General features: G+C 39.9%; 3 protein-coding genes, 1 long non-coding RNA gene and 1 pseudogene across 28 annotated transcripts; 1 reads left to right on the top strand and 4 right to left on the bottom strand.

Moving 5' to 3' along the window:
* Positions 1-4,182: 4,182 nt before the first annotated feature.
* Positions 4,183-346,721, bottom strand: OBSCN (obscurin, cytoskeletal calmodulin and titin-interacting RhoGEF). 22 transcript variants are annotated; one of them, XM_074197796.1, is made up of 124 exons: positions 346,460-346,721; positions 334,669-334,789; positions 329,024-330,020; positions 318,907-319,176; positions 318,503-318,763; positions 316,284-316,589; positions 314,428-314,694; positions 310,916-311,188; positions 303,057-303,332; positions 300,948-301,223; positions 299,220-299,495; positions 293,613-293,888; positions 291,998-292,273; positions 290,440-290,715; positions 286,471-286,746; positions 281,422-281,697; positions 279,888-280,163; positions 277,281-277,556; positions 273,426-273,701; positions 270,311-270,586; positions 267,440-267,715; positions 264,623-264,898; positions 263,667-263,942; positions 263,049-263,315; positions 261,218-261,487; positions 258,205-258,471; positions 256,273-256,539; positions 255,594-255,706; positions 254,166-254,319; positions 252,373-252,534; positions 250,649-250,753; positions 249,660-249,926; positions 248,780-249,049; positions 246,801-247,067; positions 244,820-245,086; positions 242,872-243,138; positions 241,146-241,418; positions 235,442-235,708; positions 231,133-231,399; positions 229,059-229,331; positions 225,149-225,415; positions 221,690-221,956; positions 205,596-205,859; positions 205,001-205,264; positions 203,920-204,183; positions 201,280-201,543; positions 198,708-198,971; positions 198,144-198,407; positions 197,561-197,824; positions 196,915-197,178; positions 196,352-196,615; positions 195,791-196,054; positions 191,741-192,004; positions 191,184-191,447; positions 190,630-190,893; positions 190,076-190,339; positions 189,515-189,778; positions 188,988-189,251; positions 188,476-188,739; positions 186,463-186,729; positions 183,892-184,158; positions 181,674-181,940; positions 177,686-177,958; positions 175,649-175,915; positions 174,524-174,790; positions 173,408-173,680; positions 170,922-171,191; positions 167,243-167,509; positions 164,367-164,639; positions 157,373-157,639; positions 146,677-146,949; positions 145,320-145,592; positions 141,262-141,549; positions 139,427-139,696; positions 133,803-135,083; positions 133,006-133,284; positions 131,336-131,414; positions 130,129-130,253; positions 129,237-129,434; positions 128,512-128,544; positions 126,824-126,922; positions 124,157-124,375; positions 119,165-119,237; positions 117,839-117,906; positions 109,731-109,853; positions 107,196-107,335; positions 106,288-106,488; positions 105,754-105,836; positions 104,144-104,317; positions 103,181-103,340; positions 101,493-101,609; positions 100,037-100,201; positions 97,892-98,050; positions 94,278-94,455; positions 92,987-93,100; positions 90,723-90,890; positions 89,457-89,559; positions 87,927-88,056; positions 86,535-86,640; positions 66,151-66,372; positions 60,058-60,193; positions 59,009-59,133; positions 55,753-55,865; positions 51,736-51,904; positions 49,304-49,385; positions 36,463-36,663; positions 34,284-34,344; positions 31,288-31,365; positions 27,785-27,957; positions 26,136-26,162; positions 25,555-25,707; positions 24,423-24,468; positions 23,789-23,869; positions 19,796-22,637; positions 17,948-18,028; positions 16,345-16,455; positions 15,684-15,851; positions 14,255-14,377; positions 13,635-13,805; positions 9,103-9,220; positions 7,277-7,516; positions 5,647-5,870; positions 5,055-5,130; positions 4,183-4,689 (listed from the first exon to the last, which is right to left on the bottom strand). In XM_074197796.1, the coding sequence occupies exons 3-124, from the start codon at positions 330,009-330,011 to the stop codon at positions 4,536-4,538; spliced, it is 30,162 nt and encodes a 10,053-aa protein (XP_074053897.1). In that variant the 5' UTR covers positions 330,012-330,020; positions 334,669-334,789; positions 346,460-346,721; the 3' UTR covers positions 4,183-4,535. The 22 variants fall into 22 exon arrangements, with proteins under 22 accessions (XP_074053897.1, XP_074053900.1, XP_074053899.1 ...); XM_074197799.1 differs by having other exon boundaries at positions 130,129-130,250; XM_074197798.1 differs by having other exon boundaries at positions 170,922-171,188.
* LOC141495915 (uncharacterized) lies at positions 10,151-24,252 on the top strand. The gene is made up of 3 exons (XR_012470891.1): positions 10,151-10,284; positions 19,086-19,185; positions 23,666-24,252. It is a non-coding gene; the product is annotated as an uncharacterized LOC141495915 (long non-coding RNA).
* Positions 346,722-350,477: 3,756 nt separating the features above from the next.
* LOC141496517 (small ribosomal subunit protein eS19-like) lies at positions 350,478-354,023 on the bottom strand (annotated as a pseudogene).
* An 8,125-nt stretch (positions 354,024-362,148) lies between these two features.
* LOC141495912 (meiosis-specific coiled-coil domain-containing protein MEIOC-like) lies at positions 362,149-409,810 on the bottom strand. 3 transcript variants are annotated; one of them, XM_074197792.1, is made up of 8 exons: positions 409,680-409,810; positions 400,468-400,593; positions 386,648-386,811; positions 378,717-378,821; positions 376,744-378,511; positions 373,770-373,904; positions 373,480-373,657; positions 362,149-368,685 (listed from the first exon to the last, which is right to left on the bottom strand). In XM_074197792.1, the coding sequence occupies exons 1-8, from the start codon at positions 409,743-409,745 to the stop codon at positions 368,474-368,476; spliced, it is 2,754 nt and encodes a 917-aa protein (XP_074053893.1). In that variant the 5' UTR covers positions 409,746-409,810; the 3' UTR covers positions 362,149-368,473. The 3 variants fall into 3 exon arrangements, with proteins under 3 accessions (XP_074053893.1, XP_074053896.1, XP_074053894.1); XM_074197795.1 differs by lacking the exon at positions 409,680-409,810 and adding an exon at positions 401,985-409,566; XM_074197793.1 differs by lacking the exon at positions 400,468-400,593 and having other exon boundaries at positions 409,680-409,804.
* An 8,905-nt stretch (positions 409,811-418,715) lies between these two features.
* IBA57 (iron-sulfur cluster assembly factor IBA57) lies at positions 418,716-449,783 on the bottom strand. Of its 2 annotated transcripts, none has more exons than XM_074197790.1 (3): positions 449,228-449,783; positions 431,356-431,702; positions 418,716-427,048 (listed from the first exon to the last, which is right to left on the bottom strand). In XM_074197790.1, exons 1-3 carry the CDS (start codon positions 449,749-449,751, stop codon positions 426,657-426,659), a joined length of 1,263 nt encoding a protein of 420 aa, XP_074053891.1. In that variant the 5' UTR covers positions 449,752-449,783; the 3' UTR covers positions 418,716-426,656. The 2 variants fall into 2 exon arrangements, with proteins under 2 accessions (XP_074053891.1, XP_074053892.1); XM_074197791.1 differs by lacking the exon at positions 449,228-449,783 and adding an exon at positions 448,699-449,136.
* Positions 449,784-466,040: the final 16,257 nt, after the last annotated feature.

Genomic DNA, 466,040 nt, shown 5'->3' with positions numbered 1-466,040 from the left:
GATACTACTGGTATTGTGATATAAACAAAGAAAAATAATGTTCTCCTTGAATTAATTTTTTTCTAATCTAAGATAAATAATAGACAAATTGCACACTGAATCTCATCTCTTACTATTATTCTCTACAAAATATTGAGTTTGAACTTCATGAATAAAAGTTTGCTTTTTAAAAATATTGTGGATATTAAGAATTAACATGTTTGATACTCATTATAATAGAATGAACATTCTCTGTTTTTGTTTACTTCAATGATCATTGGACGTGTATACTATAGAATAAAAGCAAAAACATTGCAATTATAACAAATGAGGCATGATTATTTTCAGAGACTTATTTTCTTAATTCACATTGAAAGACTATTAAAATATCTTGTAAAATTAAGAACTTCTTCCTCATTCAGGAGAGGAAAACATTAGTGCAATGTAGTGTTATAACTATCTGTACACAAATATGCAGTATATGGGAACTAAATTTCAAATATTGTTAAATCCATTACTAACATTTGAAGACAATTTTCCAATGGAGAAGAAAGACAAAAATCAAGAGAAGTTTTTGCCATACTAACTTCCAATTTTCCCAACAGTTTTTATGGAAGAGAGTTTTTATTCCAATAGCTGGGTTTATCAAATAGCAGATTACTATAATCAATTCTGCTATTGCACCTAGTCTATTTCACTGACCCACCACTCTATTTCTTAGCCAATACCAGACAATTTTGATTATTGATGCTTTATATTATAATTTTAGATCTGGTAGGGCTAAACCACCTTCTTTTGTACTTTTTTTCCCTTTAAATCCCTGGAGATTCTTGACATTTTGTTTCTCTATATGAATTTACGTACAACTTTTTCTAACTCATTAAAGTAATTTCTTAGAATTCTGATTGGTAGGGCACTAAACAAGTAGTTCAATTTTGGTAGAATTGTCATTTTTATTATATTAGCTTGGCCTATCCATGAGCAGTTGATATTTGCCCAGTTATTTAAATCTGATTTAATTTGTGTGAGAAGTGTTTTGTAATTATTTTCAAAAAGTTTCTGAGTCTGCCTTGGCAGGTAGACAGACTCCCAGGTACTGTATGTTGTCTTAAGTTACTTTGAATGGGATTTCTCTTTCAAGCTCTTTCTGCTGCATCTTGCTAGTCATATATAGAAATGTTGAGGATTTATGAGGGTTTATTTTTAGATCCTGTGACTTTGCTAAAGTTGCAAATTATTTCTAGTAGTTTTTTAGATGAGTTTTTGGGATTCTCTAGGTATACCATCATGTCATCTGCAAAGAGTGAGAGTTGTGTCTCTTCCTTCCCAATTCTAATTTCTTTAATTTCTTTTTCTTCTCTAATTGCTGAAGCTAACATTTCTAATACAATATTGAATAGTAGTGGTGACAATGGGCATCCTTGTTTCACTCCTGATCTTATAGGGAATGCCTTTAGAGTATTCCCATTGCATATAATGTTTTGATGGTTTCAGATAGATAGTGCTTATTATTCTAAGGATCAATCCATTTATTCCTACATTCTCTAGTGTTTTTAGTAGGAATGGGTGCTGTATTTTGTCAAAAGCTTTTTCAGCATCTATTGATATAATCATATGATTTATGATAGATTTGTTATTGATATAATTAATTATACTGGCAGTTTTCCTAATGTTGAACCGACTGCATTCCTGGAATAAATGCTACTTGGTCATAATGTATTAGCCTAGTGATAACTTGTTGTAGTCATTTTGCTAAGATTTTATTTAAGATTTTGGCATCTATATTCATCAGGGAAATAGGTCAATAATTTTCTTTCTCTGTTTTAACTCTTCTTGGTTTAGGTATCAGCACCATATTGATGTCATAGAAAGAGTTAGGCACCTATTTTTTCCCAAAGAGTTTATATAGAATTGGAACAAATTGTTCCTTAAATGTTTGATAGAATTCACTTGTGAATCCATCTGTCCCTGGAGATTTTTTCTTAGGGCATTCAATAATGGCTTGTTGAATTTCTTTTTTCTGAGATAGGGTTATTTAGGTATTTAATTTCTTCTTTATTTAACCTGAGTAACATATTTTTGTAAATATTTATCCATTTCACTTAGATGATAAAATTTGTTGGGCAAAATAATTCTGAATTATTACTTTAATTTCCTCCTCATTGGTGGTGAATTTACTTTTTTCATGCATAGTACTAGCAATTTGATTTTCTTCTTTCTTTTTTAAATCAAATTGACAAGAAGTTTATACATTTTGTTTTTTTTCATAAGCCCAACTTTTGGTTTTATTTATTAGTTCAATAGTTTTCTTGCTTTTGATTTTATTATTTTTTCCTTTAATTTTTAGAATTTCTAATTTGGTATTTAATTGGGGATTTTTTAATTTGTTCTTTCTCTAATTTTTTTTAGTTGCATATTTAGTTAATTAATTTCCTCTTTTTTTTTGTTAGGTTTTTGAAAGGCAAATGGGGTTAAGTGGCTTGCCCAAGGCCACACAACTAGGTAATTATTAAGTGTCTGAGACCAGATTTGAACCCAGGTACTCCTGACTCCAGGGCCGGTGCTTTAGCCACTGCACCATCTAGCTGCCCCGATTTCCTTTTTCTCTAATTTATTCATGTAAGTATTTAAAGATATAATATATCCCCTGACAGCTGCCTTGAATATATTCCATAGGTTCTGGTATGTTGTTTCATTATTGTCATTATCCAGGATGAAATAATTAATTCTTTCTATAATTTGTTGCTTGATCTACTCATTCTTTAAAGTGAGGTTATTTAGTCTCCAATTAGTTTTGGGTCTATATCTTCCTGGCCCAATACTGCATGTGATTTTTATTGAATTATGATCGCAGAAAGATGTATTCACTATTTCTGCCTTTCTGCAATTGATTATTAGGTTTTTATGCCCTAGTACATGGTCAGTTTTTGTGTAAGTGCCATATACCTTTCTATCCCCCATTCAATTTCCTCCATAAGTCTATCATGTCTAGGTTTTCTAACAATCTATTTACTTCCTTAACTTCCTCCTTGTTTATTTTATGGTTAGATTTATCTAAATCTGAGATCAGAAAGTTAAGGTCTCCCTCTGGTAGTTTTGTGATCTATGTCTTCCTGTAACTCCTTCAACTTCTCCTCTAAGAATTTGGATGCTATACCATTGGGTGCATGCATATTTAATATTAAAATTACTTTATTGTCTAAGGTACCTTAGGAGGATATAGTTTCCTTCCTTATCTCTTTTAACGATATCTATTTTTGCAGCTACTTTGTTTGAGATAAGGATTGCTACCCCTGCTTTTTTCACTTTAACTGAAGCAAAATATAGTTTGCTCCAAAATTTTACTTTTATTCTATATATATATATATATATATATATCTATGCTTCATATAAGTTTCTTGTAAGCAGCATATTGTAGGATTCTGATTTTTAATACATTTTGCTATTTGCTTATATTTTAAGGGAGAGTTCATCCCATTCACATTCAAAGTTTATTACCCTCCATATTATCTTCCCTCTGTATTTTTACCCTTTCCCTCCTTTATCCATATTCCCCAGTATTTTGTTTCTGAATAGTACAACCTTCAGTGTGTTTGCCCTCCTATATCCACCCCCCATCCCTTTTTTCCCCTTTCCTTTTACCCCTTCTTCCTTCTGTTGGTTCACCTTTTCCTCCCCTCTCCCCTTTCCCCCTTTTAATAGTTGAAAGGTAAGATAAATTTCTTCACTTAACTGAGTGTATGTATGTTAACTTTAAGCCAAATCTGATGAGAGTAAGATTCAGGTGGTCCTCACCTCCTCCATTCTTCTCCTCTATTGCAATAGGTCCTTTGTACCTCTTAATGTAATGAGATTTACCCCATTCAATCTCCTCTAGCCTCCCAACTCTTTACTGTTGATTGGATTTCTGTTAAGTGGTTTGTTTCATATTATAGATGAGGAAAGATCAGGAGACCTTAGCACAGTGCTTGTCTTCTCTCTGTCATCTTGGCTGGAAGTCCCTCTCCTTATTTCTTGGATTGTCTGAGTTGCTTTTGTTTTCTTATTCTTGCAGTATATGCAGTAGGCCAAAGAACAAGATTTATATTAAATTATATTGCATATAAACATATTAATATATTTAATATATAAATTATATTATTATATTAAATTTATATTAAAAGTTGAATTCCTATCAATTTCTAAAACCCAGTTCAAATGCTGCCTCTTCCTGGAAGACTTCCTTCATTCCCTTGGTTGGCTAGACCTCACATACAATTTTGTTTGCAACTCCTCTTCTTAATGTGAGTTATGTTTTTTGTGTGTGTTTGTATCATATCCTCTTACTAAACTGTAGCAGAAGGAACACAATGCATCTAAACTGTACATCTCTTCCAAGCTGAGCCTAGCGTCTCTGTACTCAGATGGCATAAATGAATGTTTGTTGCTTAGAAGTGAATTGTTTATGGGTGGGAATAAGTTATGCTGCAAGACTGGGTTTGTAATGATATAGAATCTATGATCTCCCTTTGGAGATATAAGGGGAAAAGAAACCAAGTGTGAGGAGAGTGGGCCTCTTACCATGGGTTGGCACACAGAGTGCTCTGGAGGAAGGCTACTGCTCCTCCGGACAGGCCAGCATAGCATCGGGTCAGCTTAATCTTCCCTTTCCTCAGACCCTTCTGCAAGTCACAAGTCACCTCATTGCTAACAGGATACTCGGCACTCAGCCTGGTCAGGAGAGAGGAGAAAGTTAGCATAAATTGGCTGTATTTGGGGCAGATGCCTCCCTTCCCTAAGGAGGTCTGGGCTTCTGCCACACCAGAGACAAACTGGGTCAAGAGATATGAGGCTGCAAGTGGATGAATGTTGAGAAACTTTCATAACATGTAACTGGAAAAATAAAATAAAATATCAATTGAGAGAAAAGAAAAATAAAATTATCTTTAAAAAAAAAAGAGAGAGAGAGAGATGGAGGATTCTATGAAATCCTCTACACTCCCTCTCCTTATGGTCACTTTGATAGGTTCACAGCCAGGACAGGCCCAGGGTGGTTCCCTCCCACAATCTCAACTCCACCCCTACCCCCAACTCACATGATGAAAGCAGTTACACCAATGGCCCACACATCTGTCTGTGGAGTGGCTCCGTGGCCCTCCAAGAGTTCGGGAGCTAAAGTACAAACAGAAATTGGACAATAGAGTGAAAAAAGGAAATTCATTAAAATCATACTTCTACTTTGTTAAATGATGGAGATATAAAGATAAAACAAAATGATTTTTGCCTTCAAAATTTTTTTTTTTGAGAGAGGGCCAGACATATAATAGGTAAACTGATGAATATATACAGGATTATTTGAGGTGGATCCGGAAAGACTTTTCATAGGATGTGGCATCTGAGGTAAAAATTGAAGAAAGCCAAGGATTGTAAGAGGCAGAGATGAGAATATGCTCTGGATATGAGGGATAGACTGTTCAAAGTCATGATGGTAGTAGAAGTGATGCCGATTTGAGCGAACAGTGAGAAGGGTCAAGTTGACTAGATGGGAAATAAGCCTGAGAAGATGGGCTGGAAAAGGATTTTGAAAGACTTTAAAAGCCAAGCTGAGGAATTCACATCTTCTCTTGTAGCAAACACAAGTTCTATTTAACTTTTATTCAAATTCAACCCCCCTTCCATCTCATTTACCCATGGTTTCAATGTAGTCTTTGAACTTCTCTGTGGGAAGGACCTTGTCTTGGGTGTAGAATTGAGCATTGCCAAAGTCAAGGATCTTGAGTAAGTTGTACTCAGTGACGATCATGTTTTCTGACCTCAAGTCTAAATGCAGAATGTGGTTGGCATGGAGGAATTCAGTGGCACTAAGTATCTGCCACAAATAGTCCTTCACTTCCATCTCAGAATAAGTTTCCCTAGGATGGTGGGCATAATGAAACAAATGTTAATTTTTGCAGTGCTTTAAGGTATCAATAAATCTGATGGTAGTCATCTGAATGAATATCTTTGGGAATTTCACTTAGCTTCCCTTGAACTAAATTTCTTATTCTGTAAAATGTCAGGGATGGGGCAGCCAGGTGGTGCAGCAGATAGGACACTGGCCCTAAAGTCAGGAGAACCTGAGTTCAAATCCGGCCTCAGACACTTAATAATTACCTAGCTGTGGGACATTGGGCAAGTCACTTAACCTCATTGCCTTGCAAAAAAATAAACAAACTAAAAAAAATATTAAAATGTGGGCGTTGAACAAGATAATCTCTAAGGATCAGGCCATTTTAAATCCTATGAGTCTAGGATTTTACAACCAATTCTTGCCTTCCAGTCTAACTATATCCCATCAGGATTTTCTTACAGGGAGATGTGATCTGACCACTTGGATCAATTTGGTGTACTGGAGAAAGTTATCAGACAAGGATGTGAGGAGACCAGGATCTTGGACTAAGTTATGCCACTTACTTACTGAGTGATCTAGGGCAAATCAATTCTCCTTTCTGGGCTTTAGTTTTCCCTTCTATAAAATGAAGGGCTTGGACTAGAAAAAGAATTCTTAATTATTTTTTTTTATTGTTGAAAACTTTTGGTAATTTAGTAAACCTACTGTAATTTTTTTATCCTGAATTAACAATTTTTTAATAACTTTTTTTTTTTTTAGTTTTTGCAAGGCAATGGGGTTAAGTGGCTTGCTCAGGGCCACACAGCTAGGTAATTATTAAGTGTCTGAGACCGGATTTGAACCCAGGTACTCCTGACTCCAAGGCCGGTGCTCTATCTACTGTGCCACCTAGCCACCCCCTGAATTAACAATTAAGAGAAATGTTAAACTCCAGTTGGAGGTAAGTAAAAATAAATTTTTACAAGTTTTTTTTTCAAAAAATTTATTTTAAAATTTTAAAATTAAAATTTTTTTTTCCCATCCAAATTGACTGATCTCAAAGAACTGTGGATCCCAGGTTATTAATCTCTGGATTAGGGGTAGCTAAATGGTACAGTGGATAGAACACTGGCCCTGGAGTTAGGAGGATCTCAGTTCAAATGTGGCCTCATACACACATAATACTTAACTAGCTGTGTGACCTTAGGCAAGTCTCTTAACCCCACTGCCTTGCAAAAATAAAAACAGAAAAAGAATCTCTGGATTAGATCATCTTTTGGATTGTCTCTCTAGCACGGTCATTCTATGAATCCATGGTAGGGAGGTATATTTAATGACTTTGACCTAAATGGACTGTGATCATGAGAGGGCTGCTTCTCAGTTTTTAGGGACTTTTCTGGGCAACTGGCAAAGGATGCAGGCTTTTACATGTTATTTGCTTGGATTTACCTTTCAGCTAAACAGTGAAGTAGCTCTGGCCCAGCACAGAACTCCAAAATGAGTACCAAATGTCGGGGGCTGATATAGGCCCCAAAGAGCTGTGCAATATTGGGGTGGTGGATCGCCTTTAGGACCTCATACTCTCTGAGTGTGGCCAATTTGTCTTCTTGTCGGTAGGGGATGATTTTTGCCGCCATGACCCTCCCACTCGACTTTTCTCTGCATTGTCGTACAACGCTGAATCGACCCCTGTAAGGACCAAAAAATTTTGCCATGAGAGGGATATTTTTTCTTTCTTGTTCTCTACTTCTTAGCTCATATATTTTGACAAAGTCATAAAACACCATCATCTATAAGTATACTTGTGGCTGATCTTACCCCCAAAAGGAGTAAACAATTTATAGGATTATAGGATTTCTAAATAGTTATTCACTTCGCATCTTACTTTGATCAAAGGGGCAAGTACTCTCAATTTAATTCAACAGTCTGAACATTTCTAAACCTCTTATCTTAGATGACCATGTGGGAAGATACCAAGATGAACTGTTATCATGAATCCCAAGATTGTTTTTTCTTCAGGTCTAAGACCCATGATGTGAAGCCACTGGACAGCTCAGTGCATAGAGTCCTGGACCTGGGGTCAGAAAGATGTGAATTCAAATGTGACTTCAGACATTCACTGACTATTTGATCTTCGGAAAGTCCCTTAACCTCTCTTTGCTTAATGCACTGGAGAAGGAAATGGCAAACTATTCCAGTATCTTTGCCAAGAAAACCCCATATGAGGTCACAAAGAGTTGGACATGCCAGACTGAACACAACAAGTTCTATGACTTCTACAATTTTGTATGGCAAAGTCTAGGGAATGGTATTTGCACTCCTGGGACACCTCTCTTCCATACTGTTCAGTCTCCCAGTTAGGTGTATCTAAAAGGGTCCATAGCAACGGAGCCCTTTTTGCTGGTTCTAAAAGAGGTTTTATGATGTTAAAGGGTCTCCTTTTCTCCCCATTTTTATAATTTTTCTGTATCTCATTTTTCCTCTGCTAGTGACTGTGTGACCTTGGATAAATCACTTTTTGGATTTCAGTTTTTCCTTTTGTAAAATGAGGGGTTAGACTGCAGGGTCTCTTAAAATTTCTCTTTCAATTGTGACAGTCTGTGTTCTAAATCCTTAAAGATCAATCTACATCTGATAGTCTATGCTCTGGGGTCCCTTCTAATTCTGATTTTCTAAGTTCTATTTCCTTAGGTTCCTTCCAGCTTTGACATCTTATGTCCTATGAATTTCAGGTTTCAGACAACTCTAATATTCCATCTTTTATGTCCTAAAGATCCTTCTAGCTCTGATAGTCTAAGGTTCCTTCCAATGCCAACATTTTGTGCTCTTCATTTTAAGGTGCTTCCAAAGTGCCTCATGTTTTAGGGTCTTTTCAGTTCTGACATTCTCAGCATTAGAACTGGTGAGTGATAGGAAGCTGGCAGGGAAAAAAAAGAGGTCAAAAATGACTGAGATTTCAAGTCTGGGTGGCTGGATGGTGTGCCATTGACAGATAGAGAACTGGATTTAAGAGGACAGATTACAATGGGAAACTTGAAATATTGAGCTTTGTTGGGGGGAGTTAGGTGGTACAGTGGATAGAGCACTGGCCCTGGAGTCATGAGGACCTGAGTTCAAATCGAACCTCAGACCTAGCTGTGTGACCTTGGGCTAGTCACTCTTAAGCCCATTTCCTTAAATAAATAAAATGTAAAAAAAAAGAGAAATATTGAGCTTTGTTTAAATTGAGCTGGTGATAAAACCTGATCCCATTTCTTTGCCATAGCCTTCCTTACCTCCGTATTTCCATTTGAAAGGCATAGGTTTGCTGGCTTGAGAGAGGTTGAGTTTGAATGACTTTCTCACTCTTCTCCATGGTGGTCCCTGGGAACACATCTGGGATGATGGCTGGTCCTGAAGGACAAAGGAAAGAGCAAACAATTAGTGGCAAAACCTCTGGTGCTGGCATGTTCAAAGTTTGGCATCTCCTACTGTAGTAGAGGAAATATTGACAGAGAAATATGTTCTATAACTAACCTGTTCCCTTTGTGCTGACCTTGTCAAATAGCTAATTTCTGATCTGATCTTACATTAACACTGATCCCCATCCTACTGTCCAAGCTATCTAGATGAGGTCAAAGAACTTTTAGTAAAGTACTTTGTCCCTAGGCTAAAAGTCAAGTCCTCTATCAATAAAACCAAGGATCTCTGCCTCAGCCTGAAAGGATTGTTTTAGACCCACAGTTCCTCATCCCAACTTCCCCCTTTAAAGCTCACTTTTAAAGCTCCCCTTTTAAATGCCCCCAAGCCATCTGAATGTAGACTATCAGTGGTGGGATTCAGCCAGAGGATACCTAATTTTATGTGGAGTTCCACAAATCCATTGTTAAAATGGCATTTGTTATCAGAGTTCTCTCTAAGGTGGGCAACTGGGCAGCTACCCAATGTGGAAATAACAAATTTACATTCCTCACACTTTTTCAACATCCATCTATGCAACAGCGTTTTCTAAGCACTGGAAATGTTCATTCCATCCATAGGTGAAAAAAAAAAATTGACAGAACTATGCATGTAATATTTGTTCATTTCTTAAAACTCATTATATCTTTGATGAAATACTACATTTTAATTCCCTAGTTTTTGTTCAGTAAACCTATAATGTAAAGAGAAAAAGTGCCAAACAACCAGGGGGTGACAAGCTGTCATTTGTTCCACTTTGTGTTATGCCCAAAATTTCTCAGAGATATTATGAGTGCGCTGGTATTTCCTGAACTGTGAAATCAATAGGAAGCTGGGACACAATGAACCAATAGAAAAATAGATTTCAAGGGTTATCTTATTACCCATTTTGGAAGCCAAAAAAGTAGAAGTAAAAAGAGTTGGAAAAGATAGGATGAGTTTGGGTTCTGTATGTGTTCCAACACTGGCTGCTGTGGTCATGTGGCTGCTTTTGCCCCATAGGAATACGTTTGCTTACTGTGAGTACTATAGCAATCTAGTTTTGTGTACATCATTTATTGTTCTTATTTGAGTATTAAATGCATGGAATATTAAATTACCTTTTGGTATATCTTTTTGTATACTTAAAATAGTCATTAAAATTTGTATACTTAAAATAGACATTGTTAATTTATTTGACTCCCACCACTGTATACTATGTTCACTTTTTAAAAACTGTTTTTCCTTCCTATTTCATGGTTTTCTTTCTTTCCCCTTAGTTCTAATTTCTCTTATACAAAATGACTAATATAAGTAAGTTAAACACAAATATACAGGTACAACTTTTACTGGACTAGTCACTGCCAAAGGGAGGGAGGAGGGAAGGGAAAGTGGTAGAAAAATGTATAACTTATAAATTTGTGAATGGATGAATGTTGAAAAACTATAATAGTATGTAATTGGGAAAAATAAAAAAAAATATAAACTTATTCTCGACTTGGTTGAAGCACCTTCTTCCTCTGATACACCAATCCTTTCTTGGGAAGTGTAATTGCTCCAAATAAACCCTCATACTCCTATACCCATCTTTATGCCACTTATTCCCTTATGGCAATGACTCCTGCTGCTAATCCCCTAGTCTCCCTCTTCCTTAGGGTCTGCTAACCACAGTCCTATGTAGTAAACTTTTTGGGTCCCTAAATTCTTCTGTATGTTGATCTTTTACATAGAAAAGGTAATAAGTTCGCATGTACAAAAATACTCATAGCAGCTCAAAATTGGAAATTGAGGGGATGCCCATCAATTGGGGAATGGCTGAACAAGGTGTGGTATATGAATATGATGGAATACTGTTGTTCTGTAAGAAATCATGAGTGACTGGACTTCAGAAAAGCTTGGAAAGACTTGCATGAACTGATGTTTAATGAAGTGATGAAGTGGACAAAACCAAAAGAACATTTTAAACATTAACATCAACATTGTATGATTATCAACTATGATGGGCTTGCTCTAAACAGTACAATGATCAAAGACAATTCTAAGGTACTTGAGATGGAAAATCCCATCCACATTCAAAGAAGGAACTATGGAATCTAAAATGCAAACCAAAATATACTACCTTCAATTTTTAAAATTTGTTCTATGTTTAATTTTTTCCTTTTTATGGTTTTTTCCTTTTTGCTCTGATTCTTCTTTCACCATTGGTTGATATGGAAATATGTTTAACACAGTTATACATGTATAACCTATATTAGATTAATTGCTGTCAAGAGGGGAAGGAAAAATGTGAAAGTCTTTTTTTTTTTAGGTTTTTTGCAAGGCAAATGGTGTTAAGTGGCTTGCCCAAAGCCACACAGCTAGGTAATTATTAAGTGTCTGAGACCAGATTTGAACCCAGTACTCCTGACTGCAGGGCTGGTGCTTCATCCACTATGCCACCTAGCCGCCCCGAAAGTCAAAGTCTTACAAAATGAATGTTAAAAATTATCTTTGCATATAATTGAGAAAATAAATAAATATATTAAATAAAAAAGAGTCAAATCTTTTAAGTGAATTCTTTCACATTTGCTCTAACCCCTGCTCCAACCCATTCATACATTTTCTGGCAATACTACCATATTCAGTCTGGAAAGGGAAGAATTCTATTTCAACAAGTATGTAGACTGAGAGGTTCCTGAATCCCCACAAAGAATATCTAGCCAGCCCTCTACCCTTAGGTTGTTCCCTACAATGCTATCCTCTAGCCTAGCTCCAGTCCAATCTTCTCCACAAAAGCTCTGCTCAGGTCGACCCTCAAGCATCTTCCTCTTTCCTCCAAACCCCTGTCGTACTTGCTGCTTCTCGATTCACTTTAACAGTGATTTAGACAAAGTAGGTTATATCCTTCTGTATTAAAAGGAACCTTTAATACCAATTACATATGATCTTTTACTGTGTGCCAATTCTTATATGCTAGTTTTATAATGGGTTGAAGTATGAATTTTCTAAGGACAGGTATATGGTAGTGTCTCTTTTTTGTATTCTTCCTCCTTCACCTGCCTGAAGCAGTGTTAATGATAAATAAACAGTCATGTTTAATAAGTGAATGAATACTAATAAATTTACTAATATAATTCACTTAATAAAATAATAAATATTTTATAAATGAATGAAAAAGGAGAGCAGCCTGAAGAAAGGGAGAGAGTTTCACTTTTTATTTTTGGCTCAGAGTTGTTGACAGCAGGAACTGTGGTCTACAGACCGAGGTGAGGGGTGACTCATAATCTCATCAGTACTCCTATACTACTCTTTAACTACAAAGCTTTCAGGGGTTCTTAAAGTCAAAATAAGAGGATGGGGCTGACTCATTTCATTAATATGCTAAAGGTATCACATTAGCATGTAGCTTTGAGCAAAGCCTGGATCCCCATTCATCACTTTGTTTTGTATTTCTCTGATACACTTCTCTCATGATGCTTTATGTCACCATTATTTTATTATACAAGTTCTGTACCTTGTGACCCTGCTAGAGAGACAGCACTATGATGGAAGGGACCATACCTCATCTAAACCTCACATTTTCCCCAGCTCTTTATATAAGCAGTATGTTTGTTGAAATGTATCAAGCATCTTTCCAAAGAAATATAAAACCAAACATCGTACTGGCTGACCTCCATGTCTCTACTGCTAGATGGGGCAGTGGGTAGAGTGCTGGCCTTGAAGTCAGAAGGGCACAAGTTCAAATCAAGCCTCAGATACGGGGCCATCTCTAGAAAATGAGGCTGGCACTCAAATTTAATTCACCTTCATGTCCTGTCATCACCTCTCTGATGGCATGGTCCTCTTTGAGAACAAAGGACAAACCGCAACTGCCTGCCCTCCCTGATTCTGCCTCATAGAATCCTTCACTTCCTTCACAATGCAGTCTAAGTACTAACTGCTCCATGAGATCTTCTCTGATCTCTCCACATCCCTCGCTTGTCACCTTACATTTAATTACCTGTTTTCATTTTTTATTTAATCTGTTTGTACTTCTATGGATATATATTGTTTCCTCTGATAGATTACAAGTTTCTTGAGAATAGAGTGTTTCATTTTTTTGTTTTTATATCCCTAGTGTTTGGCAAATAGAAGGTGCTTAAAAAAATCTATGTTGGTTAATTGTCTGATATAGGAGCTAAAACCATTATTACCCAGCATCTTTGTATTGTAATTACATCAATTATATGAATTGTTTAAAATGTAAGTAGGACAGATGAAACAATTTTAAAATCTCTTCTGTGTAAATGTGTGTCTAATATGGTTCTTTAAAAAATATATTTTAAGGAGTCTTACAAAATGCTTCTTTCCTTTAAAACGTTGCAAATCCTTAATACAACTTAATCCTGATCTCCTTTTGCGTCCTGCTTACCCATCTGGTTGTGATCACCGATGTGGATTTGTTCTGAGGCAATGCTGTATGGTCCCATGCCCGCCTTGCTGACGCAGGCTGTTCGGAAGGAGTACAATCCACCATGAGAGAGATTGTTGGCATAGTAACAGCAGTCAAAGATGTCAGATGCCAGTGTGATCCAGTCCCCACCTGAGTGAGTCATAAGAGGATAGGGTTTGGGAGTTAGTGGCGCAGTATGTAGGCTGTCTTTTTTTGTCTACATGTGGCCCACCCAGTAAGGGGATGAGGGAGGGGAGGTGGCATCTTAAAGACTCAATGGCCCAGCCATTAGGTCTGTTTTTGATTCTACTGCTTTGACAACATTATGAGAATTCCACCAGAAGTAGGCATCTGGAATTTTAATCCTATTTATAGTCATACTGTCAGTCCTAGGTATGGGACAGTCCCAGGGAAAGTCCTGGGATATCCTAAGCTCTGGTTTCTGATTATACCAGAGATCAGAATTGAATTCCAGAGGTTACGGATAGGCCTTAAAATGTTAGGGAAGTGCCCCCAGGACCTCTTTTAAACCAGCATGGCTTAGATTTAATTTTAAGGAGGATGAGATGAGAATAAACCAAAGTCCAGTCCCACATTACCTTCTATCTTGCATTGTATGATGTAAGTCACTGGGCTGTGGGACTCCACGGGCTTCCAGACCAGGAGCACCCCATTTTCATATATCTCTCCAATGACCGGGCGTGGGGAAGAGGAGGGTATTTCTGTCACAGAGAGTCAGAAGGGAAGTTAGGTGTACAGAGCTATAACTAGAATACTGTGATGAGACGTGACATATGGGGCGGAAGTAGAAACAGGACAGTGGAAGAGCATTAGGCACAGGAACAGTTGACTGGAAGACTATCTTGGGGTATAAGCACATCGGCTACCCATAGGGATCACAGTCCTGCACTACTGATGTGCTGTGAGGGTCTCAGGCCTATCCTGGAGCTAGATTCCTGCACTCAAGATTCCACCTCACACTTCCCCTTGTCTTGTGTCCTCCAAGGGGATAGGATTTGATAGCTCCCCACTAGAGTCTGGATTCTCTGGGAAAGGAGCAATCGCCTCTCCTTATGCAATGATACTGGGATGGGGTGGGCTCCCTTCTCCTCCTTTCTCTAACTTAGCTCAATTTTCCTCCAGGTGTCAGAATTCCTAATTGTGGCGCAGTAGGTGCCATCTTCAGGATCCTTGGTTACTTAGACTATTTCAAGGGTTTTCAAATCCAAATCAATTTATCACCCCCTCCCCATCCTATGGTTTACACGGTGCTGAATAGGGCAAATGACAGCACTTTGGAAGACTCTAAGTGGGAAATTACTCTGTAGTAAGGCAGAAAGTATCTGAAAAAATGGGTGGAGGGAAGGCCCACCTGGACTGAATATCTATTCAAGAATGAAGAATTGTCAACCATTCAAAGATTCCTGGAATCATTTCACACTTGAATGTTTTAAGGGCTTTAAAGCTAGTGGGTCCCAGACCCCTGACATGCAAAGGGGCTTAAAAATCCATATTATGAAATATTCCTACAGAAATCCAAACATTGCCATTTGTATATTAGCTCTTACAAAACATACAGTGTGACTTATAATAAATGTCTTCTGAACTTGGGTTAAGTAATATACTTTACACATATATGTACCACTACTTTTCAAATGCATGTAAATGATACTGCTATGTTTCACTCACCATATTTATGATTTTCAGGTAATAACTCCCTTCCATGGACAATCCTTCTCCTCTTCCTCCCCCCCCCAAAAATATTGTTTCCTACACTAGGATTTAAACATTTTGAGGGCAGAAATTATTTCATTTTTGTATCTGGATCTCCAGAACTTAGCATAGTGTTTAGTACATAACAAAAGAATTATTAAATGACTTTCATTTATTCCTTATTTATATTCATTCATTAAAAAAGCTTCTCAAATCACAGAAATTCCCATCATTGTATATTTTCTCCTTCTTTTTCACACAAGGAATTCTTTGAAAGGGCTGAAAGCTGGTAGAGGAAAAAGAGTTAATACTGACCTGCTTTTCTAATGACACCAACTGTAGATGCCATCCCCAGGGAATTGCTCACAGAACACTTGTAGACCCCAAGGTCTTCCTCTGTCACTACCAGTATGGTCAGAAGCTGAAAGTTTTTGAGTGTGGAAGAGATGAGGAGCCTGCCACTGGTCTGAATGGGGAGCCCATCTAGGAAGAAGAGATAACCAAAATCTTGAGTCTGGGAAGCAAATCTGAAGGTGATTTCAAAAAGGGAATGATAAGTATATGTAATAAGTAGTTCTTTGGGATCCTCTAGTATGTTCAGCTGCTTAGTTGAAAGATCCTAATCTTATACCTCATTGGCCAGATTTTGTTCACATGAGTAGGATTCATGATAGAATCTAATGGTTAGCACACCAATCTGGTGTGTAGAAATGGATCAGAATGGAAAGAATACAGGATTGGGAGCCAGGGACATGGGTCATGAACTAGTTGCATAATCTTGGGCAAATAATATCTTCCTGAGCCTCAGTATCTTGGTTCTTAACAATTGTGGCAGTCTATATCTGATGGTTCCTTTCAGTTCTGACATTCTGAGATTTCTAAACTCCCATCTCCAGGCTCTCCTTTTTAAAGTAGGGATTAGACTGTGTGTTAGGGGATGAGTCCCATCTCCCAAGCTTCAGGGTAGAATCATCACCTTTGAACCATTCAGTCTGTGGAGTTGGGTGAGCAGAAACTTGGCAGGAGAGTGTTACGGACTGGCCCAGGATGACAGCCTCATCTGTGAGCTCCTTTACAAACAAAGGTGCTGGGAGAGACAGACAGATAAAGAGACACAGATTAGTTCAGACATATGGACCGTGGACAAAGATCTTCAAAGACAAGGTTGACTGAAGTGATCCTAAGTTTGAAATAGGGAGGAAATATAACAATATGTAAGACATTTATTAAGAGTCTACTGTGGGAGAGCTCAGTAGTAGGTAACAGAAGGATTAAGAAGATAGGATAAAACACTATACCTGCCCTCATGGAATTCATAGTCAGATAAAGAGCTAATACACCAATACAGATAAACAATATTACATGGTAAATTCCATTAGAGAGGAGCAAATGGTTGCATTGTGGTGTGCCATGAGAAACATGAAAGTAATGGCAATTATGAAAAGTTAGGTTAAGATTACATTTTGGAAGTGCTCAGAAATACTCCCCTTTAATCATGCATGATCTGACTATACAAGGGTTATTTCTTCAGGTTCTTTAACCTGAGTATGTTCCTTCCTCTTTTTCAAATCCCTTCGCCCTGATCTTTCAAAGCTCAGCTCAATAAAACCTTTTCCCACAATTTCAGTCATGCTGACCTCTCATCTCCACGAACCCCCTTACAGAAGACATATTTTTTTGTATTAACCTTCTATTCACCTTCTTCTCTGTGATTTCCTCAAGGGTAGAGACTGGATTTTTATGGATAACTGACAAGATCCCCTTCCCCTATTTATCCTACAAACACAGTAGGGAATAAGCCAAAGATCCAAACACAGAGAAAACAAATTTCTCTCATTTCTGGGTCACCCCCTGAAGTCGACACCTGTAACACCCTTTCAAAGGTTACCCAGGGGCTATCTTGGTCAAGATAGCTCTGGGAATGGGGGCGGCTAGGTGGTGCAGTGGCTAAAGCACCAGCCTTGGAGTCAGGAGTACCTGGGTTCAAATCCGGTCTCAGACACTTAATAATTACCTAGCTGTGTGGCCTCGGGCAAGCCACTTAACCCCATCGCCTTGCAAAACCCTAAAAAAAGAGATAACTCTGGGAAAAGGGGCTGACATTGAAGAGGAGGAGGGAACTGACCTCAGAACCTTTTCTGAGAGCAAACTTGGCTGGAGGGAGGATGAAGATGGTGTCCAGGGCTCTTTCCAGAACAGACATTTTCAAAGGTCTTACTATGCTGGATGCTGTTTAGCTCCACAGATTACCATGGAACACTGAGCAATTTGCACAGGAGTACAGAAGCAAATCTCAGCTTTGCCATTAGCTGGCTATATAATTTTGAGCAAGTAGCCTCAATTTCCTAATCTATAAAATAGGAAATGCATTATCCAACTGTCTACAGAAGGCTACTGTGAGGATGGTACTTTGAAAATCTTGAAGCACCATAGAAATAGTAGTTATTATTATTATGACTATTATTATTATCCTTGAAGCCATGCCATAGTAAATGCTCAATATAGACTTGATTGATCCAGTGGAAAAAAAATAAAACTGGACAGGAAGGGATTAATCCCCAAGAGGCCCAAATACACACCTCTATCTTTGGTTTTCATTCCAGAGAGTCTGAATGTTGACAATCCAGATTTCTTCTTAAAAGCCTCTTCCTCCTCTAGAACTGCCAAAAGAAAAGAGAGGAGGAGGAACTTGGTGTATGTTACCTAGAGTAGTGGGCTAAAACAGACCCTCTTCTCTTCCCACCTCCTTGCCTTTGCCTTTCTTCTAGTTATCTGGCATACTCTCTCTTCTCTTTACCCTGTTGAATTTTTTTCCCAGCCTTTAAAATCCAACTCAAAGGCTTCTACTTCCATGTTTTCCCTGAGTCCCCTTGTTTAGAAGGACCTGCCCCTAGGACCCCATTTAGCTCTTTTTTGGGGAACATCTATGTGAAGCTACAATGCATTATTGTGTAAAATGGTTATCTGTGTTATGTCGTATGTTTCTGTTGGACTGTGAGCTGTTTGAAGTCAGGGAAAATAGTTTATGTAAACCTCATTCTAGAGTTTCAGAACAAGACCTTATACTTTATAATCTTGAATTAAATTGGATTGCATATTTGTTTTAAGCTAGAACACTCATCTATTTACACTGCTGTTCTACAAACCTTTGTTTCTTTTCATTAACAGGTTATTTATGACCAAATAGTATGTTTGGGATGAGGTTGGGGGGGGAGTCTTAATAAGACCCAAGGAACACTAGAAACTTGAGAATCTTGAAGAAAACCAAGCCTTATTACAGACTTAGGCAAGTCACTTTCTTTTCTTTTCTGGGCCTCAGTTTCCTTATCTATAAAATGGAAGACTTACAATGAATAATCTCCAAAATCCCTTTCAGTTCTGAATTCTATGGTCTTTTTTTTAAATTTTAACAGACTTACAAAATTTTAAAATCTTATCCTCTGATCCAGAAGTCCAGGCTGCCATTTGTCACACAAATGCATCTTATAATTTAAATCTGATTGCATTCCAAAAAAGTACATCTACTGATAAGACAAGCACTGGGGAGGATGTCACAAGGCCACTTGACTTGCCCCCCTATCTCTGAGCAGGAATAAATTCAGATGGTCTCTGAGAAAGCACTTCCTGTACTCCAGAGAAGATACCTCAAAGACCACTTGTGTTATGGTGTCATATAAAAATGAGTATTATTTTCCTATCTTTCTTTATGTTTTGCAGGAATGTCATCATGTTTGAAAGAGACCCTGGATTCTTGGATCAGCAGGGACCACTTTTGAACATATTTCACCAATCTGTAAAGGCTTTGGACACCAGCCAGGTGATGGATTATGTGTACTTCTTGTGAGGAGGAGTCTTGTGAGGAGGGTGAGAGTTTTGGCTAGGATAAGGAGCTGCAAGAGCCCTGGGTGGATTGGATAGGGGAGAAGTCATGCTCCTCTAATCCATCCCTTTTATTTTCTGCATGAGAAAATTGAGGCCCTAAGGCCATGTAGATTGTAAGTGGCAGAGTCAGGCATCTAGCCCCTGACCTTAACTCTCCCCACTGAATCAGACCACAGAGGACAAAGAGTCTGTCACCTAATGCAAGGAGGATGTTTAAGATGGGGTTAAGGTGTGATTCATCATGAATATGTATATTATAGCAAGAATGAAAAGAATCCATTATTACTGTATCCCCATGGTACAAACTTGGTAATGTTACCCAATTTTAGCAACACCAGGACTTTATTATACCAGAATCTAAATTCCTTAAGAGCTATTAAGGCAAGAAATGAGAGAAGAGCTACATTTCAATGTAATTTTTCTGTCTTCTGGCTATAAATGGGGGTCATGATAATTGTACTACCAAGCTCATGGGTTGACTTGAGGAAAGACAATAATAACTTCCAATAACTAAGTAGTTGTTCCAGGTTGAGTGAGATTTTTACCTTCTCGTCTTTCTTGTTCAAAGGCTGGCTTGCCCTTCAGAATTCTTGAAATATGGGCCACTGAAGCCTTCACTTTTTTCTTCAGGCTGTATTCCACTGGACTGTCCAGAGGCTGGTATTTCCCAGAGAAATTGAAAAATCCAGATTTGTTTGGGGAGGATTTCCTCTTCTTCCTACTAGTATCCATAAGACCCTTGGTGTCCTTACTCATGAGTTCCATTGGATCCAAGTCTTCCATTATCTGTAGACTTCTCTGTTGTCCAGTGGCTCTAATGGGGAAGAGCCCAAATTCTTCTTGCTTATGCCAGGCTTCTTCTACTTCTGTCTTCTCTATGCTCTCCACCTCCTGTTGGGTTGGGGCATCTTTTTCAATTGGTTTGGGGACCTTCCTGAAAATCATAAACTCAAAGGGGAGGTATTTGATATCATACAAATCTGACAAGTTTAGGTAGGCTGGTTCCACCTCAGAGATGTCTAGAGACACTCTATCTCCAATAGATGAATCTTCAGAAAGGTCTTTGATTTGCACCAAGGAAACTTGGGAACTTTTGCCAAATTCCTCCCATGAGAGGAATTCCCCTGACCCCTTTCCAGTTTCTTTCCCTGGGTCCTTCCTAGCATCCTTCCTTGTCTCTTTTCCAACATCCTTGCCAATCTCTTTCCCAGCATCCTTGCCAAGCTCCACAATCTCAGTGAGGGATGCAGACTTTGTCTCAGATTGTGTGTGCTCTGGCACTGTCTCCTCTGGTTCTTCAGATGATATTGATTCAGTCCAGGTTCTGGCAACCCACAGGGGTCTATGGCCCAGCACATTTCCCTCTCCCCCAAAGGCAAAACTGCCATAGCCCCCAATTCCCACATAGCCCCCACGCTCTCCATAGGAGAACTTCCTGGAAACAGTCTGTGCCTTTGGGTCCTGTTGGTCAGACACTGAGTCAGCTAGGTCTGTCATCTTTTTGGACAAATCGACCATCTCTTCCACAACATCCTCTAAGGATGCTGACTCTGCGGCGCTGTAGAAATATCCACTCTTGGAAGTCAAACCTAGAGCAGATCTTGAAGAGCCAGGGAGTTCACTCACTGAATCTGTGAATGTACTGGTTTGGGTTTGGAAGGCTGATAACCCAGGGGAGTCTGCTGGCTGAGGCTGACCTGGGAGGAAGGAGCTACATGTCTTTAGTAGCCCTTCCAGGTGGGTGCCAGGTGAGGTTGAACTGGGGGTGCCCTGTTTTTGTAAGAAGGTGGTATCCCAAGCAATACTACCCTCTGAAAGAGCAGACCCTGGATCAAAGGAAAGGAAAGGATTAGATCTCTTTAGCGAATCTCCAGAGATTCCAATGAGCTGGTTCCCTTCCTGTAGAGCAGACCCTGTGTCACTGTACAGGAATGGGTTGGATTGCTTTAGAGATTCATCTTTGTGCCTGCCCACAAAGCCGATTGAAGCTGAGGGTCTGGAACCTATGGTTGGGAAACTGCTGGGACCCAGGTCACTGGAGAGGAATGGGTTTGAGTGCTTCAGAGAGTCATCTGTCTGTCTGTGCTCAGTGGTTAATCCTGGGGATACTTGTAAGTTAGAAGTAGGTACCAATGGATGGCTACCAGTCTGGAGTGTGGTTGTGGAATCACTGAACAGAAAGGGGTTTGAGCTCTTTAGGGAGCCATCCTTTAATCCATCCTCCCTAGGTGAGCTCAAAGCCATCTGTGAATGTGAGACAGATGAGGTGGGGCAATGACCTTCCTGGCAGGTTCCTGTCACCTTTGAACCTGAACTTTTGGGAAGAGGGGGCCTAGCCTTTAGGACTGACCCTTCCTCTTTCTGACTTGAAGAGGTAGGCAGTGAAGCAACTTGTGATGGGGAGACTGCTCCTACCATGGCTTCTTGCCCCTTGGCTGGTGTCAGAGGTATGGTGGTCCCCCTTGGGCTTTCTGACTGGCTGATCTTTGGGGATTCTCCTGTAGCAGAGTGGGCTCCACTAGTATCAGTGGGTGGGTCCTTGCCCTGTTCTTTCCCCTCACTTAGCTCTGGGAAGGGGCTGCTTGTTCTCAGCCTGTAGTCATCAAATGAATGGCTTCGGTTGGAGATGCGGGAGGTAGAGCCAGGCAACCGGAGGGCTGTCTCAAAAGATGATGACTTGGTCAGTGGGCTGACCTGGGCCTCCCGGGCTTCCTCTTCCTCCATTTCATAGTGTTCTAGAAGAGGCTCTCGTAGGCCTCGAAGGGCTCCTTTGGAGTACCAGCCCTTCAGAAGGTTCCTCCGGGCCCTCTCCAAGTGCTTCCTGTAATCATGAACAGGAGATGCACCCTCTCGTTCCGAGGCCTCACAGGCCTGCCAGGAGAATGTACTCTTGATAACACTTTGCCGGGGTACACAGGTGGTAGTCCTGGCCATTGTCTTGTCCCCTTCCTGGGTTGAGGCTGCTTCTACAGTTTCACTCTCCCCTTCCTTGAAGGTCATACTGTCAGCAGAGGCTGATTTCAGTAACAGAGGTTGCTCCCAGAACTTCTGGGGAGCCTGAGGAGATAGCTTGCCACCCTGTTCCCATCTGGGGCTAGCGCCTCTTGGGGCAGCTTCAGAAAGCTCACCCTCCTCGGGAAGGCTGGCAGAACTTCGGAGAAGACTCTTGGGTGGCAAGACAGGGGAGTATGTTCCTGGTGAAGGCGGCAGGGACTTGGCCCGGGAATAGGCTGCAATCTCATTATCTGAGGAGGAGCTGCTGGTAGAGTAGCTGGCCTCTTTGATGAGGTGTCGGGAGATACCGAGGGATGGGCTGTCGGAAGGACCCTGTAGTAGCTCTGGGATAGATTGCATCACCAGGATGGATTTGTAGCACATCAACGACCGCTGGAAGAAGAGAGGAGAATGCAGGAATTGTCAGTCAAAAGCATAGCTTGGAAACCCCAAGACCCTTCTGGGCTTGGCAATCTCAAGAGAAATCTGGTTAAATCTTTGTCATTGCAAAGGGTGGGTGGGAAGGATGAGAAGGCCAAGAGAGAAGGAAGTGGGGGACCTCATTTGTATTCATGCATTGAGTGTGATCCTCCCATACCTGATGCAGATAGATAACTCAGGAAATGAGATGATGGCCTGGTTCAAATTTCATTATGATCTGTGTGATCTTGGGCAAATCACTTCACTTTCCTAGGCCCCAGTCTCCTCAGTTTTCTTGGCAAAGACACTGACTATTTCCTTCTCTAGATCATTTTGCAGATGAGGAAACTGAGGCTGCCCAGGTTAAGTGACTAGTCCAGGGTCACACAGCCAGTAAGTGAGGCCAAACTGGAACTCTCGAAGATGAGTCTTCTTGACTTCAAACTCAGTGTACTGTGGTGCCACCTGGCTGCCTTACACCTATGTCCAGACTTGAAGGTTTCTTAAGGCCCTGCCAGCTCTGGAATTCTCAGTTCTTCTATGCTCCATGGTCTAAGGTCTGTTCTAGAGCTCAGGTTCTGCAATCTCAAGACCTCTCTAGTTCTGCTATCACAGGTTTTTAGTTCTAGGTGCTTTCAGACACTGCCACTCTATGTTCAAAAGTCACAATTCTGGGCTCAAAAGTGCTCAGCACACACAATGCCATGTAAAGGTGAGCTCTTATCCTGAAGATGCCCTGTGTTCTGAGGGCCCTCCCAGCTCTGATAGCCTGTGTCCTGTGGCACACCAGATGGAGCACTGGGTCTGGAGTCAGGAAGACCTGAGTTCAAATCCAGCCCTGGGCAAGTCACTTTGCCTCTGTATGCTCAATTTCCACATCTGTAAAATGGGGATAATAGCACTTACCTTGGAGGGCTGTTGTGAGGCTCTAATGACATCATGTTTTAAAGGGCTGGAACTAAGAAAGTACTAAAAAGCTTATTCCCTTTTTTTCTTCCTAGTTGATCCCCTAGCAAATTGGACAAGTTTCACCCTGAATATGAGAGTGATAAAAAGTCTCAGTTTCTACTGAGCAGGCCTGTGGGAGGGACAACACCAAAGCCCAGTCAAGACCCACAGCTGACCTGCCACCGGCTCCGGGTCACGATGAATTTCAGCTGCTTGGTATTGATGAAGTGAGCCTCCTCTGGAGGTACTGGAGGTTTCTGGGAAGAAGAAAGACCCCGACCAAGAGTGATGAGAGCTAGCCCACTCTGCAAGGTCTCAACCAAGGAGTCATAGTGTCAAGGCTGAGACCACATAACAAAAATGTGAAGTGGAAGAGGGTTTCCCTTCCTTTCTTTTCCTTCCTCTCTCCTTTCTTTCCCTTCATCCCTCTTTCTTCCTCTCTTCTTTCCTTCCTCTCTTCCTTTATTCCCTCTCTTCCTCCCTCCTTCCTTTTCTTCATCCCTCTTCTTCCTTCCTTCCTTCCTTCCTTCCTTCCTTCCTTCCTTCCTTCTTTTTTCTTTATCTCTATTTTCCTATCTCTCATGTGAAGCAGCTTACAGTCTTTGTTTTGGTATGACAATTCAAAAAGGAACTACCTACTCTCCCACCATTCTCTGAGGGTCCCTGAATGGCAGGGCCCCTAGAAGCCCCAGGGGAGCAAAGATCCAGCTCTGCTCTCACCAGTGTCTCCCACCATCTTTTCTTTCTAGATTTTGGTGATGGGTCTGGTGATAGAAGGAAGAGGGTAAAAAACGAGCCAAGTCAGCTTACCATAAACCACAGGTGGGTGAGACATTTGGAAGCACTAGGTCTGGCCCTAGGAATCAAAAAAGAGACACCTGGTTGATTCAGTGTGATGAAAAGAGTCCCAAAGAGACTCAGGTTTGAATCCTAGCTCTGACTCTAATGTGTGATCTTTGAGCCTCAAGTTCCCTACCTGTAAAATGGCAATAATAATCCTATGCTATTTAGCTCAGAGCATGGTAGTAAGAAAATGCTTTGTGAACCTTTGCTTTATACAAATCCATATTGTTATTATTGATTTGGCAAACATTGACTGAGTCTACTGAAGATTTGGTGAATTCTGCTGTGGGTAGAAACGGGCAGTGGGGAGTGGAAAATATACTAGATTTGATCTTAGAGAACCCAAGTTCAAAACTCTCATCTCTACTTCTTCCTTATTGTGTGACTTTGGGCTAAACTCTTTCCTCTCAGCTTCAATTTTCTCATCTACAAAAGGGAGGCCATGGGCTAGATGATCCCTACTGTATCTTCCAACTCTCAAACCATGATCTCAGATAGTCTATCTGCCCTTAAGGACTGGAAGCAGAGATAAGATGTACCTTCTAGGTAGACTGTGATTCAAATTACAGTTGGGACCCTGTCAAAATGAGTCTATTGGAAGACTCCAAAATAGTCCTGGCTCTCAGGCATAGGTTATTTTTTCTTTGCCTTTGCGGAGCAGATTGGGCACAAAGGAGTCAACACTGGACCAGGTGAAGCAACAAGGATGGAGGCTGAGGACTCTTGGGAAGCCAACTCCAACATTCTATATTCTATTCTATCCCAATGAAGCCCATGCTTGTTCTAATTTCCTGTTAGGGTTCACATTCTAAGTTCTTTGTTACTGGGGGCTCTTCCATCTCTAATAGTCTACACTCCAAGGGTTCTTTCAGTTTTAACCGTATGTAGTCTATGATCTAAATTCCTTTTATCTCTATCTCTCATTCTGTGTTTTAAGGTTCTATGTTCTGACATTCTGTGTTCCAAGGCCCCTCTTATTTCTGACCTAAGTTCCAAGATTCCTCCTAGCTATAACATCCTATGGTTTTGATTCTGAACACTAGCTTGGAGAGAATTTGGAATGTGAAATCACAGGGGATCTTAAGAGTACTGTCCTTACTCTGGTGCCAGTTGAAGAATCCCCTTTATAAAGTCCTTTGCTTCCTCGCTCAGGTGGGTGGCCTGGGGGGTGGTCCAGGAGATCTTTCCCTCTCGTACATTCAGGAGAGTTGCCCGGTCATTCTCACCAGCAAATGGGGATGTGCAGGTCAAACTGGAGTAGAAAACGGGAGAGAAGTCTTTCTATTAGTATTGGGTTAATTCTAAAGTTGAATGTGTTGAGAGAGAAATCATATCCTTAAGGAAAAAAGTACCATGCTTATTTTTAAGAAAAAAAATACTCAAAGCAGGCATGGGGCAGTTTGGAATTCATGCCTCTGAAGATTTCTTAATCATAGCATCCACAGGCATTCTATTGCAGGCTTATTCTTTTTCAAGAGGTTGGAGTCAGGGAAGAAAAAAAGGGAAGGATCCTTGGGAGATAGAATCGGCTATCTCAATGGAAAAGGTACTGATTGCTCTGAGAGAGAACTGGGCACTTAAGACATGGGTAAGAGAGGAAACTGCTTACCTTGGGAGAGAAAGGATTAGTGACTTTGGGAGATAGGGGATTGAGAATTTAGGAGACAGAAGATTGGTTACCTTAAGTAGGTGATGACACCAACAGCCCTGTAGAAAAACAAAAGTTTAATGTCACATGATGATTCAGGATTGGCAGAGACAGTAGCCTGAAGGAACCAGGGAAGAAACCAGGACAGGGAAACAGGAAACTTAAGAATTAGAGAAGCTTACTGAAGTTACTTACTAATAAGTAAGCTAACTGAACCCTCAGGATTCATAAATATCAGAAGCAGGGTCAGTAAGGTTGGCCAGGATTAGACAGAACCTGTGATTGAATATTCCTCATTAATAGTTAATATTTTTGTTGACATTAAAGATTTAAATGGAATAACATGAGTGATTCAGGATAAGGTGGCCTCAATCAGAAAGCAACAACTAGTACCAATTAATTCTGGAAGATAACCCCTGATAACAAGGTCAGAAGACAAAAAAGCAGGCTGGGAGAAATGGGATGAGGTCATAAGCAGACAAAGCTGAATGAAATGTCCTGGTAGCCCTCTCCCCCTTCCCCCCTGCTTTTTTTTTTTTTTGAGAAATGGAGACTATGAGTGCTTTTGCTATTAGGTGAGTTCACTGTGTCAGTTTTGTTTAAATGATTCATTTTTGTTAAAACAGAATCTTGAGCATAGAGACAGATATATATATATATGTATATATACAGAAATTACTGAGATATAAAAAAGTATCAATAATTTTTAAAAAGGTCTTGGCAGCAGTTAACCTAAGTCTATAAACTACTAAATCCCATCCTCATTCTCCTACCCCCTTGAAAATGAAGACCAGGAACTTATGGGATGACACGTGCAGATAAAATAGCACTAGATGAGAGAAGAGTAAAGAGGAGTCAAGACAACAAGCATCTAATAGAGCCATTAGAAGGTGGTGGGATTCGATGGGGATGATGAGTCATAGATGGGGGCTGCAACAAGGGAGGGAATGTCAGACTTTTTCAGTCTCTGCTGCTCCCTCAGCTGTACTGAGCCAAATCATGAATAAACTTGTTGGTTGCTGACTTGGCCATCTCCTCAGCTGGCCAGTGATCACGTCATACTGGGTCGGAGCCTGCATGATGCCTGAGCTCCAAGGTCCAAGGATGGGGGTGGAGGTTGATGGTGATGGGTATGCTTGTCCTTGTGTTCCTTTTGAGTGGAGCCTGGTCTATTTTTGGGGTGATGAGAATGCTGTATCTATTTGTTCTGGTCTTTCTCTTGTTGAACAGGGAGAGGATATAATGAATAAATAAATGCTATGTTCTTCCTATTATATGGTCCATTCTTTTATCTAGCTGCCACTCTTTCATCACTTTTGGGAGAATTTAATAAGACAGTGCATGTAAAGGCATTTTATGGAATCTAGAGCTACCTTTAGGACTTCTGGTTTTGAGAGGCTAGATGACCTTGTTATTAGAGAGGCCAAGCAGGAGATTCATGCTTAGGGGGTCAAGATTGTTTCAGATATTTTCTGCAATCTTCTTTTAGCACTGTTTTATGAAAGCACTATGAAAATCCATGTAATAGCAACATGAGACTCTTTTAAAAGAGATCTCTGATATGACAGGGGAATTTTATCATATTAAAGATAAACCACTAGGGGGAAAAATTCTGGCTTCCTCTTCCCCATAATCCTTACTTTTGGTGGTTGATCAGTGAATACAAAGCATTGTTTCTCACCAGATATCTGATGTGGTCGTCACAGGGGTCTGGGCAATAATTTCTGGGGAGACAAACTCCGGTGAGCCAAATTTGCTGTACTGGGGCTCCGAGGGGGTGATTTTTTGGGCAAAGCCAAAGTCGCAGATTTTAATATCTTCCCTAGTTGGGTGAGCCATTAGGATGTTAGGAGGCTGATAAGAGAGAAAGAGAAGAGAATGTTAGCCATTTGACTTACTTTCAAAAGGACAGTGACAGGTTGCAGCACATTCAGAAGAGGGTGATTGAATTGGTGAGGAAACTATGCCATATGAGGATTGAAGGACCTGGGGATGTTTCACTTAGATTGGTGAAGACCCGAGAATGATATGGTCACAGTTTTCAAACATTTGAAAGGTTGTCATGGGGAAAAGGGATTAAATCATTACTGCTTAGCTCCAGAGAGCAGATCTACAAGCAACATGTAAAACTTAGAGGGAGGCAAGATTTTGTTTGTTTTAAGAACTCTGCAACAAATGTTGAACTTTCTTATGAAGTAGTGAGCCCCATATCACTGGAAGTATTCAAAGTTTGCAAGACTTTCTGTCAGAGATAATGGTGATTTCTGCTCTAGATGGAAGGTTCAGTGAGATGGCCTGTAAGTTCCCTTCCCTGTCTGATTCACTGTGGATAATTACTTATTAGTTAGGGAGTCTTGGGTGTCTAGGGTGTTTTTTGAACCTCAGTTTCTTTACATGTCAAAGTAAAAGAAGTTGATCTCTAAAACCTTTTGTAATTCTAAATTCTATGATGCTTTGGTTTGCACTTGGCAATCACATAAAGTAATTTTCACAGGCAGATGTCCAAGCTGGTGATTGGTCTTAGTGAGAGACTATTTATGCAGTTTTAAAAAATTTACAAAGCACTTTCTTCATAATAACTAATGTGGTGAAGTACTCAATCAAGTATTATTATATGCATTTTACAGATGTTGTCATCCATCCTTCATTCACAAAGACAACCAGTGATATCAAGAGGTGATGTCTTAACTTGTATGTGAACTGGATTTGAGTGAGGCAGAGCTACACAAAGACATCAGCCTTAATCTTTCCTCCAGAGTTACTGGAGTCCGGAGGCAAGACAAAGGCCGAGGCAACTGGCAATGGTTCAGAATGCAGTGGGGGACCCTGACCTTTTAAAATTAAGATCTTTCCCAGGTCTCAGTTTGTTTGAGGCCACGCCTACTCAGTGACTAAGGGCTAGGTAAGAACTGAGACAAAAGATGGTCCAATTTACCATCCTAAAGATATCAATCAGGAAGGAAAAAACCCTTAGTGTTTCTGGCCAGAACAGAAAATAATTGCTGTTTTACAGTCATTCTAAGCCCTCAATACCTAAACAATAAGCCAAGAGGCTTGGGGTCTGGCCTATTATTGGCCCTTCAGTGAAAGCCAGAATGATTTAGGTTTAAAAGCATAGTTAAGTAGCTCCATTTAATACACAGTGGGCTTTTTAAAAGCCTTTTTTTTTCAGAGTTATATTTCAAGTAATCAAAATGAAAACGACATAGGACAAAAGTAAATTGTTCTAGCTTTTTGAAAAATAAAAGAAGAAGAAGAAGAAAATAGCATTTTCCAACTTCTGTTCTAATTGGCAGGTTTAGACCCCAGAAGGCAGTTACTACTACTCTCTGATAATGTGGTAAAGGCAGTTAATACAAAAGCTCCTAAGAACCAGGTTCACTCCTCACAAATACACTAAGCCTCCTTGGGAGAAGAAGGCTTAAACTTAGACCATAATAATAGTGAGGTCTATGTGTAGGCAGAAAATGACTTCCTGAAGGTTCTCTGCTAGTACCTTTCTATGCCATTTTACAGACTGGGAAGAAGGTAGGGGGGAACCACCTATATAACACAATATCCAGCCATAACACAGGGTGCTAGTCCCTTCTCCGAGACAGTCTGACTGGGTGGCCCAGGCCATGTTCCTTCCCTTCTCTGAGCTTCAGTTCCATTCTCTCTACAAGGAAAGAACTGGACTAAATGGTCTCTGGGATCCCTCTGGGGTGCCAGTTCTTCACTGAAGTAGGGGAAATATTGGATAGAAATGTTTTATAGTCAGGGCGGCTAGGTGGTGCAGTGGATAAAGCACCGGCCCTGGAGTCAGGAGTACCTGGGTTTAAATCCAGTCTCAGACACTTAATAATTACCTAGCCATGTGGCCTTGGGCAAGCCACTTAACCCCATTTGCCTTGCAAAAAAAAAAAAAAACAACCTAAAAAAAAGAAATGTTTTATATTTATTAATCTGTAATGACCATATATCTCTGCCTCTCCTCCCCCAATCCCCATCCCACTGTCCAAAACATGAAAGAGGTCAAAGAACTTTTAGTAAAGTACCTTGCCCTTTCCTGGCTAGGATTCCCAGTAAATCCCAGATACCAGGCTCTGTGCTGAGATCAATGAATTTTTTTTTTTTAGATTTTTAAAGGCAAAGGGGTTAAGTGGCTTGCCCAAGGCCACATGGCTAGGTAATTATTAAGTGTTGAGGTTGAATTTGAACCCAGGTACTCCTGACTCCAGGGCTGGTGCTCTATTCACTGTGCCACCTAGCCGCCCCATCAGTGAATTTTTAATAAAGTATCTCACCCTGCCCCAGGTAAAAGATAAATTCTTATCAACAAACAATAGACCCCTGTCATAGCCTGAAAGGATTAAGTCTTTGACCTACCACCCCTCATCCACATAACTCTCATTACCTCATCTCTGCTCTTATAAGCTCCTTGTCAACATATCTCCCCCAAGCTATATCCTCCTTAAAATCTGCTCACTCCTCAGTTGAGCTGATCCTCTGCCTTTGGAGGATAGACCACTCTAGGGGAAGCCACCTTTTTTTTTACTAATTGGTGGCTCACTGTCTTTTGAAAGGCAGCCCACTCTAGGGGAAAGCATCATCCCCCAAACTCAAAGGGGTAGGCTCTTTGTTCTTCTCTGCTACTTGCAAGGGTGAGGAATCCTTTTTCCTGTCAGAAGCCATTTGGGATATTTATAACATCATTCACCGGCCACACAAACTATCAACTTAAAAATTAACCTGCCATATTTGGTCAAACATTTAATTAATTCACTCCTAAAAGTTCCTAGATTTATTGAATTTTGAATCCCACCTGCAGTTGCCTTGGCAGCACTGGTTCCTCAAATCTCTAGGTAGCTGACCTTGAAGCTACCCTCCTCTGGAGTGTGAACTCCCTTTACTACCACTCCTCTGCCTGCTTGTCTTCCAGTGGGAAGTGAACCTACTTGGGGGAGCATGATTCCCCAAACTCTCCCATCCTCTTCCTACTTCAACTGAAACTATCTTGCTGTTTCTCCAAAGAACCTCACCTATGAGCCTTTTGTAGTTACTTATGAGGTTTTTGTATTAGTTTGTGAACTTTTTTGGTAACTTGTAAACTATTTGAGCAACCTGTGAATTAAAATTTAAGCCTTTCTTACCTTCCTGAGTCAGAGTTGGTGAATTTTAAGCAATTCTGTATTGAAATCATACCTTAATATCCAAGTGCAGGATGTCATTGTCGTGGAGGTACTTGAGGCCTTCTAAAATCTGTTTTATGTATACCTTCACCTAGGAATAAAAGTACAGAGCTCATGTTTATTGAGCATCCACCCTCTGTGGGCAAAACTCAGTACTGGGCCCAAGGGGAGATGCAAAGTTTAGATAATAGGACATTTATTAGGTCCTACTTCCCCAGGATTTTCATGAGCCCTAAGATGACATGTTTACTTTCTTCTGAGGTTCCCCTCAATTTCTATTCACTCATCACTTTTTTTCTTGTTGGCCAGCATCAGGTAGCCACTCCCCCTCATCACTTCCTTTATTTTTTGAAAGATGAAATTTCTGGTGAGGCAAGGGAAGGCTTTATAGCTACTTTACTTTTGGCTCATTAATTAACAATCAGAGTTGATTGTCATCTGTCAGGAAATCCCACCCTTCCAAGGGCATATAAGCATCAATAGGCTGCCATTATCCATTGGTTCACAAGAGAAGACCAAATGACTAATCCTTTTATTAATTATTAACTAGCCATAATTAATAAAATAATTAATTACCCAGAAATTAAGTCTCTTGAACTTTTCATTTGTCTCTTGTCTCATTAAGTCTCTTGAACTTTTCATCAGAAAATTATTTTCTTTCCATCTTATATCAGATGCTCTCTCTCTCTCTCTCTCTCTCTCTCTCTCTCTCTCTCTCTCTCTCCATCATTGTTGAACCTTCACCTTGTTTTGGGTCCATAAATCCTTATTCAACTCTCTGCTGATACTTTTAGCTAAATGCTTCCTTTCCCCTATCAGCTTTTCCTTTCTAATTCTTAATTAGAAGTAGTGATGGAAATATTTCCTATGTCTCCAAATCCTTCGATTTTCTACCCAAACCCGGATAATTTTTTTTAGATTTCTTCCAATAATATAATTCTCACAGGAATCACTTTAAATGAACAGTGACCATCAGAATTGACAAGTTCCAAATACACATGTTCCAAGAACACATTAAAACTATTGATTAGTCATACAATTGTAATGTAGATATAGAGTTATCTCTGTATCCCTTAGCAAGATGCTGACCACCACAATGTACTTCTTTTTTTTCTGGGACTGAGCAGAGTTTCTCAAATCTCTTGGCACTTTTTTATAAAGTATGGGAGGTCATTACTTCTTCAAGAGATTCAAATCTATTCTTTACAGGAAAAGAAAATCTTATATCTGTTATATAGATCTAATAGTTCTGAGTATCTTGTTCTTCCTTTCCCCTTCCATGCTATTTACTGCTGTCCTTTAATTTCCAAACATTGTTTTATATTCTCATCTTTGGACCCTTCTTCATCCTGACTGCATTGTACTCAGAAGAAACACAACTTATGAGCCAATGAAAACAGTTTTCTTTCCAGAATTTGAACTAGTGGTAAGCAGCTAACATACAGAAATTGCAGTGAGGGACATTTTGAAATATGCCTTTGTAGTATTCCATATCCTCTCCTTATGTTCTGTTCTGAGTTCTAGAAGCATAAATTGACAAAGTGAAAGTTTTCGCAGGTTCTATTTAGCTAGAAAGACCTTGAGTATGGTTCCAGGAGATGGACCATGGAACTAGCCAGCCTAAGTCCCATTGTTAAATAGTGTTCCCTTAAGGTGATAAATTTGTTTAACCAAAACAGCTCAAGAAGACCATCTTCCATGGAGTGTAGGGACTGCAATTTTCATTAGCAAAAGTGAAAAAAATCATAAATCTTTTTTTTTTTTTTAGGTTTTTGAAAGGCAAATGGGGTTAAGTAGCTTGCTCAAGGCCACACAGCTAGGTCATTATTAAGTGTCTGAGGCCGGATTTGAACCCAGGTACTCCTGACTCCAGGGCCGGTGCTCTATCCACTGCGCCACCTAGCCGCCCCCAAATCATAAATCTTTTGACACCCATGGATTGTTTTTAGAGATACAAAGTGATCTTTCCCTGCATCATAAGGATTTATTTCCTGGTAAATCAAGACACATGTCCTAAAGACCTTCCTGCCTTGGAAAGTAGCATAGCTTCCAATGAAGCCGTTAAGCTATGGTTAGACAATTCCTTGTGGGGGATTTATAAACAGAATTCTTGCCTAGGTAAGAATTCTTACCTGGGGGCAGCTAGGTGGCGCAGTGGATAGAGCACCGGCCCTGGAGTCAGGAGTACCTGGGTTCAAATCCGGCCTCAGACACTTAATAATGACCTAGCTGTGTGGCCTTGGGCAAGCTACTTAACCCCATTTGCCTTGCAAAAAAACTAAAAAAAATTAAAAAAAAAGAATTCTTACCTGGACAAGGTAAGTTGTGTGTATATGTGTTGCATCTCCCCTTCTCTAGGCATCTAATGTACAGTGCTATGTGAGGTTTCTAGTATTAGGGAATTCTATATTCAAAGCAATTCAATATTAAGCAATTCTATGATGTCAAAACCTTTCTGAGACAGCCTTAAGGCAGCTGAACCTTTAAAAACATACATGTCCATGAATCTGCTCCTTCAATCTTGGGGGGTGGGGTGGTGTCGAGATGCTCAGACATAATATTCTGGCTGCTTTGTCCCTCAGTAGAGACTTCTATCTCCAAGGTCTGACCTCCTTACTTTCCTGTCCTGTTGTGTTCTGGGACCTGCCCCAAACCAGGCCTCTGTAAGTATCCTAAAACCATCACTAGTCAAAGAGAATATGATCCTGCTGAGCCAGGGCAGAGATGTCACTAGAGAACACAGAAACACTACATGAACCATGGCATCCTCTTCATACACTTATCCTCAGAAGCAGGGGGCTACAAAGGAAGATGAGGGATGCAGCCCAGAGGTTAGGCAGAGGGGTTAATGGTCCCATGAGGTAGCAGCTCCCTGGGAGTCATCCTGCCCACGTCTTCTTCCTCATCCTCAGCCAAGGTTTAATAGACTAACATGGGTTAGGAGGGAATGAATTAGGGAGAGAATTAAATGATTTGTACAGAACAATTGGAACAAGAGACTTTTGTTACCTCAGTTTCAGTCGCTACATTCTTTTTGTATAAGCGGTCTAGGAGCTCTTCAGAGGAACATCTAAGGTTACAGTCAAGGACAATTAGGATGCAGTAAGAAAGCAATGTGAGGTTGCTGGATGGTGCCGTGGATAGAGTACTGGACCTGGAATCAGGGAGATCTGGGTTCAAATCCAGCCTCGAACTTACTAGCTAGGTGACCCTGGATAAGCCACTCGACCCCTTTTTTTGACTCAGTTCCTCATCTGTAAAATGGGGACACATTGGTGAAGGAAATGGCAAATTCTTCTAGTATCTTTGCCAAGAATATTCCATGGACTCTCATAGACAGATAGGATTAAATAACAAAAATAATGTGATGTGGTTCATTCAAAAGTGATGAAGTAACAAAAACAGCTGATGTTTCTCTAGTGCTTTATGATTTACAAAGAGCTCTAGACCCTTTATCTTATGTCATCTTCACAAACAACATTGCCAGAGAATAAGGGTTACATCGTAACATCCTTATTTTATAAAGGAGAAAACTGAGGCCCCGGGGGGGGGGGGGGGGGAAATGGCATATAGGATTGAATTAGTTAAGGACCTTTGAAATCATGTAATCCAAACATCTCATTTTAACAAATTTATTGTGTCTTGAGTTTGCAAAGCACTTCATCAATATTACTATCAAACCGTTACAAAATTATGTCACTTTATTCTCACAATAACCCTGGGAAGGAGGTACTATTATTATCATCCCTGTTTTACAGATTTGGAAACTGAGGCAGGCAGTGGTAAAGGGTCATACAACTGAATGAATATCTGAGGTTTGGATTTGAATTCAAATCTTTTTTTTCTTCAGGTCCAGTATTCTGTTCATTGCGTTATTTAGTTGACTCAAATTTTACATAGGAAGAATCTGAGACCCAGAAAGAGGAAGTGATGCTGCCCAAAGACACATAGTTAGAAAGAAGTCAGAATTTTTATCTAATTCTGCCTCCAAGCCCAAGACTCTTTCCACTAGACTGCAGTTGACCCTCCAAGCTACTGGCGCCAGAAGAAACCAGAAGAACTTTCTGACAAAACTTAACACTATTTGCCCAAATTTAAAATCCTATTAAGAGGATTTCAATTTAGGGCAACATTAGGAAATTAATGATTTGATAGATCTTTGGTTTTTAATAATAAAAAATGACACCAAAACATATATTTTTATAACTATAGACACAAGTCAGGCATGCAGTGATATGATTTGTTTTGAACTTTGGGAGACATATGTATCCCCTATCCCTTGTAGAGAACAGAAAACAGCATAATGGAAGGGAAGCGCTAGAAGGGACCTGCTGATGGTTCCTCCTGTGCAATATACTATCTTCCCTATCCCAGTCTTTGCTGCCTCATCTGGAATCACTCTCATCTCTAACTCTGCAATTCCTAATTTCCTTCAAGGCTCGGGTGCTGCTTCCCGTAGGAAGCCTTCCCTAATCTTTTTTAATTTTCAATGTACTGATCTGTTTATGAATCTTACTAGTAGAGCAAGGGTGAGGACGTTTTTTCTGTCAGGGGCCACTTGAGATATTTATAACATCATTCATGGTCCATACAAAAGTATCAACTTAAAAATTAATCTGCCATATTTGGTCAAACATTTAATTAATTTACTCCTAAAAACTTCCTAGATTTATTGAATTTTGAGAGCCACCTGCAGTTGCCTTGGCAGCACCAGATCAAATGATTTCTTGGACCTTATATAGCCCACTGGAAGGATGCTCCCCACCCTTGCAGAATATAAGCTTCTTAAAGACATGAACTGTTTTCTTTCTGTCTTTAAATCCTCTGTCTCTAGTTCAGTCCCTTGTACTGTGCTTAATAGTATTTAATATATGTTTATTGAATTGTTTAAATTGAATTGAATTAAATTGACCTTGGAACTGAACTGAATTAACTTGTCCATAGGATATAAAAGAAAGTTAGAGCTAGGAATGCTATTAGAGAGAGACCTCAAAGAATATTTAGTCCAAACTCCTCACTTTATAAAGAAAGAAAACAAAGAAGTGAAGCGACTTAGCCACCCAGACTCATATTATGAATAAATGACAGGATTTAAATCCCTACCTTCTGGTTGTAAGTTCTTGCTTGTCCTATAACAAGACAGAACCACTATGGAGAAGAGTCTCCAGCATCAGTGGAAAAAGGATACAGTTCTAGGATCAAAATGAGTGTTTTCCTGGTTTCAAACTCATCCAGAAGCTGAGTGACCAGCTTATGGTTCAAGGTGGCCAGGATATCCCGCTCCCGATATGCTTGGACTCGGGTCTTGGTCCGAAGAGGGATGAATTTTGCAGCACAGGAAACCTTGTTGCCTTTGTGTTCAACTCTCTTCACAAAGCCAAAAGCACCCCTAGGCAAAGGGAGATACCAGGTTATGCTGGTCAGGACCACTGCCAATTCTGACTGGAAAAGATCACTCCCTGAAGAACTTCCCAGCCTCCCTTAGTCACTGGCTTCATCTTCTTAAGATCACTGTTTTACCCCCAAACCTCTAGTGGGTTGCCACTGCCTACAGAATAAAATATAGATTCCTGACACTGATGTCCAAAACATGGTCTCCAACCTACCTGCTAAACTTATCTCATCCCATTCCCCCTTCATGTATTCTATACTTTCACTCAAAGCCGACTATTTTTCATCCCCCTTCTTATCCTATCTTCTCTCACCTCTGTATCTTGGCTTACTATGACTCATATGCTTAGACCCTTCTCATACCCAATCTCTGCCTTTTGAAGTCTTCCTTGCTCTTCAAGGTGAAGCCTGGTGCCACTTCTTCCATGAAGCCTTCCTGGGTCAACCCCTCACTCCCTTTAGGTGAAAGTGATCTCTCCTTCCTTAAATTTCTCACAGGAGTTTTCTGGGACCCTTACTTTGCATTTAGTTTATTCTCCCCTTTATCAGTTATTTGTGGATATGTCTTTTCTGGGTACCCAGGTGTCAGCTGTGCCAGCAGTCAGGAAGACTTACCTTCCTGAATTCAGATCTGGTCTCAGCACTTAATTGTGTGACCCTGAACAAGTCACTTCATCCTATATCCTCATTTCCTCATCTGTAAAATGAGCTGGAGAAGGAAATGGTAAACCACTCCAGTAACTTTGTCAAGAAAACCCCAAATAGGGTCATAAACAGTTGGACATGACTGAACATTGACCATTTTTTCCCCAGTAGACTTTTTTCCCCTAGTAAGCTTCTTGAGGACAGGTCTTGTATCAAGTATAAACACTAATAAAAGTTTGTTGAAAAAAATTTTTGTTGAGTGCATGAATAATTTTAAAAGAACAGAGAAGTGTTCTTGTATGTCTAATTAAAATCTTCCTGGTTACAACCCAAACTCTTTTTCTGGTAATAATAGCTGGCCTTTATGGATTTTCAAATCACTTTATCACTTGTTTGTACTTCACAATAATCCCTTGAAACTGCTGGGGTTTTTTGTTTATCATTTCAATTGATGTAGGAAGCTCCTAGTATGAAAACCATATCATTAATAATTCCATCCATCCATCTATTTATTTATTTGTTTGTTTGTTTATTCATCTATATGTATATTTTTAAGTTAGAAAATTTCCTTCCACCTTCCCTTCCCACCCGCCCCCCTCCCCTCAACAGCGAATAATCAGGTTAGCATTGTACATACATATTTTTAATGAACATATTTACAGATTAGTCATTTTCAGTATGAATTAGGATTAAGAGAGATGCATAAAAGATAATTTTTATAAAGTGTTCATCAGATTCAGAAGGGTTGTTTTTATGTTGTTTTGTTTTTCTTCTACTGGATGGGGATAACATTGTCCATAGCTGGACTAATACAGTTGCCCTAGCTCTCTGTGCAGCTGAGAGGAGCTGCTTCTTCAGGGTTAATCATCTCATAATGTTGTTGTTAATGTGTACATTGTTCCCTTGGTTCTGCTACCTTTGCTTAGCATCAGATCCTATAACTCATTCCATGCTTCTCTAGAGTCAGGCAATTTATGGTTTATTTTTTTTTTTAGTTTTTTTCAAGGCAAACGGGGTTAAGTGGCTTGCCCAAGGCCACACAGCTAGGTAATTATTAAGTGTCTGAGACCGGATTTGAACCCAGGTACTCCTGACTCCAGGGCCGGTGCTTTATCCACTGCACCACCTAGCTGCCCCATTTATGGTTTCTTATAGAATAATAATATTCTATAGTATTCATTGTACCATAACTTGTTCAGCCATTCCTCAATTGATGGATATTCCCTCAATTTTCATTTTTTTTTTGCCACTACAAAAGAGCTGCTATTAATATTTTGGAACATGTGGGACTTTACCCTTTTTTTGCAATTTCTTCTGGATATAGACCTAGAATTGGAATTCCTGGGTCAAAGGGTATGAACGGTTTTATTGCTCTTTGGGCATAGTTCCATATTGCTCTCCAGAAAGGTTGGATCCATTCACAACTCCACCAGCAATTCATCAATGTTCCAATCTTCCCACAACCTCTCCAATATTGATCATCTTCCCTTTTTCTCATTTTGACCAATCTAATAGGTGTGAGGTGATACCTCATTGTTGTTTTAATTTGCATTTCTCTAATCAATAATGATTTGGAACATTTTTTCCTATGATTATATATAGCTTTAATTTTTTTTCATTTGAAAACTGTCTATTCATATACTTTGATCATTTATCAATTGGGAATGACTTATACCTCATAATTTGATGCAATTCTCATTATATTTTAGAAATTAGCCCTTTATCAGAATTCCTAGTTGTGAAGATGGTTTCCCTACTTTCTGCTTTCCTTCTGATTTTATTAGTGCAAAACCTTATTAATTTAATATAGTCAAAATCATTCATTTTGTAGTTTACAACATACTCTAATTCTTATTTGGTCATAAATTTATTCTTTCTGTAGATATGATAGATAAAGAATATTTCTTGGTCTACTAATTTATCTATGGTATTGCCCTTTATGTCTAAATCCTGTACCCATTTTGACATTATTTTGGTATAGGGTGTGAGATGTGAGTCTATGCCTAGTTTTTGCCATACTATTTTCCAGTTTTCCCAGCAAATTTTGTCAATTAGTGAGTTCTTATCCCAGAAGCTTATGTGTCAAACTGTAGATTATTGCTGTCATTTACTGCAGTTTCTTTTGAAACTACCCTAATCCAATGATCCATTACTCTATTTCTTTTTAAAAAAATGTTATATTATTACAATAATCTTTTTGTGAGAGTTATCATAAACCCCCTTCCCCACCCCCCAAAAAGGACAAGAAACCTCAAGAATAGTGAGAGAGAGAAAAAAATGTACTTCAGTCTGTGTTCAGATCCCAACAGATTTGCCTCTGGGATGAGTTGCCTTCTTTATCTTAAGTCCACCAAAGAAGTTGCTTCAATATTTTTCCCACAGTTGCTATCACTAGCTGTATTTCCCTCCTCTATTCCTTCCCACTCTCATTTTTTCTATTCTCTCTTTCCTTTCACCCTGTCCCTGCTCAGAAGTGTGTTGTATCTGAATACCCTCTCCCATAATCTTCCCTTTCTTCTGTTACCTATTCCCTCCTACCCTCCCCCTGTTCCCCCTCATCCCATCCCTTTCATATCATTTTTCTCTAGGGTAAGATAGATTTCTATTTCCTATTAAATGTGTATGTTATTTCCTCTCTGAAACATTTCTGATGAGAATGAAGGCTCACTGATTCCCCCTCGCCTTCCCCCATTCTACCCCACTGTAAAAGCTTCTTCTTGACTCCTATGTGAAATATCTTAGCCCCTTCTTCCTCTCCTTTCCCTTCTTCTCAGAACTTTTCTTATCACCTATTGACTCCATCTTTTTACTATATTATACCATCATATTCAGTTCCTTCCTGTGCCTTGTCTATATATGCTCCTTCTAACAGCTCTTATAAATGAGAAAGTTCATGTGAGTTATTAGTATCTTCTTCCCATGCAGGAATACAAACAGTTCAATATCATTAAGTCCCTCATAATTAGTCCTTCTTATCCATCCCTTCTATAGTTCACCTGAGTCCTGTACTTGGAGATCCAACTTTCTGTTCAACTCTGGTTGTTTCAGTAGGAAAGTCTGAAAGTCCCATTTCATTTAAAGTCCATCTTTTTCCCCTGAAAGAGGATGTTCAGTTTTGCTGGGTAGTTGATTCTCAGTTGTAAACCAAGATCTTCTGCCTTCTGGAATATAATATTCCAAGCCCAACGAGCCCTCACTGTAGATGCTGCCAGATCCTGTGTAATCCTGAAAATAGAGCCATGGTAGTAGAATTGTTCGTTTCTGGCAGCTTTTAGTATTTTCTCTTTGACTTGGGAGTTCTGGAGTTTGGCTTTAATATTCCTGAGTTTTTCTTTTGGGATTTCTTTCAGGAGGCGACTGGTGAATTCTGCTGTATTATTTCTTGAAAAATGAAGTCTAGGCTCTTTTCCTGGTCATGACTTTTATGTAGCCCAATAATTTTTAAATTATCTCTTCTGGATCTGATTTCAAGGTCAATTATTTTTCCAATGAGATATTCTACATTTTCTTCTAATTTTTGTTTTTTGGGGGGTACAGTTTTATTTCTTCCTGGGGTCTCACAAAGTCATTCACTTCCTTTAGTTCCATTCTGCATCTGAAGGAGTTATTTTCTTCAGAGAGCTTTTATATCTCCTTTTCCAGCTGGCCAATTCTGCTTTTTAAGGTAGTCTTCTTCTCTTTTGCCTTTTGTGTTGCTTTTCCCATTTGGCCTAAACTGGTTTTTAACATATTAGTTTCTTCAGTATTTTTTTGGTATTTCTTTCACCAAGTTGCTGACTTGGTTTTCATGATTTATCTGCATCGCTCTCATTTTTCTTCCCAATTTTTTCCTCTACCTCCCTTAATTGCTTTTCATAGTTTTTTTTAACTCATCCAGAGCTGGAGCCCAGTTTCTATTTCTCTTGGAGGTTTTGGATACAGAAGCTTTGATTTTGTTATCATCTGAGTATGTATTTTGGTCCTCTATGGGACCAAAGTAATTTTCTATGATCAGATTCTTCTTTTTCTGTTGTTTGCTCATTTCCTCAGCCTATGACTGATTTACCACACTTCCAAGACTTTGGGGTTTTTTTGGGGAGACAATTCACAGGGATTTTAATTCCTCCAAGGCCACTGAGAGCTCCAGATGTGCTGGGTGGCTCTGCTGACTACTGCTGCAGGTTCTCACCACAGGGTTGCTCTGAGTCTGGAGCTCTGCTCCGCACTCACTCTGTTGAGGCAGAGTTCTCTCAACACCCCTTCCAGCTGTTCCTGATGATTAAACTGCCCCCTCTGCCATGGACCCAGACATCTAGCCTGGCTGTGCTGTGCTGTGGCTTTTTCCAATCCCTGGTCCTGGTGATTTTCTAAGTTATCTTGGACTGGGAAATTGTATCACTCAGTCTTTCCGTGGATTCTGCCCCCTCTAGATTTTGGCTATAGTCATAATTTGATGGCTTTGGGAGTTTTTTGGGGAATGAGTTTCCAGGAATTCCTGCCTTCATGCAGTCATCTTGGCTCTGCACCCCCCACCCCAATTACTCTATTTCTTAACCAGTACCAGGCAATTTTGAGGGCTGCCATGTTATAGTACATACATTATAGTATATACATATTATAGTATATACATTTTTTTCATCAGTTACCTTGCTATTCTTGATCTTTAGATGTTCCAGTTGAATTGTTACTACTTTTTTCTAGCTTGATAAAGTTGTTATTTGGTAGTTTTATTGGTATGGCACTGAATAAGTAATTTAATTTGGGTAGAATTATCATTTTTATTTTATTAGCTTGATCTAACTATAAGCATCTGAGGGTTTTCCACTTATCTAGATCTGACTTTATTTGGATGAGAAGTACTTCATAATTGTGTTCCTTGACTTTCTGGGTTTATCCTGGGAGGTAGATTCTCAAGTATTCAATATTGTGTCTAGTTACTTTAAATGGAATTTCTCTTTCTATCTCTTGTTCTTGGGCTTCATTATTTATATATAGAAATGCTTATGATTTATGTGCATTTATTTTATATTCTGCTATTTTGTTGAATTTGTTAATTGTTTCAAGAAGTTTTTAGATGATTTTCTTGGGTTCTCTAGGTACACTATCATATCATCTGCAAAGAGTGAAAGTTTTGTTTCCTCACTGACAATTCTGATTCCTTCAATTTCTTTTTCTTCTTTTATTGCTACAGTTGGATTTCTAATACTACATTGCATAGTAATGATGATAATGGGCATCCTTGTTTCACCCCTGATCTTACTAAAAATGCTCTGAATTTATCCCCATTACATATAATATTTGTTGATGGTTTTAGATAGATACTACTTATTATTTTAAGGAAAACTCCATTTAATCTTAAACTTTCTAGTATTTTTAAAAGGAATGGATGTTGTATTTTATCAAAGGCTTTTTTCAGCATCTGTTGAGATAATTATTTTATTTCTGTTGGTTTTGCTATTGATATGTTCAATTACATTGAGTGTTTTCCTAATATTGAACCATCCCTACCTACCTGGTATATATCCTACCTGATTATGATGTATTATCCTAATAATAACTAGTTGTAGTCTCATTGCTAAAATTTTATTTAAGATTTTTTGCATCAATATTCATAAGGGAGATTGCTCTATAACTCTTGGTTAAGTGAAGCACTGATTAAGTCAAACCTTGATATAGTTAACTACAAGAATCTCAAAGATCTCTAAGTAGTGGGAAGCTCTAGAGGCCTCACCTGGGAACTTTACAAATGATTTCAAGTTATGGGAGACACTGACTCAGGACCTGTCAGCTTATGATGCCCTCATTAGACAAAATCCTAAGCTTTGTCAGCAAGGCAGAGTTAAAATGGGTCAAAGGATATTAAGTTTAAGTTAATACCCCTGCTTTTCATTAGGGCTTTTTGTCTCCAACATAGTGAAGTCATCTTGGACCTCTTCAATGGAGAAACAAGACCCAACTATACCTATATCCTTTAAGTCCATTCTCTTCAATTATATTCAGCTCTTTAATTATCCTAAGAGAAGTAAAGTGCTCAAAAAACCTAAAAAAAAGAATTAGAAGTGTTTTTTCTTCCCTTTTAGAGCTGTATACAATTTGATGCTCTTGACCAACATTTGTTTTGTTTTTTCCTTCCCCTTTTCATTTACATTTTAATGCAACTCTTGAGTCATGTATTTGACAATTGAATTCTCTGTTCAGTTCTGGTCTTTGTGTCAGGAAATTCAGGAAGTCCTCTATATTACTGAACATCCATCTTTTCTCCTGACAGTATATGCTGAATTTTGCAGGGTAGTACGTTCTAGGATGTACTCCCAGGTCCTTTGCTCTGTGATATATGGTATTACAGGTCTCCAGTTCCTTCAATGTTGAGGCTGATAGGTCCTGTATGAGTCTGATTATATTTCCTTTGTATTTGAATTGTTTTCTTTTTTTCTGTTTGCAAAATTCTCTCCTTTATTTGAGAATTCTAGAATTTGGCTATAATAGGCCTTGGAGTTTTTATCCTGGGATCTATTTCTGGAGGGGTTCTGTGTATTCTTTCAATGGTTATAATGTTTTCTTGTTCTAGTAAATTTGGTTTTCCCTTATAATTTTTCGCATGATGTTTTCCAGATACTTTTTTTAGGTTTTTTTTGCAAGGCAAACGGGGTTAAGTGGCTTGCCCAAGGCCACACAGCTAGGTAATTAAGTGTCTGATACCGGATTTGAACCCAGGTACACCTGACTCCAGGGTCAGTGCTTTATCTACTATGCCACCTAGCTGCCCCCAGATATTTTTTTTTTTGACTTATGCTTTCTAGTAGTCTAATGATTCATAGATTGCCTCTCCTAGATCTATTTTCCAGGTCATTTGTTTTCCCTAAAAAAAGTACTTTATATTTTCTTCAATTTTTTTCAGCCTTTTTATTTTCTTTGATAGAATCTTATAGTCTCATAGATTCTTTGGTTTCTATTTGTTCAATTCTAACTTTTAGGGTTTTATTTTCTTTAATTACCTTTTTGAGTTTCCTTTTTAAAGGTGTTGAATTCTCTGGTCAATGTTTTACAATTTTCCTGCATGACTCTCATTTCTTGTTTCCATTTTTCTTCTTCCTCTCTTCTTTGGTTTTTAAAATCTTTTTAAAGCTCTTCGATGAGTTTAATTTATAGATTGTTTTGATGCTTCTCCTTGAGTTATTTTCCACTAGTTTCTTCTTCAGACATGGCATTGTTATAATTTATGTCTGTAAAGTAGTTGTCTATAGTGAGTGCTCTTCCAGCTTTTTTGCTTATCTCTGTTGTTTTAGCTCTGCTTTCCCATAAGGAGTATAGATTCAAGCTTTTATTTATTTATTTTTTTTACTGGGGCTGTGGTCTGATCCCTGGTTTGTTGTTGGCCAAGATGCTGCCTGTGCAGTGCAGGCTATGCCCTTGCAGAGGTTTGTTTCTTCCTTTATTTCCAGGTTCTTTTTTCTTTATTTAATATTTATTTATTCTCATTTTGTACAAATTATTTTTATACATTAATAAAATATTTTTGTTTAAGAGTAAACAAAATACCCCTCCGCCAAAAAATTATAGACTCACTTGAGTGATAAAGTAAAAGGGAGAGAAAAAAATTAAAATTAAAAAAATTAATAGTAATAATTGTAGGTATGGCCAAGTTGCACAGTGGACAGAGCACCAGCCCTGGAGCCAGGAGCACCCGAGCCCATATCCAGCCCCATACTCCCAACACTCACCCAGCTGTGTGACATGCAAGCCACCCCAACCCCACTGCCCTGCAAAAACCAAAAAAAGAAAAAAAAAGACCCAAAATAAAATAAAATAGTTAAAACAGAAGGGGCGGCTGGGTGGTGGACAGAGCACTCGTCCTTGAGCCAGGAGCACCCAGGTCCAAATCTGGCCTCAGACACCCAATGATCACCCTGCTATGCAGGCCCAGGCAGGCCACCCAGCCCCATTTGCCCTGCACCCCCCCAAAAGAATAATAATAAAAAATGTGCTTCAGTCTGTGTTCCAACACCACCAACTCTGTTGTGGGTGGATCACATTCTTTATGGTAAGTCCATCACAAAAGTTACTTCCATATTTTTCCACCATTGCCATTGCTGATTGCAACTCCCTCCATTCATACTTCTCCACAACCATGTACTATATTTTCTCTCTCCTTTCACTCTGACTCTGCTGTAGGGTAGCTGAGTGGCGCAGCAGACAGATCCCTGGCCTTGGGGCCAAGAGCCCCCGAGCCCACATACCACCCCTTAGGCCCAGCATCCACCTGGCCCTATGGTCCTGGGCAGGCCTTCCAATCCCAGCCCCTCACAAGAAGTAAAAAAGAAAATGTGTTATATCTGACCACTCTCCCCCCCCCCCCCCCATGGTCCATCCTCAACTCCTTCATTCACATCCCCACCTCTTCCCCCTGTCCCCCCACTTCTTACTCCAGATATCTATACCCCATTGAGTATATATGCTGTTTCCTCTCCTAGCCACCTCTGATGAGAGCAAAGATTCCCTCATTCCCCCTTGCCTTCCCCCTTCCATATCATTGCAATAGCTCATTGTAATAAAGAAAAATCTTATTATATGAAATATCTTGGCCTATTCCCCCTCTCCTTTTTTCTTTCTCCCATTACATTTCCTTTTTTTCTACTGACTCTTTTTACACCATATTCCATCTTCAAATTCAGCTTTCTCCTGTGCTTCATCTATAAAATCTCCTTCTACCTGCTCTGTTAATTAAGAAGGTTCATATGAGTATTATCAGTGTCATCTTTCTATACAGGAATACATACAGTTCATTACCATTAAGTCCCTCATATTTTCCCCTTCTCCTCCAATCTCTATGCTTCACCTGAGTCCTGTATCTGAAGATCAAACCTTCTGTTCAGCTCTGGCCATTCCAAAAGGAACATTTGAAATTCCCTTGGTTCATTGAAAGTCCATCTTTTTCCCTGGAAGAATACATTCAGTTTTGCTGGGTAGTTGATTCTCGGTTGCATTCTAAGCTCTTTTGCCTTCCGGTATATTATATTCCAAGCCCTACAAGCTTTTAAGTCCTGTGAAATCCTGATTGCAGTTCCACAGTATTTGAATTGTGTCCTTCTGGCTGCTTGTAATATTTTCTCTTTGACTTTGGAGTTCTGGAACTTGGCTATAATATTCCTGGGGGTTGGTTTTTTGGGATCTCTTTCTTGGGGGGATAGGTGGATTCTCTCCATTGCTATTTTGCCTTCTGCTTCTAGGATATCAGGGCAATTTTCCTGTAGTAATTCTTTGAAAATGATGTCAAGGCTCTTTTCCTGATCATGACTTTCAGGTATTCCAATAATTTTTAAATTATCTTTCCTAAATCTGTTTTCCATATCAGTTATTTTTTCAATGAGATGTTTCACATGTTCTTCTAATTTTTCATTCTTTTGGTTTTGAAGTATTGAGTCCTGATTTCTTGTAAATTCATCAATCTCCCTGAGTTCTATTTTTTGTCTGAAGGACTTATTTTCCTCAAGAGAGCTTTCTTATCTTTTTTTCCATCTGGCCAATTCTGCTTTTTAAAGTATTCTTCTCCTCAATAACTTTTTGAATTGTTTTATCCATTTGACCTAAGCTGGTTTTTAGCATTTTTTTTAGGTTTTTGCAAGGCAAATGGGGTTAAGTACTTGCCCAAGGCCACACAGCTAGGTAATTATTAAGTGTCTGAGACCGGATTTGAACCCAGGTACTCCTGACCCCAGGGCCAGTGCTTTATCCACTGCGCCACCTAGCCGCCCCAGCATGCTATTTTCTTAAACATTTTTTTGGATTTCCTTGACTAGGCTGTTGACTTCATTTTCATGTTTTTCCTGCATCTCTCTCATTTCTTTTCCCAATTTTTCTTCTATCTCCCTCATTTGATTTTCAAAGTCTTTTTTGAGCTCTATCATAGCCTGAGCCCAATTTCTGTTTTTCTTGGAGTCTTTTGATGCAGGAGCTTGTGCTTGGGCTTCCTCATCTTCAGATTGAGTATTTTAGTCCTTCTTGAGCTCATAGGCAAAATATTTCTCAATTGCTCATTTTCCCAGCCTAAGCCTGGTTTTGGGGTGCTTCCTGAGCTTTTGGGACACTCCCACAAGGATCTCAGTGTGTGAGGCTCTGTCCTCCCTCCTTATCTGTGAATGACCATAAGCTCCCCCCCTCTGCCATGGGGCTGAGGTGGGGGGGACTTTCTGTTCTATGGGGGCGCCTAGACTGCAAGCAGGATCTGAATGTGGTCAGAACCCCAGCATTCTGTTCCAGGGTCAGAGGACAGAGCTCTGCAGTTTCTCTTCACTCCCCTCCTTCAGCTCAATGGGCTCATGCCCTGGGGGCTCTTGCTTGCCATCTCTGCCTGCTTCTGTTTCCTGCATCTGGACTGCCTTGGCCATGCTGCTCACTGTGTGCTCTGAGGGCTGGGCTTCATGTGCTCACTCTGGCAGAGGTCCCCCTGCTGTTCCCCCAAGTTGTGACAGGTGCTCCCCAGGGTGTAAGTCAGGAAACTCCCCCCTCTGCTGTGAGCTGTGGGTCACCCTTCTGGCGGGCCACCCCTACAACTCCAGGGAGCAGAGCCTTTCAGCTCTTTTCTAGGTTACCTTGACTAGGACAACTGCCTCACTGGGTCCCTCTGTGGGTTCTGTCTCTCGAAAATTTAGAGTCCTTAGTTTATAAGTTTTATGAGAGAGAGCGCCTAAGACATGATCCTCTCTTGTCGGCATCTTGGCTCCCCCCCCCCCATTTCCAGGTTCTGACTTAGCTGTGGTTTGTTCCAAACCCAGTCCTGTCTTTTGCCCTGGTGTTCCCAGGGTTCATACTTTGTTTGGGTCTGGGATCCTCTCAGCTGGCTTGCTATCTAGCTGCCTGGATTTCTGCTGTTTGGAAGTTGTCTGTTGGATCCTAGATTTTTCTGTGGCTAAGAGCCTCCTCCTGGATTTCTCGATCTCCCTCCTCCCGGGCTTTACTTCCCCCCGCCCCCAAAGAGATAGACCTTCACAAGAGATAGATCCTCCATACTGTCTACCATTGAAAATTTCTTTAAATCTTCTTTTTCTTGGTGGGATCTATAGCTTGAATGTTAGAATACATTTTTTTAAATTTATCTTTGGTAGGGAAAAGACCCAAGACCATGTTAGCTTCATGCTGCCATCTTGAATTAGCCATTTTAGAGAGTTGCTTGGAACACTAAGGAATTAAGTGATATACTTTCAACAGGCACTATTTTGCCTATTTTACAAATGAAGAAACTGATATTCAGGAGATAAGTGACTTATATACAACATTATACTGACCTGCCATGCTCTTAACAGAGATTGAGACTAGAAGACCATCCTGCATTATATCATAAATTTGAGGATCTTAATCTGCATAAAACAATTTTATCTTCCAAGTTGAACAATCCCAAGGTGGAATTTTATATTTTTCAAAGTGTTTTTATATCCATCATCTTATTTGACCTTCATAAGACTTCTATTAAGCAAGGGTTAACTTTATTGTTCACATTTTACAGATAAGGAAACTAAGTCTCAGGGAACTGAACTGACTTAGAATACTGTTGCTAAGACAGGATCTTTGGGATCATCTAGTCTGATTCCATTTTGCAGAAGAGGAAACTGAGTTCTTGAGTAGTAAAGTGCTTGCCCAAGGGTAAAGTTAACATCAGAGCCAGAATTTAAAGACACCTCTTCTGACTCTTTACACTCAGGGGTCTTTCATGATACCATTTAGTCTCAGAGATGGAGCTGAAGACAAAGCCTCCTGGCTTCCTCTCCAGGCTCTTTCCATGACCACTAGGATGATAATTTAACCTGAAACTAAACTACACTTTGATTATATAAGAAGACTTTAACTTCTTGGATTGTCATTCCATTCTCTACCTCCCTTTGCCCCACACCCTGTATCTTTGTCAGCTCCTCTATCCTTCCTGGTGATGAAACCCTAATTGGAGAGATGTCTCATTTGCTAATGTAAGCAGTTCCTGTAGCTATCTCAGAAACCCAACAAAACTCATAGGCCTTCGTTACCTTCCTATTTCCTCCTTGACTTCATAGAAAGAGTGGAGTTTCCTTCGGTAACTCTGTTTCTCCGCTCCCTGATTGGCCTCACCTTGGTTACATAAAAAAAGAAGAGATTCAGTAAGACAGGGAAAGCTGTGCTCCAAGGTTCACATTCTTTCTGTTCTACTCATCCAACTTCCATACAACAATAATCACCATACTGGGGTCTGGGCTGTGAGAGGAAGGACCTCATTCTGTTCCCATCCTTAGTAAGAAGTGATCCAATTCCTAAGTCCCCGATCAGCCCTGTCTTTTAACTGGATCCTTACAATCCTATTTTCAAGATTCTGCCAAGTCCATACCCTCTTTGGGTTTTCTGGAACATTTGGCATTCACAGAATGCCACAACTGAAAGGGACTACAGAATAGACAGAATAGAATGTTAAAGCTGGAGGGGACCATATGTATAGATCTTAGAATGTTAAAGTCAAAAGTACCTTTGAGAGTCTTGTGTCAAAATCCCTCACTTTATGGATGAAAAAATTGAAGCTGGATGTGTATGTGTGCCTGTTTACTTGCTCAAGGGCACATGATAGGTTCATGGCACAAGGAGGATTAGAACTCAGGTCTCCTGAGTCAATATGGAGCTCTTTCCTTTTTGCAATTTTCCTTCCTTCCACAACAATGAGCCAATGTGTTTCTCTCTTAACTTGTCTCTGTTTTGAGCTTCTACCTGAAGTCCTCACGAAGTCTAGCTCAATGAAGTATAATTCCTTGCAAAAGAGAAGGATCTGTGGAAAAGGGCAATACTAGGATGAGCTGCTATCACCAACAGGTGTTCACTGGAGGTATATGGAGCATTCTTTTTTTTAGGTTTTTTTGCAAGGCAAATGGGGTTAAGTGGTTTGCCCAAGGCCACACAGCTAGGTAATTATTAAGTGTCTGAGACTGGATTTGAACCCAGGTACTCCTGACTCCAGGGCCAGTGCTTTATCCACTGCGCCACCTAGCTGCCCCTATATGGATCATTCTTCATAAGAGACATGAGGCAATCATTTCAACAGTCAAATAGAAATCCATAAAGTGACAGATACATGGTGATAGGAAGGAGTTGGAAGTAATGAATCCAGAGCCTGGTTGGGTGATGATCTATGCAACGGAAGGTCAGGAAAATTCCTTCCCTGAAACTAAAGATAATTTGCTTCACATAAAGACTCCTCCTGGGGCAGTTTCATTTTTTCTTTTTTAGGTTTTTTTTTTTGCAAGGCAAATGGGGTTAAGTGGCTTGCCCAAGGCCACACAGCTAGGTAATTATTAAGTGTCTGAGACTGGATTTGAACCCAGGTACTCCTGACTCCAAGGCCAGTGCTTTATCCACTGTGCCACCTAGCTGCCCCGGGCAGTTTCATTTTAAGGCTATGTAAACTAAAGAGTGAGTGTGCGAATGGGGGTGCCAGTGGACATCAGCTATATATATATATATATATATGTATGTATATGTATATGTACACACACACATATGTAAAATTCAGTGGTTTCAGTGAATTGGGAATACCTGGAAATACAAGATCTTTAGAGATAATTCAGTCCAAACTCTTCATTTCAAATGAAGAGACAATGTTGTCCTTAATTTCTGAAGAGGGTCAATGACTTCACAGGGTGATACCTTGACTATTGTATGAACTGGATTAAAGTGAGGCAAAGTTGAACAAGGTCATCAGCCTCACTCTCTCTTTTATAGTCTTCTAGAGTCAAGACAAAAGCCAGGATAACTGGCAATGACCTGGGATGCAGTGGATGACCTTGGTGTCTTCAATGTCTAACCAAGCTCTAAGCACTCTACAATGTCTGCTTCAAGGCACCTTGATGACCACTGGAACAAATTGTCCTCATTAGGAAGTCATTACGTGCTTGGGATAGAGACTCCCTTAACTTGAAGATGGGTTTGAGGTCTTTCGGTTACCCTCAGCCTGGTTTTACTTGTATGCCAAGATGGTTTTACCAACATAAGGTTGCTGTGCATGTTATAGCTTTTTGGAGTCACAGGTGAGAGTTGAGTGAAAGGTGGATACCAAAAGTGGATGAACAGTCCTCACTAGAGGTGCTATTCCTCCTTAAATATTCCATATATCTCACACAGCTAATAAATAAAAGAGAGCCAAGACTCAAACCTAGTTCTTCTGATTTGAAATCTAGAATCCCTTTATCATGTGGACTCAATAAACTATCTAAGCCTAAAAACCTTTCAACTCAAAATGCAGGGAAAGGGAGAAAAACTCTCTCTTACATCTACTAATTGCTCTTGTACTTCAAAAACTGGGGGGGCTGTTGTTCATCAAGGTGTTCACTTACCCTAAGGGTAGGAAGTCAGATGTCTCTGCTTTGGAAGGGCTGAGGGAGGGCTCCCACCTCTCCTGGGACTTACATACATACCCCTGCCCACACATTTGCCAACTCACCACCCTGGACCAGCAACTCTGCTTTGCACAACACCTCGCCACTGGTATTCCTGGCCAGGCAGGTGTAGATGCCAGCATCCTGTTGGGTTATGTCCTTCAAGACCAGGGAGTAGTTAGTGCCTTCTTGTTCTTGGAAGACTCGGGGGTTGTTGGTCAGCAAGGTGTTGCCCTGAGGATATGAAGTCAAATGTTAGCCTTGCTATTCTTTCTCTATCCTCATCAGCAAGAGTCCCACTGCTAGTGCCTATTTTTACAATCTCAGAGCTCACCAAGCATTTGGGAAGTTTGAGTTTGTGCTCTTTAAAGGATTCTTTGGAATAAGAACTAACATAGATATCAGCATTTAAAGTTCTCCAAATCTAGCTCCAACCCACCCTAGCCAGTTGCATCTCACCTTTCTCCCTCCAAGCATTGAACAGTCCAGTCAAGCTAAACTACTTACTGTCCCATGTTTTTATCTTGGTATCTTCTTTCTTATTGACATTGCTCGTACTATCCCCATGCCAGAAATAGTTTCCCTCTCCTCCCTACTTCCACTCCTTAAAGGTCTCACACTTAGACATCACTTCCTCCAAGAAGCCTTCCCTGATCCCCCTTCCCCACCCCTTCATCAAGTTTCACCTGGCAAGTTTCACTTTGGACCTTTCCTTTTCATTTATCTCCTTCTCCTTTATATTTTACCCTGGTTGGACAGTACGTTCCTAGGAGGTAGACTCTGTGTGGTATCTATCTTTGTATCTCCTTAAGCTCTTAGCCTAGGGCCTTGAACATAGCAAAAGATTAATAAATGATCATCAAATTGAAGAAGTTTGGCAAACATTTATTCAATGGATAATGTATGCAGAACTTTTGGAGAATGTTCAGTTTAGGCAAGATCTGGTCCTTGTTATAGAACTTGAAGTCTAATAGAGGGATAAGACAGAAGGCATAGAAAACTTTAATAAAGAATATTACATAATAAATGCATTAGGCAAGTGCAAATAGTGTTGAACATGATGTAAAGGGCAAAGGTTTTATTCCAAAAAGGAGTTCAAGGAAGACTTCCTGGGGAGGTAACCCTAGATGAGCTTTCAAGGATGGGTAGGACTTCAGCAGACAAAGGAGAGGGAAAATATTCTAGATAGGGAACCATATAAGCAAAAGATCATAGGTGAGTACCCCAGTTTGGCTAAAGGCTAATATATATGGATGGAATTAATGTAAGGCTGGAAAAATAGAAGGACACCAGATTGTGTTGGGTTGCTATGGATTGGCTGAAGATTGAACTTCAACTCCATAGGCAATAGGAAGCCAACATGGGGTCTGAGTTGAGGTAAGTGACTATCTGCTTGTATAAAGATTATTCTAGTAATATGTTAAGGGCAGAGTGTAGGGGAAAAAGAGGGGAGGCATAAAGACCTGGAAGGATATTATTGCTATGATCCAGATGAGTGGTAATAAGGATATGAATCAGGTAGGACCTCCACACATCAAGCCTAAACTTCAGGCCTTGGCTTTCAAGGCCCTTCAGGATCTGGTCCCACCTTGGTCCTAACCCATTTCCCATGGTGTTTTCTCCAAGCTAGTCTCTTCACTGTGCTCCCAACAGGAAAGGTTCACTTCACTTCACTTGCTATGTTTTCTCCCCCTTCTTTCTGTCAAAGTGTTGGAATGGAAGAATTTTGGCTTTGGAAAACCTGCTTTTGAAAATTTCAAGTTAGCTGGGTGACCATGGACACCATGTGACTTCACCTGCATTGTAAACTGAGGATGATAATTCTCGGGGTCTCTGACTTACAAGATATGGTGAAGAAGATGCTTTGTAAACCTTAATGCACAATGGAAATAGGTATTATTTTTATAATGTGGAAATATCTCTCTCTTTTGAGTTTCTAATGTCCTTGTTGGCTAAAATAGTTACCATTTATATGAATGGCACTTTAAGATGTATAAAGCACTTTATATTTGCTATACTATCCAATTCTATAAGCTTGCTACCATTATGTCCATTTTACAGACGAGAAGTCAGATATTTCTAACTCCAAGTCTAACACATTATCCACTGCAATACCTAACTGCTACATAGTAATTCTATATTATCTTTATTATTTAATGTAGCTTGATTATATCAGTTGTAGCTCTCTCTTCTCTTCATGACCCCATTTAGGGGTTTCTTTGCAGGGATACTGGAGTATCTTTCCTTCTCCAGTTCATTTTGCAGATGAAGAAACTGAGGCAAATAGAATGAAGTGACTTGCTCAAGGCCACACAATAAGGAAGTGTCTGAGATGGGATTTGAATTTGGGTCTTCATGACTTCAAGTCTGGTGCCACCTAACTGCCCCTGTTAAATGTTATGTTAGCCTTGATTAATGTAGACTGGGCTCTCTCAGGCAGGGAACCCTTTTCCTTCTTCTGTCTCCCTCACAGGCTACTCTGACACTGGACTTGGCAAGCAATAACATCGATAGCTTCCATTCTAAATTGTTATAAAGTTTACAAAACACAAAATCACAATACTCTGGGGATTAGTGCATGTATTATTATTATCCCCAATTTACAGGGATGGAAACCAAGGTTCAGAGAAATTAAAAAGATTCTGAGTCATATTGATGCAGGGTAATGATAGAGAATTATGAATGTAGCTTTGATGATATTAAAATCTTATTATTTGTGGAGGACTGTTTGCTCCTGAGATGTAAACAGACCCCCTGAAGATTGTATACTGTCTTCCTTTGAGGCTGTGGGTGTATCTTGACCCCCCATTTTCTCCTTCACCTAACCTTGGTCGTCCAGGACGGGGCATTCTCATGCCATCCTTAACCCATGGGGAGCATTGTGTGCTTCTTGCCATGTGGCTAGGTTAAGCCAAGCCTCAGGGCTGCCTCTCTCTCCCCTCCCCTCTCCTCCCCTCCCCTCCCTCCCCTCCTCTTCTTTCTCTTCTCTTCTCTTCTCTTCTCTTCTCTTCTCTTCTCTTCTCTTCTCTTCTCTTCTCTTCTCTTCTTTCTCTCTCTCTCCTGGCCTATGCTCAGAGTGCTTACTGCTTTTCGTACTACTTGACCAATGTACTTTATAACCATATTTTCCCATAATAAAATCCTGAGCAGCCTGCTCTGGATTTGTGGCAAAATATTGTGAATTCCTTCAACTTTTCAGTAACCTTAAATCTTATTCCTTCAATTTCTAAATCTTTAATAATTGGCAACAATATGGCTAGTAAGTGTCAGAGATGGGGCTTGAAATCAAGGTATTTGACTCTGGGTTATAGAATCTCAGAGCTAGAAGGGAGCACCAGGGGTAGCTAGTCCAATCTCAGCTAGAATCCCCTCTAGAATGCTTCTTATATGTGCTCCTCCCTCACTCCTGAAGATTTATAGTGATGGAGAGTTCATCACCTCCCAATATGGGCCTCTTAACTTTGGATGGCTCCAATTGCCAGGAAATTTTCCTTCTAGGAAATAAAAATCTGACTTCTGGCAACTTCTCCCATTGCTCCTAGTTTAGCCCTCTACTTGGGGCCAAGTAGAACAAATATGATTCCTCTTTTGCATGATAGTTATTAAAGATAAGCAAAGACATCAAGTCCCTCCCTTAAATCTTAAATCTTGCCTTCTCCAGGCTGAATGGCCCCAGTTTCTTCAGCTGCTCTCTAAAATGGCTTCTATTCTGTATCCTTCCTATCCTGATCACCCTTTTCTAGACATGCTCCCACTAGTCAACGCCTTTGCCAGCTTTAAATTGAAGATGATATTCTTGATAGACTCTAACCAAGGCAGAAGACAACAGACTGAGTAGCATCACACATTATACTCTTCTCACTACACCATGGTCCCTCTGCTTGGTGATGCTTTTGATTGCTTGGGTGCCCTCATTCTTCTCTATCATCATCATCATCATCATCATCATCATCATCATCATCACCAACAACATGTAAGCCCATTGCTCTGGGCCATTGTGGTACTCTATGGAAGAGCCATTTTTGAAGTATGGATCCTCTTCCCATTATTGGCTCATTCTTAGAAACAAAAATTATTCTTACCTGGTACCAGGTCACTGTGGGCTGGGGATGCCCTTCAATAATTGCTTGGAACTTGGCTGTTTCTCCGGCCTGAGCTTGTACATCTTCAATGGTCACCTGCATGGAAGGTGGTTCTGGGGAGAAATCACAAAGTTTGGTTAGTCCAGCATGAGTGGCTATAGGATGGGGACACAAGGAGAATGAGTGAGAACGGGCAGAATTATCAATGCAAAAGACAAACCAAATCATCAGGGTCTTGCAGATATGTTGAGGGAGGGAGACATAAAATCAGTAAAATCACAGAATATTTCAAGTGGAAGGATCCTTTTGAGATCACTAGATCCAATAACTTTTCGGCTAGTGATTATTGAACTCACCCAAACCTAATGACTGACCCTGTAGGGGAGAAGAGGAACCACCTGGTGGCCTAAAATTACAAAGTCCCCAATTCTTATGCAAAGAGGCAGTAAAATGGATAGTCTTATCCACAACTGTAACAACTACTTGCTGTCCTTGGATAAGAGATTCTGCAGTTTTGTCTAAAAGAACTGTTTCTGTAATTGAAAAAGAATTTGGCCTTTCCCTCTTATCTCTTACTCTTAAATGGGGAATATGCTCTAATTTTGATGATAAAGTCTAATATTTGCCTTTGAAATACTCCCTTTTTCCCTCCCTTAACTTATTCCCCCTTTTCTCTGCTCCTCCCTCTCCTATGAATTGCTTTACTTTTCTATCCTAAGATGTTATAGGAATACTCCTGTTTGGATGTTTACTCTGAGGACCTGAAAAGTTATAAAAATCAAATCTCTATCTCAAGAATCTGAATTTACTATCAGTGGGAGCAGATTTCTTTGCAGGATAATAAAGCTCTTTACTTTTTTTTTAGGTTTTTTTTTTTTGCAAGGCAAATGGGGTTAAGTGGCTTGCCCAAGGCCACACAGCTAGGTAATTATTAAGTGTCTGAGACCAGATTTGAACCCAGGTACTCCTGACTCCAAGGCCAGTGCTTTGTCCACTATGCCACCTAGCCACCCAAGCACTTTACTTTCAATCTTGCCAACTATTTTTCTTTTTGTTAATTGATATTTTATTTTTCCAGTTATATGCTATGAATATTCATCCATTTGTAAATTTATAAGCTACACATTTTTCTACTGCCCTCTTTTCCCTCTCCCCTTCCCCTGACAGAAAACAGTCTGGTAAAAAATTGCGCATGTACATATGTGTTCAATGCATTTACATATTAGTCATTTTGTGCAAGAGGAATTAGGACTAAGGGAAAAGAAAACCAAAAGAGAGGAAGGAAAAATAAAAGAGAAGTTTTAGAAAAGTTAACATAGTATACAGTTTCTGTGAGTTTTTTGATTTTTTCCCCCCCTCTGAATGTGAATGGCATTGCTCATAATAGATCTCCCAGGGTTGTAGGTAATAAGGGTTTGGGGGGAGTCACCATCTATTTTTGACTCCCAATCATCATAAGACCTCAAATGAAAGTCAAGCCTCTCTTAGGATATCGAGAGAATTCTCCAGCAACCATTTTGTTTTTGAAAGTCTCTGTGAATGGAGGTACCACATACATTCCCAGTCACTCATTCCAGAGTGAGATATATTTAATCCTTCTGACTATAGACTGTTGTTTCATTATGAGTTCTACATAATTCAAGGTGAACAGGGAGTAGATAGCCAACTAACTGGGAGCATAGATAGACAGAAAGGTCAAGAAGCTCAAAATGGAACTCTGAGGAGAAAATATAAGAATGGCTGGTTTGATTCTTTGGATCCCCTTTCTGCAACCATAGAGCATGTTCTCACTTTCAATTTTAATAAATTAGAGCTAAGGAGAACTTTAGAACACAGAATGGCAGAACTGAAAGTGACCTTAGAACATAGACTATCAGAACTGGAAGGGTTCTTTAGATGCCATCTGGTCCAGCTCCTTGTGAAGAAACTCAAGCCTGAAGATGCTATTTGTACAAAGTTAAGTGGCAGAACTAACATTTAAACTCATACCTTCTGGTTGTAAATTTAATGCTCTTTCCAACCTGCCTGCTGGCAGACTCCCTCTCTTTCAATAGAGCCTGTGAACACTTTACTAGAGGGGCTTTTGGACCTCACTTCCCATCCCTCAACCCCATCCCCTGCCCCCCAACTCTGAAGCCCCCAGCCTGTCTGAGAGGGAAGAACTAGGGCACTTATAGGAAAAGTAGCTAATAGTAAATAATTATAGTTGCAAAGCCTTTTTGTTTCCTGCCTTGGAGACTTCCTTATGGGCAAGTCACATAATATTTTAGGGCCTCAATTTTCTCATTTATAAAGTGGGAGGGTGGTATTTTTACTACTTACATCACAGGATTAATGTGAGGAAAACGCATTGCAAGCCTTATAGTGTCATATAAATATGAAGGAGATTATGGGTAGTAATATGAAAAGAGCACTGAATTTGGAGAGAGGCTTTGAATTCAAATCCTGACTCTGCTACTTTCTTATGACTTCCTAATCTGTGAAATAAAGAACTGGACTAGATGATCCCTAAGGATCCTTCCAAATCTTTCTATATTCTCTTCTTGTCAAGTTGTGTTCAACTCTTGTTAGTCCCATTTGAGATTTTTCTTGGCAAAGATCTTTTAGTGATTTGCCATTTCCTTCTCCAGTTCATGAGGAAACTGAGGCAAACAGAGTTTTTTTTTTCTTTCCCCTTGCTGCCTAATGAACGTGTATTGAGTTGAATTTGTTGAAAAGAAATAAGTATTTATGAGAGACAGGCCATTTGGTTCAGAGGTTTTGTTACTAGTTAGTTATTCAAGTTCTTGGTGCCTTAGTTTCCCCAACTGTAAATTGAGGACTTAAGACTAGATTGTCTCTAAGATTCAATCTAACTCTGACATTCTCTGTTTTTCTAGATCTATGATCCTGCATTCTAACAATTCCTTACATTCTATATTTTCTGTACTCTGTGGTCCTGCTTTCCTCTCCCCTGTATCCTTGTGAACTGACATTTTACATTCTAAGATCTCTTACAGTTCTGGCATTTTGTATTCTATATTCCCTTCTGTCTCTAACATTCTATATTCTGTGCTCTAAGATTCTTCCCAATTCTGAAATTTTATATTCTAAGGTCCCTTTAAATTCTGCTATTAAATTTTATTTTTGTATCATATGGGTTATTCAAGGAGGAACAAGGGCCATCTCTGAGTCACCAAAGGTCAATGAAAATACAAACCTGAGAGATGATCAGGGTCTAAGACAGAAGGAATTTCACCCCCCCCCCATTCCTTACTTGTGGTGCTTCCATCTCCAGCCTGATAGATGCAGGTCCTCTGTGTGGTCTCAACATAGATGTGACTGTGGATGTCCCAGGCTTCCTCAGTCCCCTCCTTCCTTGGCCAGGCTCTACCTTCCATCCTGTAGGTAAAAATGTAGGGATGTAGTGAGGTTCCTGAGACCTATCAAGTCCAACATGTCCTCAACCCGCTGGAGAAATAGTCCAGGAAGTGTTGACAAGTGGTGATGGGAGGGGGGGGAGGACTTTTGCAGTGGGGAAAGCCAAAAAAGCCAACATGATCACCCTGTCCAAGGGCTAAGTCTGACCTTGAGGAACAGAGAACTTGATGAGCTGTGAGTACTAAGGGAACAGAAGACTATTTGACTCTTCTCTTAGATTAACTTTTAGCACAGACTCATTTCTCTATCCCTTTCTATCTAAAAGTTGTTTTTTTTTTCAAACTGGTCCCTATTTAATTCTTCTCCCCACATCCCTATTGTTAATGAAGCTTCATTTAAAGTCTTCCATTTAAAGAATTCCCCATATCCATTCCCATTAGATATGCCTCTCTTTCCCACTGCCCCATTTTCAGACTGGATTACCCAACATCCATCCCCTAGCCTTCCTCCCTCTTTCTGCCAAAGGGGAATAGTTGAAGAAAAGTGAAAAGGGTTTGGACTCAGAATCTAAAGCATCTCCTGAAAAGGCAAGTTGGTAGAAGATAATTAAATGAGAGTCAGGGATACCTACACCAGCCCCCCTCGAATTCTTCCATACACTTCTCTGGCTTATACATAAAAATTGTTTATAATATTTGATACGTTGTCATTGAACTGAATGAACATTCCCACCTCCTCCATTGCACATGGACTGGGGACCCTGCCATATTTTCTGTGGAATCAGACTCTTCAAGCAACCTGAGCTACAAATACTCTCTATGCATCCTCTCCAGCTTTCTGGAAGCATGTTGGAGGGATAACAAAGGATCTGTCTGCAGCTCCCCATCCACCTCCCAAGGCTTAAGAAAGAACACTCAATCTTGGGGTGTGAGGAGTGGGGGTTACCTAATAGGGATGGTACGCTCCTGGGAGCCACTGGTTGATGCTGTCTCCTCTTTCTTGCTGGTGCTGGTGCTTGGGGCAGGCTGGGGGCCGCTCCAGTCTTCATTGGGTATTTTCCCAGAGCTGTCATGTGCCCCATCTGATGGAGATAATAAGGTTGTATGAGACCAAATGACGTGGGGCCAAGCCAGAAAAAGAGGAACAAAGTTTGAACCTGATCCAGAGGGTTGCCAGGGAGACCCTGGAGAAAACTGTCCCAAGATGATTGAGTCACATTCCCATCAAGGTACTGGGAAAAGACTAATGCTAGTTTCTAGGGTTCAAGGGGTATTAAGTACCACAAAACTAATAAATCTTAAGTAACTATAGGGGAGAGGAGTTGGGAGACTTTAAGGGTTGGGCTAGCTTAAATTGTCTAAAGAAAATAGATTGTGAAATTTTTAGTGTGAGTATTTACAACTTGGAAATTGGCAAATATTAGGGTTTGCTTTATTGTTTTGTTGATTGTCTAGACTTTAGAAAGTAAAGGAAAACATATTAATAATTAGGTTGAATTTAAAAATGTGTTGTGAAGACATTCCCCCACCCACCCTTGGAAAGCTGGTAAATAAACATTTATCATTTTACCACTGGCTGGTGTTGAGAGATGGGCTATAGTGAGAAGAGTAAAAAGAAAACAGGTCCTAAAAAGCAAGGGCCTATGTTTATACAATGAATAGATCTTATCCTTAGGTATCACAGCAGATCTTAAGACTCTGGGAAAGCTTAAGAGAAATGCTTCCTGGCTATGGATAGCACTACTAAGTGACTTCCAGAGAGCCTTCTCATCTGAAGGAATGAGTGTTACCAGTCTTAGGAAGTCTGAGTTGATCTGCAGATATATTAGTTCATATTGTGATGCCTCATTGCTAGGTGGCACAGTGAATGGAGTGCCCCAGGTCTGGAATTAGGAAGACCTGAGTTTAAATGTGTCTTCAGAAACTTGCTAGCTGTGTGACCCTGGGCAAGTCACTTTATCCTGTTTTTCTGTTTCCCCATCTGTAAAGGAGCTGGAGAAGGAAATGGCAAACTACTCTAGTATTTTTGCCAAGAAAACTCCAAATGGGGTCACAAAGAGTCAGACAAGACTGAAAACAACTGAACCAGCAATAACAAGCCCATCAAGATAAGGATCAGCCTTCTAGAAGTTCAAATTATCTGCAGCACATCTAGGAATCTAGAAGGAAGGGGAAAAGATCTCTAAATTTGGAGGAAAAGTTAGACATGAACTTTCTAGGAAAGGTGATATATCATGTTGATATTTACCTTTTATCTACCTTTTATCTTTTGCATGTACTTGTTTTTTTTAAGGAATATTTTTTTAATTAAAATTTTTAAAAAAATTTTTGCAAGACAATGGGGTTTAAGTGACTTGCCCAAGTTCACACAGCTAGGTAATTATTAAGTGTCTGAGGCCGGATGGAGGACTCAGGTCCTCCTGACTCTAGGGCTGGTGCTCTATCCACTGCGACACCTAGCTGCCCCTTTTTTTGTTTTAATATTGTCTCATGCATCAGAATGCAAGTTTCTTAAGGGCAAGAACCATGTTTCGTTTCCTCTGTTTTGAACACAGCTATATTTATCTGAATGGTCAAGGTGAACTAAAAAAGGCACTGATGTTTAAAAACTCTATTATCTGAAAATATCTCATATCCAGGACCATCTCCAGTTGTCCTGATCCATAACTGGCCACTGGACCCAGGTGGCTCTGGAGGGAAACGTGAAGCTGGTGACTTAGCACAGCATCTCCTCACTCAAATCTAATTCACATGTTTATCATGACATCACCTCCCTGATATTGTGATCTTCTTTGATAACAAAGGATAATAATAATAATTATTATCATCATCATCATCATCATCATTATCATTATCACTTAGAGGGAGCAGTTCATCCATTCCCCTAATGATGTTGATGCAATAAAGGGTGACTGGTTTCCTAACTGACATGGGACTGATCTTGAAGGAGCCAACATGGAAGGGCCAGGGCTTGGACTTGGGTTAGAAAAATTATTCTAGCTGTGGTTTGAAGGCAATATTGGAAAGTAGAGGATGGAGGCAAGATTTTTCCTTTGTCCATAGCAAGTCTACTTAGTTTTCATATTATATTTATTCATGTCAGTGTTGCAATCAGCCCTACACCCACCTTCCCCCCACTAGACTGTGGGTTTTTTCACAATAGGGCTATCCCCTCTGGTAACAGTTCTGAGTGGCTTGATGGCAGGGGCATGTATTTGTATGAACGGAAGATGTGGGAGCTGGTCCAAGAAATGCTGTTATAATTGTGAGAGGCCTTGAATGCAGTATGACTAACAAGTTTCAACTTCCTGTCTCATGATGGACAACCATTGACTAATCTAGCCAAGATACAAGGAGGATGGAGATCCCCTTCCCATTGGAACTATAGATACCCTTAGATGGAAGAGCAGCGTCAACTTGGAAATCTAAGCAACAAAAGCTGATTAGCCTCCCTCATCCCCCATTAATCTGAAAGTTAAGACTTCCAGCAGCCTCACTCACCCAGGACATAGTCAGGAACTCTGGAGAAAGTGAAAAAGGCCTCCAAGCTGGGAGGACAACAGCAGTCTTAAAGCCCATGCAGCAGGGGAATGGGGGAGGCTGGGGGCTGCTTGCACAGGGAAGAAGCCCAACCTGGTAAGCTAAGAAAGCAGGGTGGTTAGTGTTAAAAGCTTTCAGCAAACATGGTTCCCTATCTGTTCATCTGTCCACTGTGCTAAAGCTAGTTCTCAGGGAAGGGATGGCTGTCCTCTTTTTTGGATGGGTGAGTTTGATTGTTATCTAGGGCAAGAATTTTGTTTTTTTCCTAGAATCACCCACCCCTTAATCCCATGTTAACCTAGAGTGGGGTCTATCACAAAGACATTAACACCAGAGGCATCTCAAGTCCACCTAGTTCTTCAAACATCAGGAAGATCCTTTGAGACATCTCAGGGGTTTTTCAGAGAAGAGATGGGTATCCCTGAAACATCCCAGGTGCTTGATTCTGTGGCTGGACCTGGATTTCTAAGCTTATTAATTCCTGATTTTTTAAATCAAGATTCCATGTATCATTACTTTAGAACTCTTCATGTACTCTGTGTTCCAGCTAAACTGTAGTATATACTTTCCCCAGGTCTCAAATTTCCCTCTTCTACATTTGTACATTTATGAAGGTCATCTCCCACATCCAGAAAAATGTATTCATCTCTATCCACTGAATAATTCCTTTTCTTCAAAGACCAGTTTAGGGGCTACCTCCTTTATGAAGCCTTTCTTGATTCCACCACTCATTGAATATGGTATCTATTCATTCAGATTTTCCTGAAGTAGCAGTTTCAAATTCAAATAGAAACAGAGGCCACTGGATTGTACATAAGGATTTCTTCAGGTTTCATATTGTCTTTGAAAAACTACATATTTTGTTTTAGTATATTTTTATTTATTTTGTTAATTATTTCCCAATTACATTTTAATCTGGTTTGGTCTGCTCTTGGAGTGTTGTGGGCTACATGTTTGATACCTCTGTCCTAGCGCCTTTTCTTCTTTCCTTAATTCTTTCCTTTCTACCTTCCCTTCCTCCTTCCTTTCTCTCCTTCCTTCCTCCCTTCATCTCTTCCTTCTTCCTATCCATCCTTCTTTCCTTCCTCCTACCCTCCCTCCCTTCCATCCTTCCTAACTTCCTTCCTCCCTCCCTCCCCTGGTGAACTTGTAGGTGTTAAGTAGGTTAATGAAATGAGACCAAGGCATTTTGAGGGGACATCATTGTGCACATTGAAGTCTCCAAGGGTGAAGCTTTGGGGGAAGGGGCTTGATTTGGAAAGAAAGACTATCTTGACAGATACTAAAACCCTTGGGAAAGGAAGAAGGGCTTCTTGAAGTTTGGCAGATTACAGTAATAAGGATCTTACAGAGATATTTTGCAGACAGATGGAGTTAGCAAGATAAAGAAGTTGCTGCATAATGGTGGCAGGAGGAAAATCTGGTGATTTGGGAGTGAAGAGTAGGGGATATACTAAGTCCTTTTCTTGGTTCAGTGTGTTGGGGATTGTGAGAGAACAAGCAAATGGCAGAGTAGATGTCAAGGAAAACTTTTTTCTTCCAGATAGAACAAGATTTCTCCATCCTCTAGAAGATGGAAGAATTATGAAAGGAAGTTTGTTAACAATCAAATGTTATCTTTCAGAGTGCACACTGGAAAGGAAGGGCAGTAATAGAAGGGGACTAGGGAAGGACAAGATTGAGATGGACAGCAAGGAGAATATGGTGAAAGGTAGGAGGGGAAGCAGACTTCTTCTATAAGAGAAATCATTGGGATTAGATGAACAGATAGCAAAATGTATAAGAAATTGGGTGGTTTGTGTTTCCAAGATCCTGTGATGATAGGGGTACAATGTTCCTTTTCTAAAGGCTGGGAAACTGGGGGTTATAGTGGTAGGGAGCTCAGGCCAAAGGCTGGGGTTCCCACATGCACAAGCATCATTATTTTCTGACATGGTGGGTTTGAAGGTGATAGTGGGAGAATGAGGTTTACACCCAGAAGCTATCTCACACATGGAACATTCCTTCAACTTTGAGTCAGGTCTTGGTGCTGAGACCCTGGTTCTTTTGGAATTCAGTCTGAGCTCCTCATCAAGCTAGGTCTTTACCTGAGGTCCTCCCTATATTTTTGACTCTAGGAATGATACCCCAAGAGAAGTTTCTGAGGAAACTGTGGAAAACTTCCAGCCAAGTTAACTCTATTAATTATAAACGTAAACTTCAATCCTAACCTTTCTGCCCATTGATATTACTTCTTAATTCTTGCCATCTCCATTCATTGAAATTGTGCTCTTTTTTCATGACCCTCATTCTAAGAGTTACCTACCCCATAAATCCTTCCCTATATCCCTTGGACAATCTTGCTATTTTCCCCAGCATTTCACACTTTATCTCTGCTTCACTTTCTCATAGTCCTTTGTATCAGAGTTCTCTGAGTACTTATTCTTCTTTAAGCAATTCAATATGACTAACATTTTATGAAATATCTACAATGTACAAGGTATTGTACTAGCTGCTTGAGATACAAAGATAAACCAAAAAGTCCCTTTCCTCAAGGAATTTATGTTCTCCTGGAGAAAATACAACTATAATGTAAGATAAACTGAATAGTCAGAAAGTACCAATGACTGAGAGAATAGAATGGAATTGAATAGAATAGAATGGAATAGAATAGCTTAACACAAGAGGTAGTAGCTGTGAAAGTCCATTCCACTAGTGGAGGTGGGAGATGTAATTTCCAATTTGAGAAATAGTCATTAAGTCAGTTTGGCTAGAATGTGGAGAATATGAAGGGATGAAATGTGAAATGAATCTTGAAAGGGACCATATAATAGAGGGTTTTAAATGGCAGGGTAGGGAATTTGTATTATTGTAGGCAATAGGAAGCTAGTGAAGATTTTAAACCGGAGGTTGACCTGATTTTACTTGTTCCTTTATATGAATTGTAAAGTTTCTGAGAGTTGGATCTGTGTTATATCCATTTAATTCAATTTAGAACACATTTATTTAGCACCTACTATATGTAAAATGCTCTGTTGGGTGTTGGAGATCCAAAGGCAGAAAGGAAAAGGGATCTTGCTCTTAATACACCCAAAGCATTTATTTTAGATTTCTTGTGTTTGTATGCAAAAGGTGCTTGATAAATGTCTGTAATGAATTGGTAAAGTGAATGGAACCTAGACCAAACTCATAGCCTCTTTCCAGATCTCCCCTAAGAAAATAATACCAGCTGAGTTTTATCATCTATAAAATGGGAATCATTCTGGCAGTGTATTGGGGGGCCTCAGACTTTGTGAGACTACAATGAGATGATGTGTAGGAAGTGAGATGATGCTCTGGAATCACCTTACATTTAACTTGTCTTAGAAGAATGATGATTCTGCTAGCCATAGGGTTATCCAAATACATACAGACACAAAGGTTAGTATTCTATTCTTCCCAGAGCAAACAGGGTCAACATCCTGCCAGGGCCCTAGTCATTCACTTCTTTACATCTCTTACCATGACCCACAAGACCTACCCTGGTCTCTCCCACTCTGGGTACGTATGCCTATTTCCTGGACAGTCACAGGTCTGCCTTCGGTGTCCAAAGGAAGAGAGATCTTGGGTGGAAGGACCTGAGAGCTTGGGCCCAGGGATGCTGCATCCACCAGCCTCCTCAAGGCAGTCTGGATCTCCTGATCAGCACGTTCAAGTGAGGCCCGGACAGACTCCTCCAGCTGGGCCTGTGATGAGACCCTTCCTATGAATGACAATAAGAACTCTGGTTTGCCCTCCCTTCTGAGTAGATGGGTCACTGGGACCTAAGAGGACTGGAGGGATAACTGAGTCACCTCTTTCATTCTAAGGTGGAAGGAACCAAGGCCACAGTAACGGCCAGGGACTTCCTAGAGTCACAAAGGATGATTCATTGAGGCTGAGCTGAGATGGAAAAATGAAACCCAAGTTACAAGGACTGATGGTGTCTTAGAGCTAGAAGAATATTAGATAATGTCTTGTCCAGACTCTGGCATTTTACAACAGAAAAGGTCCTCAGGGCTGGGCTAAAGGGAGCCCAGATTTCTTGACTCCCCATCCAATTTTATTTCAGCCAGATTGTTGAAATTTGGCCTCTCATAGGGTAGTGAGCCTTCTTAGAACATTGGTTTCTGGTCTCTCACATGGTTCAGGACAATCTGCCAAATAGGGAGGTGAAGCCCCTTGGCCCTTCCAAGTCCTTCCCAGTCCCCTGCTCACCCCTCTTCCCTTTTCCTCAGGAAAGTCTAAGATTGGTGAGGGTAACACATTAAAGGAAAGAAGTCCCTGGTATAGCTATCACCAGGAAGATATGGCTTTCCAGCAAGGAATGAGGCTCAATCTGCCCCAAATAAACTTCACATTCTGTCTCCACTTCCAACTTAATGTTTAGCCATGGTAGGCATGACCAAAGATCTCCTTTAAATTGCTAATTGAATTTAATTTCTATTGCTCCCACAGGTACCTCCAGGTAATATGTGCCTGAACCTCCTCTCCTATGCTGAGAGAAGGTATGATCATGTCTTTCTTCTCCCTGCCCCCAATAGGGAATTTCAGTGGCTCCCACTGCCTTTTTTTTTCAGTAGGGCAATGGGTTAAGTGACTTGCCCAAGATCACACAGCTAGGTAATTATTAAGGGTCTGAGGCTGAATTTGAATTCAGGTCCTCCTGACTCCAGGGTCAGTGCTCTATTCACTGTGCCACCTAGTTGCCCCTTACTCCCACCAATTTTAAGATAAAATAGAAACCCTTCTAAAGTCCTTTATAACCTGGGTCCAGCCTATCTTTCTAGCCTTACTTCTCATTGTATCCTTGGTATTCATACTTATCCCTCCTTCTACACAACATCTCTCCCTCTTTCCTACCTTTTTGCCGGCTGCTCCCCAGGCAAGCCTAGAATGCTCTCCCTTCTCCCCTTTGCCTCTTGGGACCCCTACTTCCTTTTAATATTCAACTGGAGCCACCTTCTTTATGAGGCTTTTCTGATTCCTGGAATTGGTATTGTCTCTTGCCATTACTGTTTATTTTGAATGTAGTTCATATTTGTTTTTCTCTAAACACGTTTATCTTCTATGTGGAATGTAAATTCCTTGAGGGTTGGTATTGACTAATTTTTGCATCTGGATCTCTAGTGCCTAGCATAGAATAGTTTATTAACTTCTTGCTTATTCATGTATTGATTCCTCTTTCTGATTTTTGGTTTTCCTTAAATGAATATATCTTTTATTTTTTTGTAGGCAATCAGAGTTACAAAGAACTAAGATCATATTTGAACCTAGGTCCTCTGCTCTATTCACTGAGCCATCCAGCTGACCATCTTTTAAATATATAGGACTCTTCCCCACCCCTTTTGATTTTTAAAAATCAATCAATTCATTTAATTTACCTACATCAGGCCCAAATGAACTGGAAAATCTTAAAATTGGGAAGACTTGTCTCAGTCTAATATTATTTATGTGGAAGCCTGAGCCAAAGGCTTGGGGAGAGAAGAGATCAAACACTTGGCCAGTGATTCCATATAGCTCACACCACTTTCAACTGGCCCAAACCAGCTTAAAATGTGATTGGGAAATATTTAATACACTTAATAAAAACACAATAAAACATTAGTATCAAAATGTAAAGCTAATTGAATATATGGCCCACAGGGATCTTTATATAAGGATTAGTGGTCCCATTTCTTTTAAAAGTCTGACATCCTTGGACTAGATGATTTTAGTGTCCTATTTTTAGCCAAGAGAATATAAAATGATAACCTTTCACATACCCATGGTGTTTCCAGAAACAGCTCTCTTACAACTATCTCATGAAGGAAATATGGGTATCATCAACTCTATTTCACTGAGTCAGTTAAGGATGAAAAATGACTTTCCTGAGGTCACACAGTGACCTCAAACCTAGGTCTTTTGACTCCAAGCTCGGTATCCTTTTCACTAGACCAAGGTGGATTTTTCCTATTCTCCATCTGTATTTCATCTCCATGTCAATCCATGTCCCTGGATCTCTATGTATGGACTGATGTAGGAAAATTAGGATAATGTTGGAAACTTGAGTGAGACATTTTGCTTAGACTGAGGCTGAAACAACATTTTCTGTGACTTGAAGAACAGCTGGGAGTAGCAGCTGCTCTGTGGAGAGATCAATCAGGAAAAGAGCCAAAAACAATGACAAAGGATGCAAGACATTTATTGAAATGAGATCAAGCATCAGATCACATCTTTGTATTTTTCTCTCTCCTCCCTCCCCCTCTCTTCCAGAAGCTGAAATTTCTCCTCTCCCTTGACCTGTGCTCTGGCTTCTGGGAATCAGAGCTCCCACCCCCATCCCCCCATAGTTTCCATTTTTATTAGTCCCATTGTAGAGTAATCCCCTTAGGTTTCTTCAAGTATCTGAAAGGCTGTCACATGGAAGAGGGGTTAGATTCTTTCTGCTTGGCCTCAGAAGGGAAAACCAGGAGGGGGGTTGAGGGGAGTGGGGGTGGGAAGTGGCAGATTTCAACTCAATACTAGGAAAAACTTCCTAAAAATAACAGCTGTCCCCAAATGAAATGGACTGCCTCAGGAAATAATAATATGATAATAATAATAATAATTAATGATAATGAAAACAACTTCCATTTCTACGGCACTTGTAAGTTCACAAAGTGATTTCCTCACAACAACCCCGTGAGGTAGGTAGTGCAAGTATTATTACCCTCATTTTACAGATGAGGAAACTGAGGCTCAGAGGTGGGGAGGGACTTATCTGAGATGGCTTAAGGAATCAACAGCAGAGATAAGACTCTGCACCTAAGAGAAGGGGGCTTTCCACTAGACTATGTTGTTGACAATCTCTAAGCAGAGGCCAGACGACTGTACGTCGGGAATTTTTGTAATAGAGATTCTTGCTTAGTTCCCCTGCGGTCTCTTCTAGGCCCAAGATTTTACAATTATATGAAGTGTTACCACAAGTATGAAATCACTTAGGAGGCCTCTAAACCTCACAAGAAACTTGCTTTGTTTTTATACTGGCCTAGGGCATGTGGTTGTATCAATACCCCATTTCATGTTAATAAATGCAATAAGTAAACAAGGCTACATTTTGAAGCAAAGCATTACTCTACCTTGCTGCTCCATGTTCCAAGTGCCATGGAGAATCTGATTCCAACTTCCCTGTCACTAATCCAAGAGAGAAACAGAGAAGGGGAAGGATCTATAACCTTTGGGGACCATTTCCATATTCCTACTTTTGTCCCAAGGCCACTTAAACCATACTGTACAAAGAAAATTAAATAAAGAATGATCTCTTCCTAGCTACCCACCCAGAATTCCTTTCATCCTAGCCTCCTTGGTATGAGCCATCCTGGGCTAATATTCAACTGTGATCAAAAGGCAAAGGGACAGTGATGCTAATCTGCCTAGATGTTTGCAGAAGATAGATTTTCCCTGGGACAGATCAGAAATTGGGATGTACTCTTGTACAGGCTTAGGCCTGTAGGAAATAACATTGAGCAGTGTGGTTAGTAACACTGTGCCCAGCAACAAACTTTATATTTGTTGTCAGAGTTAGCCTAAGTAAGTTCAGAGGATTGGCTACGACGAGATGGATTCTTTCAGCCATGTCAACTCACGAAGCTTGTGTACTGTTGTATATTGTTGTTAGGAATCTGTGCAAATGGAAGGATTATCCCCAATGATGAAACTATTGATCCATGAAATAAGATGTTTGAAATGGATACTTTTCCCAAGCATCAGACCAAATGTCCCAGCCATGCTGAGTGAGTCTTAGAAAGAGTGGCTAAGACAATATTTTACGGAACATAGACAGGAACACTCATTAAAATGTACCAGGGAATTCCTTCTACCTTCTAGCTAAAAGGCAGGAGGCATTTTTTTTTTGGTTTTGGCATCTTAGTCGAGGGATAAGGGACAGATGATGAGTCTTATGTGCTCAAAGTCAAATAGACTTTTATAGAGTATGAGGATGACTCCCTTCCTGCCTCTGGGTACAGTAAGCCATGTGGAACTCTTAAGGGATTAGCCAGAATCTGTCTTGGTCTAATTTACTACAGGGAAAGAGAAGAGTCTCTCAATCCTTGCCAATAAACCTATAAGTAGCTCTATATCATAATGCTGGGTCAGGTAGCAACTGTGTTATTACTGATAAACATAACTGTTTTTTTTTAATTGTTAGACACATAACCTTAGGGAAGGGGGAGGGGGAGGAACCATGTCCATTCATTTTGACTTCTCACACATTTAAATTCTTTAAATATTCTTTGATCAGAAGAGTTTTCTTAGCAATTCTTAATGTCCTAGTTTCCTTCACAGCAAAGTTTTTAATGTGAAAAAAGAAACCAGCAAAAGGCACTTATTGGTTGAATTCACTGCCAAAGTGACTGTCCATGAAAACTGAGGCCCATGAAGATTGAGTTACCCACCAAAAGTTACTTCGTGAGACTGAATAGAATCCCAGGCCCTCTACTATTCACTAGACTATACTGGTGCATTGACGCCTTGAAGAAAAAGTGTTTTAAAAGAGCAACCATGTCCATTTTCACTCTGTAGAGGTATGGAGGAAGACTATCATACTACAATGAATGGATTCAAGCCTGGCAGTCATTTAGCTACATATTGAGCTTGAGAGGTTCATGAAAGGCAGTTTTGCTTTGGCATGCTGGCTCAAGGTGATGGGGAGTAATTTCAGCCAACAGAAAAGTAAACAGCATGAAATTTTGCAACAGTCAGCAAGAGATAAGGCTAGGTATAGAGAAAGAACTCAGTCAATGCCTACTGATTGATTGACACTTAAATGAGGATGCCCTGATCTCCTTGGCACAGCTAGAAGGGAGAATTTGCCCTCAAATTCTTTCCAGGGGAGAACTTAGAAAGTTATTGTTGTCTCCTGCAACACATACAGACTGTATATATTTGGAATACAAACATGGTGTCCTTCAGCTGTGCAAGGTTACTTTTCTTCTTTCCTCATTTCACTATGGAATGATGTGCACTGGCTGCAAATGAAGCTTTGTAGTTTTTGATTGCATGAGTAGAGTTGGAGTGTTCCCATTGATACTTGGAAATGTCCTCATCCTTCTATGGTCTCATATGGACATTCTTCACTCTGTTTTCCCAATTCCATTCCTCAGTGCTTTCTTGGATGGCCCTCCCCTACCATCCCCCTTTCAAATAAAGTTTTGCAAATCAATTTGGAGTCTGGGGGGCCAAGTATAAGGGATACTCAGCTCTGAGAAGTATTATCACTATCTGGGTTGATGTGCAGTGTGACTGTCTCACCAACGGTACCAAAGCTGACAGTCTGAGCAGACACCTCCGTCCGGAAGCTGGGCTGGCTGTGGTCAACTGAGTGTTGGACTTTGGTACAGAAAGATGGCTTCACTGGGAAGGGAGGCTGGTTTTGGGGAGAAGCACCTATGCTTATTGGTGTAGAACCTGTTGGGCGGGGTCCAGGTGTGGTTGCCACATGTGTCTCACTCACATGGAAGGAGATATTGGTGGGACCCATGGTCTGCATTCCCATCACCCTAGATGCGGACAAAAATGCACTCTGAGGAACATGTTCCTTGAATTTGCTGAAGAAACCTGGAGGAGGCTTTGGAGACACTGGCCGACCCACATTAAGCAAGATGGGTTGACCAATGGTAGGTTCACTGATTTCAGTCTGCAGCACAGAGATTTCACAGGGTTTGTCATCAGTGGTGGTGGGGAGCTGATCCCTGCATCCAAAGGTCTCTCCTTCCTGGGGAACATAATCTTCAAGATCTGCCAAGGTCAATACTTTGCCATTGTGAGTGAGGATTTTGGTGTCACGACCTTGGATATCAATTACATCTTGCTCTACTGGCTCAGTTATAATGGTGTCTCTATCATCTTCCTTTTCCTGCTTTTCTTTCTCTTCTTCTTCTTCTTCTTCTTCTTCTTCTTCTTCTTCTTCTTCTTCTTTTTCTTCTTCCTCTATCATAGGACTCTCACAGTCCTCCTCAGCAACAATTTCTTCTTCAGCAACCCAAGAGCTGGGTAACTCATTGGGGTCAGGGGCTTCCAGTTGAGGGCTTTCTGGGGAAGAAACAACTTCAGGTTTTCCTGAATCACCAGTCTCAAAACAAAACACAAGAGACTCTCCAACACAGGCCTCTATTGGGAAAACAGTTGCTGAAGGATCATTTCTGGTTCTCTCCCAAAGGAAGCTCTGGCCTTCTGCAGAGTCAACAATGTGGGTATTGTCACCTAGTTCATCAGAGTTGCAGGGAAAGCTGAGGTTTTCAGTCGATTCCAGAGTTCTCACCTGTTCTTTTCCAACCATCATAGAAGGTCTATCTGAGAGGTCATTGTTAGACAAGGAAAACTTAGTTTGGGCCATCAATGTGTTGTTAGAGTTATTTGTGTTGGGATCTTCTTCAGGAGAAGGCCTAGACCTTGAGCTGGGAAGAGTGAAGGTTAGTACTCCTGAGTGGTCCTTCTCTGGTCTAGATGGAGACACACCCCTCTGGTCAGATTTCTTCACTTTGACCTCAATGATCTCTTCCACTTCTACCCATTTAGGTCTCTGTTCTTCCACTCTGGTTTCCACAGTGGTAGCTCTGGATGCTGCTGCATGGTGCACCCCAACTTCAGTGACATACAGTTCGGGGATGACAGTTGTCCTCACAGCCTCAGACTCTGACCTCAGGACCTGTTGCCTACTTGCTGAAGAGTAAAGTGGTTCTGGGGTCAGTGTGCTGCTGGGCCTTGAGGTCTGAGCAGCTGAGCGATGGGAAGGTGAGCGAGAGGGAGATTTACTGTGGGATGTCCGTTGCCTCCCCCTGGGACTCTTCACCACTGTGGTTATCGTCTCTTCTCTGTTGATGAACATGCAGGCAAGGAAGCAGGAAACGGAGACAGAAAAAGGCTTTCTTAAGTCCCTCATCCATCAACACAAACATGCCATTGTTGACAAATGAAATGTTAGTTTGGTGAGCAGAGCATGTACTGAGAAACTCCCAAGACATACAGAACTCCCACTTCTACAAGCAGTCTTTGTTAAAACCCTTGTTAGATGTATAACATCATTTTGCAGTTCTTATAGCTTATGGTCAGCACATTTCACAGTCCAGCTCTTTCCAATTTGGTGGCTTCAATGCCGAGTGATTATACAGTTCTGGAAAGAATAGGTATTTGGACCTTCCTCTCTGTCACACCCTTCCTCACTGCTGGTTATAAATGATTAGAAGACTCATTTAATCAAAGAATCACACAAGGTCAGAGTTGGATAGGATCTGATTATGCACAATCTCTCATTTTACAGATGTAGAAACAGAGCAGTTAAATTACTTGCTGAGAATCATACAACTAGTGAATGTCAAAACCAAGATTTCAATCCAGCTCTTATGAACACTTGTTCAGTCTTCTCTAACTCCATTCATAGGATCATGGGATAAGAGACTTTGAGCTAGAAGGAACCATCAAATGCTGTAACCCTCCTCATTTTCTAGATCAGGAAATCAAGATAAAGTACCTTAATCAAAGTTATTCAGCTAGGGGATATCCAGGTAAGGCAGTGGATATATAAAATCATATAAAATCCAAACTCCAAGCCTGGAGTCAGGAAGACAAGAGTTCAAATTCAGTCTCAGATGCTTATTAGTTGTATGATCCTGAACAAATCATTTAATCCTGTTTGTCTCAGTTTTCTTATCTGTAAAATGAGCTGGGGAAGGAAATGGCAAACCACTTTAATATATTTTCCAAGAAAACAAAGAGTTGGACATGACTGAAAAGACTGAACAATAACAAAGTGTCCAAGGCAAGATTCAAACTCAGTTCTTCCTGCTCCTAAGCCAGTGCTCTTTCCACTGTGATATCTAGTTTCCTTCATTGTAAAATGAAGACAGTAATTCCTACCTCACAGCTTCTGTGGGGGAAATACTTTAAATCTTAAAATAACATTGGAAGAGGAACCAAGAATTGGTTGTATACCATTTGGCCCCTATTAGAAGTCATAATAGGGAAGAAAAACACTGGACCTGGAATCAGAGGAGCTGTGTTCAAAGTCTTGCTTTCCTTGCCACCTCTGTGCCTTCACTAGGCAATATAAATGGAAATTAATATAAAAAATTAATAGGAAGAGAGTCAAGTGGTTGGATCTTACATGCTCTTAGATTCAATTTTTTCAGTGCTTCTACAAATTGCTATGAATAGTTTCAAATCAAATGTTCAAAATGATTAAAATAGGCAATCTATATATACAATTGGATTCTTCATTTACGTGCCCAAGATTCCTCCTTCCTTGATAGTAATTTTCAATGTCAACATCATCAGCTCACGAGTAGAATGTAATCTCCTTGAGAGCAAGGATTGTTTCATTTGTGTATCCCTAGCTTCTGACAGAGCATATGTCTTACTTACAGTAGTCACTTAATAGTTAAACTTAATTGTTGAAAGGAGACTTCTCATAACCTTGGCATTTGAGATATCACTATTACTGATGGTGTAATGGACATCAGAGGGAAGGAAGGCTCCATGTCTGGAAGGCAGTCCTTCACCTTTATTCTTCTCAGATGCCACCTCTCAGGTCACACCTTTCCTTATCCAAGACAAGACTGTCTCCTTCACCTAATAATTAATGCTATTGAACTTCTCAAATTATCTTTCACTTATTTATCTGTGTATAACTTTTGTTCCTCCTTCCCTCAGTAGACTAAAAGCTCCTTGAGGGCAGGAATTGCCTATGTATGTATGACCCTGAACAAATCATTTAATCCTGTTTGCCTCAGTTTTATGATTTTATATGTGTATATTGTAGGCATATGTTTATATATGTTTGCATGTCTCTTATATGATCAGTACTGAGCAAATGGTCTTGCTCATGATAGGTGCTGAATAACTGCTGAATGTAATTGAGTTTTCTTAAAATTCAATTAGGTTCTCAGTAGAATGTGAGCTTTCTGAACTGTTTTCCTTTTTATGTCTTTTTATCCCCAATACCTAGTATTGTGTCTTGAATATAACAGAAACCTAAAAAAAATTCATGTTGAATTGAATTGAACTGACTGGGTTTGACTGTTATACCCAAAGGAATAACTGAGAGCCTCCTTCAGGTTCAGGCATTCCCACTGGATTATTTGGTCCCAGGAACTTGTAGGGTAAGAGGATGACTCAACATAATCAGTCCCTTTTTTTAAGTATTGATGATCTTGGGGCAACTGGGCAGTGCAGTGGATGGCTAGGTAGTACAGTACACTGGGTCTCATCTTTCTGAATTCAAATCTTGCCTCAGACACTAGCTGTGGGACCCTGGGCAAGTCACTTAACCCTGTTTGCTTCATTTTCCTCACCTGTAAAATGATCAGGAGAAGGAAATAGCAAATTACTCTAATATTTTTACCAAGAAAACCTCAAATAGGGTCATGAAGAGTTGGAAACAACTGAAACTACTGAACAACAAAAATTGATAATCTAGTGTAAGTTGCTTAAGCTTTCTGGGTCTCAAGTTTCCTCTGAAAACTCAAGGGCTAGATGGAATGAATTTTGAGATAATTTCAGGCCCAATACTCAGGATTCTAAGACCTCTTCAGCTCTGATGATGTAGGATTCTGATTTATGTCATTTTCCTATTCTGGGTCTGAACCTTCTTCTCTATAGAATGTTGAAATATATCTATTTTAATAATAATTTCTAAGATCCCTTCTATTTCTTCAGAATATAATGATATGACCACCAACTCCAAAGGGGCCAGCCTTTAAGAAAATCTAAAGTTCAAAGAGCTTTGGAAGCAATAACCAACCCCATGGGATCCTAAGTCCAAGACTATCATTGCAACCAAGTCAAAGACCTTTTTATGTTCCAAATAATGATGTGGCCAGTTTTAGTTTGACTGGGCAATGGACAACCATATTGAATTGGTTTTCTCCTCTCCTCAAGGAAAAAAGGAAAGAATGTTCTATGACCATGGGACATTTCAAGAACATGTGCTTTTGGTCACAAAGGAGATGGAGTGAGAATGTGATTGGTTCAACATTAACTCACATCACTTCCAGGCAAGAAATTCTCCACTCTAGGCCTTAGAGGAGAAATTCCCCTCTCTGTAAAATGGACCTGGATTAGATGATCTTTATAATTATGACTCTAGGACCCTAAGATATAATTTTCTCTTTGAGTCTAAAGTGATGTAATAGATACATTCAGTTGTGAAAGTAACTGAAGTTGTAAAGAGACAGATTTCAACTCTACATAAGGAAAAACACTTTCTAACAATTGGAGCTATCCTAAAGTAGAAAGGATCATCTCAGGAGGTTGTGAACTTTCTGTCACTGGAGGCTCTAAATGGAAGCTGGATGACCACTTGTTGGGGCATATGGAACATATATATGTATACATATGGGTGTGCTTATGTATGTATACACACATATGTAATGTATGTATGTGCACACATATGTGTTTCGATCAGAGCTGCCAAATTCAAAAAGAAATGGGAGCTATTAATCAAGGAAAAATGATTCCTTTTGGCCACAACTTGAATAAGTTTTATAATGTAATGTAATTTATATTGTACTTTTATTTATTTGTTAAATATTTCCCAATTACACTATTTATTTATTTATTTATTTATTTCATTTTTTGCAAGGCAAATGGGGTTAAGTGGCTTGCCCAAGGTCACATAGCTAGGTAATTATTAAGTGTCTGAGGCAAGATTTGAACTCAGGGACTCTTGACTCCAGGGCCGGTGCTCTATCCACTGTACCACCTAGCCACCCCTCTAATTACATTTTACTATGGTTCTGGTCTCACTGGGGAATTGACCTATAGGCCACATGTCTTACTTCTCTAGACTAGATGACTTTGAGGTTCCTTCTAGTTCTGACAATCCCAGATTCCATGATTCTGAGTACTTGTAAGGTTGAGATAAAGTGTTCTGTGATTTTAAGTGAACCTGATTATGAGAGTACAGACCATATAGTGTAATTCTTAGATTCCATGATAAGGAGGACAATGCCTTTGGCCAATGCACCCTTCCTCTTTGCCTGGGTCACTTTGGGAAGCTTCTGGCCGAATTCCACCCTGCAAATTGGTGGCTCTTAGAGGGTCTGCTTTGCCCTAAAACATCACTGGGCCATAGTAGCATGAGCTTTGCAAGGCTGGCAGGGGGAGAAGGCAGGCAAGTTAGTGAACATGCAGAGACAAGACAGCACAGCAAAATCCGAGGTGAAGAAAACGTCCACACTTACATGATGATGGTTTTCTTGGGCACTTTAGTCTCTTGCTCGGTGACTACAAAGAAAACAGTAGGAACAGCAAGGGGTTAAAGAAAGGCCAAAGCTAAGAGGACTGAGCTAACTGTTAAGTTGATCCAAGGACACTGGAGGGAAAGCTTGGGTCAACCTAGTCATGCTTTTCTAATTCTAAAGTGCTCCTAGGTGACTCTGATATGGATTAGCCCTGGGATGTGGAACTAGTCCTGTATCTTCTTTTATCATCTACAAAATGAGAACAATAATCTTTGTACTATCTACTTCACAGTTTTGCCCTCTGAAAAGCATAAATCATTAAGTGTCAGAGTTGCATGATGTGGTCCAGGGAAAACAGCATTGGACTGGGACTAGGAAAACCTGGGTTCACAAACCAGCTCTCTAACTTACTATCAATAGGTGTGATCTTGGGAAAATAATTTGATCTCACTGAACGTCAGTTTCCTCACCTATAGAACTAGTGAGGGTGCACATGTACGTGAACTAGATGACCCCTTCTAGCTCTAATATTGTAAGTTTTATGTTCTAAGCTAAGATATCTTAAACTCTAACTTTCTATGGTCTAAATCTTCTATCTCATTCATTCTATGTTTTAAGTTCTTTCCAGGTTATGATATTCTTTGTTTCACAGTCCCTTCTAATATTCTTGACATGCTGGGGTGGCTTATTTATATTTTCAAGTCCTTTTCATCTTTGATGTTCTAAGTTCTCTCTGGATTCTTATTTTCAATACCCTAAGGTATCTTCCAGTTCTATTATTTTGAGTTTTATGCCCTAAGGTCCCTTGAGATGCTAACATTCTATGTTCTAAAGCCCCTTCCAAGTGTGACATTCCGTGTTCTAAGTTATCTCCAAGCTCTGACTTCTGCATTCTAAAAGTCCTCATTTGGATATTATATGCATTTTCAGGGCCTCTGGGGAACATAATGGCACAGATAAAGGATCTTTTCTTCTTAGTTTCATAATCCAGGTATTTTTCTTCTAAGTTGGAAAAGCACAAGTCAAAAAAAAAAAAAAAGAGCTATCTACAAGAGGCCCTTTTCTCTTTGGAGAAGCTGGTCTAGCTTCTAAAGTATGGTACCTGACTAAAATGGTATCATTACAAAAAAAGTACTGAGTTTGAAAGTTGGGTAATCTGGGTTTGAGTCCCAGCTTGGACACTTGATAGCTATATAGCCTTTGGCAAATTCCTTTCTTTGGGTCTCAGATCCCTCATCTATAAAACAGGGATAAATAAAGCTGTTGTGAGGATATAATCAGATAATGTACCTCAGGGCACACTGTAAATTGTAGAATACTATTCAACTAAGAGAAATTACTATTAACAGAACAGAATTAAGAGTTTCTCTAGGGAAGGATTTTCCCTGCAGAAAATAAGAATCTAGCTCAGGGAAGCCCTAGAGAATTCAACTGACTAACCAGAAGAACAGAAAAACTTTAACTATATAGAAGGTGGAATAAATTTACTAGGTATGTGACCTTGAGCAAAACTCTCTCTGGCCCTATAAAATGTACGAGTTGTTCTAAAAGGCCACTGAGATCCTTTGCAGCTCTACATTTTGGATACTATGGTCAATCCTAGATAACTTGTAAGGGCACTTCCAGTTCTGATGGCCTAGGATTTTGTAGATATGATAGAGTCAATTTTTCATCTTACTCAGTTTTCATTCTTCGGTTTTGCTGGGAGCTACTAGGTAGTGTAGAGTGGGAAAAACTGAAGAAGACAGTTGTAGAGGAGGGATAGTCTTCTAGGAAAAATATAGGAGGCTACATATCCTCTCTTCTTACCATTCTTAATTTTCATTATGATTTTGTCCCAGGTTAGAGAGAGGAAGGAAGGTAAGAAGAAAGTTAAGACCTCCTCTCTCCTTTCAGCAGTAAAGGTGACTTAAGAACAATGAACACTCTGAACATTTCAGGTCAGTAGCAGAAAAATTCCCTAAGAAAAGAACTGATGTTCCCTTCCCTGTATCTGGAAGGCTTACTCTCTTCCAAAGGAAAAGACACTTTACAGATCTGGAATTTTATGGACATGGTTACAACCTTCACTGAAACAGACTGTAGACATTCCATGCCTTAGTAGATGGCTTTATGAGTTGCTATGGCCGAAAATGTTAGTCCTCTGGTGGCCTCCTGATGAGGAGTCTCTGAACTTAGTCAAATGAAATATGAGCCTTTCCAGCTTGGTAGTTCCTACCAGAGTTTGCAGGTAAGACTATTAATGGAAGTTTCAAAGAAAATCTGTATTAAAAACTTCCAAGTTGCTGTGGGTGAAAGCTTCAGAATACAAAGTTAAAATTCACTGGCTCCTCTAAAGGAGACCAACAGGCCTGGAAGTGTAGCCTGACACATACACTTTAGCTTTTAATCTAAAGAGGGACAGAGAAAGGTAATAGGAGGTCAAATTGCCAGGCTTGTTTTCTTCCCTTTTTAAGGTCTAAGATCAGCCTGATAAAAACCTCACCTACATCAGTGGGAAAAAGCTATCATCATCATAGAAGCAGGGTAAATGAGTTAGGAGTGCTGGAAAGAAGTGGTTACCTATCCCATTAAGGAGGACTCCATTCTAAAGCTGTCTCTAAATCATAGACAAAAAGCAGAGTTCAATCTTATGATTCTTGTTTCTTTCAGAATGCAGTTGCAGAGCTTTTTTTCTTGGAGTGGGAGAGAGGGAGAATACCAGGTGAGATCTATTCATGGAAGAACAGTATTTTTTTCAGTGAAGGGTGTTTTTCTAAGTAAATTTCTATGTCATTCTGTGGAATATATGTTTTGGGGAGTTCTTGTGTATTGGGTCAGGCTGTGAGCTGTCTGAGATCTTGAGCACGTCGAAGAGCAAATAATTGAGTGATAATGGTTCTGTACCACAGTCAGCAACACCTGTTTCCTTGGCAACCTCTTTTCTCTCTCTCATCAGGCTACTGCCTATTCTCTAAGGCAGGACTATGTCAGAGGGCATGAATTTCCCCCATTTTTAAAAGAAAAGAAAAAAAAAGGATGGATGATACTTTGGATTTTTTATCTTTTGACTCAAGAGTAAGAAAGAGACAGTTGTCTTCCTAAAGGCTTAGCTTACATCTATAGTTAACTGTCCTACCTTTCTGATCCCAGTAAATTATTTCTACCCATTGATTTAAGTGATGGAAAATCAGGATCCTATTTATTTTCATTCTATTCCTCAACCCTGTTAAAATCAGCTCATTGGAAACAGTTAAAATCAGCTCATTGGAAACAGTATCTCCCTGTTAAAATCAGCTCATTGGAAACAGTACCTTTCCTTCTCCGTGCTTACTTTATAGGATTAATACCCTTCTAAAAAGCTAATCATTAACTTATAGATTATAAGGTTCTTCTTGTGTGTTGTTGCTATGCTGTGGGGCACAAGAAAACTATTGTTATGCTCCAATGTAATCCAATGATATTTGGATGGTCATGGATTTTTGGTATCTTTCCTTAAATGATAATATGTAATTTGAACAATTCCAATCATTAGAACCCAGGAATAATTGGACATATATAACATGGGATAAATAGATGCTGGATTGTTAGCAATAGGTCTGTTCTTACTTAGCCATCGGGATTAAGCCTTGTTTCTTTTTTTGCAAGGCAATGGGGTTAAGTGGCTTGCCCAAGGCCACACAGCTAGGTAATTATTAAGTGTCTGAGGCTGGATTTGAACTCAGGTACTCCTGACTCCAAGGCCAGTGCTCTATCCACTGCACCACCTAGCCACCTCCAAGCCTTGTTTCTTAGCATGGACAATCCATTAGATTTTTTTTTTGGTAAGTAATTACTATTGAAGGGCTGAATCTGAATTAAGTGTCATATCTGAATCATATATTTTAGAAAAAACAATCACCATGCTGGGAGCCTCTGAAGGATAGGATTAACTTGGGTAGAATGCTCTTAAGACACTGAGTGAAAATTGTAATTGAAAGTTGGGCCCATGTGAGAAGTAGAATCAAGGTATTTGTGTCCCTGATCTGTCAACGCACTGATTGAACTTTTTCAAAACCATTTCTTCATTCCTGCTGACAATTTTGATCTTAGTAGAGAACAAATCTCTAATGCACTTTTCATGTGATATCATATAGCACAATAATGTGTGTCTTATTCCTTGTCTAGATTTCTGAGTTTCCCAAGCACAGTAGCCTATCTTATCTATAGTCTATAATTTCTTTGAGGTCTAATATTGTTCCTTCCATGCAACCAGTATTTAATAAATGTTTACTGGATGAGTGAACAAATGAATGAATCTTGCCCCTAGTTCGTCACTTCAGTGTTCTTGGCAATCAAGGAAGGCAGCTGCGCAAAGCAGGTTTCTTGATATGCAGGTTAATATGCTTGAAGCATTAAGATTAGGCAGGAATTTATTCCATCCTTGGCCACAGATCCCTCTGGGTTAATGGGTTAAACCAGCTATTCACACAGAATTATGAAACACAGAGATGAGTAATGCATTGGAAACAGGAGACAACAATATATGATGATCTGCACAGGACATTGTCCCCCCCAGTTAGACCTTGCAAATGAGGTTGGTGGGGGTGTGCTGTATTCTTGCCACTCCCAAAGGTTAAACCACATTATTCCCATCAAACACCCTTCCCTAGATGGATTTTGTAGGGATGTCAACTGCTGTGTCTCCACCTTGTTGGTTAGGCAAAGTCCCTCTCAAAGTGACTCCTGCTGCCCTCCCGATGGCCTGAGTTTTAAAAATTCTTTTTAAAAAGACTGATCATAAATCTACCATCCAGTGTTTAACTATATTGAATCACCAGCAGACACTGCTTCTGATCACATGGTCTAAAAGCACTCAGCTTGAGCTCCGAGATGCTCAGGGGATCTGAAATTAGAAGTGACAGCGAATGGGAGATGAGTGTGAAATGAGTGTTTGTCCCCCATGCTGGGGACAGGGCCATCGAGAGAGATGGGCGGTGGGATTCATCCAAGCCATGAAGGGGGTTGGCATGGAAACGTTTCACAAAGGATGCTCTCTATATGTTGTGAATTACCCGATCTCAGACCACATTTATGGGCATTCTCTGTGTTAATCAAGCAGATGTAATTTCCTTTTTTTTTTTGCAAGTAGCCTGAGGAGGTGGTCAAGTACAGACTAAAGGAGGTCAGAGAGCTAAATTCTGGCTTCCATAAGGCACTAACCCAATATAAAGTCAGGTAAACGGGCTCCTGGTCAGTGGAGAGTAAAATGCAAGGGCACAAGTATTTGATTCAATAAGATACCTAAAGAAGGGCTGAAGGTTATAGGAATGAGAGAGCTGGAAGGTACCTTAGAGGACTAGATTTCATTTAGTCCAAGACTCCCATTTTACAGAATAGAAAACAGGTCTGGAAAGGGCAACGGACTTGCCCAGGGTAATTCTTAAATTTGCTCATCAATCAAATTCAAATTCATTTAACTGGAGTAAGGCAGTGTAGTGTGGTGGGAAATTCTGTCTTGAAGTCAGTAGAGACTCAAATCTAGGCTCGAATCTCACTTCTGATACTTATTCCCCTGTGAACACAGGCACTCACTGAGCCTTAGCTTCTTCTCATTGGGAGGCTACCTTCAGCACCTACTTCATAGTAATATTTTGAGGATCGTATGAGATCATCTATGTAAAATGTCTATCACACTTTAAATATACTTATATAAATTTCAGTTGTTATTATTCCTATGTGTTCCACATATTTCCATCTTGTCCATGAAGACATCTCCCTCTGTCCAAAGCGTCCCCATCCTTCAAAAACCCCAGCATGAACCCACTGCCCTTACAGAATCAAAGAATTTTAGAATATCCAAGCTGGAAGGGATCTCAGAGCTTCAACTTTTCTGACATTCCCCTCTCCAACATCCTTGACAAGTGGCTATCCAGCCTTCACTTGGAAGCTTCACACCTCCAGAGTGATGGGGAACTCACTAGACCCAACCCAGGCCATTTTTGGACACTCTTATGATGACAAAGTTCAAGTTTCTTTAGAGATCATCTTGGGAAGAGAAATGTCAAATGAAAAACAAAGAGAGAGATGTTGGAATATGGGGAATCAGGCCATAGTCCCAGAACTAATTGAAAAGGGTACAGAGTTTGTCTTTAGTGAATTCCTGACAACTCACTTAAAGGATCATCCAATTTAATTTCCAATCTCACATAGAAAGAACTTTGATAAACCCATTAGGTGGTTAAGCCTATGCTAGAACATTTGAGGCACTAGGGATCTTACATCCTTCAAAGGCATAGAATTTTCATAGAATCATAAAACTGAAAGGGACCTCAGGTCACCAATTCAACTTATACACTCCCCTGTATGATATCCTTTACAAATAGTCATCTAGTCCTTGTTTGAAGACTTCCCTATATAATGGTTCTAGTACCCATAGTTCTCATGCAGCCCAAGGGCTTTCACTGAGGTTCCCTGCATGGGTTTCCTTTCTTGAGCAGTCCTGTGGATTCTAGCAATTGACTTTTCCTTTTATATAGACAATATGCTCACTCTATTTCTCTGGAGCTCTGTTTTTGCTTTTCAATATAGCAGCTGCCTAAAGTGGCAAAGTCCTAATTTTGTATCAGTGGGATTCCCCTGTAAAGAAGTCACCCTAATAGGTACCAAACTCTACAACAACAATTATATTTAATGTCTTTAGTACTCTACACACAGCAGCAATTTAGGAAATGTTCATTGACTGCATCTGAAACTCCTATTCATGACTGTCCCAGTCATAGGTTCTGAATATTAAATCCCTTCTTCCACTCTTAGACCCAGCCATCATGGTAATTTGGTATGTATGTGTGTGTGTATGGGTTTCCTGTTTGGGACAAATATGAAGTCCTCCTCCCCTGACTCCCCCTGCCCCACACTTACTTCATTCTATTCTCAACGCCTTAGCTTATTGTTTGTAACCTCCATTGAGTGCTAACCTCATATTGCTATGAATGGAGTTATTTTCTGTTGGGGGAGCTCTACCCTTCTTCCTCTTCTTCCCAACCCTCCTAGATCTTCCCTTGGCTTCTGTGATGCTGCCTGTCATGTTTCCTGAATCTCCTCCTGTCTGTCTGACCATTCCTCAGTCTTCTTTGCTCTGGGTCACCTTCCTCCTCCTTCCCTCTAGTTAGGAGGATCTCCTCAGGCTTTGTCTGGGAACCTCTTCTATAACCTTGCTATAACTTTTCCTTTGGTGATCTCATCAGTTCTCATCAGATAAGTTATAATTTCCATGTAAATGACTCCCATAACTGCAAGTCCATATTGATCAGTCAATCAATCAATTAATAAATATTTATTGAGCACCTACTCCCAGGTACTGTGCTAAGTGGTAATTCATTTGATCCTCACAACAACCCTGTGAGGTAGGTACTACTCATTTTACAGATGGAGAAACTGAGACAAAGAGAGATCAAATGACTCACCCAGCTGGTGCTTGGGTCACATTTGAACTCAGGTCTTTCTGACTGCAATTCTGATACTCTATCCATTCTACCATCTAGCTGCCTGTTTACTGATAGCCCGCTGGATACCTCTACTTGGATGTCCAATAACAGCTCACACTCTATGTGTCCAAATCAGAACTTGTTCTCTCCCAAAACTTCTTCATTTCTGTTGATGACACCACCATCTTTCCAGTCATCTAGCTCCACAACCTTGGAGTCATGAGTGACTCTTCCTTCTTCCTAACTCTCATAGTTAAGTTTCCAATTCTTGTTAATGCTATCCCCCAACAACAACTCCTTTATTATTTTTCACTGAGGTTTTTTCAATAACTTCCAATACCTCCAATCTTAGCCTTCTCCAAACCATCCAGACAACAGCCCAACAGACATTCCTAAAATATGAATATGATCATGTCACCCCAAAACAGATAAAATCTGCAACATTTCCCTTTGTCTGGCATTTAAAACCATTTACAATCCAGTACCCACCAACTTTTCCATTTTAAATTCACCTTATTTCTCTTCATACATTTTCTTTTCCAGTCATACTGGTCTTCTAGCTACTCCAAGTACTCTTGGTGCTTTTGCATATACATAGTGTCTCCCATTATCTGGAAGGCACTCAACTCTGCCTGATAAAATCTCAATTTTCCTTCAAAGCCTAATCCAGGTACCCTCTTAAATATGAGATATTTCCTGATCTCCTCAGTTATTAGCCTCATTCCCTCTTGAAACTCAGAGCCCCCTTCTCCAGGATGCCTTTCTTCATTTGACTGGTCACAGTAGACTGCTTCTTGAATTAAATTTGATGGATATACTGCACCACAGGCAGACATCAAGCCTGCAGTCTAAACCTTGCTCACTCACTATATGTGACATTGTTGTTGTCTACCACTGGTGGTGTGTGTGTGTGTGTGTCTGTGTGTGTGTGTGTCTGTGTGTTTTAACCCAAGTTTATATATTATAAACCAAAACTGAGTCCTTCCTTGTTCCAATCCTATCCTATGCCACAGCACCTAGAGTCTAACAGTTCAATAAAGACTTAGTTTGAGCTCCAACCTTGTAGCTGCACAGGTAGGCTTGGACACAGTTGGCTATATTGGGGGGAGGTAGGGAGGGACCCTATGTTCCACCATAGTTGAGACTGTCCCATGAGAGATACTCATAGGAGAATTGCAGAATACAGTTGTTCCTGCAGCCCATGGGAGGGAGAGTTCAGCAGGATACTTATGGAATCCTACCTTCGATGGTGATAGCCTGTTGTCCTCTCTTCTCCTGGGCTAGTAAGGCAGAACTCTGCACAAACAGCTCGGCTCCACTGCGGGCTGATCCTAACTTGTTTGACACCTGTAAAAATTCAAGGGAAACATGTAAGAAAGTGGCCAAAGACAGGTACTCTTCACCTGGATCAAATGGGCATCCAAAGGGTGCTGGGGTAGATTTCAAGGGGTCCATGTGCTTGTATGGGACAAAAATTATGATACTTTTATATATTCTCTGACCTCTATCAAGAAATTTAGCATTTTCCTCAATTATAAATGAAGTTAACAAAAGCACAATAGAATTAGCAGTATCTGTATCTTTGTCCCAATAGCAACCATAGACATTTTCAAGTCATGATATAGTTGTGGAGATCTAGAAATATCATTTACTGCTGTGGTGTTCAGTAGTTTTTAGTTTTATACAACTCTGTGACTTCATTTGGAGTGTTCCTGGCAGTGACACTGGAGTGGTTTGCCATTTTTCTTCTCCAGCTCATTTTACAGATAAGGAAACTGAGGCAAAGTTAAGTGATTTGCTCAAGGTTGCACAGCAGTGTCTGAGGCCAGATTTGGACTTAGGAAAAAAGAATCTTCCTATTTTCCAAGTCTATGATGCCACCTTACAACCTAACATAACCACTCTAGTTCTCAGTTATTTGATTAACTGCTAACCCATACATGAGCACAGTATTTTAATATGATTGATCTCCATTGTATATCCTATGAGTCTGGCACATAGGGATTGCTTAATAAATGATGGCTTCCTTCCTTTCCTAGTTTATGCTTTTAATACTATTAATCTAAGAAGGGGTCTTCCCACAAATGACACCCAAAAAAATTAAGAACCCCGACCTAAGGTCTGTTGGAGCCTCATCAAGACATATTTTAAAAGAGGAAAAAATCTTGGATTTGAAGATTAACATGTTTATCTGACTTTAGGCAAGACAATTTTCCCTCTTTGGTTTTCTCATTAATAGAGAGTGATCATTATAAAGGATGCCCCATCCCCCACTCTCAGCAGGATAGTTTTGAGGCTAAAGTGAATTCATAGATTTAAAAATTCTTTGAACATTAAGCACCATTTAAATGTGACATGTCACAGGATTGTCCCTCCTACTCTCTCATTCCTAGGAAGACAGGATCATAATTAACAGATCATAAATGTAGTTGAAAGAGACCCTGGGGGTCATCTTATCTAATCTTCCCATTTTATACATGAGAAAACTGAGGTCCAAGGAAATTAAGTCACTTGCTCAATGTCACAAAAACAGATAAGTATCAGAGGTGGGATTTGAACCCAGGTTCTTCTTGCTCTGGAGACACTGCACATTTCACCCTAGTACATTGCATTGGAAACTCTCCCATACTTACCTCACACTCATAATGCCCCATGTCCTCCTGGCAGGCCTTCTTGATCACTAGTACTAGCACCCCACTCCGGGATTCATTGAACATCTGGTATTTGCTGCTCTCGGTCAACAGAGTGCCATCCTTGTACCACCTGTGGATAGAAAGCTTTGAGGACTAGCCCACATTGACACCTGTCTAAAGCTGAGAGCACTATAAGTCTACATCTAAATCTGAGACTATGAGGAAGATAAAGACTCTGTTTCCCCAGCATTTGCTTCACAGACTCATCTCACTATTCCCACCTCCTACAATGCCAATGCCTACCTTGCCTTACACTGCTGTTACAAGCTAGAATGTCCTACATTTAGATACTGATTTATCCTTGTCTGGAGATCATCTATAATTTTGGCCTAAACTATCTCTAGGGTAGGTTTTATACATACATACATACATATATATATATATATATATATATGTATATATGTATATACCTGTATAAATATGTATATAATATATAAATATGCATAAATTTATATACATCTCTCTCTATATATATACATACATACATATATAAATAGGCTTATGTGTACTCTCCATTAGGTACTCAAGTGCCCCCTTTTCGCCAGTTCAAAGTGATCCCCTTCAAACATCAAAGGGGTCTTGGGAAAAAAAAAATAAAACCACCAAAGGTGTCAAATAGATCTAGTGGCTGAAATTTGGTGATGGGTCTGTGTAAAACCGCATCATCCCTGCCTAATTTTATTGGTTTCAATCTTGTCTCTCTCAGTTTATATCTCACTACAATTAAGGAACCTAATCTTCCTATCCTTATACAAGGGCTTTAAATTGAATTAAAATGAAATCCTCATTAGATTCTACTGGTGATTGGAGCTGCCCATCTCTGAACTGTTTCCAACTCAAAGTTATCTTTCTTGAAAGGCAGCTCCTGACCTGCCTTCTGGAGGTTCGTGTATGGATGGAAGAAAAGAAATACTGGTATTTTATGGGGGAACATCTTTGGACAAGGAAATGGGTCACTCATTTAATACAAATGAGGGATAACAATTAGGGAGACTGAGAAATGACATGTGTTACATTGAGATATTTAAAGAACTAGGGGGAGGGTGTTAGCACATTGGATAGACTATCAACGGAGGATTTATGGAAGGGCAAAGACTGGTGTGAATGGGAAGATATAGAGAATCTATGGATCTACATCTTTTTTTTTTGTAAGGCAAACGGGATTAAGTGGCTTGCCCAAGGCCACACAGCTAGGTAATTATTAAGTATCTGAGACTGGATTTGAACCCAGTTACTCCTGACTCCAAGGCCAGTACTTTATCCACTATGCCACCTAGCCACCCCACATATGGATCTACATCTTAATGGAATCATGGATTCATTCCAATATTACAGTATCTCCCTACTATCTTTCTTCCCCCTTACTCTCTCTTTTGATCTACCCAAGGATAGTTTCCCCAGTTCTTTAGAAAAAGCTAATGAATGACCATCCCCTTTGGTTTCCCAAAGGTAGGCATTTGATGGACTCACCTGATCTGGGGGTAAGGAGCTCCCTCGATGGTGCATGTAAACTGAGTGTCTTCACCCTCCACAAAGTGGGCATTTTGGACTTTGTTCACAAATCGTGGAGGGACTGCAAGTCAAGAGAGAAATAAAGTCTGCCTTTGCCAGCTCTAGCTCCCCTTTTGCAGGGCCCTATCTCCCAACACTGACTTCCCAGGCACCAGTGTTTTCTTGCTTCTGCCACACCTCCCCCCATTCAAAGATGAACTTGGGAAAGAATCCGATAAAATTCATGTACATTGAGGTAAATATGACCGGGCAAGATTTAATGTGCTAATTGGCCAGGAATGTTTGCATTCTAATATTATTCTGCTTTAACCCAAAGGAATGATTCTCAAAAAGTCCTTGCTTCATATAATACATACATATGTCCATGCATGAATATATGTTATATGCAGAACAACATACAATGCAAGCCTCTTAGTATCATGAAACCATTCAGAGCTGAAAGGGACCTTAGAGCTCATTTAGTTCAATTACCTCCTTTTACAAAGAAGGAAACTGAGGAGGCAGCCAGGTAGTGCAGTAGATAAAGCACCAGCCCTGGAATCAGGAGAACCTGATTTCAAATCTGGCCTCAGACTCTTAATAATTAACTAGCTGTGTGACCTAGGGCAAGTCATTTAAACACATTGCTTTGCAAAAACAAAAAGCAAAAAAAAAGGAAACTGAATTCCAGTGACTAAGTGACCAGAGTCACCTTTCCCCCCCTTGACTTCTATATAATAGGTCACAATATAACTATGCCAGGATCAGCTCTAAGTTCTCAAACTTCCTATCTAGAAATGAACATGTTATGGGGTAATCAAATCTGCTTAGGTACCAATTAGATGCCTATTTATTCTCATATCATAGATACAATGTATTATATATACATATATATATATATATAATGCTACTCCATGTGTATAATATTATTTCTACATGCTCTGTGTATATATATAGGCATTGGACTAAATTCTCTATCTTTTTCTCTCAACCTCTCCTCCCCCACATGTATAGTATATACATAAGTATAGACATTTTAGTATTTATATATGTTAGAATGGTTAAATAATCACTAGTATAGGTTACACTTGAGGTTTTTAACAAGCCAGACTTTGGGGGAAATTGTATTCTCTCTTTAGACCAACATGGTTCTTTTGGGTGAGGGCCTCTTTCCATTGTTCCTGCAACTGCCTCTCTCTCCACCACTTGGTCAGCAAGCTTGCAGAAGCCCCTTAGTAGACTTACCTAACACAAGGATCTTCCCCAGGGTACTGGCATTGCCAGCTGCACTGGCAGCAAAGCACATATACTGTCCTGAGTCCACACCCGTCAAGTTGTCCAGGATAAGGGCGTAGGAACCATCAGGGTCTTCTATGAAGATGTGGTGGCGATCGACATCCACAGGTTTCCCATCTGGCAGAAAGAGAGAAGCACAGGTCATTTTGCTCCAGCAGCATGGGTGGGGGCTGAGACATTTGTGGGGGTGTGGCACGGCTAAAGAGGAAACTTCTTTGAATGTCTGTGATCTATCACATGATTAATTGGGGATAGGTCAGGGATATGGACCCTAGATCTTTCTGACCCTAAATCTAGAACTCTTAACAATTTGATACAATGCTATTGGTGAAATGTGAAGCCCTGGAATACACTCTAGTTGACCAGGTGTTTCAGGGTTCCTTTTATCACAATTCCTCCCATTTACTGTGTATGTTACACTTTCTTAACCCCTTTGATGGTGATATTGTTATGATTGTTAATAATTGTTGTTATATGTCCTTATATGTCCTTCATTCTTGAAGAAGACCATGACATCTAGGAGGTGATGCAATGAAACACATTGTGGATTGGCAATGAGGGCAGAGGTGCTGTGCTAAATCACTTTTTCCCCATGCAATCATCTGGGTCCACTGGCCAGATATGGATCAGGACAACTGGAGATGGCCCTGGATGTAGGGCCATCAGGGTCAAGTGACTTGCACAATGTCACACAACTAGTAAGAGTCAAATGTCTGAGGTCAAATTTGAACTCAGGTCCTCCTGGCTCCAAGGATGGTGCTCTATCCACTATACCACCTAACTGTACCTTTTTGCAAATCATTTAAAATTTTTTTTAATTTATTTTTTAAGGCAATGGGGTTAAGTGACTTGCCCAAGGTCACACAGCTAGGCAATTATTAAGTGTCTGAGCTTGGATTTGAACTCAGGTCTTCTTGACTCCAGAATTGGTGCTTTATCCACTGTGCCACCTGGCTTCCCCTTTTATAAATCTTTAAAAAAAAATTTTTTTTATTGCTATCACTTAATAGTAATACTTGTTCCTTTAGGTAGGGGTTTTTAACTTGGGAGCTATGAACTTAGAAAAAAACTTTTTGATAACTATTTCAATATAATTGGTTTCCTCTATAATCCTATATATTTTATTTTTTACATTTAAAAATATAATTATAAGAAGTCTTTGCCAGGGGAGTGTGATATAAAGAAAAGCTAAGGAACCCTGCTATGGTGCTTTAACTTTTACATAGTGATTTCTATATAATAACTCTGTGAACTAGGTAGTTCAAGGACTACTAGCCCTCTTTTACAGGAGAAACTGCAAAACATGAAGGTTACTCAAAACTAGTTTCTTTGATTCAAAACACAGTCCTTAATCATTATAACATAGTTATAAATGATCTTTAGCAGTGAGGAAGAAGTGGCAGGAATTAGTGTCTCCCACTACCCCAACCCCCTTTTATAGATAAGGAAACCCAGATTCAGTGACAGACAAATGACTTTACCATAAGTATCAGAACCAAGGTCAGATGTTAGCTCCCCTTTCTTTGTTTTGTTTTTTAGGTTTTTGCAAGGCAAATGGGGGTTAGCCCCCCTTTCTACCAATCCTGGGCTCTTTCCACTACACTATGGTGCCTCCTCTGAAAGGGACCTGACAGCCCCTCTGATCCATTTTACAGGTGAGGAAACAAAACTCCGAGAGGGGAAAGGACTTCCTATAAGTCACACAGATAGTAAGTGCCAGGCAGGATTTGATTCCATGTCTGCCTACTCAGTGTTTTCTCCACTATTCTACATTGCTTCTCTTTGAGTCAACTTTTCCAAGAATTGGGAATGCTGTGTTGTGAGGACAAAGGAATGATGATGACAAGTAGTGTTTTAGACAGCCCTTTCAAACTCATAAAGCATTTTTACATGTTGTCTCATTTGATTCTTGGGATAATCTTGTGATGTTCCAGCCAAAAAGAGTTATTTATCATAACTCTTTTTACAGACAATGAAACTAAGGCTCAAGGTGGATAAATGCTTTTGACTTATCATATTTAATTATTAAGTGATTCTGCATAGTTAATAAGTGACAGAAGAATTTGCACCTTCCCTGGTGATGCTGTGGTCTGAATGGCACTGGGTTAGTCTGGAGGTATTATGGGCCCTAGGGTCATCTTTGTGAAGCTGAGCTGTTTGACTCCCAGAGTGGAGATCCCAAGGGCCCCCTCTTCCCTTAAGAGTAACCCTACCTTTATACCAGCTGACGATGGGCTTTGGGGTCCCAGTCACCCGACAGGCCAGCTTGACAGTCTCTCCCAGTTTGGCTGTGCAGTCTGCTAGCTCTTCCTCGAAGTCTGGAGGATCTGAAAACACATATGAGATGTGTGGACAATTGAGGGAGGGAGCAGTTTTTTAAGGAAATAAATTCAAGAATCTGCCCATACCAACTGCCCAGTTACCATGAGGAATGCTGAGCCAATCTTTTTGTTTTGTTTTGTTTTAGAAAAGAGCAACACTAAGACCTCTCAGCTGGAGTCACTGCCTTTTAATTGGCCTCCCTACCTTTGATCCTCCATCCATCCATCCATCCATCCAGAATACATGGTCTCAATCATCTCCTTAATAGTGGTGATGCATCCCCCAAGCTTACAATGACTTCTTCTTCTCTAATGATCACTAAAGGAGTTCCAACTCCTATAGCATTTTTAAATTCTAAAGGTCCCTTTTAGCTCTGACATTCAATCATCTAAGGTCATTTATAGCTCTGATGTTCTGTATTCTAGGTTCTAAGGTTCTCCCAACATCAGGAGAGATAGGTATGCAAGGCTTGCCTTGACCTTTCAAGGATATATGATTCTGTGAATACCCGTACATGTCACCTCCATCACCTGGTTCTTATACACCTTAGAAGATAGCCTTTTTGAGTTTTCCTGTAACTCCAAGTACTCATCCCCCTGTGGTCAGCCTTTGAGGGTCATACACCTCTTCACACTTAACTGGCTGCTATTTTTGGAAGGCATTTCTAGCATTATGAGACCTGAAGTTCAGAAAGGACTAGCCCAGGGTCATGGAGTGAGGGCAGGCTGTATTCTAACTTGGCTCTCTCTGAATCCAAGCCTTGGCTACCCATGACATAGCCTTTGAGTGGATGGTCACTTCCCATCAATGAGGAATATCAGAATAGGATGCAGTGGAAGAGTGTTAGTTTTACTATCCTCATTTTACAGATGAGGAAACTGAGGCAGTGAGACATCATAGACCTGCCTGAGGTCTCTCAGTGGCAGAGGTGAGAATTTGAATTGGGGTTTCCTTGGTCCAAACCTATCATTGTTTTCAGCTTTATCTCAGCATAGACTCAATCTTTCAATATGGCAGGATCAAATAAATCCATGAGGTCTCAGCTATTCCCCAACAAACCATCCCTTCTCAAAGAGGGACATGGGGGAATTCAACTGTCAAAATAACCCTTACTTCTCAAGAAGGGCAGATTCTCCAACCCAGCTTTGGGCTGTACCCTCCCCCTGCTCTGGTTGCACTTACTCCAGACAGGTAAGGAGAGCCGCTGCTGAATGCCATAGATCTCCTTCACCCAGGAGTTCTTGATGATGACAGTGCGCGCCTGCAGTAGGTATTTGCGAACAGAGTCCTCACGTTCATGCCAGACTTCAAAGGCTCGGTCATCCCCCTCCACTTGGTCATTCACATCGATGTTGCTCAGCTAGGGTTGGGGAGGGCAGGATCAATATGAGAAATAAGGTTCCTTCTCTCCCTCTGACTTTCTTAGTGGGATTTCAGCCTGAGGGGATTTCTAACTGAAGTCCTACATCCCATTCTAGATAGCCTGGCCAGCCAGTCTCTGTCCTCCCTCAGGACTGTAGTATCTTTTGAAAATTTTATTTATTTAAGACAGTGGGGTTAAATGACTTGCTCAAAGTCACACAGCTAGGCAATTATTAAGTGTCTGAGCCTACATTTGAGCTCAGGTCCTCCTGGTGCTCTGTCTAGAGCACTCACTCAGGGCACTCACTCAGGACTGATTCATCCAGGAGGGCATTAGATTATTTAGGTTAGGCAAAATAACAACTGGGGGTAATTAGGTGGCACAGTGGATACAGCACTGGCCCTGGAGTCAGGAGGACGGACCTGAGTTCAAATCTGGCTTCAGACACTTAATGATTACCTAGCTGTGTGGCCTTGGGCAAACCACTTAACCCCACTGCCTAGCAAAAAAAAAATAACTGGTATTTATGTAATGCTTTAATTTTTGCAAAGAACCTTGCATTGATTATCTTATTTGATGCTCTTTATAACTCCGTGAGGTCGGTGCTTCTATTACACCCACTTTACAGATGAGGAAACTGAGATTCAGAGAGGACTAGACCAGGGCCATCGAGTGAGTGATAATTCTAACTAGGCTTTCTCTGAATATAAGCCCAGTGCTATATTCACCATGCCTCAAGATAGTCGACTACCAGAGGAGACTGGGATTGCTCAAGAAAATGACCCAACTAGGAAGGGTTGTGGGAAATCTGGGACACTATTACTTTGTTGGTGGAGTTGTGAACTCATCCAACCCTTCTGGAGAGAAATTTGGAACTATGCCCAAAGGGCAACAAAAATGTGCAATACCACTACTTGGGTCTATACCCTAAAGAGATGATGAAAAAGGGTAAAAACATCACTTGTACAAAAATATTCATAGCAGCCCTGTTTGTGGTGGCAAAGAATTGGAAATCAAGTAAATGTCCTTCAATTGGGGAATGGCTTATCAAACTGAGATATATGTGTGCGTGTATGTGTGTGTGTGTGTACACACACACACACACACACACACGTCATGGAACACTATTGTTCTATTAGAAACCAGGAGGGATGGGAATTCAGGGAAGCCTGAAAGGATCTGCATGAACTGATGCTTAGTGAGATGAGCAGAACCAGAAAAACACTGTACACCCTAACAGCAACATGGGGGTGATGTTCAACCTTGATGGATTCGCTCATTCCATCAGTGCAACAATCAGGGACAATTTGGGGTTGTCTGCAATGGAGAATACCATCTGTATCCAGATAAAGAATCATGGAGTTTGAACAAAGACCAAGGACTATTACCTTTAATTTAGGGGAAAAAAAAACTGATATCTTATTGTCTGATCTTGATATCTCTTATACTTTATGTTTCTTCCTTAAGGATATGATTTCTCTCTCATCACACTCAATTTGGATCAATGTATACCATGGAAACAATGTAAAGACTGACACATTGCCTTCTATGGGGGGTGGGGGGAGGGAAGTTAGATTAGGAGAAAAATTGTAAAACTCAAAATAAATAAAATCTTTAAAAAAAAAAAGAAAATGACCCAACTACTCACTTAGGACTTAGTAATTACTTACTAGCTCAGACCTCAGAGACCTATCTTGGTTTATTACTGTTTAGTCATTTTTCAGTTGTGTCCAACTCTTAGAGACCATTGGGGGTTTTCTTAGTAAAGATATTGGATATATGTGCCATTCCCTTCTCCAGCTCATTTAACAGACTGAGGAACTGAGGCAAACAGGGTTAAGTGACATGCCTAGGGTTGCATCTGAGCCTGCACTTGAACTCGGGAATTCTGATTACAAGTCGAACAATGCACATACTGCACCACCTGACTGCCCATCCCTGAATCTAGAGTTATATATGCTCATATACATATGTACACATACATGTGCTTGTGGTTGTATTACATTTATGTATATATGTGCATGTCTATGGATATATAAACTTTTTGTTGTTGAGTTATTTTCAGTCATGTCCTATTCTCCATGACTCCATTTGAAGTTTTCTTGGCAAAGATATTGAAGTGTTTTGCTCTTTTCCTCCTGAGTTCATTTTACAGATGAAGAAACTAAGGCAAACAAGGTGAAGTGACTTGCCCAGGGCCATACATCTAGTAAGTGTCAGAGGCTGGTTTTGAACTCTAAAAGGAGAGTCTTCCTCACTCCAGGCCCAGCACTTTATCCACTGTGCCACTTTGTTTAACCCCCTCATTTAACTGATGAGGAAACAGAAACTTAAGGAGATGGGGGTTCAAGGTCACACAGACAGTAAATATGGCAAGGAAAGATTGTTTTTTTGGGGGGAGGGATGGCAGGGAGCTGATGCAGTTGTGATATAAGGGAAAGCAGTCTGGCTTGGGAGTCCATCATTAGCTGTTTTCCCAGTTTATCTAAGGTTCCTCTCAGTTCCAACCAATTCTGTAAGCTTCAGTAACAGAGAAATGTCCTTATTGGTTTTTCTGTTTATAAGGTAAGTCACAGGTGAGGTTGTTCCCTGGGGATAATTCCTTATATTTAGCCAACACTACATGGCCTTTGAAATACTATGTTGTTTTAGACATATGGAAATCTAGATCTGACTTCTGCCCTTTCTGGTGATGTGATTTGGAGGAGGTCAGTTCCTCTCTTTGGAGCTCAGTTCTGTAAGAGGAAGGGGTTGGATGTTGGACTAGGGGGTCTCTAAGGGTCATTCTGACCCTGACATTATGATGCTCTGCATTTTATATTTCAAGATTCCTCCCAGCTCAGAAATTCTATGTTCTAATGTCCCCAGGCCCCTCTTACTCCCTCAAGAATTACCTTGAGGGGGCAGCTAGGTGGCACAGTGGATAAAGCACCGGCCCTGGAGTCTGGAGTACCTGGGTTCAAATCCGGTCTCAGACACTTAATAATTACTTAGCTGTGTGGCCTTGGGCAAGCCACTTAACCCCATTTGCCTTGCAAAAAAACCTAAAAAAATAAAATAAAATAAAATTATTGTTTCTCTTTGGGGTGGCTAGGTGGTGCAGTGGATAGAGCACCGGCCTTGGAGTCCGGAGTACCTGGGTTCAAATCCGACCTCATACACTTAATAATTACCTAGCTGTGTGGCCTTGGACAAACCACTTAACCCCATTTGCCTTGCAAAAACCTAAAAAAAAAGAATTACCTTGAGTTCGATTTCTCTCTTGGTCTGGTTAGTTTATTCATTCTGGATAAAAAGGGCAAGAATTGCCATGCAATGGCACAGTACTGATTCATAGATTCCATCATTGAGGCAAACTCTAGGCCTGCTGGGGTCAGCAGGAAGAGTCTAGGTTAGAACATGAGGAAGAGGGAGACCTCAGCATCCTCCATACCTTCATCATGTTTCTGAAGACATAGCTGTAGGTATCTGTCCTGGAGTCTCGTTTGGGCTTGCAGATGACCAGGTGGTTTCGGAAGAGGAAGACATGCCGGTTGTGGCCCTTCCAGGCCATTCTGGCTCCAGGGGCTCCCTCCCACACAATGAAGTGACCCTGTGAGTAAATAGCAGGGGCATTAAGGGTCAGAACAGACGACTCACTCTCAAGTACCAGGTGCCCACTTACAACCAAACCCTGCCCTCATCAACCCTCAAATCATTGAATAAAATCTCATCAGTCATCAAACAACAAATGAAGTAGGGGTCCCATCAGCCCTTAAATTGCCAAATAACATACCATTATCCCTTAAACAACCAAACAGTGCTTCAATGTTTTTAAATGACTAAACAGTAAACACACAAAGGGCTTGGTCAGGCACTCATTCACATATATCAATAACCCAACAGTTAATTATTGTGCTGTTAGACCTCATACTATTAAATTAATTTAACCACTTCCTTGCTTTTAGAAAGCTCAGTCAGAGCCCTCCCCCCAAATCTGTAGCCTCCACCCAGTTTTGTTCTATTAAAATCCAGAATCACAATTGGAAAAATTAAACATATAATAAGTACTTACTTTATTACCTACAAAAAAGGGATGAAACTGTTTCACATGTACATATGGTATAACAAGTTTAAGAGTATATGTTCCCATATGCATTCACTATAACTGAATTTATTTAATTTTAATTTTTACAATTTTATTCATCTTTATTACCTTGCCTTGCCTTTCATTTATTTATTTATTTATTAGATTTATTAATTATTTAGTATGCCTAAGTATTTCTAGATAGCTGTGTTGGGCAATGGGGGGGAAACAAAGTTTAGATAAGTGATGATCTCTGCTCATATGAAGCCTAAAGTCTCAAGTAGGGGAAGATTAGACAAAATTCAGAGCTAAAATGCACAATGTTACAGGAGAAGTACATTATACAATGGGCCATAATCAAGTCCTAGCTAAAGTCTGAGAGGGACTATAATTAGGGAAGATTTCTTAGAAGAGATGGGTTTTCAAGACTAGGTAGGAACTCAATGTGTAGAAGGAGAGAAGAGAGTGAAGAGGGAATTCTAGCTACACCTGATGAGAATAATATGAGCAAAAAACATGGCAATTGTATGGAGAATGGCAAGGAGTCCAGCTTGCCTGGAGCCTCCATCCATCCATCCTTCCATCCATCCATCCATCCATCCATCCATCCATCCATCCATCCATCCATCTGTCCTTCCATCCATTCATACATCATCTATCTATCTGTCCATCCTTCTACCCATCTACCTATCCATTCATTTATCCATCCATCCATCCACCTGTTCACTCATCTACCCATCCATCCATCCATCCATCCATCCATCCATCCATCCATCCATCATTAAGCATTTATTAAGTACCTATTATGTCTAAAAACTGCTTGATACTAGGGATAAAAAGAAACATATAACCATAAATAGAGGCTAGCTATTCCAATCCCATCTTTTCAAAAAGAAGGAAACTGGGAACAGGAGATTGTCATACTTACTCATTTATATGTACAACATACATAATTCACATGTGTATATGCACACACATACATACACACTCCTTTATGAGGTTACAATCTCCTTGAGGACAGAACTATATAGTTTTTCTTCTTTATATATATTTCCCAGGACCCAGCACTAGGCCTTACCCAATAGGGGCTAGATAAATGTTGTTGAATGAAAGGCATGCCCACTTCCTCATCTACATCTAAGAGACACAGAGGTATACATATACATAAAATTTCATACACTTATAGAAGGATGCGTCTGATAGGGAAAGTCAGAGCCCAGGCAAGAGCATAGAAAAAGATTGGTGCTCCTGTACATATCCTCAGCATCACATAGCCATATCCTGGTCCCATAACTTTCCAGGGTCTTGCTTTTGCAGCTACCCAGAGGCTTAGAGCTGATGGCTCATGCAGTTAAGTTCTGCTTAGCAGGACTTTGCAAGATGTTGAGCTCTGCTGCTCATCTTTTCCTGCCCACACCCCCTGGACTAGAATGAGACCAGTGAGTTATGTCTATGGGCAAAAGCCAGGTTTGTTGTCCCAAACCCTGCCCAGCCCAGTTATGCCCAAGAGACCTGGCGAATGGGGTCCCCCAGAGCCTCCAGAGTCCCAGGATAGTTTTCGATGAGTGAGACATGGAGCTTGTTCTCAGCCCGTTGCGAGAGGGCAGATACAATTGCATAGGCCTGTTCTAGGAGGGCACAATTCTGCCCATTCCGTGCTTTGTTCCGGATCAGCTCCTGGAAGAGAGAAAATCAATTAGATCAGTGGGTTATAGCCAAGGTCACAAGTCAAAAATCCTGAATAACTGTCTCAACTTTGCTCTTTGGCTGAAGACCTGAGACTGAACTGATGAGTTCAATGATATAGGGCACTCCCAGGTGAGGTGCCTCCTTCTACCAAGGCAGGCTGGCACCTTTTCTGTAACTTTCCTCTGGTCTTAGAGAGCTGCCTAGAGAAGAAGTATCAGTTGACAAATTAAAAATGTAACTGAGAAATACTGAACATTATAATTAAAGATGCAATAAAACATAAAATAAAGTTAGATTTTAAAATCAAGCCAGTATGTAATCTGTACAGATAGTGTCCTCCATTTCTATTAGAGCTTGACACTTACAACCTAGAACTCTAAGAGTAACTTTGACTAAGTTAAGTGACAAGGACAGTGTCTATCAGAAGTGAGACTTGAACACAAGACCGCCTGGATTCCGAGGTCAGTTCTCTATTCACTGCACTGTGCTGTCTCTATATGGCCTTAATTTACTATTCTGCAAGATGGGTGGTGGTCCAAGGATGATCATTCCCATTTTACAGATGAGGAAAGTGAGACTTAAGAGAAAAAGTGACTTGTCCTGGTTTACAATAGCTGGGAAGTATCTAAACTGGAATTCAGCAGCTGCAGAATTCCCTTCTCTATTTGGAAAAAGCTCCTGACTCATCTGTCTCAAGGGAAGCATCCACGCAAACCCCTTACAGCTCATTCTACATGTACTTTACACAGATCACAACAAACAACACCCTCATTTGTGGAGTGCTATGAATTACAAAATGTTTCCCTCACAACAACCCCAATCATTCCTGCAAGGGTGATTACCCCCAATTTACAGATAAGGAAAATGAGCCTCAGAGAAGGAAAGAGCTAAGTATCAGAATTGGATTCCACACAGGTCTCCTGATTTCAAAACCAGCACTCTTTACTACCATAACAAGCTGCCTCTGAGTTTTCACTGATGACAAGGGAAAGGACAAGGACAGCTACATGGTCTATTGGATGAAGTCTGGCCCTGGAGTTAGGAAGACCCAAGTTCAAATTCAGCTAGTTGGACACTGACTAGCTATGTGACTCTGGGCAAGTTACTTAGTTTTCTCATCTGTAAAATGAGTTAGAGAAGGAAATGGCAAACCATTGCAGTATCTTTGCCAAGAACACCCCAAATGGGATCACTGAGAGTCAGACACTAAGCAATAAAGGGAATGGTCACTCCCACTAGGACCCAAGGTTCCAAAGACCAGAGAATATGGTTCACTTACCTTGATAACAGTCTGGTATTGCTGTATCCGATGGATGGGTTTCTCCAGATAGTGCTGCAGGGGAGGCAAGGGTGGTTGGGAGGGATCAACCCCTGAAAGCTTCTCCTCAGAATATTTCTGCCATGAGAACAAGAAGATATTTGACTTAAAGGGAGAAAAACTACATGCTCTCAACTGCAGATTAGTTCTATTATTGAGAAATACTTGCATAATTATGTGTATGTATGTATATGTTTATAGAAAAAGGTTGGTGCTCTTTTTTATATCTATATATGTAAATTACTATGTCAGTCCCCTTGGGACAGACACAAAACATATAACACAGTCTTGCTCTCAAGGAAGGTTAGATTATCTGGAGATGAAATCCATATACACACATACACCTGTGTCATCTCTCCACTCAGAAGCCTTCAAAGGTTATCTAGAATACACCATAGGCAGCCCTCACCCCTGGTCCTACACACACTGGCTCTGCTCTTTCTTGGGCCCAGGCTTGTCTTACATTTTTCCTCTCTATTGCAGTCAAACTGGACTTGTTCCCTGAATTCAACATGCTATCTCCCATCTCCTTACATTATATGAGCAGTTTCCTCTGCCTGGATTGAACTTCTCATCTCTACCAACTGAAATCCCTCTATTTTTCAAGGTTCCATGTGGGGATGGATGAAGTCTTCCCAGATTTCTTTAAACTGAAACTGATTCCTCCTTCCTCAAATTTTCCTCAAGTACTTCTGTTGGAGCTCTCTTTTGTCCTTTGCAACCAATCTTATATCATACTTATTTAGGCATCTGCTTATTTTTCAAATACTGTTTTTTGGACTGGAATCCCAGCTTTGAACACAGATCCCTGTACCCAGTAAATATACATATAATAAATGTTTGTTGAATTCTGTTGAATTAGATAAGAAATGACATAAAACCATTGCTGATAACCATTATATAAGGGATACAGAAGATAGTAATTTAGGGGTACAGAGGAAGGAGTGTTCACTGAGGCCTAGATGTTACTTAGAATCGGGTTCTAAATTTTTATTTTTATTTTTTAAATTTTGCCAACTATAATTCAATATAATTGATTTCCTTGGTAATCCTATGTATGTCATCTTATTTATCATAAACCTTATTCTGAGAAGGGGTTCATAGGCTTCTCCAGTTATCTCAAAGGGGTCCAAGACTAGTTCCTGGTCTATAGTGTTAAGGAAAACTTCATGAAAGAGAACTAGTACAGAACTGGGCTTTGAAGATCTGGAAGGGCAGAATCACTGAAGCATAGAATTTTAAGTGCTGGAATAGATTTTGAGGATTATCTGTATTATCCCCTTTATTTCATACTTGGGAAAACTGAGGCCTAGAGAAGGAAGGAAGTTTTTCAAGATCATGCAGTTAGAGTGACTTTGCTAGCAAGGAGATCAAGGAGGGAAGATGGGAAGGCATTCTAGGCAGGTGAATGGTGAGGGTAAAGGTACAGAGGTAAGAAATCATAAGTAATATTTGAAGTCTATCAAGCAGGCTAGAAGAGAAGATGAACAGTATGAAGGAGATCAGTTTGGAAATAGAGGCTGGATCCAAATAATAGGAATAACTTCCATTTCTCTAGCGTTTTAAGGTTTACATAGCACCTCCTTCACAACCACTCTTCTTCATTAGATAGTACAATATTACCAGAGGGCCTGAAATGCCCAACTAACCTTATAGAACTCCTGAACAGACTTGCTGACCACTACAGACTCTGCCTGGACACGACCCACCAGGTACTGGATATACTTTTCGAAGTCTCCTTCATTTTTAATGAAGCACATGGCCACATCATCATCCGTGTCACATTTCTGTAACTCCTGGAGAAAGAAACTGAAGGAGAGAGGTGAGGTTTAGGGGTGGCTGCCCTTAGTCAGTTCCCTTGTCCAGTTTCCCCTTTCATCTCCAACCTACATGCTTCCTCAATCCCATCCATTTTTAGAATCATGGATTGGACACCCCACAATGAAGCACTTAGCCTAGACTGGGTCAGCAAACTCAAGAACTGAGGCAGGATTGGATGTGGGACTAGGTTGGTCACTGGTCACTACCAGTTGGTCACTACCAAAACAGGGTCCTCTTCTTTTACTCTAAAGGTTCCAGACAGACAATTCACCATGAGCCTCAACCAAATCAGCAAAGTTTGTAAGGTAATTTGGGGGACCCTCTAAGTTGGTTCTGATTTCTGAAAAGTTTTATCAAGGGTGTCCTTTTGGGTTAGGGAAATAGGGAGAAAATATGTGAAACTCTCCTAAATTTATTTCACAGGATTAAGACTTTTTAAGGTTAAAAAAGATCTCATATTTTATTCATTTGATCTTCACAACACTTATTATTGTTCCCACTTTACAAATAAGTAAACTGAAGCTTAGGTAGGCTAAGTGAAGTCTTCCTGATTCCAAGTCCAACATTATCCCCTGGGTCACCTAGTTTGCCCTTGAAAACATAGAGTGTTAAAACAATAGAAATGTTTTGAATTTAAAAATATAGAATGTTAGAACTGGCAAGGCCTTTAGAACAGAGAATGTCAAAGATGGAAAGTACCTTTTCTAAAAGTGTTTGGAGAAGGTGGGTGGGGGGGTCAGACAGAAGGAATTGGGGCAGCATGAATCCGGCCTAGAGCTTAGACTACTTACTCTGCATGGAAGTGGCCAATGTCACTTATGTTCCGGAAGATGATGGGTTTCTGGCTGGATACAGAAGTAGGTACACTGGGGCAGGACTCCAGGTGTTGCAAATGATGGGTCTGCAGGAAGTTGAGGGCACTGACAAAGTCCTGCTCAGAACTCAGCAGCTCCTGGATGACGACACTGTGATGGACAGAGCCAAGGGGAGGGAAGAAGCAAATGAAAACAAGGCAGAGCCCCGTTTCTTCCCTGCCTTCTAAGCATCATTGCAGAGGCCTTCTCTACTCCTGGCTCTTTACTCAGGAGTTGTAGATTTCCATTGGTCCAAAGCACAGGTGGTCTCCTTCTGGCACATGAAACTGCCAGATCCTTGCCTAGGAGAGGACCACCCCACCTTGGGCAGCAAGGGAACAGAACACCAAAAGGGGAGAAGCCTTGTAGTGAAAAGGGGGTTACAGAGGTGGGTGGTGGGATGATTGTCTAGGACATTCCCCAGAAGATGTGTTCCAGGTCTGGATCAGTCCTGCCACATTGTTTGTTCTTATATCTCCTTACCAGACTGGGAGCTCTTTGAGGCCAGGGACTACTACCTAAACTTCCTATCTCCAATGGCCCAAGCACAGTTTTTTTGCACATAGTGTTTGCTAAATAGATGTCATTGTTGGTTTTTCCATGATCCTTGTTCCATGGATCCATGATCCATCAGCACTAATAGACATGCCTGGCCCTTAGGAGGAAGTCCTGGCTCATATGTTCAATAACTGTTTCTCAGAGTTGCAGGTAGGAAACTTTGCTTGTCTTAACCACAACTACCTAACTACACCACAAGAGCAGAGACCATATATTTTGTACCTTCGCAAAATCTAGCAAGTGCCTATTGAATGTATGATTTTGGGTTAAGAGAATGAATGGATAAGTCTAGATGAACTACTAAATTAATTCATAAAGCAGTTATCAAAGGGAATGAATGAATGAATGATGAGCTTTTGAAATATGAATGATGAAAGACAGATGAGATGAGCTTTTGTCTTATCTTGTCTAGAACCAGATCTCGACATTACTCTCTGGCCATCTACAAACCATGCTGCTAGGCTCATCCTTCATCTCAATTTCTAGCTTTCTTTTGTATTTTCCTATTAGGTAAACTCCTTGGGGGTAGCTAGGTGGAACAGTGGATAGAGCTCCAGCCCTGAAATTAGGAGAACCTGAGTTCAAATTCGGCCTTGGACACTTAATAATTGCCTGTGTGACCTTGGACAAGTTACTTAACCCCACTGCCTTAAATAAATAAAATTAAAAAAAAAAGAATGTAAACTCCTTGAAGGCAGGTATCATCTTGCTCACTTGTATTGTATAAGTGCTTCAATACTTGATCATTCATTAATTCATAAGTAAATGGGTAATGAATAAATAAGTGAATAAGGGGAAAAAGGGGGAGGAGTAGATGAATGAGTGAGTAAATAAGGGAGTATAAGGGAATGGATTAGTAGATGAGTTAGTGAAAGTGAATGATTAAATAGGCAAGTGAGTGTGAATAGATGAGTTAGTGAGAGGTTTCAGTCAACTATGGAAGGCTACTTTCAGATACTCAACCAACAAATGCTTGGTCCCTCACTCACTTTAGCTTCTTCTTATACTCATCCTCTGAGACCGACTCCCCAGGGAACTCTGGCACTTCAGCAGCTGCCCACTCTGGTGAAAGCTGACGAAGAAATAAGGGAAGTTTTCTCAGTATTACCCAGGACTTAGGCTCACCTTGAGTTTTGGAAGGTCCAGGGATCTGCCTAGGAGGGCAGGTCAAAGGAAGGTACTGTGAGTGGGCAGCAAGGGAATAGAACACCAAAAGGCAAGAAGCCCTGTGCAAAGGGGGATACAGAGGATATATCCTTTGAAGTATAATTCTGCTGAGGGCTTAAGGCAAAGTTGTCTGAAACAGAAACTCTGAGGTAGGGTGTACTTTGGGGGGGGGGATGGCATTTGTTTGTACTGTTCAAATGCCTGCATCATACATTATAGCTACAGATGGATTCATCCTAGTTTCCTGCTAGACTATGAGCTCTACAAGGACTCTAATTACAGTTATTATGGGCTGACCTCGTGGAGCTCATAGTCTAAGCCTTTTTCTCTACTGGCTCTCTTAGGAGAGGTTTTACCTTTAATCTCTTGTCCAGATATGCAGGTGATACCCAGCCTTGCCGGGAAGGACTGGATTTGGTGGGCTTGGTCCGCACTAGCCATTTGAGTGGGTGGGCCGAGTCAAGGACCTCCACATACTGGCCTTCTCTTAATGTGATGGCCTCTGGATCTGCTCCCAGGGGCAGGTAGTTGGCAGTGACCATATAGATGTCAAAGATCTGTGAAAGGTAAGATATTAAAGGAAGGAGTGAGTTGGATGTGAGAGCCTAGGATACTAAATCTGGGGTTAGAAGATTTGGATAGGAATCCTAACTCTGCCACTAACTGGCAAATGTGTGGCCTTGGGCAAATGATTTAATCTCCCTGAGCCTCAATTTCCTGAACTATAAAATGGGCATAATAATTCTCAAAGGGCCTGCATCACAGCATTGTTGTGAGATTAGAATGAGATCATAGATTTAAATAAGCATTAGCAGTCAGTTATCATCATCATCTCTGACATCTTCTTTATATTCTAGAGCCTCTCACAGTGATATCATTCTACTGTTACATCAGCCTTTCATAAAAGGGAAATGTTAGATCTGGGGGCCAGGAGAACTGGTGTTGATCCTGGTTCTTCCATTTAACAAGTACTTGATCATGTCCCTTCCCTTTTTTGGGCCTCAGTTTCTGTTCTATAAAATAAGACTTTTGGACAAGCTGAGTTCTAAGATCTCTTCCTAGGTTATATCTGATGGTCCTAAATCACATATGAGATTTTTTAAAATAAGATCCAATTTCTTTCTAGTGGCTCAGCTGTGTGCAGAAGAGTTCAGGGCAACGTTATTGGAAGACAACTAGAGTAGAGGGTCCCAAAAAGGACAAAAATAGTTTTGATATTGACTGGCTAAGGGCAAACCACCTGGTCCTAACAAAGTTGACTTACATCCCCTCTGGCATCCCCATCTTCAGACTCAGAGGAAGACTCCTGGACACTGGAAGAAGGCCGAGACCGACCATGCCGGGGAGATGGGGAAGGGGTCTTGGATTCATCATCACTTTCCCCTCCAGGGACCCGGAGAGTGGCTGAAATAAGGTATAGAGAAACAGGTCACCATCAAGGTTGCTCAGTGTCCCTTATAAGTTGAAATATCCCTCGGTAAGATCTATCACCACCCTTCACCCATTGGCAAATTTCTCCTGGGACATTGATTTTTTTTTTTTTTTGGAAAGGCCCAAGCTGGTCTTTGTTATTGTTCCAGCCCTTTTCTTGACTTCTGGACTTCAAGACCATGCTTTTGAACTAAGTAATTCATTTCTTTCCCTATCCAGCTCCATGAGGGAAGGAACTATATTTCATTTTCTCTTAGTGGTATCCCTAGCATTTACCATATTTTCTGGCAAATAATGAACACTTTACAAATCCCTTCTTCCTTTTGTCCTTCCTTCCTTCTTTCCATCTTTCTTTCATTCCTTCTTTCATTTTCTTCCTTCCTCTCCTCTTTCCTTCCTCCTTCCTTTCTTCCTTCCTTACTGCCTGCCTGCCTTCCTTCCTCTTCCTTCTTCAGGCAAAGACCCAGACCTATTGCATTTGTTGTAGTATTATTTTCTGGGAAGGGGTGGGGAGAGGACAAGGGTAAAATTTGATATAATAACTCAAACAAGTATGTGCCAAGAATTATGGACCAATAATACATAAACAATAAGTGAATCAATCAATTCATGGGGCTTATAATCAAGAGACCTGGATTCAATCCCCAGTTCTGTAATTTATTAGTTAAGTGACCTTCAGATTTATATCATCTACTTTCACAAGGTTATGATAGTTTTTTAAACCTTAAAAAGCTATCAAAATGGTAGTAATTATTATCATGTTATCTCATTTGAGAAACTGTGTTTTTAAATTGTTCCCTGTGAGAAAGCCCATGAATCTAACACCATTCTCCCACTGATACTATCTGGATATGAAGAATAGAACATTAGGGTTTCATAAGGATAAAAATTCCATACAACCTAAAGGGTAAGGGAGAGTTCTTGGAGAACTCTGAGAAAAGTAAACATGCGACATCACACTGCTGACTTTTATGATTTTCTACATTTTTAGTGTTCTTTACCCATCTATGTACTGCTATATACAACTGAAAAGTAAGTAAATTATTTTCTATTTCCATTCATTCATCACCAGAAATCTATCAACTTTGATTTTTCTAGAGTTCTATTCAGATTCTTAACTTCTTTCTTATTTAATCTTTTAACTATATATAACTGTATATCATTAAGATTCATCATTATTATAATTTTATTATCTTTTTGCCTCCAATTGAATTAACTTTTTTCTATGGGTATTTAGATGCCATGTTATTAGGTTCATATATGTTAAGTATTGATACTGAGACACTGACTTAGTGTATGAGTCACAGACAAAAAAAGAGCAAAGTAAGATTGGAATAGATGCTGGGATGGTTAAATTATGACAAAGAAGATAACAGAATAAATACTATATATATATATACATACATATATATATATGAAATCAAATCTGATAGACAAGACAAACTGGATAGAATGGTGAATTTTTCATGAGAAAGGCATGGGTTTAATCAACTCTCAAGTTTATAGGTTATCTGTATTAGGATCTGAATTCAAGGAGATGGTTTCTATACCATCAAAGTCATAAGTTCTCATTCTGATGTATTAAAAGAACTAGAGACAAGCCTCCACTTGTGAGATGGATTCTTTAAGAAGGACTTATAGGAAGAAATGGGGTAGAACTCCAAAAGATAAATGAGTAGTGATTGGTACCACAAGGGATATCCATTTGAATTAAATCACAGATATCTCAAAATATCAGAGATTAATAATAATGATAATATAAACCTGAATTAGAAAAAATTAGGAAAGTTAACTGTAATATGAGTAAAAAATTAATATAATATACTTTGAGAGAGGAAGTATGGTAATAAATAGAGTGTTGGAATCATGAAAATATTCAAATTCTGACTATGACAATTAGCTTAGATCTTAAGCAAATCAATTTAACACTTCTAAGCCTCAGTCAATTCTTAAGAGTTTAAGTTAGGGACAAGTTGCTAGATTGTTAGTGGAGAAAGTTTACACATTGGGGAAATCAGAAGGGCTTCTGTCAACATATATAAGGTTGGATTCCAAGGTCAAATACAAGAGGGCTCATGGGTGACTCACTGTTTAGAATTTTTGGCATAAGAGATAATCTATTCACAGATCACAAGATGAACTTGCTAATAAGCACAAATGATTAATTCATTTTGGATAACTTATTATTTGTGAGACAGATGGCAGCTCTGCCCAATCCTGCTCTTTTATTATTTTCTCCAATCCCACCACCTGTGGGTCTCATTTCAGTAAATAAAAATCAGCAGGTCTATTCTTGTTTCCTAGGAAAGGAGGTTCTGGGGCCAGCCTTGAGCAGCGGGCTCATAGAAAAGGTGTCCACTTTGCTCACCCTGACTGATCTTGGCAGACACCATCTCAGTAATCTGGGATGTCAACTTCTGGAGGAATTCTTCAGTTCCAACATCAGCAAGAGAAATGTGGCCTCGGCCCTCATCGGTTTCTGATGGTTCCCCTGAGGGAGCAAAAATATGGACATCATAAGGGCAGATAGAAAAAATGTTTCTCAGGCTTTAAGGCTACTTATAAATTATATAATAACAGTTTTGTTTTGTTTTGTTTTGAAAGCATTAGAAGGGACCTTTTTTAATATCATCCCATGATAACACACCCAACAACTGATCACCCAGTCTCTGCTTGAAGCCCACTAGAAGGAAAAAATTTCTTCCCAAGGGAGCCTTTCCTGTTTTAGGAGAGCATGATAGAGCAACTAGATAGTTCTACAGTGCACAGTGCCAGGCCTGGGGTCAGGAGCTCTCATCTTCCTGAATTCAAATCTGGCCTCAGACACTTATTAGTTGTATGACCCTGAACAAATCACTTAACGCTGTTTGTCTCTGTTTCCTCAACTGTAAAATGAGCTGAATTAGGAAATGGCAAACTACTCCACTATCTTTGCCAAGAAATCTCAAATGGGGTCATGAAGAGTAAGAAATGACTAAAATGACTAAACAACATCAAACAGTTAAGAAATGTTTTCCTGAGCTTAAATTGATCTCTTTGCAGCTTATATTGCTCAACTAAAGAGAAGTTAGCTTAGCATCTTAGATTCTACTTCCAACTCTCCTATTAATTCAATACTTGTTTTTACTCTGTAACAACTTATTCCAGATTTCCCTTTCTTTCTCAAGGGTGCTGCTAAATGGTCTTTGATTCCTTCTATTCTCTCTAAAGTCCAAGTGTTTGAAGGGCTGTCACCTGGACAAGGTATTGGACTCATTTGCTTGATACCAGAGGTCAGAAATAAAAGCAATGGGTGGAATTAGAGGGAGGGAGGTTTTGGCTTGATATAAGGAAAACATTTCAAAAAACAAGAGCTGTCCAAAAGTAAAATTGGCTTCCTTTGGAGGAAATGAGTTCAGCATCACTTTGACGTCTTCAAGCAGAGATGGGAGAGTTGGAGATGTTGTCATAGGGATGGTGGCTCAAGTTCAGGTTCTGAGACTCCTTCCAGCTCTAAGGTTCTGTCATAAAGAGTCAACAAGTCGTGCTGATTCTTTCTTTCTTTGCAATGTGTCTCATATTGCTATTCCTTCCCTCCCCCTTGTCCTGGTCTTTATCACTTGGACTAGTGATCTCCTATATGGTCTCCCTGAATATAGATAGCATCTTAACCCTCTGTTTCTTCCTTTATTGATCTTCATCTAAATGTTCTCCCTGCTAAGCCCTTCTTGTTCCTATATTTCTTTAGTTGTGCATCCTTTTAATGCTTTTTAAGTACCTATAATGTTCATTGAGTCACATTTCCTTCAACTGTTCCTTTGATTTAAGCTTGGTTTGGGGTTCTTTCTGAGACCAAGGATCCTCATCTTTTCCCTGAATATTTTGTTCTACTATTTATCCTTCATGCTGAACCTCTAGAGATCATATCTTGGAGGCTCCAAGATCTTCAGCTCTGAACTCCTGAAGATCATGTGGCTTCATTTTCACCCTAGTCATCTTCTTCTCTGCCACTACATATCCTGATTCCCTCCCACCTGCCAATTCTTACTCTAAAAACTTGCATCAAATAAGCATGACCAATTAACTACTCTTCTAATAATTGTCTCTTTGACTTTCCAGTTTAAAATATTCTGCCCTGTCCACCACCACCCTTTACAAATTGTCTCTTTCTATTAGGATGTGAGCTCCTTAAGGGAAAGGGCTGTCTCACTTTTGGAATTTGTATTCCTACCTCTTGGCATGTAATAACTATTTTATAAATACAATTATTCATTCATTCATTCCATCATTCATTCATCCAGACACTGTTCCCTTTGAATAAAATATGTTCTACCAGAGTCATATTATAGCCATAGATCTCAGGTCCTATAAAGTTTCAGTGATATGTATAAGGTCTAATTTGCCTTCTTTGGGATTTCCAGGTTGTCTTGCATGTTCTTTGTTCTTTGTACATTTTTATAGACACTTGAGACCTTTTATTTTATTATTTATTCCTTTCTTGGGTTTTGTTTCTTGTGAACTTCTAGTTGTTTCTACTATTATTCTTCTAGTCAATCAATCCACAAGCATTCGTTAAGCAATAAACAAGCACTCTGGCAGGCATTGGGGATACAGAAAAAGAAACAAAATAGTCTCATGATAAACTTATATGGTAAACCTATATGGTAAATATACATGTTTTCTCCCCCTCTTTTCTTTTCAAAGATCCTTGTTTAAATTTGCAAGACTCTAGGAAAGATATATTCTAACCAACCCTCATTCAATATATTTCATTCCTCATCAGGGTTCTGTGATTCCTATATTTAAGCAATGATCCAGAAATCCAAATCTCATTCTCAGACACCATATTCATAAACATTGTTTCACAACCCTTTTCTCTTCTGAATCTCTTGTCTCAATGATGAAAACGCCATTTATGCACTTAAGTTCTTCACTTTCTCCTCAAGACTCCATAATCAATGGCAATATCTTCTCAAATCCCTCTGGCACAATCATTTGGGCTCATGTGAATCATCAAAAGTGTTGAATAGACATCTACTTGAACAAGTCTTAGAAGATTCTCTGTCACATTTTGGAAGCAAATTCCAGGAAGACAGAATGTCCCTTTACTACTGTCATCAACTACTACTGTCACTGTTGTCACAAGTAGATGCATCAGTTTCCTTTAGCAGTAAGTCACCAATGGCAAAGGGGTCAGAATTATATAATAATGAATAGAATGATGGCTGGTGTCAAGAAGCCCTGAGTTCAGAAAATCACAAAATCTGATGGCTGGAAAAGATCTCAATGGCCATCCACTCCAATCCATATTCCCAAAGGAATTCCCCCTACAACTTTGATTTGAATTCCACCTCAGACACTGAACTGATTGTGGGACCATGAGCAGGTAAGTTAACCTTTTTCAGTCTTAGCTTCTTCCTCTGTAAAATGGAGCTAATAACTTTTGGTTATTTTACTTGTTATGAAGATCAATAAGATATGCACTTTAGATTCTTTCTCTTTCTCTCTCTCTTCATATATATATATATATGAATATATTTATATGTGTTTGTGTGTATATATATAATTATAGATATGTATAATTACATAAATATATGCAAATTGTTTTGGTGGGCACCAGCATTGATGTTTGGCACATCTATCACCTTTAGTGGCCCTCATGGGGTACTGCCATCTGTCCTACCCTACAGAGACTATTATAATTATATATTACAAATTATAATTATATATTATAAATTATATAACCAACTTAATGGACTCTGTTAATTTTTTCTTTCCTTTTTTCCTTTTTTAATTCCCATTTTCACTCTGCCCCAGAGGCTCTCTCAAGGCCTGGCTAAAGGGGCACAGGTCTTTTGGCTGAGACAAAGAAGCTCAGGGCTATGACCAGCTGTGAGACAGAGCTGTTTCCAGGTCTCTGCTGCTCAAATTGTTTTGTTTCTGCAGCTCTGCTTAAAGGAAATAAGACATTTAATTTTGCATGCTTTCCAGCATGAATTAAGACATTTAAACTTGTGTATGTGTGAGTGTACAGTATGTTCTAGCATTAGTGTCACCATAGCAACAGGTTTTGACCCACTTACTGGTCCATCATTTTACCTCCCCCTTTGTGCTCTCCCCTATCTCCGCACCACCCCCTACCTCCCCTTCCCCATTATCTCTAGCTTCTATGAAGAAAAGGCTTGGCTTTTAAACACAGAAATGATTACTACTCCCAGTCTTCTTTCACTTCCCCAGGAAGGACAAAATTAAGGAAATAATCACTGCCCAGTTATGCCCTGGATTTCTCTTACATTTTGCTTCAGGGTCCTCCTCTTTCTTCTATGATGGACTCTCCCTACAGCCTGACAGTTGTCAGATAAATGTGTGCCCCCCCCCACTTATCTTGCCAGTTACTGTCATAATTTCTGAACTTCCAAAAAAACTAAAAAGTGCAAGTATAACAAGGTTTAAGCATTAGAAACGATTTTGTGTAGTTGTTTGTATGCAATTGATAAAGAGAAATAGTTAGCCTTGACAGAGAATTTAATATTTAGTTTGAAGTTTGAAGACGATTGTGTTCTTCCATGATAAGCATTTTTTGTCAAATATTAGTTTTTAAAAAATGAAGGAAACAAATTGCGTAATTTCATTTTGTTTTTGTGAACATGTCATATTACTGTTTGGTCCTGATGTGTGTTACATATTATCTACCATCATCATGCTTATATTCAGACTTTGAAGAATAGATTCATGTTAACATTGCTGATCCTATTAGAATGTGATACTGGATAATATGTGAAATGCAAAATAAAGTATCATTCAAGGTGAAAAAAACAAAGAACGGATACATATATGTCATTATCATTATTATTATTTCTTTCTTTATCTGGTCCTTACTGGAGGGGTATGCTGGTAAATATTTAATAACCAGTTCTCTGGAAAAAAAAGTACGTACAATACACTTTTAAATTTAACCTGTATTGTTTACATTTTCTCTGTCTCTTTTCATTTTTTTTAAATTGGTTTTTGCAAGGCTATGAGGTTAAGTAACTTGCCCAAGGTCACACAGCTAGGTAATTATTAAGTGTCTGAGGTGGGCTATGAATTCAAGATCCTCCTGACTCCAGGACTGGTGCTTTATCTACTGTGCCACCTGGCTGCTCTCTCCATCTCTTTCTTAAGTCTAGACAGTCATCAAAAAAATAAATCAAGTCCTGAATTTTAGCATTTGCCAATTTTAAAAAAAAAATTTTTTTAGGTTTTTGCAAGGCAAATGGGGTTAAGTAACTTGCCCAAGGCCACACAGCTAGGTAATTGCTAAGTGTCTGAGGTTGGATTTGAACTCAGGTACTACTGACTCCAAGGCCGGTGCTTTACCCACTATGCCACCTAGCTGCCCTGCATTTCCCAATTTTTGAAATGCAAGTTATTGCACTGAAAATTTAACAACTGATTTTTTCCAAATGAAATTATATTTTATTTTTCCAATTATATGCAAAAGTAGTTTTTAACATTCATCCATTTGCAAATTTATGATTTAACAATTAATTCTTTTTTTTTTTTTGGTTTTTGCAAGGCAAATGGGGTTAAGTGGCTTGCCCAAGGCCACATAGCTAGGTAATTATTAAGTGTCTGAGATCCGATTTGAACCCAGGTACTCCTGACTCCAAGGTCAGTGCTTTATCCACTACGCCACCTAGCCGCCCCTTTAACAATTGATTCTTTTTTAATTAAAGATATTATTTGAGTTTTACAATTTTCCCCCCAATCTTACTCCCCCCCCACAGAAAGCAATCTGTCAGTCTTTACTTTGTTTCCAAGTTGTACCTTGATCCAAATTGGGTGTGATGAGAGAGAAATCATATCTTTAGAGAAGAGACAAGAATTCTAAGAGGTAACAAGATCAGACAATAAGATATATGGGTTTTTTTTCCTAAATTGAAGGGAATAGTCCTTGAACTTTGTTCAAACTCCACAGCTCCTTATCTGGATACAGATGGTACTCTCCTTTGCAGACAGCCCAAAATTGCTCCCTATTGTTGCAATGATGGAATGAGCAAGTCCTTCAAGGTTGATCATCACTCCCATGTTGCTGTTAGGGTATACAGTGTTTTTCTGATTCTGCTCATCTCACTCAGCATCAGTTCATGCAAATCCCTCCAGGCTTCCCTGAAATCCCATCCCTCCTAGTTTCTAATAGAACAATAGTATTCCATGACATACATATACCACAGTTTGCTAAGCCATTCCCCAATTGAAGGAGATTTACTTGATTTCCAATTCTTTGCCACCACAAACAGGGCTGCTATAAATATTTTTGTACAAGTAATGTTTTTACCCTTTTTCTTCATTTCTTCAGGATATAGACCCAGTAGAGGTATTACTGGCCAAAGGGTATGCACATTTTTGTTGCCTTTTGGGCATAGTTCCAAATAGCTCTCCAGAAAGGTTGGATGAGTTCACAGCTCCAAATAATTGATTCTTAAAAGTCTGTTTGAACTGATATCAGTACACAATCTGAATTGATATATTTCCAACATGGCTCCACAGCATCATTCTTAAGGAAATATTTGCTGCTGCTTCTCCAGAATATACAGTTCTTCTTTGGGAAAAGCCTCAAATGTGTTTCTTTATTCCAAGTGTTCAGTGGTGCTTCTTCCCTCCTTCCTCAAACTCCTCTATGTGACAGTCTTTGACCTTCAAACCTCATGATATAGGGAAAACCAGATTATTTTTCTTTCTTTTCATATTATATTCCTTCACTTTTTAAAAAAGGAATATTTTTTCAGATAATCTGGAGAGTCAAGAAGTGTTTCTTAAACCTCTTTATGTTCTTATCTAGGAAGGAGATCAGCCTAATGCATTGGGCATGGCTAGCAAGAGTCCTCTGGCTGTGATAGAAATATCAATATCCTAAGCTCAGTGCAGGTCCCTGATAAATTCTTCCTTTCTTCCTGAAATGCTGGAAGTAAGCTTCTCAGTCCTTATCTTTCTTGTTAGTAGCTCTCTTGAAAAACTGTTGTAGCCACTTGCATCAAGGGATCTTTACTTCTGGAGTTGCCATTTTCCTGACTTCACCCCTCACTTAGTCTTCTCTCACTTAAGTCTCACCTGTCTTACCACATTCCTTAACTAACGTGCTTCATGCATCCATCTCCTCCTTTGAACCTTCTATCTTCTTTGGTGGGAGTCTTCTTCCTTTACTTTCTCCCTTTCCTCAGGTTCTTCACCTTTTTCCTTTTTTCCTGCTTCTTTTCTTCATGTCTTGTTCATGTTCTTTTCCCTTTCAAGATCTTGTGTTTAGAATCTGTCTTTAGTTCTTGCCCTTTTCCTCCTTTGGTTCAAGCCATTCAGCTTCTCAATTTTTCCTCTTCAAATCAATATTTCACCTTCTTTATGATCCTAAATCACCTTCATCATTGTTTCTTTGATCATTCAACTTCTCAATTTTTCCTCTTCAAATCAATCTTTCACTTTCTTTATGATCCTAAATCACCTTCATCATTGTTTCTTTGATTTTAGCCCAAATCTCCTGATCCTTTTTCATAACCTACTCCCATAACTGTTTTTCTCTCCACTTCATTTCTCTAACTTCTTCAAAGTCAAGCTGAGGTGCAACTTCTTCCACAAAGTCTTCCATGATTATCTCAGTCCATGGACCTCCTTTCCTCACTTTTCTAAGCACCCATAGTCTCCAACATCTCTACCACACATGTGATGCCTATTATGTGCTCTCATATTGTTCTTTACCACTTTTTACATATATGTTCTAGCTATGCAAATAGACTGAAAACTTCATGAGGACAGGTATGGTTTCTCCATTGCTCCACCCTGAATAGATGCTTGTTAGACTGTGACCTCCACTCTGTCTTATCAAGTTTTCTATCTTCCTAAAGAGTCTCAGATTCTAAATGATTAATGGGTGTTTGCAGAATGCTAATGGATTTAATAATGGCATGATGACAGTCTCCAGTTGCCTAGAACTCATTTTAATTCAATGATCATTTGTTAAGTGAACACCATGTACATGGTCTCATCTCTATCTATCAAAGTCTTTCTTCTTCTTCAAGTTCGGTTTAGAAGCCACCTCCTCCACTGAGCTTTACCTAATGCTTTCTCCAACTCTAATTTCTCTAGATCACATTTCTCCAATCACATTCTACCATATTGCCTATTTACTTTCACAAATCACATTCTTCTCTCTGTCACCTAATTAAGTCAACAACTCCCCAGTACTGTTATTTTTCTGCTTTATTTCATATTCTCATCACAGTTCCTAGCAAAGAATAGATACTTAATAGATTGAATTGTTCTTGATATATAATAATAACAGGCGCTCAACAAATGACATAATATACATGAAATACTTTGCAAACTTGAAGCTCTATGTAAATATTAGTTATTATTAATAAAACTTGGTATTATTTTGTTGATGGACTGACCAAACCTTTTTGGTTTCAGCAGTGGAAAAACTACCTAGATGCCCAGGTAAAAGATGTCAACTGTTTCTCCTACCTTTCTTTGGTCGATCAACCTCATTAAAGCCTGTGGTTTCTGATGTCTGGACTGAGCCGGCTCCAGCTCTGTAAGAATAGAGGGGAGTGAGCAAAAACCGGGGATTAGAAAACTAGAAACCTCATCATGACCAATTCTACCAGTCAAAAGTACATTCATATACTTTGTAACCCTCCAATCTCTTCCAAGTCCCCTACAATAAGAATCCCAGAACCTTAGAATGGAAGGTCAGGAAGGATCTTTGAATATGAAATAGAAGAGCCAGAAAGGTTCTTATAAAATAGAAACATGTCAGAAGTGAAGGAAACATAGAGCACAGAATACCTGGGATATGAGGGTCCACAGAATATAGAATGTTTAAAGTAGAAGAAATCCTAGAACATAGAATGTCAGAGCTGGGAAGGTTCTTAGGACACAGAATGTCTAAGGCAGAAAGAATGTTAGGACCCAGAATATTAGAGCTGGGAAGGATTTTCAAGAGTATAGAATGTCAGAGATGGAAGGGCTGGAAGAGATCTTATAATATTGACTGTCAGAGCTGTAAGGGGCCTTAGAGACTTTTAAGTTCAATTCTTAATTTTTATAAATGAGGAAATTAAGGGCTAGATGAAGAAGGTAATTTGCCTAAGGGCATGTTAGTGGCATAACAATCCAATGTACTTCTCACTAGACAGTACTATTTCTACACATGAGATGCAACACACATTGTTCAGGTAGCATGCATGACAGTACATATTATATATATGTATGTATTCACAAGAACACACATACATACATATTATATTCCATCTATCTTAGGAATACATATATATTATATTTAATATATAAACATGTATAAATAATATATGTGTGCATAAATAAATGCCATAACATGAAGCAATCTCAAGAATCATCTAGTTCAGGTTTTCTCATTTTATAGAAAACAAGCATTTATTTAACACCTACTGTTTAATAATTTATAAATATTACTTACTTTGATTCTCATCACAATCTTAGAAGGTAAGAGCAATTGTTATTCTCATTTTTGCAAGTAAGGCAGGCACAGGTTAAGTGACTTGTCTAGGGTCACACAGTAAGCATCTGAGGCAGGATTTGAACTCAGGTCTTCCTGATTCCAGGTTCAGTGCTCTAGACACTGGCCCTTCTAGTTGCCTTACAGACAAGGAAGCTAAGGCCTAGAGAGCTTAAATGATTTGTTGAAGGACCTTTTTGTCACCACTTAGGCAAGTGAGTAGAAGATAGATTATTTGTTATGCTTCCCCAGGATGGTGAGCTATTTTTAACACAATTTTAGTCTCCTATTCGGGAAGATGGGCTGTCACTCACCCCAGGAGCAGGTTTGAAATCAGAGCTTCCTTGACTTTCTTCTGCCCTTTAGCTGCCCCATCTAACTCCGGAGCTGTAAGGAGATCATAGGGAGTTGTTACTATCAGTAGGGAAGCTGACACCTAGAGAGAGTGAGGGGAATATTGCTAAGCTGTCTTCAGAGACTAAAGCCAGATATGGAAAAGGGCTTTCTGTACTCCCATGCTCTTTTTCTACAGTTCTACATAGAATTTTGAAGACAAAAGGGACTTCAAAGTATCTCTACTCCCACTAATACCTGAGCAGAAATTCCCTCTACAACACTGCTGACAAGAGGTCATACAGTCTCACCAGAGAGAGGGACTTCAAAGGTATTTTTGGTGACTCTGGGGCAGTTCCACATATAAGGAAGATCTTCATTCTGTACAGCTGGAATCTGCTTCCCTGATGTTTTTGCTCACTGCCTGCTCCTAGTTCTGTTCTCTTGGATAAAGAAGAATAGGACCACCCCCTCTTGCACATGCAATATGCCCCAAAGGTATTAAATGTAACAGTAATGTTCATTTTTCCATACTCCTTCTTTGGCAGGAATCTTCTTTTCCTCCAACTTTTTTTTAAAGTTCATCTACTTTAATATTTTTTAACATTCATATTTTTAAGTTACGAAATTTCCTTCCACCTTCTCTTCCGTCAGTGGTGAACAATCAGGTTAACACTGTACATACATATTTTTGATAGACATGTTTACAGATAAGTCATTTCTGACACGAGGAATTAGGATTAAGGGAAAGAAATACATAAGAGATAATTTTTATAAAGTAGTCATCAGATTCTGAAGGGTTTTGTTTTTGCTTTGTTTGTTTTTTTTCTTCCTCTGGATTGGGGATAACATAGTCCATAGCTGGTCTCATACAGTTGTCTTAGCTCTCTGAACTGCTGAGAGGAGATGCTTCCATTGATCAACTCACAATGTTGTTGTTAATGTGTAAATTTTTCTCTTGGTTCCACTTCCCTCTCTCAGCATCAGATCCTGTAACTCATTCCAAGTTTCTCTAGAGTCTGACCATTTATAGAATAATAATATTCCATTGGGAAGTGGCTAAACATGAATAGAAATTCATGCATCATAACTTGTTTAGCCACTTCCCAATTGATGGGGCATCCCTTCAATTTCTATTTCTTTGCCACTACAAAAAGAGCTGCTATGAATATTTTGGAACATGTGGGACTTTTCCCTTTTTTTACAATTTCTTCTGGATATAGACCTAGAATTGGAATTTCTGGGTCAAATGGTATGAACAGTTTTGTTACTCTTTGGGCATAGTTCCATATTGCTCTCCAGAAAAGTTGGATCCATTCTCAACTCTACCAGCAATGCATCAATGTTCCAATCTTCCCACAACCTCTCCAACATTGATCATCTTCCCTTTTTCTCATCTTAGCCAATCTAATAGGCATGAGGTAATACCTCACTGTTGTTTTAATTTGCATTTCTCTAATCAATAATAATTTGGAACTTTTTTCATATGATTATATATAGCTTTAATTTCTTCATTTGAAAACTGTCTATTCATATCCTTTGACCATTTATCAATTGGGGAATGACTTATACCTCATAATTTGATGCAATTCTCATTATATTTTAGAAATGAGACCTTTATCAGAACTCCTAGTTGTGAAGATTGTTTCTCAGATTTCTGCTTTCCTTCTAATTCCGACAGCATTTATTTTATTTAGTGCAAAACCTTTTTAATTTAATATAGTCAAAATCATTCATCTTGCAATTTATAATGTGATCTAATTCTTGTTTGATCACAAATTTGTTCCCTTTCCATAGATCTGATAGATAAAGAATAATTCTTGGTCTATTAATTTATCTAAATCCTTTTGATCTTATTTTGGTATAGGGTGTGAGATGTGATCTGTGCCTAGTTTTTGCCTTACTACTTTCCAGTTTTCCCAAAATTTTTGTCAAATAGTGAGTTCTCTTATCCAGAAGCTGATGTCTTTGGGTTTGTCAAACAGTAGATTGCTGTAGTCATTTACTGCGGTTTCTTTTGAACTATCCTAATCCACTGATTACTCTATTTCTTAACCAGTATCAGGCAGTTTTGATGACTGCCACTTTACAGTATAGTTTTAGATCTGATAGAGCTAGGCCACCTTCCTTTACATTTTTTTCACCACTTCCCTTGCTATTCTTGCCCTTTTGCTCCTCCAGATGAATTTTGTTACCAATTTTTCTATCTTGGTAAAGTAGTTATTTGGTAGTTTGATTGGTATGGCACTGAATAAGTAATTTAAGAATTGTCATTTTTTTTATAATAGCTTGACCTAACCATGAGCATTTGACATTATTCCAATTATCTAGGTCTGACTTTATTTGGGTGAGAAATGCTTTACGATTGTGTTCATACAGTTTCTAAATTTGTCTTGGGAAGTAGATTCTCAAATATTTAATGTTGTCTATGGTTACTTTAAATGGAATTTCTCTTTTTAACTCTTGCTCTTGGGCTTTGTTGTTCATATATAGAAATGCTGATGATTTGTGTGGGTTTATTTTGTATCCTACTATTTTGTTAAATTTGTTAATTGTTTAAAAGAAATTTTTAACATGATTTTCTCGGGTTCTTTAAGTGTGCCATCATATCATCTACAAAAAGTGAAAGTTTTGCTTCCTCATTGCTGACTCTGATTCCTACAATTTCTTTTTCTTCTCTAATTGCTTCAACTAACATTTCTAATACTATATTGAATAGTAATGGTGATAATGGGCATCCTTGTTCATCTCTGATTTTATTGGAAATGCTCCAGGTTTATTCCTATTTCATATAATATTTGTTGATTGTTTTAGATCCTATTTATTATTTTAAGGAGAACTCCATTTTCCCCTAAATTCCTAGGTTTTTTAAAAGAAATGGATATATTTTATTAAAGGCTTTTTCAGCATCTATTGAGATAATTGTATGAATTGTTAGTTTTGCTATTGATATATTCAATTATGTTGAGTACTTTCCTACTATTGAACCATCTCTGCCTACCTGATAGAAATCCTACTTGATCATGATATATATTATCCTAGTAATAACTTGCTGTAGTCTCCTTACTAAAATTTTATTTCAGATTTTTGCCGCAATATTCATTAGGAAGATTGGTCTATAATTTTCTTTGTCTGTTTTGGTTCTTCCTGGTTTAGGTATCAGCACTGTGTTAGTATCATAAAAGGAATTTAGCAGAGCTACTTCTCCTATTTTTAAAAATAGTTTATGTAGAATAGGAACTAATTGTTCCTTAAATGTTTAGTAGAATTCATTTGTAAATCCATGTAGAACTAGAGACTTTTTCTTAGGGAGTTTATTGATGGTTTCTTTAATTTCTTTTTCTGAAATGGGGTATTTTATTTCTTCTTCTGTAAATCTGGGTAGTTTTTATTTTTGTAAATATTCATTCATTTCACTTAGGTTTCCAGATTTATTGGCATACAGTTAGGCAAAGTAGTTCCAAATTATCTCTTTAATTTCCTCCTCATTGGTGGTTAGTTTACCTTTTTCATTTTAGAAACTGGTGTTCTTCTCCTTTTCCATCTATCCATACTTTTGTTCTTTATGTCCTTCATGTTCTTTTCCTCCTTCAGATCTTGAGTTTAGGTTCTCAGTTTTTAGTTCTAGATCTTTTCCTCCTTTGGCAAAAGCCATTTAACTTCTCCCTATGTCCTCCCAAGTTTTCTGTTCCCAAAGTAATCTCTGACCTTATGACCCAGATCACCTTCCTCCAGTTTTTCTCTTCTTCCTTCTATCTTCTTCCTCCTTCTTTCTCTCCTCCTCTTCTTCTTCTTCCTCTTCCTCCATTGATTTTGTCTTGTCTTCCAAATTTGAATTCATATTTTTGGACTTCAAGGTCAGAGCTCTATCTACTATATCACCTAGTTTCTTCTTCTAGCATCTTACCATGCCCTGGCTTCTTGTCCCTTCCTGTCCACTGAAGGGTGATGTCATATTGGTTACCCTCTTAGAACACACTCTAGCTTATCAATGTGCTTCCAATATGTGGTTCCCAGAACTGGACACAACACCCAAGACAGCATGTCCAGAGAACAATGGTACTGTCCTCTCTCATATTGGACATTAATCTCTCTTAAGATTACTTGACATATCTGTTTTTGGAAGCTACCTTGTGCTTTTGCTTCATGTTAAACTCACAGTCAATCATAAATTCTTACATGGAGGAAGACAGAGTAGAAGCCCACACACATGAACATCAATCACATTCTCATATGGCTTGACTACAACTGATGGGACCTCATGTGTTCATTCTGTTCTTAAGCAAGTAGAGCATCATTCCTATGGTGGAAACTTAGTTTGCCCCCTAATTACAGTGGTCTCGTGTGGAAGGTGGAGGGAAAAAACAAGGTAATGGGCATCAATATGCTTCTCTACCCCATTGCCCAGAATGAGAAGCTACTTTGGTCCTAGACCAGTCATGAAGGGGAAAAAACAGAAAAACCAAAACTAATTCTGAGGCATCATTTGAGGACAGTGCAGTCCCACATGAACAAGTTAGCTAACTAGAGATGGAACATCATTTTCACTGCCTGTCTTAAAAATAATACTAGCTGTCATTTTATAAGGTTTTATAAATGATACTGATGATAACTCTAAGTCAGGCAAGAGCAGAGATTATTATCTGTGTTTTATAGATGAGGAAACTGAGGTACAAAAGGATAGTTACTTGCCCAAAGTCACATAGGCCCAGGATTTGAACTCAGGTTTTCTGATTTCAAACTGAGTGTGCTATCCATCATACCACATTATTCTCTTGGTTTGGTGCTGAATGCTGACCTTCCACTACAACCTACCTTCCAGTTCTCCTTCCCTTTAAAAGACTTCACTTGGGGATAGCTTCCCCTTTTCGCAGCCCTTGAATTATGGCCCCAAATCTGCTATGCCTGACCCTGGATATCAGAACTGGCTACAGAACCACTTTGTTTTTACTCTCCAAGGGGCCTGGACTCACCATCTGTGACTTTCAGGGTAGCAGAGCAGATGGACTGTCCAGCTCCATTAGTAGCAATGCATGTGTAGGAACCCTCATGTTGCTTCTTTATGTCCAGGAGAATGAGGCTGTGCTGAAGGTTGGAACTCGCAACCTTATAGCCTGGAGTGTCAGTTCGGATCCAAAGGACATCTTCATTGGCTTCTTCCTTTAGCCAGTTCACTGTTGGAGGTGGCTGCCCTACAGGAGACACATAGAAAAGAATAACTCCCATGGCATCAAAAGAACTCAAATCAATTCCAAGTAATCTTCTTATTGTTTTATTTAGTTCTGTATAACATCCCTTTGATTATCTGGCATAGCATGAAAACTGTACATTAATTTTGATAATGTCACTTTTATTATACTGGCATAGCCTAGACATGAATAATGAATATTCCTCAAGCTACAGTCATAGTCAGTAAACTTTTATTATGTTATGACTATCCAGGAATGTGGTAATATTCTTAAGTTGTTTTTTAATTCTTTAATAGATTACTCAATTTGGAGTCAGAGGACCTAGGTTCAAATGCAGACTTTGTGAGACTTCAGGGAAAGAACTCTTTTGTGTTCCAACTTCCAAGTTTATAAAATATATATATATAAATTTATAAAAGAAAAATAATAATATTTACCCTTGTCTGACATATATAATTATCATCAAGGTCAAAGAAGATATCTTCAAAGTACTTGTAACTGAATCTATACAGGTCTCTTCTGAGACTAGACTTCTTTGCTAGACTATTTTTTTCAATTGATATTTTATTTTTCCAATAATATATTATAGAAAGTTTTTCAACATTCATCCATAGGCATATACATATTTTTAAGTTACATAATTCCCTTCCATCCTTCCTTTCCACACCCCCTCAGCAGTCAACAATCTGGGGAATATTGTACATACAGATTTGTGTTCAACGTGTTTACGGATTAGTCATTTTCTGTATGAGGAATTAGGGTTAAGGGAAAAGAAAGAAAACTATGAGATACGAGAGAAAAACATAAGAGAAAACTTTCAAAAGTGAATGTAGTGTTAATTCAGATTCTATAGGGTTTTTCTGTTGTTGTTTTTCTTCCTGTAGATGAGGATAACATTGTCCATAGCCAGTCTAATACAGTTGTTCTAGCTCTCTAAACTGCTGAGAGAAGCTGCATCCATCAAGGTTGATCAACTCACAAGGTTATTGTTAATGTGTCTGATGTTCTCTTGATTTAGCTCTCTTAGCTCATGTGCTTTGCTAGATTAAGCCCCAGATATTTTATACATTTTGTAGTCAACTCAATAGTAGTAAGTCACATTTCAGAAGCAATTTATGATTTACAAAGGTAGTTTCCACAACACCCCAAAAAGTGGTTGTGCAGCCATTATCATCCTTATTTTACATATGAGTAAAATCAAAGACAATAAGCAAAGTGCCTTTCCATGGTCATAATAGCTAGTCCCTGAGCTAGAATTTGAATTTAAATCTCCTCCAAGTCTAATGTTCTTTCCACAGCACCATGCTGCCTTATTGAGTGTATGTGGGACATAGTAGTAAGAGCCCTGGAGTGGGAAAACCTGGCCCAAACATTCACTGGCTCTGTGATCTTAGGCATGCCATTGCCATTCTCCTCACCATCTTTTCTGTAAGATAGGAAGAAGTGTGTTTTGTATTTATTACCTCTTGAAGGAAAGTTTACCCTTGATGGTTAATCTAGTGATGAACTTCTCTGGACATCAGTAGACTAGTCCTCAATTAACAGATACTCATATTGGAGAGCTCTTAAAAGTTTGGGAGGCTTTCTAGCTTCCCTGGATTTCTTCATCTCTAAGCTAAAGTCCTGTCTTCTGTCTTTTCCCAACACCCTTAATGCTAGTGCCTTCCCTCTGCTGAGTATCTCAAATTTTACCTTTCTGTGTCTTATTGGTCATTGTTTTATTTATTTAATTATTGTGTTGCCTTCCTCATTAGATAGAGTTCCTTGAGAGTAGGGACTGTTTTTTGTTGTTTTTTATGTCTCCACTGCTTAGCCCAGAATAGCCACCTGATATCAAATGCTCAATGTCTCAGGCCCAGACAGACCTTGCAAGTTCCTGGCAAAAACTCTCCAGAATCCAAGGTCACCTTCCTGCTATAATGAGGCATCAGAGAACAGCAGAAGAGAGAGATTGAAAGAAAACAAATATCTCTATCGGTAGATAGCACTTTGCATCTCCCTAGAACACTCATTTATCATGAAATATTATGCATTACAGCTATTTGCAGTCATGTTTTATCCTTCAGTCAGACTATGGGATCCTGGAGGGTAGGAATCACCTCATATAAACTTACTGGGCGCCATATTTTAGGGATGACAGACAAGCAGGAACACATACCCAAAAGGGTATGGTTTTAGCCTAGAGAATATGCCATACAGTACCCTAGGGTTCTAGTTAGCCAGCCTTGACCTGAACAATCATCACAGAGACGAGGTCAAGGAGCCTTCTAGTAGTATGACTGTCAATTACTATCTGTGAAACCTTGGAAAATTCTCATGACCTCTCTGAGACTCAGTTTCATCAGCTGTAAAAGAAAGACAATGCATTATCTACTCCACAAAAGTGTTGGAAGGAAAGGAGCTCTAAGTTGTACAGTACTAGAGAAATGGGATTTCATCTTGTTCCTTTACCTTCAACTTTCACTGAGAGGGTGATGCTAGAGCCCTTCTTTACTTTTTTATTGGTAAATCTTTCCAGGAACCTTGGAGGTACAAGTTGTTCATGAAAATCTGCAAAGAAAAATAGATGAAAAGGTTAGACTTTTAAAAAAATAAACCAGAAAACCTAATGATAGCAAGAGATGGTTTCACTTTTCTTCATCTGACTCTGCCTCTCCCAGGAAGCCTTTCCTGATTTGCTCCAGCCTACACCCCCCTTTTCTAACTTTCAGTAGGATTGAGAATGTTCTCTGCTCAGATCCAGAAGCTAATTTGATACTTGCCTCTCCCCCTACTTTTGAAAGCTCAGATCAAGTCCCTTCCGTGATTTTCTGTCTTGTCATTGCAACTCTGGTTAATCTTCCCCTCCATTAAACTAGTTTTGTATTTCTAGTCTTCAGCACTATTGTTTACTTATTTTTTGTCTTTTTTTTGTTCCCTTTACCCTGTATGTATTGGGGGGGGACAGGTAAAAGGCAAGGAAAAGATACATGATGGGTATAAGTATGCTAAGTATGCAATTAAAGATGGCACTCCTGGGAAGTGGTCTGAAACAGTTAAAGACATTCTAAGAAAGATAAGGTAGACATATATTGACAGTGAGGAATACAAATGTTTGGCCCAAACACTGCATTGGTAGCCATGGAATATTAAGAGAATGAGAAAGCCTCCAGGGTGTGGGGTAGACCTTATCTTTATCTCTACCCTTTTTCCTATCCCTATTTGTGTTGCTTTTTTTCCCCCTCTCCTAGATTATGGATGACATGAAGACAGGGACTTTGTTTCTCAATTTCACATATATAATATATATATATATATGCATATATGTACATAAGCATATCTTTTTCAAAAATTTTTCCCTATTCTTGCTTCCCCCCCTCCACAGAAGGCAGTCTGTTAGTCTTTACATTGTTTCCATGGTATACATTAATCTAAGTTGAATGTGATGAGAGAGAAATCTTATCCTTAAGGGAAAAAATAAAATATAAGAGCAAATTTACATAGTAAGATAGTGAGTTTTTTAAAATTAAAGGTCTTTGTTCAAACTCCACAATTCCTTCTCCAGATACAGATGGTATTCTACATTGCAGATACCCTAAAGTTGTTCCTGATTGTTGCACTGATGAAATGAGCAAGTCCATCAAGGTTGAACATCACCCCCATGTTGCTGTTAGGGTATACAGTGTTTTTCTGGTTCTGCTCATCTCACTCAGCATCAGTTCATGCAAATCCCTCCAGGCTTCCCTGAATTCCCATCTCTCCTGGTTTCTAATAGAACAATAGTGTTCCATGACATACATATACTAGTTTGTTAAGCCATTCTCCAACTGAAGGGCATTCACTGAACATCCAATTTTTTTGCCACCACAAACAGGGCTGCTATGAATATTTTTGTAAAAGTGATGTTTTAACCCTTTTTCATAATCTCTTCAGGGTATAGACCCAGTAATGGTATTGCTGGATCAAAGGGTATGCACATTTTTGCTGCCCTTTGGGCGTAATTCCAAATTGCTCTCCAGAAAAGTTGGATGAGCTCACAGCTCCACCAACATACATATTATCTTAGCACATTACACATAGTTCTGTACACAGCAGATATTTAATAAATGATTGTGGAATGAAATTTATTATTTTCTTTGCCCATTTGATTTTCTTCTTACCTGAATCTATCTTCTTTTCTATTTCATTGGGATCTTAATAATAACAGAGAAGAATAAGAAATATAGTCAAGAATAGGAATCTCCCAAATGGCCCCACTCCCTTTGTTTGTACAGGTTGGATACACTGAAGAAAGGGAAATAGTATGGTTTAGTGACCCTCCCCCATCCCTCCATGGATCATTGCTGTGTTGTGGCAGAAGCACTTGTGTGACTCAATGAAACTATGAGCTATGCATGCAGGGTTACCCAAGATATACAGGAAAGTTCTGGTAAAAGAGTGATCCATCACAGAAGGAAATGGCAAACCACTCCAGTATCTTTGCCAAGAAAATCCCATGGACAGAAAGCAATGAACACAAACTTGAACAGACTTTAGAAGATAAGATGGTAGGGGACAAAAAAGTCTGGGATACTATGGTCAGTGGTCATGAAGAGTTGGTCACAACTGAATTACAATTCCAAGCATGGTCAAGGTACTCTTGGGTATGAGAATGCCCAAACAGGACTCTTGTTAGTGAACTGTTAGTAGTTGAATTCTGCTGATAGATAATAGTCCACTTTTGGTTTTCAGGTATGCTAAAGACTTTACACACACACACACACACACACACACACACACACACACACACACAGGCTTGTCTAAGAATCAGACAAACAGTTATAGCAGCATGCCAGTCAAGGCCCCATGCAAGTGGTGTTAAAAGTGTCAGGGCTGGCTAGCTTACCCTGGACCAACAGTCGGGCAGAAGAATAAGCAGAGCCCACAGCATTCCTGATATAGGCAGAATATTCCCCAGCATCTTCCTTTGTGACATTGAGGACTTCCAGTGTGTGGACTGTCTTCTTATCAGTCTTTAGGATCCGGGAGGAGGTAGACAAGGGCTGCCCATCCTTGAACCAGTAGAGGCGGGGCACTGGGTACCCTGAAATGAGAGAGTAGACTTGGGGTGCCTATCTAGAGGGAAGTGAATCTCTAAAAATGCTCTAAAGAAGAATAGTATGAAGAGCTGGGAAGCCACCTGATGTTCATCAAAGCAGGATAGTGAGTAGGAAAGTAGACAAAGACCTACCTCTCTTCTATTAACATTTTCCCTACTAACCACTAATCAAAAATTATTAATTTAAAATTATTAGGAAGAATTATTAAGAACAATAATAATGACTGACTATTTGACCACAGACAAGTCATTTCTCTTCTCTATACTCTAGTCCTCTCATCTGTAAAAATGAATGTATTAAAATAAATGAACTCTAGCATCCCCCTCATTGGTGACATTCTGGATTCTGGGTTCCTTTCAGTTCAGATAATCTACAAAAAGGAAATGGTAGAATTTGGGGGCAGTGTAAGCTGGTGCAAGATTTTGGGTCTAGGGAAGGTCACCCTAGGAAGCAGTTCATTACTTTACTTACAAATCAAGGTGACCTTTAATACAGTTTACTTGGAGTATGGTCAATGCCATCTGCTGATTCTGGCCCAGAAGGTTGGAAATGTCTATCAACAGCAGAAAGCCAGACCCTTAGAACTTCACTTTGCCTCCACACTTTGTTCCTTTTTGGGAGTTCCTGGATAGACAAAGCTTCCTTTACTACCCCCTACCATGGAGGTTCCAGTCTTACCTTTCACCTTAAGATGGAATTTTGCCAGCCGGGCACCAGGGGCAACCTTGATGTCCTGGAGCTCCTCTAGTATTTGAGGCAGCTGCCCTTCCTCTGCAGTTGATTCTGCCCCTTCTTGTTCCCTGCTGATGGGCGATTTGTTAGCAGATGTCACAGGAGGCAATCCAGAGAAGTGGAGCCCACCCCAGGAGGAAAGGCAACAGAAAATTGGGTTCAAGTCAGGGTTTTAGGGAAGGGGTAGCTAGGATAGTCATGGTTGGGGAGGGAGTGATAAAGAATGAAGTGGAGAACCTTGTAAGGTTTACTGTATAGTCAAAGATAAAGTTCTTATCTATCATTTAACTGACCCTGGGACATATATTTATTAAATAAATGAATGAACTTTTCCTGTGATGGGTCATTGATGCATGGAGGTAATAGTGGTTTCCCAAAGACTGGGTAGGCAGAACAGGTCTACCAAGATGGAGGAGCTAGGAATAGAATTCTGATGAAATTATCACCAGTCCATAAGTCATAAGAGGATGTACTGGTCTTCTGTGGCTTGAATGTTACAAACAAGAGAGACTTCCAGTCCATTAGAAAGCCTCCCTTCTTTTGCCCATGAAGGATAAATGGGAGGAAATGAATAAAACATACAAAGTATGAGGAGATGGTAGTAGACTGTGATTATTTTGGACAGTGGATGAAGTACCAACATTATTAGAATCATAAATGCATCAAAATAAGAATGAATGAATGAAGTAAATGGCACCACCAAGGCCTTATCTGGGGCAGATGGGTAGAGCTAGGACTAGGTGAGAGGATAATACTCCAGATTAGACCCTCTTCTCTCTGAACACCTTTTCACAGTCTCCTCTATTGTATTCTTATTATTATAAATCTCCAGGACCTAATCATGGGTATAACTAATAGAAAGTTGAAAGCAAATACAAACTCATCCTCCTTTGTATTCTTTGTTCTAAGACCTCTTTAAGCTCCAATAGTTCATCAGGCTCTGAAACTAAAATAGTGGAATTTCCTTCTCCTCTCCTGTCTCTCTTCTCCCCTCCTGTCTCTCTTCTCCCCTTTCTGCTTCTTCCTCTTCCTCCTCCTCCTCATAATATATATTATAGGATACTCAACCCCCACAATTATGTAGCTTTCCAGTTCTTTAGAGAGCTGAACCACAATCCTATATCCCTTGGATAAAAGTTAAACTCTTTATTACCTGGACAGGTAGCCCTGCGCACTGAAATAGGAAGAAGTCTCTGTTGCATCTGCTGCTGTATCATAGTCAGTGCTTGTCACTGGAGTAAAGAAATGAAAGAAGATCCTGGGTAAATTGGTGCCATTTTATTTATCTAGATCTGATAACTGATCCATTTAAATTTTTTTCCCTGGGGAATCAGCCCAGTGTACAAGGTCGAGAAAAGCTGGTGTTCTTGAATAATCCCTGAGATAATTCAGCTCACAGGACTGTGATGTCTAAGGGGGAAGAAAGTTAAAAATTGAGAGATCAAGTAAGGTTTTCTGGAAGTGGCGGCATTTTAGTTGGCCTTTAAAGGAGGTGGGGAGGTTATTTCAGGTATAGGACACAGGATAGTATAGTCAGGGAAGTCGGAGAACGTAAGATTTGTTTGGGAAGCTGTGAGGTTCATTTAGACTAAAACACTATAACGTGGGAGTAGGAAAGATGTGAGATAAACTTGTAATGGTGACAGGATAGGATCCTGATTATGAAAAGCCTTGCATGTTAGGTAAAGCAGTAGAATGGAGCCCCTTCTCTCAACTCATATTGGCTCTATCTAAGTCAGACCTTCATCACCTGTCACCTAGACAATAGTCTCCTCATTGGTTTCCTTGTTTTTAATCTCCCCCTTCTCTAATCCAACCTTCATACTGCTGCCAAACTAATTTTCCTAAAACACAGCCCTGAAAATTCACTCCTCCATTCAACAAATTTTCATGGGCCCCTCTTTTCTGTAAAATAAAATAAAAACTTCTCAGCCTGTCAATTTGTGACTCTTGTCTACCTCTTGTGTCTCATTTCATATAATTCGCTTTCAGGACCTTTCCATTCCAGTAAAAGTGTCCTGCTTGTTGTTTCAGAAAACAGTTCATCTTGCAGGGGTGTTCCACCTTATCTGGAATGTGGTCTGTCACTTCTTCCTCTTAGAATCCCTGGCTACCCTTAAAAGCCCACTTCAGGTGGACTACACACAAACCCTTCCTTAAGAATTTTGGGTTTTATTGCCCTATTAAGCACAAATTACTTTATAATTTCATAATATAGTATGGGTGTGTTACTCTACATATTTGTGCTATGGATATACATATGTATATATTTATACTATATAGGATATATAGTATCTATATAGCTTACACATTTGCATTTTAGACATTTACATACTGACATTAAAATATATGTTATACCCTTCAGTGGGAAATCAGTTCAGAAACTGTTAATGCTCATGTCTTTATATTTTCTAGCACGGGGACTTGCACATAGTAAGCATTTAACAAATATTTGTTGAGTGAATTGACTGGAATAATTATAGCATTGAGATCACTGGTTTGGAATCAGAAAGGCTGAGTTTGCCTAATGTTTTGGCTGATTACTATCTATGTGACCTTGGGCAAGTCACTTTCCTCGTCTATTATATGATGGAAATTGGACTTGAGAGTCTTCTAGGCTTCTTTTAGCTCTAAATCATATGAAACTTTTAGGTAATGAACAACAGAGGGGACAAATCATCTTTCTAATAGTCTTGCTTTGTCCTGGAACTTTTCCTTCCACTGCTTTCTCTTCTTCTATCTCTAATGTCCTGTGTCCTGATGGCATTACATGTGCCCTTTCCTGGCTACCCTCCTTGCCCACCCCTCCAGCCAATGACTCACGGTCTACACGGAGCTCAGCCTTGGTAGAAGAGACACCCATGTTGTTCTCAGCCAGGCAGCGGTAGACGCCCATGTCAGCAGGCACCACAGCTGTGATGATCAGCTGGTGGCCGCCCTGCTGGTCCTCATTGATCATATAGTGGTCATCCTCCTCTAGCACTTTGCCGTCTTTGAACCAGCGCACACTGGGTACTGGATGGCCAGCCACCACACAGTCAAAGCTCACAGGGTAGCCATCTTGCACCTCTTGGTTCTGGAGCTCTGTCATGAAAACAGGGGCTATAACAGAAGAGAAAATGGATAGATTAAAGGTAAGGATATGATGCCCATGACCTCTCCCTCCATCCCAAGTTCAATGACAGTATCTGCCTTCTTGGAGCATATGTTCTAGTTGGGGGATAAAACAAATACTATAACTATACAACATCAGTGTTTGAGTGGATTAGAATGGGACCAATCAAGAACTAAGTAAGGTAACAGGATAGAAAGGGCTGAGAATCAGGGAGGAGACCCTCTCTTTTGTCCCTTTGTGGCTCTGAGGCCCTAAGGATAGGAGAAAACAGATCTCCCAGCCTTGATGGATCCAGATTTCAGGGTAGCATGATAGCCATCCCAACCTTCTGAACCATTTCTGGTGGGAAGAACTCTGTTTGTCTGGGAAGGATCTGGGAAACAGTGGGGAGAAGAGCCTCCATCAATCTGGGCCAGTTATTGGGTCAGGTTTGGGTAGAAGGGAGAGGGAATAGCAAACACCACCTATGGCCACTGTGGAGCAAGGGCCTTCTCCAGTTCCCTACCTGTGTCAGAGGTCAACAGTACTGACGGGTGCTCTCTGGGGGCTGCAGGGTAGGCAAGCTGACCTGCTGGGGGTTGTGCCACCTTCATGATACGCATCTCCACCTTGCGGGGACCCTGCTCAAGGATGTTGATTTCCACTAGGATGCCAAGGGCTGAAAACATCTCTTGGAAGCGAGTGGTTGCCTGGCGGGCCTCACTGGCAGTCTCAAAGCGAATATAAATATAACGATCATCTTCACGGTAGGTTTGCCGGTCACTGGGTTCCTCCAGTTCCACACTGCCCTCCTCTGCACTGAGGAACAGCTCCTCATCAGATACTTCTGAAGCAGCCTTGGTCCGGAAGAGACGGTGTAGTCTGCGGGCAGCCTGGCGGAAAGCATCATCCACTTCGCTGCCCGATGAGCTCTCTGCCTCACTTTCAGCCCCACTGGTCACCGTGGCCCCTGTTACTGTCACCTGGGCACTATGGGAGATGCAGCCAAACTTGTTGGTCACCTGGCAGGTATAGAAGCCAGCATCCTGGGCCTCCAGGCCAGTGATCAGCAGGGAGCAGGTGCCATCCTCATAACTGTCAATGTGGTAGTGCTGCCCATCTGTCAGCTCTACTCTATCCTTTAGCCAGCAGGTCCTCATGTCCGTCTTGCTGATGGCCACACACTCTAGGTGCAGGGAGCCTCCTGCTTCCACCACAACGTCCCTAAAAGTCTCCCGGAAGCTGGGACCCTCATGTTGCTTCATCTCCTTTCTCACCTTATAGCCCTTGAAAGCTGCCTGTATTTTTACAGCAGCCTTATCCATGGAGGGATCCTCCAAAATTTCAGCAGTCAGATCACCAGGCAGCACAGGGGTGGCCACAGGCTCAGCTTCTTCACGCTCCCATGGTTTCCTGATCTTGCTGGCAGCCCCAACCTTGCTCCCAGGCTTTCCTGCCTTCTTGAGGTAGCTTACAAGGGATGGGGTGCCAGCCCGGGACTCATCATCAGAACTGGTATGTGAGAGGTCAGCCTCACCAGTGCGGGCTAGCTCATCTGGCGTGGAGTAGCCTTCAGAGAAGTCCTGGACAGCTTCCTCTACCTCTCGCCGGAGCCTCTGCAGCCGGTCATCCTCCTCAGGCAGCTCGCTGATTGAGTCTAGGGTGGGCTCTCGGCTCATGCGACGCTTTTTGGCGAGGGCCTCCCACAGAAGGTGCAGGTCACCCTCCTGGGCTGCCTCAGGGGGCAAACTGGGTTGGGCAAGGCCATCGACCAAGGCTTCTTCCTCTGGGGCCTGGGATACTGCCACTGGGGAGAAGCAGAGAGAGGGACCAGTCAGTCAACAAAAGTGTCCCAGTAAAAGAGGTCACATGCTTACCATCGACTAGCTCCTCCTTTTCAGAAACTCCCCAAATTGTGTTCCTAATGGAAGGAAGATTATTCCACCTTGTTACTTTTGGGGTCATGTTTTATTTTTTTGGTCTCTCACAATACTCAGAACACTCCTGTGTAGTATTTACACATTCAACAAAGTTTTGTCAAATTGAATTATCTACTTACTGAGGAGGAAATTCCACTGAATTCAATTCAAGTTTTTTAACAAATTATCTACTATGTGTATATCATTTTGTTGAATGCTAGAGGTTACATACAAATTTTCCTTTCATATTCTGGAGATAAGGGAATGATACCCCACAAATCTGGAAAATCTGTGTAAAATTTTTTGGCTATTCCCTCATACCACAGAAAGATTCAGAATTTTTAATTTTTCTTTAATGGGATACTTACAGTACCTTATTGTAAAATTTGGGTAAATTTATAGCATTAAACAATAAAATGTGTTGATATTACACAATAATATAAATTTATTTTGTGCATGTCTGAGTTTCAAAACTTTTTCAGTGTTGCCTATTGGCCTTTGTGTGTTATCTGAAGTTTCTGCAAAACTTTCAAAAAATATGCATTTAATTTCTTATGCTGACCCATGATATATCAAAACCATGTTAGGGAAAGTCATGATGTGGAAGGAATAACTACACATTTTAGACCTGACAAGGTTTTCTGATCTCAAGTAGTTTATGGTTGAAAAGGGGGGATAGAACATTCAATTCTAGGTCAATAAGCATTTATCAAGTGCCTACTGTGTTCAAAGTCCTTTGCTGGGGATGGGGGAAGCTCATTTAGATATGACATGACCTGGGTCCTCCCCTAACTCACAATCTAATGGAATATATCACAGAAAACTATTTTTTCCCAAAAAGATACATGGCCAAAGAAGTTCAAATAAAATGCTACAGGGGCGGCTAGGTGGCACAGTGGATAGAGCACCAGCCCTAGAGTCAAGAGTACCTGAGTTCAAATTCTGCCTCAGATACTTAATAATTACCTGGGCAAGCCATTTAACTCCATTGCCTTGCAAAGAAAAAAAAACTAAAAACAAATCAAATGCTACTTGAATTTCTAGTTCTGTGACCAGTAGGGAGAATGGGGAAAGGTCCATTAATAAAGACTATCTGGAGGATGTAGCATTTGAACTAGACTTGAATGACTTTAATTTCTAAGAGAAGAAGGGGAAGGTCTTCCTGGAATAGAGTGAATAAAGTCATGGAAAGTGTAGCTGTGTGGGACTTCATGCATTCCTGACCAGCTAGGGTAGATAGGATTGGAGGTATAGGTTGTGGTGTTTCTTCTTAAAATTTCCTCACTCTCCTTTGCCTCCATCACACTAAGTTTGTATTATATTTACCTATACACATTTATTTCTCCTAGTAGGTTACAAATTCCTTGAAGGCAGGGACAGCCATTATTCCATTTTGATGATTAGCAACAGTGCCTTCTCTCTGTATAATAATTAATAATAAGGACTTGTTAAATTGCATTGAATAAGTTTGGATGAGTAGATTAGGAAAAGCCTTAAAGATGAGGCTAAGGAGTTTGAACCTTAGCCAGGAAGTCAAAGGAAGACACTGGAGAGTCTTGATCAAAGTAGGGGATGTGAGCAAATTTATGCAGAAATATGTTTAACAATGAGAATGTCAGAAACTCAAGATTGTAATGAATCTATGGAAGCTTCCTGGAGGAAATGGTCTCAAGTTATCACTGAAAGGAGGGCAAAGCTATGGAATTTCGTGATGTCCTACTCTTAGATTTTCCCCCTAGAACTCACCAAAGAGGGCAGGGAGGTGGCACAATTATTGGATCTGGAGTTAGGAAGACCTGAGTTTTAACAATGGCCTCAGAAATTACAAGCTGTATAACCCTGGGTAAGGCACTGTCTGCCTCAGTTTTTACATCTATAAAATGGAGAAAATAATAGTAACCATCTCTCAGGATGTTGTGAGAATAAAATAAGGTATTATTTTTAAAAAGCACTTCAGGGGCAACTAGGAGGTGCAGTGGATAAATACCAACCCTGGAGTCAGGAGGACCTGGGTTCAAATCCAGACTCGGGTATTAATAATTACCTAGCTGTGTGACCTTGCGCAAATCACTTAAACCTTGCCTTGCAAAATAAAAATAAAACAAAAAATACTTAGCATGTTGCCTGCCCCATAATAGGCACTATAAAGGTTTATTCCTTCTCTTCTCCTAATTTCCCTATTTCTGTAAAAGGTACCATCATCAGTCCAGTTAGACACTTCCCTTTCACCTCACCTTTCATAAGAAATCAGGTGCCGTTTATCAATTCTACCTTTTTCAACTTGTCTCAGAACTGACCCCTTCTCCCTCCAACCTTAACTATAGGAATAGCTTCCTAATTGGTCTCTCTTCATCCAGTCTCTTCATCCAGTCTCTCCTCTTTCATATCTCACCTCCACCTGCCTGACTGATATTCCAAAAATGTAGGTATATCTGACCTTGTCACTACCCTGCTCAAGAAGCTTCAGTGGCTCCCCAGTTCCCTTAGGTTAAATTACGAACTCCTCTGTTTAGCATTTAAAACTCAACACTCTCTAGTTCCTGCCTTGCTTTCTAGGTTTATTGATTACACACTATTCTTCATAGACCCTTCATTCCAGCCAACCATGACAACTGTTCCCTGAACAGTACATTTCATCTCTTCCTTTGGGCTTCTGAAGAGATTCACTCTCATGTCTAGTCTTAATTTCCCTTTTCTTTGACTCCAAACTTGGCTCAGCTCAAGTGCCAACTTCTTCGAGATTCTTCCTGCTGATAGTATTTCTTCAATAACTGAGTATTTGTCTTATACATATTGTATGGATTTGCTGTATGACCACATTAGAATTGATAATTTGTGGAATCTCATTCCTTACAAACTTAAAGTTACATAGTGGCAGAAACTTGTCTCACTCTTTTTGTTTTTATCATCTGGGTCTGGCAGAGCCTGATATGGAATAGGCACTTAATAAATGCTTATTAATCACTGGATTATGTCTCATTGAGGTGTGGAGGTGATTCTAGCTTCTCTAAAACAAGGCCAGAAGAGCCTAATTTTTTGAAGAGCCTAATTTTGTCCAGTGTCCTCATTAGACATCAAGTATCATCGTAGTGATAGACTGATTCTGCTATTACAGGAACAACCCCTATGATTGGGATAGACACATTCAGTTGGTTACTTGGTGAGGAATTCTTTGGCCATAACAACTCATGAAATCAAAATTTTTAATCTGGTTCCTCTGACTCAAGAGTTCGTGCTCTTTCAACATCCATGGGGCAGGTCAGGCTGACCCCTAGATGTACAGAACTAGACCCAAAGGACATTGGTATAGGACAAAGGATAGAAGTATTTTGGGAGAATGGTAAGATCTATGGGCTGAGAGGCAGGAGAAGTGGTAGTTCCAATTCTCCAACCAAATCACTATAAGACATTAGGCAAATTACTTCTACTCTGTGGTACTTTACTCCTTCATCTATAAATTAGGATCACTAATCATAGATTCATGTCTACCTCATAAAGAAATGGTGAAGATAAATGTGGAGTATGTTGAGTAAGGATTAATCACCTCATGTTATAAATTCAAAGACAGGGAAGTGACTTGTTTAAGGTCTCATAATGAGTGGGAAAGTTGTAGTGCAGCTCAGATGCCACCTCTTCAAAAATTTCTCTTTGGTCCTCCTCAAACAGAAATGATTCCTTCCCACTTTGACTTTTGATATATTTTTCACCTTCCTGGTATCACTTTAATTTTTGTTCTTGTCTTATCTACTCTACTGAGTCATGATTCCATTTAAAGTATGGACCATGTCAACTATTTTTCATCTTCCCCAGTGTTTTCCATAGTTTTTGCATTTAGAGGAAGAAAGGAAAGAAATGAGATTCTATGAAACATTTACTCTACACCAGTCACTGTGCTAATTACTCTAGAAATATTATCTCATTTGCTCTTCACAACAACCCTGGGAGTTAGGTACTATTAATTTAAAAGATACCTACTGAATACGTGTTGAATACATGAGAGAATGAATGACCTTCTAACTGAATGAATGAAAAAATAAATAAATGAGTTAATATATAAAAGAACACATTAGTACATGTGTAATTAAATGAATGAATGTATGAGTAGATTAACTAATTTCTGAATGATAAAATAAATGACTAGATATATTTCTTGCATGCTTTTCCAATGTGCAATCTATTTTTGTTTATTTCCCCAACCCCTGGCGTTCTCCACTCCCACCCCAGGACACACCTTCAAAAGATGCAGTAGCAGGGGCTTTGCTGCTAGTAGAGCTACAGGTGTAGGAGCCTTGGTCATCGGGTTGGAACCCATGGATCACTAGAGTTTGCTTCTTGCCTTTGGAGATGAGTTCATAGCGGCCACCAGGCTGGATCATCTCATTCCCTTTCCTCCAGGTCACCTCCTGGATCTCACCTGCCAACTCACACTCCAGGTGGACTTTCTCCCCGACCACCACCAACTTGCTTATAGATGTTGAAGTGACTGCTGCTTCTAGAGGCTCTGCAAGGAGACATAAAAAGAATAGTGTTGATACTAAAGATGATGTTCCTAAGCGACTTCCCATATCAAGTGGAAGGGACCTCAGACTCTTAGTCAGTACTAAATATGAAAGCATCAACATAGTTTGGGTTTTCACCTAGCTCACCGAAATATGAAGAATAAATATCAAGAGGAATGGCCTACGAAGTGTTTGGGCACTCATAGATTGGAAAATACTTCCCTTTCTGTGGCAAATATAATTTCTGTCCTTCATTGGGTCATACCTCTAGACTATTGCTACTAAGTGCCCATTTCTCATTTTTTATCCTACCAAGGTGGAGGGGAGGCTACTTAATCTTTGGAAAGCAGGCTATCCCCTCTCCTAGCATGACCATATCTGACATTTAGGCTCTCCTCTGATCCCTCAACTGATTGGTTGAAAGAACCAATTGTTCTTTCATATGTATGTCTTTTTTCAAGACAGACAAGAGGGCAAAGGTTGTGTAGGGTTATGGAAACATAGGATTTTGAGATGGAAGAGACTTTTAGAGATGATCTAGTCTAACTCTCTAATTTTATAATAAAATAAGACTCAGGAAGAGAATGATCTGCCCAAAGTCAAAAAGGTATAGGATACAGGTGGTGGCAGACCTGGGGAATCTTCTCCAAATCCAGTGCTATTTCCACCATGTCTCTTGGTCTCCCCATCATCCTGAGGGGAAAATGTGCCTTTCCCTCAAGAGAAGGACTTTCTGAGGGTGGGATCAAGAACCTTCCTCAATCTCCTCTTCCAAACTCTAGCTCTCAAGATTTTTCTTTCCCTGAGCTCAGGGAAAGGTCTGATCAGTTTATAGGTTAGATGGCTAGCTGTCTGGGAGCAAAGGAAAGGACCATTAGCATTCTGTCTATGGCACCAATAATTAGTCAGGAAAGCTACATATCCAGGATCTTCTACCCAACATACCCAAAGCAGAAACTAGGAAGTATTTTAGAGTCTTGGGTGTATGAAGGGTTTTGAGATCATCAGGGGGAGAGATCAAATTCTTCCCATAAGATCCCAAAAGACTAAGACTAGAAGGAGTATCAAATTATTATTATTCATTCAGGAAGGTAAGGGATTATTTTTATGTTCATTTTATAGGTGAGGTAACTGAGTTGAGGCTCCTAAAGTTAACACTGCAAGTATGAGGGATTTAAACTGAGGCAAAGCTTGGATTTAATATTAATTAATTAATAATAGAGTGCTAAACCTAAAATTAGGAAGACTTGTCTTCTTTTGTTCAAATCTAACCTCAGACACTTACTGGTTGTGTGTCCTTGGGCAAATCACTTCACCCTGTTTGCCTCAGTTTCCTCATCTGTAAAATGAACTGGAAAAAGAAAATGGCAAACCACTCCAATATCTCTGCAAGAAAACCCCAAAGGGGGCCACAAAGAGTTGGACATGATTGAAAAATAATTTAAAAAGGAAAACAAAACTGGTATAAAAAAGAAAGATGAGAAAGGAGAAAGAGAACAAGAAGAGAAAAAGGGGATGATGAGGACAACTAGGAAGAGGGACAGAAAGAAAGATGAAGGTCACTCACCAAGTTTTACTGTCTGAGGAAGGTGTACAGGCTCCCCAACACCTGCCTGACCAACGGCAGCAATACGGAAGCGGTAGGGCTGCCCAGGCACCAGGTCATTCACCACACACTCAGTGCCAGTGACCAAGTCTTTGAGACATGATTTCCAGTCACCAGTTGCTGTCTTCATTTCTACCCTGTACCCAAGCAGGCCAGCTCCACCATCACTCCCTGGGGCTGCCCATGACAAAGTCACTGAGTGGCCACTCTGCTTTACAACCTCAGCATCTTCAGGGGGTTCAGGGAGACCTAAAGATGACAAAGAAGAATGTGTAAGGTCAGTAGTCTACAGGGCTAGATGGCCAGGGATTCTGGGGAGATTCACATCAGAATCTTTTGATCAGGTGTTCATTCAATCTTGTTTGACTCTTTATGACCCCATTTTGGATTTTCTTGGCAAAGATACTAAAGGGTTTGCCAGTCTCTTCTCCAGCTGATTTTATAGATGAGGAAACTTGAGGCAAACAGAGTTATGTGACTTGTTGAGGGTCACATAGCTAGTTATTGTCTGGGGTCAGATCTGAACACAAGAGGCGCCTTCTTGATTCTATCCACTGGGTCACCTAGTTGCCCTACAGCTAGACCCTACCAAAAGGTCATGGTTCTAGAATCAGAAGATATAGGTTCAAGTCTCTGCTCTGTCATTAAGTGACTTGATTGGGGCAACTAATTTATTTTATCTTTCTGAGCCTCATCTCTTTCATTTATATGATGATAATTTGAGCTAATTTGCAAAGTTGCATCAATATAGACCAAGGGTTTCTGAAGTCATAAAATATTATATAAATGTATAAACTATTTTTTGTATTTCACTATTAAACTATAATTCTGGAAATCGGAAAGAAATTTTAACTACAGAAAACCTAATAGCTCAGATATCTGGCTGAGTTACCATTTCTACAAATATTCCACTACAACTGGGCATTGATGGGTCCTGTAGGAAGGGCACAGATGTGTAGGAAGCCTGTGAGGGGAGGGGGAACTGAAAGGGATAGAAGGGAATGAGCATTTAAATACTGCCTACTATGTGCTAAATACTTTACAAAGATTATCTCATTTGATTGTCACAACAGTCTCGTGAAGCTGGAGTTATTGTTCCCATTTTACAGCTGAGAAAACTGAGGCAGACAGTGGTCAAGTGGCTTGCCCAGGTCACCTAGAACCAATAAGTATCTGAGGTTATTCTTCCTGAGTTCTAAGTCTAGAGCTCTATGCATTGTGCCACCAGCTACATCTGAAAGAGGGGGTAATGGACATCCCCACTTATTGATTTTACCTGAGGTCAGCACTGATTCTTGAGAATGTAAAATAATCAAATGTTAGATTTAGAAGGGACTTTAGAAATCAACAGAGAAGGAAACTGAGGCCCAGAGAAGGGCAGTAACTTTTCCAGAGTCACATAAATTATTAGTTGTTAGTTAGAATTAATACAATGAGGTCTCCTAAATTTTAGTCACTGTCGCAGACTGAATCACAGAAGTATAAAATCTTAAGAATTATAAACCCAAACATAGTTATATATGTATAACCTATATTAGATTGTATTCTGTCAGGAGGAGGGGAGGGAGGGGGGAAAATGTGAAACTCGAAACCTTACCAAAAATGATTGCTGAAAACTATATTTGCATGTAGCCGAAAAAAATTAAGAAAGAAAAAAGAAAAGATTAATCTGTAGGGAAGAAAAAGAAATGTAAGCCAGGCATCCAACATATGGTCAGTGGGTCAAATAGGGCCCACCTGACCTGGGAGAACATGGAGTCTATCTGGGATTATTAACTACTCCCTTTCACTTTTTTAAAGAAACAAAATGAGCCAGTACATGAAAACTAACAGGACAGATTTCTGGCTCCAAGGTCAAATTCTGAGCAAAGTTTGGCAGAACCATAACTAAGATAGGGCAATCTGGGCTTTGTTCCTAAAATAAAGTGCTCATAAAATTTTAAATATTGACTATACAATTTAAAAATTTGTTACATTTATGTTTTGGCAGAATTTGCCCTCTTAGTACTATAGAAATGATAGAACTTTGTATCTAATTAGCAAGAATAATTGGTTAAACTAGGAAACTAGCAGATGGTATACTCCCTTTTCCCAATTCAAAGGCTTTACCCAAATGACCCTTCATCCAGGGTCCTCTTATGTGGGCTTATTTTCCTATGGTCTCTGTCCCTGCTCACCCTATCTCCTAACTCTTGTATCATAGTGTTTCTTCTTCCATTCAATGGAATTTGTCTTATATACTCATTATTTTCACATAATAAATTGCAAAATTGATTTGAAGGAGACCTTTGGTGTTGCTTGCTTCAAGAATCAAAATCATTAAGTTATAGCTCTGATAATTGGATCTATCTGTTTCTAGGAAAATTCTTTTTATTTCAAGTCTGGAACAAGAAGTGAACAAACAAATGAAGAAAGAAGAAAGAAAGGAAGGAAGGAAGGAAGGAAGGAAGGAAGGAAGGAAGGAAGGAAGGAAGGAAGGAAAGAGGAAATAAGCATGTATTAAGCCCCTACAATGTGGCAGGAAGACTGCTATCTATTTAAGGAAACTTGGACTTAGAAATTAGATATTTCTTGTGTTAATAAACCTTATAGTTATCAAGAACAGTTTAGTCCCTTAAATACTGTGGTTCTAATAAATCTATTTCTGTCACTTCTAGCAGTTTGACATTGAACAAGTCACTTCCCCTCTTGGCCTCAGTGTCCTTACCTGTAAAATGAGGAAGTTGGTCTAGTTCTAGGATTCTTAACCTGGGATCCATGAAGTTATTTAAAAATATACTTTGATAATTGTATTTTAATATAGGTGATTTCCTTTGTAATTTTCTGCATTTAATTTTCTGCATTTAAAAACAATTTTGAGACATTGCCTAAGGAATTCATGACAAAAAGTTAAGAACTTTTGGTCGAGATGATCTCTAGAGTCACAATGGCAATTCAAAAAGCTCATTTTCTATGGTCTAATGTCTCTTCCATTTCTAACATTTCACACTCTAATGTCTCTTTCCATTCTTACACTTATGTTAGGTGTTGCATGGTGCCTCTCAATTCTAATATTTGATTCTGTAACTTTCTAGGGATTGATCTGCAAGTAGTACTAGGCCTATAACTGTATACTTGGGCATGAATAAAGTTGATTAAACACTTTTTATATTATTACTAAAAATACACATTTTAATGGCTAACAGTTTATGTACTTTGCCATAATTATTTAATAAAATACCTGCTGTCTACACATATGGATTTTTGGATTCATAGTCTGTTATTATCAAAATATGGATTCCCTTGGTTGGAAGGAACCTGGAAAGTAATTCAGTTCAATCTCCTCAAGGGTCTATTAAATCCTTACTAAGAAAAACCTCAATATATTTATTCATTATAATAAAAGATCAGTACTCTCTAGAGCTTTTAGCCTTTCACTGAGGTCAAAGCAATACCTGGGCTTAGAGTAGATTCTCAGTCCTAAAGACACAGAGTCCCTGGAGGTCTCCAAACAGAGAGGCTGAATGACCACTTGTCATGTTACAGTGAATTTCTTTTTTTAAAAAAAATTATTTGAAGCAATGGGATTAAGTGACTTGCCCAAGGTCACACAGGTGGCCAATTATTAAATGTCTGAGGCCAGATTGAACTCAGGTCCTCCTGACTCCAGGGCCGGTGCTCTATCCACTGCACCACCTATAACTGCATCTATAGTAAATTTCTAAGATGGCATTGAAGGGGATCCCAATCCAAGTGAGGCCTAAACTCAATGTCCTCTGAGGTCCATTTGAGCTCTAAGTCTCTATGACTGTGAATTAAATGCACTGCCTGGGTAGCTATTGAGTTTTTCCACATGCTACAAGTCTCCAAGCAAAGGGGGTTTGCCCACTGTTAGAGATGCCATAGAGGAGATTAATACTCAGACATTGGTTGGGTTAAGTGACTTTGAGGTGCCTTCCAATTTTGGGATTCTAAGATCTTGTTTTCATAACTCAAGGCATGGTGACACTCTCTCTAGATTCTTCTTTTTCCCCACTTACTGATCACAGACAGCTTGGCTGAGGTGACAGCATCTCTGGCGGCAAAGGTCACCTCCCCAGCATGGTGGGGCTGGGCATTTCTGAGAAGTAAAATGTGACGGCTGCCATCAGACTGAATTGCCCAGTACTCATCTGGCTGAATTTCGGTGCCATTGGTGTACCAGGTCACCTCGTTGACAGGGACTGTCTCACTGAGAACACAGCCAAAGGTGGCTTTGGAGCCAACCTTGACCTCCACATCAAGCATAGACTCCAGGAATTCCAGTCGCCAGCCTAGGGTGAAAATATACTTTTAGATGTTGCTGGCATGAACAGAATGGGTTTATACCCAACCTTAGGACTCCGTATAGAACTTCAAAACTCAGGTGAGATGGTAGGGCACATGTGTACCTTTGGGTCCTAAGGGCATTTCTACTAGAAGAGGTTCTCCTAGAAAGAAGTCTCGGCTTGGAAAAGAACCGAGTCTATTTCGAAGAAGATTCAAGTATTTGTGGCTATTTAAGGGAGTTGCCTCACAACCTATTTGGCCTTTGACAAGAATACCATTTCTTTCACACAAACACATTCTCAGCATAGACCCAGTCGAATTGTTAAGTTAGACAAGGATATGGAAATAAAGATTGATTGATATATAGACAGCCTAAAAAGCTCTGGGGCCCTAATGTGCCTATATTATGATTGGTATGTCTCTAAGGCCAGCTGGGGTATGTTTACTGGGAGGGGAGTATCTATGAGACCAGATTGTGTATGTTTGTATTGTAATAGAATCTGTCTGTGTAGCTAATTGGTGTGTATTTTTTGGATTGGGTATATCTGCACAGATTGTTGGTATGTGAATATTGGTATTAAGCATCTAGGTATATTTGTATTGGGTATCTGCATGTCCAGCTGGTATGCTCATACTGGGAATTTTTGGTTCAGTTATCTGAAGCTTTGCCCCACTGGGTGGATTAGTAGCACTGACTTGGGTGTATGAGCCACCCAAACTATATTTTTCATCAACCAATTACAACTTCTCCAAGAAGCCAAGATTATAAATATCATGACCCAGATGGAATCACTCATGAAACCAAGATGGCACTTTGAACCTGGCTCAAAGTCCTGCCTATCTGAAATAGTTTTCTCTCCCTATCTAACCCTCATAACAAGTTTGGGTATATCTCTGCCACTCCATCACTTTTAGAATGATTCATTCTATAACCCCCTTCTAGGTTCAGTAAAAGGCTTCTTATTTAACTCTAAACCAAATCTAAAAGCCCAACTATTATCCTCCAACTCCTCTTCCCTTCACCAACCATCATAACTGAAACACACCTCCAACCTCCCCCCAACACCCCCCCCCAAGAATTGTCAATACCTTTGACGGTCAGAAAAGCAGATGTGACCATATCATTGGCTAGGAAGGTCACTCGGCAGCTATCCTGGGGAGTCAGGTTCTTTAGCAGTAGCAGGTGCCTCCGGCCATTCTCAAAGTAGACCATCTCAATGTTTTCTGAGGTTCTCACTGGCACATCATCCATCAGCCAGCTATGATTGGCAACCTCTGGCTTGGCCAGATGGCACTCAAATAGGGCCTCTCCTCCTTCTACTGTCTCCACATTCTCCAGCCCTCGGACAATGGTGTTCTTGGCTGAGGTGAAAGACACAAATGGCCAAATGTTGAGTTCTTGTCTGACTCATTGATGGTGTCATGCAATTCAATTTAACAATAATGACAACTCTTATTTTCACAATGATTTAAAATTTACAGGGTTTCTTCCTATCCACAACACTGTGAGATAGGGTATGAAGACATTATCCCCATTTTATTGTTTCTCCTGAAAGAATGTAAGTTTCTCAAGGTCTTTGTATCTCTATCTTCTATGACTCACTACTATACTTATAAATGCTTACGGATCCATTGATTGAGGAGAGTGAATTTAGAACATAGATTTCCTGAAAGCAAAGGATGTTTGCTTTTTGTCTTTGTAGCCTCAGTCTCTCACTTGTATATTTGCTGAATCAAATTTATTGTTGAGAGATTAAGGCACTTAAACCAATGTCATAAAATCAGCAGAAGTCTCCAAGTTTCTTTTTACTATTTCAGGCTAAGTTTTCATATTTTAATACTCTAAGTTAACTAATCTATACCTCAGGGTTCTAAAATAGAAGGTACCTGAAATATAATAAAGATTATATGTAACTCTTCTACCAATTTTGGTAAAAATGAGCACAGTAGGTAATCACTGAATGTCTGACTTTTTACTTAGTCCCTCTGAGGAATACAAGAAAAGGTAATTAAGTGTGGGATGTATGGTAGAAGGGGAATTAGACCTTGAGTGAGGAGTTTAGATTTGGGTCACCTACTGTGTGATCCAGAGCAAATTACTTAAATACTGAGTCTCAGCTTTGAAACATCTTAAAATTGGGATAATGATGTTCACATGAGAATCACAGACCTGCAAGAGGATTTAGAAATTTTCTCATTCAAACTAGATAGAATTTTACAGGGCAAGAAACTAGGGACCAAGATCATAGGTACAAGGAATGTTAGACATCATCTAGTTTGAGGAGTAATGGTGTTTTTGAAAGACCTACTCTTTCTGAATAAGGAGATAGGCTAGACTATAAGATACCTGAAAGTGGGGATTGTTTGGTTTTTGTTTTATGTCTCCATTGTCTAGCATAATCCCTTCCTTGTATGTCATAGTCATTTAACAAATATTTGTTGAATCAAATTAGTTGTTGAGAGATATAAGGGACTTATCTAAGCTCACAAAAAAAAATGGCAGTCAGGACTCAAATCCAGATCCTCTGATCCTAAAACCAGTGGTCTTATTTTATATTGCACCACAAACTCTCTCAAAAAGATGCAGAGTTTGGGGCGGCTAGGTGGCGCAGTGGATAAAGCACCAGCCTTGGAGTCAGGAGTACCTGGGTTCAAATCCGATCTCAGCACTTAAGACACTTAATAATTACCTAGCTGTGTGGCCTTGGGCAAGCCAATTAACCCCATTCGCCTTGCAAAAAAACCTAAAAAAAAAAGATGCAGAGTTGGGAGGTCAATCTGGGTCTTTGGGTTCCAAGCCTAAGGAGCCTCATGACTTCATCATGCTATTTTACCAATTTCACTGGGTTCTTGGGAATAAAGAATTTGGCATCTCTTAAAGAAGAGACAAACTGAAGCCTCATGACAGAACTCTTCCTAAGAGAGTTATCCTGCAATTGAATGGGCTACTTTGGGGACAATGGGCTCCCCTCACTGGAGGCCTTCAAGTTAAGGCTAAGAAAATGCTTACCAATAGATTGTAGAGAAGGATTCTTGTTCAAGTATGAATTGAAAGGGCCACATTCCATGCTGGAATTCTTAGATTCATAGATTCATATTAATGGCAGAACTGAAATAGAAGTCCAGGGCCATTTCCACTGTACTGCTTGAGAAACAAAGCTATGGAAGCAGGGCTGATGTAAAGCCCCAAGTCTCCTGTGAACTCATGGAGTCCATCTCATTTTTTAGTTTTATATTTATCCTACTACTCAGAATGGTGCCTTAGATACAGTGAATAGGCATCATTATCATCATTATCATCATCATCATCATCACCACCACCACCACCACCATACCTACTAGCATTTAATTAGCACCTACTAGCCAGGTGGAGAGGCTTGGCGGTGCAGCAGAGAGAGTACCAGGTTTGGAGTCAAGAAGACTCAAATTCAAATCTAGCCTCAGATATTTACCAACTAGGTGACCTTGGGCAAATCACTTAATCCTGTTTGCCTCAGTTTCCTCATCTCTAATACGAGCTAGAGAAGGAAATGGGAAACCACTCCAGTATCTTTGCCCAGAAAATCCCAAAGGGGGTCATAGTCAGACTTGTCAGGAAAATGACTGGACAACATGTGTTAGGTATTGTGCTAATTGCTTTTATATTTTGTATTCATATTATATATTTTATATTGCTTTTATATTTTATATTGTTATCTGACTTGAACCTCACAACAACCCAGGAAGGTAGATGCTGTTATGATGCCCATTTTACAGTTGAGGAAACTGAGGCAGATAGAGGATTAAGTGACTTGTGGTCATATAAGTAGGAAGTGTCTGAGGCTTTATAGTCCATGTTGGATTAAATAGTCCCATGAACTAGGGTGCGTATGCAGGTCAGAAGTTGGGGCTGAAGGATAGATTAGCTGATTTGCCTTGGATGCCACAGTAAGGAGACTGAGTTTGACCCTGAAGGTGACAAGAAGCCTCTCTAGGCTTTAAAGAGAGGGAGTGAAATAGTTAGAGATGTGCTTTAAGATAGAGTAGTGTGGGAAGAAGAAGATAAAGCCTGGGATGACTGGTGGAGCCCATTAGGAAATTACTGCAGTAATGTGAGTATGGATTGATAAAAGGCAGAATTATCTGTAGGGGATCCATTTTATTTCAAAATGCCAGTATCTCCCCATCATACTATTCTAGCATTCATACAGCAAGAACTTGCCTTTATCCCTCATCTCTAATTGCTTATTAGATATAATAGCCTAGATGTTCCCTACTGTTGCCATCCTTGTGACACCATCTCCCTGTCAAACTTTTCAGGGGCTCTCTTAAGTTCACACTTCTTAGCCTTCATTGAAATTTCTTCACAACCTAGTTTTACTCTCCCTTTTCACCCTTCATCTCCTAAAACACTCCTCTGGTATCCTCTAGCTGGACTGGCTGCTAACATTCTACTCTTTTCTCACCCCTTACCCCCATTGGTTGGATTCCTTTTCATGCTCAGATACCATCTTTGCAGGAAATCTTTGATTCCAAAAGATTCATTACAGGTCTCTCATATTACTCTGTCTGATCATGTATTATTTGTATATAAAATTTATTGGAGATTATGTCACATCTTCCTATTAGACTGAGTTTTGTGATAGTAAAAAATGGGTCTTACTTAAACCTTATATTTCCCCTATCTCCTAGGACAGGATTTTATCCAATCAAAGTACTTAATGTTTGTCTAATTGAATCTCCAAACAATTAAGAAATTTAATTTTAAATCACAATTCTAGAAGATCAGTTTTGAAGAATTTTATCCATCTCCTAAGAGAGAGGAAACATATTCAATCTACACAATCACATTACATTTTTGAACTTGGTATGGGAATTTGTTTTGCTTGATTATGTATATAGTTTATAAGAGGTTTTTTCCCTCCTCAGGGGTGGGACAGTTGGAAAAAAAATAAAAATAAATTTTTAGTTAATCAAAAATATAAATTTAATTAAAATAAAATGAAAAGTTTGCTTTTTCATGGAATTCAAAAGATTTAACTCTACATGTGTGAAGCGATGTGTTTATGGCTCTTAGAAATTTATTTCAGAAACCAAAAGATAACTTGTCATCACAGAATGTAGAGTTGGAAGGGACTTCAGAGATCACCTCATCCAACCCTCTAATTTTACAGATGAGCCCCAAAAGACTAATCATCAGAGAGAGAAAGTGACCTTTCTAAGGCCCCATAATTAGTAACTGGCAGAGTTAGGTTTAGAAGAGGTTTGCAATGTCTTCAATTATTAGGTCCATCATCCAAGAGATTATGGGTTGTTTCAACCTCCAAAGCTGTCAATTTGCTTTGTCTCTGTTCACAGAAAACCAGACTGTCTGGCTGATCAAAGTTAGTTTATATCAATCAATCAATAGGGACAAAATAGCAAGCAATCGCAAAGTCATCAAGGACAGGCCAATAACATCCTAGAGTGACATAAGGCAGGAGCAGTAACATACAGATTAATGGCATATTGACACCTAATGAAAACATCTGTGGGGAATTACATTCAGGAGGAAGCAGAATGTAAATGTAGGAGTTTTAGCAAGAATAGATGGCTGGTGATTTAGAATGGTCAGAGGATACTTCATAGAGTTAGAACACCAAATTTATGAGATTTCTCATGGGCTTGATCAATTCAGCAAGCATTATGTGTTGTGTGTCCTTGGAAGAGTTGACTATGGGGAAATGCCACTGGTCTTGTTTTCTGGGACCTGGAAAAGTGGCTGAAGTGAAGTCCAAGGGTATTATCATCATTACAGAAATGACTCTGATGATAATTGTCTCAAGTTGGTCAATAATAGTAATAGTAAAGATAGCTGATGCACATAGCATTTTAAGGGTTACAGAGTGCTTTATGACCTGGATAGAGAACTGGTCTCAAAATCAGGAGGACTAAAATAAATGGCAGAGAAGTTCCTAACTGCATTGTTAGAGAGATTTTCCTCATCTGGGAATTCCCCATATCAATGAAATCACATATCCAGTCTCTAATCCTACCCTGTACTTTACTGTGTACCTGAAGCAATCTTATTAAGAAATTTCCCTTTCCCTAAAGAAGGAACAGTCACAGAGGCAAACGGACTTCTCAAGAAATTACAAAAAACACATGCACATATACACAAATATGCATACCTATATAAATATATTTATATCCATATATCCCTCTTTTCTTTTTAAACTCTTTATCTTTATCTTAGTGAGCTTGTCCATTCAACATCAACACTTGTCTCAATGCAAATGACTCCCAAACTTGCAACACCATCTTTGACCTCTCCCCCAAATTCTCTTTTACAATTTTTTTTACAATTCCCTTTTGGACATCTCTACCTGCATGTCCCTCTGGAACCTCCAGCTCAATATATTCAACACAAACTTTATCCTTTTGTCCTACTTTTTCTGGCTTCCTTATCTTAAGTCAATAGTACTACCATATTACCAGCTGTCACGCATAGAACTATGAGTTGACTTTGGTGTTTTCTTTCCCCTAAAATCCAATCAGTTATCTAGTTTTAGCAATTCTCTTCTTCCTGTTCTCATCACCATCATTCACTACCATCACCCTAGTTGAGGATCTCAATTATTATCTTTATATCTTTCATCTCTTGATGAGATCTTGATGATCTCATCTCTATAGCTCTTCATTACTTTCTCTTACATAAATTTCCCACTTACATGCCTTTTCCCTCTACCCTCCAGGACTAGAATACCCTTCTACCTTGATGGGGGTTAGTTAAGGAAGGCATGTAAGTAGGAAGGCACCACAAATGATTTGGCTAAAGGGGAATTTAGACAAAGTAGACACTATATAAATACTAATTAAAATCATCATCATTATTATTGTAAAATAATTATTGTTTCAGTCATTTCAGGCCCCCATTTAGGGTTTTCTTGATAGATACTAAGGTGGTTTGCCATTTCCTTCCTTTTCTTTTCTTTTTTTTTTTTTTTTAACATTTTACAGTTGAACTGAGGCAAACATAGTTAACTATATGAATTCAAGAAGATGAGTTTTTCCAATTCCAAAGCCCATTTACTCTATCCACTGTACCATTTGGTTGCCTATTATGCATCCTAGGTGCTTAATAAATGTTGAATAAATGAGTTCTTCTAAAAATCATAAGGTTTCAGAACTGGGAAGGATCCTAGAGATTATAGGATCATACATTTAGAGATGAAAGTGATCTTGATAAGAGGACATCTCATCCAATTAGACACAGAAAGACCTCATTTTACAGATGAGAAGTGAGGTGATACACCTAAGATTTTCCAGAGGTTATGGCAGAATTTCAACCCAGTTCATTTTATCCATTCTTCTCCTTTTCAAGAACAGAAAAGATGATGATGCAAAAATGAGATGCAAAAATGAGAAATCACTTGCTAAGGATCACACAGATAATATACTAATCTTCTGACAGCTTGCTTCCCACTTCACCATCTAGAGTGCCTTTCTCAACAGCATTTATTTCATTTATCAGGAGCTTTTTTACAAATTAATCTTGTATTTTGAGTGGATAATTGAGGGAAAGAATGGAGGAAGCAGGTCCAGGCGTCTATTCACTGTCAGTTTCAGTACCAGGTCAGAGATTGTGAGGCACCTAGATTCAAGCCCAGGTGGTAGTGTTACTGTCTCTCCCCTCCACACTACACCCCATCCTTTGCTTTCTGGTTCCCTCACCCACTCCTTTTTTCTTTATCTTCTATTGTCCACTTTTCTTTTCTCATTCAAGTTTTCCCTCTGTACTTTTATTCCCTTTTCCTGTCTTTTTCTCTTAATAGCATATACCTTTCAACATTTTGCTGGATTTGTGATATTTCATTACTATGCGTACTCCCTCCATTTCTCTGTCTGTGTGTATAAATATGTATACATACACTTAAAGATTCTAAATTTATGTAGTCAATATTCATTTCATGAATACAATAAAGTTTTTTTTTTTATTTTGGGCAAGGATCTGGGATGAGAGCCTCATAAATCAGCTAAGAGCTTAAAAGTCTAGGGGTATCACACTCATCTTCCTGTCTGCTGTGGCGTTAAGAACTTGCTGTCCAGTTGGCTTTACCCCTGGGTTCCTAACTCAAAACAAAAGTCTTTTAATTCCTAGAAATGCCTTCCTTACCCTTTTCACCCATCTATGATGATGTCAAAAGCCAGGATGTGAAGGATTATTAATTAAAGGTATTTCAATGACAAATCTTTAGCAAATTTTGCTTACTTTTTCTTTTTTTTGGGGGGGGGTTAGGTTTTTTACTAGGCAGTAGGGTCTAAGTGGCTTGCCCAAGGCCACACAGCTAGGGAATTATTAAGTGTCTGAGGCCGGATTTGAATTCAGGTACTCCTGATTCCAGGGCTGGTGCTCTATCCACTATGCCACCTAGCTGCCCCTACTTTTTCTTATACATAAAGTTAGTAGCATCATTCCTACACTTAAAATTCTTTCATGGTTTCTGGTTGCATACCAAATATAGTTCAGACTCTTTTGCCTGGTATTCAAGTCATTACACAATTGAATATATTTTTCTAACTTTGACTAAAAACCAGGTGCCTCTATACACTCTATACTTTGGTTAAACTTGATGATTCTCTACCCCTTGAAGATGCTCTCTGCTAACCCACTTCCATGCTTTGACTCCTATGTTTTCAAAGCCTTGAATGCCTTTCTAGCCTACCCATCTTTGTAAGCTCAACCAAAATGCAACCTCCTCCAGGAAGTCTGCTCACCCTAAGACATTAATAAAACTTTGGTCTGTTGGGAATTGTGGGAATTCACATTGACTCTACGTTGTGACTCAGTTCTGGATCTAACTCATTTCCCTTTTTATTTATTCCATTATAGGTCTAGTCCAATTTCTGTCTTAGGAGAAAATTTTGTCAGTTATGGGAAGTGTGAGAAAATTTTATTGCATTGTTTGAATGGGAAGCTAGACCACCTCTATCATATCTGTTTAAAATTAATTGGAATGTAAAACTTTTAAAAATGTTAAAATTGTATTGATATGTGAATGTAAAATATTATATTTTATAAAAATAAAATTAATTCAAGGAATTTTCTCACAATTATACTTTTTTTACAATTATACATTTCAAACAGCCCATATGTCCTCTCTGAAAACTGACCTCAAACTGGTCAATCAGTTACTGTTTCCCTGATCTTCTGATTAAATAAGGCTTAGAGAGGAGGGGGGGAACAACTCTTTCTAATTTCAGGGCATTTCACTTGTTTATTCTCCCTCTCTCAACTTGGAAAGCTGCTAATCTCCAATTAGAAATCAAATTATCTAATCTTGTATCCTGGCTTATAGCCTGCTAATTATTTTCTTTTAATGCATAAAAATCTGTCTTCCTCTATATTTGGGTCCTGGGCCAAGTGAGGAAGCCTGGTTCCAACTTATTAAGCAATTGGCATGTATTGCTTAATAAATCAATATGCTTGGAAGATCGAACTTTTATTTCCTCAGTTATTTTATCTTTTACCCATCACACACTGCACTCCTTTTATATACTCATAATGAATTATTAAATATTCAGTTATCCATGCATAAGACCTCTCTCCTTGGGCACAGGTATAAATGTGACCCTTTTGATAGCAAGAAGTGTGCCTCATCTGAACAATATTCTTCACAGAATATATCTTAACAAATTTATCCCAAGGTCTGAAACTAGGACAGAAACACAGAGAAGAACCTCATATTTTGCCTTTAACCACCACTCCTACTAAGTTGGTAAAATCACTTAATCTCTCAGATCCTCAGGTTTCCTATCTTTAAAATGGGCATGCTGATTTTCTAAGTGTCCCAAAGGGTTTTTATGAGGAAATTACCTTGGAACTTCAAAGTGTCATATAAGTGGGAACAAGTTCATAAGGGAAGGTTCCTATGGATCCAGGGGAAATAAAGGGCTACATAGAGGAAAGGGGATATTTAAGCTGTGCCAAGAGACTGACTCGTACGTTGAGAAAATCTCCTTGTTGAAAAGGGAGTAGTTATAGAATTTTCACTTCTCTTATTCTTTAAGAGTTATGAAATGATTTCTTCACATCACCTGTGTAGGCAGTGCAAGCATTATTGTCTTCATTTTATAGATCAGGGAAATTGAAGTTTGGTGGATAGTTGAATTTGATAACTTTTGATGGCTTTCAGGATCTAAGCCAGAAGAGATGAGAACAATTTAGCTGAAAGAGTCTGATGGTAATTGTTGGTAATTTCTGGGTCAAGATTAGTTTCATGGAATTGAGAAACCTTTGAGATGAATGTTGGAGAGAGAGAGGGATCTATAGTAATAGGTACACTGCTCTTGGAAACAGAAGACATAGGTGAAAGTCCCAGCTCTGCTATTTACCAGTTGTGAAACCTAAAACTAAATATCTCCCCAAGTCTCTATTTTTTAATCCAATGAAATGAGGATAATAATCCTTTTACCACCTTTTTTACAGGGTTGTTGTGAGGAAAACATTTATATGTAATTTTAAAGTCCTATAAAATTTTAAAGTCCTATAGACATGTGAACCCTTACTATCTATATAGAAAATATGCATCTCTATTTTTCCCCATTTCTCCCTGGATACTGGTAATTGTATCGAATCCTCCATTGCTTTGGGTATTTGGGGAGTGCACCCAGACCATGGATTTATCTCTGATGAAGTCCCACATTACCAATTGTCCATTAGATATTTCAAACTGGTATTTAAAGCCCTTTACAATCTGGTTGCAGTCTCTCAAGACTTAGTTTACATTGGCCTTGATTTGTTCTCCATTTATTACATTCCATTTCCCATCTGGGGAATACACTTCCCTCCCATCCCTCATTGCCTTCAGCTCTGAAAATCCCTATCTCTGTCAAGGGTCTGTTCAAGTATTACCTTCTATGATTCCCCAGTTATTTCCCCATGAATTTGTTCTATATTCACTCTGAATATTTTGTATTCATTTACCTGCATATATTCTGAATTCCCTACCCCATCGCAGTAAAATGGTAACTCCTGTAGTGCAAGGATAGTTTGACTTAGAATACAAGTTTGACTTGTATTCTCAGGACCTAACATAGTGCTTGAGACCTACTGTAGATAATATTTAATAGATGAATAATGGGGCGGCTAGGTGGCGTAGTGGATAAAGCACTGGCCCTGGAGTCAGGAGTACCTGGGTTCAAATCCAGTCTCAGACACTTAATAATTACCTAGCTGTGTGGCCTTGGGCAAGCCACTTAACCCCATTTGCCTTGCAAAAAAAACACTTAAAAAATAGATGAATTAATAGATGACCACATGTCTATGCTCAGACTAGGGGAGACTGTGTATCTCCATCGTTAGTCTTGGGATTACTATGAGTGAGGATCATATGCTGGGAGCCCTCTGATAGCAGCAATTGTGTCTCTTTCCCTTTTCTGTTCCTTTCCAACATCTACTCCAGAGCCCTCAGCCTGTGGAAGTATTCAGATAAAGGAATTATCTGCTCTCCCCTTTCATTATTACCATATAGTTAAAATATCAAGTACTACAAACTAAACTATGCCAAAGAATAGGAAAATAAGATTTTAGACTGAAAAAATGTCATCTCATTCATCCCCTTCATTTTATAGATGAGGAAACCGGTTTATAGATGTTAAATAACTTGGCACAGGTCATATAACTAGGAAAGTAGCAGAACTGAGGAGATTTGAACTCAGGTCTCTTGGTTCTAAATCTAACCAAGATCTGATTAGCCTTATCCTCTTTCCTCCCTCTTACCCTATGGTGGGCTTTTTGCCTGCCTAGTCCGCAGGCATGCCTCACCTTGGACATCAAGCAGAGCCACCACGCAGGTGCCCCCCGCTTCACAAGAATAGACGCCGCTGTCACGTGGGAGAGCAGGTTTAATGGTTAGCTTGGCTACATTCCAATCCTGCTCAACAATGACGCGCTGCCCGTCCACACAGACCTCTTGCTCATTGATCTTCCATGTGGCCTGTACAGGCCGGGAATACTGGCATATGAATTCGGCCATGCTGTTCTCCTCGACGGTCAGGTCCTTCATGGCACTGACCACTTCAACGGTGGGATCTGTCGGCCAATATGTCAGGAGGACATGCATTAGTGGGGTGGGGTGGTCACCTCCCTCCCCCCTCCATACAGACCACTGTAAATGATGGGGTGCCCTCTGCCTAGCCATGGTTAGTGAGTTTAGAAGCAGGGTGAGCTAGCTGCAAGCTCTATACATGCACATAGGCAAAGTTACTAAGGATGTAAAGAAGTGCCAAATAGCCTTCTGGACTAGGTGAGGGGTCCATAAGATCTCCAAATAGGGGTTATATAACTGGCCAATTTCTCCTACTCAAGACTTCCCAGTTCTGTAAGCAAAGTCAACTCTAATACATTCCCTAAAATCATGGGGGTTAACATGGCATCTTTTGAAAGATGGTAAACTCTGATATTTTCCACTTGTCTTACTGTTCATCTTACACCAACATGCATTATGCCTCGGCTTTGCTGGAATCCTAGAGTGATTTCAGAGTTAAAAAGAAATTCTAGATCTATTTGCCAAGGTACTACAATTGGCCTGGATGCCCTAGAGCATTCAAGACTGCAACTTCTGAAGCAGGGCAGCCTTATGGAAAAGGAAATTCCTCATTTCAGACTAGCAGCAAACAGTTAAGCCTCTGGTCTTAGGGAAGTGATGCCCCTTTGCTCAAATCTCTAAATTGCTTGTCTGAAATGCCCCAGACAGGCGGGGAGAAGTGGTGCTTGTGGACACACACTAAGTAAATATATATCCAGGGCAATCCTCTGAATGTCTTCTGCTGGGAGATGGCAGACAGAGAAATGACAGAAGGAAAGGACGACTCAGGACGACTGTGATCGATCGCAGCAGTTCCCTGTTCATGTGGTCTGTTTCAATTATTGGTGTTATAACTGCCCTGTCCTAAATTCTGCTTCAACTTCAGCTACTAGATAATGCCAAAGGCTTATTACTGTTCCAGTCCTACAGTTAATTACTCCCTGCAGGGATCCGGAGCTTGTTTGTTCCGAACTTTCCTATATCCACTGCTGTTGCCAACAAGATGAAATGCCATATGAGCTCATTAGTTGATTTGCGGGGGGATGGACGTCAAGGGAAGGATCCTGGAGGGCTGCTCTCCATGGTCCCCAGAAAAAAGCAGCTGCTGGGCCCACGCTTTTCTTAGCAGAGGTAGATGAATCATAGGGGTCGCCTGGGCTGGCCAAGCAACAACCTATGTATTCCAAGTCTGAAAGAAGTCAGGGATAGGACTGATGGAAATCGGGCACCCGGCTTCAGGAACATGAAATACATTTTCTAACTTCTTCTCTCTCCTTTGTATGGGGGTTTCATTGGAACTCTAGCCATAGTCCAGTTCAAGACAAAGGATATTTTCTGAGAGAAGGTACTATGGTCTCTGAACCAAGGTAGCCTAGATGCAGGGATGCCATGACTAAAGGAATAGGTTCCGGATATATTTAAGAGTGACAAAAGAGGTTTGAAAACAAATTTTGGGTCCATCTCTGCTGGCTAAGGCACAAGCAAACTTATAGGACTTACTAGACTAGCACAGAACTTTCTAACTAATGCTTACTTTCTAAATAATAAATGTGTCTTAAATTGAACTGAAATGAAGAATGGAGTGATATCCTTATATCCAAAGGAGCTATTGGATAATAAGGGTCTTTTACCATCAGGACTGTCTGGATAGATGACTGAATAATCATTCCCTATTTGACAATTCAGTACCACCCATCTAGACAGAGCCCTACCACTTCACCTGGGACATCCCAAAGTGAACACTGACCACGGTCATCCACCTCTAAGGTGTAGCAGCATCCCTAGCTTGAATTATACAGACAAGGAATCTCGAGTTCTAAGGCTTCATTCACCAAGCCCTAGGTATTCTTTATGCAAATGCCTGACAGGTCTATTAATGCCAATCTTGCATTGTATTTTCTGCCCATTCAGCCAAGAACCAATGTGTCTGGCTTTACTGTAGACCATTTTCAAACTTCTATACAGAAGGAGTACAGGAAAAGTTCTCTGCTAAAAAAATGAGCTTGGTATATGTGTGTATGTTTATAGTCTATTGGTCTGAATATCTGCAATCTCTGAATTTAGATCATAACTTGAGCATTGGGTTTAGATCTGGAAGTTCTAAGTTTGAGTACTAGTTCTTTCACTTAAAAGCTGTGTTACTTTGGGCAAGCTGAGCCGTCTTTCCTTTTTTTCTAGAAAATGGGAGACAATAATATTTGCATTACCTTCCTTTTAGATTATGCATTTTAATAAAAACTCAAGTGCTATAGGCAACATGAATTATTACTATTATTTGAAAAGAAAAAAGTTAAATATTCATTGAAAAATTACAATGATTACAGATTGCATTCAGGTATTATTCAAGCCAAATTTAAGGGGGAAATGTGGCTTGTTTTCAGACTAATATGGTTTGGGAGTCCTCTCAAAAGGTAGTATTGTGTCACCCTGGTCAAGTCACTTAACTTCTTAATTCTCTAGACAACTCTCTAAAACTACTTATTATGCAGAAGATGTTAACATGTATTGGCAGGATTTTTCTCATCTGAGAGTTCTTTATCAAAATACAAGCTGAGGTCCAGCCTCTAGCTCTATGGTATGCATGCATCATATGTTCTTGTATTTACTCTTACTTTCCTTGTCTTTCCAATTATCTAAATCCTATCAATCCTTTAATGCTCAGCTCAAGTCTTGCTTTCACCAGCAAGGCTTCTCTGGCCAACCCAGATCACAGAGATCTCCTTCATCTCAGAATTACTATGATTTACAATCAGTTCCACACAGTGAAATATTTTTACCATACTCTGTTCTATCTGAGCAGAATAAACATTGCTAGGTGGGAATAGAAACCAAGACAGATAGCATCTACTGCTTATAGATATGTTTAAATTATTCATTTTCTGGGGGCATCTAATGAATGGACATACATCCCTGCTGAGCCACTGTCAGGGATATTTAAGAGACTGTAAACAAGGAAGGTGTCATAGGGGTAAAGAAAAACAAATGTTCCTCCCAAAAAGACCAGAGTGGAATCTACTAACTAGAGTCCAATGAGTTTGATTTAAATTCCTGATTAAAGTCTAGAAAAAAAGAATATTAAAGGGATAATAGGTGAGCACTTAGAAAAAGAAGCAGTGATCACTGAAAACCTAAGTGGATTTACTGAAGATGGGACATGCACAACTAAGATCATTCCCTTCTATGTTAGGGTTACTAAGACTGGTAGAACAGAGGAATGCAAAGACTTAGCATACCTAAAAGCCAATAAAACATTTGACACAGTCTCTCCTGCAGCATTTGTGGACAGGATGGAAAGATGTGAGCTAATTGACAGTATGGTTATTTACATTTAGTCTTGGTTGAGTGGTTGGACCCAAAGAAGAGTAATTAATTATTTCATGTCAATCTGGAAGGTCTCTAGAGAAATGGCCTAAGAAATCTGTTTTTGGTCTTATGGTGTTCAACATTTTTATCAGTTGCATTAATGAAGGAAAGCATAGATAGCATGTTTGTCAACTTTTCTGAAGAAAAATCAATTTGTAGCAGACACAAAGCTGGGAAAGGCAGCAAACATCATGACTAACAGGATATAGATCTCCAAAAATATCCTTGTCAGACTAGAATGAGAGGTCACATTGAATAAAATGAAACTACTTAGAGAAGAATGCAAAAGTTTAGACTTGAAAGTTTAAATAAATCAACTTGTTAAAAAAACAATTTCTATAAAAAAGATCTGGGGGTTTTAGTATATGACAAGTTCTGTTTAAATCAAATATGACATGAGATCCCAAAAAGCTAATGCTATTTCATATGATTTTAAAGAAAACAAGATAATCAAGTGGTAATTTTATTCTTCTCTGTCTGGTCAAGCGTGTTCAGTTCTGGGCACTTTATTTTTTAAAGGAAAATCATAAGGGCAGCTAGTTGACTCTAATTGAAGTCACTTCCAACCCTGATATTTTGGGATTAGATGATTGCTTCCAGCTTCAAAATGGAGGATCTCATGACCCCATGATTCTACAATAAAAGGCAGTAGTTGCTAGAGATAAAGCTGGTATTTGTAATTTGTTCTGACCACTTGTCCTAATTTCAGGGCCATTTGTGTCCAGGGAGATTGATGGGCTCCTCAATAGAAATTCATGCAGGACTATGTTTCCCAGGTACCTTTGTGTCAGTAGTACTGGAAGACTTAAGCCCATCTCTATTAAAGTGAGTCAGGATTAACTTTGTGGAATTGTCTCTTTAAGAATTAATGTTCAACACAAATGTATATGTATGATACTCACTAGAAGGTTTGCCATTGAGGGCAGGGGTGGAGGGGTGGGAAGGGAAGGTGGAAGGAAATTATGTAACTTATAAATATGCATATGCATGTGAATGAATATTGAAAACTTTCATTACATGTAATTGGAAAAAAGAAAATAAAAATCAATTGTGAAAAAAACATTTTAAATAAAAAATAGAAAAGGATTATGTTTCTATCCCAAGAATTGGGTTTTGCCTGTATGATTCCTGGGAAGGCGAAGTTCGGAGGTGAAGAAAATTCAGCCTCAGGGTTGGTGCAGTGACCTGAGCGATGAAGTCATGCGGATAGGAAAGGGTTAACTTTGGATGAACCTGACCAAAGACCAGTCTGAGCAGAGAAGGGCAGTGGGTGGTCTGTGGGCAGGAACAGCAGCTCTGCACTGCCCTCTGGAGTATACCATCAACACTGCACCACATGTTTAACCCAAACAGTCCTTTATGCTTCTGATGCCCGTATCATGGGAGGGTCCACATTAGTCTTATATGAAATAATTATTATATCACTTATTATGAAAAAAATCTTAAATTTCTCACTAAGGTATGAATATGACTCTGGCTTCTTAAGGGGAGGCAGGTGCAGTACAAACTCTGATCCTATCAAGTTGGAAAGGCTTTGAGTATGGATCTGGTTTCTTGTCACTAGTGGATGAATTATTTGCATGTGTACCTCAGTCACTTTGTTTTCGTTTGCTGTAGGTTTTGACTGGGATATGTTGTCAAAAGGCCACCATATTAAAGCTGAGAGAAGTTTATCACCACAAAAAGGCCCCAAGAGGATGAATCATTTGTGGGTAAATATGAACTACTAAGGTGGGGTTGGGGTGGGTTGCAATCTGTGTCAGAGAAGAGAGTACCCAAACCAGTAAAAGCATCAATCTTGGTTTTTGTATATTTAGGTCATGGATTCAGTCAGAAAACATGGGTGTGAGTGTGGGTTCTGCCACTTACTAGGGATATGTCCTTGGATGAGTCATTTTACCTGTTTCCTTGTATAAAAATATCATAAAGTATAACATGCACTACCTACAATACAAGAACATTGTGAGGAAAGCATTTTATAATCTTCAGAGTACAGTAGAAAAGGAAATCATCATTACCATATAATATTACATATTTATCTGTGTTCCATCCCCATTGCTAAATCATAGAGCAGAGATGACTCCACACATTTCCTTATTAATATACCTTCCACTGGTGACCACTTACTTCTGTATTTTGTATATAACAAGTACTTAATGAATAGTTACTGAGTGAACAAATAAATGGACTCTGGTTATCAGTATACTTCCTGGTTATGTGTCTATCCCATATCTTTACTGATTTGAATAAAACCTCCTGAAGGAAAGGTTGTAGACATCATCTATCTTCTGTCTCCTTGAGAATATAACACATGTTCCTCTGCTGAATATTCAGTGAGAACAGGACAACAAATCAAAGATGGCTAAGACAACATCTAACATGGTCTCTAGCTTCTGCCCATCTGGGAGGCATCACCACTGGTAGAAGAGGTCATAGCTTGTCCCTGAGAGCCTGCCCAGAGACCCAGGCATAGGGTTCTTGTCCCTTTATTGATGTTTAAAAGGCCTGGAATTACCTTTACAGACTATAAAACCTGATGGGAATCCAGATTGGGACATGTGGAATGAATAGGAAGGGAACTGATTTGCAAGAAAAAGAGATAAGGAAACATCACTGGCACTTTCTAGTTAGGAAGCAAGGATCCTTACCTCAAAAGTGACACCTCCTTTCTCTCACCCCACCTTAGCCCTCTCTCATTAGGTAAGGCACACATATAGACTTCCAAGCTCTAGTCCAACTCTCTCATTTTCCAGATGAAGAAACTGGGGCTCAAAGAGTTTAAGGAACACGCCTAGTCACGTTGTGGTAGAGTTAAGGTTTTGAATATGAGTATTTTCTGAACTCTTCCACAGAACCAAAGCAATGTACCCTCCCTCCTCTGCTTCATGGCAACTGGAAAAAACGGGGAAGGGAAGAAATAATGAAGAGGAAAGCAACGAGGCAAGCACAGTCCTGTGAAGGTCAGGAAATCCTGCCTTCAATGTTTGCAAGGCATTTGACCTGATCTTCCTTCTCTTAGCCCTAAGTTTCCTCACCTGGGAAATAGGGATAAATAAAAACACCTTCCTGCCACGGCTGTTAGGAAGAATGAATGAAACTTGAAATGGGAAGTGCTCTGTGAACTTTAGAACTCTATATAAAATGCTAGACGTTATTATTAATTATTATTATTATCATTCTGTATTTCTAAGGTAAAGTTCCATCCAGGGCTTCCTAAAATAGAGAACCACAACCCCAAAAGAGGTTTAGGCAGATGGTTGGTAGGTGAGGAGGTTCTCACAATAACCTATCGCAGAAGCATGAGCACGAAGGCCACTCAGGGGGGGTGGAGGCAGGAGTGGGGGGAGTCCCCCTCCAAAGCCCAAATACCTTTGATTAATAATTTAGCTGAGGACACGAGGGACCCTGCCCGGAAGGTGATGGTCCCTGAATCCTGGGTCCCCAGGTCCCTGAGCGTCAAGGTGTGGACCGTCCCGCCGTGCACTGAGATGGAAGTGAGGGGACCGTTCTGCAGCAGGGTCCCATCCAGCCACCAGCGGGCCCCACCGATGTCCCTAGCAGATAGCTCACAGGAGAAGGTGGCTGCCTCGCCCACAAAGACGTCAACATTCTGTAACCCGCGCACTAGCCGAACCGCCTCTTCTGTGTGACAGAGTGAGAACAGGGGGAGCACAGGCTGGTTCACCTCTGACCTTTCAAGGACTTGGCATGGTAGGTATGGCCAGAGAAATACATTGTTGGGGTTCTCTATAAAAGGGGGAGGCTGATCCTTGCAGGGCCATCCTGCTTCAAAAACTCAAGGGGAAGAAAATGTTTCCTCAAACTTAAAATCTTATAAAAATGTGAACTGCTATTCTGCAGAGGGCTCCCTCCTTCCCAAGCAGATGTTCCCCTAATGGCACAGCTCTAGCTATTGGGAGGTGCTTCCTTATCTGAGCCCAAATGGGCTCCCTCTAACTTCTAACCACTGGCCAAAGTCCTTGCATCTGGATCAATCTCAAACAAGGTCTATTTTTTTGTCTTCTCTTTGAAAAGGGCTCAGTGTCCCCACTGATGCCGCCCTTTTTTTTATCCTGGTACACTGGACTCAAGAGTTGTACGATTATATCCTGGCTCTGCCATTTACTGTATGACTTCAGTCAGGTGGCTTCCTCTCTCTCTGGACCTCAGTAATTTTCTCATCTCTAAAATGGAGCTAATAACTCACAAACTGCATCGTTTCAGGACTGGGAAGTGAGGATCAAATGAGATAATATCCATAAAGGGCACTGAAGAGTCAAAGGGTTTCATCCATTGGTATAAAAACTGCCTATGTGGTCAAATATATGTTATCTATGTTAACAGAGGACAATGGAAGCCAGTAGACTACAAGTCTACCACTAACATAAACTCAGATTATTATTATTATCATCATTCTCCAGTCAAAATGCCTGTAGACAGGGGCAGTTTTCTGGTTCATTTGCTTGTTGAGTGATTGATAGGGGTATGTCAGTTTTGTTGAGTCTATGGTCCCTCCCCTCTGGTTGGCATTTCATTACCCAGAGAAGTTTAGTAACATGTGAAAGCAGTGATTTGAACTTTGATTTGAAAGTGCCCTTTCCTCAACATTAAAAAAAAAGTATTAAGATCAGTCTCTAAAGCAAGGAGTTTTTAACCCTTTTTTAATTTTATGGGTCTCTCCAGGAATCTGGTGAAGTCTATGGACCCATTCTCAGAAAATTTTTTAACTGTGTAAAATGAAATATATAGTATTATGAAGGAAAATAGATAAGTGAATTATAATTATCAAAATAATTTTTAAAAGTTCTTGGACCCTCTGAAACTGAACTCATGTTTCAACTCCCCTTTATCTTCTTGAATTAGAATGTAAGCTCCTTGAGGGCAGGAGTGATCTGTTTTTCTGCTTCTATCTGAGGCACTTAGCATAGTTTCTGGGATATTGTAATTACTTAATAAATCTTTGCCACCTAGACTTGACTATTCACAGACCCCTAGGGTAACAGTATATATACTGGATTCAGAATAGACCTGAAAATGCAAAATAATGTACAAAAACTTACCACTGTCCATAAACATTTCAGGAAAGGCATAAAGGATCCCTTTGGGACTTGTGGACCCTTTAGATCAGGGGTGGGGAACTTTTTTCTGCCAAGGACTATTTGCATATTTATAACCTCATTTATGGGTCATACAAAATTATCAACTTAAAAATTAGTCTATCTTTTGCCAAACATCCAATTAATTTCCCCTTAAACAATTCCTAGATTTACTGAATTTTAAGCCCCAATCGTTGTTGCTGTGGCAGTGCCAGACCAAATGATTTCATGGGTCAGATGTTTCCTGCCCTGCTCTAGATGGATAGCTCATGGCAGAGTGAAAAGAGCCTTGGTGTCAGTTAATTTATATTTAAGTCCTGGCTCTGACATTTAGTAGTAAAATGATACTAGAAGTATCTCTTTTCCCTAAGTCTCAATTTTTCTCATCTAGAAAATGGGGATAAAAATACATATACCACTTACCTTATCAACCCGTTGGAAATCTCTAGTTCTTGAAATTCTCCTCTTGCTTAAAGATCAAAGCTCAGGTTCTATCTCCTTATTGAAGCCTTCTGTGATCTACCCACATTGGACACTGACCTTTACCTCCTTAAATTTTTGTGGATTACTTTGGATGGCTCTTACCTTTGGTTCCATCACAACATTCTTAGTATCATATTTTTTTCCATGTTATTTTCTTCCCACCCCTGTTCCTTGGTAGATTGTAAACTCATTGAAGTCAGAGACTGTGTTAATTTTCACTTTTTTAGTACACTACTTCATACCAATTTTTTTAAAGTGTTGATAAAGAACCTTGTCTATAGCATATGAAGTCTGTAAACAATTAAATTCATTTCTTTCCCCTCAACTATTGACTAATTTCATATGCACCTCTACCCACTAAACTTAGACATAATGGACTCATAGATTCTTTCTCCTAGAGTTCATGATAGAGGTGAACAACTTGGAAGGCAATCACATTCTCCCACAAAACGTTCCTTGAGTAGAAGCCAAATCTCAGATGGACAATGGTCCAGTCCAAGTACAGCCTGGGGTTTCATCCTTACATCATGTCAACAGAACCATATTATTTTCTTAGGTCACCACAAGAAGGGTGCCATCAGACATCACCATCCATCTAAGAACACTGACCTTTGGCATTACCCTTCTTCCTGTCCCAACCTTCACCTCTCACCACCCCAGTCTTACCTTGTACAGAGACAGTGGCCGTGCTCTGCTTGTCTCCCACAATGCAGGTGTAGGCACCAATGTCTTCTGGTTCCAGCATGTGGATGATGAGTTCAGCCTCGGTACCCACCTGGCGGATCTCATACTTGGCACTGGCCTTTAGGACCTGCTCTCCTTTTCTCCATTCCACAGGAGTGTCAGGTGCAGAAATTTTACAGTGCAGGATGGCTGTTCCTTGCTCTGTTGAAATGACATCCTGGAGTTCTTCTTGGAAGTGGACAGGTGTCACTGTTGAAAGGAATTTCTAGTTCAGTTTATTTCAATGAACATTTGTTCAAAATATTTAATTTGGAATTAGTTTAGATAAATTTGTCCAACCTTTTGTTACTTTATAGGCTCATAGGATCAAGAGTTGGTAGGGAATGTTCTTAGAAATCATCTTATCCAAACCCTTCATTTCCCTCAGCACACTGCCCCATGCCCTGGCTTAATCAGATCAGGTTCAATATTGAGAAGAAATCCAAAGATTAATGTCCCTTTGGCTCATTATGTCCTTATCCAAAATTTGCTCTAAGAAAAACTCTGAATAGTTTGTCTAAATAGTCACAGAAGAATCTCCACATTCTAAGCAAGTAATCAAGGTAACAATGTCTATATTGAGGACAGGACAGCTTTTACTTCACCTCATAGAAAACATAAAACCTTTTCTAAGGATTATATTATAGGAATCCATAAATAATTCAGGAAACAAATCTGGCCTTAATAATTGCCTAGCTTGTGTGACCTTGGGCAAGTCGCTTAACCCTATTGCCTTAAATAAATAAAATTTTTAAAAAATCGCGAACTTAACAATAGTCTATAACCAATCCATTCTTTTCTTTTGAATCTCACTACTGCCAGGGTCCTAAATCTTTCATAAAACTACAACCTATTGACTCCTCTCAGAAGTGAAATACACTTGGGGCTGTTAGTGTAGTTATTCCCAAACAGTTCGTGAAACCCACTTTTCACCCAAAGACACTTATATGGGCTTCTGGTGTTACGAAAATGTTCTGTCTATAGTTTGGATAGAGTGCTGGGTCTGAAGTCAGGAAGACCTGAGTTCATATCTAGCCTTTGACACTTACTAGCTGTGTTACTTTGGACAAGTCACTTAACCTCTGCTTGCCTTCATCTAATGAAGAAGAAAATGGAAAAACCCAAGTTCTTTTGCCAAGAACTCCTCACAGATAGAATTGGTATGCTATATAATCTACAAAGTCACGAAAAGTTGGACACAACTGAACAACAAAAAGGAAGGGAAAGAAATGAACTTAAAGTTTGTTGTATAAGCAGACTTCTAACCTTCTAGGGCTTTTACTTTCCCTCATTATAGTTTTAGAACTAGATAAGATTTCAGAAGTCATCCGGTTCAGTGCTCTCATTTTATAGATGAAGAAACATGGCAATGGTAGATTTAGAGACTTGTCCAAGGTCTCACAGTTAATAAATGTCAAATGCAGAATTTGAACCCCAAATGTTTTGACTCCTGCCCATACCTTTCAAAGGCAAATACAATCAAAGTCTCAAATAAAGGCTCATTTCCCTGGTCACGCAAATCTCTTAATCAAAAATTTTATCAGTTGGCTTTAATTAGAAATTAGCACATTTCTGACACATCTTAACGGAAATCAAAGCAGATGGTGTAGAAATTCATTTATCTTCAATCCTCTAAAATCAGAAATCCAGTGATTTAATTAAATCTAATTACCTCTTTTGTCTCTTCTTGCCCATTGAGATTCATCTCTCTCCTAATAACTCTCTGACCACATGGCTCTTCTAGAGTACTTTGTCTGAGCCACACCTATGATCTCTTACATTTTCCCTCTTTATTGTATTATTTTTTTTTGTATGTAGTTATCCCTCTAATAGGAGCCAAAGTTCTCAATAGCAGGGATTATGTCATTAAAAAAAAACAAGCAAACCAAAAAACTTAGTATCTTTCCTAGCATCAGGCACATAGTACAAACTTTGCTGAATTGAACTAATTGAACTGTTTTGAATTTCTTGGTTTTTTTGTTTTCTGGGTTTTTTTTTTAGGTTTTTGCAAGGCAAATGGGATTAAGTGGTTTTCCCCCAGGCCACACAGCTAGGTAATTATTAAGTGTCTGAGACCAGATTTGAACCCAGGTACTCCTGACTCCAAGGCCAGTGCTTTATCCACTACGCCACCTAGCCACCCCCTGGTTTTGAATTTCTTACTAAGACAGCTCATTTTACCCTGTCTAATAGGGACTCAACTTTATAAAAGGGTGTTGATATGGAATTTTGTCTACAGCTGTTTGAAAGTTTAAGCAAACCAATATGATCAGAAAGGAAAATGATCAATACCGGAAGGGATGTGGGAAATCTGGGACACTAATACATTGTGGGTGGAGCTGTGAACTGATCCAAACTTTCTGGAGACCAATCTGGAATTATGCCTAAAGGGAAACAAAAATGTGCGTACCCTTTGATCCAGCAATACCACTAGTGGGTCTATACCCTGAAGAGATGAGGAAAAGGGGTAAAAACATCACTTGTACAAAAATATTCATAGCAGCTCTGTTTGTGGTGGCAAAGAAATGGAAATTGCAGGAATGCCCATCAATTGGAGAATGGCTGAACAAATTGTGGTATGTGTATGTGATGGAACAGTATTGTTCTATTGGAAGCCAGGAGGGATGGGAATTCAAAGCCTGGAGAGACTTGCATGAACTGATGCTGAGCAAGATGAGCAGAACCAGAAGAACACTGTACCCTAACAGCAGCAAGGGGGTGATGATCAACCTTGATGAACTTCTCATTCCATCAGTGCAATAATCAGGGACAATTTTAGGGTATCTGTGACAGAGAATACCATCTGTTTCCAGAGAAAGAACTGAAAACCTGAGTTCAAATCCTGTCTCAGACACTCATTAGCTGTGTGACCCTGAGTGAGTCACTTAACATACTACCTGACTCAGTTTCTTCATCTGTAAAATGTGGTTATTAACAAATTTAATTTTAAAAAAGTTGTCTTATGAACTACATAATTTTGCTATCTCTAATATTTTATTTTTGTCTCAAGGATATGATTTTTCTCTCAACACATGCAATTTTGATCAATGTATAATACAGAAACAATGTAAAGATTATCAGAGTGCCTTCTGTGGGGGGGGGGGAAGAGGAAGAGAAGGGAGGGTGGGGGAAAAATGTATAAAATTCAAAGTCTTACCGAAAAATGATAGGTAGAAACTACTATTGTATACAATTGGAAAAGAAATAAAATATTTATCTAATAAAAAAGAAAGTTTAAGCAAAATTAAATTCACTGATTCTTTCTCATCTGTTCACCTATTTTATATCCATCCTCTACCCAAAAACATAAATACAAAAAAACTCTCCTTTAAAATTTATGATGCAATTTCTAGGGTTAACAACTTGACAGGTACCTCCAAACAGGCAAAATCTCAGGCTAGACCAATGGTTTATCTTAAGTATGACATTTGCTATTTATTTAAGTGGTCTCAATGGAGCTAAGTTATCTTCTTGGGGCATGTTTCTGGAACTCAGATCCCTGAGATGAGCATTAAGGATGTTCGTTTGGCCACTGTAGAACAATGTGCCCTCAGAAAAAAACCATTTATCTAAGAATTCTGAACTTGTGATCCTGCCTTGTTCCACCCTCCCCCAATTTCACCTTGTATGGAGACAGTGGCCGTGCTCTGCTTGTCCCCCACGACGCAGGTATAGGTGCCGACATCTTCTGCCTCCAAGGTGTGGATAATGAGCTTGGCTTGGGTGCCCACCTGGTGGATTTCATATTTGTTGCTGGCCTTTAGGACCTGCCCTCCTTTCCTCCATTCCACAGGGATGCCAGGTGTGGAAATTTCACAGTGTAGGGTGGCTGAGCCTTGCTCTGTTGAAGTGACATCTTGGAGTTCTTCTTGGAAGTATACAGAAGGAGCTGCTGGAGGGAATTTCCAGTTCAGGTCAGTTTAATTCACATTCATTCAAGACATAGCTAACTTTGCTGTGGTTTAGATCAGTGAGTCCTGCTTTGCTCTTCCACAATGTATCTGAGAATTCCAATCCACTGGGACAGACCAGAGACTCTCTGCTCTAAGTACTAGTACAGTCACCCTATTATTCATCTTTTCACCTGTGTCACACAATAGCCCAGGTAAGCCTTAGGCAGGAAGGACTTGCCTTTGAATTCTGTATTGACCCTTAGTGACTGTGGGCAGGCCAGCTAAGCTACCTAGGCTTTGTTTTCCTCCTCTTAAAAAAATAAATAGTGCCCATTGTACCTACAATGTAATACGTATAAAGTGCTTTGTAAACCATAAAGCCCTAGAAACATGTCTTTGGTGCTCTGGCACAATTTCTGGGGAAAATACTGCATATGTCGTCCCAAGACCTGACTTCCAATCCTAATTCTGACTTTATTTTTGTGTAATCTTAGGCAAGTGACTAAGTCATCCCAAGTCTCAGTTTCTGAATCTTTAAAGAGAAGGTAAAAAAAAAATTTGTCATCACCTTATAGGAATTTAATTGCTGTATGAATGTGTCATTTTTATTATATTTACAAGAAATCTTTATTGCCAGAATTAGTGTTATTGTTATTGATAATAATAATTTCAATATCATAGAATCATGGATTTTTATCCAGAAGGAATCATCGAGGTCATTAAGTCTTACACCCTCATTTTATGGATGAGGAACCTAAAGAAGACAAGGTTTAAGTGATTTGCCCAAGATCACATGGATAGTAAACATCTGGGATGGGATTTGAACCCAGGTCTTTTTTTGTCTTTGTCTAGTGCCTTATTCACTATCCCCTGCTGGCTTATAAAGTGATCTACAGCAATCTGTAGAAGTAGTTCTATCAATTTAATAGCAGAGGAACCTGAGGCTCTGAGGGAAGTGACTTGCTCAGGGTCACACAGACAGGATTGAACTTGAGGATTCTGATTCCATAGTCAGCTATGCTTTCTACACATTTATATGGGTGTGTATCTAATGCTCTAGATGTGAAGAGGGCAGAAAGGTGAATGGGAGGAGGAGGAGGAGGCAGTAAATTACAGAAAAAGCCAGGTGGTGCACTGGGTAGAGCATCCGATGTTCAGGAAAACCTGAGTTCAAATCCTGTCTCAGACAGCTGTGTGACCCTGAGTGAGTCACTTAACACACTACCTGCCTCAGTTTCTACATCTGCAAAATGTGGTTATTAATAATACCAATCACCTGGGTTCATGGTAAGGATCAAATGAGATTATTTTGAAAAGCCCTTGACAAACCTAAAGGATTACATAAACGTTAATTATTATTTTGTATTTAAAACATTCCAATCAGTTAGTAGGCTTGCTAGAATATGGCTCCAGAATGGGACACAATCCTCCACATGGCCTGGAGCAGAATAAGAACTCTCAACCTCACCCCTCCTTTGTTTCAGATCCCCTGCATCCATTAGCATGCCCCAGTGCAGGGTGGCTAGTTGATGCAGTGGATAGAGCACCGGCCCTGGAGTCAGGAGGACCTGGGTTCAAATGTGACTTCAGATACTTAATAATTACCTAGCTGTGTGGCCTTGGGTAAGCCACTTAACCCCATTGCCTTGAAAAAACCTAAACAAACAAATAAACATGCCCCATGTGTGCTTTTAGCTGTTCCCATTGCCATGTTACAAGTCCAGGTCTTCATGGTTGGGAGTGTGTGGACACCGAAGGGAGAATGGACAGGCCACTCAGAAAGGCAAGCTAGAGAGGTTGGCAACAACATCAGGAGGATGGGCAAGTATGGGTCAGAGACCTCAAAAAGAACCCTGAAGGAGGTCTAAGTCCCCATTTTCCACATGAGGAAACTGAGGCCTAATCTAAGAGAAGTAGTCTGCTCAAATTGACATAATCAGTAGATAGCTGAGTCAGATTAGAACCCAGGTCCTCTATTCCAATATTCTTAAATGATTGAATTAAAAACCACACTGTGACAACTGATTCTGCATTGCTTATGAATTGCTTATGAATTTCTGAAGATCCTAGAGGAAATAATAATTCATTCTCACACAAAAGAAAAAAATCAGTGCAGTTGCGAATTGTTACAAGAGGCGGAGCCAGTGTCTAATGACCTAAAGAGTTCTAGGAGTCTAACTGGAAACTTCCATGGAGATGGGTGAAGGTGGCTGACCTGTGACACAGAGCTGGGCCTCAGAGCTGCTGGTACCCACATGAAAGCTGACAACTCCTGCATCCTCGATGGTCACCTTCCGGAGAGTGAGTGTATGGAGGGTGCCTCGCTCCACAGTGATCTCATTCATCTCATTGGACTGGAGGGGCACGCCGCCCAGGCGCCACTGGACCTCCTGCCTGGGGGCCCTTGACAGCCTGCACACAAACTTGGCATCCTCCCCCTCACACAGTTTCACATCCTGAAGAGGCTCCACAATGCTCACCTCGGGCGCTGGGGAGGGGGAGGCACAAAGACATTAGCTCATTAAGGTTGGGAAGGAAGCTGCTTATCACTTCTCCCAGCAACCTGAGAACTAGCTCCCTAAGGTCAAGGTTGAGGTATTCCCCATCAGCCCAGGGACTCTCCAAGGTGAAGGTCCATGTTTCCTCTACATGTGGTTTCATGGATTCATAGACAGAGTCAGAGGAGATACACTTTAGAGACCAATCTTTCTCATTCTAACCCTTCTCATTGGATGGGTGAGGATAATAAAACCCAAAGAATCAAAATGGCTTGCCCAAGGTCACAAAACTATATGGAGGAAATGAGGCCTGGACTCAGGCCTCTTGACACCTGTCCAGGGCTCCCATAGCTCCTAATCTAGTCCCAGGACCTACTCAACATACTTAACTGATTGAATTAAAAACCGTACTATGACGATCAAATGATTTTGCATTGCTTATGGATATTTGCATCCTAAAAGAAAAGGCAGTTGGGAAGTTAAAACTAGTAGTTTTAAGAAACAACTTGAGTTTTCATCTTGACTGAGAAACTTAATAGCTGTATGACCTTGGATGAGACATTTAACATCTTTGGCCCTCAGTATCCTCAAATGTAAAAAGAGATCTCTCAGCTTCCTTATAAGCCTTGACATTCTATAAGGTAGTGATTTTCTGAGATCTCTGGTCTTTGAAAATTTAAAGGCTCTAGTTCAACCATGTCCTATTAAAGCCAGACTTGGATTCCTTTGATGGTAGGTTCATGGTAGTACAGAGAAGGGACAATGTACAGAGAGGGTAAAGTTGGAATACAGGGGGGATGGGCAATGGGAAGGGAAAATCATCCCGTTGTCACCTGTGATGCTCAGAGTAGTTGTTGTCTGCTGGTCCTTGGAATCGCAGGTATAACTGCCAGCATCTGAGGGTTGTAGATCTCGGATGACCAGTTCCACCACCACCCCATCCTGCCTCATCTCATACTTGGCGCTGGGCTGAAGCCTAACAGACCCCCGTTTCCAGAAGACTGGGGCATCAGGCTGGGTGAGCTCAGCCTGAAGAATGGCCACAGCTCCCTCTGGGGCCACTTGGGGCTGGAGCTCTCTCTTGAAGAGGACTGGAGAAGCTGGAAATACAGTGGACAAACATATTGGGTCCCCCTCAGGGTCAGAGCAGGAACTCTGGCTGCAGATTAGCATTAGAGCAGGGAAGGGTTCTGATTGACTTGGAAGCCAGGACACAACTGACTCCATGGCACTCCTGGGGACAGATATACTTCATCCCAGAAGACTGATTGCCTCCTATGTCCTACAAATTATTTGGGGGCACAGAAGCATATAATCTATTAGAATTGGGAGGGTACTTCAGAGATCATCTAGTCCAGTTCTTTCATTGTACAGATGATAAAACTGAGACCCAATAGATAAATGACTTGCCCAAGGTCACACAGCTAATAAACATCAGTTTACTGTGTAACTCTGGGTAAAATATACACCTTCCTATGGATCAGTTTTCTCAGCCATTGCATGGAAACAATGTTCTCTTTTCCAACCTAATTTCCAGGATCATTGTGAGGATAAAATGAGATAAAATTTGTAAAACAAACAAACAGCACAGAGTCTGATACTTGATAAATACTTGTTTCAAAAAAAGAGAGAGAGAATGGAGGCCAAATATTTGTACTGTTACGATTCTTCTACTTGGGGTAAGTTCTTCCCTAACTTTAAATGAAAATCTTGTCAAGTCTACCCCGTCAATCAATAAACATTAATAAATTGTCTAATATGGATCAGATACTGTGGTGCTAAGGGTGAGGGATACAAAAAGAGGCCAAAGACAGTCCCTGCCCTCCAGCAGCTTATAATATAAAGGGCAACTTGCAAACAAATATACAGAAAATGAGGAGCACCCAACCCTGTGCAAGCCTTCCCTCTCCCTGCCTTTTCCCCACCAAGGTCCTTGTCCCCTGCCACCTTTCTCCTACCGAGAATGGTCAGAGCTGCTGTCGTCTTCTCCTTTCCACTCTGGCACGTGTATTCCCCCTCATCGTCAGTGGTGAGCTGGTGGATCTTTAAGGTGTGGATGGTGCCCTGCTGTTGGAGCTCGTATTTGGTACTGGGGGTGATCTTCTCCCCACCCTTCCTCCACTCTACTTGAGCCTCAGGAGATGCCACCACACAGCGCAGCATGACTGAGGAGGCTTCCTTGGCCTCTGTGTTCTGCAGCTTCTCTGAGAAGGCAGGAAGTGGGGCTGGAAGCAAGGATAAGGGGTAAGAATAATGGGGAGCCTTAGGAGCATTGATTCAGGAGGTTTTGGTCCCTTGAGTGTCTTAGGGGATATCTTGTCCAATCCTACTCTCCAAACCTCTCAGCTGCCCATCACTAAACTACCCAACATTCATTCATCTAACATTTATTAAGCACTTATAAGCAAAGATAGATGGCCTGAATTGGAAGTATACAAAGGTTGATTTAAACCAGACCCTGTTTTCAAGTAGCTAACAATTTTTTTTTCTTCTGGTGAGGCAATCAGAATTAAGTGACTTGCCCAGGGTCACTCTGCTAGTTACCAGATCTGAATTCAAGTCTTCCTGATTCCAGGCCTGGCACTCTCTCCCCTGTGCCACCCAGTAGCCCTGTTCCATAGTGTCTTAAAGATTGCAAAGTGTTTTCTTTACAAAGATTATATCATTTAATCCCCACAATCTTGAGAGATACGTACTAACTTATAAAATGGGGATCCATTTTATAAAAGAGGAAACTACAGCTTAAGAGATAAGTGACTTTCCCAGTATCACACAGCTTCTAATTATCTGAGGTAAGATTTAAACTCAGATCTTCCTGACTCCAGGCTCAGAGCTCTAGCCACTGAACCACCTATCGGGGAGAAAGGGGAAAGAATTTCACAGAGCAAGTTGTTAGGATTTGAATCTTTCTCTGTATATACCTCATATTTATATGGTACTGGAGGGTTTTAAAAATACTTCTTTCATAATAAACCCTGAGACAGGTGGTAGAGTTATTATTTTCTTCATTTTAGAGAGGAAGTAATTGAGGCTCAGTGAAGTCGTTTCTTATTCAGAGTCATATGGTGTCATGTCCTCTCTCCTCAACTAGACTGTCACCTTCTTGGTACTGCACCCAAGGAAGCAAGGGTATGCTGGTATATATTTAACAACCACCTTGGATGGGGGGGACAAGAAATGTACACACTGTACACACAACACACTTTTCTGACATTTTCTTCACCACTTTGCTATCTCTAGACAATAGATCTTCTTCTTGATTTGTAGTATTTACCAATTTCTGAGATGTAAATGTTCACTCTGAAAATTTAACCACCAGCTCCAGCTCTAGTACAACACTATTTATGGGGTTTGTCCCCTATTACTAGAGCTCCCTCAACACATCTCCACACATGTAAATCCACATCCATCAAGGTTCAGTTTAGGGGCTACCTTTATCACAGAGCCTGTCCTGATCCTTTATCCTACTCATTCCCCAACTTCCAGCCAAAAGTGATGTCTCTTTCCTCAAGTTCCAAGGACACCATGTTCCCAACTCTTCTTTGCCCCATCACAGCTTAACTTGCACCATACTCACTTGAGAAATGTTACATTCCCACTATTATTAGGATGTAACTCCTCCAAGGCAAAGTTTGTATCCTAAAACATCCTTATTATCATCAACACTCAAAAAAAGAGTCTGGCAGGTAGTAGGACTTAATAAAATGCTCATTGACACATACTCAATCTGAACTTTATATCTCCCCCAGCAAATATTATAATATTCTATACCAAACTGTATTGATTTTAATTATGTTGTATTGTAACTGTAATACTGTTGTTTAACTAGTACACAGTAGTGTGCTATGACATGATAGATTCTCAGTGAATACTTGTTGATTGGGAATTTTTCAACATCCCATTGTTGACCCATTAACTTCATTGTTAGAAGTTTCTGTTCCTTCATATCCTTGTTTTCTCCCACTCTTCTTCCAGACAGGGCCCAACCCCGTTACCTTTAACAATGAGTTCAGCTGTTGATGTGTGGCAGCCCACAGAGAAGGAGATGGTGCCTGTGTCCTCTGGTGTGACATTCCTCAGCTTCAGCATGTGTGTCCGACCTCCCACGACAGAGATCTCATTCATCTCATTGGTCTGCAAGGCCAGGCCCTGCAGCTTCCATTCAACATTCCCTGCCTGTTCCCTGGATACCTCACAGCGAAACTCAACGTCCTCATCAGCAAACACCTCCATGTTTGTCAGTCCTTTGATGATGGTCACTTCAGGCTCTGGGATAAAGACAAAAAGCAGGGAGGAGATGGGAAGGTCACTTAGAATTTCCCTCAGACTACTCTAGCATCTTCACCTTTGATCCAGATTGGTTAGATCAGCCTCTTCTCATGAGTGGGAAGGGGGATATGCAGATCAAGATGTTCATGTGATTAATGATTATAGCCCCTAACTCCTAAGAAATTTTACTAACTCCTGTGCATAGTTTTTTTTTTCCCCTCCCTTAGTATTATCTCAGAATATCGACCACTTTGCTCTTCCTAATAATGACTTCTTGGGGAGCCCATTTGCATCCTTTGACCCATCTCAGTTGACAATTCCTTGACAAACACCAATCATGAATTATTTCTTTTCTCTACCTTCTTTGCTTCTGAATGAAGCTGAAGAAAACTGGATTGGAAAGAAGATTGGTAAACACAGTGATGTCCCCAAGGAAGATATTGGTGAAGGACCTGTGTGTTGTGCCCTTATAATTTTTCATCGTTCATGGTCACATATGTGTGTGGAGATGGCATTGGATTTGAAGTCTGGCTTCTACAACAAATCTCATGACCATTTCCCTCTCCTGGAAATTCATTTGGAGACTAAAATTTCTGATTATTTTTAGGGGTTTTTAACTTTTGGTCAAGAAAATAAAGATCTTAGGGCATTTGTGGAGTTTTCATTACTGTCATTTCCAAAATGAAAGATGATTTGGGAAAATGAAGAATTGGTTAAGGAATGCTACCTGTCAATAAGATTTAGTTTTCTAGACCATGGCATAAAATGCAGGAATGGTCAGGGAATGGAGTATACTTCATAATGGCTAGTAAATATAAATCTTCCTGGAGCCTGAAGAATCTGATCAATAATGATCATTGAAAATGAAAGGGGAAGGGAAAAGAGAAAACCACACACATGGTAAGTCTGAACAGATACCACAGAAAGAAGGAGAAATATGGTAGTAGAAAATGGCAGATTGTTCTCAAGATATGGTATTCCATGAAGTCTGAGTTCAAACTCAGAATTTCAGCTCTCTAAACATTATAAAATAAGGGTAAGAAATGAGGTAATGAAGATATTTTAACATAAAGGGGCAAATTTGAACTCAGAAATGTCCTTAATGTTTGTTGGGATGAAAATAATCATAGGAATATGGAAAGATAGAAGGATAGGGACTATATATATGATTGGCATTGTCACAGGAGACTACCAGGTGAAGAAATTAGAAAGGAAAAAGTCATTGGCATAGGAGACTCCCAGGTGAAGAAATTAGAAAGGAAAAAGAAATGCAGGCAGTAAGTGAAACTTTAATGAAACATTGATTTGGGGAGAATGAACTTAAAAGTATCTCAGAAAAGGATCCTTAGAGTACTATGTCTTAAAACTCCACAGAGCAGAGAATCAGTCCAAGAAACATGGAAGGCTCTCAAAAAGGAAATGACAGACACTGTGCTTTAATAATATCACTTTGGAAGTCATGTGGAAGATGGATTATAAAGGGGAGAAAGTTCAGGCAGAAAGACTAATTAGAAGTTGGCGGCAATCATCCAAGAAAGATAAGGCCTTGAAGTAGGGTGATGGCCACATTGCATGGAGTGAAAAAGTTTATGTCAAAGGTATTTTGGAGTTTGATTTGACAATACTTGGCTACTGATTGAATATGAAAGTGAAGGAGAGTGAACAAGGATCACTATAAGGTCTTGAGCCTAGGTGATTAGAAGGTTTGAGAGGAATAAGAAGGTAAGAAGAAGTGCAGATTGGGGGTAGGGGTGGGGAGGTAATGATTTCTGATTTGGACATGTTGAATTTGAAATGCCTACAGAGGTTGGTGATATGGGACTACAGTTTATGAGAACAGGGTTGGATATGCCAATCTGGGAGGGCTCTGTCTAAAGATGACAAATGATCACTTTAGAATTCATGATTATCACCAAAAGAGAATAGAGAGAAGGAGGGGGAGTTCAATTTGGAAAGGAGTTTTGATGAGGAGAGAGACAGGCAGACAGAGAAGGAGAGAGAGAGAGAGAGAGAGAGAGAGAGAGAGAGAGAGAGAGAGAGAGAGAGAGAGAGATCACAAAAAAAAAACAAACAAACAGAAAAGAGACAGCATCAAGGAAGAGAATGTGGTCACTAGTATCAGAGGCTCAAGTCAGGTCAGGAAGGATGAGGAAGAAAGAAAGACCATGGGATTTGACGAGTAAGAGATCATTGGTAACTTTGGAAGTGGTAATTTCAGTTGAATGGTGAAGACTGAAGCCTAACTGGAAGGAGTTGAAAAGAGAGGGAGAGGACAGGAAATAGAGGCAAGTGAGTGTAGATGGCTTTTCCAGGAGTTAAACTGTGTAAGGGAAGAAAAATATAAGACTCTAGTTTGGGGTCAAAGTGGGGTTAAGTGAGAAGTTTTTAAGGATGAGGTAGTCTTGAGAATATTCGAAAGGTGCAAGGAAGGAGCCAGTAGACAGGGAGAGATCAAAGATCAGAAGGGAAAGGAAGCCCTCTCAAGCACAGCTGCACAAACCTAAATGGGTCTGCACAGCTTACAGCAAGGAGTAATGGGAGACACTCTTTCATGGAACTTTTTTCATACCAGAAAGTTCCCCTTTACAGGAATTGTCATTGCTTCTGTCATGATATGGGTTAGGCTGAAGTCTCCAGTGAACTTGACCACTTAAAGGGCATACACAATTTTCACAACTTTGCTGGACCATTCACATGCTCAGTTTCTTTTTAATCATAGGAAGTAGGATAAGGTTCATAAATATATGCTACACATAGTGCCCCACACCTGCCTCGTGGTTTCTTCTGAATGTCTTTTGTATTTATATCTTGACTCCCCAGCTAAGAAGTTACTCAGGGAAAGGATCAGGACTTTTCTGTCTTTCTGTCATTTTGAAGAACTGGGGACAGAATATGTGGGTTCAAGCCCCAGCTTCTGGGACTGTGGACAAGTCTTCCCTTCCTCTCTGTTCCTTCATTTTTGAAACTGGAACAACAATATTTATGCCAACTCCCACCTAGAACTGAAAGATCAGAGAGAGATCACAAAAACCTAGAAAAGAGACAGCATCCAAGGAAGAGAATGTGGTCACTAGTATGAGAAGCTCTAGTTAGGTCAGGAAAGATGAGGAAGGAGGAAAGACCATGGGATTTGGCAAGTAAGATATCATTGGTAACTTTGGAAGTAGTAATTTTGGTTGAAAAGAGAGGAAGAGTAGAGCAAGTGTTTGAGACAGTATTTGAACTCAGGTCTTTCCCACTCCTAGCCCAGCAATCTATTGATTTCACCAAACAGCAGAGACTCCATAAATAATCGTTTAGTAACAGGGCTAACTAATGAGGCGGCATAGTATGGTAGAAAGAGAACTGCATTGGGAATCAGAGGATTTGGGGTCAGGGACCCACATCTTCCAGAAACAGTGAAATCTGTTTCTTCATTTGTAAAATGGTAATGTTGGTGGCTAGTAACATTCTCTGCTCCCTGGTTTCTTCCATGGCCAACTTGAATTCTACATCCTCAGCTCCTCTCTGGCTCTGATATTCTATGTTCTAAGGTCCTTTCCAAATTTGACATTCTGTCTCTTAGGGTTCCATCTGACTCTAACCTTCTATATCCTCAGGTCCCTTCCACTCTGTTCTTCTATGTTCTCAGGTCCTTTCCAACTCAGACCTTCTATGAATATTGGCCCTGTAGAGTATGCTTCTAGGGGCACTCCTAGAGAAAACAGAGTTTACCTTTCACCTTGACAGTAGCCAGGGTCTTCTGATCCCCAGCCACACAGGCATACTCGCCAGTGTCCTTGGCCTCCAGTCCATGGATCAGAAGCTCACAGACACTGCCTTCCTTCCTCATCTCATACTTGGAGCCAGACCGGAGCAGCTCACCCTCCTTCCTCCATTCAACAGTGGTTTGGGCCACACTCAGCTCACAGTGCAGTCGGGCTGTACTGCCTTCCTCTAGCTCTTCACTGTGCAGACGAGTCTTGAACTTGGGCTTGGGGGCTGTGGGAGGAGGCATAGGGGTAAGAGGGCTTAGGAGTAATATGCTGGAGGTTACTCAAGACTGAATGGTGACCCCAGTCACCCACTGGATCAAGCTAAAACCTTCCAGCCTGGTTTTCCAAGATTCCTCATCAACTATTGTCTCATTTTTACCCTGTACTGGCTCTTCCCATTAATCTGTTCTTCTTGAAAATATTGTGTGGGGTGGCTAGGTGGCACAGTGGATAGAACACTAGCCCTGGAGTCAAGAGGACTTGAGTTCAAGTTCAGCATCAGACATTTAATAATTACCTAGCTGTTTGTCCTTGGGCAAGTCATTTAACCCCACTGCTTTGCCAATAAAAAAAAAGAAAAGAAAATATCTTGCTAACTCACTCTACCCCCTCCACCTGAAATACCATGCTCCTTACTTCCATCAAGAGTTCACCTCCCTACCAGGAAGCCTTCTGGATTGACTCCATTCCTGTGGGATCATTCATTTAGTTCACCTTCATTAAGTACTAAGATTCATAATCTTGACAATGTGAGTAATGCCTATTAGTTACATTAAGCACAATCCCATCACACCTTAGTAGATGGTTCTTAATTAGTTATAACCAGACTAAGTTCTTTCCCTGGCGGCCAATCCTTTGGAGGGGTGACAAGTCCCTCCATACATGATTAGGTCCTCAATTACCAGAAGACAAGTTATACTATAGGCATACTTCCATTTTCAAAACTGAGGTATTCCTGAAAGTTTTGAATAAAACATAGAATTCTAGTAATTGTAGAACACCAAGGCTAGAATGGGTCCTAATTAGCAACTCTAATTCAACTCTTTTATTTTACAGGGGAAGAAAACTTAATCTAACTTGCCCAGTATCAGACCTTGGGACATGACATGAATGAGAAAATCAAATCTGATAAAATACAATCCTGTCTTCTCATTAAGTCTGTATTCTAATTTTGGAACATTTGCAGGGTTCATTCTTCAGACAGTAGAAGCAGCCCATTTCTGGGTCTGGACTGAATTCCTGACCTACCTTCTAAAACCTTTGTAGACACAGTCTTCTACCAAGGCCCACTCTAAGTCATATCAAGGTACCAGAGAAAGATGGCAGAAGAGGGATCCTGGGCTCTGATTTATGTATTCATGGTGTTGCTTGGTAACGGATATCATGTAGTTTCTCATCTGGTCACTTTGTATTCCAGTTAGACTGTAGGCCTCCTGAGGACAAGGTTCTTACCTTCTATTTATCTTATATGTATCCCAAGATTGGAGGTCCTATATCTCCCCACTGTGCTAGGTACCATTTGGGACTGAGAATATTATGTATTCAGTGCTTCTGTACTACAAAATACTCAAGAAACAGACATTCAAATAGCTCCAAAATTAGAATACAACTAATGAGAAATCAGGGTAGTATTTAATCAAATTTGATTTTCTCATCCTTGTCATGTCCCAGGGCCTAATACTGGGCAAGTTATATTAAATTTTCTTCCCCTGTAAAATAAAGGTGTTGGATTAGAGGGTTGCTAATTAGGGTCCTTTCTAGTCCTGGTGTTCTGGGATCATCAGAATACTATGTTTTATTCAAAACTTTCAGGAATACCTCAGTTTTGAAAATGGAAGTATGCCTATAGTATAACTTGTCTTCTAGTAACTGACTGAAGGTGGGTAGGATTCATCCAAGAAGATGTTCTAGAAAGAGTGATTCAGGCTGATTTGATTGGATGGATAGGCAGATTAGTAGACCCACTCCTATAGGCATAGATAGGATGGAGTGACACAAATTGGAAGTAAGAATAAGGATGGGGCCATGGAAAACCCTATCCTTTCTGATTCCAAGGACTTGGACAGATATTGAGTATAGAGAAGTACATCTTGGGTGAAAATAGAATAAATAAGGCATAGATTAGTAAGAAGTGACATGTGGATCACCGGAGGAGGAAGAAGAGTTGTCATGCTTACCATTCACTGTAAGAGTGGCAGTGGTCTGCTGCTCCCCTGTATCACATGTGTAGTCACCCGTGTCTTCCTGTTCAGCATCATGGATGAGGAGCTCAGCCACAGTCCCCTTGACCACCATCTCATATTTGGCACAGGGGAACAGCTGTACCTCTCCCTTTCTCCACTCTACGCTTGCATCCTTCTTGCTGAGTTCACAGTGCAGTCGAACAGTGGAGCCCACCTCTCCTTCCTGGGCCCTCAGCTTCTTACGGAACACCACAGGCAAGGCTATAAGATGGAGGGAGATGATTCCAAGACTAGGATTGCTCTTCCAAGAGCTCAGAAAGAAGTCTTTTATCATTCTAGAATCTTTTAGCTATAGATCTCTTTGGTCATGCTCCCTGGAGCTCTAGAAACCTTCCCTCACCATACACACCAGAGTTCTCATTTTCCCAAAGTCTCAACCCACCTTTTACCTCCCAAATCACCTACCAGAATATAAATGCTTTATATTCATTAGAAGTCAAGCTCCCTTATAGAGAACTAGGTCAAATTTATAAAAATAACAAGCCATTCCCCAATTGACAAATGGTCAAAGGATATGCAGGTGTAATTTATAGATGAGGAAATCAAAGCTATCCATAGTCATGTGAAATATTGCTCTAAATCTTTACTGATTAGAGAAATGCAAATTAAAGCATCTCTGAGGTACCACCTCACTCCTCTCAGACTGGCCAATATGACCAGAAAGGACAATGATCAATGTTGGAAGGGATGTGGGAAATCTGGGACACTAATGCATTGATGGTGGACTGTGAACTCATCTAACCTTTCTGGAGAGCAATTTGGAATTATGGCCAAGGGACAATAAAAATGTGCATACACTTTGATCCAACAATACCACTACTTGGTCTATACCCTGAAGAGATGATGAAAAAGGGTTAAAATACCACTTGTACAAAAATATTCATAGCAGCCCTGTTTGTGGTGGCAAAGAATTGGAAATCAAGTAAGTGTCCTTCAATTGGGGAATGGCTTAGCAAACTGTGGTATATGTGTGCTATGGAACACTATTGTTCTATTAGAAACCAGGAGAGATGGGAATTCAGGGAAGCCTGGAAGGATTTGCATGAACTGATGCGGAGCGAGATGAGTAGAACCAGAAGAACACTGTACACCATAACAACAACATGGGGATGATGATCAATCTTAATGGACTTGCTCATTTCATCAGTACAACAATCAGGGACAATTTTAGGGTATCTGCGATGGAGAATACCATCTATATCCAGAGAAAGAATTGTGGAGTTTGAACAAAGACCAAAAGCTATTACCTTTAATTAAAAAAAACACTTCATCTTATGTAATTTTGCTGTTTCTTAAATTTTGTTTTTTCCTTAAGAATATGATTTCTCTCTCAACACATTCAATTTTGATCAATGTCTAGCATGGAAACAATGTAAATACTATCAGACTGCCTTCTGTGGGGGTGGGGGAAGGGAAGCAAGATTATAGAAAAAATTGTAAAATTCAAAAATAAAAAATAATTTAAAATTTTAAAAAAGAAGTTAAGCTCCATGAGGAAAGGGGTTGTTTTTGCATTTCTTTATATTCTCAGTATTTAGGTCATGCCAGTACTAAAAATTTAATTAATGCTTACTGATCAACTGAACTGATTAATTTACTACTGGTCAAACTACTCCTAAAATTCTTTCTCATCCAGGAAGATTTTCTGGGATGACTGAATATCAAAGAGTGTAAGTCCTTTAACAGTCTCATCACTGTAGACACTACACAAATACTTGTTGAATTAATTTGATTGGAATGGAACAGAATGATGAGCTCCCTTTGGAATTCCTATAACTGTTCTCTCCAAAGGATGCACCTATCTACACAGCATCTACTTTCCTTTGTAGGTAACTCTTCCTCCTTCATGGAAGTCTTTTCTCCCCTCTGATTATAAGGTTCCCTAAGAATGTACTCTCTTCTTACTTTTATGATTTTATTTACAACTTACTCCCCTTCCCCATCTTCTGTCCAGTGACACTGACTTTGATGTTCCTCTATACAATGCTCTATCTCCTGATTCTGGACATTTCTTCTGGCTCTCCCTCCCACCAATAACTCTCTCCTACTTCACCTCTGCATCCTGACTTTTGCACCCTTCTTTCCTTCAAATTTTAGTCAAAGCCTAGCAGGAAGTCTTTCTTAGTCTCTCTTAAAGCTAATGCCTTCCCACTGAAAAGTATTCACCATTAAAAAAAAACTTGCTGATAACATATTTGTTTGCCTGTTTCCTCTCTATTAGAGTGTGAGCTCCTAGAGAACAGGGACTGTTTTTTTCCTTTTCTTTGTATCCTCAGCACTTAACACAGCACCTGTAAGCACAGTAGGCCCTTACTAAATGCTTGCTAAGTTGATTTAACTTGACCTCTCCCCAGTCTAAGTACCTGCCAACATTGGGGCTTCTATCCTCTCCTCCTTCTATGTCACTCCCCCCACCACTCAGGTGCCCAGATTAGGGTTGAGTGTGATAACACTGATTGTCTCCTGAGACCAAGTTCTCTGCTACAGCTAGCTGGCCATACTCACCTTTGACAGTCAGAGTGGCACTGGTGGTCTGGTCCCCACAGTCACAACTGTAGTCACCCATGTCCTCCAGCTGCAGGTCGCTGATCAGCAGCTCAGCGATAAAGCCCTTCTGGCATACCTGGATCCTCTCATCAGCCTGAATCTCCAAGCCACCTTTGCTCCAGGTCACTGGAGCATCAGCCTTAGAGAGTTCACACCGAAGGGTGGCTGTCCCACCCTCCTCAGCCTGCTGGCTCTTCAGGGGCTTCTGGAACACCACCTTTTGGGCTGTGGGTAGGAGGAGGAGCAGGGCAGAATGATCAGTGTATCCCATATCTTCAAAATAAGAAATTTACTCTGCTGATGTCTGGAGATAGAACCAAATAGAAAACTAAACCCCTTTCTGAGCTTGAGTTTCCTTTTCTGTAAAATTGAGGCTGGGGAGAATTCTCTCATAAAGTCACAGAGCAGAAAGATAGGCAGCTAGGTGCACAGTGGATATTGGACCTGGGATCAGGAAGACTTCTCTATCTAAATTAAAATCTAGCTTCAGACACATACTATCTGTGTGACCTTGGGCAAGTCATTTTATCCTCTTTGTCTCAGTTTCCTTATCTGTAAAATGAGCTAGAGAAGAAAAATGCAAACTACTCCAGTATCTTTGATCAAGAAAATCCTAAAATGGGTCACAAAGAATCAGACATAACTAAAAAACTGACTAAGAACAACAGAGTTGAAAGGTAGCTTCTAGGTCACCTAGTACAACCCTCTTGTTTTAAAGATGAGGAGACAAGAAATAAGTAGAAGAGCTAAAAAATGAACTCTCACCTTTGAATTCCAAATCTGGTGCTTGTACAACCAGAAGATAAATAATCCCTGCCTTTATTCCCTCTTGAATAGCCCTTGTGACTGACATCATCCCCTGCTGCCCAAGGTTTCCTATTCACTTATGAGCTAATCCTATACATACATATGAGTAGAACACTGTCATTTGTTTGACAACAGTAATAAACATTACTAGAAGACAAAACAAAAGGTTTTCTTCACCAAATCCATCTGAGAATACAGTATAATTATCCCCATTATGAAGATGACAAAACTGAGGCCCAGAGGTTTGTTAAAGTGATTCAGGATTTGAACCCATATCTTCTGAATTCAAGTTGAGGCAAAGTACTCTTTCTACTATTTACATATTTCTATGTACCCTTCACTATCAGAGTTGCTATGGTTCTCTCTCTTTTCCACACACACACACACATATAGTCTCCAGCATCATCTATGTCCAGCCTGTGGATCACCAGCTCACACAATGCCCTATCCTGCCTCAGTCTGGTTTGGTCACTATCTTGAAGCCATCTGTGACCCCTTTCTCCACTCTATGGGGACTGCCTTGTTGAGCTGACAGCACAGTGTGACCTCTGTGATGTGGAGTTCTTCCATGAATTTGTTGGGGAGGGCTGGGAAATGGTCAGACAGATGTGGATAATGTGAACCCTATCTGAGCCTAGGAGACAAGCAGCCACCAGCCACCTTTGAATGGAAAATAGAAAGGGAGTATTTGAGGATTAAGTGCTTGGGCTAGTAGGCAAGGAATGTGGACAGTCTAGTTCTTGGGCACTGGGAATATAAGAAGGTAATAACAAGAGAGCCATGGATGGGGGCAACAAGACACACAATGATATATGGGAGTGGGCCACAGACAACACTAAACATGATGAGACATAACACAAAAAAAATAAGTCTTGCCAGAGACAGGAAGGTTCATAGATAGAAGAGAAGGGATTACTAAAAGCTGGAAAGAATGGGAACAGGAAATATCAATGATCTGGGTCTGTTCTCCATTGGGTTAGCCATAGTTGGAAAGTACTGAGGGGGCAGTGAACAGAGAAAATATAGGAAGGAGATGACATACGGAGAAAACTACATGAAAAAAGGAGACGTGATGGAATGGAGAACATGAAATTATGGAAGGGCAAAATAACAATGGACCAAAACAACAAAGCCAGAGGCTGATTTCTACCACATCGTCTTTACCCTGGAGAGTCAGAATCGCTGTGGTCTTCGCCTCTCCACACACACAGGTGTAGTCTCCAGCATCATCCATGTTTAGCCTTTGGATCACCAGCTCACACACAGCTCCATCCTGTCTCAGGGTGTATCTGTCACTGGCTTGAATCTTCTCTGGCCCCTTTCTCCACTCCACAGTGGCTGCCTTGCTCAATTCACACCTAAGGGTGGCTTTATCCCCTTCTGTGGCTTCCATAGGCTCCAGAACCTGTATGAACTGGGCAGGAAGGGCTGGAAAGACACACATGGAAAGCTTAACATTCCTCAGAGGACAACGAGCAGTTGAACATAGACAACAAAAAGGGAAAACAGAAAGACAGAGAGGACAGGCAATGGACATAGAACTCTGAGATCACAACAGGGATACTTCCTTCTGAGAACAATTTGCTGGGTTGACACAAAGTAAAGATCAATGACAAGGTTTCAAGAAGGACAAATAGCCAAAAAAATAAGGTAACTTCTCCCCACATCATCTTTACCCTTCACAGTCAGGGTTGCCTTGGTCTTCTCCTCTCCACACACACAGGTGTATTCTCCAGCATCATCCATGTCCAGCCTATGGATCACCAGCTCACAAACAGCCCCATCCTGCTTCAGACTGTATTGGTCACTGGTTTGAAGTTTCTCTAGGCCCTTCCTCCACTCTATAGGGGCTGCCTTGCTCAATTCACAGTGTAGAGTAACCATGGACCCTTCTGTGGCCTCAGTCTTCTGTAGAACTTTTGTGAACTTGGCAGGCAGAGCTGAGAAAGAGTCACACAGAGGTGGAGAATGTGAGATTCTATGAATGTCAGAGGGTAGTTAGACATGGATTCAATGGAAGAGAAAACAGAAAGATGGAGAAAATAGGAAATGGGAATGAATTATGGAGGAAACCTTAGGAGCAGAACAAAAGTAGAAAGCAGACATAAGGAGACAACACAGATGGTCTGAATTCAGGGACAAGGAAATTCTGGTCAGAGAACCAACAAACAATGAAGTAGGTTTTCCCCCATATCGTCTTTACCCTTGAGAGTCAGAACTGCTGTGGTCTTCTCCTCTCCACACACACAGGTATAGTCTCCAGCATCATCCATGTTCAGCCTGTGGATCACCAGCTCACACACAGCCTCATCCTGCCTTGGGCTGCATCTGTCACTGGCCTGAAGCTTCTCTGGCCCCTTCTTCCACTCTACAGGGGCTGCTTTGCTCAGCTCACAATGCAGAGTGACCATGGACCCTTCTGTGGCCTCAGTCTTCTGTAGAACTTTTATGAACTTGGCAGGTAGGGCTGAGAAAGGATCAGACATATATGGAGAACATGAGATTCTGGATGGAAGAAGGCGACCACACATGGACTCAATGGAAGGGAAAATAGAAAGACGAAGAGAATAGGAAATGAGAATGTGTTGTAGAAGGCATCATCTTTTGGACCAGCTGACTGAAAGGTTATACAGCACCTGGGACTTAGGCTAAAAGTAGAGGGGAGACATAGGAAGGAGACATCATAGATGATGTGAACTCAGGACAAGGCAAGGCTAGACAGACAACCAAACAATGAGGTGAGTTTCCTCCACATCATCTTTACCCTTGACAGTCAAAATTGCCTTGGTCTTCTCCTCTCCACACACACAGGTGTAGTCTCCAGCATCATTCATGTCCAGGCTGTGGATCACCAGTTTACACACAGGCCCATCCTGCTTCAGACTGTATTGGTCACTGGTTTGAAGCTTCTCTGGCCCCTTCCTCCACTCTACAGGGGCTGACTTGCTCAATTCACAGTGTAGGGTGACCATGGACCCTTCTATGGCCTCGATCTTCTCTAGAGCTTTTGTGAATTTGGCAGGTAGGGCTGAGAAAGGGTCAAACAAAGATGGAGAACATGAGAGTCCCTGAAGGTCAAAGGATGGCTAGACATGAACTCAATGGAAGGGAAAACAAAAATTTGGACAGAACAGTAAATGGGAATGAGTTATGGATGAATCCTTTTCTTAGTCCAGCAGAATGAGGTGTAATAGAGGAACTTAGAGCAGAGCAAAAAATAGGAAGAAGACATCACAGATGGTCTGAATTCAAGTACAAGGAAATTCTAGACAGAAAAGCAACAATAATGAGGTAGTTTTTCCCACACATCATCTTTACCCTTGACAGTTAAAGTTGCCTTGGTCTTCTCTTCTCCACATACACAGGTATAGTCTCCAGCATCATCCATGTCCAGTCTGTGGATCACCAGTTCACACACAGCCCCATCCTGCCTTGGGCTGCATCTGTCACTGGCTTGAAACTTCTCTGGGCCCTTCCTCCACTCCACAGGGGCTGCCTTGCTTAGCTCACAGTGTAGAGTGACCATGGACCCTTCTGTGGCCTCAGTCTTCTGTAGAACTTTTGTGAACTTGGCAGGCAGGGCTGAGAAAGGGTCATACAGATAGACAACATGAGACTCCCTGAAGATCAGAGGATGGCTAGACTTGGACTCAAAGGAGGGAAAAACAGAAAAATAGAGAGAATGGGAAATGGGAATGCATTATCGATGGAGTTTTATCCTGGTCCAGTAGAATAAGGTGTCATAGAGGAGCTAGGAGCAGGGCAAAAAGAGAGCAGACAAAGGAAGGAGACATCACAGATTCAGGGAAAAGGAAACTCTAGACTAACAATCAACAAGCAATGAGGCCATTTTCCCCCCATATCATTTTTACCCTTGACAGTCAAGGTTGCCTTGGTCTTCTCCTCTCCACACACACAGGTGTAGTCTCCAGTATCATCTATGTCTAGCTTGTGGATCATCAGTTCACACACAGTACCATCCTGTCGCAGGGTGTATCGGTCACTGGCTTGAAGCTTCTCTGGCCCCTTCCTCCAATTTACAGGGGCTGCCTTGCTCAATTCACAATGTAGAGTGATCACAGACCCTTCGTTGGCCTCGGTCTTTTGAAGAACTCTCGTGAACTTAGCAGGTAAAGCTGAGAAAGGGCCAGACACATATAGAGAACATGAGATTCCCTGAAGGTCAGAGGCTGGCTAGACATGGACTCAATGGAAGGGAAAACAAAGATGGAGAGAACAATGGGATTTAATTATGGATTGAGTTCTATCTTGGTCCAATAGAATGAGATGTCATGGAGAAGTGAGCTTCAGGGCAAAAGAAGAAAGCAGACATCAAAACTCCATCATAGAAGGTCCAAACTCAGGACAAGGTAATGCTGGACAGACAACCAAACAATGATGTGATTTTTTCCCCCCATATCATCTTTACCCTTGACAGTCAAGGTTGCTTTTGTCTTTTCTTCTCCACACACGCAGGTATAGTCTCCAGCATCATCCATGTCCAGTTTGTGGATCACCAGCTCACACTCAGTCCCATCCTGCCTTGGGCTGTATCTGTCACTGGCCTGAAGCTTCTCTGGCCCCTTCCTCCACTCCACAGGTGCTTCTTTGCTCAGTTCACAGTGAAGGGTAACCAGGGACCCTTCTTTGGCCTCCACACTCTGAAGAATTTTCACAAACTTGGCTGGCAGGGCTGAGAAAGGGTCAGATAGATATAGAGAACATGAGACAACATGGAGGGAAAAGGATGGCTGGACATAAACTCAATAAAGGGAAAAACAGAAAGATGGAAAGAATAAAAAAGGATAATGAGTTTTGAAGTCTTTTCTTGGTCTAGCAGGATGAGGATGAGGAGTCACAGAGGAGTTGGGAGATAAGACCAAAAAAGAGAGAAGACACAGGAATGAGACATCAGAGATGGCCTGAAGTCAGGACAAGGCAATGCTGGAGACCACCAAACAATGCTCTGATATCATCTTTACCTTTTCCAGTCAGGTCACCTTGGTTTTCTCCTCTCTATACACACAGGTATAATCTCCAGTATTAGCCATGTCCAGCCTATGGATCACCAGCTCACATACAGCTCCATCCTAACTTGGACTGTATCTGTCACTGACTTGAAGCTTCTCTGGTCCCTTTCCCTACTCTACAGGGGCAGTCTTGTTCAGTTCACAATAGTGTTGTTGTGGCCCCTTCAACAGCTTCTATATTCCATAGACCTTTTGTGAATTGGGTAGGAAAAGTGGAGAAAGGGAAGATGCAAAGAACCTACCTCTGGCCACCTGGATGGGATTGGACCAGTCAACCAACTAGAACCCCAATAATACAAGAAGTTAGACATGGAGGACCAAGGAGCATTTTAAATAATCCAGTTCACATCATAAGACCCTACCTGAGAATATGCTACTATAAAAAGGGGAGGTAAAAAGACTGACATAGTCAGGGTAAACCAACCTTACTTTTAATCTTCTGATTAACAGAACTAGGAAAACAGAGTTAAGAGATAGTATGAAAGAAATAAGCAAAATGTTTTGTTTTCAAGATACTTTTCACTGTGGTCTTCTCTTCTCACACTTATCAGCCTCTAAGGCCAACCATGCCCACTCTGTGGATTATCAACTCACAGAGAGTCTTACCCTATGACATACTCTCAGTGTTGGAAGGGGCCTCTGAGGCCATCTTATCTATATTTGTATCCTCCATGATATCCCTGACAAAGTCATCCAGCCTCTATTTGATGACTTCCAGTGACAGAGAGTACTCTACCTCCGAAGTCATCCTATTCCACTTTCTTAGGTTTTTTAGGGGGGGGGGGGTTAGGTTTTTGCAAGGCAAATGGGGTTAAGTGGCTTGCCCAAGGCCACATGGCTAGGTAATTATTAAGTGTCTGAGGCCGGATTTGAACCCAGATAACTCCTGACTCCAGGGCTGGTGCTATCCTATTCCATTTTCACACATCTGATTGTTACCAAGTTTTATTTTACACTGAACCAAAACCTGACTTTGCAACTTCCCTCACCAATTTTAGTTCTGCCCAATGAGACCAAGTAGAACAAGTCTAGTCTCTCTTCTTTACATTCTTTAAATACCTAAAAGCAAAGATCATTTTCTCCCTTATTTTTTTTTCCTTTTCTAAGCTAAACATTCCTTTTGCAATTTAGCCATTTTTTTCAGTTATATCCAACTCTGTGTGACCCCATTTGGTGTTTTCTTGGTAAAGCTATTAGAATGATTTACTCTTTCCTTTTCCTGATGAGGCAATAAACAAAAAGGGTTAAGTGACTTGACTAGGTCACACAGTAAGAGTCTGAGCTGGATATAAACTCATGAAGATGAGTGTTCTTGAGGGTACATTATAGTGTACATTATCTATAGGTACATTATCTATAGGGTCATCTAGTTGCCCCCAAATATTCCTAATTTCTATAACTGTACTCCTATGTCATAACCTTCAGTCCTGTCATCCTCCTGATCACTCCTATTTCTGGTTCTGCTCATAAGCATGCTTCCTAAAAAATGACTTCTCTATCAAAATTCAGCAGAATACCTCAAATGTGACCTGACAGGAGCAAAGCTTTTTCATATGAGAAATATCCTTGACTCATCCAGGACGAGTAGGAGGCACAGTAGATAAAGTGTCAGGCCTTAGGCCAGAAGACTCATCTTTGTGAGTGAGTTCAAATACAGTCTCAGAGAATTACTAGTTGTGGATCCTGTGTTTATCTCATTTTGTCATTTGTAAATGGAGCTGGAAATGGTGGACCAATCCAGTATCTTAACTAAGAAAATTCCACTAAGGTTTCAAAGAGTTGGATATAACTGAAAACTACTGCAACATCATCATCATCATCATTACTGTCTCACCCATCCTATACTCATGCAATTGAATTTTTGGATCCATGGACAGGACTTTATAAAATTAGACTCTGTTAAAATTCATTTTAATAGATTTACCAATCATTCTGGCTTGTCAAGAACATTTGGACTCTGCCTATATAGATTCTAAGGATACCTTTTAATCCCACCCATCTTTATTCCATCTGCAAACATGACTGGCATATTTTCTTTGACTTCACCGAAGTTACTGACTTAAAAATTATGAACAATATAAGGTTAAATAAACTCCTGTACTCTCCACTAAAGATGTCTCTAGGTTAATAGCAAACCATGATCACCAAGATCACAGATTTAGAGTTGGAAGGGACTTTAGAGATCACCTAGGTCCACTAAAATGAAGAAAATGAGGTTCAGAAAGGGTGACTCAGGAGCAGAGTCAAAATCTGAACAAGGTCTTCTGACTGTAAATCTAATGCCCTTTCTACTATCTACACTGCCTTCCTATTTTTACTCATCAAGATCTAAGTAAGACCCTCTTCATCTTTCTGACATACTGAAGTGGGGAAAAGCTCCCATTTTCTCAGTATTGAGGGTGTCTTCTCCTGTTCGTAACTTCACTACCCCAGGAGTTGTGAGGAAAGAACTTCCCACAGTGGAAGTGGCTGCCCTGGGTAAGAATTACCAAAAGTCTTCAAGAAGAAGCTGCAGAACTATGTCTTGAGAATATCATATAGGGGATCCTTGTTTGAGTGTAAATGGCATTCAATAGCTTCTGTGACCCCTTTCAGTCCTTAGGTAAGGACATTTGGTGTGAACAAGATTCTGATTTCTTCTGCAAACGTACCTTCTATGGTTTTGACCAGGGATGTTATGAGACGCAAATGAGATAATGGATAGAAAAAAGCACTTTGCCCATTTTAAATTTCTGTAGAAATGTCAAGTATCATCATCATCATCATCAATTATCCCATAGTCATCAAGCCTTCTATTTGCTGATGACTTCTTTCTCCAAACCTATAATATTGCTCTTGCTGAGCTAAAGAAATGTTCATAGAATGATATAAAGGGGTGCTGCTAAATATTTAACAACAAATCTCTGGGATAAATGGGGGAAAGGATATATGCACATAAATTCAATCTGTAATAATATCACTTTCTTAATTCTAGATAATTCACAAAAATAATAAATCAAGTTCTGACTTATAGCAATCATCAATATCTGAGTTATAAATCCTCACAATAAAATTTTAATAATCTTTAATAAACTGGCTCTAGAACATCCTTGATATCCTTCCTCTGACATCAACTTTTAGGCAAGACTAAACAAATGTTCATAAAGGCACCAAGAAAACAAAATTCTTCAAAAATTCCAAGAGGATGGGGCTGTGACAAGACATGGACATGACTGGACAGGACAATAAAAGAGGCTACAAAAAAAGAATTTGAGATCATGCAATTGATTTTGTCAGGAGGGATCCTGCTGAGAGACCAAAGAACAGTTAGGAGAAAAGGTGGACAGGACACAGAAGGTAGAGTATAGTATGAGATGAAGACAGACCACAATATTCTTCAGTAGATTATACAAAGAAATGAAGACCAGAAAAGCAAACAATGATGAGACTTTTCCACACATGGCCTTTACCCTTCACAGTCAGGGTAGCTTTGGTCTTCTCCTCTCCACACACACAGGTGTAGTCTCCAGAATCTTCCATGTCCAGTCTGTGGATTACCAACTCACACACAGCCCCATCCTGTCTCAGGCTGCATCTGTCACTGGCTTGAAGTTTCTCTGACCCCTTCCTCCACTCCACAGGTGCTGCCTTGCTCAGCTCACAGTGCAGAGTAACCATGGACCCTTCTGTGGCCTCAGTCTTCTGGAGAACTTTTATGAACTTGGCAGGCAGGGCTGAGAAAGGGTCAGACAGAGATGGACAACATGAGATTCCCTGAAGGTCAGAGGGTGACTAGACATGAATTTAGTGGAAGGAAAAACAGAAAGATGGAGAGGATAGAAAACAGGAATGATTTATGTTTGGAACTTTCTCCTAGTCCAGTAGGATGAGTGTCATAGAGGAGCTAGGAGCAGGGCAAAAGAAGACAGCAGACATCAAAAGGAGACATCATAGATGGTTTGAACAGAGGTCAAGGCAACAGAGGATAAACAACCAAACAATGAGGCGACTTCTCCCTATAACATCTTTACCCTTCACAATCAGGGTCGCCTTGGTCTTCTCCTCTCCACACACACAGGTGTAGTCTCCAGAATCTTCCATGTCCAGCCTGTGAATCACCAGTTCACACACAGCCCCATCCTGTCTCAGGCTGTATCGGTCACTGGCTTGAAGCTTTTCTGGCCCCTTCCTCCACTCCACAGGGGCTGCCTTGCTCAGCTCACAGTGTAAAGTGACCATAGAACCTTCTGTAGCCTCAGTCTTCTGTAGAACTTTTGTGAACTTGGCAGGGAGAGCTGAGAAAGTGTCAGACAGAGAGGGATAACATGAGACTCCCTGAAGGCTAGATGGTGGCTAGACATGGACTCAATGGAAGGGAAAACATAAAGATGGAGAGAACAGTAAATGGAAAAGAGTTATAAATGAAACGTCTTCTTGATCCAGCAGTATATGGTGTCATAGTGGAGCTAGGAACAGGACAAAAGAAGAGAGCAGACATAGGAAGGAGACATTACAGATGGTCTGAATTCAGGGGCAAGGTAAAGCTGGACAGACAACAAAACAGTGAGATGATTTTCCCAAACATGATTTTTACCCTTGATGGTCAGGGTTGCCTTGGTCTTCTCTTCCCCACACACACAAGTGAAGTCTCCAGCATCATCCATGTCCAGCCTGTGGATCACCAGTTCACACACAGCCCCATCCTGTCTCAGGCTGTATCTGTCACTGGCCTGAAGCTTCTCTGGGCCCTTCCTCCACTCCACAGGAGCTGCCTTGCTCAGCTCACAGTGTAGGGTGACCACAGACCCTTCTGTGGCCTCAGACTTCTGAAGAGCTTTTGTGAACTTGGCAGGCAGGGCTGAGAAAAGGGTCAGACAGAGATGGACAACATGAGATTCCCTGAAGGCTTAGATGGCTACCATGTCAAATTGCTGATTAATGTTGATCATGACATAAATTAATACTTTTCAGGGTTTTTTCCCTAAACCAAATACAGTGGTTAACCATATAATCGATGGAAGGAAAAGCAGAAATATGGAGATATCAGTAAATGAGAATGACTTAAGAAAAAGTCCTTATTTTGGTCTAGCAGGCTGAGGGTCATGGAGTTATGAGACAGAGCAAAAGTAGAGAGCATACATAGGAAGGAGACATCACATATAGATCATCTGAATTCAGGGACAAGGAAATTCTGGATAGACAATCAAATGATAAGCCAATTTCCCCTACATTATCTTTACCCTTAACAGTCAAAGTTGCCTTGGTCTTCTCTTTTCCACATATGCAGATGTAGTTTCCAGCATCATCCACATCCAGGCTATGGATCACCAGCTCACACATAACCCCATCCTGCTTCAGGGTGTATCTGTCACTATCTCGGAGCTTCTCTGACCCCTTTCTCCACTCCACAGTGGCCTCTTTGCTCAGTTCACATCTCAGTATGACTTTATCTTGTTCAGTGGCTTCCACAGCCCCCAGAACTTGTGTGAACTTGGCAGGCAGGGCTGAGAAATGGGCAGACATACATGGAAAGCATGAGATTTCTCAGAGGGCGACAACAAGTAAACAGAAACAATAAAAAGGGGAAGATGCAAATGTAGAGAGGGTGGGTGCTAGATTCAGCATACTGGGAATGGGACATAGATATATTTTTCTGAGTATAACTTCTTGGGTTGTCAAAAAAAGAGAGTTAAAAATAGGAATATAAAAATATGAAAAAATAGAAGGAAGACTATGGTAATGGAAGAGTTGAGGTCAGTGACAATGAAGCAAAAAGGACAGACAACCAAAGTACAGGATGATTTTCCCCCACATCATTTTTACCCTTGACAGTCAAGGTTGCTTTGGTTTTCTCCTCTCCACAAACACAGGTATAATCTCCAGCATCATCTATGTTCAGTTTGTGGATCACCAGCTCACACACAGTCCCATCCCTCCTCAGGTTGCATCTGTCACTGGTGTGAAGGTTCTCTGGCCCCTTCCTCCACTCCACAGGAGCTGCTTTGCTCAGTTCACAGTGTAGAGTGACCATAGACCCTTCTGTGGCCTCAGTTTCCTGTAGAGCTTTTGTGAACTTGGCAGGCAGGGCTGAGAAAGGGTCAGACAGAGATGGAGAACATAAATCTCCCTCAATGTCAGAGGGTGGCTAGACATGGACTCAATGAAAGGAAAAACAGAAAGATGGAGAGAACAGGAAATGGCAATGAGTTATGGATGGAGCTTTTGCTTGGTCCAGTAGGATGAGGCATCTTAGAGGAGGAGGAGGGACAGGGCAAAAGAAAAGAGTATACATCAAAAGGAGACAACATTGATGGCCTGAACTCAGGACAAGGTAACACTAGACAGACAATCAAATAATGAAATGATTTTCCTTCATATCATCTGTACCCTTGATAGTCAAGGTCGTCTTAGTCTTTTCTTCTCCACACACACAGGTATAGTCTCCAGCATCATCCATGTCCAGTCTGTGGATCACCAGCTTACATATAGTCCCATCCTGCCTTGTGCTGTATCTATCACTGGCTTGAAGCTTCTCTGGACCCCTCCTCCACTCTACAGGGGCTGGCTTGCTCAGCTCACAGTGTAGGGTGATCATGGATCCTTCTGTGGCCTCCATTATCTTTAGGTCTTTTGTGAACTGAGCAGGCACAGCTAAGGAAGGAAAAAACATGGAAAGGAGCTGTCCCAGAGCTACCCATTCAGGGGAATCCACGATTTCTAATCATTTGTTTTGCAGGTACCCAGAAGAGAAATGGCCTAACTGTTTAGGATGGAGATAGGAGAGGACAATTCTAGATGTGAACAAAAATAAGAATCCAAATGCACATTCAACTCAAAGCACCAGACATTGCATTTAAGGATGTAATAAGCAAAGAGAGGTGACAGAAGGAGAAAAGGGAAGAAAGGGAGAAGTCTTATATTCAGGAAACTCTTTATGCACTGTCTTCTCTTCTCCACCATTTAGGTAGTTTCCAATATCACCAATTTTCAGCACATGAATCATCAGTTTAGGCTCTTCTTCCTCAAGGGATCAATAGAACCAAATAATCAAAGCTGAATAGGACTTCCATGGTCCAACATCATCCGTGTCCCTGTGTACCTGTGTGGTGCTCTCTGCTACCATATCCTTGAAAAAAAATGTCTATCAACACTTTTCTGGAAGATTTCCAAAAACGGATAATTCATGATTATGTGAAGCAGTCCATTCCACTTTGACACAACTCTAATCGTTAAGGAGTTGTGTCATTATCATCATCATCATTAGTAGAGCATTTTAAGCATTGCAGAGCACTTTGCATTTAGCTCATTTAATATGGTAGATACACAATAGCTAGTATTTATATAGAGCTTTAAAGTTTGTAAGGTACTTTCTGTATGCCATCTCATTTAGTGTTCATAATAATCCTTTGAGGTGGATACTTTATTATCCCCATTTTACAGATGAGGAAACTGAGGTTGAGAGAGGCTAAATGACTTTACCAGAGTCACACAACTGAAAAAGATTTGAGGTACTCAAGTCTTTCTGAAACCAAATTGAAGTCATCCACTGTATTACCTAGTTCTCTATAAATTATATAAAGGAGGGGTCCAGAGAAGCTTCAAGTCAGTGACAGGATAAAGGATATTCTTCCTTTCAAATGTCTCTGCCACTGTCTTTAGTTCTGCCCTCTGTGGTCAATCTGGACAAGTCTAAATTTTCAGCCACATGTCATGTCTCCAAATATTTGAAATCTCTTATTGTGTTTCCCTTCCTCCTCTCAATCTTCTCTTCATCAAGATAAACTATCCTTAGATTTTTCAAATGATTCCTGTACAGTCTGGTCTTCAGTGCCCTCCCTGTCTTTGTTGTGACTTTGCCAGTATACTTCCTTGGAGACTTCACTGAGCACCAAACATCATGGTAGGAAAAGCAGAACAGGATACATTTGTTCTGGACTCTAGGCTCTTTTAGTTGCAGCATAAAATTGCATCATCTTCTTTGGCTGCCATGTCAAATTGCTGATTCATGTTGATCATGACATATATTAATACTTTTCAGGGTTTTTTATATACCAAATACAGTATATGCTTGACTCTTATTTTCTGTAGTTGTACATAGTTGGAACACTTTCTAGCCCTTTGAGAATTGTTTGGTTCTGGCACATATTTGCTAACTCATCTAGCTTCATGTCATCTGCCAATCTGAAATACATGATCATCCAAGTCATTGATTAAAAAAAAAGGAAACACCACAAGAATAAGGAGGCATCCATATTGGTGACCTCTCTACAAATGGACTTCTATCCATTATCAATTACTCTTTGGTCCCAGACATTCAATTAGATCTCAATGTACCTGATTAGTTCTATCACCTAGCCTACATCTCTCTCCATCTTGCCTCAGCTAGCATCCATCACTGGTCCTGAGTGTCTCTAGAACCTTCCTCCATTCTTTTTTTTTAGGTTTTTGCAAGGCAAATGGGGTTAAGTGGCTTGCCCAAGGCCACACAGCTAGGTAATTATTAAGTGTCTGAGACCGGATTTGAACCCAGGTACTCCTGACTCCAGGGCTGGTGCTTTATCTACTGTGCCACCTAGCCGCCCCTCTTCCTCCATTCTTTCGGAGCCACTCTGCTCAGTTCACAGTGCAATGTGGTGGTGGCCATTTCTGGAGCCTCCATACTCTGTAGTTCTCCCATAAATTTACATTGGAGGGCTGAAGAATAGTTGGCAGATATAGAAATACATGAGATGCTCTAAACCATGGAAAGCATGTGGATACAAACATAGAGGAGAAAAAAATTAGAAACACGGAAGAAACTGAGACTGAGAAAAAGACAAAAGCAGGACTGAGGAAACATAGAAAAACTATAACAGGGGAAGAAAAAACAAATAGAAAAGACAATAGCATAGAAAGGATGGGTGGCAATAATGGATAGAAAACTCATTTAGTTGCCACTTTTCCCACATGTCATCTTTACCCTTGACATTCAGATTTGCTGTGGTTTTCTCCTCTCCACACACACAGGTGTAGTCTCCAGCATCATCCATGTTCAAGCTGCGGATCACCAGCTTACACACAGTCCCATCCTGCTTCGGGTTGTATCGGTCACTGGCTGGGAGCTTTTCTTGCCCCTTCCACCACTCAACAGAAGATTCCTTGCTCAGCTCACACCATAGTGTAGCTGTGGATCCTTCAGCTGCTTCCATATTTCCCAGACATTTTGTGAACCAAGTGGGCAGGGCTGAAGGGGGAAGGTGGAGAGAACCTACTTCAGAGTTGCCCATGCAGGAAATAGACTTTCTCAGCATTATCTGGGCTGACCTACAGGGTAGGGACAGATCAAATAGCTGGGCTCCACAAGAGAGTGAGAGAGCAGATGGAAACAAATACAATACTTTAGCTAATCACAGGTATACTACATGAAGATAGGCAAAGGAGAGGGACACTGACCACAAGTGACAGTCTTATGGTTAACAGAGATAGGAGAGAATCAGATAAAATGGCTGAGGCAGCAAGGAAGAAGCAGACTGAGAGTTCCATATTCAGGATGAACTTCACAAAGTCACCATCATCCCCTCTGTCTTCTTTCCATGGTCAACTATGTCAACTCTATGGATGGTTCATCACACAGTGCCTCACACTATCATATATTCTAAGAGTTGGAAGAAATATCCAATTTCTTCCTATCTCCTTAATCCTCTACAATATCCCTGACAAATAGGAATTCAGCATCTTTTTTTCCACTTTTTTTGAGGCAATTTGGGTTAAATGATTTGCCCAGGGTCACACAGATAGCAAGCATCTGAGGCTGGATTTGAGCTAAGGTACTCCTGACTCCAGGTCCAGTGCTCTATCCACTGTACCATCTAGCTGTCCCAAACCAATGTCTTCTTGATAATTTCCTGTGATGGAAAGTTAGCTACCTGCAAATGCAGCTCATTTCAATTTTGCATAGTTCTGACATCCCCCTTAACTATATGAAGTCAGAGAGCATTTTCCCCTTAATCCGTAACTACAAGTAATTCTCCTTTCTATGACATGGCTTACAATTCTCTCTCAACCTGATCATCCCAGTAAAGGCTCCTGCTTTTCAGTATCCTCCCCAACAGTGGTGCTTAGAACAACACAATATATTCTGACAAGAATTGCAAATGGTAGGGACTAGGAAAGCTAGCTTCACCCTCTTTTAAATTCTATGCTTCTATTACTGCAGTCTAAGGTCACATTAAATTTTTGCAATCTGTATTACACTGCTGATTATATTAAGCTTGCTGTCCACTGAAACCCAGAGGTTTATTGTTTTTTAAATCAACTGTTTTCTCTCTTTGTTTCCTCCATTCTGTACTTAAGTTTCTGAAATTTTGATGTTTGTCCTTCATTCTAGAAGACCAGCATATCAGGGAGATGATGCAATGACAAGCACATGAATTGGATTCGACTATGTGGGGGTGAGGTGGGGGGCTGTGCTAAGTCACCAGCCTCACTTTCTCCTCTAGAGTCAACTGGATCCAATGGCCAGATATGAATCAGGTCAACTGTAAATGGCCCTGGATATGAGGCAGAAAGGGTTAAGTGACTTGCCCAAGATCACATAGCTAAATGCCAAGTGCCTGAGGCCAAAATCAGCAGCTAGGTGGTGTAGTGGATAGAGCACTGGTCCTGGAGTCAGGAGGTCAGAAGGTTGAATCTAGCCTCAGACACTTACTAGCTGTGTAACCTTGGGAAGTCACTTAACCATGATTACTTCATATCCAGAGCTATCTCCAGTCATCCTGATTCATATCTGGCCACTGGAATCAGATGGCTCTGGAGGAGAAAGTGAGGCTAGTGACTTAGTACAGCACCCCCTCACTCAAATCCAATTCATGTGCTTGTCAGTACATCTCTTCCCTGATGTCATGGTCTGAAGACCACCAACATTTTGATTTTTTGAACCCAACTGTAGGACTTTATACATGTCTCCATTTGATTTCATCTTATTAGACCCAGATAGAATGCTTGCTTTTTTAAAAAATTACATGGATCTTAACTTAAATCTTCTACTGTGTCATTTTCACCTCCTGGATTCATTTGATCTGCATATGAGATAGGTAAATCATTCCTATTTTATCCAGGTTATTGCCAGGGTCAAGGAGAGATCTCTGGGGAACTCCACTTTAGATGCCTCAAGGCTTAATGAATCACTACTCTTTGGGTCCAGCTATTTAAACAGCAGAGTCTACCTGATTATCCAATCCCTCAGCAACCCTCACTTTTTAAGTTGCAGCTATAGTTAGCTTCTATAGGTCCTTCCTTTACCTGTCCTTAGAGAGGTTGACTTAGGCAGTTCACAGTGCTGGGTGACCCACTTTGTGATTTCTGCCATCTCCTAATATATTGGAGAGGCAGGATTGAGAAACAAACAGAACATGAAACTCTTGGGAAGGTGGGAGATGACTGAACATGAAGGAAGTTGGAGGAAGTGCTAAGAATCAATCTTGGGTCATTCTGGGAAGGGAGACATGGAAGGACTGTGTAAAGAGAGACCATGATGAGAAAAGGGGGGGGGGCTTGCTGGGAAGGCAATACAGGAGAGAAAACCAAACCATGTGTCATTTTCCCCATAAATGGCCTTTACCCTTCACAATCAAGGTTGCTGTGGTCTTCTCCTCCCCACACACACAAGTGTAGTCTCCTGCATCATCCACATTAAGGTTGAGGATCACCAGCTCACACACAGTCCCATCCTGCCTCAGGTTGTATCTATCACTAGCTCGGAGCCTCTTCAACCCCTTCTTCCATTCCACTGGGGCCATCTTATTCAGCTTACAATGCATTGTAGGTGAAGTCCCTTCTGTAGCTTCCATGCGCTGTAGTCCTTCAGTGAACCTGGCAGGTAAGGCTGGGAAAGGGAAAGTTGCAGAGAGATTGCCCTCAGACCAGTCCATCCCAGGGCCTCCTCAGTCTTTATTCTCTGGTCACCTGGATGAGAGCAGACCCATCAACCAGGACCAGAGGGAGGTCAGAGATGAAAAGGAAACCAGGAAAATAGATACCTTAATTAACTCACATTCCCATATCCTAGAGTGCTAAACAAAGGAAGGGGAAGTGTCTTACACAAGCAGAGAAAGCCAAATAGAGCCACAGCCTTCTGGCTAATGATGGGGGGTGGGGAGAAAGACAGAAAAAGCAGAACTAGGAGACAATGGAGAAATTCAACATACCCATCACAACCATGGTCACCATGATCCTTTCCTCACAATAAAAATATATACTCTAGTCATTCATGAAGCTCACCAGTTCACACAGAGCCCCCATTTTGACCCAACTTTATGGGGTGATGGGTTCTAAGCCTTCCATCCAATGTGGCCCTGAATGTTTCTGTGGCCACAGGCTCCACAATCACTCCCTGAGCTTGACAATGAGGGCCAGACAGACATAAACGACCACAAATGCTGGGTGTCAGTACAACATAGGAATCAATGGAAAACCACAAAGCTAGAGGATGGGAACTGAACAATGGAAACAACAGTCTGGGGATAGTCACAGGTAATTTCCTCTTCTGGAGCAGTCACAGAGCAGCTTGAAAGACAGTCAGGAGACAACCCAGAATGACACACACAGAAACAGCAAGGTAAGACAGGTGCAGATGGGAGGATGAGGGGATCCCTAGCAGAAAACCAAATCCACAGTCATTTCCCCCCATATATTGTCTTTACCCTTCACTGTCAAGGTCGCCGTGGTCATGGCTTCTCCACTCACACAGGTGTAGTCTCCTGAATCATCTACATCCAGATTGTGGATGGTCAGCTCACACACAACCCCATCCTGCCTCAGGTTGTATCTGTCACTGGTTCGGAGCCTCTTCTGACCTTTTCTCCACTCCACAGGAGCTGCCTTACTCAACTCACACCGCAGCGTGGCTGTGGTGCCTTCTGTGGCCTCTGTACCCTTCAGTCCTTCCGAGAACTTGGCAGGCAGGGCTGAGAAATGATCAGACACACACGGAGAACATAAGAAGCTTGGGGGAAGGGTGTTGGGTGGCTGGACAAGATGCAATGGAAGGGAACCACAGAATATTGCAACAGATAGGGCTTGAGAATCAGTCACAAGACCTTCTCATGGATCAACCTGATGAGTCACGAAGCACCTGGGAGAAGGGCTAGATAGAGATGATATAGGAAACAGATAAGCAGACTATAGAGACACATATGGAATAGCATGGAAAGATAGGGTCACAAATAGAATGGTCTGGATGACAGTAACATTGAGTAGAAAAACAAACTACAGACTTATTTTCCATGCGGTTTTTACCCTTCACTGTCAAAGTCGCTGTGGTCTTCTCCTCTCCACAAACACAGGTGTAGTCTCCAGTGTCATCCATATCAAGACTTTGGATCACCAAATTACACATAGCCTCATCCTGTTTTAGGCTGTATTTGTCACTGGCTCGGAGCCTCTTAGAACCTTTCTTCCATTCCACAGGAGCTGCCTTGTTCAACTTACACTGCAGTGTGGCTGTGGTTCCTTCTGTAGACTCTGTACTTTGGAGTTCAGCTATGAACTTTATAGGAAGCTCTGAGGGAAGGAAAAAGGAGAGGGAAATACTCAGAGCAGCATCCTAATACTAATTCCTTGCACCACTGAGCCAGTTATCTAGGTGGCTACAGAGACCAACTAGATTAGACCCTGTATCAGCAAGAGATCAAAGATGAGTTGGGAATAAAGAAATAAATTCCAATCTTTCTCAAGAAGCATTTATTAAGTAAGTCTTGTATTCAATTTGTAAGATATCAGTGATTTTTCCAGGACCTATTCAGGAGATGTTCCAGCCTCTGATCAGTCAGGTAATAGCCTATCTACCTACCCATTCTCATCTATAAACACAAATAATGATCCTTTGCACAGTTGTCAGTTCTTCTTTCTTTTTCTTCCTTCTATCTTGTCTTTTCTTTCTTTCGTCCTTTCTCTTTCTTTCTCCGTTTTCTCTTATCTTCCTTTTCCTTTTTCTTGTTTTGAGATGCAACTTATTTAAATGAAATTGTTTTACAAACAAAAATATATAATTTAAAATAAGTTCATAAAACACCTTTCAAAAAATGTGTGGGTAACACCCATTAATAATTTGAATATAAATGGAACAAAGATTTACCTTAAATTTAGTAATCACTTAATTTAAGCATTTTATTATGAATTAGAAAATCATCAACAAAATTGAACATCTTCATATACACAGAAAACCAGAAGAGAACTGTATATATAAAACCATTAATTTATTACCTATAGTTTGTTTTTCTCATATGTGTTCAATTTAACATGAGACTACCAACACCGTCCTACAAGTCTATATCTCCTTCTGAATTCCTTTTCTTTTCTGTGTTTTTTAAGTTCATTGATAATATTTTCTTTCTTTATTCCTATTTAGTTGATATCACTACTTCCCCATAATTCCTCCAACTTCCTCCCACCTCTCAAATAAAAGTCCTCTCCTGTATAGTCAAACAAATTTGTGTCATATTGGCCATGTCTGAAAATATATGTCTCCTTCTGCACCTCAGTTCATCATGTCTCTTCCAAGAGATGGGAAGCATGTTTCATCATCAATCTTCAGAGATTATGATTGGTTATTGCACAACTAATAAAGAGTTCTTAAGTTTTTCAAAATTGTTTTCCTTTCAATGCTGTCATCACTTTATAAATAGCTGTTCTGATTCTGTTCACTTCATTGTGAATCAATTCACACATGTTTATCTGGTTCCTCTTCATTCGTCCTTTTTGTCCTTTCTTACAATGCAATAATATTATATATTGTTAACAAAACATATTTTGGTCATTAATAAGTAGCCACTTTGCTCCCAGTGCTTTGTTATAATTTCATAAAAAGAAATTAATCTTTTCTCTATGCTTAGATCGCTTTGGGATCTCTAGCATCTCTGGATCAAGGATATGAACAATTCAGTGATTTGGGGGGGGTACAATTTCAAGTCTCTGGAACCAATTTACAGCTTTCCAAGCAGTGAGTCAGTGTTACTATCTTCCAAAAGTTCTGCCAACTGATCTGATGCATATGAGGTATAAATTCAGAGTTGATTTAATTAAATATTTCTTTTATTATGAGTGATCTGAAGCATGTTATACAGTTGTTAATAGTTTAGGTTTCTTCTCTTGTGATCTTCCTGTTCATATCTTTTGACCATTTATCTACTGTAGAAAGTCAATTTAAAAAAATTTTTTGACATATTTGTTTTTAATCACAGTTATTTTTAGATGTATCCTTCTTCACCTTTACTGAACTTGTAAACAAGAAAAACAGTTAAGCAAAGTTAATTGCGATTGCGATCGTGTCTGAAAGTGTATTTAACATTTTGCACATGAGCTCTCTTACTTCTTTACCAAGAAAAAGTGGAAATATTTTGTTATCTGCTTCCCCAAGATTGGACATTATAATTACTCAGAATTTAATTTCCTTTTAGTATTTTTTTCATCTTCATTATGGTGATCATTGTGGATATTGTTATTCTAATCATCAATTTATATAAATGTTCCCATGTTTCTCTTAATTTTTCATATTTGCCATTTCTTAAAGCACATTAATATTTCATTATATCATATATTACAATTTGCTCACCGTACTACTATGAACATTGTGTCATATTTGGGATTTTTCTTCCTATTTTTGATCTTCTTGAGATAGACACCCAGCAGTGGATCAAAAAATGATTCCTCTCTTTTTAAGTGAAAAGTTTAGTAACTTCCCTGCAAAATTTCAAATGGTTTCTCTATCAACTGAATCACTTAGAAACTTCTACAACAAGTAGCCCCTCAGTTCTTCTAATCTTGACCATTTCTGTTTTTACCAACTTGCTTGGTTGGTGGTAAAATGTACAAGTTGTCATAATTTGCATTTTTTCTTACTATTAGTGATTTGAAGCAACCTTTCATGTGGTTGTTGATAATTTGCAATTCTTCTTTTGAAAACTATTTACATATAATGCTTGGTCTCAGATGTTTGTATCAATTTTCTACATATCTTGAGCATCAGATTTATTAGAAATAGTTCATGTAAAATTTTATTTTCCACTGATTCATTTTTCTTTTTATTCTAAATTCACAGTTTTGATTTTTCATCCTCTGATCTTCTAGACAAAAGGTAACAAGGAAATACAGGAATTTGTGAAGTATTCATGTCCTAGTTTACTAGGACTTAATGAAAAATGCAAGATAAGCATTCTTCCTCTCATCTAGGAGTTCCTATCAATCAAAGGAAATCAGTAGGTGACTTCTGATAATCTCAAATTTTGTACTTAGAAAGAAAAAGAATACTAAATAAGACCTAATTTCTCCTCTGACTTTCAGTCTTGTATTGTGTACTCGATGTTCCATTATCTTTCTAAATTCAGCATATCCCAAATTTGAAGTCATGATCTTCCTCCCACCCCTTCATCCAACTTACCCAATTCTGTACATGTCATTGTCATGCATGTATAGACTATTCTCATAAAAAATTACATCCAGATGCAAAAATAGTAGGAACACAGGTTGATAGTTAATTTTTTTCTCAATAAGCTTTTTTTTAAATTATTGAGTCTGAACTTTTTCCCAAGGATTTGGTGTCTCCTCTTCTTCAGATACTTCATGAAACAATCACTCAGAGCTCTCATAGTGTGTTGCTGCCAGCATAGGTCATTTCTATATGCACTTGATCTATCAGCATTTCATAGTACCATAGGAAGATCCCTATCTCTGCACTTAAAAGTTCCTCATTCCAAAATCCATCTCTGCCATTTTATTCCTTGTATGATTTTTGGATGAATCACTTAGCCTCAGTTTGCACAGATGGCCACAGATCTCTTGATGAAACATTCCCCATATCCGTTTTCTTTTTAGCATCATTAATTTCTCCTCTGTGTGCACAATCAAGATGATGATCCTAAAGTCCAAGTACAGAGGTTCCACTTGTATCCTCAGCAGCTGTTTTTTATCAATCAGTGCCTAATTTCAACTGATGTGATCCAAGGGGCCATTGATATACTAATTTCTATCTATAGACATGAGGCTAAGTGGTAATTAAGCTTTTATTATTAGTAGTAGTATTAGTATTATTATTACTTCATTATTCTCATCTTTTTATGCAGTGGAACTAGTTAGAAATAGTCTTGGGACAAATCTCTATCTTGCTATAATTTCTTCATGCTTGATATTCATCAAATTATTGCACTGGTAGATAAAAATGATAAGATTTTCATAATTTAGTAAAAAGCATTTGGATACAATTCCAGTAACAAACAGGATGGAAGAATGATATCATACTTCTTCTTTCTATATGGTGTTAATTCTGCTAGGTCTTTATATTTTGAAAGCTTTTCTAATTATGTGGCTTGGAGGTTATTAATGTTTTGTATAGCAGCATCTATTATAAACAGTGTCCTGAGATATGTATGGATTAACTTTGAGCAGTTACAGTGATAAGTCTTAACTGTGATAAGGTTCTGGATTGGGTCACACTCTGGAGAACAGTTTACTCATATATATTTCAAGGATATTGGGGGATTTGTAGTTGTAGCATGAGATTTGTCATCTATTGGTTTATGAAGAATAATAACAATATGGGGTATAATTCTTTATATCATTATCAAAGAACATCTACCAAAACTTCAAACACAGTAGCCATTTTAGGAATCTCTTTTCCAAACCAGGAGAAACATTTACACTAAGTATAACTTCCTGCAGTCTTTTTAGCTTGTGTTTAGGGTAAGTGGTTTCCTTTAAGCATTAGTTTGCATGCCAAAAGCTCAATAGGTTTTTTCCTTCTTTATAATTTTTACAAAAGTCTTCATTCCTTTATGAAGATAACAGGGGTTTCTTTCATGGTCATTCTCAGAATAATTATTAGCGCCCAATCTGAGCAGACTACCCATACAAAGATAGTTGCCACTTCTCAATATTACTGACCATATATTATCCTTGAATTTTTTGTTTGGATCTGGTTTTTACAAGAATGAGTCCATCATGGGTTTCTTTACAAATAAGAGGTTCCTACATCTCTGCACTGAGAGTCTTGGATGTCCTGTTTCCCCTAAATCAACCATGGGCAGGGAAAGACTGTCCATGAACATATATAGCTGTGGTCTGGTCAATTAGAACTCAGAAAAGAATGTCCATGACGTTAGACCTGGCTGCCCTGGCCAATCATCACTCTTAAATCTATAAGAACATTTAAAATATAAACCTTTACTCATAAGGAGTAGAATTAGAAATACAACTTTTCCTTCACATAAAAGAGAATACCCCGGACTCAAATTGCAATGCTGTCAAGATTTGGATACTGGGGCTTGTATTAGCCTGAAAAAGGCAGGCTGAGAACCAAGAAACTTGCAGAACTGAAAGACTGTGCCATTTTATCTTGAAGTACTTGTAACAGCCCTTGCATTCACCATCAAGGGTGAATGAATAGATGAAAAAAAATTTATTTTAGTTCTTTCACTATATATATCAAACTCTGAGCAAAGGGAATACAAATAGAAAAAAAAAGCAAGATCCAGACAATCAAACTAAGTTCCTTCAATAAACCCCAGTGGAATCCAAATGAGTTGTGCCTTGAGTTTTACTTCCATCTTTTATTTGTGTGGAAATTTGTCATATAATTATATATTTAGAGAACATTTCTGCCCAATGATGAGGATCAAACAAAAATACCCAAGCACCTGCCTCCCAGGGTTGCTGAGGGGAATGAATGAGATAATACATGTTAAATGCTTTTGCAAACTTTAAAAGCTCTAAGTAAATATTAACTATTATTAGTATCTCTTCAAATCTTAGAATTAATTCCACAAATTCATGATACTTTGATGGTTTGTTATAAAAATCCTTTTAAGATATTTTACATAATTTTTTTCTCTTTATTGTCCTTCCAGTTTCATCCTTAAATATGCTTGAGAGGCTTCTGTTTGGTTAGATCTCTTATGAAGCTGTGTTTAAATTGATTTTATCTTCTATTGTTTCTCTCTGTTTTATGAAGTAATAATGTTTTTTCTACCATCCTTCTCTGTAATATTTTACAAAGCAGATGATGTTCTAAACTGAGATTGCCCTCAGCTATCACACATATATCCTCTTGCCAAACAAGTCAAATATTTACTAATTAATGTTCTTTTTTTCTAACTATTTTTAAAAATTTAATTTATCTTTTTAATGAACAAAAATCTATTTTTCTCTCCCTCTCGTTTCTCTATTCTCCATTGGGGAAAAATCACAGAAAAACAAAACTTTTATAACAAATATGTGTATTCAAGCAAGACAAACTCAAAAAAGGTCTTGTTTTGTACCCTAAATTTAACAACTTACTATTATCATATTTTTAATAGTTTTTTGGGTCTCTTCATTGTGGTAAGTGATTTACATCAGTTAAACTTTTGTATGAAATATTGTAAACTGAGTTTATGCTCTTCTTTTTTTAACTTATTTCATTTCCCTGTAGTTTCTGTGTTGTTCTAGAGATAAAAGACCTAAGCAGATGGTATCCCATGAATCATAAGTTGATGATATTTTTGAACTTGGAAAGGACATGTGTTTACTTAAATCTCTAATCTCCATAGCAACACATGTCACATTTCAATATTAATAATTTATTTAAAGAGGTCAGATTTATTAAATTGCATGTTTTGTCTTTTTAGCCTTTTAATTCTTTCTTCTAGTTTCATCTTAATTTTTTATCTTTGCTCTAACAAGTTGGTGGTCTGAATGTTCAGTTTATTCAAGAATGATTCTCACACCAGTATTGAATTGCTGCCTATCTGTTAAAATAAAATCAACTCTATTCTTATGTTATTCACACATTTAGTGACCTGACGGCTACATTAAAGTTTATAGACAATCTAAAAATTGTGTGAGTAGTAACACACTCTCCTCCTTTCATACTATTTTCCAACAACATAGCAGGAGCAGAAGTGGGGACAGTCAAAGGGCTGAGGCTAAATTTGTGTTTTTTCTTTGTTTTCTGGGGTGTTAAGACTAAAGAATTCAACATCCAAGTGGTCATTCTACTGATGATTGGCCTCTTTGTAAGCTGGTCTTTGGAAAGTAGATTCAAAAAGAAATAGTCAGAGGTGGACAAAGTCTTCAAGAATCCAGGGTTATCTCTTGTCATTCTGTCATTGCAGCAAGCAAAAGATTGTCTTGATTTGCATTTTTCTGATTATTAGAAAATAAAAACCTCTTTGTAGTTTATCCTTTGTAAGTTGTCTAATCAGGACTTTTTGCTCATCATACCATCGGCTTATAAATCCATATCCATTCCTTGAGAATTATAATTGGTAGGCCTTTAGCTGATATATATGCTGTAAATATTTTTCTCAATCTGCTTTTTTTTTCTTTTAATTTTGGTGATACTTCATTTTGTTGTCCAAAACAATTTTAGCCTCATAAATCAGTCTGGTTGATTTTGTCTCCAATGGGTCCCTCCAATGGATTTGATTGATAAAATACTTCTCTCCACAAGTGAGAAATTATATTATTTCTTCTGGTTTTTATAACTTAAAAGTAGAATTCTGATTAACTTGGATTTATTTTAGTCTGTGCATCCAAATAAACTTGTAGTTTTATAAAATGCATGTAATAAGTCTCAAAAGATTGTATATCTTCAGAGAAGATAAGAGTCAACCTTTAAAGGATGAAGTGGAGTGGGGACAGTTGGGGACTTCATAATATCCCTTAATTCTTCAAACTCCTTTACATCTAGACTATCGATATTTAACCTCTTTTGTGTCTCTAGAGGAAAATTTTTGTCTCTTTCTCAATATTTTTTCTAATTTTGTTTTTTTTTCAGTTTTTGCAAGGCAATGGAGTTAAGTGACTTGCCCAAGGTCACACAGCTAGGTATTTAGTAAGTGTCTGAGGCCAAATTTGAACTCAGGTCCTCCTGACTCCAGGGCTGGTACTCTATTTACTGCACCACCTAGCTGCCCCACTAATATTTTTTAAATAAAATAAAATATATAGGATTACAAAGGAAACCAATTTAATTTAAACATAATTACCATTTTTTTTTAAATCCAAATGACTCAAACCTTAGGTTAAAAATCCCTGCTCTAGATTGTTCTGCTGCTCTCAGATACCTCCATAAAACTACAGAAAGGCAGGAAAGATTTCCAACAGCTTGGAAGAAAATGAAAGCAATTGGCTTAAATTAATGAAAGCAATTGGCTTAAATTATGGATGGACAAGTCAAATAATGACAAAATGTCCAAGATGGCAGGAACTCTAGAACACAGCCCTAGAATGTCAGAGCTGTAATGTCAGGTATTATGGAAAGTAGAATATCAGAGACATTAAAACTTAATAAATAGAATGTCTGGGCTTGAAGAGACCTTTAGAGATCATCTAGTCTAACCTTTTAATTTTTACAAAGAAGGAAAGTGAGTTCCAGAAAGGGAAGTGACCTGCTCAAAGCTAAGATAGAGAAGGGATCTTTTAGTCGAGGTCTCCTCTGACTCCAAGTCCAGTGCTCTTTCCTTCATCAATGTTCATCACTCATTCCATAAACATTTACTAAATGTTTATTATACCCAAGATATTCTTCCAGGTTTTATGGACTTAAAGTGAAGTCATTGCCTATGGTTCCATTAGCAGTGATGAAAGCATAGCATAGGGGTGGCTTTGGAATCAGGGCCCAAGGTTTGAATCCTACTACTACTACTACTACTACTACTACTACTACTACTACTACTACTACTACTACTACTACTACTTCTATTTACTGTCTATAATTAAAAGCTATAGCTTAGCATTCTAAGACCTGGGGGAAATGCAAGTGAATGGAATGAGGACTGGTGTCTAAGGCTGTGTCATGGATGCATGCTTGAGGTAGACTGGAAAAGGAGGTCATAAGAGTTGGAAAGATTGAGGGCCTATTATGTCAAGGTATTTAAAGGAAGCAGTTTGAGATGACTGTGAAGAAGGGGACAGTGACCTGAAAGTCCATCGATGTCAGCAACAAAACCTTGGACAGTTCCTCTACCTGAACTGTAGAAGTGACGTAGTTGATGAGGATGATTGCAAGAAAGAGGTCCCAAAGTAGGTGTAAGGAGTGAGAAATATGTCCTCCTCTTGGCCCTTTTTGGCAGAAGATGTAAGAAAAGGAACAGTTGGTCTTGGAAAGGGTTCCAAGAGATGTAGTTTCTTTCAAAAGAAGCTAGTTTTCAATGAACCCCTGAAGATAACAAGGAATGTGAATGAAAAAGATTTAGAATGAAAAGGAGTTTAATAATAGAGGAAGGTTCTGAAGGGTACAGTGGAAAGGAAAGGCAGAGGATAACTAAGGATGAGTTTACTACTGAAGGGATAAGGGAGGCAACCAGTAGACTGCCTGTCCCTCAGATGACTTTTGATTCTAATATCCATGTAGATCCCTAATAACTCTGTAGATTAGGCTGTATGTTACTCTATGCCCTCCCTTTTCCTTCTTCTACTCCTTGTCAGCTATAGGAACACATGGGAACTCAGAGATGAAATATATGCTCAGGAGAAGAAACATCCCTGAATGAGAGGGTTGGACTGATCCCTTTCAGCTCTAATTGAATGAGCTTATATTGATATCTGCAGCAAAGCTCCAAATACCTGAAGCTAGTTCCATGTTTGCTTGCTGGTCCTTGGTTTTTTCATTATATAAAATGAAAATAATATAGTTACACTCGCTACCTCGGAGAGCTGTTGTGAGGAAAATATTTTGTAAATGAATGGAAACTATTATTATTATAAGGGCTCATTTCCTTGGCAAAAAGAAACAACCACAATTCAGGAAAAAGAAAGACAAATAAAGGAAATATGTTATAGATGCAGGGGGAAACAGGGTAGAATAGAGCAAGGGGAAGAGTGGATCCCCACAGATAAAGACCCTGTTTGATTCATTCTTCTACCCAATCAAACATCTTGGAAAGGGTTCCAATAGATGTAGTTTCTTTGGAAGGAAGCTAGGTTTCAATGAGTCCCAGAAAATAAAGGGAATGTGAATGGAAAAGATCTAGGATGAAGGAGAAATTAACAATAAAGGAGGGCTTCATCTATGTTATTTGATACTACATAAATGTTATTTGATGATATTGCTGGTGCTGCTAGTACAATGTGACAGACAAGATCAATGCTTTTACTGGTGACAGAGATATTAATGAAAGTAGCCAGGGAAAGTGAAGTCCTGCAAAGGGTTTTGCCATGAGATAGTGAGAGGAAAAAAAAACCACAACCAGTAAATACCAGAAATAAAGTGAATCACTCAGACCTAATATGAGATAGTCAGAGATGAAATGGGTCACACACAGGAGAGGAGGGACATACGGTGCTGAAATGGGAGAAGCAGAATAGTCTAAGGAAAGGGGACTGGATCATTGACTTTAGAATCAAAAGACATTTTAGATTGTCTGCTGCAATCCACTCACTATACAGATGAGACACTTGAGGCCTAGAGGGTTGAGTAACTTGCCTATGCTCATGTAAACAAAAAGTATAATTGGAATTGAAGTATAATTGGAATTGACAAATATTATCTTCCATTATGTCATGAGCCCTAGAAGACTTAGAAGGAATGGATGATGTTGAGGGTCTTAAGAGTGGCTGATGGGGGCGGCTAGGTGGTGCACTGGGGCGGCTAGGTGGCGCAGTGGATAAATGGGGCGGCTAGGTGGCGCAGTGGATAAAGCACCGGCCCTGGAGTCAGGAGTACCTGGGTTCAAATCTGGTCTCAGACACTTAATAATTACCTAGCTGTGTGGCCTTGGGCAAGCCACGTAACCCCATCTGCCTTGCAAAAAAAAAAAAAAACCTAAAAAAAAAAAAGACTGGCTGATGGAGCCTGAAGTCAAATTATGCAGAGAAGATGATGTATACTTTGAGTGTAGGAAGAAGTTTGAAGTTAGTAGACTTAATATTAAAAGTCTTGGTATTATACAGAAAGAGGAGTGTTATGGAGTATGAAGAAAGAAGATGTAGGCAGCATTTTATTCTACATGCAAGAAATTTTTTTCTCCTGTTCCAAGGCTTCCACAGAGGAAGGGAGCAATAGCAAATTGCAGCAGCAGCACTTCCATTTGTTGTCTCTGCCTTTAGACCGTAAGCTCCTTGAAGGCAAAAGGTGCTTAATAAAGATTGGTTGACTGAATGACTTCCACATTTGGGGAAGCCATAAAATGAGAAGGGGATTGGTGTGTCTTGGATCACATTAACAAGAAAGTGTAGTTAGAACAAGGGCAGGGGAGAAACCAATTGAAGCTAAGAGACCTTGTAGCTGAAGCATCTATAGTGCTTTATCCCAGATATTTATCTCCTGGTTCTCTGAGCCAGTGGCAACCATCAAGAAGTTCTTCCTTATCTCAAGTCAGAATACCTTTCTATAACTTTCCTACATTGTTCCTTCTTCTGCCTTTTGGAGTATCCTTTCTTCCATATGATGTCAGCTACCACTTCCTCAAGTCTTCTTTTCCCTAGGATAAACATTCCAGGAACTCTAAACAGTTTTTGGAGGTTTGTGATACAAGTCATTATTTAGCATGACAAAGTACTTGGGAGTGTACTAATAACTGTGACAGTTTCAGAAGCCACAGCAGGCCCTTGGGCAATCCCTTGACCTTGTCCATGAGAAGAAAGCAGCACAGTGAAAGGCACAATGGATTCATCCTTTAGCAGGACATCATGTAGCAGAGAAGGCTAGGAACAGCAGCTGTGGTACTCTCTGACAAGATGGAAAGTTCAGAAGCTCAGAACTGTTTTCTGGACCTGGGCTCATAGGATGACTCACAAGAGTAAGCAGTGAATGCTTCCATTGTTCATAGTTAGGTCTGTTGAATGACTGAATAAATTAAATGAATGGGTTGTCTGAGCTAGATAGAAACACCAAGCTAGGAGTTAACATATGGCACAGTGGTCCTAGACTGCTGAAATAGTTTTCTAATAGGTCTTTCAACAACCTACCTCTATTTTTTCCAGTACATCCTATATATATCAGGGGTTCTTAACTCAAAGTCCATGAACTTGTTAAATATTTTGATGATGACTTCCTCTGTAATCCTATGTAATTTATAATATGAATTTTAAAAGATTATTCTGAAAAAGATCGCCTGTGCTTCACCATTTTGTCACAGAGGAATATGATTTTTTTTTAAAAAAGGGGTTAAGAACACTTGGTGTAATTTTTTTTTAATTTAAAAAGAACACTTGCTAAAAATGATCCACAAAGTAATCCTCCTAATACTTGGATCTGACAATATCACTCCTTTGCTCAAGAATATTCAATAGTTCCCCATTGCCTGTAGATTAAAAATACAATATCCTGATGTTGCCATTCAAGCCTCATCGCAGACAATTTTCCTCATGATTCTTTGTTCAAGTAGAATGGAATATTAGCTTTTCCTTGATTTTGTCCTCTCTTCTCTCACTACTACATATTTGCAACAGGTCTTCCTTCATATCTGGCAGACATGACCTTCTCATCTAAGGTGGCTAAAAGGATAGTGGAAAGGCTTCTGATTGGAGTCATACGAGCAGGGTTTAAATTCTTCCTCTGATGTTTACTATCTATGTTCTTGTTCAATTTTTCAAAAAATGTCTGACTCTTTGTAACCCTATTTGGGTTTTTTGTAGAGTTATTGAAGTGGTTTGTCATTTTCTTCTCCAGCTAATTTTACAGATGAGGAAACTGAGGCAACTAGGGTTAAGTGACTTGTCCAAGCTCACAGTTAGTTAAGTGTTTGAGGCCAGATTTGAATTGATGAAGATGAGCTTTCCTGATTCCAAATCATGTGCTTTATCCATTGTGCTTTACCTAGTCACCCTTACACTTCCTATGTGAATTTGAGTCAATCACCCAATCTCTCTGAAACTCAGTTTCCTCTCCTATAAAATGAAGGGACTGCAAATACTCCCTGAGCTTCCTTTAAGCTCTCAATTTATCTGCCCTCTCTTAGAATCTTTATCTTCCTTTAAGGACTAACATAGATAGTTGGCCTCTTGAGAAGCCTTCCTTGTTCCCCTAAGATAGTGCTTTCTCCCACAAATTATCTTGTGCCTACTATATATATATACGAATAAGATTTTGTTCAAATACCAGGCACTTAATAAAGTCATTGAATTGAATGTTCTTTCCTAAAATTCTACCACTGTAATATTATTCTTCATTGAGATTAAGACTCCTCTTTAGAAATTCAAAAGAGTTAGGGTACTCTGAATCCTCCTAAATCTTCTTTTCCTTGGGAAAGATCGTGTTTAACAGTTCCTTTTGTCCAAGGTAAGTGAAGGTCTAGGGTAGATAGGGGGACTGCATGTATTGGGGCAGCTAGCAGAAAGGTCTCTAAGGAGAAAAGGGCAGAGGGCAGAAAAAGGGGAATGAATTGTCCCTGCCCTGTGGCCTCCACCCAGAGGCTGTCCAGACACAGAAACCATTACTCACACAAACTCAGAGAAGTTTGCCTCCTCATTTGCCTCCTGGATGAAGAGGAAGAGCCCCCCTACTGCCCCAGACAGATAGTTGTTTCAAACTTGCCAAAGGTGTTTATGGAAAGAGGCTCACATATTTACACTTGATGCTGCTGTTATGTTGGCTTCAGTGATGGAGTTGAAGAGTCAGAGATGCCAGATTTGAATCAGTTGTCCAGGAGTCATGATTAAACTGGGATAATGTCATTCATTTTTTCAGGGGATCTATAATGGCTTCACAGTAATGTTCTTCAGTTTTTTTGACTATTCAAAGAATCTGGAAAACTTGTGTTCTTGGGTTTAGATGACACAGGCAGACAAAAAAATCTTTGTACTTTCTCAAAGATGGCAGGTTGGTCCACATGTCTCAATACTATATCCAACATCTGAAGTGCTGATGATTACAGGAATGAATTCTTCAACTTTTGATGTTGGTGGATATGAGCAAGCAAATTGGGTTGGGGGGAGCCCAAAACTATCAGGAATTAATGAGATTTTTTTCTGGTGGACACTGTAGATCAACTTCACTCATGGAATCCAAAAGTTGAACTCATTACTCTAGAGCCAGATGAAACAATATTCAGTGTGCCAATCCTTAACTTGGCTAATAAATGCAATCAGTCAGCTAGTCAATGCACTTTTATTTAATATCTACAAGGTGGCAAACACTGTATTAAGTGAAGGGAGATTCCAGAGATAGTCAGGGTTTTGTAAACAGACCACAGGAAACGGAAATGTGCCACCTAGGAAGTATTCATGTGCAGTATAGTAAAGAGGTAGAGATTTGGCAAAATTTTCCACTGACTAGCTCAGGATATTGATTGATGTTTAGATTGTGTTGTGTTTTTTTGTTTTTGTTTTGTTTTGTTTTAAAAAGAGACTTCATGACTCCCCTAGGGTCAGTTTTTCTAGTGATGAATTCCTTGGAGGGTGAAGAAATTCATGCCAATGACTAACTGAATTTCATCTTGCTATAATGTAATCTTGTTTCCTCTTGGTTCTCAGTGGAAATGAAAGATAACTTGCTTGGGGGCTCCATATATTGATTTTTTGCAATAACTCAGATTATTGCTGTGTCTCCCTACCAGCAAACACTGCCAAACATATTCTATTTCACTTGCGAACATCCCTTTAATTATTAATCATCTGTTTTATTGAGCAAAATGCCACCTACTATAACTGTCAATCAAGTATTGAAATTCAAAGTTCAAGAATTGCTGGCTGGGAAGGGAATCTTCTTGTGCAGCAGCATCCCCAGCTATAAGGGGTCTCCTCCCCCCTCTCAAATTTGACTGGTCCTTTCCCTTTTGCACTTAGTTCATCCCGTGTCCTTCTACTCCTTAAATTCTGGACTCCTTGAGAACATGACTTATGTCAGAGAGGACTTTGTACTGGAATATCAAGCAAAGCACCCACATTTAGGAAATATTTGCAGAATTAAATTGAATTATCTACCTATCCTTCTATCAATTTTCATTTTCTGAGAGTTAGAAGACATCTTAGGGATCACTTGATTCAACCTTTGTCACTAATAATAACAATGACATAAAAAATAATAATTAGTATTTGTTCAAGCACCTTAAGGTTTACACAATGCTTTATATGTGGTATTCTTACGATCTATATTTGTGTGTGTATGTGTGTGTGTGTGTATTAATTCCTTATATAGTTTATCTCATTTGATCCTCACAGCAGCTCTGTAAAATAGGACCAAGGCAGAAAGAGATTAAGTGACTTGTCCAGGATCACATAGCTAGCCAGTGTCTGAGGCAGAATTTTAACTTAAGTCACCTGACCCAAGTCCACCACTCTATCCACTGCCTCAATGAAGGTATCCCTAGCATGTGACTCAGGGTCCAGGAGACTCCTGGCTCCCACAAGGTTTTCAATGTGATCTTGGTAAATCCCTTGACTTAACTTCAAAGATTATCTTTGAGGTCCCTTCTGTTTTAAAATGATGCTCCTATTGATAGAGATTATTCCATTGGGGAACAGTTCTGTTAGAAAATTCTGCCTTCCGAAAGTCCTTGTTCAACTTTCCAATTAACACAGAACAAATCTGCTCTCTTTTCCACATACCAGCTCTGCCAAATATTTGAAGACATGGATCATGACCTACCCTACCACACATGCCTTCTTCATATGACATGGTCTCCAGATTCCTTACCATTCTAGTCAACTTTCTTTGGATAACCTCTAGTTTTTCAATATCCCCTATAGGAAGTTCTCTGACTGGAGTGGAGGATGAAAAAGAAGGTATCTCATGATGTGGATATAAGACCTCTTTTACTACCTGTACTTTTGGCTCATACTAAGCTAATGGTTGATGAAAAATGACGACTCTTCCTATATAAACTGTGAGAGAACTGAAGGTTCCCTAGTCACTCAACTCTTCATTGCATAAAGGAAAATTCTTCTCTGGAGTGGTCAAGGAGCCCATAATGGCTAGTAACATTTATATTGAAATTTGCAAAGCGCTTTACATGTACAATCAATCACATTTGATTCCCCCAACAATCTTGTAAGAGGGATACTGTCATTATCCCCATTTAATAAATGAGGAACCTGTAGGAGGTTTAAGGACTTGCTTAGGATCACACAGCTAATGTCTAAGGTAGGATTTAAAGCCAGGTCTTACTGATTCCAGATCCTCTACTCTTACCTATCACAGCAGCAAGCTGCCTCATTAGAGCATTGTATATTATGGTTACTTATGTCTGTGTCCCTCTTCTGGACTCATGAGAGCAAGAATACATAATACAGAACCTTGGATCACCCTCAGGGCTGAGCAGTGTGTTATATATACAATAGATGATTTATAAATGTTTGGGGAAGAGGGGAGAGAGAGAGAAAGAGAGAGAGAGAGAGAGAGAGAGAGAGAGAGAGAGAGAGAGAGAGCGCCCTTATTCTGCGATCAGCTCCACCAAGGAAACTATCTGAAGAAATGTTACCCTTAACAGTCAAGGTGCCTGTGGTCTTCTGGTCCTTGAAGGCACAGGAGTACTCTCCACTGTCCTGAGGTTCCAGGTCCCGGATGACAAGCTCAAGAGTGGCTCCCTCTTGCCGTAGGAGATACTTGTGGCTCAGCCGGATCACCTCACTGCCCTTGTACCACTCCACAGGGGCTGCCACAGCAGAGAGTGCACAACGCAGAGTGGTGGCTCCTCCCTCTGACACCTCAATGGGCTTCAGCCCCTCTTTGAAGTAGATTGGTGCAGCTGAGGGCAGAGGGAACAACAGAGAAGGTAGAACAGTACCCAGAAAGGACAGCTCCTAGCACATACCTTTTGACCAATTTATTCAGTTCCCCAAACACACCATTATTTTGTTTATACTGTTCTCATTTGGAATGACTTCTCCTGTTAGTCCATGCCCATCCCTTCCACCCCAAGGAAAGGTGGTATAGAGTAGGGTCCTTTTATGTATTATAGCACACTTTTCCCAGGGAACTATTGTATTTGGCTTTAGCTGACCAAGATACCAGCCTAACCTAGAATAAAACTCTGGAGATCCCTAAAACCAGGAGAACATTCCCTGTCTCTTTGGGAAAAGGGTCCTGAGTTTGAAGAAAAGGAGTCTGAGTCCCCTGTCCAGGTTTCTAGAGAATAAGGTTGAAGAAGAAACAGCAAAGCTAGTATGACTGCCATGAAAACCTGAAAGTTGGGGGGTGGGTAGGTGGTACAGTGGATAGAGCACCAGCCCTGGAGTCAAGAGTACCTGAATTCAAATCTGACCTCAGACACTTAATAATTACCTAGCTTTGTGGCCTTGGGCAAGTCACTTAACCCTATTGCCTTGCAAAAAAAAAACTAAAAAAAATACCTGAAAGTTTCCAGGAGTTTCAAAACTAGATATTAAGAAAAATGAAACTTTTTCTTAAGCCATAGCCTATCAATTATATAGAAAGAAATGCAACAGGGGGAAACAGCCTTCAGGAAAGAACATGAGCTTAATCACATCACTTCCGTGCTGGCCCTTCAAATCCCATTTCCCTTTGACAAGCTTTAGATTCAGCCTTGGCTCAGCCAGGCAACAACAGAGTCCAATTTAAGGGCTCTCTAAAGACTGACGATTCTATAATAGTGCGTTGACTTTGGCATCAAATGATGTTGAATTTCAAAACTAATTAAAGTGGGTAAAGTAAGAGCTTTTATCATCACCTGTGATAGTAAAAACATTGACTCTAACTTTACAAAATGACTAGAAAATGACATTTTTTGGGGGGAGGGTGGTTTCCATACAGCATTTGTGAAAAAAAAAGCAAATAAAAGAGTAATTTACTCTAGCATAGCAGACAAAGCTACACTAGATTACATCTATGAATTCCAGTAATCATCTCTATTACATGGCATAAAGAACCATGCCTTTTTTAAATGCCAAATCAAAAGTTGTTGCTTTCTTGTGAGCATATCTTAATGAAGTTATTTTAAAATTTTTTTAAAAGAAAGAAAAAAGGTTTCCATTTCCCTGGGTCAGTCCCCAAGAAGGTGTCTGGAATCTAACCAGTTGTGCTTCCCTCCCTTCCCTAAGATCTTATTCAATCACCAAGTCATGGCACAACATTTGAACAAGAATACTGGGAGGGAACTAAAAAGAGCATCTTGATGCTGCTGGTACTTGGCTGGTGAACTTGGCTACATTATATCACCTCTCTGATCCTATTTCCACATCTGCAAAATGAAGAGGTCTAAGTAGATAATATCTAAGGTGCCTTCTGGCTACATTAAGACATGGCTGAGATCAAGCTTGGGGCAGAGCATGCAGATTATGTGTCTGGCTCAGAGTGAAAGGTAATAGAAGGTATGATTCCAAAGTACTGAGTCTGAGACCTAATTAAAGCTGTGAATTTTCATACATAGGGAAATGAAAGAAACCACAGAGTATAAAAAGACTACTAATTCAGAAATTATTGCCTATCATAGGGAACACTGAGTAGAGAGAACTGAAGCCACTTCCTTGGGAGACAAACTCATTTAGGGGAAAATCTAAGGAAAAAAGAACTAGAAGGGAGATCAAGAAATTTTCTTTGAAGACAAGAAACAGAAGAGAATGGTACCGTGGAAGGAGAGACTGTGTAGAAACAAGGGAAAATCAACAGAGGTAAATGCAGTAGTGTGACTAGAGAGAATGAGGACTGAAAAAAAAGACCTCTGGATTGGGCAATTAGGAAGTCATTGATAATGGCAGAATACCCCAGTAGAGATATAGAGATGGCTGTCAGAGTGCAAGGGGGTAGAAAAGGGATAGGTATTTGCAAGATGACAGATTTAGAGCTGGGATAGGCCTTAGGGATCATCCATTCGGACCTCTTAATGTTGCAAATTCAGAGAGGTTAAGTGATTTGGCCAGGATCTCAAGAGTAGCATATGATAGAGGGAGGATTTAAATAAATGACAAAATCAAGAGATAGAGAGTTTAGAAGTTGAATGCAAAAGGGATTAAAAAAATGAGAAGGATGATAATGAGAGATAATATAGTTTTAAAATTTGCAAAGTGCCATAAATAAAAGGTGTCTCAAAAAGAAAAGAGAAGGGAAGGAGAGGGGAGGGGAGAGGAGGGAAAAAAATCTTAAAAATAGATTTTAGGGGTGGCTAGGTGGTGCAGTAGATAGAGCCCTGGAGTCAGGAGTACCTGAGTTCAAATCCGGCCTCAGACACTTAATAATTACTTAGCTGTGTGGCCTTGGGCAAGCCACAACCCCATTGCCTTGCAAAAAAAACAAAAAACAAAAAACAAAACCTAAAAAAAAAAAAGAAGTAGATTTTAGCTAGCTTTTGGGAAACCTTATGAATCATCTCATTTGATTTTCACACACAATCCTGAGAGACAGGTGCTATTTTTATACCCATTTTACAAATGAGAAAAACAAGGCTGAGAACAGTTAGGTTTGATTCACCCATGGTTTACAAAGCAAAAGATAAGTTTATAACTTGAATTTTTTGAAGCTAGGAGAGACCTGATCCTTCTTGCAGGAGAGAAGAAAAGAATTTAGATATGAAGGGATCAAAGATGAAGACAGATGGAGTGAAATCAAAGGTTCAAGGTACTGAGAGCTATATGGACCTGTAGAGATCCTCAAGTCCAACCTCTTCACTTCTTAAAAACTGAGGCCCACATAGGTGAAGTGACTTAACTTTTATGCACAAATTTACAAAAGGATTAAAAGAAAAGCTGGGATTCATACTCAGGTCTTTAGCCTTCAAACATCATGTTTCTCTACATTATGCCTTCATTCATGTCACTGATTAAAAGAAATGAAGTTAATTGAGAGCCGCTATCTATAAATGCATGGGGTCTATGGACCTGAGGAAGTGACTATCTAATTTCTAACTAAAGCCTTGACTGGTGAGTCTGTAGGGTCCACATTTTCCTCAAAACCCTGTTGGCCTCATGTTCCATGGGAACCTCACCTTCAATTCTGACAATAGAGCTAGTCCGGACCTTGCCAAATTCACACTCATAGCGCCCACCATCTTGTTCTCTGGCACTGATGATGACCAGTCGGGCTTCACAACCTTCACGGCTGATCTGGTGGTTGGTTGAGGGCCGTAGGACTTTCCCATCCTTGGTCCAACGCACTGGGCTGTCTGGGATTGTGGTCTCACAGCAGAGGGTCACAGTCTCCCCTGCGGTAACTGTAGCATCAATAAGCTTCCGGGAAAATTCAAAGGGCTTCTCTGTGAAGTCAAGGGAGGAACCAATTTTTAATAAATGGATCATATCTGGTCTTTGATGTTCAGGGGAGTTATCAAATTGAAGAGCTAGAGTTAAATCCTACCTCAACTCCTACCTCATGTCTGACTCTTCATAACCCATTTGGGGCTTCCTTGGCAAAGATACTGTAGTGGTTTGCCATTTCGTTCTCCTTGGGCAAGACTTTTCTTTGGGATTAACGTGATCCAGAGCATAGCCCAGTTTGCTCTCTTCCACTTCTCAGGTCAAACCAGGTTAAAATGAATATTCAAGGTTGCCAAGAAAGCCAAAAGGCTTTTGTACCATATTTACCCTTTGATGAGGTTAATGGAGATAAGCCATTTGGGAACTGATAACAAACACTGTAATGTCTCTTACATACATCATCATAAGGGAAGAAAGTGTCCCCCCCCAAAATCCTCCAGATAACTGGTGATTCTTTTAAAGTGTTCACAGTATTTTTATTTTAACCATTGAAATGAAAATCTTTCCCAAAAGTACCAGATTCTTTATCTTAAGTAGAGCAGATAGCATAATTTGCTATCATCATCATTATTATTCTAACAGACTTTTCTTAATTATCATTAAAATATAGAGGCTCCCTCAGGGTCTGCTGAGTCAATTAATCAAGCACTTATTAAATGACTTCCATTTCCAAAGGGGGACACACAGACCTAAACAAGACAATACCTAGCTTGATGGAGTTTTACATGGCTGGGATCTTAGGGTGGGTTTAATATAGATATATAGATAAGAAAAAATAAGATACTTTGATGAAGGAGAGAGCATAAATTGGAGGGAGCAGGAAAGACTCTCCAATGACTAGCTAGCACTTTAAGGTTTGTAAAGCATTCTACAATATCTCATTTTTATCCTCACAACAAACCTAGGAGATAGGTGCCATTATTAACCCCATTTTGCAGATGAGGAAACTGAGGCTAAGAAAGCTTAAAGTGGCTTGAACAATATCCCACAACTAATAAGTGCCTAAGTCAGGGTTGGAATTCAAGTCTTCCTGACTCCACATCCAGATCTTTTCTGTCTGTTGTTCTCCCTCCATTTTCATCCTTAAATGACTTTGGATAATTAGGTCTCTCACCAAGATTTTTTTAATTGATTTTTGTCTCTACTGATTTTTATTGCTTTATGTGACAACACAGCTCATAATCTTCCATAATCTTATTTCATAAAATGTCATAAACAAGTTTGGGTTGTAAACTGGTATCACCATTAGTCATTCTATCTTTCCACTTAGCAAGTAAACCAAGTTTTAGCCATGATAACTTTTTTAGGTTCCTTTAGTTTCATTGTGAAAATTGACATCCATTAAACTTCTATGTGAACAACTATAATATATTCTTTCCTTCATCTATTTCTCATTTACAACATCAATTTGTCTAAATAAGTCAGGTTGAGGGGCGGCTAGGTGACATAATGGATAAAGCACCGGCCTTGGAGTCAGGAGTACCTGGGTTCAAATATGGTCTCAGACACTTAATAATTACCTAGCTGTGTGGCCTTGGGCAAGCCACTTAACCCCATTTGCCTTGCAAAAAAAAAAAAAACCTTAAAAAAAAATAAGTCAAGGTGGAGTTTAAATTAAACCCCATGTCTTTTTCTCATTTTGTATTTTCATCTTTGCTCTAACAAATCAGCATTTTTACTGTATAGTTATTGAATAGCCATTCAAGAATGACTGCTATATCAGCAGTAATATATTTTTTATATTTTAAAAAATAATTAACTAATTTGTATGATGTGCTTATTATGTTCAACACTTTTCATTACTTCTGTAAGAGAAGGTATATATGATGTATAAGTGAGACTTCTGGGAAGTTTCTGGTCTCTCTCATTCCTTACTCCTCAATCATATTTCCCAGCCTACTTTCCATGGTTCTTTACTATGTCCACGTTAAAGTCAATAAGCATTAAAAGATATACTAATTTAATTTACTGATAGGCATATGTCAATGCAGTTAATGTTATAAATTTATCAAGTTCTTCATAAAATTTCTCTACTTTTTCACTTTCAGCACTACATGTCAGCACAAAAACTGCAATTATTTTCAAGGTGGTCTTTTTGCCAATTTTTATCATAAGCACTACAAAACCAAAAAAAACTATCTCAGGAAATGACATTGCTTGTTGCCTTTGTACACACAATAGAGTCAACTCCTCCAACTCTTTTTTTATCCCTCCAGGGAAAATCTATTTGCCATCCTTCCAATGGCTGCAATTGTCTTTTATCTTCTGCCTTTGAAATGGTGAATGTGACAAGACTGCCTTGATTCAGTTTCTGGGATAACAGGATTACATGTCTAAAGCTGAAAAGGACCTCAAATATCATCTAATACAATCCCTCTTGATTAACAAATGAAACTGGGGCTAATAATAGCTAGTATTAATTGCAAAGTATTTTATAAATATCATCTCCTTGGATCCTCACAACCATCCTGGGAGGTAGATGTTGTTATCTATTTTACTAAGGAGGAAACTGAGGCGAACAGGTTAGTGACTTGCCTAGTTCACACAGCTAGTAAGTATCTGAGGCTGGATTTGAACTCAGCCCTTCCTGATTCCAGGCCTAGCATGCCATCCATTAGACCACACAGCCCCTTAAAGAGATTAGGTGACTTGCCCAAATCACCATGTACACAAACAGTAAGTGGGAAGCTAGTCTTTGAATTCAGGTCCTTTAGCTCCAAATTCAGTGTCCATTCTAGGGCACCATGTTGTCTCCTGGCATAGGATTATTCCTCTAGCAGAGTTTCTACTCATTGGGCATGGTACAAGGAGCTCACATAACCAGCATCAATAGCAAAGTTAAACTTTATAAATAGACTAAAAGTCATATGATTCTTTACCACCTCTGTCCCCTTTACTGCTACTGTCACTATGCTAGGGACCATTTGGATTTCCTGGACTTCCTTCAAGTCTCAGCTTTACAAGAAGGCATTCCCATCCCCCTCAAAGATAAGGTCTTTCTGAGATTATCTCCAATTTAACCTGTCTACAGTTTGTTTTTACAGAGTTGCCTCCATGTTGCCTCCTCCATTAGACTGGGAGCTCTTTCAAGGCAAAGACTATTTTTGCCTCTGTGATTAATACAGAGCCTGAAAACAGCAGATACATAATTAATGGTTGTTGACTTGTTGACTTATTTCATGGGTTTTCATGATCAAAGAATTCACCCACCAAATGGTCAATCTATGGGAGACAAACCTCCCCATGCTTAGTCCTGAAAAAAAAAAAATCGATATTGCCAGGTGGGGCAAATTCTAAGTATAGTTAAAAAAAATATTTGGGAGCAGCTAGGTGGTGCAGAGGATAGAGGACCAGCCCTGGAGTCAGGAGGACTTGAGTTCAAATCCAGCCTCAGATATTTAATAATTACTTAGCTGTGTGACCCTGGGCAAGTCACTGAAACCCACTATCTTGTAAAATTAAAAAAAAAAATGGCAGTCTAATGATAGCCTGAGCCAAGTATGGAGACCCATCTCAGAGGAAGCTATCCAACTAGCTGAGATTAAGGAAAGAAGTAGAGTCTCCACAGAGAAAGAATAGTTCACAATAGACATTGGAATCATTTATTATTAGCTCTAGTCTAAGTCCCCAAAGATGACCTACCTGTGACTTTCAGGGCAGCGGATGTCCTCTGGTCACCTGCCTCAAAGTGGATTGTACCCGAGTCCTTCAGGGCAAGCTGTCTCACAGTCAGCATATGGTAGCCCCCTGGCTGCACCTTAATGTCATTGAGTTCATTTGTATGTAATGGGGTCTTATCCAGAAACCACTGAACAGGACTATAGTCGGCAGGTGAGATCCGGCATCGAAATGTGGCTGAGGACCCTTCTGAAACTTCTACATCTTCCAGGTCCTCAGTGATTAGGATTTTTTGTCCTAAAATAATAATGATGATCATGATCATGATCATAACAATAATAATAAATAATTTCTATTATGTTTAAATTTTACAAAGTAATTCTTTGACATAGGTGGGAGGTATTATCCCCATTTTATAGATAAGGAGACAGTTTCAGGAAGTGAAATGAAATGATCACAATACTCCTCCTGGGATTTGAACCCAGGTATTCAGAATCCAAATCTGATGTCTTTCCACTAGCTCAAACTGGTCTGGTGAGGGCATGAGCATTAGGGTATAGTTAGTGGATGTCAGGATATATGAGGGGAAGAGTCTCTAGTCTGTGATCATCTCCAATTAACCTAATTCAAACAGGATAAGCCCAAGAAGACTTCTTCCTGAAGGTGAACCTTAAGGAGGATTCTGGGGGAGATAGGTTCTGGAGTGCACAGATACACACTTGTTTGCATTCTAAGCATATCCAAGAACTGACAATTGTTATATTTTTAAGTCAAGGTCCAGAAATCAAAATTCTGTTCTTTGAAACTATTCTTTTAGTCAACTTTTTCACTTTTCAAATTCTCTTTTCCCTAATGAAGGCCTTCAATCAGTGAAGAAAATTACAACTGGACTCTAAGGTTTTCAGGATTTTTTTTATTTTTTGCCTGTGATTTAATAAGCCTTCATAATACTAGCTAGTGACAAACAATTATTGTCTCTGCATGAATCCCAAGAGATGGGGAGCAGCTGGCCTGTTCCGCCTAGGATAGTGTCCGGACCACTAAAGCCCAGAAGGAGAATTTTCTTTCAGTTGTGTTGGGACTGAGAGCAGCACCAAAGAAGCATCATTAGAGCTTCCTCCAAGGTAGGTAGAATGATGAAAATGGAAGTGAGGGAAAAGGACAAACAACTCAGAAATTCTCAGAGGTCTCTTATAACTCTAAGACTTTATGGTTCTGCATTATCCATATGTATATAGATTTATTTATATAGATATATCATTCATTGTGACTTCAAGTCTCAGACCTTCCATTCACTACTTATGAGATCTGCCATCCCTGAGTCCTAGCTTTCTCATTTGCAAAGTAAAGCTAGACAAGGTCATTTTACATACATACATACATACATACATACACATGCACACACATGCATACTGTACTCTGTGTGAGTGTGTGTGTGTGTGTGTGTATATATATATATATATATATATATATATATATATATATATATATATAGGATATGTGCGTGTGTATATGTGTGCATGTGAGCCTATAACATCATCCATGGCCTCAGATGCCTATATGTAGATGTGTATAGATATATAGACATATAAAACATGCATGTATGTATATATCTATATATGTGGATGGTCATCTATAACAAGATCCATGGTCTCAGATGACTATATGTATGTACAGATATTTTCTTGACATCCATTATCATATGTGTATGATTTTCATTATTTATATATAGACCTATATGTGTTATTTCTGTGTGTATTTCTGTGCCTGTATATACATATATATATATATATATATGCACACATATATTTGTATGTACATACCCATAAGGACACACATATCCCATAATGAGCCCAGATACTCACATGTGATCGATGCACACATATAAATACATGTACACCTGTATGTATACACCACATGTGTGCATGTAGCATTTGCATAAGCCTATAATAAGGTCCATGGTCTCAAGTGCACATGCGTGTACAGGTGTTGTGAATGACAGGGTACTGGGAGAATGGACCCAGGATTTCCCTGGGAAAAAGGCTCTCTCTTGAAGGGCCTCTGGGCAAGAAGCAGTACGTTTCTCTACAGTCCTCACCTTGGACCACAAGTTGAGCCTGGGACTGAGCATCCCCAATGTCACAGATATAGGTGTCACTGTCTCCTTTTTCCAGAGTGGAGATGGTGAGTTTCAGGGAAGTGCCCGCCTGGCTGAGCACATGCTTCTTAGTGGTCCGGAGCTCCGCAATGCCCTTCCGCCACGTCACAACTGCTGCCGGCTTCTCCGTCTCACACTCAAACACCACTGTGCCCTTCTCCTCACCTTTCACATCTGTCAGTTCCTTTGTGAAACGGTTGGGCTTTTCTGGGAAACGAAAGGACAAGATGAAGTTCTAAGATCTAATGATCCATTTTTTCTCTCCTTACTTGCCCCCTGATCCTTCTGCATCCACCAGTACCCAGGAAGGAGATCTCAGAGAATAATTCATTCATTCAAAGGATCATAAGAGCTGGGGAATATCTGGTCAACTCTCTCATTTTACAAGGAAGAGAATTCAGGCTCAGAAGGTGGCAGCAAGGAAATACAATGGATAGAAAGAACCTGGATGTGGAATCAAGAAGAACTGAATTTAAATCCTGCCTCGTCTCTTATTTAGTTGGGTGACCCTGTTTGCCTCAGTTTCCTCAGCTGTAAAATGAAGATAACCAAAAAATTTGCCTCCCAAGGACAAAAATGAGAGTATTTATATAGTATTTTTCAAACCCTACAGCTCTTTAGGAATAATTTTTTTTAAAAAAAATTACTTTATCATATTTGCAAAGGCTTAAGTGATAGATCATTCTTCAATCAGTGATCTTCACTGAGTTTTCATTCCAGATGATAAAGAAAGTGAGTGTGTCATAGTAGAAAGAACTTTGGACTGGGGGAGGATATGGGAAACCTGGGCTGTAATGCTGGGACAGCTACTACTTTCCTGAATTACTTTTTCTCTCTCTTTTCCTCAGTTTCCCCATCTAGAAAACAAAGTAAAATGTCTCTGACCACTAGATATGACATTTTATAGTTTTACAATTCTTTCTTATTCAAGATGACTATCAAGACCTCTACATTTTCCACCTTCCACCTCTTCACCTTTCTGACAAGATCCTCAATTCATTTTAAATGACATTTATTAAGTACCTGCTATGTCTACAATCTGATGCTAGGCCCTGGGAGAAGTACAAAGTTTAGATAAAGTGTTAGAAAAACAATGGCTCCAGGGCAAAATTCAGTCTGTGGTCTGTTTCTGAATGACCTCCAAGCAAAGAATGGTGAACTTTAAAGAATGATGAAAATGGGAGTTGTTTTTTGGGGCAGAAACTCAATAAAACAAAACTCAAGCAGGTCTGAGTACTATCCCTTTTGCAGCTACCTCCACTCAGTCAGGTCACCAGAAAATGTTTTATGCTTGGGTAATAACTTCTATAAAGAGAAACTAGGAAAAACTAAATAAACAAGACCCCAAAACAAGTGAATACAGAAGTCCAATGTTCAATAAACCCAAGAGTATAAAGTACTAGGGAGGACCAAGGAAAAGGTTCCTATTCTAGAAGAATGTGATAGGAAGAATGCTCCCAAAGTTATTCAACTCTGACCCAGAAATTCTCCAAAGAGATCAGAAAAAGACTCATAAGTACCAAAATATTTATAGCAGCTCTTTTTGAAGTGGAAAAGAAGTTGAAAACTAAAGGGATGTCCATCATATGGAGAATGGCTGAGTGAATTAATAGTATGTGACTATAATGGTATTCCATTATATTTTATTTGCAATAAGAAATGACAACAAAATATTTCAGAAAAACCTGGAAAGACTTTTATGAACTGATAAATAGTGATATAAACAGAACCAGAAGAAGCATTTATATAATAACAACAGCATTAAAAAAAAGTCAATTTTGAATGACAAACACTTTGGTTGGTAGGACCAACTGAGTCCAAAGGACCAGGAATGAAGCATGCTATCTACTTCCTGACCAGAGAGATGATGGACTTGAGGTACAGAATAAGACATTTTTTGATATGACCAAAGCAAGAATTTGTGCTGTTTGACTATGCATATTGGTTACAAAGGTTTCTTTGGGAGAAGTAGATGTGGGAGGGAGGAAAAATAATATTTTAATAGTCGAAAAATAAAATTTTAAACCAAATAGACAAAAAAATGGCTAATAAAACTGGAAAACAGTTTCACAGAAATTAGATCTAGACCAGTACCTTACACTACAAATCACAAAAATTTCCAAATATATATATATATATATATATGCATATATATGTATATATATATATAAAATTTTAATAATACTCATAATGGATAAAGAAGACAAGGTTGTTTACATAAAATCAAAAGGTTTTTGCAGGGAAAATATCAATGGAGCTGATAAAAAAGAGAAGTAATGGGGAAGGGGAATCTTCTCATCAAATATCCTTGATAAAAGTCTGACCTCCAAGATAAATAGGAAATGGACACAAACACGTAAGACCAAGAGCCATTTCACCAACAGATAAATAATTTAATGCCATGAACAGTTTTTAAAAAGAATTGTAAAATATCAACAAATATATAATAGATTGCTTTAAATCACTAGAGACTAAAGAAATGCAAAATAAAACAACTCATGTTTTATTCCCTACCTTCCTAAAACAGCAAAAAGAATATGAAGAGGACAGTAATTAAAGTTAAAGGGATCTGGGGAAATCAGACAAACTATGGACAGCAAGGTAACACAGTAGATAAAGTGTGGGGCCAGAAGTTGGGAAGATTCATCTTTGTGAATTTAAATCTAGCCCCAGACACTTACTAGCTGGGTGACCTGTAAGTCTCTTCACCCATTTGCCTCAATTTCCTTATCTATCAAATAAACTGGAGAAGGAAATGGCAAATCACTCTAGTATCTTTACCAAGAAAACCCCAAATGAGGTCATGAAGAGTCAGACCCGACTGAAAAAACTGAATAAGAAGGTTTCACCATAGAACTGGTTCCACTGATCTGGAAAATAATTTAAACTCACTCAAGACTTACTAGTCATATTTCTCAAAGAGGTCAAAGGCAGAAAGAAAAGATTCATTTACACTAAAATATTCTAATATATGTGCATATATACAAACATACATATAAATGTTTGTGTGTGTGCACACACATATTTTACATACATATATATTTCTGTGATGGTAAAAAAATTGGAAACAAAGTATGTCAATTATGAGATAACTGAACAAACTAGTAGAAGAATGTAAAGGAACACTACTCCAAAATTTCCCTGAGAAGAAAAGGCAGTATGGCTAATACTCGAGTAGTTTTGAGAGAATAGGGGGTAGGGTTTTTATTAGAAGGAATTCAGAGAAACACAGGAAACTTGCATGAACTCATTCAGAGTGAAGTAAGTACAATTAGATCAATATACATTGTGACTATAGTAATATAAATGAAAATAACATTATAGGGAAGTCTCTGGTTCAATGGAATAATCACTGGTCCCGAAGTACAAATGATTACAACACACCTTTTTCCTCCCACATATTATTTAGCACAAGTCCTTCATTTTTTTTCTCATGTGACCTTTCATATTTAAGTTACACCTCCTTCCTCCTGGTAAAGAGGCTTACCAGACTCAGTTGCTATGTCAGTTGATTTTATATAACTTATATCTTTTGAATTTAATGAATTTTCTTCCAAATTTATATATTCAAAGTAGAATGATTTATGAAAATGCAAAGCCCTAGAAAGTACAGATTGATATATATGTACACACACAAACATTTGTAAGTATGTTTGTATATACATAAATGTATATATGTATATATACACATTTACAATTAATTCAACATGTTACTTTTTTTTTTTAGGGTTTTTTTGCAAGGCAAATGGGGTTAAGTGGCTTGCCCAAGGCTACACAGCTAGGTAATTATTAAGTGTCTGAGACCGGATTTGAACCCAGGTACTCCTGACTCCAAGGCCAGTGCTTTATCCACTGCGCCACCTAGCTGCCCCAACATGTTACTTTCAAAGCTGTTCACTGAACTTCCTTCAATTCTCTTCTGAGCATTGAAAATGCTTCATTAATCTTTTCCTTCTTTCTTTTTTTTTTTTTTTTTTTTTTTGGCATGGTCCTAACACTAGCTCCTCTCTCTATCCTTATTTCACCTTCCAAATAAAAAAAATACCATCCTGGAACAAATAACCATAGTGGAGCAAACTATTTTTCTTTCTTTTTTTTTAAACAAAAGAAAGTCCAGTGGGCGTTATGGGGTGGGGGAGGTGGGGAAGGGATAAGTGGAATATATCAGCTTGCAGGGTCAAAACAAAAGGAATCAGTAAAACTTCTTAAAAAGAGAGAAAAAAATTATCCAACCATCTTGACTACTTACCTTCCACCCTGAGGGTGGCTTTGCTCTTTGAGGTCTCAGTCTCACATGTGTACTCGCCAGAGTCCTTGAGGGAGGCTGCACGGATGACAAGAGTGGCCTGGGTGCCCTCACAGCGCAGGTCATATCGGGGGCCCTTTCTGATTGCTTTGCCATCTTTCAACCACCTTACAGTGGCACCTGCCTTGGAGAGTTCACAGCTTAGACTCACATCCTCCCCAGCTGGTGCTCTCTGGTCCTCCAGGGGTTTGGTGATAGATGCTGGCTTCTCTGGAAGAGACAGGGGTGGAGTGTGGGAAGGAAGAATAGTAGAAACCAGATGTGAGACTGAGCCACGGTCTTCCTATTGTATGTAGCTTCCTAACTCTCTTTGGAGAAGATGATAGGGGTAAGGAAAGGTCTCTTACCTAAGTTAACCATGTCCCCTTCCCCTACCCCCTTCTACAAATTTTACAGTGTCCCATTATTTCTCAGAGGATAAAATAACAATTCATTAGCCTATCATTCAAAACCCTCTAAAATCTGGTTCCAGTTTATCTTTCTAGACTTATTGCACATTATTTCCTTTCATGCTGCCCATGAACTAGACAACTAGTTTACTCTTCAGTCTCATCTTATCTGCTGCAGCTTCTCTGAATTTGCCCAGGTTGATCCTTACACCTGCAGCATATTCTCTTCCTGATGAATTCCTTCCCTTTTTTTTTTAAGGCTCAGTTCATAGGCCATATCTATCAGGAATCCTACTTTCATCTTACCAGCTGAAAGTAATCTCTCCCCAAATTCCTCTATTGTCTGGATTTCTCCTCTATCTTCTAATAAAAAATCCATACATGTTTCATATATATATATATATATATATATATATATGTATATATGTATATATATATGTAATAGATATAAATTCATATAGGCATATATATAATTTGATCATTCATACAATGGCTAGGTGGCTCAATGGATAGAGTACTGGCCCTAGATCAGGAAGACCTGAGTTCAAATCCAGCCTCAGATACTTGACACTTATTACTTGTGTAATCCGGACAAGTCACTTTACCCTGACTGCCTCATATCCGGAGCTATCTCCAGTCATCCTGATCCATATCTGGTCACCAGACCCAGAGGGTTCCAGAGGAGAAAGTGAGGCTGGTGACATAGCACAGACCTTCCTCACATCAATCTAATTCACTTCCTTGTTATGACATCACTTCCCTGAGAACACAGAATAAATAATAACAGCAAGGTGTATATATGCACATGTACATATATTCCTATGGATAGATATATAAATACATCTATATATGTTATAGAAAGGGATAGTATATCACAAATATGTGTCTCTATGTAGAGATTATATATGTAGCAATATATATATATGCACATATGTATCTCTACAAAAATACACATATTTGTGACCACAGAATTAAGTAGATATAGTGTTTTATAGGGACTCCCTATGAACTATTTGTTGAATTGAATTAAATATGTCAGGGGAATTATATCAGTACTTGATAAAATATACCAAGTACAGCTAGATGAACTGAAAGCTCTCTGCCTTCACCCATCTCCCAGTGAGGGATAAGTGAATTCTCAAAGGGACTGAGTCAGAATCGTTTTTCTTTCTTTGACAATGAGTCATCTACAATGTCACATTCCACTAGTCATTTATAGTACAAGAAATTACCTCGCTACAAGATGAGATACCTCAAGGTATTGCCCGGAATGTATCCTTATTATAGAATTCAATTTTTCTTTGACTCATGGGAGTTCAGAATCCAGGCTTACAGATCTTCAAGATCAACCAAAGCAATCTCCTCAAATAACAGATGAGGAAAGAAAAGTTCAGAGAAGTGACTGTCCAAGGTCCCACAACTAGTTCAAGAATCCAGGCTTTGTGACTCTCAGTAAAGTTTTTTGGTCTTGCCTAGATTTCCAAGAAGTGGGATCTTTTTTCCTGCCTCCAACTTTTTTCCACCCTCAGTCAGCTAGATTCTCCAAGTTCAGCTCCTTTAGAGTCAATCATGACTCATTTCTAAGTATAGTCTGCAGGTTCAAGACAAATCTTCCCTCTGGGAAGCTCCCTGAGACCCAGAAATGCTATTGCTTTGTGAACACCACTTGGGTCTCTCCTTAGCTTCCAAAGTATGTCATCCAACCCCTGCCTTAACTAACCAATCACTGTTGCTGAGATCCTCTTTGCCCTTGAATCACTGAGAGATTGTCATGTCTTTCACTTCCCATTCACCAACTTATCCCTAACAAAGAACAAAGACAAACATAACATCAGAGCCAGAAGGGATCTGAGAAGCTATTTATGCCAACCTTTTCTGAAAAGGTTCATCAGTATATCTTAGGAATGTACATCTACAGCTTCACACAAAATACTCAAAGAGATTCATGATTTCTTTGATGTGCGCATCAAAGCAAATTATAGCCTAGCCACAGCTATCAATCTTGTTTAGCTTTTCCCCATGTTGTCCCAAGAGTTCAACATATAAAGTCCACCCAATATGCTGGAGGTCTTCCCTTCATTTTTGGACAAAGTAAAAATTTCCAAGCCTGAGGATGTTAACAAATACCTTATCCTCTTGTCTGGGATACATGATAGAAAGTGGTGAATAGGACATGAAATGTGCAGGAAGGAGAATAAATCTGAAGATCAGCATCCAGTAAAACAAGGGTCATAGACATTTATGTCAACCAAGGACCCCTGAGACATCTAAGGTGGGCTGGAGGGAAATCACGAGAACTTCTGAAGAGTAGACAAGAGAGGCTAGCATTGTCCATGCCTTAGCAACCTGTTTTAAGGTCCTTGAGTAACTTATGTCCAGCAAGTCTAGGATCAGAGAATTTAGAGTTGGGTAGGAGCTTCATCCAACTCTTTTATTTACTGAAGAGTAACTGTGATGCAGGGAGGGCCAAGAAATTGTCAAGAATTCATATTATGCCTATGTTGATACTTCTATTTCCAACCCTGGTGGTTTACTTTCTAACGAGGAGATTAACATACCTGAATTGTTTTCTTTAAAGAATAAAATCAAGAACATAAACACAAACACAATTCATTGCTTTTAGGGAAATAACTCTGCTGTGCTAATGGACAAAACATGTGATTAAGAACATAAGTGTTAATAAATAACACTCCTGGGAACTAAGGAAACCATTCATTAACACTCCCACCCCTTCATTCACTGATATAAGCACTGTCCTTAACAAGCAACCTCATCCTAGACACAAAGAATGTTACGTTTGGACTCCAGGCAGCTTGGCATTGGTTGGGTTTGGAGGAGGAACAGTAACATATGCAGCTTAGAAAGGATGGTTATAGGAGCTGGAACAATGATCTGAGAGTCAGAATTTATATGAACTGAGGAAGAGTAAGGTAAGAGAACAAGAAGCCTTTCCTAGTCCCTTTCAATTTTAAGATTTCCCCTCTATTAATTATTTCCTATTTATCCTTTATATAGTTTTTTCTTATTTGTTTGCTTTTTATTAGATTGTAAGTTCTTTGAAGGCAGGGTCTGTCTTTTCCTTTTTATATCCCCAGTGTTTTGTACTGCACATGGTGGGTACTTAATAAATGTTTATTGATTGATCTGAATCTAACCAGGGACTACAACAATGAAAATGGAAACGACAATAAAACAAAGAAAAAAACTGAACTCTGTGTAATTTATGACAGCCCCAAAGAAGTAGAAAGGTCAACCTTCATTTTTTGCCAAAGTTCAGGTCTAAGGATGTGGAGTCACATGTATAATGTTGATGAGGTTTTTTTTTCTCTTTCATTTTTTTATTCATTTTTTGAAGGATAGTTACTTGCTTGGGTTGGGAAGGGCCATATTCAGAAATGAAGATGCCATTAAAAATAGAAGACCATTATAATTTAAAATGAAAGAAAAAGTGATTTGGAGTCATAACAATAAAGAGTAATAATAAGGTAGTGGGAATCATCACAATAGACCCTTCATGCTTAGTTCTTTTAGAGTCTCTTGTGACTCATTTCTATGAAAACTCCCAGTTCAGGTCAAATCTTTCTCTGGAGACAGCTAGGTGACACAGTGGATAAGAGCACCTCCTGGAATCAGGAGGACCTGAGTTCAAATTCAACTTCAGACACTTAATAATGACCTAGCTGAGTGACCTTGAGCAAGTCACTTAATCCCAATGCCTTGTTAAAAAAAACAAACAAACAAGGAAACAAATCTTTCTCTGGCAGTGGTAGAGTTACAGGCCTGAAGTTGGGAAGATCTGAGTTTAAACTGGCCTCAGACACTTACTAGCTATATGACCCTGGGAAAATCACTTAACCCTGATTGCCTGGGTTTTCTCATCTATAAAATGAGCTGAAGAAGGAAGTGGAAAACCATTCCAGTCTCTTTGCCAAGAAAACTCCAAATGGGGTCATGAAGAATCAGATATGACTGAACATCTAAATCTGCCCCCTGGGAAGCTCCTTGAGACCCAGAGGATGACTTTGGTTGTGTTTGATGGAGGAAAAGAAGCATCTGTGCCCCAGGCACAGTGGTATGGCTGGAACAAAGAACTGAGAGTCAGGACTTATATGAACTGATGCATAATAAATTAAGCAGAACAAAAAGCCTACATAATAATAATAATTACCATAATAATAATCATAATAATAATAATAGTGGGAATTGTGGCAATAATAAAAGCAGGGTAAAGAGCTCACTCAAGAGTAGTGCTGCTAAGACAAAACAATGGGTGTTCTCATTCTGATTTTTCCCTACCCATATTGGCCCAGAATAGGGTCTAGGGGTCAACTTTGCAGTCCAAGTCCATGAGGGGCAACTAGGATGGCAATGTGAGGATGCGACAGAAAGTATCACTCTATGAGCCATCATTTATTGATCAGTTTTAGTCATTTGCCAATTCGAGGCCTTAAGAAATGATTATTCTCTTGTGAATTATAAGGAGAAGAGATGTAAGAAAAGGACTTGTCTCTTTTAGGCTGAATCCTCAATTACTCAACAATTAAAAAAAAAAAACAACCCAGGTCCAATTAAACAGCTACTTTATTCAAGGGTCTAGATTCAGTGTTTGGTTGGGATATAAAAATGAAACAAGGCAGAGTTGCTGCCCTCAAGGAGCTTATAATCTAATAGGTCAGTCTTAGTCCAGTAGTTCCTTCTATATTTTACAAGGTTTCCTCAATTATAATTTTCTCATCAGGAATTTCAAACCCTAGGTAAATCACTTCACTTCTCTGTACCTCATCTATAAAGGGTAGGAATTGGATTTGAGGGTCTCTAAGGTCTCTTCCAGTTTTAAAACTTTATAATTCTATGATCCTGAGGCAGGGAAGCATAACCCATTCTTAGTTAAGTATGACACCTAGAAGAATTGAATGAAGGGCCATTCTGGAGTTCAGATAAAGAACTCTAGGAAAATTTGAGGAGGGAGAAGAAGTGAGTAGAAGGCCTATTACAGGGTTTTCATAGTGCAGACTCCCAGATGTACATCCCACTCTTCCCAGCCCCAGTCTCCACCCTGATGACCTCAGAGAACAATCCGAGAGCTTTAAATCTGAACAGGATAAACTTGTATATGAGAATGTCTCGTCAACATCAGAGGCACCAATTCATGGTTGGAAGGGTAGAGGGAGGGAGGAATGGTAAAGGAAGAGAGGGGAGAAAGAAAAGGAAGAAACAGAAAGAAGAAGAGGAGACTCTACATAGGTCCTGGGTCTTACCTTTGATGATCAGGGAGGCTTTAGAAGTGAGATCACGGATAGTGAACACTACCTCACCACCATCCATCATTGTTGCATCCCGGAGTGTGAGGGTATATTTCCGCCCTTGGCATGAGGCTCGGAAGCGGCCAGAGCTGCCCACCTCTTTCCCACTGACTGTCCAAGTACCCACATCACCAGCACTCTGGTGGGACAGGATGCACTCCAAGGTGCAGCTCTCTCCCTCCTGCACCTCTGTGGTCTTCAATCGTTTGGTGATGCCAATGTGCAGGTCTGGAGGAACAATGTGAGAAGACGTAAGATTCTTATAAAGCAGGGCCAGGATCCATCATGCATGACTGAGCCAGATTTCCTTTTTTCTCCCTCGCCATGAGCAAAGGGAATGTTTGCTCTTTGAGAGACTCACAGAATCAAAAGCTCATAGAGCTAAGAGATGCAAAATTCATTTCACAGAGTGAGAAACTGAGGTCTCAAGAGTGATTGGGATTCAAATCCAAATGGTCTAATTCCCTATTCAATGTTCTTTCAACTACACCAAAAACTTTCAAACTTAACAGAACATAGCAGCTTCATATGTTAATTGTAAAGAATGTATCCTCTTTTGTGAAAGCAGACCTGGCAGGGCTATTCTGTATAATGGCAATAACTCACATATCTATAGATCTTTGATGTTTGCAAAGTGAAAGAGCTCTGAATTTATAGACAGGGCCCAATTCAAATCCCAGCACAGTTACACATTACTTGTGTGACCTTGGTTGAGATTTTTGTAGTTATTTTCAATTGTGTCTGACTCTTCCTGCCCCTTTTGAGGTTTTCTTGGCAGAGATACTAGTTTCCCATTTTCTTCTTTAGCCTATTTTCTAGACAAGAAAACTGGGGCAACCAGAGTTAAATGACTTGCCCAAGATCACAAAGATCACACCTACTAGGTGTCTAAGGGGGGATTTGGACCCAGGTCTCCCAAGTTCCAGACACTATTCACTGGGCCACTTAGCTTTCCTTTTCTATAAAATAGATGGCTACTGAAGCCCAATCTAGCTCCAAATATTTGATTCCAGGACCCTGTGTGAAGCAGAAGCTGCAAATATTTTTAGCACCATCTTGTAGGATCACAGGATTTAAAGGAGGAACCTTAAAGATAATCTGGTTTAATCTTTTCATTTTATAATGACCTACTTTGTTGGTGCCAAACTCAATAAAAGGAGAGCCCTGCAGGTGGTAAATTGTCTTTAGAAAATCACAAATTAACATTAGCTATGTAGCATTATATTTTTATTTGTTTTATTCAACATTTTTCCAGGGACATTTTCATCTGATTAGGGATGTACTGATTTGGGGCATTTATTTCAGATTGAGTCCTACTTAACTCATGTCTTAATACAAAGACATAAACCCAGATCTTTTGATTCTCTTAGAAATTTTGTATGGGGGCGGCTAGGTGGCATAGTGGATAAAGCACCTGCCTTGGAGTCAAGAGTACCTGGGTTCAAATCCAGTCTCAGACACTTAATAATTACCTAGCTGTGTGGCCTTGGGCAAGCCACTTAACCCCATTTGCCTTGCAAAAACCTAAAAAAAAAAAGTTGTATGTCCCTTATAACATCTTCATGAGGTTAGAAGAGCAGATAATCTCCTCCCATTTTACAGATAAGAAAACCATGATTCAGAATCTTAAGTTTTTGATTTGAACCCATTTTCTAACTCCCTTCACAAGAGGGCCACTTACCATGCACACTGACTTTAGAGCGGGTCAGGTCAGTGCCAATATCGCAGGTATAGAGGCCAGCATCGTCCTGGGAGAGGTCATGTACCACAAGACCCCGGGTACGGTCAGTGTGCAGGATATCATATTTGTCACTGGGACCCAGTTCCACGCCATCCTTCCTCCAGATGGCTTGGGCCTTGGGATGGGAGACCTCACATTCCAGAGCCAGTGTCCCCCTCTCTTCTCCTGCCATGTCATCCAAGGGTTTGAGGAACACCACTGGTTTCTCTGGAGAGTCAGAGAGAGGATACACGTCAGATGCTTGCTGCCCTTTCAGAAACTAGTCAGTCATTTACCTTCTAATCTGAATCAAAAACCCATTTCCTTCTCATCCATAAAAGGATTTTCCTTGTTCTCTGATATAGTGGGGTCAGAGAACAAAGGGGGATATTCAAGGTCTTAGCTCAACCATCCCCTTTTAAATCTAGCCTTTCTGCTCCAGTCAGACTGGCTCCCTCACAGTCTCCCACATCTGCCTTGTTTCTCCCCAAATTCTTGTTCAATCTATCTCTGCCATCCCCACCACCAGCCCTTGTTCCTCCTAACTCTGCCTCACTAATCCAGTATAGCAGCCTCAATTTTGATTGTTTTTTAAGGTTGATGAAATACTTTTTTAACAGATGAGGAAACAGACTCAATAAGAGGAAAGGTATCTGCCCAGAGAAAGTCATAAGGAGTCAGGACTTGAACGCAAGTCCTCCAAGAGTGGATAGTGGAGAGCACCCTGGGTGTGGTCTAAGGAAGTTCTGAGTTCAAAAACTCACTTTGACACTTAATTACCCTGGACTTGAGTTTCCTCTTCTGTAAAATGGACCATAATCATAACTCTTACCTTATAGGGCTGTTATGTCAAATATGAACCATGGAACACTTTATAAACCTTATAGTGCTATACAAATGTCAGTTATTAATATATGATAGCTATCTCAGATTTACAATAATAATAATAGCTAAGGCTTGTGATTTGATTGTTGGAGGTTGAGGTCATCATCCCTATTTTACAGATAAAGGAAATGAAGTTGAGAGAGATTACATGACTTTCCCAATCAAGAAATATCTTGAATTCGGGTCTTGCTGACTCCAAATCCATAACAGTGAATTTTCCTCACAAAAGCTCAGTGAGAAGACCCTTGATCTGCATACCTCTTCTAGGAAGCGTTCCTAGACTCACCTCTCTCATATCTGATCCTCCCTTATCTACTTCCCAGTAAAATGTTCCTGGGATGATATTAAATAAGGATATAAAATGCTAATCATCAGTACTACCTGCCATGGATTTTTTATATGACTTTATATATGTTCTAGGTGTAACTGGTCTCCCCACTTATATATGAGCTCCCTAGGATATCTACAAAGTCTTTTCGTGTTTTTGCTGATGGCATACACAGCAGGTATCCAATAGTTGTGGACCTCACATCTTGAGTAAAGAGTCGAGTCATTTTTTGAGTAGCAGGGGAGTTTTGCAATCAGATATATTTGAGAATGACTTGGAAGCTCAACTCTCCTTTGTATGCAATTGAGAAGTCAGTGAAGGGGAAGTCCAAGGTTCTAGCCTGAAATGATGAGGTTTCACTCCAGTCTGAGGACTAGATTTGAACTTGAAATTTCTGAAGGGGATGGAGAGTGTCTCAAACTCAGACTGCCCTTCCACCTCAGCCAGGAGACTTGACACTGCTGAGAGGCTACCTAGACTGAAGGAGAAGTCCTTGGGATGGGGGTGGGGGAGGAAGAGAGATATCCCTCTCTAATAGCTCAGCCAAGGAGAGGTTGTTGGTGATCTCTACCCCATGAGGACCCTGTCTTCCCTCAAAGCACAACAGGGGCCCCATCAGAAACAAGGTTCTAAAAAGACGTAGGACAGCTTGGTCAGAAGGTAGCTCCCCTTCTCTACCCACAATCCCTTTCTCACCTTTTACCATCAGCTGAGCCGACTGTGACACCTTGGATGATCTCAGACTCACTATGCCTGTATCCGTCAAGCTCACCCGCTTAAGTACCAGTGTATGGCAGCTTCCCTTGTGGGAGATTTCATGGAAGCTGTCATTATAGAGTACAGTCCCATTCAATAGCCACTCCACCTCCTCGTCCTCATGAGATAGTTCGCAAGAAAAACTGGCGCTGCCCTCCTCTGTGGCCTCCACATCCTGAAGGGGCTGTATCACTGCTACTTCATGAGCTGCTCAGGATTAGGGAAGACACATTAGGTTAGGGAAGAAATTCAGGAGCCAAGTAAGAGGTGACAGAGAGCACCATTTATAGAAAGCACAAGAACCTCTCTTGCAAAGTCCTCCCTGAGGCCTCATGGAGCTCTGGAGAAAAGCCTGTACTTTGAATCCATGCTAACAAAATAGAGTCTGAAAAGGCTTCAAATTTGGGCCTGGTGAGGTTGGACAGAGAAGCAAGGGTTTAGCAGATAAAGAACCAGATTTGAAATCAGAAAGTAGGCTTGCCTCAGGCCCTTACTGATTGTGTAGCCCTAGACAAGTTACTTAACTATTCTGTACTCTGGGGGCCTTATCTTATCTATAAAATGCAAGGACTTAACCACTACTTAAGGTCCTTCCAGAGCCAACACTGTGAGTCTGTGACCATAAGTCTTTCACCTGAGGACCAATCAGGCTAAGTTCAGACACTCATCACCAAATTGGCTTCAGGGTGATGGATTTTGGGGATCAGAGTAATTCTTGAAGATGCTACCATGGATATGCAACAGTGACAGGGTCACCTGCACACCTAAGCTCATGGCTAAAGTAGTTTTCCAAAGACACATATCCTGAAAGAGGGAGGGGATTGAAAAGTAAGGATGGAGGGACTGGAGGCCTCTTTCCAAAATGTTCAGAACTCAGAGGTTTAAAGCAAGGGAGGAAGGTGTTAAGTTATTAATCATTCCTGCTCTCTGACCTACTTAATAGATAGGGCACACCCATACTTAAAAAATAATTTGTGCTCAGGGGACCTATATCCAGGACTCTCCTTACTGTGGAAATGTGGCAGCAGTGGACCCCAAACCCATCCCCAGGTTACCATAAAAGAATCTTTTAAAAAATTATTCAGAAAGCTATCCTAATTTCTTAAGATCAGGCAGAACAAAAATCACCAAAAATAAGTAAAATATACAAAGACTACCAGAGTCTAACCTCCATCACCTTTTTCAGAGAAAGGGACTAGAAATCATTCTAAAAATCAAGTCCAGAAGCCTCTTGACACCCGGCCAAGAGGCAGTGGACTATAGGTGTGAAATGAGGTATACATTTACAGATAAGAGTAAGTGCTAAAGCAAACCTAATTGTCACAATGAAGAGTTCTATTGAGTGTGGGATGGGGAAAAGGAGAGCCACTGAAAAATAAAATGGAAGAAAAAAAGAAAAGAAAATCCATCAACAAAATATCTTAAAATTAAGATTTTTTTAAAAAGCTAGGAATCTAGTAGCTCAAGGAGCAAGAACACATAGAACCTCATTAAAAAACAATTTGGACAAAAACCCTTGGGTGCTTCAAGTCACACTTTGTTTAATGCAAAGAATCAGCAACTCAAGGCAGGAGTGGAGAGAGGGTGACTCCACCCTGGGCTTAAGGCAATGAGCAGTCATGAGCCTGGGCAAATGACTTTGGAGGATGCTGGCAAATAGTTCTTCAGACTGTGGTAGGACTCTACCAGTCTGGTCTATAATCAAGGATGTGAGCAAAAGTCTTGTGCTTTCCACATACAGATACTGTACAATTAAGCAAGGACATCAGCACAGATCAGATGGCCACCCTGCTCCTGATTTCAGGATGACAGATATGAGAAATGGTAAAGATAATTCAATTTCTCTGCCAAACTTCTCAGGTAGAACAGGATAGAGGGTCAAGCCCATTCCCTGTGCTCCTGCCCCCACCAAGTACCATACCTTCCACAGTGACTGTGGCACTACTGTCAGCATTGCCAGCCTGGCATCGGTAGACACCGGCATCATTAGGTGTGAGCTTCAGGATCCGCAGCTCTGCCATGTGATTCTCCAGCTTCATCTTGTATTTCTCAGAGGGTTCAAGAGGGGTGTCACCCTTGTACCATTGTACTGCCTTAGGAGCAGGCTTGAAATCACAAGAGAGAACCACAGATTGCTTCTCCCGGCCAGTTTTGTCCTCCATCTTCCGAATCAGTAGCACAGGGATATCTGAAAGACAAACCATCTTAGAAATGAAGATGGCTTAGTGACCAATAGCCCAGACCTTAGTGTCTACCTCCCTTTCTGATAATGGGGGAAGAGATCCACCTAGACAATTGTGACAAATCATTGAACCTTTTGGTTCCCCATCTGTAATGCAATGTGCTACTCTTTCTATGCCTCCATTGTCATTCTCAAACTCTCCTTGGGACCCAAAGGTGATTCTGCATTCCTGAAAATTATGCCAGAGGAACAAACATACTAGATAGTTCTTGCCAAAAGGCAAAAGTTTTGCCTATAGGCCTGGTGATGGATTGTGGATTTGCATTCTGAGAATCAATCTAGCTCAATAAATGTTCTAATGGTTGTCACTAGCAAATTCATAAGGCAGAGGGTCTCAGTTCTAAAGATGGGGGAGGTCCTTCAGAGGTCCCTCAGAGCCCATTCCCTATGTTTCATGTGAGGAATCTGAGATCCAGGGAATTCAAGTGTTTTCCCTTACACAGAGGCAATATTTGTTTCCAGACCCCCCTCATTCTAAAAAATTCTAAAACAAGCTGTCAGGGAGAGGGAATTATTTTGACTAGAGAACATCATAAAGACTTTGGATCCAGATGGGAAGAGCCTCACACTGAAGATACCAACTTGAAGTACTCATTTTTTAGAAAGATAATGCCCCAGTCTGACTCTTAGTGAAGAGGTCAGGCATGGTCACAGGTAGGAAACAGTTTTTGTTTGTTTATTTGAATTGATATTGTAGTTGTTGTATTGAAAGCTAACTAAACCAGAAAGGAAATTAATCCGGGGGCTTTGGTCTCATTAGAACACATGGAGCTAACAATTCCTTCCTCTGTGGGTCTCAAAATAGAGAATCAGGCTATAGCAAGAGGAGAGGGAAAGTGTTCTAACTGAGGGGAGTTAAAGAGAAAAGTTCAGAGGCCAGTGCCATCCCTAATTATGCATCCATTCATCTCTGTCCATCTAAGACCTACTCATGTTCTGATGCAAATGTCTGGGTTCAAGTCTGGCTGCTTACAAAGTTATGTGACCCATCCTTAGGTCACTTCACTTTATGAGCCTCTTTTTTCTCATCTACAAAATTAAGAGGTTGAAATAAACACTCTCTACAGTCCCTTCAGTGAAAATGCCTGAAGTCAGGGGATGGAGTGTTACATCTGAAGAATAGAAAGGACACCAGTGTTTCTGAATCACAAAGTGTGTGGGAGGATGTGTGGAGGAGGAAAAGGTATAAGACTGGATGGGTAGGAAAGGGTCAGATTATAGAGAGATTTTGGAAGATTTTTATATTTGATCCTGGAGTTAATAAAGAACCACTGAAGTTTATTCAATAAGTAGGGTGATATGTGTTTTAGGAAGATCAATCAGTTTGACAGCTGTGTGGAGGACGAACTGGAGTAGACAGAGACCTAAAGCAGGGAGAATATGATTGCTGACCTGGAATGAATCTATGTATTGGTCTATCCTCAGACCTTAGAAAAAGATATTTTCTATACTGTAGAAACCCAATGTGAGAGTGTTTTGACATTCATGGTCTGCTCCTGAAGAGGAAAAGAATAGGGACAGGACTCTGGTTCAAAAGCTATAAACTCCAAGAAGTCCCTTCTCTTCAAGTCCTTGAATGGAGTGACAGCTAAGGCAGTTACTGTGGTATTATAATCAACCTGCAGATCATGGGACACAGGAGGAGTCAAAGGAGTTACCTGAAACAATGAGCTGAGCTGTGGATTTGGATTTGCCAATAGTGAAGTGCACAGGGCCTGTCATGGTGGAGCAGGTGCGGTGGAGGGTCAGGCGGTGGACTGTCTCCATTTGTTCAATGGTCACATCTCGACTAGTCTGCAGCACCGTTTTACCCAACAGCCACTTGGGGGGACGGACAGATGGTATGGAGGTCTCACACTCAAACCAGGCTGGAGCCGGTTCCATCACTTCCATGTCTTTGAGGTTCCGTACAATGGTAATCGATTGTTCTTCAGGGGACAAAAAAAGAGAGAAGTCAAACTTTATTTTCTCTGGACAAGCAAGTTTTCCATCTTCCCAAAGTTAATATTAAGAAACAAGGCTGGCTTTGCCTATAAATGAGACAAATGGTCACCCACTTAGGTACTGCCCTTTTCCTTATACAAAAACCCCTCCCCAAACTACCACAGTGCTTGAAATTTCACCCTTAGAGATTCATTCCTTTAGGTTAGTTCTGCTAACTGTAGACATCTTCTTTGAGGGTATAAATATTAAATTATTAGCAGTCATGAACACTTCAATGTAAATAATTCAATCAGGTTAGTGTGAATTAGGTGAGAACACTGTACTAAGAAAATAATAAGTTTTGTTGGAGGTTGGTGGGGAAGGGGGGGAAGATGTAAAATTGTGCACATCAGGTACTAAAGATGTGGTCTGAGTGTTAGAAGTAGTTGAGAAGGCTCTGAAAGAGGGAAAACAGAGAGGAAAGAAAGACTCAGAAGAACCACTCCCCTGGCCTGGCTTGGAAAGCCTCCCTATTTATTACCTAAAGACCCAAAGTTCAAGAGGAAAATCTCTCCCCCACCCCTGCGAACTGAGCCCACTATTTTCCCCTAGTACCTTCTACAAGGAAATGTGCGCTGGTTTTAGCATCGCCAGCATCACAGGTGTAAGTATCCTCATCCTCTGGTTGAGCATCTTTGATGATGAGCTTCCGATAGATGCCATCACTGACCATCTCATATTTGGGCCCAGCATGAAGCTCCACATCCTTCTTGAACCATCGCACCTGGGCACTAGCCCTGGAAACTTGGCATTCTAGCACTCCCCGATGCTTCTCCATAGCAATTTTGTCCCTCAGCGGGCGTACGATCACCACTGGCAGTTCTATGGATGGGGAAGGGAGAAGAGGGGAAGAGTCCCCAAAGGTTCATAAAGGTCCTCATTTCTCCAGTGGATGCAAAACATCCCCTTTCCTTCTTCCTCCAATGGACACAGATCATCACATTTCCTTATTTCTCTTTCTTCATTCTGCCACTATGGCAAAAAAAAACCCAAACTTTTTCTACCTACTTTTCTATCTGCCCTTATACTATCTCCCCCTTCATCTCCTTGTGGTTGGGCAATTAGCTTGGGAGGTAAATTTGTCCATTCATCAATAACCTGTGATTCTATGTGTGAAAACTCTCTCTACTGGCACAGATTGTAACTTATCTATAACTTAAAAGCATTGCTTTGCTTGATTTTGTATATTTATTATTATTTTGTATTCTTTTTTATGAGTCCAGGAAGTAGGAGGTAGAAAAAAACATTTTTGTTCACTGAAAATTATGTGTAGTCTTAGAGCTGCCCAATGTTTGGGGACTTTAAGTAACTTGATATAGGAACATCTAAAGTTTTCTTGAGTTTTCTTGAATCCAATGCCACTTGAGCATCTCCATTCTGCTTGGCTACTTTCACTACTTTAAGATGGGGATGGGTTTCTTTCACTTCTCCATATGTAGTATAACACTATTTTAATCTGGGCATAAGTTCTTTTTTGGAGTGACATAGCTTCCCCTTGTAATCTGTAATACTGGTCCACTCTCTTCCTTGATCCCACTCCTTACCTTTCACTCTGAGTTGAGCTCGAGATTCTGCATTCTCAGCCACAAATTTGATCTCCGCTGCATCTTCTACCATGACTTTCCGATAGAGTAAGCTGTAGGTCTTTCCTGGAGAGGAAGATTATGTTAACACACAGAATAGCCCCTGGTAGTTTCCTGCTGCCTCAGCTCAGAGATGTGATACGCCAACATATAAAATTCTGAACAAAAGACTCCATATGACTAGCAACCTGTTTGTTGCACCTAGGATCTGGATACTGGCCCAGAAAAGTTGAGTTAAGTTGGAAATTCAATTCATAAGCAAATTTAGTGGCACCTTTGTTCATTATTTTGCCATGAAGTCCCTTATGAGATAATAGCCAAATTGACAGAGTATTAAGGTCATGGGCTCTAGGAAATTTACAGCTTAATATTTTATTGAATCCAGTCAAGCTCATAAAAGTAGATCCCTGTCTCTATGAAGAAAGGGCTTAATAACTTCACTAAGTCAGCCATGGAGTAGATCAGACTCCATTTCACTCCCTCTTCTCTTTCCTTCACTTCCACAGCAATTATAATATTCAAAGTTCTCCAAGAGTAGATCTGGAGTGGAAGTAATAGATACCTTGCTTCTTCTTTTCCTATCCCCATCCCTGCTATCCACTCAATCACTAGTCTGAAAAATAAGGAAAACTGGCATAATTTCGCTGACACAAATCAGAAATGGAATCTTTTTTGTTTAAAAAGATGAAGATGGAAAATGTCTTTTTTCTCCCTTTCTTTACTCAAAACCCATCAATGGCTCCCCAGGTCCCACTGAACAAAGTCTGAATCCTGGTCTTCCAGGTCCTCCATAACCTGGTACCTCTCTTCCTCTAAACTGACCATTAGCCACCCAAAACTCCCACAACATTTCACCTATGCAAACTTTTGTTCATTATATTTCCCATGTCTCAAATGCCCACTTGCATTTCCACCTATTGAAATCCTTTAAGATCTACCTCAGGGACCACCTCCTCCAGGAAGCTGTCATTGTATTGCCCTATGGATACCACAACTACCCTCTACCTCTTTACCTGCCCCTAGAAATGATCTAATCTGCTAAGAGTGCTCACAGCCCATTGTCATGTTCTACATTTGATTATAATGGTTGTGTGTGTGTATTTGTGTGTGTGTGATGTGTCTTATGTGTCTTATGTGCCTTATGTCCCCAGTTAGAGTGTGAACTTTTTGACAGTAGGTCTGGTTTCTGTTTCTCCTTCCACATCCAGCACATGCCTTGGACAAATATAAGCTCTTCATAAATGTTAGTGCTTCATACTTCTACATATTTCTCCACTGACTCGGCTGTCTTCTCACCCTGATACAAAATAGTGCTCATCTCCCATTGGTGAGAGCCAGGAAGCACTACAGGATAGGGTCAGTTCAAATTCTTCAAAAGAGTATAGGATTCCTCTTCCTTGGATTAGTCTCTTATCCTTCCCCAGAGTCTGCCATTAGCCCAGTGTTGTGGGAATTTGGGGGGGGGGGGTTCTGAGCTAATAATATTCCTACCTTAGTTCTAGGAACCCTTGTACAAAAAAGAATGGCTATGGAGCTGGATATTATGAGAAAGTCACTCTTCTCTCCTCAGGTACAAGCTGAAGAATGCTGAGATTGGCCACAGATCCCCCTTTTAGTTTCTCTAGTTTCCCATCCCTTCTCCTCCAAACCTGCCTGCCTACTTCATGCCCCCAACTTTTGCCTACCTTCCTGGCGCATCCTGATGTTGTCCCCAGGTCGGATCTTGCCGTCATTCTTGTACCATTGGGTCTGCACTTCATCATGGGAGATCTGGCAGGTGAAGGTTGCACTCTCCTTCTCCATCACCTCCACATCCTCCAGGGGTTTTACAATCTGTATATTCCTGCCTGGAAGGAGAGCAGAGGGGTACAGGGATGCTGAATTTCAGAGAGGAAAAGGCCTTTAGAACCAAGAATGTCAGAAATTGCAGGATCTCTGAACATGTTGTCAGAAGTGATAAGGCACCTTAGAACATAGGGTATCAGAAATGGTAGGCGGACCTTGGAACACAATTATCAGAAATGGCTGGGACTTTAGAACACAGAATATGAGAGATAGAAAGAATCTTGTAACAAAAAGGCCACAGCTGGAAGAAACCTCAGAAAACAGAATGCCTTGGCCAGAAGGGACCTTAGAACATAGAAAACTGGAGCTGAAAAGGACTTTGAAACACAGAATGTCAGAGCTGGAAGGGACCTTAGAAGTCTTCTAATCTGTTTATGTGAGGAACTGAAGATCCACTTTTCTCTCCCTCTCCTTGAACCTAGACTCCCCATGCTTTTTCTTGACCACATGACCCCTCTGTTCTTCCTCCCTTGAAGACAATGTCAGCATGGCTCCAGCCTAAAAGGGCTATTGCTGATGCTAGAGCCAGAAACAGAGGGAAAGCATAATGCTCAGACCTCTAGAATTCAGCAACACACCTGTGACCACATATCTAGTTTAGCTTAAGCCCTTCTTACATGTGGTTTGCTTTTGCAAGATTGGATACCTTTGTGTTCTGCCCCCCAGCAAACAATCCTCAGGATACTGGTTGTTTTGATCCATTTCTCCTCAGGCATTAACAATCCTTTTCCCTTTGATGTTTTTTTTTAATTGCTGAAAAGGCACTTTGTCCCCAGGGAGGGTATGGATGTTCCTCATCCCAAGATAACATCCTCAATTCTCCTTCCTTTATCTGCCTTCTCCTTCCATCTTCTTTCCTTCCTGCCTCTTTTTACCCAACCTCTTTACTTCTTCCTTCTCTTTGCTCCTCTATCCCCTTTCACCTCTATGATTCTTTTTGCAATGATGCTCTAGTTCCAGCAAAGTTTTTTTGTTGAATTCTCTTAATTTATATTTGTAGCATGAGGATTCCTTGTCTGTTAAGTTATAAAATGCAGCAAGCTTCTGATATATAATGCTAGCCACCTAGTTGTAACTTTTTAGGTATTCAAATAAATGCTAAATTTTTGCAACTGGCAATCATCTGTTTACAGATGACTTATATTGCTTATATCATTTTATTGCATAATCTGCATTAATTATATCTGGGCTCCTTAAAGATATCTTTTGTTTAATTTCTGGTGGCAATGATCTGATTGAAAATTGCTATCATAAACCATCTCCATTTCCATAAGTAAATCTGTATGACACTACCATTTGTTATTATTGCTATAATAATTATTATTCATTTTTAAAATTTTAAAGCTTTTGGCATGGCAGTGAGGTAAAGTGACTTGACTAAGGTCACACAGTTAGGTAATTATTAAGTGCCTGAGGCCGGATTTGCACTCAGGCTCCAGAACCAGTACTCTATGCCTCCTAGCTGCTCCAATAATTATTATTCATAAAAAAAAACCAATATTTCTATAGCACTTTCCTCACAACAACCCTAGGAGGATGGGTTGTTTAAGTTCTCCTATCTGTATTTTGCAGATGAAAAAACTGAAGTTCAGAAAGAAGTGGTTTACTCCAAGTCACACACCCAGAACCTTACCTTGTACTTGCAGTGTGGCTGAAGTCTTGGCATCACCAGCATCACATACATAGGTACCTTGGTCTCCAGACTCACACTTGTGGATGATAAGACTCCTCTTGGTCCCCTGGGAAACAATTCCCAGTGCTTTCCCTGCTCGAAGCACAATTCCATCCTGGAGGATGGATAAGCATCAAAATTAGACCAAGGAGCCATTAGGACACTAACATGCCAAAACAGTCAGGATTCCCTCTCCAGCCCCACCAATGACCCTTCTTCTTTTGGGCTGCTTCCCACATTTCTGAAACTAATCCTTCTTCTTCCATTCCTAACCAACATTATTTTCAGTATTATTCCTTCCCTTTGTGCTCAGGGCTGGCCCTCATCCCCATAATCAGCCTTTCCCATGGACTCACACAATTCTAGAGTTAGAAGAGAACTCAGGACCTATTAGACCAACTCATACACAATAAAGAGTCCTTGGCAATCAATGGTCACTCAGATTTGGCTTAAAGCCCCCCCAGTGAGAGGCAACTCACTAACTCCAGAATCTGCCCATTTCAGTAGAAAGTAACCTCCTTGAGGACAGACTCTATTTCAAAAGTCTCGTCTTTGTTTCCCAGAGTAATAGATGATGTGTGTTCTGAATAAATGCTTATTGAATTAAACTGAATGTTGCTTAATTATTAGTTGTTAAAAATTTTATACCTATGCTAGATTTGCTTCTTCGCAATGTCGGTGTCAATTCATAAATATTTATTAAGTGGCTACTATGTGAGAAGCCCTAGAAATACAAAGACAAAACTGAAATGGGTCTTGCCCTCAAGGAACATTCTACTGAAGAAGCTTACATTCTCCCTGACTGCTACCTATTTCTCCTAGTTCTGCCCTCTGGCTCAAAGCAGAACAAGAACACTCCAAGTCCAGCCTCTGTGCACCTTCCCATATTTCTTTGCCACCAAACATGTAGTATATACTAATAATAATGACAACAACAACAACAACAATAATAATAATGGAAGAAGTTGATGTAGGGAATAGAGCACTGGACATGGAATCAGGAAGACCCTAGTTCAAATCCAACCTCAGACATTACTTGTATTACCCTCAGTCTCAGTTTCCTCCACTGTAACATGAGGATAATTCAGGATTGTTGTGAGAATGAAATAACAGGTACAGTTCTTTGCAAAATTTAAAGTATAATATAAATACTAGCTATTATGATGATGATCACTTATATAATGTAAATGCAAAGACGATTAAAAGGGAGATGAAGTAACTGAAAATCTAATGAAGATGGACAGGATCAATGCCAGGAAGAAAAGAAGGTAAAGGCAGTCCAGAGCTGAGAAGGTGGCCTGAGTCACTTGGAGAGAGAGAGATGTGGTCAATGAATGTCAGGGATTGAGGGGGAGTGGTGGAAGAAATAGGTCCAGGGATAAAGGGTACCTTCAACCATTTGACATCATGGTTCTCCCGGGATAATTCACACTCCAAAATGACCTTCTCCTTCTCTGTAGCTACAATGTCCTGCAAAGGATGGCTGAACTTCACAGGAAGCTCTGAAATATAGGAAGAGGAAGAATTGATTGTTAGATAGACACTTTCACCCCATTCTACCCTAAAGAAGTGGGGAAATGGTGCTAATTAAAGGGGCTAATGGTGCTTGACCCTATATAATTGAATTTCCCTACTCAACTGATTTCAAAACTTTAGAAAAGTCATATAAACTGGGCCAGCTAGGTGGCACAGTGGATAAAGCACCAGCCCTGGAGTCAGGAGTACCTGGGTTCAAATCCAGTCTCAGACACTTAATAATTACCTAGCTGTGTGGCCTTGGACAAACCACTTAACCCCATTGCCTTGCAAAAAAAAAAAAGTCATATAAACCATACTTGCCCCGATTTATTTTAATCCATAAAATGGAGCAGGGGGAAATCACTTAAAAATTTTCTATTGTTCACCAGAAAAATAAATATGAGGATACCTTTCCCCAGGCTATGAAAATATGACTATAGGCTATAGTGTAGACACACTCTTCCACTACAGTCCTACTGCAGGCTGGATGTATGAACAATTCCCCTTCACTACTACCTTCCTCCAAAACCAAGACCAAAGATGACCATACCAGTGACAGTGAGTCTTGCAGATGTGTGGACCCCTTCTGCCTTGAAGGCTATGAGTCCAGCATCCTCCAGGCCCAGGGAGGACAGAGTCAGCTTGTGAATCACACCCTGTGCTGTGATAGAGCAGTTCTGCTGAGATTTGAGTTTCAGGCCATCTCGGGTCCAGGTGCCTTCCACATCACTGTGCGAGAGTTCCACCTCCAAGGACACCATTCCCTGTTCCTGCACCTCTATGGCCTGCAGGCCCCGTACCAACCGGATCTGGCGCACTACATGGAAAGGGAGAGGGAGAAAGAACTAAGATAGACCAAGCATCACTAGGAGAATTCCATGAGAAAAAAAAATGGCTCTTCAGAATTTTCAAATGAGCTAGATATGTAACTTGTCTATCCTTGGAAGTCAAACAGATGAACATTGCAAAAGTTTGAATGGAAGAAATTATAACCAGTTTGGGGATAGATGGCTGGGGGAAGCCATAATATTGAGAAATAACTGGGGGGGATCCAAAGGGACCAAAAAAAAAAGAACCAAAAGTATTAAAGAGAGCTTTCATCTAAAAGTAATAGTCAGGGCAATGTGGTACTTCTAGGATGGAAACAGTTGGGAGACCTGGCTTGTTGTGGGAGAAAGTTACAAGGAGCTTGTTATAACTTATAATTAATAATATCTATTATAATAAATATAACTATAATATCTAAAATTTATAATTGTAATATAAAATTTCAGTTTGTTAAAGGAAAGATTTCCTAACAATTAAAGCTATGTAAAAGTGGAATGGTCAGCCTTGAGAGATAATGATTCTCTCCTCATTAGAGGTCTTTGGATAAAAGTTTGATAACTATGTGATGGGGTGTCATCTTGGGGGTTCTTCTCATGTATGAGTTAGATGGATGCTAAGATCTCTTGCAACTCTTAAGAACCTGTGATGTGGAGGACATTCAGTGTTCTCATAGGAAAGCTGAGGTCTAGAATAGAAGCCAGGGGGTTAAAGGACAATATTTAGACAGGACTCTTGGGTGCAGCAGCCACAACACTGAATTTTTAAAAACTGAACTAAGTCTCCATGAAAGCAGCATATCATCATAGATAAAGTATCAGAGAAATCTGGTGTGGCAGAAACCCACCCCTGCCACATACTAGCTGTTGTCTGCCTATAGATCAGTCGCTTCACTTCTCAGGGCAACTCTCCAAGACTTTAAGTTACAGACAAGGTGCCAGTCTTCCTCAGTGGAGGAAGATCCTAACCAAAAGTTCATGCCAATTAAACAATAAGAAATTGCAGCCCTACAACCTCATGTCATGAAGTGATAGGATGTACTGCAAAAGAACGGGACACATATTTGAATGCTGGAATTCTCCTACTTTGAAAAATCTCCCTATATCCCCTGAGCTTATAGCGCATGTGTTGTAGGACTGCAGAGAACTTAGAGCAATATGGTACTTCTAGGATGGAAACAGTTGGGAGAACTGGCCTATTATGAGAGAAAGTCTACTCTTTTTTTTTCTTAAGTGGGGAAAGTGAAGAGGGACCCTGAGCACATATGGAGAAAGGAGTATGGTTAGAATGCTCAAATATTTCATAAGCCACTTCATCCTGCCAATATTTCCATGGTGTTCTTTCTGACTGTTCTAACATCCCTGGATTTAGATCATTACCATGGATTTCTTCCTTATCTTCCTTGGTTATGGAGCAAGGCTGACTTGTCCTACCCCATCCTCTTGGTTGGACCCTTTATCCCCAGGATGCTCCTTTCCTCTAGGGTCATAACAATCACCACATCACCCAGAGAAATATTACTCAGATGGTAGAAATGAAACAGAGTCCACTGTTACCAGTCAAGAACTAATGACAGAGACCATAGCCCCATTTTGTTGTCCTACTCCACACACAGACCCATCATGTAGCCTTCCTCCCCCAAATTAATCTCACTTACTCTCGACATTGAGCTTAGCCTGTGTCTTATCATCTGGTGTCTCGCAGCCGAAAAATCCCCGGTCAGAGAAGCTCACATTCTTAAGGAAAAGGCTGTGGTGAGTGCCTTCAGCCCGGATCTCCACGTTCTCACTGGACACCAAGGCTGCACTGTTCCGAGTCCATCTCACAGAAGAACAAGGCTTGGTCAGTTCCACTTCTAACGTCACTGAGCTCTTCTCTTCCACTGTCATTGGCTCCAGCTTCCTCTTGAACAGTACTGGAGCCTCTGGGGGGGGTGAGAAAAGTAAAAAATGTCAAGTGAGCAGCACCCAAGAGGTCATCTCAAGAGTCCCCCTGACTCCAAGGGGGCTGGACACACAAGAGGAGAAATGATTTAGAATTGGACATAACTTTTGAGATCATTTAGTCCAACCATCTCAGTTTAATGGATAAGAAAACTTGAGTCTCAAAATAAGAAAAGGATGTTCTATGGTATATATATTTCCTTTTTTTTTTTTTTAGATTTTTCAAGGCAATGGGGTTAAGTGGCTTGCTCAAGACCACATGGCTAGGTAATTATCAAGTGTCTGAGGTTGGATTTGAACTCAGGTACTCCTGACTCCAAGGCCAGTGCTCTATCCACTGCGCCACCTAGCTGCCCCCTGTATGGTATATATTTCTTAAATAGACCCCGTGTTTTGTGTGTGTGTGTGTGTGTGTGTGTGTGTGTGTGTGTGTGTGTGTTTTAAATATACCCCTTCTGAAGATGGGCTACTCCTAAGTATCTCTGTTTTGATATGTACAATGCCATCCATATTAAAGTTCTCAGCCCATTACAACTATCATACTGTATTGGTCCTCTCAACTGGTCTCTCTGCCTCTAAGTTCCTACCCTTTAATCCATTTTGCAACTGAGATTATATTTCTTGTTCAAAAATTAAATTTATTTTTTTCCAATTACATGTAAAGATGTTTTTCAACATTGATCTTTTTGGTTAAGATTTTGAGTTCCACATTTTTCTAGCTCCCTCCCCATGACAGCAAATCAGCTGATATAGATTAGATATATACAGTCATGTTTAATACATTTCCATCTTAGTTATACTGTGAAAGAAGAATCAGAACAAAAGAGAAAAAACCATGGAAAAGGAAAAAAAGATAAAACAAATTTTAAAAAGTGAAAATATTATGTTTTGGTCTGCATTCAGAAGCCATAGTTTTTTCTCTGGATGTGGATGACATTTTCCATTACAAATCCTTTAGAACTGACCTTGATCATTGAACTGCTGAGAAGAGCAGTGCCATAATTGATCATCACAATATTGATATTAATGTATACATTGTATAAGATCATATTTCTAATTGCTTTGCACAGTGTGTGGTACACTGTAGGTGCTTAATGATTTCCCTCCCTCCTTCCCTGCAAATGTTTCCAAGTACCTAATGTGCAATTCTGATCACATCAATCCCATCTTCAACATACTTGGCTCCCCACTGCATCCAGGTTGCTTAGCCTGGTATTCAAGGAAGGCCCTCTACATGGGGTCCTAATGGAAATGTCCCCACTTCTTTGATCCTCCTCTATTGAATACTCAAACCCTCTTATGTGTTCTATTTGGGTTGATTTCTGATTGACATATGCAGATAAGCCTGGGGTGGGGGTGGGGGTTAACTCCTCTATTTGCATAAACTCAAACCTTATTCCAGAGGAAAAAATAACTGGACCCTTTTCCCTGCTTCATTCTCCAAGTCACCATCAGGCAGAAGCCTTCCCTAGACAGGTCTTGGTTAGACAAGTATTACAAATATACCCCAGGAAGGGGACAAGATGTAACCCCTGAGTAGTCACATTTACAAGAGTCCTCATGTATCCTCCCAGTAGTGTTTGTTTTGATATCTTTAAGTTATAGATAGGGAAGTTTCCAGCTACAGCTAACCAATCTCAACCTTGTTTCTATGACCAAGTAGTCATCCACCCAAGTCATCCTCTGCTCTTCCACCCTACCTATGCCTCAACAGACCATGTCTGGGGGACTAAATTACCATTTTTAGAACTCCCATCCTTGGGCCAAGTTGGTCTCATTGGTTAATGAGCTACTACAAATTCTCATGGCCCACTATTCCTAGAGAATTCCAGCCATGCTTCATACTCAAGTCAATTTTCAACCTCCCCACTCTGCTTTCTGTCTAAACTCGAAAAATCAATAAAAATGAATATTGAGTGTATCAATCCACTCCCCTAAGGCTCTACTCAACATCCCAGTGACTTCTCAAACCAAAACCCCCTTCCCTGGCCACCATTCCCTTACACATATTCCCTAGCTGGAATATAAGCTCATTGAGGGCAAGGACTAGGTTTCTTTCTATATTCTCATACTCAATGTGTAGCACAGAGTTAGTTGGTCCATAGTGAATGCTTAATAAAATTTTTTCATTCATTCTCTTCCTACTTTGAATCAGAAGAAAATTATTATGGTGCCCTACCAAACTGTCAGCCTAAGTAAGTCAGGATTTATTGGACTTTTCAATCCACTAGATAAAGTCTTCAAAGGCCTAGAGTATTCTCCATGCTATGAGGGAATAACAACAAAAGACTGAGTTCAGTTTGAGAACCACTTCCTCCATGAGGTCTTTCTCTGGATTCCCCCACCTATTTGTGTCTTTTTTATCCTCCGAAACTTACTTATATTGACTGTGTAAATAATTTTGTGCATATTTATATTTGTCACCTTCAATGGTATATAATTTCTGTGAGCACATGGACTTCACATAATAGGTATTTAATTATTTATTTTTAAGTTGGTGAATTAAATATATTAAAAAGTCTAGCTCAAATCTATCTCTCCCTATGTCCTGATTGGGTCACCATACCCAATCTTAGACTGATTTGACTAGATCAGCTTGCCAAGCAGGGAAGAGAGACTTAATTGCTAGCAGCATTGGTTTGGTTTCTAAATCAGCCTCCAAAGAGAGCTTTCATTGATAAGAGTAGCAGCATCTGCATCTAGACCAAGCCACATACAGTCTCTCACCTCGGACTCTGAGGTTGGCCGTTGTGGTGACCCCTTCGGCCTCAGCCGTGATCTGACCAGCATCCTCAAGGGTCAAGGCGGTGATGACAAGATTGTGGGTAGCATCACTCTGAGAGATGACATATTTAGCTCCAGGCTCCAAATTCACACCATTTCTACTCCAGACTACAACAGCACTGCTGGGGGCAACCACACACTGGAAGGTGGCCTCACAGCCCTCTTCAGAGACTACACTGCTCAGACCTGATGTGAACTTGACCATTCGGGGAACTGAGGAAATAGAAAACCTTTTGTGAGGTCCAAAGAGTGAAGGTCATCATTTAATCTCCTTGCAACATGCTACTTCCAGACTAATAAGATGAGTACTAGTGACTTCCCTCTGAACAGGGAAATCTCCAAACTGCTCTTTCTCTTGCCCAAATAGGTGTCTTAGTATGGAAAGTAGAATGGATTTAGAATCAGAGAATCTGGTTCCAGTATTTACTAGCCAAGTAACCATGGGCAAATCCACTAACTTCTTTTTCTCATATATAAAGTGAGAGGATTGTATGGGATGAAGTCTGTGTCCCATGACCCAACCCAAATGACTGTACCCTGATTCTGTCTTTGCATGATACAGGGGAGGGACACAAAGAAGAAAACTCAATCCAAATCACTGTACCCTGGTTCTGTCTTTGTATGATATAGGGGAGGAATATAAAGAAGAAAAGCAGTATGCTAAGTGGTTAGATCCTTGGGGCCAAAAGCTCCAATCCATTCTTGGAACTGCGCTTCTGACACTTATTTACTGCGTGATCCTGAGGAAAATCACTGCAACTTTTGGAGCTTGTAATTTCTTCTGTAAACTGAAGACAAAAATCCCTGTACTACTCATTTCTCACAAGGCTGTCGTAAGGTAAGGGCTTTGTAGACCTTTAAGCACTAAGTAAATGGGAATTATTATCTACACATCCTGAGTCTCTGCATCATTCTGACATCATAACCGTCATAAGAGTCAATTGTTGTATGATGTGCTTGATATAAGCAGTAAAAATTGAGAAAGTTGAGCTTTGCTGCCTTAGCCTGCTCCTTCAACCTACAACAATAACACTTGTATAATAAGATACTGGCAGGCCAACACACACACACACACACACACACACACACACACACACACACACAAAACACACACACACACACACACACACACACACACACACACAGACACTTTATAGTTTCATAGGACCGACAGCAGAGGAAATTGAGGCCCAGAGAATGGAAATAATTCTCCCAATATATAAAGGAGCCAAGACTGAATCAAGGTACCCTAGATCCAAATCTGAGACTCCTTTCACTCTTTTTTCACATACTTTTTCCACTCATCATTTAAGTGGAAGAGAGTGACCAAGGTGAGAAGGCAACCAGCTCCAATGTCTTGAAAGTCTCTGTGAAGAATGTTGAAACCCCAGGGTAATATGTATGTAGTATTAGCTGCCAAGGACAGAACGGGTGTTGAACCTCAACCTAAACACGGGTTGGTATTTAGGTGCACTGAGTAAATTTCTTTTAATTCTCATGATTCCCCTGGCAGATGGAGCCAAAGTCATGAGAATTCTCCTGACATTTCAGCATACATTGAGCTTCGAGTCACCCCTGGAGCTGGTAACTTTTGCCTTCCATTTCTGCAATGTCATCCAAAATTATTTCTTAAATACTTACTGTCTATTGATTATTGCCTATGACATGATTAGGACAATCTCACAAATATCATACATAGAGCCATGGGTCCCAAGTAATCTTATAGATGCATGTTCATTCATGACCACACACACACACCAAACAGCCCCCATACCAATAGCTTTGAGCCAAGTGGTGGTCTTGTCATTGCGACTCTCACAGCAGTACTCCCCTTCGTCCTCAGCTCTTAGTCCCACGATGGTGAGTGTGCGCCGAGGTCCATCTGCTGACATCTGGAATCGCTTGCCAGGACGAATCTCCCTCCCACCACAGTACCAAACTACATCACCCAATTCCTGGCTCAGCTCACAGGACAGCACCACTGTCTTTCCAACCTCTCCATTCACTGGTTCCAGGTTTCGAGCAAACTTCACAGGGACCTCTATGGACAAGTAGGAGAGAGGGCATGAGGTGACAGTGGATCTGTGTACTAAACAGAGATTGGAGAACCAATTTCCTCTAGATCCCTTATAAGTAATCCCCTTGGTATGTAGTAGAATGGAATGAATATTAAACATTGCCTTCATTCAGGACTCTCTTTCCATGTTAAGAGTTTGCCATTTTACTTGTTTTTATCCTTAAAGTGGCATCTGATTGATTGGTTCATCAGGGAAATTGACTTCTTGTAAATAAAATTTTAGAATAACAAAAAAAAGTAACCCCCTAATCTTCTACCCACCCCCTACCAGGGAAGGCTCAAGTAGCATCCCCCTCTCTGGCTTGCCCAACTCACCTTCTACCTGAACAGTGAAGTCTTGCTTCTCCTTATTGGCCCAGCAGGTATAGATGGCAGTGTCTTGGGTCTGAGCACCATACACAGTGAGGGTATGGATAGTTCCTTCACTTGAAAACTGATAGCGCTTGCTGCGTCTGATCTCCAGTCCATCCTTAAGCCATGTGACAGTGGCTGTGGCTGAAGTGACTGTTGCTGACAGAATGATGTCCTCATGCTCCCTCACCATCAGTGGCTCCCTCTTGGCAGGTTTCTCAGGTGCCTTTGTTTCTGGTTCTAGTTGGGGAAGAGAAAGTACCAAAGGCTAGATGAGAAATCACACCCACACCACTTCTTTGGCAAGTTAAACATCCACAACTCCTCTTCCTCTGTTTCCGGGTTTGAAGTCTGACTTTAAATCCAACCCTCACATTTTATGGATGAGGAAACTGAGACCTAATGAGATTAAGTGGCTTGCCTGTGGCCATACAGGTAATAAATATCTGAGATAGGATTTGAACCTAGGTCTTCAGAGCCCTTGCTCCTGTTGCTGGGCTACAGTTTCTACCCTGCCCTCTAGTCTCTGAACTGACTCTGACATTATTGGGCAAATGGTATTAGCACTGGGAATCAGGCCAATTTAGGAAAAATTTCAGGAGACCCTCCTGTTAGACCTTAGTTTAACATTAGGAAACTCATTATTGATGAGTCCATCAGTGAAATTGTTCTTTAAATTTGAGGCATATTTTTGGTTCCATAATCACTATAGATGCTTTCTTCCCAGAAGCTGAATCAATAGATGCCAAGAAGCCTTATCTTCCAGTGCTCAGGGTCAGAGACTGTGGTCTCTTGTCAAGGCTGGGGATTATAGAAGCAAATGCCCTCCACTTCTCACTCACAGCCTCCCTAAGGATGCAGGTCATTCATCCCCAAGTTCTTTAGTCCAGGACCCCACACTGAGCAACTCTGGAACTGACCTTTAATGTCCACGTGGAAGGTGACCTTCTGACTCCCCGCCTCACAGGTGTACTCCCCAGCATCTGCCTTTCCTACTTGCTGTACCACCAACTGCCGGCTCTGGCCCTTGGCCTCCACGTGCACCATCTGGCTGGAGCTCAGTTTCTTCCCATCCTTGTACCAGGTCACCTCTGTCTGGGCCTGGGCAACCTCACAGGTCAGAGTGGCACTGCCACCAGCCATGGCCTCCACCTTGTTCTGAGTTTGCTGCTCCTTGGCAAACATCATTACAGACTCTGATGGAATGAATATAAAGGAAAAGTGTGATTGGGGGGGAGGGAGAAATTCTTTAAGGAAGTCTTCCTTCTCTAAATTCTTACTTTCATAACCTTTCTATACCTATCCTGAAGGTCTGCAGTCCAGTTCATATGGTCATTGGGTGACTGGAGCAGGAAATGAAATATTCCTGGCATATACATATAAATGTGTATATGTATGTATTTATAAATATATATGTATATGTATCCAGTCCCTACTTGACCACCTATCCTTTTTAATGTACAGGAAGCATAACACTGTCTATGAGGCTGCTAGGTTACACTCTACTTACTAGTTGACCTTGCCCTTAAAAAAAGTCCTTTCTCTTCTCTGGATTTCAGTGTTCTGATATGTTAAATCAGATCATAGATTTAGAACTGGAAGGAACCTTTGTCCAACTTCTCCATTTCTCAGATAAAGAGACTAAGGTTCAGAAAGGTTAGGAGATCTGCCCAAGTGCACAGTCAGAAAGCTTTGCTTCCACTGTCACATATGCTTCATGGGACTCCTTTTAAGTAACACTATTATGTGACATATATGCAACACCTCTAAGTTTACAAAGTACCTTAGACATACTAACTCTCTGAAGCCTCACAAGAATGGTATGAGGTCAACACCAGAGGTATATTTATTTCCCAGGAGGGCTGTCCTAGATGAACTCTCAGCTCCCTCCTGCCTCTAATCTCTTCTCCAAGCCACCTCCTCAATGAAGCCTTCCCTGTGTACCCTAGTCTACACTGATATCTCCTTCCTCTCATCTTCCATGGCCCTGATCTCTCCTTTGGCATTGGGAGGCAATACAGCAGAGTAAAAGTGTTAAGATTCAAAGTCAAGAGACTTGGGTTGACATTTGGCCTACAAAGCTTCATAGCTATATGACTGTGGGCAAGTCACCCAACTCTCTAGGTTTCAGATTCCCCATCTCTTAAGTGGGTATAATAATAAACCCTTCCCTATCTAACTCAAGGACTATCAGGAGGATTAAAATAAAACTGTACATATGAAAATGGTCTGATTATTAAGTCTGATAGAGATATAGAGGTAGAGATTGGCCTTGGGATTTCCCTGATACAGACAATGAAGAATATCCCCCTGCAATGTATTGGGCTGTCTGGGGCACTGAGAAGTTATACAACTTTCTCAGGGTCACAAAGGACATTTAGTATGTGTATTCAAAGTCTTCCTTGAAATCCAAAGTCTTCCTGTAAATACATTATACTACAATATATATTATAAGAGATTATGATTTTTTGGTCATCTGTTACATGTGATACACTCAAAATTAAAACATTATTTTTAATCTGCTAATTTCAATCTGTAGCACAATTTATTGTTTAGTCATTTTTCAGTTGAGTCTGATTCTTCATGACCCCATGGGGGGGTTTTCTGGTCAAAATACTAGAGTGGTCTTCCATTTCCTTCTCCATAGAATTTGACTATTGACTTAACACTAACTACATCAACCACTTAGAGAACGATTGTTGCTAAATGGTGAGGTCAACTGACAAGAGAATTTGTCTCTTTTGTCTTTAGTGAGTGCCCCAATTAACCCAATTGCAGGATTAACAGAATTGCTATTAATGAAGCCTCATGAGCTGAGAATTCACTCAGACCCTCAGATTCTTTTTTCATGTTAATCTCAATCCTATACTATTCAGTCTGTTTTGTCTGTTAACCCAGAGCACATACATATGATATGCTAGCAATCATAAATTGAAGCTCAAAGGGGCATCAAGAATTAGCTCCAAGAAATCTGGAACTACGCCCAAAGGGCAACAAAAATGAGCATACCCTTTGATCCAGCAATACCACTATTGGGTCTATACCCTGAAGAGATGATGAAAAAGGGTAAAAACATCACTTGTACAAAAATATTCATAGCAGTCCTGTTTGTGGTGGCAAAGAATTGGAAATCAATGTCCTTCAATTGGGGAATGACTTAACAAACTGTGGTATATGTATGTCATAGAACACTACTGTTCTATTAGAAACCAGGAGGGATGGGAATTCAGGGAAGCCTGGAGGGATTTGCATGAACTGATGCTGAGTGAGATGAGCAGAACCAGAAAAACACTGTACACCCTAACAGCAACATGGGGTGATGTTCAACCTTGATGGACTTGCTCATTCCATCAGTGCAACAATCAGGGACAATTTGGGGCTGTCTGCAATGGAGAATACCATCTGTATCCAGATAAAGAGCTGTGGAGTTTGAACAAAGTTCAAGAACTATTCCTTTTAATTTAGAAATAAAAAACAGATATCTTTTTGCCTGATCTTGTTATCTCATATTTTTTGTTTCTTCCTTAAGGATATGATTTCTCTCTCATCACACTCAATTTGGATCAATGTACAACATGGAAACAAAGTAAAGACTGACAGATTGCTTTCCATGGGGGGTGGGGGGGGAGTAAGATGGGGGGGGATTGTAAAACTCAAATAAAATCTTTAATAAAAGAAAAAAAGATTTCTCTCCAGTCAGAGCTAAATCATGAGGAAGTGACTCTGTAGTGACTGACCTTTGATGTCCAGATGGAAGGTGACCTTCTGGCCCCCGGCCTCACAGGTGTACTCCCCAGCATCTGCCTTCCCTGCCTGCCTCACCACTAACTGCCGACTCTGGCCCTTGGCCTCCACATGCACCTTCTTGCTGGGGCTCAGTTTCTTCCCATCCTTGTACCAGGTCACTTCTGTCTGAGTCTGGGCCACCTCACAGGTCAGAGTAGTGCTGCTACCAGCCATGGCTTCCACCTTGTTCTGAGTCTGCTGCTCCTTGGCAAATACCACCACAGACTCTGGGAAAGAGAAAAAAAAAATTGAGATACAAAATGATTTCAATGGCATTGTCACGAGGAAGAAGCATTTCAGAAAGTCACAAAATCTTAGATTTGGAAAGAACCTCTAAGGTTACCAACCATGTGAGGTCCTTAAATAGGAATTTCCTCTAAAGATAATCTACAAAGTATTGTTTTAGGATTTTGCAAGGCAATGGGATGAAATGATTTGCCCAACGTCAGCTAGTAAATAAATATCAAGTCAATCTGAATTTGAACTCAAATCCTCTTGCCTCCAGCTGATGTACTATCCACTCTATCACCTAGAACTATAAAGCATTAAAGGAACATCTATAAATCACCTAATCTTAAATGCTTTAAAGGAACAAAGTAGATAATTCATTTAAGGAGAATTAAGAGGAGAATTGAATTATAAAAAGCACCTTGAAATTCTAAGAGCCTAGAATGAGAAGATCTGAGTTCAAATTCCAACCCTGAGATATTAAAAATTGCATCCTTGGGAACTCAGGGAAGTCTGGAAGGATGTGCATGAACTGATTTTGAGTGACATGAGCAGAACCAGAAGAACATTGTATACCCTAACAGCAACATGGGGGTGATGATCAACATTAATGGACTTGTTCGTTCTATCAGTGCAACAATCAGGGACAATTTTGGGCTATCTGCAATGGAGAATACCATCTGTATCCAGAGAAAGCATTGTGGAGTTTGAACAAAAACCAAAGACTATTACCTTCAAATTAGAAAAAAAAAACCATTATCTTATTATGTAATTTTGCTATCTCTTATACTTTCTTTTTTTCCCTTAAAGATATGATTTCTCTCTCATGACATTCAGCTTAGATAAATGTATAACATGGAACCAATGTAAAGACTAACAGAATGCCTTCTGTGGGGGGTGGGGGGAGGGAAGTAAGAATGGGGAGAAAATTGTAAAATGTAAAATAAATAAATAAATAAAATCAAAAAACAAAAGAAAGAAAAAAAATTGCATCCTTGGTAAATTATTTCTCCTAGTCTCAATTTCTTCATCTTAAAAAATGGGGGTATTAAGTGCTGCAAAAATCTATTTCTCAGGATTGCCATGTGAAATATGTAAGATGAGGTACAATAAAAATGCTATATAAAAATCAGGTATCTGTGAAACATCAAAGAACAAACCACATATTTGGACCATAAAAAAGTGGGTTGTCACTAACAGTTACATACTGCTATCTGGAATAGAATATAAACCTGAAAAGTGAAAGCAGGAGAGGTGGGATATGGTGTGCTCTGTGTCTCTCTATATGTCTGTAGGTCTTGGTCTCTTTCTTCTCCTCTCTTCATCTCTCATCTTCTCTGTCTCCTCTCTCTCCTTCTTTCTCTCTCTGTCTCTTTCTGCTGTCTCTATTTCAGTCTATCTCTGTCTCTCTCTCTCTCTCAATTCTCTCTCTAAAGGAGTGGGATTGATGGCTCTTATAAAGGCTATAGAAGGTAGCAGATCAAACACTATACCTGAGTTAGGAAGACCTGAGTACAAATTTTGCCTCAGATATTCACTAGCTAGCAAGACACAACCTCAGTTTGTCTCAGTTTCCTCATCTGTACAATGAGGATAATAATAATATCTTTCTCCCAGGGTTGTTGTGAAGATTAAATGAGATAATAATTGCATGATTATGGAGCTTTCTCCTCTTTCTTAGAGTTGATTCTTCTCTCAGTGAGCTTGGGAATCCTGGGAAAGGTATCTTTATGCTATACAAATGTTACTGCAGTCAAACTCCCATCAAGTTTTATCCTTTGCTACTTTCCCAGAGGTCCTTACTAAGTTTATGTGTGTACAGTTAAGAGTCCCCTCCTCATGAACCTCAGCCTTCCATGTTCATCTCCCTTCCATTTACATGTTTTCTCTATATGGATAAATGAGAGATCCTCAAAAAGTATACCTAGACCCTTTGGGTCTCTGAACACGAGAGCTACAGAATAATTTCCTTATTTGGATGAATGTTTCCAGATTTCTCTCTGAGTGGAAATTTCCTCAAAGTAAATACTGTATTCTCTCCTCTGCTGCCTCACCATGGCAGGAAGATAATCTTGGATTTGCAGAGAGAATTCTGGAGGGGCATAATCACAAAAGCTCTTGAAATGGAGTAGAGGAAAGCATAAGATTTGGAACCAGAAAGCCCAAATTTGAATCTCACCTCTATTCTTTGAGTTTCAGTTTTCTCTTTCTTCATTTATAAGATTTATTCTACCTATCTCACATGGGTGTTTATAAGGAAGATGCTCTACAAAGCTTAATGTACTATATAAATGCAAATTATTATTATGAACAATCTTAAAAAGTTTTGCATGTCATAGGAATTGCTGAGAACCAGCCTAGCAAAAATCAGAGGGGTTGATCACCAGAAGACTTGGCAGAGAGTGATGAAAGTAGGGGGCCACATTAATTTCTGAAGACCATCTCCTATGGTAAGGAAAGTAGTGTCTATGATCTTTGCTAGTGAAGATAGGGCCACATCACTGAAACTGCAGGTCTTTCAGAAGCTGAAGGGAAGATGAGACCAAATGGATTCCAATGCCTCTAAGGAACATCAGAATTGCCCAGAAACTGACCTTTGACATCCAAGTGGAAGGTGACCTTCTGGCCCCCGGCCTCACAGGTGTACTCTCCAGAATCTGCCTTCCCTGCTTGTTGCACCACCAGCTGCCGGCCCCGACCCTTGGCCTCCACATGCACCTTCTTGCTAGGGCTTAATTTCTTCCCATCTTTGTACCAGGTCACCTCTGTCTGGACCTGGGCCAGCTCACAGCTCAAGGTGGCACTGCCACCAACCATGGCCTGTACCTCATTCTTTGTCTGCTGCTCCTTGGCAAACACCAGTGAGGGCTCTGGGAAAAGATGAAGCATCAGAGATAACAGCTAAGAATTAGGAAGGCTTCCCTCTGGTCCCCTAGACCTGAGCAGAACAAAGGCAATACTGGGGCCCCAAAACATGAGCAACCCTCATTCCCAGACTCCTCAGTATCCAGACTGGATATGATAAAGAATTGACTGTTTATATTCAAATTGAAACCTCAAAGCTAAGGAATTTTCTAGTTGTAGTAAATAATTATTATGATTTTTCTCCATTCTGGTTTCCCACTATGCTATGCAAGAAACTCTGGGTCCTCAAAGGTTCTGCCAGTGATTCAAGTATGCATTTATGTCAGTGTCTATAATCCAACAACTAATCTAAGTAAATGAGGAGAAACTCTCACTTAAGCCTCTTGTTGAACTTATGAAATAGGTGCTATTATTATTTTACAGATGAGGAAACTGAGTCTGAGAGAGGTTTATTTGCTTACCCAAGATCATATAGCTTGTGTCTATCTGAAGTAAAATTTGAACCTGGGTTCAAATTCAAAACCTGGCTGAGTGTCTATGAATAGAAAGTATTTGAACTGACTGTATGGGAAGAATGTTAGATAAAAGATGGGCGAGGCTATCCTGGCAGGAACATGCTGCAGTTTTCACTGTAAGAATTAAAATCTCAGAAATGGTCAGATGCTTCGAATCAGAAAGTGTTAATAATTAAAAATTAAATTTTAAAGTGAATGAATACATTCCACACACCCCAGTACGCTGGTACCTTTAAGGTATTGATATAACTAGGGGAAGGAATCTGATGCATTGAGAGGGCTCTTTAATGGCGTCTTTATGTGATGACATGGACAAGCAACATACGGGGACAAGAGAACATGAGACCCTGCAGTCATTGAAGGTCTTAAAAATGTATCAAACAGCGACACCTTTTGGTCAAGTACGAGATGACAGAGGCTCGCTACAGTTGCTAAGGTTACTCAGAAGCCCCAGGGAAGATGTGACGGTCTTGAGACAGTGAGGTTAAGTGCCTTGCTTCTGATAAAATAGCTGGTATGGGCCAGAAGTCATTCTCTTTTTTTTAAGGTTTTTGCAAGGTGAATGAGGTTAACTAACTTGCCCAAGGCCACACAGCTAGGTAAATATTAAGTGTCTGAAGCCAGATTTGAACTCAGGTACTCGTGACTCCAGGCTGGTGCTCTATGCACTGTGCCACCTAGCCACCCTGAGAAGTCACTCTTATAATTTATATAATACTCTGACTGCCCTCCTGACAATTACCCCAGGTGGGGACGTAAATGTACATTTTTAGACCCATTTTACAAATGAGAAAACTGAGGCTCAAAGAGGTAGATTGACTTATCCAGGGTCACACAGATAAGAAGTGCAGTAATCAGATTATGAACTCAAGTATGCTCTAACTTCAGGTCCAGAGATTTTGAGCTGGAAAAAAAACCTGAGAAGTCAAGTCCTTTCCCCTCATTTTTTGTTTTTAGGTTTTTGCAAGGCAATGGGGTTAAGTGACTTGCCCAAGGCCACACAGCTAGGTAATCATTAAGTGTCTGAGGCCGGATTTGAACTCAGGTACTCCTGACTCTAGGGCCAGTACTCTATCCACTGCACCACCTAGCTGCCCCTCTTTCCCCTCATTTTACAGCTAAGGGAACCGAAGTTCAGAAAGGTTAGGTAACTTTCTACCTTTCCAGTCTTCTTACATCTTATCGCCCCAGCACACTCCATGAACCAGGGACACTGGTCTCCTTGCTGCTCCTTACACAAGAGCCCTCTTGACTTCAACCATATTCTCTTGTTATTCTCATGGCTGAAACTCTTTCCCTCTTCACCTCCACCTTCCTCCCAGGCTTCCTTCAAATTCCAGTTAAAATCCTACCTTCTGCAAAAAGCCTTTCCCAACCCCCTTTATAGAATGCTCCCCTCTTGTTCATTATCTCCAATTTATCCTATCTATATATCGTTTGTATCCCCAATTAGGTTGGGGATACAACATGGTAAGGGATTCTTCATTTTTGGTTTTTTTCTGGTATCCTCAGCTTTTAGAACAGTTCTAACATATGGTCGTAGTTTAATAAATATCTCGAACTTGCCCATATTCATACAACTATTGAATGTCAAAGGCAGAATCTGAATCCAGGTCCTCCAGCTGCCCCTCAGCACTCTTGCTACTGCCCTATGTAGACTCTCTATTTCCATCATATGTGATAGCAAAGATTAGGGAATTCTTGTAAATACTGGTGTTTGACTAGTCTTGGGCCTCCACGTGCTCCTAGGGACAGCCCAGAGTACCATATATAATCCTTCCCTGAGCAGCCAAAATTATAAAGACCTCTAAATTGCAAGATAGGAAGAAGATTCATGCTGCTTTTAAAGAAAAAACAATTTTGGAAGATGTGATTTCAGAGGCTAGATGATGAAGTATGTTACATAGCTCCTGACAGGTGAACTCAAGGTGCAGTAAGAGACAAATTTTTGGACATGGTCAATGCAGAAATTTGTTTTACTTGATCATACATATTTGTTACAAAGATTTTGCTACTTTTTTCAAGTATGGGTCAGGATGGGATGGAAGAGGGAAGAAGAGAAAATAGACTTAGTTTTCTGATTAAAAAACTAGTTTAAAAAAAGGTAAAATCAGTAAAACACTTTTTAAAAAATTAATATGTGTGTGTGTGTGTGTGTGTGTGTGTGTGTGTGTGAGGGGGTGAGAGGGAGATACTAAGGGGCAGCAGGATTTAAGAGACTGCCTCAGTTTTTCAGGTATATGTAAAGAAATCTCAATAACTCAGAACCAAAAGGTTATCTAGCCTATGTGTGGAATTAGAATGCTTCATGACCCCTGGAGAAGCTGACCTTTGATGTCCACATGGAAGGTGATCTTCTGGCCCCCAGCCTCACAGGTGTACTCCCCAGCATCTGCCTTCCCCACCTGCTGCACCACCAGCTGTCGGCCCCGACCCTTGGCCTCCACATGCACCTTCTGGCTAGAGCTCAGTTTCTTCCCATCCTTGTACCAGGTCACCTCTGTCTGGGCCTGGGCCAGCTCACAGTTCAGGGTGGTACTGCTACCAGCCACAGCCTCTACCTTGTTCTGAGTCTGCTGCTCCTTGGCAAACACCACTGGGGGTTCTAGGAGAGGAATGAAGACATAGAGGGATGAATAGAGGATCATAGAATTAATTCATTCTCTAGAAACTGAAGACTTGATTCAAAGTAGTTCCCTAAATAAATGAATAAATAAATATGTGTGTATATATATATATATATGTATGTGTATGTATGTATGTATGTATATTCACACCATGCTGGATGACACTACTACAAAGTACGAAACTATAGCCAGGTCTGACAAGCAATAAGTGAACAGAAAGAGAGAAGAATTCTGGGAAATTCAAAAGTCTGCAAGGATTAGAGGAATGGTGATTTGAAAGAACTCACTCCACAAATAAATTTAGGATTGTAGGCTAGTGTTGTAAGGTACTTCAATCTCATCTTATCCATCTTAGTCTTTTTGGCCACAGAAGACAAAATCAAGAGCAATGGTCAGAGGTTTCAGTGAGGTAGACTGAAATTTGATTCTGAGAAAAATCCCCAGAGCTAACCAAAGGTGAAATGGGTTGCTTTTGAGTTGTAATGGATTCATCTTCATTGAAGATCTCAAAGGAAAATCTGATCCTCTTTGGATAAATTGACAAGGGGATTCATGTGTTAGCGGATCACTGTGGTCCCTTTTAACTCTGCAGGACCATAATCCTATCATTCTCTTCTATTTAACCATATAAACTATTCCAAAAGTCTTCATGAAGTTTTAGCTATTAAAGTTATTTTTTATAAATATTTTGTTTTCCAATTATATACAATAGTAGTTTCTACTAATTTTTTAGTAAGGTTTTGAATTTTATAATTTTTCCTCCACCTTCCCTTCCCTCCTTCTTCCTCCCCACAGAAGGCAGTCTGATAATCTTTGCATTGTTTCCATGCTATGCATTGATCAAAATTGAATAGGTTGAGAGAACAAAACATATCCTTAAGGAAGAAATAAAATATCAGAGATAGCAAAATTATGTAGCACATAAGACAACTTTTAAAAAAATTGAAGGTAATAATCTTTGGTCTTTGTTTGAAACTCCACAGTAGGGCACAGTGATAGAGCACCAGCCCTGGAGTCAGGCAGACCTGAGTTCAAATCCAGCCTCAGACACTTAATAATTACCTAGCTGTGTGACCTTGGGCAAGTCACTTAACCCATTGCTTTGCAAAAACCAAAAAACTCCACAATGCCTTCTCTGGATACAGATGGCATTCTCCATCATAGATACCCTAAAATTGTCCCTGATTATTGCACCAAAGGAATGAGCAAGTCTATTAAAGGTGATCATCACCCCATGTTGTAAAGTTATCTTTTAAAGTTATTTAACGAGTGAGATAAGCAGAACCAGAAAAACATTGTACACCCTAACAGCAACATGGGAGTGATGTTCAACTTCGAAGGACTTGCTCATTCCATCAGTGCAACAATCAGGAACAATATTGGGTTGTCTGCAAAGGAGAGTGCCATCTGTATCCAGATAAGGAGCTGTGGAGTTTGAACAAAGTACAAGGACTATTCCCTTTAATTTAGAAAAAAACAGATATCTTATTGTCTGATCTTGTTACCTCTTAGACTTCTCTTCTCTTCTTTAAGGACATGATTTCTCTCTCATCACACCCAATTTGGATCAAGGTACAACACAGAAACAAAGTAAAGACTGACAGAGTGCTTTCCGTGGGGGGGGGGGGGGGAGGGAAGCAAGATTGGGGGGAAAATTGTAAAACTCAAATAATATCTTTAATAAAAATAAATTAAAAAATAAAAAATAAAGCCTTAATAGTTTAAAACTGCACTAAGACTTTTGGGACACTCTGTATATGGGGTACTCCATCATTCATGTTAACTGAGGAGAGAATGATATCACTTTAACTTCCAAAACTCATCTGAATTCAGCTTTGGAAGGTGAGTTCTGAATTAACTGTGTGTAGCAATTTCTCCATGCCTTAGACTCCAGGTATCCATACAAACTGCAGGTGAAATATGGTGTGCCTAACCCAAAGGTGTGGTCCATCTGAGATATTTAGCATTAAAAAAAAAAAAAAAGACTCAATTCATTGAATAGCACAAGGCAACCTGACCACCTACAATTTCTGTCTATGTGGTCAACTCTGGTCAATGTCTGCTTTTCCCAGACTCTTAGAAAAAATTAAATTAAAATATACATATGTAAACACTAATTGACTTTTCAAAGAAATTGATGGAACTGCTTCTACATTATTGCTTTTAAATCTTCTGTATTTTGGTAATAGCTTGACTGGTGATTCATACAAGATTGAGTTTTCTGCTTAGGTGATCGTTAATTGAAAATTAGCTGCAAATTAAAAGAAAAAAATCCTAGAAAAAAGTACTTAAGAAGAGAGAGAAGAAGCAAACAAGTTATTTTCATTTCTATCTTATTAGAGTTAATTTGTTTGTTGATTGGTAAGGTCCTTATTTCACAGTTATAGAGAATTTCCAGGGAGGAAAAAACACCCTCTTTCAATGCAGAATCTGTTTTGCAGGTGACAGTCTCAGAAAGCTACCCGAGGACACAGATGAATTGACTTGTCTGTAGTCACAAGGTCTGTATGTGCCAAAGGCAGAATCTGAAGTCAGGTCTTTTGGTTCTGGGGATGGATCTCTATCCACTTTACCTCACTGTCTCTCAAAAGGTAATATGTGCATTTTTAAAAATTTTATTTATTTAAGGCAATGGGGTTAAGAGTGACTTGCCCAAGGTCACACAGCTAGACAATTATTAAGTGTCTGAGGCCGTATTTGAACTCAGGTTCTCTTGACTCCAGGGCCTACTACTACACCACCCAGCTGCTCCCAATATGCTGCAATAACAAAGTTTTGAGTTTGTATAACAAAGTTTCATGAAACATAACCTAGCATGAGTGGAAAGGGTACTGGATTTGGAATTAGAGGTTCAAATCCTTCCTTAGTACCTGATAGCTTTGGTCAAGTCATCTAGAGTCTTGATTTCCTCACAAGTAGCAAAATAAGGAACACAGTTAGGCAGTGCAATTGATAGAGTACTAGACCTGGAGTCAGAAAGACTGAGTTCAAATCCCAGGCTCAGATATTAAAAGCTGTGTGACCCTGGGTAAGTCACTTAACCTTGTTTGCCTCAGTTTTTTTCACCTGAAAAAATAAGCTAGAGAAGGAAATGCCAAACCACTCCAGAATCTTTGAAAGGAAACCCTAAAAAGCATTACTCAAAATTGAGCACAACTGAACAACAACAACAAAAAGCAGAATGAGGAGATAAGATTAGATCTATCATGCTATGTGCACATTTTTTGGTGAATACTTGTTTTTGTGGGGGATTGCTAAGGGTAGAACAATTTAAAGAAGGAAAAAACTAACATTGATGTCCCTGCCTAGGATTCATATCAGGATTTAGATCATCTGATCCAATTTCGTGGCTTTAAAGATGAGGAAAGTGCAATGCAGAGAGATCAATCAATTTGTCTGGATGGTAAGGAACAAATCTAGGTCTTTCCTAGTCTTTCTAAAGCACTAAATTGCCTCACAACTCCAATTTCCAGGTTGGTGACATAAATAAAAATCTATCTTTATATACACACCCAAATCAGAAGGTATTATGATTCCCCAGATTCCAGGTAACTAACCTTTGACTTCCAAGCGGAAGGTGACCTTCTGGCCCCCGGCCTCACAGGTGTACTCCCCAGCATCTGTCTTCCCCACCTGCTGAAACACTAGCTGCCGACCCCGGCCCTTGGCCTCCACATGCACCTTCTGGCTGGGGCTCAGTTTCTTCCCATCCTTGTACCAGGTCACCTCTGTCTGAGCCTGGGTCAGCTCACAGCTCAGGGTGGCACTGCTACCAGCCACGGCCTCTACCTTGTTCTGAGTCTGCTGCTCCTTGGCAAATACCACTGGGGGATCTAAGAAGAAAGGAATACATATGGTTAGAGATAATATTCTATTTCCCTCTCCACCCAGTGGATCTGGGTCAAGAAAAACAAATTTGAGGTAATGAAAAACCGACTCCTTTTTTTAAATTCCTCTCACTAGACCTTAGCTTCTGCAATTTCATCCCTGTTAAACCATTCTTTTGCAGATTTCTTGCTTATGTTTGTATTATAATCTTTGGAAGACATATCTCCAGATATGGAAGTTTCTTGTCATTCTGAAAGGCTGTGGAAGGGAGAGAAGATCTGAATCTCACAGAGCCTCAGTTTTCTCATCTATAAAAATGGATATAATTATATTTGCATTCCATACCTCAAAAGTGAGTGTCAAGATCAAATGAGATAACCTATATAGAATATTCTAGAAGCTTGAAAGTGTTAGATAAATAGATGGATCATTGAAAAAGAATTTATCAAGTATGCCTGGAACTATGCCCTCCTCTAATAAGGAGGAAGGAGAGAAGGGGAGACAATATATAAAAATCATAACTAAATCATAAACAAATAGAGGAAATGAAGCTGAGGGTTAGAGTAGGGAGGCAAGGTCCTAGCAGCTAGGAGGACCAGGTAATGCCTCCTAAAAGAGGTGGTACTGGAGTTAAATCTTAAAAGAAGCAAGAAACGAGGCGACTAGGTGGCGCAGTGGATAGAGAACCAGCCTTGGAGTCAGGAGTACCTGAGTTCAAATCTGACCTTAGACACTTAATAATTACCTAGCCATGTGGCCTTGGGCAAGCCACTTAACCCCATTGCCTTGAAAAATCTAAAAACAAAAAAGAAAAAAAAAGTAAGAAATGCTAAGAGTTAGAGGGTGGGAGGGGAAGCATTCCAGGCACAGGGAACAGCAAGAGAAAAGACACAGAGGTGGGAAATTTTGTGTTTGAGAAACAGTGTATGTTACTGGACCACAGAATATACATGGAGTAGAATATGTTATTGGAAAAGTAAGAAGGTGGGCGGCTAGGTGGTGCAGTAGATAGAGCACTAGCCCTGAAGTCAGGAGGACCAGAGTTCAAATGTGGCTCAGACCCTAATAATTGCCTAGCTGTGTGACCTTGGGCAAGTCACTTAACCCCATTGCCTTAAATAAATAAAATTTTAAAAAAAAAGGAAAGGTAGGAAAGGGGCCAGGTTGGGAAGACCTTGAAATGCCAAAGGAAGGCTTCACATGTGATCCTGGAGTCAATAAGAAATTATTAGAATTTATTGATCTATGCTTGAGGAAAATCACTTTGACAGCTCTGTGGAGGATGTGAAGAGAGATTCAAGTCAGGGGGATTCAGATTATTATATGAAAGGCAAAAATGATTCAGTCTGAGCTCACTCAAGCTAGAAGTGATGAAGATGGCAGCTGAAGGAGTAGAGAGAAGGCAGTGTCATTTCAAGCTCCTTTGTCTGGCATTAAAAGCCCCCCAACAAGCTAATACCATCCTCTTTTTCCAGTTTTTTCCTCATACCTCCACATACTCCATGCCTTTCAAATGGACCCTGGGCTCTTGCCTTAACCTGCAAAGTTAAGTTCCTACCTTTCCTTTAAAAAGCCTCTCTCAATGCCATCACCTCTAAGAAGCTTCTGCTGATCCTCTTGGTGGTAAAGGTCCCCTTCACTGTACCTCACAAGCAACATTCAAATTGGATCATCCATGCTGTGAGCCAGTCAAACCCAGTTTCACAGGAATAGCCATGGATGAGAAGGCTTAGCTAACCTTCAAATTGGGTGTGGGCTCCCCTCTCCAATTGCTTCCCTCCTGTGGCACAGTTAGAGTTAAGTTTCTTGGAACCTTCCCCCCCTTGGGACCTTTCCTTATGAAGCAATTCAGAAACAAGAAGGAAAAAAATAAGCATTTATTAACACCCTACTGTGTTATGCACTCTGAAGTAAGCACTTTACAAATATTGTCTCATTGGATCTTCTCCACAGGAAGAGAGATATTATTATTCTCATTTTTAGGTAGCAGTTAAGTAACTTGTCCAGGGTCACACAGCTCATAAGTCTTCCAAGTTGGATTTGATGGCAAATTTCAAACCCAGCATTCTACCCTCTAGGTAAATATAGGGACATAGAGGGAATTGACTAAAGTCAAATGTTCTTGGCAGTATACCATGTCACTATCTTCTCATGGCTTTAGGGTGATGGAGATGTAGGGAAGAGAAGGGGATGGGGGAAGAAGAGAGATGATCATTAGTGCTCAGGATGTGGCATAGTATATGAATGAAGTACTGGCTGCCCTATCTAGACTAGAAGTGATACCCTACTTCTCACCCTGAAATGCAATGAGCCAAGCCCACTGATCAAGGACTGACCTTTGATGTCTAGACGGAAGGTGACCTTCTGGCCCCCGGCCTCACAGGTATACTCTCCAGTATCTGCCTTCCCCACCTGCTGCACCACCAGTTGCCGGCCCCGGCCCTTGGCCTCCACATGCACCTTCTGGCTGGGGCTCAGTTTCTTCCCATCCTTGTACCAGGTCACCTCTGTCTGGGCCTGGGCTAACTCACAGCTCAGGGTGGCACTGCTACCAGCCACAGCCTCCACCTTGCTATGAGTCTGCTGCTCCTTGGTAAACACCACTGGGGGCTCTAAGAACATGACAAACACAGAGTCAAAGCTGCTCTTCTCAGGAAACTGAGTCACTTTACCAAATAGACCAGACTGTACCAATATTTGACACTGGCACTTGCTGTTAAAGGGTCAGTGGTCTAATCAGATGAACTAAATAAATATTCAGAGAATAAGAAAAAGGAATTGCAAAAAGGGAAGGAGATCCCTGGATGTGGGAAAATTTCATCACAGCCAGTAGGAAGAACACAAAGAGACCCTCTGGAATCAGGACAGTTCTAAAAATACTGAGAAGGAGAAGTGATTCCCTTGAAGGATATTTAATAGAAAATGTGTTTGAAGAGACTGAGAGTTAGATGAACTGACTGACACACATCTTATCTCATGGACATTTTCTCTTTAGGTTTGCTGAAAAATAAGATCAGTTCCAATGCACAGATGTGAGAGGGGTCCCTTTTCCCCTTCCTCTTTATCTCACATCACATGAGTTCTACCATCTATTCCTTCATCTAGTCTCACAAGAAGAGGTGGTCCTACTCGCCAATGCTAGCCCTATGCCTGTACAAGTGAAACTATTCTAGCTGTCTTCTCCAGTTATCATTCTCATTCTCTCACTTAACTTTATTCCTTCCCTGTCCACAAGGTGCTTTCCTACTGCCTTTAGACATGGCCCTAACTTTAAGATTCACTTGATCTGTCCATTTTTCCTAGATATTATCTCATATCTCCCCTTCCTTTCTGTGTCTAAACTCTCTGAAAAGGTCATCTACAACTTATGAAGGAGAAAATATTGCAAGTAGAAAGAAAAGATGCAAAAATCATGGAGACACAGTCAGAATCACATAAGATTTAACAACCACCACTATAAAGAAATTCAACATATTTAGATATGAACTCATTATCATTCTTCCCCAAACCTTTTATCTTCTAAATTTTTCTATTACTATGGAGACCACCCACCAATTTTTCTAGCCACCTAGGCTCATAAGCTAGGTATCATCCTCAACTCCTCACTCTCTCACACCTGTACATACAAGCTACATTTCAAGCATCTTTCATATATGTCCCCTGTTTTCTCCTCGGACACTGCCTATCCTGGAAGCAGCCCCTTATCACCTCATATCTGAACTATTGCAGTGGTTTTTGGCTAGTATCCCTGCTCCAAATCTCTCCCCAATCCAGGCTATCCTCTGTTTAGCTGTGATCTTCCTAAAAGAGCAGGTCTGACTATGTATCCCCTCCCATTCAGTAACATTAGAACATCACCCAATGACTGACCTTTGATGTCCAGGTGGAAAGTGACCTTCTGGCCCCCAGCCTCACAGGTGTACTCCCCAGCATCTGCCTTCCCCGCCTGCTGCACCACCAACTGTCGATTCAGCCCCTTGGCCTCCACGTGCACCTTCTGGCTGGAGCTCAGTTTCTTCCCATCCTTGTACCAAGTCACCTCTGTTTGGGCCTGGGCCACCTCGCAGCTCAGAGTGGTGCTGCTACCAGCCACAGCCTCTACCTTACTCTGAGTCCGTTGCTCTTTGGCAAACACCACTGTGGTCTCTAGAGGAAAAAAGTTAAGGCCAGAGAATCCAAATGAATTATCATTATATGCAGTCTAAATCTGTAGTACTGGGTAGAATAAAGGCAACTCTGGGTTCTGAAGGAACATATTCATTTTTAATCCAACAAACATTTATTAAATATAGAATACTTTTGTTTGGTGGTAGAAATCCAGAGATAAATAAAGCACAGACCCTTCTCTCAAAAAGTTTAATATCTAATTGGGGAGGGAGTAGGCAGAAAGAAGACACAGAGGAATAACTGATAAAATAACACGACTAAAGTGTAAAGATAAGACCCATAGGAAGTGTTAGGAGGGATTTCAGGAAGGAAAAATTACTTCACATTGAGGAGAATGGATAAGGAGAGGATCAGGGCCTCAAAAGAAATCTAGGAAGGACAGCAAAAGATGGAGGTGGGAAGGGAAGGGTTCGGTCCAGGCAAGGGAGATAGAATTAACAAAAGAATGGATGGAGACAGGGGAGAGAACAGTTCATTTTGGTGCAAAAACAGAATAAATGAAGGAGAATAATGTGAGATAAGCCTGAAAACATCAATACCATCCATTGTCAGGACATTCTAAATAAATTTTGTTTTGTTTTTTAAAACAGTGAATAGCATAAGACATTAATTCACTTTACAGAAACAAGTGACTTGGGTTTATGAAATTTGGGGGCTGGAGGGTTTCAAATGACAAAAGGGATTTGCTATAGCTTCCATTAGTTGTAAAAAAGTATAGAAAGGGGGAGTTTAAAACTATCACTAAAATTTACCAACATAATATTCCATAAGGAGCCACTGTCATCTCCCTGATTTTAGACACCAATCTTCTAATAGTGAAGAATGTAGCCCACACATGCATTAGCTCTGAAGGTTGCCCTGGTGACTCATGCTAGCTTGTCCGTTTTCTAAAATGACCACATCTTTTCACTAAATTATCCTGTAATTGTTCAAAACATACTTTTAAGTTAATCTGAATGATTAATACTTTTTCTTCACTTTTCCCTCACTCTGTAGCATTTGCCCACTTCCAAGGTGTAAATTTTTAGGCACAGCTAGGTGACTCAGTGGATAGAGCAACTGGTCAGGAATTCAGAAAGTCCTGAACTCAAATCTGGCCTCAGACATTACTAGTTATAAGACCCTGAACAAGTCACTTTGCCCTGTATGCCTTCATCTGTAAAATGAACTGGTAAAGGAAATGATAAACTGCACCAGTATCTTTGCCAAGAAAATCCTAAATGAGGTCATGAAAAGTCAGAAATGATTATACAACAATTTATAAAGACTCATAATGATAATTTAATATCCAGTTTTCAGGAGGAAGAACTAGTTCTTGCAAATACATGGTCCGAGGTACCTAAATGTAGAAAGGTTTTGACAAGTTAAAGAACAACTGGAATAGAGGGAGGATTAAAGGATTTAGGAGAAAGAAATTGGAGATGTTTAGCTTGGAAAAGAGAAGACTAAAGGAATACAAGATTGCTGTCTTCAAGGAAGTATTAAAAGGGACCAGAATGGCTATTCCCGAATTTTGAGGTCAGAACTAAGAGCAAGGGGCAGATGTTACAGAAAAACAATTTTAATCTCCAATTGTTTTTTAAGCTATAATAAATTAAAATTGCACTCAGACTTTTGGGACACCTTGTATAAAATGTATGTAAGGGAGAAAGGGATGGGGTAATATCTAAATAATTAAAATTATTAGAAAGGGGAAAGAACTGCCTTGGTGGATAGTGAATATCTCATCAATAGAACTCTCCAGAAACTCAATGAGTAATTTTTAGATCTGATTGTTAGATTCTGGCACCCTCTGGTGGAGTATGAGATTACAGCCAGTTCTGTTAGATAAGCAAAATCACAAGAATTAAGTTCTAAGAGAGGACTGCAAGAGTAGGATAAGAGAGACTCCTGATGTGATGAATTTTCCCAATGGCTGGTGGGAGGAGATCAGTGAGAATTCCAGAGCCTAGAAATCTAAAAATGTTTCAAAGAAAAAAATGAATTGCCAGTAACAACTACTATAAAGTTTTCTTTTTGTACCAGGAGAGGCAGTTCCATTAAGTGATCAAGGTCCTTCCCTGCTCTTAACATTTGAGGTTCTAAAATCCTTCCCTGCTCTGACATTTTTGAGTCCTATGTCCTTATGTTCCTTCCAAATCTATGTTCTAAGCTCTAACATTCTATGTTCTTTCTACTTTTAATAGGCAGACTATGGGATTATTTTCTCTCATAACCTCATCCTTATCCAAATGTCCAAAGGATTTTTAAGGATATCTATTGCTGCTTCTGTTCAATCATTTTCAGTTGTGTCTGACCCTTGGTGACCCCAATTGGGGTCCAGCTCATTTTAAAGATGAGGAAACTGAGGCAAACAGGATTAAATGACCTGCCCGGGGTCACACAACTGAGAAGGGTCTGAAACCAGATTAGAAATCAGAAATTCATATTCCTGACTCCAGGTCCAAGAGATAGGGGATAGAGATCCCCTTAGTCCCCTAAGAGAATCTAAGGATTTCTATTTCTGTTTTGTTTTTAAGTATGAGAATACATGCTTGAATTTATCCGAATAGACAAATGGAAAGATGGATTCATTTAAATTTTTAAATTTTTTTTTATTTAAGGCAATGGGGTTAAGTGGTTTGCCCAAGGCCACACAGCTAGGTAATTATTAAGCATCTGAGGTCAAATTTGAACTCAGGTCCTCCTGACTCCAGGGCTGGTGCTCTATCCACTGCACCACCTAGCTGCCCCCTAGATGGATTCATTTTACAGAAAGTTCCTAATTCTTGACCCCAACTTTCCCACATATCCAATCAGTTACCAGGTCTTATTGATTTGACCTCTATGTTATCTCTTCCATCTACCCCTCCCTTCTGCTCCCAAAGTCACCTGCCTGGTCCAGGCCCTCATCACCTTTCAGAGACCCTCTTTCAAATCCACACTCCTCACAGCCTTGGAACTGATTTTCTTGAAGTACAGGCCTGACTAGGTTGCTCCCTCCACTTAATAAACTCCAGTGGCTATTATCTTTGAAATAAAATACAAACTCTTCTAGCATCCAAAGTCGTTCATAATTTAGCTCCAGTTAGTGAGGTGCTTAAAACATAACTGAGCTCTCTGGAGAGAAAAATGTATACATAACAGTTTATTCTGTATCATTATCGTTTTCTCCAATAATTTTCTAAAGCAACAAAACAGTACATCAAATCCTGATTTGTAGAAATTTCCAATTTCCAAGGTGTAAAAACTCACTGAAAATTTAGTGAATGACTTTCTTCAGCATACTCCTAGTTACAGCCCGTTTTTCCCTCCTTTTCTAGTCTTCTTCATTTGATCTATAATCATCTCATCTCCATGCCTTTAAACTGGCTATTTATCCCTCAAGAAGTCTCTCTTTCCTCACTTTTGCATCTTAAAGTCCCTTGCTACTTTGAAAGTTCAGCTCAACAGGAGAACGTTGTATTCAGTACTAGTAACATTGTGTGCTGACCAACTATGGTAGACTTAGCTCTTCTCAGCAATACAATGATCCAAGACAATTCCAAAACTCATGATATAAAATGCTATCCACATCCAGAGAAAGAAATGAAGTTTGAATGCAAATCAAAACATGCTGTTTTCACTTCTTTAGATGTGTTCTTTCTCATGACTTTCCCTTTTGTTCTAATTCTTCTTTCATAGCATGATTAATTTGGAAATATGTTTAACATGATTATATATGTATAACCTATATATCAGACTGCTTGCTATCTTGGGGAAAGGGGAAGAAAGTGAGTGAAAGATGGAGTAAATTTTACAAAAATGAATGTTGAAAACTATATGTAATTGGGGAAAATGGCTTAAAAGAAAATTCAGCTCAATATTTACCTTCTATGTGAAGCTTTTCCTGTTGCCTCCCCACTACCTCTGCCTCTGCCTTTTCCCACCCCCTGATTATCCTGTATCAATTTTGTTATATTTATATGTAATTTTATGTGTGTAGGCTTCCACTGGTAGAATATAAGCTTCCAGAGGACAGGGACAGTTTCTGACTTTCTAGGACCTCTAGCATAGTTCCTAGAACATAATAGACACCTAATAAATGTTTGTTGATTGACTGATCAAGCAAACAATGTATGTACTTCTGTTTTCCTAATTTTCTTTTCATGAAAACAATAGTAATTATGCAACTAGACCTCAATCTATAGTCCCTTCTTCCAACTTCCTAAAATCAAGGCATCAGAAAAGTATCAGAAACCTCAAGACATTGAGATAGGACAAGCAGAAGGGAGATTGATAATTATATAATTATAAGATATTTATAAGTCTACCATAGTTGGTCAGCACAAGGTAATTTATAATAAGATAATTATAATATTTATAATGATAATTGTAAGAGTTCCTAGGATGTAGAGCCAGAAAAAACACTAAAGGCCACCTCATCTGATCCTTTTATTGTCCACAGGAGTAAACAGAGACAAATGGCAAGTCTTGCCCAAAGTTAAAGAAAATAGGCGGCAGGGATGAAATTAGACATACTCATATTGTAAAGCACATATGCTGATTGTAGATCCACTGTGTTCTTGCCATTGGACCATAAGAAGTCAGGTGGAGAAAGCAAAGGGTGAAGACATAGGTAGTCTCAGAGATTCTAGACTACAGTTTAACTTTCCAGCTCATGCAAACAGATATTCCCTCTTCAACTCCCCACTACATACACATACATACATATACTTATGTACACCTGGAACAGAAAACATTTTAATTTGCCTGATCTATAAAGTAGCTGACCTTTGATGTCCAGATGGAAGGTGACCTTCTGGCCCCCGGCCTCACAGGTGTACTCTCCAGCATCTGCCTTCCCCGCCTGCTGCACCATCAGCTGTCGGCTCCGGCCCTTGGCCTCCACATGCACCTTCTGACTGGAGCTCAGTTTTTTCCCATCCTTGTACCAGGTCACCTCTGTCTGAGTCTCAGCCACCTCACAACTCAGGGTGGCACTACTACCGGCCACAGCCTCCACCTTGTTCTGAGTTTTCTGTTCCTTGGCAAACACCACCATAGATTCTAGAAAAGAAAAGACAAAACCTGGGAGTCAGAGATATAGCAGGTAAAGCATTAATTCACTTTCTAGAAAGTAACATTTTGTAGGTAAGTGATTTTTAGACCAGGGTACAATATTAGATCCTGGCACCCTATAGAGAAATTGAGGCTCTAATTTATGAACGAGGCTATTATTATTTGCAAAGGGGCAAAAAAATATAATTATTATCATTTCTATAGGACCTTAATATTTATAAAGCACTGTTCTAACTACATCCACTTTGTAACCTCAATTTACAGATGGAAAAATGGAGGCTCAGAGCTATTAATTGTTTTGATTAAGATCACAGCTCCTAAGTGCTAAGGTCAAGATTTGAATTAATGTTTCCTGAGTCCAAGTCCATGATGCCTTCTGCTACAACTCTGGGGATGATAAATAAGAGCAGGATCAAGGGTTTCTCTTGAATTGGGAGAATTTCCTCTAGGTTGGTGAGAGTAGCACAGAAGGAATGCTAAGGCTAGAAATAGTTATAAACTTCTTAAAAAAACTACAAAAAGAAGTGGAACTGACTGTAGGACAATGTAAAATGTAAAATAATATGGTTCTCTATGTTGTCTGTGTTCCTTCCTCATTCTTTTTTTTGTCCACTTTGATTTTATGTCCACTTTAAGTAGAAAGAATATTGCCTCCACACTACAATTTCCAATATGCTTTGGAACAAACTGTTGTTTCTGTCCTTTTCTTTTCAAATGCTCTAAATTGGGGCAGCTACCTGGTGCAGTAGATAGAGCACCAGCCCTGGAGTCAGGAGGACCTGAATTCAAATCCGACCCCAGATACTTAATTGCCTAGCTGTGTGATACTGGGCAAGTCACTTAACCCCATTGCCTTAAGTCAAAAAATTTTTTTAAAAAGAGCTAAGAAATCAAATGCTCTAAATTAAGATACTAGGACATTTTTTCTTCTGTGGTGAAAATTTATGTATGTCTGATTTTATAATCAAGTCATGTCAATAAGCATTTATTAATTATTTTCCAAGGACCAGGTACTATGTAAAGGAGGCAAAGAATAGCCCCTGTGCTCATTGTGTTCCAACGAGTTAGGTAACACGCCAATAAGTATGTATAGGCAAGCTAAATACAGCATAAATGGGAGGTAATCTTACAGGAAAGGCATTAGAGTTAAGGATGCCTGAGAAAGTCTTCATGCAAAAGGTATGTTTTGAATTGAGATTTGGAGGAATGAGGGAAACCAGGGCAGAGATGAGGAGGGAGACAGCTAATGACAAGTCACAGAGATGGAGGTGGAATGTGGTGCAACATGGAACAACATGGAGGCTAGTGCCACTTGCTGTATTGTAAGGTAAATGTAGGGGAGGGGAAAGTGTAATTAGACAGGAGAGATATGAAGTGTCCAGCTTTTGAGGGACTCAAAAAAAGCAAACAAGATTGGAGATTAAAGGGAGCCACTAGAGTTTGTTGTGTAGGAAAGATCCATTTGTCAGTTGAATGGAAGATGGATTGGAGGAGGGAGAAATTTAAGGCAAAGAAACCAACCAAAATGATACTACAATTGTCAAGGTCAGTTGGTTGGTTTGGCTGGATGTTGACCTTCATTCTCAGAGAGGACCAAAATAATTTCACTATGTTAAAGAACAATGTGTCTGACTGTGGCTGATTAGACCAATGTGAGCTTAAACAGGTCAGGCACAAATAATCCCCATGAACATCTGGCATGGAGAAGTCTCTAAATTGGTTCATCTCACATTTGTTTTTTTCTTTTGTTCTTTCTTTTAGATATCTACAAGGCAATGGGGTTAAGTGACTTGCCCAAGGTCACAAAGCTAAGCAAGTTTAAGTGTCTGAGGCCACATCTGAACTCAGGTCCTCCTAATGCCAGAGTCCGGGCTCTATCCACTGTGCCCCGACATTTCTTTTGAGCTACTACAATTCTGCCTTGCTCATGGATCACAGCAGCCATGCTGGGCGGTCCTGGGCCAATGTCTCCCATGCCCATGTGTAAAATACATAATAATGGATGGAATTAATATAATCTATTTAAAATTTACAAAGTGCATTAGATATATTGCCTCATTTTATCCTCACAACATAATGAGGAAGCAGATGTTATTATTATCCACATTTTATAGATGAAGAAACTAGGGTTGATTAAGTAATTTGCCCAAGGTCACATAAAGTCTGAATTTGAACTCAGGTGTTTTTGACTTCAGTTCCAGCACACTATCCATCAAAAAAGCTAGACACTTAAAAAGCCTGGGGTTCTTCTGAAGATGACCAGCAACTAAGTCATGGGGACTAGACTTGTCAGAGGCACTACTGTCTGTAGAAATTGAGCCGAGAGGGTAATTCAGGGGAGACTCTTGCTTTTGAGGACTCCTTTTTTCTTTTTCAATTTGACTTTCTTTTGGAGTCCATGAAAAGAATTGAAGAAAGGATTTCTTTCTTCTTTTTTCCACTCTCCTCTTCTCCGTCCCCAAGCAGTTAATGGTGACATATAATAGAACATATGGCAGAGGCAGACCCAGAAGATGCCAGGACAATGTTTGTGCCCCTAGGTTTTCTTCAGAGATTTCTGAATGCCATAGGCATTTCAATCTCAAACTCTATCCTTTAGCCAGAGAAGGAATATGTCTTCAGGGTTCCTGAGCTCAAGTATCAGCCTCTTACGAGGAAGTGTTTAACAAAACTGTAGAACTCTTCTTGGAGAAGGAAGAGGGTGATCAACAAAAGTGCAGCCTGCAACCCTAAGAAACTCAAGATGTTCTATGGTGAGATGGATGCAAGGAATGCAGACCTTGCTAACACTGCCACTGCTGTGAGGTCCTTGGATAGCGAGGCCTCCTGAAAAGGAGGCTGCTTGTTTGTTTAACAGTCCTGCAAAGTGCTTACCTTTAGAGGAGACACAGATGGGCTTTCTTGGGGCTTTATTTCTTTCTGCATCTGTTCATGGACTGTTTTCCCAAAGCCAACATCTACACTGTGTGCCTTGGGGCTACTGGGGATCCCATTCTCCATTTTTAGGGAAATCTAAACAAAAGCTATATCTAAGTTTCATTTTGGGGATTTTCCTGAGGTAAAACTCTGTAGTGGGGATATAATGAGAAAAAGAAATTATGGGGCAGCTAGGTGACTCAGTGGATAGAGCACCAGCCCTGAAGTCAGGAGTATCTGAGTTCAAATCCGACCTCAGACACTTAATAATTACCTAGTTGTGTTGCCTTGGGCAAGCCACTTAACTCCATTTGCCTTGCAAAAACCTTAAAGAAAGAAAAAGAAGCTAATTCTCTTTTGATTACACCTCTAGGATTAGACCTGGATGATTTGAACCCAAAGTCAATGGAGGATATTGGGATCCCTGTGACAACAAAATTTTGAGCTGGAAGGGACCTTAGAGATAATAATAATAGTAACTAATAAATTCATAGTATTTTAATATATTTTCAAAATGCTTCATATATTTTATGTCATTTGATTTTCACAACAACCCTATGAGGGAGATGTCATTATCCTCATTTTACATAGAAGGAAACTGAGGTTGAGAAATTTTTAGCTCAAATTCTTCACTTCACAAAAGCCGAAGCCCAAAGAGTTACATAGAGAGTAAGTATAAAAGTCACACACACAAACACATACACAAAAACAACCCACACCCTGAATCAGGAATGCATTCTGCTCCAAATACCCAGAGCAACTGACCTTTGACATCCAAGTGGAAAGTGATCTTCTGACCCCCTGCCTCACAGGTGTACTCCCCAGCATCTGCCTTCCCAGCTTGTCGCACCACCAGCTGCCGGCCCCGGCCCTTGGCCTCTACGTGCACCTTCTGGCTGGGGCTCAGTTTTTTCCCATCCTTGTACCAGGTCACCTCTGTCTGGGCCTGGGCCAGCTCACAGCTCAGGGTGGCACTGCTACCAGCCACAGCCTCCACCTTGCTATGAGTCTGCTGCTCTTTGGCAAATACTTCCATTGATTCTGAGAAAAGGATGAACATACAGTGTCAAAGAGGAGGTGGTGGGGGATAGTGAGAAGAATTCTGGCTGAAGGGTTAGAGGATAAGGGCACAAGCCTCACCTCTGTAATAACTTACTCTCTATATAACCTTAGATAAGTCATTTAAGCCTGCCTGGATATGAGCGCCCTCGTTTGTAAGATGTGGACAAGATGACCCCTAAAGTTCCCTTCCATTTCTAAATCTCTAGTTCTGGCTTCCCAGAACTACAAACGGTAGCATTGGGTGGTGGGGTTAATGTGGAAGGCATTCCCAATCTATTGGTAGGAGAAATATGGATTCCAGAGCCAGGAATTTACTACAGAATTTTTAAAATGTTGAAAAGGTGGCGGGAGGGGGACCTTCTAGTCAAGATAACTGCTCAGTGAGGGGAAGAGGATACAGAGTAGAGAACATGTAAAATTCTTTTCAGTGATCACACTATGTGATTCGACATCCTTCTCAGAAAGCACTGGTCTTCTATGATGCCCATAATGGAGTGGGACTGGTTATTATTTTAATCCCCTTTTGACCCAGAGTCTTAACTCAATAGCTTTTATGTTTGTAGTAGTCTTATTTATTGGGTGATGTTAAGAAGACTGAATTAAATTTATAGAAAGGCTACAACCCTGTTTGTTCCAAATAGCAGAGAATGTGTGTACATTAGTTAAGTTAATTAGTTTTGTATTCAGGCTACACAAGTGATATTTTTTATTCTAGGACATGGTCCCTTCTAGGTCTATGACCCATATGGAAAGCAGCAGGATAAGCAGATAAGACATTAAACTTAGAGTCAGGAAGGTCTATGTTCAAATTCAGCCTTTAGACTCTTACTGTCTAGACGACTCCGCCTCTGTTAACTCATCTACAAAATGAGGGGACTAGACTCAGTGGCTTCCAAGGGCCCTTCTAGCTCTAATTCCTATATCTCTTCCCTCCCTTTTTCTCACAGACATGTCATCAAAGTCAGGTCAATATTGAAGAAAATAATTAGATCTGGAAATGAAAAAAGTGATATAAATAACAGATTGAATGACTGAATGACAAGAATGATTGAATAACAAGAAAAACAAAGATGAAGAAGAACAACTAGTTCCAAAGTTTTCTCAAGGTTAAACACACACATATATACACACACATTCAATGAATATGTACATACATATAGACACATGTATGCATGCATGAATACATGTGTTTACATACATCTACACACACACATCCTTGAACTGGAAGGCATTATGATTCCCCAGACTTAAGAGAACTGACCTTTGACATCCAAGTGGAAGGTGACCTTCTGGCCCCCAGCCTCACAGGTATACTCCCCAGCATCTGTCTTCCCCGCCTGCTGCACCACCAGCTGCCGGCCCCGACCCTTGGCCTCTATGTGGACCTTCTGGCTGGGGGTCAGTTTCTTTCCGTCCTTGTACCAGGTCACCTCCGTCTGAGCCTGGGCCAGCTCGCAGCTCAGGGTGGCACTGCCACCGGCCACCGCCTGTACCTCGTTCTTTGTCTGCTGTCCCTTGGCAAACACCACCACAGACTCTGCAAAAGGGATGAATACATAAGGTCAAAGACACATCCCAGTCAATGTGTCATTTTCCAGAAAGTGAAGAGGTCAATAATTGGTTTGTTAAAATATACCGATGTTAGACCCTGGCACCTTCTGTTGAAGTGTGAGACTACACCTCTGCTCACTCAGACAATGCAGTTATTCTGACAAAAGAAAAAGCTCTAGGAGTCATAAGAGTCAAATCAGGGGAAGCTTCTGATGTGGGAGATTGCCCCAAGGAGTGCTATTAGAAAAAAAAAAGGAGGGGTGTATTACAAAGCTCTAAGAAATACCATAAGAGATTGGTAAGCTGCCAAGAGATACAATTATTAAGTTTTTTCCTTTGTAAAATTGGAAGATTGGACCTCTTTAAGCCTTTCCAGTTCTGAAATCCTATGTACTATATTATAGGTATATAGATGGCACAGTGCCTAGATTAAAGAGTCTAGAGTTAGGAAGAACTGGGTTCAAATCTAACCTCAAACAATTACTAGCTATGTGACCCTGGACAATTCACTTACCCTCTCTCAAAATGCACTATCATATGCCCCTCACAACTCTGACATTCTATGAATTTATGACTAGCAGGCTATCATTGACTCTTCTTTTTGTTAAGGTTTTTGCAAGGCAAATGGGGTTAAGTGGCTTGCCCAAGGCCACACCGCTAGGTAATTATTAAGTGTCTGAGGCCAGATTTGAACCCAGATACTCCTGACTCCAAGGCCGGTGCTTTATCCACTACGCCACCTAGCCGCCCCACTATCATTGACTCTTACTGTCATACTATAATATACTTCAAAATAGAATATTCAATTCTTTTTTAAAAGTTTGAACACTAAGGATTGTTGTTACGATTCTGGGTATGGCTAAAAGTATCTGATTTTCTAACGGGAAAAAAATTTGACAGTGTGCTTGTGCACATCAATTCCATAAAGTCTGATTTATTCAATAAGAAGGCCAATAGAAAACTTGCCTCTAGAATAAGCCCACATTTGGTATATGGCTTCTTCTCTTCAAGCTCCCACAGCCATGGCATCAGAAATTTCTAGACAATGGCAGAGAAAAACTGGGGATGTTGAGACAAGAAGCAGGGCTGTGGTGGGAAGGGGTCAAAGGAAGTAGGCTTGTTCCTAAAGGATGAATGTCTGGCAAGATGTTATGTTAATCAGATGTTAGGGAGCCTCTGAATCCCCTCACAACAACTGTCTCTATGTTTCTCTTTGTCCGTCTGTCTGTCTGATTTCTCTCTCACACACATACACACACACTCACACACATACACTAAACCTCTGAATCAGAAGACATTTTCACCCTCTACCCCAGACAACTAACCTTTGATATCCAGCTGGAAGGTGATCTTCTGGCCTCCAGTCTCACAGGTATACTCCCCAGAATCTTCCTTCCCCACCTGCTGCACCACCAGCTGCCGGTCTCGGCCCATGGCTTCCAAACGTATCTTCTGGCCAGGACTCAGTTTCTTCCCATCCTTGTACCAGGTCACTTCTGTCTGAGCTTCAACCACTTCACAGTTCAGGGTGGCACTGCCACCAGCCACAGCTTGTACATGGTTCTTTATCTGCTGCTCCTTGGCAAACATGGCCACAGATTCTAGAAAAAGAATGAACACAAGAGTCAAGGACACAGAAAACTGATTCACTTTATAGAAAATAACATTTCTGGAAATAATAATCAGGCCATAGTGCCCCAAGGAACAACTTTGGGTGATGTGTGATACTGGAGGTCAGCTCTACTAGACAATGGATAGTTACATGAAAAAAGCTAAGAGTAGGATCAGGGGTACTTCTGAGGCAGGAGAATTTCCTAAGACTTATGAGGTGAGGACAAGAAGAAATCCAGACCTATGAAGCCCAAAATATGGAATTTCAGACTCAGAAAGGACCTTAGAGACCATCACAGGTGAGAGTCATTCATGCTCCCCTTGTGCACATTTGTTATTATGTTCATGGGTGGTGAATGTTGCATAAATGGGTATTGAATTCTGTATATGGCCCTTCACAAGTTTTTGTTAGGAAATGTGGTCCAGAAGTGCTAAAAGGTTGGACCCCCTGAATTCTAGTATAATCTAGACCTAAAAAACAACCCCTGTCTTGAAATAACCAAGAAGTCATCATTCTACTTTTGTGTGAAGACCTTCAATGAGGAAGAACCCACACTCTCCCAAGACAGCTCCTTCCATTTTTGGATAACTAATCCTCAAGAACTTGTTCTTTATGTCAAACTCTAATTTATCTCTTTGCAACTTCACTAGGTCTACCCTCTGGAATCAAATAAAACAAGCTTAATTCTTTTTCTATTTGACTGCCTTTCAAACAACCAAAGATAATGAATATGTTTCTCCTTATTTTTCTCTTTCACAATTAGAAAAAAACTCAAAGCCATTCACCAGTTGTCTCCTTCAGATTCCTTCTAATTTTAAATTTCTGAAAATGTGATGCCTTGGGGAAGCTAGGTGGCTCAGTGGATAGAGCCCCGGCCCCAGAGTCTGGAGGACCTCAGTTCAAATCCAGCCTCAGACAATAATTACCTAGCTGTGTTACCTTAGGTGAGTCACCTAACCCCACTGCCTTGCAAAAGAAAAAAGAAAAAGAAAATGTGATGCCTTGAACTAAATGCAGTACTCCAGAGAGTCTAACCAGTGCAGGGTCCAGAAAAGAGTTATTCTTGGGATATTCTTATCAAAGTTATTCCATTCTATATCAAAGTTATTCTTGGGAGTTCCCTTGCTCTTAAAAGCCAAAGATTAATTTTTTTTTGGCTGCCATGTGACACTGTTGGTTGATTCCTAATGAGCTCCAGTCCATCAAAACTCTTAGATCTTTTTTCCCAAAAACTTCTCTCTCATCTCCATCTTCCATGCCTCCTCAATCTTGTTTTTTGTGAATTTGACTTTTTGGACCCAAATGTAAAGTTTTATATTTAAAAATGTAATTTAATTAAATTATATATTTAGTGCTATGTCAATCAATCTACCAAATAACTATTTTACTGGAGCAACAAAAAGTCAAAAATATCAAGGGAACTGATGAAAAAAATTTAGGGAATATGGCCTAGCTCTACCAGATCTAGAACTATGCTATAAAGTGGCAGTCATCAAAACTACATGGTTCTGGTTAAGAAATTGGGTAACAGGGTGGAGGTTGGGGGGGAGGCAGCTAGATAGTGCAGTGGATAGAGCACTGGCCCTGGAGTCAGGAATACCTGAGTTCAAATCCGGTCTCACACACTTAATAATTGCCTAGCTATGTGACCTTGAGCAAGTCACTCAATCCCATTGCCTTGCAAAAAAACAGAAATTGAATAATTGATCAGTGGATTAGGATAGATTCCTAAGAAACAGGAGCAACTGACTAAAGTATTCTACTGTTTGACAAACCCAAAGACATTTGCCTCTGGGATAAAAACTCACTATTTGACAAAAATTGTTGGGAAAACTGGGAAATAGTATGACAAAAACTAGGCATAGACCCATACTTCACACCCTATACCAAAATTAGGTCAAAATGGTCCAGGATTTAGACATCAAGTGTGACATTATAGACCAATTAACAGACTAAGAAATATTCTCTGTCAGATCTATGGGAAAGGGGAGAAATTTATGAACAAGCAAGAAATAGAGTACATTACCAACTACAAAATGAATGATTTTGACTATATTAAATTAAAAAGGTTTTGCACTAATAAAACCAATGCTGCCAAAATTAGAATGAAAACAGAAAGCTGGGAAGCAATTTTCACAGCTAGGGGTTCTGATAAAGGTCTCATTTCTAAAATTGAAAACTGAATCAAATTTATAAGGTTACAAGTCATTTTCCAATTGATAAATGGTCAAAAGATATAAACAGTTTCCAAATAAAAAAATTAAAGTGATATATAATCATATAAAAAATGTTCCAAATCATTACTGATTAGAGAAATGCAAATTAAAACAACTATGAGGTATCACCTCACACCTATCAGACTGGCTAAGATGACAAAAAGGGAAAATGATCAATGTTGGAGAGGTTGTTGAGGATTGGGACATTAATGCATTGTTGGAAACTGATCCAACCATTCCAGAGAGCAATACGGAACTATGCCCAAAGAGAAATAAAACTTATCATACCCTTTTACCCAAAAATTCCAAAACTAGGCCTATATCCAGAAGAAACCATAAAAAAAATAGGAAAAGTCTCACATGTTCTAAAAAATTTATAGCACCTCTTTTTGTAGTGGCAAAGAATTGGAAATTGAGGAGATGCCCATCATTTGGGGAATGGCTGAACAAGTTATGGTACATGAATGTTATGGAATACTATTGTTCTAGAAGAAATCATGAATGGCCAGACTCTAGAGAAGCATGGAATGAATTACAGGAACTGATGCTGAGCAAAGGGAGCAGAACCAAGAGAACACCGTACACATAAACAACTACCTTGATGGATGCAACTCCTCTCAGCAGTTGAGAGAGCTAGGACAACCCTAGGAGACCAATTATGGACAGTGCTATCCCCATCCAGAGAAGAAAAACAAACAAAAACCCTACAGAATCTGATTAAACACTACATTCATTTTTTTAAAAATTCTCTTATGTATTTTTTTCCTATCTCATGGTTTTTCTTTCTTTTCTCTTAAACCCTAAAATGACTAATCTGTAAACTTATTAAACACAAGTGTGTATGTACAACATTCATCTGAATGTTCGCTGCTGAAGGGAGGGAGGTGGGAAGGGAGGGTGGAAGGAAATTAACTTAAAAATATACATATGCATGTGGATGAATATTAAAAAACTTTCATAATATGTTATTGGAAAAATAAAATATCAATTAAAAATATAGTTTACATGACTAACTTAAATCATATTAGTTTTATCCCATGATTCTAGCCTATAAAAAAATTTTTGGAACCCTGACTTTTTGACGTCTTCTATGTTCACAATCTCTACCAGATTTTATCCCCAAATCTGATAAGCATGCTATCAATGCTTTTCTCTAAATCATAAATAAAATTATTAAGCAGTTCAAGGCCAAGCACAGATCTTTGGTGCACTCCAGCAGATAACTCCTGCTAAAGTGACTTCCAACCAATATTGACTACTCTTGGGGTCTTGCCATTCAATCAGATTTGTATCCATTTTTACCCTGACACTTAACTCACATCTCTTCATCTTTTATATATTTTTTCCAATGCTTTGCTAAAATCTCATTTGCCCTTCTCTAGCCCTTCTCCAAATTTCTTTCCACACTTCAAATTTCATTAATGGCAGCTCAGCAATCACATCTGCCAGATGTTTCAATACCAGAACAAATATTTTACCGAGTCCAGGTGATATGAACTCATTAGAGGCAAACATGTGCTCTCTTTTTGCCTCTTTATTTAGTTTTAAAATTTTACTTTTTTGTTTATCCATTTATTATCTCTCCATCAACCATTTTTGCTCAATCCTTTCCTGTTCAAAAGTCAGTTTTCTTGACAGAAAAGAGAAAACCAAAATAAGATTTGAGCTGCCTTGACTTCTATCTACTCCAGTTTTTACTTCCACCCCCAAAAGTCACTTCTTTTGTACAGAGCAGATAAAAAACCCAACTTCTTCATTTTATTTTTAATGTTCCTCATCATCTTTTATTCCTTGTGAGCAAATATCACCCACCTTCACAGAAACAAATGATAAACTCTTAGGGCAAATTGAAGCATTCTAACACACACACACACACACACACACACACACACACACACACACACACACACACACAAACACTTCCTGCTCCTCCCCATGGCTAATGTGGAAATATTTTGTCGACTACATATGTATAGTATATTTCGTACCCTTTCAATGGGTAGGGGAGGGAGTGAAGGAGAGAGGTTGAGAATTTGAAATTGGAAATCAAAATTGTAATTTAAATAAACTCATTGAGTTTTAGCACATAATTCTTAGAGTAATATTCTTTAATCATACTTTATTAAAGCCTTTGCCTTCATCTTTTATCTATGAGTTCATATCATCTAAAATGTTTGGAGAGATCTGTAGGTATCTACATTAGCCTCTTCAGTGTTTATCACAGTGACTGGCACATTATTATATAAATATACAATAAATGCTTATTGGCTGACATTTTCTTCTTCATTTCAAGTGTTTCTGTCTTCAGAATTTTGCTCTTGAAGGTTTTTCATTCTTCCTAGGCTGACTTCCATTTTAATCATGTGTGTGCTTCCTCTGGACCCTCGAATTCACATCACTCTGCCCAGCTTTCCTTCCTTCTCTCTCATAAACACTAAGACAGAATAGTCACTTTCCCCCAAGTTTTCCATCATTGCCCATCTCAATTAGATCCAGAATAGAATTACTCCTGGTTAATGGTTCTACCTTTGAAGTCTTTTTAATTTTTTAAATAAATATTTTATTTGTTTTCCAATTATATACAATAGTTTCTACCTATCATTTCTATTTTCAATAAATGATTGGCTCCTCTTTTTCTAGCAGAAATGGAGCTCCATTAGATATTTGGATAACTGAAGTCTTCCATGATTCCTAAAACACATCTGTCTCTATAAAGAGCTTGGAGTGTTTGGCAATTCTTCATTTATATACTCTTTATGTCTAGCATACTCTGATAACAAAAGTATTCTTGCTTCTGTTCCATATACTAAATGTCCCCACATAGAATAAAAAGGGTGTTTCAGAAGTCTTAGTTTTGATAAAGTAAAGTATCATGATAGATAAAAGAATGGACAGATATATGGTAGCTACTGATGTACATTAGGAAAATATACAGGGTATCCCAAAAGTCTTAGTGTAGAACTGCATACTCTATCTCTGTCTGTTTGTCTGCCATACACACACACACACACACACACACACACACACACACACACACACACACACACACACACCCCTTGAATCAGAAGACATTATTCCATTCTCTCTCTCCCAGGGTGACTGACCTTTGACATCCAAGTGGAAGGTGACCTTCTGGCCCCCAGCCTCACAGGTATACTCCCCAGCATCTGCCTTCCCCGCCTGCTGCACCATCAGCTGTCGGCTCCGGCCCTTGGCCTCCACATGCACCTTCTGGCTGGAGCTCAATTTCTTCCCATCCTTGTACCAAGTCACCTCTGTCTGAGCCTTGGCCACCTCACAGTTCAGAGTGGCGCTGCTACCAACCACTGTCTGTACCTCATTCTTTGTCTGCTGCTCCTTGGCAAACACAGCCACAGATTCTGGAAAAAGGGATGAAACATAGGATCAAGAATCCAGGGTCCTAATTAATTTCCCAAAAGTTGTAAAGATAAGTTTTCAGATTTATCATTCAGACTTCATAATGTCCTAAAGGTAGACATTGGTACCTACTGTTGAAATATGACCTACAAGCCTGCTGTAACTATCCAGACAAAAGAAGAAAGAGATGATTTCTGGAATGACAAGTACAGGGAAGAGGGAACCTCTAAGGTGGGAGAATATTCAAAGGGCTAGATAAGAGAAAAGGGGATAATTCCAGAGTCAGGACTATACTAAAAATTCTAAAAATGTTATAAAATGAGAGTCTAATAGAGATGATTCATAATAGTGATAATGGTAGGATTTATAAATGGTTAGCATTTATATTGGGTTTTAAAGTTTGCAAAGTACTTTTTATAAATATTATCACAGTTCATCTTCACAACAAACCTGGGAAGCAGGATGAGGAAAACAAGGCAAAGCAATTTGCCTAGGTCATAAATCTAAGTAAATGACTGAGATCAGATTTAGGTCTCCTAGCTGCCTGAATTCCTCCATTTCCTAATTTGTAAAAGGAAGGAATTTGGCCAAGTGATCCCTAAGATTCCCTTCAGGAGAAGCATACTGAGTCCTATAACTGCTAAATTCAATCCAAAAGAACAAACATGTAATAAACACTATGTGCAGGAAGGATCCTAAATAAACAAAAGTGACACAAGACTATATATTTTTGTAATTCCTTCCTCATGGAAAGTTTCAAATAAATAGATAGTTTAAAAAAAATTGTTGTGAGAACACATCTAATTTTTTTTTAGGTTTTTTTTGCAAGGCAAATGGGGTTAAGTGGCTTGCCCAAGGCCACACAGTTAGGTAATTATTAAGTGTCTGAGACCGGATTTGAACCCAGGTACTCCTGACTCCAAGGCCAGTGCTTTATCCATCACCACCTAGCCGCCCCCCACATCTAATTTTATAGTGGGAGGTAATAAGAAAATTGGCTCTACTCTCATAGAATGAATCCAACTTTGCTTGAATAAATTTGTTCCATAAGGCAAAGCCTCTTTTTATTGTCTTCCTGGTTTGTTTGACTTGAAAGGGGTAGAGAGGCTGGTGGATGTATTAATTCTGAGTTAAATGCTTGGGTTGGGAAGGGCAAGAGAAGTAACCAAGATGAAGACCTAGTTAAGTGGTTAGGTGAAGACAATGCTGAGCTTGGAGTCAGGAAGATTCAAATTCAAATCTTGTTTTTGATACTTACTAGCTGTGTGGCCTTGTGCAAGTCACTTAACTTTTCTCGGACTCAGTTTCTTCATCTATAAAATGAAGGTGTTGGACCCGGCAGTGACTCCAGAGCTATCATCCCATGAGCAGTTTCCAGGTTATCTATCACATAGTTCTACCATCCATCAATATGATGCATTATGAAACTTCCCCCACTACAAAAGGTCACTAACCTTTGAGGCTGAGATGGAAGGTGACCTTCTGGCCTCCAGCCTCACAGCTGTATTCTCCAACATCTGCTTTCCCCACCTGCTGCACCACCAGCTGCCGGCTTTTGCCCTTGGTTTCTAGATGAACCTTCTGGCTTGAGCTGAGTTTTTTGCCATCCTTGTACCATGTCACCTCTGTCTGAGCCTGGGCCAACTCACAGCTCAGAATAGCACTTTCCCCGGATACCACCTGCACCTTATTCTGTCCCTGCTGCTCCTTGGCAAATACTGATGAAGGTTCTAGGGTAGGGGGTTGGGAAAGAAATGAGACAACCTTATTAAGTCTCCTGAGATCAGATCAATTCTGACTCTAGCAGATTTCCCCCTCCAATTCACCCTTACTTTCCAACTCTTCTCAAGAATAGGAAAGGGATAGTCCTAATTCCTCATACAGAAAATGACTAATATGTAAATATGTTAAACATAAATGTACACGTACAATGTTCACTAGGGAGTGGGAAGGGAGGGTGTAAGAAAATTGTGTAACTTATAAATATGCATATCGATATGTATTGAAAAATTTTCATAACATGTAATTGGAAAAATAAAAAACATCAACTTAAAAAATACAAAAGAAATAAGAAAAGGGGAAACAGACAAGTTTGGGCCTCCTGTCTCTTTCTCCCTATGCCATCCTCTTTTTAACACTCATCATCTCTTCTTTATGTCTTAAGTCTTACCACCCACAGGAATAATTTCATTTCATACATTGTGATTTCAATAAATAGTAAGAATCATAGAGATAGGGACAGCTAGGTAGTACAGTGGATAGAGCACCAGCCCTGGAGTCAGGAGTTAATAATTGCCTAGCTGTGTGAACTTGGTCATTTAACTCCACTGCCTTAAATAAATAATAATTTTTTAAGAAAAGAATCATAGAGATAGACAGGGACTTAGTATAAATAGACCTAGGGATAAAGGGGACCATAACTTAGCACATGGAACTGTCAGAGATGAAAGAAATCATAAATTCCAAAACATAAAATGCCAAGCCCAGAAAGAAACTGAATGACCTGCTAGTCCAATGTTTTGAGGAAACAGAAATACAGAGAGGGAAAGAATCAAGTGACAGGTGATCAGAGAGAGGGCTGGAACCAAAGATTTTAAATAGTTGTGTATAATAAACAAAGGGTCTAAGAGGACCCTCAGATAGGGGTCAGTATGGAATGGAATCCCCTTCCTTTATCCTCCCTCCCCCATTTGGATTGGGGTTTCCTCAGTTTGAGGGGTGAGAAAGAAGCAGAATCTGCTAAAATTATTAGCTTAATGAAATACCAGGGAAAGGAAAAACAGTAAACACTGAAGTAGAAGCTAACATTCAGCCTACCCCACAGTAACTCATATCCATTCACATATTTATCTACCCAATACCTGCTTAATTACTCTTAGTAATATTTGGTTTCCCTGTTTTCAGGGAACTCTGAACTTATTTGGCTTATGGGCTAAGAAAACAAGAGTTAGTTAAGAAGTTTAGCCATGAGTAGGATCCCTATGCCCAAAATGAGGTCTGTTTTCTATATTCTTTTATTAGAATGTAAGTGCCTTGAAGACAAGACTATTTTTGAGTTTTTTTCATTAAATCCTCAGAATCTGCACACAGTGAGGAGAGGGTAGTAACAGGGACTAGACCTGTGATTACTAATAATAAAAATCATTATAATGATTTATAGTTTACAGAGTACTTTATAACATGTTAACTCCTTTGAGCTTTGATTTGATTTCCTTGGTATAGGGCCTTTCTCAAGTGATACTATTCCCTCTACCAATATAGTTAAGGACTTTCGCTGTACCTTATAGTCTTAAGAGAACTGTCCAGGGTACTTGAGAGGGTTAGGTGATCTGCCCAGGCTCACACTGCTAGTATGTATCAAAGATGGCGTTCAAACTTAGGTCTTCCTATTTTCAAGGTTAGTACATTATTAACTGAACTGGACAACTTCTAATAAATAGTAAGGGTTTAATCAGTGTTTAACAATTAACTAATTGATTAATTCTTTCCCAGAAGGGAAAGAAGAGTAGCAGCTTGGAACCTTGGACCACCTCCACCTTCCCTCCCCAAGGACCTTCTCTTACCTTGAACTCGAACATGGAAAGTGACATGATCATCCCCAACATGGCAACTGTAAGTGCCCTGGTCACTCTGGGTCATACGCTGAAGAATGAGGGTCTGTCGAGTACCCTGGGTGTGGATCTCTGTCCTCTGGTCTTTCTTCACTTCTTTGTGCTCCCTTTTCCACACCACAGTCCCACCAGCCTCAGATACCTCACAGGACAGCTCCAGCTGCCCTCCAGGGCTGACAATCACCTCGGGGGGTACTGTTGGCTTGTTGATAAATTTCACTGCTTTATCTGTATGGGGAAGAAGAAAGGAGGTGTCAAAGGAGAGAAGATTCTAAAAGAGCATCCTTTCCAATCACTGGATGGACTTAATTTACGGTAGCCCAGGGCAGCTAGGTGGCATAGTGGAGATGGAGTACTAGACCTGCAGTCATGAAGACTCATCTTCCCAAATTCAAATTTGGCCTCAGAAATTTACTAACTGTGTGACCCTGAATAAATCATTTAACCCTATTTCCCGGGGCGGCTAGGTGGTATAGTGGATAAAGCACCAGCCCTGGAGTCAGGAGTACCTGAGTTCAAATCCGGTCTCAGACACTTAATAATTACCTAGCTGTGTGGCCTTGGGCAAGCCACTTAACCCCATTTGCCTTGCAAAAAAAACCCTAAAAGAACAAACAAAACAAAACCCTATTTCCCCTCAGTTTTCTCATCTGTTAAAACAAACTGGAGAAGGGAATGGCAAACCACTCCAGTATCTCTGCCAAGAAAACCTCAAATGAAGCCACAAAGAGTCAGACACAACTGAAACAACTGAATGACAATAGCTGGTGTATGATCTGAATAACAATGGAATTGAGTAAGAAAAATTTAAACAGAAAACTTCAAGTCAATAAAATGATTTATAAATGCCCACTATGTGCAAGGTTCTATGTACTGAGGTCCTAGGGCACAAAGACAAAAACACTCACTATTGAGAGGCAACACAATGATCATGGAGATGAGGTTGAAATCCAGAACACTTGGTATTCAGGTCCTGTCCCTTTACACATTCAACCTCTAAGTAAACCATCAGAATTCCTGGATAACTCTCTGAGACTTTAAATTGCAGATCAAGTGCTGATCTGAGTGCAGATGAATATATGAAACCATCCCTACCCTCAAGGAGATTCCATTCTACTAAGAGATATGGCCTAAATATATGTAAGTAAAATGAATGCAAGGTAGGGTTAGGGTTAGGTAGTTAGGTTAGGAAAGTGAAGAAGAGATCAAAGTATTTGAGGAAACCGTGAGGAAGAAGTGAATAAACAACACTCTCAGCTAGAGCAATCATAAGAGCAATTGATAAGAGGTGAGGAGTATGTGCATTCCATAGGTAGGGAGGGCAGGTTGAGTTTGGTCAAAATGGAGTGTGTGACATAGGAGAACAGGACACAAACTGGGAAGAATTACAGTGTTCTAGAACAGTGATGTTTCTTGTGCCATCACAAACATTACATAAGCCCAAAGCTTCTATATGCAGCACCCTCCTCTAGGGATCTATCCCAGGAGTAGCTCAGTTAGCACCATGGAGATAATCAACAATAGCTGGCTTCAAAGCTTCATTATTGTTTGTTCTTATCCTCTACATGATGAGTGAGGATCAATAGGAACAACTGCCTGGACCAACAGATACACCCCAAAACACCTCTTCACATACACACCACAGGAAAAGGAAATCCCTTAACAGTCACCATAGTCAGCACTGAACCTTCATCTCCAAACCTCTACCAGTGTCTTTTCAGCTCTTGATTCACTCACCAAATGTTCTGCTTATCAGTCAACAAATATTTATGAAGGGCCTACTAAATGCCAGATACTGTGATAAGCCTAGATCTGGTTTCAATGGTCACCAAACTCCCATCATATCACCATTAGTCCTCTAAATAATCTATGGGATGATCACAGTAAAGTCATAACTTCTCTAGGTTTTCTTTTCTTTCAATCAAATCATCTCTCAGAGTTCTCCCAGCTCTAAATTATATGATGACCTAGATCACAAGATTTCCTGCTAGAAAGAGTCTTAGGGGATCCAGGGGGTCTTAATCTAGAGTTTATGATTTTGGTTTTTTAAATATACATATATATATTGCTAATTCTTAAAATATAGTGGTTTTCCTTATAAAGTTCTATATTTTATTTTATGCACTTAAAAGCTTTATTCAGAGAAGTGATCCCCAAATGTCACCAGACTGGTAAAAAAAAAAAGTGAGATACGAGAGTTTGACCCCAATTCCCTCATTTAGTCATAAGGAAAGCCAAGGGCCAAAAAGGTCATTTTTATTACTTGTTCAAAGTTGTAAAAGAAAGCCAAATTGTACTATGGATTAAATGCTAAACCTACAGTTTCAAATAGGACTTCAGACATGAACTACCTGCCTTAATCTTTTTCTGCCTGGGTTTCCTCATCTATAAAATGGGAATAATCATAGGGAATAATCAATCTTAAGATTGATGTGAGAATAAAATGAGATGATTGCAAACCACTGAGCAAACCTTAAAAGTACTATATAAATGTTCTATGAGCAAGGCAGATTTGAAGCAGCTCAAAGGAAATGTGAGTTGCCTAAGTTTAGAGAATCCCCCCAAGTGTTCACATGGACTATTTGTGCCAAACCTGTGGTAGAGCATTCCAAGCTTGCCTTGGCCTGACACCATAGTTGGACACACTGTAACTTGTCTCTAACATAATGACATCGTTTTGGTCTTCTTCAGTAACAAAGGACAAGAACTAAATCCATTGCCCATACTAAGTCATATTCTCTCACTATTTCTTTTCCCTTGTAATAATAAAAAAAACAATAATATTATAACTAATAATCATGACTTTATAATAAGCCACAACTAAATTATTTCAATAATATTTAATAAAAATTATAAATTTTAAATTATTTTATTTCTTTAAATAGTTTTTATTAATAGTTGATTGTAGTAAGAAATAAATAATTCGTAATAATACTATTATTGTTGTTCAGGTATGTCCATGACCCGATTTGGGTCATGAAGATCCAACAAGATTGCAGTAAAGATACTGGAATGGTTTAGCCATTTCCTTCTCCAGCTCATTTTACAGTTGAGAAAACTGAGGCAAACAGGGTTAAGTGATTTGCCCCGAGTCACACAACTAATGAATGTCTGAGGCCAGATTTAAACTCAGTAATATGAGTCCTGGTTCCCTGGTTCAGCACTCTATCCACTGTACTATCTAGTTGTCCCAATAATAATGATAAATGTTAAAAATTATCTAGAGGGTGGTTTGTTTATTTTGTGGGGATTTAAGTACAATTTCACTGATTTAGGGAATTTCTATGAGGAGATTCCTCCTTATCTGCTCTATAGTTTATGGTCTAGAGCATGGGTGATCAACTTTTAGCTCTTCTAGGTTGCATTGTCCAACAAAAACTTGTCAAGGGCCTCATATAGAATTTATTTATGACTACAATGTAATCCATATAACCAATATGTATAAAAATAAAATGTAATAATGCCGCATGAACGGGCTTTGAAGGCTGTCTGTAGAGTGGACCACAGGTTGGACACAACTGGTCTAGAGAATGACTGGGAGCACTGAAAAAATAAGTTGACCTTCCCAGGGTCAGACAGCCACTATCTACCAGAGGCAGGTCTTCCTGACCCTAATGCCAGTTCTCTATCTATGCAAGCTGCCTCTCAGAACTGTACAGAGCTTCAGGGTTTGCAATTCCTCCATTATGTTTCCCCTTGTAGAATCAATGAATCTCAGAGTATTAGAAGAGATCTGAGATCTCTTATCTGATGGGAACCTCCTCTCCATATCCTCCCAGTCACTTGTGACTTGTCACTTGTGATCTTCTCTGAAGATCAACTGGAAGACCTCCAAGAATGGGAGATTCACTACCTCACACGATAGTCTAGTCCATTTTTAGACAGTTCTGATTCTGCATCTCTGCATCTTTTACCCAGAGAGCTCCTAGCTCTACCTTCTGAGGCCAAGCAGAGCATGTCTAATGTTTCCTATACCTGAAGACAGCAAACATGATTCTTTCTGTGGCTCTATACCTTTCCCAGTCTACCCTGTAGCAAACTATCCTTACTTGTATATATGTCATAGCCCCACCTCCCTTTAGCCTATAAACTCTATCAGTTCAGGGATTATTTGATTTTTCATTTCTATATGGCTGTCAGCACTTGCAGCTTACCAAATAGTAATAGTGCCTTCAAGAAAACATTTGTTCTGTGTCACATTGAACTAAACAGAAATAAATTGAATCAAATTCAATTGAAGACACCTTTACAACTGTCCTCCTGAGTCAGACAGGGCAAGAGAATAGAGTCTTCTTTAAATGAGTCACTTTGTGTGATCATTCCTACTAGACTTCTCTGACCAGAAGGATCCTCCCAATGTCACCCAACTTGCCTTATGTCACTATGAATAAATGTAATTAACCAATATATTCCCATTGTGGGTGAGGATGCTTCTATTTCCTCAGTCACCTCTACCTCTCCTTAAAAATCTCTTCTGCCAGAAAGCCCTTTCTCCAGTCTAACTTCAGTCTTTAATGCTGTATCCTAAGCCATTTTTCTTCTTGTTGAGTCTCCCATGGAGACTGAAAACAGCTGCTCTTCACTTGCCTTAAAATAACAGTCCTGCCAGGTTCTTCCCATTTCATCTCTACTCTTCCAACCTTCCAATCCACCCCCCAAGCCTGGCTCCAAGGTGACAGATCAGTCAGCTGAAAGGATCATGTTTCTAATAGTTTCTCTTTTCTGATTCCCTCAAGGGCCTTCTCAGCTGTCCTGGGAAAAGACTTTTGGTGACACAAAGTAACAGGTGGAAGAGATGAAAAAGTATAACTGACCATAGAGAAGATAGGTGAGCTGCAGGTTTGGGGCTAGAGGGCTAAGAAATTAGGAATTGGGTGGCTAGGTGGCACAGTGGATAAAGCACTGGCCCTGGAGTCAGGAGTACCTGGGTTCAAATCCAGTCTCAGATACTTGATAATTACCTAGTTGTGTGGCCTTGGGCAAGCCACTTAACCCCATTTGCCTTGCAAAAAAAACCTAAAAAAAAATAAATTAGTAATCAAGAGCCCTGATGACCCATTCTGGTGGTCAGGGAGATCTGTTAATGTTGCCTTCAGTGAAGGGAAGTGCTGACCTATGTTTAAAAGCCCTTTCTATGTGTTTAAAGATTCTGACCAGGTTTTATAATTGGTTTAGTTTCTATTTATTCTTTTTTTTAAAAAAAAAAGTTTTGAATTAAAGTTCAAGCTTCTAAAACTCTCTAAATTCTGTGTGGAAGAGAGGTTACTTTTATTAAGGGATCAGTGTATTCACATTAATCACAAAACACTACAAATAGCAGCTAGGTTCCCTTTGAAAACAGGGAGATTTATCTTTCCTTTAAATGAGTAAAACTACTGCCTCCCTCCTGATTGGGAAGTAAATCACCTGGCAAAGAATCTTGTCAGATAAAAAACTAACATAGAAGACATATGGTATTTTTGATTATAAACTCCAGATTCAGTTGTTTGTGAGGAAAGAAGCAAAGAAGAAGAGAGAAGAGGAGAACTAACAGAAATTACAAGAGTAATTACAAGGATATTTATTAATTTATTAATATATTTATTAATATTATTTATTATTGGGATGGCTAGGTGGCACAGTGAATAGAGCACAAGCCCTGCAGTCAGGAGGACCTGAGTTCAAATCCAGCCTCACACACTTAATGATTACCTAGCTGTGTGGCCTTGGGCAAGCCACTCTACCCCACTGCCTTGCAAAAACTTTTTTAAAAAAGAGTAAAAAAATTTATTTATTATTAAGATTTATCAATTAGCTGTAGAAATAAAAATTTGGCTAGAGCTTTATGGTCTGCAAAGCACTTCACAAATATTATCTCATTTGATACTCACAAAAACCGTGGGAGGTATTATCCCCATTATAGAGATGAGGAAAACTGAGGCAGGAAGAGGTGAAATAACTTGCTCAGGGTCAGGCAGCTAGCTAGTTAAGTATCTGGGGGTGAATTTTAACTTGGATCTTCATGACTAGCTACCAGCATCCTCTCCACTGACCAGTCTAATTGCCTTATGGAATAAGAAATCCTTATGGAATGAGAACAGGTCTATTTACCCAACTGAGTTCTTACATCATGGTAGCTAGGAAAAAACTGTTTAGAAGTAGTCTAACTCTAAATCCCAGAATAGTCAGCATTTTGGTTGAGGCAGAAAGAAACATTTTACTGAAATCTGGAGGAAGAAGGGAGAAGGATGAGAATCAGAGAAAAAATAAGCTATTTGCTTAAAGAACAGTGAAAAAAGGTCTGAACTGTGCCTTTATCAATTTGATTTTGATTTCTTTAAATCTCTAAATTATATTTTCTATGCAACTCTTACACTTTACTATTTTTAATGTAGCAAGGTAGAAGGGGGCAGTTAGGTGGCACAGTGGATAGAGCCACCAGCCCTGGGATCAGGAAAATATAGCAAGGTGATGATATTATATGCCCCCATTCTTTGTGGTGAGAGGTTTCAGGATGGCTATCTTTGTCATTAAGATGCACTTCTCTGTAGCAGGATATGAGACTCTGACTCCTTTCTGAAGGGCACAAATTGGAACACCCTCCTCATCTTGCTGGAAGGCCAAAGAAGAGAATGCCCCACAAAGAATCTCAGAAGTAAAGGACTCAAAAAAGGGACTAATACTGTTTTTACAACTCTATTGAAAGTCTGCCCTCCTGCTTCTTATTGGCCAATTCTTCAACAAAAAACATAATGAAGGGTCTTCAAGGGACCAATCAGGAGTTACAATTTTATTTACATAAATAAATTTATTTTTTTATTTACAACTAGCTCTATGCCTTTCAAGAAAGAAGGGGCAGCTAGGTGGCACATGGATAGAGCACCAGCCCTGGAGACAGAAGGACCTGAGGTCAAATTCAGCCTCAGACACTAAAGTTATCTAGCTGTGTGACCTTGGGCAAGTCACTTAACCCCATTGCCTTGCCAAATGAAAGAGAGAGGCAGACAAACCACAAGACCAGTTCTATGAGGTGCCCCTTTCTGACAAAGGTCCAAACCCTATAATTTCCTCATGAAAAATGGGGCATGTAATTGATGTGAAGTTCTCCTCATGACCACCCTGCTATATTAAAATAACAGTTTATTGATCAGGGGTTGCTCAGGTTAACCTCCTACCACATTAATAAGAAGATTTTTTTATTCTTATTTTTAAACTATAATTGATCAGAAAAGCATGCTAAGTCTCTCTCTCTCTCTCTCTCTCTCTCTCTCTCTCTCTCTCTCTCTCTTTCTCGTATAATAGTGGCTGGTAGGATGGCAATGCCATGACTAAGACCTATGACAGCAGTATACTCAAGTGGTGGCAAAAGTGTAAGCCCATAAAATTAAGTGATTATGGAGACCCCATAATCCCCAAATATCCAAATCAGTATGTCTCTCCCAAATTTTGGGTCCCTCAAAGATAAGGGCAGGCTCTGTGTTTGGTACTCTTTACCCTACTTACTGTAATGCCATATATATTTACAAGATTTTAAAAGACTTCCAGATGATGAGGCTAATGCAAATGGTAATGGTGATGGTAATGTTAATAGTAAGCACCAGAATGGGTTCCACTAAAGGATAAGAATATGAAAAGGAGAAAGGAGAATAAAAGAAAAAAGAGAAATAAAGGAAAGCACTGGCAGACAATTGAATAAGAAAAGAAGGGTTAAGATTAGAGAAAGAAAGGAAAAGGAAGAGTCCCTAAGAGTCAATGCACTTTTATATTAACCATTTGCCATATTCAGGGTCCATTTTTCCACCCAGATTTCTCCCTACTTTCCCACTACTCACCAGACACCTTGAGCTTGAATTCCAGTGTGTCTTCACCAACTCTGCAGGCATATGTGCCCTCATCCTGCTTGGTGACCATGCCCACCACCAGGCGGTGTTTTGTGCCCTTGTCTTCTTGGGAGAGACGGTGGGAACGACTGAGTTCATTGCCATCCTTATACCAATGCACCTTCACATGGGCCTCTGATGTCTCACACTCAAATTGGGCCTGGGCCCCCAACACAGCTTCCACATATCCTCCTGCTATCTCTTTATGCAGGAAATGGACAAGATCTGAAACCATATGGTCAACAAGGTAAGTGTCCTGAGAAACTGAAATTAGATAAATATTAGGGGAGGATCAGGAGTGATGAGGCAGTCGCCACTGAAATACCATTAGTCACCAAAGATGATTGCCTTACTATTTAGAGAGGTATTTCTCATTGCTCAAAATCTTGCTTTCAAATATTTATCATTATTAGAAGCCTTCAAGCCCAACCTCTCACCCAATGCAGGAATCTCCTGTTCTTCAATGCTGGTAATTACACGGACCTCACTACCTTATAAAGGAGTACATTTCATCATGGAAAAACTGTACAAATTTTTTCCCTCAATATCGAGTTGGAAATTTGCCTTTATAACTTATCTTCAAAACAATCTAATCTGTTTTCCCTAATATAAACCCTCCAATGCTTGAAGACAGTAATCATGTCCCATTAAAGTATTTTTTTTCCTGGTTATATGTCTTTTGCTTTTTCAGCCAAACCTCAGATGTGGTTTAAATATCCCTTTTCTAGGGACAGTTAGGTGGTGCAGTGGATGGAGCATAAGGCAACCTGAGTTCAAATCTGATGTCATTAATAATTACCTAGCAGTGTGATCTTGGGCAAGTCACTTAACCCCATAACCTTGCTGTTTTGTTTTGGGTTTTTTGCAAGGCAATGGGTGACTAAGTGACTTGTCCAAGGTCACACAGCTAGGCAATTATTAAGTGTCTGAGGTTGAATTTGAATTCAGGTACTGCTGACCCTAGGGCTGGTGCCCTACCCACTGCACCACCTAGCTGCCCCAAACCTATAGCCTTGCAAAAACAAAAAACAAAACAAAACAAAAGATCCCTTTACTATTCTGGCTGCCCTTCTCTGGACGTGTTCCACTCTATCAATGTCCTTCTGAAAATGTGACTTCCAGATCTCAATGTGTTGCTTCAGTTGTAGTCAGACCCTTCCCTGCTCTAGGCACAATGTCTCTCTCACTGTACCTTAAGATCTCATTCATATTGTTAGCAGCCTGCTTATATTATTGGTTGACCATCAATAAAAATCACAGATCTCTTATTATTGTTGAATGAAATTAATTATTAAGTATTCAAATACCCAATTAAACTTGCTTTGCAACTATTTACATTTAAACAAAATGCCTTCATGTGATTGTTCTGTTACTTTTTCTTGTATAATTTTTTTAAGATCAAAAATATTGAGAGGGATTTTTCAGTCTATTCCAGATTTACCAAGATGAAGTAAACATAATACTTAAACACACTCCTTGGAAATCATTGTTCAGTTGTATCCAAATTTTTTTGGAAATAAATCTATCCCCCTCCCCCCCCAACCTCCTTGCCCTCATTAAGGTTAACTACTTTCTTTTAGGAATCTCTGGAAAAGATTAGTAATGAAGTTAAACTTCCAGACAGTGTATTAAGAGGGTAACCAGACTTAGAACAGAAAATATCTTAGTCTGGTTAAGGTCATTTTTCACCATTGACCTGAATGAATCTTTGCAGAGTCAACCATGCCAAATTTGATTTTTAAAACTTCCTTCGTATTTTTTCTTTATTTCTCATGGTTGTTTCCCCCTTAGTTATAATTCTTCTTGTACCATATGACTAATATGGAAATATGTTAAAAATGACTGCACATGTATAACCCATATAAGATTGATTGCTGCTATGGAGAGGGGGAAAGGGAAGGGAGAGTGGTAGAAAACTGAAATCAAAAGCTTGCAAAAGGTTGAATGATGAAAGCTATCTTTGCACGATACTGAAAAATAAAACAAAACAAATAAATACATTTTCAAAAAAAAATGATTCTCCAGGATTCCTGGACAGTTTATGACTCTCCTGTTTCCTGAACTGTTCCCCAAAACTCTGAATTGTTGCTCAAGCTCAACTATGAAATTTCCTTTCTTAAAGAACCCTGTAAGAGGCGGCTAGGTGGCACAATAGAGAGAGCCGTCAGGAGGACCTGAGTTCAAGTCCAACCTCAGACACAATAATTCCCTAGCTGTGTGGCCTTGGGCAAACCACTTAACGCCATTTGCCTTGAATAAATAAAATTTAAAAAAAAAACAGCCATATGATCTAGGTGGAGGGGCTCATTAGCGCCAGAGACTGAGGATCTAAAGCTGGCCAAAACCTGTGTCCCTCAGCTGCCGAAAGCCTCCGGGGAGGAACCGAAGCCCCGGCCCGCGACTCCGCGTCCAGAAGTCATGGGGGCGTCTTCCTTGCGGGGCGATGGGTCGAGTGACTTGTCCAGGGTCACACGGCCGGGCGCTCCGGGGCGTCCCGGGGCGGATCCGCGCCCCCCGGCCCCACGCACCTTGCACGCTGCGCCGGTGGGCGACGCGGGCCCCGGGGCCGAGGCGCTGGCAGAGGCCGGCGTCGCCCCGCGCCACGTCCCGCAGCTCGGACTGGGGCCCGCTGGCCCGCGCCCGGCCGTCCTGGAGCCGCGTCACGGCCGCCGGTCCCCCGGCTCGGCCGGGAGCCGCGCCTCCTCGTGCGGCCGGGCCCGCCTGGCTCCGGCTGCGGCTGCGGCTGCGGCTCGGCTCCGGCTCCGGCCCCGGCCCCGGCCCCGGCCCCGGCCCCGGCCCCGGCCCCGGCCCCGGCCCCGGTCCCGGCTCCCGGGCGGGGCGCGCGCGGGCGGCTGGGGGCGGGGCGGGGAGGGGGGCGGGGGGAGGCGGTAAGGTACCCCCCGAAACGCCCGCACCCTCTACTCGTGAGTCCCCGCAGGACACTTCTCCCGCTTCGGTGGAATCTCAGATCCGGCCCAAAGCCAGCGCTGGGCCATCCACACAGGAGACATCTTTAACCCCTTCCTCTCCCTCTCGTCTCAAACCTTGTCAACTTTACTTCAGCCTCGTCTTTCACATGCGTTTAGTGAGGATTCACATTTAGATAGTGTTTCATGATAAATAAAATGCTTTCTTCAGAATGGTCCGTGGAGTCAAATATTTTTACCCTCATTTTACAGATGAGTTGAAGGGACTTGCCCAAGGTCACACCGTGTGTACATCAGGAAAGGGAGAATGAAAACCAGGTTCTCTGACGATAAATCCAGGGCCCTTTCCATTCCGATACTGTGTATGTCTTTGGTCATGTAAAGCAGTATTCTACAACAGGGGGCACATAAATAATTTGGAATCTGAAGTGAATGGAGAAAGGAAGCCCAGGAGGGGCTCGGGAGGAGGGACCCACAGCCCCTACCTAGCAGATCTCCCTGAGCTCAGGTTTGCTGGGAAGGAGGCTGAAGTCCTACCTTTGACCTGCATCCGGATACTGCTCTCTATGCCATTGGTCACAAATTTGAGTTGGGCGCCGTCCAGGTTGGCGGGGACCGGGCTGATGGTCAGAGAGTGCTGGGTGCCTTTGCAACGAATCACATATATGTCACTGACTGGCAGGGCTCGCCCATCCAAGAACCACTCGCCAGAGGAAGCCATGGTGAGGTCCACAGTGAAAGTCACCTCACCGCCAGCTACCGCCTCAACGGCTCGCAGGGGCGTCTTCACAGCTAGTTGGGGTTCTGAGGGAAAATGAGAGGGTCAGTCTTGGAGAGGAGCCCAGATCAGTGACACAGGGAAAACCACTCACACAGTCTGCTCTCCCCACCCATCTCAACTAATTTATGTCCTTCCACAACCTTCAAAACACAGATCTAAGCCACCAGTGCCCCCACCTAGGAAGAACAACATGCCACCCCTAACAATAGCATTAATTATTTGGGCATCTGGGACGGCTAGGTGGCGCAGTGGATAGAGCACCAGCCCTGGAGTCAGGAATACCTGGGTTCAAATATGACCTCAGACACTTAATAATTACCTAGCTGTGTGGCCTTGGGCAAACCACTTAACCCCATTTGCCTTGCAAAGGGAAAAAAAACCTAAAAAAAATTATTTGGACATCCACCTAGAACAGATGTCTTAACCTGGAGTCCAAGGGATCCAAGGATAGAATCTAAGAGGCCTGAGAACTTTGTTGGGGAAAAATTTAATTTTTATTTATAATAATAACCCCTAACTAAAAATTTAGTATTTCCATTATGATACAGGTGAAAAAACATGATTCTGAAGACAAAACTGACGGGGGTCCAGGACACAATAAAAGCTAAGAACCGCAGTCTAAAAATATGCCAGCTCTGTAATGGACCCAAGAAGGCTAAAGTCCCCCTCCAAGTGGCTCTTCCAGTCCTGTCCTCCCTCCTCCATCCCAAGGACACCAGAGAATGATCCTGGGCAACTCAAGTGAATCCTAGATTGTAAAGAAGGTCCCTAGTGCCATCCACAGAGCCAGAAGACCTTCCACAACATCCCTGACCAGGGTCACTACAGCATTTGTTTGAACACTACAATGATGAGGAACTCCCTCCTGGAGAAGCTAATTCTGATTTTAGACAGTTCTAACAGATAACAAGAAGTTTTCTTTATGTACAAAATCATGACAATTCTGTTCTCCAGCCTGTATCACCTCTTAAGGAAATAAGGCCCCCAAAGAGCCATATGCCAGAAGAAATGTGTCCTAGGGCTAGGCCCCCAAGCCCCTTCTCAGAGACCTGAGGGGAACCAGTGACCAAACTTTGGGAAACACCTTCATGGCCCTCCTCTCCATCCCCTTCAGAAGTTTCTAGACACAATCTCCATTCTTCATGAGCTCCCCTTGCCCTCTTATCTCGCATCAATGAGAGGATAGGGTTGCCTGTATCTAGGGCACCTGGCAGGTTTCCAGGATGCCAAGGGACTGAGTGGGAAGAACTTGGGGGGCCTGGAGGAACCTGGTATGATGTCACTGGGGGGGAGGGGTAAGGGAGCAGAAGCCAAGAAAGGAACAAAAAAACATAATGTTAATCAGAACTCCCATTTCTAAGCCTCTTGACCATCTACATGTTTTTCATGACAAACCTCTGAGGTCGGCAGGCTAGGGAGTATCACCTCCATTTCACAGAGAAAGAAACTGAGCCTCCAGGCCATGAAGTGACTTATCCAGGGTGGCAGAGCCAGGATTTCAGGCCAAGGTCTTTTGGTTCCAAGTTCAATGTTTCACTGCTCTGTCCTCAGCCGCCCCTCCCACCTTTCCCCCATGGCTCCCCATTCACAATGAGCCACCACACTCCCTTACCCAGGTGGATAGTCCCTGGAAACTCGAGGTATGGGCCCTGGCCAAAGCTGTTCACAGCTGCCACTCGGAACTGATAGTCTCCGACCTCAAGAAGGCTGCCCACAGTCACCTCGAGGGCGGAGACTCGCTCTTCTTCATGGCACCGGGTCCACCTCTGGGTTCCCAGTCTCCTCTTCTCCACAAGGTAACCATCGATGCCAATGGGCCGGTCTAGCTGTGGCGGGGACCATCCAAGAGTCACGGAGCTGTCTGTCTTGGCTTTCACCACAGGGTCAGAGGGGGCTTGTGGAGGAGGCTTGCTGGGGGCTAGAGAGAAGGGCACCCACACACAAATACATAGAGAAGAAAGGTGTGTAAAGGTTAGTCACTTCTGGGGAACCCCCCTACCCTCACTCCAGAGATCAAGACAAGAAAGTCCTTCTTACAACCTGGGATATTTATGAGGTAGAATGGAAAGAAGTTAGGAATTCAAGAATTCTAAGAATTGGAGGTCCAACCACCCATCACTAACCACCCCTGAGCAAGAATCTTCTCTATAGCTTTTCCAAGGGACCTCCAAGTTTGTTCTTGAATACCTCTATTGATAGGGAGTTCACTACCTCCTAAGACAGCCAGTTCATTCCACTGTTAGACTGATCTCACAATGAGAAAGTTCTTTTTCCCTCACACTTATTACATTGTCTAAGATGACAAAAAGGAAAATTATCAATATTGGAGAGGATGTGAGAAAATTGGGCCATTAATGTCCATGGAGCTATGAAATGATCCAACTATTCTGGAGAGCAATCTGGAACTATACCCAAAGAGCAATAAAGTAAAATTTTGATCCAGAAATTCCACTACTAGATCTATATACCAAAGAAATCATAAAAAAAAACAGGAAAAATCTTACATTTTCAAAAATATTTATAGCTCTATTTGTAGAAGCAAAGTATTAGAAATTGAGGGGATGCTCATGAAGTGGGGAACAGCTGAACAAGTTATGGTATATGAATGTTGTGGAGTATCATTGTTCCATTAAAAGATCATGAATAAGGGCAACTAGGTGGCACAGTGGATAGAGTACCACCCTTGTTCTATCACTGAGACCATCCAGAATGAATCTTCTCTCTCTTCTTTATGACAAACCTTCCTCCTATAAGACAGGCTTTCCTCATTTTACAAAGAATATTTAGTCCCAGAGAAGAATTCAAGAGTCTAAGAAGGGCAGAATTGAGATTAGAAGCCAGGTACCCTTATTACCACATTTATGTCATTTCCACTAAACTGATTTATCCCCTGATACCCTCATGGTGCTCTACTGAGTAGTCCCTAACACTTTAGTATGAATAAATTTACTATAGGCTCCTTCCCAAAGGGAACTTGGAGAAGCCACCTCCCAGACCCAAAACCAGAAGGGTGACATCAGGGACTTTGAGAAGCCAGTATAGAAACCAAAGAGGGAATATGGTATAATAGGAATGGCACAGTGCTTGTCATCAGAACTAGATTTAAATCTCAGCTCTGACACTCACCAGCTAGGTATGTACCTCTGACTGAGTCACTTTCTGAGCTTATTTCCATATCTGTAAAATGAGGCTAATAGCCCAGGAGACTGTCTCCTTCTTTGTTCTCCTCTTTGTAATAGGAGTCATTAGGATTAGAGTTGGAGGTCCCACATCACACCAGGCAGGTGACCAGGTCAGGTTGTCAGTATGGGAGGACCAATCATGTCTGTTTCAGGAAAGAGAGGGGGAGACGAATAGTGGGAGCTATGGGATCATAGGATCTGGGATCAAATGGAGAAGATTTAGGTTTAGAGCTAGAAGGGACATCTAGCCAACTTCATTTTACAGATAAAGAAACAGGCATGATGAGGATCGAGAAAGGCAGGATTTGAACTCAAGTCCTCTGTTTCAAAACCAATCCAAACCCTCCACTTTTCAGACGGGAAAACCAAAGCTGAACGGGACTTGCCCAAAGTCTCTCAAGTAGTAAATAACAGAGCCAGGATTCCATTGGCATTCAGTCTTTCCTTCTCTAAATTCAGATATCTTTCTGGGATCAGTGTCCAGAAAAATCTAATGCTTTCAAAGATCCTCAAGGTGGGGGGAACCCCAAATGCTAAGTTTTTCACTTTAAATTCAGGTTCCATTCTGCAAGTTAGGAAGTTGGATCACCCAGAGGCTCAGGATGCCTAGATTCTACTCCCTGTCCCCTTCTCCTGTCTAAGGCCTCACCGGACACAATGAACTGGGTGGAGGTCCTGCACTCGCCAGCCAGGAAGGCAACCTCCCCAGCATCCTCTTGACAGCACTGTCTGATGGTCAGTGTATGGCAGGTGCCCGTGGATGTGATGGTCATGCGATCCCCAGCCTTGACCTCCTCCTGGTTCCTCAGCCATTGGATAGGACCAGCTGGCTCTGCCAGCTCCACACAGAAGATAGCTATGTCCCCAGAGAGTACCATGGTCTTCCTAGGGAGCTTCTTGGTGATGTTACCTGCAGGGAGCAAACAGGGATCAGGGGAGAGGGCAGAACATTCTAAGTCTGCTGTCTACTTTCTTGGGGGTCCCAAATACCCACTGAGCACCAGGAGCCACCAGAGATAGGCCCAACCCCTGCTCCAGCACATGTGGACCTACCTTGGACAGACAGCTCAGCAATGGTCCTGCTGCCCTCCTTCATCTCACAGATGTAGACGGCATCATCATCCGTGGTGACATTCTGTACAGTCAGCCGGCGCCATGTGCCTTCCTCTTCGATGTTGTACTTTTTGCTTTGCTGCAATCTGGTCTCTTCCTTGTACCAAGAGGCCTCTGTTGCAGGCAGGGGCACCTCGCACTGGAATGTGGCAGCCTCCTTCTCCCGGACCTCCAGGTCGTGCAGCTTCTTTTTGAAGGGTACAGTGGGCTCTAGGGGACACGAGGAGGGGGAAGAAAAGAGAGAAGAGATATTTGAGATACAGACTCTGAGACCAAGACATACAGAGGGAAATAGGCAAGGGAGATGTCCAGAAACTGACCAATGGGAGAAATGAAAGAAAGCGACCCCCACAAAATAAGGAGTAGGGGGCAGTCAAGGTAGTGACCCCCAGAGACTCAGAGAGTGAGGATGCAGATGAGACAAGAAGAAGAATCCAACAGGACAAACTCAGAAGGCACTGGACTGGAGGAGGATGAAAAAGCATGGCAGATGGACTGGAACCACTACTGCTGACCAAGACCATATGCCTGCCTCCTGAAGGAACTTCCTTCCTTCCTTCCTTGACCAGCCCAGCTTACACAGACTTTCCCCTCTTCTGAACTCCTAAAGGAGCTTCCATCCCTGGCCTATACTCTGGCTCTTGTGCTGGCATGATCCACTTTAGGGCTTCTTTCTCCTAATTCACCATCAGCTTTTCCAGGGCAAGGATCTGGTGTCCTCTCCTCCCTCAAACAGGGCCAACTTAGGAAAGGGTTGATTGACTAAATTGTGGATTTACTTCCATTCTCAATTTAATGATTTTTTTGATTCCTTTCCCTTTGAGCCCCAAGGGGCTCTTCCTCCCAACTTACTTCTAATGATTTCTCCAACTCCTTGAACCCATATCCACAAATGCCACTCTAGCTCAGGACCTCAGAGAATCTCAGAAGCCCACTGATACAATAATCCATTCTGTAACATCCTTACCAAGTGGTCATCCTATCCTTGTCTGAAGACCTCCAAAAGAAGTGAACTCAATCACTACCTCTAGAAGCAGCCCATTCCACTTTGGGCCAATACTAATTGTTAAGATGACTCTCCACAATACCCCTATGCCCCCACTCTGCCCTGCCTTCTGAAACTGAGAACAAATCTAACTCCTCTTCCATAGGACAAATCTTCACTTACTTGAACCCAACCATCACCTCAACAGGCAGCCTGGGAAATCATAATAACCTAATTAGTCTCATCAAACCATCCTCCATGTACTCTTTGAGTAATCTTCCAAGAGATTATTTCTTTCCCTTCTCATCTCCTCCCAGTGATTCGAGTATAACTTATGATCCTGGCACTCAAGGCCCTTTACAATCTGGTGCCATCTTTCTTTTTTGATATCACTTTTCTTCAAAGAATCTATGTTTTCAAATACTATTGGCAGTCTTCCATCCCTTGTTTTGTCCTTTCTCACCTCCAGATCTTTTCTACTGAAATTCTTTCCAAGAAATCCCTCCTCTGGTGGCCAACTCTAGTAAGATGAGCATCAGTTAATATAATTCTCAGAGAACACCCACATAATCCATCCCTGTGTCTCCCAAAGCTTACTCAGATCTGGTAAATTTCGTGCTCAACAAGCAGAGTCTTCTAGAATCCAGGCTCACCTCCAATCCTCAATGAGACATCAGAGGAGGAGCTAGAGCTGAATAGATGTGTCCTCAAACAATGGATCTTTATGTGTTTCTCTGTTGTTGCCTTTACTAAGAACTGAAAGTGTGTTGAAGGAGCTCCCTATTGTTAAGAAGTATCTAGAAAGCAGATTCCAAATTTCTGCAAAAAGACATTGATTCTTGTTGATGAGTGAACCCAGAACTTCAGAATAATCCAAGTCACTACCTACTTTGGCAATGAGAACCACACTTCACATAGGGAGTACTCATTCATGGATAAGATTTACACTCCAAAAAGATCTTGACAGCATAGAATGGCAACCAATTGACAAATGGTCAAAGGATATGCAAAGGCAATTTACAGATGAGAAGATCAATCCAGTCATATGAAAAATTGCTCTAAATCATTACCTATTAGAGAAATGCAAATAGAAGCTTCTCTGAGGTACCACCTCACACCTCTCAGATTGGCCAATATGACCTGAAAGGATAATGATCATTGTTGGAAGGGTTGTGGGAAATCTAGGACACTACTACATTGTTGGTGGAGCTGCGAACTCATCCAGCCTTTCTGGAGGGCAATTTGGAACTATGCCCAAAGGGCAACAAAAATGTGCATACCCTTTGATCCAGAAATACCACTACTGGGTTTATACTGTCAAGAGATGATGATAAAAGGGTAAAAACATCACTTGTACAAAAATATTCATAGCAGCCCTGTTTGTGGTGGCAAAGAATTGGAAATCAAGTAAATGTCCTTCAGTTGGGGAAATGGCTTAGCAAATTGTGGTATATGTATATCATGGAACACTATTGTTGTATTAGAAACCAGGAGGAATGGGAATTCAGGGAAGCCTGGAGAGATTTGCATGAATTGATGCTGAGTGAGATGAGTAGAACCAGAAAAACACTGTATACCCTAACAGCAACATGGGGGTGATGATCAACCTTGATGGACTTGCTCATTCTATCAGTGCAACAATCAGTGACAATTTGGGGCTGTCTTCAATGGAGAATACCATCTGTATCCAGAGAAAGAACTGTGGAGTTTGAACAAAGACCAAGGACTATTGCCTTTAATTTAGAAAAAATCTGATATCTTATTGTCTGATCTTGTTATCTCTCTCATCACATTCAATTTGGATTAATGTATACCATGGAAACAATGTAGAGACTGGCAGATTGCCTTCTGTGGGGGGAGGGAAGTAAGATTAGGGGGAAAATTGTAAAACTCAAAATAAATAAAATCTTTAAGTATAAAAATAAAAGGACAGAATGGCAAACTGAAGTTAACCAGATGGGAGAAAAAAAAAAAGAAAAAGAAACAAGATGGCTCTGACATCTACTTATTAGGTGACCAAAGCAAACCCCTTCTTTTCTCTAAGATTTCACTTCCTCCCTTGTGAAGTGATAATAATTAACCTACCTATCTCACAGAATTATAAAGAGGGCAGCTCTTCACAAGTCTTAAGGGGCTGTAAAGCAGCTAGGTGGTACAGTGGATAGAGCACTGGCCCTGGAATCAGGAGGATGGGAGTTGAATCCAGCTTCAGGCACTTGCCACTTACTAGCTATGTGACTTTGGGCAAGTCCCTTAACCCTGACTGCCTCACATCCAGGGCCATCTCCAATCATCCTGATTCCTATCTGGCCACTAGACCCAGATGGCTATAAAGGAGAAAGTGAGGCTGGTGACTTAACACAGCATCCCCTCACTCAAATCCAATTCATGTGCTTGTCATGGCATCACCTGTCCTGCTATCATGGTCTTTCTTCAAGAATGAAGGAGAAACAACAATAAGGTGCTGTGGAAATGGGAGTTCTTATAAATGTTAAGTCTTGCCCTCTACATTTAAAAAAATAGACTGCAGAAGAAATAGCTAAAGGGGATGTATCTAGAAACCATCTTAAGTGACAAAGACCTGAGTGTTCAAGTGGACCTCAAGGCCACTATGAGTCAAATGTATAACTTGGCAGTTAAAGAATTCATGCTAGTGGTCTTTTATCTTGGTCAGACTGCATCCCAGAGCTCATATATTCAATTACGAATACTTCATTTTAGGAAACACAGAGGTGGATGATGAGGATTAGGAAAGATTTTGGTACCATTTTAAGAAAGTATTGATCGAAACAACTGGGAATATTTAACCTAGAGAAAAGATGATAAGAAGGAAGGGATATGATCATTATCTTCAAGTATTTGAAGAGACTTTTGTACAGAAAAGGAGTGAGACATTTTTTGAAATAAGAGTTGGGCAAACAGTAGAAATATAAACTAGGTAGTAGATACAATGGCTAGAGCATTGGTCTTACAATAAGAAAGACCTGAGTTCAAATCCTGACTCAAACACAAACTATGTGAACCTAGACAAGTCATTTAACCCTCCCTCTACCTCAGTTTCCTCATCTGTCAAGTGGGGATCACCTAACTCCCAGGATTGTTATGAGGCCCAAAAGATGTATATGCAATGCATTTTGTAAACTTTGAAGTACTATATAAATATCAGCTATTATGTTAGTTACTAAATAACAAAAAAAAAAAAGACTGGTTTCAATTCAGAATAAAGGAAACTTACTGATTACAGGGGTCCAGGCATGAAAATGATTACAACAAGGAAGTAATGTGTTCTCCATCACAGTAGACTTCCTTTTAAGGAATATTGTAGAAGGAATTTCTGCTCAGGTTTGGGCTGGCTACAAGATCCTTGGGATAGTTAAGAGGTGCAGTGGATAGAGCAGCGGATCAGGAATCAGGAAAACATCCTCACAAATTCAAATCCAGCTTCAAATACTTAACTAGCTATGTGACCCTGGGGCAAGTCACTTAACCCTGTTTGCCTCAGTTTCTTAATCTGTAAAATGAGCTGGAGAAGGAAATAGCAAACCACTCCAGCATCCTTGCCAAGAAAACCCCAAATGATGTCATAAAGAATCAGATTCACCTGAACAACACCAAGGAGATCTCTAAGACCCTTCTGATCTCTGAAATCCTATAGTTTTATGAATGTCTCCTAAAGGCCTTCAAATGTTTACTAGTCTGCCTATCCTCCTTCCCATAAAGGCAAGTCATGATTGTTAAATTGTGAGCTCCTCAAAGACAGGGGTTATCTTGTGCCTTCTTATTTTATTCCCCCTGGGTAGCACAGCAATTAATTAATCAATTAATGCTTTAAAATGCTTATCGTCTGCACTTTGCATCAGACCTCTACCAATCAGCTTTTCCAATGGTTTCTAATTTTTCCCTTTATGTCTGGACAAGGCTGGGCAGTTTCTGTCTTACTCCCCAAGCAAACCTTCCAGTCCCTTCATCTCTGCCCAGATTTCTCCCACAGTTTCTGTTCTTCCCTCCCTTCCATACTCCATCTAAAATCAATCCCCCTCCTCCAGGAAGCTTTCCCAGAGTACTAGATATCAATCACACCACTGACTCTAACTTCCCCATAGTCTTAATGGCTGAGGCTTCTACAGTCTATCAAGAATGTTGTAATCACAAGGAGGGAGGGTGAAGGGAATTGACCTGGGTGTCAGCTTAGATCACTGATTTTGAGGTGTCCTGTTCTCTGTTCTTGCTTGTATTTCCTTATTTATCTCTTGCTGGAAGGGGAGGTGAAATTAGAACTACTGTCAGCTGAAAATTAAGGGACTGGATTGGATGATCTTTGAGGTTCCACCTAGCTCAAAATCTCCTATTTCTAAGATGCCAAGGGATCAGCTATGGTATGAATGGAACCCCATAAGGTTGCCAACCAATCAGAAGACCTTTGGATTGACTAAGAATGAGCCTGGGGTTGGGAGAATGGATCAATGAACTCAAGTCAAAGTGGGATGAATCCAAAATTTAGGTTGAAAAGAAAGTTTATTATTCAATGCTATAAGGAAGCTGCTGATCCAAGAGAAGGGGAAATAAAATCTTGGGCTTTGAGTCTAATTTTATAATAAAAATATATTATTATAAATTACATAATAATTTATATAGCATCTTATGGCTAGCAAAGCACCTGAAAGAGGTTATCTCACAATATCCCTAAGAGATAGGTAGTAACATTATCCCCATGGGGGGATGAGGAACCTGAAGTTTCAGAAGGGTTAAGTGTCTAAAAAGAGTTTAGTTAAACCCAGATCCCTTGATTTCAAATCCAACATTCTAGGCACTATACGATGTTGCCTCTAGTTTTGAAAGTTGAATCCTAATCACTTCTTGTGTATGCACAGCTAATGACCTTCCGTTGTTTATTAATATATTATGTACTCTCTAGCCCCTTATGAAGAAAGCCCTAAAAAAAATACCCTCACATTCTGGAGTGGGCAGCCTCAGAATGGAGGAAAAATGGAAAATGGAGACCACATCAGATTACTCAAAGATGACAGAGAAAGTAGGACCAATAATTGGGAATCAGGTGCAGGAAGTCTCTAAAACCAGGATATCAAATAGGGCCCAGAACTCAAAAAAGGTATAGAAATCCTGAAGTCTTAAACAACCATAGGGGTCAGAAATCAAGGATAGTATTTAGTAAGTAGTGGGAAAAAACCCTGGATCTGAACACCCAGGTCCCCCAGACTGATTCCAAGGAGACAAAATTGGGTCCGGGAAGAAAACACTTCTTCAAAGGCTCAAGACCCAAGGCAAGATGCTTGGATCCAACACTACCTTGAGCTACATTTGGATCATAACACAAGTGACTACAGATTTCTAACCAGCCCTAGTGGGAACCGTCTTCCAGGCAGAGGGCCCTTCCCATAATGGCAGGATTTTCAGGCTGCCATATATAGACTAAGAGTCCAATGACTGAGTCAGTTGAAATGTAGTAATTCACTCATCACCATTACCAGCCTCACTTAGCTATAATCATTCTCAAAGGACTAAAAAACTTTACAGAAAATTGTATATATCAGTCCTGGAGACACTTAGAACCTAGACTCTCCGGGCTGGAAAGGACATTAGAATATAGAACACAGACAATCAGAACTTTAGAACACAGACTTTCAGACCTGGGGAAGAACTTTAAAATCTAGAACAGAGAATGTTAGAGCTAGAAGGGACTGTAGAAATGATCTAATCAAGAGTCCTTAGACCATTTGTCTGTGAAATTGACTGGGGGGGGGCACAACTTTATTTTCACTAGCCTCTAACTAAAATTTAGCACTTCATTTAACTATTTTAAAACAGTTTGGAGAAGGGGCCCATAAGCTTTCCCTAACAAAGTGGAAGTCTAGTTCTAGGGGCAGCTGGATGGAACAGTGGATAGAGCACTGGCCCTGTAGTCAAAAGGACCTGAGTTCTAATGTAGCCTCAGACCTTAATAAATGCCTAGCTGTGTGACCTTGGACAAGTCACTTAACCCCATTACCTTAAATAAATAAAATTTTAGGGGCGGCTAGGTGGCCTAGTGGATAAAGCACCGGCCCTGGAGTCAGGAGTACCTGGGTTCAAATCCGGTCTCAGACACTTAATAATTACCTAGCTGTGTGGCCTTGGGCAAGCCATTTAACCCCATTTGCCTTGCAAAAAAAACCTAAAAATAAATAAATAAATTATTTTTAAAAAGTCTAGTTCTAGTCCAACATGCTATGAAATCTGAGACCCAGAATGTTGCAGTGATTTCCCCAAGAAGATCACATTGAAGAACCAGAACTAGAACCTGTATCTTCCAGCACTTAGACCAGGGCTCTCCCCACTACTGTGTGTGTGTATTTTTAATAGTTTGACAAGGGCTACATGCATTTTTCTCATGAATGACCATATCCCAGGAAAACCAGAGTAATGAGTCATATCCTTCAGAACATGCTGTGTAGATAGGGTCAGGAGAAGTCCTTTCCTGGGGGAAGATGGAAGCAATGCCCTGAGCCCCTAATCATTTGGACCCAGGATTGAGCCTGCCAGCTTAAGTGATGGCCCTGCCCTTTCCAATTCCTTCTCCCCATCCCTCTTTCCTTCTTCCAGAAACAAATCCATACCCACCCCTGACATGTGAGCTCAGCTATCCCTGAAGCAGGTGCAGCTCCCAGGACACCTCCCAAAGCTGCCCCTCCCTCCTCTGTCATTCTGTCCACTGCCACCCACAACACTGGATGCTTACTTACAGCCCTTTGTCAGAAAGACATCCAGGAAAGGAAAGTTGCACCATCTTTCCCAATGGCCCGTCCCATCACTTCAGCCTGGCTGAAGCTTGTCACCTAAATCCCTCCTCATGCAGCTGGAGCCCAGCCTCTTCTCAAACTGTCCTGCTTGAGCCTGGAAAACAGCTGATCCTTTAGAAGCCAAAAAGGCCCTCCTCCATAAGCCTGCAAGTCAAAACCAGCCTGCATTCAAACCTTTCTAAAATCCAGGACCTCCCTATTTCTCCAGTCTCATCACCCAGAAGCCTTCACTCTAGTAAGATCCAGGACCTTAAGAGCCTCTCCATATATACCATGCCCATCTCCCACCTTTTCTGAATTGCTCCCCCCCTCTACTTCTCCAAGTCTTACTCATCTTTTAAGATGAAGTTCAAAGTCCCCCTTTCTCCATGAAATCTTCTTCCCATAAATTTAAAGGGGTTATAAGTGATGACCTTCAAGATCCCTACCAGCTCGGACATTTTAGAATCTAAGGTCCTTTCCTGTTCTAACATTCTTTGTCCTAAGGATGTGCCCAGCACTGATATTCTATATTCTAAGGGAGGAGGAAGAAAAAGGGGGAGAAGAAAAGAGGGGAACAGAAAGGGAGACACACAGAATTACAGAAAAATGGGGTTGCAGTGAGTGCCAGGATCTTGACATCAGGAGACCAGAGCTCTAATTCCAGCTCTGACACTTAAAAAAACTTATAAAAATGCACTCTAAACCTTGGTTTTTCTCATCTATAAAATGGAGGGAAAACACTTCACAAGAGGGGACAATTTATGGGAAATTCTGGATTATAGAAATGTGTTATTGTTACTGTTATTCTCTATCTCCTCTCTGTTAGATGTATAGGAGGTCTTCCAGGGCTGATTATTCCTTCTTAATCTAATTCCCACCCACAGGCAAACAAAATGCAGAAGAGAAAGCATCAAAAGGGAAGAGATGATGCAGAGTAGAAGGGAGGAGGCTCTTTCCAGGTTAAGATACCATCCTTGACAGGAAAGAGCATTTCTTCCTGCTTTTAAAGCACCCTCCACATTCTAAAGCCTTATTTCTTTTTTTTTTCTTTTTTAAAATTTTGCAAGGCAATGGGGTCAAGTGGCTTGCTCAAGGCGACACATCTAGTTAATTATTAAGTGTCTGAGGCCGGATTTGAACTCAGGTACTCCTGACTCCAGGGCTGATGCTCTATCCACTGCATGTGTAGCTGCCCCACAAAGTCTTGTTTCAACCATGCTCTTCATCGATCTGAGAAGCAGGCAAGGCAGAAAGGACTATTCTCCATCTGGCAGATGGAGAAAATGGAGTCTCAGTGAGAGAGAGTGATTTTCCCAAACAAAAAACCAGGGGTATGGACTGGAACCTAGGTCTCCTATCTCCCACTCTGACTAATATATGCCTCTTTTTTTTCTCTATTACCAGATTTGACAGTAAAGGAAACTGAGCTCAGGAAATTTTATAGACATTAGTTGAATAGGAAGGGTTTTGGGGGGGGAAGAGACTTGTAGCACTATGTAGGAAAAGGCTGAATCTAATAAAAAGACAACAAGCGACAGGAAGAGAAGAAGGGCTCAGACATTCTATGCTGTGTGTTCCCTTAAATATTCTGACTTCCTTTTGTCTCTGGCATTTGAGAGTCTACATTCTGAGATCCCTCCCTGCCCTGAGGCCTTCTGTGTTCTCTATTGTAAAGTCCTTCCTAACTCTGCCTTCCTATGTCCCGGGGTCCTTCCCGGCTCGGCTAGGCCAGGTCCTGAGCTCCTTCCCGGCTCGGCTAGGCCAGGTCCTGAGCTCCTTCCCGGCTCGGCTAGGCCAGGTCCTGAGCTCCTTCCCGGCTCGGCTAGGCCAGGTCCTGAGCTCCCTCTCCATCAGTCCTGACATTCTGAGAGCATCTACTCCCTGCCTAATAATATCCCACAGCTCATCCTCTCCACTCCTGATCCCCATGCGGGTCTGAGGAATGGCAAGAATTCCCTTGTCACCGAGGGTGACTCACAGTCCCCAACAATGTGATGTGCAGGGGGGCTGGTCCCTCAGTCTGCGGCTGTCCCCCCCGACGTTGCCTCCCGGGTTTGGTCCGGATATGGGGCCCACGGGGCTAAAAGACAATTACGATAACTGCGCTTCTTGGGGGTTTTACCACTTTTCCTGCACCGTGGGTCTGCGGGGGTTAGTGGGAAGCCTGGCGGCCCTTGGGGGGGGGGGGCGGCTGGCCACCGTGGAGGGCAGCGGGAACGGAGCGCGGGAGGGGTGTCGGGCGGGGGCCCAGGGGGCTTCTCGGGACCCACGTTTCCCGCCCCCGGGCGCTCACCTCGGACCACCACCAGCACCGAGCTGTAGGTCTGGCCCACCAGGTTGGAGGCCGTGCAGGTGTAGAGGCCGTTGTCCTCCTGCTTGCAGAAGAGGATCTTGAGGACGAAGTTCTCCTGCGCGTCCTCGTAGACCAGGTGCCGGCGGCCCTCCGCCACGGGCCGCCCGTCCTTCTTCCACACGGTCTCGGGCTTGGGCTCGCCCGTCACGTAGCAGCTCAGGCGCGCGTGCTTGCCCTCCGTCACGGTGCAGGTGCGCGCGGCGCCGGCCCCCGCGGCCTCGGCCCGGCCCGGCCCGGCGCCCGCGGCCTCGGCCCGCATGTCCTCCCGCCGCCTCTGCAGGTGGCTCAGCAGCGCCCGCGCGCCCGGCGCCGCCTCCACCACGAGCGCGGCCTCGGCGCGGGCCGAGCCCGCGGGGTTCTCCGCCAGCACGGTGTAGGTGCCGCCGTCGCGCGCCAGGGCGCCCCGGATGCTCAGGGCGCTGTCCTCGCCCCGCGCCTCCACGCGCACGCGGTGGCCGTCGGGGGCCGCGGGCTCGCCCAGCCGCCGGCCGTCCTTGGCCCAGCTGACGGCCGGGCGCGGGCTGCCCTGCACGCGGCAGCGGAAGGTGGCGTCCTCCCCCACGCTCACGCGGATGGAGGTGGGCCGCAGGAGGAAGTAGGGCGCCAGCTCGGCGCGCGTGCTGTCCTCGCCCACCTGCAGCCCCACGGCCGCGAAGGCCTCGCCGATGGCGTTGCGGGCCCGGCACACGTAGCGCCCGCTGTCCGCCAGCGTCAGGTCCACGATGGTCAGGCGGTACAGCTCCCCCTCCGCCGCCATGCGGAAGCGCCCGCCGGCCGCCACCGGCGCCTGGTCCTTCTCCCAGCTCACCGTCGGCACCGGGTTGCCCGCGATCTGGCAGCTCAGGGTGGCGTCCTTGCCCACCGACACCAGGAAGGCCTTGGGCCGCGTGAGGAAGCGGGGCGCCCCGCTGAAGCCGCCGAGCTCCATGCTGGCCGCCTGCGAGAGGAGGGAGAGGGCAGTGAGGGCGCGGAGGGGCAGAGGGCCCGCCGGACGCGCCAGGCCACCTCACCCCGGAGCGGGCCCGGCCCGGCCCAGCCCAGGCCCAGGCCCAGGCCCAGGCCCGGCCCGGCCCAGGAGAGGGTCTGCCCGAGGGAGATCAGCCGGCTGGGGGGGGAGGGGGGTGGGGAGCAGAAGGGAGGAAGGAGGGAAGGTAGAAGGTGGAAAGGAAGAAAGAAGGGAGGGAGGAGGGAAGGTAGAAAGGAAGAAAAGAAGAAAGGTAGAAGGTGGAAAGGAAGAAACATAGAAGGGAGGGAGGAGGAAAGGTAGAAAGGAAGAAACAGAAGGGAGGAAGGAGGAAAGGTAGAAAGGAAGAAAGATAGAAGGGAGGAAGGAGGAAAGGTAGAAAGGAAGAAACAGAAGGGAGGGAGGAGGAAAGGTAGAAAGGAAGAAAGATAGAAGGGAGGAAGGAGGAAAGGTAGAAAGGAAGAAACAGAAGGGAGGAAGGAGGAAAGGTAGAAGGCAGAAAGGAAGAAAGATAGAAGGGAGGAAGGAGGAAAGGTAGAAGGGAGGAAGGAGGAAAGAAGGTAGAAAGGTCCTTTCATCTCCACAGCAGGACTCAGAGGATATTTATCCAAGGGTGGGGAGCCATTCTCTGGATCTCCCCCTCAAGCTACTTTCTCCTTCTCCACAAAAAACTGCCCCCCCAATAAATTATACCTCCTGTCTCTCCCTTCAAACCCAATCTGAGACATTTGCTTGGCCTTCAGAGTTGAGATTGCCCCCCCTCTGACTGGCAAAGAGAGAACCCAAATTTTCTCCTTCCATTTAGCAGTTCCAAAAATCTCTTCCAATCTAGCAACTAGGTGGTATAGTGGATAGAGCCCTGGTCTTGGAGTCAGGAGGACTGGAGTCTAAATCTGGGCTCAGACCCTTGACTTTTACTCATTGTGTGACCTTGGGCAAGTCACTTAACCCTGATTGCCTCACATCCAGGACCATCTCCAGTCATCCTGATTCATATCTGGCCACTGGACCTAGATGTCTTGGAGAAGAAAATGAGACTGATGATTTACCACAGCCCCCCCTCACTCAAATCTAATTCATGTGCTTGTCATGGCATCACCTCCCCTGATGCTTTGAGAATGAAGAAAAAACATCATCCAATCTTTAAGACTTCTCTCACTTTATTTTTCATGAGGTTTTTCTATTTTGGTGGGAGAGGGGATTATGTTTATTCTTCAACAAGACTATCTTAGTAGTGTATCAGAAGGGGAGAAAGAGAGAAAGAGACAGAGAGACAGAGAGAGAATAGAAAAAACATTGGTGTTGAGGTTGACCCACTCTGACTGGTGGAGAGAGAACCCAAATTTTTTCACAACAATCCTACAAAGGAGACCATCAAATATTACATAGGCAGTTTAGGCCAGTGGGGAAAAAATGTTGGGTTTAGAGTCTAGAAAGATCTGGGTTTGAATTTTGACTCCAACATTTGCCATTTTGTGATTATAACAAAGTCCCTTAACCCTCCCAAATCTCAATTTCCCTGTATATTAATTGAAGAATGATTACCTCTAGTACTCTGTTGGACAGAATTATTGAGAAGCTCAAATGACATAATGATTGCAAAGTGCTTTATAAACCTCAAAGCTATTTAAGTTCAATAAATTTTTCTAAAGTATATGTTCAAGATGCTGTCATTGTTAGAATCTAGGAATACAAAAAGACAAAAAAAAAACTTTCCTGACCTGACATAGCTTACATTCCACTTTTCATTCTCTAGACAAGTAAATATAAAGTAATTTGAGAGGGTGAGGAAACACCAATAATGAGAAATAGGAAATACTTCACAGGTAGGAGGTAGCCTTTGAACTGAACTTTGAAAGTAGTCAAGGATTCTAAGATAAAAGGTAAAAGAGAGAGAGATAGAAACTAATTTCTGGGCAGTGAAGATTGATTGTACAGCTATAGAGTGTTCTTGATGACAGGTGGAGTTCAGAAAACTAATAATTATTATGATATGATGATAATTTTAATATGTATGTAGCAGTTTTAGATCTGAAGCACACTTTTACATATTTTATTTGACTGTCACAAGTTTGAGACGCGGGAGCATTTATTATCCCCATTTTTACAGATAGAAAACTGAAGGAAATTGAAGCAAAGAGAGGTTAAATAACATGCCCAGAGTTACACTGCTAGTAAATGTCTGAGACTGGATTTAAATTCAGATCTTCCTGAAACCAGACCCACTTCTCTATTGACAGAGTGTATGAAAGGTTGGGTGGGATGGGGAGATGAATGAAAAATGTGTGGAAAAGTAGGTGGAAGTCAAATTGTGGGAGGTTTCTAAAATGTGAGGTGGAGGAATTTGCCCTTTTTTATCCTAAAACAAATAGAGAGCCACTGACAACTTTTGAGAAGAGGGGCATGCTCTGAACAAGTAATTTAGGATAATCAATTTGCCAATTTGTATAGATAATGAATTAAAGATTGAGAAGCAGTAAGCAAGGAAGTCAGCTACAAAATTATTGCCATAGACCATTGGGTAAAGGTGATTAGGGCCTGAACCAAGGGAGAGGAGAAATATTGTTGAAGTAGAATCAAAAGGACATGGCCAGGAGGCCCTAGAGTCAGGAGGACCTGAGTTCAAATCTGATCTCAGATACTTAATAATTGCCTAGCTGTATGGCACTGGGCAAGTCACTTAACCTCATTGCCTTAAATTCCCAACCTTAGACTATTTCTTGATGCTTCCCTCTCCTTCACTTTACATTTTTAATCAATTGCCATGTCCTTTTTTTTTTTTTTAGGTTTTTGCAAGGCCATGGGATTTTCCTCAAATGGGGAAAATAATAACACCTTCCTTGCAGGGTTGATGGGAGGACAAAATGAAATAATATTGGTAAAGCTCAGTGCATTGGTACATAGTAGGTGTTTAATAAGTGCTTTGTTCCTTTCCTACCATTGCTCCTAGTTTTGCCTTTTGGGTCGAGCAGAATAAATCTGGTTCTTCTTCCCTATGCTAGACCTTCTGAGCCTTGAAGACAATTATCATTCCCTTCCCAGTCTTCTCATCTCCAGGCTAAGATCCTGCTTAGGTTGCTTCAATCAATCTTGACTACAGCACAATCTCAAATATTTTCAGCTCCCTGATCACCCTTCTCAAGATGTTCTCTTGTTTATCAAGATCATTCCAAGGTGGTGTCCAGAACTGAACCCAACACTTAAGATGAGATTATGCTAATGTACAGCAAGGTTTTCAAAATTACTTCATCCTAGACACTATGCTTCTCTATCATATGCGCTTTTCTAAAATACTTTACTATACTCTTCATGCATATTAGCTTGCAGTTCATTGAGACCCTTTTTTTCCCCAAAGGAAAGGTTGTCTAGTGACAGTTGCCAGACTTGTACATGTGGAGTCTATTTTTTTAAACCTACAGTAAAACTTTCCATTCATCCCTAAAAGTTTCAACTTACTAGATTCAGCTCAACATTTAAACTTCTTGAGATCTTTCATCAGTCCTAACTCTATCAACCAGGGAGTCAACTATCCCTCCAAGTATTTGTAAATTTGAAACAGATCTTTACCTTCATCCAAATCATTCACATATAAACACACCCACAATCAAAAAGTTGAATTACACAGGGACAAAACCTGAAACATGCCATTAAAGGCATCCTTCTTAGATGACATGAGGCCTTTAATGACCATTTCTTAAGATATGAAGAGATGTCTATACCTCACTCCTTTGCAGAAGTGGCAGGTGAGGGTACATTATATATATTTTCAATGCCCCTTTTTCTCTTCTTTAAAAATACTATTTGTTATATAAGGTGACTCTCTGGAAGGGGGAGGGAGAAAGGATGCTGAAGATGGGGGGTGGACAAAAATGTATCTTCCAAAAAACCCTACTCTTCAAAAGTCAGTTTCTAAAGTTCAAGGTGGAAGAACATGATAAACAGGTTGTCTGAAAAAAAATCATGGGGGGCGCAGCTAGGTGGCAGAGTGGATAGAGCATTGGCCCTGGAGTCAGGAGGACCTGAGTTCAAATCCAGTCTCAGACATTTCTTACCTAGCTGTGTGACCTTGGGCAAGTCACTTAACCTCCATTGCTTTAAATTAAAAAAAAAAAGATCATGGGGTTTTAGTGGACTACAAATGAGCCAGAACCCAGCAGCCAAAAAAAGTTAATGTGGATCTTGGATTCATAAAAACAAACATGGTTCTTACTAAGAAGGAGTTCATAATCAGGCCACGTTTGAAATATGACATTCATCTCTAGGTGTTCCATTTTAATATGTACATTGTTAAACTAGAGGGTATTCAGAGAGGCCAGTCAAGGGATGTAAAAATCCATGATATATTAAAGTCAGTTGAATAAACCAGGGAGTTTTAGCATGAGGAAGAGAAAGTTGAGAGAGAGAGACATGATAACCCTCTTGAAATATTTGAAGGGTAATCAGAGGGAAAGAGATTTCCACTAGTCCCATTGGTCTTGGAGGATAAACCCAGGAGCAATGGGGAGAAAGTGAAAATTTAGGCTTGATATTCCCATAAATGGAATTTGTCTCTTAGAGAAAGAGTGGGTCTTCAAGCACAGATAGGATAGTATTGGACAAGACAACTTTTGAGGGTTCTTACCACTCTGAAACTCTGCACTTCTTTGATTCTTTAGTCCTGGACATTCAGTATGTTCCAAATTCACCCAACCTCTATTGTCCTCTGACTTGGCCACAAGAAGGATGAGATGCTTTGTACATACCTCGTTAAAAAACAAAAATAAAAAAAAATAACTATGGCATTGCCTTGATCCACTAATCCAGAAACCCTGTTAAAAGGAAGGAAGTGAAATTCATTTGGCATGATCTATTCTGGATAAAGCCCCACTGTGATCTAGGTAATCACAGCTTCCTTTCTAAATGTCATTAGCCATCCCTTTAATAAAGGATTAAGAATAACAACTTCCATTTTGGTAAGTTTTCCAAGTTCTTTCCTCACCACCATCCTTTAAAGTAGGTGGTGTAAGGTTTATTATCTGTATTTTGTTGATGAGGAAACTAGAGCTCAGAGAGGACACGTGATTTGTCCAAAGTCTCCCAGACAGCATTCAGGGTGTCTGAACTACAAGTCCATAAACAAAGCAAACTCACAAGGAGGTGAGGGATGTGAGGAGGAAGAGACATTCAACCCAAAGCATTTCTAAAGTCCACCCCCCCCACCTCACCATCACAAATCATCTCAAGACAGATGGGTCTCCTCAAGTCCCCAGTGTATTTCAGATCCATTTCCTGCCCTCCAGCTGTAAATCTTGACCCATGCTATTTCTCTCCAACTTCAGTCTTCCAGACAGTCCTTTCCCTTCCCGTCCTCTTTACCTATTCCATGTATATCTTCTCAGGAGATCTCTTTGACCACCCAAACCTACACTGATTGCCAGCCCATTTTTCTTAATACAGCCAATCACAATATAAATCCTTGCCTTCTAAGACCCCTTCATTTTTTGTGTGTCAATAAAGAAGGTCCCTTCCTCATTGAGGTTGCTAGTTTTACTAACATTGCCCAGTCTTACCTGCTTTGTTAATTGGTATACAGGTCACTGTAAATAAATTGATTTTACTCAGAATCTGAACCTCAGCCAACTTTATTAAACTTATTTGAGTTTAAAAAAAACCTTATTTGAGGCAATCTCCACCAGACTGGGAAATCCCAAAGGCAGGAACCATGTCTCCCATCATCTCAATGGACATTTGGGACTGGGGGGGGGGGGGGGGCGGCAGTATCTGAAGAAATTTTTTGAAGGAATGTGTTGGAGATAGAAGAGAAAAATTTAAGAAATCCAAGTGCCCTGAAGCTAAAAGGGATGTAGTGTATCAAATACCACTGACTCAGGGTGCGTGCTTTGGCTTTCTCCTTGGACAGAAGGGTTGGGTTGGTTGATTGGAGCACTCATGATTATCTCCAATTTGGTTTCTGAGAAAAAGCATCCATATAACTCATAGTCAAGCGAGGCCAAGAGTTTAAATGTGATTCTTTAAAACCTCAAATAGAGCTCAAACCCTCGTCACAGACTGAACTCTGACCCCAGTCATGACTAAGTCAGCCAACTCTAAAACCTCAAATAGTGATCTCTAAAACCTCAGAGCTCAGACCCTCATCACAGACTGAACTCTGACCCCAGTAATAACAGTCAGCCAACTTGGTACACTTGTGGACCCTAGGGTCAAACAAGTAAGAGAGTATGAATGGTTCTATGTGACCCATCCTACTGCTGAAGTACTAAAGCTCGGATCAGGCTCTGAGCAGGAGGATGAAGGGCAGGGGGAACAGCTTGCTATCATATTATTTTAATCCTATTTAATCCTCTCAGGGAGGAGGCAGGCTGAGTCCTTTGCAGCGGGGGTGTTGGCCTGGCTAAAAAAGGGGTTGCTGACTCACTGTGCTTCTAGTAGCTTCTGCTCTCAGAGGGGAGGCTGTGCACTGCTGCATGCAGGCTAATGATGAAGCTGGACCGATTTGGATAGGCCCCCTGCACCCCTGAGCTGAGAAGCAGCAGAGGCATCCCCCACATGAGGAATAGCACATAGTCAGGGCTGAGGGATGGCAACAGCTGTGGGTTTGGATGTAACATGCTCCTAACAGGCCTCCTCATGCCCATCTCTCTTTTTTTTTGGCAAGGCAATGGGATTAAGTGACTTGCCCAAGGTCACATAGCTAGGTAGTTATTAAATGCCTGAGGTCACCTTTGAACTCAGACCCTTCTGACTCCAGGGTCAGTGCTCTATCCACTGTGCTATCTAGTTGCCCCCTCATCCCCATATCTCACCCAAGGTTTCCACTCTTTCTCCTCTCCAACCCATCTTCAAACCCTTGTTAGATCAACTTATGCTTATGCATGGATTTCATCATCACACTAAAAGGGGGTAGAGAGCCCCTATAGATATCTCAATCAACTCTCATTGTGGAGAGGAGGATATTGAGGCTCAGAAAGATTAAATAATTAGACCATAGAGATGAGAGAAAAGGGACCAGGGAGGAAGAAGGGGCAAGAAGGAAAGAGAAAAAAAGAGAGGGGGGGGGAGAAAGAGGGAAGAGAGACAGAAGAGAAAGAGAAGGAGAGAAGAGAAAGAGGACAGACTGAAAAATCGAGAGTCAGAAAAGAGAAGAGAGGAAAGAGAGGGTGGGAGAATGGTAAGCAATTGGTAATATAAATTAAAGCAAAAAACACAACAGTCTCCTGTCTCAAGATGCTCACCTTCTATTTGGAAGATAGCAGGTTTTATAACTAATGATAAAACTAGGACTCCAAGACCCAGACCTTTTGGCCCAAAACAACCCCTCAGGTCTTTCCGCATTGCTTTCTCAACACTTCTCAAAACCCTTGAACAGCTTCCTATGGTCTACTCAATAAAGTTCAAGCTTTATTGGCAGTCAAGGCCTTCCACCATCTGATGCCAACTTACCTCCAGTTTCATATCCTGTTACTCTCCTTCATGAACTTAATACTTCAGGCAAACTGTCCCTCCTGCCACCTCCACCCCCTCCTGCCCTGCTCCTCCCTGCCCATTCGGTTTCCTTTTCCTAGGGTATCCTCCCTTCCCCCATTCACCTGTTGAATTCCTACCCATCCATTAACACCTACCTCAATCACAGGTTCTTACAGGAAGACTTTCCTGATCTGATTCTGACTCCCCGGCCCCCAGACTACATACAGTTCTTCCCACTTTGGCTCTTTAGCCTTCCTTCACCATGCTAGCTCTCAAAAAAAAGAACTTTTTGACAATGAAGACCAGTCATCAAGGAAATGCATTCACTGGTAGTGAGTCCCCTGACCCTGGAGAAGACTGGCAAAATATCTGCAATAAAATATCAAAGAATTTCTGGAAGCACCAAGAGTTTGATTGACTTGTTAAGGTTGTCATGAAGATTTCTGCTCTGATTAAACATCAAATGAGTTTCTTTCAGACTCCGTGACCCAAGAACAATTACACAATAAAAATCATAGAGGGTGAAAACTGCAAGGGACTTAATAATTATTTAGTCCAGTCCTTTCATTTTCCTAATGGAAATGGACTGAGAGAAAATGACTTGCCCAAAGTCACATGTTAGTTCCTGGAGAAGCCAGTGCTAGAACTGAAGTTTCCAACCTCCCACTGCAGCATTCAGTGATTATATGAAGAGTTAAGCATAAAAAGTGAGTACCAATATGTTAAACAATTATATTCATTATAATATCCAGGAAACTTTTCAACCTCTCCAGTTTGTGGTTGTGGCAAATTGTGCCCACCCACCCCCCAGCAGTATAGGGGAGTGGGAAAAGTAGGGGAAGGAAAGATGGATCCTGTTAGTGGATTTTTTTTCTCATTGATCTGTTCCTATATTTTTTTATTTGTCTAGGACACTTCTCTTGTGGAAACTTTGTCCTCCAGTACAGATGAAGACAATGTCTATAGCTTTCAGACTCAGAGATTCCAGAGTTCCAAAAAATTCAGTGATTTGTCCATGGTCACACATCCAGTTTTTTCTGAGTTAGGATCTGAAGCCAGGCTTTTCATATCTTACTATCTCTCCCCACAAGGACAAAAATCATAAACATCTAGTGCTAGGTGAAATCTTAGAAGGAAGTTTTTCCTTACATAGAGCCTAAATCTGATCCCTTTTCATTCTCACTGGCTGATGCTATCTTCTGAAGCCAAAGAAAACAAATCTGATTCTTCTTGCACATATCTGCCCTTCAAATACTTGAAGATGGTTATCATTGCTTCCTAAACTCAATTCTCCAAGCTGAATAAATAAATCGAGATTTAGAGAGGAGATACTACCATCAGGATTTGGATAGTAGCTTCTGTCATAATCAGTCACCAACACTCTTTGTAAAATATGGGGCCCAGAATTGATCATTGTCCTTCAGACACGGCTTGCCTGGGCAAAGGGCAGCAGCAGCCTAGTGAACAAAGTGTAGGGAAATCAGAAAGACTTGAGTTCAAATCCAACACTTATGTAACCTTGGGAAAATCATCAGTTTCCTCAACCATAAATTAGTGAAATAATATTTCCTAACTCATAGGATTCTTAGGAAAATCAAATGAGATCATTTTTGTAAAGTACCTAAGTACTGACAAATGGTTGTTGACCAATTAAAAAAAAAGCAATAAAAGCTTGCTCCCTTCCCCTTCCTAGAATTAGATATAGAAGAGACACTAGAGGTGATTTAGTCCAGGCCCTTAGTTTACAGATAGGAAGACAGAGGTATCAAAAGAGGAAGTGATTTGTTCACTATCATAGGTGTTGGTGGGTAGGAAATGAAAGAAGCAAAATTCAAATCCACATTCCTTGATACCAATTCTAGTGTGAGGCCCCCAACAATGCTTCCATTAACTGTGCTAGTTTTGGGATGGGTATGACTCACTGCTGACCCACACTCATCTTGAAGTTCACTAGAAACTGATTTTTCACTCAAATTGCTATTCAGTCACATCTTCCCCATTCTGAGCTTATGTAACTAGGTTTTTGTTGTGTTTTTTGTTTGTTTGTTTGTTTTGGTGGGAGAGAGGCATTGGGAACTAAGCGACTTGCCCAGGGTTGCACAGATCCCAAGAGTGTCTGAAGCTAGATTTGAACTCAGTTCCTCCTGACTCCTAGAAGTAGATTTTTATAATCCAAGTGTACTTTATCCCAATTATATAAATAATGTAAATAGACCAAGTGTAATTTATCCCAATTAGAAACGTGACAGCTACTGTCTATTGCTCCTGAGTTCTCTAACCTGAATTTACAGGAACCAGGGTTAGGAAAGTGCTTTCCTCTTCTCTAAAAGGACTATTAAAGGGAGATAAAATTCCTTCAAAACAGAGATGGTGGATCTGTGAGTTTCCACTCACTTCCAGTGGTTGAAAAGAGCACTGAATTTGAAGCCAAAAGAGGCTTGGAATTAAATCCTAGTCCTGATATGTGTGATCCCCTGCAAGTTTTACCTCTCTCTGACAGTCTCAATTTCCTCATTGGTAAATGAGAACAATGATAAATCTTTTGCATCAGTATTTATCAGTTTTTGGTATAGTTCTTATGATCATAGATTTAGAGTTGGAAGGAACTTTAGAAGTAATTTTGTCCAATTCCCTCATCTTAGAGATAAGAAATTAAAACCCACAGATGGAAAGTGATTTACCTCTAGGTCACATAAGTAGTAAGTGGATGAACCAAGATTCGGATTGATTCCTAATCCTATGCTCTTTCCACCAAGTCACAAAACATCCCTGTCTTTGATCTCATCCCCTCCTTTCTCCTTTACAAGATTGCCTAGTAATCAATCTCTCTCTCTCTCCCTTCCCTCTCTCCACCTTTGTCTCTCTCTCTCTCTCTCTCTCTCTCTCTCTCTCTCTCTCTCTGGCTCTCTCTCTCTTTCTCTCTTTGTCTCTGTCTGGCTCTCTCTCTCTCTCTCTCTCTCTCTCTCTCTCTCTCTCTCTCTCTCTCTCTCTCTCTCTCTCTCTCTCTCTCTCTCTCTCTCTGTCTCTTTCTCTGTCTCTCTCTGTATCTGTTTCTCTCCCTCCTTTCCTGTATCTCTGTTTTTGTCTGTCTGTCTGTCTCTGACAAGCAGCTGGAAAAAGCTGTCTACACTTCTTATTTCCACTTGTCTTATTTCTTAGTCCCTTGAAATCTCTCTTCCGATCTCATCATTCATCTGAAGCTGCCCTCTACAGAATTACCAATGGTCCAATCACTAGATACAAGCAAGGATCCTTTCCCAATCCTCATCCTTTCTGACCTCTTGGCAGCATTTGACACTGCTGACTGTCTTTTCCTCTTAGACCCTCTATCCTCTCCAAGTATTTGTGGTATTACTCTCTGCTGGTTCTCCTATCTGTCTGACCATTCTTTCCCAGCTTCCTCTGCTGGCTTACCGTGCACATTAAGCCTGTTACCCAGAAGCTTGCCCCAAGATGTGTCCTGGTTCAACATCTCTCTCTTCCTATTAACTTTCTGTAGACTCTTTCTTTACTTTATCTTTCCCTGGTTTAATTATTTAGGACTATATTTTTCTCATAAAAGAAGTTTAGTTTTTTGAGAAAATTAATACAGAATAGGTAGTAACTTCTTTTTAGACACATAATAGAACTCATTTATAAATTCAAATGGAAAATTCAACTGACTCACATGCTAGAGAAAGAAACTGAGACCTAAAGAGATAAAACAACTTTGCCAAGATTACACTGTTGGGTAAGTCAGGATCTGAACCCAGGTCTAGCAGCCCCAGATCCAGGGCTCTTTTCATTAAACCATATTGAAAATCCGAGCATTCAGCGGCCAAATTGAAATGGAAACAACAACAACAACCCTGCCTTACTACACACCAAAGAGATTGAAGAAAGAGAGAAAGATCTCAGACATAGAAACATATTTTAGAATCCCTTATTGTTTTAACAATAAATTGGGTACCAGGATGGGAGTAGGGACTCATCCATTGAGAAAAGACTGAACAAATTATGAAATGTGAATATAATGAATTATTTAAATGAGTATAATCAAATATTGTAGCATAAGAAAGTTTCAGAGAAACTTGGTGACACTAGTATAAACTGATGAAAATTGAAGGAAACCTCTAGAACCATGAGAACAATTTACATAATAACAATATTATAAAAAAGTACCTTTGAAAGACCTGAAAATTCTGATTAACCCAATGAGGCATTCATTTCTTGTTATGGTCAATTTGGGAATTTATTTGGCTTGATTTTGCATACTTGTTATGAGAATTTTGTTCTGAATTAAAAAGAAAATAAAAAACCCTGACTAATGTCTAAAAGCCAATTAAAAAAATTTAAAAAATTAAAAATTAAAAAAAAGAACATGCCCATAAAAACTTAGCCTACTAATCCTTCTCTCTACCAAACTCTCTTACTCTTCTGAAAACTCATTATTTCAGAAGCTTTTTCTGATTAGCTCCACTCTATTCCACTCAATCTTTAACTTTATCTCCTCCACTTATCCATCTTTTCATCAGAACCATCAATCACTCCACAGATCAACAAGTATTTGTTAACACTGTTTACCAGACCCTGAACTGGGTACCTTGAGAAACAAGGATATATAAGACATAGTTCTGAGTCTTGTAGGAGCAGAGGATTTTTAGATAGGAAGAGACCTTGGATTTCATTTTAGTGAATGGTCAGAGGATCACAGGACTTAAGACTGAAAGGGATCTTAGCCAAATTTTCAACCCTTATTTTATAAAGGAGAAAATTCAGTCCTAGAGAGAGGAAAACAGTTGCTTAGTAGCATACTGTGAGCTCCTTGCAGAATTGAGATGAGAACTCGGCTCTCCCAACTCCCAGGTCAACATTTGTTACCTTTATGCTACATTGCCAATAGACTCATATGACATTAAAACTGGATGAAACAAGGTGGCTAGGTGGCACAGTAGATAAAGCACCGGCCCTGGAGTCAGGAGTACCTGGGTTCAAATCCAGTCTCAGACACTTAATAATTACCTAGCTGTGTGGCCTTGGGCAAGGTACTTAACCCAATTTGCCTTGCAAAAAAAAAAAAAACTGGATGAAACCTTAGAAATCCTCTGACCCAAGCCCCTCATTTTACACAGATGGAAAAACAAATCCAGAGTATAGAACTTGCTGATTTTAAGGCTATAGAGTCAAGTTTAACATCAGATGCCCAATCTGTCCTTATCCAGTCCTCCATGAATTTAAATCAATGCTACCATTTTGCAAATGACTAGCAGATTGAGGAATGCTTCCTCATTCAGATAAGAAAATCTTGGCTGAGCTAGAGGAAATCACTTTCTAAAGCTTCATTGGTGTTAAATGGCAAAGGAGAACTTGAACCCAGGTCTTTGGGTGCCAAGTCCAACATTTCAATCCACCACATTTCCACCCACCACATTTCCAGGGATCTCACGATCTAAGAAGATAAAACATATAGATATAGATATATACCACTTTTCAGGGCTTTCTTTAGGTCCCCTCACTCTTCCTTCTACCACCATTCATTAACTAAATGGACGTAGTACTTAGGTGGCACAGGGAATAGAGTATTGAGCCTGGAATCAGGAAGACTCATCTTCCTGGGTTCAAATCTGACCTCAAGGGGCAGCTAGGTGGTGCAGTGGATAGAGCACTGGCCTTGGAGTCAGGAGTACCTGAGTTCGGGTCCGGCCTCAGACACTTAATAATTACCTAGCTGTGTGGCCTTCAGCAAGCTACTTAACCCCATTGCCTTGAAAAATCTAAAAAAAGAAACAAAACACTCCTATAAATCTGACCTCAGACACTTCATGCTGTGGGATCTTGGGCAAATCACTTAACCCTGTTTGCTTCAGTTTCTTCATCTGTAAATTGTATTGGAGAAGGAAATGGAAAGCCACTCTAGTATCTTTTGCAAGAAAATTTCAAAAGGGGTCCCAGAGTCAGAGACAACTGAAATAATTCAACAATAACAACAAATGTACAAACACACTATTCTGGAGAGTAGGGACATGATAATCAATAGGGTATGGGTTCTTTATTCATGGAACTTTGAATCAAGTTAGTATCTCAGAAACATGGCTAAGCAAGATGTTTGCACCAATATTGCCTGAGGGTTCTGATCTATCTCTCTTTCTGTCTGTATCTCTTTGTCTCTGACTCTGTGTCAGACACACACACACACACACACACACACACACACACACACACACACACACAAAACCTATTATAATACAAACTTCTTGAGAAGAATCTGACTTTCACAATCACATGGATATGCTAGGGAGGAGATTTTTGTCCTGGATGAGGGTTGGGTGGAAAGGTCAGTTAGGTTTGGTGACCTTTAAGTAAAAGGATCTCATTCTCTGATCTTTGTATCTCCAACACTCAGCCCTGGACTTTGAGTGCCCCAGGAACCTAATAATAGTTGAACTAAAGTGAATTTTCTTGTACCCTTCATAGATACCTCCACCTGGAGGAAGCTAGTGGACAGTGGACAGGAGTTCCTATCTAGCCTCACCATATTCAACTTCTGCCTCATTTTCCTCATTTAAAATAGGGATAATAATGGCACTTAACTCATGAGGCAGTTGTAAGGATCAAATGAGAGATTTGTAAAGCGCTTAGCATAGGATCTAGAACAGAACTGATGGTTAATAATAAATAATTGTTTCATTCCTTCCATAGTAACCACACAGAACAGGACATAACATCCACCTAGATGTGGTGATTTCATTTTGACCTCCCATATTTCACAGAATCATCACACCAAGGCTTCCATTCCAGTGACAAAGGACTTTATAGACCAGTTATTTTTAGCCCTTCATTTTACAGATGAGGAAGCTAAGGTTCAGAAGGTAAAATGATTTGTCCAAGGTCACCTAGAAGGTGACATCCCTAGAAGGTAAGATGGGTCTTGAGGTGAATCTGTGATGTACCATGAGAACAAATTGGTTCTGTCTTCCATGCCATCAGATTTTTCTCTTTAACAAACCAAGAAAGCACCAAGAAGACTTTCTCCTCACTTGAGCCAGGGATCCTTCCATGATTTTACAAAGCTCAGAGTTTACATCACCACCTGTAACTCATCTGATTCCATCCCAATCAACAAACATTTCACTGCCTTGCCTTGAGAGGATATCAGATAACCCAGATCAACATTTGTACCCTGCTGTTTATACACAGCTATAAATCTGTAGACTCTGCCAAGAGCAGAAATGGAGAGCCCAGAAAAAACAATGCAACCAAAGATCCATTCAGTCTTTGTCACTGGCCTGTCAGATAGGCAACAAGCATTTATTAAGCACCTATTGGTACCTGATAGTACAGTAAGTGCTGGAGAGACTAAAAAAGCCATCAAGTCCACCTCATCTCCATGAAGGAATCCCCTCAGAAGCATCCTTAACCAGTGGTCCTCTAGGTTCCCAGTGAAGACCTCCCAAGGTAGCCATTTGGGGACAATTCTGGCCATTAGAACATTTTCCCTGACCTTGAATTGACTTCTGCCTTCCTGTAACTTCTTCCCATTGCTCCTAGCTCTGTCTTCTGGGACCAAGGAAAACAAACTTAATCCCTCTTTCATTTGACAGTCCTTCAAGTACTTGAAAACAGCAATTCTGTTTTCTCTTGTCTTATTTTTGCCTACTTAAACATCCCAAAGCTCTTCAAGCAATCCCCCCCTCCTATGATCTGATTTCCAGTCCTCTCAACCATCTGGTCACCATCCTCTAAACAAGCTCATTTGTCAATGTCTTTCCAAAAATGTGGTGGCCATAACTCTTCTTCCATATCCCTATCACTTCATTCTCCCTGCATAGATGCCCCTCACCTTTCTGACTCACCTCTGAGAGTCCACAACTATCCTAGACGTGACATCTTGAGAATAAGGAGGGGGATTGGGAATCTTTTGTCCCTGAAATTAATCTGAGGCTAAGACCACTGCCCCTTCTTTCCCAGGAGCTTTAAGGGGTTGGAGTCCTAAGGAAAGGGTTTAAAGAGGAAGGGGTTGGCTTGGTCCCCTCTGAACATTCCCCAGCCCTAACACTGGCCTCAAGTGCCAGGAAATTCTTGCCTGGAATTGGATGTCAACTCTCCCCCACCCCCTCCAGACAACATGCCTAAAATAGCCCCAGCTGTCAGGTCTACTCCCAACCAGGGCAGCCTAGAGCCCAACAAAGTCTCCCCAAACCTGTTTGTGGTGCCGGGGCACAGATATACTTTTATGGGAGTGTCCTCTGAAGGGCAAGGTTTAGTGAGGCAGAAATGGAGGAAGATACCTTGTTCAGGAAAGGGAAGCAAAGATAAAATCCTGGGAATGTAGAGGGGAAGAAAAAAAGATCAGTCCTCTGACTACAGGGAAAGAAGAGAGGGGAAGGAGGAGGACTGTCCAAGTTCCTAATTGCCCCCAGAAGCTTAGGAATTAGGAATTCTTATTTATTAGTTCTATCCCATGAACGAGTGTCAACCAATCCTCTACTGTGCTCAGAGCTCCCTATGGATGGTCCCACATTGAAGAGTGAAATTATAGCCCAAATGAACCCCAAGAGGCCATTGTTCCTTCTCTTGGAGAGACTGACCTTCAGGAAGTCAGGTCAGCCAAGAGACTCAGTTTGGTCCCAAGAACCTTCTCAATTGCTCCCAGGTTACAGATTTTGTACAATGGGCTTTCCCCAAATATAAGAAATCCTTTTCCCCAACCCTACCTCCAATCCACCATATACACATACAAAGAGCCAGACTCAGAGGATTCAGAGCTGGAGAAGTCCTTAGAAATACATGGATCTCAAGCACCTTATACAGATGAAGTAATTGAAGTCCTAAATGTGAAAAGAGATTTACCCAAGGTCACACCATTAGTAAATTCATAGTTCAGTGGAAGTCCAATAGCCTGCCTCCCAACCCAATGCTCTTGCTACTAGAATAGCCCTCTCCCCAGACCTCTCTTTGTCCCTGCTTACCTGGGGTCTGGGCTGTGGTCAGGGCTGGAGGCTTGTCCCAAGGTGGATTTGGGGAGGGGGCAGCAGCTGGAGAGAGAGAGAGAGAGAGAGGGAGCAGAGGGCTGGGGTCTCTCCCTTCTCCCTCTCTCCCTCAGACTCAAGGGGAGAGGGGCAGCTGTACCGGGTGGCCCCTGCAGTGGCTCCGCTGCTGATGGCTCCAGCGAAGACCACCCTCTCCCCTTCCCACCAGCCTTGCTGGGCTGGATGGATGACGTGCTCTCCTCACCCTCCCCACCTCAAGTGCCCAGCTCCAAAATAGCCCAGGGTGTCACTTACTGTGAGATCCAATTTCACCCTCCCAGGAATGAGAGAGGGAGGCAAAAGGGCAGAGTGGGGGAGGTTCCTGTGGAGAGCAGGGAGAAGACAGAAGACCCCAGGAACAAGAAGGAGAGGGGAGACCCCTCCAAACCAAGTCTGCAGGTTTGCAAGAGGAGAGGGCCAGTAGGTCATCAGGTCTCTTGTCAAAAAGGCAACAGACTTGAAGTCAGCAAACCTAGGCTGAAGTGTCATTTTTATTGGTCATGTGTGACCTTGGCCAAGTAACATCCCCTTTGAAATTCTGATCTAGAAAAGGAGAATGAATTAAGATCTCTCAAAAGTGTTTTCCAACTCTAACATTTTCTATGTCCTCTCAGACCACTGGCTGACATAGGGTGGTCTAGGAGGGAGAACCCCAACCCTAACAGGCTATGTGATCTTAAGAAAGGAAGTTTATTTCCCTGAATCTTAGTATACTCATCCATTAAATGGAGCTTATTATACTTCACTTACTTAAATGATCTGACATTTATATTACACTTCATGACTTATCAAGCCTTTGCATGCATTCTCACCACTGATCCTCTAAACAACCCTCAGAGAACAGGTTAGGCATAGTTACCACCATTTCATAAAAGAGGAAACAGGCTTATTGAAGAGGATACAGATAGGAAGAAACAGAAGACCTGGGATTCAAAGCAGGTTTTCTGATTCCAAATCCAGTGCTCTTTTTCATGATGTTACAAGTCATTGTAAGAATAGAATGAAATGATATATGATGTTGATTTTGGTCCAAACCCATGATGTCATTGGCATAAGGAGTTCCTATTGAGGAATCCTCTAACAGGGCAAATTGATTAATCAATAAACAGGAATGTATGAAGCATTTTCTATGAGAAGCAGATGAAGTAGTGGAGAGAGCTAACCCCTGAACCAGGAAGACTCAGGCTCAAGCCTTGTCCCCAATACTCTAGACTTATTAACATCATTTTTATTTTTATTTATTTTGATAACTATTTCCCAGTTACATTTGAATATGGTTTGAGTCCCACATCAGCGTTGGAAAGCAGGGGTGGGTGTTTGGCAAGGTTTGGGAGATGACCTAGAAGTGAGGGGGAAGACATGACTACAGAAAGTTCACCTATCAGAGCCCAGAGTGGTCCCAGGAAATGTCCTCAGTTCTTTTAAAGAAGTACAAATGGGCAAATCCATACCCTCCATAGGGAGATGCTCTCAAAACTAAACAAAGCCTTATTCATTAGTTCACAAAGCTGGGTTCTCTCTGATCCAACACTTACACAAATAACAAAGGTTTATATTTAAAAGAGGCTTTAATTTTTCAAATTGTATTAATCGCAGGAAAGACAACAGGTTAGTCTAAGTGAATAGAAGGCCAATCTTAGAGTCAAGATAAGTCTTGGATTCAAGTCTCACCTCTGATGAATACATACAGATTTCTCACACCTCTCACTTGGTCAAGGAAGCCATTCTCAGACCCATGGAGTATTGTTAAGAAACTACACCTGAGGTCACCCAACCACCATGTCCTGGACCCAGTCTCAGGGCTAACCTAAAGGATCAGCATCTATAGAGTACAGGATCACTGGCCTAGAAGTCAGAGGGCATGAGATCAAGTCCCATTTCTGCCTTTCATTCCTGTGTGACCTTGGACAAATCTCATCTCTGAGGGAGTTGGACAAGATGAAGCCTATATCTAGCTTTCCCCACATGTGACTTTGGGTAGTCCCTGCTCCTAAACAAGCATGCAAGTCTCATTGGGTTTTTAACAGCTTTTATTTTATTTCAGAGAAGAAGAGAGACAGCAGGGAGGCCAAGAGGAGTCTAAGAAACTCTTAAATGGGGCACTCCTAAACAGGGGCTCAGATTTGTGTGTGTGTGTGTGTGTGTGTGTGTGTGTGTGTGTGTGTGTGTGTAAAAAAGGAATGATTATTATGTGCACAGACAGGCTTCATTCCCTAAAATATTCATATATATGCATACCCATACACACATATACTGCATATACTGAATATATTCAACAGGCTTATCACATGCTATATATTCATATTTACATATGCATAGTATACATAGAATATATTCAGTATCTATTTTGGAATATAAAGTCTGTGTATGTGAACATAGACACACTGTATATACTGTTTATTTTCAATATATATCTTCCACTATGTATATTCTTACATTTCTATCAAATACAGATATGCATGTATTAAAATACATTCAGTATATATATATTAGAATGTAAAATAGATATACACTTACATAGTCTGCACCTGACACATACAGTCAGTATATGTATCACATTAAGTGTATTTAGTATATATTTACATATTTCTATTTCTATTTATGTTAAATATATATTAGAATACATTCACCATATATTTTAATATGAAATATGTGTATGTACATGCACACTGCATATACTATTCAGCATATATCATACACATTATATATAATATATACTTACATTTCATTCCCATATACACATATGCAGTTAGAATATATTTAGTATTATATTATAGTAGTACATATCAGAATATAAAATGTATATGTATACACATACACACTACATATAGTCAGTGGATAGGCTATACTATATAGTATATTCACACATTTCTATTTATGTATGCCAAGTATATAGTAGTATATATTAATTATATATTTTAATATGAAATGTGTATATATACACAAACACACACTGCATATAGCCAATATAATATATGTATCATACAATATATACTCAATATATATTCTTACATTTCTACTGATATATACAAATATGTATATTAGAATACATTCAGCATATTTCTTAGACTACAAAATGTGTGCGTATACACACAACCTCTCTTTCTCTTCCTCTTTCTGTCTCTGTCTCTTTCTTCCTCTCTCTTCCTCTCTTCTCTCTCTTTGTCTCTCTCTCCCTCTCTTCCTCTCTTCTTCTCTGTCTCTCTCTCTTCCTCTCTTTCTCTCTCTGTTTCTTTCTCTCTCTCTTCCTCTCTTCATCTCTCTCTCTCTCTCTCTCTCTCTCTCTCTCTCTCTCTCTCTCTCCCCCTGACTCCCAATGTCCCTTCTTTCAGTTAAATCTTCTTGTCAAAAGAGGAGGTTGGACTTGAGATCTCTAATTCCTCCCACCCCAGCTCTGACATTCTACAGATTTATGAATTGAAATCCTAACAGGTGACTGTTTCCCATGATCAAGGCCTTGGATTAGGCCAAACACTGAGTGTGCTGGTTAGGTGGGTAAGTATACCAGCAAGTCTGATCATGTATGTGTGTGTGTGTGTGTGTGTGTGTGTGTGTGTGTGTGTGACATCACACACTCTTTTCCCCAGCCCCTGCTGGACTCCCACACTCCATGGATAAATAAAACCGTCAGCAAAGGGCCAGGACATTGAAAGATTAGTTCCTGGCACTGACTCCTAGGATAAGTAGGTGTCCTTTTGCAAAAAGGGGAAGATGATACCGAGGAAACTGCCCCCTTCGAATTAGAATGTGATGGAGGCCATAGTGTTATGGAGAAAGCACTTGGAGGCAGTGTGAGGAGAACTGAGTTCTGACCACCTATGTGACCTTACCTTCTCTGGGTCTCTGGGTCTTTTTCAATTCAATGATCTTCTGAATCTTCATCCTGGAAGAGACAATGCCTTGTATTTCCAAAGAGTTATGACTCAAATAGAATTCCCAAACTCTAGTTCCTAAACTCTCAAAGCCTTCCCCTCTTGACAGGACCAGCCAAGCCTGGGTGCCTCTGGCCCAGCTTTCCAGGATACAGGTTCACCTCCCCACCGTAGTGCTCATATTGATAACTAAGCAGTTATTGAACAGCCATCACAGGGAGATTTTTAGACTGCAGAGTCCTATGGTTGAAACCGAGGAAGAGGTCACTGGGAGCTAAATCAGAGACAGAGGGAGGAGGCAGAGCCTTGCTTTTGGAGAGATTTAAAGTTAAGGAAATGAAATTTAATTTTGATTAAGTAAACTGGAAGAACAGGGGAATGTGGTATAAAGAATTTACCTAGATCCTAGCAAACTTATCCTTGCTGAAAAGATGGAGAAAAGCTTAAATTAAAGGACTAGATGGCATAGCCAGACTCAAAGTGCAGTCATCACTGTCAACTTGGAAGGCAATATCCATGGAGGGGTGTTCAGTCCTGTGCATTCCATATTTTAATCAGTGATTTGATTAAAAGTCTAGTAATGTAGAGTGGTAGTATCGGACTGGTGAGGAGAACTGGTTATTTCTATCTTCCTATGGGCAGCTCCACTCTTCCCTCGCCCCTTCCTCTGGCCTTCTCTTGGGCATGCACTACTCTTTAATCACTCCTTATGTTCTTGCTCCTAGAGGCAAAGGTTTCCCCCCCTTGCAGGGGGGCAGCTAGGTGGTGCAGTGTATAGAGCACCGGCCCTGGAGTCAGGAGGACCTAAGTTCAAATCCCACCTCAGATACTTAATAATTACCTAGCTGTGTGATCTTGGGCAAGTCACTTTACCCTATTGCCTTGAAAAACCAAACAAAAACAAAAGTGTATTGTGAGGACATAGTTGTATTTTCCCCCAAGAGAACTGATTGTTAAACACTGAACAACAGACCCCTGGAAGTGATCACCCTCACCCAATAGAAACTACTAGGCTTATTTTCATGTCTAGGCCTGGCCTGGACTCACATTTTCTTTCTCTGCTTTGGGAAGTTATAAAAAAAATTAAATTAATTAAAATTAACTAATTAGTTCTTTTCTATAAAGTTCCAAGCTGTTTGGGCCAGGAAAGGTCCCAGTAGTAATAAGAAAGCTATTTAACTTTCCTGTCTGCTTTATCTCCTCCTATTACCTTTCCCTCTATTATGGCCATGCCAGAACACATACACTGATCATAATTCCGCAGTTATTCTCTTTATCTCAGAGAAACTGTGAAAACAAAAAGCCAGACAAAGTCTGAAGAGATTGATTAAACACTTACCATGTTTCAAACGTTGAGCTTAAGTGCTTTGAATATATTATCTCAGGGTGGCTAGGTGGCACAGTCGATGGAGCATTGGTCCTGGAGTCAAGAGTACCTGAGTTTAAATCCGACCTCAGACATTTAATAATTACTTAGCTGTGTGGCCTTGGGCAAGTCACTTAACCCCATTTGCTTTGCAAAAACCTAAAAAAAAAATATCTCATATTATCTCACAATGGTCCTGTGTTTTTATTATGCCCATTTTTCAGTTGAGGAAACTGAGATAGAGAAAGTTTACATAGCTAAAAAGAGTCTGAGGCTACATTTGAAATCAGATCTTCCTGACTCTAGGTATTCTCTAGCTAATAGTTTTCAGAGAGAGAGAGAGAGAGAGAGAGAGAGAGAGAGAGAGAGAGAGAGAGAGAGACGGAGAGAGAGACAGAGACAGAGACAGAGACAGAGACACAGACAGAGAGACAGAGAGAGACAGAGACAGAGAGAGAGAGAGAGAGAGAGAGAGAAAGAGAGAGAGACAGAGAGACAGAGAGAGAGAATGAGACCATTAGTGGAGGTGAAGCAAAGGGTGGGAAAGTGCAGACATATCTCCCAGTTCTCTTCCAAGTCGTGCAGCTGGCTCAGGCGCCCCCACCTCTGCTCTCTATGACCTTTGCATAGACTGACCACAGTCTGTCTGAGGGCCTGTCTCCCACCCTTGCCAGTTCCTTCCAGCAGCATGGGGACTTTCCAGGGCTGGGGCACCCAACTTGCTTGCTCCTCTCAGGAGACTTCTCCTCCTCCCTCCCTTCCTTAGGATGAGACAGAGGCTAATCTTTCCATCACAGACTCCTGACTTTCTAAGGCTCAAACAGATAAACTGGGGAATTCCTGGCTGCTGGCAGACTTCTGGTCTCCATTGCCTTTACAAAAGCATAGATGGCATCGTTATCAAATTCAATTACTGAGGCGACTAGGTGGTGCACCGACCCTGGAGTCAGGAGTACCTGAATTCAAATCCGGCCTCAGACACATAATAATTACCTAGATGTATGGCCTTGGGCAAGCCACTTAACCCATTGCCTTGCAAAAAAAAAAATTCAATTGTTAACTCAATCACTCACTAAACACAGAAATTAAGTCCAGGAACCCTAAGTACCTCAGATTGTGAAATAAGTATGTGTTGCCTTCAGAGAACTTGAAATGCGGCTGAAGAAAACCAGACATATATGCAGAAAAACAACTGATGTACAAGAATGAATAGGACAAGTGTCAGCTAAGAGGTAACAATCACAACCAACTTTGCACAAAGTTCTACGCTAACAGCTGATGGGGATACAAAAAAAGATAAAATTCAATTAGTATTCCCTTATACATTAGGAGGGAGATGACATGTACCAGTAACTATGATACAAAATAGAAGATGAACACAAAAATTACAGTTGAGGGTCCAGAAGATAAGGAGCACTCTTGGCTAGAAGTGAGTCAAGGAAAGCTTTAGGAAAGCAGCATGAAGTTGTGAAAAGAGGGCTAGACTTGACAATAGGAAAACTCAGGTTCAAATCATATCTTATATACTGGCTAGCTGTTGGGCAAGTCAACTGTATTTGCTGAGTTTCAGTTTTCTCATCTGTAAAATGAGAAAGTGGATAACCTCTATGAGTTCTGAATCTATAATCCTATGAATTACATCTTTACTCAATAAATGTTTATTAAATGTTTCTTATGTGTATAGAAAGTCCACTAGGAGTAAGCATAGATGAAAAGTATAAGATTTTTCTTTAGACTTGGCTATCTTTAGGTGGAGGAAGGGGAATAGGAATCATATTTGTGATTTTCATTATCATTATTATTATTGTAAGAAGGACATTTTTTTTTTGGAAGAACAAGGCATTTATTAATGAATCTGGTGTGGTGTGTCCAGTAATTCTGTCCAGTTCTCTCTGTTCCTGAGGTGTCAGCTTCCAGCCTCCATCCTAGTCCTTCTCCACCATCTTGAGACCTTCAAGGCCTCTGGGCCATGCTCTTTGGAGCCTCTGCTGAAGTGATTGGACATGATCCCATTGTGCTGGCGTCCCCGATAGATCTTGGTCATGGACCCTACCCCTGCTCCACATCGGAGGTACAGATGGTGGGCAGTGGAGGCGGCCTGGGTGCAGAACTAGTTCTGGTCATAGAGCACCAGCTCCTTGTGTTTGGCCAGTATGACCGTGTCCACCCATTCAGGGACTTTCAGCTTCCCTGACTTTTTCAGAAAAGTGGTCAGGGCCCAGAGAAACTCCTGCTGGTTCACATCCTTCACTGTGACTCCAGGCATCATGCAGGATCTGCTGGCCAGCCAGGGGAAAGCTAGAAAGAAATCTTAAAGGAAAAACAAAGACTTAAGGGTGAATAAAGTAATTTTAAATTTTAATACATCCCTGCAGGGAGGATTCATGTCATCAAAGACAGATCCACACAGAAACAAAGAGCAGACAACTTTTATCTCTGTCACTAAAACTTCAGTTCCCTCTCTTGGGTTTTCATTCCCCGGGGGATGTAATCCCCAACTTCCTGGTCCACCTCTTGTATGCTACTCCTTGATATATTCCCCGACCCTGGTCATGCCTCCACATACATAGCATGATATTATAATGAACCTCAAGCTCCAGCTTGAGCAGATTAGTTAATATGTATGGAGTGAATTAAGCACTTAGGGCACGGTGACTGGGGCATGCATGAAGCCCCCAGGTCTAAACTCGGTTAGTGCTGGTTTGGGCTTTCCAATCTTTTTTACTCCCCAAAACTCAGGGCCTCAGACTGTTTCTCTTGCAGAGCTAGACAAGCATATCAGTTACTTTTTCATTCTTTGGTCAACTCCTTATTTAGCAACCACCACCACCACCATCATCATCATCTTCATCACCACAACCACCACCATCCTACACCATCATCAAGTGTTAAGAAAATTTGCTCTACCAATTCAAATCTGTTCTATAGCTAACAAGTCTTAGAGTTACCTGGGGCACATAGAGGTTAAGCGTTTTGCCCAGGGGCCATAGAGTTATTACGAGTCATTGTTGTTTATCCTTTGTTCTCAAATCGGACCATGACATCAGGAAGGCAATCCATGACTTGCAAGTGAATTGGAGTGAAAAGGGCCATACAAAGCCACCAATCTCACTTTCTTCTCTGGAACTATCTTGATCCAGCAGCCAGGTATATAGATAAGGATGACTGCAGATGGCCCCCATGTGTCAAGACAGTCAGAGATAGATTGAAACCATGGTCTTCCTGATCAGGGCCAGTTCTCTTGCCACTAGCCATGCTGTCTTCCAAAATCCCATGCAGGACTTGGATTGTGGGCACTAAATAAGTAAATTAATTTGGGTAGTATTGTTACTTTTATTAAATTCACATGATCAATCTACTGGGAAACTATAGTTCCCTAATGATTTAGTAGCTCTATAGGTGAGCTCCCAAATCTTTTCTATTTTCTGCAGTTATTTTGAATGGAATTTCTATACCTCTTCCTACTGAGGTTTGTTGATAATAAACAGAAAAGTTTAATGTTAAACATTTTTGTATGATGTCTCCATTTTTTTATGAAATTTTCTATTGTATCTATGATGTTTTTTTCTTTGACCCACTAATTCTTGATTCAATTAGGTAACGTCCCATTAAGTTTTTTTTTTCAAGGCAAACGGGGTTAAGTGGCTTGCCCAAGGCCACACAGCTAGGTAATTATTAAGTGTCTGAGACCGGATTTGAACCCAGGTACTCCTGACTCCAGGGCCACCTAGCCGCCCCCATCCCATTAAGTTTTAGTCCTTTTTTCAATGGCCTTTTGTTGCATAGTGCTTAATAAAGAATGGTTTTAATATTTCTGCTTTCCTGCATTTACAAGTTTATTCTTAATATAGGGTCAGTTTTTGTAAAAGTACCATGAACAACAACATGCAAACTCAATTCTGTTCCCATTCATGAACCATCACAGAGATAAATCCTATAAAATTTTTCTAAAATCCTATTCAAATCCTTAACTTCTTTTTTACTGTCTGAAAAGATACAATGAGGTTCCTCACTACTACAGTTTATTATTTATTTCTCTAATTTAATTAACTTTTCATTTAAGATAGAGGCTATGGTGGTGAAAGGGAAGTATGTTTAATACTAGTGATCTATGATTTTAATGATGTTTCCATTCCCTTATCTCATTTCTCTTCCTTTCACCGGATCCCCAGTCACAAGATTTTGTTCTTTCTTTCCTTTTAATCCTAGTTTTATGTTCTACCAACTAGTATTGAGTTTGTTTTGCTTATTACTATATCCTCAACCTTGTCCTCTTTTAAGTCCCTGTCCCTTCTCCTAGTCTTTGCCTATATCTTTGATTTTATTTCTATATTAAAGGTCTTAACCTGGGTCTAAAACTTTTAAAAAAATATATATACATATATATGTATAATATATATTGTATACATATAATATATATATAACAGATATATATTTGAAAGATTTATTTTAAATATATATATTTTAATTTTCTTTCAATATAATTGGTTTCTTTGGTAATCCTATATATTTTATGGATGTAAAAACATTATTCTGAGAAGGGAGTTCATAAGCTCCACCAGACTGTGAAAAAATGGTTAAGATCTACTCTGCACCCAGTCTTGTGTGTGTGTGTATATATATGTTTTCAATCTTCCATTATTATTATTTACATGAAAATAAGGTTTCTGGAACGTTCTTTCCTCCTACCCCTACCTCCATGTTACTAAATGTTATATCATGCACCCTTATTATAAGAGTAAATTATTCTAGCATCACCCCCTCACACTTTTTTTTTCCTCCTTAGGATATTACCTTCTTTTCTTTCAATTTCCTTCTTCTTTTGAAACCATTGAAACAAAATATAAACTGACTTATTTAACTTAATCTATGACTATTCATCAAGGTTCTGAAAAGACATTTGTTTCTTCTTTCCACCCTACCCTCATTAAAATGTAGACTATTCCTGATTTTATTATGTCTTTGCAGTTGCTCAAATGTCTTTGTCTTTTTCCTTGCAATTGTACTTCAAGATTTTTATTCATTAGGAATTCTTGGAAATCCTCTATCTCATTAAAAATTCATTTTCCCCTGTAGAATTAGTTTTTCCAGTTAAGTTATTCTTAGTTATGTCTTTACTATTTTGCCTATGGGGATATCATAGTAGCTGTTCAATAAATGTTTATTGACTGACCCAGAGTCTTAAGAGCCCTCATGAATGACTGAACTGGAATGAATCTTACATCAATGTCCTTATTTTACCAGTGAGGAAAAAAAGACTCAGACCTGGGGTAGTGTCTCTCTCAAAATCATTAACCAAATCAGTCCACAATTTGGATCAAAGTCTGACTCCCCAACCGAAACTTTTTCTGATGTCCAGAACATAAAGTCTGTTCTGGGTTAGGGTTCTGGTGATCAAGTAGTTTTAGGGAGATGATTTTTGCTTTTCTTAGACCATTTTCCTAAACTGGTTTATCTTGATGGTCCCTCAGGCTTCAGCAAGGAAGAAGGGGAGGGGGAAAATACTCCTCCCCTCATTCAAAGACCAAAGGATAGTTACAGCGGCCCTCTTCTGATTTTTGCCCCTATTGATCAGTCAAAGGTGAGGGTGTTTCTAACCTGAACAAGTTCTAAACCTTCCTGAATTGATGTGAATCAAACCCATCCTACTAGAAATTAAGATAAGGACATTTGGATACGCAGTAGGTTGGGTGAGCATCTACCACTGTGGTCCCAAAATAACTTTGGCCCTGGCAAAGACATGGACAGGAAGACACTCTGAAGAGAGATTCTGAGGTTATGCTTTGTTCAATTGTGTGTGTGTGTGTGTGTGTGTGTGTGTGTCTGTGTGTCTGTGTGTGTGTGTGATCTTAAGATTCCATATTTTCGATCCGTTGTTGTAGAAAGCTAGCTTACACCCATCTCATCCTTTCATCAATGTTACCCTTCCTGCCATGAAAGGACAATTCTCCAACAGTTTCAAGAGATGAAAAGTAGTCATAGGGTTCAGTAATTTATATTTTCTCCTTGTTTTCTATTTTATAAAGATCTTCCTCATTTACATACAACTTAAAAAAAGAAATCCCTGAATGCATTCAAAATCATTTTGCTTCCAGAACAAAGCATTGGGTGGGGTTGAGTTGTTCTGAACCTGGGTCCTTCAGTAGTTCCTAGAATTTCATGAGTTTAATAACCTCTGGGGAGATGATTCAGTGTTCTACCAGATCTAGCCCAGGCTCTCTCCTAAGCTCTAGTTCCACCATCACCAACAATTCCTCAAGTATCAGCATATTCCTGGACATTGACATATATACTATATGGTCATCTCCAACTTAATGTGTCCAAAAGAGAACTTTCTCCCTCAAATTCTCCCTTCTTCCTTAATCTCAGGTTACTGTTTAGGGCCACACTATGCTCCTAGACACTAGGCTTATTTATACTTGTCATCTTTGCCTTCTTACTCTCACTCACTCTTCATATACAATTCTGTCAAATTTTATTTCTACCTTCATAACTCATCTTATTCTGCGAACTAACACAGATAGCACCTTGATGCAAGTCTCCATCACCTCACCCTTGGACTAGAATAGTATTCTGCTTGGTCTCGCTACCTCCAATCTCTCCTCATACCTATTAGTTCTTTCTCTACTCAGTTACTAAAATGGTCTTGGAATACCAGCTCCCCTCTCACTTGGACCCCATGCCTCATAGTACCTCCAAAGTCAAATATAAATTGCTGCTTCTGAAGTCCCTCAGTCTTTTTTTTTAGTCTACCTTTTAGTCTTCTCAGGCCTATACCCAACATTCTCTTCCAACTCTTGTGAATTTTCACTAGCTTTCCCCCATGCTTGAAATGTTCCACCTCCTCAGTCACCTACCAGCTTCCTTGACATCTTGGCTCAAATCTCACCCGTGCTAAGAGGCTTTATTTTATATTTCTCCCACATATGCACTGTTATTGCCCTTCTTCTGAAATTACTTTCCATTAATATTACTATGGTTTATGTGAAATTTTTTTTTGCAGGTGTCTCCCTCAAATTACGTGAGCTCATTGAGGGCAGGGCTAATGTTTTTGCCTTTCTTTGAATTCCCAGTGGCCTTAACACCGTGACTAGTATGTTGTAGGTGCTTTAAAAACAACTTGTTAATTGTCACTATCACTACCGATGAGAATGGACAATATAAACAAGTCTGCATTTTGTTCTTCGCCAGCTCCAGCTTTGAAAATAAAAAAATGTGGCTCACAGCAGCGGGGGGCGTTTCCTGAGCTACGCCCCAGGGAGCACCAGGCACAAATTGGGGGAACAGAAGGGGACCTCTGCCAGAGCAAGCATGTGGAGCCCAGCCCTCGGGGCACACAGAGAGCAGCATGGCAACCACAGCCCAGATCCAGGAACAGAAGCAGGAGGAGCCGGTAAGCAGGAGCCCCCAGGGCATGAACCCATTGAACCTAGGGGAGTGAAGAGAGACTGCAGAGCTCTGCCCTCTGCCCCTGGAACAAGACTCTGGGGCTCTGACCACATTCAGATCCTGATCGCAGTCTAGGCCCCCCCATAGAACAGCAGGGCCCCCCACCTCAGCCCTGTGGCAGAGGGGGGCGCATATGGTCATTCACAGACCAGGAGGGAGGACAGAGCCTCACACACTGAGACCCTTGTGGGAGTGTCCCAAAAGCTCAGGAAGCACCTGAAAACAGGCTAAGGCTAGGAAAATGAGCAAGCAGAGAAAAAAGAGGACACCATTGAGAAATATTTTACAAATGAGCCCAAGAAGGATCAAAATACTCAGTCTGAACATGAGGAAGCACAAGCTCCTGCATCTAAAGACTCCAAGAAAAACAGAAATTGGGCTCAGGCTATGACAGAGCTCAAAAGAGACTTTGAAAATCAAATGAGGGAGTTAGAAGAAAAATTGGGAAAAGAAATGAGATACAGGAAAAACATGAAAATGAAGTCAGCAGCTTAGTTAAGGAAATCCAAAAAAATACTGAAGAAAATAGCATGCTAAAAATCAGCTTAGGTCAAATGGATAAAACAGTTCAAAAAAGTTATTGAGGAGAAGAATGCTTTAAAAAGCAAAATTGGCCAGACGGAAAAAGAGATAAGAAAACTCTGAGGAGAACAAATCCTTCAGACAAAGAATAGAATTCAGGGAGATTGATGAATTTACCAGAAATCAGGAATCAATACTTCAAAACCAAAAAAATGAAAAATTAGAAGAAAGTGTGAAATATCTCATTGAAAAAAACAACTGATATGGAAAGCAGACTTAGGAAAGATAATTTTAAAATTATTGGAATACCTGAAAGTCATGATCAGGAAAAGAGCCTTGACATCATTTTCAAAGAATTACTACAGGAAAATTGCCCTGATATTCTAGAAGCAGAAGGCAAAATAGAAATGGAGAGAATCCACCGATCCCCTGAGAGAGAGATCCCAAAAAACCAACCCCTAGGAATATTATAGCCAAGTTCCAGAACTCCCTAAGTCAAAGAGAAAATATTACAAGCAGCCAGGACACAATTCAAATACCATGGAGCTGCAGTCAGGATCTCACAGGACTTAGCAGCAACTATATTAAAAGCTCATAGGGCTTGGAATATAAATATACCAGAAGGCAAAAGAACTTGGAATGCAACTGAGAATCAACTACTCAGCAAAAATGAATGTCCTCTTCCAAGAAAAAAGATGGACTTTCAATGAACTAGGGGAATTTCAAATGTTCCTTTTGTAATGGCCAGAGCTGAACAGAAGGTTTGATCTTCAGATACAGGACTCAGGTGAAGCATAGAGATTGGAGGAGGGGGAGAAAATATGAGGGATTGATGATGAACTGCATGTATTCCTGCATAGAAAAATGACACTGATAATACTCTTATGAACTTTCTCAATAAACAGAGCAGGTAGATGGAACTTTTATAGTTTAAGCACAGGAAAAAGCTGAATTCGAAGATAAAATATGGTGTAAAAATGGAGTCAATAGAAAAAAAAGGGAAATGTAATGGGAGAAAGAAAAAGGAGAGGGGGAAATAGGCCAAGATATTTCATATAATAAGATTTTTCTTTATTACAATGAGCTACTGCAATGATATGGAAGGGGGAAAGGCAAGGGGGAATGAGGGAAACTTTGCTCTCATCAGAGGTGGCTAGGAGAAGAAACAGCATACATACTCAATGGGGTATAGACATCTGGAGTAAGAAGCGGGGGGGACAGGAGGAAGGGGGGATGTGAGTGATGGAGGAAAGGATGGACCATGGGGGGAGAGTGGTCAGATATAACACATTTTCTTTTTTACTTCTTGCAAGGGGCTGGGATTGGATGGCCTGTCTGGGACCATAGGGCCAGGTGGATGCTGGGCCTAAGGAATGGTATGGGGGCTCAGGGCTTCTTGGCCCCAGAGCCGGGAATCTGTCTGCTGCGCCACTCAGCTACCCTACAGCAGTCAGAATGAAAAGTGAGAGAAAATATAGTACATGGTAGTGGAGAAATATGAAAGGAGGGAGTTGCAATCAGCAATGACAATGGTGGAAAAATATGGAAGTAACTTTTGCTATAGACTTATCATAAAGAATGTGATCCACCCGTGACAGAGGCGTTAGTGTTGTAACAAAGACTCAAGCACATTTTTTATTATTATTATTATTTTGGAGGGGGTGCAGGGCAAATGGGGCTGGGTGGCCTGCCTGGGGCTGCATAGCAGGGTGATTGTTGGGCGTCTGGGGCCAGACTTGGACCTGGGTGTTCCTGGCTTAAGGGCCAATGCTCTGTCCGCCACCCAGCCACCCCTACTACTATTACTATTTTATTTTATTTTGGGTCTTTTTTTTCTTTTTTTTGGTTTTTTGCAGGGCCAGTTCAGGTGGCTTGCATGGCACACGGCTGGGTGATTGTTGGGGTGTACAGGGCCGGTTGTGGGCTCGGGCGCTCATGGCTCGAGGGCTGGTGCTCTGTTCATTGCGCCACCTGTCCATACCTACAATTATTATTTTTTTAATTTTAATTTTTTTCTCTCCCCTTTATCGCTCAAGCAACTCTATATTTATGGGGGGGAGGTATTTTGTTTACTCTTTTTTTTTTGCAAGGCAAACGGGGTTAAGTGGCTTGCCCAAGGCCACACAGCTAGGTAATTATTAAGTGTCTGAGACCGGGTTTGAACCCAGGTACTCCTGACTCCAGGGCCAGTGCTTTATCCACTACGCCACCTAGCTGCCCCTCATTTACCCTTAAACAAGAATATTTTATTAATGTAAAAAAAATTATTTGTACAAAATGAGAATAAATATTAAATTAAAAAAATAAAAAATAAAATGAATTGGAGAAAAAATCTAAGACATTCTTTCCTCTAAATTATTATTCTCTTGATTTTCCTTATTTCAAATATTGTCCTATTTTCAATAAAGAAATCAAAGCAATTTAGTGATATAAAATACTTTAATTTATAGGCTTGCCTAGTTAACAGGAACAGATTATTTCTGTGACAAATACTCTCAAGTAACAGATACCAATAAATAGGTATCAAATATAAAAATCAAATGGACTGAAACAATAGCTGCATTGGGTAGGCACAGATACCTATAGAACAAATTTAAATCTGAAAAGTTATCAACACAAAAATGTGATAAGATTAAACTGACCCATCTTTAATTACAGGATCTTCATAAAGCTGTCATTTACAGAAACATAACATTACATAGTACATGCTATATTATACTGGGTTTATATTTTTTCAAAGACGTCTTCATTTCTTAAGATCAGAGGTTCCGAACAAAAAAGAATGAATCCAACCAAGGTCACAGAATACAATGAGCAAGGTAATACATATTAAGGTCATTCCAAAGTGAAGTTAATTTAATACCTAGAGTAATTTGAATAGAGTGTCATTTCATTATAACATGAGAATTTACTCAGAAAACAGTAAGAAGAGGTAGAAGCAGTAAATTTTTTCAAATTTTAATAACATATTTAAGGCTATTCTAAAAAAACAATACAAGAAGATGACAAATTTTATACCTTATTTTTATATTAAATACTTATATGCTTCTGTTAGAGCAAAGTAAACATTCAATTTCAAAATGTACTGCAAAATATACTTCAGGAGCAATGTAAAATCTATTTGAAGTAAATGAGATTAACCAATTAGGTATAAAATATTTTTGGCAAATAACTGTATGATAGGAATTTTCTTCCCACATATAACACCAAATTAGCCTAATTTGGGGAGAGGGAGGGGGTGGGAGGGGGAGAGAGTTTTGGAGATAGCCAATCCGTTATTAAGGTACATAAAGAAGCCACTGGAAATTAAAATCTGTAAAGTGGATCATTTTTTCCTTTATCTCCTCACATTGATCTATTTTTCTCATCATATATAACTTAGTAAACAGAACTTGGACTCAGATGTCTTGGATTTAAAGCCTGGATCGGCTATATTCTTACTACACCGATATGAGCTTGAGTGGGTAATAGCTTCTAGAATTCAGTTCATCATCTATAAAATGATGGGGTTGCACTAGATTATCTGATATCTTTGCCAGCCCCAAAGCTATGACATCATAGCTTTTAAAAGATAGTTCAGCAAACAAAAGGAAGGGAAGCTGGTCAAGATAAACTCTAAAATCCTTTCCTACTTCTCCAAACACCCTAAATGCAACTTCTCAATAGGGAGAAACACTGGTACCAAATTTCCATGGCCTATTGTTAAAACAAGTGATTTACTTATCCATTACATTGTCATTGCTAACAGTCCAAAGAGCTCAAAAAGCCCTCTGGGGCTTTCTTTTCTTTGATGATTTTACATTCTGCCCCTTTCCCAAGAAGGAACCCCTCTGCCAGTGCTAACTCAGAGAGTTGCCTCAACCCCTCAGAAATAAATGGACTTACCCAGGGCCCACAGACAGGACTTAAATCCAGGACTTCCTACCTCTGGGGGCAGCTCTCTTTGCTACTATACCACTCCAGTTTTATCACACCCTGTACCATATCCACAGGTGTCCCTATTAAACAGTTGGACATATCTGTTCAAAAATCAAGAATGGAAGAGCACTGCTGATGGTTCAAGCCAGCTGGTGTGGAGGGAACAGGAGAGATAATGTAGTAATTCCAGTGTAACTCTGTGGACAAATTGTTCTTTCCCCTCCCTTTTATTTTAGCACATGCATACATATCTAACATACACAAACATACAGATCTATGTACATGGATATCTATTAGTACACAGACATAAGCAAGCATATACACATAGATATCTCCCTATTAGAGTCTAAGTTGCTTGAGAGTGGGGATGATTTCATTTTTACAGTTTCTAACCCCAGGACCTGATACAATAAGCATTTAAGAAATGTTTGCTGACTTATTGATTGTAAAAGTCCAAGTGTCAGTAATGGGACTGAAGAGCTGCGGTGAGGCTGACCAGCATTATCAAGATCTTAGCAAGCTCAAGACTGCAACTCTCTCCAGATAAAACAGAATAACAAGACCAGGAAGCAGCGCAGTGTGGTTGAAGAAGGGCTGGATTCCAAGGGCTGTGTTTGAATCCCAGCTTGTGATCTGGACAAGTCACTCAACCTCTCAAGGTCTCTCATTTTCTCCCCTCTTTAAATTGAGGGACCAGGGCTAAATGACCCCTTGCAGCCCTAAATCTATGAATCCAGGGAAGCATAACATCCTTAAAAATATTCAAAGTATCTTAGAGACACTTGTCAAGTTCTCCAGCAGAGTTTCTCAAAGGCTTGGGCATCAGAACACAATCACACTCTTCAAAACAAGGAGAGACTTCAAAGACCATCTGTTTAGGTGGATTTTATCTACTAACGTTCAACAGAGTAGTAATTAAAATGTCTTGAGGCATTATGATGAAAAGAGCTTTTAGTCTCTCTAGAAGGGTTGGGACCCCCAGGCTTCACCATGAGAACGACTGCCTATCAGGGAAAAAGTCTCACTATTGCAAAGTACAATTATAGAAAGAATTTCACCCATGAGTTGGGAGAAGCCTCATTTTTTTCCCCTTAAAGTTTTTCCAAAACCCAACGCTAAAAATCTTCAGTCTAACTATGCTGCTGGAAAGTTTGGGTCTTCTTTCCACTCCAAGCTGGAAGCCAAGGATTTTACATCCCAGGACAGATACATATGGTTACTACATAATTACAGATGTATATATGACATTGTGAATCCCATGTCTTCCATTACAGGCATTTCTCCAAGAAATGGCTATTCTAGACAAATTTCATTCCTCTGGAGGTACCCCACCTTCATTAGTGTTTCCTCTGCTCCAAAGCCTCTGCAGGAAGCAGAGGGGACCCCCTGGGTTCTCCAAGGCAGGGTCCACCAGCATAACAGCAGCTCTGCTAGGTGCTTGTGGGCCCAGGTACAGGAGAAGAGCCAGATGTACTACATGCAGAGTGTCCTCATCCCAATGTGGATCAGCAGAAGATGAATTTTTTGGCCAGAGAAGCTAATGAAACCATTTCCTAAGGCAAGGTAGGGTGGTGAACAGTATTACTGGAGGAGGTCTCCACACTGATGAAATCACTTCAGTATAAGAATAAACCTGAAGCAAATGATCAGGCATTACTGGTACTATTGCTAGACTGGTTTTATGACAGATTTACCAATGCTTTCCAAAAATTTTCAATCTTTAAATTTATGATTAGTCACCTTAAGAATATCTTGGATATTTATTTCATTTCTAAATTATAGAAATGCATAAGAAAATTTGAGTTCAGTTTAAAAAGTCTAAGCACCAGTGATCTTTGTTTTTAAAGAAGGTATCTAAAATGACTTTCTTACAACTCCTGTTATATATAAATGCAATCCTCAAAATACAGGAAGAATATGGAGTTTAGCAAAGATATTCCTAAGAAAACTTTCAGTTTAAATGAATCATCTTTTCATTTTAATAGAAATTAAGAACATGCTGAGTTTCAGTTTTACTCTTTAAAACAAAAACCACTGAGAGTAAAGCTCCTTGTATCTTCTTTTTTCACAATGCTATCTAATATACAAAGATAAATATTTATCTATATGGTGAAAAAAACTGAACAGAGAGTAAACTGATTCTGTGCTAGTTTATTGCTAATTGAGTACTAATGAGTTTTAAAGATCATATTGCAGTTACTAATACCCCAAAAGTGGGTCATTGCATAGCAAAGATCACTAATTTCTAAAGATTCTTAAGAATATTTTAACTTCAAAATGTTAAATGATTTTCATAAACCATGCATATTCACCACCTTGATATACACAGAGGCAATATGGTAGGAGTTGATTGAAATTTCATTCTGTTGATGGGTCTCCCCTCTTGGTTAAAGAGCTCATAACCAAATACAATGAGGGTGCAACTCCAATCTATTTACTGAAAGAAAATATACTATAATCTCTTTAAATGTATTTTTAAATAGCAATAGAAAGTGGGAACAAGAATGCACTTATTTATAAAAAAATTAAGACTATAAAGGCACATTAAACATATTATAAAGATATTAAGACCACATTCCTTCAACAATTATCACAAATATAACTGAATCCTAACTTGCGCATACATTCACTACCACAATGTTTTCTCTGCTGTAAATAGCATTTAAGATAGAAATAAAAATAATTCTTTCAATTTGATTTTCTAACCATCTACTCAAGACTGATTCCATCTGAAAGCAAAATATTGTAAACACTGAATGTTTAATAGTTCATTTGTCTCATGAATGTCACTTTCTGAAATTATTTAAGTAGTGCAAATAAGCTGCACACACACAGACACATGGACAGACACAGACACACAGAGAAACCTAAATGATATCAGAACGCTTCTTTTTCAACATCATTCTAAAAAATTTGGACCAAGACAGAAAACTACTTATATTTATGCCCAGAAATACTTATAAATAATGTTTTTGACTTTAAAGACTATTCTGAAGTATATTCTAAGTCATAATGAGTTTTACATTTCCCTAGTACACAAATAGCTATTCTGTAAGACTGATTACTTTTTAGCAATGGCACTGCTATTAAATACACAGCATCTGGTTTGGAAAAGCATTCACAAATCCAAAACTATACTGTTCTCAAAGCACATGGAAAAAATATTGCATTGATATATAGTGACCAATTTACAAAGAATGATGTACTTTTACATACAGTAATGATTAAATCTTCTCACACATTAAAATAATTCCTTTTCAAACTTTAAAAAGAACTGAAAGGTCTACCACCCAATCTCATCAATATTCTAATCACTATGAAAATGAATTGGCTTTTTAATGCATTCTGAAAACAAACAAAAAAAAAAACCATGAAGACATGATAGTTAAAACATTAAAACATTCCTAAATAGCAAAGCAGACAAGACTTCTTTCAAATTTCTCATTCTGTATATTCATACTAACATATAATACTTTGATTGTCTAAGCCACAATACAAGGACTAATTAGAGTACATGACTTCTCATGCTAAAACAAATCAGTTAAATAACTTTGGTAACCTAGTATAGAGTTAGCTTTGTGTAAATATATTGCAACCATCTCTTCCCACCCCCAAACCATATACTTTATATACATATATATGCTTATGTTCATACATACACAGGGTGAGCCCAAGATCTTAAAGGAGTTTCAAGTGTATTAAGGGTCTAAACGACACTAAGATTTTTGGGGACACACACACACACACATACACACACACACACACACACACACACACATCCATACACACAGATGCATACACACATACCCACACAGACACATCACTGTGTGGATGTGTATATGTACACAGCAATATCACATAGAGACATCTATTTCCTGAGTAAATCATTAAATCTGATTAGGAGCATTTAACCAAAAAAAGGGGGGGAGAAACAAACCACCGTATCATATTATTAAAATAAAATATTAAATAAAAATGTAATAAATATGGAATGTTTATGAAATTATAGTACCTAAAACTAATAGTTATATTTTTGATTAAGTGCATAATAAGACAAATAGTTACTTTAAAATCCATTATAAGAAATTAATAAATGTGATTTCAAATCCTGAGTGTACTTTAATTCACCTGTTAATAGTAACCTTAACAAGTAACTTAAATTACAAAAATCTGAGTCCCTGTTTCCTCAGGGACTACTAATAAAATAGGATTTCAGTTGTGAGCATTATCCCAGCTTGAAAACACTGAATTGACCACATGATTACATGAAATGTTTTTTCAGATTAAGTTACTATAACTTAAAATAATTAACTAATTTGGAAAAATGTGAAAGAGTTTTCAATTTCTTGCTCTGGTAGAATAGGGCAAAAATATCTTTAAAAACTCCTATTACTTTGGCACCCAAATGACTTCAAAGACCTTTTAAAAACCTCAATGTACCCTTTGCAAACAATCTGGTAAAATTTACTTTTCAGATATTTTGCCATCATTCACCAGATACAAACGTTAGTTAATTCTTTCCCCAGGTCATGGTCAAAGTATAGAAATTCATTTTGAATTGGAAAAGAACCAAAGAAATATTCAGCTATTTCCAGCTTCCTAAGTGATCCAATATTTCATAGAGAACATATGACAATATTACAAGAAATGCCACATCACTCTTAAGAAACATTCCTTCTGAAATCACAGTAATCAAATTTCATCCATCAGTTATTTTTAAATTTTTTTTCGAATCTGGAAACTCTGACAATTGGAAAAGTGTTTTTGCCCCAGAATTTTTAAGCAATGGTTCCAGAATTTACTTTGTGCTCTGTTTCCCTTTTCTACTCAATGATTTTTATGTTTCACAATCATTTTCTCCTGGGTACCAGCATCTTGAGGACACAGTTCTTGTAACACCTTTTCAATCTCCTCCTGTTTCACAGGCAGGTTGAAGCAAGTCTTGGGTAAAGTCATTTGCAATGCACACCATAAAGCAGTCCGCGTCTTCCGAGTTGCACAGGCAAGATCTTTAATAACCAATGCCAGAGCCAGGACAACTATGACAAAAGAGAAGTTGTCAGTCAGAACCATGTACCCAGAGATAACCCATACACAATGCTCAAAGCAAGAATACAAATCAATACTTTCTCATCATATTTTTGCCACTTTGTAAATCCTGGTGGAAAGTTAGATTTACATTGCAAGGAATGGATATTCATTCATTCATTCTCTTTCTCTCATTCATGTTACTTTTTGTTTCTGCTTTTATCAAACTTTAAATCTAACTAAAGAGACAAAAATTATCAAAAGGAAATTAAAGACAGGTTAGGGACTATAGGACTAAGTACAATATAAGTTTGGAGAAGGGAAAGATTAATATAAGATAGCCTCTTGAGGAAAGTTTAGTGGAAGTAGAGTTGCTTAAGTTGGGCCTTCAAATAGGGATGAATTTAAGTAAGAAATGAGAGGGGCAGCTAGGTGACACAGTGGATCAAATCCAACCTCAGACACTTAATAATTGCCTAGCTATGTGACCTTGGGCTTAACTTAACCCCATCATCTTGAATAAATAAAATTCTAAAGAAATAAGTAGGGGGGTGGAGCCAAGATGGCTACAAGAGTGGATCCTGTCTTAGGCGCTCTCTGATAAAACTTGAAACTAAGGACTCTAACAAAACTTTCCAGAGACAGAACCACAAAGGGACCCAGTGAGGCAGTTCTCCTACTCAAGGTAACCTGGAAAAGAGTAGAAAGGCTCTGCTCCCCGGGGTCGGAGGGGCGGCCTGCCAGGGGGGTGGCCAGCCAGAGCCAAAGAACTTCAGCCTCCCGGAGGCAGCCCCAGGGTGCTGGGAGCCACGGCTCACAGCAGCGGGGGAGTCGCCTGAGCTGCGCCCCGGGGAGCACGGGGCACAAAGTGGGGGACCAGCGGGGAACCTCTGCCAGAGCGAGCGCGTGGAGCCCAGCCCTCAGGGCACAAAGCCAGCAGCTTGGTCTTTCCACAGCCCAGATCCCAGATCCAGAAACAGAAGCAGGCGAAGCTGGTAAGCAGGAGCCTTCAGGGCATGAAGCCATTGAGCTGAGGGAGGGGAGTGAAGAGAGACTGCCGAGCTCTGCCCTCTTCCCCTGGAACAGGACTCTGGGGTTCTGACTACATTCAGATCCTGATCCCAGTCTAGGGCCCCCCATAGAACAACAGGGGTCCCCCACCTCGGCCCCGTGGCAGAGGGGGACGCATATGGTCATTCACAGACCAGGAGGGAGGACAGAGCCTCACACACTGAGACCCTTGTGGGAGTGTCTCAAAAGCTCAGGAAGTACCCCAAAACCAGGCCCAGGATGGGAAAATGAGCAAGCAGAGAAACAAGAGGAAGACCATTGAGAAATATTTTTCATATGAGCCCAAGAAGGATCAAAATACCCAGTCTGAAGATTTGGAAGCACAAGGTCCTGCATCTAAAAACTCTAAGGAAAAACAGAAATTGGGCTCAGGCTATGACAGAGCTCAAAAGAGACTTTGAAAATCAAATGAGGGAGTTAGAAGAAAAACTGGGAAAAGAAAGGAGAGAGATGCAGGAAAAACATGAAAATGAAGTCAGCAGCTTAGTCAAGGAAATCCAAAAAAATGCTGAAGAAAATAGCATGCTAAAAAACAGCTTAGGTCAAATGGATAAAACAGTTCAAAAAAGTTATTGAGGAGAAGAATGCTTTAAAAAGCAAAATTGGCCAGATGGAAAAAGAGATAAGAAAACTCTGAGGAGAACAAATCCTTCAGACAAAGAATAGAATTCAGGGAGATTGATGAATTTACCAGAAATCAGGAATCAATACTTCAAAACCAAAAAATGAAAAATTAGAAGAAAATGTGAAATATCTCATTGAAAAAACAACTGATATGGAAAACAGACTTAGGAAAGATAATTTAAAAATTATTGGAATACCTGAAAGTCATGATCAGGAAAAGAGCCTTGACATCATTTTCAAAGAATTACTACAGGAAAATTGCCCTGACATTCTAGAAGCAGAAGGCAAAATAGAAATGGAGAGAATCCACCGATCCCCTGAGAGAGAGATCCCAAAAAACCAACCCCTAGGAATATTATAGCCAAGTTCCAGAACTCCCAAGTCAAAGAGAAAGTATTAAAAGTAGCCAGAAGGACACAATTCAAATATCATGGAGCTGTAGTCAGGATCACACAGGATTTAGCAGCAACTACATTGGAAGCTCGTAGGGCTTGGAATCTAATATACCACAAGGCAAAAGAGCTTAGAATGCAGCCAAGAATGAACTACCCAGCAAGGCTGAATGTCCTCTTCCAGGGAAAAATATGGACTTTCAATGAACCAGGGGAATTTCAAAGGTTCCTTCTGGAATGGCCAGAGCTGAACAGAAGGTTTGATCTTCAGATACAGGACTCAGGTGAAGCACAGAGATTGGAGGAAAGGGGGAAAATATGAGGGACTTAATGAGGATGAACTGCATGTATTCCTGCATGGAAAAATGACACTGATAATACTCATATGAACCTTCTCAGTTAATAGAGCAGGTAGAGGGAGCTTTTATAGTTGAAGCACAGGAGAAAGCTGAATTCAAAGATAAAATATGGTGTAAAAATGGAGTCAATAGAAAAAAAGGGAAATGTAATGGGAGAAAGCAAAAGGAGAGGGGGAATAGGTCAAGATATTTCATATAATAAGATTTTTTTTTATTACAGTGAGCTATTGCAATGATATGGAAGGGGTGAGGCAAGGGGGAATGAGGGAACCTTTGCTCTCATCAGAGGTGGCTAGGAGAGGAAACAGCATATATACTCAATGGGGTATAGGCATCTGGAGTAAGGGGGGGGCACAGGGGTAAGGGGTGGGCATGTGAATAAAGGAGGAGAGGATGGACCATGGGGGGAGAGTGGTCAGATATAACACATTTTCTTTTTTACTTCTTGCAAAGGGCTGGGATTGGAAGGCCTGTCCAGGACCACAGGGCCAGGTGGATTCTGGGCCTATGGGGTGGTATGGGGGCTCAGGGCTTCTTGGCCCCAGGACCAGGGATCTGTCTGCTGCGCCACTCAGCTACCCTACAGCAGAGTCAGAGTGAAAGGAGAGAGAAAATATAGTACATGGTAGTGGAGAAATATGAAAGGAGGGAGTTGCGATCAGCAATGGCAACGCTGGAAAAATATGGAAGTAACTTTTGCCATGGACTTATCATAAAGAATGTGATCTACCTATGACAGAGTTGTTGGTGTTGGAACAAAGACTGAAGCACATTTTTTATTATTATTATTTGGGGGAGGGTGCAGGGCAAATGGGGCTGGGTGGCCTGCCTGGGGCCACATAGCAGGGTGATCTTTGGGTGACCAGATTTGGACCCGGGTGCTCCTGGCTCAAGGGCCAATGCGCTGTTTGCCACCCCACCACCCCTATGATTACTATTTTATTTTATGTCTTTTTTTTCTTCTTCTTCTTTTTGGTTTTTGCAGGGCAGTGGGGATTGGGTGGCTTGCATGTCATACGGCTGGGGTGATTGTTGGGTCTATGGGGCTGGATGTGGGCTCGGGTGCTCATGGCTCCAGGGCTGGTGCTTTGTCCATTGCGCCACCTGGCCATACCTACAATTGTTACTATTATTTTTTTTTAATTTTAATTTTTTTTTCTCTCCCCTTTACTTTATCACCCAAGCAAGTCTATATTCATGGGGGGGGGGGGATATTTTGTTTACTCTTAAACAAGAATATTTTATTAATGTAAAAAAAAAACACTATTTGTACAAAATGAGAATTAAAAAAAAAGAAATAAGTAGGAGACAAAAGAGGAATTCAGGTGGGGAAACAACCTGCACAAATCCACAAGAATGACTGTGGTGTACATGGAGGAAAGTGAGGTTTCAGGGTAAGAAATGAGTATATCACTGAAGAGGAAGATGGGGATGAGATTAAGAGGGATCTGAAAAACAGACATTGGAGGTTGAGGCCTAATATATCAGACAAAGGGGGACCCACCATATAGGTCCTTGGGAAGAAGAAATGACATAATGAAAGCAATCCATTTAGTTACTCTCAATATGATAACCTCACATGCAGTTCAGACCAGAGAAGGGGCAGGGGACTATAGGCAATGAGGTTGCAGCAGTGGAGGAAAAGATGAATTAATGAAGCATTTCAAAAGAAAATAACTACTAGAAAACAGGTGATAGTTTAGATCAGAAGTAGGGAAGAACCCCTTTTCTGCCAAGGGCCATTTGGATGCTTATAACACTATTCAAGGGCTATATCTGGTCAAATATTTAATTAATTCACCCCTAAAAAGCTCTTAGATTTATTGAATTTCAAGTCCTGCCTGCAGTTGCCATGGCAGTGCCAGATCATGGGTCTTAACCTGCAGGTCAGATATTCACTGCCCCTGGTCTAGATAAAAGAAAGAAACCAAAAGAAGTTAAAGTTCAAACATTTAATGAGACCTTAATGTGTCCAAGACACTGTGAGGAGGTAGGACTAAAAAGATGAATAAATTCCTTGCCTGAAAGGCTTTCCATCTAAATGAGAGATAAAATATATGCAAACACCAAACATACAAATAAGAACAGAAGTACATGGGAGACATAAAAAAAAAAGATAAAGACACGTAAATTAAAAAACAAAGCCTGGATAGGGAATTTTTAAAAGCAATTATGAAGAAGTAATCTAATCAGCTTCCTCTCAATTTCCTTCCTTCATGAGAGCCCCAGGTAATTCTATTCTCTAAAGGCAGATCTGCACTGGGAGAGCAAGTTCATTACCCAAAACTCCCTAAACTTACAAAATTCCAAGTCCATTCACACCCCAGGAAATTAAAAATATTCTCTTAAGAAGACTTGCCTTTTTCGTTATTGTAACGAATTCCTTGTTGTGGTGGATATGTAGCATTAGTGAGTTCCTCCTTACGCTTGGCTTGAGTAGCCTGAATGGCTTCTGAATGACGTTCCAGAGTAATGAATATATTTCCATGGATGGGGCTACCACAAAGCTTTTCCATCTTTTTTAGTAAGGTTAAAACCTTGAAAGAAATATGTATACATTTGCGTGGTTGTAAACCAAACATCTTTTAAACTCAACAACATAACTACAATTCCAAAACTTATTTGATCATTTTGAATATGTATACTCACTCTGGTTTGTTCCTTTAATTGGTCCACAATTAAGCGATCAACTCGAGAAGGATTGGCAGGAAGTCGAGAAACAGGAGTGTTATTTGAACTAGAAATTCTCTTTCCTGGGAAGTTTCTTGCAAGATCTGCCTCTGTCTAAGAAAATATAAATACATATGAAGTGAAAGATTTGAGGGAGGGAAGAATTAAAATAGAAAAGAAAATTTTAGATCTATCTCTATGATGAATATAGATGCAAAAATCTTATATAAAATCTTAGGAAAACGATTACAACAAGTTATCACTAGGATAATACATTTTGACCAAGTAGAATTTATCCCAGAAATGAAGGGTTGGTTCAATATTAAGAAAAGTATTAGTATAATTAATTATGTCAACAACAAACCTATCAGAAATTATATGACTATATCAATAGATGCTGAAAAAATACTTGACAAAATACAGCACCCATTCCTACTAAAAACACTAGAGTGTAGGAATAAATGGATTGTTCTTTAGAATAATAAGAAGTATCTATCTGAAACCATCAAGCATTATATGTAATGCAGATTAGTTAGAGGCATTCCCAATTAGATCAGGGAGGAAACAAGGATGGCCATTATCACCACTACTATTCAATATCATATTAGAAATGTTAGCTTCAGCAATAAGAGAAGAAATTGGAGGAATTAGATTTGGGAAGGAAGAGACAAAACCCTCACTCTTTGCAGATGACATGATGGTATACCTAGAGAATCCCAAAAAGTCATCTAAAAAAACTACTAGAAATAATTAGCAACTTTAGCAAAGTCGCAGGATATAAAATAACCCTCAACAATTCTCAACATTTCTATGACTAGCAAGATGCAGCAGAAAGAGCTAGAAAGAGAAATCCCATCAAAGTAACTTCAGACAAAATAAAATTCCTGGGGGTATACCTGCCAAGGCAGACTTAGAAACTTGTTGAAAACAATTACAAAACACTTCTCACACAAATAAAATCAGATTTAAATAACTAGGCAATATCAACTGCTCATGGATAAGCCAGGCTAATATAATAAAAATGACAATTCTACCAAAATTGAACTACTTGTTTAGTGCCCTACCAATAAAAATTACAAAAAAATTACTTTAATGAATTAGAAAAAAATTTAAGTTAATTCATATGGAGAAATAAAGTCAAGAACTTCCAGGGATTTAATAAAAAAAGAAGTAGAAAAGAAGGTGGCTTAGCCCTATCTGATCTAAAATTTTATTATAAAGCATCAGTCATCAAAATTGTCTGGAGTTGGCTAAGAAATGGAGTGGTGGATCAGTGGAATAGACTAAGTATAATAGCAGGAAATGATTATAGTAATCTGCTGTTTGATAAACCCAAAGAGTCCAGCTATTGGGATAAAAACTCTCTCTTCGATAAAAACTGTTGGGAAAATTGGAAGTTAGTATGGCAGAAACTTGGATTAGACCAACACCTCACACCCTATACCAAGATAAGATCAAAATGGATACAGGATTTAGACATAAAAAACAATATTAAAAGCAAACTAGGAGATCAAGGAATAGTTTAAGTGTCAGATCGATGGAAAAGGAAGCAATTTATGACCAAGGAAGAAATGGAAAACATCACTAAAAACAAACTAGATGATTTTGATTACATCAAAATTAAAAAGGTTTTGCACAGATAAAACCACTGTAAGCAAGATCAAAAGAAACATAGTAAATTGGGAAACAATTTTTACAACTAGTATTTCTGACAAAGGACTCATTTCTAAAATATATAGAGAACTGAGTCAAATTAAAAAAAAAAAACAACAAGCCATTCCCCAACTGACTAGACTAGCTAACATGACCAGAAAGGATAATGTAGGATAATGTTCAATGTTGGAAAGGGTGTGGGAAATCTGCTACACTAATACATTGTTGGTGGAGCTGTGAACTCAACCAACCTTTCTGGAGAGCAATTTGGAATTATGCCCAAAGGGCAACAAAAATGTGCATACCCTTTGATCCAGCAACACCACTATTGGTTCTATATCCTGAAGAAATTATGAAAAAAGGGTAAAAACATCCTATACATAGTAACAAAGAATTGGAAATTGAGGGGATACCCATCAGTTGGGGAATGCCTTAATAAACTGTGGTACATGTATATGATGGAACACTATTGTTCTATTAGAAACCAGGAGAGATGGGAATTCAGAGAAGCCAGGAAGGATTTGCATGAACTGATGCTGAGCGAGATAAGCAGAACCAAAAGAACACTGTACACCATAACAGAAACACAGGGGTGTTGATCAACCCTAAGGGATTTGCTCATTCCATCAGTGCAACAACCAGGGACAACTTTAGGGTATCTGTGATGGAAAATACCATCTGTATCCAGAGAAAGTTTTGTGGAGTTTAAACAAAGACCAAAGACTATTACCATTAATTTAAAAAAAAGTTGTCGTATTATGTAATTTTGCTATCTCTCAAAATTTTTTTTTTTAAGGATATGATTTTTCTCTCATCACAATGTGTACCATGGAAACAATGCAAAGACTATCAGACTGCCTTCTGTGGACAGTGGGGGGAGAGAAGTGAGCTTGGGGGAAAACTGTAAAATTCAAAATAAATTAATTAAAAAAAAAAGATTTGGAGGGAAAAAAAAACCACATACATCTAAGATAATGGGAGACAGATATGTATGTCTAAATACATATATATATATATACACACAAGTCTATATTTTATCATATTATATATATGATATCTTTCCAGTATTAATGGCAACACATAACTGTCATGGAAATGGAGAAATTCAAAGAGCATGCCAGACACACTCAGAATGAGAGAGAGAGAGAGAGAGAGAGAGAGTGTGAGTGTGTGTGTGTGTGTGTTAACTAATACAGCTAGACTCAGAAATTCTATTTGGCATTCTCTATTTTTTTTTTTCTGATTTCCATAACCATTTAGATAGCATTTCATGATGTGAAATCCGAAGACTTAGTATTACCTTTTTCCGTTCTTTTTCTAGAGCCCTCCACTGCTCATAGCACTCCTCCAGTTGGATATGAAGCTCATTAGCAGGTCCACTCCGATTTCTTGGTGGCCGATATTTGTTAAAAGGTGGCGGAAAGGCTAAGTATGGTGGTCTACAAAACAAATCACTAACGAAAGGATTCAAATTGCTAAAGTCACCATAATGGAAAATGTCAACAAGCTCCGAAAAAGGAAATGTTGATGGTGGGAAAGTAAAGCTAGTTGCTGGCATAAAGGGAGAAGGGTTAAATGGGGTAAAATTAGCACTTTGTTTAAGTTCTGTCATTAAAGGAAAAACAGGAAGGAAGGAAGGATTGATGAAATCTGACATGTTAACACTATTCTTTTCTTGTTTCTTTTGGAAAATATTAAACTGCTGACGGTTCTGACCTACATAATTAGGTTGTTGAATCAAATTCCTCCTCCCCTTTCTATCATCTAGAGTCTGATTTTTATGGACTCTGTATCTAACAGAGTGTTCACTAACAGCATTCTGCTGCAACAAGCAGCTGGATGACAAATGAGCAGGAACTCTGTAATAATAAGGATCCTTGTTAGCCAATGGATCATGGGGGAAACATCCCATTTGTATATTTGGTTTCTGATTTTCAGGGTTAGAATTTGGAAAACTCAGACCATTATGAAAACCATTTGGTATTTGTAATCTCCCTTCCTTCCTGAAAAAGGGTATCGGTGGTGTCTGCGGGTAATACGAAGGAGATATCAAAGACTGGTGCATGGGAGAGCCACCAGACAAAACTGAAACTCCAGAAGAGGGCTGACTGCCTGCTGCTATTGGCTTCACAAATGTCGAATTTGCCACAGGAACTGGATTTAATACATTACCATCCACCCAAATATGTTCCCTGAAGAACGATTGACAGTTTCCATTATATACAGAAGTATTTACAGACAAATCACAGTCAAGGGGCTTTAAGGGAATTTCTTTGGAATTTCTGGGAAATTGGCATCCATTATCTTCAAAGTTGCCCACAAAGTTGAAGTTACTGGGATCGTCCGGTGAGCTGGTTTCCTGAGATTTCCTGTCAACTACTGCAGACAAATTTTCTTCAGGAAATGGTTGGTTGACAAAGCCTAGGGGAGGTGGAATAGGTAACTGTATTTGCTGAAAAGGTATCATACCTTCATTTATTTTAGGAAGCAATTGGTTTTCATGAAATATAAAAGGATCAGCAGCAGGATTGTCTAAGTCACTGGAGCACTTCGTTTGTTCCTGGATATTAATTTTCATTATGTTCTCATTTGCTCTATCAGGTTTCCGGGATTCCTTTTGAATACTAGTAATATCTTCATGACTATTTTGAAAATAAGAGTTAAGATCAGAGCAATTATTTTCATAATCAATATTTAATTTCATTTTCTCATAATTTGCCTCTCTTTGACTGAATTCAACATTCTGTAAAGGGAATCCTTCTGGCTGAATGATAGCATTGGTTTTAAAAGTTGAATTATCCAGGTAAGTATCTTTGAAAATATTATCAGGCAACTGATTAGAATGATTTGAAGGAGAAAGACAAGACTCTACCAGTCTAAGATCATCAAAAGCATTCTGTAAGTTTTCTATATCAGGAGATATCTGAGAGTATCCTTGATTGAAATTCTGTGTTTCAATGAAGCTTGGAAAATTTTCAGTAGAATTCTTGAGAGAATATCCTGAATAATCACCATCATTACCAAAATTAGGAGTCCACGTGGGAGGAAGGAGTCCAGACAAAGAATTCCTAAAACAAAGAGGCACAATTAATAATAAACCTCATCACTCTATATATGCTAGATCAAATATTACAATTATTTGTAAAAATAAATCAAAGTCCATATGCTTGGAACGTGGCCTACAGTCAAATTCTAGAGGAAGTCAATGTGATTAATTTAAAGAACACACAGAAATCTCTCTATAATATGTAAAGGGCTTCTGCATAAACTTACCAGTCTGGGTTGTGTGGCTCTGGGTTATTTGGTTCCTCCAAAATGCTTGAAATCAACCCAAATGTTTCAGGGTCATTTCCAGAGTAAGATAAATTAATCTGTGCCCTGGAAAATATATCCACCAAATAATTTTGAGAAAAAAAATCCACAAATAAAATGCCTACTACACCACCATTAATAACCAATTACAATATTTATCAATAAGCATCACATACTGTAATGACAACTAAAGAACACTTCTGGGGACTAGAGGTAGGCCAGTAAGATCCAGATAGAGATTGCACCATATAAGGATTGGTTGAAGCAATTCATGATAATTTGCCTAAGCAAATAAGAACATCATCTTCCAATATTTAAATGAATGTCATTAATGATTGCTCTATTTTGATGTATCTCTATACCTCAGGGACCTGCCCTCTCCTCTATACTGTTTAAATTTTTAATCAATCACTTGCAGAAAAACATCAATGCATGCTATGTGTTAATTTTGCAGGTTACACAAACCTGGAAGAATAAGTAATACGTTGAACAACAAAGTCAGAAGCCCAAAAGGTCCACAAGCAAGAACAATGAGCTAAAAATCAAGAAAGCTGCATTGTAATAGAAATCAATATAAAATGCTATACTTAGGTTAAAAATCAACTTCACATGTATAAGAAGGGGAAGACATATCTATACAACAGTATCTGTGAAAAAAGCTGCTTAGTATTCTCTAAGTCAAACTGAATGTGACACAACAGCCAAAGAAACAAAGAGAGCTTTGGGTTTAAGAGAAGCTACCAAAACTAGGCACAAAGTCTATCAGATTTATAATAGTATGTTCAATTCAAGGTGCTTTATTTTGTGAAAAACAAGGGGCGGGAATGGATTAAAAGTTTAAATGTGGGCAAAAGATGGTGTTCAAGATGGTCAAAGGTTACAAAGGTCTCAAGTCCATGACAGATGAAGGTTGGTTGGAAAAAACACAATGCTGAGTTAGGACAGGAGAAGACTTAGGAAGGTCATGAAGATCTGCTGCAAGTTCTTCAAGGGTTATCAAGCACTAGATTTTTTTTTCAGTTCTTTGACCCTTAAAGGATAGAACTTGAAATAATAAGTGGAAGCTGCCAGAAGAAGCATTTAAATTTTCTGCAACAACAAAAGCTGTCTAAGGTGGAAATGAATGGTCAGTTAAACAGGTGGTGGGTTTTCCCTCCCTGCAAGTATACAAGCAGAGAGCGCAAAACCCAAACAAAAATTCAATAAACATTTACTACATTTCAACTATACACAAGCACCTAGGATTCAAAGTAAAAAAAGAAAGTCTCTCACTTTACAGAGTTTACATTCAAACAGAGGGTATAAAATGTACACAAACAAGTATAAGACAAAGGAAGGTGTAACAGAGGTCCAGATATATGTTCAGAATATCTACAAAGGGAGAGAACATTCAGCTGTTGGGGGTGTGGGGCAGAGGCTGGTATACAGACTTTATAAAGGGAGATGTTGGCACCAGGGCTGAGGCTTGAAGAAAGCTAATATTTCTAAAAAGCAGTGACAAGGAGGGGGCATGAAGTATATTGCAGAGGGAATTACTCTTCAGGGATGGGCTATACTAGGTGAGTACTGAAGTCCCTCCCAACTCGGATTCAGTGATCTTGAAACCCCAACTAAGAAAATAATTTTAAATATTAATCTTTGATAAATACAGTCAGTTTCAAATTTACTAAATGATATAAATAGAAACATTTTTATAAAATTCTAGCTCAGACCAGGCCACACTACTTCAACTATATTTAACTTTCAGTTGCTGATTCTCCTGAAGTTTTGTTAAGAATATCAGGTATATGAATGGTCAGATTCTAGAGAAACATGGGAAGAATTACAGGAACTGATGCTGAGTGAAGGGAGCAGAACCAAGAGAACACTGGTATACATTAATAACAACATTGTGAGTTGATCAACCTTGATGGATGTAGCTCCTCTCAGCAGTTCAAAGAACTAGGGCAACCCTGGGGTACCTATTATGGGCAATGCCATCCACATCTAGAGAAAGAACAAACAGATGCAAAACAGAACAAAACAAAACAAAAAACCTACAGAATCTGAATGAACACTTTGTTCACTTTTTAAAAATTTGTCTTATGTTTTTCTTTCCTGTCTGATGGTTTTCATTCTTTTCCCTTAGTCCTAATTCCTCCTACAGAAAATGATTAATCAGTAAAAACATTAAACACAAATATAGATGGATGATGTTCACCAGACTGTTTGCTGCTAAGGGGAGAGAGGTGAAGAAGGGAAGGTGGAAAGAAATTATGTAACTTATAAATATGCATATGCACGTGAATAAATGTTGAAAAACTTTCAGTTAACATGTAACTGGAAAAATAAAATAAAATATCCTGGGCAAACATCAACTGCTCATGGATAGGTCGAGCTAATATAATAAAAATGAAAATTCTACCAAAACTAAATAACCTGTTTAGTGCCCTACCAATCAAAATTACAAAAAACTACTTTAATGAGTTAGAAAAAGTTTTAAATAAATTCATATAGAGAAATAAAAAGTCAAGAATTTCCAGGGATTCAATGAAAAAAAGTAGAAAAGAAGATGGCTTAGCCCTATCTGATCTAAAATTATATTATAAAGCATCAGTCATCAAAACTGTCTGGTACTGGCTAAGAAATAGAGTGGGACCAGTGGAGTAGACTGGGTGTAATAGCAGGAAATGATTATAGCAATCTGCTGTTTGATAAACCCAAAAAGTCCAGCTATTAGAATAAAAACTCTCTCTTCAATAAAAACTGCTGAGAAAATTGTAAGTTAGTATGGAAAAATCTTAGATTAGATAAACACCTCATGCCCTATAGCAAGATAAGATCAAAATGGACACAGGATTTGGACATAAAAAATATTATAAAGTAAACTAGAAGATCAAAGTGTAGTTCACTTGTCAGATCTATGGAAAGGGAAGTAGTTTATGACTAAGGAAGAGATGGAAAACATCACTAAAAGTGAACTAAATGATTTTGATTACATTAAATTAAAAAAGCTTTTGCACAGACAAAACCACTTTAACCAAGATCAAAAGAAATGTAGTAAACTGCGAAACAATCTTTACAACTAATGTTTCTGACAAAGGACTCATTTCTAAAATATACAGAGAACTGAGTCAAATTTTCAAATAAAAAAGCCATTCCCCAATTGACAAATGGTCAAAGGATATGCAAAGGCAATTTACAGATGAGGAAATCAAAGCAATCCATAATCATATGAAAAATTGCTCTAAATCCTTACTTATTAGAAAAATGCAAATAGAAGCTTCTCTGAGGTACCACCTCACACCTCTCAGATTGGCCAATATGACCAGAAAGGATAAAGATCATTGCTGGAAGGGTTGTAGGAAATCTGGGACACTATTACATTGTTGGTGGAGCTGTGAACTCATCCAAACTTTCTGGAGAGCAATTTGAAATTATGCCCAAAGGGCAACAAAAATGTGCATACCCTTTGATCCAACAATACCACTACTGGGTCTATATCCTGAAGAGATGATGAAAAAGGGTAAAAACATCACTTGTACAAAAATATTCATAGAAGCCCTGTTTGTGGTGGCAAAGAATTGGAAATTGAGTGAATATCCTTCAATTGGGGAATGGCTTAGCAAACTGTGGTGTATGTATGTCATGGAACACTATTATTCTATTAGAAACCAGGAAGGATGGGAATTCAGGGAAGCCTGGAAGGATTTGCATGAACTGATGCTGAGTGAGATGAGCACAACCAGCAAAGCATTGTACACTCTAACAGCAACATGGGGGTGATGATCAACCTTGATGGACATGCTCATTCCATCAGTGCAATAATCAGGGACAATTTGGGGCTGTCTGCAATGGAGAATACCATCGGTATCCAGAGAAGGAACTGTGGAGTTTGAACAAAGACCAAGGGCTATTACTTCTAATTTAGGAAAAAAAAACCTATCTTATTGTCTGATCTTGCTATCTCTTATACTTTATGTTTCTTCCTTAAGGATATGATTTCTCTCTCATCACATTCAATTTGGATCATTGCATACCACGGAAACAATGTAAAGACTGGCAAATTGCCTTCTGTGGGGGGGGGAGTAAGATTAGGGGGAAAAACTGTAAAACTCAAAATAAATTAAATCTTTCTAATTCAAAAAGAAAAAAAAAGAAAATGACCAATGACATCACATATCGTCCCCATCAGTAAAATGTTAACCTTTTGAGGGGAAAAACTATTACATTTTATAAAAAAAAACTATTGCATTTTTATTTTTGTACCCCTAACACCTATTACAAGGCTTGGCATACTGTAGGTCCTTAATAAATGCTTGTTGATATGAAAAATAAAATAAAATATCAATTGGGGAAAAAAACAATCGCAGGTATTTCAGCAATCCATTTCAATCATATTACTCCCTTTGCAACTACACAAAACAAGGTGACTACCTCCTGCTTTCAAAATTTAGAAGACAGGGATAACACAAGGTTAAGCAGCTTCAAGATGAAGGCAAGATCCTGCACAGCTCAATATCGGAAGTAAAGAAGCCTGGGCTCCATCAGTACCTTCAACCTGCTATCCAAATTCTAACACCCCTATCCTCTTGGACAACAAAACCCAAAATTATCCAATCACAAAAAATGGTCATCTTCTAGATTTAATGGGACTGAAGCAAGAAAAAAAAAAGGAAACCAATTAATTAGAATATCATCAATTCTATTTGGTCAAATTCTTATTTTGCCAGTAACACTTTTTAAAGCAACAGCTGTCTAAAACTAGTCAAGAGGTACAAAAGAGCAAAAGTACTGCTGAACTTTTGCAATTAATATAAAATCTGACATATAATCTCTTTGGTCATATAATACAAAATACTTTGAACAAATTATTCTAAGGTAAAATTATAATTTTTTGTTCCATGGGAGTGATGCGAAGAGGTCAATTATTGACACATTATGTAGATAACTTCAATTCTATTGACAAGATAATTAATTCTGAACTAGGGTGGTACAGATATAACAAAAAGAGCAGATAAACTGAAATTCAAAGACCAAGACTTAAACTCCCAATCTATCACTCACTGCAAATATGACTCTAGATAAACATCTTCATCTTTGGGGGCTTTAGTTTTTTCTTCTAAAATAAGGAATTCATTGATGATGATGATGATGATGATGATTTCTGAAATTCCCATTCGGCTCTAAATACTCTGATCCTATTTTGTTAGCACACAAAGCAGCACCATAATAGTAGAACAGCCACAAACTGTGGCTGTTTAGGCTTTATTTTAAAAAGGCTGCTCTTCCAGGTAAGAGTTTCTATAGATGAAGCACAGGAGAGAGCTGAATTTGAAGATATAATATAATGGAGTCAATGGCTAAAAGGGAAATGTACAGGGAGTAAAAGAAAGGAGAGGTGGAATAGGCTAAGATATTTCACATAAAAGATTTTTTTTTTTGCAATGAGATTTTGCAATGATATGGAAGGGGGGGGAGGTTAGGGGGAATGAGAGAACCTTCACTCTCATCAGAAATGTCTCAGAGAGGAAACAGCATACACACTCAATAGGGTATAGGCATCTAGAGTAAAAAGGAGAGGGGGGGTAATATGGGTGATAGGGGGAGAGGGTAGATCATAGAAGAGAATAGTCAGATATAACACATTTTCTGTTTCACTTTTTGCAAGGTCCTGGGATTGGGTGGTCTGTCGAGGACCACAGGGCTGGGTGGTTGCTGGGTCTCTGGGGTGGTTTGTGGGCTCAGGGCCTCTTAGTCCCAGGGCTGGTGCGCTGTCTGATGAGCCATTCAGCTACCCTACAGCACATTTTAGAAAAGGGACAGAGTGAAGGGAGAGAGAAAATATAATATATGGTAGTGGGGAGGAATGGATGGAGGGAACTACAATCAGCAAGAGCAGAAAAATATGGAAGTAACTTCTGTGATGCACTTATGATAAAGAAAGTATTATCCACCCAAGACAGAGCTGATGGTATCAGAGCACAGATTGAAACACATTTTTTTCTCTTTCTTTTACTTTCTCATAAGGTTCTATACTTTTTGGGGAAGGGGTATTATGTTTACTCTTAAACAAGAATATTTTAGTAATGTATAAAGTCATATTAATAATAATAAAAAAAAGAAACCAGGAGGGATGGAATTCAGTGGAAAATGGAGGGATCTGCATGAACTGGTGCTGAGCGGGATGAGCAGAGAATGTTGTGCACTCTAACAGCAACATGGGGGTGATCATCATCCTTGATGGACTTGCTCATTCCATCAGTGCAACAATCAGGGGCAATTCTGGGCTATCTGCAATGGAGAATACCATCTGTATCCAGAGAAAAATTGTGGAATTTGAACAAAGCTCAAAGACTATTGCCTTCCAATAAGGAAAAATAAGAACCTTTATCTTATTATGTAATTTTGCCATGTCTTATACTTTATTTTTCTTCCTTAAGGAATTGATTTCTCTCTCATCACATTCAACTGAGATCAATGTATACCATGGAAATAATGTAAAGACTAACAGACTACCTTCTGTGGAGGGTGGGGGGAGGGAAGCAAGAATGGGGTAAATTTGTAAAATTCAAAATAAATAAAATCTTTCAAAAAAATAAAATAAAAAGGCTGCTCTCTAATTTGTAATTATGCCCAAAGGGCAATAATGCCATCTGTATCCAGGGAAAGAATTTTGGAGTTTTAACAAAGACCAAAGACTATTACCTTTAATTTAAAAAAAAGCAACATTATCTTATTATGTAATTTTGCCATCTCTTATACTTTATTTTTTTTCCCTTAAAGATATGATTTCTCTTTCATCACATTCATCTTAGATCAATGTATACCATGGAAACAATGTAAAGGTTAACAGACTGCCTTCTGTAGGGGGGGGGGGAGGGAAGAAGGATTAGGGGGGAAATTGTAAAATTAAAAATAAAATAATAAATTTAAAAAAAAAACACAAATTTGACCTCAAAAAAAGAAAAAAGGGAAAAAGAAGGCTGCTCTCTTAAGATTCCAGGATTCCCCAAATGAAAGATGTATTATAATTTAATTGTATTAGTAAGCATTTATTAAGTTTTTACTATGTGTAAGGCATAGCAGGTACAAAACCAAAATCAAAACAGCCTCTGCAGACCCTCATGGAATTTCCATATATGCTTAGACAAGAAAGTACCAAATGATTTAAGAAGAAAGCAAAACAAATCAGGGAATCCTAGAAAGGAGGAGGGAACCTGCTAAATGAAAGAAAAGAAAGATTCTGGAAGGTCCTGAGGGAAAGGAGATGTACTCCAGCATGGAAATGATATGTGTGAATACATGAAGGCAAGAAAAATGGTATATTGAGTTTAAGGTAATTATTAGTTGTCCAATTTGACATCACGGAATAAAAGGGATTTTCAGGCTGGAGAAGTGGGTTAATTAGATTGTGCAAAGGTCTTAAAGGCCAGGTCAGAACATTTCTATTTTATTCCAACAATAGGAAGTCATTAAGTTTTTGCCATTTTGTCATCTATATTAAGGATGGACTGGAAAGGAGAAAGACTAGAAATTAGGAGACTTGTATAACAGACCAGGGAAGAAGGGGCAGCTAGGTGGCACAGTGGATAAAGCACCGGCCCTGGAGTCAGAAGTACCTGGGTTCAAATCTGGTCTCAGACACTTAATAATTGCCTAGCTGTGTGGCTTTGGGCAAGCCACTTAACCCCGTTTGCCTTGTAAAAACCTAAAAAAATAAAAAAAAAGCAGACCAGGGAAGAAGTAATGAGGGTCTGAACTACACAGATGGTCACTGAGTTAAAATAATGTCATAGAAACAGAATCTACAAGTGAATAAATTAGATATGAGGGTAGGGGAGGAAGACTCCTAAGTTACAAAGTTTAATAACTGAGAGGATGGTTGTATAAACAACAAATTTGCTTGATACCTTTTATTGGTATAGTCTTGAAAGGCGGTGGGTGGGTTAATGTCATCTCCATAAACTGACCAATTAGTATATAAGCCGGAAGATTCCAGAGCAGGTGTATTAGTAATCTCACCCAGCAAAGGACTGAATAATTGGGTATCCATTCCTTGCTTCTTATAGTTTACCTGAAAGAAAATAAAATAAAAAGAGAATTTAAGCAGATTAAAAAATCATATTTAGTAAAGAAAATTTTAGTTTTTAGTTTAGATGACTGAGTAAAGAATTTAATAGCAATTGCCAACTTTTTCTTTTAAAAAAAAGTTTATATAGGTAAATTATAATACTTCATTTACCCAAAACATTCACCTTACAATCTCAGATATCCAGAAAAAGACTAAAAAACCTGAAAGGACAAAAAATGGCTATATACACAGTTCATGTTCTGATGTCTATACACTGATGAATGATCCTCTCCAGACCTCTCTCAAAACCTATTTTAGGCTCAAAGAATATGAAGAGTTGAAAAAGTAGCTGAAAGGTTGAGAGTCGGGGGTTACTCAAACAATTTGAAAGAAGAATTCATCACTTCATATTCTATATCTGGACAGCGCCAATCAATTCTAAAATTTCTCATTTTGAGTCAAAACCTAATTCCTAGTTCTTTTCCTCTGGGAGAAATACAAAATAAATTCAGAATCTTAGAACTGGAAATTCCCACTCTAACACATCCAACAAGTGAATGTCAAGTCTTTACTTAAAAATCTTCACTCCTCCCCTCCTCCCCTCCCTCTTTCTACTTTTAGATAGCTCTAATTCTTAGAAAGATATTCCTAGGGGCGGCTAGGTGGTGCAGTGGATAAAGCACCAGCCCTGGAGTCAGGAGTACCTGGGTTCAAATCCGGCCTCAGACACTTAATAATTACCTAGCTGTGTGGCCTTGGGCAAGCTACTTAACCCCATTTGCCTTGCAAAAAAAAAAAACAACCCTAAAATTAAAAAAAACATCTTCCTAATATCAAGTGTAAATTTTCTTCTTGGTAAATTTCTCCCTTTGACTTATGGACCTCTTCAACATGACAGCTCTCCTAATTCTTGACTATTGCTAAAACGTACTTCTTCTCCAGGCTAAAATATCACTCAGTTCCTTCAAACGAATCTCATATGGCCAATTATGTGCCTTCCTTAAAGAACCTCTGCAACTGCCAATGATACTGGATTCGTTCTTCAATGGTTAACCCACAGGACTGCCCAGACCCTTGTACTCTCCTCAACCCAGGGATTATGAAGTATTGGCTGTCAATCTTCAGATCCTGTTACCTCTCCCCAATTGCCCATTTCCTTCAATTCCACCCTCCACTAAATGTCATACTCCAAATCTGTCTGGCCCTTTCTCTGTGCCTACAGGCACTCTGTCCTTTGGTATTCACTGACCGGGTTCCCTCCTAATAAATACTCAGTCCAATTCCCCTTTCTAGCATCAGTTACACTTTCCCCCAAATCCCCAGCTCTATGGTCATGGTGGAGGAGTGGGCAGGCTTCTGGCTTTCCATACTACTTCCAGCCTCCCCATTTAACACCACCACTCAGAAGCCTGTCCTCCATTTGAAGTTCACTATTCAAACTGACCCCCCCAATCCAGATCCCGGCTGCTAGATATTGTTGGAACAGTTCAGTACTAGGCTGCAAATTTTCTTCCCTGCACACTAGGAGTGATACTCCCTCTAACACCCTGACTTCCAGCTCCTCCATCTACTCAGTTTCTCCAACCTACTTCTCCACTCTACTTCAGCAACCCACATGAAGTCATAGCCTTAATCTCCATCCATAAGAGTTTTACTCCCTCATTCACAAACTCTGAAATTCCTTTAGTTGATCTAAAATCTGCCCATGTCTCAGGCTTCCTAACCCTGGTGTCTCCAACCTTAACAGTGACCTCGATTCCTTCCAGCCAGGCTATTAATTCTGCATTGAATACCCTTACTTCTCTTCCTTATTTGGTGAACAACTTATTTCTACACTACTCTTTCCTTGAGCCCCTTACCCCATTTCCCTTTAGGTGATCATGCCTACCAAATCTCAATCCTGGATTATATCTACCATCTGCCTCCTCCATTCTTATTATGTTATTTCTATTAAATTTTCCAAGGATCCTGAATTACCTTGATATATATATATATACACACACACACACACACACACACATATATATATATGTATATGTATATATACATACACACACACACACACACACACACACACACAAATATAATAGAGTTCTTACTGTAAAAGTAAAAGAACCTATAAGGGCAGTTAGGTAACACAGTGGATAGAGGACAGGCCCTGGAATCAGGAGGACCTGAGTTTAAATACAGCCTTAGACACTTAATAATTGCCTAGCTGTGTGACCTCACTTAACCCCATTGCCTAGCAAAATCAATCAATACAAATAAAAAATAGGAAAAAAAGAGCCTATAAGGTGATATCAGCAATAATCTCAATGAAATATTACTAGATTCTCTATATTGCATTTCTCCACATATAAGATGCACTTTAATTTTAGGGCCCAAAATTTGAAAAAATTGCATTACATAAAATTATTGAACTCAAGTTTTATTCATCATGAAATTCAAGGACCTTCTGCTCAGAGCTTTCAGTTATCTTCTGGGCAAGTTTGGAGGGGGGCACATTCCATTCCATTTCATGAACCTGAAGCACGAGTTGTGTCCTTTCAAATGAGCAACTTCTTGTTCATCAGTAATTCTTCTGGCCTCCTGCTGAACCATCTTTGTGGACACTGAAATTCCACTTGCCCTTTGCTCTTCATTCATCTCTTCAATTCCCTCTCTAATTCAGGCCATTTGGCTGACTTGCCTCTCATGGCCTTCTGGTAGGGTATTTTCAGTTGAGTTTCTTCTTCCCATAGCCTGTCTCTGATTGTTTTCTCAGTTGGAGGAGGACCTAACTAACATTCAGCAGCACGATTTCCATTCACTTTTGCAAATTGGATCACTTTGAACTTGAATTTAGCACTGTAGGAAAATCTTTTCTGAGCCATTTCTGGGCAGAATGTGGCAGAATTATTATAATGGTAACAAAGGCAAAATAATGAATACAAAGACAACAAGTGGGAAAAAGCAGGAAATACAAGTAAAAAGATATACCACAATAAGCATAAGACCAAGTGTGAGAAAGCAAGAAATGCAAGTTAAAAAAACTACCAACACTGTATAAGATGCTCCCAGTTATTAAGACTCCAAATTTTTTCAGGTTATTGAGAGGTGGAAAAGATACAGATCCAGAAAGTACCTTTGTCAGTAAATAGGTGATTTACTTGCCAAATGGAGAGAAGTAGCTGTCTAATTCAAGATTAGGCTAAACTCTTTTTTTGTGGGTGGCAAAGAATGGAAATTGAGGGGCTGTCCACTGATTGGGGAATGGCTAAACAATTTGCAGCCTATGATTGTGATAAAATACTATTGTTCTTTAAGAAATGATAAGCAGGGGCAGCTAGGTGGCATAGTGGATAAAGCACTGGCCTTGGAGTCAGGAGTACCTAGGTTCAAATCCAGTCTCAGACACTTAGTAATTACCTAGCTGTGTGGCCTTGGGCAAGCCACTTAACCCCATTTGCCTTGCAAAAAAAAAAAAAACCCAAAAATGATAAGCAGGATGTTTTCAGAAAAACCTGGAAAGATGTACAAGAAACTGATGCAAAGTGAAGTGAGCAGTTGTTGAATAACAGCAATATTGTATAATGATCAGCTGTGAACAACTTAGCTATTCACAGCAATATAATGATCTAAGACAATTTTAAAGAACTGAAGGATTAAAAAATGCTATTATCTCCAAAGAAAGAACTGATGGCATCTGAATCCAGATCAAAGAATATTTTCTTTTAACTTTATTTTTCTTGGTTTTTTTTGAGGGAGATGTCTGTTTTTTCACAACATACTAATGGAAATATTTTGTATGACTGCACATGTATAACCTTTATCAAACTGCCTACCTGATCAATGAAGGGAGAGGGAAGGGAAGAAGAGAATTTAGAATTCAAAAAACTTTTTTAAATGAATGCAAAAAATTGCTTTTACATGTAATTGAAAAAATATTAAAAAAAAAAAGAATGGGGGGTGCAGTGGATAGAGCACCGGCCCTGGAGTCAGGAGTACCTGAGTTCAAATCCGGCCTCAGACACTTAATAATTACCTAGTTGTGTGGCCTTGGGCAAGCCACTCAACCCCATTGTCTTGCCAAAAAAAAAAAAAAAAAGATTGGGCTAGATTACAAACTTATCTGTAAAATCATACCCCATTATAAATAGAACTATCACCTTAAAAAAAAAGAGAGAAAAGACATGGAAGGTAAAACTAATTTTTTAAAAGCTTGGCAAGACTAACTGAACACTTAATGAAAATGAAATGACTGTATTTCTATAACCTATATCAGATTATTCACTGTCATGGGGAGTGGGGAGGGAGAAAAATGTGGAATTCGAAAGTTTAGCAAAAATGAGTGTTGAAAACTATCTTTACATGTATTTAGAAAAATAAAATTAAGTTAAAAAAGAAGTAAATATGAAAAATAATGAAAATAAAAGTACTACATGTAGACTAAAGAAAAAAAAAAGATGAAAAAAGCTTTTCAAAAAAAATTTTTTTTTCTTACAAGAATAGTGAAACAAGGGGGTGGCTAGGTGGTGCAGTAGATAAAGCACCAGCCCTGGAGTCAGGAGTACCTGGGTTCAAATCTGGTCTCAGACCCTTAATAATTACCTAGCTGTGAGGCCTTGGGCAAGCCACTTAACCCCATTTGCCTTGCACAAACCTAAAAAAACAACAACAGTGAAACAGGGACAGCTAGGCCTTACAAAATAAAATAAAATAAAAAATAAAGAATAGTGAAACTACTCTACTTGAACCATTATATCACAGTTTCAAAGATGATTATAAGACATGAGATTTAGAAGTCATGATCACAGGCAGCTAGGTGGCACAGTGGATAGAGCACCAGCCCTGGAGTCAGGAGTACCTGGGTTCAAATCAGGTCTCAGACACTTAATAGTTACCTAGCTGTGTGGCCTTGGGCAAGTCACTTAACCCCATTTGCCTTGCAAAAACCTAAAAATAAGTCATGATGGCTACCTTCAAGGAGTTTATGACTGCTGAAAGAATAATAAAAGAAAACAGATTAGTCCAAGACCTGCAACTAACTTGAACAAATCAGAACCTCTCTATATTGAGTTTCTTCCTCTCCAAAATAAGGAAGTTGGATTAGATTAGCAAGCCTTTCTAGATCAATCATTCTAGATTGGTTAGGATGTGCCAAACAAGGTGGTAGTTCTATAAATATTATGATATAAGAAAATATGAGCAAAAGGAATCCTTTTTTGTTGTTTTTTTTTGCAAGGCAATGGGGTTAAATGACTTGCCCAAGGTCATGCAGCAAAATAATCATTAAATATCTGAATCCGAATTTGAACTCAGGTTCTTCTGGCTCCAGGGTGGGTGCTCTATCCACTGAGCCATCTAGCTGCACCCCAACAAGAATTCTTTATTTTTTTTTAAGATTTTATTTTGCGTTTTACAATTTCCCCCCAATCTTACTTCCCTCCCCCCAACCCCCACAGAAGGCAATTTGTCTGTCTTTACATTGTTTCCATGGTATACACTGATCCAAATTGAATGTAATGAGAAAGAAATCATATCCTTAAAGAAGCATAAAGTATAAGAAATAACAAGATCAGACAATAATATACTAGTTTTTTTCCCCCTAAATTAAAGGTAATAGTCCTTGGTCTTTGTTCAAACTCCACAGTTCTTTCTCTGGATACAGATGATATTCTCCATTGCAGAGAGCCCAAAATTGTCCCTAACTGTTGCATTAGTGGAATGAGCAAGTTCATCAAGGTTGATCATCGCTCCCATCCAACAAGAAGCTTTTTTTTTTTGGTTTTTCAAGGCAATGGGGTTAAGTGACTTGCCCAAGGCCACACAGTTAGGTAATTATTAAGGGTCTGAGGTCGGATTTGAACTCAGGTACTCCTGATTCCAGGGTCAGTGCTCTATCCACTGTGCCACCTAGCCACCCCCAGCAAGAAGAATTTTTAAAGGACCTTAAAGTGTGAGTAGGATTTGGTTGGAGATATGAAAATGGAAAATGCTGTTCCTGGATCTGGAGAATGAAGTCTTATGGAGGTGTCAACATGTAAGGCATACTTATGGAATAATATATCAACCTGAAACAGACCAAGGATTTAAAATGAGAAATGGGAGATATATTTGGAAAGAAGGTTAGGATAATCATTTGGGGAACGACTGAACAAATTGTGGTATATATATGTTATAGAATACTATTGTTCTATTAGAAACCAGGAAGGATGGGATTTCAGAGAAGCCTGGAAAGATTTACATGAATTGACGCTGAGTGAGATGAGCAGATCCAGAAAAACATTGTACCCTAACAGCAACAAGGGGGTGATGATCAACCTTAATGGACTTGCTCATTCCATCAGTGCAATAATCAGGCACAATTTTAGAGTTATCTGTAATGGAGAATACCCTCTGTATCCAGAGAAAGAACTGTGGAGTTTAAACAAAGACCAAAGACTATTATCCTCGATTTTTTTTAATTGTCTTATGTACTACATAATTTTGTTATGTCTAATATTTTATTTCTTCCTCAAAGATATGTTCTTTCCCCCTCAACACATTCAATTTTGATCAATGCATAGCATGGAAACAATGTGAAGACTATCAGACTGCCTTCTGTGGGGGGTGGGGGGGAGGAAAGGGAGGGTGGGGAAAAAGTGTAAAATTCAAAACCTTACCAAAAAAAAAAAGGTAGAAACTACTATTGTATATAATTGGAAGACAAATATTTATATAATTAAAAAAGAAGGTAAGGATGATAACTAACTGTGAAGATCTGGCTGCTCTCTGAAGGATATGATAGATATGATGATACATGAAATTCCAAAGTATTCATGATAAAAAAAGGTTATTAACCTAGAGAGAGAGAGAGAGAGAGAGAGAGAGAGAGAGAGAGAGAGAGAGAGAACGAGAACTGAGGGACTCTCCAGTGCAAACTGAATAATTTTTTTCCTTTACTTTTTTTGCCCCTCCCCCTGCCCTTGCAACATGATTAATGTGGAAATGTTTTGTATGTCTTCACATGTATAATAGGTATCATCTTTCTTGCCTTCTCAACAGGTAGAAGGAGGGAGGGAATTTGGACCTGAAAACAAAAATTAAGGAAGGAAGGAAAGGATGGAAGGAGGAGGGAGGAGAGAGGAAAGGAAGGAGAATTAGGGTCAGATTGTATAAGCCCTGAAGGTATGGTTAAGGTAGACTTTATCCAGTAGGGTGAAGAGCCATCCAAGGACTTAGCAGAAGAATACAATGAAAGTGGTATTTTATATTGAAGCAACTTCTCTGGTGGATTTATGATAAAGAAAGCAACTCACTCCAAAGACAGAACCATTGAAATCTGAACACAGACTGAAGTATATTTTTTTTTCTCTCTCTCTCTATTCTTGAGGTTTCTCACAGGGGGTGGTGGTGGTGGTGGTGGTATATTTACTCTTTTTTTAAATTAATTTTTATTAAAGATATTATTTTATATTTACTCTCATAATACATTCTATTTATATCAATGTATGGCACGGAAACAATGTACAGACTATCAGACAGCCTTTCGTTGTGGGGGGGATGTAGAATTCAGAGCCTTGCAAAAATGATGGGTACATATTACTATTGTATATAATTGGAAAACAAAACGTTAAAAGAAAAAAAGTAAGAAAGTGGTATTTTAGGTAAATTAATCTGGTGCTGGAGTGTATGTCTAAGCTATGTTGAAGGAAAAGTGTGACGGGCCGAAGCCATGAGCACTGTCTGGCACTCCATACTCTCTCCATCTATCACCAACAATGCAGATGCATAAAAAAGGAAGTGTGAAGCTAGGAAATCAACCAAAAGATGAGAGGGGTCAATGATACTGCTACCTCCAAATTAGGAGGTTCTGCTTGACTCTAGAAGCTCTTTAGAAATGGAGAATAAGGCACAGCTAGGTGGTGCAGTGGATAGAGCACTGGCCTTGGAGTCAGGAAGAACTGAGTTCAAATCTGGCCTCAGACCTTTAATAATGCCCTAGCTGTGTGACCTTGGGCAAGTCACTTAACCCCACTGCCTTCCAAAAACCAATAAATAAATAACAGAAACAGAGAATCAGATAACAAGGCAGGGCATAAAGGACTTGGGCTCTTGCCACTTCTTATTGAGGTTGGGATCTCAGTTCATTTAACTGTAGTGCTATATCTTATGACTGGGACCTACAGACTGTCCTCAAAGAAATCCACAACATACTGAAACTATATTAAACCTTTGTTTCTTCTTACTATTCTACATCCTCACTCTATACACTGAGTGGGTTTTTTTGGAGTTCCCAAATCTAAAACTTGTATAAAAATTGTGGGAAAGAATCAAGTGTTTTGCTTTCAAGGTGAGAAAAGGTATTGCTAGAATCTCACAGATGTCTATGAGGATAATATACATTACAAAAGTCAGGATATCTGCCCTTTGTGGAAACTCAAGAGATGCTAACCTGTTTACAGGAGAGAATTAAGACAAAGGGAAAGGTGATTAAAGAAATAACTTTGCAGGGGTTGAATGGGAGTCTATGCTTTTGTCTTTTGCACCTGGTCAAGGAGGTAGCTGTTCTTGCTCAATAGAATAATGAGCAGGGTGGGGAAAACATATGGAGGTGAATCTATCAATTAGATTTGTGACCCCAGTCAATGACTGGCATGAGGGGGAGGAACAAAGCCTTTCAGAGTGCATATAATATCTAGCATTCTGGGATTTCAGGATCCCTCTCCCCTTGAGAGGTGGGGAGGGCAGCTAGGTGGCATAATGGATAAAGCACCAGCCCTGGAGTCAGGAGTACCTGGGTTCAAATCCAGTGTCAGACACTTAATAATTACCTAGCTGTGTGGCCTTGGGCAAACCACTTAACCCCATTTGCCTTGCAAAAAAAAAAAAAAAAAAAAAAAGAGAGGTGTGCCATTTATTAAGATGTCTTAATAAAAAAAGCATTTTAATCACTCTGGACTAAGTATCCATGAGCCACTTAAAACTGATATTATACATACATTCTCTAAGACAAGAACCTGGCTTCAGTTAAAAATAAATAAACTAATAATACAACAAATCAAATCAGGAAAAAGAATTACTAATCTGTTACAAATAACTTTTTGTTGAAGGTTGCTTTTTAAAGAGCAAACAGCTGTAAAGTTAAGTTTAATTGGTTTATTTAAATTCATTATTTTTAAATGAAATATTTAGGATAGAATAAAATGGAAAAACAATGTACCTAAGAAAAATGAAAAACATTCAGAAAGACTAGTTTTTATATAGTTATTTAAAGGCAGAAAGCTATTATGGAATGAGAACCTCTAGAGTTCTGGTCCCAACTCCACCACCTACTCATTAGTCTCTCTGAGGTGCAGTTTCCATTTCTATAAAATGAGAATGCCTTATACTTCACTTCCTCCACAGAACTGTCATAAGGATGTATGTTAAATTTGTTAAGAGTTCTAAGATACCTCAGAGACCATCTCCTCCCAAGTTTATAGCAGTGCAAAAGGACTTGAGTTTAGTGAGTTGTGTCCAAGGTTTCAGGATTTGTTTTTCAATCCCAGTGAGCAGCTTTTCACTGCACCACATTACCTCTCCTACTAGGTGATTGTTCTGAAATTGGTAAAGCACTATACTAATATAGTAATAGCCTAAATAAAAATGGAAAAGAACTTCAATACTTCATTGACTGTGTTCTTACTGATATAGATATTCCTACATTTATTTTCTCATCTCATACTATTCTTGTCCAATATTATTAACAGACCTTTGTAAGAGAATTCAATCACTAGAATGAGTGAGGGTATTCAGAAACAATCTGCCCACATGATCCATTCTCCTCTCTCACATCATATGACCTGTCCACCTCTTTCCCTCCAATTCTTCTTCTCACATTTCAATCATCACCATCAAGATGGAATGGCTCAAGTGCACCCAAACCATGCATTTTTCTATTGTCCTCTGGGTCTTTCTTAGAATTCAGTCAGTGGAAAGATGGTAGGACTTAGTATCAGAAGATGGTTTAAGTCCTGGCTCTCTCACTTCCTACCTGTATAATCTGATCCGCATTTAATGTCATTAGCCCCCAAGTTTCTTTATCTCTAAAATGTCTCTACATCATTGTCAAGAGAACATTTATGTTAAAAAGATGAGACACTGAACTCATCCGACCTTTCTGGAGAGCAATTTGGGATTATACCCAAAGGGCAACAAAAATGTGCATACCCTTTGACCCAGCAATACCACTACTGGGTCTATACCCTGAAGAGATGATGAAAAAGGGTAAAAACATCACTTGCACAATAATATTTATAGCAGCCCTGTTTATGGTGGCAAAAAAATTGGAAATTAAATGAAATGTCCTTCAATTGGGGAATGGCTTAACAAACTGTGGTATATGTATGTCATGGAACACTATTGTTCTATTAGAAACCAGGAGGGATGGGAATTCAGGGAAGCCTGGAGGGATTTGCATGAACTGATGCTGAGTGAGATGAGCAGAACCAGAAAAACAATGTATACCCTAAGAGCAATGGGGGTGATGATCAACCTTGATGGACTTGCTCATCCCTTCAGTGCAACAACCAGGGACAATTTTGGGCTATCTGCAATGGAGAATACCATCTGTATCCAGAGAAAGAATTATGGACTTTGAAAAAAGACCAAAGACTATTACCGTCAAATTAGGAAAAAAAAAGTTATATTATTAAGCAATTTTACTACCTCATACTTTATTTTTCTTCCTTAAGGGTATGATTTCTCTGTCATCACATTCAACTGAGATCAATGTATAATATGGAATCAATGTAACGACTAACAGAATGCCTTCTGTGGGGGGTAGGGGGAGGGAAGCAAGAATGGGGAAAAATTGTAAAACTCAAAATAAATAAAATTTTTCTTAAAAAAAAAAAGATGGGGGCAGCTAGGTGGTGCAGTGGATAAAGCACCGGCCCTCGAGTCAGGAGTACCTGGGTTCAAATCCAGTCTCAGACACTTAATAATTACCTCGCTGTGTGGCCTTGGGCAAGCCACTTAACCCCATTTGCCTTGCAAAAACCTTAAAAAAAAAAAAAAGATGAGACATTGTACCAAAGTACAGAAAAACAGATTAGTTGAAAGTACTGTACAGTTCTCTAAATAAAACCCAAGCCATCCTCCCTATTTACTGCCTATCCAACTCATTTGTCCAGTGGCAGTGTCTGTGTCCCAGATATTTGTACTAATATAGTAATTCAATGGACTGGCCAACTACTTATAGCCTAGGCAAGTCTTGTCATTGTATATTCCTACTCTCACCATTATCATTTTTCATTTTACCAATTCTATATGGATTGTTAGACTGAACACTTTTAAATAATAATGAACATCACTGAGAAGATTCTGTAATGCTTTGGGTCTTGATGGGAACAGCACAATATCATATGCACAGAACACCCAGAATCATCTGGGAGGTCTCCCCAACAATAAAGAGCTCCTCTTCCATGTGGGCCTTGCACTGAATGGTCATCCTCCAAGAGAAGGGAATTCAGTTCAGCTTTATGTCTTATCTGAACTTATTATTAGACAGAGGACTAATGACAAATGGATCTCTGTGGCTGCATTTACCAAAGAATCTTAGGTGGTCTTGACAGATGTCCAAAAGACTCCTGGTTAAGACCAGCTCTTAAGGTTGAATTTTACAGTATCAAGTCAAATACCCCCTGTCCTTTTTTCCTGTAATCACAACAAAGACCAGGCACAATGGGCTCTTGTATTCTCTATACAACTCAGTCAAGTGTAAAGATGAGATCTGATGTAGAAAATCTTTCCCAAAAGAATGCCAATTCTCTTTTTATGAACAGAAGGAAAAGTGAATGAAAATAAGAAACTTCAAATCTTCCAAGTTTATCCAGGTTTAACTTCTCAGAGAAGGTATATCATGTATATTAAGCAGATATCCACACATACTTTGGTTTGAGCAATTAATCCAAAACTAAATGGGTTAAGTAAAATCTGTACAGAAATCATAAAGTTTAAATATAAAACTTCACTACAAATACTAAAGTAGAGGCACTTGTTGAATAATAGATGCCATGGAAAACTGGAATAAGTCCAGAGAATTAATGGCTGGAGGTTATTATTTAGCAGTAAAATACCAACATGCTCATTGCTTTTAAGGAATGCTAGGATTATAGGGTTGAGTAAAGAAAACAGAAGTTTCTATCCTGAAAATCTTTATTCAAGCCAAGATAAGTTAGGCACTCTGAAGATACAACTTTAAAATATAAAATAAAATAAACCCTCCAAAGTCTAAACTTTTCCACAGATTTACTGACTCACCTGAACCGAAAGTCAAAGTAAGTCAGTATCCAGGAAGTTAAGCACCAAAATCTATTTCCCTAGGATTCAGAGTACAAGTCAGACTACTGTGCCACCTGCTGAGCGCCATCTCCTTCATACAACTAATCACAGGTCCTTTTATGTTCAGGAGGCAGCTCAGTGAAGTGTAAATAACATTCACAAGTTACTAACTCAGAAGACCAGAGCCTGAATCCCAATTCTAGAACTTAGAAGTTTTATGGCCATAGGCAAACATTTATTTAAACTTTATATGCCTAAACATTTTCATCTGAAAATTGAGATAATGCTCCTATTGTTGCTAGGAAAGTACTTGAGAAATCTTAAAGTCATAATAAATGTTATTTGTATCTATTTACTTTCATGTTAACATTCTGTTAAAAAGGGAAAAGAGGGGGTAACAGGGAAAACTTAGTGACTAAAAAAAGTCATATAAGTTGTGACAAAAACACCAACTATTAAACTGAAAGTCACATGACAGAAACAGAATTTGAAAGCCAGAAAAAGATCTCAGAGATAATTATTCAAGTTCAAGGGAGCAGCTAGATGGCATAGTAAAGTACCAGCCCTGGAGCCAGGAGGACCTGAGTTCAAATCCAACCTCAGACCCCTAATAATTACCTAGCTGTGTGACCTTGGACAAGAGTCACTTAACCTCACTGCCTTAAATGAATAAATAAAATTAAGTCCCATTTCCTCAATTTCCAAATTAAGAAACAGGTTTCACAAGTCATCTGGCTAAGTACTGCCAAAACTATAAACAGCACTCATTTCACTATGACAGGGAGGGCTCTTTCTGTCACACCACCCCATTTTCAATAGATTTAAATTGCTCCCTTAGAATCCTTAAAAGATGGGCAAAAAAACCCACTCAAGGTTGAAAAATAGGTCTAATAAATGTCTACACAGATTGCCAAAAGAAATGAGAAAAATTGGCACAGAGATTATGTGCTAATGTTCACATATAAAAATTATCTGCGTCTTTTATCATCAAAAAAAGTATGCTGAAATTAAGATGTGAGAACTTCCTAACCAGTGACTGTAATTAAGTAACATTTCCTGGAATATACAATGAGGCACTGCAAAAAAAGATTTCAAGGGAAAGTAATCAAACCTAAGGGTCTACATAATTCCTAATTTAAAAATAAGAGGGAGAAAAGATATGATTTCACAATGGATTATCAGAAAATTAAGTTATAAAAGAATCACAGAATTGAAGCCTGAAGGAACCTAAGAGATACTGTCTGATTTTTGTATAAAGGAGCCATTAAGGCAGAGAAAATTCAATGATTTTCCCTGAAATGACACTGCTCATGTAAACACTTTAAAGTCAATTTTTACTTCTATAAAAACATGTCATTAGTCTTTGCTCACCTGTGAATTGTAAAGACTGAAACAGTTCCCTGTTTGGACCATGTCCTCACTGTGCACAGTGTCCTTCCACAAACTTTGGTCATTACTGCATGAATAGGAATTTAGAGTTGAGAGCCCTGGTTTGACCTGTTTAAAAACAAGCAATTAGCAAAACACTGAAACAGAGCTACTGTGATCACCTATGATTAAATTACAGCAGTTAAAAGAGGGCAATCAGGTGGTCACCTAAACAAAAATCATCATCAGTCCAACCTCCTACTTCTAGGAAACTAACTATTCCATTCAATTAAACATTAACTTCAAAATCAACATCTCCAAGTTAATAAGCATATATACTCATAAGTTTTATCTAATGAAACATTTCTCAATCACCTGTTTCAAAGCACTAGAGAGTTGAAAATTTCCCCAAAGTTTTCTCCTAGTATTAGGAACCAGAGGCACTAAAAGTAACAATGATAAAATAATATGAAGCGAGGAGCACATTCTAGTACTGCTTTCTGGGATTTTAGTCTCTGCTCCAAGATTTGTAACCTAGAAGAATCTAAATTTTCTAAGGACAAGAGTTCTTTCATTTCTCAACTATGTATCCCCAAGGCCTAGAACTTTCTGTTTGCTGAACTGAATTTATCCTGGGCCAGACCAGTATGTACCTCAATTCTATCTAAAGTCTGTACTAAATACCTCACCCACACCTGCTCTGCCAGAGGCCGGGCTTGAAAGCAGGGCTTCCAAGCAGGGCTTCCTGACATCAAGGCTATTTACTCTAACCTCAAGGGCAAGCACAATAACATCAATGTTCAGCAGGAAAAACACCCTGAACTTATGGCTTATTATTACCTCATGGTTGCAAATCACGCAGCAAACTGTAAAGTGCTAGAAAATAGGAGCTATGATCAAATATATGTGCTGGGAAGTGGGGAATGTTTTTAAAACTGAAAGTTAAAATGCAACTTTTTTTATTTCCAAGGTAATGTTTCAAAGTCTTTCAAGCATTACCAAAAAGAAAAAAGTATTTATTTCCTAATGGACTTTAATTCAAAAAGCACATTTCCACATAACTACATTTAATTTTTAATCAAGCTAATAAGGATTTTGCCAATAAGAAATAAACTGTTTGGCAGCACAAGTAAGAAAATATAAAAAAATTATAAACAAAAGAATACATTTGGAAAAGTAGATACACTTAGTAAGAAGTGATTAAAGTAGTTTTCTCTAACTTCCTTTGGACCTCCAAAAGCCCATTAAACTCATTAATCCCGAGGCAAGGAGATGCTGGCAGACAAAGGGGCTAAAAAAACAACTCCTTCAGGTCAGTTGGCCAGCTTCCACAGGATTACTTGGAGAAAGACAAACTTTTTATATGCCCCAGCTATCAAAAAAACAGCAGTTAAGAATGAAGAGGGACAAAAGTCCAAACATGGGAGAGGGTATTTGCTAAGCATTCATAATCAATTAGCATCCCCCTTTCCTCCCCCACCCCCACTGTAATCACCACACCAAGATTCCACAAAAAATACCCTGGCCCCACAGCAAAACAGGGAAAGCACAGTCTCCTGGGCTTCCAGCAGCCTGGTCCGGGGTTGGCCAGCTCTCCAGGACTAAGGCAGAGTGGCCTGGTGTGGCCTGATGGTCCAGACTTCGAGGTTCCCCTTCACCACGTATCCAGAGGAATTATCAGGCAGCAGTGGAGGCGACCCAGGGAGGAGGGCAGAGGCAGCCAGAGCCCAGAGTCCTGACCTATGGAAACTGTTGCCAAGCTATGGTCGGCGTCCCTCCACCCTGCCTCGTCCGTCCCCCTAGAAGTCGAGGAACAGGAAATACTCGAGCTCCTCAGGCTGGGGGAGGCTTCCTAGGGGGTACAGCCCCTAGGCCAGGCCTCCTGAACTCCCAGACTAGTGGCTCTACCCCCCCCCACAGAGAACACGTCCGGTGAGTCACTGCCGGAGTCAAAGAAGCAGAAAATCTAAATGCAGTATAAATATGCTTGAATAAGAAGCAGAAAATCTAAATGCAGTATAAATATGCTTGAATACTCTAGGATGAAATGATCTCTCCTTCCTCTGAATCTATACAACCAATCATCTTTAATGGGTTCAAAATAGAACTCATAGTATTTTCTCTACTCCAAATTTTCCTTATTGACAGAAACTCCACACTTCCTATCCATTGTAATCTTGGGGGTCATTTTTGAATTTTCTCTCCCTCACTTTCCATGCTTCCCCAATCTATCTACATATATTGTAGGCCTTTTTCCAGAAGGCTCTGAAAAAGCCATCCTAGCAGGCAGCATACCCTGTGTCTGTTTGAATAGTCAAGTTTAACAGTCAGGCTTTATAACTAGAAGGGACCTCATCTATTTTACAGTTGAGGAAACTGAGCCCCAGGGAGCTTAAATGACTTGTCCCAGGTTACAGAAATAGGAAGTGGGTCGTTAAGGCTGGCCCTAACGACCCTGGAGTCTTTTCATCTTTAGATGGGACACAGCAAGGGCCACATAATTAATATAAAGCACTCAAAATGTGAATTCATTAAGTCAACTGTTTTGTTTATCGAGTGTTTGGTGGTAGCAGGTACACACAGTGACTAAGATACAAAGGCCTAGTCCTTGGGCAACTTAAATCTAGGAACAACAAATACATAAACATATATATATTTAGTATAAAAGTATATTGGTTACATCAAAAAAAAAAATCAGAGACCTGGATCCCTGAAGCCTGGTCCTCCTGCTCCTTATCAAATCTCTCTTTGGGTTTCACTTTCCTCAACTTTAAAATCAAAGAAGGAGGAATGGTTCCCCCTTCCTTAATGGGAAATCAGACTAGAATAAGTAGCATGAAAAGGGACTTCTAAACCACAGGTTAATGAATTTATTTTAGCCTTGGCCCTGGAGTCAGGAGGAGCTGAGTTCAAATGCAACCTCGGACACTTAAGAATGGCCTAGTTGTGTGACCTTGAGCAAGTCACTTAACCCCATTGCCTGGCCAAAAAAAAACAACACAATAAAAAAAGAACTTATTTAGATTTTGCTGGAATAATGTGATCAGAACTATGTATTAAAAAGAAAACCTGTAGTTGTGGGGGGAGAAGAGAACAGGAATTGGGGAGGGGGATGAGGGAATGGGTTAGGAAGTTATTGAAATAATCCAGTAGAGGAGGTAGGAACTAAGTCTGAATGGTGGCAGCAGGTGGTGCAGCTAGGTGGTGCAATGGATAGAGCACTGGCCTTGAAATCAGGAGGATAGGAATTCAAATCCTGCCTTTGATACTTACTAGCTATGTGACCTTGGGCAAGTCACTTAACCCTAATTGCCTTGGATCCAGGACCATCTCCAGTCATCCCGATTCATATCTGGCCACTGGACGAGAGTGAGAATGGTGACTTAGCACAGCCTCCCCCCCACTCAATTTTTGCCAATTCACATGCTTGTTATAGCATCACCAGCCTGTTGTCCTGGTTTTCTTTGAAAACGAAGGACAGGGGCGGCTAGGTGGCATAGTGGATAAAGCACCAGCCTTGGAGTCAGGAGTACCTGGGCTCAAATACGGTCTCAAAAGAAATAAATGCTTAGAAGGTCATCTAAAAGTCTGGGCACTGACACCTCCTGGGGAAGAAGTGACAGGACCTCGGATTTACCCTTAGCACTATTAAATGCAGGAACTCTGCCTACCATGGTTATCCCATACAAAAAGAATAATACCAAATCCCAATGTAACCCTGTTCAGATAGCACTGGGATTACTCTGTCTCCTAAGGAGCACCTCCCATCCAACCTCCAGTGAAGAGTGGTGATTACCAACAATCAGGAAGATTGCTGACCAGGCTCAAGGAAATGTCAACTGCTGCTTTTAGGGGATTACCGACCCCCCCACAGATGCTGGGCCAGCCTAATTTTAGATGTGCCTGGAACTGAAGTTCTAAATAAAAACAGTGAACTTGTGTTGGTTCAATTTTCCTTTTAAATGTTTTCCTGATTCAGTTTTGCCTATTCTTTTCTTGATACCAAGTAAATGTACATGGATTTTGTTTTTAAAAGGTTCAAAGGGGTGAGTCAATCTTTTTTTTTTTATACAAGGAATCATACATGCCAAATATTTCTACTCCACATTTATTTAACTATTAAAAAAAGGAAAGAAATCTAAGAGTTTCCCTGTGGTGAGACAGTATGTAATATAATGGAAAGCACCAAATTTAGAGTCCAGAAGCCTCAGATCAAAGCCCATCTCTGATACTTAAAAGTTCAAGACACCTCTCTGTTTCCAAGTCTCTTCATAGCAAAATGAAGATAGTAATATGTGCACAAGACAAAAGCTGTAAGCCTTAAATCTACAGAAATGTAAGTTTATGGCAGACGGATTTATACTGGGGAAATGAGAGGATACCAGTCAGCATTATCCTATTTTCCAATCAGTATGGTTTCTTAATCCTCTGATTCAAAAGACTAGTTATTTTTTCCATCCAATATAGTTCTGTCTCCACTTGAAATTTCCAGAGGCAGTGGAAAACTGCTTTAATTCAAAATTTCCCAAAATATAGTTAATAATCCTTTGCATTTACTGCTTTCATACTAAAATGATCTCAATTTAGTGTAACTAGTAGCACCAACATTATTAATCCCATTTAAAGAGAGGAAACAAAGGGTTGGATAGCAAGTTGATGGAACTGTTATCCCCCAGAAGGATAAAGGTATCATCTGCCACAGCATATCAACCTTTCACAATTAAATCTGATCTCTATAATTTCATCCTACTCTCAAATTCTAGAAACCACATGTTCATTCATTCAAGTAACTTTTAATACAAATAGAGCATTTGTTCTAAGTCTAAGTGATAAAAAAAAAAGGCAGTCCATGCCTGCAAGGAATTACAAAATACAACAAACAGATGTTTATCTTAATAATAACCTTTATCTGTAACAAAGTCTGTGAGCTAGGCAGAAATATCTACAGAGTCAAGGGAAAGTCTTCATGAAAGGTTGAGGTGGTAGCTCACTGGAACATGTTCTCTGTAAATGACTAAAGGAGAACATCAGGATGAACTTGTTTCCATTGATGAGTTGGAGTTTTTTGGTGTTTGGTTTTTTCCAAGGCTATGGGATTAAATGACTTGCCCAAGGTCACAAAGCTAAGTAAATGTCTTTAGTTGGCTATGAACTCTGGTCCTCCTGACTTCAGGGCCGGTACTCTATTCACTGCACCTCCTAGCTACCCATGAGTGATAAGTTCTTAAAGCATGACCTAAAGCACAACCTAAAGTTTAGAGTCCTAGACTTGCCAATTTTTTCCAGTCCCTTGTGTCTCTAACTGCTCTCTTCAAAGTTATAAATGATCTTTTAGTTGCCAAATCCAACAGCATTCTTTTCAATCCACATTCTCTTCAACTTTTCTGCAGCCTTTGATACTCAGGATCACCTTCTCCTCCTCCTAATCTCTTCTCCAGATTTTTCAGGATACCACATTTTCCTGGCTCTCCTCCTACCTATCTGACCCATCCTTCTCAGTCTCTGGTAGATCCTCCTTCAGATCAGTCTTTAAACATAGGTGTTCCCCAGGATTCTGGCCTGGGGCCTCTTCTCTTCTCTGTATTACTTCACTAGGTGATCTTTCATGCATTTAATTATCTCTATACTGATGATTTTCAGTTTTGAAAATCCTGCCCCAAACAGGGCAGGAGACCTTCAGTCTCACACCTACAAAGGACTTCTAGACATGTTCAATAGACACCTCAAACTCAATGTCTAAAACAGAACTCATTATCTTTCCCCCTAAACTTTCCTATTAGCACCATCTTCTCTCTTACTATAGTGGGCAACACCACCCTCTCCCAGACTTGGGGCGGAGAAATTATCCTTGACTCCTCACTCTCATCATCCCCACCATTTCCAATCTGTTGTGAAGGTCTGTTAATTTCACCTTTTCAACATCTAATATGGCATCATTTGATGTGGCCTCCAATTGGATGAAGGTCCTCGTTTCATGCCTACCTCAAATCTCTCTCGCTCCAATCCATCCTCCAGTCTCCTAAGTGATTTTCATAAAGAACAGCTCCAACAAATCTCCTTTCTACTCAATAAACTCCAAGGTTCCCTATTGCAACTAGGATCAAAACACACAAAATCCTCTGACATTCAAAGCCATTCACAAACCACCTTCTTCAGGCTTGAGGAGAGGAGTTTTCCTTGACTCCTCACTATCATCACCTCTAACCACTGGAGCTATTCAAGTGAAAGTTGAACAAGTTGTCTGAGATACTACAGAATGGATTCCTCTTCAAGGACATGTGTATTAGATGCTTTCAAAGGTCACTGTTAACTCTGAGAATATATAAGTGACATGAATTGTTTTTAAATAGCCAATAAAAGCAAAAAGGAGGTATTCTTAAAGATACATTTGCTAGGGGTGGCTAGGTGGCGCAGTAGATAAAGCACCAGCCCTGGAATCAGGAGTACCTGGGTTCAAATCTAGTCTCAGACACTTAATAATTACCTAGCTGTGTTGCCTTAAGCAAGTCATTTTAACCCCATTGCCTTGCAAAAAAAAAAAAACCTAAAAAAAATACAAGTCATTTCCCAATTGATAAATGGTCAAAAGATAATCAACAATTTTTCAGATGAAGAAAAGTTATCTATAGTCTTATTAAAAGAGCAAATTATAACAACTCTGAAGTATCACCTCACACCTATCAGATTGGTCTATATGACAAAAAAAGTAAAATGATCAATACTGGAGAAGATTTGAGAAAACTGAGACACTAATGCACTAGTGGTGGGGTTATGAACCGATCCAACCTTTATGGAGAGTAATTTGGAACTAGGACCAAAGGACAATAAAATTGTCCATATCCTTTGATCCAGAACTACCATGACTAGGTCTATATCCCAAAGAGATCAGAAGAAAGGGGGGGGGGGGGGAACCTGTACAAAAATATTTATAGCACTTTTTTAAAATGGCAAAGAATTGGAAAATGAGGGGAGGCTCATCAATTGAGGAATGGCTGAAACAAATTATGATATATGACTGTGAGGAGAGTACTATTATTCTGTAAGAAATTATGTATGAAGGGAGCCAGGTGGCACAGTGGATAGAGCTCTGGAGTCAGGAGGACCTGAGTTCAAATTTGATCTCAGACACTTAATAATTGCCTAGTTGTATGACTTTGAGTAAGTCACTTAACCCCATTGCCTTAAAAAAGAAATTATATATGGACAAACTTCAGAAAAGCCTAAAGAGACTGCATGAACTGATGCTGAGTGAAGTGAGTGGAACCACAATATTGTACATATGGACCACAACATTGTGTGATGATCAGCCATGGTGATTTGCTCTTTTTCAGCAGTTCAATGATCAAAGGCAATTCTAAAGGACTTTTAATGGAAAATACCAGAGAAGGAAGTGTATAAAGTCTGAATACAGACCAAAGAATACTCTTTTCAATCTTCAAAATTTGTTTTATGTTTAATGTTTTCCCTCTCTCATGGTTGTTTTTTCCTTTTGTTTTGATTCTCCTTTTACAACATGATTAACATGGAAATATGTTTAATATAGCTATATATGTATAATTTATATTGAATTTCTGGATGTCAAGGGGAAGAAGGAAAGGAGGGAAGAAGAAAAATAGGAAATTCAAAACCTTACAAATGCTATTCTGTATGTTTTGAATGACAAATGTTGAAAACTAGCTTTACATGTAATTGAAAAAATTATAAAAATAAATTTATTTAAAAAAGAAAAAAGATACTAACTATTAAGCTGATAGAGACAGTAATTTAACACCCTTACAGGAATGGGCTCTATTTGTAGAAAGCATTTAAAAGTTAACTACAAACTAACCAAAAGAGGGCAAACTAGAGATTCTGGGAACTTCCAATCTCTCTCTTTCCCAATTATCCCCTCTCATTTAATCTTTACAAAGTCACTAATGCTTGAGGAATTACAGAGAAATCATTATCAGAAATCCTGACAAAAGCAAGGTCACATAATGACAGATTCAGAGTTGATAGAGACGCTGAATATTTAATACAACCCCATAGGACTAGAGAAGATTAACACAAGTAGAGATGAATGGTAAAACCGAGTTCAGACTCCAGCCCTCTCTTCACTACACCACATTGTGACACCTTAGCACTACCTAGTTTGGCAGGTAAGCAATCTTTAAGCAGGAAGAAATCTGTAATTTCAGACTCAAGGGCAAATTCCCTTCTCCTTAAAACACGAATAGTTGCAAACACTTAAATAGCCCCATGCAGTTTTTAAAATATTTTACACATATGATCTCATTTGCTTCTCCAAACAAACCTGTAAAGTAGGCAACTATCACTACCCTCATTATTCAGGTGAACAAATGAGTTCAAAAAAGGCAAGCGGCTTGCTGGCCAGAAGTGACAAAGCTATTAAAACAACTATACTAAGGTCCAGATGATAAGATCCTTCCTATATTTAGAAGAGGAAGGGACCTCAAGCATCTAGTTCCACTCTCTTAATAAAGGAGAAAAATGAAGTCCAACAAAGTTAAACTTGAACCCAGAGTCTCTGAATTCAAATATAGCTTTTTTGGATTCCCCCATAGCTTGATTCCAAATCCAAAGCGATACTTCCCATACTGACAGTCTATGTTTCTTTTCTATCTAGAACTATCCTTCCGAAAGATCATTATAACAGGAAGGGCTGTCCCATGGAAATTATTTGACTTCTCCTGCCTGACCCTAGCAAGCAGAACCAGAGATAACGATGGATATTTCAGAGGCATTATACATGTGAAGTCAGGTGAAACATTTCCATATTAGTCATGATACCCCCCCACACACACCAAAAAGAAAAAAAAGCAAGCACAAAGTATGTTTCGAGTTGTTCAGTTCTCTCTTTGGATAGAAATTTTCGTTCCGAGTCCTTGGGAACCATCTCGGGTAATTGTTATTTGATTATGAAAAGAAGCTGCTAGAAATTCCAGTTGCCTCCAAGCGGGAGGGGCCCCGGCTCGAGGGGGTGTCCCGGAGCTTGCTTTCACGCCTTTGGGCTCCACTTCACACGCCCCCCACGGTCGGGGGGCACGGCGGGCGCTCGGTGCCCGGTGTGTAGTAGGAGACACGAGTGCAGGGGAGATCGGAGCCGAGCCCGAGGCCCCCCCACCTGCCGTTCCAAGTCAAGGACACGCTCCCGCGGCAGCGCTCCGCTCCTCGCCGGGGCCCCGCGGCCCACCCGGCCTCCCGCTCCTCCTCACCTCGGGGTAGCAGTCCCCGGCGGCGGCGGCGTGCGAGGCCACGGGCTCCGCGCTATTGGCCACCATCTCGCTCCCGGCTCCGACTTGGTGCCGGTGCCTGCAGCGCCCGCTCCTCTACGGAGGAGACTCTCGGAAGTCGTGGCAGAGGGAACGCGAGGCCCCGCCCTCTCACTTCCGGGGATGCGCGCGCACTCGTTCTCCCGTTCCCATCCCATCCCGTCGGGCGTCCGTTTCTGCCTGGCTGCGCGCGCACCTCCTCCCCCGCCCCCATCTCGACTCAACTTTTTAGCATCCGGGCTCAGTTTCCCCGCTTCCCGCCGGGCTGCGCGCGCTCCTTGTGTGGCGCGCGGTGTCCGGCGGGTGGGAGTCCGGCGCCTTCACCGCAAGGCCGCCACCAGGCTCGACTCCCAGAGGTGGCCGGTCCCTGCCTTTATCCGGCTGGGGAAACTGAGGCCTGGCAGCGACAGAGCCCCGAAAACTCACCTAGAGTAGCCGGGCCCCCTCTGCGCCACCGCCCCCCACGGGCAAAGGGGCTGACCTCCAACAAGCTCTCATCACACGAGAGCAGCTGCTTAGGACGAACTTGGGGAGATTTGTTTGATTTTCATAACTTTGCTAGGGATGATGACCAAAAAAGTCAACTTAATCATCCAATTAAATGTTCCCATTTTGACCATCTGCAGTTAATATTTAATATGTTGATTTAATAACTTAACAATAATAGCTTAACATCTTTGTACGTTGCTTTACATATATTCTCTCATTTTCACGATAACCCCAAAATGTAGGTAGGTTCTATGCTTAATTTCATTTTAGGCCTAGGTTTTCTTGACGAGTTTCCTCATCTGTATAAAATGAAGGATTTGAACTAGAGGTCTAAGGGAGGCTAAATTCCTCCCAATCCTAATTCAACTGCCTTAAAGGCTTTGCTCAGAGTCTCTCAGCTAGTAAATGCCAAACCCAAGTTTTCCTGAATCCAGGTCTGGTACCATTCAATATCAAAAAGGAATTCTTGTCCGGGACGATGGTCAGCCTAGATCATCCCCTCTGAGATATCTTCCTTCTCTAAAATTCGGGTACTCTGTGATACTGTTAAAATGTCTATTTTCATAGACCACGGGCCCTGGAGTCAGGAGTATCTGAGTTCAAATCCGACTTCAGACACTTAATAATTACCTAGCTGTTCAGCCTTGGGCAAGGCACTTAGCCCCATTGCCTTGCAAAAACTAAAAAAATATATTTTCTACTTCCTTTTTTTCCAGGGGAAAGAAGTTTAAGGCATATATTTGAAGTGAAAGTCATCTTTAAATGATTTTTTCCTAGAGGATTTCCTTAATCCATAACAATAGCTCACATTTCTACTAAGTTTTTTTTAAAGATTTTATTTATTTTGAGTTTTAAATTTTTCCCCTAATCTTACTCCCCCCCCACAGAAGGCAATTTGTCAGTCTTTACATTATTTCCATGGTATACACTGATCCAAATTGAATGTGATGAGAGAGAAATCATATCTTTAAGAAAGAAACAAAGTATAAGAGATAGCAAGATCAGACAATAAGATATCAGGTTTTTTTTTTCTAAATTTAAGGTAATAGCCCTTGGTCTTTGTTCAAACTCCACAGTTCTTTGTCTGGATATAGATGGTATTCTCCATTGCAGACAGCCCCAAATTGTCCCTGATTGTTGCACTGATGGAATGAGCAAATCTATCAAGGATGATCATTGCCCCCATGTTGCTGTTAGGATTCTACAAAGTTTTAAAAAAGTTATAAAACATTTATATAATCATGCATTCTATTATAACCATATAATATAATATGCTATAGTAAATAAAAATGTTATAGCAACATTCCTGCAGTCCTTTGAATTTTACAGAGTGCCATCATCACAACTACCCTAGTATTATCGGACAAGATGGACCTCACCCTCAAAGAGCTGAGGGTCCAAGTCGCCAGGAAACCTGAGAAGGCCACTTCAACCCTAACATTATGAGGGTCTAAATATGCAGTATTATTCCCAGTTTACAGAAGAGAAAATTGAGATTTAGGGAAGTAAAGAGCTAGCCCCAGTTAAGTAAGGTGAGATAATTAGATATACTCCCATAAAGAGACAACTAACAACACCAAGCAATGAAATAATACCCCATTTGCAGTCAAGAGACCCAAGTTCTAAGTTGAACAAACATTTTGCTATGACCAATGAATGGATGAAATGAAATCAACTAGTTTTGTTCTTTAAGGAGAGGATGAAAAAAATCAAAGAGCTGTGTTGTATTCCCAAGTCTTGGTGACCCTGAGCAAATCATTTAACCACTCTTTGCCTCAGTTTTGTCAGCTGTTAAATGGTAAGAACCTTATAGGGTTCTCATCAGGATCAAATGAGATAAAATTTATAGCGTACTTTGCAAAACTTAAAATGCCAGAACCCCTAATGCTCCTGTCTGGTTCAGAATTTCATGCGATCCTTTTCCTGACTCTCCTTTGAGCCCCTCACTCCCATTTCACTTTGTATCATTGTCTCCTATCTTCCCCTTTAAAACTATAAGCTTCTTGGGCCAGCTAGGTGGCATAGGTGATAGAGCACTGGCCCTGGAGTCAGGAGTACCTGAGTTCAAATGCAGCCTCAGACACTTAATAATTGCCTAGCTGTGTGGCCTTGGGCAAGCCAAAAACAAAAAAAAAACCCTATAAGCTTCTTGAAGTAGGGACAGAACCATTGTTTCATTAGAGGAGGAACCCTGCCAGGACCTGCTGAAAAAAGAAATACAGAGTTGATACACTGAGTGGAGGAGGGACTTCCCAAGGTTTCAGAGATGGAGGGACCTTCCAGGGATGAGGAGGCTGCAATCCAAAAAGTAAAAAGTCCTTAAGCAAATTCCTTTCTTTCTCTGTCAGTATCAAGTTCCTCATCAGTAAAATAAGGGTCATGATTAGATGATCTGCTCCATCCTCCTCCCAAGTCTCCAGAAACCAGTTAAAGAGTGAGGTTTCTCCTGCAAAAAGACATCCACAGTAAAAAATAAAATTCAAAAAACAACAAAAAATCCACAATGATATATTCATGCTTCTCCATGTCCATAAGGCTTGAATGACATGAAAGCAGAAATGCAGGCTTTTTGTCTTTTTTTATTCCCCACAACCACATCCAGAACATTAAACAAAGATAGTCGGGGAGAAATCACTGTAGTCTGGAATTGTTAGGGCAAGCTTCATGGAGTCTTAAAAATACACAGACAAGGAGAGGGGTGGAAAATGAAACAACACAATGAAAATAGTGGTCTTCTGAAACAACAGTATCCTGCTCATCAGAGGTATATAATAAATGTTCATTGAAGAAGAATCCATTAGTGCTTCAGATGTTGCCATATAAATGAAGCAAGGTGTAGGATAAGGGTAGGATTTGTGATTTTTCTCATGGTGGGGAGCTACCTAGACGAAGAAATTCACACAAACAATCCAGATCTGTAAATCCCTAGCAACTTTTTAAATTTTTTTCCCCTAAACACAAATATAGTTTTCAGCATTCATTTTTTGGTAAGATTTTGCATTTCACATTTTTCTTCCTTACTCCCTTTCCTCCCCCCTTCTCCTTGATAGCAAGTAATCTAATATAGGTTATACATATATAATTATATTAAATATATCTCCATATTAGTGATGTCGTGAAAGAAGAATCAGAACAAAAGTGGGGGAAAATCATGAGAAGAAAAAAATAGAATAAATTTTAAAAATTGAAAATAGTATGCTTTGGTCAGACTCCATAGTTCTTGCAATTTCTAATCTTGAAATGTTGTCTTGGGCACTGAGCAAAAGTGACTTGCCAAGAGTCTCATTGACAGATTATATATGAAAGGCAGGACTTGAACCCTGGTCTGCTTGGTTCAAGGCTAACCCTCAGTCTACAAAGTGAATAATAATGCCTTCTGATTCACTTTTAGAAGTTCCAAAGTCCATTTCTCACACAACCCTGTGAGAAAGGCAATGCAGTGATTATGATGCACATTTTTCAGATAAGAAACCTGGCTGTAAATTACCATGTTACCCATAACCATGAAACTAGTATTTGATACAGGACTCTAAAGATAGGTTTTCTTACTCCAAATTAGGATTTGAAGCTATATATAATGGAAACAATGAATATTTCTTTATTTAGTAGTTACAATTCTTTGAACTAAAAGTAACAAACCAAATCTTTCAAGTATCCTGTAGGGAGGGAATGCACAGGAAGGAACAGTTTGTACCATACTAGAATACTAGAAACTATATAATGTAGCAGCTTTAGAATCCTTGCTGAATTTTGGTAGCAATTGCTAAAGTCATAAATGGAATTAATTGAGCATTTGTTATCACTCACTATTACCTGGTCCTGGGATAATCAACAGATGATACAAAGTCAAAAGCAGGCCCTACCACCAAGGGGCTTATATTTTAATTTTAAAAAAATGTATATAAATAGGAATATATAAAATACAAACAGAGCAGATGGGAAGGTCACCTTAGAGAAAAAAGCTCTCCCAGGAAAGGCATCCTACAGAAGGTGTTACTTATGCTGAATCTTAAAGCCAAGAATTCGACGAGATGGGAGTCAGGAGTGAGAACATTTTAGGAATGGTTGATAGTCAATGAAAAGTCACCTCGATGGGGATGGTACATCAATGCATAAGAAATGGTAAGTAGGTCCTTACAACTAGACTCTAGTGTGGGTGAAAAGGAGTAATGTGTAATAAGACTAGAGAGATGGGAAATTGTGAAGCTTTAATAAATTAACAAAATAATTTTTAATATATGGAATCAACATTCATACATAATATGTGGGAAAGCAATCTAAAGATGGCTTTCACTTCATATATGTCCCTTATACTTATATCTCCTTGAGAGAGGAAGTAGAAAATAGATATTTTCCAGGATCTGGTACAGAGTACCAGAATTTTAGAGAAGGATGATATCTCAAAGGGGATCTAGACTGATCTAAATCTGAACAAGAATTCCTGGATTACAGAAGACCTTGGTTTGGCACTTAATAGTTCCTCCATTAATAATTTAAATTAATTAATTAATAGATTTATATTTGATACTATATGACTTCACCAGTATAATGTATATCATATTACTTGACTTTTCAAGGGTGGGGGAGGGACAAGAGGAGAAAATTTGGAACTTGAAATTTAAAATAATAAATGTTCAATATTTTAGAAAACATAACTGGAATATTTTTTAAAAATTTATATACATATATATACATATATATAGATATTCCTCTCCAAAGGAATGGGGTTAAGTAACTTGCCCAATTTGAACTCAGGTCCTCCTGTCTCCAGGGCTAGTGTTCTTCCACTGCATAATTGCCCTGAAATATTTTTTAAGAAAATATTTGATGCTAAAAGTATAACTCTTAGACTCTGGGAGCCCTTATCCCAACTCCCACTTGCATTGGGAAGCTGGTTCCCCAGAGGATGGCTATATCTCAATATCATCAATAAGCAATTAGCATCAATTGTCTTTACAAACAGAAATTTACTGAAAAGATAAAGCAAAAGCAGAAATCTTAACCTATTCTCCTTACAGGGGTGTATACTCTTCCCTACCTCACCTCTATCCCAGATGCTATGATCTTTTTCCCTACCAGCTTCACTTCTATGAATGGCACAGCTGTTGGATGAATGGCTTACTCCCGTAAAGTAGGATGTTTCTTCATGGCTACCAGAATGGTCCATTAATAGGTTGGACCTTGCAGGTCATTCCTTAGAACTTCACTCTTCACCAGCAACTCTCTCACCTGGACTCCAAAGCCTGCATTTCTGGTGGTTCTTACAGCCTTTCCTAAACTCCAGGGTCATCTCCCAGTAGTCCTGATTCATATCCAACCACTGGATCCAGGTGCCCCAGAGAATAAAGTGGGGCTGGTGACTTAGCACAACCCCCTAACTCAAATCCACTTCATGTGCTTGTCAAGACATCACCTCCCTTGCTTCTTCTAAAACGAGGAACCAAAAAAATCCATCAAAACTCCTAAAGCTGTATGAATTAGCTTTCACTTATTCAAAGATCATAATTAATCCAAATAATTAAGGTCTTCCTGAACTTCAGTCAAGCTGAAATAAAAGGTGATGGGGGTCTAGTGTGAGTAGAAAGAAGACACAGATATGAGGAATGTTGAGGTGTCAGAATTGATAAGACTTGCCAAATGACTGGATATAGAAACCAAAGAAGGGAGAGGTATTGTCCCTTTAAGTACCCAATTCATAAAGAAAAAAGGGACAACTGAAGAGATAACCAAAAGCATTTTTATGTAAATAAAATAATTTAAATCTGTTAGTAAAGGAAGTAAGAAATGCCACTGTCATAGATGATCATTTTGGTGCCTAAAAGGAGTAGGAAAAGAACTTTGGTTTCAGAAATGTTGTTAAAATATGTGCATAAAAAATAATTTTCAGATGGGATTTGGTGGTTTAGAACAAAAAAATAATGGCACAAATATAAAAACTGATAACTTCATGACAGTTATGTTGTGATCCCTCATTTGAATGTGAACAGTTTGATGATTTAAAAGGTCAGGGAAAAATTCTAATTAAAAAGACTTTTAAAGCACTTATCTTCCAGATGCATCCATTATTAGCTCTATGAATCATATATCATGTATTGTCTCATCTAAACTTTTTTTCTCCCCCAGGAACGAGCACAGTCATTGCATACAAAAGACTTTTTTTTTTAAGTGAATTAGACATCAGTCTCTTGGACAGAGCCAGATCATAGAATTTGGAAGTGGAAGGGGCCTTAGAGATCATGAGGTCCAACTTCGCTGATTTTTGGATGAGGAAACTGAAATCCATAGAGAAAATGACTTGGCCAGGCTCACACACTTAATAAGAGGTGGAACTGGGATTTGAGGTTAGGTCTTCTCCATCTATACCCACCATTTCCCAAATTCCCAGCTGGGGTTCAACAGTCCCCAGGTACTTCTCTATATTCTGGACCTTACCTGAATATCTAACCTGAATCTCTTTGTTCTTTTTTGCTCATTTCTATTAGTTAATTAATAATGATTAATATTAATGATTATCATGATAGCCAGAAGAGAAGGCCAAATGTGAGCAAATGAGTAGTGAGATGGAAAAACCTATGTAAAGGCTCTTCAATTGTCCCTTGTTCAAGCCTTCACTGTTCCATGTTTTTGCTTTATTTCTTCAGTACCCTCTCAAAACAGTAAATTTGTTTGTTGTTTGTTGATTGACATTTCTTAAACTGGTCCTGGGATGACAATCCATAGGCAAACCATACTCAAGTCAAAGCTGAGTGGAATATTCCCAGTAAAAACCTTCAGAGTTAAGAAATATTAAGAAAAACAAACTATTATTATTGGAGTATTTCTAGAAAGACCTTGCATTCCAAAAGAGAAGCTCATGAGTCCCCTGCTTTATGATAAGACTGAGAGAACAGTCTGACCATAGACATTACTTCATTAAGATAGTGATGAAGGACCCAAGTTACCTCACCATATGTTGGGAAAAATATTATGAAAACATTTCATTCTTTGTGTCTGTTGCTGGGTTAGATTTTCCTCCAATAAGATTGTACCTCCGGAGACCCACCAATGGGTTAAAGGAGACAGTGGTTAGGGAGGGGGACCTGCATTAGATCCTATATAATCTTGCTTGATTGTCCTTTGGATGCAGGCCTTTGATCCTTGCCATCTTTGGTGAGAGATTTGGGGTTTGCCCTAATCTATGAAAAGTAAATAAACTTTTGTTTAGTGTATTTTTATCCCACACAAAGCCTTCCCAGCTAAATTTGCATTGACATGGCCAACAAAGTAGGCTTTGGTGAGAGTTGTTGAATTTCTATCTTTTAAAGTCCAAATTTAATGTCACCTTTTCCAGGAAGTCTTCCCTCCCTCTCCTCTTCCCACTCCAGGACAGTTAGAACCCTCTCCCTCTTTGGAGCTCACATTTGCATCAGAGAGGTCCAGTATTAAGTATTTTATTTTTTTTTTGGTTTCTTTTATTTTGCTCTGTATTTTCCTTAGGCTCCAACCAGTATATTGTCTTATATACAGTAGGGGCTTAACACATACTTGTTGAATATTACTAGACTGTGAGCTTTCCAAAGGGGTGTGTGTGTGTGTGTGTGTGTGTGTGTGTGTGTGTGTGTGGTTCCTAATGAGTAGGCATTCTTTCATTCTGACACTTTAATAAACACGTGTTAGCTTTAATAGAATGTTTCAACTTCTCTCTCCTTGCAACCTCTGGAAGGACAAGAGACATGTTCTATCTAATCTCTGAATCTATTCAAGGCCCTTGCAGTGTTCTGTATATCCTAGATGTGCTGTGTTTAACTAAATTGACCTAGAAAGATGAATTCCCCCTTCCCCTCCCCCCAAACTACAACCCACTAGGTCTGTCTACATAGATTTCTGACAGAGCTACTTTTTATTAAGCAAACATTATGTATGATTGTATTTCCTTACACCTGGGCAGAGTTCCACAAATATACAAGGTCACTGTATGAAAAAAAGTAATTATTCAAAATTCAATTTGTTTAAAAATTCCACTTGGATGGAATATATATCTATACTTTTGTGTGCACATGTACATAGAAACACCCACAATTAAACAAAAAATAAATTAAATCCAAAGTCTGCTGAGGAAGAGACAACTCTCTCCCGAGCATAGGGCTGCTCTGCTACTGGAACCAATGAAGGTGGGCCATTAATTAACTGACCAGTTGGCGTTGTAGTCCAGGTAGTGAAGAGCCTATTTCACCTGGAGCAGAGGAGAAATTAACTGATCAATTTTCTGTGTCATTCCTGAACAGGAAGCTGCATCAAAGTAAGGGTTTCCAAAGTACTGAATAATCCAAACTTTTTGGCAGGAAACAATCAGTAGGGAACTTTTAAATTCAGTTGAAGTTTTGTTTTTTTTTAATATTTTATTTGTTTTTCAATTATATACAATAGAAGTTTCTACCTATAATTTTTAGTAAGGTTTTGAATTTTACACTTTCCCCCCCCACCCTCCCTTCCCTCCCCCTCCCCCCACAGAAGGCAGTCTGATAGTCTACATTGTTTCCATGCTACACATTGATCAAATTGAACGTGTTGAGAGAGAAATCTTATCCTTGAGAAGAAAATAAAATATTAGAGATAGCAAAATTATGTAATACATAAGACACTTTTTTAAAAAATTGAAGGTAACAGACTTCAGTCTTTGTTTAAATTCCACAGTTCTTTCTCTGGATACAGATGGTATTCTCCATCACAGGTAAACTAAAATTGTCCCTGATTGTTGCCCTTTTGGTATGAGCAAGTTCCTTAGAGTTGATCATCACCCCCATGTTGCTGTTATGGTATACACCATTCTTCTGGCTCTGCTCATCTCACTCAGCATTAGTTCATGCAAATACTTCCAGGCTTCTCTGAATTCCCATCCCTTCCGGTTTCTAATAGAAAAATAGTGTTTCATCACATACATATACTACAGTTTATAAAGTCATTCCTCAATTGATGGACATCCCCTCAATTTCCAGTTCTTTGCCACCACAAACAGAGCTGCTATGAATATTTTTGTACAAGTGATGTTGTTACCCTTTTTCATGATCTCTTCAGGATATAAACCTAGTAGTGGTATTGCACATTTTTATTGCCCTTTGGGTGTAATTCCAAATTGCTCTCCAGAAAGGTTGGATTAGTATTAGTGTCCCAATTTCCTACATCCCCTCCAATATTGAACATTATCCTATATTATTCTTTCTGGTCTTATTGGCCAATCTGATAGGTGTGAGTTAGTATCTCAGAGCTGCTTAAATTAGTATTTCTATAATCAGTAATGATTTAGAGCAAATTTTCATATGACTGGATAGCTTTGATTTCCTCATATGTAAATTACCTTTGCATATCCTTTGACCATTTGACAATTGGGGAATGGTTTTGTTTTGTTTTTTTTAATAAATTTGACTCAGTTCTCTATAGATTTTTTTTTAGGTTTTTGCTAGGCAATGGGGTTAAGTGGCTTGCCAAAGGCCACACAGCTAGGTAATGATTAAGTGTCTGAGACCAGATTTGAACCCAGGTACTCCTGACTCCAGGGCCGGTGCTTTATCCACTGTGCCACCTAGCCGCCCCACTCTATAGATTTTTGAAATGAGTCCTTTGTCAAAAATACTAGTTATAAAAATTGTTTCCCAATTTATTACATTTCTTTTGATCTTGGTTAGAGTGGTTTTGTCTGTACAAAAGCTTTTTAATTTAATGTAATTGAAATTATCTAGTTTGTTTTTAATGATGTTCTCCATCTCTTCCTGGGTCATAAACTGCTTCCCTTTCCATAGGTAGACTATTCCTTGATCTATTAGTTTTTCAGTTGAGGTTTCCTCTGAGAAAGAGTGGATTAATGTTTAAGAAAGACAAATAGGCTCCTCATCATAAAAGTTAAATTTTAAGAGGAAGATGAATTAACTCTTAAAGCATGCATCAGTATGCGTTTGTACATGAATACATGTGTACATGTGTGTGTTTCTAAGTGCTTCCATCACTCACAGAGGAATTCAAGCCCCCTAGATTGGAAAATGAAAAAAATCCAAAGAGTTGGCCTTAGCCTGAATCAACATCACTGCCTAATGATGATCATGAAGTTGTCAACAGAAAGAAAAGGAACAAAAGTTTCCCAGCAAGCCACCCATAAACTTTTAGGTTTCTCCCCAATCCAACAGCTAAGGAATATTCCATTGGGAAGTTACTTTGGGAGAGTTTTTTCCAGTATAATTTCCCAACCTCAGGACTTTCCTGGTGGAATTCAGGAGCACTGACTTTGAAGAGTGTATCTGAACCTTATTATTTTTTTAGGTTTTTGCAAGGCAAATGGGGTTAAGTGGATTGCCCAAGGCCACACATCTAGGTTATTATTAAGTGTCTGAGGCTGGGTTTGAACCCAGGTACTCCTGACTCTAGGGCCAGTGCTCTATCCACTATGCCACCTAGCCACTCCTGAATCTTATTTTTAATGTCACAAGATCTTTGCAGTTAGAACAGGGGTTCTTGTTTATGAACCTCTTTCTAAAATATTATGGGGTTTTTTTTGCTTTTTTAAAAAAAATTAACCCTTTTGCAAATCTTTGACTTCCACATTTTTCTGCCACCTATCTTTCCCTCCCCCCCTCCCCATGGTAGTAAACAATCTGATATGGGTTGTACATTTACAATCTCGTTTAACATATTTCCATGATAGTCATGTTGTGAAAGAAGAACTCACTATTCCAACAAAAAAATGTTGGGAAAACTGGAAAATAGAATGGCAAAACCATCTCATATCCTATATTAAAATAAAGTCAAAAGAGGTACAGGATATAGACATAAAGGGTGATATCACAGACCAATTAATAGATCAAGAAATACTCAGATCCAAGGAAAGGGAAGAAATTTATAACCAAACATGAAATGGCATATATTATGAATTACAAATGGATGATTTTGACTATATTAAATTAAGTTTTTGCTCTAATAAAACCAATGCTGCCAAGATTAGAAGGAAAACAAAGATGGTAAACAATTTTCACAGTTAGGGGTTCTGATAAAGGTCTCATTTCTAAAATTTATAGAGAATAGAATAAAAATGTATAGGGTTACAAGTCATTCCCCAATTAATAAATGATCAAAGGATATGAACAAGTAGTTTTCAAACAAAGAAATTAAAGCTATATATTATCATATAAAAAATGCTCCAAATCATAACTGATTGGAGAAGTACAAATTAAAACAACTATGAGGTATTACCTCTCACCTATCATATTGACCAAGATGACAAAAAAGGAAAATGATCAATGTTGGAGAGGAGAATTGGAACATTAATGTACTGTTGTTAGTATTGTGAACTAATCCAACCATTCTGGAGAGTAATATGGAACTATGCCCAAAGAGCAATAAAACCAATCATACCTTTTGATCCAGCAATACCAATACTAGGCCTATATTCAAAAGTAATCATAAAAAATGGGGAAAGTTTTATATTGTCCAAAAATATTTATAGCAGCTCTTTTTATAGTGCCAAATAATTGGAAATGGAGGGAAAGTCCATCAATTGGGGAATGTTTGAAAAAGTTATAGTATATGAATGTTATGGAGAACTATTATTTTGTGATAAATCATGAATGGTTGGACTCTATAAGAAGCACGGAAAGACTTGCAAGAACTGATGCTGAGTGAAGGAAGCAGAACCAAGAGAACACTGTACACATTAACAACCTGTTGTACACATTGATCAACTTTGAAGGATGTAACTCCTCTCAGCAGTTCAGAGAGCTAGGACAACCCTAGGAGACCTGTTATGGACTTCCAAAGGAAGGAAAAAAAACCCCAAAAAAACTACAGAATCTGAATGAACACTATGTTCACTTTTAAAAATTTCTCTAAGTTTTTCCTTCCTATCCCAAGGCTTTCTTTTTCCTCACTCCTAATTCCTCATACAGAAAATGACTAATATATAGACATGTTAAACACAAATGTATAAGTACAATGTTCATTAGACTATTTGCCACTGAGAGGAGGAGGTTGGAAAGGGAGCATGAAGAAAATTGTGCAACATAAATATACATGTGGATGAATGTTGAAAAACTTTCATAACGTGTAATTGGAAATATAAAATATTGGAAAAAAAGAATGAAAACTAAGGGGGGAAAAACATGAGACAGAAAGAAAAAATATAAAAGTTTTATAAAGTGCACATAGTATACTTTGCTCTGCATTCAGACTCCATAGTCTTTTCTCTAGTTGTGGATGGCATTTTCCAGAACAAGTCTGTCAGGAGAGTCCTTGATCATTAAACTGCTGAGAAGAGTTGCATATCCATCATAGCTGATCATCTCACAATGTTGCTGTTAATGTGTACAGTGGTCACCTGGTTCTTTTCACTTCATTCAGCATCAGTTCATGCAAGTCTTTTCAGGTTTTTCTGAAGTCTAGTTATTCATGATTTCTTACAGAACAATAGTACTCCATCACATTCATATACCATGACTTGTTCAACTATTCCCCAACTGATGGGTATTCCCTCAGTTTTCAATTCTTTGCACTACAAAAAAGAGCTGCTAAAATATTTTCTTACCTGTGGGTCTTTTCCCCTTTTTTATGATCAATTAGGGATACAGACCTAGTGGAGGTATTGCTGGAACAAAGTGTATGCACAGTCTTATTGACCTTTGGGCATAGTTTCAAATTCTCTCCAACAGTACATTAATGCCTATTTTCCCATATCCTCTCCAACACTGATCATTTTCCTTTTTTTTGTCACATCAGTCAATGTGATAGGTGTGAAGCAGAACCTCAGAGTTGTTTTAATTTGCATTTCTCTAATCAATAATAATTTAGAGCATTTTTTTCATGTGACTATAGATAGCTTCTTCATCTGAAAATTGCCTGTTCTTATCCTTTGGCTCTTTATCAATTGGAGAATGACTTGTTTTCTAATAAATTTGACTCAGTTCTCTATGTATTTTAGAAATGAATCCTTTATCAGGTCTTTATTAAAGCTGTGAAAATTGTTGCCCAACTTTCTGCATTCCTTCTTATCTTGGTTGAATTTGTTTTATTTGTGAAAAACTTTTTCAATTTAATGTAATCAAAATTATCCATTTTGCAATTGATGATGTTCTCTACTTGTTGGTTGGTCATAAACTCCTCACCTCTCCATAGGTCTGACAGATAATACTATTCCTTGTTCTCCTAATTGGCTCATGTTATCACCCTTTATGTCTAAATTCTGTAATGATTTCAATTTTATCTTTATATAAGGTGTGAGATGTTGGTCTATGCCTAGTTTCTGCCATACTATTTTCCAGTTTTCCCAATAGTTTTGTGAAAGAGTGAGTATTGGGGTGGCTAGGTGGTATGAATAAAGCACCGGCCCTGGAGTCAGGAGTACCTGGGTTCAAATCTGGTCTCAGACACTTAATAATTACCTAGCCATGTGACCTTGGGCAAGCCACTTAACCCTGTTTGCCTTGCAAAAACAAAAAAAAAAAAGAATATTTATCCCAGAAGTTAGAGTCCTTATCAAACTGTAAAATATATAACCATTTTATGACTGTTTCTTTAGTACCTAAATCTATTCCATTGATCACCACTCTATTTCTTAAGACAGTTCCAGACAGTTTTGATGACTACTGTTTTATAATTTTGGATCTCATATGGCTGGGTCACCTTCCTCTGCATTTTTTCCATTAATTCCCTTGATCTTCTTGACCTTTTGTTCCTCCAGATAAATTTTGTTACTGTCTTCTAGTTCTGTAAATTAATTTTTGGAAGTTTGATTGGTATGGTATTGAATAATTTAATTTAGGTAGAATTTAGGTAGAATTGTCATTTTTATTATATTAGCTCGACCTACACATAAGCAATTGACATTTTTCCAATTGTTTAGGTATGACTTTATGTGAAAACTGTATTATAATTATATTCACATAGTTTCTGAATTTGTCTTGGCAGATAGACTTCCAAGTATTTTTTGGTCTACACTTACTTTAAATTAAATTTCTCTTTCTATTTCTTGCTGTTGGGCTTTGTTGGTAATATATAGAAATACTGATGATTTATATAGGTTTATTTTATATTCTGCAACTTTACTAAATTTGTTAATAGTTTCAAGTAGTTTTTTAGTTGATTTTTCTAGGGTTCACTAAGTATATCAAAGGCAAAGAGTGAGTTTTGTTTCTTTATTGCATATTCTAATTCCTTTCATTTATTTTTCTTATGGCTAAAGCTAAAATTTCTGATACAATATTGAATAATAGTGGCATCCTTGCATCACTCCTAATCTTATCAGGAAGGCTTCTAGCTTATCCCTGTTACATACAAACTAGCTGATTGTTTTAGATAAATACTACTTATTTTAAGGAACACTTCATGTACTCCTATGCTCTCTAGTGTTTTTTTTTTTGTTTGTTTGTTTTTTTAGTTTTTGCTAGGCAATGGGGTTAACTGGCTTGCCCAAGGCCACATGGCTAGGTAATTATTAAGTGTCTGAGGCCAGATTTGAACTCAGGTACTCCTAACTCCAAGGCCAGTGCTCTATTCACTGTACCACCTAGTTGCCCCACTCTCTAGTGTTTTTATTTATTTTTATTTTTTTTTTAGGTTTTTGCAAGGCAAATGGGGTTAAGTGGCTTGCCCAAGGCCACAAGGCTAGGTAATTATTAAGTGTCTGAGACCGGATTTGAACCCAGGTACTCCTGACTCCAGGGCTGATGCTTTATCCACTGCACCACCTAGCCGCCCCTGTCTAGTATTTTTAATAGAAATAGGTGCTATATTTTGTCAAAGGTTTTTTCAGCATCTATTGGGATAATCATATGATTTCTTTTAGTTTTGATAACTGTATTTCAATATAATTGGTTCCCTTATTTTATTTTATGAAATCAAAATATTCTGAAGAGATAACACATTTCACTAGACTGGCTAAAATTTTAGAATTCATAATGCAGATTGAGAAAGAAGTGTGGATCATTTTATAGAAAAGGAAACTGAGGCCCAGAAAGAAGAGACAAGACCCAGGGGGTAACAAATTACAAAGAACAATGGCTGGATTCAGGGCTCTCCTATTCTAAATCCAGGTCACTTTCTGTTCTGGTTTAAGCAACAACCCAGAGTTGGAGTAAATAATACAAGGATCTTTTACTCTTTGATTTGACTCTACCTCAATTGAACCACTCAGTCATCATGCCCAGAGATGCTGAGACAATAGAGAGAATTGACTTTTTAGAGCTACAGACCTGTCATACGGAAAGCCCCTAGTGAAGAAGGTTCAGCCCCTTGAAGATAAAGTGGAATGGAGAAGAAGATGGTTTTCAAAGGCCCTGAGGCAAACAACTGTCTCCAGAATCCTTCATATTGTTCTATATCTGCTATGTTTCCTTGCTTTTAGCTTACCAAGTTGGTTGAAGTTTCTGGTCTAATCTTCTCCAAGGGATAAGCCTAGATTTCCCTTTCCAACCTACCAATTGAGTCTGGGCCACAGACTTCAATCTGGCAATGCTCTAGCTCCTCCATATTTCTCTTTCTCTCTCTCTCCTTCCCTCCCACCCTTTGATTTAATGGAGAATGTTCTGGCCAAAAGAGGACCCAGACTTGACATGTCTCCACTGCATCATCCAGTCCATAGTAATATCAGGGATCAGCTATGACACTGCTGTCTTCTCCCCTGAGTCAAGGACATCAAAAAGTCCATGTTTAAGTGGCTGTAGGAGGCATTTAAAAAAGCTCCTGTTAGGGTCTCTTTTGGCTAAGAGGATCAAAACAGCTTGGAGGCACAGCAAAATATGAGGAGGAGATGCTAGAATAGAGTGTTTTTATTTTTTTTGTTCAAAAGGAGGACATTTTTCATTAAGTAGTAACACAAAATTCAAGTGCTAGTCCAATGTTATCTAACATTTCAGTTTTATCCAGTCCCTGGATTATGGGCCTAGTTACTTGGCCACAGGGCTACCTGGGAAATGAGTTCATCAGGAGCAGCAGGAGAAGGAGCATGCAGTAAACCTCTGGAAAAGAGCTCAAATTCAGAGGAAGCAACAGCTCTGTGGCATTCCCCTCAATTTTAGCTGAAACCCTCACTTTGGCCTCTCTGTTTACGCTGGTTCTACCACCTGGCCCAGCCCTTAGCTTTCAGGACCCACAGGTACTCTGTAGCAGATTCAGCCTGACTTTGGAGACTTGTTCGTCTCTTGTCTCAGGCCTCAGATCTCCTATCCCCAGGCAAGCCTTAGCCTTTTGTCCTCCCCCAAAGCATTCCAGACTAGCTGGTCTTGTCCTTGGAGGGGCTCACATTGGGTACAATCTGTTTTGTGGGCATAGGATAACTATAGTGATGCCAGCTGCAGAAGCAAAAAGGCAGCCCCATCTCCAAATACACTCTCCCACCCCATAACCAGCGAGTCACAAGGGAAAGCATACACACAAATGGACTACTTAAAGCTGGTTGGCAGGACCTGGGGGTTGGGATTATTTGTTAACTTTAGGCCACCAGTCAGGCACAGACGGAACAATGTTCACTTGGTGACCTTCAGAGGTCTTAATGTGCAGAGGCATCTTGACTTTCTCCGATCGAAGCAAAGCAATTCCCACGTTGTCCTCCCCAGCCCGGTACTTCCCAACCTGTTTTCCTGATTCGGTGAGGACTGAGGCGCCTGCAGAGATGTCTTCAGCTGCGATGGAATCTGAAAACCTAATAGGGAAAAGGCGTTTTCGGATGACTCCCATGTGTTGGGTCCGAGCAGTCAACTCCTGCCCAATGTAGCAGCCTTTAGTGAAGCTGACCCCATTCATGAAGGCCAGGTTAGACTCCAAGGGCAAGGCCACACCAGGTGGTAGATCCTTGATCCCTTCAGGAATTCCTATTAGGGAAAAGAGAAGAAAGCAAAGTCACAAGACAAACTCATTTCTTTCAGTGCTGGGAACAACCCCTACCACTCTGAACCACAGCTGGCACATTTCTTCCAACTAGCTGGCTCCAAACTCCCAAACAATAATAAGGATATTTCCAGCTCCAGAATTCTTTCCACTCTGCCCTGCTGCCTTTGTTCAAAATGAAGTCAAAATGTTATTTAAAAAAAAAAATTCCTTCCAAGGTCTCATTGAAAAATTCCAGCCTCAGTGATTAAAGCCCTTTAAGACAATGGTACATGCCTTAGGGAACAACCATCAATCAAGAAATCACAGCTTTCCTGCCTCCCTGAGAGCAGTTGGAGTCAGAAGCCCTGAACCCAAATCCTAGCTCACCACCTATTAGCTGTATTACTTATCCCCTTCTGCCTTGGCTTCCTCATCAGTGTAATGGAGCTGATGTGGCATCCTGCAGGCTTCACAGAGTTGTAAGACCGGCATCTGGTGAGCCACAAGGGGTTAGAGAAGTGAGAATTACTGCTACTGTTTGACTAGCCTGGTGCTCACTTTATGAGATTTAAAAAAAAAAAGTTGTCTAGGATAGAGATGTCAAGTTTAAGGTTCCCAAGTGTGGCCTGAACCAGATGAAATTGTATTATGAATAGTATGTCATGTATATAAAAGGTGTATGTATGAAAATGTTTAACAAAATAAAATACAATACAACATAGATAATGTTAATTTATGGCTCTCTAAGTCAATATGGGACCTGCAGGAATCTGCTTCTGCTTAAATTTGACACCCCTGGTCTAGGGCATGGTCCCTATTTGGGAGAAGCACATATTATTCAGGTACATGGAATGATTAGCAAATCAGACTATTCAAGAATAGGAAGGTTATTCAATCTGCTTTTTAAGTATTCATGAATAAGTATGATAGCCAAAACACAGACTGTACATACATTCTGGTCCTGATTAGTGCAACCCTTAAAAGGGTTGCATGTATTCAAAGGCACATTGCTTGAAATTATAATTATGTAAGATAGAGTAACTGGTTCCAGTCCTGTGGAAATATGCAGTGTTAATTCAAATAATGCAATTACGTCAGGGGATTCATTATTTGTACCAATTGTGACCTAGCTGTAGTGTAAATCAATTCATTATTGTAATTAAATAAAACTTTTCATTGTGGTTAAGTCATTTTTCAGTCATGTATGAATTTTTGTGACCCCTTTTGGGGTTTTCTTGGTAAAGATACAGGAATGGTTTCCATTAAGTTAACATGACTTATAAATGATCATGGAATCTGAGCATACTAGGGAACATCCAAGGCTCTCTCATATAAGCTATTCCTTTACAAGATTCCTCTCTAGGACATTGCTAACAAGTTGCCCTTTCACCTCTCTCTCATATCCTCCCAGGAAAGGAAACCCCTGTCTCCCCAGACAACTCACCCAACTCTCATCTAGTCTTCATTATAGAGTTTCTCCTCACAAGTAGTTTAGATCTGCTTCCCACAGCTCCATCTAAATCTGTCCTCTTAGACTAAGCAGAACAAAATGAATCCATTTTTCCCAATAGCCTTTCAATCACTGCAAAACAGTTATCAGTTTTCAAGTTTTCTCTTCACCAGGCTAAAGATGCAAGAGAACATGTACAATCCTTAAATGGCTTAGTGCCAGGCCTGTGGCCATACATGTGCTTGGGGTCTTGAGTGGAAGAAATAAATATATTCTTCATGCAAATCACTGTAATTAGTATAGCCATCCCATAGACAAAGTATTTCTAGGGCAGACAAGGAAAGGGGAATGAGTTTGAGGTCTCCCCTCTACCGGCAGGGGGGATTGGCTATTGCTCTGCCTTCATCTTAGACAGGTTTTTCTCTGGAGCCTGGGATCTGGATGATTCCATCTCATTTTAAAGGTGCAGTTCCTGAGCTAGTCCAAGCTGTCAGTATTCATGAGCAGGTAGATTTGCTGGCTGGAGGTCTTAGAACAAGCTTTCTGGCCATGGGAGGCACTTTTTTTTTTTTTTTTTTTAGGTTTTTGCAAGACAAATGGGGTTAAAGTGGCTTGCCCAAGGCCACACAGCTAGGTAATTATTAAGTGTCTGAGACCAGATTTGAACCCAGGTACTCCTGACTCCAGGGCTGGTGCTTTGTCCACTGCACCACCTAGCCGCCCCATGGGAGGCACTTTTGGAGAAGTAAGAAGGCCCCAACCACCTGGGTCTCCTAGCATAACAGACCCAGTTTATACATCTTCAGAGGAGACTCATAGCAGTTTTCCAATTCATTTAGTGGGACTGAATGAGTAAATAGAGGTGAATAGGCAGCTGAAAACTATCAAGTGTTACACATAACAAGTATCATTATCACCATCATCATCTTAATTAACATGTATATATTAAGGTTTACAAAGCACTATATATTATCTCACCTGCTCCTCTCAATAACCCAGTAATATTGAGGCTGTCATTGTTAGCCCCATTTTATAGAGGAGAAAACTGACCTAAGGGACAGTAAAAGTCTGAGGCAGGATTTGAACTCAGGTTTTTCTGATTCCAAGTCCAGTTCTCTGTCCACAACACCAACTGCCCAGAATAATCATTAATGGGCAATTCCAGTGCTTCCAAAAAAAAATATCAGAAACTGTCAAGAGTTCTGGCTGTCAAGGGGCTGAAAAGAGATGGCAGAAATAGTAGCTGACTGTCACTCCTACAGGAGAGTGAACTCCCCATCCCTGACCGGCACAGAAGCTTGAGGGCAGTTCTAAGGTGGGTAGTTAGTCTAGTTATAAAGCTGTGAGAATATTGGGGTATATGGCAAAGAAGGGGAGAGGCTGAAGGGTGGTCTGGGAGCTATGAGCCCTTCAGAACAGACACAAGGCAGAGCTCATGACCTACCTGCCTGCCCAAGCAAGAGAAGGTAGAAGATCATCTTTGGTCCAGTACAGCTTAGAGGGCACTGTGGGTAGCTGAGCCCAATCTCCACTATGGAAGGTCTGGAAGTTTGAAGGATTTGGAAGGGGAGAATAAGAGCAATGTCTGGGCATGGTCAGATGTGAGCTTTCCACAGATGGCTAGTGATTTAGGGAACAAACAACATGTGTGGCCGGTGCTCTATCCAACAGAGATTTACTTTAAGAGGTTGTCTCAAGGAGGGTATATTAGCAGGGTCAATGTCCCTGGAAGGACTTGGGGGGAGTCCCTCCTTCAGAGCTAGGATTTTATAATATCAGGATTAGATGATTTCAATTCATTTCCAGTTTGGTTTATACATCAACCTTAAGTTTTCATCACATTATCTGTCACAATGACAGATAATTTTTCTTTTTTGAAAAAAGTCTACTTGGTCGCTGTGCCCAACCAAGTGCCCAAGTTTTTTAAGATCACAGATTCAGAGGTGGTAGGGACCTGGAAATCTTTAATTCTCCTTCTTCACAATGAGAAAAGCAGCCCAAAGAAGACACAGATAAATAAGTGAATAGCAGAAATGAAACTCAAGCCTCCACATTCCAAGTTCTTCCCTTTACACATTCAACTTTTCAAGGAGGCTCCTACATTGACACTACCAGATGTTCTGTGAACTGCTTTGAAATGGTTATATCCATCATGTATCTATAGAACTCCTCATATTACATCCCATTTTTAGTAATAATGGGAGCTCCTATTTCTGTAGGGTGTGTTTTTTTTGTCATTTTGGTAACACAACTGTGTGAGGTAGATAGTATGAAGAATAGAACTACCTTTTTACAAATGAGGACAGTGAAGCTCACAGAGCTGGGAGATGAGAAGCTTGGACTAGAATTCAGAGTTTTTCACTTCTATACCACATTAGCTCTCATTTATTTAACTTCTTTATTGTCCAGCCTTCCCTTAATTACTCTTGACTGAGAAGTGAAAAAACAGCATGCATGTTTAGCAACTTCTTTAGCAGATTATGGAAAAACTGAGGAAGCCAAGATCACAGTGTAAAGGGTGAAAGGTTATCATGGTTATCATAGTTATCATGATTATCATGATTATTTAACCATCTAGTCTGGGGATTCCTGACTTGGGGGAGGCCTTGAACTTGTATTACAAAATATTTTGATAACTATATTTCAATATAATTAGTTTCCTTTGTGATTGTCTATTTTTTAAAATGTTACTTGTAAAGAGGATCTCTAGGCTTTATGATACTTCCCAAGGTTCACTGACACAAAAAAGGTCAAGAGTCCCTGGCCTGAGTGTGACTCCTCAGCTACTATGGGCCAGGGTTCCTTTCTCCATTCCTCATCTCCACCCCCCTCCCGCCCCAGCAGGGAGCTCTCATTTACCTTTTTGATACCTGTATCTATGATAGTCCTTCGTGCTTCTAATTTGGGTAGTAGGAACCACTTCCTGGGCCATATCTTCCTTTTGAATGATTAACCTCCAGCCCATGCATGCTGCTCTGGGGTCTGGGGTAAGAACCATAGGTTTGCAACCTTTCTCTAACAAGGGCATTGCCAGGCCCTCTGCTGCAGTTTGTGGGAGGATAGCCCAGAGAGAAAGATCAGGGCAAGGGCTGATGCTGACTTTTCTTCGGATTTTATATAGTTTCAAGTGGTTCTGAAAATCACCAGACACTGAGTTGTCAAACTCCAGAAGAAAGTCTGGTTCTTCCTCTTGGCTTTCATGGAGTCTGAGGAAAAAAAAAAAGAGAAATCAGGTTTTGAGCAAGCTGAGGAAAAACAATCTGGCTTCAATTCAAGGATTCAACAAGAGTATATGTAAGTATGCAAGTCACAGTATTTGGTGCTGACACAAAAAGATGGAAAAAACAAAAAAGACCCTCCCTGCTTTCAGAGTGATCTAGTAAGGGAAGAAACTGCACTTAGAATGTGAGCAGATAAAAGTTCCAACCAAAGTACTAACAGAAATCTGGAAAGGATAGATCATTTTTAGCAGTGGATGGAATCAGAGAAGGCTTCTGATAAGAACAAAATCATACTTATCAAATTGGCTGATATGACTAAAAAAGAAAATGATCAATGTTGGAGGGGATGTGGGAAAATTGGGACACTAATGCATTGTTGGTGGAGTTCAGAACCCTTCAAAAATTAGCCAGTATGACCAGGAAGGATAATGATCATTGTTGGAAGGGATGTGGGAAATCTGAGACACTATTACACTGTTGGTGGAGCTGTGAACTCATCCAACCCTTCTGGAGAGCTATTTGGAACTATGCCCAAAGGGAAACAAAAATGTGCATACCCTTTGACCCAGCAATGCCACTATTGGGTCTATACCCTGAAGAGATGAGGGAAAAGGGTAAAAACATTACTTGTACAAAAATATTTATACAGCCCTGTTTGTGGTGGCAAAGAATTGGAAATCCAGTAAATGTCCTTCAATTGGGGAATGGCTTAGCAAACTGTGGTCTATGTATGTCATGGAACACTATTGTTCTATTAGAAACCAGGAGGGACGAGATTTCAGGGAAACCTGGAGGGATTTGCATGAATTGATGCTGAGTGAGATGAGCAGAACCAGAAAAACACTGTACACCCTATAACAGCAACATGGGGGTGATGATCAACCTTGAAGGACTCGCTCATTCCATCAGTGCAACAACCAGGGACAATTTTGGGCTGTCTGCAAAGGAGAGTGCCATCTGTATCCAGATAAGGAGCTGTGGAGTTTGAACAAAGTGCAAGGACTATTCCCTTTAATTTAGAAAAAAAAACATAGCTTATTGTCTGATCTTGTTACCTCTTAGACTTCTCTTCTCTTTAGTGATATGATTTCTCTCTCATCACACCCAATTTGGAACAAGGTACAACATGGAAACAAAGTAAAGACTGACAGAGTGCTTTCTGTGGGGGGGGGGGGAAGCAAGATTGGGGGAAAATGTAAAACTCAAATAATATCTTTAATAAAAATAAATTTAAAAAAAAGAACCCTTCTGAAGAACAATTTGGAACTATAAAACTGTGCATACCCTGTGATCCAGCAATACCACTACTGGGTCTATACCCTGAAAAGATCATGAAAAAGGGTAAAAACATCACTTGTACAAAAATATTCATAGTGGCCCTGTTTGTGGTGGCAAAGAATTGGAAATTGAGGGATACCTATCAATTGGAGAACGGCTGAACAAATTGTGCTACATAAATATGATGGAGCACTATTGTTCTAAAAGCAATCATGAGGGACAGGAGTTCAGAAAAGCCTGGAAAGATTTGCATAAACTGATGCTGAGCAAAGTGATCAGAACTAATACTAACAACAACACACTAACAACACTAACATTGTGTACCTAACAACAAAATTGGGTGATAATCAATTATGATGAACTTGCTCATATCAGCAGTGCAATAATCAAAGACAATTCTAAAAGACTTGTGGTGGAAAATACCATCCTCATCCAGAGAAGGAACTGTGAAGTTCAAATGCAGACCAAAGTTTACTATCTTCAATTTTTAAAAAGTGTCTTATGTAATGTTTTTCCTTCTTTTTGATTTGATTTTTCTTTTACAACATGATTAATATGGATATACACTTAACAGTTATACACATATAACCTATATTAGGATTGCTTTTTGTCGGGAAGGGGGGGAAGAGGGAAAGAGAAAAATGTGAAACTCAAAATCTTAAGAAAAAAATTGATTGTTGAAAACTATCTTTGCATATAGTTGGAAATATAAATAAATGAAATATTTAAAAAATAAAAAGTAGTGTTTTTTTTTTAAAAATAAATGCACTACTTTTAATGCCAGAAAATCAGGTTTTCCATAATCCATAGGGAATGATTTTTGTCATAAGTAAAATCATGTATATTATAGTGAGAACTCAAAGGTTCTGATGAATAATAATAACAAGGAATGCAATTCTCAGATTTTAGCCTGGGCTATACAAATGCCTCTGCCTAGAGGAAAGATTAGGGGTACAGTTTGTAGCCTGGCTCTGGGTTATGGTCTGGAACCTGGCAAGAATTTCTGATCTCTAATGCATTGGACAAACTCATTTCTCTTTGGTGGCAGTGCCTGGCAGCTGTCCATAGTTGAAAGTCTTGCAGAGTATGGAGAGAGACAGAGGTCATGAACACCAGGGCTCCAGAAGACAAGAGCACAGATGCCACAATGAGCAAGTCTGTCTGGGAACTAGCCTTTTGACATAAGTGCCCAACTGGCTTTTGGGGTCACTCCAGCTTGACCTTCAATAACTTGTCTTTTTTTTTTCCAATAACTTGTCCATCTATCCCTTTGGACTACTGACCTCTAAAATCTAGCTGTCTCTAGCATGTAACTCCCACCTACTTATGATCTTGTGGAAAATTGGCCACTTCTTTCTCATCAGCCCTTTCCTGCCCCCCCCCCCCCCCGGCCCCTGCTACTGGTCTAGAGAGCCCAACTAGACCAAGTGGTCCAGAAGGTTCTGCAGCCCACTCCAAAGTGAATGAGCTGGGTCAGGGGAGGAGCTGGCTCTGCAGTCCCTGCAAGGTCCCCTGACCTTATTCCTGCTCGGCCCAGGCCCACCCAAGCAGGCAGGTCTTTAGAAGGACCTAGTGTTTGCAGGTCTACAGGCTGAGTTAAAATACAAAGCTGAGATGAGGCTATGATTCTCTGACCCCAAGAAGGGGGCAGACTCCTACTCTTGCTAGTGATAGAGAAGACCTGCACAAAGAAAGTAGTTGTCACATCTCACCATAGAATCTGTAAGGCAAGCCCCTTCCCCTGGAAGGAGCTGCAGGTGAGCTGGAGGATCAGAGGATGGAGAGGACAGGTGTGCTTGGGGGGGGGGGGGGCTAGTCAAGCTTGGAGTGTGGCAGGTATGGAGAGGATGTGGGATGGAGAAATAGGGTGAGGCCTGCCCATAGAGGATCCTGGATGCCAAACAAAACAGTTTGAACTTTCCTATGATTTCTGCACCATAAAGTAAAGAACTTGGCTGGGGAGAAGGCTTGTTTTGGGTGGTTTGAGACACTTTATAAGCAATAAAGGGTGAAGACAGAAAAGATGACACTGCCTTAACACCTATTGAAATCAGGTCTCCCGTGGACCAAAATGTGATACTTTTTTTAATTAATAAAAAAACCTTTCCAGGGGAGGCTAGGTGGAGCAGTGGATAGAGCATGGATCCTGGAGTCAGGAGTACCTGAGTTCAAATCCTGCCTTAGACACTTAATAATTACCTAGCTCTATGGCCTTGGGCAAGCCACTTAAACCCACTGCCTTGCCAAAAAAAAAAAAAAAAAACCAAACCTAAAAAAATAAATAAAAGCACCAAATAAAAAAACATTTCCCTTAAAAAAATCCCATAAAACTAATATACTATTAAGGAAAACCAAACATATGGGCCGTGTCTGAAAATGTATGCTTCACTCAGCCCTCATAGATTACCACCACTCTGGATGTTTCATCACAATTGAAAACTTCAGTATGGCAACTTTTTTGATGTTTCTTAATTTAAAAAAATTCTGCATTTATTTAGTAGGTATTATTTAGTAGGTTCAGGAGTGAGGACAAAATGTCGGAGAAAAGGGACTACTCTGAGCTCTCCCCAAACCACTCCAAAAACTTTAAACAGTACCTCAAAATAAATTCTAGCATGGCAGAACTCACAAAAAAATAGGGTGAGACAATTTTTCAGCCCATGACAGTTCAGGTCTGCAGGAAAGGTCTTTGCAATAGGGTGAGAATTAAGTGAAGTCCAGCACCTGCCAAGTCATGGCAAACCAATGGTAGACCTTGGGGGTGACTGACTCAGTGGGGGCAATGGGGGTTTCCTAGACCTCTCAGCCCACAGACAGTAAGGGAGTTGGACAACTGGTCAGAAGATTACAGAGATCCCTTTGCTAAGGTGGGGGCAAGACTGCTGCACTGCTCACACAAAGATCCAGGTCACAGCCCCAGGTCTCAGTCCTGGAATGAGAAGGAGCACTAGCATACAAAGCTTGAAGCCAGAGAGGAGCAAGGACCCTAATCACTGTTCCAAGATGGGAAAAAAGTGCTTGTGATCACTCACAGACCAGAGTAAAGGCCAGGAGAGTTATAAACACACCTCTCCTTAGATCATACCACTTTGGAAGAATCTAAAACTTCACCAGAATTATCTCTGAAAATAGCTGTACAAAAAACCCCTGAAACTTTAGTATAATCCCCCCTCCACTCTGTAAGCATAGCTCCACTTTAGCATAGAATTAAAAGTCAATGAATAGGCTAGAAAAACGAGCAAACAGCAGAAAAAAAAGATTCTGATTACAGAAAATTAATATGGTGACAGGGAAGATCAAAACCAAGCTTGGAAGAAGGCAATAATGTCCAAACTACTACATCCAAAGCCTCAAAGAAAATATGAGCTGGTCTCAGACCATGGAAGAACTCAAAAAGGATGTTATAAATTAAGCAAAAGAGGTAAATGAAAAATGGAGAAGAGTGATACAAAAAAAAAATCATGATAAAAGGAGTCAACAGTTTGGTAAAGGAGGCACAATAAAATACCAAAGAAAAATAGCACTTTGGAAAACAATAGATCAAGTGGTAAAAGAGGAATAAAAATTCCATGAAAAGAATACTTTAAAAATCATAACTTGTCAAATGGAAAGAAGAGGTACAAAAATTCCCCTGAAGAACTCTTGGGCAAGTGGAAACTAGTGACTCTATCAGTCATTAAGAAACAATAAAACAAAAATCAAAGATCGAAAAAATAGAACAAAATTTGAAATCTTTCATTGGAAAGACAGATCCTGGAAAATAGATCCAGGAGATATCATTTAAGAATTATTGTTCTACAGCTACATGGGGGCGATGATCAACCTTGATGGACTCGCTCATTCCATCAGTGCAACAATCAGGGTCGATTTAGGGCTCTCTGCAATGGAGAATACCATCTGTATCCAGAGAAAGAACTGTGGAGTTTGAACAAAGACCAAGGACTATTACCTTAAATTTAGGGGAAAAAAAACTGATATCTTATTGTCTGATCTTGTTATCTCTTATACTTTATGTTTCTTCCTTAAGGATATAATTTCTCTCTCTCATCACACTCAATTTGGATCAATGTATACCATGAAAACAATGTAAAGACTGACAAATTACCTTTTGTGGGGGGGTGGGGGGAGGGAAGTAAGATTAGGGGAAATATTGTAAAACTCAAAATAAATAAAATCTTTAATTTAAAAAAATAAAAATAAAAAAGGACTATTGGTCTAGGGGTGGCTAGGTGGTGCAATGGATAGAGCACCGGCCCTGGAGTCAGGAGGACCTGGGTTCAAATCTGATCTCAGACACTTAATAATTACCTAGCTGTGTGGCCTTGGGCAAGCCACTTAACCCCCATTTGCCTTGCAAAAACCTAAAAAAAAAAAAAGAATTATTGGTAAAGCATTGATCAAAAAAAGCATCTAGACTTCATTTTCCAAAAAACTGGATAACTGCTGAGTGGAATATTCTCAATAAAACCATTTCAGGGTTAATATTCCTAGTGAAGTCCTCTGAAGATTAAGAAATATCAAAGAAAGAACAAACTATTATTTTTTTTTTTTAGGTTTTTGCAAGACAAATGAGGTTAAGTGGCTTGCCCAAGGCCACACAGGGTAGGTAATTATTAAGTGCCTGAGTCTGGATTTGAACTCATAATTGGCCCTGACTCCAGGGCCAGTGCTCTATCCACTGCTCACCTAGCTGCCCCCATATTATTCTTAAACTATTTCTAGAAGAAAGCCCCTTGTATTCCAAACAGGTGGCTCACTCTCCTAACTTTTGATAAGACTACTTTTACTGACCACTAGAAGGACAGTAGACTTTTTCCCATGAGAAAAACCTTGCATTCCAAAGAAGCTTATGACTCCTCTTGTTTGATGATAAGTAGACTGTTCCTAGACCTTGTGTGCCAAGACAAGTTACATTTCAGTAAGATAGTTATAATCCTGAAGGTTACTCTCACCATCTGGATGGTGAAGTAATATTTTATGAAAAACTTTCATTCTTTTTTTTGTTGCTGGGGTAGATTTTCACAAGTAGAATGTAACTCCGGAAGACTAACCAATGAGTCAATTGAGAGGGACAATAGGGAGGAGGGGATTGTGTTAGGCCATATAAATTGACTGTCAATTGACTGTCAATTCGGGGTAGCTCCTTGATCTTCACTACCTTTGTGAGCCTTGGAGTGTGCCCTTTTCTGGAGAAAAGCCAAAATAAACATTTTTTTATTTTGCTCAGGAGTCTCTATTTTTTTTTTTTTTTTAGATTTTTCAAGGCAATGGGGTTAAGTGGCTTGCCAAAGGCCACATGGCTAGGTAATTATCAAGTGTCTGAGGTCGGATTTGAACCCAGGTACTCCTGACTCCAAGGCCGGTGTTCTATTCACTGTGCCACCAAGCCACTCCAGTCTCTATATTTTTAAAGTGGATTTTTATCCTACATACTGCCCTGATATTCTAGAAAAGGGGTGGGAAACCTTTCTTTTGCCAAAACTTAAACTTAAAAACTAGCCTATTATATTTGGTCAAACATTTAATTAATTCACTGCTAAAAAGGTTTAGATTTATTGCATTTTGAGTCCTGCCTATGGTTGCCTTGGCAGCACCACACCAAATGACTTCATTGGCCTTTTACAACCATGATTGGACATTCTCCATCCCTGTAGAAATTGAAAGATTCCACTGATCACCCCTTGACAGAGATCCCCAAATGAAAACTCCTAGAATTTTATGGCCAAATTCCAGATTTTCCAGGTCAAGGATAAAATAGAGCAGCAAGCAGTCAAAAAGAAACAATTCAAATAATGTGAAGCCACAATCAAGATAATGCAAGATTTAGCATTTTCTACATTAAAGAATCAGAGTGGGGCATCTAGGTGGCAAAGTGGATAGAGCAGCACCAGCCCTGGAGTCAGGAGTACCTGAGTTCAAACTGGTCTCAGACACTTAATTAACTAGCTGTGTGGCCTTGAGCAAGCCACTGAACCCCACTGCCTTGCAAAAAAAAAACAAAAAAAGCAAAAAACCTAAAAAACCTAAAAAAAAAAAAGAATCAGAGGGCTTGGAATATGATATTCTGGAAGGCGAAAGAGTTAGGATTACAACCAAGAGTCACCTACCCCCCCAAAAAAAAGAATCCCCCGAATACATTCAGGGGAATAGAGGACTTTCAAGTAGTCCTGATGATAAGACTAGAGTTGAATAGAAAATTTGACTTTCAAATATAAGGCTCAAGAGAAAAATAAAAGTGTAAACAGGAAAGAGAAACATAAGAGATTGAATAAGGTTAAACTGTTTAAATTCTAACATGTAACATTAGGCTGTTAGAAGGAGTATGCATATACAGAGAGTACTTCTGGGACTTGAAATATGATGGGGAGATTATTATTTTTGTGTATGTGTTTAACATGTTTACATATTAGTCCTTTTCTGTATGAGGAATTAGATCAAGGAAAAAGAAAGAAAATTATGAGATAGGAAGGAAAAACATAAGAGAAATTTTTAAAAAGTGAACATAGTAATGATTATTTTTAACAATAAAATTAAGGGGTAAGAAAGGGAATGCATTGGGAGAAGGGAAAGGGAAGAGGTAAAATGGAGTAAAGTTACTGACATAAAGGAGGCATGAAAGAGTTTTCATAGTGGAGGTAAAGATGGGGGATGTGGGGAAGAATTCATGAAAACTTACTTTCATCAGAATTGGCTCAAAGAGGTAATAACATACAAACTCAGTTGGGTATAGGAATCTATCTTACCATAAAGCAGAAGACAAGGGATAAGATAAGGGGGCAAGAGGAAATAGGAAGCTGCCAGATTAAGGGAGGTAAAAAGTCAGAAGCAAAACACTTTTGAGAAAGGACAGAGTAAAAGGAGAGAAAGAGAGAGTAGGAAAAATGAGAAAAATAAGATGGAGGGAAATACCTAGTTAGCAATCATAACTGTGAAAAAAATTTTACACCATTTCTCTGATAAAGATCTCATTTCTTGAATATTTAGCAAACTGCATCAAATTTATAGAAATAACGGCCATTCCTCAATTGAATACAGATTAAAGCATACTTTTTTGTGTTTTTTCCTGTTTTCTTTCACAACATGACTAATATGCAAATATATTTTATATGAGTACAGATGTTGTATAACCTACATCAAATTTCTTGCCATCTCAATGAGGGAGGGAAGAAGGAAGGGAGATAATTTGGAACACAAAAATTTTAAAAAATAAATGTCAAAAATTGTTTTTATATGTAATTGGGGAAAATAAAATATTAAATTCTGAACTTAAAAATGAAGAAAAGAGTATTTCTATATACACAAGAGAACATAAGAGGACTGTTTAAGAAATCATAAATCTCCATTTCACACCACTTGCTTCTTCAAAAAAATATACAAATTTTTCAAAAAATAAACTCCACATATTACCTTCAAAATTGTTCTAGCTGTGCTTCTTTCTAAACTTATCCCCAAATCTTTTCCTCCCTATGTTTGTGTGTATATATGTATATATATATATATATACATATATACATATATATATATATATATATGAATAAGTTTATACTCTTTTCATGTACTTCAATTATGAGAAATTGTGAGTTCCATTCCATTCTTCCTCCTTTTTTTCCCTTCTCTTTTTAATTCTTGGGCCTCTTTTTTCCAATTGGTCAATTCTGCTTTTTAAGACCTTCTTCTCCTCACTGGCTTTTTTTGGACCTCTTTTACCATTTGGCCTACTCTTCCCAATTTTTCCTCTACTTCTCTTACTTTGAACTGTTCCATAGCCTGAGAGGAATTCATATTTTTCTTGGAGGGTTTGGATGCAGGAGCTTTGATTTTGAAATCTTCTGATGGCATGTCTTGATTTTCCTTGTTACCGTAACAACTTTCTGTGGTCAGATTTTTTTGTTTGCTTGTTTTCTCAGTCTATGACTTGATTATTAACTCCTTGTTAAAATAAAACTGCTTCCAGGGTGGAGGGTGCACTGTGCCAAGTCTCTGAGGTTTTGTGTAGTTGTTTTCAGAGATACTTCTAGAGATCTGCAAGTTTTCAGTCTTTCCAAGGTGGTATGCTCTAAAATGAGGTTTACTATCTGGCCTGTGCTCTAATCTGTGAGTGACCACAAGCTCTCTTCTCTGCCCTGGAACTATGAGGGGGTCCCTGCTCCCCTGAAGCAGCAAGCTCTGGGGGTCATGGCTCCTTTTTGCTCTGGGTCTGGCCCAAGATTCGAATATTGGCAAAGAGATCCCTGTAATCTCCCCCCTGACCATCTGTGGACCCAGAGCTCTGGAAGCGGCTGCTGCCTCCCTTGCCCCAAGGCCTGCTCCTGGTTTGCTGGGGCCCCATCTGTGGGCCATGGGGCCATGGTCTGCCCTGAACTGGTTCCCCTCACCCTGATGCTGTAGACCTTTCCTGCTGACTTTTTTTGGCATCTGTGGGCCCAGAGATGAGGAAACTACCACTGCAGTCACTGATTCAGAGGTCCAGCTGTCTGTTCCCAGATTGCTGGAGGTCAGTCTGCCCTCCTCTTTCACCCTGGCACAACAGACTTTCTTGCCAACCTTCTAAGTTGTCTTGGACTGGTCCATCTTTTTGTGGGTTCTACCACTCTAGGATTCGTTAGATTCATTATTTAAAGGTATTTGGAAAGTTTGGGGGAGAGACTGGGTTAGTCCTTGCCTTTATTCCGCCGTCTTGGCACTGCCTCTCAGCACTTTTTATTCTACAGAACAGAACAAATCCATCCCCAGGTTCTCTGTTTTTCTTATTTTAGTTCTCTGGATATCCTTTTAAGATATTAAGGTTCTGAAGGGGCACTTGTTTCTTTTCCCCCATTAGGATATAAGCACATTATCAGATAATCTATTTCAACAGCCCAAATAAATTTGTCTTTATGGGTTTTTCTAGACTTGTGTTTATATTTCAGAGTCCTATTCGGCTCGTTTTTTTTTTTTCCCTTTGTAAGATTATAGTCAGCTTTTTCTAGGTAAGTGATTTTTGGTAACAAGAGTCTTCTTTGCCTTTTGGAATAGTATATTTCAAGACCACCTCTCATTTTGAGTTGAAGCAAGAAGCCCTTGTGTGATCCTACCTTTAATTTCTTGGTTATCTTCCTTTTAGTTACCTGCAATATTTCTTCCACAATGTAGGAGCTCTTCACCTTGGCTATGACATTCCACTTTTTCTTTTGAGATCCCATTCAGGAGAATACTACAGTAGATTCTATTTTTGCTTTGCCTTCTAATATATATATATGTATATATATATGAAATATTTTTATTTATTTTCAATTTTAAAATTCACCCCTAATCTTGTTTCACTCCCTGCACCCCCCACAAGAAGACAGTCTGTTAGTCTTTACATTGTTTCCATGGTGTACATTGATCTAAGTTGAATGTGATGAGAGAGAAATCATATCCTAAAGAAAGAAAAATAAAGTATAAGAGATAGTAAAATTACATAGTGAGATAACTTGTTTTTTATATTAAAGGTAATAATAGTCTTTGGTCTTTGTTCAAACTCCATGAGTATTTCTCTGGATACAGATGGTATTCTCCATCACAGGTACCCCAAAATTGTCCCTGATTGTTGCACTGATGGAATGAGCAAGTACATTAAGTCCATCACTCCCATGTTGCTGTTAGGGGGTACAATGTTCTTCTGGTTCTGCTCATCTTACTCAGCATCAATTCATGCAAATCCTTCCAGTCTGCCTTCTACTTTTAATAGATCTGAGAAATTTTTAGGATTTCTTGAAATAGAGTGTTCAGGCTTTTTTTTAAAGTTAATGTTTTTCATAGAGTCCTCTGACTCTTAAATGATCTCCCCTTGGCCTGTATTCCGAATTAATTGTTTTTTGATATCGGATAATTTACATTTTTTATTTCAATATTTTGATTTTGTTTTGTTTCTTGCTGTCTTGTGGAGTCATTTGTTTTGTTCTAATTTTAGGGATTCTATTTCTTGTGAAGGGTTTACCACTTTCTTCTAAATTGCTTAGTTTCTTCCTATTGTTTAGAGCTTTTATTTGATTTTTAAATCTATTATTTCATTTCTTCTAGATATTCATGCAGTTTTTGAGGGAAATCCATTTTTTCCCCTTTAAGTCTTTCTTTGCAATTGCAGTAGTTATTTTTTCTGTTGGGGGTGGGGAATTCTCCAGATCTATAATGCTTTTATATTGGTAGTTGTTTTCTTTGATTTACTTGTATCTCTTGCTCTAGTTTCTGACTGAGTCAAGGCTCTGCCTCCTGAGAGGTCTCATGTTGAATCCTCCTGGGTTTGGGCACCTCTGGATCTTTGAGGTTCAGAGAGCTGTGACCCTGGGAATCCTTTTCTGATATCTCACTGGGTTGCAGAGGTGAGCCTGGACTCTTAGAGGCAATGCCAGGGGACTGCAAGTTCTCACAAGTCCTACCATGCTGAAATAGCTTTCAGGACACGTCTGGCAATGAACTGTGCCTTGTACATTCGAGAACTAGCTCAGCTACATGTGAAGGGGTGTATCACTAGATGCCAGGGATGAATTTTTTGACTATGTCAGCTCTTGAAAAAAAAATCTTAATAAGGTATGGGGTTACAGGACTATGTCAGAGGAGAGCTCTCTCTGGGCAAATCGGGACTCTTAAAGTGGTAGGGTGGAGGGTGTGACTTTGGACAAACTGTCTAAAAACCTTTCCAGGCTTCAGTTTTGTTATCTGTAACCAGGGACAATTAAACCTGCACTATTTACCTCACAGTGATATTATAAGATGATGTATGTAAAATAGCTTATAAACTGTAAAGTGTTATACAAATACTGATGAATACTACTTTACTTCAGTTTGTTCATTTGTAAAAGGAAGATAATTATCCTTGTACTACCTCCTTTATAGGGACTGCTAAAAGAAAATATAGTATACATATACTGTAAAGTACTAAAGAAATTGGAGCTATAATAATGAGAATGTCATGAAATATTAGATTTTTCTCTACTGGATTTTTGATGAATTCAAAAAGAATTTTCCCCTATGAGGTAGAACTGGCAAAAAGTTACAAAATTGAGGTAGGTAAGTAGAATAGTGGATAGAATACTGGGTTTGGAGTCAGGAAGACTTGAGTTCAAATCTAACCTTAGACACTTAGCTGTGTGACCATGGGCAAATCACTTAACTTTGCATGCCTCAGTTTCCTCATCTGTAAAATGGGGCTAATAATAGTACATCCTTCCTGGGGTTAAAGTGAGGTCAAATGAGAGAATTTTTGTAAAGCACTTTTCAGATGTTAAATTTAGTACTATATAGAAATGCTAGCTATTATAATCATCACCATTATTATTGTCATGACGCAAACTAGTAAGTAGTTATTATGCTTTATTATGCTCCAAAATTTCCAGTGAGGGCTCCCTTCTAGACTTGCTGCCTTGGGCCACTGATCATTTCAGGGGAGGAAGCATCAAGTGGTAGGAAATTCACTGGATTCACTGTCAGAAGAACAGGGTACCAGTCTACATTGACTCTTACAAGCTGTATGGCCTTAGGCTGCAGCTCTAAATGGATGGCACCAAATCCTAAGGCCAGATGGTCCACATCAGTAGGCACAAGTAAGACTGAGGCCAGACTCTGTATTGGCCACTGGGTGGCACTGGTGCCCCAGGATGCCACGTGGTTGCAGCCCTGGCTAATGGAAGACAAGGGCCAGGCAAAAGCTCTGGCTCTAAACAAGAAGTCACTCCATGATAACCCCATCGAGTGGCAACCGGCCTTCGCAGGAAGGCTTCCAGGACAGGGAAGCCCACAGCCTGCCCCTTCTACATGGGCTACCATCAGCAGTTGGGAACTCCTTGCTTATATGAGGACTATAAACTAAGAGCATCTTTGGCACTCTGGAATGAGCAGAATGAGTCTGATCCCCTTTTTCATGTGGTAGATCTTTGACTATTTAAAGAAAACTATCGGGGCGGCTAGATGGCACAGTGGATAGAGCACCGGCCTTGGAGTTAGGAGTACCTGGGTTCAAATCTGACCTCAGACACTTAATAATTACCTAGCCGTGTGGCCTTGGGCAAGCCACTTAACCCCATTGCCTTGAAAAATCTAAAAAAATAAAAAATAAAATAAATAAAGGAAACTATTCTTGAGCCTGGCCCCACCCTCACCCATCCACCAATTCCCTTAACTGATTCTTTTCTGTTATACTCAAGGCCTTCACCATCCTGAGTGTGCTCTCTATATACTCAATAGTTTATTAAGGTCCTTCCTAAAACCCAGGGATGAACCCAGTAACTGAATGACCTTTGAAAAGATTCTCTCTGGGTCTCAGTTTCCCCACATGTAAAATGAGAATGTTGGATCAGATGATAAAGTTCTTTTTAAACCCTGACATTATTCTAGATTAATCCTCATCCTCTAAAGGTATGCTAGAGTCTGGACAAGTAAACCAACCTATACTCCATAATTCTTGCCTCAGAGGCCCTCACACTTCCTCTGTCCATAAATTCCTATCTATTGTACAAGGCCTAGCTCAAGCTCCTTCTCTGCTCAGCCTGGTCTAACTGACATCTATACAGCACTTGAAGGTTTACAAAGTGTTTCCTTACAATGAGTCCATGAATCACATGGTATGTAATCTCTATGTTACAGATAAGTAAACTGAGTCAGAGTGACCCAGGGTCATACAATTAGCCAGGTCTCTGGACTCCAAGTCACAGAATCACAAAAGCTTGGAGCAGGAAGGGACCTCAGAGGACCCCAGAGTTGATTTAATTCCAATATAATTCCTAAACAATTGCCATCAAAAATATGCATGAAGGTCTCTGTGAGAAAGGCAATCCACAGCTCCCAAAGAAGTCCTTCTCAAAGGCAGACAGCATTTTCTTAATCAAGCTGAAATCAGCCTCGGCAACATTCCATCCATTGCTCCTTCTTTTCCCCCACTGGGGCTGAGAAGAACAAGACCAGTTTTTCTTGACAAGATCCTTCAGATACTCGACAACTTTCATATTCCCTGCCCCATATAAATGGCTATACCCTGATCTTATGTTTATTAAATGGATTTTTTTTTTAGGTCAAGTGTAAGACCTTACATTTAAATGTTAGAATATTAGAATTGTAGATTTAGTCCAGGGAGCAGCTGCTCCCTTTCACACCCTTTCCATTCCAGTCTACTCTCCTCCATCCTAGCTACTACTACCTACTACACCTGAAAAGGACCCCTACCACTTTGGCTGAAATCCCACCCCCCCTTCTTTTAAGCCCAAAGTTTTCTTCTTCATCACTATCTTCCCATGTCACCACCCCACCCACCTACTTGTCTTCCCTCATAACAAGTACTATAGTCAAACAAAATTAATTTGGGCATCTCCATAAATGCCCCTCCACAGAACTTTTCTCTCTCCCATCTCTATCTATCCAATTCTTCCCCATTCTATATGGCCCGCTGCAAGCCTGTCTCTTCTATGGAAGCCTTATCTTTGACAAGTCCAGTCTTTTCAAGATTTCTCTCCTCGGAATCACTACAGCACTCTCTATCTGGACCTGCGGACATAAATGGAAAAGACCAATCACTTTCTTAAAATATCTGAAGAACTGTCCCGTGTCAGAGGGATGAGACGGCCCTACTTGGCCACTGAGGTCAGAACAAGTAACGACTGTTGAAAGATAAAGATAACTAGATGGAAAGAATACTGCCTACTCAGGCTCATTGTCAATCCCTGGCACTTTTCTCACAACTATTGGGCACTTGTCTCTCTTTCCCTCAGTAAATTATAAGCTTCCTGAAAGCAAGGTCTGTGTCATATCCATCACTGTCACCCCAGGACCACCATGCTTGGTGCAGCACAAGGTAGGGGCTTAATAATCACCACTGGAGAACATCTGCATGAAGAGAAGATGAAGGAGATCAGCAGCACCACGAGACAAACTTATATGATGACTATAATAATGCAAAGGAAAATAGCCCATTCTAAACTTAAGAACTCCAGTCATTGTGAAGTCCAATCACAACTCCAGAAGACTAATGATGAAGCATGTTTCCCACCTCCTGGCCCAGAGATGATGATGATGAGAGGGGAGGGGGAGGCATCTGCAGAGCTTGGCCAATTTATGAATTGATTTTGCTCATCTCTATGGCACTTGTTTTAACAAGAGAAGGCCAGAAAAAATACCTTAAAACCAGAAAAAACAAAACCAAAGACTAGAGAAGAGAAGAAAGTTTGGAATAGGACCTTGATGAGTGGAACGGTTTAGTTAGTACTTAGATAAATTTAATATACATTTTTAAAAGACAGATTGTGTATGTGTGACAGAGATTAATATACAATTTTATATGTTCTTCACACATGTTTTTCAGGTTCATAAGAAGGAAAAAATCCCTTGAAAGGGCAAGAACAATGAAATTCAAAATTTACACAATAAAAAAGATCCAAACTATTTTTTAGTGGAGATAAAAAAAAGACCACTTACTGGGGTTTACAAAAGTATCAAGAAGAGGTTGGACTTCAATTACCAGGCCCTGACAATAAGCAGCCTTTTTAAACATAAAAAAACTAAACCAACCTCCTCATCCTCCAACACATATTTCAGGGTCCCCTTTTCCAGGAAACCTTTCCTTTTTCTGGTTATTCATAGCACTTCCTCTCTTGCTGGCTCTAGGCTATCTTTGGGTTAGTCCTTGATCAGGTGAGCTTTCATTTTTTTCTCCAATATGTCTCAATCTTTCCAATAATGACAACAAAGTTAAAAATGAAGACAGAGCTCATCTCTCTAGTCCTTTAAGCTTTAGAAGCTGCTTTCCTTATAAATAAGCCTGTGAGGTCTGTTGGTGCAAGATCAAGTCCATTTAGCAAATAGTTAAACTGAGGTCTAGAGGTGAAGTGACTTGCCCCAGTCCCACAGCTACACAGGGACTAAGAGTACCAGGGGGAATGCTGGACTCCTGACTCTTCCTTCGGAGCTCTTTCCATTTCTCCAAAGAGGCCTACAGCTGGGCTGGCTCGTCAGGGAAGCTGATGCACATCTAAGGCAACAGATCGGGCCCAGCCCAGCCTGGCCTCCCCTGTGCTGGGCTGATAAACTGGAGGAGAAGCTGCCCTGCACACCCACAGATAAAGACCTTCCACTCTCCAGCCCGTGGTGCACACTTTGATGCATAAAAGGAATATCCACAGGCAGGGACTGTTTTCTTGCCTCGGGCTAGCAAAATGCCTGGGAGAACAGCCAGACCTTTAATAAATGCTTGACTGATAAACCTTGAACTTTGCTAAAGCTCAGTGTTTGAGGCCCTTCTCCAGACCCCTAAACACTCACATGGAGGGCTCTGATACCAAAGTGACCCCGCTGAAGGGCTTACAAGTTGGAGGATGGGGGAAGGGGGTGGAGGGTGGTCCCACAGTGCAATGCCAGACAAACTAGTGAGCCGGAGAGCTTTGGGGATTATAAAGTGAGGGGGATTGGAGGGATAATCTCCAAGGTCCAAGGCCAAATCCTGAGATCCTTGGAGCAGCTATGTGGCAGGCCTGAAGTCAGGTAGACCCGAGTTCAAATTCAGATCCAGACACTTGATACTTAAGAGCTGTGTGACCTTGAGCAAGTCACCTAATCCCATTCCACTCCAAAAAAAAAAACACAACAAAACAAAATACTTTGGGGAATAGAGAATGTCATGAGGCAGACCTGAGCAAGTCACAACCAATGTTTGCCTCAGTTTCCTCATCTGTAAAATGGGGATAATAATAGCACCTACCTCACAGAGTTGCTTTGAGGATCAAATGAGCTGACAACTGTAGTGTCTGGAACATAGTGAGCTCTACACAAATGCTTATGATCACTATTAGGGATAGGAAACTGCCCTTTCATCGGTATGAGGAAACCACTTTATCAGTGCAGGCAGCTCTTCTTAAAGACTGAGAGGGTGGTCCACGTCCAAGGTCACCAAGTTGAGTGGGCTACCCTGGGTCACACAGCAAGGATGTACTGGCGCAGAACTTGAACTCAGGTCAGCTGGCCCAAGTGACGCTCTCTCTCAATAAGTGAAGCTGACACTTTTCCTTTCGCGGGTTTGTTAAAAGGTTAAAAGGTCAAATGAAATGAACGTGACGCACTCAAGAAGCAATAAATGTCAGCTATCATTAATATGATTATTAGTAAAAAGCACTAATAATCCCTCTCTTCCTCCGCCCCCCCTCCAACCACATAGAACGGCTTGGTAGAGTAATCCCCCCCCGTCTTAAGAGTGGTCTCGTCCAGCCTCCTACCCGCCAACCCCATCGCACCTATAGAGGATGACGTCATAGAGCGTCCGGCCCTTGACGTTGAGGAAGTGAGCGTAGTGCGCGCGCGCCGGGGCCGGCGCCGGGGACTCCGCTCCGCCCCCAAGACCCGGTCGCGGCAGTTCATTGGTCAACAGCCCCAGAAGGAACGGCTCCGCTTCGGGCCCGTGCACGCGCAGCGTGTTGCGATCGCGCAGCGGGAAGTACAACCAACCGTCGCCGCCTTTCCCGCCGCTGCCGCGGCTCAGGCTCAGGCGGAGCCTCAGCCCCTTACCAAAGGGCAGCCCCCACGCGGAATGGCAGAGGCCCGGACCCGCCCAGCGGAGCAGCGCCGCCGCAGCCATCTTGTAGAGCAGCTCCGTCCCCCTTCCTGGAGGAGAAGGCCGCAGCGCTCTTCCCCTCCCCCACCTACCCCCCCCCGCTCTGACCCGCCCACCTGCCGAGAGCGCCCAATGAGGGGTGGGAGGGGCGGTGTCTTCGCGGCTGTCAATCAATCCTCCAGCCAATCGCGTTATCCGCAGCCGCATACTAAGTTGTGAGGAGCTTCCGCCGCTGCTTGAGAGAAGTGGAAGCCTTCCTGCCCTGGGCAAGCTTATAGTTGAAGTTATTGCCCCCGAAAGCGACCTGGGACGCAGATACTTAGGTCACCCTAATAAAGAGAGCGCTGAGCGGGTGTTGGCGCGCTCCTCCCTGAGCCTCAGTTTCCCGTCCTTGAACTTCCTGCTGTTCCCGCATCCCCGGGCCCGACTTGGCTTTATGTCTTCCATCTGCTTTTCAGATCCTTAATTAAAATAAATTCTCTAAGCCCAAGGTGGAAGATCAAACCTAGCAGACATTGTAGCTAGAGAACCGGGTGTCTGTCCTCGGGCTGGGGGGGCCAGGCCCGACCAGGGCAAGCGATGCAAGGGTCACGGTCACGGCCACGGCCACGGGCGCGGGAGCAAGAAGAGCCCGAGATGCCTTGACGCGTGGCGCCCTCTAGTTAGGGCATTTGAGATCCTATAGGGTCACCTCACGGCTAACTGCCCCTGCCCCAGGGTGGACAACGCCTGCCCTGCGGCCTAATGAAGAGTAGTGTTGATAGCGCCGAGGCAGAAATTCTTAAAAGCATTCAATATTAACTCATTTTTATTATCACTGACTCAAAAAGATTGCTGTGTAGGAGAGACCAAGACTTGTAGAACCAGAGGAGGTTGTGGTCCTTGAGCATCTTTCCCGGCCCCCCCCGAAATATCATTGCCCAGAAGTATATCAGTGATATAGGTGTGAGCTGACATTTCCCAGAGGATGAATCCACTTTAATGGTTCCAGAGATGTTAAAGAAACTGGGACTGTCCCAGCCTCCAATGCTTGAGCAGTCATGGTTCAAAAAATCCACAAGGCAGGAATGATAAAATTTCATCAATTCCTTTCACTCAGGATGCAGATCAATAGATAGATATAGATATAGGTTTTTTGCAAGGCAAACGGGGTTAAGTGACTTGGCCAAGGCCACACAGCTAGGTAATTATTAAGTGTCTGAGGCCAGATGTGAACTCAGGTACTCCTGACTCCAGGACTGGGACTCTTCACTGCACCACCTACTCGCCCCAGATCAACAGAGATAGAAGGAACAAAGATCTGCTTCCATTCTTAATTCAGTCCCATGCCCTTTTTTCACGTTTTTTTAAGGTTTTCCAAAATATAAAAGCGAATAATCACAAAGCTGAAATTTTGAAACCATTCTTTTTTTTCTGCTTCATTATTTTGTCTCTCTCCACACACACACACACACACACACACACACACACACACACACACACATATTATATGCGAATATATATATTTATGACATGTTTTATATGAGAAAATATTTTGGGACACTTTGTCTTGATTAGTCCTTTGATCACCATCAAAATGGACCCCTTTGTCTTATACTTTTCCAAGTATGTGTCCTCGCTCCCACACCCACTTCCAGGAAATTGAGGGCAAAGACAAGTAATTTTTTTTTAAAAGTACTATAGGTTGTTTTGATTTCTTTATTGAATATCTAGGTGAATTTGTAAATAAGAATATAGGACATAGAGTCAGGAAGACTATTGAGTTAGTCTTTTACCCCCAAATCTATAAAACCCATTTCTTTTTTTCTTTTTTTTTTTTAGTTTTTTGCAAGGCAAATGGGGTTAAAGTGGCTTGCCCAAGGCCACACAGCTAGGTAATTATTAAGTGTCTGAGACCGGATTTGAACCCAGGTACTCCTGACTCCAGGGCCGGTGCTTTATCCACTCCCCAATATAAAACCCATTTCTTATCCTGCTTGAAGCTAATTCTTTTTAGCATCAGACCTGTTACTTAACAATCAGAGGCAGTTATCCTGGGTGATCTGCTTGGGTTTCAGAACCCACAAGTCCTCTACTTTGTTCCCATTCTTTTGTTTGCTGTTGACTTCCCAATGGTCAAGTGATTTTTATATCCTGGAATTTTTTTCTACTTGTAACTATGGGGACCATTATTATTTTCTCATCCGCTCATTGGGGATTCTCCTAAGAGATCAGAACTTTTTGATGTTGGTACTTTCATTTAATTTTCAGCCGTTCAATCTTCTAAGACAATACTCTCCAATGAGGGGGAATATGGAACCCCCAGGGAGCCAAGATCTGATCCTTAGGGACCTATGACCATTTAACTCACCTGAATGTTGGAAGATGGGTCCTATCCCAGTAATAACTATACTTGAAGACACAGCCTTACACAACCACATCCAGCCTTATTCCCCAAAGTTCCTCCACTCTAACTCCTTTTCCTTTTGCAAGTTCCTAGTCTCTCCTCTCCTGAGCTGACTTATTCCTCTAAGGTAGTTATAGCCTAACCACTACCCATATCAGCCATGTCAGCAGCTAATAAGATGCCATCTGGAAAATTTCATCCCCTAATCCCTGTGGTTATATATTTAAAACCTCATTTTTATTAAAACTGAAACTATTATGAAGATTTTCTTCTAAGACACTTTCTATCCATCTCCCCTTAGGAAACTGAGTAGATCAAAAACTAAAGCATTTCATAGAGAAAGTTATTAATCATAAGGTCATTAACTTCTAGAAGCTATAATGAGGAAGGAAAGAGGTCTTTTTGTTTAACTCTAGGATTGAGGGGAGTAATCCAGTAGGGAATGGGATGGTGACTTGGTTACTTAACAATTCTAGAATTTTCACTTTAAATTGTATTTTTACATACTGGGATCTTTATCTTGCTCAAGATTCCTATAGATGTTATCCAGGATCTTAATGAAGCAGAGAGTCTTTGTATAGGGTATAGGAGATTATGCCAATTTGGACATCATGACTTGATGTTAAATGATATATAATAAATTAATGATAAATGAGATAAAATTATTTCTGGCAGATGAATCAGAATTGCAGGGTACAGTATTAGTATAAAATATTTTTTCTTTTAACATCCCCCTAGTGCATACACACCCTGTATATACCCTTAGAGCATGCCCTTACCCCTTAGAAGGTTAGCTTGGAATTCCCAAGCAGTAAAAGTAAAAAGAGCTTCACCACCCTTTTAGAATGAAAGACAATGATGGATTTTATATTCTTTTGCTGATCTTACTGAATTATCTTCTCCCCAAAACCCATCCCTCTTCCAAACATACTGAAAAGATCAAAATTAAAATTACCTCAGATTTCTACTGTATTGATTCTACAATGTAATTGTTTTTACACTGTGTTGATTTTTTTTAAATAAGAGGCTGCATCTTCCTAGAGTTACTCAAGTTTAGTTTTCCCTTAGTGCTATTTTAAAGTTACTTTAAAGGAAAAGTTATCTCTTATGCCAGTACTCTGCCTCCTCCTCTCTTATCTCCTCTCCCTGCAAACTACCTGGATGTCTGTATGTTAAGCCTCACAAGTTAACTTGTTGCCATCCCCAAAAGATATGTTATCTGTCTCTGCCTGTCTTTGTATAATTATCTCTTCTAAGGAGACAGCAAGGCAGTAAGTCTGGTAGTAGTGATTCCCTAGCAAAGACTATAAGATCTAGATCTATAAAAAACAATTAACATTCTCTAATTGTTAGAGAGTCAGCTAGGTGGCTCAGTGGATAGGGAGTTAGGTCTGGAGTCAGGAAAATGAGTCTTCTTGAGTTGAAATCTGACCTCAGATACTTTTATACTAGTTGTGTGACTCTGAGAAAGTCACTGAACTCTGTTGGCTTCGATTTTCTCATCTCTCAAATGAGCTGGAGAAGGAAAAGACAAACCACTCCAGTATCTTTTTTATTTTTATTTTTCCAATTACATGTTATAGAAGTTTTTCAACATTCATTCACTTGCATATTTATAAGTTACACATTTTTTCTACCACTTTCCCTTCTTACCCCCTTCCCCTAGGTAACAGTCTGGTAAAAGTTGTATGTGTACTTTTGTGTTTAATATATTTACAAATTAGTCATTTTGTGTTTGAGGAATAAGAACTAAGGGAAAAGAATCACGGGATAGGAAGGAAAAACCATGAGTTTTTCAGATTCTGTGGGGGGTTTTGGTTGTCATTTTTTTTTCCCTCTGGACGTGGATGGTTTTGTTCATAACGGGTCTTCTAGGGTTGTCCTGGATCTCTGAGCTGCTGAGAGAAGCTGTATCTATCATATCTGATCAACTCACAGTGTTGTTATTAATGTTCTCTCGATTCTGCTCCCTTAGTTTATCATGTAATTCTTTCCATGCTTCTCTAAAGTCAGATCATTCATGGTTTCTTTTAGAATATAACATCCATATACTATAACTCAGCCATTCGTCAATTGATAGGCATCCCCTCAATTTCTAATTCTTTTCCACTACAAAAGGAGCTGCTATGGGGCAGCTAGGTGGCATGGTGGATAGAGCACTAGCCTTGGAATCAGGAGGACCTGCGTTCAAGAAGAGCTGCTATAAATATTTTTGAACACATGGGACTTCTCCCATTTTTTTATGATTTCTTTTGGATATAGGCCTAGTATTGATATTGTTGAATCAAAGGGTATGATCAGTTTTATTGTTCTTTGGGTATAGTTCCATATTGCTCTCCAGAGCAATTTTGGATTAGTGCATGATCTTCCATTAATGTCCCAGTCTTCCCACAGTCTGTTGAGCATTGAACATTTTAGTCAATCTGATAGGTGTCAGGAAGTACCTCATAGTTAATTAGCATTTCTCTAACCAATAATTATTTGGAACATTTTTTTCATATGACTATATATAGCTTTAATTTCTTCATTTGGAAACAGCCTGTTCATATCTTTTGACCATTTATCAATTCCACTCCAGTAGCTTCGCCAAGAAAACCCCAAGGACCTCTGTGATGTTGGCCTTAAGAATAATTGAATGTGTTAACCTTCAGAGTTTGGCCTTAAGAAACAGCAAATCATAATTAGGTTAACATACAAGTTTATTAATATTTCTTTAAGCTTGTTGATTACGAGGGCATATGTAGAGAACCCTGTAGAGAACCAGACCGTCCCAAATAAAGTCCTGGAACTAGGTTCTTATACATTCCACTATGAGAAGTAGAATCTGAAAAATTACTTTCAGACTTTGTTCATCAAAGGAGTTACACTTAAACTAGAATGGGAGTGGGCTCCTAGTAGGTATGTTCAGGAGGACATTCAAGGAGGTCCTGACACCCAGGATTTTTGTGCCTTATCCATTATGCCAAGACTCTACCAAGAATGTAACTTTTTCCCCTTGATACAATGAGATTTATTATTAGGGTTCAACAACTCCAAATGGGGTCATGAAGAGCCTGGACATGACTCAACAACCACAACAAAGTGTTAGAGATGGTCAGCCCACTTTTCTTAGTATAGCCAATCTTGCCCCACTCCCAAGCTATAACATCACTTTTTTTCTATACCTACCAAGACTCCTTCTTTGTTGTGTCAATAAAGAGGGTTCCCCTCCTTCTCTTTGGATCTTTAGCTTTGGTGGAGTGGCCAATCTGATTCACTTTGTTCAGCAGTTACACATGTCACTGTTAAAATACTGATCTTGCTTAGTCTGTGCCTTAGTCTACCTTTATTGTTTACTTTTTCTTTTGAGGGTGTCACCACCCTCTCTGGCACTCATGATTGAAACTAGAGAATCATTCTCAATTCCCAGGTGCCATCTGTTGTCAGATTTTGTCAATTTTGTCTAAACAATATCACTGTCATCCACTGACTTTTCTTCTCTTCACTCACAACCCTACCACCCTCCTTTAGGGCCCCTTCATTTCTCACCTGGACTATGAAAGTAGTCTGCTGATTGCTTCAGGTCTTTATCACATTATAATCTATCCTTTATATGCCTGCCAAATTGATTTTCCTACAACTCAACCCACACCCCCTTAATATACTACAATTACCTGTGTAATAGAAGTTATTCCTTTTAGCATTCAAGGTCTTTCACATCTTGACTCCAACCTATCTTTCTAACCCTAACATCATTCTCCTTCCTATATTCCCTGTCTAGCCAAACTTTTCCATAAACAAAAACAACTAATACCAAATATGAAATAGAAAATTATGGTATGATACTATCCATTTAAAAAAATCATGTAAAAAAGGGAAATGGATTTATATTGAAAAATTTCTATAGAGTTAAAAGAATTCATTTTTTGTTGTTTTTTAAGGTCACACAACTAGGCAATTATTAAGTGTCTGAGGATGGATTTGAACTCAGATCCTCTTGACTCCAGGGCCAGTGCTCTATCCACTGCACCACCCAGCTACCCCCATAATATACAAAATTTGTAAAAAATATGCATATATGTGGGGCATATTCTGGTCTGGACTTGATTCTGACTGGGGCCCCAGGATTTTATGTTCAATTTTGGAATGAAATGAGACACTTGTAAGTCATTCAACAGTAAATAATAAATTTGCTTACTGGAGAAGGAAGTCTAACAAGGACAAGCATTACTGTTGGTGGAGCTATAAAATAGTTCAACCATTCTAGAGAACAATTTGGAACTATGTCCAAAGGGCTGTAAAACTATGCCTGTCCTTTAATAAATACCCCAAGAAGATCAAAGGAAAAAGGAAAAAATATGCACAAAAATATTTGTATCAGCTCTTTTTTGTGTTAGCAAAGAATGATACCTATCAATTGGGGAATGGCTGAACAAGTTATGATATATATAGTATATGTGAAAGAATATTATTGTGCTATTAAAAATGATGAAAGGGATAGTTTTAGAAACACCTAGAAAGATTTCTATGAATTGATGCAAAGTGAAGTGAGCAGAACCAAGAGAATAATCTACACAGTAGCAGCAATATTGTAAAGATAATCAACTTAAACCTAATAATTCTGATCAATACCATGATCCACTATAATTTCAGCATGACTAATGTAATAGTATGTTTTACATGACTTCATATGTATAATGGATAACCTATTTCTTACCTTTTCAATGAATGGTGGAGGAAGTGGAAGGAGGGAGAGAGATTAGAAGCAAAAATAAAAAAGTAAAGTAAAAACAAAAAACAAGGGTAACCATTGAGAGTGCCTTGACTTGATTTAACTAAATCAAATTTTCTTGCCTGAATTGCCCATGATTTTCTACCTGCCAAGCCTGGAGTTCCTAATGTGTCTTCTGTACTGGGATGTCCCAGAATTGATCAATAGCCTGAGCCTTTAGTCTCCTGAGGCAACCATGTCCTGAGGATAATCATAATATATGGAAAAAAAGCTGACTTGCATCAGAACTGGGATTAGAATATTCCTCCTACAGGGAAGACAGAGCCTAACACACACACACACACACACACACACACACACACACACACACTGAGATCCTGGGGGGGGGGGGTGTCCCAATAATACTCAAAAGCTCAGGAAGCACCCAAAAAACAGGTGCAGGGTGGGGAAATGAGTGAACAGAAAAAAGAGGAACACTATTGAGAAGTATGTTGTCTATGATCCCAAGAAGGATCAAAGTACTCAATCTGAAGAAGAGGAAGTACAAGCTTCTGCATCTAAAGACTGCAAGAAAAACAGAAATTGGGTTCAGGTTATGATAGAGCTCTAAAAAGATTCTGAAATCAAGTGAGGGAGAGAGAAGAAAAATTGGGAAAAGAAATGAGAGAGAGATGCAGGAAAAACATGAAAAAGAAAGTCAGCAGCTTAGTCAAGGAGATCCAAAAGAATGCTGAAGAAAATAACATGTTAAAAACCAGCATAGGTCAAATGGATAAAACAGTTCAAAAAGTTATTGAGAAGAATGCTTTAAAAAAGCAGAATTGACCAGATGGAAAAAGAGATAAGAAAGCTCTTTGAGGAAAACAAATCCTTCAGAAGTAAAATGGAACTAAAGGAAGCTGCTGATTTTACGAGAAGTCAAGACACAATACTTCAAAACCAAAAGAATGAAAAATTAGAAGAAAATGTGAAATATCTCATTGAAAAAACAACTGATCTGGAAAACAGATTCAGGATAGATAATTTAAAAATTATTGGGATACCTGAAGGTCATGATCAGGAAAAGAGCCTTGACATCATTTTTAAAGAATTCCTACAGGAAAATTGCCCAGATATCCTAGAAGCAGAGGGCAAAATAGAGATTGAGAGATCAAAAAAAAAAAAGACTATTCCTCCTACCACAGGGTCTGTTCTCCAAATTTTTTGAAATTACCACATTTCCCCATGTATAACACACCTTAATTTGGGGGGTCCAAAACTTGAAAAAACAGTATTACATAAAGTTATTGAATCAAGTTTTATTCATCACAGAATTCATGCAATTAATCACTGTCAAAACTCCCATCCATTAGCTCATCCTCATCTGTGTCTGATGATGAATCACTTTTTTAGGAGTGTCTCTGACCACTCTTCTGCCTGTACTCCAGTCTGTAGTTGACCACAAGCACTCCCTGGGCAAGTTTGGTGTATGGATGCATGCTTAGTCCTTTCTGTTTCATGAACTTAAAGCACCAGTTATGTCCTCCTTTGAAATCAGTCACTTTGGGGGCCACTAGGTGACTCAGTGAATAGAGCACTGGCCCTGGAATCAGGAGGACCTGAGTTCAAAACTGAATCCAGATACTTAATAATTATTTAGCCATGTGGCCTTAGGCAAGTCACTTAACCCCATTGCCATTCCAATGGTCTTTTGCTCTTCAATCCATCTCTTCCATTCACTTTGTAACTCAGGCCATTTGGCTGACCTGTCTCTCATAGCCTTCTTCTGCCATGGTGTTTTCAGTCAATCTTCTTCCCATAGCCAGACTCAACTTGTTTTCTCCATTGGAGGAGGACCAAACTGACGTTCAGCAATATGATTTACATTTACTTTTGCAAACTGGATCACTTTGAACTTGAATTCAGTACTATATGAAATGTTTTTCTGAGCCATTTCTGGGCAGAACATGGCAAAACGTAACCTAATATACTGGTAACAAATGTGAAACAATGAGCGCAAAGACAACAAGCAAGAAAAAGTAGGAAATGCAAGTATAAAAATCTACAGCCACTGTATAAGATGCTCCAAGTTTTTAGACCCCAAATTTTTTGAAAAAGGGTACATCTTTTACATGGGGAAATACATTACATTTGGATATAAGTTTGGTTTTTTTTTGCAAGGCAAATGGGGTTAAGTGGCTTGCCCAAGGCCACACAGCTAGGTAATTATTAAGTGTCTGAGGCCAGATTTGAACTCAGGTACTCCTGATTCCAGAGCCATGCTCTATCCACTGTGGCACCTAGCCACTCTGGATATCAGTTTAAAAAAAAAGTTTAGAGAGGCACCCTGATCATAAGCATGTGTATCTATATTTGTGTGAATGTATAAATATCCATGAAATAGGAAAAGCATGTAAAACAGAAAGTATGTATATATATATATACATATATATACATATATATATATATATATATAAAACACATATATATGTGTGTGTACATAAACATCTATATGAATGGGAAAAAACATGGACTGAGGAGTCAGGCAAGTCACTTCACCTACTTTGATCTCAGTTTCCTCATCTGTGACATGAGGAAAGTTGACTAAGGTCCTTTCCAGTTCTAGTTCTATAATCCTATAACAACTATACTAATATGTGTATTGTAAAACATAAAAACAGAAATGGAAAAAGTATGAGATAGATGAAATATTTTTAAAATATGGATTTTCTTAACAGTACAAATGCTCTTATTAAATATTATTAATAATACTTTTAGCTAGAGCAATGTAATTGAATATATTTCAGTTTTTGAAAACTCTTAGTTCTTAACCCTGTGAGAGAACAATTTGGAAGGTCTGGTCCTAAAATTAGTTTTGAAACCTGGTTTTAATGGCTATTGTAGGTGAGAAAGAGACCTCATGAAGATGCATCATCCAAATGGGAGAAGTGCATTATTTGGTGACACTGAACAAATGATACTCATCTTTTCAGTCTTATCCACCAATTATGCAAATATTTTTTTTGTAATCAACAAGTAAATTTCTATCTCATGTCATTTAGTTTGGGTTTTTTTTCAATTAGAAAGTACTGCATTTTTATATTTTTAGCAAAAAGTTTCAAAACCCAGTGAAATTCTTTTTTGGTAACTTTTTAACCAAGTTAAAAATTCTGTATTTTTTTAAAGTATAACTATCAGTTTTTATGCATGACATCATTTTTGACAAGTGCTTGGTTTCTAAGTGTCTTGCTAAATAGAATATCTTCTATCATTAGCTAAGATCTCAAGGCACATTATACACTTAGGGTGAGGTTCATTGATAATGGAGTCATATATAAATCCATGTGTCTGGTGATATACCTGATCTTTTTGAAGATATTTGAGTAACTCTTTTAAATTATCTTTGTTGTTGTCTTAGGATGGATCAAGAACTCATGCTAGAAGTTGGCAGGGGCCAATTTTGCCATTTTCATTTTGTTTGATTCTTCTTGAAACATTATAACTATTACCTCCAATCTACTCTTGCTGGAATCTCTTTAAATGACTTGTCAGTTTTATGAAGTTTACGTAGTTAAGTCTAGATGATATAAAACTTCATGAATCCAGATATAACTGAACATGTTATATTATGTTAAAGGTGAGCAGATGAATGTCATCCTCTTCACACTCTGAAATGCCCACCCCTCTCCTCCAGGATAACTTGAATATTGCATATGATGTGACTATCAGATATATGGACCAGTAATAGGCACTTGTACTAATACATATATTAAATATTATTAAAATATTTTTAGATAAAATAAATAGAGCCAAAATTCTATTTTCATTCCACATGCCTAGGATAGCCTCACTTTGAAGATTGCTTTGGAGACTATTGTGCTAGGGAAAGACTTAGTAGATTATTGCCACAGACAACATGGATGTTTCTGAGAGCTTCTTACAGGGTGATGGAAGTAGAAATGCCACCTCAGCATATTCATTCTTTTTAACCCTTCCTTCCTCTATAATATGTGGACTCTACACAAGAAAAGAAATTATTTTTTATCTCGAACTCATGTGTTCTTTCTCATGTGTCTCATGTGTCTCATGTGTTCTTTCTGCCTTAACAGAAATCTGTATCTACCCAGATCTCACCACGGGGAGGCAGTATGGTGTAGTGGGAAAAAAATTCTCAAAGCCATCCATGCCCTGGATCTTCCTGGAAACTGTCTTATCAACCAGTGCTCTCTCTAAGGTTCTTTTGTCTCCTTTCTCCATAGCAACTAGAGGTAGCTCCAGAGAGCAGTGGGTTTGTAGTCAGGAAGACTAGTGTTCAAATCCTTAGACACTTTCCAACCACTGGTGAAAAGAAAAAAAAATTATAACAATGCAATGGGATACTATTGTGTCATTTTAAATGAAGATATGGAGGTTCTGAAATATGTGTTCATATAACTTTATATTTTTTTTAGGTTTTTTTTCCCAAGGCAAATGGGGTTAAGTGGCTTGCCCAAGACCACACAGCTAGGTCATTATTAAGTGTCTGAGACCGGATTTGAACCCAGGTACTCCTGACTCAAGGGCTGGTGCTTTATCCACTGTGCCACCTAGCCGCCCCATATGTGTTCATATAGAAAGATTTATGTGAAATAACACAAAGAGAAGACAGCAGGATTAGAATACCAGCAGCACACAATGATGGTAGTTAGCTTGAAGGCAGAAAGACCTTGGCTCATGTCTCACCTTTGACACATACTGCCTATGTGATCCTCTCATTGTTCCAGTCAATTCTGTAATATTGCAAGTGGTGAAACAGTTGTCAAATTGCATGGAAGGAACTTTTCTCATTGAGAATTTCCTACACCAATGAAATCACAGAACTGAACGGTATAAAACCAACCTCCAACAACCTTTGTAATCCTAGAGAGAAAAAAAGGTATATTTATATAGGAGAGGGGAGGGTAGCATATCAAATTATTTTGTTTTTATAAGTTTATTTTTTTCTCTTATAAATAAAAATATGAACAATTTGAATTTATAGTATGTTTCAGTGACCCATTCTTCTTATTAAATGAATTAAGAGTTACTTTGAGGATCCACAGGAAAAAATTGATGTGGGTTCCTTTTTCCCCCTTTCTAGAACCCTTTTTTTATCTTCCCCATTAGAAATGATGGGGGCAAAGTCTTATGTACTTTTATATGTATCTTCAGCACTTAGCATAGTTCCAGGACATAATAATTGCTTTTAAAAATGATCTGTTTATTTAGCTTTTTCTGTCCATAATACTTCTCATATTTAAAATAAATTTTTCCTAAATAAGTGATTTTGTGATAAACTAACCACCACACTCCAGGAGTTAAAGAAACAGACCATATCCACAGAACTTAACATTTTTAAAAGATTTATTGAAGGATATTCCTTGTGATAGCTTGGTCTTGGGAGGGCTAGAGAGATTTGTCAACTGGTCTTTTCAGAGGTGAGTCTCTACACATCTGTCTCAATAGAGCTGGGAGGAGGCAGCAATGACCAGATGACTCATGGGATGGTAGCAGTAAAGATGGGGTGGTAGCATTTGGGATATGAGGCCAACATCTTCTGGGGTCTAGATTCTTGATTGAGTAAAACCAGTTTATGATAGTATCTGGCATTTGCATGGGACCTTAAGTCCATATTTACTTTATATATCTATTTATTTTTAATTGATATTTTATTTTTCCAATTACACATCATGAAAGTTTTTCAACATTCATCTACATGCATATGCTTATTTTAAAGTTACATGATTTTCTTCCATCCTCCCTTCCCACCCCCTTCTCAGAGGCAAACAGGTGAATATTGTGCATACACTCTTATGTTTAACATGTCTACAAATTAGTCATTTTTGGTATGAGGAATTAGGACTAAGGGAAAAGAAAGAAATCCATGAGATAGGAAAGAAATACATATGAGAAATTTTTTAAAAGTGAGTATAGGGATGGCTAGGTGACACAGTAGATAGAGCACCGGCCCTGGAGTCAGGAGTACCTGAGTTCAAATTCAGCCTTGGAAACTTAATAATAACCTAGCTGTGTGGCCTTGGGCAAGCCACTTAACTCCACTGCCTTCCAAAAAAAAAAGTGAGTGTAGTGTTCATTCAGATTCTGTAGGGTTTTTGTTTTGTTTTATTTTTCCTTCCTATGGATAGCATTGTCCATAGTTGATCTTCTAGGATTGTTCAAACTCTCTGAACTGCTGAGAGTAGTTGCATCCATCAAAGGTTGATCAACTCACAATGTTGGTATTAATGTGTACAATGTTCACTATATATATATATATATATATATATATATATGTATATATATATATGTGTGTGTGTGTGTGTATAAATTCTGCTCCCTTTGCTTAGTATTAGTTCCATGCATCTCTAGAATCTGTTAAGTTCATATTTACAAAGCACTTTGAATCCATCAACTTCATGATGAATCTGTGAGGCACTTTCATTTTAACTAGCATCCTTATTTTATAGGTGGGAAAACTGAGGCTCTGAGAGGTCAACACAAGGAATATTGAAAGTAGAATTTAAACCTAGATTTTAGGGGCTCAAATTCCCGCCTTTTTCTGACCACTATACCACCAAGATGCCTCCTAGTAGTTCTGGAAAGGAGTCTTCCCTGGGACTCTTTAGCCACTAGCTTCTTCTTAGATATGTTCCAGGAGGTCTCACCCTTGGACCCCAAACTTTCTTCTTTTCCCTGTTTCCCTCTAAGAGGTCCTGAAATTCTTCCTGATCCTCAATTTGCTTAGGTCCCTAGTTCCAGAGATCAGCATCCCTATTCTTTACCAATTCCTCATTAAAGTAATCCTCCCTCTACTGTGGTCACCATTTTTTATTGACTGATTCTCCCATGCATTTGCTTTTTCTCTTTCATCCTTCTGCTATCACATGATCCAGACCATAACTGTATATTTCCTAGAATTTATTTACAAGGTAAAAATAATCATATTCAGAACTTATAAGATAAAGATTGTGAACCATACAGAGCATATATACAAGAGAATAACTTTGGTAGTTAATCTAATTTATAATTAAAGTTTCAGTATGGTTCCATGATCATCTCTAGGTCAGGAGTCCAAACAAAGAAGCTTCAGGGTCAAGATTCACACCTGGAGCTTGTCTATCCTTCTTTCTACCTTATCAGACTGCCACTAGGGAGATCATGTTTTTCATTCAGACCTGATTTTAAACCCTCCCCTAATACATTCATGCTTCTTTCCACCCCTATGGCCAGGTCTCTGGCACTTCTCTGTTCTCCAATGAAAGACCTTCCTGCTATCCTCCCCAGAGCCGGACATAACCCCTGACCTGGAATTCCTGTCCTGGGTGGTCCCTGTTGCCTGGTGCAGAGTTGCCACAGACCAGCTTCTGGGGAATAGAACGGAAGAGGGATGAGAATAACAAGATGCAGACAGGACTTGGGGTGACCCAGAGGGCATCACCAGGCACATTCCTCTCTACCTTTTGGCCATCCTTTAGAGCCAGGGGATTTGGATCTGACCAGTAAAGGAATTCACTTCCCGCCTGCAGCCAGTCCATGCTGGCCTGTCAGGAAAAAGGAAAGAATGAGATTTAAGTCTATAAGATGTCACGCACATTTGGTGCCAAGGACAATGAAGGCTGAGCCCAGTAGGCAAGCAAGAGCCTGGGTCCACTTCCACTGATATCATTGCTAAACAGATCCCTTTGCCTGGCCATCACTCCATTCATCCTCTGCCTCAGAGCAGGCAACCATGAACATGGGTAAAACCTCCCTTGCTTACCTGGGCATCTGCCTGGGGCCCATTATTCCTATATTATTCTTTATCTGTATCTTATTTGCCTTTTAGTTGCCACACCTCTCTGGTCCCCTGATTCTTTTCCCAGTAAGATGTAGTGGAAAAATGCTGAATTTCACTCATTCAACAATTTTTTATAAAGTGCTTACTATGCATGAGAGATGCAGGGAACAATGAAGAAAAAGCTAGAGTGCCTTCTCCTTTTGCTCTAATAGCATTGTCAAAAAGAACAGGAAAGAAAAAAAACAAAGGATAGAAAAGTAGGGAAGCAGTGTAATTATGTGTGGATTAATTCATATTCAATAAATATTAAATACTTAACTCTGTCAAGCCCTGAGTGAGACATTAGACATACAGAGATAAGGCAGGATCCAACCTTTCTGGTTGGACAGTAAGACCATTGAAAATAGAATCACACAATATTTGGGCTGGAGGGGCAGTTAGGTGGCACAGTGGATAGAGCAATGGAGTAAGGGGGACCTGAGTTCAAACCCGACCTCAGACACTTAATAATTACTTAACTATGTGACTTTGGGCAAGTCATTTAACCCCACTACCTTGCAAAAAAAACCCCAAAATATTTGAGCTGGAAAAGATCTTAGAAATATTAGGAATAGGAAACTGAAGCAGAAAATTGAAGTCATTTGCTCAAGATACATGTGCCTCATATACTGCTAAACCCAAAGTTGGTTTCTAGTACAGGGTTCTTTCTCCTACATGAATTGCATCAAAATTACAATCTATGGACTCAAGACACTTACTAGTTGTATGACCCTGGGCAAATCATTTAACCCTCAGGTTTCTCATTGTAAAATGAGCTGAGAAGGAAATGGCAGACCACTGCAATATTTTCGCCAAGAAAACTCCAAATAGGGTTATGAAGAGACAGGCTTGACTGAAATTACTGAATAACAATACTTTATGTATATGGTATACATTTACACATACATATATGTATGTTTTATATATGTGCATGTATGCAGGTATGTTCTGCTGAATGAGCAGCCAAATGGAAGGATGGGACCTTCCATCTGGAGTCAGTGGACTTGGGTTCCAATTCTGGCCCTACTTAACTCACCACTAGAGAGAAGTATCTGTTTTTTTAGTTCCCTTAACCCCCATTTCCTTCCTCCTCATCTGTAAAATGAAGGAGTATACAACAGGAGGTCCCTCCCAGCTATAAATCTATATTCTTACAAAGGAAGTGGGTGAGTAACACAAAGATACTCCCCCTATAAAAATAATCATAGCTTGCACTTCTACAAATGTTCAAAGCTCTTTCTTCTTAACAGCCTTGCGTGGTAGGGAGTGCACATATTATTATCATTTTATAGAGGAAACTGAGGCCCACAGGAAGAAGTGACCTGCCTGGACAGATATGGAGGAGTTAAGGGGGGGGTCCTCTGACTCCCCGGAGGGGCTGCTTCTACTTTATTGCCCCTGAGGAAATAGCCATACAGGGAAAGAGATAGCATTTAGTCCAGCAGCTGGAGTACGGCCACTCTATGGATTTGAAATGAGAAAAATCGGAATCTTAAGTCTTGACTGTGGTATTTCCCAACTGAGAACCTATGACAAGGCATTTCTCCTCATGGGGGCCTCAGTTTCCTCTTCTGTAACATGAAAGA

Source organism: Macrotis lagotis, chromosome 8, assembly GCF_037893015.1.
Source record: "Macrotis lagotis isolate mMagLag1 chromosome 8, bilby.v1.9.chrom.fasta, whole genome shotgun sequence".
Classification (NCBI taxonomy): domain Eukaryota; kingdom Metazoa; phylum Chordata; class Mammalia; order Peramelemorphia; family Peramelidae; genus Macrotis; species Macrotis lagotis.
The sequence above is the reverse complement of the archived record's forward strand: the minus strand, read 5'-3'. Positions and strand labels throughout refer to the sequence as shown.

What these genes read in the sequence shown, in the direction of transcription:
- OBSCN (XM_074197796.1), bottom strand. Translation starts at nt 330,011, where the DNA reads ATGGAGCTCGGCGGCTTCAGCGGGGCGCCCCGCTTCCTCACGCGGCCC. An exon ending in GGCAACCTTGACTGTCAAGG is followed by an intron (nt 190,894 to 191,183) that starts GTAAAAATGATA and finishes ACCCTTTCTCAG; the next exon opens with CCCTGCCTGCCAAGTTCACA. An exon ending in GCGCAGGGCTACCTGTCCAG is followed by an intron (nt 130,254 to 131,335) that starts GTAATAAAGAGT and finishes ATCGCCCATCAG; the next exon opens with CAGGGAACAAGAAGGGGCAG.
- LOC141495912 (XM_074197792.1), bottom strand. Translation starts at nt 409,745, where the DNA reads ATGGTGGCCAATAGCGCGGAGCCCGTGGCCTCGCACGCCGCCGCCGCC. An exon ending in GAGCCACACAACCCAGACTG is followed by an intron (nt 378,512 to 378,716) that starts GTAAGTTTATGC and finishes TCTTTGTTTTAG; the next exon opens with GAATTCTTTGTCTGGACTCC. An exon ending in AATTAAAGGAACAAACCAGA is followed by an intron (nt 373,658 to 373,769) that starts GTGAGTATACAT and finishes ATTTCTTTCAAG; the next exon opens with GTTTTAACCTTACTAAAAAA.
- IBA57 (XM_074197790.1), bottom strand. Translation starts at nt 449,751, where the DNA reads ATGCGGCTGCGGATAACGCGATTGGCTGGAGGATTGATTGACAGCCGC. An exon ending in TATGACGTCATCCTCTATAG is followed by an intron (nt 431,703 to 449,227) that starts GTGCGATGGGGT and finishes TTTTTTCCTCAG; the next exon opens with ACTCCATGAAAGCCAAGAGG. An exon ending in TAGATACAGGTATCAAAAAG is followed by an intron (nt 427,049 to 431,355) that starts GTAAATGAGAGC and finishes TTTCCCTAATAG; the next exon opens with GAATTCCTGAAGGGATCAAG.